Source organism: Episyrphus balteatus, chromosome 3 (genome assembly GCF_945859705.1).
Source record: "Episyrphus balteatus chromosome 3, idEpiBalt1.1, whole genome shotgun sequence".
NCBI lineage: Eukaryota > Metazoa > Arthropoda > Insecta > Diptera > Syrphidae > Episyrphus > Episyrphus balteatus.
The window spans coordinates 51,355,975-51,835,577 of NC_079136.1; the positions used below are offsets into that span (position 1 = coordinate 51,355,975).

At 30.7% G+C, this 479,603-nt stretch overlaps 19 protein-coding genes and 2 long non-coding RNA genes across 38 annotated transcripts; 10 read left to right on the forward strand and 11 right to left on the reverse strand.

Moving 5' to 3' along the window:
• Window positions 1-3,917: 3,917 nt before the first annotated feature.
• LOC129914673 (60S ribosome subunit biogenesis protein NIP7 homolog) lies at window positions 3,918-4,770 on the reverse strand. Its single transcript, XM_055994004.1, has 2 exons — window positions 4,585-4,770; window positions 3,918-4,512 (listed from the first exon to the last, which is right to left on the reverse strand). The coding sequence occupies exons 1-2, from the start codon at window positions 4,638-4,640 to the stop codon at window positions 4,026-4,028; spliced, it is 543 nt and encodes a 180-aa protein (XP_055849979.1). The 5' UTR covers window positions 4,641-4,770; the 3' UTR covers window positions 3,918-4,025.
• Window positions 4,771-17,502: 12,732 nt separating this feature from the next.
• LOC129913967 (sodium-independent sulfate anion transporter) lies at window positions 17,503-58,017 on the forward strand. 2 transcript variants are annotated; one of them, XM_055992980.1, is made up of 7 exons: window positions 17,503-17,952; window positions 47,265-47,464; window positions 53,532-53,779; window positions 53,850-54,263; window positions 54,325-54,682; window positions 54,741-55,043; window positions 56,798-58,017. In XM_055992980.1, the coding sequence occupies exons 2-7, from the start codon at window positions 47,374-47,376 to the stop codon at window positions 57,304-57,306; spliced, it is 1,923 nt and encodes a 640-aa protein (XP_055848955.1). In that variant the 5' UTR covers window positions 17,503-17,952; window positions 47,265-47,373; the 3' UTR covers window positions 57,307-58,017. The 2 variants fall into 2 exon arrangements, with proteins under 2 accessions (XP_055848955.1, XP_055848954.1); XM_055992979.1 differs by having other exon boundaries at window positions 17,504-17,952; window positions 47,265-47,494; window positions 56,798-58,015.
• Window positions 58,018-61,783: 3,766 nt separating this feature from the next.
• On the forward strand, window positions 61,784-68,504 carry LOC129914001 (tetraspanin-13). Of its 2 annotated transcripts, XM_055993023.1 has the most exons (5): window positions 61,784-62,080; window positions 62,228-62,395; window positions 66,264-66,605; window positions 66,722-67,220; window positions 68,361-68,504. In XM_055993023.1, exons 1-4 carry the CDS (start codon window positions 62,021-62,023, stop codon window positions 66,794-66,796), a joined length of 645 nt encoding a protein of 214 aa, XP_055848998.1. In that variant the 5' UTR covers window positions 61,784-62,020; the 3' UTR covers window positions 66,797-67,220; window positions 68,361-68,504. The 2 variants fall into 2 exon arrangements, with proteins under 2 accessions (XP_055848998.1, XP_055848996.1); XM_055993021.1 differs by lacking the exon at window positions 66,722-67,220 and having other exon boundaries at window positions 61,785-62,080.
• A 3,847-nt stretch (window positions 68,505-72,351) lies between these two features.
• Window positions 72,352-74,004, reverse strand: LOC129914000 (phospholipase A2 group XV-like). The gene has a single exon (XM_055993020.1). It carries the CDS (start codon window positions 73,791-73,793, stop codon window positions 72,549-72,551), a length of 1,245 nt encoding a protein of 414 aa, XP_055848995.1. The 5' UTR covers window positions 73,794-74,004; the 3' UTR covers window positions 72,352-72,548.
• A 2,669-nt stretch (window positions 74,005-76,673) lies between these two features.
• On the reverse strand, window positions 76,674-77,734 carry LOC129916435 (uncharacterized). Its single transcript, XM_055996404.1, has 2 exons — window positions 77,607-77,734; window positions 76,674-77,511 (listed from the first exon to the last, which is right to left on the reverse strand). The coding sequence occupies exon 2, from the start codon at window positions 77,492-77,494 to the stop codon at window positions 76,715-76,717; it is 780 nt and encodes a 259-aa protein (XP_055852379.1). The 5' UTR covers window positions 77,495-77,511; window positions 77,607-77,734; the 3' UTR covers window positions 76,674-76,714.
• Window positions 77,735-82,007: 4,273 nt separating this feature from the next.
• On the forward strand, window positions 82,008-83,720 carry LOC129915368 (elongation factor 1-gamma). Its single transcript, XM_055994871.1, has 3 exons — window positions 82,008-82,136; window positions 82,264-82,413; window positions 82,584-83,720. Exons 1-3 carry the CDS (start codon window positions 82,125-82,127, stop codon window positions 83,715-83,717), a joined length of 1,296 nt encoding a protein of 431 aa, XP_055850846.1. The 5' UTR covers window positions 82,008-82,124; the 3' UTR covers window positions 83,718-83,720.
• A 2,627-nt stretch (window positions 83,721-86,347) lies between these two features.
• On the reverse strand, window positions 86,348-97,199 carry LOC129914532 (origin recognition complex subunit 2). Its single transcript, XM_055993834.1, has 4 exons — window positions 96,377-97,199; window positions 87,084-87,929; window positions 86,791-87,024; window positions 86,348-86,729 (listed from the first exon to the last, which is right to left on the reverse strand). The coding sequence occupies exons 1-4, from the start codon at window positions 97,056-97,058 to the stop codon at window positions 86,530-86,532; spliced, it is 1,962 nt and encodes a 653-aa protein (XP_055849809.1). The 5' UTR covers window positions 97,059-97,199; the 3' UTR covers window positions 86,348-86,529.
• A 3,949-nt stretch (window positions 97,200-101,148) lies between these two features.
• Window positions 101,149-371,269, forward strand: LOC129914814 (protein roadkill). Of its 6 annotated transcripts, none has more exons than XM_055994221.1 (9): window positions 101,149-101,822; window positions 204,889-204,985; window positions 347,623-347,770; window positions 365,217-365,338; window positions 365,406-365,567; window positions 366,999-367,294; window positions 367,387-367,565; window positions 370,154-370,296; window positions 370,358-371,269. In XM_055994221.1, the coding sequence occupies exons 3-9, from the start codon at window positions 347,693-347,695 to the stop codon at window positions 370,500-370,502; spliced, it is 1,125 nt and encodes a 374-aa protein (XP_055850196.1). In that variant the 5' UTR covers window positions 101,149-101,822; window positions 204,889-204,985; window positions 347,623-347,692; the 3' UTR covers window positions 370,503-371,269. The 6 variants fall into 6 exon arrangements, with proteins under 6 accessions (XP_055850196.1, XP_055850194.1, XP_055850195.1 ...); XM_055994220.1 differs by lacking the exon at window positions 204,889-204,985 and having other exon boundaries at window positions 101,153-101,333; window positions 101,539-101,822; XM_055994219.1 differs by lacking the exon at window positions 204,889-204,985.
• LOC129913173 (uncharacterized) lies at window positions 230,187-252,842 on the reverse strand. The gene is made up of 17 exons (XM_055991722.1): window positions 252,166-252,842; window positions 251,958-252,110; window positions 247,195-247,391; window positions 246,895-247,128; window positions 246,586-246,834; window positions 246,357-246,517; window positions 241,042-241,622; window positions 240,818-240,970; window positions 240,468-240,664; window positions 240,173-240,406; window positions 239,862-240,110; window positions 239,635-239,804; window positions 231,713-232,263; window positions 231,489-231,641; window positions 231,177-231,385; window positions 230,411-230,941; window positions 230,187-230,350 (listed from the first exon to the last, which is right to left on the reverse strand). The coding sequence occupies exons 1-17, from the start codon at window positions 252,693-252,695 to the stop codon at window positions 230,187-230,189; spliced, it is 4,716 nt and encodes a 1,571-aa protein (XP_055847697.1). The 5' UTR covers window positions 252,696-252,842.
• Window positions 371,270-374,716: 3,447 nt separating the features above from the next.
• LOC129916514 (uncharacterized) lies at window positions 374,717-379,341 on the reverse strand. The gene is made up of 5 exons (XM_055996512.1): window positions 379,046-379,341; window positions 375,510-375,624; window positions 375,314-375,433; window positions 375,056-375,260; window positions 374,717-374,996 (listed from the first exon to the last, which is right to left on the reverse strand). The coding sequence occupies exons 1-5, from the start codon at window positions 379,137-379,139 to the stop codon at window positions 374,799-374,801; spliced, it is 732 nt and encodes a 243-aa protein (XP_055852487.1). The 5' UTR covers window positions 379,140-379,341; the 3' UTR covers window positions 374,717-374,798.
• A 6,654-nt stretch (window positions 379,342-385,995) lies between these two features.
• LOC129915861 (cilia- and flagella-associated protein 36) lies at window positions 385,996-387,248 on the forward strand. Its single transcript, XM_055995557.1, has 5 exons — window positions 385,996-386,185; window positions 386,247-386,452; window positions 386,511-386,659; window positions 386,726-386,876; window positions 386,940-387,248. The coding sequence occupies exons 1-5, from the start codon at window positions 386,083-386,085 to the stop codon at window positions 387,216-387,218; spliced, it is 888 nt and encodes a 295-aa protein (XP_055851532.1). The 5' UTR covers window positions 385,996-386,082; the 3' UTR covers window positions 387,219-387,248.
• A 3,668-nt stretch (window positions 387,249-390,916) lies between these two features.
• On the reverse strand, window positions 390,917-410,094 carry LOC129913779 (serine/threonine-protein phosphatase 4 regulatory subunit 3). Of its 3 annotated transcripts, none has more exons than XM_055992631.1 (11): window positions 409,485-410,094; window positions 401,573-401,674; window positions 401,235-401,421; window positions 400,988-401,175; window positions 398,211-399,149; window positions 397,965-398,142; window positions 397,648-397,903; window positions 395,236-395,502; window positions 395,045-395,172; window positions 394,014-394,972; window positions 390,917-391,205 (listed from the first exon to the last, which is right to left on the reverse strand). In XM_055992631.1, the coding sequence occupies exons 3-11, from the start codon at window positions 401,344-401,346 to the stop codon at window positions 391,116-391,118; spliced, it is 3,117 nt and encodes a 1,038-aa protein (XP_055848606.1). In that variant the 5' UTR covers window positions 401,347-401,421; window positions 401,573-401,674; window positions 409,485-410,094; the 3' UTR covers window positions 390,917-391,115. The 3 variants fall into 3 exon arrangements, with proteins under 3 accessions (XP_055848606.1, XP_055848604.1, XP_055848605.1); XM_055992629.1 differs by having other exon boundaries at window positions 394,014-394,981; XM_055992630.1 differs by lacking the exons at window positions 401,573-401,674; window positions 409,485-410,094 and having other exon boundaries at window positions 394,014-394,981; window positions 401,235-401,562.
• A 576-nt stretch (window positions 410,095-410,670) lies between these two features.
• Window positions 410,671-411,262, reverse strand: LOC129916569 (uncharacterized). Its single transcript, XR_008772505.1, has 2 exons — window positions 410,964-411,262; window positions 410,671-410,891 (listed from the first exon to the last, which is right to left on the reverse strand). It is a non-coding gene; the product is annotated as an uncharacterized LOC129916569 (long non-coding RNA).
• Window positions 411,263-411,384: 122 nt separating this feature from the next.
• Window positions 411,385-413,412, forward strand: LOC129916011 (uncharacterized). Of its 3 annotated transcripts, none has more exons than XR_008772395.1 (6): window positions 411,385-411,458; window positions 411,528-411,700; window positions 411,797-411,989; window positions 412,053-412,732; window positions 412,805-413,094; window positions 413,157-413,412. It is a non-coding gene; the product is annotated as an uncharacterized LOC129916011 (long non-coding RNA). The 3 variants fall into 3 exon arrangements; XR_008772394.1 differs by having other exon boundaries at window positions 411,388-411,700; window positions 412,053-412,504; window positions 412,575-412,732; XR_008772393.1 differs by having other exon boundaries at window positions 411,387-411,700.
• Window positions 413,406-414,924, reverse strand: LOC129916010 (uncharacterized). The gene is made up of 4 exons (XM_055995765.1): window positions 414,806-414,924; window positions 414,364-414,708; window positions 414,139-414,300; window positions 413,406-414,077 (listed from the first exon to the last, which is right to left on the reverse strand). Exons 2-4 carry the CDS (start codon window positions 414,595-414,597, stop codon window positions 413,946-413,948), a joined length of 528 nt encoding a protein of 175 aa, XP_055851740.1. The 5' UTR covers window positions 414,598-414,708; window positions 414,806-414,924; the 3' UTR covers window positions 413,406-413,945.
• A 2,245-nt stretch (window positions 414,925-417,169) lies between these two features.
• LOC129914624 (uncharacterized) lies at window positions 417,170-418,215 on the forward strand. 2 transcript variants are annotated; one of them, XM_055993959.1, is made up of 5 exons: window positions 417,170-417,261; window positions 417,370-417,718; window positions 417,774-417,895; window positions 417,957-418,034; window positions 418,101-418,215. In XM_055993959.1, exons 2-5 carry the CDS (start codon window positions 417,421-417,423, stop codon window positions 418,173-418,175), a joined length of 573 nt encoding a protein of 190 aa, XP_055849934.1. In that variant the 5' UTR covers window positions 417,170-417,261; window positions 417,370-417,420; the 3' UTR covers window positions 418,176-418,215. The 2 variants fall into 2 exon arrangements, with proteins under 2 accessions (XP_055849934.1, XP_055849935.1); XM_055993960.1 differs by having other exon boundaries at window positions 417,187-417,261; window positions 417,332-417,718.
• Window positions 418,216-424,553: 6,338 nt separating this feature from the next.
• Window positions 424,554-430,610, forward strand: LOC129914596 (transmembrane protein 245). Of its 6 annotated transcripts, none has more exons than XR_008772208.1 (8): window positions 424,554-425,152; window positions 425,211-425,768; window positions 425,826-426,363; window positions 428,417-428,619; window positions 428,681-429,087; window positions 429,139-429,288; window positions 429,363-429,458; window positions 429,517-429,913. XR_008772208.1 is itself a non-coding variant. In XM_055993916.1 (8 exons), the coding sequence occupies exons 1-8, from the start codon at window positions 424,634-424,636 to the stop codon at window positions 430,401-430,403; spliced, it is 2,610 nt and encodes an 869-aa protein (XP_055849891.1). In that variant the 5' UTR covers window positions 424,554-424,633; the 3' UTR covers window positions 430,404-430,610. The 6 variants fall into 6 exon arrangements, 5 of the variants coding, with proteins under 5 accessions (XP_055849891.1, XP_055849892.1, XP_055849893.1 ...); XM_055993916.1 differs by lacking the exon at window positions 429,517-429,913 and adding an exon at window positions 430,199-430,610 and having other exon boundaries at window positions 429,363-429,392; XM_055993917.1 differs by lacking the exon at window positions 429,517-429,913 and adding an exon at window positions 430,199-430,610 and having other exon boundaries at window positions 428,429-428,619; window positions 429,363-429,392.
• Window positions 430,611-431,749: 1,139 nt separating this feature from the next.
• Window positions 431,750-438,962, reverse strand: LOC129916303 (aldo-keto reductase family 1 member A1). The gene is made up of 7 exons (XM_055996164.1): window positions 438,772-438,962; window positions 432,870-433,050; window positions 432,608-432,795; window positions 432,433-432,549; window positions 432,243-432,373; window positions 431,934-432,185; window positions 431,750-431,867 (listed from the first exon to the last, which is right to left on the reverse strand). Exons 1-7 carry the CDS (start codon window positions 438,841-438,843, stop codon window positions 431,831-431,833), a joined length of 978 nt encoding a protein of 325 aa, XP_055852139.1. The 5' UTR covers window positions 438,844-438,962; the 3' UTR covers window positions 431,750-431,830.
• A 12,268-nt stretch (window positions 438,963-451,230) lies between these two features.
• LOC129916311 (homeobox protein MSX-1) lies at window positions 451,231-452,822 on the forward strand. The gene is made up of 2 exons (XM_055996173.1): window positions 451,231-452,369; window positions 452,443-452,822. The coding sequence occupies exons 1-2, from the start codon at window positions 452,093-452,095 to the stop codon at window positions 452,772-452,774; spliced, it is 609 nt and encodes a 202-aa protein (XP_055852148.1). The 5' UTR covers window positions 451,231-452,092; the 3' UTR covers window positions 452,775-452,822.
• A 3,556-nt stretch (window positions 452,823-456,378) lies between these two features.
• LOC129916300 (adenylosuccinate synthetase) lies at window positions 456,379-470,355 on the reverse strand. The gene is made up of 7 exons (XM_055996160.1): window positions 469,984-470,355; window positions 463,234-463,336; window positions 459,327-459,606; window positions 459,177-459,251; window positions 458,822-459,107; window positions 458,557-458,741; window positions 456,379-456,713 (listed from the first exon to the last, which is right to left on the reverse strand). The coding sequence occupies exons 1-7, from the start codon at window positions 470,155-470,157 to the stop codon at window positions 456,473-456,475; spliced, it is 1,344 nt and encodes a 447-aa protein (XP_055852135.1). The 5' UTR covers window positions 470,158-470,355; the 3' UTR covers window positions 456,379-456,472.
• Window positions 470,356-473,544: 3,189 nt separating this feature from the next.
• Window positions 473,545-474,824, forward strand: LOC129916302 (zinc finger HIT domain-containing protein 2). Its single transcript, XM_055996162.1, has 3 exons — window positions 473,545-473,645; window positions 473,713-473,987; window positions 474,045-474,824. Exons 1-3 carry the CDS (start codon window positions 473,623-473,625, stop codon window positions 474,794-474,796), a joined length of 1,050 nt encoding a protein of 349 aa, XP_055852137.1. The 5' UTR covers window positions 473,545-473,622; the 3' UTR covers window positions 474,797-474,824.
• Window positions 474,825-479,603: the final 4,779 nt, after the last annotated feature.

Sequence of the window (479,603 nt, forward strand, 5' to 3'; positions counted from 1 at the left end):
CAAGCAATAACTTTTCATAGAGCAATTGTATTGACTTTATGTCATTAGGTTCAGCATCATATGATGATATTCCACAAACAATTTTTTTCACTAGGTTTTTGACCTCACCCCCTCCCTCTTGTCCTCGAAAAAACACCCTTCTAAATTTAAAATTTTAATAAATAATTTTAAAACCCTTATGAGTTATGACTTTAAAAAAAAAACTCATTCACTCGTTCTGATTTTCGTTTTTTCGCAATACTTGCGTTTTAGAAAAAGAAGTGTTCCGCATTTCAATTCTTGCGAATTGTGGAGTTAACTTCATAACTTTATTTTTTACTTTTTTCATTTCGTTTTGATTTTGGTACACCGTTTTTAAATCTGTGTGAAAATCAATTTTAGTAACGAATTCAATTCGAAGTGAAAATCAGAACAGGGGTAATTATCAAAAATTAAACCGTGTCGAAATAGTAACAACTTTTTCAAGTTATTTTATTTTATGGTTATTTTTCGGTTGATTCAAAATATGTGCTTTCCTGTGGGGTTGATCGTTGATCTCAGAAAACACCGGTAAACTTGCCGACTTTGTATTGTTCCATTTCTGAGGCCAACTGAATCATGGTGATTTTACTTTTCCTGGTACCAGACGATTTTAGGTCTACCTTCTTTCTCACTAGATTCCCTTTTTGACAGGGTTCTCAGTTTGTAAGAGTCTCTCTTTTAAACATATATTTATAGAGGAAATGATCAATTTAGATCAGATACAAATACATCTGAGTTGGTAGTCTTCTATTTTTTGGAAGATGGTATTTTTAACGTATAGGATTCGTTAATAATTTTCATAAAAACTTACAAATCTGGGGTCTATAATAGGTACTGTTAATAACTTCTAAAAAAATATTTTTTTCAATCAATCAAATGATTTTGAAATTGTATCATCTTTATTTAACTTTTAACATGTGCTTAAATGTTTTGAAGTTAAGCTGGGTTCTTTACTCTTTCATATGTTGTTCATTATTCGAAAAAACTTTTCCTAATATAGCTTTTCAAATTGAGAAATACAAGCTGGAACTAAATAATTGACAAAAAAATTTAAAAACTAAAGCTTGAGGTGAAACGAAAATTTGCATATAAAACCAGTACAAGAAAATACAAAAATTTAGCTTTTCGTTACACATTTACGCAGCTTTACCAACGATATTCTTAACTGTGTTAGAATATTTGGAGACTTTTCAATCGTTTGTCATTGACATTTAACTGTTTAAGTAATTTTTCTTGCTCCAAAAGAGTTTTTTTTTGACTCAGGAAACTGTCGTTTTTTCGTTTTGCTACAGCAGCGTACTAGGCTTAATGTTTTTATCGGAAAAATAAGAAAAACTTTTAATTTTAATTTTTAACCAACAAACCACTGTTTTTTGTTGTTTTCCGTACAAAGTTTTTAAAATTTTGTACAAAAAAATCAGAAAATGTGCAAATACGGGGCAATCACGGGACAAATCGCTTTTAGATAAAATTAAAAAAAAAAAATTAGAAAAAAATTAATGGCGACGGCACAGATAAAAAAGACATACAACTTTCATGATTTCACATACATGTATCAATATAATAAGGTTCTATGTTATTCAAATTGCAACATAGAACCTTTTTACTGATTTTTTCAAACAAAAAAATACATTGATTTAAGTTACATCTGTACTCTTTAAACCAAAAAATTTGTACTATCCAACCTTAACTTTTGCAATAATTCATAACCTAGATATTCTTACATCATATTTAAATTAAAATAATGTTTTTTGTGTGCCAAGAATTGGAAGTGATTTTTTGAAAACTTTTTTTTCATAATCGAGGTTGGGAATTTCATAGTTCGTATTCTTCTTCTTCCTTTTTCTCGGCGCTGTTATGATCTCGATGTCGAGGGGATCATAACTATCCCACGTAACTGCTTAACACTAGTGATCCGCCTGTGGGGTTCGCCGGGTTGACCTCAGAAATCGGCGGCAAGCCTCCCGGTTTTGTATTGTTCCATTTCTAAGGCCAACTGAATGCTGGTGGTTTTGCATTTGCTTGTACCAGGAGTTTTTAGGCCTACCTTTCTTTCTATTTCGTGTTGGAACGTTGTATGATATTGCTTTTTTGACGGGGTTCTCAGGATCTCTCCTTTGAACATGGCAATACCAACTGAGTCGGTCGTGTTCAATTTTTTGGGAGATGGTGTTTTTAACATGAAGGCTTCCTCGGATCTTCGTACTTCTAATTCTATCAAGCTTTGTTACTCCTTCTGTCATACGAAGCATCTTCATCTCAGCTGCCGTTAACTTACTCTCATACTTTTTGTACATTGTCCAACATTGTGAACCGTATGTGAGTGCTGGACGCACAACTGCGGTGTAGAGTCTTCCTTTCAGCTTAGGGGGCATTTTTCGATCAAAGAAGATGGCAGAATTTTCCCGCCACTTCATCCACCCTACGCTTACGCGATGATTGATATCGTCATCACAAGTACCTTCGTTATTTATCATAGACCCCAGATATTTAAACTTTTCACACTTGGGAAGCACTACACCATTCAAATAAATGTCAGGAATAGGCCTGTGTGGATCAGAAAATGGGCAGCATAGGTATTCTATTTCATAGTTCGTATTAATAAACCAAAAGTTAAAGAAACACTTAAATTAATTAACTTTAAATAAAAGAAGTCACCTTAGTACCCAAAAAAAAAAAAAATTAACTAATTTTTAGTGGTATTTGGAAAATTGAGTATTTTTTTTTTCAAAGGTCAAGATTTTACTTTTAATCGTAGTGAACTCTTCGTTATTCATCTTTACAATTATATTAGTTTATTTCTATTAATAGTTTCATCCAATAAAACTTTTTTTTACTTGAAGCTAATTTACTTACGTTATACATGGAGATGGAGACAAATAAGCAACTTAGAATCAAGATGATACTCCTCTAAAATCCAATCCTCTTAAATTAATAAGATTTCTAATAAAAATAAGTAAAATTTGTTTAAACATTTTTAAAATTAAAGTGAACTTCATTTTAATAAAAATTTTCTTCTTCTTCTTAAGAAAATTTAAGTGTAGATACCTGCTAAGATTGAAATGATTTTTCATTAATTTTATGTACCTACTTATTAAAATAAAAGGATTAAACAAACTTTAAATTTTTTTTTGGCATAAATTTTGTACCGTAGATGATTGCTTTAAGACGACTGTCTTTCTGGCAAAAAAGCATGCAAAAATCCGATTGATTTAATACAAATTCTAAATGTTTTTAGCATGTCTTTTTTCTGTGTACCTAATTCAACAAAAGTAGGAATTGTTGTTTTCTATAAATGCAACAACGTGATTTGTGGTATTTTGTTCTGTTATTTAAAATAGATTTTGACTGTTTTGTGCAAAACTTGAATAAAATAAAATTAAATCAAAGACTATTTCACGATGAAGTCACTTTTTTCATATAAAATGCATTTATTACATGTAAGCTCTTTATAACTATAAGGTTCTATGTTGAACATAGAACCTTTTTCAAATTTTTTCATAAAAAGGTTCTATGTCATTTTTAAAAAATGCTCATTGAATCCTTTTTTGTGGTGAAATTAATGTTTTTTTTTATGGTTTTATGATTTTTTTAGGGTCCTTTATAAGATTGCATCAATACTTGTAACTATTAACTATTTTATCCAAAAACCAGCCTTAAAATACTTTGAGATCGATTTTCTCAAAACTAAGGTGAGTTGACATACAACCCTATAATTCTCAGCCAGCGAAATTACAAAATACGGCACACTTATACGTCCCGGGTTTCTTAAATAAAAACCAGAGACAAGCTGTTGAAATAGGGGACACCGTACATATAGGTCACTACGTATTTTACCGATTGATGGGACAAAACCTCCCATTCTCCTTTAGCAAAATAAAACCAAGAAAAACAGCTTATTTATTCATTGATATTAAAAATTTAATAATTGTCTGTTTAATATTTTCATTTGACTGCACAATCTTAATCCTACTCAACCTTATTATAGAACTAATGACCACTTTTCAGAAGAGTGTATCTTCTGATCGAATATACTCTCCAATATCCGATTGATGGAAGCAAACATTCACAAGTGGATCAGCCGTTTTACATTCCGTCGTTGATCTCGCAGTCACACCGAATCCAAGTGGCAAGTCGTTCATTGAATAAACAACAACTCCTTGATATTGGCCAGTGTTTTCTGTAATACGACCCAATCCGTTCTTTGGAATGTGATTTCCATAGAGAAACTGTTGTTCGAAGGAAGGCTTAACCCAAACTTTGTATTGAGCATAAGGAGCCAAATAATATAAAGCAGTGATGTGGAACTTAAGTTTGTTGGTTTTTGAGAATTTGCCAAAGCATGTTCCAACGCAAATTAAGCGCTCTTGGCCCATGCATTCGGAGAGCTTGAGAATTCGCTCGGAGACATAATAAACACGATCTCGATGTTCACGGAAGCAGTATGTTCCATCTGGACGGTCAATTAGTTGTTTAACATTGTTGCCGACGCTGAAAATTAAAAAAAAAGGTAATTAAATTTGTTTGTGGAAAATAATGTGGATTATGAAAAATTCAACTCACTATTTGGAAAGTTTTTCGAAGAGAATTTTAGCTCTTTCATCACTTAATCGCTTCATTATGTTATTTGGTATATGTTTTTTTTATTTAAAATATAGTAATTTGTCTATTTTTTGTTAAATTAAACAAAAAAATTAATAAATGTTGGTGTTTCTTTGCGCCTCTGCCTCGTTTTTGAAAAATAAAAAAAAAAAAAAACACAAATGAAAGAACTGTCAAAATGACAGAGGCAACACGTGCGATTTGCGACGAAGTACACTTAGGACAAACACATTTTCTATGATTTCGTTTTACTATCGTCTGATAGATGGCGCAGTGTTATATCCGTTAAAATTTAAATATTGGAAATTAAAAGGTGAACAAAATTAAAATTTCAAAGTCCCTTCATTTTAGTATAATTTTTTCTATTTTGTTCGTAATTTTCTCAACTTGCATGTCTGAGCCGCGAATTAAAGCAGGCGTAACTGATAGCTTATTGTAATCAAAAAAAAGATTTCGTAATTTGAAAGAAATTGAGTTACATTTAGCACAGTGCAATTAATGGCGTTTTTAATTGGCAATCTGGAAGCAAAAAAAAGCAATCTGAATGCGGTCAATTGGGCAAAACTGACAGTTCTGATTCTGAAAAAAAGAGAATTTTTCTTCTGGTTTTAAAAACAGAATCAGAAGCAGAATCACTCACACATTTATAGATTTAAATGTCAGCAGTACAAAATGTTTGCAGCACAAATACAAATGAAATTTGGCGCGAATACACATATATGTGAAACATGTTAAACTCAAACAATACATTCACACCAAACTTCAGATTCTTCGGAATAAAAAAAAAAACTGTTCAATTGGGATTCCGAATCGAAGAACAATTCCGGGTTGCCAATGGGCACGTTCAAACAGCTATCGGATAGGCTATCTGGGATACCCGTATCTGGAATATCTATTTGAACGAAAAGCTATCCAGATAGCTTGCCAAAGCAGCATAAAAAAATGAAAATATTGAAAAGAGGAAAATGTTTCTTTTAAGCAAATTCCTGTTTTTTTATAGTTGCATAGTACTTGCACAATCGATTTAACTTTAATTCTTGCAAATTTATTTTATTTTCAAGCTGAATTATGGCGCGAATAGAAATCAAAATAAAAAATAGCCAAATATTTATCAGCTGATCACTCGAATACCTGAGGTATACCAAAAATTCTCGGATACCTTCAGATTATTTTTTGACAGAAAATGGTTCGTTTCTTTGCTAGTTTTTAACACTGTTTACAACAACAAAAAGCTATCCGATAGCTTTATGTTAACTGTTTGAACGTGCCCAATTAAAAACGCCATAAGAATTACAGTAGCTGACATTGGTCGCCAAATTGTCATGTTTTTACAATCTGGCGACCAATGTCAGTTCGGAAGATATTAGGCCTGTTCCAGACTTTTTGTGCACTAAATTAGTAAGTCTGTCAAATTAATGAGAGTTGGGAGAGAATTCTTTCAGTAGGAAATAAAACTACGAAAGACTGCCAAAAAGTCTGGAACAAGTTGAACACCATTATACAATACGATTTCATATTTTATGCTTAATTCGATAAACATTAACACTTTTTTAATGCAAAAAACACGTAAACGCGATTCAATTTAAAAAAATCACTGCAATTTGATTTGTTTTCTTCTTTATTTATTTGTTTGACATACGTCAACTTTAAATTTGACAGAACTCATATTTCTGCCGGAAGAAATTCTTTGGGCTAAATTTGCCAGGGTGGGGAAATTTTTTTCTCTCTCGTGAGCGCTCTCTTCTACACAATTTTTGAAATTGGGAACAGATTCTGACCAAAAATAACCAAATATTACTAAATTCGGCAGCTGCAAACTGAGTGTGGAACGGACCTATTACATTTTTATGTGTACTGTGACATTTAGTACATTCGAGTTCTTGTTGCCAGGGTTGCCAGAATATTTCGAGGCAAGGAGCCGATTATGAAAAATCTTGGAGCCAAAAATTGCCGTTTTCAAAAATGAAAAAAAAACTCAAATAAATTTTGTGAAATGAGATTTTAATTTTTTTTTTTATTTTCAAATACCAAGCTTTTGTTTATCAGACTTAAATTATAATTATGTTTTTTTTTTTTCATTTTGTTGATTTATTCTGGGGTCGAACTACGGCATACGTTCGTTAACGTATGCTATGTGTCCCTATTTATTTCTACTGATTCAATAGAGAGAGCAGTAGTCAAAACGTTAACGTATAATCGTAATCGTGTGCTGTGATTCGACCCCTGGTTTTCATGCTCATCTACGGGCGTAAAATTAAATTTTAATTGAAAATCAAATGAAAAATGTATGCAAATTGGTTGTCTGTTCACATTTTTGGTGAATTTTTGCTGTAAAATGCTTTGATTTTAGGAGCCTGAAATCGCCAAGTTCAAACTTAAAAGAGCCAAAATCCGAAAAAATCGAAAATCAAAATTTTAAGGAGCGAGTAAAAGTTCAAGGAGCCTGTTTGGCGATAAATAGCCGGCTCTGCGAGACTGTTTATTGCATCAAACAGAGAAATTATGTAGATGTGATTGAGGACTGGAGCAGCAAGGAGTCAGGCAGGTGTCTATGATTTTTTTTTTTAAATAATAGTGTCATAAAAACGTACCTAGAGTTACGTGGTTTTTGTCTGTGGCGGTGACTGTATAAAACAGCTCTGGTAATTATTAAGTATGTTTGAATGAAAGAAATTAAATGTCATTTAGAGCCAATCTTTCAATAGTCAGATGAACCTCAGATAGAGCTTAGCTTATTCCTAAAAATAAAAGTTTTTTTTTATATTGACATTTATTATTCTCATAGTGTAACCCGACAAACAATTTTGGTTCTATAAAGCTTTACAGATGCAATTGTTGCTTTTGTAAAGCATTATAAAAGCAAAATTGTTAGTAGGGAACTGACGATTTAAAAATCAGGGCTTAAAATAATAACATTAAAAAAAATCAAAAATTCTTTTTTTTTTAATAAAAAAAAAAACAAGATCTAAATTTCTAAAAGAAGAAGCCATGGACTATCCTAATCCAGTTCTTTAATAAACTGAATTGATAAATTTATCATTATTAAATTTAAATTATGAAAAGCTTTTTCATCGTAAAACAAAAAAAATTTTAAAAAGTGTTGTAGGTACTTGTTTTCAAAAAAAAAAAAAAAATATAAAAACTATTTTTCAAACGTTGTTTTTAACTATTTTAAGACAACGGAAATATTCTAAGAAAAATTATTGAAATTGATTTGAGTCGTTTAAGCCTAGTACGCAGCTAAAGCGAAACGAAATCTTCCATACAAAATTTCGTTAATATAGTGGGGCGGCTAAGCAACAAAATCGTGCACTTTGTGATAAAAGCGTGAAGTTAACATCGTTGGTAGTACTCAATATAAGAGTTATTTTGAGATATTGGGCCACCTTGTATTCAATCCGGAAGGGTAGATATAAGAGTTTTTCTGTGTTGCACTCGCTTTGTTGCATATCATAGTATAGATAATGAAACATTTTTTTTGTAGGTATTTAAAACTAATACCAAAATGTACTCTTATATTGAGTACAACCAATTATGTAAATTTCATACTTTTATCACAAAGTGCACGATTGAGCTGTTTTTTAATGCTTAGCCGCCTCACTATAACGAAATCTTGAACGAAATTAAATTTGTTTTGTTTTTGCTCAAAATAGAAAAAATTAAAAAATCTCGCCGAATGAACCAACTGATCTGATATCATTACAAATTTCAAAAAATATGCTTCAAAATTGCTTCAACACTGAATATACAAATTTTCTACCTACTATTTTTAATAAGTATCTACTATCTACGTCTTATGTCAAAGTTATTGAAAAATTTGTCTGGAGATCTCAAATATCTGAACTCGTTTAATAGGTTCAATAAAACTTAAGTGCACAGATAATCACACGTGTGTTAAATTAAATAATACATGTCGTTTCTTATCAATGGAAAATCATTTTTCTTTTATTGCATAAACAAATTTTAAACCAATATTATATTACTCAACTTAATAATAAAACAAGCAACTGACAGACATTAAGGTCTAAGATCAAAATTTATAAATTCCGCCTTTAAATTTAAATAAAATTAATAAAGCTTTAAGATGCTTCCTATCTCTGAAGTGGTTGAAACAGTTATACGTATGTACCTATACAATTAAATCTTGGCTATTGTTATGTATTGTGTCCTAGTTTAATTGTATAATTTAATTATGGTAGTTACGCATCGCAATAAAAAATGTATGTAATTAGAAATTGCACATGTAACAGCTTGATAAGAATGATTCTTCAAATGCAAATAGGTTTTATTTTTGAAATAAAAATAATATTTGAAACTAGTATAAACCAACATTTTTGGGGTTTTAATAAATTGGATGCTTATGAATCATTTTTTGTAATCTAAGTAATGATACTATGTTAGACATGTGAGAGTGGAGTGATAATAAGCTAGCGTTTTATGTTAAATTGAGACAAATATTAGATGATATAAAATTGACAAATAAAAAAGATGACTTTGGCTGACCCTTTTATGAATCTGAAGTAGTGACACATAGTGATGAATTAAATTAAATCTCTCTAAAAAAATTATACTTTTTGGTGCAAAATTATTTTAATCAAAGCTACAAAAGAGATTGAAACAAATTGAAAAAAGACAAATGAGCTGTGAATGCAGTTCAAAAACTTCAAGTAACACTAATCGAGAAATAGAGAAAATTAAATGATTTCCAAATGATGTCTTTTAAAAGATTACATTCAACAACCAATGTTTTATTTTATGTATTTATTACATAATTTGCCAGTTAAACAAAATTTAGAATCAATTTTCAAGTTGAAATATAAAAGTTCACGGTGGCGTATGTGGAACATTTTTTATTGACACAATTTAATGAGATGACTTTGAAATAATAGTGCAATGTGGACTAATACAACTATGTATGTAAGTTCTTAGCAGAAAACATACATACATACATAACCTCTTTTAAAAACAATGATGAAATCTGTCGCGCTACGGAACAAATAGCAAATTCTAGTTTAAATAATCCAATAACATTTATTTCTTCTTTCAAATTTTTGAAATTGTTTTAAATACATATCGCGACCTTAGGACAACAAGGTTCTAACTGACATTTTTTCCAAAATTGAGTTATATATTGCATAGCCGGCATCCAAATTTGGCTATCTCTTTCCGTTTATGAAATAACTCATAAAATTGAAGCCAACAAGGTTCTATCTACGAACACTAAATATGAATTTAAGTTCACAAAGTTCTAATTGCCAGATAGAACCTTTTGCCTTAAAAAACAAAAAATATTTCGTAGATAGAACCTAGTTGAATTTTACGTCGTAAATAGAACCTTATTGTTGTAAATGAATATTTAAACATATCATCATTAGAAAATAGTACTCCTTGGAATTACTGGTATTACAATACCCAGTGCAATACCTACATTACTAAATATGTAATATGAAATTAGTGCTGTGAATTCAATTTAAATTGTTAAAAAATGCTGTGAACTTATTTAATTTTTACTTATGTACATGAAACTTCATCCTGTCTGTTTTTTCTTTTATAACACTGCACACAAGGTTTTGGATGAATAAACTATACAATGCTTTTCCAAGGATTTTTGGTGTGTTGAACTCGAATCCGGGGTCAGAAATATTCTATTATTCAGCTCTAGTTTTTGCCATTGCCATTAGAAAAAGGAAAAAAACGTTTTTTAGCTGATAGCTCTGGTCAACAAAGTTTGACTATTTTTATTATGAATAAACCAAACTAATACTTTTCCAATAATTTTTGGTGTGCCCAACTCGAGTCAGATATATTCTCTCGGTCTTAGTTCTTGAAATATTGCCGTTAGAATTTGCAAAAAAAAACGTGTTTTGGCTGTTTTTAAGGTTATGCTATGATGTAATGTACCTTTTGTCAGCATAATTTTTAACGGTTTCTAAGAACTATTATTTTTTTTATTTGAAAATCAGTTTAAATATTTCCGATATCAATTTTATTTTCCAAGATATCTTAAGTTTAAGTACGTGAGTTTTGGCTTATTTTATCAATAACGTTATTTCAAACTGCAGTAACTTCAAATTAAAATATCTCGGATTATAAAAAAAACATCGCAAAGATTTAAACAGATTTTTAAAGTAGAAAAGCAATTCTTATACAAACCTTCACAAAAAGTGTTGAAAAAAATTCCCTCATATTGCAGCATAGATTCAGAAACAGTTGCTTTTGCATTTTCTAACGGTAATATTAAAAAAACGGGAGCTGATAGAATGTTTCTGAATTCTGATTCGAGTTCAGCATACCAAAAACCTTTGGAAAAGTATTGTTTGGTTAATTCCCTAAACAAACAAAGTTCTATCTGAAAAACTAAATTCCTTACCGTGGCGCAAAGTTCTATCTGGTAATTAGAACCTTCTTGTCCTACGTTTATTTACCTTATCGTTGAGCAACAAAGTTCTATCGATTTTTTTAATTATAAATTATTGATTAACTATTCTTTATAGTTTTTATTGCATTAATGCAACAAAATCCATGAAACAATATAATGTAAAAATTGAAGAACATGTTTAGAATCAAGTTTTGGTTTAAAAGTTATACACGATGAAATATTAATGATGAAGCTAAAGCAGTTGTAAGTAAAAAGAAAATGGCTTTCAAAGCTTGGTCGAAGTGCCCCTATAATAATACAGAGCAAAAGTCACGCCTCGAAGTGGAATACAGAAACTGCAAGAAAGAAGCGAAGAAGATATGTGCCCAAATTCAAGCCAAGAATACGGAAGACCTATATCGGGAGCTAGATGAAATTTCTACCCCGACTGCTGGTGCTATTCAAGAGCTACGACAAAACGTGAATAAGGGCGCAACCATTTTCAAAATAGCCGCTCAAAGAAGAAGAAATGCTCAGGAGATCTGTTCGCCGAAGTTTATTAACAATGCTCAAGGCCAACTACTTGTGGAAAATGACGAAATCCTCCACAGGTGGCGACAGTACTGTGACGAACTTCTAAATGAACAATTTCCAAGGCTACACTTTCCAATAGCTTCACCTAACTTAAGCGAAGTATCCGATGTCACAGTCGAAGAAGTTAGTGAGGCTGTAAAATACTCCAAAAAGGGAAAAGCTGTTGGGCCAGACGAAATACCCTCAGAGTTTTGGAAAAAGATGGGAGACATCGGGTCTAGATGGCTCATGGTTCTTGTTTCCAAGCTTATACGAGGTGATCGAATGCCTAATCAATGGAGGGAAAGTTACCTTCTTCCAATATACAAAGGAAAGGGTGATACTCGAAGCTGTGATAATTACCGTTCGATTAAGCTGATGTCACACACCATGAAGATCGTTGAGCGAGTCTTGGGTAGCCGACTGCGAAAAATAATAAGGCTATCTGATGACCAGTGCGGGTTTGTTGCGGGTAAATCAACCACAGATGCAATCCAGAGTATAAGAATCATTATGGAAAAACATCGAGATTCCTTGGAGGATTTGCATGTGGTATTGGTTGATTTTGAAAAAGCATTCGATCGACAACCACGAGATCTGATATGGGTGGCCCTCAGACAACAAGGAGTTCCGGAAACCTATGTGCGGATAATTATGGACATGTATGATGGAGCAGTTACTAAAGTAAGATGTGCAGCTGGAGTCACCGAAGAATTCGAAATCACAGTAGGTGTACACCAGGGAAGCGTCTTGAGTCCTCTGCTCTTTATTACCGTTCTTGATTACCTGCTTGAAGGCAAAGTGACGGACCCAAAAGTGCATCAGTTATTCTTTGCTGACGATGGAGCCATCATAAGTGAAGACCCGATATCCCTGCAACGAGCACTTGATGTATGGGTGGATGTTCTAGAAGGTAATGGATACCGCATAAGCGCGAGAAAGACAGAATACCTATGCTGCCCATTTTCTGATCCACACAGGCCTATTCCTGACATTTATTTGAATGGTGTAGTGCTTCCCAAGTGTGAAAAGTTTAAATATCTGGGGTCTATGATAAATAAAGAAGGTACTTGTGATGACGATATCAATCATCGCGTAAGCGTAGGGTGGATGAAGTGGCGGGAAAATTCTGCCATCTTCTGTGATCGAAAAATGCCCCCTAAGCTGAAAGGAAGACTCTACACCGCAGTTGTGCGTCCAGCACTCACATACGGTTCACAATGTTGGACAATGTACAAAAAGTATGAGAGTAAGTTAACGGCAGCTGAGATGAAGATGCTTCGTATGACAGCAGGAGTAACAAAGCTTGATAGAATTAGAAGTACGAAGATCCGAGGAAGCCTTCATGTTAAAAACACCATCTCCCAAAAAATTGAACACGACCGACTCAGTTGGTATTGCCATGTTCAAAGGAGAGATCCTGAGCACCCCGTCAAAAAAGCAATATCATACAACGTTCCAACACGAAATAGAAAGAAAGGTAGGCCTAAAAACTCCTGGTACAAGCAAATGCAAAACCACCAGCATTCACTTGGCCTTAGAAATGGAACAATACAAAACCGGGAGGCTTGCCGCCGATTTCTGAGGTCAACCCGGCGAACCCCACAGGCGGATCACTAGTGTGAAGCAGTTACGTGGGATAGTTATGATCCCCTCGACATCGAGATCATAACAGCGCCGAGAAAAAGGAAGAAGAAGAAGACACGATGAAATATTACATCTTCGTTTTCTCTAAAGTGATAAGAGTGCAGATAGAACCTTCTTGTCCTAAGGTCGCGATATGTATTATTGGATACAAATAATTATTATCCAATCAAAATAGACAACAAACAGTACAATAAATGATTACTCAATCAAAAACAAATCTATTAAAGTAGGTATCTACATATGTATTTATTTTTAGAAAAATAAAATAATACAACTTTGAGACGAGAATTAAAGTAATTCTGATTCAAGCTAAAACACACGCTGGCGCTGCTGTCGGAAGCGGGCACGGGCGGGGCGGCGCCTTATTTAATTGGCCTTTAGCCCTTAACTAGTTATAACAATCATTCATTTGAGACAAATAAAATGATCGTGGCTCAATTTTATTCAAATGTAAACAATAACAAACAATCACATGGTTGTGATGCTTTATTACTCCCGTTTTGCCTTTACGTACATAGTTACATTATATCCAGTAAAAATGAGAGTATCTGCCCCCAAAACTATGACTTGAATCTGTATCTTCTTACTCGCAATTCATTTTCCGGTTTTCATTTAAAATCTTTTTCAATTCGTCACTTTAAAGTCAATAATAATAGATTTTATTTTGGTTGAGTGAAACTTCATGAATGGTATGAATTGGTCAACGTGTTCAGGGATCGGGTCAAAATTCTGGCTTCAAAATTCTGCTTTTCAAAATTCTGCTTTTTTAACGAAAATTCTGTTTTTCAAAATTCTGTTTTTTTTTTCTATTCTGCTTTTCAAAATTCTGCTTTTTAAAATTCTGCTTTTTAAAATTCTGCTTTTCAAAATTCTGCCATTATTATACTTAACCAAAAAAAATCTGCCAATTCTGTTTTTTTTTTTTTATAGCATATGCGTTGACTAAAGAAAAATACACCTCATTAATGTAATTGAAAATTGGTACTTTCCTAAATTTTTTTGTTTAAGTGTCGCAAATATTTTTTAAAATGCATGGATTGATTTTCTTTAAATAAATTCTATAAATTATTGGAACCGATGTTGTTTGATACAAAATATTCCTTTTCTTATTCAAATTTTTGAATATTCATCTTTATTTGATAAATTAAAAAATTTTGAATTATTTTCGGAAGTTTTTAGTATTAAAAACCTTTTCTTAATATTTTCAAATTTATTCATTTATAAAACAAAAATTTATATGCATTCAAAGAATGACAAATTACTAGGGTAAGTAATCAAATAAGCAGATCATTTTTCAAGAAGATGATTTTACAGAATTCTGCAACAAAATTAAAAAAGGGTTTGGAAAATGTTAAAAAGCGCTCGCTTTTTAACATTTTCCAAACCCTTTTTTAATTTTTTGCAGAATTTTGAAAAACAGAATTATGAAAAGCAGAATTTTGAAAAACAGAATTTTGAAAAACAGAATTTTGAAAATCAGAATTTTGAAAGCAGAATTTTGAAAGCAGAATTTTGACAAAAGAATTTTGACCCCGGCAGAATTTTGACCCCAACCCCGTGTTCACTCTCAAAAGAAAAACTGAGGTAAAAATCCATTTTTTTTTTTTTTAAGTAACACGTCAGGGAGTCAACGGCTTGACTGACTTTGTTGACCACATGACCGTATAGTCCTAGTTAAAGTTGTGCCTAATTTATAAAAGAGCCCACATTGCATTAAGTTTCTCGTTACTCATATCAAATTTTATCATTATACTATCATAATAAAGAGCTAAAAAGTTTTCAGTGAGAATTTAAATGTTGTGTTTATAAATTTTTTATCTTTTGAGTTTATTTATATCTTTACTTTGAAAAAATGGCTAAAAAGGCTCTCTCTGCATTTCTTTATGCAATTGTATTTATTTCATATTTAATTTGAAACCAACAAAATGTTGAAAAAACATTTCAGAAAAGTGGTTTACTTTTATAAATCAAAGTATTTTGAAAAGTTTTACCTGATGATGTCTTATTCAATATGATACCTGAAACTTGTTTTGGGTTGTTCAAATTCAAAAATTTAGACAAAAGGGTTTTGCTTTTATACTCAATTAATTTATTCTATTTGAGAGCAAAACAGCAAAAATAAAATGCACGACTGGGTCGCACGAACTTGCTCTTAGAGTTAAAGTTGCTTAAATTTTTAAGACTTTTTATATAGAAATTTGGAAAAAAAAACAAAATTCGTTTTTGAAAAAAAAAATAAAATAAAATCTGAAATCAAATTGCCCTCCAAAGTAAGTATGCAGTTTTGATTGATATATTAAGATGCATTTTTAGAAAAAAAAATGTTCAAAATCGTTAGAGCCGTTTTTTAAAATACTAATTTTTTATAAATAATTTTTTGGAAAAAAAGTTTTAAAATAAAATTGGTATGCCATTTTGTAGAAATTACTAATCAACATCTTACAACAAAATTTCAAAAAAATTCAATGTCCCATTTTCGAAAATTTGATTTTTCAAAAAAAATTTTCAAATTTTTTTTAAAAATCCAAAACTTATTTTTTTGGAAATTTAATTCTTGGTTCATATTTAACCCCTTACCGCACAGTGGCTCATATATGAGCCAAACCATAAAAAGCCTTAATACTTTAAAATTTAAAAAAAAATTCTAGTTTTGTTTGAACTTTTCGAATTAAGTAATATAAGGCCTCTAAATAACATTATAAAACGCCATCTGTAATGATTTGGGCGAGCATAGTTATCCGGTAAAGTGGCCAAACTGGTGATAGGCAGGACGGAGCATATTTAAAAAATTGAAAATTGAATAAAAAATATAAAACAATGAGTAAGAACTTTTAAAAAAATATGCCAATAAAGGATATAATGTGATAATTATTGCTAATATATATTTTTTTACATTTATCAAGTTTTAGACATTTGAAAGTGGCATTAAGTGATTGGATCATATATGAGCCACCGTGCAGAAATGTTCCCCTCCTGTTGGTCCATATATGAGCCATCGTGCAACAAGGGAACAAATTCATTTTTTTTCTTATTATCTACACCCGTTTTTTTTACGTTTTCGTGCGGAATGTTATAAATTTAATTTAAAATAGATTAAAAGGCCTTTTAATCTATTTTATTGAGACTCATACAGTTCCAGCGCGTAGTTTTTACGTATAATTAATTTAATTTAAATTTGTTTTTGTTCGTTTTCTGCTCAATGTGCCAAATATGATCCAAACCGGAAAAACCAAAATTTTCCGACTTTTACTAAAAATATTGAAAATTCCTGAAACACGTGTCTTTTTATTTAACAAAATCTACCACATATACTTTTTTCACGAAAAAAAATCATGCGGTAAGGGGTTAAATTATATAAATGCTTCTTCACAAAAAGTTTCGTTGAAATCGAATAAGCAGTTTCGGAGATAATTGGGTTTGAAAAAAAACGGTTCTATGGCAGGTACCGTTAATAATGATTTTCAAACAAAAATTTTTTCATTTGGAGATAGACCTTAGCTTAAAACTACTACTTGAATTTTTTTAACAAAATCGTTGGAGCCTTTTTTGAGATATTTCAATTTTACTAAAATCGGTATATGACAAGTACCGTTCCAAAAAAAGTATTGTTCCAAAAAAATTAATTCCAAAAACCCCTCTGGAAAGTCGCCAAATAACGCTACATACCAAGTTTGACATCAATCGGTCCATCCGATTAGGCTGTAGCTCCTTATACAGACAGACAGATTGACAGACTGACAGACAGACAGATGGATTTCCGGGACCCACTTTTCCTATTATTGCCGTTTTCAAAAAAGTTTCCAAAACTGAAGCTAGACCGAAAGATATTACAATTTGATTTCAACAAAACAGAGCAAACAAAAACAAAAATAGAGGTTTTTTTTTTCAAATGGCAGTAAACAAACAACATTGGCTTAAACCACCCAAAATCCTCTAATCGAACAACGGCATTGTGGCTATCTTAAAGCTTAATCCAGCAGTGCCCAAAGCATTTTAAGAGTACATTTAATACCGGCCGGCAGTAACCTTTTTCAATGTATTGATATGAATAAAAAAAAAGGCAAAGTTTACAAGCTCTCTTCAATTTTCCTTAGAGCTCTTTTATTCATTGATATCCATTTAAATCGCGACTTTCAAACTTCGCTTTATATAGCTTTTGTGTGTGATCTAAAAAAAAAGAAACAAAATACAGGTCAGCTTCATGCTCTGCTCTCTCTATATCAAAACTATCCACAATTTTAGGCTTGCGAAAAAAAGTATCTTCGAACAAACAATAAATAAACCTTCGAGTGTGTGAGCTTTTTCAGTCTGCTTTCGACGCGCATTCAACCCTCACCTAATCGAAAAAAATATCTTAAGCTTAAACCAATATAAAGCCTTTTTATATAAATCGGTTTGAAATTGTTGTTATATCTTTCAAATTCAAATTTGATTAAAAATCTAAATTTGTATCAAAAAGTGATTGATTGTTCAAATTTGGCAAAAAATTAAATTTATACCAATCAAACCTCCTCCATCAGTGTTATGAAAAGTGATCGTGAAAAAAATTAAAACAAATTTTATAATTTACACTGTTAAATAATATAAAATTTTCGTTTTTGTTTTATAAAACTAATAAATTACAAGCTACTCGAAGTTTAATATTTCGTGTTTGAGAAAAAAAAAATTGTTTAAAAATTTGAAATCGAATCTGATCGCAAAGGAGATAAGCTTCCGGGAATTTTCTGACTCAAATTATACGAGAAGCAAGGGTAAGTGTCGCAATAAACATAACATTTTTTTTTGTTTATTTTTTAGTCGTTTTCTATTTTATTGCTTTCTACGAATGATCTTGCAATTGCAAGTTGACATTAATCAAAATAGTCCCAGAAGTAATAATGCAATTTTTGTAGTCCTTTTTCACATATTACTCGTTACGAAATTAGTACAAACTCGGCGACACTGTATCTACGTATTAGACCAGTTTATACCAATTAGAAAATAAGGAAATATTTTGTACAATATTTTCCATTCCAGTGTTTCTTTACTCAAATTATACTTTTATACCATTCATATTTTAATTTTATACCAGTTTATACCAGTTAGTCGTACATATCGGACTAAACATAACAAATCATTTGAGGTCTCAAGTTATTTTTAAAGTTGTTATAGGACAGTTCTTTTTTATTTAAATTATACCAGTTTATACCAGTAAGCATTTTTCGATTTTTCTTACAAGCTTACAAGCCAAAAAAAAAATTTTTTTATCAATTTATATTTTGTAAACCATCAGAGATTTTTTGTTGATTATACCAGTCATCCGTATATAAGAAATACTAATAAAGCTAAACGTTTCAAACTTCAACGCTAGCTTTTAGACTATTAATTGAAAGTTTATTGTTTTTTTTTTTAACACAGATTCGCAAGTTCGTTTGGTGCTGTGATCACTAATCAGAAAAAAACAGAGGTAGACTTGTTACTCAAGTCAAATCGCACCGCGTCGATCAGGCTGCGATAGTTGTTCGTTGTTGTATAGTCAATCCCACTTTTACGCGAGTATTATTTGAGTAAAAGACCAACACCGATAGTATGGGAACCATGAAACGTGGTTATAACATTCCAATGAGCAGTTTTTTTTTTCGTATTTTGTTTTTGCAATTCACAACATATAATTACTCTTTTTTACCTAACATATAATCGATGGAACTATTACTGATTAATTGTTTATTGTTGTTTAAAGTTTTTGGGGCTTGTCACAAATATGTCGATTATAGACATATTAGCCCATTCAAATTCAGCTGATTGACTGGCTTGGATTTTTTTGTGAGAAATTTATATGCAAAGTGTGATTTCATAGTCATTTCGCTTATTTTGGAGTTTAGATTGATTTGGTTGACTGTTTCTTTTCAAATGTGGCAAGTTGATGTATAGTTTAACACAAAAAAAAAAATATTATCTGTTGATCGTGAGGGAGTTTATAAATTTTCCATTCACCACAAATGATAATTTGTTGTGAATTTTGATTTGACAATTTCGCAAGAAAAAAAAATAACTTTGGAGATCAAAGTCCATCATGAGGGTGTAGAAAATGTTTACAAATTTTTGTTTACAAGTGATGATGTTTTTTTTTATTTTGAATGGAAATAATGCTTTATCTTAATAATAGTTTTTAATGTGGGTGATAAACAATAGGCTTATTACAAAGCTAGCTATCTATGTACATACAAACGTGATCAGTACCGGTACCCGTTATAACCTTTGGGTTCTAATAAATTTATTGCGTTCCCTAAAATGAAGATGGTAAAGCAATAAAAAAAATCATGTGTGCAATTCACACGTGGTAGAAGTGAAACCTTAAAAAATCATTTTTCTTGCGAAAAAAAAACGAAAAAGTCTACCTTTTTTTATTCTATCACCTTTAAATCCACCCACCTATAATAAATTTTATATCACCCGATAGCTTATTGTTTCAGCTCAAAATATTTATATCGACCATGTCTATACAACATCTATAAAAAGAGCTATAATTCTTTGAACCCAATCAATTTTTTCATCAAAAAAGTACAAAAATCAATCTTTTTTCTCTCATTAAATCTATTTTTTTAAATGTCAAATTATGATAAGTTTTATATCATCTGAAAGTTTATTTCACTTTTTATATGACGTATCAATCACATTTCTACCATGCCTACAAAAAGAGTAAGAATTTTTTAAAGCCAACTATGTCGAAATTGAGATTACGGTACTTTCTACACTGGTGGCTGGTCATCGGCAATTGATCTCCACAGGTGTTTTGAGGTATTTTTCAATTTTTTCAATTTAAGATTGTGTGATATATCAAATAAAAGGTTATGTTATCAGCATGCGTATTAAAGTTAAATCAAATTTGTATGTGCACTAGATCAAAAGATATAACGTGTGTAGAAAAAGAACATCTTTGTACTGTTATCTCAGAATTTTGAATATGAAATTAATTGAAATTTTGTACAGCTATAGTTTATTTAATTACCTATCTACAGGACAAATTACATTCATCTATCTATTAAAACAAAAAAGTTATAACAAGTTGAATGTTCGTGTCGCGTTTTCGTTTCATCTTGTTTCAAATCACTACAATACTAAAGAAGTTTTCACTTCAAAAAGTTCTTCCATTTAGCATTTATAATTGGAAAGTTAGCAGTTTTGAGGTGTTCTTTTGAAATTTTAAACTTTTCCATTTCTTAGAAGAAATTCTCATTTTTTTTTTATATATTTTTTAACATTCAAATATCAACATGTAGGATTCCTCTTAGTAGTTCTAATTTTTTGCATTTATTTTATGAAACATATTTTTATTTAAGAAATTTAAGCTAAAGTATAATTTTACTAAAATTCGCTAACTCTAAAATTGTGAGGAAAATATGAAGCAAAAAATACCTTAAAAAAGTACGTATACGCCACCGGTCACTGGATTTTTTTAACAGAATGCCATTAAATTATTCTATCAAAAAATATAATACAAAAACAAAAATGAGAGCCTATAAAAAATAAAATGCACGATGGGGGTCACACGTAGGTATATAAATTTAAAGAAATTTTATTGATGTTGAGGAAAAGCTGACATTTAGGGAGAAATTTTTTTAAATGAAAAAAAAAAATTTTTTTATTTGACTTTTTATGAAAAAAATAAAAATGCAGTTTTACTGCAATTACTTTGAATATTACGTCTGCAAATTTTATTTAAATTTGAAAAATTTGTATGGGAGGTACACTTTTTTGACTTTTTTGAGAAAAATTAAAAATGCAAAAAAAAACCAACTTTCAGAATTCCATAAAAATCATCTGTACCAAATTTGAAGAAAATCCGTCCACCCGTTTAGGCTGTGGAAATGTGTACAGATGAACGTACAGACGCACTAACGGAATTGCAAGACCCACTTTTTTGGAATTCTCCATCATCGTAATGTTGGTTTTGATTAAAACCTCAAATTTTTTTTCGACACGAAACCAATATTTGCCCTATAGAGCAAGTAAAAAACGTTTTCGAGTCCAAAGAGTAAAAAGCATCTTAAAAAAATCTACAAATAAAAAAATGAAACCTCTACAAATTTTAATCTTTTCTTTTAATACGAATTTGTCTAAGCTAATTTTAAGGATTTATCTACAAATGTGGCAAAGTTTGCGAATGGTAAAGTTTCCAATTGTTGTGTTTTTTTTTGGTTTTTTATATGCTCAACATTACAATATTTGCATTGCATTCTGTTTTCGTATAGCAATCATTCCATTATTTTTGAAATTAAATGAGCTGTGTGTGAATCTAGAATTACAACAAATTAATGAAAGTTGGTTTTTGGATTTGGACACATTTTTAGAGCCCCTGCACAGTAAACTTTTCTTCTAGCATCCAGGCAACAATGGGTTTGCTAGTGCACAAACTGGGCCGATTCAATAGTCGGGTTGGTAGCAAGTGTGGTGAAAAAAGCTAATAAAAATATTTTCAGATATGCAACCATTGGAATAGAAGAACCAAAAGAAACCGAGATAATTCGGTGCATTCTAGAATTACTTTAATGTATAAGAAATCATTGAGTGCAGTTTTTTTTAAATGCAAATTATTTTTGAGCTTTGAAAAGCTAGGCAAAGTTCAAAAAGTACAATTTTGGCTCGACTATGGCTTTCCAAAAATCTGTCATTTCTTCGAGTCTGAAAATAATTTACCCAAATTAGTAATATATTACCTGAAATGTTTAATAAACTATTTGACACACTGTTTTTTTAGCTAATATTTTTATTTAAGTATTAAACGTTTATTCAAAGCTATTAAACGTATTAAACGTTTATTGACTAGGCCAGAACGTCTCAAAAATCTGTAACTTTTGTATCTTAAAAAATTATTTTCTCAAATTTTGCAAAATAAGATAAAACTGGTTTCTTAATTTTATAAAGGCCTTCCTTTCGCGTCTTAAAATTACTTAATTATTTTTATGAGTATAAAAAATAAAGAAAAAATACATTTCAATGTAGTTTGTTTGTGTTACGTTATTTGAAATCAAAGCTATTTTATTAAAAAATTATAAGAAAAATATTGATTATACTCATTTTAAATAAAGTCGTTTGTAAGGCAAAGTGAAATAGTCGAAAAACTACGCTTTTGAGAAAAGAGCAAAAAAAGAAATCAAAAAAAAAAAAAAAACTGGTTGTCAATTTTCACGAAAATCCTTCTTAATTAAATACTTTAAACTGCTCTTTTGAAAATCTCCGAGTAAAATTAAAATCAGTAAATAAAATCTCTATGTAACTTTTTCCATAGATGAAATTTTTTTCAACAATTACAATATTAAATTCTAACATTTTTCTGCTACCTTAGACTTTTTCTAATAGTACAAATATCTTCGATTTCGGGTGCATATACTAAGTCTAAGAGCCCACAGCAAATTTTGGGAGTGGAGGTATAACCAAAATGTGAGTATGCATATGCAGTTTTATAGCCGTATGCGTTTTAATAACGAATTCAAAAGTCTGGCAGCTTTAAATCGCGGCTTTATATGGTTTCCGAGGGGTTAAATATCGCTAGTTTTCCAATTAATGTGAGTAGGCTAAATTAACACAAAATCACATTCTGGACTGATGCTCTGTCATTTCCCCAAAGCCTGAAGACATCAATCTTGACAGTGCGATCAATAGAACTCAAAATATGTATTAAAACAGGTCAGGATGCACCAAAATACGTTTTTTGTACTAAGTCTTTCGACAGATATATCGTTCTCTATCAAAGAAAAGCAGATAAAAACAGCCAATTCTTTTTGTATCTTTGATAACATAAACCAAAGAACAAAATTGTGAAAAAAAGTAGACAGCGGAAGACAGCGGAAACATTTAAACTCAATTCGAAATTAAAAAACTGCAAATAAAAGCTTATTGTGTGAAAAAAATAATATTAATTAAAAATATATTTTAAAAAATTTTAATTTTCAGCAATATAAACAGCAGTTAAAATAAGCTTTCCAACGACATACAACACTTATATAATTTATTCAAATATAATTTTGAAAACGTATCGTGAAGATTTGCTTTATTTTGTTACTCAAACAAAGTATTTTCAAGTGGAGACTTCAGATACAATTTTGTAATAGAGAAACTCATTTCAAAAATCAATTTTCAATGAAAACATATAGATTGACTTTCCCCTGATTCATTTCCGTAAGGAAATTACCAAAAATTAAAATTTCATAAAAACCATTTTTGAGACGCAAATGGTCCTTTGGGCCCATTGTGCGTCGGGTAACCATAAAGATAGGGACTTGAAACTTGCAGAGTATTTCTTTTGTATTTATTTCTAAACAAATAAGGCAGATCCTAATCCATACTCATCATTTGCAAAAGAAGTTTCCATTTTTCTTTATCTCATCAATAAATAAAGTCTTAATAAAATAGAAAATTTTGCTATTCAAGCTAAATTTTTGTTAATAAGATCAAAATACATTAATTTGTTATACATTTTTAATCTATAGTAGACTTTTTAAACAAAATCAAATTATTTGCAAAACAAATTAACGCTTCATTTAAAGACTAATCTCAAAAACATGCTAAATGCATTGTTAATGTATGCCAATGCAAAATAAAATTTTGTTTTAAAAGTCATATTCTTAACCGTGTGTATTTTTTATTTAACACATTTGAATGTACCTTATTATAAAAACGATCAATATTTATTTACATATTAAAGGACTAATGCCAATAAACTCTACTATAGCTTTGGATAAGAAACAAATTTTAAGATATTAATGAATAGGCTTTCTAACCTTGCTTTAGTTATTAAATTAAATTAAATTAAATTAAAAATTAAAACACAATTTCTGTGCTAAATGAAGCACAATGAACATTTTGTTTTCTCATTTTCAACAATAACAATTTTGACAAAAATAAAAAAAAATGTTTATTTTTAATTAACTATTAACATTAAATTGTTCAGTGAAATTATTTAAACTATAATTGTTAATATACATACCTCGAGTGGCATGCAAATTGTTGACTTTATGTTATGATGTGATTGCATTCCATTTAAACACATAGAAGACAATAAGTCTGTGAGTAATATTCTCAACAAATCTGGTGTAATTAAGATATTTTTCTTCTTATCTCTCCCCGAATGGAATAATTTGAAAAAAAAAAAAAACGAAAAAAAAATTCACAAACTATGATGTTTATGCAAATTAGAAGGAAGTGAATAGTAATAAAGAAATAGAAATGGAAAATTTATTAAGTATTACTCATCCAACTTTGAAAACAATGTAGGTACCTAATCCTTATCTTTTAATTTGTTGATGATGGGAAAAGAATTTATAATTGTTTTATTTGTAATTAATTAAATACTGTTCCCACCAAAATAATTTCATACTTCCATTCATTCATAGCATTTTGTAAAAAATCTTTTCTGTTGTTATGGGATTCACATTTTGCAAATCCAATTTCGCTAAATTTGAACTATAACTTATGGAATCTCAAGAAACATTTAATAAAAAATACCCCCGTATTTATGATACTGGCAGTGTTAGTATGGTAGAGCTGTATCCTGCCATGACCGTTTCAAATATCCTTACCAAACAGATAGCCCTTGTTAGGATGATATGTCAAAATTAGAAGAAACTTAACCGAAAAATTGAAAATAAGCTGCTTCACTATTCATATCGAAAAGATCATTAAGAAGAACACGAAGTAAATTCTATCACAACAAAAACATTACTGTTAAAAAAGGAGCCAAGTTCTCCTATGTTGAAATTATGCTGGCACAAAAGTACTGAGATGTAAAAGTGTACCAAGTTCTAAAGTTTGGGTTCAAATTCGTATCAATAAAGGAGAATTTGGCTCCTTTTTTAAGAGTAATGTTTTTGTTGTGATTTCACTACTTTTTGCAAGGTATGGCTGTAGAATTGAAAATCTCTATATTTGATGAAAATTCAGTGAAAATGGGCGGTTGCCACGCCCCCTGGCTGAAATTCTCAAACTTTAAATTTTTTTCCTTTGTACCTATAAACTACCATCTCTACCATTCTACCAAATTTCAAGATTCTACGAAAATCAGAAGTGCTCTATTATATTTAATGAAAATTCAGCGGAAATGGGCGGTTGCCACGCCCCCTGAATTGAAAATCTCAAATTTTTGATTTTTCCCTTTGTATAAACTACCAGCTCTACCATTCTAACAAATTTCAAGATTCTACGATAATCAGAAGTGCTCTATAATATTTGATGAAAATTCAGCGGAAATGGGCGGATGCCACGCCCCCTGAATTGAAAATCTCAAATTTTCGATTTTTCCCTTTGTATACACCACAACCCCTATCACCGTGTAAAATTTCAAGTTTCTACGTTAACGGGAAGTTCTCCATAATTTTGATGATCTGTCAGTGAGTGAGTGAGTGAGTGAGTCAGTCAGTCAGTTACGGTTTTTGCGATTTTTTAAGCCCTATATCTCAGAAACTACTCATCGTAAAAGGCTGAAATTTCTAGCATCTTTGGTGTGGAAGTTAGAGGGGGTCGAAAATGGCCTGAGTTGTTTCCTGTAAATAAGGGTGTAGTGCCAAAGTTGCTAGAGAACTTGGCTGGGCACTACCGTGCCCCTTGATCATCAACTACATTCAATTCCAATCAATTGGTAACTTTGAGATGATCAAAGACTTTGCCTTATTGAAGACCCGATAAAAATAAATCAAATTAGGAACTTTCAATAGCATGGAGTTTTATTTCGATATTTTAAAAATATTCCAAAAGAAGCTCTTACAAAGTAAACAATTAAGACATGAATTCTGTTTAGATATTGGTTTTGTAAATGGGTATTATGTCCTTTTCTTCGATAATGTCAAATTACACATTTTTCCTAGTAGATCACTTTTTTTGTTTCGATAGTGAATAGTAAAAATAAATAAAAGTTAATAGTCTGAATTAAAAGTCATTATAAATAATAAATCAGAATAATAACAATTTCAGAACGTAAGTTAATTTATTTATTTGTAGGTTTTTGTTTACATTAACTGTCATCGAAATGTCAGTTGAAAAATTATCATCATGAAAATACAAACAAAATGAGCATCATAAAAAAAAAAAATAGGAACGAGAAATTCCATTGTTAAATTAACTGTGAAAATAGTTTTGTGATTACCTAGTGGTTGTTATAGGCTTTAAACCAATCTAGCAATAAGTATCAACTTCCCTTTGTTGCAAAAAAATAACATGCAAATTTTATGGCTGTAACGTGGTGTGAGGTATGAATAATACCTATTAGCTAATTCAGAACCACAAAAAATAGTAAGGTACTTATTACCTTACTCAGCAAAGTTGTACGTTGAACTGATTTATATCGCTGGGTAGGGATCTGTTCTGACCAGGCATGTAAAAGTCGATACAATTGTATCGAATTCGATACAAATGAGTTTGCTCGAGTACAAAAATACAATTTGTCTGAATTTGATACAATTTTTGAATCTGTCTCTTAAGAATTCTTTTGCAATATAAGATTTGAAAAACAGAGGAAATCGAAAGTAATAACAAACGACAGATCTATTTTTATGTTTAATTTAATTTCAGATTTTTTTAACCAAAATAAATGTTACAATTTGTTAATTGTATTTATATTTATAAAACTGATGAAACTGTTCTATTTTTTCGACATTTTTTTTTTTTTTGTCCGTCGGTAGGTGTTGAAATCTTCAAAAGATTCTATGAGGACCGGAAAACGCGTGCTCATAGATATGTAGGACTCTTAACCACTAAAACCACATCCTCCTCCCGATTGCAACTAAGTTCAGATGGAACTTATTTAGCAATTTATCTCTCTAAGTTAATTTACGTGTTGTAGGTAAATTTCCGGTGAAAGTTCCTACTGATGATATTTAGAGATAGCTAAATAACATTTTTTTTAAATTAAATCATTAAAGTAATGGTTCAAATTTTGCTATCAAAAAAAAAAGTATTTTATAGGAAATAAAACAAATAAAATCTATAAACATTTAAATTTATATTAATCAATGTCGATATTTTGAAATAAAGAAATTAAATTGAGAAGTTTCCCTGTATCAAATCGGAAGGTTTAGTCCTTCGCAAACATCGTACTAAGTTTGTCTCGTCGAGAATTTCTAGTATTGTTCTATTAGTATGTTCAACTAACCGTTTTCCATGCTTTCGGGGAAAATTTTTTTGACTATAATCAGTAAAAATATTATAATCTTAAAACCAAAATTGCACTTTTATTTTTGGGTCCCTACATTTTTGCAGTTTTTTTTTAATACTTCTTGTAGTCTTCTGTGAATAACTTTTTCTTATATATATGTATTTTTACCGATATAAGATAAAAATTACTCTTTTACGCAGAAAATAACGAAATGTATATAGAAAACTTAAGATTTTTTGCAAATATAACATTTTGATTAAATTTTAAATTAATTTCTCGTATGAAAAATATATTTCAATACAATTGCACCTAATTTAGTACAATACAAATAAAATTTTTAGTACAACTAAAAAATTTCATTTTCCATCCCTGGTTCTAACTTATAATTTACAGGGTGTCACAGGCCGTGACTCACAGCTGACTTTTTTGCTATGTCTATCTCTATATAATATTAGTATATTTTGAAAATCATTTTTAAATATTTGCCTAGAAAATAAAATGCACGACCTGTTCGCCAATCGTTGAAGTCATTTAATAAAATAATGCTTTATAAATATAACTTTTGTAACGAAATCAAAAAAACAAGTTGCAGTGCCATTTTGAACCAATTCTTTATTCACACTTTAATCCAATTTCAACAAAAAAAACTCATCTTTTTGAAAAATCTACTTTGACTGATTTGATACTTTTAGGATTTTGTTTTCAATTTTTTAAAGTTTTTTTCATTCTGGATTTCGGTTAAAATCGAAGATTTTTGATTTTGATCTATTAACAGAAAACTGTAACTGTCCAACATATAGTTAGCTCAAAAATACTAAAAGCAATCATAGTATGCTATCAAGCATATCTATTGCGACTTTTCTTTTGCTGAGTTTACATCCGGCACAATTTTTAGATTTAATACGAATTGTTTTTTTTTTTAATTAATGAAGTGAATTACAAGAAGACCAATCGAACCTACCTACCAATACTTCATTCAACCTTCAGACACGTGAAGATAATTAGCGGTTTTTGTTCCCACCAATATAATTATTTAATTAATTATTATATAATTATTCTATAATTCAATAGAATTGAATCAAATTGGAAATAGATCACTACTAGATAATTAAGATTTCATAATAATTTAAATTGTAATTATTACTTCATCTTAAATGGCAAATGTTAATAAATTAATGTTGAGTTGGTCACTCAATCACCATTATGTAAGCTCAAATGAAAGTTCTTAGAAAAAGAATAAGGATGCAATTTGAAGCCGTCACTAAAGTCGAAATTTTCCTCAATTACTGAAGAGAATTTTGTTAGGGACATTGCTTGAACATTTTCCAGGTATCTAAGATTAAAGTAAATGCCTTTTTTCATTCACATTCAATTGAGAAAAAAAGTTGAGTGAAGACTATGAATCCGCTCTTATATTGAGATTTGCTACACTTACGATTGAAATACTAATTTGCAGGTCCGTACCTCAAAAAGCTTTTCCTTAACCTAGGCAATTTGACGGAGCTTAGACCTACTTTTTATTGGTGATGACATTAGCTCATAATTAGTGGTGCCAATTTGCTTTAAAGTTAGTCTATTTTTCTAAAATTTAAAATCTACTTCCTTTATCTAATATTCATTTCTACTTTATTTGGGATATTCCTTATAAGGATTTCTAACCTCAATCCACGTCAATTTTATAAACTGAATTATTCAAACTTTATCGGTTCTAAGTGTACGCATTTCGACATTTTATAGCCGGACTTTGAATAACCGGAGTTAAGAATACTATGAAAAAATAAATTGTTTAATGATACCTAACATTTGCCAGCCCGCAATGATAGTTCTAGTGAATTTCTTTGACCTTGTATGAAATTTTATACTTTTCTAAATTATTTCTAATAAGGTGTCCATCCATCTTTTTTGTATTAAAAAGCATTTCAGAAAAGCAATTATACCTTCAAATTAGTAAATTGTTCTTTGGATTACGTTCCTATTATCCCCTCATTATGGACACTATCTATAAAATGAATGTTTGTATAAATAGTAAATCTTAAATAGATATGTTTGAGTATAATTATTTCCTGAATTAGAAATTGGATCTGGATAAAGCTAGATAAAATGATTTTCTTTTTCAACTAATGTGTAATTATATACTTGACACTGGTATCTGCGTTTAAATTTGTTTCTGTAAACTATATCTAAACAACACAAAACGCATAAAAAATAAACACATTCTTTCATACTAATGCGCGAGACGCCTTAGCCTTTTTTTTTACTCTTCTCTGAAATGTGTGAAATTGATGCAAAGAATTTAAGTCAATTATTAAGTGTTGGTGTATATATAACAAATGATAGATTTTACGAGTGGTTGCGTCCGTTTCAAGTGATACTATATCTTGCGTGAGCTATGGTTATAGCTCAAGATCACTTTAAATCTAAATACAAAGTAGTTAAGAACGATCAGGAAAAATTTCAGATTCTTTTCTATTAGAATAGATCTATCAAGGTCAGTGATAGGTGACAACAGATAAAAATAAATCTAGCAATTACAAGAGTTTTAAATAAAATTAAAGCAACTTATACTCATTTGTTCTATCATAGCTTCTTAACTACTTATCATTATCTGACAAATGAGGTATTGGTATACGCGTTTTGATTGTCTGCTGGTTATAATAGACGTACATATTTTCAAATATAGCATTGATTAAATGTGGTGCCCTTTAGTGGTTAAAGTCAAAAACTAGTATTTTTTTGTTTAGTGGTTCTATAGGGTCAATTTGGGTAAATGTAAACAATTTCTTGTATTTTTTTTTTCTTTTGACTTTAGATTTTAATATGTTTTCACGGAACAACTTGACAGGTATCTTCAAATGCAAATATGAAATAATAACATTTCTTTTTTATAAATATAAACAAATATTTCCCAAATTGTTTAAATTACTGTTAAATATGCCATGTTTACAAATACCCCACCATGTTTGTGTTTTTTTACAAATTCGGGGTAAATGTGAACACTGATTTAAAATTTAGAATTTCCTCTTTATCATATGGATAACGACTTGAAAAACGTTCAAGAAGGTATTTGACAAAAACTTTTTCAAATTCTAATAAAAGTTTTTGTTTTCTTCCTTTGATTCTTTATATAGGCACCCAATATGCATCCTGAGCAGCTCTGAACGTCATATTTTTCTTTTACGTCAAAGACTGATTTTGCAACATCATCCACTGAAAATGATGGTGTTGGGTATTTTAAAATGTGACTCCGCTGCAGTTAAGCAATAGTAATTGACTAAAAATACCTTATTTTTATTAAAACCAATAATTTCAGCAAAAAAATATATTTACATTTACCCCCAGAATACGTTGTTATGTTCACATTTACCCATTATGGGTAAATGTAGGTAAACACACGCAAATCGACACTTTAAATTATCTTTCACGGAAAATACGCTCGTCGAATGAATTCTCTCTTGACAGCAATGAGTTTGACATATAAGTTAAAAGATACATGCGTCCGCGTTTTGTACTTATGTATGCGTCAAGGAGATTTAACTGAAGCTCGTTATGAGCCATGTTTTCATTTACCCCTGTTTACATTTACCCACATTAACCCTAAATATTTTTTTTTTTCAAGAAATTAATACCTTAAAATAATTTATACCAAAATATTTTCAAAAACTTAAACCCATCTGATGCAAGGCATGCTTTTCGTGAGCTGCGGCATGCTAAACACAGGTGAAAGTATTGCGACGGACTTTTAAATAAGCAGTTTTTCAGTATATTCTTTCCAATAGCCGTACCAAATTTCAATGAAGTAGTCGACATTACAGTCAATTAATTTAGTTTTGGCGGTGAAAAGCACACTCTGAGTTCAGAAAAAGGATGGAACTTAAAGATACCTCACGATTCTCATTTTTTTTTTTTAATTTTTTAGCCGTTTTTTTTAATAATTTTTTGTATACTTTGTTTTCTAAAAGTAAGAGTTTAAGAGTTATATAGCAGCAAATTTTTATAAACATGTATGTGTCGATATACACAGCATTATATCAAATTTAGACGTCTGGCAGTTTTTTTTTTTTTTTTGATGGACAACCATGAGGCATGGGTTTCATTGAGATAACACGAGCAAGTAAATCAAAGTTATGATGCACTTCAAGAGTATCTGCAGACTTCTCAATCGAATTTGGCGTGCATCAAGGAAGCGTCTTGAGTCCTTTGCTCTTTATTACTTTTCTTGATTTTCTGCTTTAAATTGAGGTGACGGATTCAAAAGTGTAACCACATATCAATTATTTTTTACTGATGATCCAGCCGTTATAAGAGAAGGCAGGCCCAAAACGGGTTGGGGTCAAAATTCTGCCGGGGTCAAAATTCTGCTTTTTAAAATTCTGTTTTTCAAAATTCTGCTTTTCAAAATTTTGCTTTTCATAATTCTGTTTTACAAAATTCTGCCAAAAATTAAAAAATCATCTTCTAGCAAAATTTGCTGCATATTTGAGATTACTTTCTTAAATCAATAAATTTAAAAATATTGATAAAAGGTTTTTAATGATAATTATCTTCGAAAAATAATAATCAAACATTATATAATTAGTCAAATAAAAATTGATGTTCAAAGCATTAAATAAGAAAACAACATCGTTTCTATAATTAGTTTTCAACGGTATACTCGTATAGATGTGAGTTATAAGAAAGTCAGCAGTTTGAAAATTATTTGTGATGGTTAAACAGCAAGCAGTTAAGAAAATATCAACCTAAAAAAACATTAATGAGTTTATTTTGGTATAGTAAACGCATATGCTATGAAAAAAAAGCAGAATTAGCAGAATTGTTTTGTTAAAAAAATGCTGGCAGAGTTCTGAAAAGCAGAATTTTGAAAGACAGAATAGAAAAAAAGAAGAATTTTGAAAAACAGAATTTCGATTATCATTTTCAAAATTACGGAATGACCCCCCAGAATTTTGAAGTCAGAATTTTGACCCGCTCCCGCCCAAAACTTCTTAAGTTGAAGGAGTAAATTGATATAGTAGTGATTAAAGATCCTGAGAACTGTCGAAACGAATAAGAAGAAGAAGTTAGCTTCTGACAAGCCAGTTTTCCCTCGAAAAAAAACATCAAAACTTTCAATACCTTTAATAGTGAACGTTTTAACATTTTTCAATTCATTCAAAATTTTGCTGGGTCAACTGCTGTTTTGTTTCCACCTTATCTCTTTTAATCAGCTATGAGCAACACAAAAGCTGACTATATGTCCAAATAGCGAAAACTTCTTTTTAATTAAGCATTCGGTCAACACTCTGTTGTACAATAGTTTGACAGTCACACGTGTATAAAGCACCCCCAAACACTACTCTCCCCTTCCCATCTTACTCCATGAGAGGCTTGAGAATTTTGAGTGACTGTCGAAGTCGAGTAAAGCACAGTTACAGTGAAATTACTATAAAATACAAAATGAATTGCAAACAAACGCCTAAGGCGGATGCGTATAGTGTTAGTTTATGCTGCCAGCAGCAACTAGCAGCAGTAGTCCAGTCAAATTATATTTGGTTGTATGGAGGTCTGAGAAATAATTCGCAACTGCAATTCGTACCTAAAATATGAAAGTACACTAGTACAGGAACTAAACCCCCCATTTTCCGAACAAATGTCTGGACGACTTTGGCCGCCATTTTGTTTTGAACAGTTTTGCGACTATCGCTTGTAGTTCGGCTAGTTTTGGTGTTAGAGAAAAATGTTATGAGACAAACTTGTAGTAAATTTTATTTCCCACAAAATATATTTTATAACTTTTTACTCTAAAACCCACCATTTAGGAATTATAATGATTTTCGTAAAATGCTATGCTCACTTTTTTTTTATATGCACCATAACTTTTTATTTTAAACTTTTATCAAAAAATTGTTGTTATAAAAATTGAAGAACTATTAATTAACTAAAAAAAAAATACTTTTTTATCAGATGTTCACTTATTTTTTTTTTTTTTTTGCTATTTTGATAACTTTGGCCATCAACAAAAAAGTTGGCAATTTTCTGCTCCACTTAGGGTACGAAAAGTCGTTAGGTAGGCGCCAATGTCAACAGTTTTTTAACTTAAAAGTACCTTGCCTGCCCTGCTTTGCGAGTTCTCAGCATCTCTGTGGTGAGCGTAAAATGATTTTTTTTTTTAACGCATAAAGCTCTCAAATAACTCTATATGTAATAAATACATAAGATCTTTTTTGTTTATGATATTGTTAGTACCAAAGTTATCAAAACAGCAAAACAAAATAAAAAATTGTTAATCTGTTTTTTTTTTTGTTTCATTTTTCAATTTTCTCAAAAACAAGAAGGCTTAGAAAATCAGCGAAGGTAGTTTTATTGTAATAGTTAATTTGTATTGAAATTAATGGTCCTGACAAAAATAGTATTGAATGTGTTTTTTTTTTTAATTTGTCTCGCTAATTTTAACTTTGAGATCGATTATTTCAAAAACTATTAATTTTAAAAACACTATTTAAAAATTAAAATAAAGCGTTTAATTGTGGCTTTTGAAAAAAATATCCTTCATAACTCTTAGTGTTGCCGTTGTTTTTTAATATTTTTTTTAAATATTAGGTTGTTTTTTAGAAAATTTCCCCTCCCGCCTAAACAGGGTTAGATAGACCAGCCCTCCCAAAGTAAAAAATACTTGTATTGAACCCTTCTACAAAATACAGTTATCAAATCTCAGCGCCATAGTTATCGTGCTCTCCCCTCACCCTGTTTTTTCTAATTTTTTTTATTGATTTTTCGTTCTAGTGAGGGAACGGTACGTCGGAGAAAAAAACCTTATATGAGAAAAACATAGTTAATTAATAGTTCTTCAATTTTTATAACAACAATTTTTTGATAAAAGTTTAAAATAAAAAGTTATGGTGCATATAAAAAAAAGTGAGCATAGCATTTTACGAAAATCATTATAATTCCTAAATGGTGGGTTTTAGAGTAAAAAGTTATAAAATATATTTTGTGGGAAATAAAATTTACTACAAGTTTGTCTCATAACATTTTTCTCTAACACCAAAACTAGCCGAACTACAAGCGATAGTCGCAAAACTGTTCAAAACAAAATGGCGGCCAAAGTCGTGAAGACATTTGTTCGGAAAATGGGGGGTTTAGTTCCTGTACTAGTGTACTTTCATATTTTAGGTACGAATTGCAGTTGCGAATTATTTCTCAGCAAAAGTATAACTTGACTGGACTTCAGCTAGCGTTCAGCAAGTTGATGTTGATGTTGAATATTATATACATTAATAACGGCTTCCGATTCGTTTAAATGACAGAGAAGTGATGGTGACCGCTGTTTCGCGGTGCGCCAAGCCATGCCGCGATATGCCGTGTGCCACGATCGTTGAGCATGCTGTTATATTTGTTTGTAACTTATGTCGTTTTCAAGTGAACGTTAGTTAAACTTGTTTGTTTATTTTTGTTTGATGTTTAATTATATTATTTCTATTAAATTTTCCCACACAAATGTGTGTATTGGTATGAAGTATAAATGTGATTTGTTACTTTCGTTAAGTTATGAGAAATAATCTATGGATTAAGAAAAAACGAAACATTTTAATTAAATAAATTAGAAAGGGCTTGACTATAGATACTTTCTTTTTTAGCACAAGGTCACTTGGAATAATCCAATCTCATTTACATTTTATGAAAGCCTCTTTATAAAAGGTCAAATACCTACTTGTGGTTATTGGTGAAGATTATATAAATCTTCGTTAAATGACGTTTCATGTTTCAAGCTATGAAATACTTGATTGACCCAGAAATATATTTAAAAAAAAAGAACCATAGTGGAATGTTCAAGTTCAAGGTGGGACTTTTTTGTAAAGGTTCTTTTTTTTATTTTGTTGTTATACTTTTGCTTATTGAGTGAGTTGAGTATATAAATTACCTTACCTACTGATACTGATGCCGGTTTTTTTACGAGGCCATAAAATTTTTTTTTTTTTTTTTTTTGTTTTGTTTATATATTTATAATATATAAGTAATGTACTTGATTCACAACATTTTTGCAGTTGTATAAATTTAAAGTGATATAAAACTTGCAATTGCATGGAAAAAATGGAATTTTATTTTTTACTTTGTATCAATTTAAACTATTTATAGTTATATAAATCAAGCAAAAGATAAATATACGAACAGGTGTTAATTTAAATAAGTAAGAAGTGAAATGAAGATTTTATACATATCTCGCCGTAGAGTTAGATTTTATTTTAATGAAAGAAAAGGAAAATATGCATACAATCTACTCTAGGTAATAAACTGTCAAAAATTATTTTTAATCGATCGCTGGAGTGCCACAGGGCAGTCAATTGGGCCCTATTCTTTTCCTTTTGTTTATTAATGACCTTCCATTGTACATTTCAAATTCAAACTGCTTACTTTACGCTGATGATCTTAAGATTTTTAAGTCCTTAAAAGATATCAATAACTGCAGATTACTCCAAGAAGACCTTATTAATGTTTCAAAATAGTGTTTAGTCAATAAACTCCATTATAATATTTTTTAATCTTATATATTCTATCATTTTGTATGCAAAGGCATAGGCACTTTAATATTTAACTATTGCATTTTGGATTGTGCACTTACTAAAGTCAATTTTAAATTTAATTTAGGTATTATTTTGTATCCTTAGTTAAGTTTTATTCCTCATTATGACTACATAATTATGTAAAGGGGTATTCAGAATTCGATGCAAATGGTCTTGTATCCTTGTACAAGTGCAAAAGTGTAACATTTTCTTAAAATATAGTCCAGTGCATTTTTGATGTTCATATATGGGCGACCCAGCAGTTTGTACCACCCAAAAATTTTTTTTGCTCATTCGATAGAACATTGGCTGAATATCATTACCCTGATTTTTCGCACTTGCGAAATTCACCTTACGGCCGCCATCTTGGATTTTATTTTTTGTTGAATATCTCAATTTCTATTTATCCTACATAAAAGTTGTGTATACAAGAAACGTAGGCAATTAAATTTTGCGTCTTTTATGTTAAAAACAATTTTTCGATATTCTGAATATTAAAAAAGTTACAAGCCAAAAAAGTAAAAAAAAACCGGAAAAAATGACAATTTTGAAGATTTGAGCACTTCTTATCAAATTTATGAAAAAAACGTATCGAGAAGAAATTATTCGCCTTTAAATTCTCTACAACTCTGCTATACAACTTTTTTTTGTATCGCTATAATTAATAAAGTTATTAATACTTTTTTTTTGTTAAAAAATACCCCTTTTTTACGAAATGAAGAGACTTAAATATCAAACAAAATTGCAGGTCCTGAATTTTCTCTTGCAACATAAAGCTATAAAATACTCACTAATCATTTAAAATTCAAGATTTGGTAAAAAAAAAATTAAGAAAAAAGTAAAGATAAAAAACACAAACAAAAAAGAGCATTTTTAACAAAAAAAAAAGTATTAATAACTTTTGTATTTATAGCGATAGAAAAAAAAAGTCGTATAGCAGAGGTATAGAGAATTTTAAGGTGAATAATCTTATCTAGGAAGGTTTTTTCATAATTTTGATAAAAAGTGCTAAAATCTTTATAATTGTCACTTTTTTCTGTTTTTTTTTTTTTTTTACTTTGTTGGCTTGTAACTTTTTTAATATTCAGAATACCGAAAAAGTGTTCTTAACATAAAAGACGCAAAATTTAAATGCCTACGTTTCTTGTATACACAACCTTTATGTAGGATAAATAGAAATTGAGATATTTAACAAAAACTAAAATCCAAGATGGCGGCCGTAAGGTGAATTTCGCGAATGCGAAAAATCAGGGTAATGATATTCAGCCAATTCTCTATTTGCGGGTGGTACAAACTGCTGGGTCAAATTATAAATGCACTGGACTAATAAAACAACCAAATATACAAACTAAAATTTTTTTTTACTTTTACACTTTTGCTATATCTTAACCCTATTGCAAAAATAAAATACAATGGTGCAAAATTTGTCTGTTTTAGTTGTAGTAGTAGAAAAATAAAATTTAGCAATTTTACACCTTTTTGTTGCACCCTTTATACCCTTATGTATAACTGCAAAAGCCAATGCTATGTTTGGATTTCTTATAGTAATCGTATATTGTGACTTAAATGTATGAAAATTAAACATTTTTTTTAGGGATCTTTAAAAGTGAGTTTTAAAAAAGTGATAAGGATAAGAAAGAAACACTTATGGCTTTGGACATTGCAATACGGTAGGAAGGCTTATGAGATTTTTTGAGACTTTCTTTAAATCTACGATAGTCCATGGTAGATGCATTAGTCCAGTCATTTTATACATTTGGAAATGCAAAATGACCGAGGAAGCTAAATTTTGGATATGTTGTAGGGGATGCTTAAAAAAGCTTAACTTGAAGTTTTCGACCAAGATTTCCTATGAGCTTTTTCCGCAATAACTTTTTTGACAATAACTCGGCTATCCTTCGAGATACGAAAATTTTACAAGGAGGTTTTTTGTAGCTTTTACCATGTTCTACAATTCATGCATACACATTTTTTTGCGTATCATGAACCGTTTTCGAGATATCGATCAAAAAAGTCAAAAATTTACGATATGCGATTTGTTTTTTGACAATATCTATTTTTTGGTGATGAATATCCAAAAAAATATTAAAATCAAACTTGTAGACCCTGTTCAGACCTATAATTTCGTATTTTTTTTTTTTTGACATTAAAAAAAAAACATGAATGATTGTTTTTTTCACAACCGAACGAGCGGCTTGCTTGGCGGTGGGTGCGGACTAAACGACTTTGCGGGCGGCTGGAGGTCGTAATTTTTGTCCAAAAAAATTATTGCGGAAAAAGCTCATAGGAAATCTTGGTCGAAAACTTCAAGTTAAGCTTTTTTAAGCATCCCCTACAACATATCTAAAATTTAGCTTTCTCGGTCATTTTGCATTTCTAAGCCGTTTTTTCCCACATAATGACTGGCCTACATCGAAAGTATTTCTTGGGAAATTATTGCTGACAAAAGTCTCTTTTGTCACATTCTCCTTCATGCAGCTTACAAGTGTTTAAGTTCCCTTATAACACAAATACCTAACACGATCATATTATAATTTTTTGTTTGTTTTTGAATGGATACTTCGTGTAAGACTCGATCTGACTTTATTCTTTTTGTATTTGTATTTGTATTCTCACTATTTTATAAAACCCCGCAATAATTAAGTAAATATTTTATAATTTTCTATGACATGTAAAATTTATAAAAAAAAAAACAATAGCTTGTCATATTAACAAGTTTACAACAATCGAGAACAGAAGCTACATAATTTTTAAATTAATCTTGCACTTGTTTACTTATTTCTAACAACTTGAACGCTATTAAATACACGTGTCACAGCTTTTCAAATAAATTTGTAATAGAAAGAGAAATTCCTGAAAACAAAAGAGGAAGTTAAGTAGGTAAGTATACATAAGTTAGACAGGTGTCACTAAACATCATTAGTCAGAAATATCTTATATTTTGCATTTTAAGTATGCCCTGCGAACGCAAAAGAGAGTGATTTAGGAATTAACTACTGTTTACGTAAATTTTCCAATTACTTAATGGTAGTGCCCACAAATGCATAGTTTTATCATTATTGACATGCAATTGAAGATCTAAAGGTGGGCACATTAGCACGAACTTTTTTTTTAGAATTGACTACTTTAAAAACAATAAGGATAATATTTTATGACATGGTTGCCAAACGCGGCAGCCATGAATTCTTCAATAAGGTGGAACTCTCATTTGAAGCATGTTGTACTGTTCTATTTGCATTTTTAATGTATTAAAAATGAAAAGAAAAAGTATCATACGGTATGTACATGTACATATCTATTTTCAATATACATTATTATGTATATGTATAGTATATTGGTCAATAGTTATGTACAGGGATAGGATCTTGTGGACCTAAAAACTTAGAAAAAGGCAAAATAAAACTCCGAAAAAGGCATAAAAAGGCATTTATTGAGAGAAAGAATGAAATATAAAAATTAATTGTAGTAATTTCTAACAAACATGAGTTTTTCTCTTAAGAGTTCTTTAAAGGAGTTAAAAGATGTCTCTACATCTGTAGAGACGAGTGGAGCCAAATAAAAGCACTCGACATCACCCACTGCAAAATTTGGCGGGAGCTCTAGATTTGTGTACCCATTCATTTCTCAATTTATTTGTTTAACTCTCTCGAGTCCCTTGTTTGCCAAAGAACTGATTTGTACTTCTCAACAACATCTTTTGCGACTGGACTGCCCCTTTCCCGGCTTCCAAATCTCTCTTGATTTTGTCCAAAATCTGGAGAACTTCTCCAATCGTATTTTCTTGATTAAAAAATTTTTTTTTTAATTGTTGGAGCTTTCTCGGTTCATTTTGCATTTCCAAATATAATGACTGAACTATAGGTAGATCTTTTCACTCGAATTAGTTAGTGCGGGGTAATTAGTGAATCTTTAATATAGATATATTGAGTTTGTAATATATCGAGTAGGTTTCCTATTTGTTTGTATATTTGAGTGTTTTGTGTGTAGGCATTACTTTAAAGACGCTAAAAAGATAAAAAACATAGGAAAAGGCAACAAAAAGGCAATAACAAGAGAAAAGGCAAAAAAATTCAATAACGAAAGAAAAGGCAAAAAAAAGGCAAAATAAAATACATATATTTGGCACGAGGGGGACGTGAAACGTGTTTGTTTTTAATCTATAATGTCGTACGATTAAGCAAGGAAAAAAGGCAAATTCCACAACATCCTATCCCTGGATGTAAATGTCTTCTTTAAGCTTTATTTGATATATTGAAGAAAAAAGAAGTAATTTTTCTCCTTGTAGAAAATTATCTATACAGGGTGTCCCAAAAGTTAACGTCGAAACGAAAACGGTAGATAGGGTAGGTGGTGACAGTTATCAGAAAAATAATAAAACTTTAATAAAAGTCGAAAAAATAGTCACCCTGTGACGTTTTTTTATGTGCCGTGACTACAAATCTTAATTTTTCGCATTTTTTTCATTTGTTACGGAACCTTGAATAACCCTGCTACCAAATGCATTCAAAAATTTTTACTCAGCTGCATCAGTTTTAAAGAAAATTTCAGAACTTTACAGAATACAAAAACTTAAATAATATGGAAAAATAACCTAATAAAAAAGTTGGATTTCTTAAGAAAATAAATTTTATCTCGGTTATTTATGGATTATTCTCAACAATGTTGCACCATTTTGAAAAGAGAATTGAACACACCAACTTTTAAGGTAACTTGCCGAAACATCGTAGTGCATTTTTTTGACACTACGGTTCATTGAATTAGAGTCATGTAAAATTTTAATATTTTAATAGTAATATTTTCTTTAAAACTGATGCAGCTGAGTAAAAATTTTTGAATGCATTTGGTAGCAGGGTTATTCAAGGTTCCGTAACAAAAGAAAAAAATGAGAAAAATTAAGATTTGTAGTCACGGCACATAAAAAACCGTCACAGGGTGACCATTTTTTTGATTTTTTTTCGAATGCCCGTAACTCACAAAATATATGGCTGCGAATTTTTTTATTATTTTTCTGATAACTGTCACCACCTACCCTATTTACCGTTTTTGTTTCGACGTTAACTTTTGGGACACCCTGTATACATATAAATACATAGAATTGAAGTTCTATGCAAAGAATTGTATGTTTTGACATTAAATATTTTAGTCATGGACTTGAGACCACTTTAGAGGCTGGATGGGTTCAAATGGTTTAAATATTGTAAGCAATATCGAAATTTATACTTTCTGTAAAAAAAATATTGAAATTTTTTTACTAGACAAATAAGTAAATTACTTTCAAATTAAATTATGATGATCTTGATTTGTTTTTTCCAAGAAAAGTATAAAAATAAACTACTAGAGGGACTGGCCAGTTTTTATTGGTTTAAGTTTACCTACTTCATTTTTTTTTTATGTCAAATTTTATAGAAATTTGCATAAATATTGCAATTTAAATACATTTATCTATATGTGTCAAATGGAAAATTTCCTACATTCATTAAGATTATTGCTTTATGCGTGTAGGATGTGGCGCCTCATAAACAGGTGTTTATTTATTTTTAATTAATAAAATATGAAATACACACATGACTTTTAATTTTAACCTTACTATTTTTTCTCATAATAATTCTTGAACTAGAATATCTCTCAGCATTTCTAACAAAATCCACATTAATATTTCAATTACTATGGATATGATTAAATGAGTCAAACTTTTGTGTTAGATTAGGTTAGGTTAGGTTAGGTTAGGTTAGGTTAGGTTAGGTTAGGTTAGGTTAGGTTAGGTTAGGTTAGGTTAGGTTAGGTTAGGTTAGGTTAGGTTAGGTTAGGTTAGGTTAGGTTAGGTTAGGTTAGGTTAGGTTAGGTTAGGTTAGGTTAGGTTAGGTTAGGTTAGGTTAGGTTAGGTTAGGTTAGGTTAGGTTAGGTTAGGTTAGGTTAGGTTAGGTTAGGTTAGGTTAGGTTAGGTTAGGTTAGGTTAGGTTAGGTTAGGTTAGGTTAGGTTAGGTTAGGTTAGGTTAGGTTAGGTTAGGTTAGGTTAGGTTAGGTTAGGTTAGGTTAGGTTAGGTTAGGTTAGGTTAGGTTAGGTTAGGTTAGGTTAGGTTAGGTTAGGTTAGGTTAGGTTAGGTTAGGTTAGGTTAGGTTAGGTTAGGTTAGGTTAGGTTAGGTTAGGTTAGGTTAGGTTAGGTTAGGTTAGGTTAGGTTAGGTTAGGTTAGGTTAGGTTAGGTTAGGTTAGGTTAGGTTAGGTTAGGTTAGGTTAGGTTAGGTTAGGTTAGGTTAGGTTAGGTTAGGTTAGGTTAGGTTAGGTTAGGTTAGGTTAGGTTAGGTTAGGTTAGGTTAGGTTAGGTTAGGTTAGGTTAGGTTAGGTTAGGTTAGGTTAGGTTAGGTTAGGTTAGGTTAGGTTAGGTTAGGTTAGGTTAGGTTAGGTTAGGTTAGGTTAGGTTAGGTTAGGTTAGGTTAGGTTAGGTTAGGTTAGGTTAGGTTAGGTTAGGTTAGGTTAGGTTAGGTTAGGTTAGGTTAGGTTAGGTTAGGTTAGGTTAGGTTAGGTTAGGTTAGGTTAGGTTAGGTTAGGTTAGGTTAGGTTAGGTTAGGTTAGGTTAGGTTAGGTTAGGTTAGGTTAGGTTAGGTTAGGTTAGGTTAGGTTAGGTTAGGTTAGGTTAGGTTAGGTTAGGTTAGGTTAGGTTAGGTTAGGTTAGGTTAGGTTAGGTTAGGTTAGGTTAGGTTAGGTTAGGTTAGGTTAGGTTAGGTTAGGTTAGGTTAGGTTAGGTTAGGTTAGGTTAGGTTAGGTTAGGTTAGGTTAGGTTAGGTTAGGTTAGGTTAGGTTAGGTTAGGTTAGGTTAGGTTAGGTTAGGTTAGGTTAGGTTAGGTTAGGTTAGGTTAGGTTAGGTTAGGTTAGGTTAGGTTAGGTTAGGTTAGGTTAGGTTAGGTTAGGTTAGGTTAGGTTAGGTTAGGTTAGGTTAGGTTAGGTTAGGTTAGGTTAGGTTAGGTTAGGTTAGGTTAGGTTAGGTTAGGTTAGGTTAGGTTAGGTTAGGTTAGGTTAGGTTAGGTTAGGTTAGGTTAGGTTAGGTTAGGTTAGGTTAGGTTAGGTTAGGTTAGGTTAGGTTAGGTTAGGTTAGGTTAGGTTAGGTTAGGTTAGGTTAGGTTAGGTTAGGTTAGGTTAGGTTAGGTTAGGTTAGGTTAGGTTAGGTTAGGTTAGGTTAGGTTAGGTTAGGTTAGGTTAGGTTAGGTTAGGTTAGGTTAGGTTAGGTTAGGTTAGGTTAGGTTAGGTTAGGTTAGGTTAGGTTAGGTTAGGTTAGGTTAGGTTAGGTTAGGTTAGGTTAGGTTAGGTTAGGTTAGGTTAGGTTAGGTTAGGTTAGGTTAGGTTAGGTTAGGTTAGGTTAGGTTAGGTTAGGTTAGGTTAGGTTAGGTTAGGTTAGGTTAGGTTAGGTTAGGTTAGGTTAGGTTAGGTTAGGTTAGGTTAGGTTAGGTTAGGTTAGGTTAGGTTAGGTTAGGTTAGGTTAGGTTAGGTTAGGTTAGGTTAGGTTAGGTTAGGTTAGGTTAGGTTAGGTTAGGTTAGGTTAGGTTAGGTTAGGTTAGGTTAGGTTAGGTTAGGTTAGGTTAGGTTAGGTTAGGTTAGGTTAGGTTAGGTTAGGTTAGGTTAGGTTAGGTTAGGTTAGGTTAGGTTAGGTTAGGTTAGGTTAGGTTAGCTAGCAGGAAAACAACAGACACGTAATTCAACGGTGAAGGTTGAGGATGTCTGTGTTAAGGATATCAAGATCAAGTTACAAGTGAATATGTAATGTACTTGGAAAAATATTTTTCGAAGTAGGTACAACTTACGTCTACTGAAAAGAGCAGGGCATGAGCATCGCGCGCAGTTACGTAGTTTATAGAAACAGAAATTAATAGGAAAATGTTCTTAATTCTTAATAGAAGGTCTTAATCCGCTGCGTAAACCAAAACTAACATTTTGAAAGTGGCTTGGCTAGTAGAGCAGTTGCGGATATCCGAAGTAGATATCATATTTTCTTTGAGCCAGGTTTTTGGAAAGTTCCTTAGTCTTCACTTGGAATCATTTTTTTTTTTTTTTTTTGGAAGGTTTCCACAATTTTTAATTTTTTTGCCAAACGCAATTTGAGAAAAAAAATGAAAAGGTATTAAAGAATAAAATGGGCTCACAATATTGTCAACAACGAAAGTATAAAAATGGTTAACGGGTTTTCTCTAGACTCTTTTATAATAAATACAGACAAAACTGCCAGTCGTAGTTACAAACAAAAATACAAAAATATAAAAAAAGCTTACTGTAAATACATACCATCACGGCTTTTACTAGTTTTAACCAATTTTCTGATGGATTACTTCTGGATGTACATATGTAGGTCTAGACTTGATTTGATGGTTTTTTATTTCTTGTACTCATGGCTGCACACTGAGCTTTCAGATCGGACATTCATCATCTAAGTAAATATATGTAATTTAGTTACAATAACGTTTAACTGGCCTTTTCTAAAACTTGTTAATCCTGAAATCTACATAATTCAACTTCGATCTCAACTCAATCTTATATCACTAAATTAACCTACGCACCATAAAACTTGTATGTTTGGATTGAAGTTTTTATACTTAGATAAACTATACGGACTATGGCTACTGGGTACACGCGACAAGTGACAAAACTTCGAGGGCAAAAAAAGCGTATGTTGCGGCCATATGTGCCACGAGCGTCACTTACTACTTACTCTTCATTTATAATAGTTTAATATGTGATTTAACTTGGAAGCTTTAAAATTGCTTGTTAGCCAATTATAATAGAGTCGCAGCACGAACGACATGCGAATTAAATAGGGGAGAGTGGAGTGCGAAAGGGTATACAAATTACACAATTTGTTAATTCGGTGTTTCAATCACTAAAGATTTTGAACTGTAAGGACTTTTAAAATGGAAATTTGCATTTTTGTATTTATTTATATAGGTATTCTAAGAAATATTAAAAAAAAATAAAAATAAAATCCTTGTGTTACTTACCCTTACCTCTGCCTCTCCTATATACCTACATATTTGACACAATATAAACGAAGAAATATAACTTTTTATCTCTTGGCCACACATTATTATATGTAGTTTCTGATGGAGCTTTATATGAAGAGCATTTTCTATTTATATCTTATTGTGTTTTTATTCAGATTTATTATATTAATTTAGGAATCACCAAACGATTGAGAGATATTCGCATTTTTTGGTTAAGTTGATTTCTAAGAAATAATAAATCCATTTTAATCTTAAGCCGATCTTTCGAAAACACACGTAATGGTAAAATCTCGATATCTATCAAATTTTAATGATGAATGGAATGATGGTTTTATAGAGGTGTGTGATGAGATTTGACATGTGAGTTTTAATTATAAAGCACATTTAGAATAATATGATCTACACGCGACACATAAAAATTAGATCCGCATTGAAAGTTAATTGGATTAAAAGTAATTGTACGTGAGAGTAGGCTAAAATGATGTCAGTATCATTCGATTATAATTATTTATTATATTGATGGAAATAATTACTTATTCTTAGGCTTTGTATATTTTTTCAATGTTTAAAGACAAAATGTCAATAAAAAAATGTCTATAAAAAATTTAAGACCGGCTTATATTAACAAATATGGATCCGCCTGCAAACGATTAAAGTAAGTTTCAGGTTGTTATATAAAACAATAGTTCAAAAAATTGCTCTTAATTTTTTCTTAAATATTTAATTTTTCATCTAAACCTTATTTCATATTGACTCAGCTTTTTGTTATAGAATGTAATGTTCAACTTTGACGTTGAACGTCCTTACATCCCGAAGTGATTTTATGGTTCAATAGTTAATTTGTTGTTTAGAATGAAGTTTTTTTTTTTAAGATTCCATAAACTTCAATGCATGTCAACAGCATCGAGAGCAATTATTGTCATAACATTTTAAACAATATTCAAAACAAAAGACCAGCTATGAACATCATTTAAACAATATTCAGATGCTAAACTATTTGGTTACTGATAGAAATTTTATATAAACTGTTCTAGTATGTTGTTCTATCTAAAAAAAAAAAAATGTTACGCATACGCCACAGTGATCCGTCACTCTTCTTCATAAAAAGTCCAATTAATGTTTACATGATGGTCACATTATTTTAATTTTTATTTTTTATAAGATCAGGTGTTAAAAATACCTCTACATCATGTGTCATATCGTCCCTCTTCTCACGAAATGACGTATTTTTTATTAGATATTTTACTGGAAAGCAGTTTTTAGTTTTGTGGATTTCTTTTATTGTTGATACTGTCTACTCGAATTTTTTAACGGGAAACGAAAATTAGTTCGCGTTAGAGTGAAATTCGAGTTAAAAGACTTAATTCAATCTTTTTTTCAAACGATTTAACAGAAATTGGTGAAAAAATTCATATTAGAGGGAAATAGATAAAAGAAATAAATTAAGAAAGTTCGACGAGAGACAATTTATGAGAACAAAAAATTTTTTATTTGTTGTAATTTGAAATGCAACACAGGAAAACTCTTGTATCAACCCTTCCAAATGAAATCTAAAGATGTCCAATATTTCAAAATTACTTGTATATTTGAGCACTATCATCCATCAAAATTTCATTCTTTTATCACAAACTATACCATAAGCTTTTTTTTTAATGCATAACAAGCTCACTATAATCCTCTAAAACAATGACAGGAATATAAACAAAAAAAAATCAAGGTTTTGTGTTTTTTATTTAGTCTTATTTTTAATTATTAAAACTTTAAAAACTTTACAAATGAAAATATCTTGCCAATACATATATTTTCATAGATAATAAATAATACTTTTCTTCCAAAAACTGAACTTTGATCTAATCGTTTTGTTTATTTCATTGCTAAATCTATTCACATATTTTAATAACAGACACTACAGACTATTTGTAGCCATTAATTTAACTGACAATAAAATTTGTTTTCTTTTTCCGATAGATCAATAGTAAATAAATACTTGTTGTATGTTTATTATTTATTTTTGTTCATCAAATGTTTTGTACAAATATAAATTATTGAAAAACCTTTTTCAGTGGAATATTTTGTTAGTAATTTGATACTTTTTTTATAAAAGATGAAATACGTACGGATATATGGTAATTTCCTAGATCTTTTGTATTCAAAATTAAATAAATAATCTCAATTACCTACTGATGCTAAAATGGTATCATATATTAGTCTTATTGATGTTTGAAACTTTATTTTATTCATTCAACAACAAAAAGTAGTTTATAGATGGTTAAATCGAATAATGACAAAATTATTTAGAAGCTATTGTGTGAAAATTCGAATTGGGAACAGTAGAAATTAACTAGGAGAGATAAATTACCCTAACAACTTTAATTAAAATACAAGTTATCTAATTTGTTTTAATTTTCCTTTTAGAAAATTTTCAACTTTTATCAAAGAACAACCAAAGTCACAATAAATCGACAAGTGTGGTGTAAACAGTAGAAGTGTCCTGGGGGAGGACCCACACACAATCACATACAAAATGAAGACAAGTCCCGCATCTAATCATGTCTACTTCAATGACGGCTTCAACTGTTCATCCTACAGCATTACAACAAATGCAGACGAAAATGGTGGGTCCCAAGGATCAAATGAATTCATATGTGAGTTCTTATAAGTCTTAAGTTATTTTGTTTTTGTTTTGAAAAATTAATTGATTAAAGGTTTAATGAGTCCAAAGATCATCAAGTTCCTGTTTCAAATAATTTCCACTTAAAGTTAAAACTAAACGTCTAATTAAAAAAAAATAAACTTATATAACAAACAATTGGATTCAAACTAAATGCACAGTAGTAATTCTGTTGGAATTTAATCAATCACGTTGCTTAATGGAAATTAATTGAAAGCATTCATGCGCATTGCGCATCCATCCAAATCTTCTTGAATAAAAAAATCGTACCTGTTACCAATTGTCGGCTCAGTTTGATTTAAAAACAAATGATTTCTAATTCTATTAAGTGTCGATGGGAGGCATTTGAGGGAATGAACGAGTAACGATTTTCTAACAAAGCCTCACTTTGCTTGAGAATAAGAAAAGAATTTTATTTTTTTAATTATTGTAAACCTTTTTACTAGAGTAAATATTTTTTTCATAAAAAATGTATAATAACGAATAATTATCATTAGATATCTAACAATTGAGAGTTTCAATATTTTTTCTTGGAATAATGGGAAATTTTTAACAATCTTATGTGCTAATTGAACTTTAAACATTTTAAAGATGATGATGGTGTAAATTATTCATCTTTTATTCGAATAATAATGTTACTAATCTGTCAATTATTATTTATTACAATCAACAGTCTGGTAATTTTGTTTAAAAATATTGTTGGTTTAGCAAACTTTCTTAACGGTCGGCCATCTGATCTGACGTAGTTTTTTTTTATTTACTTTAAAAAAATTCCATCAGCATTAAATCTTCTTTCTTGTTTTGTTGTTCAATAAAATGGTAATACCTTGCATATTAACATACAACAATATTGACGTTATAAACGACTTAGTTGTTTGTTTGAATATATTTTATCAAACAAAATTACAGCAGTGTTTGATTCATTGTGTCAGCTGTTACTAAATTCACTTCAGTCAATAGTTCTATTTAATGAGCCTGAAAAAAAAATATTTTAAAATTATCCACCAACTAAACTGCTAGTTTTGTCTAACATTAAAAAAGAAATCGACAGCAATGAGCTTCTTACAAGCCTGCTTCAGCCTTCTGTTAAATTTCTAGTAACTTATACCAATTTTGGCAGATTTACATCCTGGCCCTATTATAAGGTTTCCAAATCTAAAAAGATGGGTTTATGTTGGTATAGTATATATTGACCTGGACATAGTAAGTTGACCCTATCTATTAGATAAGGTTTGCTTCTTGGGGGGGGGTCATGCCAAATTTTTTTTTTCAAAAGTTTTGATAGCAGGCATAAACTTGAAAATCTGCTTTTTGAATTATTACATTTACAATAAAATTTGTGCGTTTTGCATTTCATATCGAATAGTTCCGAAAATAGTTCTAAAAATAACCAAACAAAAACGGTATGAGATTCGTTTAAGTTTAACGTTAAGCCTTAGGGCCTAGAACGTTGCTGATGTAAAACGAAATTTTTCGTCGATCTCCAGGGACCGACAAAAACAAAGAAATGCTTACGAAATCTGAACGGAAAAATACTCAAAAATTGCAAAACATAAATAAAAAAAAAAGTAAACACGCATCGCAGAAAGACATGCAATGACAAAATGAACAACAAAAAACAAACAAACAAACACAAATGTCATTTTTCCAAACACAATTAATGTTCCCGACAATTGTTTGTGTGCGAAAAAGAAGTGGAGACTTTTCAATTTCGTTGTGTTAACAGCGTACTGTAGAACGAAAAGTTGAACGAAATTTTTGGTTTACCAATTCGTTGTTTCATTTTTGTATGGGATTTTTCGTTTCACATCAGCAGCGTAATAGTCTTGAATAATTAAGACTATCTTCTTCTAAAAATACACTGTACTGTACGAATATTTCGATTGAATAATAATTTATCTTAAAACAACTGTTTATTGTTCTCCGCTAGCCCAGAAAGTTCAAATTAAAATCTTTTTTTACTTAATAACAGTGGTAACTTTTGAATTAAAAGTCTTCCTAACCTCAGGCAAACGAATCGCAAAGTTTTGTAAAAAAAATTGTATTTAAAAATATAATTTTTTTAAATTTTGTTTTAAAATTGTATGGGAATTTTATTACTTTAATGACGCGGATACAGTTTTCTTACAAGAAATTAGAATTCAATGCTGTTTACATAAAACCTAACACCGACACATGTTAAGGATAGTTTCTGATTCAAATACCCCTATCGAAACACAAAAAAATAATTTTTGCGATATTTTTTAATTCGTCAGTTTTCAGCGGCTTACAACATAAAACACATTCAGTTTTATTTATTAGATTAAGCCCTGTTTTTTCAATCGTCAGTCAGACTATAAGAAGAATAAATGTCAATATAAAAAAACTTTTATTCCTAGGAATAAGCTCTAACTGAGGTTTATCTGACTATTTAAAAAATTAGCCCTAAGTGATATTCAATTATAATATTTAATTTGCCTTAGAAAAGGTTGCTTACATTTGTATCTATAATCAGTTTGGCATTGATGATTAGCAAATCGATTGTTGTTTCAAAAAATGTAACAGAGTTAGCTAATCTAGTACAAAATACATTCAGACGAATGTATTGAATTGGAACATTGCAAAAAACTAAAAAGATTTGAGTAATGATATCCTTCTTCAAAATTTTGCCGATGAAGAATGTAATCAACAGTATGACCTCCACCAGCATGGCCACAGAAAGCTTCCCTATTTAATTCATATTTTATTCACTTCATCATATAATCATCATATAAAATAACAAAAGATTCCTTTTTTTATTTGCTGGTAAGCAGTGACTAGCTCTTAAGAAATGATTTTTGTGTACCTACCCAATTCAATTTCTTTTAAAAAGCTTTGAATATAATACTTTTTCGGATTTTAAATCCATACAAAACTACAAAACTCTTAAGTACAGCTCAATTAATATTATCGAACGTATCAAAATAATTTAATCCAGAATAACGTTCGCTAAAAATATGACCACATCGCCAAATTATGGTAAAATAGTTTGTTTGAAAACTAAAAAAATTTTTAAGTTTTAATTTTCGTTCATGTTCTAAAACTTCAACATTTTGAAAATCATCTTAATCAGGAGATTTCAGTATCATACAACAATTTCTTTTTTAAGTTCTGAGTTCTTGGGGGGGGTCATGACCCCGTGACCCCCCCCCCCTTGTATACGCCGTTGCTATCTAATCGAATACTCAAACCAAAATCCAATCAAATGGAGTATAATTTTCTACACTTCCCGGGCTGTAAAATACAAAAATTAAATGTAACCCTGTATAAGACCAACTTTTGGCTAGGGAACCTTATGCTGATCGAGAGGGAATCAAATATTCTTTCATTTGAAACGAAAACCGATAAAATATCAGAATTTTCTACACTTTCTAGAAACTAAAAATTTCAAGCAAAGGCAACCATGAATTTGGCCCAGACAACACACCCATTTTTTAGTTCGGAAATCATAAAATAGGAACAGGATGCAAGAAACCTTGGTTTTTCTAATTCCAAAAATCCTTGATTTTTGTAAATAACAATTAGGTAGTTTATCATTCTGAAAACGTGTGTGAGAATTTTTTCAGAATTTTTAAATTATTTTCCTAAATGTCCTTGATCCTTACGAATGGGATTCAAAAAATTTCGGATTTTGATTTAGAGCTCCTAAAAACACTATAAGAATATTTTCAAACCATTTTGTTAATTTTTTTCTATTATGTTTAAATTGATGAAAACATACCGTTTCAATATAAGACTTTTCCGTTCTTAATATCTCGAAAACCGTCCATTTCCGGACCTTGAGTCTGTGAAAAATTTTTAATCGAGAAGTTGTCAACTACAGCAGTTCAAATTCAGACAAATCCACCAGAAACTCAAATCCATACATTTTGCGCGGGGTCCTTTGAAACGAAAAAATCATTGACGCATTTTCAAAAAACTAATTTTTTTCAAAAAAAACATGTCGATTTGAAAATGTTGATTGTATTTAAAATATTCGTTACTAAAACGCTTTTCTACAGGGTAATTCAGGAGGAATGTGCCAAAAAGCTAGAGCGTGTAGGTTGGGTCGAGACAAGAAAAAATCATATGGGAGGGGAGTTTATTCCCCCTCGTTTCGCGGGGAGGGGCAATTTAAAAAGAAATTGACTTAATTTGGAAAAAAAATTATAAAAAATCAACGGTTACACCCAGAGACCAGAAATAACCTTTATTTTCAATCGGTTTCTCTCTAAGAGTTACCACATTACATTAAATAGTTTCGGTTAAGGTTTGAGATTTATTTTTAAAAACCAAAAATATAGGTTATCGGTTGAGATTTATTTTTAATTTTTTTAAATATCTCTCAATGGTTGAGATTTTTACAATAAAGCTTTAACCGTTTTCGCTGAAAATAAATCAAAAGTGGTCAATTCAAAGGAAAATGTCGAATTTGTCAAGAATGTTTTATATTGCAAAAATAAATTTGAAAAGGATGTTTTTTTCTAAGTTTTTGTATTAAATAATGTATGAACTAAATAGACTCTCAAAGTTCTTTAGACCCAAGATTATATCTCTTTTCGTTTAAAGTAAAATCTAAAGACGAAAATGTGTTTTCCACTGTGATTTAAGTCCCTGGGACGACAAGCACAACCAATGCAATTTCGAACATTCCAGGAGACCGATGTTCTAACATCTAAGTCAAAGCGTTCAGCTTCCAGAAGCTTTTTCGCCCGCCCAACTTCAAACGGCTATATCTCACAATTTTGAAAAAAAAAAATGAAAAAAAAAATGTTTGATGCCAAAAGGTATCGGGGACTCTAACCTACCTTTGGGTACCACTTCCGTCCCTGTAGATGCACGCGTTCTCAAACCAGAAGAATTAAAAAAATCAAAAAAACTACTTACGAAATTTTTTTTTAAGGAAAATGTGGCGGACTAACATGTAAAGAGATTTTTTTTTAATCTGACAATGTGCAAAGCGTAGGCCCATGACACAAGCTATCATTTGGCACCGCTCCCAAAATTGTATCTAAAGCGGTTTAGCTTCCAGAGCGTTCTCATGATGAGAGGATTTTTCGAAAAAACAATTTTACCCCAAAAATTGAAAAACCGGATTATACCACTATCGGGTAGCTGAGAATATAAGCTTTCATATGGCACCACTCCCATGCCTCTAGGAATTGATACATTTGCAGATGAGATTTATTTTTTTCTTTCAGCGATAAATCTCACTGGTTGACCGAAACATACAAAAATACAAAATAAAGGTTTCTCTCAGATCTTGACCGAAATTTTTCTTTTTAAAAAATAAAGGTTATTTTATGACCTTTATTGAAAATGGCGACAAATAAGAGTTATTAACGAACCTTTCAAAAGGTTGAGATTTATTTCTGATCTCTGGTTACACCTCGTCTTTTTTTTTTTTTTAAACCTAGTTAATTTTAAAAATTAAAATTTTGAAAAAAAAATTGGAAAAATTCCTCCTGAATCACCCTGTATAAGGAATTTCATTAAAATCGACGGAATCGGAAGAATCTTCGTTTCCTAAATATGTAAGTAAAAAACTGTATAATTCAAAAACTTATTTTCAAAAGCGTGTGTATTTATGACTGACTCTCTTCATGGGACCTACCCAATATCAGACTCCTTTAAGTGATTTTATTTATCGCTTAAAGTGAATATGAATACACAGTATCTCATGTATAAACACACTTTTCAGAAATAAAAAATAAAGTGGACTGTATTTTATATGAAAAATTACTTTCAATCAACATAAAAAAGAATGGTATTCATAACCCTAAGCACTGATACATATTGGAAGAATGTGTGCCGGACTTATAAAACATATTCTAAAAATTTATAGTAGAACCACACCGGGTGTTTTCCACCATTTTGTCTTTACGTAGTATACTGATACTCTCTCCTTTTTTGGCTTTTTTTCATTAACGAGAACAAGGATTAGTTTTTCATAAAAATTATTACATGATACAATTTTTTTTTAACATTCTATTCTTTTTTTATTATTTTTACAGTGACAGAAGATGGCAAAAAAATCATACCACCCACAAAACCTTTGGCCTGTGCAAAAAGTTGGCTCAGAGACAGAACGAAAAAATCGTTTACGAAAAAAATTCTTCACAAACGTTTTCCAATCCTGCGATGGTTTCCTAATTATTCCAGTACTGATGCAATTGGTGATCTAGTAGCTGGAATAACTGTTGGCTTAACTGTGATACCCCAAGCTTTGGCTTATTCTGGAATAGCTGGACTTCCAGCAGCAGTAAGTTTTTAAAATAATACCATTTCTAACATATCAATTTTTATAATTTTCTTTCGGTTTTCATTGACAGTACGGTTTGTATGGCTCATTCCTTGGCTGTTTTGTATACATTTTTTTGGGTAGTTGTAAAGATGTTCCTATCGGTCCAACAGCTATTGCTGCTCTACTCACTTTTCAAACAGCCCATGGATCATGGGAAAAAGCAGTGTTACTCTGTTTTCTATGCGGAATAGTTGAACTTCTTATGGGTCTATTCAATTTAGGTTTTCTAATTGATTTTGTATCTGGACCAGTTTCTTCGGGTTTCACATCGGCTGTTTCGTTAATTATTGTAACAAGTCAGATTAAAGATATTCTAGGAATTCCTGCGAAAGGATCTACTTTCATTGAAATTTGGACACACATATTTGAGAATATAAGAGAAACTCGCTACTTGGATACGGTATTGGGCTTAACGTGCATTGTTATCTTATTGGCAATGAGGGTAAGGTCAAAATCAGTTGTTGTTAGAAGAAAAGTTTTTTAATCTTTCATTTCCAATATAGCGTTTGGCATCATTAAAAATCGGTGGCAAGGATGAAACTTCTTGGACCAAATTTGACAAACTGATGAACAAGATCTTTTGGATTATTGGAACTTCAAGAAATGCAATTTTGGTTATTGTTTGTGGAGCAATGGGATATTATTTCAATACTACAGAACATGGTGTACCATTTAGGGTAATTGGATACATTCCACCAGGGTTACCAACATTCCAGCTACCACCATTTTCAATCACTACGAATACCACAGATGGTATTAAGACGGAATCATTTGGAGAATTGATCAGTGGAATGGGATCTGGTTTGATTGTTGTTCCACTGATTTCCCTAATGGAGAATATTGCCATCTGCAAAGCTTTTGGTAAGATTGCATAATATTCCATATAAATGTAATCTTAACTCTTCTTATTCACTTTTAGCAAATGGAAAACCCGTTGATGCCACACAAGAACTCATTGCAATTGGTGCAGCTAATATCGTGAATTCATTCGTTCAAGGATTTCCCGGAACTGGTGCTCTTAGCAGAGGAGCTGTAAATCATGCCAGTGGTGTACGAACTCCAATGGGAAATATTTACTCCGGAGCGTTGGTTATTTGTGCTCTGATGTTCTTCACTCCATACTTTGAATTCATTCCAAAGCCAACACTGGCTGCAATCATAATTGCTGCAGTAGTATTTATGGTCGAAATAAAAGTGATCAAACCAATGTGGAGATCTAAAAGTGAGTATAAGAATGATAGTGAAACTCCTACTTCTACTACCATCAATATTGCGCCCCCAAGTTTTTTAAGTTCCGCTCTTGAAAGAGCCAAGATTGCAGAATAGGTCAACCATATTTGAATCACTTTCTTTTATAATTCCAATCAATTCACGAGTTGCAACTCTAAATCTCCGGTAAAATCATTGATAATGTCACGAGTTTCCAGGTTTAAATAACGATTCTTTTCGAAAAAGTCAAACTTATTCATCGCAGTAATTTATGGGCTATCCGTTAAAATAATTGAACTTACTGATAAACTCGAAGGTTTTCTCGCTAAAAAAAACGGATAGCTGTGGTAAAAACAAAAGTTTCTTTGGTTTAAATAAGTTAGCTGTAAAAATTTCGGTTCTCCCCATACAAATCACAAATCACTCAGGTAATATCACTAGATTTGAGGGTAAAACCACAAGTCGCCCCTTTAAAACCACGGATATCATCTCTTTAATTTATCGGTCATCCGGTACGTTTTTCTGTGGGAACACCATGAGCCTCGGAAAATCTGGGTTTTTCTTTAATGTTAAATTCCGGAGCACTGCTGTAAAATTAAAGGTTTTCTCGGTTTAAGCACGAGCAGCTTCCAAAAATCTCTGCTTTCTCTATTAAATGAGACCTTTTTTAGCTATAATTTAAGGGCCATCCAGTAGAATCAAGGGTTTCATCGGTAGAAACACGAGTTGCATTCTATAATCTCCGGTTTTCTCGCTTAAATCTATGTGTCCCCAGTTAAATTCTCCGTTAAATCAAGAATCACTCTGTCAAGAGGACAAAATTCAAAAGTTTAATCACAGCAGTCAACTCGATAAATAACAGGTATAGGCCCACTAGTCAATCAGGAAAAATCGACATTAACATGTTTTTGTTGCTCTAGTTGTTGCCTCGATAAAATTACACGTTTCCACAATAAATCAAAGAAGTACATGGTGGCAAAAACATGGATAGTAAAAATATCGCAAAAACCTAGAATTATAAAATTTCTTCATTTTCGGTTCATGTTAAAAGTGAAGGCCCAATTCAGCCACTTTGTCTACAAACCACTTATAAATTTATCCAGCCACGCATTTAGCATCCATGAATTAATTTATTATAATTTATAAAAACATCGCAAAAAACATAGAATTAAAATTTTTACATTAACGGTTCACGTTAAAAGTGCTAGCCCAATTCAGCCACTTTGTCTTGTCTAGCTATGCTTTAAGCCTCCATGAGTTAATTTATTATAATTCATAAAAATATCGCAAAAACACATTGAATTCAAATTTCTATATTAACAGTTCATGTTCAAAATGTAGGCCAAATTCAACCGCTTTGTCAGCTTAAAATTGATGAGCTTATTTCTTATAATTTATAAAAACATCGCAAATACATAGAATTAAATTTTGTATATTAAAAGTGTGGGGCCTACACAGCCACTTTGTTAGCTTTAAATTTTTTCCGGTCACGTGTTTAGCCTCTATAAATTAATTTCTTATAATTCACGAAAACTTCGCAAAAAACATAGAATTAAATTTTCTACATTAAAGGTTTATGTTTAAAGTATAGGCCCCATTTAGCCGCTTTGTCTTCAAAACCTTTTCATTTCTTTCGTTCAGCTTAGTTTTAAATTTTTCATAAAATTTCTTTGGATCAATTTATTGAATTGCATTTTTACTACATATTTTGCTTTTTATCTAAGCTTTACTCAAATATGTGAATAAAACAACTTATTCCCATTTCAGAAATCGATTTACTACCTGGATTGGCAACATTCCTTGCATGCCTGGCTCTACCCTTAGAAGTTGGAATTCTCCTTGGAATGGGTCTAAATGTCATCTTTATTCTCTACAATGCAGCTCGACCAAAACTAACAACCGAAATTCTAACAACCCCCGGTGGAGTTGAATATCTCATAATCACCCCTGATCGCTGTTTAATCTTTCCCTCAGTGGATTATGTACGCAATCTTGTTACTAAACATTCAATGCGTCAAAATCTACCAGTTGTCATTGATGCATCACATGTCTATGGAGCTGACTATACAGCTGCCACAGTAATTGAATCACTCTTCCATGATTTTGCTGATCGTGGTCAATTGCTTTTCTTCTATAATCTTAAACCAAGTGTTTGTACTATTTTTGAGAGTCTTACACCTGATGATTTTGCTGTTTATTATCAAGAAGAACAATTAGATGAATTACTTAAAGAAAGAAATTACTCACAACAAAAGAAACCAGAAGTGACAGTGTAACTTTAAGTTATAAGTGATAAGTTTTTTTTCTTCTGGAATGGTTTTTGTTAACTACCATGTATTGAACTCGCTGTAGTTGTTGTTGTGATTCTAAATTTAAAAGTGTTTAAAAAAATCACTTTTACATTTAGACAAAAAAAAAAAGGGTAGGACCTCTAAAAGTGTCTTACATAACTGCACACACTAATTTTTAAGTACGATATTTATTTATTTAGTTTTTTAATTAAATATAAAACAACTTTTTGTATAAGAATTTGTTTAAGTATAGGTTAGCCTCTTAGAATTAAAAATGATTTTATAAACCAATCAAAAACACTCAATTGTTGATTTACTGACAAATTTTTGTTGGGTCAAAATTCACTGACAGATTATTACCCATTTTAAACTACACTTCCTTAAAAGAATAATATTCGTTTATAAAGAAGAATATTGACAACTTTCAGTGAATTGGTACTCATGCTCATTAAAAATTGTATCTTTCTAAATAAAAAAAAAAAAAATTCGTTAAGTTGGTTTTAAAAAGTTCTTGGGACCGTTTATGTATTACATAGATATTTTAGTCATGTTTAAATCGTACGATAATGTACTTAGAGTGAACTAAATAGCTATTGCAATATTATGCAGACACATTTATAATTATTGTAATTTGAAATATAAAAACTTTTAGTTATTAAGTTTAATTTTAAAAATAATAAATACGAGATGTTGAATAAAGAAATTTAGTTTAAATAATCTGGATTACCTATCAGTTTAATTTCCATTATGAATATCATTTTCCTTTACTCAATATTTTTAGATTTTATTTTACTTTTCACCACAATTTAGTACTTCAGAGTACTTTCTGGATTTACTCCAGATTTTAATAAGATTTACACATTTATGATACGGTTTGTAATTCTATACACTACGAAGGATCTTGTACCTCTATGAATGTGGAGTCCAAACCCCGAAATGTCCTCAAGATTCCATATTTTGGCCAGACAATGGTCAACTGATTATGTTATTTAATTAGCAGAGAAAATTTTCCTAAGCAAACAAAAATTAAAACAAAAATATTCTACATACGCCACAGTGACCTGATAGTTTTAATGCACTGTTTGATATCGCTTGGGGGAGTTTTCTCTGTTCTGTTGTTTACACAGCTGCCGTTAACTCTTACTCTCATACTTTCTGTACATTGTCTAACCTTATGAACTTTTGAAATTAAAAGAATATTTTTTTAACTGTTCTTAAATGTACCTGCCATAAAATCATTTTCTTAGTTTTAAAAACTTGGAATTTAAAAACTAAGAAAAACATTCAAAAATGTTTGAAAATTGAATAAAAAGTAAAAGTTTGTTATACAAGAAACGTAGACAATTAATTTCGCGTCTTTTATGTTAAAACACTTTTTCGATATTCTGAATATTAAAAAAGTTACAGGCCAAAAAAGTAAAAAACCCAGAAAATAGAAAATTTTCAAGTTTTGAGCACTTTTATCAAAATTATGAAAAAAAACTTCCGAGAAAAGATTGTTTACCTAAGTATGAACCATTTACTAAGCAAAAAAGGCAAAAAGCCATAATTCTTTGCGTATGTGTCCTTTTTTACTTAGTATCTCACAACTTTGTTTATGAACACGCCTTTGGCGTATGAACACGCCTTTTTACTTAAAATCAATAACAGGTGTGTTTTTTATTACCACCGGTCTTAACTGGACAAAAAAAACGCCTCGGGGCTTAACCTGAAATCTTGGCAGCACTGTATATTGAATGTTCCGAAAACAGCAGACACAACAAAAATTTAGAGTTGTCATATTTTTCGCTTTCGTCATTTTCTTGTATTTTTCATGTATGTTTTACAAAGAGATACAAAAATGTATGCTAGCAAAACTATTTTAATACATTTTGTCCTTCCAAACGTGAGTTTTCACGTTTTTAAACAAATTCTAAACAATTTATGAAAAAATTAGTTTGGTAGCACAGATTTAAAACTCTTCAAAAAGTTAAGCCCAGAGAAATCTCCGGGCTAAACAACTAAGCCCAAGGGGCTAAGGTGTTGTTGTATTTAACATGTAAATTGCTTAGCCCAGACTGCGTTTTGTTTGTCCAGTTAAGACCGGTTGTAATAAAAAACACACCTAACGTTGATTTAAAAATTAAGAAAAATTTTCAAAAATATTAATTTCGGATTTTTTTTTAATTTAAATTTTTTTTTTTGAAAATCAAATTTTTCAAAAGGGGTCAAATAGTTCCAAAAAAATAGATTTTCCATCATTTTACATAGATAAAAAATCAAAAATTAGAAAATATTATGGTGTTTTATAGCCTCATTTTTGGCATGTGCAAACAAAATTTCAAATGCAAAAAATTTTTCTTATTTGACCTAATCCAGAAAAACTAAGTACGTCATCGTGTTCAGCATACTCAAATTATCTTTAGTAGATATGAGAGCCCTCTGTCGGAAAAAAAAGTTCCTTTTTCGAACACAGTGTATTTATATCGGCCGAATCTTTTTACAATCAGGTACATATTTCATAGACATGCGACAGGTTTCAGGGGACAATTTTTTAAATGAACACTTGACAATTGTGTAAATTCTGAGTTTCCGCCAAGTATTGATAGTGAAGTGACAAGTTCTTTAAACCATTTAAAATTACATATTTACTTCTCGAATGAAAGTGATAAATATTCTGAAATGCAATTGAGTGGAATACGCTTTCCTTGGCTTTAAAAAAAAGATTTAACAGATTAATGACAAATTTTCCGACTGTAACAGTAAAGCAGAAAAAATCGGTCATAATTGGAAGCATCCCATAAAAAGAAAATATGCCCTTGGTGCTAAAATCCAAGTATTATGTGCGTAATACCGAATTAAGTTTTCTGAAAGCAAATGTCATATAAAATTGGATCAAAATGTCTGTCGCGAAACAAATAACCCGAGGTATCTCGTTAACCAGAAAAACAAATCGTATCCAAAAAAAATTAGCCAGATTTTACCAAAAAAAAACCGGCTTAATATCTGGAAAACACTTTCCGTTTTGTTTGGAAAATGACTGAGATACATTAGCGAAAAAACTTAAACTATTTAGTAAAATGCTAAACCATTTTTAGTAAATTACTAAGTTGTTGAATTATTATTTTTGATGTTTTTTTGTTTTTTTTTTTAAGTTATTTAATTTTTTTAACTATGAATTAATGTCTATTTTTGCTTATGAAATGTTATGAAACATCTTTTATTTTATTGGTTTAAGTTAATTACAAGATTATGGCAATTTTTCCGACTCTTTTCATTTAGCCAAAAGAGCACATTTGCACTCTTCATGTGTTTTACTTATTAAAATAGGGCGTAGGTTTTTCCATATTCTTTTAAATGTTTTAAAAATATTTAATTTAAAGGTGCGAAAACCAGAAATAATAAAATTCAATTTAGGTACTAAAAACTACAAAAGTGGATATGCGCCCTTTTTACTTAGCACGGCATTGCACATCTTATGTGTTTTACTAAGCAAAAAGGGCGTATGTCCATTTTCTCTTAAAATACACAACATATAATAAAATCATGAATGCCATAAAATAATACATTTTTTGAAAAGAATACATCATTTTTTTAAAATTTTGAAAAATAATAAATTTAAGGGTGCGAAATCCAGAAACACTAAAATTCATTTATCTCAAAACTACAAAAATGGATATGCGCCCTTTTTGCTTAGAACGGCAGACTATTCACTACTACAAAAATTATTAATATCCCTTTTCTACCAAATGAATAAACTTAAAAATACAAAATTGCACGTCTTCAATTTTCACTTGTAAGACAAGGCTATAAAATACTCACTAATCATTTAAGATTCAAGATTTGAAAAAAAAAAAAATTTAAAAAAAGTAAAAATAAAAAACAAAAAAGTGCATTTTTTACCAAAAAGTATAATTAACTTTTGTATTTATAGCGATTAAAAAAAAAGTTTTATAACAGAGTTGTAGAGAATTTTAAGTTAAACAATATTTTTTCGGAAGGTTTTTTTTCATAATTTTGATAAAAACTGCTCTCAAAACTTGAAAATTTTCATATTTTTCCTGTTTTTACTATTTTGGCTTGTAACTTTTTTAATATTCAAAATATCGAAAAAATGTTCTTAGCATTAAAAAAGGCGAAATTTAACTGTTCTAGAATCAACAGAAGTCGCGATATTTAAAAATTAAAATCCAAGATGGTGGCCAAAATAAGTTAAACAATATCTCTGCTTTTGGCCCTCGGACTTATGAGCCTGCAACTAAATTTCATTGGTTCACTTTATTCTATTTTAATAGATCTACTTCACTGATTTGTAGTGTAGTTTTTTCCCTTTTAATATCGCCATCTATATTTCGAATGCAGAAATTACACATTATATACATATGATAACCGAATATAACTATCTCATTCTTTCGCACTGTCTAAAACATAAATTTTGACACTTGCACATCATTTTCGTTGTCTTCTTTTGTCTTTTTTGTCTATGAACTGGTGCGAGCGAAGTCAAACAAAAGTGAGAGTTGCCAGTGCAGGTGCACTACCTACCTACATCAAATGTTGTAATTGTACGAAAGAAGAAAAGAACGCACAGATTTCTTTATCAACATTCAATCAACGAAAATTAATCAAAAAAAACTAATAAATTAACTTTTAAATAATAAATAAAAGTTTAAATTGAATTCTTTGATTGTTTGTAAGTGTTTTCAATAAACCAGCAATTATGTGCGGAGGTTTTACGTGCTCGAAAAACGCTCTTATTGCACTCAATATTCTTTATGTGGTAAGCTTTTTCAAAGGAGCAGATCTCCTTCCCAACCCCCAAAGGAGTTCTGTTTTTTTCTTATTGATTTTTCTTTTTGTTATTTCCATCGAACTTTTTTGAGGAACTATTTTCTTTTAATGCAAATTACTTTTTCTTATAATACAGCTTGTGGGCTTCCTTTTAATTGGAGTTGGTGTCTATGGACGGGCAGCTTCGATTGTAACAAATCTTCCAATTGTCAGTGGCATACTGGCATGTGGAGTTATTCTAATTTTAATATCAATGCTTGGACTGGCGGGAGCTGTAAAACATCATCAAGTTATGCTGTTCTTTGTATCCTTTAAAAAAAAAAAAATTCTTTATAATTTATTGAATCTTTTATAGAAAATATTTCATCAGATAGGGTCACAATATTGTAAGGTCAATCACATTCAATTTTTTTATGATAACATTTTTTTTTATTATCAGTTACTATGACGGAGTTTATGCCTTATCAGTAGCTTGCTTCTCTGCAAAATCAAATTTTTCTATCACTCATCTTTCTGTATGTAAATTTCTTGCTACTGGAAATTACGTTTGCCTTAAAAAGATTTTGTATAAACAATCGATTGGTTTTTTTTTTGGTAAACAGACATAGTATAGGTAGTATCCAACGACAATGTATAGATGCAAATTACTTTTTTTTTTAAGTTTATGAATAATTAGATTGTAGTCGAAGTGGTTGCCTAAAAAAAAAAAGCATACTAATGTGTGTGTTGCGTTGTCATGGCAACTAAAATGCAAATATTTCCTCTTTGCAGGTACAATATTCATTATCTGAATTGTATACTTTTTCTCTCATACGTAATCAGCTCACTTTATGTCTTTCAATGTCAATATTTTGAAATCTTAATAAAATTAATGCTAAGGCATGCATAGGTACCTACTGATAACTACTTTATATAAGAATAGATACAGTCAAACTTCTTTATAACGAACCTTCAAGGAAACAAAAAATTGCTTCGTTTTAAAGAAGTTTTATAAAAAATTCGTTATATAGAAAATTTATTTTTTAACACTACATGTGTTCTTTTAAAATAATATGGCACAAAAAAGAACTCATCTTAAGGAAATTTATTCATTTATATTTTTTAGTTAAAACATATCAACTTTGAAATTGAACAAGCACATAAATCTTAACTTTAAAATTTTAAGTTAATTCTTTAATATTGTTGATAGTGTACTAAACGACACATCAAATTTTTCAGCCACATATTTTTCTTTTCTCCACTTTTAATTTCATCAATATTCGCCAATTTCTCTCATAGCGAAATAGCCTTGTGATTGCTAACTTAAAATGTAAACTCAAACGAACGATTCACCTGTCTACATAATATGCGTACAATTTCTAAAACATAATATGTAATGTAGCCTTCATGCATCCAAACATACATACATACAATAACTTTAAGAAAATTCTTGCCAAAATGGGGGGTCCCCTTTTAAAACTCGGTATAAAAATCTAGTGAGCTTTTTTTTTCAAATTTGAAAATTGACATTTCGTTATAAAGAAACGAATGTGCTCTTGGGTCAAAAAAATTAGTTCTTTATAAAGAGAATTACGCTATAGGGAACTTCGTTAAAAAGAAACTAATTCGTATGGAATGTTTTTATAGGGGAAGGGGAACGAAATGAAATTTGCTATAGAGAAAATTACGTTATAAAGAAGTTCGTTATAAAGAAGTTTGACTGTATATCGCCCACTTTGGTCGAGGGGCGGCAAGATCGATCAAAATTAAAATTTCAAAATTATTCTTTTATTCCATATTACACATGATGTGTTTTTTTAAACACACAGTGTTAGCCCCGATGCTTCGTGTTTTGTGAACCTACTCAATTTAACCAACCCTAATATAAAACTGTTCCGAATATGGAATCTCCTAATCGTGATCTCAATGCTACCTTCATTAAAATAGTTAAGTAGGGAATTGCGATAGTAAAAAGGCAAGAATTTTTATTTGTCATATTCTCATATTCGCGGTCAATAATGAAAAGAAAGAATGCTCTTTGTGTCTTCTTCGAGTCTGTTCAAAATTTAAAAAAATCCAGCACAACGCCAAAAACCACGAATCTGCATTTTTGGACATTTTCACTTTAATGCGCCATTTTACTTATCTATTCACTGCGTGGATCCCAATCCTTCATCTGTTGCCTAGAAGCCTAATCTATCCATTTCCGTTGCACGAGTTTCCATAAGATTGCATGAGTTTCCAAAACTTTGAAGCCTTTTTTTTTTTTTTGAGTTGGTAATCCGGAAGAATTCTCAAAAACGTAACCATCAAAAGAACCATCTTCAACCAACACTTCTTGTTTCGATTGTGAAGTTGCTAATGTTTTCTGTGATTTGTTATAGAAACATTCCTTAAAACTCCAAGGTTATTTGGAAATGTCCTGCAAACTGTAGGTAAATAGGGCGTTGCAAGATGATAATAATTTGAGTAAAAACGTTTTTAAAAACTTACATTAATAGTTGTAAGATTTTTGTAAGTACGCAGCCAAATTTTATTGATAACTTTTGATAAAATGAATTTACTATTTTTGAGATTTCGAAAATACATACATATATGTGGTTATGGTTATTAAATTTGTTGTTTTTAACATTTCTTTAAGTTTGTCTATTTTGATTTACCGGAAAGGTAAGTCACTTATGTAAGATTTACGAAAGTAATAAATTAAACTTGTGCACTTGTTTGATCCCCACCTTACCGTTAGATGATAACTTGCAAATAAGGTTAAGTAAGTTGTTTAATTTCCGTATGTTTTTAAGCCCATCAAACAGAAAACCGACTAGTGAACAGTGTGTTTTAGTTTTGTAGACCCAAACGCGGCGAAACTCAGAGTTGTGCCTTCTAAGTTTTACTTATATAAATACTTTCGAGATAACGATCTGACTTGACATTATGAAAATAGAACATGCAAAAAAAAGTAGGTCTCGCAATTCTGTCTGTTCATATTACGAGGTGCAGCATAAAACACTGGAGCGAATTACTTTGATTTTGGTAGTTATGGGTTTTTGGTGATTTCCTAAGACCAAAATTAACGGTACTTTCCATTTCCATACGACCAACATGGAAAATGTAGTTTTCCTCAAAAACGGCTCATTCGATTTTGATTGAAAAAATTCATGTACTGTGGCAAATATGAATCTACTAGCAAATCTTAAAAATTTTTTTTTTTCTCTCTGAACGGCTATACTAATACTACTTCACAGTACATAGAGTGCAATGATATTTACACCAGAACAAACAAACAACAACATTCGATCACATCATACCGAAACGAATGCTATTTTTTAACCATAATGTAAGAAGCAAATGTGCGCTTTTTAACGTCTTAAAAAAATATTTTTCAATAAATAAGACGATATGTATTCGGTGTATTTGAATTCAGCGAATGAGGTACTTGAAGTAAAATCGAGTGTCATGAAACTTGTTTTAAGATATTCATAATTTAATGCAGACTTTAAGTGTTAATGTTAAGAAATTTAAACAAAAACAAATGGTTGTCTGTAAAGTCGATTTACTTGAAAACGTTATAAGATGAAAAATTACATACTTTTTTGTTTTCAAAATTTATAAGACGTTGCCTTTCTATTCTTTTATCATTTTATCAATTTTTGTATATGAAAAGCTTACAAACAAATTACATATATCTAAAAGCATAATATTTTTTCATGAAAAACGAAAAAAAATACCTTTTTATAAATTTTATAACATCTAAAAGCTAATTATTTCAGCTTAAAATATTCACCACAATCATGTTGGTACGACATCTACAAAAAGAGATGGAATTTTTTGAATGCCATCAGTAGCTAGCCTTACTGTAAAAGATCTCCACAGTTATTTTGTGGAAATTTTGCACTTTTGGAGCATAAGATTGTACAGCTTGTAGAACATTTACTGTTATGTAAGATATATCAAATGAAAGGTTATATTATTTATTTACGAAATAAATCAAATTTGTAAGTGTTGTGACCTTTTAAAAAACTATCAAAAAAGGTAGTCGGCTTCTTCGACCCATCTTTCTAGAATGAAACCAACTGTGTTTACTGTGGTTATTACAACAAACAAAAAAAAAAACTTGGAAAAACCATAAAAAGTACTATTAAAAAAAAACTCATATTATTTATTCTGCAAGTTATTATCCTTAACAAACTAAATAGTACATGATCATCCTCTTCCTGTTGTTCCTCATTCAATTCTCAATTGCCAGTTCATGTCTAGCAGTTAACTCGGTCCAACAACAAGAATTGGCTGAACAAGGATGGAATAATGTACCAAATTCAATTAGGAAGGAAGTTCAAGATACCTTCTTTTGTTGTGGCTTCAATTCAACATCAATTTCGACTGAAGATACTTCGTGTGATATAATTAATAAACAATGTTGCATCGGTTCGTTCGATATGAGCTGTCAATGTCCACCATGTCTACCAATGCTTGAGGATAAAATTGATTATGCTTTCAAATTGTGTGGTGGTGTTGGAATATTCTTCAGTTTTACTGAGGTAAGTTTTTATTACAGAAATTACAACAAAAAGCATAATTATTTATTAACCATTCAAGTAACTTTACTAATACAAATAACATTTATTATATTCCATTTACTAATTCTATTTAACAGTTTGTTGGTGTTTGGTTAACTGTTCGCTATCGAAATCAAAAGGATCCTCGAGGATTGCCAAGTGCATTCCTTTAAAATAGAGATTCTCTTCATTCACCTTCATTTCCTCCACAGTTTTTAACATCGCTTTAAGTTAAATAATCCGATCAACAAAAAAAAAATTATGAAGATGCATTATTCTAATATTAATGAGAGATGTTTTAACAAGAGAGACGACCCCCCGTGTGTGTGTGTGCTATTAAAATAATCATTTCCTAAACAAAACAAAAAAATTAAATACGCGCCAGTGTTTAAAAAATAATCCATAATTTATTATTAATCGAAAGTATTATTTTAAACGAAACATTAACCATATATTTGTGTTTGTTGTGCTTGTAAACTTAAACTTAAGCTTTTAACGTAACTTTTAAGGGAAGAACAAGTATTTAATTTTTGTTTGCTCTTTGGGTTTAAATTTTCAATTTTCGAAAACATTTGGAGAACAACCTATTTTACCTAGGTGAGATTAATTTTTTTCGGCTTTTTCAATGTGTTATCGTTTTGTTTTAAAACAATCATTGTAAAGTTTTATAGTTATTTTATTTATTTTTTCATGTAGTTTGGATACTGTTATTTATTTATTATTATTTTTTTTTTTTTTTCAAAATATTACAATTGAGGAGTAACTTTTCAAAAGGAGGTAAAATCACTTTCACTTTTTTCAAGCTAAGTGTGCAGTTCCGTTCTCCATATTCCAACGCTTAATTTAACTAGCATAAGTTAAATCAAAACTGCAAATTAATCCCACAAATCGACCTCTGAAATCCGGTGAAAACTAAAAATCGTATGAAAAATCACAATTTTAGGTTTTGTTTTTCGATTTTCTGAGAAATGACAAAAAATGTTTTAAGCCCCTCCTCAAAGCGAAATACTGCAAAAAATACAGTAGACCACTCCACCCATAAATTTCGATAAAGTGTCGATAAAAAATAGGTACAGAACAATTTAATCAATTGCATTCTTCGCCAGGAAGCGAACATTCGTCACAATTCCGTCCTGAAATAGGCTATCAATGTATCCAAGTCAATAGATTTAAGAATTAGTCACAAAATCTCCTTGTTAAAGCATAAAATTAGGTTCTCATCCGATCTTGACTGCCTATTTTTATGTGAAATGGTGAAAGAACCAAGATTCTTTGTAAGAATGTCTTACTGCTTAAATGCCTTCTTAGTTCGTAAATACAACGAATAGCAAAAAAAATTCTCTCTTCGATTTCAGCAATAATGTCATTTCCCAAAGTAATAGTGGTAAACAAAGTCTCCACTTCAATAAAATTAAAAATTGTATAAATGTCGGATTTTTTTGGATATATTTCTCTCTTCTTGAATGTGGAGATAACGAGTTTTCGTGAATTCGGGATCTAGTCTTTAGCATATAGCCTTTGTGTGTCATATAAGATTAGGGATTGAGATTAATGCACTTTTATCTTTTTGTAGATGCTCCTAATTTCATTTCATATAAAGTTAATTGTTTATTTTGTTATCATTTACCATTACTAACGTTTAATTATTTTCTTTAGTATGTAAGTACATTGTTTAGTAAATATGTTGTTGTTGACCACGTACATATTCAATTCTAATTTCTGTACAATTAATTTCAGGTTTTAGCTGTCTTTATAGCTCGTCATTACAGAAATCAGCACGATCCTGCCTATTTACCCGCTCGCGCAGTTTTTCCCACCACAGGCTATATCTACTAGATATACAAAAAAAAAAAAAAAACAAGCTCTTTTGTACCTGCAAAACTACGATCTATCCACCAAATATTTCGCGATCTACATAATAATATTTTATGAGTTGATAAAGTTTTGCGCAAAACAGCTTACATACAAAAAAAAATGAACCTATTTGACAAACCAAAATCCTTTCCCAAAAGGCTGACAATGATTCTACGAGTATGCCGATGCTGACCCGTAAACGATGGGTTCTGCTTATAATATGCTCTAACTGCAATATACAAACTTCTGAGATTATTATTTTTTTTTTTTTTGTGTTTATACTATATATTTTAAAGCTATTATAATAATTATGTTTTACAAAATTGATGTAAGTGTAGGTGTATATTTTTAATGACAGCTATTTTGTCGTTTTTTATTTTTTAATCAAAATCAAGTCTTAAATTGTTGTTCCTTAATGTAGGCTCTTTTATAAAAAAAATTTAAAAAAATAACTACCTAAAGAGTCACAGAGATTAATGTATATGTTAGTGTACCTTTTATCCTAAATAACAAACAAAACAAAAAGAATGTAGTTCCAATATTAGTTGCTACGTGTTTACCTATTAATAGCTAACAAACATAAAACTGAAAAAAAACCTACCTAATAAGATAAATAGCAAATCTCAGAATTATAATGTGTGTCTTTTTAGTATCCTGATTTCGCTATTTGATTATAAATTTTATCATAAAGAAAAACATAGATTCTATACAAAAAAAAAACAATGCTATATAAAATAATAAAATTATAATACATTCATTATACAATACATCACATATAGAAATACAACAATAACAAGAACACGTTAAATTTTGAAAAAAAACTAACACACAAACAAAATACATTAAAAAAAAAATAACATAATAATTCTTTGTATTCCGTGCTGTGATTGAAATATAACGTCTTTAAAATAATTCTCACAAGTTGTTTTTATGAAAAAATAATTTAATTATTGGAATTTGACAAAATAACTTCAATAATTGCGCTAAGTGAATGTTTACCTATTTTCAAAATATGTTGCATTCAAGCTTAGAACAAAATAACAGTGGAACATAAGAGAAAGCAATTAAAAAGTTTACCGAAAAAAAAACTGCAAAACCAATAAAATTAGAAGCAAAAAAAAAACCAACCACCAACAGTCAAATTGTGATTAAGGTAAGTGAAACTTCGTCCATATTCCGGAAAGTTTTACAAACTTTTTATAAAAATAATATTTGTAATCGGTTTAAAATACGTACAATCTAATAATAGCTGTGTTTTATTTTCCTTGTGATCCGGATCAGATCATCATCAACAAAACAAAATCCTCTGCTTTTGTTGTAAAGCTAATAAAAACAATGATCTGATCTGGATTACGAGGAAAATAAAACACAGCTAATAATATAATTAACTACCTTTGTTCGATTAAAAATCAATAATAACACTGGTAAGCAAAAAGAAAGAAAAATCAAGAGCAAAAACTTTGTCATTTTATTTTAATTGACTTTAGTGTGCTGAATTTAAAACTGTTAACAGATTTATTCTATCCCGTCTAGTTTTTGAGATTTACTTGTCACTATTTTTTCCGCTATAAAGTTTCAAAAACTTATTTTTACTCTAATTCTATTTTATGTTTAATCCAAATTATATATTTTACCGTAATAGGGTAATCTGCCCTATTGTTGGCAACCCCCAATGATTGGCATCTTGATTTTAAAAACCATTAACTTTTTAGTTTTGGTTGATAATTTTTGCCGCAAATATTTATATTATATTTTAAAAAGTCACTCTTATACACTCCTTTTGTTTTGTTTTTTTTGTGATATTCTTAGCAAACGATTAAGAGAAGAGTTTTGAGTTTAAAGTGGTAATATTTCTGTGGCCTCAATCAATAACCGCTTAAGTCGAAAAAAAAAACAAAATTTAGTTTTACAATAATGCTCCGCATTTTTTAATTTGCCTCAAAAACAACTCAATCTTTTCTTAACTCGATCTAGATAGTTTAAACTATCGTTTTTAATAGTTAAAAAATTAAAAAGATGTAGATTTAGCATAAGGTAGCATCATAAGACCTCTCAAAAAATTTTATCTTAACTCACTTAAGCGGTTATTGGTTGTGGCCACAGATTTATGCAGAAATGAAGAACATTATTGTTAAGTGAGACTTTCTTGAACAAATAACCTTTAAAGAGAATGATATAAAAATATAAAATCTTCATTTTAAATTAATCGGTTTGCATTTTATACTAATCAAGCCTGAACGGCAGACTTATTCGGAGGTAACCTTACCTGCGAAGTACATTACATACTTCCCTTAAATCTAAATTTGGATCAAAATTTGTTTATATTTATTTCTTTCGTCTAGACAGAGGTGCGCTTTAAACGGTTTTGAAGATTTTGGAATCTTGTTGGTGATTCCCAACGACCGACAGAAAATCTGTTTCCGTCTACGCTGAAACGGAGTCGGATTTCCACCATGGCTATTCTCAAACTCAACCCAAAATTTTGATTGAAAATATTAAGATTCGTATTCAGCAACGTAGAAACAAATAAAATTAACCCTGTTTATATAATACGTATTCACCACATCAAAAAGGTCTTTTTCCCCAACCTTTGCCAACAATCTCGTACATTTATCAATGTTACACTGTCTTAATTTTAACTGTTAGCTTTTATTTGTAATTTGACCCTTTTATAATGTTAATGGTAAAAAAAAAATTGTATAAAACTCAAATTTTGAAAAAAAAAAGTTCCACATACGCCGTAGTGTACTTGCAACAAAAAAAGAAACCAAAAACGTTAGTCTGCGTGCAAATCCTTGTGAAATAAGTCAAATATATACAGGGTGTCCCATAGTCACCGCCCCAAACGAAAACCATGGATTCCTGAGGTCATTTTAAGTCGAAAAACTTAAGAGGTAATTTTCTCGTTTTCGTCCCGTTTTCGAGTTACCACGGTTTTTATGATTTTTGTTCTCTTTTCCCTTATCTAGCTTTATCTTTGCCAAACTACGTTTGATTTGAAAAATTTTTTTTACAACCAATCAAGAATTTATTACAGTTTTAGTTTGTCTCAAAACTTTTTTTTCTGCGGACAACCGTTTCTCCACAATTTTGCATCAAACACAATTTTCTTCGTTTTTTAAGTTGTTTTTTACAGATAAGATAAAGCCAGATAAGGGAAAAGAGAACAAAAATCATAAAAACCGTGGTAACTCGAAAACATCAGGACGAAAACGAGAAAATTACCTCTTAAGTTTTTCGACTTAAAATGACCTCAGGAATCCATGGTTTTCGTTTGGGGCGGTGACTGTGGGACACCCTGTATATGCTTTCTTAAAAATGAAGTAAATCTAGAGTTAAGAATGTTTACTTTTTTGTAGCTCGAAGGACATAATATCTAAAAAAAATTTGGAAAGAGAAGTATTAAAAGGATACTCTCAACTCAACTCAGTTTTATAAAAAAAAAAAAACACTAGATTTTAATTTAATTGCTTGATTCCTGAGTTCCCTGTTTTTTTTTTTTTTTTTTTTGCAGAAGTCACTAGGAACTTGCCTTACTCTTAAGTAGATAGCGTTTCTCAAACTGTCTCCAATCGGGACTTAGTTTCCATTAGAATACAAAACGATTTTTTTTTCGTGCGGTCACTCTTTCTACAAATATATTTTTAGGGTTTGTTGGTTTTGATAACAAATTGATAATAAATTCATGACATATTTAATAATAATAAATGCCGCACGTTCGCAATCAATTAAATACGTCTGTGCAATGTCAATCTCAATAAAAAAACAAAAACAACTCTCGAGATAATCCAGCATATTGAGGTCTTTGAATGGTGTGATAATGAACCCTTATCTTTTTCAGACCCAATTCTATATTTAAAAATAAAAAACAAAATTTATTGCTCTATGATAAAATTTTATTATAAAAAAAAGCCCTTAAATAATCTCGTTACATAATCTTAATTAAAACGATTGCTTAAATGTGTACATATGTTTATATTGCAGTTTATTTAATAAACAATCTCGGTGCAATAAATCGAAAAAATATGTTGAAAAAAAAATAGCTAAATTATTAAAGAATACTTAAAAATTTTATAATAGTTTTCGAATATACTCAATAACCCGAGGATCAGCTAAAATCGACATATGATCAGCTTTTGGTACATCGTACATTGTTATACTAGGACGTTGATAATCCTTCCAATACATGCAGGCTTTTAGAGATCTAGAATTAACCGTACCATCACCATCGCCTTTGACCAGTGTTGGGGTCTCCCCAACTAAATTATCTTTCTTATAGACTAATTTCTCCACAGTTGGCACACCAGATCCATATAAACAATGCATCTCTACATCGGGCGGGGCAAAGTTCAGCGAGTATTTGATGTTGTCCTTGCGCATCTCCCAGCCATCTCGATAGTCTATATCATTGAAGAAATCCTCTAACTGAGCTACGCTGTAAGTTCGTGATGGAGCTTCAACTAGAACCTCATTGTTCTTCCAAAACAGTGGCGAAGGCAGGAGGAATGCTGTAGATGGCGTCGATATTTGCTGTTCACGCATAACTTTACCACTCAGAGCAAATGAATCAAGATCATCGCCCATTGCATAAACCTTAACAGCTTTAGCGCTGCCAGCCCAAGCTCCAGCAATGCTCACAACTCGAGCGACATATTTAGACTTCCATTGTTGGGTCTGTCGTTGCAAAAACACAAGTGTCATCGGACTTCCCATACTGTGTGTAATGAAGGTGATTGGTGTTTGGTCATTCATATCGTAAGCATCCTCTACTAGCTGCTTAAGATTGACAAACCAAGCTGCATTTTCATTTGGGGCTTTCCTAAAATCATAAGGAGCCCCAAATATAGACTTTTTACGTTCGTAACCAAGTCTGACCAACTGATCACCAATGTCTTTAAAATAGCCACCAGTTTTGGCTTTAGTTGGATCAATCCATTCGACCACTTCTGGATCACCCCAACCAGGGATGCGAATTTTCACTCCAGGAGTGTTGTGTGTCGTCCTGGTTATATTGTCATACTGTAGTTTAACATTGTCTATCCAACAGCCGATAATCAACGGCACTAGAAGCTCTAAATTGAGCCAAATGTTAAACCAGTCAGCATGTTTTTGGCAATAAACATGGACACTGGAAGTTTTGTTTAGTTGAGCGTCTAACTGATTGCCACCGTCACCAGGTATAAATATTACAGGAGATAATTTATCTCTGGTGTTGTTATTAATTTCATTGGACTGTGACGACCTTGAATGGACCACAGTCACCACAGAAACAAAACTGATAACAAAAAGTATTAATAGTTTTGTTCTTGTAATCATTTCAAACTTAAAATTAATATAGTTAATTGTATCTTAATGTAATATTGCGCTAAATTATTTGCTGATTTTTCAAAAAAAATTCAATACTTTTGTGTAATTGGAGATCTAGACTGTGTGGAGCTTTTGTTCACTGTGTCGGGGTCGGTAAATTTTTTTATTTCTATAAAAAATTCGCCTTTGTTGTTTTTTCTTCTTTATTTTTTTATATGGTGCACTGATAAAAAAAAAAGGAAAAACAACAAACAAAATTGACATTTGAATCAAGTGTTGCCATGGTTCTAAAATAGTACTAATTGTATGGGTATTGATGGCACTTTTGTATCAGTTTCTATTTTCTTTAGAATGTATTTTATCGCAGCTTGTAGAATGTTTTTCAAACTATGCCAACAAGGTTTAGTGAACTTGAATATTCCTGGTAGTTACCTTTTTGCACATGCCATTTTGAATTTAAGAAAATTAAAAAAAAAGTTTTAGTTTTGAAAATTTCAATACTTTATTGTAACTTTTGCTTTTAGATGTTTTGGAAAATAAATTAACTGCTAAAAAAAATACTGGGCCCCATTTTGTAAAACGATTATCGTTTAAACTATACTTTGTTGTCGTTCAAACGCTATTACATGTTACGATAATCGTTTTATTTCAACTATACTCGTTTATCTTTACAATTGCCATTTTGTCTATCGTTTGACTTTCGCTTAGGTGTAATATTGTTGCGTCTGCCGTTCGAATGCATGTGAGCCTCAATAAAATATTTTTTCGCTTCAGTTTGGCCAAATGCCTTTCACGTTTTACATAACAGTTGTGATTATCGTTTAATTATCGCTCGTTTCGTATTAAGTAATAGACCAATTTTCAAAAACAGAAACAACCAAAATAAAATGCACGAATAAGTGGCACGAACATGCTCTTAGGGTCCAAGTTGCTAGAATTATTAAAAGTTTTTATAGAAATTTAGAATACATTTGGAAAAAAAACAAATTTCATTTTTTCAAAGGAAAAAAACATCATCTGAAAACTCAGATCCAAAAGAATTAGGTACCTATGCAATTTTATTTCTTTTTATTTTTATGCATTTTTAGAAAAATAAAAGTTTACAAAATTGTTAGAGCCGTTTTTTTTTTTTTTTAATTATTTTTTATAAATAATTGTTTGAAAATAAAGTTTAAAAATAAAGTTGGTATGCCATTTTAAGGCAATTTAAAGCACTTTTAACCAAAATTTAAAAAAAAATTAAAAAAAAAATGATTTTCGAAAAAAAAATTAATTTTGAATTTTTTTTTTTTTAATCTTTGAAGCCGTTTTGTGAGAAAATTAAACTTTTTCGAGATTCGTATATAACAGGAACCGTTATTTTTTGGTCTAAGAAAATTCAAAAAAACATCTCTGGAGAGTACGAAGTTAGTATTTTATTTTTTCTCTCGAATTCGAATTTTTTGGTTAATCAGTTTTGTCTAAGGCAATTTTTAACCGATTTCCAAAAAAAAATATTATATAGTTGAAGGTTATACAAAAATGATCCAAATTAAAGGCTCTATTTTATTTTATTTGTCCACGATTTTGACATCTCATCGTGCATTTACCTACCAATAATAATGGCCCTTATTAAGATATTGAGAGTGTCGTTTTGTCTATCGATACTTACTTTTGTCGATTGTCGTTCATCGAAAATGACTTTTGGTATTGTGAATATCTATCGATAGAAGGCTTTTAACGAAAATCTATAATCGAAAATGAATTTCGGTGTTGTGAAGTTCTGCTGTGAAAGAATTTTTTTGTTTTATTATTCGATCTTTTTTGTTTACAATTTTGCTATCGACTCAAATCAAGTTCATAGTTCTAACATTAGCACAAAACAGATATTTATCGATTCGATCGTCATTGAAAATTGAACGACACTCGCAATTAGGGCCAATTTTTCCAACTTTCGATCTCCAAAATCGGGTTTGCACTGCTCTATCAGGCTTTGCCTCGTTTTAGTACGTACTATGGATTCCGTCCTTAAAAAAATACAAATAAATAAAACAGTCTTTGTTTTACATATCCACTAAGCAACGTTCTAGATATTTATTTTTAAATTCATAACCAATCTCAAGCCAATTTTTTTAAATTTCATACGTTCAGAGAGAAAAAACAATTCTTCAAAATTTGTTTTCTCCTAGGTCCTAGCAATTGAAATATTGAAATTCATTTTATGTGGTCATAAGCATATTCTAAATTTACTCCATGGATTTAAGTAGGAAAATAATACGTAGTGTTAAAATGGGTCATCTCAACTTAGCCAGTGCTTTTGACATTGGATAAAAGATAAAGGTGCAGTACCTACACCAAATTTTTCTTAAGGGTTCTTCACATACTTCCCTTGAGGGATCTTCAGAAGATAAGTTGGGTGGCACGTTACTTTTTTACAATCAAATAACCACGATACTATCGAACAGCGGCAGTACCTAGGGTAGAGTTGCCTGTTTTCGGCCGTCTCCAGTTTCCGGCCGTCTTTCGGAAGATCGTTATAACTAGGGATTTCATAGGATTTATTCCAAAATTTTGCTCTTATGCTATTCTTATTTGTTAGAACAGCATACGAGTAAAAATTTGGAATAAACACCTTCGAAATCACTAGTTTTAACGATTTTTCGAAAGGTGGCCGGAAACTGGAGATGACCGAAAATAGGCATTTCTACCCTACATAATTTGGTTCAATGAGTTATTTTCCATCGAAAGCCATCCATTGAACGAAATTGGATGCTGCCGATACAAGATTGTATCGAACACACTCGATTGTATTAAATAAAGTCCTGTGGAATGGAACACCTAAACATTAGATTTACATTTGATAAATAACTTATCCATCTTCATGATCCTTTAAAATGCAATAAAACACGTCTTATTGTTTTCTTTTTATTTAATTTTTTTATTGGGAAAAGTTAGGAATTATTCAAGACTCGAAACTCCACCTGATTCCCATAGAATGGTATAAATCCATCGTAATCGTTTAGAACCTGAAAATCAGTTTGTGTTATATTAAAAGTGTATACGTGTCCTTGACCGTGGGGGCGACAAAACGTCGGTTGCCACTGCCCTATTCGGAATCTGTTGTCGAATCTCTTAATTGTTTGCAGAAATTCATCTACTGAAATCACTTCTCCTTGCACATATGCTTCGACAGTGATATTTTTCTTTATACCTGGGATGCCTGTTAGTTCGACAACGGATCTCTGTATTGGTGGCATGCTTGGTCGGTCGACAACCCCGGATCTCTGTACTTCTGGGACGTAAGGACGTGCGACAACGTTTCTTTGTACTTCTGGCTCTAATGGCACGTTAACGATGGTTCTCTGAATTGGAGGAGCCTTTGGCTGTTCGACGACGTTATTTTGTACTGGAGGAACGTATGTTTGAGGGGCAGAAGCATAAACATTTCCTTTCTTTGAATAAGTGACATAAATTTCTGCATTTGGCCATGGTGGTGGCATTCGTTCAACTATGTCAACTACGACTTCGGCAGAATGTTCATCAACAGCTCTTAATTTAAAGGTTCCATCCTTCCAATAACTGCCACTGTATTTGGGACTCATTTCGACATCGGACATTAAGTCGCGATATAACATTTCGAAGAGGGCATTTAAAAGGGAAGACCTTTTTTCGGGTGTAAGCATTTTGTGCAGAGGATGACTTCGATCGGAAACAGTCACTTCGTAAGCCATATTTTTTTAATTGATTACTGGAGTTAAAAGTATAATGGTTTTGGGTTGATTGAAATCTTGGGTTGTTTTTGTGGGATAATTTAATTGTTAATATTAAGAATTTTAAACTTACCGAGAATATCTTTTAGGATTAATTTTATAGATAAAAATCCATCCAAACAAAAATTTATTTCCTACCGGTGAGTTTTTTGTGTTGATTTGTTTGTGCAACTGAAAAAGTGACAGTTGCTGTCAATTGAAATTTCAGTTCAGTGGGCTTTCAGAACAGGGGTGACTATATTTTAATAAGAGTACTAATGTAGCAGAAGTACGTACAAAAATGCTCCCAAATACAACTCCACTCTCAAATAAAAGCATAGTCCGGGTCCGATATAAAGCCTATAGTACTATAGTACGCAGCTGAAGCGAAACCAAATTAAAGGCTTAACTACATTCACCACTTTTTGAAAAAGTACAAAAGTGAAAATATTTTTTTTCTCGCTAGAGGGATTTTTTTGTAAAAAAGAGTTTACAAATTGATTTTTGGACGGAAAAATAAGCATTCTGCATCATTTATTTTAATTTTCTAGCCCGAAAAACCATACAAAAATGGGTTTGAAAATTTTCACTTTTGTACTTTTTCACTTCTGTAAATTGAAATCTCGCATGTTCTACTTTTTATACAGCTTGTATTGAGATTGCTTCAGAATTTAACTGCTTATAGAAGTTCAGACTTGTTTAACAACTTCTAATAAGTTGTTTAAATACTAGGTGTGTTTTTTTGTTTATCTATATAGATTTTGTGCAAAAAAACGACATCGAGATTTTTGAAATCAAAACAATTTACGTGTTAAAAACAACAAAAACTTTATCTGTATAGATTTTTGAAAAATCCAGATAATTATCCAGATTTTACTTTCTCTCGATAAAAACAGTAGTGCCAAGGTACTTTATTTGTTGTGTTCATACAAAAATATCTGAAAATATTAACAAAAAAAAAAGCGGAGAAAACGAGGTTTGAAAAAAACTCTCATAGAAAAAAATAATCAAAAATTTGTTTGACATGGTTGCATTGAAATGTTAATATATCGAGATATACGCAATGCACTTTTCAGATAAAAGTCTTAAATGGATCCTGATAAGATTGTTGAACAGATATGTATATAAAATTACCAAAGTTTTTTCGAGAAATTAGAAATAAAAATAAAAAAGTTTTCACATTTGATTTTTTAAAAATCGAAAAAAAATTCAATATGGCTACCTTCAAACGCTTATAACACAAGAACGACGCAACTAATGTTAATGGTCATGGTCTTAAAATGTAGCTAAGAATATACAGATAATTTTTGGTTTTTTGTGAAAAAACAATTTTTTTGAATCCAACATGGATGCCATGGCCATATGAAAATTTTTGTTTGTATCCAACATGGATGTAATGGCCTTTCCACTTCGGAGTAAAAATAAAAAAAAAAACAAAAGCAACATTTTTGACAGACAGCTGCCAAAGTATATGTACAGTGGTGCCAAATGTTTGAATGGATTTCAAAAATCTCGATGTCGTTTTTTTGCACAAAATCTATATAGATAAACAAAAAAACACACCTACTATTAAAGAAACTTAAACGAAGAAAGCTTGTTTTTCTTATAAGCCTGTTTAATGAATTTATAGAAGCTTTACAGAAATTACCAAGTTTTGTATTTAATTTTTGGTTTTGATATTAAATAATCTAGTTCGGACACTTTTTGGTTTTGACATTGAATAATTTAGCTCGGACATTTTTTTGCTATTTGAACTGATTAAGTTTTTGATTTCATTATTGAATATACTACGATGGCCAAATGGGTAGAGTGGTGGACAACCACCAAGCAGATACGAAGTTCGATTCCTGGGTGTGGTAAAAAAATTATATACTTTTAAAATTATTATTAATAGATATACTTAAAACTAATGGAATGTTATATATAATATCAGATCAAAAGATAAAATTCATGATTCAAAACCAGTTAAAAAAGGATTCTTTTTTGTTTTTTTAGTTTTTTTGTTTAATTTCGATAAGACATGTATTAAAGAGCTATACAAGCTCTTCCGAAGCTATCTCTTAAATCTCAAAGCTTCGGTAGAGCTTCGGTAAAGCTTCGTTTAAGATTCTTATAGAGGGTCAAACTTGTATAAAGTTCTCCTTTTTCCATGCCCAACAACCTTACTAAAGTTTAAAAGAAGCTGAAATGTAGCTTTTGTAATACCTTAACGGAAGCTGAAATGTTAGTTGGGTATCGCAATTGTTTTGTGATAAAGAGTATACAAATTATATTTTAGACCAAAAAATAAGCTTTCTGCATCATTTGTTTTAATTTTTCATCCCGAAAAACTATACAAAAATGCGTTTGAAAATGTTCACTTTTGTACTTTTTCACTTTTTGAGCCAATGAGCCCAGTACGCAGATCGCGCTAAAATTTATCTTTCATACAAATTTCCTCCAAAGATAAATTTTAGCGAGGATTTTTAGCCAGGTAGTACGCAGTTCACGCGCTAAATTGGAATTCTCATCTACTACTTTTCAAAAAGTCTCCACTCAATTTAGCTCGCGAAATAAATTAAAATAAACATTTGTGGTCATTGTTGTTGCTGCAAGGAATAAGAGGCAAAAAAAATATGTATGTAATTTTGATTGTAAGTAGGTATAAGTAAATGTTACTGTGATTCAGCCGTTATTTTTAAATTTAAATATATCTTGTCTTTTAGCGAACGCGTGTAGAGATAAAAATTGTCGAGATAAAATTTAGTTTAGCGCGATCTGCGTACTGGGCTATGTAGTTAAGGCTTTATTCATACAAAATTTCGTTAACGAAATAAAATTTGTTTTGTTTTTGCTTTAAACAACTGATTTTCCGATGTTTTTTTCTTGAACTTTTGTATTTGTATTTTTATTATTTTCACTTTGCTATAATACCCGATGGTATTTTTTCGTTAACATGCCAGCTGTTGGTTTTGGAGACTTCAACATTTTACGTTTCGCATCAGCAGCGTACTAGGCTTAAGCTAACGAAAAAAAATATCATCGAGTATTTTGACAAAGTCAAAATAAAAAAATTCATAATTAATTTAAAAACAGAAAATAATTTTTAAAGCAATAAATAAATGAATTAAAAGTGAAAAAACCGTCAGAAAAATTAAGAAAAAGCAACAGAAAATAATTTTTAAAGCAAGAAATAAATGAATTAAAAGTGAAAAAACCGTCAACACTGCTCTTGGAGTCAAGAAAAATGCACAGGACAGTAAAAAGTAAGTGACAAATGAGTGAAAACTCTCCAATTTTTCGCTAGAGCTGCGTACTGAAAAAACGAAAAGCAAGATCACGATTTGTGATGTTGATGAAAAGCAAGGTCACGATTCGTGATCCTGATGAAAAGCAAGATCTCATGTAGTTGTTGTAAAGGCTTGGCCACACCGGAGGGTATGCGGTAGGGGTAGGGGTAGAGGTAACGGTACTTGTATTAAAAAAATTCCAAACTGACATATCAACGTTCAGATGTGGAATTTTTTCATACAAATATCGTTACTGCTACCCGTACCTCTACCGCATACCCTCCGGTGTGGCCAAGCCTTAATACGTATTAATTAATAGCCTGATGAAAAGCAAGATTTCCATTCGTGATCGTGATGAAAAGCAAGATCTCATGTAGTTGTTGTAGTACGTGTTAATTAATGATCTATATGAATCAAGTGGGATAATAAAAAACGCCTAATGATCTATATGGATCAAAGTGGGATAATAAAAAACGGCTAATATTCACTATCACACAGAGAAAAAAATAGTCATTTTTAACTATTTCTTAACTATACCTATTTTCATAGTTAAAATCGGGATTACTATTTTGGATTTGGATCTATTTTTGACATTATTTGACAATTTTAAATCCAGATGTATTTTTTAAACTAGTGAATAATATAGCCGTTAAGGTATAACTATACAACGGCCACTTTTTGCAAAAAGTCAAAAAGTGAAAATTTTCAAACTGATTTTGTGACAGTTTTTTCGACCACAAAATTAAAAATAATGATGCAGAAAGCTTACTTTTTTTGTTTGAAGGGTTTAAGCCTAGTACGCAGCTGAAGCGGAACGAAATTAAATCTGTAACCTATTTTCTGATGTTTTTTTCTTGAATTTTTGTATTTCAATTTTTATAATTTTTACTTTTCTATAATACCAGATGGTAATTTTTTGTTAAAATGTTCGCTGTTGACTTTGGAAACTTGAAAAAATCGTTTAAGATTTCATTTCGCTTCAGCTGCGTACTACGCTTTAATGATAACTTATTTTTATAAAACAAGTTTATCTGAGGAACTGCTTGCACTTAAAAAAAGCATCATCACTAACAAAGTATCAACTCCAAAACAAATGCATCTACGCTCTATTTAAATATTTTGTATGCCTTATTTTTATTCAAATTATGAATTGCAAAACAATGTAAGCCCAGCATAAAAAAAATTCCTATTGAACACATCCCAAATTGAGCAATTTCTATCCTCCAACCCCGAACACACTGTACACAAAAATTTTATCAAAACGTCATCGCCGCTGCACAACGTTCAAATCCATCTGAGCACATCCCCTGTCAAATTTTCTTTCTCTCCGGCAAACGGCAACGATGGCGACAGGAGTGAGTAAAAAATCACAAAAATTTAATTTTCAATTATCTAAACCATCCGTATAGTTTTTTACCAATTATTTATCTTATAATATAGCCAATATATCCAACTAATTGTTATATATATTTTCTTCATCAGACACTTTATACTTATCCAGATAACTTCCGTGCTTACAAAGCACTCATAGCCGCTCAGTATTCTGGGGCTAAAGTGAAAGTGGCCGAAGGATTTGTTTTTGGCGAGACAAATAAATCTTCGGAATTCCTTAAGAAATTCCCAACTGGCAAGGTAAGTGTTCAAACAAACAAATTTGTCTAGTATTTCTTAAAAAAAAAACAAAAGTAACCGGTGCATGATAAACTGCATTTTTTTGCATACGTCATCGACGTGGGTTAACCACCTCCCCCCCCCTTCTACCGGCTTTTTGTCCTTCAATTCTAAATACATTAACCTTACAGGTACCTGCCTTTGAAACAGCTGACGGCAAAGTCTTGAGCGAAAGCAATGCCATTGCCTACTTCCTGGCCAATCAACAACTACGCGGCTCCAACGAATACCTCCAGGCCCTAGTACAGCAATGGATTAACTTTGCTGACAATGAAATCGTTCCAGCCTCTTGCGCATGGGTATTCCCACTTTTGGGCATCATGCCATTGGCCAAGAACAGCACTGCCAAGGATGACGTCGCCGCTGCCTTGACTGTCCTCAATAACAAATTGCTCGAGTCCACTTACTTGGTGGGTGAGCGCATTACCTTGGCGGACATCGTTGTGTTCACCAGTTTGCTCCATTTGTACCAATACGTGTTGGAGCCATCCCTACGTGCTCCCTATGCCAGTCTGAACAGATGGTTCAATACCATTCTCAATCAGCCACAGGTCCAGGCCGTCCTTAAGGGATACGTCTTGTGCGAGAAGACACTCGCTTATGACCCTAAAAAATACGCCGAATTCTTGGGCAAATCTGGTGCTGGCGCAGCAGCCGGCGCTAAGGCCGAAAAGAAGAAGGAAGAAAAGAAACCCCAGGAGAAGAAGGCCCCTGCCAAGAAGGAGGAAGAAGCCCCACAAGAGTTGGATCTTGCTGATGAGGCTTTGGCTCTGGAACCCAAGTCGAAGGATCCCTTTGATGCCATGCCAAAGGGTACCTTTAACTTTGATGACTTCAAACGTTGTTATTCCAACGAAGATGAAGCCAAGTCCATTCCATACTTTTTCGAAAAGTTCGATCCCGAACATTATTCGATTTGGTTCGGTGAATACAAATACAATGATGAGCTTGCTAAGGTCTTTATGAGCTGCAATCTTATCACTGGAATGTTCCAGCGTTTAGATAAGATGCGTAAGCAAGCTTTTGCTTCGGTCTGTCTTTTCGGTGAGGATAATAACAGCACTATCTCTGGAGTGTGGGTATGGCGTGGTCAGGAACTGGCATTCCCTCTTTCTCCCGATTGGCAAATCGATTATGATTGCTATGAATGGAAGAAACTCGATGCCAAATCTGAGGAAACCAAGAAATTGGTAACACAATACTTCTCATGGACTGGCACAGATAAGGATGGTCGCAAGTTCAATCAAGGCAAGATCTTCAAATAAGCACATAATAAATGCCATTTATAAAATAAGTGCTGTCCCAAGCAAAGTTAGTCAGACGCTAGCGTCTGTACGCCAGCAACTTACAACAACAACAACACACAACTCGTAATTTATAATCAATCTTTTTTTAAAAAATGCTGTTTTTATTGTTTTTCGGTTGTATTGCCTTGTAATGATATATGATAACAAAAAAAAAAAAAAAAGAAAGAAAAAACATACAATCCAACACTCAAACTAAAAAAAAAATGATTGTCTTTTGTATTTTGGTTTGGGGTGGGAGAATGAATGGTGCAGAGCAACCAAACACGTGTGGGATGAGAATGGTATTTTCATTTGGGCTTTGGCCAAAAAATTCGCTCACGACATTCAAGGGTATGGGTGTTCTTCTTGTCATTGATTTTTGTGATTTTTCTTGAGGTTGAGGTTTGTATTGTATTTGGCTGCGCTATGAATCATGGTGAGGAAAACATCATGAATGGAATCTTTACTGAAGGTCTAGAAACCATAAAAAAAAATCATGCTGAAATCAAAGTTAAGGGCAAAGGTCAATTTAATTGACTTAACTTTTTCATATACTTAATCGTAAGAAGCACAATTTATTGCATCATTTTACTATTTAGATGGTTTGTCTTCCATTCCCATTTTCCTTTGGAGATGGCAATGATGTTTATGATATGAACCATACTAGACACTTTCAATGAGATCAAACTAATGAAACCAGTGAATATTAGAATTCCAAGATCGAACACGTTTGTACAACACCACAACGAAAAGTTATACGATTTCCTACGAATCTTTGAGATGCTGTGCAAAGCAAAAATTCTGCTCACCGCGCTACACCTCGCAAAGGGTGTACCTAATGTTATGTTAAAGAGATCACTTATTAAATATTTGTTGAAGTCAGTCCCTGTGGCGTATGTGTAATATTTTTTATATGCGATATAGGTAAGGTATGTAATTTTAAAAAGTTCGAACTGGAAATAAAAATAACACATTGCTTTGCGAAACACTGAAGCAATTTTCTTCGAACTTGCTATGAAAGATTCTTAAGTGATTTCCTGGAAGCGAAATTGAAATTTTATTTTTAGGAACAAAATTAACCATAGCCGCCATTTAACCAAAATGAAAAAAAAAAAAACTTTTTTTCTCAAAACTGCTCAAACGAATTTGGTCAAAACATTTGCGTGAACAAATAAGGTCGTACTATTGAAAATAGAAACAACATTTTTAAACAGTTATAAATTCTTGAAATTTCACTTGGTCGCAAACGACTCAACCGATTTCAAAATAACTGTTTGAGTAGCCGGAATCGGCCTTATCAGGAATTCCTTACTTGTCGGAAACTTTTTGCTATTACAGAATCTGTTCGTTATGATAAAAATTAATTCAAATTGTCATTACAAATAGTTTTTGTTATTGTTTTTTTTTCAAGGTTCGTATACGAACTGAACCAAATCCTTGACAAGGCCGAATGTTCAAAATTAAAAAAAATATATATATTTACTTGAAACTTGTTTTTTTTTTCTCCATAATTAATTTCTATAGAACTGCATAACTTTTTTTTTTATTTGAATTTTTGTATACAAAAAAAAGGATTTTTTAATAAACGACTCTAGAATTTTTTTTCTAAAATTCTGTTCTACAGGAAATCAATTTAAACATAAAAAAAAGGATTTTTTAATAAACGATTTTTTAGATAACCTCATAAAGTGTTCACAGACACCTTGAAACGAACATTTTTTTGAGATTATTCGAGAACCTGACGTTATGGGGCAAAATGGACTTCGGATTTTGGCTTTTTTTTTAAATTTTGAATTTTTTTCTTAAATCAAATTTTTGAAAACGGGGCGGTGAATTTTTTTGAAATCCTGGCTTTAGACGTTCATTAGTGATTTCTACAAAATGGGATACCAATTTTATTTTAAAATTTTTTTTTTCAAAAAATTACATATTTATAAAAAATTAGTTTTTTTTAAAACGGCTCAACGATTTAAAATTTTTTTTCTAAAATTCTTAGAGGATATAATAATGGAGTGCTTGTGCTGTTAGTTCCGTGAAGCTTTTATAGAGGGCTCTAGTTTTTTTAAGTTTTTCGATGAGTGCATGCCTCCATTTTATTTTCATTTGATGGCTGTCATCAACAAGCGTGTTTATTTACAGCTGCGGAACCAGACTCTTACTGAAAAACGAAGGCAGCGACCCCTATCCATGCATATGGCATTACAATGTATTAGGTATAGGAACAAGCACTCCATATATTATATTCTCTAAGTTAAATTGCGTCTTAACATATCAAATTTGCAGAGCAATTTGATTTCAGATGTTTTATTGTTTTGAAAAACGAATTTTATGTTTTTGTTATTTTTTTTTTTATACCTACATTTCCCAAATTTCTATATAAAAAGTCTTAAAAATTCAAGCAACTTGAACTCCAAGAGCAAGTTCGTGCGACCCAGTCGTGCATTTTATTTTTTTTGTGGCTGTGTAATCGAACGTTTTTTTAAATCTTGAATTTGCTTACCCAACTTCTACTTTTCCGGAAATTGAGAAAATCTCAAGCGGAACAATTTTAGAGTTGTAAACCGTTGAAACTATGAAAAAAATCACTTTTGTTTCATTTCCCTCCATAATTTAAATAAGTTTATTTTTCGGTTATGTATTACTTTTTCTTTAAAACAAGTTAGATTCCACAACAATTGTATTAAATTCAAACAAATTACATACTTTATTTAAGCTTAAACACAATTTTTGCATAATAATAAATAAATTAAAACAAAAAATAACAAAGCAGTTTAAAATACTTCTTATATTTCTACTTTTGTTGCTCATCGAGAAATTGTTGCAACAATCCCGAATCAATTGGAATTTGCAACTGTTCAGATCCATCCAAAGTCCTTTTACTCTTAACTAATTTGTGATCTAAAAATTCTGTTAATTGTGCTCTTAAAGCAAGATCTGAACTAACTAAAAATGCTTCTCGACAACTCCAATAAAGATCTTTAAATGGCATTCCTGAAAGAAAAAGAAACAGATTAAGAAAATTCTTTAAACGAACTTATAAAACCTCTCATACCTTGATAATTTGGATTAGATTTATTCTTGATTTGATATTTCACAACAATCATGTAAATTCCTCTGGCATTTTGTGTCAACGACGAGAACACACTTCTCATAGACGACAAAGCCAGTTCTCCAGAATTTTGGACGAGTAGCGAGTTTTCGAAAGCAGTCTCATCGCTATACGGCAGCATAGTGGTTACATCCCACCAAGAAAAGTTGTAGTTACTTAATTTTGTATGATTCCACACTGAAAAGATAAAAAGGAGTTACACATTGTCTGAGGGCATGGAGAAGTCTAACTCTTACATAAAGGTGTGTTGATATGATCAATTGACGCCAAGAGGTGTATATTGGGCACTGTAGCCAAACGCGATAGAATCTCCTGGGCTTTGGAATTCCTTAACATAGTTCCATCAATATTGTGCACAATCAGGTACAAATGGGTTTCTGGAATCAACCCGAACTCCTCTTCAATGATATCTACAGCTTCGTGTGGATTCGCCGGACTTGTCCCCACATCCAAAATCTCATTGGTGATGCTGTCTAGTATGTCCTTGATGGTCAGACTGGGAAAAAATCCATTTACAACCAAAACCGTTTGTTTGGAGAGAACTTCTCGATGGAAGCGTTGCAGGAGATTCCTCTTCGAACCCAGTCCATAGAGGAGAATGTTGAAGCCTTCATTGAGAATGTACATCCATTTGGAGAAATAAGTCTTGTATTCATCCAAAATCCCAGAGATTGCCTTTTCGTGTTCCTTAGACAGCGTCATGCTGGCTAGCAGGCTGAATAGTTTGTCAGCTGGCAGGCGGGGATTCTTCAAGCGATCCAGAGTGTGATCGGATGTGTGAATTTTGTTGCTGGAATGTGTCGTGAAGTAGCCATCGCTTTCAGGAACGTACTCAGAGTTTAATTTTCGTGCTGCTGATCGGCGGACTCTAGAGGCGGAGGGGGTTTTCGGTAGAACTGGTACAATGATCGGGCGACGACCTTTCTTTGGCTGATCATCTTCTGCTTCGTCGTCCTGGGGCTGACTTTCATCATCATCATCCTCGGCAGAGGATGCTGACGCACTGTCTGGAGATGGCTGGAAGTCACTATCATCGGCGGAGAAGTCAGAATTGGAGTTGTCTTCAAGGAGTTTGGCGATTTCTGAAAGATTTTTTGTGTAAATTAGCCAAGAGTGCATACTAAAATTGTATGTGTGGATGAGTGAAGAGTAATGAGCCTTGGCAGTGTTCTATAGGTATCCGAGCTCCTAAGTACCTATCAGATTTTCTAGCATTTTTTTTTAGGATTGGTGCTATCATTTTATGGAAAAAATAACATATTATTGCCTGGAGATTTTGATGTGGATCAAAGGATCGCAATGTGGAAAGATGTTGGAAATCTAAACTGATCAGGGGCTTTTCCAGATTGTGAATCAACGGACAAGAATAATTAAAATTGCGAAATTAATAGACTACATAGTTACAAACCGAGACTTGAAATCTCAAATTTTTAATGCTAATGATAAGATAACGGATAATGAAACTAAACTCCTGCTCAAAATTAACGCACACATTTTTCGTCTGAAGTTATACCCCTGCATCTTATTTTAAAATTCTTTGGTGCATTTTTTTGTGTTTTGTTATTGTTTAGCAAGTCGAAAAAATGCTAAACTGCAACAGTATTATCAACCAAAAAAAAGATAAACCAAATTTAACAATTCAAGGTCTGAAAACTGATTATAAAATTATTTTTATTTTTAAGAAGAAAAATTTAAAAAAAATGGAAGCGGGTGACGGTTCTTTCCCATAATTGTATGCAATACTTGGTATAGTGTCCTCTAGCGCATATGACAACCTGGAGTCGTTTGTCCATTCCACTAATTAACTTTTTTTTTTGATTTGATTCTTTATTTAGCTTTAGCTATTATTTACAATATTTTGTTAAAAAACTAATATAAAGAAAAAACTTAAATACTAATTAACAATAATTAGATTTTACATATGAGATTAACATTTTTTTAAATATTATCACATTGTTTTCTACTTTTAATTCATTTGGCAGATTATTAAATAGTTTAAAACCTTTATGAAACAATATATTCTGAGATCTGCTAGTTGATAGAAATGGTAGTCTAAAATCACCTCTGTTTCTTAACTGATATGGTTGCACATCGGATACATAAACTATCTTATTAAATAAATAATTTGGCAGCATATTATGTTTTATTTTAAATATAAATATAAGTACATTCATGATTGTTCTCTGATTTATTGTAAGCCATTGTAAAGTATTTAGCATTGATTGTATTGGTGTTAACCTATTGCACATTAAAATACACCTCATTCCGCGATTTTGTAACTTTTGTAAACGCTCAGTCATTTGATTATTACCTAAAAACAGTATTGTTGAACAATATTCAAAATGTGGCTTAATCATAACATTATAAATTTTTATTGCACAACTTGGCGATAATCTATTTCGAATTCTTTGGAAAAAGCCTATCTTCTTTGCAATTTTGTTACAAATGTAATTTATATGCTTCTGGAAACTTAGTTCTCTATCTAAAATTACTCCTAAGTATTTGATTTCATTTACTTTTTCTATATTATTTTCATTGATAATTATATTTTCAGTTGAATCACCATTAATTATAATAGCTTTTGATTTATTAACATTAAGTTTTAATTTATTCATTTTGAAGTACACTTCTAGGTTTTTTAGATCAGCATTAAGTTGATTGATGCATTCGCCCGCTGTGTTTCCCGAAACGTATATAAGCGTGTCATCTGCAAACATTCTGGCCTTTGAATGTTTTAGAACTTTCTCCAGATCATTGATATAAATGATGAAAAGAAGTGTTCCCAGAACTGCTCCTTGAGGCACTCCCAGTCTCACTTCTATACTTCCAGAAATTTCGTTCGCTACTTTTGTATATTGAGTTCTTTTTGATAGGTAACCCTTAAACCATTCGAGTTCTACTCCTTCAATACCATATCTTCTCAGTTTCTGAACTAGTATGTCTCGATCGATGGTCTCGAATGCTCTTTGAAGGTCCAAAAAAACCGCAACTACAACCTTTTTTTCATATACATCAGTTTTCCACTGTGTCACAACCAGATTTAAAAGCGACTCGCAGCTGTGTTGTTGTCGAAATCCTGACTGATAGTCACTCAAGTAGTTGTTCGATTCCAAAAAGCTTTGTAGTTGTTTATGAACAATTTTTTCCAACACTTTACTTTCTGTCATAAGCATGTTTACCGGGCGAAATTCTGCTGGATTTACCGTATTCTTCACTTTTGCTATCGGCACAACAGTAGACTTCTTCCAGTGCTCGGGAAATATTCCGCTACTCAGTGAGTTGTTTAAGACATTCAAAAAAGAAGGCCCCACAATGTCCATAGCACTCAATAACATCCTAGTTGACAAACCGTTAAAGTCTTTTTTACCGTTCATGTTTTTCATTATATATTTTAACTCAGTCATATTTATTAATTTAAATTTAAATAAGGTTTCACTGTTTATATCAATTAAGTTTTTGTATGTCTCAAAAGGTATTTTATCATTTATTTCCTCAACACTTTTCACAAAAAAGCTATTTAACTTGTCAGCTATCTCTTTCTTGTTTTTTATAGTTCTGTTTTCACATATAATTTGATCTATCTCACTTTTTTCTTCATTAAGCACAAGCGATTTTATTGTTCTCCACATTGTTTTTTGGTCGTTAGATTGATCAACTTTTTTGGCAATGAAATTATTTTTTGCTAGTTGAAGATCACTTACGTACTTGTTTCTACATAACCTATAACTATTCCAGTCTTCAGCACTATTTGTCCAAACCGCTCTTTGATGAAGTTGAATTTTTTTTAATTTCATATTAAATAAGTTTTGATTAAACCATCCGATATTGCAATTTTTCGAACTTATTGTTTTTGAGATCATCATCTTACTCATAGCCGCTTTAATTTTCAGACTGAATGATTTTGAAGTTTCATTTACGTTACTGTAAACTAGATTTTCTATTTCATTGTTTATCAATTCACTCCGAAAAACACTCTCATTAAATGCTATATATTTTATAATTTCTTTATTAAAATTTGTATTGGCAAAACTGGTTTCAAAAAATATTTCTAATGTTTCGTGATCACTGATTTTCAACTCTTTTATTACTTTGGCTTGTACATTTTCATAGTTTGTTACCACATAGTCTATTAAAGTAGAAGAATTTTGGGAAATTCTCGTTGGTTCCGATACAATCTGTTTATAAGAAACATCTGAAATGATTTCACAAATTCGTTTTTTGTACGTACTGTTTGAAAACCAATCTATGTTGAAATCACCCATTATGCTAACATTAGTATAATTAGAACATAACTCTTCAATTTGATCTATAAAAAAGTCACAAAAAATGTTTTCAGGGGAATTTTGCTTATGAGGTGATCTATAAACAGCCACTAAAATCATACTTATATTTTGTCTTTGCACTTTAATCACCAACCACCAAATCATTTTATTCAATGCTACCTTAGAAATTTCTTCCACTTGCCAATCTTGTTTTATAAAGAAAAGTACTCCCCCAGTATGAGATGAAATACTATCACATCTTACTACTTTATAATTTTTTAGCTTTATTTCAGAGTCATTTATGTTTGATGTTAGATGCGTTTCCGTGGCACATATGAAATCAAAGTCATTTTTTAACACTATAACTTCCAATTGGTTTAAATTTGTTCTTATTCCACCAATATTTAGACAAAGGCACTTCACTAATGATGTTAATTGCTAATACAAAATCTTTTCATTTTCAATTTTTAGTTTGCGCTGAAGTGAACGACAGCTACTGTCTCTACAATCATGATTTATATCAATGTCACTTAAGTTAAGTCTTTCTTTCGCTTTTTTACAGTTTATACATTTTACACTATCATTTTTACAATCTTTGAATGCGTGACCCTCTTCCCCACATTTTGCACATACCTGGCAACTCCCTTTACAATGCGTGGATGTATGGTTGAAGCCCCAACACTTAAAACATCTTAATACATTTAAGCACTCATATACTGGACACCTATCCCATTCTATGTTTACCTTTTTCAAGTTCATTAAATTATCAAAACCTTTTACTTTTAAAGGTTTTGTTTTAACACTTCTTTCACTGAAGTTTTCAGTTGATCAAGACTGCTTGGAGGTGGATTTCGGTCGCGAATGCATCTTTTCAATATTTCCTACACATGTTCTATTGAATTCAAATCCAGATTTCTGTGTGGTTAATCCAAAGCTGGAATATTAAAATCTTGAAGATATTCTCAAACTACTCTAGCATGCATTATCGTGCATCAGACTAAACTGTGGACCAAATCTAGGGGTGATTGGAACCAGATGCTGTTCGAGGGCATCAGTCAAGTATTTTTGGGTACTTAACTTAGGTCTAGAAAGGCTCGCTAACTCCGTAGGTGTTGTAAAGCAGATTTAACTCCATGAAATTTTATGACTCTTCTTTAAAAGGCTCGCGGGTTAACAGACAGACTTCAGCAAATCTCTCCCCAAATCTTCCCGACAAACATATTATTCCATACCTTTAATTTAAGATCACTATTGTCTCATTTGAGAAAATAACCATGATGCTGTGGCATAAAGTAATAGCAGGACTTTACTTTAAAATAAATAGGATGTGCGTTAAATTTGAGCAGGAGTGTATTACGGACGAGTACTTCACAGAGTCTTAGCATTAATACCAAATCAAACCAATCAACTCATTTCTTCATCCAAGTACTAGGTCTTAAATATATACAAAAGTACTAAGCCTTAGTACTGTCAAATTTTTGCCTAGTTTTAGTTAGGACTCGTAATTTGTTAGGACCTCAAAATCGGTAGATGTACAAATTAAAGGGATTTCTGATATATGAGAGGAAAAATATAAAACAATTCGTTATACAAAACAGAAATTTGATTTTTTTCTAAATGCAAATGACTTCTTAGGCACATAAACTGACGCTCACTAGAATAGCACATTCTTTTGTTTTTAATATAAGTACATATAATTCCAGTCTCTTGATAAGTAACTCTTTAATAATTTACTATTTCGTATGTCCCCTATGCAGTCACTCTTTGAGCAAGATCATTCATTTTCAATGTCCCGTTTATTAAGTTTTGCTATTTTTGCGGAATAACTCTGAAAAAAAGCTACTAGCATACTCTTTTTTTTATTGGTTTTCGTGTGCAAAATTAAGGGTGTCGCCCGTTTATTCACCAAAAAGGTAAAAAAAAAAACGAAACAAACCCGAAAAAAAGTTTCAATACTTTTACGGAACGAGTCCAAATGTGGAAAACATATGAAAGGATGAACAGTGAGTGCTGACAGAAAAGCGATTCTACGACTCGCGTCAAATTCACATGACTGTACCACCAAATTAGGCCATTGTATCCATATTGGAGCGAATCATTTCGAAGGCTAAACACTTGAAGCGATTAAAGCCTAAGAAAAAAACATATTTTTCTCCCGATTTTATGACAGGAAATAAAGCATTTTTCTGATGAGAAAAAATAGTTAAGAGGGTCCCGTGGGTTTTAACTATTACTTTCATGAATTGGGAAAGAAGGACCATGCATTGGATCATACAAATTTTGATAGAATGCGCTGATAAAAGCGGAATAAAGATTGAACAAATGGATGCTATCAAAGGAGATTTACATGGAACAGCCGAGCAGGTAAAGTGATAGCTGCTATAGAAAGAGACTTCCTGTTCAGATCCTCAGAAGAAAACTACCTTGATTTTCTAAGATATGCTATGGTCACAAACTATAACTTTGTGAAAAACTGTAATATACATCTCAGTAGTAGAAAATATTGGGTAGGCTAATCTATCAACTACTCAGTTAAAGAAAATACCATCAAATGGTATAGTGTATACATACGGGTCGAGAATCAAAATCCGGTTTCATAAATATTCTAGCAAGTACCATTTTTTTAAAAATGATTTTTGAAAAAAATATGAGTAGTTTATAAAAAATAACCCTCTGGGATTCGGTTGACCAAGTACAAAAATAAAACTAATATTAGTATTTAGCTCAAATTTTCTCATAACATGATATATCACCAAATTTCTATTTATTAATTAAAGTTTACACACAAAAACAGCAAAAATATTGAAATCCTTCAGTTTTTAGAAAATGTAAAATCTCAACGCTCGTTATATTTAAAAAGTCAAATATGTAAAGAAAAGTATAATAAAATACATTAAAACAAATTTATACGTGTTTTGTAATTTTATATACTATTTTTCTATTTAGAAATATCTTATCTGTGATAAAACATTCGATACACTGCCTTCTAAATCTTAAAATTTGTTCCTCCTAGGAACAAAAGTATACTTTTCTTCCGGTTTTTGATGTGCAGAGTTCGAATCCGAAGTAAAAAAAAATGCAGCACGTCAGGATTTTGAGATATACGCGTTAGAGAATCACAAAATCAAGTTTTTGTTTAGAAAGTTTAAAAAAAAACTACTATATCTCAAAAACGGGAGCTGATTGAAATTTTTTGAATTCGGATTCAAAATCAGCATACTAAAATCTATCGGAAAAGTATACTTTTGTTCTTGGGAGAAAGAAATATGAATTTTAAATGATCAATTTCTTTATGGTAAGATATGCCAAACCTACTTAACTTACTTAAATTTAAATATCTCGGATAAGATATGATATATTGAGAAGATTTAAATTGAATTTGAAAGAAAAAAATAAGTTCTGACATTACGCCAAAATATTGCTTCGAAAACATAAAAAAATGGGTTTTCGAGATTTCTAATATCTAAAAAACGTGGCGTGCTAGGCCAATTTTTACTTCGGAATTAGCACACAAAAATCCTTTAAAAAAGTATAGTTTAATTAACGGCCGATTTCTTCACAGAGTCCTAGCGCTAGTACCGGTCCTAGTCCTAAAGTTAGTACTCAAATCGGTATCAACTCATTTCTTCACTCAAGTCCTAAGCCCTAGAACTGTCAATTTAGGACCGAGTACTAGTTAGGACTCGGTACTAGCTAGCTCCTCAAAATCAGCTAGGACCTGGTTATTATACCAATCGTTAGTACTCAAATCGGTACCAAGTGATTTCTTCACAAAAGTCCTAAGCCCTAGTACTGTCAAATTGGTACCGAGTATTAGTTAGGACTCGGTATAAGTTAGGACCTGAAAATCGGTAGTCTAGCGGTTAGAACTTAAATAAAAGCAATGTATTTCAGTCTTTTTAAAAGATATCTGACAGATTTTTTTAATTTCTTGTTGTTTCTCTTGAAAAGTGCGTTTTTGTTGATTTAAATGATTTTTTTTTTTATTTACAAAAAACACCTAAAATGGGAAATGCAATACCGGAACCGAAGAATGTACAAAAGAACACATCTCGATGTAGGTAGAAGTACCAAAAAGATATAGCGACTTTGTTCGATCTTTCTTAAAGTCAGATATTAGTAAGAAAAAAAGACCATAACTGGACTGCATTTTTTTTAAATTATTATTTTATTAACATATATTTTTTACATACATATGAAGTTACAAATATCTGTCCGAAACTGTTGCAGTAAGGTTAGGAATCCGTTTATACCTCGAGTACTTAATGACACCTTCGTCGTTTTTGGTATCCTGTATCTAAGCATTTTCTACATTTACCAAATCATACAATTCAGCACTCATGAATTCATTCTTGACTGTGACATTTTTGGATGAGCAAATCGAATTTCTTTGCTTGTTGACTTCTTGTAAAGTTTCACCACATTTTTTTTTTATTGTTCAATAATCTTTTTATATTTTTTTTTACTTTTTGTCTATATTTATTTTGCAAACTTCCCTTAAATATCAAAATTAATTATTTCAAACATCAAAATATTGTCAGAATGACAGTTAGACCAGTTTTATACGTATTAATTCTTAGGACCGCCTTGTGAACTTAGATCAGGTCCTATAAATGTGAAGAAATGTGAAGAAATGCTCAGGTCCTAACTTTTCCTTAGGACCGAGTACTAGTGCTAGGACCTGGTCTAGCTAGACTGGGTACTAAGCTGACTTAGGACTTATGTGAAGAAATTGGCCGTAAAAGGAGGATTTCCTTGCAGATCAGTGTAATCAACTATAAAATTTAACCGAGCGTTAGCTCGGTATGGTGAAATATATAGAATTTAGATAAATATTAACGTGAGCTTTAAATTTGATTATTAGTAGGGTGTAGGGTCCATTGCATTTGCAGAGCACCTAAATGGCGTTGTCGGCAGCTGTTCAGGAAGCAACTTGGACTAAGCAGTTTGGAGCTTAAATTGACTGTTTTAAACCAAGATCCAAACACATCGAGGTTCGGCATCATTATATCCGTGATCGAATCAATGATGGAACTATTACTGTATGTTACATATCAACCGAAGAAACGGCTGCTGATAATCTAACAAAAGCAGTTTCTAGTAACAAACATCCTAGGCGTTAACAAGATGGGATTAAATCTAAGAATAAGAAGTAATTCCTATTCTTACGATTGAATGTAAATTCTATCTTGTTTAAAATATTTTTTTTAAGATGGTATCTTGAAATACTACTACTTTGTTTACTTGTATTCAATAGTTTTACTTACGTGTTTTGACCTTGTTTCTAACATGACTCGGCGTTTTGGGATCCAAGGCAGCTCTGTTCTTCTTATCTGGAGTCTTCGATGTATTTCTAGGGGTTTTGGGTGTTTTTGGTGTCTTGGGGGTTGCTGCAGCTGCTAAGGCCATTCCATCTCGCTTCTTTGGAGTGTTGAAGCCGTATATTCTTTTACCTTCAACGTCCAAATCATCCTCAAAGAATTGAGTTTCTTTTTCAACAACAATTTCTGCAGGTGCTTCATCTTCTTCATCGGAATCACTGAAAATATATGTAGCATTCCTTCTGTCCTCTTGATCGCCTTTTTGTTTTTTTCGTTTGTCACCAGGTAACTCCAGAGCAAATTCATTCTCATTATAACGCTTCGATGGACTTATTTTTCTTCCAGATTTCCGAGTTGTTGTTGTCGCTTGATCGGATTCATCCTCATCGCCGGTACTTAACTTTTCGATAGATTCCAAACGAAGAAGAGATATGTTTTTGTTGGGAGTTATTCTTTTAGCAGATTTACGAATTGATCTAGCTTGATCTTGATCGGGTTCATCTTCGGTGGCAGTACTTAGATTTTCGATAGATTCCAAACGAGGACGAGATTGTTTTTTGTTTGGAGTTTTATATGAATCGGATGGGAGGATTTGTTTGCGAGCTGATTTTTTTGGAGTTTGGCTCATTATATGGATTATTTTTTAAATTATAAAAGATAAATAAATAACTTAAAAATTAATAACAAAAAATTGAAAATAAACAAAAAAGTAAAGGCAAAAACTTGTATTTCTAGCAAAATTTCAAATTGGATAGCTTGACTGTCATTTTTTCGCGGTAAACAAAGATTTTATTTTTTTATTTTTGAAAGTTGGTTAAATTGGAATCAGGGATGAAATTTTTGTAGTAGATTATAGAAATCAACTAAAGGTATAAACAGAAGGAAATCAAAAATTAAGGTTATGAGCAGAAGGGCAAACAAAGTGACGAAAATAAACTAAAAATTTTCCAGATTACTTTGTACAAACGTGGTTTATCTTGGTTTCAACATTTGATCTCGGTTCAACTCATTTGCAGTGTTGAAGAGTCGGAATTCAGGTCTGAACTCACATCTTAACAACGTTCAGAAGCTACCCACCGTTTATTGGGGGTTAGCTGTGGTTCGGCTATGGTTCAGGTGAATTTTAGTGGAAAAAATTTTGCTCTCTCACTTTAACCTGTTTTTTTTTTTTTTTTTTGACAATTTCAGCTTGAAGATGATGGAACTTATATAAGGGGTATTCACGATCTGGTGCAACAGGCCTAGTAAAAATGTAAAATTTTATTTTTTTACAATAGATCGTGAACGCCCCTTTTCTTATCTATAGTAAATATTGAAGCATGAATGAAATCCATGATGTTTTTTTTTTTAACAGGGTTGTTCCTCCACTGTTGCTTCTTCTTTTTTTCCATTTTTTATAATTTAATTCTTTGTTTTGTTCGGGTTAATTAATTTTCACAAATTATTTTACATCAAAAGAAACTAACCCCCCTATTCTGGCAAACCTCACAAGTCACAAAAAGCTCACAAGGTGATCATAAATCGATTTTATGACGATTTATTTCTCACAAACTTCTTACTAGCAAAAATCCAACTTGTGAGTTGTGACCTCCTTCAGAGCAGATCACAAATTCGAAAGTTTTTGTGACGCGAAAACCTCACAAAATCAAATTCAGCTCACCTTGTGAGGTCGTCATAACTTGTGAGGTTCGCCAGAATAGGGCTGTAAATTACGGGACATGAGTACCGACAAGCCGACAACTATAATAAACAGAATAAAAGAGACAAACTGTTTATCATGGGCGACGCAACGGTGAGCTGCCATCTGTCAAAAATAATTTTACTCTATTGTATTTTTATTTTGCAATAGGTCTAGGGTATAGCAAAAGTGCAAGACTGTTGTAAAATTTTAATCCGTATATTTTGTTGGTTTAGTGATGTAAGATTTTACACTTTTGCACTTTTGCTGTTCTGAACTCAATAGGGGTATTCACGATCCGATGCAACTGGTCTAATATCATTGCAAAAGTGCAAAAGTGTAAAATCTTACAACACTACAACAACAAAATATATGGATTGAAATTTTACAATGGTCTTGCACTTTTGCTATACCCTAAAGCCTGGTACGCTGCTCGCGCTAAATTTTAGCTCCCATACAAATTATCGAAAATTTTTAGCCGAGATAAAATGGATCCCATACAAGTTATCGATAACTTGTATGGGAATTTTATATCAGCTAAAATTTAGCGCGAGTAGCGTACCAGGCTTAACCCTATTGCAAAATAAAAATACAATCGAGTACAATTATTTTTTGACAGATGGCAGCTCACCGTCGCGTCGCCCATGATAAACAGTTTGTCTTTTTTATTCTGTTTATAATGGTTGTCGCTACTCATGTCCCGTAATTTAGTTTCTTTTGATGTAAAATAATTAGTGAAAATTTATTAACCCGAACAAAACAAAGAATTAAATTATAAAAAATGTAAAAAAAGAAGCAACGGTGGAGGAAAAAAAAAAACATCATTCATGCTTCAATATTTACTATAGATAAGAAGAGGGGCGTTCACGATCTATTGTAAAAAAATAAAATTTTACATTTTTACTAGGCCTGTTGCACCAGATCGTGAATACCCCTAACCCTGCAAACCAAACCTCAGTAGTTTAGGGGAAATTACAACCACCAACAAAGTCTATACTTTGTAGGTGTATGTGTTTCCTTATTTACCAAAATCTCTCCCCTCAAAATATTGTAGTTTTGTTTCTCCTGAAAAAAATAAACTCTTTGGTAAATGGGAGGAAAAGAGAGCGATGTATGCAATGCACAAAGTTTTGTCTCTTTTGTAATGGCGGCGCGCCATTGATTTGACTTTTCCTGCATTTTATATTTTCTAGTGAAACCTTGATAGCCGCAGCAACATATTCGTTAAGAAAAAAAACATTTCTGTGCTCCATTTGATAGATAAATAGAACAATTTAACTTAAAAAATAAATAAAATCTTCTCAGTGTTATTTGTGAAAACTATTTAAAAAAAAAAACAATCTACCGCACAAATTCTTCGGCACGCCACATAAATTCCACCACCATTTCCACCATCAAAATGCACAGCCTCAGCCTTGTGCATTTAGAAAAAAAATGACACAAAAACAACCACCAATTGATTTGGAAAATATATATAAAATTGATAAATTATAAAGTTGTTGATTTTTCTGTCTTTTAGTGGCGATCAATTCCAGACATCATTGACTGAGTTTACAGCAGCTTCAGCCTTGAGCATTTAGAAAAAAAAAGTCAAAACAAGATACAAAAACTACCACCAAAGTGCAGACTGCAGAGTATTTTTTTTTTCATTTTTCTCAACTGGCCAGGCCACAATGGCGTGCCCAAGGATTTTTTTTTTATGTATTTTGTTTTCAAAAAAAAACTATTTTGTGTTTTTCCAATAAAATATTAAATAATAGTTGTTTAAAAGAATTGTTTGTTTGTTTTGAAGATTTTTTTATTTTCAGATGAAATTAAAATATGAGGGGTATTCACGATCCGATGCAACTGGTCTTGTATCATTGCAAAAGTGCAAAAGTGTAAAATCTTGCAACACTACAACAACAAAATATATGGATTGAAATTTTACAATGGTCTTGCACTTTTGCTATACCCTAACCCTATTGCAAAATAAAAATACAATGGTGTAAAATTTTTTTGACAGATGGCAGCTCGCCGTCGCGTGTCGCCCATGATGAACAGTTTATCTTTTTTATTCTTATTCTTTTTTATTTTGTTTCTTTTGATGTAATTTGTGAAAATAAATTAACCCGAACACAACAAAGAATGAAATTATAAAAAATTGAAAAAAAAGAATAAGCATCGTAGGAAAGACAACTCCGTAAAAAAAAAGAATGAAGCTGATATAATTCATATCATGGATTCCATTCAATATTTACTATAGATAAGAAGAGGTGCGTTCACGATCTATTGTAAAAAAATAAAATTTTACACTTTTACTAGACCTGTTGCACCAGATCGTGAATACCCCTATGGATTTTAGCAGTACGGATATAAACCCATGAAAGTGCTCCAAATAAGTACTTTAAAAGTACAAGTTTCAGTGCTTTTTCTGTAGGTAAAAAAGTACTGCAAAATGTACATCAGAACCACTTCCAGAAGTGCTTCGCTGATGCACTTTTGAAGTACATTTGTCTGTACTATTAATGGAGGGGAAATTTATTTCATCTTGCATGCAAGAAAGAGATAGCTGCTTCACGTATTCTTATATACAGAAAGTATATAACTGAGTTTTTTCCCGGGCTCCTATCTTTTTTCAGTGGAAAAGAAGTACTTCTTTTACGTACATATTTCACCGGTTTTTTCTGTAGTTCTGCGTTTGCTGGGAATGTTCATAACGAATTTGACAAATGGAGTAATACGTTTGTTTTGCATTTTTGTTTGCGATACTAGTCCACCGAAATCGGAGAGTTAAATCCCTGAACTGAGACTGACCCACGTTTGTACAACTAGCCCTCAGAAGATAAAAGTAGCTAAACCATGGATTAAATATTTTTACAACAACTGGTCCTAAATAATAGCCTACACTTTTTTTTTTCAAATTGTGTACTCACCTTAAACATAAAAACCAAATAAAATTCCCACAAATCCCCCATTTAAACAAAATCAAACAGTCCCACCAACCAACCAACCGAACTGTCAAAAAAATTTCCCACCATCGCTGTCACTTTTCACCGATCTGAACGAGAAAGAAATATTATCTGTGTGAAAAGTTTTTTCGTTTGTTTAGTTTTCTGAATTTTCCAAACGTATTATTGTAATTTTCCAATTGCAATTGAAAACCATTATTCTCAAAAACAAACTTATCGTATTCTTAAATACAATTTGAAGACTTTTTGGTTACCGAAAAGTTCTTCCTTGCGGGTAAAATTTTCTCATCTCTCAAAGATTTGTCGTCGAAATTTTATTTTTTTTTTTCGGTGCGCCACCATCTTTGTCTGTGACCGTGTCTGTGTAATACGCATTGCGGTGCATTCTCATTTTTATAAAAAAATCGAAAAAATTTAATAAAAATCTGTTTAAAGTGACTCAATTTTGAGATTTTAAAAGATTTTCGTATCGTTTTCAGGTAAATAACAGTTCTCGTTCCGTTAATTTGTCATTAAAATAATCGTCATTCCCGTCGTCGTCGGTCAGAAACAAAAAAGAAGAAAAAAAAAAAGTGAAGAAAAACTTCAAACTCCCATTTTGGCAATTTTTGTTCAAGCAAGAACAAAAAAAAAACAAATATATAACTATCTCGCTCTAACACATCTCTAACCTAACTGTAACACAATTAGGATTATATTGTGCTCTCACTCGGACTGCATAAAAACCGGACGACGACGAAGAAGACACAAGAGGAGGCATAAGGTCAGTAAAAGTTGGAGGAAAATTATTATGCCTAGGAAAATTTTCTCTTCAAATTGATCTCGTTTTTTTTTGTATTTATTTTGTTGTTGTTGAAAGTTGAAAATCCAGTTGGGATTAAAATAGTGTAAAATTATAAAAAAAAAACCATTAAACTATTTTCCCTTATTTTGATTTATTTTGTTGAAATTAAATTGAATTTGTGTTGCAGTTCAATGGTAAAGTGACAAGGTCATTTCGGCATAGTTTTTTTTTGATAAGAAACTCCCCGGTGTTTTTTTTGATGAAAATAATCAACAAAAAAACTTGTGGTAGGTAAATTATTTATACAATTTGTGAAGATAAAGTTGAAATAAATCTTTTTTAATTTAAAATTGAGGATTTTTTTTTTCTGGTTCGTCGCAAGAATAAAGACAGACATGTAATTGGAGAATGGAGAATCTACTGCAACATATTGATTTTTCTAGATTTGTTGGTGTTTTCTTCTTTTTTTTTTCGTGTGTAGGTACTTTGGAAGTTTCTTGAAGTTGGATTCTGTCTAGGGATTAAAAAAAATATATAGATTGTGTACTTTGTGAGTTGGTAAAAGATGCATTAATGCTTTTAAGTTGTTTATATAAATTGAAAACTTAACGAGATAACGAGAGTAAGGAAACTCTTTAAATAAAAGAAACTTAATAAATAAAAGATTGAAAAGTACAGGACATCTGACGTATGAATTTATATACATATTTGTGGGAAATTCTCTGGCAGTATGGTAGATAGTCGGAAGTTATACAATGTTGGGTACTTTGCCCTTTCTTTAAACAGAGAATAGGAGTTCTTCTTTTGAAAAAAAAAAAAAAATAAATACTGCTGTCTTGGGGGCCTTTTACATAGTAGGTATCGTGCATGGTATAAAAAGAGAAGGTATGATCATTAGAAAAAACTCAGTATCGAGAACTGTCAAAACTTATGGCTACTTAAGGTTTTGACAGCCCAGCCCATTGAAATTATTGTAAACAAATTTGTCTTGGAAATTGTTGTTGCTTTTGACTTTGCCAAATGCCAAACGTCAAAACCTTATTACCCCATTTTGTAAGATGGCGGCTCTAATGATCATACCTTGTCTTTTTATACCATGGGTATCGTGTACCTGCCAAGATAATATCATACGGCTCCTTATAGTCTAAGAGCTGGCAGCAGATTTCTTGTGCGAGAAGTAACCGATCTATATTAATAGAGCAAGGAGGTACCTACATTTATTTATTTATTTATTCTTCATCAAACAGAGCAATAATTTCTCTTACAGACAACGGCAGATCCAGGGGGGGGGGGCACGGGGTCACGTGCCCCCCCCCAGAACTGGTTCATACTTAACGCAAATAAAATTTTAAGAGTTGTTTTAATTACACTGGTCAACAAGGTTTTTGCCACAAGAACCAAAATATACTTTTCTAGTAGTTTTTGATGTGCTGAACTCGAATCTGAAGTCAGAAAATTGTTATTGGCCTCCGTTTTTGAAATATTACCGTTATAAAATGCTAAAAAACGTCATTTTGGCTGTTTTCGAGGTTCTGTTTTAATGTGGGGTAATTCACTACAAACAAATTTGTAAAGGTGATTATAAGAACAAATATTCTTCTTTCAAAAACTGTTTAAATCTTTCCGATATCTCTTTTAATGCCCGAGATATTTAAAATTTAAGTAGCTTTCTTTGAATCAGAAATAACACTGGCCAACCAAATCAAAATTTTTTTGCCACAAGAACCAAAATATACTTTTCTAGTAGTTTTTGGGGTGCTTAACTCGAATCCGCAATCAGAAAAATTCTATTAGCCTTCGTTTTTGAAATATTACCGTTATAAAATGCAAAAAAAAGTTTTTTTATAAGGGTTATATTTCAAGAACGAAGGCTAATAGAATTTTTCTGATTGCGGATTCGAGTTAAGCACCCCGAAAACTACTAGAAAAGTATATTTTGGTTCTTGTGGCAAAAATTCTGTGACCAGTGACTTAAACTTTAGATTAAATTTAGTTTCTCTTTGGCTTATTAACTGAAACTTAAGATATCTCGAGCAATAAAAGAGATATCGGGAAAACTTAAACAGTTTTTGAAAGAAGAATATCTGTTCTTATAATCACCTTTACAAATTTGTTTGTAATGAATTACCCCACATTAAAACAGAACCTCGAAAAAAGCCAAAATGACGTTTTTTAGCATTTTATAACGGTAATATTTCAAAAACGGAGGCCAATCAAATTTTTCTGACTTCAGATTCGGAATCAGCACCCCAAAAACTACTAGAAAAGTATATTTTGGTTCTTGTGGCAAATAAAAAGTTAAATTTTGTTGACCAGTGTTATATGAATAACAACAGAAAGAACTTGATTGAAACTCTTGTCTATTTCTGGCTGGAAATGCGAATTTTATAAATAAATAAACGACTATTTGTTGGGTAAACACGCATTTTTTTTTTCGATTAAAAAAAATTTTAATTGTATATGCAACTCCATTTTTTCATACGGAGGGGTTGAAGTACACAGTTAAAAAATTTGCACTTTTTTCGTTGTTTTTTTTTAAACATTAGTGTTGTTAAAATAGCGCAACACGCCACAACATTTCATAACCTATATATTATTGAACTGCTGGAACATTGAACAATCTTGCATTTCAAGAATTTGCCCAGGTTTGCACCCCCGAACCGGCTTTGAAAAAAACTAGTTGTGGGGAGAACGATTTAAAGTTTTGAACTCTGGACTAAAACGTTCGTAAGCGAAATATCAAAATACTCATAACTAGGTCAAGGTCAATTTGGCGCCAATAGACCTTCAATTTGAACACAATATTTTTGAGATATAAAAAATTTTAATAGAAATAAAAAAAAAAAAAAACTGAGTTTCCCGGGAAAAAAGTTTAATTTTTTTTATTCTTAGAATGTAGTTTTTAGTATTTGACTAAAAACTACCAGGTCATTAAATAATGGTATAAATATGTCCATAATACTGCAAAATTTTATACAAAATCAATTAAAAAACCAAAACATTTCTAAATTTCATCTTTAAAACTTAATTTCTCAAAAACTAGCTATTTAATGAAACAACTGAGTCAAAAACTAAAATAAAGAATACATTTTAAGAAAAGTTATAGCACAGGGGTGGAATCGGCTAAAATGATATTTGACTATCATATTTTTTACTATAAAATTTGATAGTTAACTATTTTCCATCTGTGTAAGGTGATCGGGAAACTGTGAAGCAGACGAACTCGCCAGAAATGGAACTCTAATACCAATTTTACCCAATAAGGCAAATATTGGTATACCAATCGCAACGTGCAAACTCATGCTGAACCAAGAAGCTATAGAGGCAACAAACATACGATGGTCAAACATTATAACTTGCCAAACGACCAAGCAGATCTGGCCTAGACTAGATCCAAAACGTTCAAAAAATTTATTGTCTCTAAGCAGATTGCATATCAGCTCTGTAATAGGTGTCTTAATAGGACACTGTCTCATAGGTAGACACGCCATAAGACTTGGCGTAATCTCTAAGGACTTCTGTAGAAGTTTGCCTTGATGAGGAAGAAGAAGAAACAATCCAACATCTTCTCTGCTCATGTCCTGCCCTTTCCAGTAGACGTAAAAAATACTTGGAAAAATATTTCTTAGAAGATACTAGTGAACTAATCAATACTGACATCTTCAACCTTCACCGCTTCATTAAAAGCTCCAACTGGTTTAATTAGTGAGGAATTTCCTTACAAAATCATGGTATCACAACGGACCAATAAATGGTCTAAGTGTGTCAGTTGTTTTCCTGACAGCCATTTCTACCTAACCTAACCTAAGGTGATCGTTTTGAGATCATTTTTAATTTTGGTTTACTTTGTATCACTTGGGTTTGACATCTGTCAAACGTCAGTAAATTTCAAAATAACCGATGAAGAGTTTCAGTTTTTCACTTCCATAGCTACAAAAATTGAGAAGACAATTATTAAAAACGTAAGTTAATATTTTTTAAAACGCTTAAAATAATAATTTATAACTTTAATATCTACCTAGCAAACAAAACTCGAAAATATTGTATAAACTTTCAATTCAGATGGCAGATCCAAAATGTTGAATATACTCAAAAAAGTATCTTATGTTAGGTATTCGAAAATTTTGTACGAGTCTATTAAAAGCACGAAATATTATTTTGAAATAATTTTTTTTGTGTACAAAGATATGATTGCTCATTACTTTGAGTCAGGGAGGTAAAATATAATTTAATTTGTTCCTCAAGTCTGACTCTTGTATTTTCTATTTCATATTCATTTACTTTATTTTAATTTGTAGGCTTAAAATAATTGTAAGGCACAAAAATATTCATTTTTCCCAAACAAAGTAAAAGCACCACGAAAAACAAGAAAAAAAATATGCTACAAATGTTAAATTGTATCAAATTGACCTCTAAAAAGGTGTCAGCTTTTGACTATCATCTTACACAGAAGAATTTTCTTGAATTTGACAGTCAACTTTCAAAAATCAGCTTACACGAATCCACCCCAGGATTGTACGTGCATTTTATGATTTTTAATATTTCCTATTTGTTCTCCCGGGTAATCGTTAGCACTTTAAATGTACCAAGAAAATGAAAATTTGTCCTTCCGAATAACTTTTTTGTCATTTGGTACCTAGACCAAAATACCGCATTGTGCGTCGTTAAAATTCGCTGCTTGTCAGTCAGTCGTATGATACTTCACTTTATTTCTAACTGTGATTGCTGATTTTTTTGCCAATCCGCCCCCCCAGAAAAAAATCCTGGATCCGCCCCTGCTTACAGACTACTTAATTATATTTAACAAAAAGATTCTTAACTTAATCCATTAGAATTTATTATTGAAATAGTCCAGTAATTTTAGGTTTCATCTGCGGAAAAATTCCTACTGGGCTCGATTTTGGTATAGACCTTGGTTACGGCGTTGTTATGAAGATGTGAAAAATCGACATTGATATCGCGTCCGCGTTAGAAGTTATAGAGGTCAAAAGGTCACGAAAATCAAATGTTCGTCATAAAATTATCTACAAATATTGCCTTATGCATTTTTCTGTGAAATCAACCGTTTTCGGAATAGAGCGATTTCAAGCGTAGGCATAATAAATGATACGTAATAATAGGTTTGTTTTATTTAAGAGTGAATAATTTTGTATTTGAATACTGAAAAATACACGTGTAAGCTCTTTGTTTTTATTATATGCATTTACATTGGCATTTAGAAATGTTAAGATGTAAATCATTATGATTACACCAAGCTCATAGCTTTGACAAATCATTCTGAAGATTAATGCAATCAGTTAGCGTTCTAATACTCAAAAATAATTTTAGATCATCGGCATACATCAAGCAGATACAGTTTCTTGAAATTGTTGGAATGTCATTTATAAAAATTAAGAACATGAGTGGTCCTAAATGACTTCCTTGCGGTACACCGGAAGTTACTTTTACTGGATCCGAAAGAATATTATTTATTTTAATGTATTGAATCCGATCTACAAGATATGATCGAAACCATTTTAATTAAGTAGAATGAAAACCCAATTTCTCAAGCTTATTAACTAGTATAGAATGATTTACTGTGTCGAAAGCCATATAGCCATAACATGAATTATATTAGTTTAAACTTTTTTAACTTAGTTTAGTTTAAACTTTCATAAATTATATTTTTGTTATCACCTTGAGCTATTATAGAGACAGTATTTTTTTGGTATAATAAATCATTTGCAAAAACTACTGTTATTGCACTTTTTCTCAAAATCGGCACCGATACAAGTCGGCAGACTTTAATGTTTGTTATCGCTACAAATCTACCTATTGGCTCTTTCAATATAAATCGGTTACCTCTCGCGAAAGAAATCCGCTGCCAGCTCTCGGTCTATTCAGGTTCATGCTTTAGTTTCTACTTGGGTAGGTAGTTTTCTGATTTCCACTACCTTAAGCCCATTTTTGGCACTTTAGGTGAAGCGGGCTCTTTGTTTTTTTTTTTTTCACAGTTTCTACTGTCCGTCTAAAGTGCGACAGATACACATCAGTATCATTCATGATCGACTCCTTAAACTGGCTCAATATTAACCAGAGACTTTTTATGTGTGCTATGCTATTTGTATATAAAATCAAAAATGCTATATGCTCAATCTATCTACGCGAAAATGTGAGAACCAATGAAATCTCAGAACACAATTTAAGAAACATTCATGACTTAAGAATTGAACGAGTACGAACAACAAGAGGATAGAGAAAAATGCAGTATATCGGATTTCAAACATTCAACAGCCTTCCAGAATCTATGAAAACCTCAGAAACAGTTTTCGAATTTAAAAGAAAATTTTTGAATTATATACGATTAAATGTTAACTAATATTTAAAAAAAATGTTAAAAAGAGCAAAAAATGTAACTTACTCTAAAAATTTTTTGTAAATTGTAAATATTTTCTTTATTAATGGCACAAGTTGCAAAATAAAACTTAACAAATAAACAAACAAAAAAGCAATTTTTACATCTACGATGTTAAAAACCCAGCTCTGTCAATTGAATCGAAATCTAAAAAAAATTTTTAGTCTATTTTAGAGGGTGTACGAGAAAAATGAAAAATTTTCGCACCGACACAGTTATAGCGATCCCAACAGCGAAAATTTAAAAATCTCAGATAGGCTTTGATACATGTCATAAGCTCATAAAAGAATTTTCAAATTTGTATCTCATTTTGTGTGGTTCTACGGTTTTATTTAAAAATAATTCTTCGTATCTAATTAGTCATTAAAAAAAACTTGAATATGGGATGGTTGATAAGTTCTTTGTTTTGGATGGATTAGGCCCAAATGAAATTATTCGAAAATGATAGAAGCTTACGTAGACCGTCAAAAAATGGGCAGCTAAATTTTAACTCCCTCGAAGATGACGTATGGCGTATGACGCAAATCCGAAAACCATCAAAAAGGGTCATAAGAAGGTGGTCAAAAACAAGCTCTGAAAAATGTTTAGACCGTTCAAAGAAGAATCCGAATGATTTTTTGTGCGCCGATGGGCAAGACTTAAATCCACCACAATACGCCAAAACAAAACTGTCGAAGTAATGGATAGAAAATTATGGTGCGCTCCAAAAAGAGCAAACCAGATAGTCTCTGTCGGAACGTGTTGGCCAGTGAATTTTAGGATGCGAAAAGGGTTCTGCTTGTCGATTAACTTGAGAAGGCTAGCCTTCTAGACTCTGGCTTCAGGAAGATTATGTAGACAAATAAAAAAAAAATGGAATTTTAGACGATCTAGGTTCGGGCAATTCTCGTCAATCTTTCTACGATTCAAAGACTAAGCATAATTGCAGGAGAAGATTTAATTTAAGATGCTGACTGTTATAAATCTAATACCAACCAAAAGATAATAAGATTCTCTATACTTTCAATCGAAATTAATTTAAAATGGGTGAACATTTTCTATAGACCGATCAAAATAAGCCCGTTTTTATAAACATTGCAAAAAACGATATACATTTACCGTTACGATAACTTTCCCTCTTCCTCTTTCTTTTTTAAAGTTAAGAAAAAGACATGTGTTGAAAACGTCACCGTTAACGCTCCTCCAATTTTAGTTTACCTTAAATAAATAAATAAATAAATAAAACTGGCGATTCTGAAAAAAAGAGACAAATGCCTCATCAAAGGTCTTTTATCGTTAGCCCGCTCCACGAACGATTTGTCTATTTATTACAAAATTCCAAAAAGGAGGAGGTATTCAATTCGTCTGAATTTTTACTTGCGATATAGGTACTATATATCAAGTTATGTATTCGTACAAAAAAAAAAAGTTGAGATAACATTTTTCCATAACATTACGATGGTAGAGAATGCCAAAAAAGTGGGTCCCGGAAGTCCGTCTGTCTGTCTGTCTGTCTGTCAGTCTGTCTGTCTGTCTGTATAAGGAGCTACAGCCTAAACGGATGGACCGATTAATGTCAAACTTGGTGTGTAGCGTTATTTGGCGACTCTCCAGAGGGGTTTTTGGAATTAATTTTTTTGGACCAAAAATAACGGTACTTGTCATATACCGATTTTAGTAAAGTTGAAATTGCTCAAAAACGGCTCCAACGATTTTGTTTAAAAAATTCAAATGTAAGTTTTAAGACAAGGTCTATCTTCTAATGAAAATTTTTTTTTTTGAAAATCATTACTAACGGTACCTGCCATAGAACCGTTTTTTTTAAATCCGATTATCTCCGAAAGTGCTTATTCTATTTCAACGAAAATTTTTGTGATGAAGAATTTATATAATTTAAATATAAGCCAAAAGCAAAATTTTGAAAAAAATACTTTTTGGATTTTTAAAAAAATTTTGAAAATTTTTTTTTGAAAAATCCAATTTTCGAAAACGGGACATTAAATTTTTTTGAAATTTTGTGTTTAGATGTTGATCAGTGATTTCTACAAAATGGCATACCAATTTTATTTTAAAATTTTTTTTCCAAGAAATTATTTATAAAAAATTAGTTTTTTAAAAAACGGCTCTAACGATTTTGAAATTTTTTTTCTAAAAATGCATGTTAGTATATCAGTCAAAACTGCATACTTGTTTTGGGGGGCAATTTGATTTCAGATTTTATATTATTTTTTTAAAAAACGAATTTCCTTTTTTTTTTCTTTCCCATATATTTAGATTTTCCAAATTTCTATATAAAAAGTCTTTAAGATTTAAGCAACTTGAACTCTAAGAGCAAGTACGTGCGACCCCAGTCGTGCAATTTATTTTTCATGTTTGTTGCCTCATAACTTTGGACTGAGTAAACCAATTTGATAATTCGTTTTGTATTGGAAAGCTGGTGCCTGCAGTGTGGTCCCATTTCAACAACAACAGTTCTTGGTGTAGAAACTATGAGAAAAACTATAAGACTCAGTTTTGATCCATGGAAGTCGGTTTTGTTTTTGTGATAAAAATTATTATTGTGACATTTGGCTTCCCCTATCACTATGATTCTACTACAGATCTTCACGAATCAATTTATTTGCTTTACCAAAAGAGTATACTACTTCAGTGCACTATGGTAGGAATGTAGAACATGACCTTGCAAACTCGAATATCGACTTAATTCAAAATCGATATTTTTGAGCTGTGACACTATCTTTCTTAACGTGCGACATGTATGTCGCACTGAGAAATTTTGTGTTTTATTTACATCATACATTTTTTTATGAATCTTTGGCTTGCAGGGTTTTAGTTTCTACCTCCGTATTTAAATAATTAAAAATTGTATTTTGAATTGTTTTGTAGGAGCACCAAAAATAATATTTTAGGCCCAAGAAATTTTTTGGCAAGCTCTCAGAGAGAATACTTTCAAGTGGAGTCTTTGAAATAGGGCACAAAGTACATATTCGGTTTAAAATTAGGTTTAAGATTAGATCCAAATATTTTTCTAAGCACGAATGAACGTTTTAAGGTCTTGTTTTTTTTTTTTTGAGCAATTTAAATGACAACTGAAACTAAGCGATTTTTACGTTACATTTTGTTGTTCTTCCTGTCGCGGAAGCTTTCTACACACTTTTTCCTCTTTATGATCTAAGCTCCTACTATAGGAAATTTCTAGTTGCTTTTTCTATGAAATGAGTTCAACCGATCACATGTGTACTGAGGAAGCTATAAGACTCCAAAACTACAAACAAACAAATGTAAAAAAGAAACCTTTTGCAATTTAAAAAGTGAAAAACATGTCTGCAATTCTTTTAAAATAGCACCTTGTCCGGTACAATTATTCAGTCGATTGTCTGTGGTAACTTTTGCCGAAACTGACAGCAAATATGTAACTATACTTCTATGAGCACAAAACCTACAAGTTATGCACTAGTTAACAAACCAGCCATCAACGCCCGCCCGAATTAACCAAAAAATAGAAAAAAAAAAAAAAAAAACTATGAAACAGTTTAAAAGCCAAACAGCAGAAATTTAAGCCCATAAAGCAGCCGCGGCATGAAACGAAAGCGCGCAGATTTCTGAATCCAAAATATTTGTTTTATTTTGTTTTGTTTGTTTGTTTGATTGTTGATTTCGCCTTTGGATTATGTAAGCAAAAGTCATGTAGCATGAACCATAAATTGTGCCACCACACACAAGCGGGAAGTGGTACATATACTCGTCGCAATAATAATATACACAACGAACGACACGACAACAAATCTATCTCATTCGTGCAGCGAGTACTCGTTCTCAGATATATAAGAGAGTACCAACTAAATGAAATCAGATTTATTGCAATGGAAAAGTGATCAACTGGGTGAGTCTGGCAGATAAACCGATGATGTAGTGTGGGTGGTGTTGTAACTTTCAGATAAACTAGTTAATAGGTTTTTTTTTGTATACCTTATTCGAAAGGGTTTTTTTTTTCTTAGGTAATACTTTTCAAATTGTGAAATCAGTTTAAATGTAATATGAAAGGATTACAAGTTTTTGAGAGATAACGTTGTGGCAAAATATTATTTATCTTTTAAATGTACACTTGGGGGATTGTTCAATTTGAGAACTTTTTAAGCAGTTTTCCGAGATTTTGGTCAAAATAGATAACATGGTGTCTTGTTTATGTCTCCTTTTGGAATTGGAATTATCCGTAAGCAAGAAATTCCGGGCTTTGACACCAGTCAATTTTTAATTTACTATATATATTGAGGTGGATTACAATGATATGAATAGAATATTTTTACCGTCAGTTGTAACAGCTAGCTATTAACCAAACTTGCTGGAAAAGCTTTATGGTTGATACCGAGGTCTATCCTGGCCTGTGAGCGAGATCACTTTTTTGGTATTTACCGATTACTCAAAGGGTTTTGATAGCATTGACCACTCCATTATGTGTTCTTAGCAATATTAGTATAGTACTGACACAGCGAACATTTGTTCCTATTATTTAACTGGAAGAAGACAGACAGTGGCTACAGATTTTGTGTTTGAACTTCATCCACTTGAGCGTGGTGCTCCTCAGGGATCTTTTTTGAGACCGCTTCTGTTCTCAACATACATCAACCGTTGAGGATTGTGTTAAAAGCACAAAAGAAGGCATTTAAGAGTTCAGCAAGTCTCACGACAACGCACGTTCATGCTAATCTAATTTTTTTACTTGCGATATAGGTACTATAGGGCAAGTTTAGGATTCGTAAAAAAAATCGAACTCGAGATAACAATTTTACATGACATTACGATGATGGAGAATGCCAAAAAAGTGGGTCCGGCAATTCTGTCTGTCTGTCTGTCTGTCTGTCTCTATCTGGAGCTGCAGCCTAAACGAGTGAAGTGATTTTCTTCAAACTTGGTAGTTAGCAGTTTTTGGTGATTCCCTAGAGGGGAAATTGAAATTTTTTTTGTATGACCAAAACTAACGGTACCTACCATATAACGGAAATAGAAAAGTTAATTTTTTTCAAAAACGGCTCTAACGATTTTGATTAAAATTTTTGTGTGTAGTACTACACATAAGAGCCAACTTTTTAAATAAAAAAAATATTTTTTGTACCGTTATTAACGGTACCTGTCATAGAACGGTTTTTTTCGTTTCTGAATATCTCGTACAACATTAACCCGATTTAAATGAAAATTTTTATACAAAAGTGTGTAAGTAAAGATAATATTAAAATTTTAGAAAATTTTCAAAAAACGCATTTTTGGTTTTTTAAAAAATATTTCAAAATTTTTTTTTGAAAATTCAATTTTTTGAAAACGGATCAATGAAAAATTTTGAAATTTAGTTTTTATGTGTAAATAAATTATTTCTTCAAAATGGCATACCAACTTTTTTTTTGAAAAAATAAATTATAAATTATAAAAAATTATTTTTTTAAAAAACGGCTCCTACAATTTTCAAAATTTTTTTTCTAAAAATGCCTTTTTATACAAGAAATAAAATGGCATATTTGTTTTTTTTTTTAAGATAATTTAAAACGGAGTTTAATTAATTATAAAAACAGATTTAATTTTTTATACTACTTATGAAATTTCTTCAAAATATCAAATTTTAAATTTCTTGAATAAAAAGCTTTAACATAATAGTTACTTTAAGCATAAGAGCAAGTACGTGCGACCCCAGTCGTGCAATTTTTTTTTTTTTAGTGTAGTGTAGAATAATTCCAGTTTTCCTTTTCCATTATTCCACTTGAAAACCAAACCCAACTGTGGAACTAAATTTGTCATCCAAGAAGAATTCACATCAAATAGATTTGCAAACCAAACCAAAAGAATTAAAACGTGTCCAGACTAACAAATATGGAAAGTGAATCCATAAATCAACCGACTTATAAACTAGACTCAACTCAACTTAAATTGTGCACTCATTCAACATGACCAGACCAATTCCTCCAACCCCAACAAGCCTATATAGTTATTATGAAATAAAATTTGAACAAGGTTACCGTTGCACTTTGTTTGCCCATAACCAATAGTAATAATTCTTTGGCAATTTGCACAAAATGTCATAAAATCATAACTCAAACGACCACTCACGACCAACAACGATGACGGCTTTTTCCACAGACTGATTACGGACCAATCCAATAGTCCGGTCGGTTGGTTGTTCGTCTTGTTGTGTTTTGTGGTGTCTCGTTGACACATACTAAATCCAAAAGCAAACAACTAAAACTTGCATTGTGTGTCAATGTCCATATCGTACATTTTCATACACATAGTATAGACCCCTCTAGCTCATTCCAAGTCTTCAAGTAACTCGGAGCTGTTTAATTTTTTCGGGGTCTCTCCCACCCTCTCGGCTCATTCTGAACACACAAAATGCAACGTAGTGTTCAATTTGTCACTTAAATAGGAACAAAAAAAAAAAGAGCAAAAATTAAAAACATTAAAACAAATGGTTTGTGTGTAGTTTTATTGACCGACCAGCCAAACAGACCAACATACCATATGCTAGTTTGTCGAGCTGAAAAATAAAACAAGTTACAAAAACAAAAAAATCAACACCGGCCACAAAATTCTGGCCAGGTGAATTGATTGCTTTTAGACTGAAACTGGCTAGCTAGCTGCTATAGGCTCTAGATTGTTGCCGAACTGATGGCGATATGGCGATGGCGGTCCAGATCAGAGTCAAGTCGGTTATTTGGTGGCAAAACTAAAACCCACCACACAATTGATTCGTATTGGTATTTAACATACATCGTTTGGTAATGAGCACACATCGCACAGAATACAAAGTGCACGCGGCGGTGAGTTTTGTTGTAGTTGTTTTTTTTTCCAGGTCAACGGTAAATATAAAGAATTTCGCAAAAACCACTTTTTTTACCTTTAATGTTTTTTTTTAATTTTATTTTTTTTTTTAAATACCTCCTACTGTGGAATGGTGTTTATTAAATGTCGAAGCCTTTTTTTTTCTTTTTTTTTTTAATACATACTACCTGCGGTTTTGAAATGTTAATCGGTATCGGCATGTTGTATCGATTTTGGAAAGCCCATTCTGTGTCTTTTTGAGAGCGTGGTTAAATATATGTATGCAATTGTATTGCCAAAAATGGGAAATCATGTTGGTGAATTTCAGCAAATTGTTAGTTATACTAGGAGCTGATTAAGGTTTAGGATAAATGATTTTCAAGACTTAAACCAAGATGTTCTATTCGCTTAACAGTCAAAAAGCTCTCTATTAGAATGTAGAGATTTTTTTAAATTCTGGACCTCAAAATAAGATCGAAATTAATCATTTCATTGAAGATGCACGGAGAAAACATAACGCCAGGGATAACTTTACTTCTAGTATATTTAATCAGAATAAAGTTGAATATACCAGAAATAAAGTTAAATATACCAGAAGCATAGTCATCCCTGCCTTATTTTTTCTCTGTGTGGGTTAAAAAAAACTGAAGGAAATATTCTTTGCCAACTTATGCCTTGATTGTCCAATTGAAGAGCAGTATAATCAATATTTTTAAAAAGTCGAGATACTGGTAAAAGTAACGTGCCCTGCAAAGGGATTCAAGAATTTTAAGCATTGTTTTGGTTGTTTGGAAAAAAAAAAAATTATAAAATTACAAGAATAGAGAAGGGTATATCAATTTTATGATCTATAGTTCTAGACTCTATGATTTAAAAATGATTCTATATGATTAAGAAGATTTGGGGAAAAAACTTAGACAAGCAAGTTTATGAAGTAAGAGCTTGTGACTAACCCTATCAAAAACTTTTCCAAAGTCCGTAAAGATTTGAGCAGTTTTAAGGTTAACATAGTTTACTTAAAAAGTAAGATTTGTTTTATTTTATTGCAATAGATTTTTTCGAACATGCTTTGTATACGCTTGGTGGCGAGATATTGAATAATATGCATAACAGTTCATCTAAAGTAGAAGCTGAATTTTTAAACAAAAATTTAAAAAACACTCAGGTCCAAGGATTTAAAACCATAATTTTCCTTTGGAGCATATAAAATAATGTTCTTTTTATTAACTCCATTTTTTTATTACCGGAAGGAATCGGCACAGGGAAATAAGGCCCAGGGACATAATTTATTGTGGCTACGGTCTATGGCCCACATTCAATTTGGAGCTTATGTCCAACTTATTGGAAGAATCTGGATTAAGAAGAAAACCTTTGGTTGGATACCTTTTGAGAACAAAAATGTTAGGTGGGGCATAACTCCATACAATTTTGGAATGGACTTATGTATGTAGTTATGTCCCACCCATGTATGTTATGTCTTTGCTAGTGGGACATAACGCGCTTTTTATTTTGTAGGACTTATGTCCCAATTGATTGGGACATAGGCCCCACATTATTTAAAGAAAAAATAGAGCAATTTTTCAGCTGAAAGTTGTTGTCTTTCATTGTCATTTGATAATTGATTTTTAAGGAAGGTTTCAGCAAACACAAAATTTGTTGAGGTATCAGCTAAATTCAAAAGTTTTTGTGTTTTTTTGGATCGTTAGATCCAATAATTTGCAGCTCAGCGGAATTCAGAGTCATAAAAATAGTAGTGAAAGAGACTGTTGTTGATTTAATATCTATATGAAGAGCTATTTCAGTTATAATAGCCTGACCTGCTTATATACTTTTAATCAAAACCATTGTCTTCAATTATGACAAAAAAAAAAAACTGATTAAGTCCTTCGCTTAAAATATACAGTGACGGACAAAACAATAAGACCACCTCTATCACTTTTAAAATATTCTCTCTATCTCTTTTTAAAATTATATAAAAAGGCTCTTTTTACTATATTCTGCTTAAAATAGGGGAACTATTATGAAATATAAGAAAAAAAACATGCACAGATAATTTGATGCAAAAAATAAATGTTTAAACTAAAAAGAACTCTCAAATCGTGTGGACAAAACAATAGGACCAAGTGAAGTCATTTATTTTTGTATTACCTAGGATTCAAATTTTAAACAATATTTTAAAAAGAATACTCTTGTGAGATCATTTAATATTAGTGGAGCAAAAAAAAAGTTGGGAAAAGATTAAAATGGGTCGTGGAGTTCATTGTTCTTCAGCCGTGAGAGAATTGATGCATTAACTGACAAGAGAAGGCAAATCAGAACGGGAAATTACCGAAACTATTGGTTAATTAAAAAAGTTTGTATTAAACGCACTAGAGCCCCCAAAAGAAAATTTTAAAATAGAAACAAAGCGAAAAACTTCACAAAAACACGTCTTAGAAATAATGCGATTGTCATAAAAAGACACTTTCAGGTCATCTTTGGACATTAAATTAGAACTTAACTTGCTAATAAGTGAGAAAACGCTCAGAAGAAGACCATAAGAAAAGTAACTCTTCCAAAGAATCCCCAGAGAAGTTTCACTCCTCAGCAAGAGGCATCGCAAAAACCGAATCAATTTTGCAAAAAACTTGGATTAATTGGATTGGTCCAGATAATGAAGACAAAATGGCGCAATGTTCTGTAGCCCGACGAAAGTAAAGTCAAATTAATGGGATCAGATGGCAAAAGATGGATAAGGCGTTTAGAGTACGCAGAATTCAAACCGCAATACACAAGACAAACGCTTAAACACGGTGGTATAGAAACATCATCGTGTGGAGGTATTTTTCTTGGCACGTAGTAGGTATAATTTTTTGGATTAAAGAAAACATGGACCAGCATTTGTATCCCAATTTCTTAAAAGAAGATTTTTTGCCCTATACGGAATGGAAAATGTCCCTAAAATGGCAGTTTATGCATTATAATGACCGTAAATATACATTGGGTCCAGTTCAAATATGGCTTAAGGGGCATAGAATTAATGTTATGTCTTGGTTTGCCCGACCGCCGGACCCAAGTCCAATTGAAAATTTGCGGGATATCGTTGAGAACTCATTGGGTGCAAAAAAGTCGAGAAATAAGGATGAGTTGTGGCAAAAACTTCAAAAGACTTGGTATGTAATACCGAGACGAACTTCTCGCAAATTAGTAGAATTAAAGCCTCCAAAAGTATGTGCGGTGATGGAAAATAAGGGCTTTTCGACAATTTATTAGTTTTGACCAGAAAAAGAATTGAAATATGAAATAATTTCCATTTTTTGAGTAGTGGTCCTATTGTTTTGACCGCTTTAGAAATCAATTTATTTTCGTATTTATTTATTTTTTTTATTTAAACAAAAAATCTTGTTAGATAATGATTTGATTTAAGTTCCTGATACTGTAAATTTTATATTAATAATATTTTTTCTTTTAAAAACAATGAAAAAAGTGTGTTTTATGATTTGTTTTTAAAGTAAGACGAAATGGTCTTATTGTTTTGTCCATCATTGTAACTTCATTAGCAACCCTCTCCTCCCCCATTGACGTGACCCAATATTGTCAAGAATCATCATTCTGTCCCTTGTCCTCTATGCATTTTTCTAGAATTTCATTATCTGTACTATGCTAATAGCTCATGTTTATTAAATAAACTTTCCCCCCATAGTTGACCCTTCAATAAAATGTTGCTCAAAATTCCAAGTCTACTAAAATGTATCTCATGCTCGCAGTTCTGTTGTATACATAAAACCGATTCAAGTGATGTGTGTTGTAAATTTTAAACACTTTTTTCCAACATCCTCAGCGCAATGTCCTACATTAATTCATACTTAAAATTGCCTAATGTGGCAGTGAGTGACGCGCCAAAACCATATAAAACCGTCCTATAAGCTCAAACTAACCCAGTTTCCCGGACACTTCATCTCACCGAACCAAAAAAAAAAAAAAACCGAAACCACGATTCGACTCGACTTTATACTTTTTTTTAAATTCTTTTCACAAGTTTTTGCTGAGTTTATTTTATTTTGGACTGGCAGTGCATAAATATAAAGTTGACTCAATCCAACCGCATATGTACATATATGAGAGATAGAGAGAACTATATAGGTCAGTAGATTGTGTTGTAGTTGACTATAACGTTTGATGTTCTAACAACAACAACAATTGGAGTGTGTGGGTGAAGGTATAGTACCTTCATAATCTAGGATCCCCTCCCTTTCGGCATGATTCTCAAATGCATCCATCAAAAGAGTGTATATTTTTTCGGCTTCGAATCACACTTCGACCTAGTTTCTCTCACGCCGCGTCGCCGAACCGCGCCGATTAACGCTCTCGTTTATGCTGCTTCAACAGTAGCATCAGGACCAAGAGTTGTATAGTTCCAGTAGCAGCATCAGGCACAACCATAAAAGAAATACAAATTTTCAAAAAATAAAATAAAACAAAAAAGCAAGTTACATGTAAACTAAAACACTTTTCTAGTATTTATGTATCTAGGAGTCGCCTTTTCATGACGACGACTACGACGAACGACGATGATGACGGCGGCTTTCCTTGTGTCCCAAGAGTTTGTCCCACATTATAGCCGTATGATGGTATATGGTGTGGAGCAAGGCTCACACTCCTCCAGTGCCGAAGGCAGAGGTGGAAGTGGAGGCGGACGAAAAGACAGCTACCTTCGTTTCAGTGTATATCTGCGCGAATGTAATTGCACTGAATCTAATGGTTCTCGTTCTGTTATAAGACTAGCTAAATGTAGCGCCCTCATTTTACCCTCATCTAGTACTCGGATTGGGACATCCTCTTTTGCTTCTTCGGCTCGGTCTAGAAACTCACTGATACTGCTGATGGTTTTGATGATGCTGCTGATGAAGATGATGATGATGCACATAGTGTTTTACTACTGCACAGTTTTTCTGTGGTGCTGAAGAACAGGCTCTCTCAGCGTGGTAATAGCATCTCCGCTCGTGTGTGTTTGTGTGTCTGTATGTCTTCTGTTTCTGTACCAAATGAACCTCATAAAATCACTTTGCATTTCATAATTCTTTCTCTATTTTTTGTTGTTGTTTTTGTTGTCTGATGGGCTTGGTGTACCTGTTTAGGATTTCTAGAATTCGAAATCGAGGGCGTTCGCGTATTATACACCAGTAGCAGCATCAGCATAGCAAAAAAAAAGAGTCTTCTTAAAAATTGTTTTCTTTACATTTTTATATACATATTTTGTTTTTTCTTCTTCTTTTGCATTTTTTTTTTTCATTACTCGGAAAATTGCTTTTTATTTTCGAAACAAGCGTGAATTGCATTTTCAAATAAACAAAATTCAGGTTAGTATTACAAGAACTAGAGCCCTCTTTCTATCCTCACTCTCACCCCCTGCCTCCCTCCATCCCTCCCCGACACCCACTTGAATATTCTGCTTTTGGATGAGCCATAAATTAAAGGGAACAAAACAAAAACGAGTACAAGCATTTAACGTTTAAAAAAAAAGTAAACTATGAATGTTTAAGTTTTTTGGTTTGTTTTACTTGGCAGTAGGAGGTGGTTTGGCTTTCAAGAGGTGGTTTATTGACGTTGTTGGTTTTTTTATTGGCTTTTATATTTTTAAAGTTTTTAATTAGTTTGTTTTTTTTTTTTTTTTTTTTTTTTGGATGAGAATATTGAGTTTTGCATGAGCGAGGTATTAATGTTTTGGTTCTTTTTTAACCTAATGAAATTAGAACAAGAGGTAGTTTTGAAGTTCTTCAAAGTATAGGTTCGATTTAGGTGAAACTTTTGTAGTAACGTAACAGGGTTATTATGGGTGATTATATTGTTGGTGCACTAAAAAAAGTATTTTACTTTGAAAGAATTTTTTATGTGAAACATTCGCATCCACTCATAAGAATTTAGACTTGCTAAAAATGGAAAGTTACAGTTTCCGTGAAGGTGTCAAACAAAGAGACTATTCATATGGGAGATTGAACAAATCCGATTCTACTGAAATTTTCATTATTTTGCGATTAATAACAAGAATCTATATAAATTTCAGTATAATCAACTTTAAAAATAATCTAATGTGGCCTTCCAAAAAAAAAAATGCAATCAAACGGGAAATTCAGAATAAATTCTTTTTCTCGAGAACTGTTCATGAAAAATACACTCTTTGATTGATTCATTTTACATTCCAGGTACAAATATCCTATTTAAGGAAACATTGTTTTATAGAACGAATTTTTTTAAGGGTTTAAGGGTGTTCGAAATGGGTGTTTAATTGGGTTCAGATCCGAGCTAGACATGGCTTTATACATGCAGGGGGTGTCCTGTTAAGAATGGAAAAGCCTAAATATTTGATTGCTTCACATATGACTGTTCTAAAACACAGCAGAAAAAACACCAGTTAATAAAATATTAGCTTTTTTCGTTCAGTGTATTTTGTATTTCTTCGTCTTACCTTTTTTTTGCACAACAACCACGAATGAATAAATTAAAAAAAATTCTTTTTTTTTTTTTATTTTTTTACAATAATTGACTAACTTTATAATCAGTTAAAAGATTTCATAACTGTTGCACCTTTTCTTTAAAGAAAATTTGAGTTTTTTTTTACATTTTGCGTCGAAAAACAAACATTAAATTTTTTTAAAAGAAAATGTGCAACAGTTATGAAAAGTTTTAACTGCTTACAGCCATCAGCTACTTCAGGCTTCTCCATACTTTAACGGACACCCTGTATATGTAAAGGATTTTCATGAGTTGATTAACTTCTATTTTATAGTTGGTCAAAGTGCGGGTTTTTCTCGCACGGTGGGTGTAATCTTACATGAAAAAAAAAAAAAAAAAATACTATAGCATTACATATTTTATTCCCACTGCAAAGACAACATTTTTAATAAAGTTCGTAAGGTAACCATTTATACCATTGATTTTATCGGAGTAATCACAGATTTTCCTTATTTTCCAAAAAAAAACACCATTTCATCTAAAATATTTTGACTGCTGAGATTCTTATTTCTGTTGTTAATGAAGGATTTTCACTATTTGAGTATCTATAATTTGGGAGCGGGTCATAATTCTGCTTGTCAAAATTCTGTACGGCAAAATTCTGTGGGGTCAAAATACTGTAATACCATAATTCTGTACGTCATTATACTGTAAATACAAAATTCTGTACGTCAAAATACTGTATGAACAAAATACTGACATGCAAAATTCTGTTTTGTAAAATTCTGTACGGCAAAATACTGTATATCAAAATTCTGTAAAAATGCTGTAATAAAATATCGTTTTGATAATGTAAAAAAGAGCGAGCGCACTTTTTTACATTATCAAAACGATATTTTATTACAGCATTTTTACAGAATTTTGATTTACAGAATTTTGATGTACAGAATTCTGAAATACAGTATTTTGACCAACCAGAATTTTGCTATACAGAATTTTGACTTTCAGAATTTTGTTCCCACAGCATTTTGCACATACAGAATTTTGACATACAGTATTTTGGCATACAGTATTTTGAATACAGAATTTTTCAACATACAGAATTTCGACCCCAACCCCTATAATTTTTGTCACAGTTTTTTTTTAGTACTTATTCTGAATTTTATCTTAAAAAAAAAACAAACACCCTTTCACTCAAGATAATGTCTCCCACGAAAAAAAAACACCTTTCCAAATAATTTTTTTAAGAATTAACATTATTTATTTAAATGTCTATTTTACCTGTACTGTTATAGTTCCTCTATCGCAAATAAAATGAAACCGAAGGGATTAAACCTCGGACTTCAGCGTGAGAGCCGAATACACTGGTCAACAAGGTTTTTGCCACAAGAACCAAAATATACTTTTCTAGTAGATTTTGGGGTGCTGAATCCGAATCTGAAGACAGAACAGTTTGATTGGCCTTCGTTTTTGAAATATTACCGTTAGAAAATGTCAAAAAACGTAATTTTGGCTGTTTTCGAGGTTATGTTTTTATGTGGAGTAATTCATTATAATAAAATTTGTAACGTTGCCTATAAGAGCTAGTTTTATTCTTCCAAAATGTTTAAACCTTTCCGATATCTCTTTTATTGCCCGAGATATTTAAAATTTAAGTAGCGGTCTTTGAATCAGAAGCAACACTGGCCAACCATATTAAACTTTTTTTGTCACAAGAATCAAAATATACTTTTCTAAAGGTTTTTGGGTTGCTGATTTCGAATCCACAATCAGAATTATATTGGCCTTCGTTCTTGAAATATTACCGTTATAAAATGCAAAAAAAGGGTTTTTTTATAACGGTTATATTTCAAGAACGGAGGCTAATAGAATTTTTCCGATTGCGGATTTGAGTTCAGCAACTCAAAAACCTTCAGAAAAGTATATTTTGGTTCTTGTGGCAAAAATTCTGTGACCAGTGACTTATACTTTAGATTAAGTTCAGTTTCTCTTTATCTTATTAAATGAAACCTAAGATATCTCGAGCAATAAAAGAGATATCGGGAAAATTTAAACAGTTGAAAGAAGAATATATGTTGTTATAATAACTGTTACAAATTTGTTTATAATGAATTACACCACATAAAAACAGAATCTCGAAAACAGCCAAAATGACGTTTTTTAGCATTTTATAACGGTAATATTTAAAAAACGGAGGCCAATCAAATTTTTTTGACAGATTCGGATTCAGCACCCCAAAAACTACTATAGAAAAGTATATTTTTGTTCTTGTGGCAAAAAAAAGTTAAATTTTGTTGACCAGTGATATCAGTAATGTACTGTTCAGGATTTCGCCGCTCATCTGTATACTACGTGGCCGTACCCTAAATATTACACTTCACTTGATTTTACAAACTTTGATAACAGTTTTATTAAAATAAAAAATTTTCTTTTTCGCAAACGAGTAAAACATTGTTTTATAAAAAAAATAGTACGTATACGCAACAGTGAACTTTCTTAATTGATATTAATTTTATTGATTTAAAGATTAAAGAAAAAAATATTTGTGTAATATCAAAACAAAATAACTTATATTTTATAAACACTACGAAGGCAACCCTGAATAGGACAAACTTTTGGGTAGGCAGTTTTCTTCTGGTCGACAAGGAATCGAAAACTTTTTCATGAAATCAAAATTCTGTTGAGAATTTTTTTTTCAAAATATAAAACTCTGTAGTTTTAATGCTTTCAAGAATATTTAACTACATAACTTTTAATTTGTTTAACCATTAATAAAAAAAATGTTGCCATTTGTTATAATCTTCTGCAAACCAGTTCTTCCTTTTAAAATTAATGAAATCAAAAAATCCAAATCGTTTTCTCTGAAAAATAAAAGATTAAAGGATTTTCCAATGAATGTCATCCTTTCCACCACTTTAAACTTCAAGCGACCAACAAAAACTTCAAACTTCAATTTTGTTTTACTCCTCTACTTCAATATATTTCAACTGCAGATAATAACAGTAGGTACTTCACTTCACTCCAAAAAAAAAAAAAAATCAAATACCCAATGGCACTGCGAAATCTTTCTTTATACCCAGGTCATCGTTCTATACCATCACATATTCAGTCAAATAAAATATATATAATCTCTCAAGTCAACAATATTTAATTCTTTCAAATAAAAAAAAAAAAATGAAATGAAAAAAAAAAAAGAAACGAATCAAAAAGAAAAATCCCATTGTACAATGAAAAGAAATCGATTTGCCAAGATGTCTGTCTACTATATGTTTAGCTTTGGCTTTTTTAACTCAAGTCCTTTTACAAAAAAAAAAAAAAAAAAAAGAAATCTCAATTCATATTTCAAAGAAATGAAAGAAAAGGAGGTTATGCTCTGCCAAAAATTTTTATATATAATATAAATCTTTTCTCTTCTTCACTTGAGGATGCAATTATAATTTTTCAAAATCGATTTAAAGGAAATTATGTATATATCAAAGAAACCCTCCTATCTCGTTTATAAAAACACAACAACAACTTCACTGACCTGACCCCCTTTTTTGTGTTGAAAACGAACCAATTTCATATCCATCCGACACGAATGGATTATTAAAACTTAATTATCCCAGGCAAAATTTAACTCATCGTCCAAACCACATTTGCATAGAACTTTTATCCCATCAGCATCATCATCATCATCATCATTATCAACAACATCGTCATCATCATTATCCTTCGTTTAAAAAGGACGATATTGTATATTCACATATAGATATAGTCAATTCAACCTCAACCATTAATCATCATACATCCAATAGATTCAATATCGATTTCTATTTTAGTTCGCATAAATATTTGTACACATTTAATACACATACGACGAGAATAGGGACTAAACTACCGGCAGCAGCAGCCAGCGGTGGGTGATGACGGGTGGCAGCCTATATCCAGGAAACTGACATTATCCTGTGTGTCCCAAGTGAGTGCACGGAACCGTTTTGACTCACATCATCGCATCGACATCACATTGGTTTTGCCATCCTATCCAACGCCATTGCCACTCACAAAAACAGTTTACAAAAACTTATAAATAATAGATTTTCCCCCCAAGAGTGTGTATGTGTGTGTGTGTAGATACACAAAATAGCCTCGACCTGAAGTCCCTTACCATTTAGCCTCCGCATATTCACAACACACAACAAAAGGTGATATCCTTGAATACCTACATACAAATATAATGTATATATCCTTGCCTCGTGTTCTATACCATTTTAAGCTTTCATTGCTTTGCTATGTCATATAGCTATGCCATGGAATGCCAAAATAAAGAAAAAAAAAATAAAACTCAATCTCTGGTCCTGTCCTGCCATTGCCATCTCGCAGAGTCCTCGTCATCATCGTCCTACACAAAAACTTTTTCGTGTGCAAACTTTGCTTTTTAGAGGATATCATTTGTAAGGTTGAAGCTGATGATGTGGGTGGGGGTAGATGTAAAAATGAAAGATAGGGTGAGTTGTATCCTTGTGCCAGCTTCAAGCTCTCGAAAATCGAGTTTAGTCTTGGTACAATTTACAGTCAGAAACCAACAACAACAAAGTTAGTAGTACCTCGGAACGGTCCTTTTGAACCAAAAGGCAACTTATTTTGTATACACAAGGATATTTCAAGTTCTTCTTTTGGTTGGTGGTGGTGGTGGTGGACTCTGTGCTGACGATGACTAGTGTGCTCTGGCTGTGCTGTGCTGTGTGCTCCTTCAGAAAATATAATCGTACGTGCGGTGCAAAAAAGGTGCCGGGGTTTAACCGCCCCAGGAGGCTCGATTTATAAAATGTCATTTTCCATGAAACAAATTGCCATGTCGTCTATATATATATACGAACTACACTCTCTCTCTTTTTTGTAACTCGTATAGCTAGCTGCGGGAAGGGAGTTGCGTATAACGCCTGCCTATATGCATGAACGGAAAGTACGTACGAACCTTGGATTCGGTGGAAGGATATTCGCATGGTTACGGTGGTAGTGGGGAAGGAAGGAAGGAGTTTTCAGTTCGCATCACCATTGCTAGAAATGACTAAATGATGACTTGGGGGGAATGAAAAGAGGATGGATGATGGTGGAACGTGTTGGGAAACGTTTCATTTTTTTCATTCTTCTTGTTTTATTTATTTTCGTTGTTTTTTTAGTTTCTTTTTACTTTTTTTTTTGTTGTATTTTTTGGGTAAGGGAATTCTTTAACGGAACTCAAAAACAATGGTGATGGCGCGCACATTTCTGTAATGGCGGATCATTAATTGAAAAATATGCGCGCTTATAATACAAACAGTGGATAGGATAAGGGCATTGTTTAAAATGAACACATGCAAATGGCGATAGCAGCAGTGTCGTCGGGCGATGGGTTGATATTTGATTATTATTATTATTGTTGATATCCTTCCTGTTTCTCGCAGCTATAGCAGCAGCTTATACCTACTCAAAGGATTGTGTACTATAAGCTCTGCTGGATTTGGCTAATTAATATTTTAAGAGGAACCCTTACTCACACACAGAAGAAGATAGGTATTATGTAGTATTTTTTTTATATGGGATGGGGTGAATTTAGCAGTTTTTGCATTTTTTTTTTTTTTTGACGGATGACGTTGGTCTTTATTATGAAAATATAGGGATGACTATTTGACTTTTTGGAAGAAAGAGGAATTTGTGTATATTGTTTTTGGTTATTTGAACAAAGTGAAATTAATTCTCGCGATTTTCTTTGTCAAAATGTATGTATGTGTTTCTGCATAAATAATTTGAGTAATTAGCTGGGATTGTTTTGTTTATGGTGATATTTAAATAAGAGGGATGCAATGTTTGTTATAGCAAAGGAGTATATATTAAAGGTGTAACATTATTACATTATTTTTGTTTTTTTTTTTTTAAGTTAGGATATTTCCTTGTAGGAACACTGACTTTCAAAAAGCATTGTAAATAAGTTTAGGAAAGGGGTTCATTTATAAAATGGCGTAGGCAAATACGCTTGGCAATTATGATATTTCAATTGAATACTTTGATTTTATTCAACTATTGGTTCTCACTAGAAATTTTTCAATGAGTAAGTTACGTCAAACCTGAACCGTATTTTAAATAGCGATCTAGGATCTAGAAGACATAATTGAAGATTTAGTAAATTAGATTGCAAACAAACATCTACTTACGTTCATATGTATATATGTAACTGTTCATCGATTGTATGATTTCACTGGTCTGCAAGAAAATCCTCCTTTAAATAAAACTATACTTTCTAAAGGATTTTTGTATGCTGATTCCGAATCCGAAGTCAGAATTAGTCTAGCACGTCACGTTTTTTTTAGATATTCCCGTTAGAAAATCTCAAAAACCCATTTTTTTGCTGTTTTCGAAGAAATATTTTGGCATAATGTAATATTTTTCAATTAAAATTGTTACGGTTTATAAAAGAACTTATTTTTTTCTTTCAAATTCAGTTTCAATCTTCTCAATATCTCTTTTCTTCTCCGAGATATCTTAATTTAAGTAAGTTTAGTAGGTTTGGCATATCTTATCATAAAAAAACGAATCTCTAAAAATTAATATATCTTTCTCCCTAGAACAAAAATATACTTTTCTAATGGACTTTAGTGTGCTGATTTTTAATCCGAACTAAAAAAATTTCGGTCAGCTCTGGTTTGTGAAATATAGTAGTTTTTATTGAGATTTTCTAAGAAAAAACTTGATTTTGTGATACTTTAATGCGAATATCTTAAAATCCTCACGCACATCAAAAACTATAAGAAAAGTTTACTTTTGTTTCTACGAAAAACAAATCTGAAGCCTTACAGGGCAGTTTATCGAATGGTTTATTACAAACAAGATATTTCTAAATCGATAAATAGTATATAAAATTACAAAACACGTAAAAATTTTGTTTAATGTATTTTATTATGGTTTTCTTTACATATTTGACTTTTTAAATATAATGGGCGGTGATATTTTACATTTTCCTTAATGAACATGAACAGTTGGATTTACTAAAAAGTAAAGGATTTCGATATTTCTGCTTTTTTTATAAATCAGTATTTTAAAATATGAGTAAACATTAATGTAAAAGAACATATTTGGTGTCAATCGATAGGCCATATTACGAGGAATAAGTCCTCCAAATTTGAGCTCAATGCTACAAATAGTTTTAATTTTGCACGAGTTCAAATAAATCTAAAAGGTTGATTTTTTAGAAACTACCCACATTTTTCAAAAATCATTTTTACAAAAATGGTACCTGATAGAATTTTTCTGAAACCAGATTTAGATTCAGGAAAGTTTAATCTTTCATAATATCAAAAAATTATTTGAAGGAGAAAAAAAAAGTAAGTTAAATTTTGCAGACCAGTGTTTTCAGATGGAATGTAGGTATACTTTTCCGATAAGGTCTGGTTCAGCAACTGAACTAGCGAGACCTGCTTCTTATTTTCTGAAGATTGTCTCGAAGATTGAGTTATCTTACAGTTTATCCGAAAACCATTAGACGATTTAAAAAAGGGCTAGACGGCAGATTTTCAAGCACTTAGAGCCTTTTGGCAATTTTTTATCGATATCGATAAAAACAACAAGACAAGATAAATTTAGAAAAATAATGAGATTTTATCGATTACATCTCTCCCAGAATAGCAAAAAACGTACGCACAACAAAAATACAATCGGGATAGCACAAAACCGAACCAAGAATCTTATTATGACTTGCGAATCGCTAGAAAATTTTGGCGAATCAAAGTTATTGAGCTTGTAATAAGCGATGCACCGTTTTAAATGTGATATTGACACGTCTTTTTTTAATTTTTGCTCCATTGCGAGGTGAACGTCGTATTTTTTTTTTATCGGAATACAACAACATGAGTGTTGGCCTTGAGTCGAAGGTTCGACTCGAAAATTTTGATCAGAATGACCTCAAGGTACAAATATTTATATCAATTTTCAGACTTTGAAATTCAGTTTGACATTCAAATCTCATTGACCCGGACTAAAGGGATTCAAGAATACTAGGTTTGGATTCAACGATCCTAAAAACACGATTAGAACAGTCATTTTATTTTTTTCAGAGGACTTTTTTCATTATTAGATTTATGAAAATATTCTATTTCTGAGACTTTCTTTCCATGATGTCTCGAAAACTGTCCATTCTCGAACTTTGAGGCCATAGACCATTTATCAAAAATTCAGAACTCTAGAACATTTCGAAGAAATTTTTCTTGTAATAGTTCTAAATGTATTTTTTTCTTAGTCATTCTATTCCCGTTGGTTCTTTTGATGCTAAAATTTATTTGAACTCTTTGAGCTCAATAACAAGAACCGTAGTATTGTGAGACACCTAAAACAAAAACTTACTGAGAACTACACCTTATTTCTTCTAATAAAAATGAATTAAGACATGAAAAATGCTTTGGAACAGTTTGAAACAATCCATACAAAAAGTGCTTTAATTTCAGATTGAATTTTTGCTAATTCTCACGAAAAAATGACTAGTAGCAGAGACTTAAAAAAACACTCAGAATAGCGGTTAATGAAAAAAAAAATTAATATGAATTTACCTAATGTGATTATTCCAAAGTTTAGAACTAACTGTGTACATTCAGTGCAAAAGAGTACAAATGTTCAAATTTTTCTTAGTTTTTGATATAAAGTTTACATACTTTAAAAAACAATCCTTTGAAAAATACCAATGCAAAAACATTGTACAATATAAACGAGTTATTCAACTAGAATAATCTCCAAAACCAAATACATAATAAAATTAACAAATCAACTAAAGTAACTCATATAATTCTTCAATTTTGTCAACAAAAGAAGTAAAAAAACCAACAACTTTATAGCATAGTTCTCCCTTTGGGACTTTTTTTTTCAAATGAAACTTTTCCTAATCGACCAATTGGTCCTTTACCTCTCCCTTGTTGCACAGACTATAAAAGAACGTTAAATTATAAATGCCATACACAACAATATAATAAAAAGGGCGCTTTAATGCCCTGTCATTTTGGTCCCTCCATATTTTTGCGCCCTCCTTGGTTAAAGCATCTCGCTTCCATACTTTTACTCCTCGTCCACATAGTATAACATCCAGTTGACACTCCTCCCATTTTCTCGGGAAGGGAATCAGGATTCCACTTTTATTAAAGTGAATCCTCTGCCATTCTGCCACCATATAGTTCAGAATTATACTCCCCACCATCATCCGTGTGATATGATTATTTACATTCAAACCACCAACGTTATACTCTTCGGTCTTGGCTCGAGTCGACTAAAGCAAGCAATATGAAATGAAAGGATCTCTCCCTTTTGCCAACAACTGCCACCACTACGATATGACTCTGCTATACCTGATGCAGAGGTTTTTACGGAACCATACCGAACCGAACTGAACTGAACCGACATCGACGACATGAAAATTGCTTCTCTGTAGATTGTACACAACAGGAGAGGGAGGAAATAAGAAAAAGCACTCTTTTTCTAGGTCTATTCGTTTATTTTCTATACCGAGTATCGTATAAGTGGAATGATGTGTTGTATAGGGGATATAGGAATAGGAATAGGTATACGGAGCTCGGCACAATAAAACGGGAATTAGAAATTGGTTCATTCGTTGATGACACCACTACACTCTACCAACATCAACCACGATAAATGCTTATACCTCTACCTACTCTACTCTGCTCTACTCCACTACATCGTCGTCGATGAGGATTTTTGTCTTCCTTCCTAGTTTCTATATTCTAGTCCTGTGTGGTAAAAGTTTGACGTAACATTCGGAAGAGGGGAGGTTCTTTATATGCTCGAGGGAGAACCTTCTATAGAAAACGATTCTTGCCAAAAAATTATGGAGAAGTCTGTTGTAGCTCTGGCTCTGCTGGCACAACAACAACAAAAAACGACGACGATGAACGTCGAACGACAACGATGGGAAACGTGTTATTTATCTTGCAACGGATGGGGTGAAGTATAGAACACATTTTCGTGGTATATCCTTGTACATATTTGAAAATCTAAGGAGGATTCTACGAAAAATGTCGTAAGTACAACATTTTTATATATATTTTTGTCAAAAACTTCTTTCGGTTTTTGAGCCGCTTTTGCAAAAACCTATATGAACTGAACTTACACGAGTATATAAGAAATGCCGATATGGATACCAATGTATGTATTTTTGGTTATAAATATGTAACTTTTATAGGGAGCAAAATTTTGTGGTTGTCTCTGGAATACTTTAATGGATGGCAAATAAAAGGACAGTTCTAGAATTTTCCTTCTCTGATAGGCTCAAATAATAATGTAAATCGTGTAAAGGGTGTTTCGCAGAAAACGATACGAACAATGGAATGGAATGGAACACAGATATTGAAAAACGGCCTGCAATCATCATTTTTCTGTCAGAAGATAGGACAAATCAAATTTTTCCGACCAAAAAAAAGTACCAAACACTTTTTTGTAAATCTTGCAATAGATGGTGCTGTTGTCAAACTACAAGTAAATTCCAAATTCGACGTATATAAATTAGGGTGGGTCAAAAAAATGGAAATTCTTTTTTTTTTGATTTGGTACTTTGAAAAATCGATTGCTAGACCCCTCTAGAATATACACACCAAATATGAGCTCTTTATATTAATGGAAAGGTCCTCCACTTTGCAATTTTCCATTTTTACATCAAGCTTCTACTAAAAACAATAATTTTTTTACTAATTGACTTTTTAGCAAATTTCTTTTTTTAATATTCTTGTAGGAAATTGAACGCTCTAAAAAAAAATCCTTATACACTTTTTTCGTTTATCTAACCGTTGAATAGATATTTGAGGTCCAAAAATCGAGAAAATCTTTAAAAATTCGTTTTTTGTTCTTAATTTTGTAACAAATTGAAAAATTATAATAATCAAACGCGCAAGACATATTCTTATTGAAAATTGATTGTTCCACAAAAAAGGTCTTATTAACTTTTTTCATTAATCTAACCATTCTAAAGATATTCGAGGTCAAAGTTAAAAAAAATTATAAAAACATTTTATATTTTTAAAAAATTTCCAATTCACTAAAACTTCATTATTTTCAAATTAGCAAGATATATTCTTGTAGGGGCTTAAACGTTCTACAAAAAATTTCTTGGAATCAAATTGGTTGCTTTAACCGTTTAGAAGATATTCGTATCCAAATCGCAATGCATACGGGTCATAAGAAAACTATTGAAAAACGAAAACGAAAATCTTCTAAACGGTCAATTTCCAACAAGAATATGTCTTGCGCGTTTGATTATTATAATTTTTTCAATTTGTTACAAAATTAAGAACAAAAAACGAATTTTTAAAGATTTTCTCGATTTTTGGACCTCAAATATCTATTCAACGGTTAGATAAACGAAAAAAGTGTATAAGGCCTTTTTTGTAGAGCGTTCAATTTCCTACAAGAATATGAAAAGAAATTTGTTAAAAAGTCAATTAATAAAAAAATTATTTTTTTTTTGTAGAAGCTTGATGTAAAAATGGAAAATTGCAAAGCGGAGGACCTTCCCATTAATATAAAGAGCTCATATTTGGTGTGTATATTCTAGAGGGGTCTAGCAATCGATTTTTCGGAGTACCAAATCAAAAAAAAAATTTTCGATTTTTTTGACCCACCCTAATGTACATACCTCATATTCACATTTTAGCTGAAAACAAATAAAATTACCAAATCTTTAGTCGATAGATGTCGCTGTAGTCAAGTTATTAAAATATTATGAAATGTTTGTATACTTTGGATTTTTGACCCGTTTGTTGAATTATATCCAAAATTTTGAGGAGTTATGAGTTTGTTTATAAAAGTTTAAAATTACAATTATAGGTAAATTGCAGGAAAATTTACAATAGATGGCGTTGTTGTCAAGTTATAAGCAAATTTCATAGATATTTGGTAGTCAAAATGACTCAAATTTAAATTTTAGTTTGGTTAATTTAAGTAGTTTTGCGAATGTTTTTTAGCAGCTTAAAATATTCACAACAAGTGGCTGCAGAGTAAGATTATTTTATTTAACAATGTATGCTTGAATCTAAAATCAGGGTTCACCTAGTTATATAACAAAAAAAAAAAAAAATATGAATTTAACTTAAATTAAATTTTGTAGTCATTCTCATGTGTAATAGCTTTCACACGGTCGTTATAATGAAAACTAACACTAGCAAAACGGTAACCCCTTGTACACAAGTGTCTTATAATGAAATATAATATACAGACAAAATGTATTACTATACGGTTTTATTAGGGGTGAAAATGATTAATGTTTTATTTTAGTATTGAACCATATAGCCAAAAAAATTACATAGACCAACAACATTAAGTCTTAAAAAATTTTGGAATTACATTTAACCTAACTTAAAAGGTGCATCCCTTAACTTAAGAGGCACCCTGTGAAAAAAGACTTGTTCGTTTCAAAATAAATGTTTGAATAGAAGGCGAAAAGTTGGGGTTGGTTTATGTTCGAGTAGGTACTAAGTTGATAAAAGAGAAATGAGAATGAAATACGCTAAGATGGGTAAATGATATTTTGAATTTTCTGTGTTTTCCATATGGAAAATTTGAAAAATGAAAAGTTTCCTAAATGTCATTACTTCCGCAATTTTTTTTTGTTTATAAATTAATAAGACTTTAAAAATTCATTCCCTTATTATAGAAGTTTTTTATTTTAAAGTTATAAAGATTGCAACCTATGTATAAAGATTGAGATCTACTGGGAAACCTTATCTTTGCGTTTTCGGAAAAATTAAATATTTGAATCTTCATAACCAGTGAATACTTTTTACCGTAGAATCAACCACCCACAGTTTGGAAGTAAATGTTACTATCAAACTGAATTCTAATAACAATAATAACTTTTTTTTTATTTGGTCTTTAATTACACTGGTCTGCAAAATTTAACTTTTTTTTTCTCCTTCAAATATTTTTTTGATATTATGAAAGGTTAGACTTTCCTGAATCTAAATCTGGTTTCAGAAAAATTCTATCAGGTACCATTTTTGTAAAAATGATTTTTGAAAAATGTGGGTAGTTTCTAAAAAATCAACCTTTTAGATTTATTTGAACTCGTGCAAAATTAAAACTATTTGTAGCATTGAGCTCAAATTTGGAGGACTTATTCCTCGTAATATGGCCTATCGATTGACACCTATGTCCTTTTACATTAATGTTTTCTCATATTTTAAAATACTGATTTATTAAAATTAGCAGAAATATCGAAATCCTTTACTTTTTAGTAAATCCAACATGAACAAAAACACCTTCATTAAGGAAAATGTAAAATATGAACGCCCATTATATTTGAAAAGTCAAATATGTAAAGAAAACCATAATAAAATACATTAAACAAAATTTTTACGTGTTTTGTAATTTTATATACTATTTATCTATTTAGAAATATCTTATTTGTAATAAACCATTCGATAAACTGCCTTGTAAAGCTTCAGATTTGTTTCTACTAGAAACAAAAGTATACTTTTCTTATAGTTTTTTATGTGCTGAGTTAGAATCCGAAGTCAAAAAAATTCTATCACGTGAGGATTTTAAGATATTCGCATTAAAGTATCACAAAATCAAGTTTTTTCTTAGAAAATCTCAATAAAAACTACTATATCTCACAAACCAGAGCTGCCCGAAATTTTTTGAGTTCGGATTCAAAATCAGCACACTAAAGTCCATTAGAAAAGTATATTTTTGTTCTAGGGAGAAAGATATATTAATTTTTAGAGATCATTTTTTTTTATGATAAGATATGCCAAACCTACTAAACTTACTTAAATTAAGATATCTCGGAGAAAAAAAGAGATATTGAGAAGATTGAAACTGAATTTGAAAGAAAAAAATAAGTTCTTTTATAAACCGTAAGAATTTTAATTGAAAAATATTACATAATGCCAAAATATTTCTTCGAAAACAGCAAAAAAATGGGTTTTTGAGATTTTCTAACGGGAATATCTAAAAAAACGTGACGTTCTGACTTCGGATTCGGAATCAGCATACAAAAATCCTTTAGAAAAGTATAGTTTTATTTAAAGGAGGATTTCCTTGCAGACCAGTGTTATTATAGTGAACCTAAATAAAATAATTTTAAATAAAATTTAATATCAACTTATCTGAAAAAAATTTTAAAATAAATTCAATTTTTCACAATCCTGGGAGGTTGGATTGTGAAAAATTGAATATTTCAAAAACTAGAAACCCAAATCTATAAAGTTTGATATACCTATACATTTTTCTAAAACATTATATTAAGCTGAATTTGTTGGCAAGTGTTAGTTACGGTATCTGCCATAAAAAGTTTGAAAATTTTTGTAAAAAAAGTGTTTTACAATAAAAATAAACTAATATTATTTTAATGAATTTTTACATAATAAGCTTTAACTTGCTAAGCTTCTTCACAAGAGCAGGTTCTATTCTTGTTTGTCTATTCACTTTTCAAACTTTCATCAGTTGATATTTAACGATAAGAAACCTCGACATTAATAACCATAGGTGCCACTAGTGAGGAGTTTTAAAATTAAAATTAATTTTAACTAACTAATGTTCAATTTATTCACTCTGTCTTTTATTTAAAGTCGCCATTAAAAATTAAAACTTTGTCAAACGGCATACAAATTTTCAAATTTCCCGTTTTTAAATTTAATGAAGTGTGAATATTGGGCCTAAATTAAAACTTTAGTTACTTTCAATTAATATGATTCATCATTTTGCTTTATTATTAGCATAGGTAAACATATAAAATTTTTCATCTTAAGTTGAGTGGATTTCCGCTTAATTTCTCCATGGTAAAGAGTTAATAGTTGAGTTGAGAGTGGAAGTATAACAAAAATTTTAGTACGTAGTTTTATAGTTAAAACTCATTTATCCAGTTCAAGTCTGGTAGCTTCTATAAGCGGGATTATATAGTTTTCGGTGGTTTTTTTTTTTAAAGGCCTCGGGAAAATGATAGAGCTGCAACTTTTCTATTTTGAAATTCGAATGTGAAATAATGTGAAAATAGCCTTCTAATATTAATTAGAAATCTCACGTTGTTCAACACCTCGAAATCCATACGACCCCTCCTGAATTCAAGCAGCCAGATTTTGAGTTGAGAATTATTGAGTATTAGGACGCGCATATAGCTATAAAATTGCACATACTCAGAATTTGGTTATATGGGCTCTACTCCATTCCACAGTGACTGAACTGATATGACCTATTCACAATAAATTAATCAGAACGAGTTTAACGAGAATATTGAATGAAGTAATTACACTGGTTAACAAGGTTTTAGTTACAGATAACAAAATGATGTGCTGAATTCGAATCCGAAATAAAAAATATTCACATACCTATCGTTTTTGACTGTTAACGTTAGAAAATTCGAAAACCCGTATTTTGATCGCTTTCAAGATTTTGCTATGTGCGGCAATTTACTTTCAATATTATTTGTAATGGCTCCTGAAAGAGATAATTCTCATCTTTTCAAAACTGTTTAAATCATTCCAATACCTCACTTCGTCTTTGAAGTAGGTCTAGTTTAAAAATTTGCAATCCTTTGTTGTCTTAATTGTTTAAAAATTACATTCAATAGTTTTTTATATCGAAAAATTGAACTTCCTAGATTAATACAATTTTACCTATCAACATTTTTCGTCACCGGGAAAATTCTTGCTTTCCTACAGAACAAAACTTCAACTTGTAACCAGATAATGTAAGTTGGCTAACTTTTGACCCTTGCAGTTGTATCTACTTGTATATTCAAGTTGTTGAACATTAAGTCGAGACAGTTACTCATAATTTTTATTCAGACCCCTTTGCATTGTGGTTCACCCTATGCATAATATATGTACAGACATATCCACCTTTAAATGCAAAAAGTTTTCCTGTCAATAACACTGTATTGCACCAGATGGTGAGATTCCAATAACATACCACATCGTATAGGTAGCATTTGGAAGAAGATAGTGCCTTCACAAAATGTAAAAAAAAATAGAAAAACGGTTTGTCCTTATTTTAAATCGGGGTTCTGCTCCACTCTATGCAAAAGGACGAACCAAAAAAACAACAACGGGCGCGCATATCTATTTGGTTTGGTACTGGGTGACGTTGTCATACCCTACACTACCAATTTTCAGAAACGCGAAACAAAACGAATTGCTGCTGTTGCTACTCCCTGCTGCACAATAGAGACATGAACAAACGTTTCGCATAGTCATCGTCAGTTGTTGTTGAGTAATGTGTAGGTATAGAGCAGCAGCATTTGCTGGAATGAAGCTGGAGTGGCTGTCCGCAGTTATCCCCTTTTTCCTGCTTGCATTGAAATATGCCCTCGTTTTAGGTTTATCCTTGGGGAGTTTTCTTCCTCTTTTCTTTTTTTTTTTTTCTGTTGGTTTGAAACCATTCTCATTCATTCATAATGGAAATTCTCATCTGAAGGGTTTGCATGTTGGTTGGTTAGGTTAGGCTGCTGTTTCGTTTTATTTTCAAGATGAGGACGACATTAAACCGACGGACAGACTGAACGTCGTCGTTTGCTTCGGTCGACGGATATAAGGGTACCTTAGGATTCCACGCGATAGCTTACATATCGCGTCGGTCGTCCCCTAAATTACTAACAATTCGGCTACATTCATCGTTTATGCCCTGTATAGTTTGCTCGTTGCAGCGGACAAGGTTTTGATTATTTTTTTTCGTTCCTAATACCTTTGGATTGGTATGTAATTTCCTTTGAAAGGAAAATCCATTTTTATTCTTTGTGCTTGTTCTGTTTTGTTTGTTTGCTTAAATTACGAGAGAGAGAAGGGTGGTGGACCTGGTGTGCTGTGCTCCTGCTGATGTTGCTGACGCTGATGCTTTTATATAGAAATTCTGGTTCTGGGTAAAAGTGATACCTTCTTCTTCTTTCTCTTTTTTTTCCTTATTTTTTTTTTTTTAAACAGAAAGTTCTGAATTGTGGACCTAACATTAAATCGTACAAAGCCATCCTCAAATGTACCTATATATAAAAGAAGAAGAAAAAAACTTGTTTAATGTTATTCAATTTATCCTCAAGTGTTTTTTGGTTATTCACTTTTTGTTGTATACCGAACTACGGAGTAGGTATAACGATAACACGAATAGAAAGAAACTTTTCTAAATAAAAAGTCGCCATATCTGAAACACGAAGCATTTTAAGGATATTGAGATAGTTTTGGTAAATTTTTTGTTTCTTTTTCGTAACAAGTCAGAGTTTTTCTTATGTTTCCTTAAATATCCATTTTTACCTTTTTTTCTTTCAAATAAATAAAATAAAAATACAAATACAACAATTGTTAAAAAAGAAATTAATGTCAGTTTTTTTGATGTTCTTTTGGCTCCAGGTTGTTTTTTTTTTTCCAATCAATAATAATTTGTTGGCGTTGTAAAAGAAAATATCAAATTTTTATTAATAAAAAATAATATTATGTAACTTTAAACCCTCTATTTCAACTAAATGCAAAAATTAAAATACCGAGAAAGTTGTATTTGGTTCAGATCAATTCTTTGAAATGTTTTTCCTACGAATTGTTATTTTGATTAAAGTAAAAAAAAAAAAAAACAATAGACTTTTTCGCTCTGATTCCGTTAACTCCAGTCAAAGCGTCATTTGACCTTGCGCACAGAGGCACTGTCAGTTTTTATTTCATGGGTCGATAGAAGTATATTTGAAAGGCTTAACCCCAATTTCTCACCACCTGATCATTTTTTTTAGCGGAGTTATTCACAAAAATGCATTTTTTGGGGTATTTTACTTCAAAGCTAATATCTTTGTTCCAAAATTGTCGTAGACCAAAAAATAAACATACATTCTCTTCCTTATAATATTTTCTATCGTTGTATGTAATTTCATTGTATTCGAGTGAGTAAATACAAAATGGCAGCCATTTAAAGTCAAATTCTTGTTGTTAAAAAACACATTTTTGTCATTATTTCGAAAAAAGGTTATTTCATGATTGACATTTTTCTAACCTATTTTGTAGCCCTATTCATGTCCTGCATTGTTTTTTTAATTGTAGATAATTTAAAGGACTACAATAGTATTTTATTTTGTTAGCCAATACTTTCACCGTTTACAAAACAATAAGGCAAGAGTTTGCTAAACAAAAAAACGTCTTTGACTTAATATTACTTATTTTTTATTTGTTTCAACAAAAATAATGTGCACCAAATCGATAGAAAATGTTGTAACGAACAATCAATAGCTTTATTTTTTGTCGTAGGACACTCTGAAGCCGAGTTATTCCCAAAAAAAAACGATATTTTTGGGTGTTTTCGCACCGGTTTTGCATGCGTTCATTTATCAATTGCTCGGCCATCTTTGGAGATAATGAGCAGATTTTTTCTGTTAAATGCAGGACATGAATAGGGCTACAAAATAGAATAAGGTCAATCATGATATAAGCTTTTTTCGAAATAATGACAAAAATGTGTTTTTTAACAACAAGAATTTGACTTTAAATGGCTGCAGAGTTTAAATTATTTAGTAAGCATATTAAAAGTTTCTCGCTTTGTGTGATTCTTAAAATTCGTATGCTTAACAAGATTCACTTCCAAAGGATTTACGAATTAAAAACTCGTTACTATTTCTTCTTTGTCCGCAGGTGTACCTTTGGCAGTAACAATACTTACAGAAAGTTCAAAGAGATCTTAGAATGAATCCTAAATGTTTTTGAAAATTTATAAAAAAGTAAAAGAAAGTTTTTTCACATCGATCCTTTAGTCAGCCGAAATGTCTACTTTCTGACTTTTCAGAGCTCCTTTAACTGTTTTATATACTAACAACTGTGAAAAATTACGTAAAAAACTTTCAACTTTTATGTTAATTCCGTTATACCACAGGGCAGCCATTTAGGGCCTGTCCTATTTATTTTATTTAAAAATGATTTATCTAGACTGATTAACATGAAATATTAAAACTATATCATTTATGCGGATGATGTATCAATTTTTAAAACAATTTCTTAGGTTCATGATTGTGAAATGTTGCAATGTGACCTTAATTCGTTTTATGATACTTGTCAGGTCTGTTCACCCTTTTATGAGTGTTATAAAAATTAGAATGCTTTGGTTTAAAAGGTTTACGCTGGGAAAATTTTTTTTATGTATGTTGCTTTGCCTATAAAATTCAAATTTTCATCCTTCATGATTTTGGCCCTTATAGAAAAAATTTAAGTGCTGTCATATTCATAACTAAACTTTTTTTTGTATTTTGTGACTGTCTTTTTCCTGTTCTTTTTTAATTAAGACTATATTTTAAAATCTTTGCTCAGCCTGTGATATACATTTACCATTTCAACATTACATTATAATTTTGTTTACAGAAATCTAACTTTATTTTTTATTCTTTCTAGGTAATAATCCAAGACAAGACATTTCCATTTAAAGTAAAGCGTGCAGTTTTGGAACTTTAAAACTTTGGATCTTTCATTTTCATGAATATGAAGTAATTATTTTTAATAATAATAATAGCAATATCTCGAAAATTAGAAACTTTTAGTATTTAAAAATACATGGTTTGACATAAAATAAGTTTTGAATTTTGTCAATAATAAAGGTCGTGAAAATTATAACCATTAAGCGAATGAATATATCATTTCTAAGGATTATTCTGCTTTCAGATATTTTTGTAGATTCGATGAGAATATTAAATAGGTCTTCACTCTGCAAAATCCTCGAAACTTTCCTCGAATTTTGGTATCTAAATATTTTTAGTCTCTATTTTTTGACTCCTGGTTGACGTGTTTTTTTTTTTCTGTAGAAATAAAGTAAGTAATATATTTTTTTCTTGTCTAAAAGTTGTAGTTTTAAACCATCTCGTATAAACTATTGTTTAAACTTTAAACACTTTAATTTCAGGACTTTGAACTGTAAAATAAGGTTTCTTTACTACACAACTTATTAGAATTATTGTTTTTTATGTCAAGGAATACAAGTCGGTGTTTAGCGCACGAATCAGAAAAGAATTGGAAAAGAAAATCCGTAGCGAGTCAAGGTGTTATAGCAGACTTACTGGTATCAACGGAAAAATTGATCTTAAACAAAAAATTTATGTTTTTTTAATTTTTGCAAATATTTTATTGAAAGATAAAAATACGAAAAACAAATTAAACACTGACACCATTATAAAAGCTAGTTCCATTCATATCGAAAATCCTAGAATCCGTTCATAATGGAACGAACATACATATTTTGTGATTGGCTTTTCTGGATTTTTAGCAAAATTCCGATACGAATGAAATTCGTGATAAGACCATTCCTCCTAAATTTATGATCCTAAAAAGGTTAAATGTTGAAATGTATGAATATCCGCTAAATGCAATAAAAAAATATATAATTGCTAAACCGCTTACTTCTTTGAATGTTTTTTGTTTCTCTAACAGAGTTTTGAATGTATCTGAACACCGTCAATAATACCTCAAAGTGCACGTTCAAAAACCCACACAAGATTACCTACTGTGACCTTTTTAATACGACAAAGCTCACATAACATTTTCAGTTTTTTTTTTTTCTCCACGCCTACTTTGAAATGTATGCAATTGACATAAATAAAATGCCAAACGAAAATGTTGATAACAGTTTTCCTTTGAGTATAACGTAGGTACACAAAAAAAAAAAAGTAAAACGTGAAAAAAAAATCCCTCACATTCATAATATAAATGCTTTTCTTTCTACTTTGTGACATTTCTTTTCATAAAATTTCCCTCAAGTATTTCCAATGATAAAATTCCAAGAAATTATCTAACAATTTACAGTGTCAACTTTTCAAATACACCACCAACACAACGCCCTTTTATACTCAATATTTCAAATAAAAACAAAAAAATATTTCAAAAGAACTTTATAAAACAAATCTCTCTTTTAGTTTCTTTCCTTCTCTTCCTGTTTTTCATGCAGAAAATGACAGTTGGTTTGGCTCTTTGTCGTTGCCGTCCGTCCGTCGTCGTTATCGTCGTCACAGTCATTGTCGTAGGTACATCGTATATGTCGTAAGTAGCTTAGTTGTCAGAAACTAAGTTGAATCCTTCTGACACAAACGGGAGGGAAATCACTGAAACACGACGATGACGACGACCCCTTTTGTCTGTCATAAGCACGTCAAAAAACTTCAGAAAACGTCAAAAGCATAATAAAAAATAATAGAGTCTGCTGTCATTCTGCCATTCTGTCATTCATCCTTTGCCTTGCTTGATGGTAGTTATAAGCGTATCATTGGTGGTGGTCAACCCACGATATTTCTTTTCTTCCAAAAATGCAAAGTGTTCATTGTTTGTGGGTAAATATCATGCACACTCACACACACTGAGTAGTTGTCTTGATTTTATGTAACTCTCTCTAGAATGAAGGGATTTGTTAAAAGGGATGAATGATTGTGAAAATGACCCCTTAATTGATTTATTCGGAATTTGAAGTAGAAATTTTATGGTGACCATATTTTTTGAACATGCGTGAATTCTCATACTTTATAAATTTAATGAAAAAGCAATCAAGATTGAGATATATTAACTGAAATATTGATTTAAACATTTTTTGCAGAAATAATAAAAAAATGAATGTTCAAAGTTCAAACCTACCTGTGGTCACTGTGGCGTATGCGTAATATTAAAAAAAAAAATATATTTTCATTATGTAAACAAAATAATATGCACGACTAGATCGCTTGTACTGCACTGCTCGTGCAGTTGAAATCACTTTTATGTTAGTTTACTTGTAGATTATAAAAGCTGCCTCTATGGAGAAATTATTGTAAATTGACATTTTTTGAGAAAAACTAAAAATGCAGATATATTGGAAATGCTTTGAATGATACGTAAACAAAGTTTATTCAAAATCGTTATAGCCGTTTTCAAGAAAATTGCAATAACTCGAAAATTTTTTATGGGAGGTATACGTTCTAAGCGAGATATTAAAAAACAACCTTGGAAATTACGAAAAAAACATCTGCACCAAATTTCAAGAAAATCCGTCCACCCGGATAGGGTGTAGCTACATGTAAAGATGGTCGCACCGACGCGACGTACAGATCGACTGACGCCATGACGAAACCCATTTTTTTTGGACTTTTCTGTCATTGCATGTAATGTAAGTTTTGATTAGAACATCGAAATTTTTTTTTGACACGAAACCAATGAGCAAGTAAAAATGAAACCAGTTGACCTTTGTAGACCTTGGTCTTTCATGCGTTTTAATTATTACCAAACATAGCTGTTTCTATCATATTCAAATTTTTTAAAACTTAACTCTTTTCAAAGGGTTTATATTTTTATAAAAAAAAAAAAACAGCGTTTTCTTTCCGAAAACATAAAAGCTTTTAAAAAAATATTTTTGGATTACAAAAAATTTAAACTTTTTTGGAAAAACAATCAAATTTTTTTTTAAATTTTCTTATAAAAAAATATTATTTTTAAAGCAAAGTATTTTTTTTAAAGAGCTGAAGTTCATTTCACCTTTCAAGAATAAACTTAAAATGCTTCTGAATTGTATCAGTATATGCACGGAATAAAAAGGGCACATAAAAAAAGGTGATATCCACTTTAAATCCCACCTTTTGCTCAAAATAAATGGAGTCCGATTAAATTCTATTAAATTTAAGAGGAATTTCATTTTATTTTAATAAGAATTTTCATCTTAAAAAATCGATTAAAAATAAAAGGATTGCGTCTTAATCCTGGTAATAAAATATTTATATAGTACTCGCCTAGTGATTCAAGAGTTGTGGCTGTCTTTTTTTTTTATTTGAAATGTCTCCACATAAAAATAAGATGATTTTCATCTTAAATAAAGTGGATTTCTATTAAATTATCCTCTTCAAGAAATTCAGTCAGTCAGATTTGATTAGATTTTGGTATGTCTAAATTCTATTCCCTAACAAGAAGGGTTCTAAAAATAGAGTTCCGGTTGGTTCATGACTTTTCCCCTAGACGAAGCTATAGAAGAAGAAGGTGAATGGCCTATATCTGGGTTTCAATTTCAATTCAATTTAAATTTTATTGTCGTTTTCTTAACACTGTAAGATGGTGAATGGCCTATATCTAGTGGACAAGCAAAGCGTTTTCAACGGTACCTCATTTGTGAAATGATGATAAGTAGTTTAGAAGTTATGAGGGAACATACATATGTATTAGGCTGGGTCACAAATGTATGGAGAAATTTTGTTTGCTGATTTTTTTACGGGCACAGTAATGAAAAGGTGCTAAACTGTAAATAGAACAGTAATATAAAGTTTGGTTATAATCAGACTTTATCTTCTGCCTCCGGTTGCCCAGCCAAGTTCTCTATGAACTTTGGTCCTATACCCTTAGGAAACAACTCAGGCCGTTTTCGAACCATTCTAACTTTTGTTTCAATAATGTCAAACATTTCAAACTCGTTCTATTTGTTAACATAGTCCAAATCAAGATCCTCAAAAACTTTCAGCTACGTAGGATTAGTAGTTTCTGAGAAAAAGGCTTTCAAAAATCGCAAAAAGAGTAGCTGATTTACTCACTAACATACTAACTAACAAAAAATAAAAATTATGGCAAACTTCTAGTTTTTATAGAAACTTGTTATGGTCATGGATCTTAAAGTACATACAAAGAAAAAAAAATCGAAAAATTGAGATTTTGCATTCAGGGGGCGTGGTAACCGCCCATTTTGGTAGAATTAATATCAATTATTAAAAAGTATACTTCTGAATACGCTAAAATCTTGAAACTTGGTAGAATTGTAGTTAATGCAAAGGAAACATATTCAAACTTCAGATTTTCTGCCTTGGAGGCGTGGTATCCCCTTAAAAATAATAAAAGAAGTATATAATGTTTCATAAATTAATTAACAAGTCTTGGAAAAATGTAGTTTTGGTTTTTTTTAATTTCTCAAAAACGACAAAACATTTTTGCATCTGGTTTTCTGTTTTTGCTTGAAAACAAATAAGAACATTGAATTTTGAAAACTTAAATAGTACTTAATCACATAAAACTTTGAAAAAGAATTAGTTCGCAAATTAAAAATTTTTTTTTTCAAAATTTTGATTTGAAAATTAATTTTTCAAAAATTGTTTTTTAAACAGCTTTATTTGAAAGCAAAATAAAAAAGAGATTTTGGGCTCAACAAAAAATAAATAACATGTTGTTGTAGGTATAACGGTTGATTTTTAATAATATTTTTTCCTAATTAAATCATTTTTTTAGAAAATTGCCCCTCTTGGCTAAACGGGGGCGAATATTAACCCCCTCCAAAACAATTTTTTTTCTTGTCCCAACCCAACCTACATGCTTAAGCTTTTTGGCACATCCCCTTGAATAAGCTTGTATAAGAAATGAGATAATAATAAATTAAGCAAAGCGTATGTGGTTTTTAGGCAAAAATCAGCTTTTTTCAAAAATGAAACCACAATCCGGAGGCACTTAGGCTTAAAATAATGAAATGAAATTTTACTTATAAGCTAACCGAACCATTTAGCTGAGCCTTTTTGAAAATCCAAAAAATTTTATTTTGACCCACCCTAATATGTATGTACTTTAAAACCGTTCATGGCAATGTAACCATCATTTTTACCAAGTCATGTAAAAAACAAAAAACAAAATGTATAGGTAAGGATAAGAAACTTTTTTTTTCTATAAAAAAAAATATGGTCACCCCACTTTGAAATATGAAAAACAATACGACTAAGTAAGATAAAATCAATCACACGAGAGAAGGGATAAAAAAACTGACATCATCAAAAAAGCACCATCATATTGTTTGACCCTAGCTATAAATGAAATAAAAACTCTTCTCAATTAGTTAATTACTTTAACCCACTTTGATTGAGTTTTTAGAGAGTTTGAATGAGATGATTTTTAGCACACGCGACTCCAGCAACCTCAAAGACCCCAAAAGATAAACAACGAAAAAAAAAAGTTTTGTTTCCGATAAAACGAAACCGACGACGACGATCCAACTGAAACCAACTACAAAACTTGCAACAAAAAAAAGCAACAAAAAATTAAACAAGAGTACACAAAAATTGCAATAAAAAGAGGTAAAACATTAAAAGCAATCTGACAGCAAACGAAATAGGAGGCTGGCAGGCAGACAGATAAACTCGATTGTCAGTTCAGTTTGTTGTCGATGTTGTCGTCGTCATACGCGTGCGTTTGTTGCTGCTGTTGCTACCGCTGTTGGCAAACTATACTCCTATATACTTGTATATTTTACGGATTCATTGAACATTATATTATTTCTGATTGCCCTCATGGTTCAACAACTCGACGACGACGACGACTCGACGATTACGACTGACTGGACGGCTTGAGACAGACAAAAAAATGGGGTGCAGGGATAGAAAAGTGTCTATCATATGTACATGTATGTATCTATAAATGTGTAGTACGTAACTACGAGGGGATATTGGCACCAAATGTGCATAGTGATAGACAACCAGAAAGATAGATAAATAGATAGATGTACACCACCTTCGGTTTCATTGTTATGAGAGCTTACAAAAGTGTAAATAATTCTATAGGTTTTTGCATTTGGTTTATTTTATACTCGTGTACATGGTAGTTGAGTTGCTTTAGGGCCATTTTATTCACTATTCTTCAACTTTGGAGAAACTCTTAATTTGGCCAACTTTAGAGTTTATTTCAAATAGAGAGTTGAATCACAAGTTAAAAATTTGTTTTATTCACTAATTTCTTTCTTAACTTCTTAGCTTAAAATTAGAAGTTCACCAACTTTCTGTTTTAAAAATATCCCTGGGATATTTGTGAAAATTATTGAAAATACTGTCAATTTAAAATGTTATCTATATTGAAGTTGTGTCATTTGAAATTTTTTATGTTTTTTTTTATATTGAGTCATTTCTTAATCGTGAAGACAGCCCAACAATGAATGCAATTTTGGTGGAAAAATAAATTTTTAGAACCAAGCACAGAAAGAAAGAAAAGGATTTGTTAGAGAAAAGCAAATTAACCACAAAAAACATCAATTTTTGTCACACAAATTAAATTTGTATTTGCTTTAATTTTTTTTAACAAAATTTTTGCCTACAAGTTATTTAATATGCAATTGACTTTCTTTGAAAACAATTTTTTATAACAAATGGAAAAAACAAGATTTTCGATTTTGGCACTTCACTCAAAACACAAAGAGTCCTCAATTTAATTATCTTCTTTATCCAAAAAACTAGACATTTGAATTGTTTTCCAAAAGATGATAATAATTTAGCAACAATTTGTTTTCTTTTCTTGTTTTTTTGATCTGAACAAAATAAACTTTTGACAAAATTAAAAATTTTCAAATGACATTTTTAGGTAAAATCTCAAGTTTGCTCAACAATCTTTTGATATTTTCAGGAGTTGAGAAAATCTATATTTGAACAACTTTAGACTTTAAAATTGAAAGTTAAAAACGTCAAATTTCAGTGAATAAAAATAAATTCTCAAGTTGAGAATAAAAATCCTCAAGTTGTCTTCAACTTTGAGTGAATAAAATCGCCCTTAGTAATTTTTTAAAACAACAGATTTGTAAAATTTCTTCAACTTTGCGGGTTGTTTTTAAAGCAGAATATTATTGATTGAATAAAGTTAATAAAACATGAATATCTCTTCAAAAATAGATGCATACAGATCCCAACTTGGTGCAATTTAGGTCCAGTAAAAAACTTTAGGCGAAGTGAAACACAGATTGGAGAAATTTCTGGACCTTCAAAAATTAATATAAAACTTGGTTTCCCACAGGGTCAGAGTCTTTTATTGGTGGAAATGCTTAAAGCCACTCAAAAACTTCTTTTTTAAAGTCCTTTTAAGCATGATTTTGATGTTCAAGGAACTAAACCAAAAACTCCATAGTCCAATAAAAACCGAGTCCACCTACCAAAGAACTTGTACTGAACTTGTCTTTTGATTAATATTTGAAATAATATGAGATCGGAGCTCCTGTGACCCTTTTGAATTGTGCAGACGAACAATTACACCGGCACACAAAAAAAAAAAGTGTCATGAACCAGAAACAAGACCTATCTTTCTATATGTTTTTGGGACCGCTGAATCCGAATTTCAAGTCCGTTTGGCCCTGTCACCCTCCAGTTTTGAGTAATATGCAAAAAACTCAAAAAAAGGTAGTTTTTGGGGTCTTTTTTACACTTTTCAAAACTGGAGGGTGACCGGGCAAAACGGACTTGAAATTCGGATTCAGCGGTCCTAAAAACATATAGAAAGATAGGTCTGGTTTCTGGTTCATACAACTTTTTTTTTTGTGTGCTAGCACTGTCGCATGTCGCTGTCATACCCGGCACACAAAAAAAAAAGTTTCATGTACCAGGAAGCAGACCTATCTTTCTATATGTTTTTGGGACCGCTGAATCCGATTTTCAAGTCCGTTTTGCCCGGTCACCCTTCAGTTTTGAGAAAAATGCAAAAAACTCCACAAAAGTCATAAAAATTCAAACAAAATGCACTCACAGCTCAAAACTAGAGGGTGATGGGGCCAAACGGACTTCAAATTCGGATTCAGCGTGCCCAAAAACATATAGAAAGACAGGTCTGGTTTCTGGTTCATGACACTTTTTTTTTTTTGTGTGCCGGTGTTATTGTATTGCACGTTGGTCTCAGCCTACATATATGCACCAGTTTTTTTTCTGGGATCTTGAGTTCAAATAGTGCTTTTAACCCTTCTCAAAATTTCGTAAAAAATATTCCATTACCTATATAATTTTTTAGCTTTCAATTGGTTTAATAAAAGATAATAATGCCTAGTTACTGGATTAGTATAAAAAGTTAGTCAAATATCATACTTTTAATTTTTTTTATCGAAAAAGGCACTGAAATCCACATTTTTTTTTTTTACAAATTTTTAATTTTGAAAAAAAAAAACAGATATAAAAATGTTAATCCAGAAAGTGTTTTGTGTATTGGCTTAAAAGAAGTAGCATACATTACACAGGTCTACAAGGTTTTTTGGTGCCGAGACTATATACTTTTCTATAGGTTTTCGGTGTGCTGAATTAGAAACCGTTATAATTTATATTAAAAAAAAAAATGTCTTCACATTAAAGCATAACCTCAAAAGTAGTTTTTTTACATCTTCTAACGGTAATATTTCCAAAATGGGAGCTGATAGGATATTTTTGACTTCAGATTCGAGTTCAACATACCCAAAACCTTCCGAAAAGTATATTTTGGTTCATGTGGGGAAGATCTTGTTAAATCCAAAAAAGTCAAACAACGATTTTTTTCGAACTTTCTAACGGTAATATTTCAAAAACGGGAGCTGATAGGATATTTCTGACTTCAGATTCGAGTTCAGCACATCAAAAACCTATAGAAAAGTATATCAAAGTCTCGGCACCAAAAAAAAATTAAATTTTGTAGACCAGTGTTATTGTTCTATAAAAAGTTATTTCCTCAGTTGTCCGACTTTTTTTGGTGGTCTGTGGTGGCAGTGTATGTTACTTACATGTAACATGAGAATAACAAATTAGTTTTGCTATTTATTATTTTGGCACATAACTTTTTGCTATTCTTAGTTGTGATCTTTTTGACACGATAATACTGAAAAAAACATTTTTTAATATTGATTTTCATAGCTTGGGTTCGAAAGGGTTAAGAAAGGTTTTTGACTTGAAGTTCGCAAGTCTGTTTCAAAGAAAGACAATTTGTTAAGGGCACATTAGAGTGCTTAAGGTAGGATCGCTACTATTAAAGATGAGATAAATCATCGACCATGTTTACCTCCGCCGCCAACCGTCTTTCGAGTTTGAAATCAAATTTGACAAGTCTGGAAGCGTTCTATTCTTTCCCAGTTTCTTTTTCCGCATATAATTTTCATTAAATAGCTGTTAAAAACGTGCCACAATACTGTTTTTATTCCATGTTCTTCGGTTGACTAGGTTATCTTCAATGTTTTAAAGAGCCTGCTTTATTAACCCTGTAGGCAATTGTTTCGCTTTTATCTCAAGAAAATGAGACCGATCTCAAGAAATTGTTTTGAAAAGTTAGGAAAGACCTAAAGCTCATTTTTTTTTTGCATACGACCCATTGCACTCAAGTCCATTCCTTTCCATAGAAACGCTGATAAAGTATATCGGCGGCAAAAGTTACTTACTGGCAAGCAGTAAATATTTAAATTATAAATACATACATAAATTACACAGGTCGACAAAAATAAAAATATTTTTTGTGCTTGGGTTTAATTTGCACTTTTTGGGTTCATGGTAAACCAAAACAATAGATAATCACCCTTTCCCCTCCTAAGATTTGCTTTTATAGTGTTGGGAGCAAAAATACAATTTTCATACCCTGTGAGTCTAACTCGAGTTTTATGAGCTAAAGTGCAAGAACCGTGCATTGTACAAAAAAACTGTTAAGGTATAAAATGTAGATAATTGAAAGGTCTAAATTTTTGCTAAAGCACTTTATTTGACTTAAATTATAGGAAAAAAGTTATGATGAATACAAGGGTTTTTTGCTCTGAAAAACCCTGTTTTTTGAGTTCAAACTGTAATATTTTTAGATCTAACTTCAACTTTGGAAACTTTTATACTTTTTTAAAAACTGCAATACCGGGATAAATTTTAAAAATAATAAACCGGAGTCACACAATACAAATTTTTTTTTGTCTTGTTGCTCTGAAATAAAAGTAATAAATTGAGTTTTTACGAAACTTGAAACTGTTAATTAATTTGCGGAAAAATGGCTTATGAAATAAAAAATATTTTTATTAATTAATTGTTTCTTATTATTAAGCAATGTTTTATTGAAAGAATTGTAAAAAACAAAAATCAATTATGGGCAGAGGAAGCAAAATACTGTTGCAAAGTAGGGAAATTTCACAAGAACTGCATATTTAATCGAAAACCGTAAGGATTTGGGCTGAAAAAGCTACCAAATTCTGAGAGATATTAAGTTTCGTTTGATCCATTATTTTCTAGACACCCTGTATATGCAACAAAATAATAAAAATACTATGCAAACAAATTAATTTAATGTTTCAATAAATAAAGAATTTCAATATGAATTAGTTTGTCTACAGTTTGGATACAGTTATTTTTGTAGATTAAAAATATCATCAGAGTGATTTACTTTTACCATAAATATTGAAAATAGAAGGTATCAAATAATGCCTCAAGCTCCCATTTGACAAAAATTCAAACAAAACGAAAATTTCGACATAATTTTTCTTTTTTCTTCTTAATTTTCTTCTTTTTTTAATTTTTCTGAATATGAATATGAAAACAGCATTAAAATGAAGAAAACAAAACAAAAAACAGCCAAATCGGTTAAGACGTTCTCGAGTTTTTGCCAAAATTACGTCCGACAATTTTTGTAAAAGACAGATTTTCTTGAATACTGGAAATTGCTCTGCTGACCTCAAAAGCAAATTAAAAATAAAAAGAAAAATATTTTCCAGATGAGTATCAATATATCTATCATAATTTCATAGTCACAACCCAAGCACAAATTTCGTGCTGACCTGTGTTATTTGAGAGTGAGGGCCAATTTTCCGCTCTAAACTGTTGGAACTTGGAATTTAGAGATTTTTTTTTTCATTGAAAAAAAAAAAAAAACAATTGATTTTTATGGATTTTTCATAGATTTTTTTTGAAGCAGAAACCATTATTTGCTTACAAAAAAAAGATAAGACGTAAACTGTTGGCTATTTTCTCTTTTACTTTATTGACAGTGGTATTTAAAAAAACTGCATTTCCTTTTATTTGTTTCAATAGAAAAAAATGTTACGAATGTGTATTCGTAACCGTTTTTTTTTTGGAGTTTCTAATAACTTTTGCACTAAATGAAGGAAACAATATTTGTAAAATATATACAAAGCCATTGTGGGTGATGAAAGCTGAGACCAAAAAGATTATTTTAAATTGTTTGTAACAAAAAGACAAACTCTTCTGGCAACTCTATTGGCAACGAACCAGATTTGTTCAGAGAGGAATTAAGAAAGAACATAAACTAAATAAACAACACCAAGACGATATTAACGAGAGCACATAATGAGGCCACAAGAAACGCGTTCTCCAACAACATCCATTCAACATCAACTTGATCCTTTTACAACACACAAGTTTTGCTCTTTATCAATTTTTTTTTTTCTTTCTTTTAGCTTAGCCATCAGACAGAGATACTGTTTGGTTGGTTGGTTTAGTTTGGTACTCAAGAAGTACTAGTTTCTATTTCCTGCAGCAAAACAAAGTATGAGGAGGAAAAAAAAGCTTTTTTTTTAGTATTTCTATATTTTTTGTTGTTGTTTTTGGTTAAAGCAAGCGCATGGCTTTAGCTTAATCTCTCACAGCCTATATAGCAGCAGCAGCACCCTTTTTCGACTTCCAGATTTGGTAAAACAACTTTGGTCCATAATTGTGGTCATTGCTGTCTGGTTGACGATGGTTGATTCTGGCTGGCTAGTTGTTTGGTTGGATGGTTGGTTAAGTTGGCATAAATATTGACGTCTGTTGTTGTGGCATACCACAACTACACAACAGCAGAGTGTAATTCTAGTTCTATCTTTGGCATAACGCAGTAGAAATTGGTAGTATAGATAAGGTGAGTGAAGAATGTGGCATATTTAATGCGAAATTTTGTTGATTTACAACATATAAAATTCAAAACTATGCGGTTAAATTTTTTAAATAAAAATGTTACAATGTATGCTGAGTTAGTTACCGCCAACTGATCATCTCTCAAACTGAAAATGATTAAAAAAGAAATACCCATTAGGGTGGGTCAAAAAATCGAAATTCGTTTTCCGACAAATCGATTGCTAGACACCTCTAGAATATACACACCTCCGCTTCGCTATTTTCTATTTTTCCATCAAGCTTCTACTAAAAAAAATCATTTTTTTATTACCTAATTGACTTTTTAGCAAATTTCTTTACATATTCTTGTAGTGGCCTTATACACGTTTTTCGTTTATCTAACCGTTTAGTAGATATTTGAGGTCCAAAAATCGAGAAAATCTTTAAAAATTCGTTTTTTCTTCTTAATTTTGTAACAAATTGAAAAATTATAATAATCAAACGCGCATGACATATTCTTGTAGGAAACAGATTGTTCCACAAAAAAGGTCTTGGTAACTTTTTTTTTATTAATCTAACCATTTGATAGATATTCGAGGTCAAAGTTAAAAAAAAATTATAAAAACATTTTTTACTTTTAAAAATTTTCCAAATCACTGAAACTTCATTATTTTCAAAATATCAAGATGGATTCTTGCTTAAAAGGTCTACAAAAAATTCCTTGGAATGAAATTGATTGCTTTAACCGTTTAGAAGATATTCGTATCCAAATCGCAATGCATACGAGTCATAAGAAAACTATTGAAATCAGTTAGCATTGGTTTGGATAAAGCCCATTTGTCTCATAAACGCTTCTAACTGTTTGGATTTAAAAAAATTACATACCTACATACAATTTTTGAATTTTTTATATATGTACGAAAAGCTATTTTTTTTTTAAACGGCTACAACAATTTTCAAAAAACATATTTTGAAAATTGTTTGGTAGGTATACATATAAAAAATCAAATGCATACTTCATTTTTTTGAAGATTAAAACCATTAAAAAGATATTCGTAATTTTTAAAATCAATTTGAATACCTTTTTTTTTACATTTCTAAAAAAAATTGAGTATGAAGTTTATAAAAAGCTTTGACATTCTAAGCAATTTTAATTATAAGAGGAAGTAAGTGCGAACCAGTCGTGCATTTTACTTATATTATAATTTTAACAATTTTTTTGGAAGAATTTCGTAGAAATTTGATCCCAAAATCAACATTCTAGTCAAAAAGTCTCGAAAAAATCTCCATGAAGCTAGAACTGTGATCTCAAAATTTTTTAATCAAGCTAGTTTATTAACTGGACTCCAGTTCGTTTCTTCTCCAAAAATTTTCGATTGTCCACCCTCCACACATATTTTACATTTTTTAGAGCATAATTCTTTTTTTCTTTTATAAGAAGTCTGAAAAATGAAAAATTGTCTAAAACGATAAATTTTTTCGTTTGTCGACCCTAACGTTTAGGAAATATTTCGAAAAGAAAATTTTCACTGAAAAATTCAAAGTCCACTAAAATCCCCAAAAATTATTCTTTTCCTATGATTCTTGATACACATACAAAAATCATTGTTTATTAGATAACCTTGCTAAAATTCCCAGAATTTTTTTTTTTCAAAAAATTTCAAATATCTGTAGTTTTTTCATATTTCGAATTCTTAACATATACCAAAAATCGGCGTTTGTCCACCCTACGCACGTAGGAGTATTTGCAGTAAAAACCTGGTCATAAGTCGATTTTCTGAAAATCTAAATTGACACCAAAAAGTTTGGCAAAGTGGGTGCCAAATAAACATGTGTCAATATGCTGCACTCATTTTTTTGTCTTGTCTTGTTAAAAAATGAGTTCAAAGTTAACTGTTACATCCACCTAATTTTTATTTGAATGCGAAGTATTTTAGTAAGTGTTATTCTATATGCGATATCGAAGTGTTGTGATAGAAATCTAAAAAAATTTAAATGAAGCATTCTTCTTCAGTTATTTATTAACGATATTAATAAAGTTTTGAAAATGTCAGATGGTTTTTTCTATTTTAATTCGGGCTTAGAACTAGTATCTAAAAACTTGATATTTTTGGTAAGTTATTATTTGAACTTTAATGATTTTGCTTTAGTATACCCCGTTATTCTGCGATGAATTGAAACTTTTGAGTTAGTTTATATATTCTTTAACACAATGCAACAAAAATTGGGTGCTCTTAGGTGCTCTTTAGAGAATTGAGGGTCAATTAGTTTTTCACTTTCTGATAGAAAATACTCCTTACTTTATGCAACGTTTTTTTTTATTTTTAAATTAAATTTACTGATGTTATTAGTGTATTTTATTTTGGGTGATCTTAATTTAAGTTGGGGAAGAGAGAAAAAAACTGAGAATTGGGTATTAGGGATGAGGAAAAAAAAATTGAGAAAAAATAATGTCGACAGGCGGAGTACAGGCCAATAATCAATTTTTTTAGTTTTTGGTAAAAAAATAAAAATAACAAAAACTAGGTTTATATTGTATTTTCTTGTAGGAATACTCATTTTAAACAGAAATAGCAGAGCGTTTTTAGAAGTTTTTTAAACGAACATTTTCAATGGACAAGCACGGACAAAAGGTGGATTAACAACGAACTAGACTAGTTTGGTTCAAAAATTTTGAAGTCACAGTTCTGGCTTCAAGTTTACCTTCGAATTAAGCTAATTTACTTTAAAGATCTCTTTGTTAAACATATTATCACTTCTTTAAATTTTAATGAAATTCGGTTCAATGGTTCAGATTTCATTGATTAAAGACCGCTTCTCCAAAAAATCGTTTATTTGGATTATCCCACATCAATTTTGATTATTTAATTTGATTTCAATATCCTGGCAACATTATAAACTAACCCACTAATAATAAACTTTTTTTTTTTTTATTTCTAAACCACCAAATTATTGTTATTATTGTAACCTCTTCGAAATCTTTAAGAACCAATACAAAAAAAAAAAAAAACAAGAACATACATCATGTGCTTTTATGTTCTCACTTTTTGCATCTATCTTCGTTCTTTGCACTGGAAAATAAAAACAAAACCCAAAAAACAAACGAAGGAGAATATTGAACCAAAAAAAACAAACATGAACAGAGAGAAACAGAACCAAAGTAGAAAACGAAAAAAAAAGCTCTTCAGTCGTCAGCTGCTGTGCGAAGAGAGTAGTGGTTCGCTGTATCGCTTAGTTTGCGTGTTACTAAGCTATTAAAGCGCGACCTTAATACAAAACAATAACTAAAATTATATCAAACAAAATATCGTTTTGTCTTTTTTGTTTCTATCTGTTTTTTGTTCTATTACAAAAAAAGTGTTTTTTGGAAATGAAAAATATATAAATTCCAAAAAATCGATTTCTAAACTGATTGACATCGTGAAACAGAAAAAAAAAAAAATAAAACAAAAATTTCGGTGGGTTAAAAACTTAGAAGAAGACGACGAGGTGGTTTTTTTCGGGGGGATTTCTAGAGTATCTTTCAGTTTGTTTGAGGTCAAACACATTTTCTGTCAACTTTTTTTTTTTTTTTTTTTTTTACAAACACACACAGATTCTATGTATTTGTGATAATGGTGTGTGTATGTGAATATCACAATATTAAAGTATTAGTGAGAAATAGTTGTTGGCCATAGCAAAAAAAAGCTTTTTGAGAGTGAAATAGTAAGAACTACGAGGTGACCAAGCACATGTGCTGTTTTCTACTTTACACACACAAACAAACACACACACACACCAATAAACACCCATTTAAGTGCAAATACATTCAAAGTGGAAATCCAAGGCGCCCAACGTGAAACCCTGTATTGTATCTGTGTGTTCAAAAATGTATTCGAGATAATCCCCAAAGTAATTTACTTTACGAGGTTATGTTGTGTTGTTTATAAATGCGAGCGAGGCGAATAACAAATTGTGTTGGTGTGTGTGTGTTTTTGTTGTTGTTTTACTTAACAAAAATTTTGACGTGAAAACTTGCCAAAGCAACAAGAAGAACAAAGTGTAAAAACTGTGAAGTGAAAAGAGATATATGAGATACAGGAAGAACCTTGTGGATGGCTATTGAATTCTGTGTAGAGTAGCTTGTTTTACTGTTTTTTTTTTGCTTTTCTGTCTTTCCTTCTGTTGTCACTTTTGTTAGTGCCGCTCTATCTTGGACTTGATGTGTTGTTTTTTTTATTTTTTTTTTTTTTACTATTTTTTATTTCTGATGACGATGAGTGTGTTCTTCATCCCCCCATTGTTTATTAATTTATATATTTTTTCTGAATGAAGGGCATTCATTTCAATTTGTTTTCCGTTTTATTTTTTTTCCTTCTGTTTTTTTTTTTGTTTTTTGATGTAATGTTTTACTGAGAGATACTAAATCAAGAAGAATAGAAATGATGGATGACCCAGAGTTCAAAGGCAAACGAATGAGTAAAAGTTGTTGATTCGTTTTTTAAAATCGTGATTCGTTTGCTTGAACGAACGAACAAGTTGAACCTTCAAGTAAAGTGAAATTGATAGGAGATCTTAATTAAAATCTGTTGGTATATCTTCGTTGAAGCATATTTTTTAGAACAAGTTCTATAGGCTAGATTCTGGGTGAAAAATATGATTGACCATCAGATCGATAAGAAATGTGATTTTTCAAACATTTCCGGTTTAATTTCATTTCCTTTGTAAAATGCTTTTCAAATGGATTTTTGAATATATGAATGTGTTAATCTTGTAATAAAGGTTTAAGGGCTTATATTTTTGTACTAGGAATCTAAAGTACAACTTCAAAATGACAGTACAAGGAAGGTGAAAGCTGATTTAGGTAAATTTTTGTAAATTTCATGCACACACGTTTTGAAATATTTCGCAATTAGACTCGAAATATTAGTTTTGTTTCTTCAGAAATTTCTAATTTCTAAAATGTAACGTTAATTTAACTATTAAGAATTTGCTTATGCGGCTTATTTCAACTTAATTGAGTAGATATGACTCAAGCCTCCGTAAGTCAAATTACTTGATAGATTTGAAACTATCCAAACCACTTAACACTTAACCCAGTCGATAAACAATTTATTTGATCAAATAATTTGGGTAGAAAAAAAAATCTGTTTATAAAGCATTACATTTTCCTACGGTTTTTTTTTGACATTTTTGCCATAATTTTTGTTTAATGAGATGAAGCTATTGGGATTATTATTACTTTGTAGCATGCTTTAAACGCTTTAAAAAGGTAAATTTTGTAAGTGTTTCTGACTCATTCAGTCGTAAGTATTCTGTTACAGTGAATAACAAAATTTCGTACCAAGTTTTCGTTGAGACAAAGCGATTGCTTACCTTTTTCGTGAAAAATAGGTTTAGTTAAACGACTTTGGTGGCTGTCCAAAAATTCACCTATCGAATATTTAGCGGCCCAAACACACGACATTTGAGTGCACTCCGGTGTCATGACCAAACCCCCCATAGAAAAACTTTAAGAAGTTTAAAGCAATATGGAACATTGTGCAACGCTAATATTTGACAATAGGTACTTCAGTGTAGGCTTGATTCGTCTAAAAAAAAACATTTTAAAACCTTTGAATAATCTTATTCCTTAATATAGCTTTGAGACAATTTTTTAAACCCATATAATTTAATGGAAATCATGACCATAAAACAATTAAAATACAAACAACAATCACTATGAATATGGCGATTATTTTGTTCCTCTTGTACTCGTTAGTTTATCTAGTCAATGGAAAACTACAAAAGGCGTTCCTTTTTGTAAACTTGGCTAAGTTGAATGATAATAATTTACAATCTTATTGTTTCTTGCAATCTTCTAAAATATCTTGTTGACTTTATTAGCAGCCTCTTCCGTCATCGATATTTTCTTGGTATCTCTATATTGGATTAAGAGTGGTGTTCCTCAGGGGTCTGTACAGAGGCCTATACTTTTTAATACATATTTCTTTCTGTTTCTGATTTACAATCCCAAGGTCTAAATACTAAGTAAACAAAGTTTGGTGATTTCATTTCTTTTTTTTTGCGTCAGATCTTCTGGCTCAAGAATGTTTTAAAAATACAAAGGCATAGGAAATTGAACTTCCTTTCCACTCATATATTACAACTACCCTCAAGTCCCTTCTTGACTTGAAAGATCAACAAAACAAAAAAATTATTCGAAGAACGAAAGCTTTTAATGACCGTAAATAAGAGTTTCTTGGGTATTTTTTTTGTTTGTTTTAAAAATGAAAACTTATGTCGCGTTTTCGATTGGCTCTCCGGAAGAGTCCGGAATTATTCAGAACAGAAAGAACGCTTCTCAGAATAAAATTCTCTTCTTGATTTCAAAACAGAATTAACTCAGAAGCCCATATATTTAAATAAATAAACGTCAAACCAAATTTCGTAGTAGAAAAGCAAAAAATTTGTATTTGATTATTCACCAATACAGATATAAAATTTCAGAACTGTTTTATTGGATTTCAGAATGAGTGAAACCAATCAAAAACGACATTTTTTATGGAATTGCAAAAAACATAATTGATTTTCAGATTTTCAATACCTTCAACATTTTTCGTAGGAAAAATTTTTCGACACAATTTTTTGATATGTAGCGGTTTAATTTCGATAACAATTTACATCCAGTTAAATTTAAACAATTCACAACTATCTATTACTTCAACTGATTTATTTGCAAGTTTTTTTTTTAAGTAAAAACTTTTTTAAGAAGAACTTTGGAGATGACCAAAAATTTAATACAACTCTTAAAAACTTTGTAAACTGTAAGTTCTTGTATACCTAGATCCTAGACCCTAAAAAGAAATGAAAAAGTATAAAGCCTTTTTTACAGGAGTTATACCATTACATTATCTAGAGAAAGTAAATGATATTTCATGAGTACTTTAAAAGAAAATCGAATCGAATCACTTTACTCCAAAATTTTTCCATCCAAATTGAGTGATTCATTGAATCTGTTATGAGGCTTATTTACGTACAATTTCTTTATTATTGTCATGAAGCTGCCATTTTCCTTAAATATATCCAAAAATATTGATTTTTTGGAAAACAAATTTTATAACCACAATAATTTAGAGACCTCAACATGAACTTTCGTCATAGAATAGTTGAGCTTAAAAAATCGTTTTCAACGTATGCTATGCTACCATCCTTACCCTTACTCATCAACTTTTCATAGTTCCCTTTACGTTACCTCAGTTTAACAAATTACTTCATTCCACTTAAGTTTGCCTAGCACAGCCTTTGAGTACTGATGTTGTTCAAGTATTTCCATGTAAAGTGAAACAAACACTTGAATGTAAAGCAAAAGAAGGTCCTTCCTTTTCTTTTGTAGCTGGATGCATGAAAAACCTTCTATTTTTCTTCTATCTAGATTAGCAGTTCCTTAGTTCAAAAATTCTGTATAAAATCCTTTAACCCTTCTTAAACAATTTGTGTCCTTGCATAGCACAACTTCAAAAAAAAAAAGAGGAAAAAAAAAAAAACTTTCAAAATATATCAGCAATTCTATCTACTTCGCCTAATTGCACGACGGAAATCCATTTCTTTTGTGCATTTCCTTGAAATCTTTTTTTTTTTTTGCATGATATTGCATTCTCCATTCATCACCACGTTGCTGTTGCTGGTGCACAGCACACGTACAGAGTAGATACATATACAAATACCTACCAACAACCATCATTGAATGTGTACCCATTCAGTTAAACACAATCAAGTTTTTTTTCTTCCTTCTTTCCTCTGAGAAAGCTTTAATTTTTTTTAATTTTTTTTTTGGAAAAAGAAAGAAAAAAAAAAAAACAACTAAAAGATATTAAACCTTGCTCGTTTAGAATGAAAATGGTAAAAATAAGGTTCTCTCAGGTAGAGAGATAGCATGAACGAAGTCGAGTATCTTGATATTTTCCATATCCATTAGTCTCTTGCCTGAAAGGCGGAAAAAAAAAATATAGTGAACACGTTTAAAACAGAAAAGCAAAAAAATAACAACACATAACACAAGCACAGCACAAAGAGGTGGACTTTCCTTGGATGCTCAAGGATTTTTTGCCTTTAAGAGCAAGCAAGCAAGCATTTCCTATATAACTACAAACTACAAGCTTACAAACTTTTATGCATATATGACACCTTGACCTCACGACCCTGCTGCTATTCTGAATGTACACACTATACACAGAACATACAACATTTAGAAGTATCCTTTTTCGTATTTGTATGTACTGTAAGTTGGGTGTATATATAATTCCCTGAAGGACAGTAGAACATACATCATTTTATATGGCAAGCGAGAGAATTCAGCATCCAATTGAAAAAAGATACTCTTCTTGTATCTGATAGATTTCTTTTTTTTTTTTTTTACATAAATTTATGTAATTTTTGTTTTGTTTTTTTTTATTTCTATAGATCTCTACTACCTACTTTGTGAAAAGATTTTGAATTAAACAAAAAAAAAAAATCAATAAAAATCAATCAAATGAAGTCAAAAATAAATCAAATTATCTTACAAACAAAATGTTTTAGTACTCAAAGCAAAAATTCCCAAATGCAAAAATTCAGATGAATTCATTCGAAAACGTATTATCTGCTTGTGTTCAAGTGTAGATAGTAGATACTCGTAGTGAAAAAAAAAAAAATATATAAAAAAAGTGAATAATTAAACGCGAATAACGGTTAATCAATTATTTTCATTCCGTTCCATTTGTATTTAATAAAAGAAGAAAAAATAAATATAAATATTCCGTACTATAAGTAGTAAGCCGTCGGTAATCAACCGTATATTGAATTGCAATTTAACTCTGACGAAAACAAAAAAGAGGGATTTCGAGCTCCTGCTTTTTGTGATCGCTCGTGTCTTTTGTTTTTTAATTTTCTATTTTTTCGTGTTTTTAAGTGAAAACGAAAAATTTTTCAAAGTGGATACCTTATCGTTACCAGTGGGAGGACTTTCTCATGTGAGGATGGCTTTAGCAAGGTAAGAATTTGGTAACAGTGCTACTTTATATCAATTAATGGATTGAAAAAATAGTCAAGTTTAGTTTAGTTTACGAAATGAAAACGCAAAAAAAAAATTTTTTTGTGAGCCTTTCTTTAAAAATGCAATATATTCAATAACAATTAAATATTTTCCTAGTATAAAATCAAGAGCACACCTCCTTATTTTATTTTATTAGCTTAGTACTAGCGCAGCTTAAAAATAAACTTAATCTATAACTTAAGTCTAAGGCATGGCAAAGGCAGTTGAAGTGCATTAGAGAGAGAGTGAGGTTTAGCAGGGAGAGTTCAGAAGAGCGTCTTTTAGAGCGGACTTGCTAAGGCTGGGATTAAAAAAAAGATAAATTGTTTGCCTTACGTTGCATACGCGTCAAGGGTTCATTAAAGCCGTAATCAGTACGATGATGGTAGAATAAACGGAAAAATAGCACTGATCTTAGCTGACGATTGTTTGTATTGTAAGATAAGTTAAGGAGCAAACTGGGACAATCAATGATACCATTTAGTAATTGGTGAACAAAAAGAATATCGGCAGCATCGCGACGTGAGCGAAGGGTATGTAGGTTTAAGAGTTTCAGTCGGTCCTCATAAGGGGGTAGGTTAAAAGGATCGTCCCAAACGTAAGAATCTACGCTGAACAGCTTCAATACGTTCAATGTGAACTTGGTGGTACGGTGACCAGACTTGGGAGGCGTATTCGAGGAGTGGCCTTACGAATGTCACATAAAGGGATTTGGTGACATATATACAAGAAAATTCTTTCGACCAACGTCTAACGAAGCCAAGAGCTGAGTTAGCTTTACTTATGATACTGTCGAAGTGCGTACGGAAATTGAGTTGTGAATCGAGAATAATACCAAGGTCACGAATAGATGTTACAACAGGAACAGGTTGGTCATTTATCTTGTATTGCCTAAGCGAAGCAATTGAACGTTTTCGAGAAAAAGTTATAGCTTGACACTTTTTAATGTTAAGCTCCAAAAAATTGTTTTGGCACCAGGTAAAGAAAGTATTCAACTCGCTTTGAAGAATAAGTTCGTCTTCAGGTGAGGAAATTATTTTTGAAATTCTCATATCGTCGGCGTAAAATTTCTAAGTCACATCGAGAAATAATCATATCAACATCGTTAATGGCTAAAACAAAAAAAAGTGGGCCTAAATGACTACCTTGAGGGACGACGGAAATAGCGGGAAAAGGCTTAGACAGACAGTCTCTAAAAAGAATTCGGTATTGACGGTCAATTAAATATTACCAAGTCCATGATATGAAAGAATGAGGAAACCCGAGCTTTTTTAATTTGAACAAAATAATTTTATTAGAAAATTTTGTCAAAGGCCTTGCTGAAATCAGTTGCGATAACGTCAATCTCTTTACCTTGTTCTAAAGCACATAATGACTTGGAGACAAATTGAATAAGGTTAGTAGTTGTGGACCTTCCTTTTAAAAAACCATGTTGCTTAGGGGAACAGAAAGATTGACAATGATGAAGTAGTGACTCATAAATAATACTTTCAAAAAGTTTAGGTATACAAGAGAGTTTGGCAATGGGTCTATATTTTGAGATGTCATTTTTGCAGCCTTTTTTGTGGATAGGGATGATAAAAGAGTCTTTCCAGAGTTTAAGAAAGACACAACTGGAGTCCGAGAGCTGAAAGAGGGATGTTAACGGTTGAGCTAAGTTGGCAATGCATTTCTTTAAAACAATTGCTGGAATGCCATCTGGGCCAGGCGAGAAATCATCCTTGAGGTTATTAATTTTGTTGGTCACTACTGAAAGGGAGATATTGATGCTGTTGAATGACGTCTGTGGGCAGTTTTCCATATAGTTAAAATAGTCGAAATCAGTATCAGAGTTATTATACGAGAAACCTTCGATAAAAAAACCTGCAAAAAGGTTGGATATAATGTTAATGTCAGAAGAGAGTTTTAAAGTTGAGGGATATCCATCCGACTTTTTTTTGCAGTTTATAAATTGGTAAAACTTTTTAGGATTGACAGTGAGATTAACCTGCATTTTATGTAAATAATTTAAGTAAAGGTGATCACAAAGTTCTGAGAAATTATTGTAAGCTATTACGTTATTCGAATAGTCCGACCAGGACCTAGATTGGAGGAACTTGTGCCAAAGTTTATTTCTGTGGTTGCAAATTGTACGGAGTTCCTTGTTGTACCAGGGTGGAGAAGACGTAAAGTTTTTGTTAAACACAAAAGGAACAGAAGAAGGGAAACAGTCATAGATTTTGGAGTAAAATGTGTCAATCACCTCATCAATTTGCAAATTTTGGTCTAAGGTGAAACTAAAATCGATCCTAATGATAAGATCGTTTAATTTAGTATAGTATATCAGTATTGGTTATGTTCACTAACGTGTGCAAAATTTAAAGAAATTGGAGGGTGATAATTGTCAAGTTAAGATAGAAGATGAGTGCTTTCAGTAACAACGGTATTCCAAGCGTCTGATGTAAAGATGAGATCCAGTTGCCTTTGAAGGTTATTTTTATAATAGCTGCCCCGACTGGCTTTGTAGTTCCAGATTCCGCTACTAAAATTTTAAATTTTCTGTACTTTCGGGTGGTAGATTACGGATTTTTTGGATGATATTAGCCTTAAGTGCTGGATTTTTGGCATAGCATCGCATCGCTCCTTCAAGGTCCCTTACAAAAAAGTCTAAAGGCTTGTAAGCAAAGCTCCAATCCCAGCCTCATTTTCAAAGAAAAATGGTCCAATGATGTCACCTGTCAACAATCCGCACTAAACTGTCACTTTCTGTGTATACCTTAGTTACTTGACTATAACATGCGTGTTTCGATTCGTTTCGAGTCCTTGATTCGTCAATTTTGTATGTTAACGAGGCATGCGAGAAAAGATAATTTTTCGCGCATAATCGTTGTTCAATTCAAGCTGCTTTTAGGTCTTTAATTAGACCTTTCAAGCGAAAAATCCGAGAGAGAATTCTCATCAGGCTATTGAGATTAATGACGAGTTGATGGCTACAGCTGCCATATTTTTGTCTGTCAGCACCAGTTCAACGAACTTCTTTTTAAAAAACGCTCTGTTTGGGCTATACAGCACGCACTTTGGACATAGGCTTTCAATATTTCCCAACATAAAGCGATTCTGACAGAAAGCTGTCAGGATTTTTACAGGGAAATGGCTGAAAGTTTCAAATTGACCAAAACAATGACTGTATTTCCAAAAAGAATTAAATTTTCCCCATTTTAATTTAATCTTCTTTTCATTCAAAATCATGAAGGTGGGGAATTTCTAGCCCAATAAAAATTCAATTTCATTTTATTATAGAACCTTAATGCATGAATCTTCAATGAACTATCATAGTACAGGTAAAATAGGCATTTAAAAAAGAAAAAAATTGTTACACTCATGAAACTTGGCAAAAAGTTTCCTTTTGGGATAAGAACCAAGTACAAAAAAAGTCTATAAAAAAAAGTTGGGTGGAAGGGTGTTTTTTCGTGGACAAGAGGGAGGGGGTGAAGGTCAAAAATATACTGAAAAAAATTGTTTGTCGAATATCATCATATGACACATGTTTTCAAGGTATTTTTTGATGCTGAATCTAATGACATAAAAATAAAGTCAATACGATTGCTCTAAGAAAAGTTATTGCCGGTTAAAAACAAGGGTGCTTGTTTTTTGACTTCAACAAGTAAAATATAACCGAAACCCGTGTGAAAAACATGCTACACTGATAAAATTCGGGATGAAGGTTTTAGATAAATCAGGGACAAAGGATTCATAAAGTTCTTAAAATTATATTTGGTGAAAGGGTGTTTTATTGATGGGTTAAGTTGTGTGTGAGGAAGGTATCATAACAGCTGACTTAAATTTTATTAATTTTTAAAATTTGGTGTAAATGTTTTGGTTGGTATAAGAATTAAGAATCTATAAAGTGTACAAAATTATCTTGAGTGAAAGGGTGTTTTTTTTTAAGAAATGATGAAATTCGGAACTAGTACCACAAAAACTAGGAAAAAATTGTTACACCAATGAAATTTGGTTAAAATGTTTCATTTATAACAGAAACCAAGAACTCAAAAAGTCTATACAAATATTTTAGGTAAAAGGGTGTTTTTTTGGGAAATAGGGAAAAATCCGCGATAAGTCCGATAAAATCAATGGTATAAATGGTACCCTTACGACATTCATTAAATATGTTCTCTTTCCAATAGAAATTACGAATAATGTAAGTCTATAAATTTTTTTTATGTGAAAGGGTGTTTTTTTTTAGAAGTAAAGAAAATATGGGTATATTTGAAAAAGTGTGTAATACTAGAGTAATATTAGTGGTACCCTATTGAAATTTAGCAATTATGATAAGAAACAAGAATCTAAAGTGTCTATAAAAATATCATGGTTAACAGGGTGTTTTTTTGAGTGAAATCAAAAATGATGGGTCACCCTAATGAAATTTGGTAAAAACATTGATTTTGGGATAGTAAGCAAGAATAAAGAGTTTTCATAAAAAAACTTCTGGTGAAAGGGTGTTTTTTTCGAAGAGACAGTGAAATTTGTAATTGGTCCCAAAAAGCCAATAATTCATTTAATTTATGGTTTTGATGACAAATTGAACGTTTATATTTAAGTTCTCAGACGTTTTTCACGAATCATTGGCTTTTTGGGACCAATTACAAATTTTACTGTCTTTTCGAAAAAAAAACACCCTTTCACCAAAAGTTTTTTTATGAAAACTCTTTATTCTTGCTTACTATCCCAAAATCAATGTTTTTATCGGACCAATTTATTTTAACAAAACTATGTCAGGAATAGGTATTGTAAGTGCATTTTTGGTAAAAACTGTTTGGTAATTTTTTTGACTACAGTTTATATTCCAACCATACCAAAAATGACGTTGTTTTCCGGGAACGATTTTTTTTGTATATTAGATGGAATCTTAAAGGAATTGCAAAGCTTTAATTTAATATTGTTTTGATTTAAAAACAAGTACCTGGAACTCAAATTTCCACCTCCTTGGTATTTTCCCATAAATCTTGTACCCTGAATTATTTTCGAAACAGAAATGAGGCGATAATCTCGTAAAGGCCCTAACTAAAAAATTTTCGATTTTGATTTTTTTTGCATATTTGGAGTTAGGGCATTGTCTCTGATTTATTCTCATTTATTTTTTATTTGCGATATAGGTACTATAGGGCAAGTTTAGGATTCGTACAAAAAATCGAACTCGAGATAACAATTTTACATGACATTACGATGATGGAGAAAGCCAAAAAAGTGGGTCCGGCAATTCTGTCTGTCTGTCTGTCTGTGTGTCTGTCTCTATCTGGAGCTGCAGCCTAAACGAGTGAAGTGATTTTCTTCAAACTTGGTAGTTATCAGTTTTTGGTAATTCCCTAGAGGGGAAATTGAAATTTTTTTTTATGACCAAAACTAACGGTACTTGCCATATAACGGAAATAGAAAAGTTAATTTTTTTCAAAAACGGCTCTAACGATTTTGATTAAAATTTTTGTGTGTAGTACTACACATAAGAGCCAACTTTTAAAATAAAAAAAATATTTTTTGTACCGTTATTAATGGTACCTGTCATAGAACGGTTTTTTTCGTTTCTGAATATCTCGTACAACATTAACCCGATGTAAATGAAAATTTTTATACAAACGTGTGTAAGTAAAGATAATATTAAGAATTTAGAAAATTTTCAAAAAACACATTTTTGGATTTTTAAAAAATATTTCAAAATTTTTTTTTGAAAAATCAATTTTTTGAAAACGGATCAATGAAAAATTTTGAAATTTAGTTTTTATGTGTAAATTATTTATTTCTTCAAAATGGCATACCAACTTTTTTTTTGAAAAATGTTAAAAAATTATTTTTTTAAAAAACAATTTTCGAATTTTTTTTCTAAAAATACCTTTTTATACAAGAAATAAAATGGCATATTTGTTTTTTTTTTTAAGATAATTTAAAATGGAGTTTTATTAATTATAAAAACAGATTTAAGTTTTTTATACTACTTATGAAATTTCTTCAAAATATCAAATTTTAAATTTCTTGAATAAAAAGCTTTAACATTATAGTTACTTTAAGCATAAGAGCAAGTACGTGCGACCCCAGTCGTGCAATTTATTTAGTCTAGGTCTTTAAATAAGTCAGACAATTCCAAATATTTTTTTTCATTTTTTTTTAAATTTTATATGCAAATTTCGGTTTTGTATAATATAGTGTTTCCCTCTATAACTCAGAAGTATGAAAAATTTAGTTAAGGCCTTTACGATACTATGGGCGGAATAGGTTGAAAGTTTTAAGGTCTTAAAAAATAAGGGTATGATTTTATATCAAAAGGTATAAAAGAAAGAAATTCTGGAGATTCAGCGCTATTGATCTGTGAAACATTTATAATTTAATTCAAAAGTTCTTTTAGTTCCTGAGAAAAAGCGTCTCAAAGTTCAAAATAATGCACAAATTTCAAATTTTCAAATATTTTTTTTTTTTGTTAAGAAATTTTTTTTTCTTTTGCTCAAAAAATAAGGAAACTATTGTCATTTTTGGACAATTTTTACCTGATACTTGTGACACACATTAGAAACTATACTACTCTAAAAACCCTAGTTTCTTTGGCAAAGTACTCGTACTGCATTTAGAAAGTATTAATATTGCTTTGAATTAAAAAAAAAAGCCGACTTTTCCAGCTTTTAGAGTGGCCTTACCTATTAAGGTCAATGTCATAACACTTATGAGTATCAGAACGAGTAACTGAAATCCGAAACAATATGCTGAAAAGAACAATTTACAGTGTTAGGAACGTAGAATCTATGGGTGTTGCGATCAATTTTTTCTAATTTTGGCCTTATTATCTACCCGCACTTACATCACCTTGCTTAAGTGTAATTTAAATTTATTATTCGAATATTTGATAATGGTTTCGATTTCCTCTTTTGTATAATTATTATTATTTATTTACTTTTAAATTTGTACCCTTTTTCTATTTGTAAGACGTCTAGCAAAAAAAAAAAACACTTTTTTTTAAACTTTCCAACATATTCTTTTGTACCGGTAGTAATCTGCTCCTTCGATCTGAAACTTACGAAATGATGGAATTAATTTAAATTGAAAAATTACTGCTTTAACCTTCTTGGAACGCAATTCAGGTGATGAAGTTACAAAAATTTTTTTTATATTGAAATTGGTTAAGGACATTTTAAGAAATTTTATTCTATTTTATTCCATTTTATTTTCCAACTTTTGGTGGTTTTCATGAGTGTTTAAAAAAAATTAGAGTTTAGAAAAGAAATACAAACCTATCGTTGTTTATCTGTATTAAATCAAATTTCGAATCCTAATGACAACAAAACCTAGTATTAATAATTTAGAATTGGTTTCAATTGCATGTGAGAAAAAACTTGAGAGTTGTTGAAATTAGGAATGCACTAAATTTAATTTCTAACCACATTCTTTAATAAAGTTTTCTTAAAGTTACCTACTTTTTTTTTTAGGTAATTTCTTCAACTTAAAAAGACAATTTTTCTTTCCAGCTCAATTTTTTTCTTTGATTCACTTTAATATTATTTTTCTTCGATTTCTTCGATATTAAATTTAAAAATCAACTTTGACGCTGATTGAAATGTGATAGCTTTTCCAACTTTATCCTTGGTTCAATATTGCCATTGTGGTCTTATTCTGTGGGACAATACGAACCAATATAATTTTAAACGACGACGTCTCTACACAAAAGTAATCCTTAAGTTTTTTTTTTTTTTTTATTGAACAATACACAGAGTACAGAGACAGAAACTTAGAGACAGTCCTATAGTCCTATACAATATAGTTTTCATACTCCTTTTTTTGGTTTGCCTCGTTTTATCTAAACAATTAAAAGTTTTAAGCAATTATTTGTGTACTCAACCACATCTACTTTGAAGAAGAATTTCAAACTTATTCTACTTGAGTAAGCACACAGGCATTTGCTTTTGTGTCCTTGTTGGAGGATAAACGATGAATCCTTGAGGATTGTGTGAATTTGAGTTTTTTTTTTTTTTTTTTTTCTATTTTCTTTGGCATTAATGTTTGGAAAGACACTTCTTTGCAGGAGTGAATATTTAATGAGTTGAAGCATCTTTAAATGTTCTAAAATGGTATGGTTGGTTGGTTGGTTGGGTGGTTGTTGGGTCTTATATTCGAAAGAAATCCCACTTTAAATGGTTTTTAAAGGGAGAATTAATAGTTGAGGAAGTATATTTTAATAACAAGTGTTGTTGTTGTTGCTGAGGCTTGACTTCCCACAACTAGGATTAATGCCTTACCATACTGGGTTTAAGTGTTTGAAGTTATAATTTAGTCATAAAATTCTTATGCAAACGGATATCAGGGTCGAAATTCAAAATGACATTATACAAATAAAAATTAAGGCAAAAGTTTTGTGTTTTTGTATGAATTAAATTTGGAAGCGAAAGGAGGGGAAGGACGTGTCAGTTATCTTTGAATTTTTTTAATGGCATCCCAGTGTCAATTATATTAGAGCCTGTCCCTTTTTTGGGGGCAAATTTACAGCTGAAGATAATTTTTTAATAATGACGATTTTTTTTTTTTTAATTTTTCTCAAATCTCATTAAAAATAACAATTTGGTTTTTCATTTTCGTTTCTTTTTAAATACCCTTTCTTTTTTTGTTCCTTCTGCTTAGAGAAAAACATACACAATTAATAAATTTATCATCGTTGAACTTGCTTTAGGGCTTGCCATTTTCGTTCAACAAATTGTGACAAAAAAAAAAAAACAGACTACTCCATCGATTTCTCTTCAGGAAGCTCTATTGAATAAAGGTTTTCCTAGTTAATTCCAACCAGATTTTTCTCCAGATTGCGTACCGGGAATGCAATTATAATGAAATATCTTGTTGGTTAAAAACATTTTGAATAGTCAATAAAGCGAAAAAAAAACAACTGAATAATAAACAAAACTACCTTTGACCAAAAAGAATACAACGATAAAACGTTTTTTTTTTTTTGGATATCAAATCATTCAAGTCTAAGTTTTGTTGCTTCTTTGGAAATTATCCTGGAAACCACTGATATAACATCAACATATATAAAAAAGCGCCCGAGCAGGGACATCTAGAATGCTAATCCGAACTTCGACCAGCTTTCATGCAAAATCCAAGTGATCTCGTCAAGGTCCATCCGAGGTCCGTAACCAACAAACAATGTTCTTGCAGTATTTCTTACCGGCACGTTACGTAAACCTCCTCAAGGACGAAGTTCTAAGCAGGCTCCAAGGCCAAAGGCCACGTGCAAGGGAATTCACTATGGCCTTTCAATATTGTATCCGATCAAATAGTCCGTTTCTACGAAAATCTCAGCCCCGAATATCGTTACTATTGTTTCTTGTAGAGACTTTAGGTCCATTTTCTTCACTCGGAGTTGAACAAAACTTGAGAATTTTTATATTAAAAATTCTCAAGTTATGTTCAACTCCGAGTGAAGAAAATGGACCTTAGTACGCTAGACGAACTATTGATTCTAGCAGAGGAAATTGAAATGATAAAGAACGATGAGGATAGAAACCGACACGCATCCGCTGTCAGGTTTTAAGCTCCGATAAAAAGGTATTATTATTCTCTGCGAAGCTTAATCACACGTCCCTGATATCAAGTCAGCACTGGTCGTTATTTGCAGTACCGTTTTCGATACTTATTTTTAGAGCTGTATGTGGTCGATCAAGAATTTGTTTGTGGAGCCCTATTGAAAACTAGTACGTCAAAGGAAACTTCTCTGATGACTTCCTGGTAGGTACTGTTGCCACGGGTTTTTCAAAAGTTTGCTACAGGAGGCATAGATTGTTCGAAACTTTTGTAGTAAAGTAACTAAAGCAAATTATTAGGGAACCCGGGCTCCGATTTTGATGATCTTTTTTTTCATACGTCGGTAATTAAAAATACTTTAACCTCTATTGTCTCAAAAATTCCGATGTTGCCGTATTGATTTTTTCACAAAACCAATTTTTTGCCTATATTTTATAAATTAAATTATACCAAAAGATTGTGTAGGTAATTTAAGAGAAAAAAAAAATATTTAAGAATAAAGGACAGTCTTTCATCGTTTAAGTGATAAATGCAATTTTCTCACAAACTGACTTAAAACACAAAAAAATAATCATTTGAACAGAACGGCAACACCTAAAATATTTAAAAACACATTTCAAAAACCTAGAAGTTCATTATTAACTGTTAAATTTAAATGAAAACTTTTGAAAAAATGGTCTTCAAACTCAGAATTTTGAAAAGAAATGTTATTAAAAAAATGTTCAATGACTTTTTTTCAAACTTTTTCGTGATAAAATATGAATTTATTTTAAAGAAGTTTTTTGGCCATGAATTTTAATAGTTGAATTCCGAAGATAAAAAAAATTCATTGGAATTTTTTGATAAAAACTGAATTTTTGAATTGAAATAATTGATTTTCTGTAAGACTTTGACAAATAAAACCTTCAAACTTTTGCTATTTTACCTTCAAACAAAAACAACTTTATATATAAATGTTGAACTTTGAAAAAAAAAATGAATTAAAATTTTTTTCAAAAAAGTTCTTCGAAAATTAAACACTTTTTAATTTTTTTTCATAAACTGTAATACATATTGACATTTTCTTTTATGAATTCAAAAAAAATTTGAAAAATAAATGCATATTTTTTTAACAAAAGAAGAATGTAAGAATGTACATTTAAATGCTGTAGGTGTTGCCGTTGTGTTCAAGAAGTCAAGTCAATTTGTGGCAAAAATGCATTTATCATTTTAGCAATAGAAGATTTCCCTCACTCCCATATATTTTGTATCGTTTAATTTTCTTGACAAAATTTGGGCATTAGTTAATTTATGAAATTTAAGCAAAATTTTTGAAAACCAATTTTTTTTTTGTTCACAAAAATCTTCAATAAAATTTAAAAAAAAAAACCTTTTACTGACGATTGAAAAAAAGGATCATCAAAATCGGAGCTGTTCGGCCGGGTTCCCTAATATTGCCATTTTTTTTTAGCTTTAGTTACTCTACAATTGGAGAATAAACTAACGCCACACAGTGGCCCATTTAGACAAAAGTGCTTGCAATATTCATTTTTCGGGTGGGTCGATAATGAAAAACTTTTAGATCACTGGATTCACAAATGGTTAGAGCTCGAGTATTCGAAAAATCAATTTGGGTTATTGGTGTGCCTTATAGAGCAAGTCAAAGTTAATAATTTTTTACTATGAAAAAAAAAATCTGTTTTTTTATTTTTTTTTTCTTAGCTTTGAGTGTTAAAACTAGGAAGAGGGCTCCTTAAACGTTTTGATTTTTATTTTTTTTTTCAAATGCTGTGTAAATATTTAAACCAAAAATTAAAAAATTTATTTTTTAATTGTTTAATTTAATGTTTTTTGCACACTTTTTCGACTTCAAATTGCATAGAAAAAAAAAATTCCTACGTAATCAAACCAAGCTCAGCTGATTCAAAATCCTTATATATTTCTTAATAAAATTCCAAAAGCTCAGCTGCGTCATTTTGCATCCAACTGAGCTAGACCGATTTGATTTGAAAAGGTCAGTCATTTTTTCGACATTTTTTTTTCATGTGTGAAAATAAAATCTTGGAAAATTAGAGTTCTTTGTTTTGTAAGTGGTGGATTCCAATAACATGATTTTTTATGAATATATTGGGACCAAGGAGATGGAAAAGAGAAGAAAACAAGCGATCCAAACGCGTTTTCGAGAAGAGCTTGGACTTGATGTGGATAAACCAAAGAAAGGCTATGGAAATACTAATAATGGAAACATTTTAAGGAGAACAATCAGATGCAACCGCTCAAATAACTGGAGTCAATGGAGAAGTTATTATGATGCTAAAAATAATACTTACTGAATGTTTTGAATTGCAGGGAAGTAGTGAATGCAGTTAAATTTGGAGAGTATACTAAGAAAACAGCAGAGCTTCTAAAAAAAAGTATCCTGAAAAACTACTCACTCCTACTCTTCACAAAATAATGGTCCATAGTCAAAATATCATCGAATATCAATCACTTCCACTTGGAGAACTGTCAGAAGAAGCCCAGGAGTGCAAAGTTAAAGACCACAAGAAGTACAGATATCAAAATACGTGCAAAGTTTCAAGGATTCGGCAGAATGAAGACCTATTTAACATGCTTGCAACCTCATCGGATACACCTATTTCTTCCTTAAGGCATGTAAGAAACCAAAAAGATCTGCAAGAACAATACTCTCCAAAAATGATGAGTTTATTACAAATTACCCCGGACTTAGATGATAGTTTTAAAGAAATCTAGTGTTTTTTATGTCTTTATTTGTTACTTTTATCTTTTTCCACTGTTTGACTTGTAATATATCACTGAAATACATTATAAATGTACTCTTCTATAAAGAAAAATAAAAAAATTGCATACAAATAAAACACAAAAAAAATACTTTTCTCCCCACTGTTTCACTCGAATTGGTTCCTTTCCTTTTTCCCCACTGTGTCACCTAACTCAGATTACTTCAGGAATTGATTTTTGACGATTGTAATCAAAATACCATTATGTTTACAACCTTATCTAAAACTTCTTATTTTAACACCAAATTCTGAAACACCCTGTAAAGTTTTTTTTTTGAAACTCACAATTTTCATAACCTTGGAAATTTCCTTCAAGATAAAAAAAAAATTGTCGCGATGTCTTTATTTGTTTAGAAGATATTAATTTTGCAAGCAAAAAAGTCAAAACGGGCCACTGTGCGCCACTATTGTAGGAAATTCTTCCTCTGACAACTGCATCTATTGCACTTCTCCCGTACTCCTTCGTTTCTTGTAACCAACAACTTCCCACTGAGGTTTAATAATTCCACTCTATTTGCTATCTACGAAAAGTTGTTTGCAGACAGATGGAACCTGATGTTCTCTTGATTGCATCTAATACCATTTACTGAATATTTTAACATTTTAAGGTGCATTCACAAGAGTGTTCCAATTTTTCAATTTAAAAAAAAACTCTAATTAGCACTTCCGACTCTCTTCACCACAAAGTTCGAAGATAGTCACTTCACGGTCCTTAATAAATTGTACCCCGAATATTTTTTCTTGCATTTTTTTTTTGTCATAATAGTGTCATGTCCACCTACTTTATTTTGTTCCCTATATGCCATTATTCAAAGTTCATACATTATGTAGAACAACATCCTTTTCCCACACATTAAGGTACTTAGAGAATTAAATTTCGGCCATTCTAATAGAGTAACGAGCATGACAATTTCTAGAAAAATAAACTTTTTCACTACTCAAAAAGTTAGAAAAACAGATTTCGCTCTCTCTCTCTCTCTCTCTCTCTCTCTCTCTCTCTTTGTGTTTGTTGCGTGTTCTTTAACATTTAAATAGTAAATCACTTACATATTTTTGACAGCCAAAGTAATAGACTAAATCCCCCGCATATTCACATGCCTGCCATATGATCATTGTTTATGTATCAGTGAGTAAAATATGTATAAAATAGATTTATTGAAATAAAACAATGAAGAAGCTTTCAACTGAGATTCTCTCATCCAAAAAAGCTCTCTCTCTCGCGCATTCACTTTAATATTTTAACAATAAAAAATAGAGAAAGAACTAAAAATTATGGAAAATGCCTCTTCGCAGTCGCACTCAGTGATGACATTTACACTACACCTGCCTCCCACACAATCACAATGCCTTTTCTCATTTTCCTCAATTCCAAATACAACAACAATAACAAAAAAAAGAGAGAAGAAAAAAAAAAACTTGACAACACGAGGCATTAAAAATAATCATGTAAAATATGAATTACGTGAATTAATTTGCATTAATTAACAATAGGGGGCAGCACCAAAGCATAGAGAGTAGGTGTCCTATAATAATTTTAAATGCGTTATGATAAATCTTTTTTTTTTGTATTTCTCTTTCTCTGTCTCTCTCATGCTATTGTTTCAAGGTTAACGGTGTAATTTGTTGTTGTTATTTCCTTCAGAAAATCTAGGCAATTAGTTGCACTTGGAGTTATTATAGCAGCAAACCACAAAAGCACTTTATGTCATAGTTCCAACAACTTCCAATGCCAAATATCAAACAAAATTAAATATATAACTGTTCCTTCTCGTTGAGTAGGTAATCTAAGCATTACATGAAATATAGTGCTCCTCCTAAAGTAATAGAACCGAAGGAGGTAGCTCTGACAGGGGGGATGTTTCTAGCGTGCGTGTGAGAGCCTATCTACAATGTCGATCTAATTAATATGGGTCACAAAATGTATATAATACAAATATTTTGTTGCTGCTGCTGGTTGTTGTGTTGTGCGTGTTTTGTAGGATTTATATAAGGTCATCTAGGCAATAGTCATAAATTATTTGTATTCGATTTTACCTATATTTGTATCATAATGTAGCGTATCGTATTGTGTTTTACGATAATAATAATGTATGTTGAGTATTTTATAGAATAGAAGACTTGTCTATTTGTTTATAAGAAAAAAGAAGAAAAAAAAATTAAATAAAATGGAAAAATTAATTTTGGTTTATTTTATTTAGGGCATGGGGTAGACAAAATAAAAGATTATTCGTAAATTTTGCTAGACATTTACTCAAAAGATCATTAGTTAAGCTTTTTTTTCCTTTTTTTGTTTGTGGGGAAGACACTAAAAAAAAAAAGAAGACGGAATAAAAGATGTTGATTAATGAAGACGAGCAGGCACAAATAATGACGCATTCTTTTAGAAAGAATTGCCTAATGTTTGTAAATTGTCTTTTCGCATTTATCAACAGTTAGAAAATGTTTTTGTTTTTTTTCTTTGTCTTAAAATACCATCTACAATATTTGTTTTTCATTTTTTTTTAAGACTTTACGAATATTGTTGTTGTTAAATAGAACGTTTCGACTTCACCAAATTTTTTTAATTTTTAAGCATGAAAAATGTGAGGATATACAATTGTTTCGCGTCAAATACATTTGAACTTTACGTTCAGTAATGTAAATTTATTCTTGAGGTTACTTTAAACGATGCTAGACAAAGTAAACAAAATTTGTCACTCAAACCAATCTGTCTACCGTAGGGTTGCCAGATATATTTTGACGAAACTAGTAATCGAGATGCAAAATCCCGGACTTTCTCGGACAAATAAGGACAAAAAAGAGTACAAAACTAGGACAAAAAAAAAAAAAAATGCATAGTTTTATAAAAAAAAAAACCGAACAATCCTATTAAAATTTAACTAAAAATCACATTTTTAGTATTATAATAAACATTTTAGCTATAATACTACAAAAGTTGTAATGCAATTCCAGTTAAAAAAATTTTAAAATTCCATTGAAAACCAATTGCGCAAAATTTTTAACGATTTAGTTAAATGCAAATAGCATTTTTAGTAAAATACTGAGTTAAGAAATGGTCTTTTTGACTTAGCAACTTACTTAAGTGGCTTTAGATTTTCCTTAATCGTTTAAAATTTTGTTATATTCTATATTTTTGAGTTTTCATTATATTGGAACAGAATACAAAACAGAATTGAGCAGATAATAAACCAAAATAAAAACTCCTCGCTTTTAATGAACTCGATTCGTTTTTTTGAATAATAAGGGCCAATTTTTCAATAGTCAGATAAACCTCAGTTAGAGCGTATTCCTAGGAATAAAAGTTTTTTTAATATTGACATTTATTCCTATGATGGTCTAACTGACGATTGAAAAATCAGGGCTAAGGTCCAATTTATTCACACTCCATTCAATTTAAAGTCGCCATTAAAAAAGGGAAATTTTAAAATTTGTATGCGATTTGACAGTTTTATAATTTTTAATGGAGCCTTTAAAAATAATGGAGAGTGATTAAATTGGGCCTAAATGAATTTAGATTAGCATACAAGTACTGAGATACTTAAAGGCTAAAAAAAGAGTACAATCCCGGACAATTGATAGAAACTATCCCGGACGTCCCCCACACAGCCAAAAAAGAGTACATGTCCGGGAAAACCCGGACGCATGGCAACCCTAGTCTACCGTTATTTTGGTAGATTTTCAATATATTTTTGCGATCGAAAATAACAGAAAGCCTATGAAAAATATTATTTAAAATATAAAAAAAAGTGTAAAATTTCGCAATACAAAAAGTTACACATACACCACAGTGAACCGTTATGTCAAATAAAATACACGACTAGTTCGCGAGTTGGTACTTACTGTAGTGGCACAAAAAATCTTTATGTGCCTTTAATTATGACAGTGGACTAAGTCACTTTTTGCATTTTTTCAAGATTAGTTATGGGGGAAAAATCGATTTGATCAATACAGATGACCGGAAGTGAGGCATGGACACGGAAACAGGGGATGAGGCAAAAGAATAGGTTTTTTTTTTTAACTATTTCTGGTAAAAGAAGACCTCTTATCGAAAAAAAGTATGTTAACGCATACGAATTCGTATTTAGCGCATAGAATTACATAACCCTAAGTGGCGATGTAATTAAAAGATCTCAATTATTTATTTCTATCATTTTTTTTTAATAACCCCAAACATTTTTAAGCAGATTGCCAAAAACTTATTTTACCAATTTTTATATTTATTTTGATTGTGATGAAACTATATGGAAATGTACGATTTTGTGTTTTAAATAAGCTTTTTTTGGTTTGGAACAAAATAATAATTTTGGAATTTAAAAGATTTTTTTCCCGAAAATATTAATAGGTATGTATTTATTTTTAAAATTGTCAAACAAAAAAAAATTGTTGAAAAAATGTTTTTAGTTTTAAAAATTTCAACACACCATATTTTTGGTTGAAACACTCACTTCAAACTTCAAAGTGGTGTAGAAAAAACTTTTTTGTTTCATTTTTGGCATCTCAATTCCTTTTTCCTCAAAAATTATTTGCACCGGTTTAAAAGCCAAAAATTAAAAAATCTATATCTATTAAATAGTACAATCTAACTAAAGGTAACATCACGAAAATTTATTTCTGAACATTTCATTTCATTGTTCCACTTCCTTCATCCATTTTTTCAAACCGATTTATATCATTTCTTGTGGACACACTGTAAAGTGTGAGTGCAAAAAAATATTTATTCACGCTTAAAATCTGAATATTTTATGTCAAACGTTTGCGCTTTGTAGTTATTGATTCAGAAGATAGATGGTGGCAAAGTTCCAGAAACTATTTTTTTTTAAGTTAAAGATAAAATCAAAATACAATTTTTAAATGCAATGTTGTAAACATGAAAAAATTAATAATTTGTAGTTACCCTTTCCATTCCGCAGTTTATCTCTTTATTAACTTTTAAAAATTTTTGTTAGTCAGAAAATTTTAAATATTTTTTTTCTGGGCCGACTTCTTAAAATGACAAAAAAAAAGATAAAAGCAAACAAAAGTTTCAGAAGCTAGTTCTTGCAAGCTTCGACTTTTTTATCTCTATTGTTTTTGTTGCCTAAGTAAAAAGGAATGATACGGTTATTGTAGAGAGGGTTACAAATTATGAAATCGTTTCAATTTTTCATTTACACAGAGAAAAATAGACCACATAAAATAGAACATAAACAATAAGATTTCTCTATGGTTTTCATCCAAGAAGGAAAGGGATCAGGTCAAAATTCTGGCTTCAAAATTCTGCATTTCAAAATTCTGCTTTTTTAACGAAAATTCTGTTTTTCAAAATTCTGCTTTTTTTCTATTCTGCTTTTCAAAATTCTGCTTTTTAAAATTATTCTGCCAGCATTATTATTGAACAAAAAAATTCTGCCAATTCTGTTTATTTTTTTATAGCATATGCGCCGACTAAAGAAAAATACACCTCATTAATGTAATTCAACATTGGTACTTTCCTAATTTTTTTTTGTTCAAGTGTCGCAAACATTTTTTAAAATGCATAGACTGACTTTCTTTCAAATAAAATCTATAACATATTGGAACCGATGTTGTTTGATACAAGATATTCCTTTTCTTTTCAAATTTTTGAATATTAAAAACCTTTTCTTAATATTTTCAAATTTATTCATTTATAAAACAAAAATTAATATGCATTCAAAGAATGCAAATTATGTAGGTAAGTAATCAAATAAGCAGATAAAATTTTTCAAGAAGATGATTTTACAGAATTTTGCAAAAAATTAAAAAAGGGGTTGGAAAATGTTAAAAAGCGCGCGCTTTTTAACATTTTCCAAACCCTTTTTTAATTTTTTGCAGAATTTTGAAAAATAGAATTATGAAAAGCAGAATTTTGAAAAACAGAATTTTGAAAAACAGAATTTTGAAAAGCAGAATTTTGAAAGCAGAATTTTGACAAAAGAATTTTGACCCCGGCAGAATTTTGACCCCAACCCGAAGGAAACCTTATTGAAACAGTCGGGTTTTCCTTATTGTTTTAAAATCTACAAAAAAATAAAAAAACGATGACCAGGCTGGGAATCGAACTGGAGACTTCAGATCATTAGTCGCCCACCTTACCACCTGAACCATCATGATTGATCGCGATTTTTGTTCTAGTGCTAAGTTGCAAAAAAAATCAACTTTTCAGTCAAATTTTAATAAGATTTTCTCTATAAAAATAATAAGAAATCTCCTTAAAAAAACCTTATCAATCGTTGATTTTAATAAGATTTCCTTATGAAATGTATGGAAGGTAAAACAATATGGCAATCTGTTAGTTTTTAGCGGGTCATATTTTTCTCTGTGTAAAGACTGAAGTTGTTTACTAAAAATTTATTTCTTTTTTCTTAACTATACAATCGTTAGTTTTGTCAAGTTTTTTGTGATGGATACAAGGCAACAGATTCATTTAAACCTGGAAATCTTTTCTTTTTCAGACTCCTTAAGTCTAATCTTTTAACTGTAAGACAAATATGTTTTATTTTTATTTCTTGCCTGGGGGTTTCTATTTGGTTTTAGTACAGTCATATGTAAGTTTGGCTATCAGCCCTTTCTGGATTATCCATTTTTTACCGGACATCCTGCATGAACAAAAGTTTTCCTTATAAAAAAAAATTGGAATTAGCCTAGTTTACAAGGCAGTTGCCTTTTACTCCTACCAGACTAGGTTCGAATCTTGGTATAATTGAGATTGTTTTTTTTTTATAATTGTGTTTTTTATTTGTTTATTATTTTTCACAAAAATATTCGGTTGTGACAAATAATTTATCATGTGAAAAGATTTAGATATTTGTTTTAATTTTTTCACAAATCAAGAATCGAATTTATTATGAAAACGTGATAAAACTTATCATTTTACAGTTTCACAGATCGGGAATTGACTCCCTTGTGAAGATTTTAAATCAAAAATACAATTTTGAAGATTTTAGATGCACTGATATCCAAAATTGCTTAAAAAAAAACTAGCAAACATTTAGCAGGTATTCATATTATTTTAACATGATTTCCTTTTTTTTTAAGAAAATCTGTAATATTAATAAGAATTATTAAGAAGTCTTTATATTTTAAGTTTTAACGGATTCCATAATGTTTTTATAAGAAAATATATTCTTTTCTAGTTGAGGGATTTAAAGTGAGCATTTTTTTTTTAAATGCCTTATTTTCTCCGTGTGGATATCAAAGATTGATTCACTCATATTGATTGATTATAAGACCAATATGTTTATCAACAATTCTTTCTTTCTTGCTTTTTTCTTTAATTAAAAGTAATATCACTAAATACTCTTTTTATTTTATTTACAGGTATGTTTTCTGGCTATCACTAAAATGAGTACCTAAAACAGGTAATTTCAATAACCTTGCACAAACAAACACTCATTTTTAACCCTTCTTTTTAATAAAATAATTCCTGTGAACATAACATTCAAATGCTCAATGAAAAGCAAAATATGAAAAAAAAAAAAAACTTCTTAATTAATCATCCTAGAACTAACTACCTTAAGTCAACTGAACTCTTCAAAAAAAAAAAAATCAAGCCATTCCCCTAGTGACCTACATCCAAAGCACTTAAATCTGAGTAGGGTGTATGTATTCTCGCTAAATCTCCAGCAAACTTCACGCTTCAAAAATGACCCCCTCAAAGTTAACTGCCACTCAAGATTCAAGCTCTGCACTATCAATGTCAGACTAATTACGATTTCATAAAATAAAAAAAAAAAAAAAAAAAAAAAAAAAACTCATCAAACAATGATTCTCCATAGTTCAAGTCATGTCGTCGATTACGAGTAAAACTGATGAACATACAACAAACAAAAATTAAAAAAAAAAATAAAATTGGTGTAATTAATTGGAAAATTTAGGTGTGCCAACAGAGGCCATTGCTGCTGCTACTCGAGCAAAAGACAATAAACACATGTTTAACATGGCCCGGATCTGGGTCAAAATCAAACTCCCTCTCAGTCTCCCCCTCAATCAACACCGATACAATCACGCCGCACCTAAACATCAAGCAAAGCCAAAAGGTTACAAGCCAAACACATCACATCGCTTTTTTTAGAGCGGCAATGGAGCAGCGCAGCGTTTGATTGGTGAATGGTCAAGTGAGTGATGTGTGAACCCTTTTAACTCGACGGACGCTTGAGTGTCATTTGCAATTTTCCAGACTTTCGCATCGTGAAGGTGACACGAAGTTTTTTTTGTTTTTAATTTTTTTTTCGTTTTGCTTGTTGTTGTTTGTGGCACAAACTACATGAAACATTGGGTGATGTGATGTCACACTCAAGACTGCACACATGTGTAGCAGCACCAATCACCATCAATTTTCGAGCAACCAACGCTTACTTCGAAATGAGGTAACCTCATTTTCAGAAGGTCAGCCTAAAACCGAAAAAAAAAAAGACATACAACAAAACACTACAAATTGACAAAAAGCTGGTTTCTCTTGGTCTCTTTTGGTTCCGTCAAACTTCGACTCCGGCGACACAACACACAAACAATACGCACCTTTCAAAAGAGGAAGTTACAACAAAAAAAAAAATTGTTAAATAATTATGATTTAATGGCTTTGTCTTGTAACTCAAAAAAAAAAAAAAAGGTATTGCCACACAAAATAAACGCGCAAACACACCATTAAAGTGTTAAAAGCCCTTAAAATAAAAGTGGAACGAACAATGAGTTACTAAACATTTTCCCTGTAAATAGATCTCTCCTTGAAAAAAAAAAGATGAAAAGATACGCACAATGAACAGATGAAGTAGTTCAAAAGGTTTATATTATGCGGTCTGTGATACTGTGACAACTTACGTGTAAAATGTCATCTAAAAGTCAAACATCACGCACTTTTTCTCTATGACGCATGACGAACTCTCATCAAACAAAAGAAAGACAAAAAGAAACTACCGCCATTAGATTTATACGAATCCGTTTTGGAAAGAGAGAGAGATCATCTTCGAGGTAACATCGCGCAGTGTGAAAGCTCATCATCATTGACAGATTTCACTATATAATATGGCGGCAACGGCCATTATTATTATTTGTGTGCGCCTTCGTTACGCACTCCTAAATTCAGCCTACTTTTTGGCTGTCAGATTTCGAAAACAAACAAAAAAACAACGAAAAATTTCAACTTTTACTCGAATTCGAGTGTGTAATGCCGAAGAAGCCGATGCGTGAGGAAAGTGCGGGCTCATATTACAGTTTTTTTTTTTTTTGGTTGGGTGGTTTGTATGTTTATTTTACGCACAGTACGGTTCAATTGGTTAGGTGCACTTAAATCAATTCGATACACTTAAATATCCTCCTATTTTTTTTAGGAGGAGGGTAAATTGAGCAACAAATTGGTAATGGTAATGGAATTGCAATTGATTTAAAAGTTGTTGTGTATATCATTGCACATGCATTAAGTATACGACCAATTTATCAGGATAATCTTGTGAACTTTAAATAATTCATTCGGAAAATCATCGAACCGCACTGTCATTTCACTTAATCGTTTTGCCATTCAATCTTTTTCGTTGAATCGAATTATCAACGAAATCAATTGTTTGAATAACAACTCTTCCAATATAAATTCTTTCATTTGATAGATTTTTAGGAGTCATTTGATAATGGCCCTTTTTTTTTCAAAACTGCTCAAAGCTTGCAACACGCTCCGCCCAAGTAAAAATTTAGCTTTCATAAGGGTCAATGCAGACTATTTTTTGGCTTGCATTAGAAGGACAGCTCTTATACAAATCATTTTGGCATATTTTACCGAAATTGCATAGGACTTTTCTTCACAGGTAATCCACAAGTTAATAGCTTGTGACAAACAGCTAAAAATGGCCTTACGGAGGTCTTCCTGCAGAGGGTTTATCTAATGCACATACCAGATTACTTGCGTAGGATGTTATAATAAAGCCTTATAGTAGTTGTAATAAGGTGTTAAATTAATGCATAAAAAAAAAGAATTTATTGAATTTATTTATCACCAGTAGACCATACTCCAATATTAAAGATGAGTGGAAAAAAGGGAGCTAATTGAAACCTCACATAAAAATGCAATGTTTCTTTCTAAAGCATTACAAAAATTGCATATCTGCAGGATAAACAATTTGCATACTTATAGGTGAAAAACATTGCATACTTACGAGATGAAAACATTGCATTCTTACAAGAACCTCTTGGAACAGGTCTTATGAAAGCATTCTGTCACTTGAAAATACAAGGCCTCTTTAGAACGTTTCAAACAGGTCTTAAAAAGGTCTCATCAACTTATATTTACAAGGATTCTTCTAAACACTTCGCTTTCGATTAATTTTCCGTAAATCCGTATAAGTAGCTGATTTTTTAATCCGAGAGAGTGATTGAATAGTATTGAACCAAAGTTTTCGATATCAAAGGCCTAATGCAATATTCCTAAATATCCTTTTTTGGTAATTTCAATCCTAAAAAACTACGTTTTCATACATAATGATTTTAAAATCAAAAGAAATTTCTTTAATTCAAACTTAAGACCGTGTTTGTGAGCTTGATATTTTCAAATAATATTACCATTTTACAAATTTACAAATTTGAAAAAAAGTTTTTTTCAGCGTTCTTTTTGACAATACATTGAAGGTGCATTTCTTATAACAAGTAAGCAGACGCATTTACAAAAATTGTCTTTTTGGTCAATTATTACATGTTTGGCATTCGAAGTGATTTAATCAACGTCATCAACAACTTAACCAAAAATCACGGTAACCGTGTCGTTAAGGCGAAACTCTTTAGAAAAGGATTGAACCTATTCTCAAAATAATGAAATCAATTTTTTTGAAGAAAATTATGCTTAGAATTTAATTTTTTTTATTTATACTAGTAACAGATTGAAAACAGGGGTCGAATTACTGCACACGTTCGTTAACGTATGGCCGCTTATGTCCCTTTCTTTTTCTACTGATCAAATAGAGACAGCAATATTCAAAACGTTACCGTATGATAAAAATCGTGTGCCGTGATTCCACCCCAGAAAAAAAATCCCTTTAAGAAGTAAGGAATTCTTACACCAAAAAGACCAAAAGAGCCTAACGCAACAGAATAAACAATAAGAATTTAACCCTTTCGAACCCAAGCTATGAAAATCAATATTAAAAAATGTTTTTTCGGTATTGTCGTGTCACAAATATCACAACTAAGAATTATGAATAGCAAAAAGGTTTTTTCCAAATTAATAAATAGTAAAAATAATGTGTTTTTCTCATGTTGCATGTAAGTAGCATGCACTGCCTATGACCACTAAAAAATGTCGGAGAGCTGAGAAAATAACTTTTTATGAAACTATAATGTATGCTACTTCTTCTAAGCAAAAAAACAAAACACTTTCTGCATTAACATTTTTTAATCTTTTTTTAAAAATTATGACCATATATAAAAAAAAAATTTTCTGCAAAAAAAAAAAAAAAAAATTAGAATTTCAGTCCCTTTTTCCATAAAAAAAAATAAAGGTATGATTTTTGACTAACTTTTTGTAATAATCCAGTAACTAGGCATTTTTATCTTTCAATTAAGCCATCGAAACCTAAAAAATTGTTTGATTTAATATTTTTTACGATTTTTTAAAAAAATGTTACATGAGAGTAACGCTGGGTCAGAAAGGGTTAAAAAGAATTGATCAAATACATACAACAATTTTTCTTTATTTATATAACAAACGTCAACTTTTACTTTACTGGTGTTTTTATGCTCAAAGAAATTTTCGGGACTAAATTTGTCAGGATGTTGAAATTGTTTACTCTCTCGTGAATGCTCTCTTCTACCAAAAATAGCATAATTTTTGAATATGGGAACAGATAACAGACTCAGACCGCAAAAATATCTCTTTTGCTTGTTTTTGAAATTTTTGAAGAAAAAATATTTTTCTAAATTTTTAATTTTTACTGCCATTTAAACACCTCTTATTTCAGACTTTCACAGACATCGAATAGCAGAATTTGACTTGGAGTCGAAGTTATGCCAAAATATCGATACTGTTTCATTACCTCTAAGCTCTAATTCTACAGCCTTCACTCCTCAGAAACATTTTTCCTCGCGTAATGCCCTTTATTTTTTTTTCGGCATTTGTTATTGGCATTCATGGGCTCAAGTATATTTGATTTGGCATTTCCGCTATCAGGACAATGTCATCAAACAAGCTGAAAAGAAGTAGGCTAAGTTAGCAAACCTTTTGTAACTCGGAAAGACGTGTTGCCCCAATTTGAAATCTCTACTCCATCCCAAATAGCAATGAGATTATTTTGATACATATTTTCTATTTAATTCAGCATTTTAGACAATAAACCAATGTGTTGTTTTAAGCTATAGAGCTCTTCTGTAGGGTGGGTCAAAAAAATCGAAACTCTTTTTTTTGATTTGGTACTCCGAAAAATCGATTGCTAGACACCTCTAGAATATACACACCAAATATGAGCTCTTTATATTAATGGGAAGGTCCTCCGCTTTGCAATTTTCCATTTTTACATCAAGCTTCTACTAAAAAAAAATAATTTTTTTATTAATTGACTTTTTAGCAAATTTCTTTTCAGATTCTTGTAGGAAATTGAACGCTCTACAAAAAAGGCCTTATACACTTTTTTCGTTTATCTAACAGTTGAATAGATATTTGAGGTCCAAAAATCAAAAAAATCTTTAAAAATTCGTTTTTTGGTCTTAATTTTGTAACAAATTGAAAAATTATAAAAATCAAACGCGCAAGACATATTCTTGTTGGAAATTGATTGCTCCACAAAAAAGGTTTTGTTAACTTTTTTCATTAATCTAACCATTCTAAAGATATTCGAGGTCAAAGTTAAAAAAAATTATGAAAACATTTTATATTTTTAAAAATTTTCCAGTTCACTGAAAATTCATTATTTTCAATTTAGCAACACGGATTCTTGTAGGGGTTTAAACGTTCTACAAACAATTCCTTGGCATCAAATTGATTGCTTTAACCGTTTAGAAGATATTCGTATCCAAATCGCAATCCATACGGGTCATAAGAAAACTATTGAAATCAGTGGGCATTGGTTTGGATACGAATATCTTCTAAACCGTTAAAGCAATCAATTTGATTCCAAGGAATTTCTTGTAGAACGTTTAAGCCCCTATAAGAATATATCTTGCTAATTTGAAAATAATGAAGTTTCAGTGAACTGGAAATTTTTTAAAAATATAAAATGTTTTTATATTTTTTTTTAACTTTGACCTCGAATATCTTTAGAATGGTTAGATTAATGAAAAAAGTTATTAAGACCTTTTTTGTGGAGCAATCAATTTCCAACAAGAATATGTCTTGCGCGTTTGATTTTTATAATTTTTCAATTTGTTACAAAATTAAGAACAAAAAACGAATTTTTAAAGATTTTTTTGATTTTTGGACCTCAAATATCTATTCAACTGTTAGATAAACGAAAAAAGTGTATAAGGCCTTTTTTGTAGAGCGTTCAATTTCCTACAAGAATCTGAAAAGAAATTTGCTAAAAAGTCAATTAATAAAAAAATTATTTTTTTTTAGTAGAAGCTTGATGTAAAAATGGAAAATTGCAAAGCGGAGGACCTTCCCATTAATATAAAGAGCTCATATTTGGTGTGTATATTCTAGAGGGGTCTAGCAATCGATTTTTCGGAGTACCAAATCAAAAAAAAAATTTTCGATTTTTTTGACCCACCCTACTCTTCTGCCATCCTAGTCAAAAGCACCTCAAAAATCAATAAAGGAATGAATGAAAAGTTGCTCTTCAATTGCTTTCGCAAATTTATGAAATCAATACAAACACAGCTTTTGCCTTTGCGTTTCTGATTCGACTATTGATGTCATATTTAGTTTGTCCTAGAGAATTTATTATAAGATATCAGATAATCCGTTCGTAATCAGAATTTGTATGAAATTTTCGACATGTCGTAAAAAAAGGTTTTGACTTTTGAGTATGCCTATTTAGAAGACTCGCACTGTTTTACAACATACGTTCTTACAAAGTATGGCAATGTAATCATTTGACATTTTGGTTCACGCAACGAACAAAAAAAAACAACAACAACAAAAGCCAACAAACATTAAGTACCAACTGATACTCTTGTATTTTAACAAAATATGTGACCTACATCATGTTGAATATCTTTTTTGTGTTCACTCTTTGTTATTGTTGTTTTACTTTTTTTTTTTTTTGTTGTTGTCTGGCCGCTTGAGGGCCCTTCTTTTTATTGAATGAGTATAATGTATGTATTTTTTTGATTTTATATTGACCAGATAATATAAAAGTTTACAATACAGTTATAGGGTCTTTATTTTTGAGGAAAGTTAACTTTTGGCAATGAGTATTTTTGTGCTCTCAAACAAACAAATAAACACTTGAATGAAGGTACATTACAAATGTTACACGCAATATATAGACAACAAAAGATGTTTTGTTTGTGTATAAGATATACCTTTAGTCTTCTTTTGTGTCATATTGAGATTGAATTTTAATTCAAATTGATTGGTATTCAAATCAGTATTTTTTGTATTTTTATTTTTGGCAGAGTTTGAGTGATGTGTTTCACTTTGAATGAAGGTTTGAATATATGAATTGCATAATTTTACCCTTTTTTGAGAACGCTTATAGAAATCGGTTTTGTTAGGTATAATTATTTTTTTACTTTCATATTATTTCATAATTATTCAGGGGAAATTTATGTTTTTGCTCAGACTTTTAAACTAAAAAATATCATTTGATATATGGCAGTTATTACGTTTTGTCTAAGAATTTGAAAGTGTTTAAAAAAAAAAATAACCTGAGATTTAAGGGGGGAAATCCCTCTGTACAACAGCTTTTTCAACAATTTTTTTTGGAAAACTGAAAGCATTGATTGAAATTTGGAAAAGTACATGATATTATTGACATTACGAAGTATTGATATAATTTTTTTGAAGTCTTAAAAAAATCAAAATGGTGGCTCTAGGTACACCCTTTTAAAGTTGACGGCTCGAGTTTGCGCCGTGCAATGCCCAGGTTCAGGAACTTATTTATAATCAAAAGTGAAATTTTTTTCCCATTAAAATATATTTATACACACTGCATGAACCTAAATTTAGTAAGAAAAAGTGTATAATAAAAATTATAGACCAAAAAAAACGAAAAAACACAATGTTTTTTATAAACAAATTGTTACAAAAAAATATTTATCGTAAAAATTTTATTGAACTTTTAGGTTCATGCAATGGCCAATGAGTTAACGATCAATTCGCAAATTATTTCAAGTCGATAGCTTCATTAGTTTTTGAGTTACGTTGCACGGCGCAGAAAAAAACGCGTTTCGAGAAAAATGCGTTTAAAGTTTTCGTTTTCGTTTTCATACTGAGGTAGGTTCAAAGCGCATGGGTTTCGGGACTATCCAGGGACTTTTAAAGCTTTATTTAAGGCTAAGACCACTGAAAATAGTTTCTTCGGCTTATAAATGAATTTTTTAGGAATAAAAAAAAAATGCAAAAATAAAAAAATTCCAGAGGGATTTCCCCCCTTAAGTATGCCAAGTATGAAAGAGATTCAAGCTAATGTTAAATGAACCATTAAGTTAGAATTTTAAAACTTTAGACAATTTTAGGTTATCACATAATTCAACCAAAAATTAGATGTTTTCTATGTATTTTTACAAAGATATAAATTGATTTCTTCGAAAACTATTTAACCGCTTGTTGCTTTCAAGCAAGAAAGTCATAAATTGAGAACAAAAAATTACTATTTTTTGACAGAGTATTATCTGTCATTTTTACACAATTTGCATCCAATTTAAATTCGCATTTAATTTTCTTGCAAGCCATGTTTAAAGATAAAGCTTTTTCTTTTCTCTTTGATATGCTCACTTACCATCTATAAATCTTTATAATATGCAAATAAACTATTTAGTAAAAAATGTTTACTTATTTATAATGAGTTCTGTATGCAAACACTTCAAATTCGACTTGCTTTTCAAGTTAAAACTTATTAATAGATTTTAAAGTTAAGTATCCTGCTTTTTTTTTTGCCATCTTATACAAAATTTTAAATTTTGATTTTTTTTTCAAAAATTTCGCAAAAAAAAAACGATTTTTTAAAAATGATATTTTAGTTTTTCTTATTTAACAAAACCAATTCATTCCAATCTTTTGTTCATATTGCTCATATGTTATTAGAAAAACAACGACAAAAAACTAACTTTAACAGTATCGAGAAAACGTATAAATTTTACTTACGCCCGAAAAAAGTAGTTATGAACAAAAAATTTCTCAAAAAGTCTTCAAGTTTTTTTTTTCTTTTATTAAAAGATAACTTTATTATTTAAAAGAACACCACAGAAAAGTTGAAAATGGTATCATTTGGTTCGATTATTTGAAGTATTAAAAGCAGAAGTGGCTATTATTGGCTTTATTACGACGAAAATAATTTTATTTAATAGTTAATTATAGTTTTGATCCAAGATATTAGGCCAAGTCCATAGTAGCAGAAGAATCCCCAAAACTTTATATTAAACCCTCTATTCTCTTGAATAATCTCTGTACCGATGAGAGAAAATTGGTTCTTTATGGTGATTTAGGGTCTCGGCTATTTGTGCGACGACCACGGAAAACGAAATTCAACTCTAGATACATTACAAAAACTAATTAACTTGGAGGATCCAGTATAAAGTTTTAGGGATTCTTCTGGTACCATGGATTTAACCTAATATCTTGGATCAAAACTATAATTAGCCAGCTCTGGCACCTGGATAGCTTGCAAAATATTATGCTTCTATTACGCCGACACCAAATAAAGCTTAAATGCGTCTTCCAACAGGATAATAACCCAAAACACACCGACAGGGCAGCCAGGCAATGGCTTAAAGATACTAAGATTGAGGTCATTAAGTGACCCGCTCAGTCATTCAGACATCAATCCCTTCTAGAAACTTTGGGGGGATATAAAAGGAGATGTGTCTTAAGCCAAAACTTAAAATAACGGGAGTTATGAACCGTAGTTGAGCGGGTTTTGGTGATCTTTAATACCTGAAAGATTTCAGGGACTTTACGACTTCATAGAAGGTCGTTGCGAAGCGTTAGTTAAAAATAACGGTCAAAGGAGCAAATACTACCTTTTCTCTAATAAAATACCCTTAAATTGAACTTTTTTCGTCCTTGTTTTATTTAAATTTAATAGAAAACAAAATCACTGCTATTATTTTCCTCGCTTTAATTTGAGGTTTATTTTGTTTTTGGATTATTTTTCGCAGCTGTATGTATTTATAGTTTGACTACTTTTTCGAATAACAGTTACGCTAGTCATGCTCTTAGTGCCTCAATTAGTTAGAAATAGAAATTTAGAAAAAAAAAAAAAAAAATATTACGCATACGCCACAGTGACCGACATTTGCATTCTATAACATGTATTTTTGGTTAGATATAGAACTTTAATATTTAGAAAGCATATCACAACAATCGTCTGATGTGGTTTGACGTTTAATTTGTTATGATCATAAGCATTAAGGATTCGTGCGATTGTTTCCCAACGTGATTTGGTCTAAAAAAAAAAACCTTTTCAAAAATTTACGTTTTGCAAAAAGCAATTTCTTGAGAACCATTTAACAGATAATTTAAGATTCGAATTTTATAAGGTTCAAGGTCGTAGTACATAATTTTTGTCAAAAATTAAAGTGCTAAAATCAAAAAAGACTGACAAAATTGGGTATTTTTAGTTTGACATTTTATGTATTTTTTAACAATTTTGTTAAACGTTTAAATCCGAACACTTTTAAAGAACTGTGACAAAAAGAAAACTATAATGAAAAAAGTTGTTACACTGAAACCAGTAACGATAGTTTGTTTTGTATCGATTAAGTTTTACATAATCAGCCCATTTTTTTAACGCAAATTTGCAAAGAAATGTTTCACATGTTTTTAATCCAATAAAACTCAATTCAAACATTGCCAAAAACGAAAATTATTTGCATACAAAGTTACAGAGCTTTATCTCCAGGGCTGCAAGAATCATCGGCAAATTGACGCAGCTTTGTGTATGATTCTTATGGAATGAAATGGCGCTAAAAAACGCATCTGTTCATCGGGCCTTAGTGTAAATGCAGTCAAAGCAAAACTTTTATGTCAATGGTTTTTTAATTTCAGTAGTTGAAGTAAGGCCAAATTTAATTAGAGCAAACTTAAACTGCAAATTTCACTAAAATTAAAATAAATCTAATTTTGTGTTTTTTTTTTTTTTTGCGGAAATCCTTGGCTACTTAAAACTACAGTAGTTTTAGTAGTTTTTTTTTTCTTCTTTACCGACTTAATTAAAAACCAAACAATCTTGAATTGAAGTTCTAGTACTTGAGTTCAACCATGTACCCAAATAGTATACTGTAAAAAAAAAAACATTTGACCAATAAACCTACTTGTTGGCCTACTAATTCACTTAAATCCAAAAAAATTGCTGACGGGTGTATCTTTTACTAAGTACCAAAAAACTTTGAGGTGAAATAATACTCAAATAAAAACAAAAATAAAACAAGGAAAATATTTAAATCAGTTTGTTTCTTTATGTATTTATTTTTTTTTATACAAAAAAAAAAAACAAATTACAACCATTAAACAACTGAAACAGTTTATAGGCAAGCACCACTGTGCTGTGTTGTTGCTATAATAAACTCATAGTGTAGGTAGTAGATATGTTTGTAATTACAACCAAGCAACAAATGCAGGTTTTTAGGTCAAGGTCTTTGTGTTCTCTCGCACTCATAACTTGAGCATAAATGTTAAACAAAATATTACAAAAAATAAAAAAAAAAATAAACGAGTAGGTAGGTACCTTACCTACAATTTGAAATACGCGCGTCGAACAGTATGAACAGCATGCATAAGCATTTTTTTTTTACATTATGGCCTCTCTCTCTCTCTCTCTCTTACTCTCTGATTCTCTTGTTGCTTCTATTATTATTAAAACTTAAACATATTTTTGTGCATAGAGTTAATAATAAAAAATTAAAAAAAAAAAAACAATTACAATGCAAAAGCCCCGCAAAAGATCTTGATCTCAATACAAACGACGAACAATCATTTATCGTGCCCTAATTATTTATTTCTTTTTTTTTCATTTTTTTCTATTTTCATATTTTTTTTTTTTTTGTTTCTCTTGTGTCACTATTTTTTCATGTGATCATTTGAAGAGAACACACAAAAGCACATTACAATAAAAAAAAAGATGTTTTGGGGGTGTGTTCAAAGTTAAACTGATTTTTGTTTGTATTGCCATCCAATGCATGCGTCATTAAAGCTTTGAATAAATCAAAAACCGAGTCATAAAGTCGAACCAAAACAAAGAAAACAAAATCCAAACAAAGTGCAATCTCAAAGAGAAAACACAAATCAAATTGAAAAATGCGCTTTTTTTTATATCGAGCACAAAAACAAAACCGATCGTCAAACTTCGATCGATTTGAAAGAAAAGAGAGAAAATGGGAGAGAGCGAGAGATCGTCATCATGTCCATATAAAAAAGCACATGACTTGACTTTACGTTTGTTTTGTGTGCTACTTTACCCATTTTGCATGAGTAAGTTTATTTGTTTGTATTTGTTATTTATCAGGTTTACCTTTTCTCCACTGATTTATTGTTGTTGATTTTGTATAGTTGGTAACCCTATTCGTTTTGGTTTGGCTTGGTTCACGCATGTTTTCTTGTTTTACATAAGGAAACAGCTGAAAGCATGTGGTTTTTATTATTATTTTTCTTCTCTTTGTTTTATTGTATTTGCGGTTTTTTTTTTGTTACATTGGAGAATGAGAGCTTGATTTTTATAACGTCACGTCACGTTTTAAAGTTTCACGGGAAAAAGAGAGTATGGTGTATATTGGGTTTGTTGTGGTGTAGAGAGAATGTGGAAAAGCGGGATTGATTTACAGTGGTGTACCACAAACAAGATTTTTTTTTTTGCATATAAGTTTATTAAATTTTGCAACATTTTGAGAGAAATGAATTGCGCGAATCGGACTTGAGAAAAATAAAAAGGATTGTTACAAGAAAATTTTGTTTACTCATAAGTTTATTTTAAAATAATGAGAACAATTTAATACAATGGACTATTCGAAGGAAAATCTGCTATTCGTACTTTTTGGGCGAATTACTTAGACAATTTCATCAGCGATTTTCTGGTGATTCACATGATTCCGATGATGAAAGCTAAATACATTATGTTTTATGTATACCTACTAATTATTTCATAATGTTAACGAAAACTTAGCTAATAGCACCGGCACACAAAAAAAAAGTGTCATGTACCAGGAACCAGACCTATCTTTCTATATGTTTTTGGACCCGCTGAATCGGAATTTCAAGTCCGTTTGGCCCTGTCACCCTCCAGTTTTGAGTAAAGTGCAAAAAACTCAAAAAAAGGAAGTTGTTTTTGCCTTTTTTTTGGGGTCTTTTTTGCATTTTTCTCAAAAGTGGAGGGTGAGAGGGCCAAACGGACTTTAAATTCGGATTCAGCGTGCATAAAAACGTATAGAAAGATAGGTCTGGTTCCTGGTACATGACACTTTTTTTTGTGTGCCGCACAGTGTGTCGTCCCCTTATGATAAATCACTTTTTTTTTTGTTAAAAATTAATATTTTTGCTATTGAAATATAATATAGAAGTGTCAACTCATATGAAAACATATTTATCTTAGAAAATAACCCAGGTTATGTATTCAAAATAAGCTCCGAAACATGAATGAGTACCTCGGAAATAGAAAATATTTTGAGGAATTTATGCGAATCTTTGAGAGTGTATATTTCACGTTTGGTGAATGTTTGAAAAATTTTGTTAATGTTATTTTGTTTATTTGAGTGTTGTTGTAAAACGTATAACAAAAAAAATTTTAATGTATAAAATTAAATATGAGTTATTAAAATTTCTTTGATAAATGGCCAAAAAAAAAAAATTAATTTTTAAACTTAATTTAAAAAAAAAACATTGAAAATTATATCGATAATTTTTTTATATTATTTTGCCTTAGGCCTATACTTAATTTTGGCAAAGTTTGGTCTGCTTCTGTTTGCGATTACCAGAGATATTCACATTTATGTGCTACGAGTCAAGTACTCAAAATAATTCATTTTTTGAGAAACAGCTTCAAGGGGATCACAAAAATGAAGAAATCGATGTTTTTAATAATTTTTAACCATACACAAGTAACACAAAGCTGTTTATGTAATTAAAAAATATTTTAAATATTGTTTTCAACAAGAAAAAAATTATATTTTTCTGCATACTAAATTTTTAATATAATTATTTGACCCGGCCACGCTCTACTGTGTATTATAACGTAACGTTACCAACCTCGCCGATGTAAGAATTTACGAAAATGCAAATAAAACGTTATTTCAAAATTTGAAAGCGATTGACAAAAAACTATTCGAGATTTGCTATGAAACGCAAATAAACATACAATTTTTTTGTATAGAGAAGATAAACAAAACAAGTTGACTTCAACTTAAGATTTCTCAAAGTAGAAAAAAGATATTGAAAAGATTTAAACGGGCTTTAAATGAAAACATTTAGTTCTTGTAAAAACTGTCACAAATTTATTTAAAATAAATCACCAAGAACATAACCTCAAAAACTGTTAAAAAACGACATTTCAGATTTTCTAACGGGAATATTTCAAAAACGTGATATGACATATGATAGAATTTTCCTGACTTCGGATTCGAGTTCAGCACAGCAAAAACCTTACGAAAAGTATATTTTTGTTTATATAACAAAAAAAAAAAAATAAATTTTGCTCACAAGTGGCTTCTTCAATAAATGTTAATTTCATAAATTATACTAAAAAAAAAGTAATAGGTTGTTTAAATTGTTAATTTGTTAATTTGTAATTTTTTTTTTCTATTCCTGCCATAAAAACACAAAAAAAGATATTAAAACTCCAAAAACTTAGCTGCAAATATTTATGATAAACATTTGTATGGGCTCGACACACTGTGTGCCGGTGTAGTTATTGCGTCTTGATTTTTAGATGTCTTTTTTCTTTAACTTGGAATCAGATGTCAAAACAGTATTCCTAGATTCGGTCTTCTCGGAAAAAAGTTGACATCTCTAATGATTTTAGAAAGGCATTTAACTAAATCTCGCAGTATTGAATCTTAAATTGTTCTTCTTTGATTTTAAATCTGCTTTTTTGAATTTCTTATCTTCTTACTTGAAGAACTATAAAGCCACTACAGAGATCGTTTCAGATCCGCACTTACAAATCGTTTCTAAGCTACCTCTGGGTTTCCTCAAGGCAGTCACTTAGGTTCTCTTCTTTTTATCTTTAATATAAACGATATCAAAATGGTTCTTAAAAATTCCTATATCTCACTATACGCCAACGATAAAAAGTTATTCTTCGTCAGCTCACGATCTTACCCTTTATTCAATTAGATTTAAACACTTTCACGGTTTGGTGTTTAAAAAAAACTTCATGAATTTAAATATAACCAACTGCCAATTAATCACTTTTTCTTTTATCAATTTCTAATAAAATTGAGTATAATGTTAAGGATGCTTATCATAATATAAATGTCTTTAACCATTCTTGACACAAAGGAATCTGTGACTTCAGTGCAGCGAAATTCCTCTATGGTCATAAGTCATCTAGGACATGTTGACGAGTTTATATGATGAAATTCTTGACTTTTCAACAACTTATTGGTGTGAAAATTTTGCCGATTTTCCACTCACAGTCATATGTATGAAAAATATTATTATTACAATTTTTTTTAAAATCAACTGTTGTATCCGGTTCAACTCAACTTATCAGTGAACAGGAAATCATAAACCAAGTCATCATGGACAATCTATCTTAGGACAATTCAACACAGATTACCAGAACATTTTATAAAAAAAAAATAGTTTATTTTTGAAGTGAAAACTTCTTTAGTATCGTAGTGATTTGAAACAAGATGAAACGAAAACGCGACACGAACATTCAACTTTTTATAACTTTTTTCTTTTCATAGAAAGATGAATGAAATTTGTACTGTAGATAGGTAATTAAATGAACTATAAGTGTACAAAATTTTAATTAATTTCATAGTCAAAATTCTGAGATAACGGTAAAAAGATGTTCTTTTTCTACACACGTTATATCTTTTGATCTAGTGCATATACAAATTTGATTTAACTTTAATACGCTGATAAGGATAACATAACCTTTAATTTGATATATCACAATTAACTGTACGAGCTCTACAAGTTACACAATCTTAAATTGAAAAACTTGAAAAATACCTCAATAAAATGACCAGTGTAGGAAGTACCGAAATTTCGACATAGTTAGCTCTAAAAAATACTTTTTTTTTCTAGGCATGGTAGAAATATGATTCATACGTCATATAAAAGGTGAAATAACCTTTCAGATGATATACAATTAACTATAGGTTGTTATTTAAAAAAATATATTTAATGGTGTTAAAAGAGAAAAAAGATTGATTTTTTTTTGCTTTTTTGATGAAAAGTGATTGGGTTTGAAAAAAATAAGCTCTTTTTGTAGATGTTGTATAGACATGAACGATATAAATATTTTGAGCTGAAACAATAAGCTTTCAGATGATATAAAATTAATATAGGTTGTCATATAAAAAAACATGTATTTAAAGGAGATGGAATAAAAAATAGGTAGATTTTTTCTTTTTTTTTTTAGGTTTCACTTCTACCACGTGTGAATTGCACACATGACTTTTTTTTTAATATAAACAGCAACCACCAAAAAGTTCTGAAAGAAAAACTTTCAAATTAAATGATTTAATTTGTCCTACGATGAAAATGGCTGTAATATGTTGGAATGATCCTACGCTGTTAACTCTTCTGCTTCTCTATAATTTCGGCTGATGCAACAGTACTTTGTGATGTACTTTATTATTGAAAACTCAAGTTTAGCTTACCGAATTGAAGAGCATTTATCTCATTTCATATCAAACATTTTCCAGAAGCCATAGAGTAACATATTTATTCAAATATTTCAACTATTGGAGAAATGACTTTTTTTTATATAATTCACATCCACTTTCACCTAAATATTTTATATGAAATCATAAACCCTTGTGCCTATTAAGTTTTATGTGTTTTACACGTTCCAAAATGAAACTGAAAATAAGTAATTCTCTATGATAATTTAAACCCGTTTTCAATGGATGGATAATTGAAATACTCGAAAAAATTGACTATTGCTGTCTTTCTGATCCGAAAAACAAAATTGAAAGGTTAAACTCCATTAAACTGTCTGTTATCAAATTCATCACCAGGAATTGTGCATCCTCTTCAGTCTTTTTTTTTTTTTTGTACCTTCTTCGAATAATTGCATTACCATAGACTCTCCTGTATTCAAATAGAGATAAACTCGGTCGCAAAACTAATCTTCCAGTTGACAGATGCATTCATATGAACACAGAAGAGGCAGCCAGCAGATAGATATATGCCGTAATTTAGAAATTGCATGCTTAACGCTCACATACCTACCCTACCTCCACCAAAGTAAGCTATATGAGCAAATGGCCTTAAGACTGAAAGGCATTATACCAGACTTTTCCCTATTCATAAAAATAATTCACTTTTACTATGTGAAAAGGCTTTTTGCAGAGCAAAACAAAACAAACAAAAATATGGCTAACCAACAACAATAAGTGTCTGGCTGTGCAGTGTATTACCAGCCTTCACTTTCTCTTCCTGCTTGCATCTCAGTTACTCCAAAGCAATTTACTAGCGGCGGCGCTACTGACGCCCGCACAGTGGGACAGCTTATTAATGAAATCCAAACAAAAAAAAAAAATAATTTAAAAGGCAAATGAACAAGCTAAAAAGGTTTTCGAAATAAACTTTGAAAAAATTGAGATAAAAAAAGTGATTGCTACATATTTCAGTTCAATTTTTAAGGATTCGGGTTTGAAAACATAATATTCCTACAACTTTTGGTTAGCTTTGCAGACTTTTTGTCCCAATGTAGACATCGCCTTGGTTGCAGTGTGATCGATTGGGGAGCTGCTGGCTGGTACCTTTGTAGCTATGCAACTATCTCTCTTGACAACGACCAACAACGACGACAACGTGAGTTGTCGCGCATCAACTTCGGTCGTCGCCACCTTTTTGCGACTGCCCACTCTTGGCGCTGTCATCGCAGGTCTCTTTTCATTTTCATTTTTTTTTTTTTAATTTTCCTTTTCAATTGCAACGACCACCACCGTTCACCATCCCTAGTGTGCAGTGGCATCTATATTTTTATATGCATCTTTAGTTGATGGGCAAATAGAGAGAAAATGGAAAATACGATTGAAATTTATATCTATTTTACTGTTTGAGGGGAAAACGGAAAGAAAACGACAGTAGAAAAAAAAAAACTTCCGAGGAAAAGTCTCTTAAATATGTGCGATTTCATTTTGAACCCAGTTTTTTAGTTGATTTCGTTTATGAAAGCAGAAAAAGTTTATTAAAATGCAAGAAAAAAAGGGGATATCTCTGATTGAAGGTTTTTCACTTTTCAAAATAAAATCAATCAAATGAAGAATTTAAAGTTCTGATAAGTTTGGAAGTGGTTATTATTTTTAACTAACTTTAAAATGGAGTAGGTTCTCAATTCTTCTGTATTTTTTTTATGTTTGTTTCTTCATAACTTTGGTCTGGGTAAATCGATTTTGATGATTCTTTTTGTATTTGAAAGCTGGTGGTTCCAGTGGTCCAGCTTAATGATAAGTGGTGAACCTAGAAAGATTATCAAATGAGTAAAAAGAGGCACAAGGCAATTTCCAAAGAAAAAAAAATAGCGAATATTTTGGTGAAGCTTTCCAAAAAGGCATTTGCTTCAAAAAAATGAAAGAGTCCAGAAAGTATTTTATTACATGCAAGACTTGTCTTGAAGACTATTGTAACGTATAGCACGTTTGATCCGGGCGAAAAACTCTCGATCAACAAACTTTCGACCAAAATGATTATTTGAAATTGTTGCCTCGAATTCTAATACAAATAAAATAATTTACTGGTGTGGACTGAGTTTTTTGAAGTTTTGAAAAGTAAAAAAAAAGTTTTTATTTTTATTTAGACCTCGAATATCTTTCAAAAATAAGTTTAAAGACCTTTTTTGTAGAGCAATCTGTTTGCTACAAGAATATGTCTTGCCCAATTAATTATTATAATTTTTCAATTACAAAATTTAGAACAAAAAATGACATTTTAAAGATTTTCTCAATTTTTGGACCACAAATATCTTTTAAACGGTTAGATAAACGAAAAAAGTGTACAAGGCCTTTTTTGTAGAGCGTTCAATTTCCTACAAGAATATGTAAAGAAATTTACTATAGATTTTTCGGAATATAAAATAAAAAATAAAGAATTTTGATTTATTTGACCCACCAGAACCCAGGTGGTGTCAAAAAAATAAAACGGCTACTTGAGGAACAGTGCGCTTGATAAATAATTCTGGTTACCTGAAATAAGTAGTTCTAATTCTCTAGATATTTAGAAAGATAACTTAACTTTCAGGAGTCGCTGGATTTCCTCTCAAATTACGCCAGCCATAAGTGACAAATCTTGATGGAAAAGGAAAAACGAAACCTAAAGAAGCCTTTACTTTAACCCTTAACTATAGTGGTGAAATTTTGTGACGTATCTATAGTGATAATGATAAAATAAAATACAAAATTGATTTTTTTTACAAATTTCTTTATAAAACTTTCAAATATAACATTTTCCAAACCAGTTAAAAAGATTACAAAAATGGGAAAATTAGTTTTCAAAATAAAATTTGAACTTTAAAATTCAGTCACAATTTTTTTTTTTTAATTTTTAAAAAAGGCGTGGGTCCCCTGGACCCACCTCATCAGTTAAGGGTTAATAAACAGCGTAACAAAATTCAGCAAAATTGGTATATCTTGCTGGTTTTTTTTTAATTTTTTTTTTTTTGAAAAAAAATATTTTATTTATGTTTTACTTGTCTTTAAAAAACATATTTTTTTTTTTCGAAAAAAAAGTGAGAAATAATTAAAAATAATAAGCAAAATGTGCAAAAAAAAGTCTGTGTACTACCTGTTGACGAAATTTACTTGGAAGTGCCCCCAGAAATTATTATTTCCATATAGTCCAGTGCATTTGTAATTTGACCCAGCAGTTTGTACCACCCCCAAATTTTTTTTGCTCATTCCATAGAACATTGGCTGAATATCGCACTCGCGATATTCACCTTTCGGCCGCCATCTTGGATTTTAGTTTTTGTTGAATATCTCGATTTCTATTTATACTACATAAAAGTTGTGTATAAAAGAAACGTAGGTAATTAAATTTCGCGTCTTTTATGTTAAGAACACTTTTTCGATATTCTGAATATTAAAAAAGTTACAAGCCAAAAAAGTAAAAAAAAACAGAAAAAAATGACAATTTTTAAAGATTTAAGCACTTTTTATCAAAATTATGAAAAAACGTATCGAAAAAAGATTATTCGCCTTAAAATTCTCTACAACTCTTCTACACAATTTTTTTTTGTATCGCTTTAATTAATAAAGTTATTAATACTTTTTTGCTAAAAATACCCCTTTTTTACGAAATGAAGAGACTTAAATATAAAAAAATTGCAGGTCTTGAATTTTCTCTTGTAACATAAAGCTATAAAATCATTTAAAATTCAAGATTTGTTAAAAAAAATTAAGAAAAAAGTAACGACAAAAAACACAAACAAAAAAGAGCATTTTTAACAAAAAAAAATGTATTAATAACTTTTGTATTTATAGCGATAGACAAAAAAGTTGTATAGCAGAGTTGTAGAGAATTTTAAGGTGAATAATCTTACCTCGATACGTTTTTTCATATTTTTGATAAAAAGCTCAAAACTTTAAAATTGTCATTTTTTCTGTTTTTTTTTTACTTTGTTGGCTTGCAATTTTTTTAATATTCAGAATATCGGAAAAGTGTTCAAAACATAAAAGACGCGAAATTTAATTGCCTACGTTTCTTTTATATACAACTTTTATGTAGGATAAATAGAAATCGAGATATTCAACAAAAACTAAAATCCAAGATGGCGGCCGAAAGGTGAATTTCGCGAGCGCGAAAAATCAGGGCAATGATATTCAGCCAATGCTCTATCGAATGAGCAAAAAAAATTTGGGTTTGGTACAAACTGCTGGGTCTCCCATATATGTATGAACATCATAAATGCACTGGACTAATATTTTTTCAGAATAAATACAACAACCACAATTTTCAAGCAATTTTTAACTAAAAAAAAAAGGAGCTTGGGCCCAGTGTGTTCACTAACGAAATTGGTATTAAATGAAAGGTGACGGTAAGCACATTACGTGGGTAAAATATTTTCAAATTCGTTAGTGGGGTTTTGGAGATATTTGAGTTTGAAGTTTCGGATTTCACAATCAAGATTTCAGCTAATTTTTCGAACAATTAATCGTAGAATGCGTAATAATGGGTGTACAGAAATAATATTGGTATCAAATGAAAGGTATTTCTGTTGTCTATAAATCTGTATCAAAAGTTTTTTTCTTTGTTAAAAAAAAAAATAATACATATTAGGTATTTACTTCTCAAAAGGTGATTTTTTTAAGCGAGACATTTGGCACATCGAAATATCAAAATATTCAGTGGTGACATGCACTTTTTTTTGTAATTTTTCGATAGCTTAATGTGTTACCTTTAATTCTATATATAAAATAGTTCTATAAAACATACAAAAACCTTATAATAAGCAAAATACACAAAAACGCGCTGAAATATGCCTATTAAATAATAAGAATAGAAACTATAGGTTCAGTCAATGGGGAAAAATCTGGAAAAAGCTATGACGTCAGCTAAGTTTGAATGCAGTATTGAAGAGGGGTTTATCCAAAGTACAAATCTCAGATTGCGTATTGTTTGGTCTTGTGGGGCGACCGCCATTTTGAAAAACGCATTTGTCTCAATATCTCGAGAACGACTGGTCGGACAGAAAACTAGAAAGAACTTTTTAGATTGGAAATTACTTAATCTTTCTTTTTTTAGTACATCATTTTTCTCTAGGAGTTATAATTTCAGAGTTACACTACCGAAAATTGTGTGTTTTTTGGTATTTTCAATATTTTAAACAACCCTTAGAGTTAAGTGCGGAATTACTGAGAGTGAGATACTTTGCGGTTCTGTTACTCTGAAAGTATAACTCCTAGAGAAAAATGATGTACTAGAAAAAGAAAGATTAACTAATTTCCAATCTAAAAAGTCCTTTCTACGCATTCTACGATTAATTGTTCGAAAAAATAGCTGAAATCTTGATTTTGAAATCCGAAACTTCAAACTCAAATATCTCCAAAACCCCACTAACGAATTTGAAAATATTTTACCCGCGTAATGTGCTTACCGTCACCTTTCATTTGATACCCATTTCGTTAGTGAACACACTGGGCCCAAAAATGTGCCATCTCCTTTGTTACTTTTTTTCAAAAAAAAAAATAAAATTTATCAATATCGATATCGACCCCTTCTATGTAAGATAGGAGGCTGAAAATTCAACAGAGGCTGATACCAATAGTACGTGGAACCAAACTAGGGGGTGGCCCAACGTTTATATAAAAATTTTATTTTTCCCATACAAGCGTGAACCACTCTATTGCTGGTACAGCTATCATGTAAAGTTGAAACCCTGAGAATCCATTAAAAGCATTAAAAAAATCACTATAATGCTGATGAAAAATTTCTTGAATAAATTAAGAAACCCATTCAGGAAATATCATTGCTTCACTTCATGCAGGACAGCTTCTTCAACATGTGCATTCTTTTGGACATAAAATGAGCGATGCGTTCTATGAAATACGTGCGAGGTATCTTGCTGTTTAAGATTATTAAAAATGTTATTTATGCAATAATGTTAAGACCTTATAGAAGACTAAGATATTCCAAATTCTATTTTCTAAACCAAAAAAGGGCAAATTCCTTGTGTATAGTTTCATTTATCAACTAATCTTCACTCCTTAATATGTCCAACTTCTTCGTCTTACAAATTTCAAAACCTCAGACCATATTATACGAAATGTAATGCAAGAAGAACAAAAAAGACTACATGCTTCTGTTTATTGCTTAACATTAATATCTATTAAGTGTGTCCTAAAGGTCCATCAAAACCATCATCCCAGAGAGTTATCATTGGCCTTCATCTAACGATCGTTCTCCAAGTTGCCTGGTCGCAGTAATCCTTGTAAAGGTTTATTCCTTTTTTTGTCTTCACTTTAATCGTTGTCTTTTTTATTTTTTATTTCTCTCAAACATCGCTTAAGTGACCATTATATCTTATCCTAAATAGTTAGGTGGTCGTCTTCGTCAGAAATAGAGACGATGCATCAAGCATATCGTGTGTATGGATACTTCTCCATGTCTCCATCTTGCCATATGCGTTCAGATTGATTAGGATGGAAATGGAGGAGAGTTTATTCATTCTCGGAGATACCTCCACAAGATTCTAAACAGTCTCGGTAGGGATCAGTTTTTTTTTTTTTTTTGTTCCTTTTTCATTTTTAAATTGACTTGTGTTTTATATTTTTGTAACTCCTCATTTTATTACCTCGCTACATGATTTCTTTGAACCCTTCCATTAATATCTATTCTTTTTTTGTCTGTTTCATTCCAGGTAATTAATCAACCAGTGTTGTTGAATGTGTGTGTCCATATGGATTTTTATATCAAAAACGACGCCATTTAAATGATATGAATCACTAAACTCTCAGGTTTGTTTTTTTTTTTTTTTTAGAAAAGATATAAACGTGGATGCTTGATGTTTCGAATTGGTTTACACTTCCCATTTAAATGAGAACAATGATTGAAAATGACTATCAATCATTTGAGAGTGGACATGAGGGTATTTTTTTTTAGGGATACAAAGATGCATTTCATCTTTATTGAAATGAAAATAGAAGATGAATAGAAATCAATCTAAAGTATTACAAAAAGTTCGTAGAATTTTGATGTCGTTGAGGAGATTATCTTAAAAAAAAATTTATATATTGTCTTTGAGTCATTCTTTTGATTCAATGGTGGCACGAATTTGTAGTCACTTTTGTTTCGTCATACATTTTTTGTTTTTTTTTGGAACGTCAATTTCAATTTATTTGTAAGACAAATTACTTTAAGCCTTATCGGAATTACGGAGAAGCAAATTATAGTAGCAGACAGGATTTCGAATTTTAATAGGGGGACCATCATCGTTTCGAATTTTTTTTTTATTTGGGTGGTAACTTGCCTAAAATGTCTTCGGTGAGGTTTGACAGTTTTGATTCTGAGCCATTAGGAAAATTACAGGAAGAAATGTAATGTTTTAGGGATCAGGATTCCTACCTTAAAATACTTAAAGTGGTAATAGAAAAAAAAAAAACGAAAAATTAAATAAAAACGTTAATATATCGCTGGCTGAGAATTATAGGGTTGTACACCGAAAAAAAAAAAACAGCTATCAAATTAACATTTTGACAAAAGTCGTTGAAAAATTAAAATATCAATTTTGATATTTTATCATATCATTTTGACATTTTTTAATTTTAGGTGGATAGTGAAAATTTCACTTTGACAATTAAAATATCATTTTGACATTTTTTTAAGTTGACTAGATTTTAAGTTTTAGTTTTTTTATAATGAAAATTTATTTTTTATTATTTTTATTATTTTAAGTATTTTCTTTCTTTTTTCAAAACATTACTGAAAGTAAATATTCTTTACAAAATAGTGGTGATATTATTTTATCTATTTTATAGGTGATTTAATTGTTTTGTTATTTTCTCCCAAAATATGTGATATATTGCCGATCAAATTTTCTCAGTAAATCATACATTTTACTTCGAAAAAACACAAAGCGCCTTTAAATTAGTACACATTAAGAATTTTGTATTAAATATTTTTCAATAATTTGGAATGAGAAATTGATATGAAAAAATGATAAAAAAATATCAAAAAAAAATTTCCAAAATGTGACATTTAAATATCATCCTGATAATAAAAATATTGTTTTAACATTTTAAATACCATAAAACACATTTTATAGAGCATTTTTGGCTGATATTTAAAAAATGTTAGTTTGATATTTAAAAAATGTTATATTGATATTGGTTTTTTTTTCGGTGTATGTTTGCAGGGGTTTCCATTAAACATACAACCTTATAATTCTCAGCCAGCGATATGTATTTCTTTGGGAAAAGTTTATTCTAATGTGCATTTGGCTTTTGAATAGACTTTTTGGAAATGATATATATTCCAAGTTACAAATTTGAGCAAAAAACACGTAATAAAACGAAAGGACGGTATCATTTCGAATATTGTTTACTTTTTTTTTTTCTTTTGGTAGATATAAAAACGACGCAATAGCTGTCACGCAGCAGCACTCAAGCAGTTTTGAATATTTTCACTTTAAATTTGATACAAGTCTTTAAAACATTCTTCCACCAAATGCCCAAATTTTAATATTTAAAAATCCCTTGCGTACGAGTATCTACTTCTATGCAGGATAATTTTTTAAAAAATTGTTCTAAATTTCTAGTGAAAATATTGAAAACTGCTTGAGTTATGCTGCGTGGCTTTTGAGTTATTTTTTTTTTTTTATACAAAACGCGTACAGAAATTCACTGTGGAGACTGTATTTTGTAATATTTTGTATGAAATTTTTTGTATTTGCATACACTGCGCAATCTGAAGTAAATATTTTTACTTGCGATATAGGTACTATATATAAAATTATGCATTCGTACAAAAAAAAAAGTTGAGATAACATTTTTCCATGACATTACGATGCCAAAACAGTGGGTCCCGGAAGTCCGTCTGTCTGTCTGTCTGTATAAGGAGCTACAGCCTAAACGGATGGGCCGATTAATGTCAAACTTGGTATGTAGCGTTATTTGGCGACTCTCCAGAGGGGTTTTTGGAATTAATTTAATTTTTTTGGACCAAAAATAACGGTACTTGTCATATACCGATTTTAGTAAAATTGAAATATCTCGAAAACGACTCTAACGATTTTGTTTAAAAAATTCAAATGTTAGTTTTAAACTAAGGTCTATCTTTCAATGAAAAATTTTTTTTTGAAAATCATTATTGACGGTACCTGCCATAGAACCGTTTTTTTTTTTTTTTCAAATCCGATTATCTCCAAAACTGCTTATTCGATTGCAACGAAACTTTTTGTGAAGAAGCATTAATTTAAATATAATTTAAAGCATAATTTAAATATAAGCCAAAAAAAAAAATTTGAAAAAAAAAATTTTTTTGGATTTTTAAAAAAAATTTGAAAATTTTTTTTTGAAAAATCAAATTTTCGAAAACGGGACATTGAATTTTTTTGAAATTTTGTTTTTAGATGTTGATTAGTGATTTCTACAGAATGGCATACCAATTTTATTTTAAAACTTTTTTTCCAAAAAATTATTTATAAAAAATTAGTTTTTTAAAAAACGGCTAAAACGATTTTGAAAATTTTTTTTCTAAAAATGCATCTTAATATATCCATTAAAACTGCATAGGTACTTGTTTTGGAGGGCAATTTAATTTCAGATTTTATTTTTTTTTCCAAATTTCTATATAAAAAGTCTTAAAAATTTAAGCAACTTTAACTCTAAGAGCAAATTCGTGCGACCTATTTTTTTACCATATTTTTCTTAAAACTTTACAGGAAAACTATCAAGCTAAGAAGATTAATCAGCTTTGAGCTTGTATTTAGAAGTATTTCAAAGAATTTCAAAGCCTTAAAAGATTGAGACCAGCAATAATCTCAAAAGTTAATTCTTGCGTGATTTTTGAAACTGTACTGAAACTGAAGCGGAAAAGCGCAATGAGTATAGATAAAAAAAATTGTATTTATAATCCTTAGACTTCAAGGAACAGTAAAATGTAAAAATGCAAAAATCATGTCAAAAACTATTTTATTTCTTTTTTTTAAATTCATAAACGTCAAAATAAAAAGATAAATCTTAAAGAAAGTTGAATTTGAATATCTTCGTTAGAATATATTTTAAAGAATATCAAAGAAGATTTTAACAACCTTTTTCAAATTTATACGAAAAAGAAATTATTGTTCCAGAATAGCCTAAAAAATATTACTTGTAATTTTCTATTTCAAGCACACGGAAAAATTGAGTTTTGCAATGCATTTAAACAAATTGACCCACAGTACCTACATACGATATTGTTTTGCTACTACCTTGTAATTACAAAGCTTGGTCAATTAACAAATGGTTGAATTGCGTAAAAATAAAAGTAACAGGGTGTTGTATATTTTTTAAATGACTTCAAGTTCAGAGGTGAGTTCTTTTCTTTCAAAAATCATAAATTTGGGTCCTTTACATAAAACTTGTACCGAAATGGACAAGTTAAAGACAAAAACTGGTATTCCGAAAATATTCATAACATGCGAGTACGCCATTACTAAATTTTAAAAAATAATTTAAAGCTTGGTGTTTCAGAAGTATATGCAAATTTTTGAACGATAAATTGCTTCATAAAAAAAAATTTCATGTATTCCTTATAAATTCTAAAAGACTAAATCATAAAACCTTTAATTGAAAAAACCAAAGATAACTGTACCTTATTTTTTACGAATCTGTGTCAAAGTTCATCAGTTCAAAACAAAAACCCACTATGACTTCTTGCAAAATATCGAAATAATATTTCAGTTTAGGTGGTTTTTCCCTTCAATTTATTTGCTCATTTCCTCTTATGAACTCAATTTCCTTATTTATTTTTTTTATCTCTGTCCAATATTTCTCGTCTACATTTGCTATCGTTCTCATCATATTTTTTGATCATAAAGAGCAAAAATATTTATAAAAAAAACGAAAAAAAGTATGTATATAAAAATGAAACCCAGTGCGGTTTCCTTAATTGAAATTTTCAATATGTGTGTGCCTTTCACATCCGGTGAAATATTACTCTTGATTACTCCCAAGTCCTTGTTGTTTGTGTTTTTTTTTTCGCCGTCATCGTTGGTCGTCGTCCCCAGCAGTGCTCCATATATAGAAAATGTGGATAAAAAACCTTTTGAACTCGCCCGGATAGGGCTGACGAAAAATTGCGGACAAAAAAGTACATCACAGTGTAATCTGCACTTAAACCATTGCAATGCCACCACGTCACCACCATCGACCGTACACAGTGAAGACAAAAAGATAAAAAGAAAAAATAAGAAGAAGACAAAAAAAAAACAGTAATTGTCACGGTTTCTTGCACACATACATATAAACTGTTGGACGACTGATTTGTGGAGTGCCATTCTGTAAGCCTTCTGTGCCTCCTTTCGTCATCCAAACGTGGTTCATCGTCGACGTTGTCGTTTATCGGTGCGTATCCTCCATTAAAATGGAAGAACCTTCTTCTCTTCAAGACCAATGCTGTCGATGACTGCGACGGACGACCACAGGAACGACATCGTCGACAACGGCTGTGCGACAGTGGCTCCTTTATATCCCAACCCAAATCCATCCATGGGTTGCGGCGCGGCGACGACGACGATGACGACGACATCCTATCAATTTCGTTGTGCATCGCATGGCAGTAAGTACTCATGTTGGCCTTTTGTTCGCGTTAATGACTCTCAAAAGGAGTGCACCAGCGCTATATCCAGCTTAGCGTTTCCACTGATGACGGTGACGACTGACGAAGACAACAACGACCAAAGTCTCCTCCTCGGTGGTAATAATAATGGCCACAAATAATTCTTCTTTTTTTGTTTGTGTCGAATCAACCAAAAAAAAAAAAAAGATGCAAAAAAGTCTTCAGGGAAAGGAAATTTCAAAAAATTGCATTGAGGTGTACTTTTAATGTGAGGATGTGGTTTCGCACTATGTTACCCCCAAATCCCCCTTCCATTATTCTCGTTTGTCATTGAATTTTGGTTTTTTTTCTTTACATACTTTGTTGGATGACAAGGCTTTTGTTTTGATTACGATGACTCTTCTGGCGGAGAGCTTTGTTGTTATCTTTTTTTTTTTGGGCTCATTGTCATTTAGTCTTTGTTTCGACACTTGTACTGGTCGAAAGGCTCGAATTATTGTTTGATAAGCACAAGCTAAAACGCTTGTCAAATCATAAATTTGTACTGCTTAAAAATATCTCTCGGGTACTGTCTTTAAAAAGTACCTAAAATCAAATTGAAATTTTTCGTAGACCCTCAAAATTTCAAGTTATCGTCAAAAAACGGGTTTTCAATGTTTTCAAATTTCAACGATTTTTTACTCAGCCATTTTTCGGTCAATTTCAGATTTTTTTCCATTTCTAAACAGAGGAGTAGTTGTTCTTTTTGAAATCATTTTTTTATTATGCTCAAGCTCTAAATTAGGTGTAGATTTTATGGGCGAATCTCAAAGTAAGTACAACATTTTTTCACCATTTTTTAGAGTTCGGAGACCGTTTTAAGCTACATTTTGTGTTTTGGAATTTTATTTTTATAAACAGTTTTATTGCTCTATTTATGCTGAATCAAGAAAGCTTTACTTATTAAAAACAGTTAGAAATTGTGGAAGTTATGGTTTTTTTACTCGAGAAAGAAATTTCAATTTATTGCAAAAAAACCCCAATTTTCATGATTTTTTTAAATATTATCAAAATTTTTAAGGGTGCTTGTGCAAAATTGACTTTAGATTCGGATTCAACACGTCAAAATACTTAAAGGTCAAAAGTATTGCCACTTTTTTTTTTTGGCTTGTGTTATCATGGGCAAGAAAAAATAACCAGTATTTAAAATATATATCTGAGCAACCAAAATCCATATCAAAATTATTAAAACGTAGTTACAAAGAATAACATTTTTTCTAAAAATTAAGACCATAAAAAATTATTATGAACAGAAAAATTAATTTTTCATTTCTTTCATTATCCCAAAAAATTAAAATTTCTTTCTCGAGTAAAAAAATCACAACTTCCACAATATTTAACTAATTTTGATGAAGTAAAACTTTTTTTATTCAGCATAAATAGAGCAATAAAACTGTTTATAAAAAAAAATTTCCAAAACACACAAAACGGTGAAAAAATGTTGTACTTTGAGATTCAGCCCATTAAATCTACACCCAATTTGGTCCTTGAGCATAATAAAAAAATATTTTCAAAAAAAACAAGTATACTCCTCTGTTTAGAACTGTAAAAAAATCTGAAATGGCTGAGTAAAACATCGTTGAAATTTGAAAACATTGAAAAACGGTTTTTCGACGATTACTACGAAAAATTTCAAGTGCCGAAATATGATGTACTCAGTAATACTTACAACCTCTGCTAGGTCATTTCCAAAGTAATTGACATGATTTTTATTTTGTAACACAGTAGTAATTTTTGCAAATAAGTGTTTCAACACGGTTCTCCTAAAAAAAAAGCAAATGCACCATATTTCTTTAAATGGATCGTTAAGAGACTTAAACTATATGTAGGTCCCTGGAAAACATAAGGAAGGAAACAAAAAGACATGTGAAAGCCTGTTTTCCGAAAACCATCTTTACCCAAGTAGTTGAGGGTAACAAAGAATCAGCAAGACCCAAGAAGATTCTTGCTAATGAACCAATCGTTAGGGAATATTTTAAGCATCCAATTGACAATGAGCAATGAAATTGTGTAACAAAACTCTGGGGCTATAAGTTGGTGCATATTTCCCAGCGAACCACAAACTGACTAAAAATAAAAGTTCTGACCTGGGGTTGCGACTAGGTTTTTCAAATAGTTTTTGGATCGCTGAAACCGAATCCGAAGTCCGTTTTGCCCCATCACGTCAGGTTTTCGAGATAACCTCAAAAAATGTCGAAACTAAAAAAAAAAGTTCTTATCTGACATTTTTTGAGGATATCTCAAAAACCTGTCGTGATACGGAAAAATAGACTTCGGATTCGGTTTTTGCTACCCAAAAATTATATGAAAAACTTAGTCGCAATCCCAGATAAGAACTTTTGTTTTTTTTTGGTTTTGACATTTTTTTGAGGATATCTCAGAAACCTGACGTGATAGGGCAAAATTGACTTCAAATCTGGATTCAGCGATCCAAAAACTATATGATTAACATATTTGCACATCCAGATCAGAGAAAACAATTTTTTTTCGTGAAATTTTTTGCGGTTATCTCGAAAACCTGACGTGATGTAGCAAAACCGACTTCGGATTCGGTTTCAGTGACCCAAAAACTATTTGAAAAACCCAGATCAGAAATTTTATTTTTTATTGTGTGGCTGTGTTATTGATATTTTATAAGTTAAATATCTCGAAAATTCGGGCTCTAGGTTTTATAATTAAAAGTATTCTGATTTTGGATTCGAGGTCAACACACTCAAAATCTATAGGAAAATATTGTTTTGTTCCCGAAACAAAATCACTGTATGCTGAAGACCACTGTTAGCTTTTTTATGTATCGATTTTGAGATGTTACAACGGGAATATCTCAAAAACGCGAGCCGATAGAAAAATTCTGATATCAGTTCAAGTTTTTCACACTCAAAAATCGATACAAAAATATATTTTTGTTTCTGCAACAAAACTACGGGTAGGGAAAGTGCAAACGCTTAAAAAGTAACAAAAAATCAATTACATACTAAGATTTTATAACGAGACTATCTCGAAACGCGAGTTGATAGAAAATTTTTGACAAAACCCTTGTTGCCCAGTGTAATCAATCAAATCGAAGTTTGTAAACTAAGAGATATAAGATATAAGAATATCGATATCAGACATCAGTAGAATGTAAAAGCGGAAGGACTTTTGCAAATTTTGAATACAATAAGATATTCGACAGAAACCAGTTTTCGAAAATGGTGGCAAAAAAAAACCTCAGCAAACTGAGTCAAAAATTGTTCGATCCCAAACCAATTTCATCAACTGAATCTTTTTAAAGAAAAAAAAAAATCTTAAAAAAAAAACTTCTACCACAAAGAAATGTTACATGAATCATTGGATCAAAAATAAGTCTTTTATTGCGTGTTTTTACTACAAAATGTCCCCCAGGCTCATACAAAAGATTATACCGAAATCTATAAAAACCTACGTAAATTAATTCCACTTTGATTGATTATTCCTCTTTTCTTTTTCTCATCCTATCTCTGTAAATCTTTTGTGTTCAACTTGAAACCATAACCGAGTCAAATTTTGTATCTTTTCATCACTCTCTTACCCAAAAAAAAAAAAAAAAAAATGGTGCGCTTCAGGGTCCACACAGTCCACACAAACTATATAAAATCTATATAAAGTTGCATTCTGACAAAATGAGGATGTGTTAAAGTAAGTGTGATACATCTCGCCCCATATCCGTAGTTAAGTATCTATAAATTCTGTCAAGCTAAATGAATCTTTTAGAGTTAATCTACTAAATTTTAAAGAAAAGAAGACGAATATAAAAAAAAAGACTTTAAAAATCCAAAGAGACTACGAATGAGAACAGTTTTTTTTTTTTGTGTCCATAAGAAGAAAAGAATCAAAGATGGATTCTTGGTCTTTTTTGTATTTTTTTTTTTGTATATTTACACGCCTGTAACAAGATATTAAGATACAAAGATATTTCCACTTAACAACAAGATCTTCGCGCACACACAACAGCGGCGATTCCAGCGCAACATTGTAGTGTATCTACCATATCCATGACTGAAGAGGGTCATCGCGATTGATTTATTCAGACTAAGAGGCCAACCAAGACGACAACTATACGACACCAAGAAGAAGACAATCCTAAGCGGCACCAATGACGAACACAACGACGACGATGAAGACGGTGATGATGATGATCATCATCATCTCGTAAACATGGCCATGTTATATTTATTTCTTAAGTTTTGCCTTCTTCGGATTATTAAAGTTGGACCAGAAAAAAAATATAAAATAAAATAGGAAAAAACCATATACCCATCAGGCTTCAAACCTCAGGCATCAGAGAGACCACAAGAATATATAAAGTCCAATCTGTGAATCTTGATAAGCGAAATATATTTAACGAAATACACAAAAAAATTAAATAAAAATATGTGGATGCTGCCATTTTGAGTGGAAATTTGAAGTGGCGATGGAGAAGGTTTGTTTCCATCTTGATCGGTCGGTCACCACCATAACCAAACCACAGAGGCTTTTGAATGCTGGATGCATGTGGGCTGGAGTGTGTATATATAAAACGTAATCGTCGTCGTCTGGTATTATCGAGGATTTGCTCCATAAAATGCTGGTACTCTTCTTTTTCTGATATGGGAAATGAAGCGGGTCTCCTTATTATTTTGTTATTTCTGTGTGAGATATGCAACTCGAGGTAATTGAAAGTTGTAAAAAAAAACCGATACAAAACCACAGAAGGAGTTGAAGTGTCTTATGGAAAACATTTTAAAGTGGATTTTATTATTATTACTTACTTGTATTTTGGTTTCTTTTTATAATTTTTTTCTTTAACTACTTAAATTGTTTTTGATTGTTACAAATCAAGAACCAAGTACAAATTCTATACAGGCTTATTTAAACGCATTTAAAAAGTTCTTTGTTAAGAAGAAAAAAAAAAATACATTTTAAGGGTTTTTTTTTTCATTTCGAGTTTTTATTCTAATACATTACACGGTGTTACAAAAATGAGGTTTTAAAATATACGCGGGTGGAGACCTATCAGGTTTTCTAGAGCTAGTCGCACTGAATACGAAACGGTATTTGAAAATCCCCTAACACCCCCAAAATCTGGAGTTACGGGCAAAAAACGGTTTTTTGGACCTTCACCCATTGAAAAAATTCTAGTGTCGACAATTTTTTACCCATTTTCGATTTTTTCTAGTTTTTGGGAAAATTGAAAAATTATTTTATCAGATTTTTCTTTTTTCAAAATATTTTTTGTTTTTATTTTTCAATTTTCTCAAAAACTAGAAGACATAGAAACATATAGTTTTCACTGTTCGATAGGGAATTAATTGAGGCAGTTTTCTGTTTAAGTAATTTATTTACTAAAATTCACAGTCTGGCCAAAAATAGTATAAAATGAGTTTTAAAAAAATTGTTTCCCCTATTTTGAACTTTGAAATCGATTATTTCAAAAACTATTGGGAATATTTTATTGATTTAAAAATTAGAATCAAATGCACAATTTTGCCTTTTGGAAATGGTATCATTTATTACTGTAAGTGTTGCCGTTGTTTTTTAATAATTTTTTTTTATTTTGATAATTTTTTTTTTAGAAAAATGCCCCTCCCACCTAAACGGGGGGAGATAGACCCCCCTTCCCTAGAAAAAAATGTTTGTATTGAGCTCCTCTACAAAAACCTTTCATCAAATCCTGGCGCCCAACTTATCCTACTACGTGCCGAAACAACATTTTTGTTCTATACCTAAAAGTTCCAATTTCTGTATCTGGGTTGAAATCGAAAAAAATTTTTTTTCTAAGCCAATTTTAAAGTGATTTTCATAAAAAATACCTCGATCAATTGGGAAATAGATATAGTTTTAGAATATATTTTTTAAAAAGCATGTTGTTTAAATTGATGCCGAAGTTGGGCAAATGACAAAAAAAATTGAATTTTTGAACTTTGACATCTTATAAATTCTAAGTGGTTTAACCGAGTTAAATGTTTTATACATTGTTGAAAAGGTATATTTATCTTCTATCAGAAACTATACAAAAATCGAAAATGGGTAAAAAATTGTCGAAGCTAGAATTTTTTCAATGGGTGAAGGCCCAAAAAACCGTTTCTTGCCCGTAACTCCAGATTTTGGGGGTGTTAGGGGATTTTCAAATACCGTTTCGTATTCAGTGCGACTAGCTCTACAAAACCTGATAGGTCTCCGCCCGCGTATATTTTAAAACCTCATTTTTGTAACACCGTGTTATTTTACAATCTTAAAAACTACACCGTAACTTTTTTATAACTTATTTTTTGGAATATACCGTCTTTTCAAAAATTTTAATAATTTTTTTCGTAGGGCTCTTTCTTTCAAAGATTGGCAGCATTTTAATGTATAGTTCGATGCCTTTAACCAAATTGGTAGTTTGTAGTTGACTTTAGGCTTTATAAGTAGCTTGTAAAGTAACAGCTGGTCCGTTTCCTCATAAGTATGCATGAAAATGCTGTGGAAAGAGTGTAGTTAGTTTTTTTTTCAAAACGGCGTTGATTCGTGGGTTGAAGCGGAAAAGTAAAACATACTTTTAAGCCTTTTAAAATATTCTATTTCTTGAATTTTATTTTTATTTAATCGTAGAATCAAAATATAGGTACTTTCCAAACAGATTTTAAATTTGAAGTAAAAAAAAAAATTATGACGTTAAGATTTGGAGATATAAGAACTTTAAGATCAATTTTTATCCTCCAAATCTGATGACATTTACTGTTTTGAAAAAAAAAAAAAATTATTAATTCGCTTATTCTGGCCGCCTTTTTCCAGCCGCCATTTTGAATAAAAAAAGTTGGCAACTTTTCGCATCCTTTAATGTGCTAAATTTCATTTGATTTTTGTTCCAAAAAGCATGGAATTTACCACTGTAATTCGCTTTTGAACTCTATTCATCCACTTAAGAAGACGAAGAAAAAGTGATGTTTCTGGTCAGGTTTCTTATCTCAAGTTGAGAGTTGTAAATCATATCAAGAAATGGTTTTTAAAATAACATTAAATCAGTTTGTTAAACTTAAAATGGCGCCCAACGAAAAATGTTGAATTCTAAAGGCAACGGTTCTCAATCCACTAGGATTTTTCGCTCAAATATTTAAATATTTTATATCTTTTGCAGGGATAGAAATCGGTCTAGATCAAATTTTTGTTTTTTTATTTTTTGGCATATCGACAATTTGCAAGTTTCCATTTGGAAAGAGCAATTGTTGATATGTATATTTGTTGAGAATAATTGTCTAGTGTTCCATTTTGCCAATTTATTTTCACCCTAGACCTTTTTGAAGAAATAAAAAAAAAAAATAATTATTTTGTAAATTGCAAAGTAAAGGCTTAACTACATACACCACTTTTTGAAAAAGTACAAAAGTGAAAATATTTTTTTTCTGGCTAGCGCAATTGTTTTGTAAAAAAGAGTATACACATTGTTTTTTAGACCAAAAAATAAGCTTTCTGCATCATTTGTTTTAATTTTTCAGGCCGAAATATTATACAAAAATGAGTTTGAAAATTTTCACTTTTTTACTTTTTCACTTTTTGAGCCAATGCAATGTAGTTAAGGCTTAAAAAGTAAAAGTGTTTTACCAGTTTAAAATAGAAATACGCCTTTGAATTTGTTAGGCATATGCAAAGTTGGATTGTAAAGCTTTGTTTATTGTAAAACACTGTTTATATAACTCATGAATTTAACTTCCTACAGAAAAGCCTAAAAAGACTTCGTAGATTTTTTATGTTAGCAAATGCTTTTGTTATATGAAATAATAAGGCAGAAGAATTTCTGGAAAATTATTTGCAAATTTTATTTGTATTTATTAAGTTTAAAATTAATTTTGTTTATAGGAACTCAAGTTTTTTTAAATATTTAATTTTTCACAAAAAAATGTTTAATATCAAAAATTTTTTTTATTTTTGTGTTGAATTCTGTTTCTATTCTTTTCTATTCCGACTATCGACTTCACTCCTATACTAAACACAAAGGCTGTTAAATAAAATGTAGAAAAATTGATACCTTTTTTGCCGGTTGATACTGTTTTTTTTGCTGTCAAAAATTCGCATGTTCGTTTGTATAATGGTCTTTCTTATTTGAAACACTCTCCGTAACACATCTTTAGAAAGGTATCTTCGTACTACAAAATGAATAGGACTTCTAGGTATCTAGATTTTGTCTACTTGTCTTATCTTGGTGATAAATGATCCAATGGAACAAATAGCCTTTCTTTTTAAGTTATTTCTGATTTTATTAATTAAATTACATTCACTTCACCAATTTTTGATTCTTTGTTTCTTTTCTTTTCATATCAATTTGTGTTCTCTTTTTTTTTTATCTAACAATCATCAACATGAATTCGTCAATGTTAAAATTTATTTTCTTTCTTTTTTTTTCTTCTATTTTCAGGTAATTAATCAAGTTTCACTTTTTATTCATTCCAAATTTCCAAATTGAATAAATCGACTGATCTCGTCATCATCTCATCATCTTCGGTTTGTGTTACATATATTCATCAAAGAATCTTTAAGATTTAATCTCAACTCTAACAAAAAAAAAAAAAGGTTTGTGAAAGATTTCTATTATTTTTAACTGAATAAAGTACCATTGGAATTGTTACGATTAAATATTTTATAATGGACTTACATACCAATAAATCAATCATTCAATTCAGATCATTTGAAAAAAATGTAGACAAATTTTTGTGAACTTCCAAATGTACCAATGTATTCAGCAAAAAATTAAACGTTTGACTTAATTTCTTTTATTGCTTTGAAAGAAATTTAGAAACCATGTTAGTTTATTGTTATATATATTTATTTAAACTCTTTTTTTCTGTCTATGATATTTGATCATTTAACACCAAAAAAAACTAGGTTAGATTTCTTATCAAATTTTATTGCGTATAATTAAATAATTTAATTTGAGGCCTAAAAAAAGAAAAAAGCTTAAAAATTACCAAAAATAGAAATTAAGGTATTTTGTGGCCTGTTAAACATAATTGAGCTATTGTTTGTTTGTAAAAATGATTCTAAAAGATTTACTCGACCATAACTTGGGTCAAAATTTTATATATGGGTTAAGTTAAAGGTGCCATAATGTGTTTCCAAGAAATTGCCATTAATAATTCACAAAAGCTGATGAGAACATCAATTAATTATTTATTTTTGCCTTCTAAAATAAGGAGACAAGTGTGCTAATTTCTTTTGAAACTGAACATTTAAATAATTATTAGTTTGAGTTAATAAGCTAGAAGTTACCAGCAAAATGTGAGAGTATACAAAAATTGTTTAGGATTTCAAGAGAATAATAATATTTTCTTCGAATTATTTACTTTAAAAAAAAAAAAAAATAACAGAAAAAAGACCGACAGTTTTTCCGTTTTCAATTATTGCCTTGCTTTTTCAATAAAGTTTTATAAATGCTGAAAACCTTACCAATATATCCCAAAAATACCCAAGTTTTGAGTTCGATCTTGCAGCTCAAGAGAAAGTCTAAGACTTCAAAAAAATAGATCAAACCTCTTGTAATTCTTCCAACTATTTTTACCAGCCTTGATATGAACTCCTTTCGTTCTATGCCCATCACCTGAATTATATTCCAACAGCCATCATAACCTCATTCCATCCATTGACATTTCTCTCTCCTACCGTCACTCTTCGTCGTCGTCGACAAAATCATCATCCCCTTAGCCTGCTAACACACTTTTTAATTAAAATGTAAAAAAAAAAAAAAGGTTACAAAATAAGCCCATCGCTTATCAGCAAACATGGAGCTTAATGAAAATCCTTCTCTCATACGAAATCGTTTTGCTGATTTATATGCGTAGTACAAGGATATCCATTACACGCAATTTGCTTTAACTTTAACCCCTCCCCTCCCCTTAGAAACTTTTTGAAGAGATACTACAATGAAGACTCCAACTCCACATCCACACCTCTGAACCCGAGATTGTTCTTTATTCTGAGTTCTGTGATGGTATCTCTCGACACGGCAGCCTTAATTAAAAACAGGACCCAAATTTCAAACATATCGGAAGAATGTTCTTCTCACAGCAGAAGCAGTTTGCAGAAGAGGATACACATCCTGCTCAAAAAGCCTGCAAAAAAGCCAGGAAACTCTCAGTAAATCTGCACTTCTGTGTGAAGCTTATAAAAGTACGTAATTAACGGAAGCATACCGATTTTCTGCTCCAAAGTTCTTCATTACTCTGGTTCGTACTCGTACTCGTCCTCGTCGTTGCTGTCGCACTTCGACGTAGTATAGTGTTGCCTCTCACCTAGTTTGCTCCTTGTATGTGATTGAAGGGGAGGGGGTTGAAGGGGGGTTTTGTCCTTTTTTTTTTCTTTTTTGTTGTTGTTGTTAGGAGAGAAGAGAGTATACTCGTATTCGTTTATATGAGAATTTTCCTTTTTAATTTGTGATTTTGGGTCAACAACTTGGCTTGTTACTACGCGTATCCAATACACGCCACAACAGTTGGTTCAAGGGAACTCTAAAAAAACTTTTTTTTTTTTTTTTTCAATTCTATTCAAAGGTGTATGTGTGTAAGTTTTTGGTACGCCCCCAATTTTACTCTTTCCGCTCTCTTGTCGTCCGTCAACACAATCATAGTCATCGTTCGTCGTCGTTGTCGGTGTTCTCATTTCATTTATTATTATGATGATGGTGGGCTTTTCCCTTGACTTCATTCCCTTTTTTTTTTGTTGTTAGAATTTTCAAACTACATAAAGGTACGGATAAACTGGCTGATGGAAAAGTTCGAAAATGGTTCCTAAGCATGTGTTTCTGGCTGAGCCTGTGCCATAGGGTGTCCTTTTTAGCTTGAAAAATGTATTATGCGAAATATATATTTGGGATGTATTAGAAAGATAAACGAAAAAAGCAGTCATTGTATATCTATATAACTACATTTTTACCACCCTAAGGACAACTCTGCATCACAACAGCAAACTTACATTACTCTTTCTCTTTATCTTTCTCCGGCTGTGAATAGGGGGGGTTTATAATACAAAAATGGGATATCAGAATCAATGTTCGTAGCAAAATATCTGAATCTGGTTTGGTGCCTAAGGCATGATTATCGTACCTTGGGGCGTATTATTTATCATTTTATCAGGGATGGCAACAGAATAGTTTCGTTTTTAGTTGATTTGTTTTAATTTTTTAGGTAAAAAGTGTGACAAAGATAAGCAAGTCTTTCTGTTCACACTTTTTGTGTACTTTTCTTTAATTTTTTGAAGAATTTTTATAGTAATTTTGTATTGTTTTTTAATACTTTTTTTAGTACTTTTGTAAATTTCATATAATTTTACATCCATCTTGAGTTTTTTTTGATACTTGTTTTTAATATTATGCAAAAAGTAATGAATTTTTTTTTAAATTACTTTTTAGGAGTGTACGATTTTAGTACGTTTGTAGCATTTTTCTAGTACGTTTTTTTTTTATTTTCATAACTGGCTGATGGAAAAGTTCGAAAATGGTAGAGAAAAGATAAGTCTGTCTGTTAACACTTTTTGCGTACTTTTCTTTAATTTTTTGAAAAATTTTTATAGTAATTTTGTATTGTTTTTTAATACTTTTTTTAGTACATTTGTAAATTTCATATAATTTTACACCCATCTTGAGTTTTTTTGATAATTGTTTTTAATATTATGCAAAAAGTAATGAATTTTTTTTTAAATTACTTTTTTGGAGTGTATGATTTTAGTACGTTTGTAGCATTTTTCTAGTACGTTTTATTTTATTTTCATAACTGGCTGATTGAAAAGTTCGAAAATGGAAGAGATAAGATAAGTCTGTCTGTTAACACTTTTTGTGTACTTTTCTTTGATTTTTTGAAGAATTTTTATAGTAATTTTGTATTGTTTTTTAATACTTTTTTTAGTACATTTGTAAATTTCATATAATTTTACACCCATCTTGAGTTTTTTTGATACTTGTTTTTAATATTATGCAAAAAGTAATGAATTTTTTTTTTTTTCAAATTACTTTTTTGGAGTGTACGATTTTAGTACGTTTGTAGCATTTTTCTAGTACGTTTTATTTTGTTTTCATATTTTATACATTTTAGTATTTTTCCATGCCTTAAGGAGGAAACAAGGAGCTATTCGATATAATTTTACGTGCGTTTCCATTTAGAGTAAAAATTTTGCGACTTGCCATCAAGTTTCCTGAGAGTTGATTTTTTTTACGAAGTTATTCAACTCTCGGTGAGTTTCACGAAAAGTTGATGAATACTTGTAGTATTTTTACCCTCAAATGGACAAGCACCCTTAAGAAGGTTGTCGCAACTAATTACTCTTAAAGAAAAGAATGTTTAGGCCTAGAATAGAATTTCGGACTTACCCGCAAACTACTCGAGTACTTTTTTCATATTTATCTGATACCTACTTTTTTAAATATTTTCTAAAACTTACAAAGTGTTATAAAATTCGTTGTTAAGCACATTTCGCTGACCTATTTGAGGGTTTTGAAACCATTTTTAATATATTTTAATGTTTTTTTTAAATACTTTTTAGTACTTTGTTAGTACTTTTTTGTACGTTTTCTGCTCCTCTTTTAGAATTTTTCATATATCTTTCATGTTATATTATTATATATCAATGCAGTACTAAATTATTAAAATCGAGTGATTAAAAATTTGATTTTCAGAAATTTTAAGTTTTTTTTTTAAATTTTGCCATCCTTGGATAAAAAAAAAACTTCACACTCAGAAGAAAGGAAAAAAAAAACAAACAACATTCTAATGCTCGTGCTGTGTGTAGAACTCAATTTTCATGGTAAAATCCTTCGTGTGAATAATGTTTATGGTATTATTCAAAATTAATGGAAAACTCATAGTCCTTAAGTCACCTCATTTCCCCTTGGTTTTAGGCTATATAACGGTATAGCTTGTATACATGTGCTGATACACTATACTTTCGAGCTTGGGCTCCTTGAAACGCCTCAAGGTTGACAAATTGTTGATTCACTCTACATACTTTTAGTAAAAGAATGAACACACAAAAAAAAAAAAAAAAAAAAAAATAAATAAGGGATGTTTTGGAACTCAGGAAAAAGTAGATTAGGGCGCAGCATGGTATGAGGACGAAAAAGAAGGTTTTGGTTTGTTTGTTTTTATTTTTATTATTATTATTTTTTTTTTTTTTATAATAATAAAGTGTCCTTTATTGGAGGTTTTTATGAGCAAACATTTATTTATCTAGATGTACCTCAATATGTTTGTATAATTTCGTATATTCGTGTGAAGGCAAGGCCTCATAATATAGGCTTTTAGAATAAATATTTAAATATAGCTTTTGCGTAGGTAAAAGGAAGGTTAAATAGTGCAACTTTGTTTCCAACACAGAAACTAATAGAGTTTTGTTCTTATGTTTCGACAAGGATACTCCCCGATTGAAGAGTAATTCACACAGCTTGGCGGAAATAATCCCCCTGTCGAAGAACTTATTTATGCATGCTTGTAGGCTTCTTGCTTTTGAGTTAATTAAACTGGATGCTTTAAATGAGGGAAATATTGCTTTTGTCATTTGAGATTGATGATTTTTCGAAATTACTGGGTGGAAAATATTATATTGAATTTAATTAAGGATAAGGCTTAATTCTTCACTATTTTTCGTGACTGAATTGATAAAAATAAAATTAAAATGTACCAACCCTCAGTGGAAGAGATTCAGATTATGTAGATCAAATGGCTGTATTTAGTTTGTTATGCGGTAATGAGACGATTGTGTTCCGAAATGATTTTAATCATTCTTACTTCTGACCCCTAAAACATGTTGTTTCAAAAACTTCGACACTTAAATACAAATTCTGTCAGAAATTCTGCACGATTTTCACATAAATGTATGAAATTCCAAACAATTACTATTTTTAATAAAATCCTCAAAACTTTTACTTTGTACCTTTTTTTACGGTTAGGTTCTTTAAAAATCTTTGAAATCATAAATCTCCTTTTGGAAACCTTTAATATACATACGTTAAAATATGAATGATTTTTCTGTGAATTTCCTTCAAGTTATGAATAATTTCTTCCATCACAGCATTGTCATTTTTTTTGCAAATCCAATCCAAATGACCTTACTAGTCTTTCTTTTTTTTTTTTTTTTTGTTGCTAACACATACAGAAATGTGTGTGCAATATTTTATTTTCAAGGTTCAATAAATTTTCCCCACACGCAAAATCAATTTATTGAATTTCCCTTAGTGCATATATAGAGAACAAAAAAGCCTTGAAATTGAATGTGTTATATAGCTAGGGTTACATAATGTGTTTGATGTTACACCAATAGGCGTTAGTTAATCCTCATCGCAATATCACCCAGAGAAAATGACAGTCAATATCGTGTCTTTTTAAGTGTAATTTATCCAATTCAATCCTCTATATAACACTTTGCGCAATATATTCTATTTAATTCCTCTCTAAAGTGATTATATACCTAGCTTTGAAACAGGAAACCAAGAAAAACACCGAGTATTTCTCTCATGTAATTGAGAACTATACAGGTGCTAGAATTGACATTTGTTTAGGATTTTTTATTTGATTTTAATTTCTTCAAAAAAAAAAAAAGATGGGAATCTCTCAATAGAAAGAATAGAAATGGAAGGGAAGGGAAGAATGAATGGAGGAAGACAAGACCTACCGCAGCCATTTCAAAAAGCAAATTCATCTGTTGGATTCGGTTTAATCTACTACCTACCGCAAGTTATCATATATTCATCCAAAATGCGCACCTAACCGCACACATCATGTGTTTGCCCTAAACACTCTGATTTAATTGATTAGACGCAAAAAAGTTAAAATGTTTTTTTAAATGTATATTTTTGAAGTCAATGGTTTTTGAACGTTTTAAAAAATTACTTTACTTATTTCGAACCCATAACTGTCCATCATTAAAAAAAAAATTAGAAATTGAAACTAAAAAACTCGAACTAAAAATGGTGAATCTCAACTTGTTTCAGATCAGAAAGTCAAGTGTGTCTAATTCATTGAACCGCAGTGTACCGTTCCTATCTACCTACCGCACTCGATTGGTTTTTTTTTCACCATCCAATCCAATCCAATCCAATCCAATCCATTATCTATCAGTCCATCTGAAGTTGCCTGCCTTTGCAAAGAAGGACACATTCGACAAATTATTCATACAAATATTTGACAAGAGTTCTTCAAAGGTGTGTTGTAGTGTAGTTTTGTTGTTCTCTTCTTTTTTTGTTTCTCAGAGTTTTAGATGTGGCTTAGCAAAAGAAATCACCCTTTGTTTTCATTTTGTATGTTTGACGTTTGATCCCTCTCGTGTGTTTGTGCACAATGTCTTTGTTTTTGGAGATTTTAGGTAGAATTTTGGCAGTTTTCCTGACATAGATTTTAGAGGTTTTTGTTTTTTTTCTTTCTTATTTCTAAAAAAGACCTCACACATAGGAATGTTGTTTGTACATTGATGTCGACCTGAAAATTTGATTTTTTTTTTCCGAAATAAAAGAAACACAGGTACAAAAAGTTAATTAATGTGATGATGATTGAAATGGTCAAAATATTAGGGTTTATGTCATCTAAGCTAGGGTAATCACAATTTAAAAAAGTGGATTTATTTTTTTTTCTTCCTTAAACTATGTTGACCTTATTTTGACCTACATTCTTTACATATTCTTCGAAAATGATTAGGGTCTAATAGATAAATGTCATAAGTTTGTGTGAAAGGCTGAGATTAGCTTTGACTAAAAATAGACATAAAGAACTTGGTAACACTTTTTTCAAAGTGGTTTGGCCTCATTAAATTTATTTTGTACTCTAAAATCTCCTTGGCACGTAAAATGGACTCGTGCTGGTGGTAGTTCCAGCTGTTCACCGATGTACAAAAGGTGCAGGGAAATAATTCCACGGGAATCTGCTCCACATGGGAATTTATTTCACCTCACGTGGGAATCTGTTCCACTTTTTGAAGCGGAATAAATTCCCGCCACGAGTGAGAATTTATTACACTTTTTATTGGGAAATAACTTCACCTTCACTTTTCGTCATTTATTCCTTGTCATTTTTAAGCATGATTTTACTTTATGTTTGTATTGTATGTGCAATTTGGAAAAAAGCTGCGTTTTGCGGAAATGGATAGTACCTACGTATGTAATTTTGAATTATTATTCAAATTTGAGATGGGAAACTGGGTGTCAACTGGTACATATTATGTATCTTACATGCTCTTCATACGAAAACTGATCAAAAACTTTAAAAAACAGCAGTGTCGCTAGTAAGTATATAGGTAGTATAAAGTCGACTTTGAATTTTTTGTTCCAAATCTAAGTTAAACATAGCAAAACAATGATTTACTGAAAAGAGGAAGAAGATTTCTTTCAAGTCTCATAGTTTTTAGATCGCGTGATTTGAAGAAATATCTTACAAACAAAGCGGACAAATAATGATAAATTAATGATCAGAAACATATCAACGTCTCTTATTATAATAATAACACTGGTCTGCAAAATTTAACTTTTTTTTCTCCTTCAAATAAATTTTTGATATTATGAAAGATTAGACTTTCCTGAATCTAAATCTGGTTTCAGAAAAATTCTATCAGGTACCATTTTTATAAAAATGATTTTTGAAAAATGTGGGTAGTTTCTAAAAAATCAGCCTTTTAGATTCATTTGAACTTGTATAAAATTAAAACTATTTGTCGCATTGATCTCAAATTTTAAGGACTTATTCCTCATGATATGACCTACGATTAACACCAATTATGTCCTTTTATATTAATGTTTATTCATATTTTAAATACTGATTGACAAAAAAAGTAGAAATATCGAAATCCTTCAATTTTTAGTAAATCCTACATGAACAAAAACACCTTAATAAAGGAAAATGTAAAATATCAACGCCCATTATATTTGAAAAGTCAAATATGTAAAGAAAACCATAATAAAATACATTTAAGAAAATTTTTACGTGTTTTGTAATTTTATATACTATTTTTCCATTTAGAAATATCTTATTTGTAATAAACTGCCATGTAGAGCTTCAGATTTGTTTCTCCTAGAAACAAAAGTATACTTTTCTTATAGTTTTTGATGTGCTGAGTTAGAAAGTAAAAAAAATTCTATCACGTCAGGATTTTGAGATATTCGCATTAAAGTATCACAAAATAAAGTTTTTTTTAGAAAACCTCAAAAAACTACTATATCTCCAAAACCAGAGCTGACCGAAATTTTTTGAGTTCGGATTCAAAATCAGCATATTAAATTTCATTAGAAAAGTAGGTATACTTTTGTTTTAGGGAGAAAGATATATTAATTTTTCGAGATCAGTTTCTTTATGGCAAGATATGCCAAACCTACTAAACTTACTTAAATTAAGATATCTCGGAGAAGAAAAGAGATATTGAGAAAATTGAAACTGAATTTGAAAGAAAAAAATAAGTTCTTTCATAAACCGTAACAATTTTAATTGAAAAAGATTACATTATGCCAAAATATTTCTTCGAAAACAGCAAAAAATTGGATTTTTGAGATTTTCTAACGGGAATATCACAATATTTAATCACAATGTCGCAAATAAAAATTCGCGCGAATTTATTTTATTTTTTATTTTCACACCTCAGAATAGATTCTCACGTGCTAAAAATTTTTTTCCGCTTCGCGTTTCGGTTGTGAAATTTTAGTAGAATCTCATGTGAGCAAATTTTTTTCCGATTAACGTTTGCCGGATTATGTGACCTACCTATACATAAATGTACATATGTGTATCTATTAAATACCAGTAGGTATGTTATTAGACATTAAAACTAAAATAATCGGGCAGCTTTATGTCCAAATGTCAAACTTAAATAAGACCAACTTGAAAGAATATTTTATTTCGTTTTTTATTTAAGATTAATATGGCCAAGTTGGCCTTTTTTCTCAAAATAAATTGTTCAAAACTTGCCTCATTTCTCTTTTGAAAAGTAAAATAAGGCCAATTTTTAAATGTTGGTCTTATTTTACTTGGTGTTATTTCATAGAATCATTATCTTTATAATTGCTTATATCGACAAGATGTAGAAATCAATCTATTTTTCAAAGATTTGGTGGGTAATAATTCCACAAAAAAAATAGGTGTAATAAATTCCCTTCCACGGTGAGAATTTATTCCACTTCAAAAAGTGTAATAGATTCCCACTTGAAGTTAAATAAATTTCCATGTGGAGCAGATTCCCGTGGAATTATTTCCCTGCACCTGTACAAAAATTGCAGTTTTAAGGCAGGCAATATCCAAGCAACATTTAACAAAATTGGAACATACTCGCCTTTTAAAGGACAAAATTACCGACTGACCGATATAATATTTGAAAAGCAATCAGGCCAGTTACTAAAACCAAGTCGTAGCGTACTACAAAGAACTCTGCTAAAAATTAGATCTTCCAAATTTAACACACAGTTTTCCTCTACAAATGACTGCTTTAATAGTCTTAAATTTTACTTACTTGCAACAAATTAGTTTGACCTTAAACTTTGCCTATTTAATGCTCAAACTCCTCTATAGTTAGTTAGAGTTAATTGAAAAATATTGCATTATATGCTTAACAACGACATTTAAGCGTTATCGTTTTGTTGTCGATTTTGTTTGTTTTTATAGTGTGAAGTTGGTATATTAGGGTGGCAAAAATAAATAAATATTGTATCCCCAATTTTTAATTTTTTGTATTGATTACTCTCATATGATACCTATTTTAAATTTTAAAATAATTAAATGGAATGGATTTTCGTGAAACTTAGAACAGATGATTTTTGAAGTGAAAACTTCTTTAGTATCGTAGTGATTTGAAACAAGATGAAACGAAAACGTGGCATGACTTCAACTTGTTATAACTTTTTTGTTTTAATGGTTGACTTTAAAAAATTCTAACTTCTCTTGTAGACATCTTTGAAATAAGATTTATACATCATTATACAAGGTGAAACAATAAGCTTTCACATGGTATAAAATTTTGTATAGGTTGTCAAACAAAAAATTGAATTAATAGCATGAGAACATAAAAATAAATGTTTTTTTTTTGTTGCTTTTTTTGATGAAATTTCATCGAGTTTAAAAAATAAGCTCTTTTTGTAGATGTCTCATAGACTTGATCGATATTAAATATTTTGAGCTAAGACAATAAGCTTTCAGATGGTGTAGGTTGTTATAGGCTGTTAGGGAAAAAATGCATTTAATAGCGTGAGAAGACAAAAATACGTGTTTTTTTCGCTTTTTTTGATGGAAATCGATCGAGTTCAAAAAATTCTAGCTCTTTTTGTAGATGTCTCATAGACCTGATCGATATATAGGTATATTTTGAGCTTAGACAATAAGCTTTCAGATGATATAAACTTTATATAAGTTGTCATATAAAAAACATGGATTTGAAGGTGATAGAATAAAAATAGGTAGATTTTTTCTATTTTTTTTTTTGCAAGAAAAATGATTTTTTAAGGTTTCCTAAATTCTTGTTCATCTATTCTTTAAGTTATAATACATAAAGACCACCCTAATGTTTAGAATACAAGCGCAAAGTAAGTACATACAAACAAAATGTATATTCTAGAAAGCACTTCCTCATTGTTTGTTATCATTGACTTTGCGTTATGAATAATTAAATGGCAAACTGTGCTCTACACTGGATCAACATCAACCAAAACTTATTAGCATAACAAAACTATTAAAGCCATCAGCTTATTACAACTTGGCTAAAAGCTATATAAACTCGTATATACCTATTGTAAGATTATAAGTTGTACTCTCTGATGATATGATGCCCTTCTGTATCTAATTAACTTCCAACTGAGAATGTTGAAGTAAGGCAAAACGATTAGTTATGCAAAATTTGTTGGCTCTCTAAATACAGAGTAAATCGGTGCTTAAATGATTGTAGAGCTACTATCTGTGTGTTTTCTTTATTATTATATATTTCAATAAGGGCCAATTTTTCAATAGTCAGTTAAACAGTCAGTTAGTACTTATTCCTAAGGATAGAGAAAAAATCAATTTTTCAACAGGCAGATATAGCTTATTCCTAAGAATAAATCTATCTGCTTCTTTCAGAGACGAATAAAATTATTCTAAGGAATAATCTCAATAAAAATATTGTGTCAGTTGTCAAAGCTGTTTTGAAAGAATTTTGAAAAAAATACAGTGGAAAACAAGAAAACAAAAACAATCATGAATAAAAATGACGTTTAATTTTAAATATTTTTGAATCTGACAATTTTTTTTTGTTATTCTGTAGAATAAATTATTCTTGATTGAAAAATTCAATGTTTTTATCTGATTGTTTATGAGCCTTATAACTTTATTCGTCCAACAGTTAACTGACTGTTTATTAGAAGATTGAAAAATTGGCTCTAAATAACATAAATATTAGACATATAATTTAAGTAGTTTTCTTAGACAGTTTAACATTTATACCATCCTTTGGCATTAGTGGAACAGTCAAAGCATCAAATTCAATTTCACCCATTTCAACTGGTTCTAGATTGTAATTGCGTAAAATTGTTATCACGGCTACTTTAACGTTGAGCTTTCCCATTTGTTGAGCTAAGATCGGAATAAATCTTTAGTTAAAAAAATAATTTAAAGTGCAAAAAAGTTCCTTACCAATACAATGTCTTGGACCTTCTCCAAAAGGCATATAAGCCTTTGGATCGTAGTTTTTATTTGACTCGAGAAATCTTTCTGGTTCATAGTTCAACGGATTAGGAAAATACTTTGGATCCCGATGCAATCCCAGGAGAGAGAATAGAATTGGGGTTCCTTTTTCGATAATTTTGTTTGTTCCATCAGCAATTCGATAGTCTCGGGTACATTGTCGATTTAAAAGTGGAAGAATAGGATATTTTCTTAAAGTTTCTAAAATGAAATTATTTTTGAAACAATTTGCTGACAAAAAATGTTCAGACTTACCCATAAAACATAAATCCAAATATTTCATATTCTGAATGCTTTCATAAGTTAATTTTCCATCTTCTAAATTCTCCTCAATGTCCATTTGGAGTTTTTCCAAAACCATTGGATTTTTAGCAAGTTCAAAAATAGTATAAGCCGCTGCGGTAGCAGATGTTTCATAACCAGCAATGTAAAAGAGAAAAGCTTGACTGGCAATACTTTCAATAGACATTGATTTGGATTCTAAAATGTATGTAAAAGAAACAAAATATTTGACAAGAAGAAAAAATAACGCCAAAGAAAACTTTACCTCTGGTATATTTAAACAGAATATAGTTAAAGTTATTAGATATTAGTTAAATATACCAGAAATATTGTTAAATGTACCAGAAATATAGTTAAATATACCAGAAATAAAGTTATCTTATCTCTGTGTAGTATCAATTTTTGTTTTAGATAAAATAAAGAAAACACGTACTGCTGCTTGAAGAATTGATATCCCAGGAAGAGTTATTTTCATCGTCGCTGATAATTTCGCCAGTATTTCGAAGTTGTATCAACATTTGCATCATATCCCGTCTAATTACATTGTTCTTTTCTCGATATTCAACAGTTTGACGGACAATTTCTGTCACGAAATTAACGTAGTCATGTTTGATTCCCAAGTAAAAAAATATTTTCTCGAGCCTAATAATTTGAAAAAAATGGAAGAAATTGCATTTAAAAATACTGTTGTCTCTTTTTCTTAGAAATTTATTAATAAATGAAATGATCTTTGATAAGAACTTACTTCGGACACAGCATAACAGCGGCGTTTCTGATGGCAGTAAGAAATGTAGGGTTTCGGAAATATTCTGTAATTTTTTGAAATTCACTTTTGGGTTCCTTGAAACTGTCAATATCCAATCCAAAAATAACACATCCAATAATGTCTGTTACATATCTTCAAAAAAAATAATTATATTTTTCTAGTTTTCTGTTAAAAATTTTTAAAACAAAAACAATGCACCAAACCTTGAAAATAAACTCTTCAATTCCACAACTTGGTCACTGTCATTATTTTCTTCATCCAAATGTTCCAACATTCTATTTGCAACATTTTCAAATGCTGGAAACATTGCTTTCAACTTTCCTGGTGTAAAAAATGGTGCCATTTTTCCACGTAATGTCTTCCATTTTTGTCCTTCCAATGAAAATAAATTTGCCGAAAATGGATCATTTACTTCATCACAATAAACTCCTCGATCATGAAAACTATTGAAATTTTGCACTAAAATATCAAGAGCTATTTCTGCATCACGAATTAATAAAGCTGGACGAAACATTAAGTAAATTCCAATAACTTTTTCTGAAGTAGCATTGTAAACGTTGTAAATTGCCATTCCAAATGAACATTTTCCTTTTCGAACGGAATTTAAACAACCGAAAGGAATATTTGTATTGTAGTAGGGAAATCCTTTTCGTTGCCAATAAGTGTAAATTCGTCTTGTTAGGAAACCAAGTAAAGTTAATACACCGATTAGTAATAAGAGAAACATTTTACAAAATGAAATAGAAAAAAAAGACAGCGAAATAATTTATGCGTAAATATAGTTCTACGTTTTGGAACTTGATAAGTTTTCTGATTCTAATGTAAATGTTTTTATACCTCCAATATATTACACAAGTTTATCAATATAAAAATCAATATGAGGGTGGATATATGTTATCTATAAAATGAGTCGAAAAATCTGATTATCATTGTCTTATAATCAAAACCCCATATTTGCATTAGGTGCAATTTTATTGTTGTTAAATTACGTACCAAACTTGAAGAGAAAGTACCAAAACTTTAAGTTGCTGGCTAATAGAAGCTTTATACTGTGTCTTCAGCACATATATATCTCTTCTGAAGCCCTCCAAGGTTACCTTTTGGGTCTGCTTATTAAATGTTAAATGAATGAATAATTCATATAACGGTTTTTTTTTTCGCTCATATTAGCCCTAATACTTTTACCAATAACAATATCCTAAGAACTTTTAGTTCAAAATTTATGGAGAAGTTAATTTCCTTGAACACGAAGCAGAGCCATAGGTCCGCAGGACATAATTCTATGATGGACTTAATTGAAGGAGGTTAATGTGAGTATACAATCCAATTTTCGGGGTTGAAAGCCCCCCCGTTTGGCCACCATCTTGGAAAAAGGGGTGTAAACTGTTTTTTATCGATATCTTGCGAACCGTAAGTCCCACAAAAAAAATGTCTAAAGCGATTTTGTAGATAATTTATTTCTCTACAATTTTGATTAAGGTACTTTTTTCTGTAAAATTGCAAATAAGAAAGTTATACTTGAAAATAGATGTACATTTTCAAGAAAAAATTCTTTGAAGGGCCGTAGCTTTTTTTCTACAATTTTTAATTTCTGGAAAACGGCAAGACTTTTTTGCATCCGGTTTTCTGTTTTTGTTTGAAAACACATTACAGCATTGAATTTTGAAAACTTAATTAGTATTTAATTATATAAAATTTTGAAAAAAATTAGTTCAAAATATTTTTGTCTTTAAATTTTTTAATTAAAAATAAAATAAAAGAAAAGGTTTTCGGCTTTATAAAAAAATATAACACGTTAAAATGGGTGTAACCGTTGATTTAGTATTTTTTTTTTTTTTTCAAAAGTAAGACATTTTTTTTAGAAAATTGCTCTCCTGACGGAATGGACCCCCCGTACTTTGATTTTTTTTCTTGTTTCAACCCAACCTACATATCCTTTTGAATCAGTCTGTATTGAAGTAAAAAAAATAAAATAAACATATAAAAGTACGAAAATTAATTGTTACCTTTTTTCTGTAAATGATCTTTAAAAACTGTCATGAGTATTTTTTCAATAAAAGTTGTAGAAAAAAAGGTATGGCCCTTCAAAGAATTTTTTCTTGAAAATGTACATCTATTTTCAAGTATAACTTTCTTATTTGCAATTTTACAGAAAAAAGTACCTTTATCAAAATTGTAGAGAAATAAATTATCTATCTTTAGACATTTTTTTGTGGGACTTACGGTTCGCAAGATATCGATAAAAAACAGTTTACACCCCTTTTTCCAAGATGGTGGCTAAATGGGGGTGCTTTCAACCCCCTTCCCTACAGATCAAAACAAAAAATAAAAAAGAAATAATATTATAATCAATAAAAGATGAGAGTGAATTGATATGTATTCAGAGAAAAACTCCTTCAAACAACAACAAACATCCTTCTCCTTAAAAAAAAAAATAAAACAATTCCGCAAATATTTTTATTATTTGTTACATTTTAGTACATTTTCGTATGACCTCCTCATTTTCTTTCCTTCAAAAAAAAAAAAAAAAAAAAAAAAAACAAATATACCTTCAAATGTCACATTACGTCCTCGTTACTTCTTATTTTCTCTCCTCAAAATAACGTTCCTTCCTCAAATGTCACATAACACAAAACCTCACAAAACCTGTATTCTAAAGATATTCGAGGTCGAAATTAAAAAAAAATTATAAAAATATTTTTTTTCTTTTCAAAATTTTCTAATTCACTGAAAATTCATTATTTTCAAATTCGCAAGATATATTCTTGTAAGGGCTCAAACGTTCTTGGAATCAAATTGATTGCTTTAACCGTTTAAAAGATAATCGTATCCAAATCGCAATGCATACGAGTCATAAGAAAACTACTGAAATCAGTGGGCATTGGTTTGGATACGAATATCTTCTAAACGGTTAAAGAAATCAATTTGATTCCAAGGAATTTTTTATAGAACGTTTAAGCCCCTACAAGAATATATCTTGAGAATTTGAAAATAGTGAACTAGAAAATTTTGAAAAGAAAAAAAATGTTTTTATAATTTTTTTTTAATTTTAATTTTTACCTCGAATATCTTTAGAATAGTTGGATTAATGAAAAAAGTTAATAACACATTTTTTGTGGAGCGTTTTGATTATTATAATTTTTCAATTTGTTACAAAATTAAGAACAAAAAACGAATTTTTAAAGATTTTCTCGATTTTTGGACCTCAAATATCTATTAAACGGTTAGATAAACGAAAAAAGTGTACAAGGCCTTTTTTGTAGAGCGTTCAATTTCCTACAAGAATATGTAAAGAAATTTGCTAAAAAGTCGATTTAAAAAAAAAAAAAATATTTTTTTTTAGTAGAAGCTTGATGTAAAAATAAAAATTGCAAAGCGGAGGACCTTCCCATTAATATAAAGAGTTCATATTTGGTGTGTATATTCTAGAGGTGTCTAACAATCGATTTTTTGGAGTACCAAATCAAAAACAAGAATTTCGGTTTTTTTTGACCCACCCTAATACACACTTTATACATGTATACATGTATATTGATAATAAAATATCAAAAAAATTTCAAAAATGTGATATTTAAATATCATTCTGATAATAAAAATATTGTTTTAATATTTTAATTACCCATCCTAAAACACATTTTATAGAGCATTTTTTGCTGATATTTAAATAATGTTAATTTGATATTTAAAAAATTTTAAATTGATATTGTTTTTTTTTCGGTGTACTTTATTTTGGGAAATAATTTTTATTCAGCAAAAAATATTATGCTAAGCCTTAATCGATATAATACGGTGACTGCCGTGGCCCCAAAGAATAATTCTGGCTATTTTTCTTATTTTAATGTACCTAAGTTCTAAAAATATAAGTTAAAACAAAATCTTCTGTTCTATTTTAATGGGCATTCCATAGTCACGGCTGGGATACTAGTACAATGAATTTGTCTGTCTTTCAAATTCTAGACATAAATTTACAAAATTTACGTAAACTTTTACAATACCAACGATAAAATTTCTTGATTAATTAAACAAAATGTTTCAATTTAATTGCTTTTTTTTCTTCTATGATTGAAATATGGGATTTCAACTGTTTATATCCTTAAACATTCATTAAATTATCCAAGTTTGCACCTGCGTCGTCCTATATGCAAAATTAGTAAAATATTTATTCAATTTTACGAAGCAAAGTGCACTTGAAAGATAAATTCTGATAACGAAATATAATTTTGATACATAAAATCAAACTTACAACTGATTACTCGAATTACCGTGAAAGTATTCCTGTGTTTTATTTATCGAATTAAAGTTTCTTATTCATAAACAAAAATGTAATAAAACTCTTTTTATTATTTTCTTCAAATTTACAACGAAAAAGAAATCAATATATCTTTCAATATTTTGCATGATAAATATTACACAAACATATTCGTGTGCTCTGTCACAAACATTTAAGTTATGTTAAAATGTGTTATGGGGGCCAAGTTGTATAGCAAGTATGTAAGATAACATTGTGTTTTATGTTTTTGGTATCTACATAAATTTTAATCTGGGTCACGCATTTTTAATATACCTATGTATGTAACTATCTTTACTTACACTCATATAATAATGTTCAACAACAAAAAAGGAAAACATAAAAATTAAAAGGAAAAGAAAACAAACCCACGACAACGAATCGATTACACAAGTTCGATTTCTCTGCGGTGTCCCTTGGGTGCACTTAAGATTTCAGCAGACACATTACGATAATGTGGATGCGACCGACATACGCACCGTAGAGTAAAAAAAATAATTTTGATTTCATAATTTTGTCTTGAATTATCGAACATTGATGTTATTTTTTTTTTTTTCGAAACATTACAACAGTGTAAATTTTATCTTTTAACTGTTAGCGCCAATATCATGTTTTGTTCTATTGTTTTCCTATTACAAAATTGTGAAATATTGTCGTTTTTTTTAATATAATAAATTTAAATTTTTTTTAAGTTACATAATTTGGGAATTAATAAATTTTTTTTCTTTGCAGGTATGTTTCAAGTAAATACCAATTTAAAAATAAATGAAGCTAATGTAAGTTAATAAACGCAATTTTAAATTCATAAAACTCTAAAACCTGGAAACTTTTGTCTATAATAAATTCCAAGAAGTTAGTAATCGGAGCACGAAAAAAGGATAGGTCATTTTTTAACAGTTTACATTTTTTGATCGGACCTGCCTATCTTTATGTATTTTGATCCGAATATGAAGTCAATTTTGCCCAAATATTCTTATAATTTTGATTAAATTGCAAAAAACACTGAAAAAAACGCATTAATATTGGGGATTTTTGCAATTTACTCATTTTGAGGGTATTTGGGCAAAACTGATTTCTGATTCGGAAGTCAAAAGTAGTATTGGCACGTTTTTTTTTTTGTGGGCCTGTGTTATCATTGTCAAGAAAAAATTAAAAGTACTTACAAATTTTTATATGAGCAACCAAAAAAGATATCAAAATTTTTCAAAAAAAATAAGTTTTTCATTTCTTTGATTGTCCCAATAAATTGAAATTTCTTTCTCTTTCAAACTGATTTTGATGAATTCAGCATAAATAGAACAATAAAAATGTTTATAACAAAAAATTTCAAAATGTAGCTTAAAACGGTCTCGGAATTCTAAAAAAAAACGAGGAAAAAATGTTGTACTTTGAGATTCAGTCCATAAACTCTACACCCAATTTGGTGCTTGAGCATAATACAAAAATATTTTCAAAACTGTAAGAAAATCTGAAATTGACCGAATAATCATCAAAATTGATATAAGATTACGGTGACCATCCGTCCCAGTTTACCCGGGACTGTCCCGTATTTCTACAGCTTGTCCCGGGTTTTTATTTAAGAAACCCGGGACGTATAAGTGTCCCGTATTTTGTAATTTGTCCCGTGATTGTCCCGTATTTGGACATTCTCTGATTTTTGTATTCAATATTGTAAAAACTTTGTTTGGAAAACAAGAAAACAGTGGCTGGAAATTAAATTTTTTCTAATTTTCGGATAAAACATTAAGAGAGGAATTCATAGTCGTTACTCAAGTTAAGATTTTTCTCAACTTGAGCATTGACTTGAGAAAATATTTTTCTCAATCAAACTCACAAAGAAATTTGACTAATTTACGTAAACTCTCATCTAAAAATGTATTTTTTTAATAATTCGGTATCGATTTGATTTTGTGTTTGACGCGATTTAACGACATTTAACATTAAAGGAAAAAAATGATAGCGAATAATTAAAAAAATATTTATTTTAGATGACAGTTTAATCAAATCAGTCAAATTTCATTGTGAGTTTGATTGAGAAAAATATTTTCTCAAGTCAATGCTCAAGTTGAGAAAAATCTTAACTTGAGTAACGACTATGAATTTCGCCCTAAGCCTAGTACGCTGCTGAAGCAAAACGAAAATTTTTCTAAGTATCCAAAGTCAAAAAACTTTTGCTGCAAGAAAAATTGCCTGGACAAATAAATAGGAGTGACAAACGATTGAAAAATCTCCATATATTCTAGCACCGGTAAGAATTTCGTTACCTAAGCTGCGTATTGTGCAACGAAAAGCAAAAATGTGTGCGGGTTATGTATGAAAATTTTCGTTTCGCCTCTAGACTAGGCTTAGTTTTTTTAAATGTTCGTCAATTATTTAGTTCCATCTACTGTTTGTCAGGTTGCTACACCAGGTAAAATGTTTTCCAATAAAGAACAACATATCGTCGGCACAAAGCCAAAACCGCGAATCTGCATTTTTGGACATTTTCACTTTAATGCGTCATTTAACTTGTTGTCGGTTCCTCTATCCACTGCTTCGACCCCAATCATCCATCTGTTGCCTAAAAGCCTAAAATATCAATTTCCGTAGCACGAGTTCCCATAAGATTGCATGAATTTCCAAAACTTTGAAGTCGTTTTTCTCAAAACTACAATTTTGCAGATTCGTGGTTTTGGCGATATGGAAGAGTAAAGAACCCAGATAAGTTTTAAAACTTTTAAGGAAATGTAAAAAGTTGTTTTAAAGATCATACAATTTCAAAATCATTTAAAATAAAAAACAGATCTCCCAATTTTGATTAAAAAATATATTTTTAGAAGTTATTAACAGACATTATTAGAAAACCATTTTCTTGATTTCTGATTTGGTAAACGACTTAAATGATTGCAACAAAAACGCTCCCATAAAATCGTTTAGGAAATCTTCATATCAAAATGAGGAACAATTATGAAAACTCATTTAAAAAAATTTAATTTTTTTTTGAAAAATCAATATTTTCAAAACGATCCAACAAATTTTTTATCTGTCCCGGGTTTCGCTTCCAGAAATATGGTCACCGTACATAAGATACTTTACCTTTTCAGTCGAGATTTAACATGATTTTTATTTTGTAACACAGTGTTATTCAGTTAAGGGTTAGTTCTTTAGTTCCGAATATTTTTTACAAAAAATTAAAAAAAGTTTCTGGTATAGATTCTAGAGCCTGGCTTTGCAAGTTTTACAATTTTTTTTTTTTTAATTTTTGAAAGACATTTAAAATATTGAAAAATGATTATAGAAAATCAATGGCTTGGATTTCACTGATGCAAATTGTTTTTCCAGCGCATTTATGATGTTCATATATGGGCGACCCAGCAGTTTGTACCACCCCCAATGTTTTTTTTTGCTCATTCGATAGAGCATTGACTGAATATCATTACCCTGATTTTTCGCACTCGCGAAATTCACCTTACGGCCGCCATCTTGGATTTTAGTTTTTGTTCAATATCTCGATTTCTATTTATCCTACATAAAAGTTGTGTATACAAGAAACGTAGGCAATTAAATTTCGCGTCTTTTATGTTAAGAACACTTTTTCGATATTCTGAATATTAAAAAAGTTACAAGCCAAAAAAGTAAAAAAAAAAACGAAAAAAATGACAATTTTAAAGATTTGAGCACTTTTTATCAAAATTATGACAAAACCCGCTAAATATTTTTAGCTTTAAGTCAGTGGAAATTCATACCTACGTTTTTGCACCAAAGTAATAAAAATTAACATTTTTACCTTCACATTTATTTAAATCAATTAAAGTACAAAATTTATAAGAAAAAAACAAATTCTTTTAAAAAACTTCATGAAACAACATTTGTTCGTTTTCTCAATTTAACATTAACTCCACCTTTCGCTGAAATAGTTACGGAAAAATTATCAATTTCAATTTCTCCCTCCTGGACAGCTTCAATATCATAGTTCATTAGAACCTTTGCTAAGGCAACTTTAACATTAACTATTCCCATTCGTTGAGCTGAAATTATTTTTATTATTTTTCCATATAACAATTAGTGTAAATTCTTATTCTTACCAATGCAATGACGAGGTCCTTCACCAAATGGCATATAAGCAATTGGATTGTAATTTTTGGTCTCCTCTACAAATCTTTCTGGATCATATTTTAAAGGATCTGGAAAATATTCGGGATCTCGGTGAATTCCAAAAAGTGAAATAACAATTGGGGTGCCTTTTTCAATTATTTTATCTGAGCCAGGAATTGGGAAATCGATTGTGCATTGACGATTAAGAATTGGCAAAATAGTATATTTTCTAACCGTTTCTGTGTAAAAGAAAAATAGTTTTCAATTAAATTGTAAGAATACATAAAAAAAAACAACTCACCCATAACACACAAATCAAGATACTTCATTTCTTGAATACTTTCATAAGTGATCTTCCCATCATGCTTTTCCACAGCTTGTTGGATATCCTTTTTAACCTTGGCATATATCTCAGGATATTTGGCCAATTCGAAAATTGTAAAAGCCGCTGTTGAAGCAGTTGTATCGTAACCAGCAATGTAAAATAAGAAGGCTTGGCCAGCAATGCAATCAATTGACATTGATTTTAAATTTTCTTAAAAAAATTTTAAAACAAATTTAAGTTAAGCATTAAATTTTTCCTTTTTCACATTTACCTGCTGTGGATTGACCTTGCCAAATTTCTTCGTCTAAATTAATTTTACCAGTGTTTCGAAGTTCGATCAGCATCTGCATCATATCCTTGCGGGAAAAGTTATTCTTTTCTCGAAACTCGACGGTTTGGCGGACCAAATTTTTCATGCAAATTTCGATTGGATTTGGAATTTGCAAACGGACAAATAATTTTTCAAGGCTGAGAAACAAAAAAAAAAATAAATAAAACAAAATAAAATAAAATAAAATAAAATACAAAAAAGCATTGTATTGCTCATTGAAGTCAAAATTTCGATTACTATTGATTAATGAGAATAGTTTATAAGCACCACATATTAATAAACATACTTACGCTGGAAATATAAAGGCGGCCGCGCCTCGTACGACACTCACAAAAGTTGGCTTGCTGAATTGAAGGCTAAGTTTTTGCAGCGGATTGTTGGGATCTTTGAAACTGTTAACTTCTAAGCCAAAAATCACGGATCCAATGATATCAATTGCATATCTTAGAAAATAAAAAAATATGTTACGAAATAATAATGAAGAAAGCTAAAAAATGCCCAAACAAAAATTAACCTTGAAAAAAATTCCTTCATTTCAATCACAGATTCACCCTCTTCCGGCATTAAATTATCCAAGTATTTTAACATATTATTGCCAATATCATCAACCATGCCAAACATTGACTTAATTTTACCCGACGAAAAAGATGGTGTCAATTTAGTGCGAAGAATTTTCCAACGTTCTCCTGGCAAATTGAACAAATTACCCGAATAGGGATCATTTTTTTCATCACAATACACTCCACGATCATGAAAACTGGCAAAATCTTGCACCAACATTTGTCGCGCCAATTCGGCATCACGCACCAATATGGCTGGACGAAAGAATAAATAAATTCCCAAGAATCTTTCTGTACTGCTATTGTAGATATCGTTTATGGCCATGCCAAAGGATCTTTGTCGTTTTACAACCGATTCGAGTGCTCCAAAGGGAATTTTACTTGCGGAAGCAATTGGGAATCCTTTGCGTTGCCAAAATGTATAAACATGATGAATATAAAATGCTAATGCACTTATAACTCCAAGAAGAATTAACAGAAACATTTTTTCTGATTTGAATTGTTTCGAGCTTACTTGAAGGAGGTACGCGATCAACTAAACACTGTTATACGCAAAATGATGAAATAACAAAGATTAATTACTTTAAAACGGGTTTTGATGAATTTAGAGTGACCATTTTACACTGTTTTGTTTTCTTCATTGTAAAGAATTTTGTTTTAATGTTCGTTTCTTCTAATTTCGTTCGTTTCTTAAAATTAAACTTCTTATTTTCGTACTCATTTTTATACAAAAAAAAAAAAAAAATAACAAAACAAAATAAATCAATTAAAGCATTAATTAACAATTTTTTTCAAATAGTAAAAGTATTTATATCGAATAAAGTAAACAAATAAGAATAATTCAGCAATTTGAAATGGTCACACTATTTCTCTCTCCAATGAACTGTAGCTTATTATTGGAACGTGTTTGCATTGCTAGATAAGAAGCAAGTCGTTCGCGGTTAGAAGCCTTGAATTGGTCTCCCAATTAAGAAGCTCAATGTGTAGGTTATCGTTAATAACTATTTATAGTTAAAAATATGGAAATTGACTTCTCATTGTTTTGTTTCTGTTCTCTTTTGTCTCCCGTCTTGTTTTGGTTAGACATGTTGCTTTTTTTCCTATGAACATAGAAGTTTGGAGTATACATACATTCTTTTTCTAAATTGAAGCAAAAAATGTGTGTGTTAGTTTTTGTCTCAATTTACAAATTTAAATTTTAAAAACAATCAAAAATGTTGATTAAGCGTTTATATTTAAATATTTTATGAAGAAACGTTTAAAGAATTATAAATATTTGCCATAATGTTATACATTTATAATAATGCAAAATATTATCATAACTTCATATTTAGTTTTACTTCATACAAAAAACTCAAGATCAATTGTCACACCTGTAACGTTTATTTTTGATACCCGTAAAAAATATTTTTGAAAGATTCTGATCGTTTTTTGACGAGTTGTGGAAAGAGTACTAAAGATAACATAATAGTTCTCGACACCATAAGTTGCAACTTGCACTATTTGGGTAAACACGATTTTTTTTTGCGATTTTTATAAAAAAAGTGAACTTTCTAAATGTTTTTTTTTTTTAACTTAAAAGTGATTTTGGTGAACAAATTTTATATACATAGATATCAATCAATCAAGGTATTTATGTTATTTAAAAAAAAATCAATTTTATATGCACCTCTTTTTACTTGCGATATACATAGGTACTATATATCAAGTTATGCATTCGTAAAAAAAAAAAGTTGAGATAGCATTTTTCCATGACATTACGATGGTAGAGAATGCCAAAAAAGTGGGTCCCGGAAGTCCGTCTGTCTGTCTGTCAGTCTGTCAGTCTGTCAGTTTGTTAGTCTGTCAGTATGTCAGTCTGTCAGTCTGTCAGTCTGTCAGTCTGTCAGTCTGTCAGTCTGTATAAGGAGCTACAGCCTAAACGGATAGACCGATTAGTGTCAAACTTGGTGTGTAGCGTTATTTGGCGACTCTCCAGAGGTGTTTTTGGAATTAATTTTTTTGCACCAAAAATAACGGTACTTGTCATATACCGATTTTAGTAAAATTAAAATACCTCAAAAACAGCTCCAACGATTTTGTTTAAAAAATTCAAATGTTATAAATTTTGGTTTTAGATGCTGATTAGTGGTTTCTACAAAATGGCATACCAATTTTATTTTAAAATTTTTTTTCCAAAAAATTATTTAGGTATAAAAAATTAGTTTTTTAAAAAAAGGCTCTAACGATTTTGAAAAATTTGTTTCTAAAAATGCATCTTAATATATCAATCAAAATTGCATACTTGTTTTGGAGGGCAATTTGATTTCAGATTTTATTTAATTTAAAAAAAAAAAACGAATTTTATTTTTTTTTCCAAATTTCTATATAAAAAGTCTTAAAAATTTAAGCAACTTTAACCCTAAGAGCAAGTTCGTGCGACCCAGTCGTGCATTTTATTTTTTTTTGCATACGGAGGGGTTAAAGTACACATTTAAAAAATTGCACTTTTTTCGTTGTTTTTTTTTTAACATAGGGTCAATGTGGGTAAATGTAAACAATTTCATGTCTTTTTTTTCTTTTGACTTTAGATTTTAATATGTTTTCACGGAACAACTTAAATGGTATCTTCAAATGCAAATATGAAATGATTACAATTCTTCTTTATAAATATAAACAAATATTTCCCCAATTGTTTAAATTACTGTCAAATATGACATGTTTACAAATACCCCACCGTGTTTGTGTTTTTTTTACAAATTCGGGGTAAATGTAAACGGTGATTTAAAATTTAGGATTTTCTCTTTATCATATGGATAACGACTTGAAAAACGTTCAAGAAGGTATTTGACAAAAACTTTTTCAAAGTCCAATAAAATTTTTTGTTTTATTCCTTTGATTCTTTATAAAGGCACCCAATATGCATCCTGAGCAGCTCTGAACGTCATATTTTTTTCTTTTTACGTCAAAAACCGATTTTGCAACATCATCCACTGAAAATGATGGTGTTGGCTACTTTAAAATGTGACTCCGTGGCACTTTAGCAATAGTAATTGACTATAAATATTTTTTTTTTTATTAAAACCAATAATTTCAGCAAAAATATATGTTTTATTTACCCCCAGAATACGTTGTTTACATTTACCCATTATGAAAAATATTCTGGGGTAAAGGTAAACACATGCAAATCGACATAAATGTCCTGTATTTTAAAATTTGTTTGTTTCACATAGAATCTACATTAAAATTCAAAACTAAAAAGTATTTGCAAATTATACTGACTTAATTGAATCTGCAAAAATATTTAATTTTTCTGAAAGACTAACGACTTGTTTGGCACTTTAAAAAATTATCTTTCACGGAAAATACGCTCGTCGCATGAATTCTCTGTTGACAGCAACGAGCTTGACGTATAAGTTAAAGGATACATGCGTCCGCGATTTGTACTTATGTATGCATCAAAGAGATTTAACTGAAGCTTGTTATGAGCCATGTTTTCATTTACCCCTGTTTACATTTACCCACATTGACCCTAAGTGTTTTTAAAGTAGCGCAACACGCAGCAACATAGTGTAACCTATATATTATTAAACTCCTGGATATGTAGAACAATCTTGCATTTCAAGAGTTTGTCCCTCTGAAAATTAAGACCCCTTTGAATAAAAATTATTAATACATTTTTATATTATTCCATTGAATGTGTTATATTATTGAGAAAATTTCTTCAGCAATACCTTTAAAATAGTTCAGCAATACAGAAATAGTGTCTCAAATTTCAAAAGAATCATTGTAGTATTTTTGAAGTTATGAGGCTTTGAAAACGGTAGTTGTGGGGAGAACGATTTTAAGTTTTGAACTCTGGAATAAAACAATCGTAAGTGAAGTATTAAAATACTCATAACTTGGTCAATTTGGCTTCAATTTTGACACAATAATTAATAATAATTAAATAACAAATTTTAATGCAAATAACAAAAAAAAAAAAAAAAAAAAACAAGAAACAGGGTTTCCCTGAAAAAATTATGTTTCAATTTTTGTTTGTTTCTTAAAAACTTTGATATTTTATTAGAATGAATTCTTTGGTATTTGACTAAAAGCTACCAGGTCATTAAATAATGATAAAAAAAGGTCCATAATATTGCAAAATTTTAAACAGAATCAATTGAAAAACGAAAAAAAAAATGTTCTAATTTTCATCTTTAAAACATAATTTCTCAAAAACTTTTTAATGAAACAACTTTAGTCAAAAAGCAAAATAAAGAATAAACTATTAGCTTTAAGAAAAGTTATAGCACAGGACTTTAAGTGCATTTTTTGATTTTTTTTATCATTTTTTTTTCACGGCTAATCAGGAGGTTAGCACTTAAGTGCTTACTTTTTAGTCATTTGGTACCTATTTGATGTGAAAAATGTGCCCAAATATTTTTGGCCAGGTTTTAGACCAAAATACCGCACTGTGCGTCGTCACTGCAATAAAAATTTTATTTTCAATGCAAATATTTTCAGTTTTTTTTTTTATTTTTGTTCTTTTTTATTTGCAGTTCATATTTATTTAATTTTTGAAAAATAGATATTTTCAGCTCAAATATTTGAAAATATAATGAAAACAAATTTCTAGATTCTTTTTTTTTCAAAATTTTGATTGAAACAAAAAATTATTTAAATTTAAGAAAAAAAAAAAAAAAAACGCAAATTACAAAAACGTTTACCGCCTCAAAAACCATGTATAAAAACCATTATCAAATACTTGAGTTTGACAAACGAAAGAAATTATTTTGGACGTTCAGGTCTAAATTTGAAGATTTTAGACCGAAAACTGAAAAATGCAGTTTTATTTTTAAATTTTATGTGAAAAAGAATTTTTAAATTTTACTGCCATCTCTACCATATTAGTATCAATTTTCAGGTATTGATTTTGAAAATCACTTTTGCTATTCTGTGCAGACGTGTATGTTACAGTCATATTCTGCATGATACTTTTCGACTATAGAATTTATTTGATTTCTGCGTTTTCAAATAATGTTAACTCAGTTTTTCATTGATTAAATATTCCAATCTGGCTCTTGTTTTTTTTATCACATTGATCTTCTTTGGATGGTCAACATGACCGAAAAGGTTGTAAAAATTAATTTTTCATTAAAAAAAAAAAAAAACAAAAACTTGTTGACGGTTTTAATTTTATTTACAATTACTAATTTCTCTCTAAGGAAAGACACAAAATTTAAACTTATTCCAATGTACATACTTCTTAATATCATTTATGTTTGTTAATTTACTGATTATGAAATTATTTAATTTTTTTTCGCAACTTAAGATTAATACCACCTTTTGGTACAATTGTCACTGCAAAATTATCAAATTCAATTTCTCCTTTCTTAATCGCTTGAACATCGTAATTGGTAAGAATTTTTACTACTGCAACCTTAACATTAATCTTTCCAAGTCTTTGTGCTACAAAATCAAAAAAAAAAAATTAAATCAAACAAAAATAAATTTTTGAAATATTTCCAACAACTTACCAATGCAATGCCTTGGACCTTCTCCAAATGGCATATAAGCCACCGGGTTATAGTTTTGACTGGTTTCCAAAAATCGTTCCGGATCATATTTCAAAGGATCTGGAAAATATTCAGGATCTCTTTGAATACCAAAAAGTGAAATCACAATAGGTGTTCCTTTTTCGATAATTTTATCTGAATCTGGTATTTTGAAGTCCTTTGTACATTCACGATTTAGAATAGGCAAACCGGGGTATTTTCGAATGGTTTCTAAAGAAATAAGTAACAAAAAGTAAAAACAAACAAAAATTTTAAGATCAAATGTCTCACCCATAAAGCACAAATCCAAAAATTTCATATCCTGAATGCATTCATAAGTAAGTTTGCCATCGTGTTTCTCCAATGTCTGCTCGATGTCCGCTTCTGCTTTAGCTAAAAGTTCAGGATTCTGAGCCAATTCGTATATGGTAAATGATGCTGCTGAAGCTGATGTATCAAAACCAGCAATATAGAACAAAAATGCTTGACCGGCAATACTTTCAATTGACATTGATTTGAAGCCATCTTTAATAAAAAAAAAAATATATATTTTTTTAATTTCTGTTTCTGTTAAAAATGTTACAATATTACCTGCTGACGATTGAACATCCCAATTATTATCATCTATATTAACTTTGCCAGTATTACGAAGTTGTATCAACATTTGCATCATATCCTTGCGACTGTAATTGTTCTTTTCACGAAATTCAACAGTTTCACGAACCATTTGTTTCATATAAATGGTAACTTCATCTGTGATTCCGAGGCGCATCAAAAGTGATTCAACTCTAAAAGGAGACATGAAAGGATTATACAGAGACTAGCTGACCCGGCGGACTTCATCCCGCCATTTCTTGTATTTATTTCTAATTTTCGACTCTGTAATTAGTTAATTTTCAAATGAAAACTTTTCAGATCAAAACTTGAAAAGTTCATAAAATGAGTTTAAAAATGAGATTTTTTGCAGACTTTTAAAAACTCCAACAAAATAAAAGACTACTTAAAAATGTCCCTAAAAATTAGTTGTCTTTCAAAAATTTGTATTTCAAAATACAGAGCCTATGAAAAAAATCCGTATTAGACCCCTAATTTTTTTTAAATATCTTTCTAATGGTGTAACTCAAATTTCTGTGCAAAAATTTGCGTACCTGCAAAAAAACCTTCACAACTTGGTTTTGAAATTTTTTTGAGTTTTTTCAATAATTTTTTTAATGTCGTGTTACCCCTATTTACCCTATAAAATCTTAAATTTTGTTTGCCTTAAACCTTCTCCTCTTATACTCATTGATTTAAGTAAAAAATTAAGAAAATAAGTCAGCCGGTGTGGCCGGTTAGCGAACGTACACAAAACCAAACTTTAATATATATAATAGATATTAGTTGTATTTTATTGGTTACATGTGAACGTAGCTCAGTTATAACAACAAACGCTCTCTAATATGACAATTTTAAACTATAGAAACAACGTAAGCCTCTCAAAGTTTAATAACAGAAACATTAATTTCATTTAAATATTCTTAATAGTTGATATCATTGCGTTACCAAAAAATTAGATTACAAATTTCATCTTTTCTAAAAACCGAAAAAAAGCAAAAGATTAGTTCATATTAGGGTAAGAAGCTGCAACTTTAAAAATAAATCGGAAAGTATGAAGATAACTTAGTTTTAAATAATCAGAAGCTTAAATATTATCAAAAATTCTATACAAAACTGGTAAAAAAAAGTAACGCTGGGATAATCTTAGAACCAGAGTAGTATCTTACCTAAACAAGTTGTACCTTTATTATGTTGATACTACGTACTAAATTGGAAAACAAAATGAAAAAGCGTTTAACGTTAAATAACATAACATAGCTTTATTTTGTACCTGCTTTCAAATTAGAAAATCTAGATTGCTTAGTGAAATAAATTAATACAAGTTTTTCTATGTTCCACATTGTTTGTTACATTTCAAAAGACAAGTTATGAAATTTGTTGAATTTAATAAATTCAAAATAGACTTATAACCACTGCGTTACTAATAATACAACTGCGTTACCTAAAAGCAGTAACGCATCTGTTAATATCTATGATTTTTGAACTAATTTGTACTTTTTCCCTATGAAAACTAAAATTCAACCAACAAAGGTACAAATTTTAAGTCACCAAATAGTATTTTTGGTCGCATATTCCTCCAACTGACTATAGAGTATAGATCAGTAGAGTTAACTAAAAGTTTTTATGGATTGTAATTTTCAATATAGACGTTAGGCCAGGAACACACATGCGATTTTGGTCGCGTGATTATTCAGTCGCAAATTAGATGACGACGAAGATCAAGAACACAATTTTCAAATTTTTAATCACGGGAAGCGTGTGTCTTCACAGGCAACGAAATCCTTGCGATCCATTTTTGGGACTGAATAATTGCGCAATCAAAATTGCATGTGTGTTCCTAGCCTTAAAGTCAAAAAAATAGTGTGACAAGATTTAATTATTTTTTTATAGATTTGCGGTTAAGCTTTGAAAAAAATGGTCTTACTTTTATTCGTCTATACCTACTAAAGTGTATCACAACAAAAACGTTACTGTTAAAAAAAGAGCCAATTTCTTCCATGTTGAAATTATGCTGGCACAAAAAGTACTGAGATGTAAAAGTGTACCAAGTTCTAAAGTTTGGGTTCAAATTCGTATCAATAAAATTTTGATTGTTAACTTGACAAATTTTCTTTTAATTACCTATTTTTAAAGTTATTTCAAAAATTGAGTTACGATTTTTGAGGGCCTATATCTCAGAAACTACTCATCGTAAGTAGCTGAAATTTTTTGAGGAGCTTAACAAATGAAGCGAATTTGAAATTTCTGACATATTTGGTATGGAAGTTAGAGGGGGGGTCGAAAATAGCCTGAGTTGTTTCCTGTAAATAAGGGTGTAGTTCCAAAGTTGCTAGAGAACTTGGCTGGGCAGTTCCATGCCCCTTGATATAGGTTAACAAAAATAAAGTTTTTTTCCACCTAAGGTGCAATTCATGGTCACGTACAGACAAATCTGCATTATAACTGGTCAGGGGCGTACACTCCCTTGGGGCAAGTGGGGCGGCGCCCCGGGGCCCCCAACCGACCCCAGGGCCCCCTTTGGAGAAAATGCAGAGAAGGAAACTGTTAGCAGAAATTGAGTTACGAAGTAAATTAAAATGTATTTGAATCACTTCGGATACAAGGGAGACAAATTATGTCATTCAGTATCATTGGTCATTGGTAGCCACTCGATATATATTGATTTAATAAAAAGGTTACCCCAGGGGCCCCAAAAAAATAAACTGCTTTTTTAAAAGAAAAATTATAATTTTATCTCAGGGCCCCAAAAAATATTACTTGAAAAATCTTTGCAACCACAAATAATACATTAGGGGCCTCAAAAAAGCAAAAAACAATTTCAGGCCAGGGGCCCCAAAAGCCTTTACTTCAGATCGTCAAAAAAAATTAAATTAAAAAAAATTGTTTTCTTAAAATAAATTACATTTGTTGATGGATTACTAAATATTACTTTAGGAGCTCCAAAAAATATGACTTCGGGGCTCCAAAAATATTATATGAAGGGTCCCAAAAAATATTTTTTCAGGAACCCCGTTAGTTGAGAGGCAATCAAATATTAATTTGGGGGCCCCAAAATCTATAACTAAGGAGCCCAAAATTATTCATCAAATTTTCTGATGGCATGACAAATATTATTTGAGGATCCTCTTAAGCTATTACTTCAGTTGTTCAAAACAATCAAATGGAAAATTAAATATCAATTCAGGGGCCCCAACATAAATACATCAGGGCCCAAAATAAAAACATTACGTTATTGGTGGCATTCCGAATATTACTTCAGAACATAGGCCCCAATACCTATTAATTCTTGGCTCCGAACAAAATAAATTATATTGTAGGGGCCTCTAAGCACTTAATTTTGAGGCCCCAAAAATAATTTTTCAGGGGCCCCAAAAGAAATAAGCTATGTTTGATGATGGAAAATCAAATGTGTACATGTACCTACATATTACTTCAGAACAGAGGCCCCAAGAACTATCAATTCTAAGCTAAACAAATTTTTATTTTAGTGGTCTCTAAATATTGAATTTTGGGGGCCCCTAGTACAAGTATTTACTACTTTTATGATAGGAATTTTAAGTTAGTATAGCAAAGTGCATTACGAACATATTAAAATATGAAAATAAACCTAAAAATAAATAAGCCATACAAAAAAAATGTATTATTTATACGTACTTTTTTGTATCTAAGGGGCCCCCAAATATCAAAGGGGCCCCAAAATTTAGTCTTGCCCCGGGGCCCCGGCAACTCAACGTACGCCACTGTAACTGGTTATATTTACAGACTGTCCCGTATAAGATAATTCCTATTAATTGTTGTTTTTGCAATGAACACAAAAAAAAAAATAACTTATAACTTACATTATATTTAAAGATTTAAACGAAAACAAAGTAATGTCACGTACAGACAAGCAAAATCAGACAAGAAATTTTATGGAAGTCGAAAAGTTAAAGTTTCAGCTACTCAACATAATGTATAATATGTAAATGTGGTTGTTATATTTTGTACTGTAAAGAACTATTATAAGCCGCATTTTAGTATTGTTAATTGTCACGTACAGACAGGTTGAAAGCATCATCACAGATTTATTAAAAAAAAAAGTCTATGAGCCTAAAGAATTAAGATTTTTAAACTACAGGAGAAAAATAAGAACTTTTTCATAATAATTTCAACATAATTTTTGTGATGAAAGGTAGATATAAGAAAAACCTTTACATCATCCCCCTTAATTCCTATTGTAAGTATTAACCCTTGTTAATGATAATTAATAATAAAAATAATTAATTAAAATGAAAATATTACAGTACAAATAGAGTACTCTAGCACTATCCACTTTTGTCATAAGTTTTCAAAGTCAAAGTCTAATATTCTTGGGGGTAAGGTTAAGGCAAAGTTATTTTATTTTGCAATTGTATTTGATGTTGTTGATCAATTTGCTTGCACTTAAAAAAAAATAAAAAGTGGCACTACCTTAAAAAATATTTTTGCAAACACTTTGTTCTCGAATGCATTGCTCTTGAACGTGCACATACGTTTTTTTGTTGTTATTTTAATTAATAAGCTTCTAGTGACTTAACAAGTTTGTTGATATTATTTTAGCTCTAAGCTCTTATCTTAGAGTTAAAATCGATTGTATAATTTTGTTTTTTTTTTTCAAAAAGCAAACTAAACACGAACCTAAAAAATAAAGCTGATTTAACTTCGGACAAATTAAAAAACCTTAATGTCCCTGATTCGTCAAAATAGAAACATACACAAAAAAAAAAAAAATTACTTACACTGGACACAAAAAACTGGTAGCAGATCGTACCACACTGGTAAATGTTGGTTTGCTGAATAGCTGACTAACTGTTCGAAATTTGTTTTGTGGATTTTTAAAACTGTCAACTTCCAACCCAAATATCACAGATCCAATAATATCAATCGCGTATCTGATAAAAAGGAATGGTTACCAATTTTTCAACGGAAACGAACACAATCACTTACGTTGCTAGCAACTCTTTCATCTCAATTGTTGCTTCCCCGCCCTTTTCTGGAATTATTTTATCCAAATGCTGAATCATTCGATCGCCAACATCGTCAATTGTTCCAAACATTCCTTTTAGTTTGCCAGAAGTGAAGGAGGGCGCTAGTTTCGTTCGAAGGCTCTTCCAACGTTCACCTTTCAAAGCGAATAGTTGTCCCGAAAACGGATTGTTCTCTTCGTCCACATAAATTCCACGATCGTGGAAGCTAGGAAAATCCTGCACCAAAATTTGTCGGGCCAATTCGGCGTCTCTTATCAAAAGTGCCCGTCGAAAGGTCAAATAGATGCCAAGAAATCGCTCGGTGCTGTTCTTGTAGACATCGTAAATAGCCATTCCGAAGGATTTTTGACGTTTCACCACCGAATCCATGCATCCGAAGGGAATACTAGTTCCAGCAACTGGAAATCCCTTCCGTTGCCAGAATGTATAGTGATGGCGTATGTATAAGGCCAGCACAGTGGCCAATGCCACTAGTATCAAGAATATCATGGTTCTTCACTCTCACGGTATTGAATGTTAACTGATTTCTGATCGATCTTAATTGAAAACTTTTCAACTCAATCTGTGATGAATGCAACTGTCCAGTCCGCGTTACTGCTGCCGCTTTTGACGCTGACAGAATAACAAATGGTGATTCTGATTAGTTTCTGAAGGTCAGCAACGTGTTAGTTTGCCATAAAATCACTTAAATAAGTTGTAATGATACAGTGTCACTTTTGTTATTGTTGTTTTTTGTGGGCGAGTCGTCTGTGTCGGTGTTGATAAAATGCATTGTAATGCATGTAAACAAAATTGATTAGACAATTTTTTGTATATATATATAAAGTGACTTTTGGTTTTGTATATGCGTTTTTCAAGTAGGAAAACTAGACAAGTAGGTGCATGTATAGGCTTTAAGACTAGAATAATTTATATTTTTAAAATCTAATTGATGCTTATGTAAATATAGTCAGAACGTAATGAGTTTTGATAATGTTTTTTGAGATTGCAGGCATTGTGTAAAGTTATTTGACTCGTAAATCACTTGAATATTGATTAGAATTTTATATTTACAAGTGAAAAAAAAAGATCATTAAGAAGCTGTTGGTATGTTAAGTGTGGTGATTAAGTGAACATATTTCACCATTATGTTGATGCAAGGGTCTCTTGAACACTTTGTTTCCGTGTAAATGTAGGCTTGCTGTGATGAATTGGATAGATTTTATTTGCATTTGTTACAATTAGTGATCACATAAATGATCTCATTAAACAGCAATCCAGTCCAGTCCCGTAAACCAATTAGTAAGATCTTCATTTGACTTGTGAGTCATATTGACAAGTAATAGTTTGAAACGCACCCCATGGATGTTTTATCAACTGCTCAATAAAATTCAAATCCAAATCGTTCGTTTATTGAGCGGTGCGAGAAGGGCTCGGGGTGCATATGCAATTGATAAATACATTTTGTCGTAGGAGTAATCATTCAAACAACATGTAATTAAATTTGAACGAATTTGTCTTCTGGGGGACAAATTTACCCACTGACTTTTTCTTTAAAATCTTCGCCGAAGACTAAAAAAATTCGGATATTTTTTCCCATTTTGTGCATTTTTGCGATAACCATAAATAACTTTTTATAAAATCATAAAAACAAGATTTAACGCGTTACTCCTCCACAGAAACGACATTTGAATTTTTTTTGTTCCTGGTGATTCATTAGAAACCTGAGTAAATTTTCGAGTGTCCTGGCACTTGTTGAGGACTCGAGGCAATACCGTTACGGCCCCAATGATGTGTACGCCCCTGGTTAACTTAAGGTATAACAAGGCGTATCAAAGTGAGATGGGCACACTATAGGATTTGGGGTGGGGTCAAGGTTGGGTATGAACAAAGTTTCTTTTGAATTCGAAAAAACTTTTAATAGTACAGGAAAGTTAGTAAAAAAAAGGCATTTTGTGGAACGAAATACAGGACGGCTGATTTTTTCAAATCTGAAAGAAGGGTATTGGAAAAGCTTAAGTCCTAGTTTTCGGGACGCCAACCCCCTGGCGAAATCCGCGAATATGTCTATATCCCCCAAACTATTGGCTTGATAGAAAAAGTTACTTACCTCAAAAGTGTTGTCCTCGCTGAAAACAGTGAATGTACAAGAAAAGATATTTATAATACCTACAACTTTGGATGGGTAACTTATTCGTTCAAGCCAATAGTTTAGTTGATATAGACAAATTCGCGTTTTTTTAAAATGGCGGATTTCACCAGGGGGTTGGCGTCCCGAAAACTAGGACTTAAGCTTTTTTAATACCCTTCTTTCAGATTTTAAAAAATCAGCCGTCCTGTATTTCGTTCCACGAAAAAGTCTATCTTTCCTGTACTATAAATTCTGAAGAACATTTGCCTACACCCAAACTCGCACCCACCTCAAATCCTATATCTAGTAGTGAGCCCAAGAAGGGGCGTTGCAAGGGGGCATACTGCGTGCATGCATTATGTTTTTGTAAACACGAAAACAGCTAAAAAATACAAATCTGATAAAAGGGTAGTTTTTTAATTTTCAATTTTCTCAAAAACTAGAAGGCATAGAAGCATCTGGTTTTCAGTATTTGATAAGAAATTGAGGCAGTTTATTTCATTGATTAATTTCAAAATTAAAATGACAGTCTTGACAAAAAATCACTATGATTACACGGTCAACGCGTTGACTCTCTGACGTCAAGAAAAAATCCATATTCTCTCTGTCATCTCACCGTCAACGTTTACAATGTCAATGCTTAAAACATTGACTATCACACGATTGACACTATTGCGTCAATATTGTCCTAAATTACGTTGACGCGCAGGTGTGTCAACGTGACGTTTACTTAGCAGTGTCAACGCGTTGACTCGCAAAACTATGTTGATCACACTGTTTGACACAAAGCAAAAATTTAAATTTTCCAAAAATATTTTGAAAAAAAAAGCGGAGAAAATAAGATTTGAAAAAAGTTCTCATAGAAAAATTAAACAAAAATTAGTTTGACATGGTTGCATTAAAATGTAAAAATTTCGAGATATACGCAATGCACTTTTAAGATGAAAGTCTTAAATGATTGCTGATAAGATTGTTGAACGAATATAAATAATGTAAAATTACCAAAGTTTTGTCGAAAAATTAGAAAAAAAATTAAAAAAGTTTCGACATTTGATTTAAAAAAAATCGAATAAAAATGAATATGGCCACCTTCAAACGCTTATAGCATAGGAACGCCGCACCCAATGTTAATGGTTATGGTCTTAAAATGTAGTTTGGAATATACAAATGGTTTTTGGTTTTTTGCAAAAAAAAAAAATTTTTGCATCCAACATGGATGCCATGGCCATACCGAAAAGTTTTTTTTTTGTACAAAAAATAACAAAAAGGTGAAATGAGAACCGCCCTCCTTCCAAAACGGTACTCCATTCAAAAAATCGCCCTACAAAATATTTTCCCCATCCAACTTTCATCACATTTCTATACAAAAAAACAATGTCAATCTGAAACGATGACACGGTATTAAATTCTGCCGCGTCAACGCTGGGACAGGGTCATTGCGATGACACCCAGTCCTAAAACCCTGTCAACGCGTCCCAATGGCAATGACAGAGAGATTACACGGTCATCGAAAATAGTCAATGCGTTGACCCAAAAATTTGTGTCAACGCGAGTGTCATCGTACCCGTCAATGCAATGACAGCAGTTTTCGTTGACGATCACACGACGTGACACTCTTGGGACAGATTGTGAAGTCATTTTTACGTCAGAGAGTCACCGCGTTGACCCATTTCGTTGACCGTGTAATCATAGCTTATTTAATGTATTTTACTTTTAACTTTTTTTTTTCCCAAATTTTGACTTTGAAGTTGATTATTTCGAGAAAAATTAATTGAAAGAATGTGATTTAAAAACTAGAATTAAGTGTACAATTCTAGCTTTTGAAAAATCATTTATCATTATCATTTATAACTGTAAGTGTTGCCGTTGTTTTTTAATAATTTTTTTTGTATATATTTTAGAAAATTGAACCTCCCGCCTAAACGGGGGGAGATAGACCCCCCCCCCCCTTCCATAGTAAAAAATGATTGTATTGAACTCCTCTACAAAATACCGTTATCAATTCTTGTCGCCTAAGTTATCGTAATCTCCCCTCATTATAAATATTAATTTTGTAAATGATATTAATTAATGTACATCACAAAACTCTTTTTAAAATTTTTTTGTAAAATAACTTTAGGTAATACTTTATACTATACCTACTAAATAAATTTTTTTTCTCTTTTTTTTCAGGTATGTTATTGTTAAAGAATAGTTGCTACTGCAAATGCAATAAAATTTAGTTGTAAGTACAAATTTTGCATCCATTTTTTGTATTATTAAAAAAAGAAAACTAGTTGAAGTTTAAAGTTGTTCTCATAAAATGCACGACTGGGTCGTATTTGCTCTGGTAGTTCAAACTACCTCTATCTTAGATAACAAAGTAAGTAAAGTAAAGTAAAAAATATTATAATTGTTTTTATGTTTTCAACTAATGTTTTTGAAAATTTTAATGCATTTTATCCTTCAAAACTAAAGCCTATAAATTTTGGTTGACCCTTTAAAGAAATATGTATTCACGAGTTCCGTTATCCGATTGTTACTTACAATAAATGTAATCGAAATTGTAAGAGCAGCTTTAAAAAAAAATTGCAATGCCTCAAAAACGTTATATGGGAGATATTCATTAAAAAAGAAATACATATTAAAATAAACGGGTCTTGGGAATCACAAAAAAAAACCTATCCATCCGATCCGTTTAGTCCCTAGCTCGATTAAGGGAAAGTCTTTGTTTATTAAGTTTATTGTTTCTTGCAGGAACTCTCATTATTTTTTTTTTTCATGGAATGTATGAATAAAAGTCAATTTTCAGTTTTTCCGTATGTTTACATACTTGCAGTGACTGCTTTTTATTCCGTCAATTCCATTTGTTGTTGTTCAAAGATTATAAAAGTCAATTTGTTAAGATGATAGGACGTCGGAAGCAGCCGCCATCTTGAAAACAAGATTGGTACCATTTTTATTTAATAGCTCCATTTCTAATCATTTTAACCAAAAATGTCCAATCACAGACTGCAATTTCATGCCCATATTTTGACTAATTTTCCTGAGCTATTATTATAAACAAAATTAAAAATACTAAGCAAAAGATATTAAGTTTTGAAAAATAATTTAACAAAAAATTTCAATTTTTCTTACGTTGTTTCAATTTTAAAATAAATATGTTTTATGTTATTTTTTTTTTTTTCAAAACTAAATCAGCGTTGACCACATAACATTTTACGTTGCGTTTTTACCCTCAGTGTAGAGCAAGTAAAAAGTGAGCACTGCATACTTGATTAGATTGTTGTATTGCGATTCAGAGTTCAGTCAACCGTGTTTATCCCTAGAGGCGTTTATTTGATTAAACTAACGCACATTAAAAGCCTTTTTTGAAGACTTGTACATTACTCACTATCACAATAACTGATACTGTCAAATAACAACAAATCAATAAAGATCACCTCGACATCACTTGCCTAAGACTTAAAGGAAATATAAAATTAAAATATTTACAATGTTATTAATAAATTTTGCGATGTCAAAAACTATTTTGATTCAATATTGTCATTCATATTGTTTTGATTTCAAAATGAAACTGTCACAATATTTCTATCCCTCACTGTATTCATGAATTGATTCCTTTCATACACTTATCATATCTCCCTCTTTTCTTCTTCTGCCTTGAAGCACCTATAAGTGTCGATATACATTAATGTAATTTCAATTAAGTGCTTGGTTCACAGAATGATTTTTTTTTTTTTATTTTTGTTGCCTTTGTCGAACTCCAATATTGTCATTATCAGTGTTCCCTTTATTATTTGTATTTATTTTATTTTTTTTTCTTCTGTTGCTATTCATATTCACATCCAGTCGTCCTGATAAAATTTATATGTATCAACCCTACCTACCTACATACGAACATACATAAATACGTGTCCCAATTTTCTGGCATACCTACAACAACACAACACAGCTAATAAATGACTCTTTGCATATGTATTTATCTATTCATGCATGCGAATGAGTTTCAATGACTCCATTATACTACTATAAGGGTGGTTGAGTGATGGATATGTAGAAGAGGGGCAGGGGGAGGGGACATCCCTCCCACCAACAGAAACTGGGTTCTCCTTATTTAGCCTTAATGAGGTTAACTCAATATAATTTGACATAAATATCCACTAATCCATATAACTGACATATGCCTTAGGCCATCGTATATTTTTTTTTTTTTTCGTTGGTTTTCACATGGAGTAAAGTAGAAGGAAGGGGTAGAGGAATATTGTGGAAACAAAGAATATTATGACATGGAAATGAAAGCCCTGATCCCAAAAGCACTACCACACCATCATCACCACCACTCTGCTGCTGCTGCTGCTGCTATCACTAGAGGCGTGTTAATAATTTTAATAATAGTTATTCAAGAAGGCTTATGGCAATGTTGTCATGGAAAAAAAATTTGTTTAGAAGGACAACATTGAAATTGGAATGGGTACCAAATAAAATGAAAGGTATAAAGGTATGCCCTACCCAGTACCCTAGATTATATCCAACACATCAGCCTGGATCAAACTGTTTTCATAATTTTTGTTTTGTCTGATTACAAATTCAATTAATTGTTGGAGGATGTTATAAAGGTGTTTGTTTCAATTACTTTCAGCCATTTGGAGTAGGTTATAATTAATTTTTAAATTGACATGTGCTAACGCACTTTATGATGATTAATTAGTTGTTTCCTAGTTGATGAAGTAGAAAGTGTTGCCACTGAAGGTCTAAAAGAAAATGTTTTCTTTATTTATATCAGTGGTCTGCATTGAACTTCTTCTTTATAAACATGATTTTTTAATTTTTGCTAACAAAATAATCAAAAAAAAAAAATCATGTGTGCAATTCACACGTGGTAGAAGTGAAACCTTAAAAAATCATTTTTCTTGCAAAAAAAAAAAAAATAGAAAAAATCTACCTATTTTTATTTTATCACTTCAAATCCATGTTTTTTATATGACAACCTAGATAAATTTTATATCATCTGAAAGCTTATTGTCTTAGCTCAAAATATATATATCGATCAAGTCTATGAGACATCTACAAAAAGAGCTAGAATTTTTTGAACTCGATCATAAAAAAAAAGCGAAAAACACGTACTTTTATCTTCTCACACTATTAAATCCATTTTTTTCCCTAACAACCTTTACAAATTTTTACACCATCTGAAAGCTTATTGTCTTAGCTCAAAATATATATATCGATCAAGTCTATGAGACATCTACAAAAAAAGCTAGAATTTTTTAAACTCGATGAAATTTTTTCCAAAAAGCAAAAAAAACTTTATTTTTATGTTCTCATGCTATTAAATCTATTTTTTTGTTTGACAACCTATAAAAAATTTTATACCATATGAAAGCTTATTGTTTCACCTTGTATAGGGTAAGCGGGGGTGCATTTGACACCGGGGCACATTTGACTTTGCGTTTTTCGGTATGATCGTGCCCTTAATTAAGAATAGTTTGGATGAAGAAAGAAGCTGAGTTTGATTTGAAGAATTTTTTGCGAAATTTCCAAGTCTTTAATTAACTTTTCGCGAAGTACCACGTGTTTTCGTGTTTTCTGTATTTCTGATCTAATTTTTGAATAAAGGTATGTAAGCGATTTCTGAACCTAATAAAACAGTTTTTTTTTTAATGGTGAATCAATATTTTGATAGCACTAAGCTTAAAATTAAGTAAATTAAAACCAGCTTTGTAAAAAAAATAGTATTAGTTATTGAAAAAAAAGAAAAACAGTTCTGTGGCTCCTTCGGGGCACCTTTGACTTTTGCAATGTGGGCACAGTTTTACGTTGATTTTGGGGAATTATATATTAAATAAATTATTTAGAAATACAGTAGACTCTCGCTAACTTGAACATACGATAACTTGAACAATCCAATAACTTGAACATGCTATTTTCTTCAACTTTTGTATTGCTGATTCTATAAGTTGAACAATTAAAATATTTGAAGATCTATAACTTGAACAAATGCAATTTTTTTCAACAGAAATTTGAATTTCCTCAATGTAGTAACTACGTTTGTGATTGCGTTTTGTGTCATTTACATTAATTTATAAAACAAATTGAATTCATACAAAAACGAAGACTTTTTTAAATGTTCCAGTTACTTGAACAATCCAATAACTTGAACAAGCCTGGTTTAGTACGTGTTCAAGTTAGCGAGATTCCACTGTAAATCGATATCGATTAAGATTTAAATGGAGAGGTTTTTTGAAATATTTTAGGGTTTTTTGTTTTTTCTTCTTTTTTTTAGAAAATAAATTTTTTGATTTTTTTTTTCGTTATATTGTTTAGTAGATTGTTTAAAACCAAATTTTTTTTTTCTAATTAAACAATAGACAAGCAAGATTCGCTGATAGTTTTAAAAATATAATGCACACGATGTGGGGTTTAATCCACCATTGTCAAATGTACCCCTTTTAAAATCAAATGTGCCCCGGTCCTGTTGCACTTTTGACAAAATGACTTTTTTTAAAAAATATTATTTTTTTAAATGTTGTAATATGTTAAAACAAAAAAATTTACTGTTAGTATAATCTTGAATAGTCAATAAATCAAATACAAAACAAAACATTGGAAATAATTACCAGTTTTCGAAAATACAGACCTTTAAAAACTAAGTTTCAAATGTACCCCCTTCTCCCCTAATTATGCATAAATCTTATTTCAAAAATGTCTACAAGAGAAGTTAGAATTTTTTTAAAGTAAACCATGTCGAATTTCCAGACTGAGATTACGGTACTTCCTACACTGGTCTGGTCATCGTCAACAGATCTCCACAGGTGTTTTGAGGTATTTTAAAATTTTTAATTTAAGATTGTGTAACTTGTAGAGCACGTAACGTTATGTGTGATATATCAAATAAAAGGTTATGCTATCAGCATGCGTATTAAAGTTAAATCAAATTTGTATGTGCACTAGATCAAAAGATATAACGTGTGTTGGAAAACAACATCTTTTTACCGTTATCTCCGAATTTTGAATATGAAATTAATTGAAATTTTGTACAATTATAATTTATTTACCTAATTACCTATCTACAATACGGATTTCATTCATCTATCTATTAAAACAAAAATGTTATAACAAGTTGAAGTCGTGTCGCGTTTTCGTTTCATCTTGTTTCAAATCACTACGATACTAAAGAAGTTTTCACTTCAAAAAGTATAGATATAAAGGAACACTTTTAAATCGGTTAAAAACTTTGCATATAAAATAATAATTTTTATTCAAGATTTTTATTTTCGATATACTAGGTATTATGTATGTATAACAAGTTATGCATTCGTAAAAAAAAATGTTGAGATAACAATCAATTACGATGATAGAGAATGCCCAAAAAAGTGGGTCCCGGAAGTTCGTCTGTCTATCTGTCTGCCTAAACGGATTGAGTTCAAACTTGGTATGAAGCATTTTTTGGAGACTCTCCAGAGGTGTTATTGGAATTATTTTTTTTTTACCAAAAATTACCTGTACATATACAGGGTGTCCCAAAAGTAATGGATCAAACGAAGTATGCTGATAGGGGATCTTAAAGGCTCTCAGAATTTGGTAACTTGTTCATCCCAAATCCTTACGGTTTTCGATTTAATGCAATTCTTGTGAAATTTCGAAAAATCCCTACTTGGCAAGAGTATTTTGCTTAATGCGCCCATTATTGATTTTTGTTTTTTACAATTCTTTTACTAAAACATTGACAAATAATTAGGAACAATTAATTCAGAAAAATATTTTTTATTTCATGAGCCATTTCGCTGCAAATTAACTAACAGTTTCAAGTTGTATAAAAAATCAATTTCTACCTTTTATTTGTGAGCAACACCCCAAAAAAAATTTGTACGGTGTGAGAATGGTTTATTATTTTAAAAAGTCGCCCTGTTATTGTAGTTTTCAAAAATGTATAAAAGTTTCCAAAGTTGCAGTTAGATCGTAAATTATTACACTTTTAGTTCAACAAAACAGGGTTTTTCAGAGCAAAAATACAAACAAAAATAGAGGCTTTTGTTCAAAGAAAAATAAACAAATAACAGTTCGAGAAAATGTGTTTATTTTTGGTTGTTTTTTGTTCTGAAAAACCTAGTTTTGTTGAATTAAAATTGTAATAATTTACGATCTAACTGCAACTTTGGAAACTTTTATACATTTTTGAAAACTAAAATAACAGGGAGACTTTTTAAAATAATAAACCATTCTCACACCTTACAAATTTTTTTTGGGGTGTTGCTCTCAAATAAAAGTTAGAAATTGATTTTTTATACAACTTGAAACAGTTAGTTAATTTGCAGCGAAATGGCTCATCAAATAAAAAATATTTTTCTGAATTAATTGTTCCTAATTATTTGTCAATGTTTTAGTAAAAGAATTGTAAAAAACAAAAATCAATAATGGGCGCAGGAATCAAAATACTGTTGCCAAGTAAGGATTTTTCGAAATTTCACAAGAATTGCATTAAATCGAAAACCGTAAGGATTTGGGATGAACAAGTTACCAAATTCTGAGAGCCCTTAAGATCCCCTATCAGCATACTTCGTTTGATCCATTACTTTTGGGACACCCTGTATAAGAATTTCGGAAAATTTTAATTTTCGGAAACGGCTCTAACGGTTTTGTTAAAAAAATTCAAATGGTAGTTTTTAAACAAGGTTTTTTTTTTGAAAACCATATAAACGGTACCTGCCATAGAACCACTCTTTTCAAATCTCATTTTCTGTCAAACTGCTTATTGTATTTCAACGAAATTTTTTATAGAAAAGCATTTATATAATTTGAATCAGAAAAAAAAATTTAAAAAAATTAATTATTTTTGGAAATTTTTTTGTTTGAAAATTGTTTGAAATTTTCGAAAATGGGACATTGAATGTTTTTGAAATTTTGCTTTAAGATGTTGATTAGTGATTTCTACAAAATAGCATACCAATTTTAATTTAAAACTTTTTTTTTCCAAAAAATTATTCATAAAAAATTAATTTTTTTTTTAAACGGCTGTAACAATTTTCAACTTTTTTTTCTAAAAATGCATCTTAATATATCAAATAAAACTGCATACTTGTTTGGTGGGGCAATTTAATTTCAGATGTTGTTTTATTGCTTGAAAAACGAACTTTATGTTTTTTTTTTATTTCTTTTTTTTTATACTATAGCTATTTCCCAAATTTCTGTAAAAAGTCTTTAGAATATAAGGAACTTGAACACTAAGAGCAAGTTCTCGTGCGAACTAATCGTGCAATTTATTTTGTAGACTGTCCTTTTTGTATAATACTCAACCTGACACACTTCAAGCCATTTTAAATAAAAAAAAAAAAAAAAAAACTAAACTATTCCATGATAGCCGTTTTTTTTTTCAAAATGTCTGCCCAAACTCAGCTTAAAATATTTGGGATTTTTTCAACATCAAGACGAACATTTTGCCCTCAAATATTCTTTTGGTAGGTAATCGTGTGGTCCTTAACCCTAATTATAAATCGTCTATCAGAGGGTTGTGGGGAACTCCATTCTTAACAAAAAAATGTGTCCTTTTTGTCCTTTTCGTCCATAATTTTCCAAAATCCAATTATGGGAATTTTGTATCATAATATGCGTTGAGCAATAAAAACCGAAAAAAAAAACAAGAAAAAACTCTCGGACCCTTTTTTGTTTTGTAAAATTATTATTTTAGGTCAAATCGTGCAGTCAATTCCCTAGATAACCATCAAAGAATTAGTATCGTCCTTAATGATTGTTGTCCTCATATTCCTTTTATTTTCCTGCGACCGACCGAACAAATGTAGGACATTGATAGTAATTAAAAGTAAAAGCATATTATATTCTCTTCTCTTATACACACTGAGTTTGTGTGTGAGAATATACTGGCTCTATGACTACAAGAATACCCTCGGCTATCGCTACGAGTCGGTCGGTCTTATGCGCGCCTTCCGTCCGACCGTCCCTGAAATGACACCAAATAAAAACGAAAAATGACAGAAAATAGGTAAAAATATAAACACATTTCAAGTAAATTAAGGCCATCATCGATTTGGTGTATACATATGATATATGTGAACATTACCTTGCTTCGTCGTCGTTGTCGCTGTCTCCGTCGTATCAGAAGATATGAGATATATCATATCCTCTCCTCCACCCTCTCTCATACCCTCGAAAGAGCAACCGTATAACAGAGCGGTAGTAAGTAATACGCTCGCTTCTTTACTCTCTCTCATCCCCTCATATTTATATGGAACGATATTTTTGTGCGCAGGTATGTGCGTCCAAAATGGGAACTTCTTTTTAATACCATATAGCCAAGGTAGTAGCGATATGTAGAACACACTTGCATGCACACAGTCATATCTTACGCCGATAAGTTTTGATATCAAATTGTACGGTTTGCCTACAACATAGCAGGCATATCATCAATTACATTGTGGGTGACCTGAATGTTGTTAGCATACAACTGGCACAACAGTGGCACCTCTTTTTAAGAGAGATAGCAAGCAGCAACCCAACACATTATCCCATATATGCAATGTTGTTTCTGGGTTTTTCCTCCTCTATATAAAATATGTCATGGGAAAACGCACACCCAATGGGACAAAGGGAAAGAGAATCGAGAATCCAAAGGACAGACGACAACGACGACGACGGTGATGATGGCAATGGGTCGACCCGAAACACGATGTTTGTGTTTATAGTTGTTTTTGTTGTTGTTGTTGCCAAGTGATACCACTTTTCCGATGAGTTTACATATATTTTTTTTTTTGGAGGTCGAAAGGCCTTATTTAATATTTTTTTTTTTATTTTTTGATAGCCTTGGCATAGCCATTCAAGTGCGAGAGAAGGAGGTATTAAAAATTGATGGATGTTGATGACAACTCAAAACCTTGATGAGGAAAGGATAACAAACAGTTTACTGAAGTAGCAACCCTGGAAATCATATATGAAACAAAAAAAAAAAAAAAAAATAACATTACATGTGTAACCTTCAGGTATTACAATCCAAGGTGCATAAAATGTTCTATTTGGAAAGAAGCCTTGTATTCATGTAGAAATATACTAAAAATTGAACCTTCAATCACACTTTTAGGACATAATTGAAAATGAGAACTTAAGGATAAGCCTCATGAACTAGTAAGAAAGATTTCTTTTCGATTTAAAAGGTCTCAATAGCTTTTTTTTCCTGACTTCATATTGATTTCCATTTGAATAACCCGTTTAGGTCCAAAGACAGTTGTTGTTTAAGCTTGAATCTGCAAAAGGACAGCCCGAAAATTTGTCCTTCGCAGTTTTGTACATTTACTGGTTTAATCGAATTATTTTGCTCCTGTGTCATTTTAGTAATTTTTCTGTTAATTCGTCACTAAGCTCATTGTTCTGATCAATTGCCAACCACATTAGTGATTCCTTCTATTGATTTTGGTTACTTTTGGGCTTTGGTTAAGTTTTCGCATCAAGGTGGGTGTCGCATTTGTTTGATGCTGAGCAAAAACAAAATCGCAAAAGAGTTTCAGATTTTATGATGCGATTTTGAACTATGGACAAGATTTGGGTCTACCAATATACACTAGAAACAAAATTCGAATCAGTTGAGTAAAGCATGTGCGAAAAAAAGCAAAGGCGATTGTGTAGGCTGGAAAGGCTCTGGCTAGAGTTTTTCTTTTTTTTTTTTATTCAAAAGGGATCTTGTTTGTCGATTATCTCATAAAAAGTAAAACAAAAGTGCAAAGTAACCACGGGCATACATTTTCTAAGAGTCTGAATTTAAACAAATTCCCTTAAAATATTATAATTCACAGTATATTCATGCTGTGAGTTTTATATAGTGTCGGTAAACATCGACCAAAATAAGGCGTCTTAGTAAGGGTACGACAGATCTAACTGATGAGCCCACTGTCGTACCTGGGCGAAACGCTTTATTAATTTTTGGAGTTGAGGTCACTTGAACTTATATTGAATCAAAAGTGCAAAGGATCGTAAATGAATATATTGAAAGTGTGTTGAACTCCCAGGAGATTTTACTGTCAGGCCTAGAACTCTTCGCCTTGCCTATGTAAAATCATGAGAATCCGCTAAGCGGACCATCAGGCAAGTTGGTACTATTTACTTGAAACAAAACTGTTAACATTGGGCCTTAACCTGTCGCCAGACATGCCCCAAAACGTCAAAAGTTCGACTCTTATTTGATTATTTTCGTTCCCACTGAGCCAGAACTGACATCTTCACTGGATTTATTTTTCGGGGGACTTATTTCCAGTGGTACCACTTTACTTCAATTGAAGTAGATCTACTTTTTTTTTTCAAAAAAAAAATTAAATCTACTTCCTACTTCGCACCATCACGAAAATAACGAATTCTACTTCATTTTAAAATCTCTGTTACAATCTACTTCAAATTATCAAAATATAAGCCAATTCTACTTCTTTTTGCAGAAAACCAAATATTTGACTAAAAATTGTTATAAAATAATGTATTGAAATAATATTTATACCGAAAATATAGAGTTTGAAGGAATTCAAATTTTTGGTTTCAGTTGTTTTTACTAATTAAATTATTTAACTTAAATAAATTTAAGAAAATAATTTTTTTTTTTTAAGATGGATTTTTATTAAAAAATGATATTTTGAAATCTACTTCGATTTTTCTCAATCTACTTCCATTTTTTATTCAAATCCACTTCGACTTTTTTTCTGCAAGTGGTAACGCTGCTTATTTCCCTGCACCGGTCAAGTGTTCTTCTAACTAAAGAATACAAAAACTGTGCTCACTGATCATCTTGGGAATGAACGACTATTTTTTGCTTTGAACCTCCCCTGATTATAAACTGCGTGAACTTTTTAATGTAATGTTGAGTGTTTGCCCTTATCCGATACAGCAGTCGTTCGCGTAACAGTTTGTCAAAGGCCGTTATTCTAGGCTTCCGCTTCAATTCAGCATCGCAGAGCCTAAAGTCGAGTTCGCTTAACAGAGAACCTGGTGTTCTGGGTTCTGGTGTGCAATTTTTTTTTTACTGACAAAAGTACCTGCAAGGTTTTGGAAATATAAAATGGTGTTTTCAATTTAAATTCGGGCTTAGAACTAGTATCTAAAAACTTGGTATTTTTGTTAAGTTATTATTTGAACTTTCATGATTTTGTTTAAGTATACCCCGTTATTCTGCGGTGAATTGAAATTTATGAGTTAGTTTATATATTCTTTAAATCAATGCAACAAAAATTGGGTGCTCTTAGGTGCTCTTTAGAGAATTGAAGGTCAATAAGTTTTTCACTTTCTGATAGAAAATACTCCGTACTTTATGCAATGTTTTTTTTTTATTTAAATTTACTTATGTCCATTAGTGTATTTTATGTTTGTTAATCTTAAATAAGGTTAAGGTAGAGATAAAACAAACTGAGAATTGCTAAAAAAGGCATGGGGAAAACATTTGAGCAGAATAATGTCGACATTTTTTCGACGATGGTGGGTTTTAGTATAAAAATAACAAAAACTAGGTTTATATTGTATATTCTTATAGTAATATTCATTTTAAACAGAAATAATAACAAAGACCACAAAAAGTAATTTTGGCCAGGTTTTCGATGAAAGTACTCCCATGTGCGTCGCAAGGCTTGAAGCGAGTTCCTTTCACAGAAAACTTGATGTCCAAGTCTCTTACTCAAATGGGTTTATATGAATACCACTCTTGGCTTGTAATTCGTTTTCCTATTCCGTAAAGTTAACCCTTACCGAAGACTAATCTAAGTTAACATTAAGATTCTGTAATACTTTATTAAAGCTAAAATGTTAATAAGGATTGTTGCTAATATTGACCCATACTTGTTATTGACCCATTTAAAGGTTTTGCTGACAACTTTTTATCCTGAAACATTGGATGTGGAAAATTACAGTTATATTAAAAACGTCAATTTTGAAGCAACTCAGCTTAGTTCCGATAATGGGAGCGGGTCAAAATTCTGACTTCAAAAGTCTGCTTTTTTCAAGAAAATTCTGTTTTTCAAAATTCTGCTTTTTTTCTATTCTGTCGTTAAAAATTCTGCTTTTCAAAATTCTGCCAGCTTTTTTTTTTGAACAAAAAAATTCTGCTAATTCTTCTTTTTTTTATAGCATATGCGATACATATGCGTTTACTAAACAAAAATACACCTCATTTAAGTTTGGCACTTTCCTAACTGTCACAAATATTTTAATTAATTTTTATTTATTAATTACAAAAATTACAACGACATACAGTTGTGTTCAAAATAATAGTAGTGCCTGCAACAAAATAACACTTGTTATATTTACGGTGCTTCTATGGTTAAAAATTTAATTTCTTTGATGTCAAAGTTTGTAACGGTCAATTACTAATAAATGTATCGTAATTTTAAAGTGAAAAAGAAGGTGCCAAATCATTTATCAATGATTTTTGGTTGTTCTTTCGAATTTGACCTGTTGAAAATAATAGTAGTTAAAGTTATTTTTTAAGAATTTAAAAGCGGTTTATAACTTAGAATATTTATTTTTGGTTTAAAAGTAAGTACTCATATAATTTGAATAATTTTTCAACAAAAAACGATTTGTTTCGGTTTTAATCTATTTAAAGTTCGAAGAGCAAAACACTGCAGTTCGGATAACGGAAACTTATACGAAAGCTGCTTGAAGAAGGGAAAACCTACTTGGAAATTCAAGTTTATATTAGGATGCTCCCCTACTATGGTAGCCAATGCAATAAAGTCAACGAAAGACCCGAAACGCGCGGTAGAAAAAGAAAAAAGACCGCCGTAGATGACAGGAGTAATGTCCAGACGAGCAAAGTTGAGCCTTCTGCATCGTTGTTTCACATCCAGAAGGCTTTAAGCCTGGATTACAGTGCAGTGAAAATTCGGAGGCGAATGTTAGACACTAATTTGTACGCTTGAAGTCCACGAAAAGTTCCGCTGTTAACAAAGAAATATGTTTAAATTCTTAAATTTTCGACCCTCCATGTTTAACTGTTTCCGTCGTATACTTTGGAACATATTCCGTATTGGGTGGACGTCGGACGTATTCTGGAGATCCAGTACCACCAAAGGGGACAAATATGCTCTCATCAGTAAACAATATGTTACGCCATTACTTTGCTGGCCAGTTTATGTGGTCTTTTACAAACTGGATACGCTTTTTAACATGTTTCGCTGAACTTTTTGTGGACTTCAAGCGTACAAATTAGTGTTTAACATTCGCCTCCGAATTTTCACTGCACTGTAATCCAGGCTTAAAGCCTTCTGGATGTGAAACAACGATGCAGAAGGCTCAACTTTGCTCGTCTGGACATTACTCCTGTCATCTACGGCGGTCTTTTTTCTTTTTCTACCGCGCGTTTCGGGTCTTTCGTTGACTTTATTGCATTGGCTACCATAGTAGGGGAGCATCCTAATATAAACTTGAATTTCCAAGTAGGTTTTCCCTTCTTCAAGCAGCTTTCGTATAAGTTTCCGTTATCCGAACTGCAGTGTTTTGCTCTTCGAACTTTAAATAGATTAAAACCGAAACAAATCGTTTTTTGTTGAAAAATTATTCAAATTATATGAGTACTTACTTTTAAACCAAAAATAAATATTCTAAGTTATAAACCGCTTTTAAATTCTTAAAAAATAACTTTAACTACTATTATTTTGAACAGGTCAAATTCGAAAGAACAACCAAAAATCATTGATAAATGATTTGGCACCTTCTTTTTCACTTTAAAATTACGATACATTTATTAGTAATTGACCGTTACAAACTTTGACATCAAAGAAATTAAATTTTTAACCATAGAAGCACCGTAAATATAACAAATGTTATTTTGTTGCAGGCACTACTATTATTTTGAACACAGCTGTATGTATTATTTTTCGAAGATATTATCATCAAAGACTTTTTGGGGAGCGGGTCATAATTCTGCTTGTCAAAATTCTGTACGACAAAATTCTGTGGGGTCAAAATACTGTAATACCATAATTCTGTACGTCATTATACTGTAAATACAAAATTCTGTACGTCAAAATACTGTATCAACAAAATACTGACATGCAAAATTCTGTTTTGTAAAATTCTGTACGGCAAAATACTGTATATCAAAATTCTGTAAAAATGCTGTAAAAAAATATAGTTTTGATAATGTAAAAAAGTGCGCGCGCACTTTTTTACATTATCAAAACTATATTTTTTTACAGCATTTTTACAGAATTTTGATTTACAGAATTTTGATGTACAGAATTTTGAAATACAGTATTTTGACCACCCAGAATTTTGCTGTACAGAATTTTGACTTTCAGAATTTTGTTCCTACAGCATTTTGCACATACAGAATTTTGACATACAGTATTTTGGCATACAGTATTTTGAATACAGAATTTTGCAACATACAGAATTTCGACCCCAACCCGACTTTTTGTGCAATATTTTTAAATTTATTGGTTTATCTTTATTGGTTTATCAAAAAAAGATTAATATTACAAAAATTAACAAAGTACTCGTTAGTAAGTAGCAAAAAATTAAAAAAGGGTTTGGAAATTGTTAAGTTTTTTGCAGAATTTTGTAAAACAGAATTTTGAAAAACAGAATTTTTAAAAACAGAATTTTACAAAGCAGAATTTTACAAAGCAGAATTTTGACCCCAACCCTCCGATAATATTTCCTATTATTAAAAGAAAACAAAAACTTTCAATAGTTGTGAGACCGGCTTATTTTAAGTTTTGTTCGATATTTGATCACGAACAAATTTTCTGAAGAATTAAGCTTCCCCAATTACACGGTGTAACACTCAAAATATACGCGGGCGGAGACCTATCAGGTTTTGTAGAGCTAGTCGCACTGAATACGAAACGGTATTTGAAAATCCCCTAACACCCCCAAAATCTGAAGTTACGGGCAAAAAACGGTTTTTTGGACCTTCACCCATTGAAAAAATTCTAGCTTCGACAATTGTTTACCCATTTCCGATTTGTTTACAGTTTCTGATAGAAGATAAATATACCTTTTTAACAATGTATAAAACATGTAACCACTTAGAATTTATAAGTGGTCAAAGTTTAAAAATTCAATTTTTTTTTGTCATTTGCCCAACTTCGGCATCAATTTAAAGTATATGTTTTCACAACAACATGCTATTTAAAAAATATATTCTAAAACTATATCTATTTTCCAATTAATCGAGGTATTTTTTATGAAAATCACTTCAAAATTGGCTTAGAAAAAAAAATTTTTCGATTTCAACCCAGATACAGAAATTCGAACTTTTAGGTATAGAACAAAAATGTTGTTTCGGCACGTAGTAGGATACCTTGGGCGCCAGGATTTGATAACGGGTTTTTGTAGAGGAGCTCAATACAAACATTTTTTTCTTTGGGAGGGGGGTCTATCTCTCCCAGTTTAGGTGGGAGGGGCATTTTTCTAAAAAAAAAATTATCAAAATAAAAAAAATTATTAAAAAACAACGGCAACACTTAAAGTAATAAATGATACCATTTCCGAAAGACAAAATTGTACATTTAATTCTAATTTTTAAATCAATATATTATAACCAATAGTTTTTGAAATAATCGATTTCAAAGTTAAAAATTGCCGACAAAAAAAATTTTTTAAACTCATTTTATACTATTTTTGTCCAGACTGTAAAAAAATTGAAAATGGGTAAAAAATTGTCGAAGCTAGAATTTTTTCAATGGGTGAAGGTCCAAAAAACCGTTTTTTGCCCGTAACTCCAGATTTTGGGGGTGTTAGGGGATTTTCAGATACCGTTTCGTATTCAGTGCGACTAGCTCTACAAAACCTCTGCCCGCGTATATTTTGAGTGTAATTATCTAATAATAAGTTATTTGTCTTAAAAAAGTGTTATCTTCTAATTTATCTAAAATAATAATTCCAAATCCAATTAGAAATCTACAAAAACAACAACTTCTATTGGCACTGCCACACACGACCATGTTCCACCATGGTTTTCCCTCTTTAATTAAACATTTGTACAAGAATATAATCTACGAGTTAAAGATATGCCTCCTTTTCATTTCGCTGCGCTATCTCTAAACTCTGATGGCAAACATACTGAGAATCCTTTCTCACATTTTGAATTTGTTTACTTATCTGAAGGGATTCTATGGAAGCGAAGAAGTATGTGTATTTGTGTATACTTAAGACTTTTAACTAAGAATAAGAATGTTAGCCATTCGTTTTGGATGCGTCTTGGTCTATTGACAGACCGCAAAAGAGATAAGTTTCACCACCATCATCGGCATGGTAGATATACGGTGTTTTGACTTTTCCATCATCAACACACACTCTGTGTGGTGCCTGAGAGATGTAAGGAAGAGGAAGAAATTGGAATCATGACGAACCACCGTGCGTCGTTGTCGGCAGTCAGCAGTCATCGGTCGTCGCCATCATTGAAGAACATTGATGTCGCCTTGGGTGGTCGGTAACGTCATCGTTGTCAGATAGTTATAGACCGCCGGTCGTCACATCACTACCATCAGTCGTGCACCCGGGTCTCCCGTCTGTGATCTCTGTGTGATGGCAACCAAATCGAATTGAAACTGGAGACTATGAACTCTCAACTGAAAAGATCGAAGCAGAACGAGAAGAAGAACAAGAACCTTTTCCTTTTTTGTTCATTCCTTTTTTTTTGTTTTGCTTTCTTACCACCTACCAGGATATTAAACACTGTTTCAATGTTTCGATATATTTCTCTCATTGTTGTCTGTCGTTTTGGTTGGGTTGTAAATTTGTCCAGCAGCGATATATGCTTCTTGGTTGCACCCATTTCCTCTTCTTTATCTTTTGGCCATGGCCACACATATGACGATGACGATGATGGTGAAGTATGGTGCTGTGCAGCGTGAAGTCCCTATTCCGATTATTACCCGATTCCCCGAGTCTCGACGACTACTTGTGTGTTTTTTCCAAAATGTAGGTACTTGTTTTCCTCTCTCTTGATGATGGTTTATCGTCATCGTTTCGTTGTCGTCGTCGTTGCAGTCTTGGGAGTCTTTTTTTTTTTTTCAATTTAATTTTTCAATATTGGCTCATAAAGTTTCCAACTGAAGCCTATCGGGCGTACTGCAGTAGATTGGGGCGACATAATAATATGAAATGCAGAAATGTGCCGGGCTGGCGACGATGAGCTTGATTATTATATGATGAGGAGGAGTTTACTCTCTGTGATGTAGATGATGATGATGATTATGAGGATGACATGGCAATGTGTGGAGGATGGTGGTCTCTTTTGTGTATTTATCCCATAGGCTTGTTTACCCCTTTTTGAAAATTAATTAAATTAGCGATTCAGGCCATTGCGTCGGAGGCAAAAAGGAGGCCTAACTATGTGCATATATGTTCAATTAAACGATAGATGACTTTGCCTTTAGGATTTGGTTTGAATTGGATAGCATTGAACAAGTATTTCCCGATAAGGAATTGTCATTTGCTTAAGGTACAAGTTTAGTTTGCAATTTATTGACTATTGAGATTTTATTAACAAAAAAAAAGGATATCTGTCAAACCAGTACTTTGGAAAAGTCATTATGTTAGTTCAAAACCACCATATAGTTTCTGGCGAAATAGACAAAGTACTTGTTATAGTTATAGTTTCAGTTGTTTTACTTGCCAAAAATTGGGCCTTTAATACTTTTGAATAAAGTGCAATAGAAATAAAATGCACGACTGGGGTCGCACGTACTTGCTCTTGCAGTTTAAAACACTTTTATGTTAGTTTACTTGTAGATTTTAAGAGCTGCCTCTGTATAAATCAATTAAAGAAATTTTGTTGATGTTGGGGAAGAGCCGACATTTAGGGCAAAATTTTGTTAAATAAAAAAAAAAAAAATGTTTTTTTATTTGACTTTTTTTGAAAAAAAAAATAAGAATGCAGTTTTATCGAATTGCTTTGAATATTACGTTTGTAAAGTTTAATCAAAATCGTTAGAGCCATTTTATAGTTATTTGTAAAATTTGTATGGGAGGTACACTTTTTTGACTTTTTTGAGAAAAACTAAAAATGCAGTTTTGTTGCAATTGCTTCGAATATTACGTCTGCAAGTTTAATCAAAATCGTTAGAGCCGTTTTCGAGTTATTTGGTTTGAATTGAAAAATTTGTATGGGAGGTACACTTTCTAAGCGAGATATAAAATAACAAAATAAAAACCAACTTTCAGAATTCCATAAAAATCATCTGTACCAAATTTGAAGAAAATCCGTCCACCCGTTTAGGCTGTGGAAATGTGTACAGATGGACGCACAACCGCACAGACGCACAGACGTACAGACGGAATCGCGGGACCCACTTTTTTGGAATTCTCCATCATCGTAATGTTGGTTTTGATTAAAACCTCAAATTTTTTTTTTCGACACGAAACCAATACTTGCCCTATAGAGCTAGTAAAAAGAACTCGAACGTCAAGCCATTTTAACTCACAATATCAAAAAGGTGGGCATCTTTGGTTCGATACTTGGAAGACACACGCTACACGAAAAAGTTTCTTCCAATAAACAAAAGCTTATCGAAATGTCATATGATCAGCACTCGAATCCTAGATCTCAATATTTATAAAAGTTACTTGATCAGCTAGTATTTTTAGTTTATACCCTTTTAAGTTATCCGTGCACCGAAAAAAAAACAATATCAATTTAACATTTTTTAAATATCAAATTACCATTTTTTAAATATCAGCCAAAAATGCTCTATAAAATGTGTTTTATGATATTAAAATGTTAAGGGGGGAAATCCCTCTGGAATTTTTTATTTTTGCATTATTTTTTTTTGCGTAATAAATTTATTTATCAACCGAAGAAACTATTTTCAGTGGTCTTAGCATTAAATGAAGCCTCAAAAGTGCCTAGATAGTCCCGAAACCAATGCGCTCCGAACCTACCATAGTACGAAAACGAAAACTTTAAACGCATTTTTTTCGAAACGATTTTTTTTCCGCGCCGTGCAATGTAACTCAAAAACTAATGAAGCTATCGACTCGAAATTTGAAGCAAATTACTCCTTAAATCATTGGCCACAACATGAACCTAAAAGTTGAATAAAATTTGTACAGTAAATATTTTTTTTAACTACTTCTTTGTAAAAAAAACATGTTTTTTTTTCGTTTTTTTGATTTCTAATTTTTATTTTTCATTTAAAAAAAAATAAATTTAGGTTCATGCAATGCGTACTAATATCATCTAACGGAAAAAAATTTCCTTTTTGATTTAAGATGATTTCCTGGACCTGTACATTGCACGGCATTGCTCCAGAGCCGCCATTTTGTTATTTTTTCATTTCAAAAAAATTTTTTTCAATTCTTGATAATGTCAGTAATATCTTGTCTTTTTCCAAATTTCAATAAGTGCTTTCAGTTTTTCATACAAAAATAGTGAAAAAGGTGTCGTCTGGAGGGATTTCCCCCCTTAAAACAATATTTTTATTATCAGGATGATATTTAAATGTCACATTTTGGAAATTTTTTTTTGATATTTTACTATCATTTTTTCATATCAATTTCTCATTCCAAATTATTGAAAAATATTAAATACAAAATTCTTAATGTGTACTAATTTAAAGGCGCTTTGTGTTTTTTCGAAGTAAAATGTATGATTTACTGAGAAAATTTGATCGGCACTAAGATTTTACTTCACATAGTTTGGGAGAAAACAACAAAACAATTATATCACCTATAATAGAAAAAATAATATCACCACTATTTTGTAAAGAATATTCACTTTCAATAATGTTTTGAAAAAAGAAAGAAAATACTTAAAATAATAAAAAAGAAAAAGAAAGAAATAGGTTTCATTATAATAAACTAAAACGTAAAATCTAGTCAACATTGATATTTTAATTGTCAAAGTGAAATTTTCACTTTCCACCCAAATTAAAAAATATCAAAATTGGTATTTTAATTGTTGGACGACTTTTGTCACTCAAAAATGTTAATTTGATAGCTGTTATTATCAAATTTTTTTTCGGTGTGACACCAGAACAAAGACCGAGTTGGAAGTTAAAGCTTTTGCTCGTAATCACTCAGAAGATCAACAGCTAGGATCAATTGTAGAAGATTAGTGGAAAAACTGCCAAAAGGACATTAGCAATTACGGAAGCACTGATGTGCTGGGTTTAACTACACTGAGGGAAAAAACAACTTAAATTCAACTATTTTTCGGAATGATTTTGCGTTGAAGACGAAAATTTTAAAATCAAAGTAGAACATCGTTAGTTCAAAGTGGTTTTCACTTACAAAACATACTTAAATCAAAGTTGTTTCAACTTTGAAAAAAGCATCAATTTAATTAAAAAATTGAACCTACAACTCTTGGGTCTTTAGGCGAATGCCTTACCACCGTGCTATCTCACTGTTGAAAATTAGGGTGATAAAATGCAACAACAGCTAAAGTGCGACAAAAATCGAAAATTTTTTTACGTTGTTTCAAAATTAATTTAAAGATGTTTCATGTTAGTTTTTTCAACGTTAAATCAACGTTGACCATATTACGTTTTACATTGCGTTTTTTCCCTCAGTGTAGGCCAACGAATCCTATGAGACCTACATATATCTCGATGCAGCAAGCAAGAACCGAAAGTGCTTATAGGACAATCCGTGAGGTCTGTCCGTTACGTAAAAAAAAGAGAAGAACATGAACACCGAAAAACATTTTTTTTTTTTTTTCAAACTAATAAAAGGCGAATACAGTCTTCTATTACAAGTCTGAACTTTTCATTCTATTTGGATGATTTTTTTTTTTCTTTAAAGTACCAAAACAATTTTTTTTTATGTTATAAAATGTTTTCTTCTGAATATTTAAAAATTATTAAAAACCTCGTATTCTTAAAAAACATAACGTTAGAGTTACATTTATCGTAGAAGTAAGTACGTGCGATCCAGTCCTGCATTTTATTTTTTTTTTGTTTTTCGTAATTAAAAATTGTGGCTTCAAAATGGTGGATAAAAAAAGTATTTCAATAAAAGAGTTTCTAGTTAAAAAAATATAACTAAATTGATATCGAACGATCTTGGATTTACAGTCGTCGGCATAATTATTATTTTGACTGATTTAGAATTCTTGACCTGATAAGAATAATATGCACCTCACTCCTTAAAAACTTTAATTTGTATAAAAATTCAATAAAAAATAAAAGCAAGCTCTTTAAGTTTGTCCTGAAAATTCAATATTCTATGGTAAATATAATTAATTTTTTATTATTAGGGTTCACTCTGGGATTCAAAGTGAATTGCGCAAAAAAAAAACTTGTCTTTTTTTTGTGTAATTTTGTACACATCCATGGTAGATTCTACTCATTCTTCGAAATCTTGTGTTTGTTTATTAGCTAAGACAGAACTTGACGCTAACAAATCAGTTCTTCACTGATTTGTTTAACAGTTAACGGTTCAATGTTTATTTCCGAAATTTTTCCAATTTTTTTATGAATCTGAGCCTAAACATGTTCAACAGTTGAATACATGCTTAAAATTAGCAAAACGTTTTACTTTACATTACCAAAATTGAAAAAGAATGCTGGTCAAAATACTTTTGCCACTCAAAAAATACCACTTCTAATACAAAAAAAAGCTGCCTAAAAGTCAAATTTCACTCATATGACTTACTTTCACCACCATGAGATTCACCATAACATACTTAAAAAATAACCATCAACTTTATAAAGTTTAAATGTTAAAAATTATTCTTATAGACCAGGGTCGATAATTTTTGAAATCAAAACAAAATCATAGTAGGATGAAACCCATTGGAAAAGGAGGTGAATATGATAAAAATTAAAGGAAAAATAAATTACGGGCGAGCCGAGTTCGGGAAGTGGGTAGGTTGAGCTTTTAATGGTAAAAAATGGTATATCTCAATTTCCGGCAAAACTACAAGTTCTATGGAAAAAAGTTGTATGGCAGAGTTGTAGGTAATAAAAAGTTCTACAACTAATGCATTTACAATTTTTTTACATAACCTCAAAATTTATATGAAAAATTCAAAAAACCGAGTTTTTGGTTTTGGTAATATAAAAAAAAACACCTTACTTTTCAATCGAAAATTCACGTGTCAAAATATCAGTTTTTTTTTTTTTAAATTGGTGGTAATTTTTTCGTTAATGATACTATTTCTTAGACTTTTTTACTTGCGATATAGGTACTATATTCTATATATCAAGTTATGCATTCGTACAAAAAAAAAAAAGTTGAGATAACATTTTTCCATGACATTACGATGGTAGAGAATGCCAAAAAAGTGGGTCCCGGAAGTCCGTCTGTCTGTCTATCTGTCTATCTGTCTATCTGTCTATCTGTCTGTCTGTATGTCTGTCTGTCTGTCTGTCTGTCAGTCTGTATGTCTGTAAACGAAGCTACAGCCTAAACGGATGGACCGATTGATGTCAAACTTGGTATGTAGCGTTATTTGGCAACTCTCCAGAGGGGTTTTTGGAATAAATTTTTTTGGACCAAAAATAACGGTACTTGTCATAGACCGATTTTAGTAAAATTGAAATATATCGAAAACGGCTCCAACGATTTTGTTTAAAAAATTCAAATGTTAGTTTAAAGCTAAGGTCTATCTTCTAATGAAAATTTTTTTTTGAAAATCATTATTAATGGTACCTGCCATAGAACCGTTTTTTTTTTTCCAAGTCCGATTATCTCCGAAACCGCTTATTCGATTACAACGAAACTTTTTGTGAAGAAGCATTTATATAATTTTAAATTTTGAAACAAATAATTTTTGGATTTTAAAAAAAAATTTGAAAATTTTTTTTTGAAAAATCAAATTTTCGAAAACGGGACATTGAATTTGTTTGAAATTTTGATTAGTGAAATGTTTTGAAATGTTGATTAGTGATTTCTACAAAATGGCATACCAACTTTATTTTAAAACTTTTTTTCCAAAAAATTATTTATAAAAAATTAGTTTTTTTAAAAAACGGCTCTAACGATTTTGAAAATTTTTTTTCTAAAAATGCATCTTAATATATCAATCAAAGCTGCATACTTGTTTTAGAGGGCAAATTCAATTTCAGATTTTATTTTATTAAAAAACGAATTTTATTTTTTTCCAAATTTTTATATAAAAAATCTTAAAAATTTAAGCAACTTTAACTCTAAGAGCAAGTTCGTGCGACCCAGTCGTGCATTTTATTTAATATGCAACAATTTTGACCACATTTCTCTTAATTTTCCTTTAAAAGATTGACTATCTTGGTGTTATATTGCTGCCATCTATGTTTTAGAGTATAGAATAAGAATATAAAACAGTACAAAATTTCTGAACATTTAATTTTCCGTTGGACAAAAATAATATATTTTAATATTCTAAATTTGAATCCGAAGTAAAATAAAACAGTCTTGTCGTCAGACAAACCCATTTTGAAGTTGAAAAAGTTTTCTTTTTCTCCGCTCTATTCTAAGTACATATCTCATTTATTTAAAAATAAAAACTAAAAGTAATGATAAATTAAAATTAATTCCATAACGAATGAGAGAAACAAACAAACATTATTATTATTTGCTATAGAAAATAAAGAAAACAAAAAACACTTGAAAAAGCACGTTGCAATTCCTCATACCCCCGCCACCAAACACTTCTCCATGTAGGTAACTGCTAGATCCCGATGTCAATAATACAATTCTTCAACAAACAATAACTCCCAGCTAAAAGTTTAGTTTATTCATTAAAAATACTTGATTTAAAATAAAACAAAACAAAAACATTATTTGTATCTTCACCTCACGTACTTATAAAAATCTGGTTTCATAAAAATGCAATTACCAGACCGATCGAGTGTGACGTTCTCTATATTAACACACACAAAAGAGTACACACCTCTTTACATCAAGTACAACACAAATACACACAAATAAATATAAATCAAAGCATATGGACATGCACGCCATCGTAAAGTATCTAAAAGATACTTATTTTAAAATGCCCCATCATCATCATTATCATCATCATTGCAACGCAACCTTGAGGTGTATTTTCAAGGTGCTCACGTCAAACACAGTGTAGATGATGTTGTAGACAGTAGAAGCGCATTGATAGCAAAAGCACTTGTCAAGCGAAATGGATTGTTGGATTCCACTACAAGTACAGAATCAATTTTTTTGTGTCTATGTGCAAATAGATACATACACCTTCTGGTGTATCTTTGACAGCTAAGAATACCCGCAAAACTGTGACGTTTGATGTATTTTCTGCATCTTTAAGGAAAATAAACTAATTCCGTGTTTGCTTGCATACTTAAGTTGCAGAGAGTTTGCTTTCAGCACTCTCCGCGGTGTGGCGCCCACCGCCCGGGCTCTCCTCCTTTCCGTGTAAACTATTATAAAATAATTTTTTTTGTATTTATATTTGCTGTTGTTGTCCCGCTTTCTGGAGTGAAAATGAGGTTTAAATACAAAATTAATGAGATTAGCAAACGAAATTTGTCAAAGCGATATGAAAGAGAGAGGGTGGGGTGGGGGGGGGGGTACAGAACCCCCTCGCTCTGTGAATACTGAACAAGGCTCGTTTTCTTGTCAGGATTTTCCGGGCAATTAACTTGACTGAAGGACATTTTTATATATATTTTTTTTCTTCTTCTTTTTCACATAAAAATCTCCTTGAACTGTTCTCTCTCTCTCTCTGGTTCTCATATACCTACTTTGTGCGGTATACACGTCAAAAGGAGTGAGTATACAGTTAGAAAGAAGTTAATTAGGATAATTTTGTGAATAATATGAATTTCTTTTTCTCCTCTTTCGTTCGTTTTGTGTAAAAAGGATACATTTTTTTTTTATTTGTTTTTATTTCTTCTTTTAGGATCAAGGATCCTTAAGTATATGCTTGTTCAGCAGTAACATAAAAATAAGAATCGGTTCAAGGGCGCGTCGTCGTCGCACCTTTGTGTGTGGACTTTTGACATTTGGGGGCAAAATTTTGTTTCACAAACAAAAAAAAAAAAATTGCTATCAATACCTACAAAAAAAAAAAAAAGAAAAAAAAAATATCAAATTAATGAGAGAATAAATACAAATTTGTATTCCAATATGTGTCCGTTTATATCGAGTGGGAGAAGGGACTGTGTGAGCGACCGATGGAATTAATAAATACGCGCGTGCTGTTCATCATTTGGAGAAAAAAAAAAAGAAAAAAAAAACAACAACGATTCGTGTTAAGAACTAACCTTGAACGTCTGTTGACCCAAACTTGGGCGAAGTTTGATTCTTCGGAGGTTTTTTTTTTTTTTTGATATTTGAAAAGGTATTGATGGAAAATCTTGTATCATTTAAAAAAAAAAAAAAAAAAATATATATTATTTTTGTATTTATTTTTATGAATTTATTGTTGATACGATTTATTGCCTTTCATAAAATTATATATTTGCTGATTTTTTTTTTATGACAAAATGCTTCGTGTCAGTCTGAAATTGATAAAAAAATGATGACAGCAGTGGGAGAAGAAAAAAAAAACAAACGGTTGTTAAAATATATAGATGGAACTAATTGAAATTATCTGAAAGGGAGTTTGTTTTTTTTTTAAACATTATATTAATGGTGAATAAGGATAACAACGATCATATTTTAGAAAAAAGAAAAAAACATCAATGTTAAATTTTGAATTCAATTACGTTTTGTTTTATCTAAATTATAAAAACAGAACAGAAAAAGTTATAATAATTTAGCAGAGTTTCCAAAAAAAATAAAAAAAATAAATATACAGTTTTCGTTTGCAAAAAAAATAAAATGCACGACTGGGTCGCACGTACTTGCTCTTGTAGTTCAAAGCATCTTTATCTTAAATATCTATTGGAAATTTAAGATTTTGTGGAGAAAAAAAAATAAAAACAAAAAAAAAACTCGAAAGTTAAAAAAATTCAATTTTTTAAATATTTTTTGAAAAACTTTTTTTTTTTAATTTTTTTTTACATTTTACACTTCAATACCTATGATGTCTGTAACTTTTGAAAAAATTGACTTATGCATTGATGAAATATATGAACTTAAAAAACATGTCAATTTTTGAAAAACGGCAACGCCATATTTCCGCTCTCGGCATTTTTTGAGAAAAACTAAAAACGCAGTTTTGTTAGAATCAATAAGAGTATTCCGCACACCAAATTTGATCGAAATCGTTAGAGCCGTTTTCGAGAAATTTGCAATACCTCGAAAACGTTATATGGGAGATATGCGTTAAAATGGAGATATTAAAAAAATAAAAAAAACGGACCTAGGGAATTACGTAAAAATCATCTGTACCAAGTTTCAAGCAAATCCATCCACCCGTTTAGGCCCTAGCTCGATGTACAGATGGACGCACAGACGCACAGACGCACAGACGCACAGACGCACAGACGCACAGACCGACGGACGGCATGACGAAAACCACTTTTTTGATCTTCTCCATCATCGTAATGTTGGTTTTGATTAAAACCTCGATTTTTTTTTTCTACACGAAACCAATACTTGCCCTATAGAGCAAGTAAAAACAAGAAATGAGATAGTACTTGAATTAATGACAATATCAAGAAGACATTTTTTTATATTATTGTTTCTTGAAGTTAAAGGCATAGGCCAGCGCTTTTTTATCATTTCTTCTTTTAATTTTTCAGATCGTTTTTATTTTTCAATTTGTAAAGATTATACACGGTTAAAAATTCTGGAGTATTTTTTAATACTTTTTGGGTTACATATATACATGACAAATATTAAAAATTTTTTAGTTAGCACAAAATGTATTAAAATATAATATACATAGTTGTACTAAAAAATAATACAGTTTATATTAGAATTTAATACCAAATGTATTAAATTTTAAGTATTTCATATTAAAATTTAATCTTTTCATATTAATTTCTAATAAGAATTGTATTAAAAGATAATACAAAAATATTTTAATTCAATACCAAATGTATTGAAAGTTAATAAAATGTATTCTTTTCCTAAATTCATTAATAAAAGAAATATTAATAATAAATAATATAAAAATGGTGATATTACTGTCTCTATTTTATCTGATTCAAAAATTGTGGCATGTAAAATCTTACTGCCGATGAAAATTCATCTGAAATGTAGGTCTCTTCTTCGAAAAAACACAAGCGCCTTCAAATTAGAATTAGTACAAATTTACAATTTTTGATTTAAATTTTTTTTTAAAAAAGGTACCTCAATCAATGGATTTTTTTCTTTTTTTTAAATGGCTGCTGGGGGACAATTCCCGATCTGTGAAACTGTGAAGTGATAAGTTTTATCACGTTTTCATAATAAATTTGAATCTGGATTTATGAAAAAATTAAAACAAACTTCAAAAATGTAATAAAAAAAATTAAAACAAATTTCAAAAATTTTTCATATGAAAACTCAAAATGATAAATTTTGTTATCACTTCACAGTTTCACAGATCGGGAATTGACCCCCTGCTGTCGATTGATTAAAATATAATATTTTTATATTACAATTTAATACTTTTTATATTAGTTTTTAATAAATTTGTATTATATTTTAATACAATTATATTAAAATGTAATACAAAAATATTTAAATCTAATACAGGGTTATTAAAATTCAATACAAGATTAGAATTTAACCCACGGAAGTTGTTTTCTAATCATTTTTGTATTACTAGTAGTAAACTTAATACTTAAATATTTAAATTTAATACAAAAAGATAAAAAATAATTTTAATATCTTGGAAGTATTAAAATGTAATATATTTTGTATTGAAAATTGCTTTAATACAAGAGATGTATTAAAAAATACTACAGAATTTTTAAACGTGTACGAAAAAGAAAGCAAACATGTAGGATGATTAACTTCAAACTTTTCACTTAGGAGTATTTTTTTTTTTTTAATTTTGGTTTAATTGATACAATAATATTAAATTATATCTAGATTCCTAGAATCTTTTTTATTTCATTAAACAACATTTGATTTTTTAACATTATTTTTCAACATTAACCGACTGCTATTTTCAGTAATTAACAATTTCTTTTTTCATTTTGTTACAGGTAAACTATTAGTTTTATAAAGTTTTAAAATTATAAAAAACTAAACTTTCGGAATTTGGATTTAAAATCAAACAAGTAAGTTGAAGTAAGTTACACAAATATTTATTTGTTTAATCAACTAGTTCTCATGGTCAAGGCTCATTCATTTGCCAATTTTTAAATATTTGTTTTAAATTTTGACCTTAAAAAGTCTACCTTGAAGTAATTATTATTATATAACTGAATACGAGACACTTTGTCCACACAAATCTAACCTGACTTTGTGCAAATGAAGTTACAATACAATGCTAAATTAAATGTTTTGTTTTTCATCACTCTAAAATAATTACAGTCTGATAAAATTTCTAAACCGTAAATTGACACGACTGTCAACTTCACAAATAATGACACGAATATGTATTAATCTCTAAGCACTTTATTAAAAAAAAAAAATATTGTGAATCTAGTCAGGGATAGCATCAGTTTCATTTTGTTTTATACACTTTAGTTGATTGTTGATTTTGTCATTTTAATAAAGTAATTTGTTTACCGGAAGAGAAAAACCTCATAACAATGCATCTTGCACTATAATCGAAACCTTCATAAAGTACAAATTTTATAATGTTCTTATGTAATCAGTGATTGCCAATGTTAACAATACTAGTTATTAAAATAAAAATGTAAGGTGAAAAAAAAAATGGTCGATGAAAAGTTAATTTAAAATATAAAAGATCACAAATACACCGAAAAAAAAAACCAATATCAATTTAACATTTTTTAAATATCAAATTAACATTTTTTAAATATCAGCCAAAAATGCTCTATAAAATGTGTTTAATGATATTTAAAATGTTAAAACAATATTTTTATTATCAGGATGATATTTAAATGTCACATTTTGGAAATTTTTTTTGATATTTTATTATCATTTTTTCATATCAATTTCTCATTCCATATTATTGAAAAAAAATAAAATAAAAAATTGTTAATGTGTACTAATTTAAAGGCGCTTTGTGTTTTTTCGAAGTAAAATGTATGATTTACTGAGAAAATTTGATCGGCAATAAGATTTTACTTCACATAGTTTGGGAGAAAATAACAAAACAATTATATCACCTATAATAGAAAAATAATATCACCACTATTTTGTAAAGAATATTCACTTTCAGTAATGTTTTGAAAAAAAAGAAAGAAAATACTTAAAATAATAAAAATAATGAAAAAGAAAAAGAAAGAAATAGGTTTCATTATAATAAACTAAAACGTAAAATCTAGTCAACACTGATATTTTAATTGTCAAAGTGAAATTTCCACTATCCACTTAAACTTTAAAAAATGTCAAAATGATATTTTTATTGTGAAAGTGAAATTTTTACTATCCACCTAAAATTAAATAAAATGCACGACTGGGGTCGCACGTACTTGCTCTTATACTTAAAGTTATTCTAATGTTAAAGCTTTTTATTCAAGAAAATTAGGAAAATTTAAAATTTGAAAGAAAAAAATCTGTTTTTATAATTAATTAAATACCGTTTTAAATGATCTTTCACAAAAAAAAAAGTATGCCAGTTTACTTCTTGTATAAAAAGGAATTTTTAGAAAAAAATTTTCGTAAATCGTTAGAGCCGTTTTTAAAAAAAATAATTTTTTATATATAAAAATTTTCTAATATTTTTCAAAAAAAAAATTGGTATGCCAGTTTGAAAAAATAATTTATTTACACATAAAAACGAAATTTCAAAATTTTTCATAAAGCCGTTTTCAAAAAATTGATTTTTCAAAAAAAAATTTTGAAATATTTTTTAAAAATCCAAAAATGAGTTTTTTGAAAATTTTCTAAAATTTTAATATTACCTTTACCTGAACGCTTTTGTATAAAAATTTTCGTTGAAATCGGGGTGGTCTTGAAAGAGATATTCATAAATCAAAAAAACCGTTCTATGACCGGTACCGTAAATAACGGCACAAAAAATATTTTTTTTATTTCCAAAGGAAGCTCTTATCTATAAAACTAATCAGAAAAATTTTAATCAAAATCGTTAGAGCCGTTTTTGAAATAAATCAACTTTTCTGTTTCCGTTATATGACAGGTACCGTTAATTTTGGTCCTAAAAAAAAAATTTCAATTTCTCCTCTAGGGAATCACCCAAAACTGTTAACTACCAAGTTTGAAGAAAATCGCTTCAGTAGTTTAGGCTGTAGCTCGAGGTTCTTACAGACAGACAGACGGACAGACAGACAGACAGACAGACAGAATTGCCGGACCCACTTTTTTGGCATTCTCCATCATCGTAATGTCATGTAAAATTGTTATCTCGAGTTCGATTTTTTTTACGAATCCTAAACTTGCCCTATAGTACCTATATCGCAAGTAAAAATGTCAAAATGATATGATAAAATATCAAAATTGATATTTTAATTGTTGGACGACTTTTGTCACTGAAAAATGTTAATTTGATAGCTGTTATTATCAAATTTTTTTTTCGGTGTAGAGTTCTTCTCGTTGTGTGTCTCGAAATAGACACTTGGTGGACATTAACTTTGTTGCAGTTCCAAAAACGGAAAGTCAAATCATCGCATCGTTTATATGTTAAACACACATGACTCTTTTAATGTCAATTAAATTTTTTTTTTAATTTCTGATTTTTAATATCAGTTGTTACCCTTGGTACTCAATCCCGGAAACAAAATTAAATAAAATGACATCAAATTTTAATGTTGCATGCATGGGATAAATAAACTAGAAAAAAAAAAACACTACAATCATTTTGTAATAATGGAACTTCAACTTTTAATGTATTTTTTTTTTTTTTAATTTGTATCCAATTTTTTTTAAATCTTCAAACTTAACGCTCAAAGATAATAATTTTGTATAAGTCAAGTTTTTCTCACTCAAAAGTACAGACGATGGAATACTTAGATTTTGTTTCCAGCACAATCTGTCAATGCTTAATGAATGTTAGAACCAATTTAAAGTTTCCAATCCTGAGTCCGAAACGTAATTTTCAAGACCTCTTTAATCTTTTTAATATCTCCCTTTTAATGGATACTTCGCATATAACTTTTTGGAATTTGGCAATGTTATCTAAAACGGCTCAAACGATTTCGGTTAAATTTGTTGTTATTTATTTAAAAAAAATGTTTTTTTTATTTTTTTCTCAAAAAATTCAGGTACACAGAAAAAAAAAATTGGTAATAACAGCTATCAAATTAACATTTTTCAGTGACAAAAGTCGTCCAACAATTAAAATATCAATTTTGATATTTTATCATATCATTTTGACATTTTTTTTAATTTCAGGTGGGATAGTGAAAATTTACTTTGACAATTAAAATATCATTTTGACATTTTTTTAAGTTTAAGTGGATAGTGAAAATTTCACTTTGACAATTAAAATATCAATGTTGACTAGATTTTACGTTTTAGTTTATTATAATGAAACCTATTTGTTTCCTTTTCATTTGTATTATTTTTATTATTTTAAAAATTTTCTATCTTTTTATTTAATATTTTTCAATAATTTGGAATGAGAAATTGATATGAAAAAATGATAATAAAATATCAAAAAAAAAAATTCCAAAATGTGATAAATATCATCCTGATAATAAAAATGTTGTTTTAAAATTTTAAATATCATAAAACACATTTTATAGAGCATTTTTGGCTGATATTTAAAAAATGTTAATTTGATATTTAAAAAATGTTAAATTGATATTGGTTTTTTTTCGGTGTAGTTATTTTGTTTTATTTTATTATTCTTTTATTTTATTTTATTTTATTTTATTTTATTTTATTTTATTTTATTTTATTATTCTTTTATTTTATTTTGTTTTGTTTTGTTTTGTTTTGTTTTGTTTTGTTTTTATTTTATTTTATTTTATTTTATTTTATTTTATTTTATTTTATTTTATTTTATTTTATTTTATTTTATTTTATTTTATTTTATTTAATTTTATTTTATTTTATTTTATTTTATTTTGTATATGTCCATTTTTTTTTATGAAATTTTTAATGAAATCTGACATTTTCGTAATGTTTGCTATCTCAGTTTTCGATTTTCTCAAGAACATAAAAATATCTGGCCACCCTACCGTAATCCTCGTCTAATATAAACTTAAACAATGTAATAGTTATTGATTTCCTCGATTAAACATTTAACCAAAATTAACTAATTTGTTAAGTGTCATATCATAAGCCAAACAGCAGTTTTTACGATTATTTAATTTATTCATAAAAATTACTACGCCCTAATATTTTATGGCTCGTTGTAAAAAAATGTGACAGAAGTTAAAGCAGAAAAACTGACTTTCATCAAAGACTGACTCTAATCTTAGTTTGATTTTAAAATTAAAGCCTTTAAGTGTTGAATGTTGACTTTCAATTTAAATTAGGGTAGGTAGGGTTACCTACGTAGAAAATGATTGGTGGTCAGTCATAGTTAATTTATTACTTAAATACAGTTAAAGTTGGAGCAGAAAATCAGTCATGCATTTACTTGTTCTATGTTTTTTTTTTTTTTTATTTTTTTATAGGGTCAATGTGGGTAAATGTAAACAGGGGTAAATGAAAACATGGCTCATAACAAGCTTCAGTTAAATCTCTTTGATGCATACATAAGTACAAATCGCGGACGCATGTATCTTTTAACATATACGTCAAGCTCATTGCTGTCAAGAGAGAATTCATTCGACGAGCGTATTTTCCGTGAAAGATAATTTTTTAAAGTGCCAAACAAGTCGTTAGTCTTTCAGAAAAATTAAATATTTTTGCAGATTCAATTAAGTCAGTACAATTTGCAAATACTTTTTAGTTTCGAATTTTGATGTAGATTCTATGTGAAACAAATAAATTTTAAAATACAGGACATTTATGTCGATTTGCATGTGTTTACATTTACCCCAGAATATTTTTCATGATGGGTAAATGTAAACAACGTATTCTGGGGGTAAATATAAACATATATTTTTGATGAAATTATTTGTTTTAATAAAAATAAAGTATTTTTATTCAATTACTATTGCTAAAGTGCAGTGGAGTCACATTTTATAGTAGCCAAATCCATCATTTTCAGTGGATGATGTTGCAAAATCGGTCTTTAACGTAAAAACAAAAAAAATATGAGGGTTAGAGCTGCTCAGAATGCATATTGGGTGCCTATATAAAGAATCAAAGGAAGAAAACAAAAACTTTTATTGGAATTTAAAAAAGTTTTTGTCAAATACCTTCTTGAACGTTTTTCAAGTCGTTATCCATATGATAAAGAGGAAATTCTGAATTTTAAATCAGTGTTCACATTTACCCCAAATTTGCAAAAAAACACAAACATGGTGGGGTATTTGTAAACATGCCATATTTGACAGTAATTTCAACAATTTGGGAAATATTTGTTTATATTTATAAAGAAGAATTGCCATCATTTCATATTTGCATTTGAAGATACCTGTGAAGTTGTTCCGTGAAAACATATTAAAATCTAAAGTCGAAAGAAAAAAAAGACATGAAATTGTTTACATTTACCCACATTGACCCTAATCCAATTTTAACCAAAGGTTTATTTTATAACATTTGAGTGATATCTGGTTAAACTTTCCGACAGCCAAACAGCAATTCTTTGGATCTCATTTAATTTGGGGCATTCGTTAAGTTAAGATCAACAAGGAGATAGATACTACAACAGATAGTTAGTTCAAAAATGGTTTGGTCATGTTATGGCTTTAAAGGCGCCACCATGCATAACTTATTCATTCGACCGGAATGACTGGTTACCGGTTTAGTAATGAGTCGTTGTTTTTATCTCGAGTGTTTTTTTTTTTTAGTCAAATTGATAGTCTCGTTTTATTTTTTTTTTTTTTTGGGTAAGTTCATGCATTCAATTTGCTCAAATAAAACCCATAAACTAAATATATATATAACAGAGGCACAGATTTAGGTTTATGTACATGTTTTTGGTGTTCACAAGCACGACTACAGCAAATTAATCATTTTTAAAAGTTCCTTGATCTATTAGTTTTTTTTTGTTTGTTTGTTTGTTGTTGTTGCTGTTGTTAAACACCCCACAATAGGCAAATTAATTTGAATTGAAAGTTTAACTTTCTATTGTGAATTATATATGTATACTCGCACTCACACTAATAGAAATTGGAAAAATTTGCATTTAAGTAACGAGTAGGTAAAATATTTCGATATAACAAGAGTCTCTTTGTGATGCTTTAACTATTATTTAATAGAAAGTATACTCCCAAGTCATTAATTATCAAAATGCACGATTTTGTTTGGATGAATTGGCAATAATAAACCTGCCATAAGGTCGGTCGGTATACAATTATTGAATCATTAAAATCTCAAGAAATTTTCTCTTGCTGTCAAAGCTTAAATCTGTTAGAAAAATTAGATGAAATTGGGGAAATTTGAAGACAATAAGTTGTTTAAAAACATTGTCAAAAAGACTGTATAAAATAGTTTCAGGACAGAATCATATTACCAGACGCCTTTTTCAGGCTACCTAAATCAAAAATTATCGCATTTAGCAAAACATGATTGTTAGCAGTATCATGTTTTGCTAAAAGCATTTAAAAAAAAAAAATAGAAAAAAAGACCATGTTTGTGCTAGTGCCAAATTGCAAAAAAAATTAACTTTTCACTCAAATTTTAGTAAGATTTTCTGTATAAAAATAATAAGAAATCCTTATAAAAAAAAACCTTATTAATCGTTGCTTTTAATAAGATTTCCTTATAAAACGTATGGGCAGTAAAACAACATGGCAATCTGTTAGTTTTTAGGTGGTCATATTTTCTCAAAAACTAGAAGACATAGAAACATATAGTTTTCACGGTTCGATAAGGAATCAATTGAGGCAGTTTTCTGTGTGAGTAATTTTTTTTACTAAAATTCACAGTCTAAACAAAAATTAGTATAAAATGAGTTTTAAAAAAATTTGTTTCGCCTATTTTTAACTTTGAAATCGATTATTTCAAAAATTATTGGTTATATTATATTGATTTAAAAATTAGAATTAAATGTACAATTTTGCCTTTCGGAAATGGTATCATTTATTACTGTAAGTGTTGCCGTTGTTTTTTAATAATTTTTTTTAGAAAAATGTCCCTCCCACTTAAACGGGGAGAGATAGACCCCCTCCCAAAGAAAAAAATGTTTGTATTGAGCTCCTCTACAAAAAACCGTTATCAAATCCTGGCGCCCAAGTTATCCTACTACGTGCCGAAACAACATTTTTGTTCTATACCTAAAAGTTCGAATTTCTGTATCTGGATTGAAATCGAAAAATTTTTTTTTCTAAGCCAATTTTTAAGTGATTTTCAAAAAAAATACCTCGATTAATTGGAAAATAGATATAGTTTTAGAATATATTTTTTAAATAGCATGTTGTTTTGAAAACATATACTTTAAATTGATGCCGAAGTTGGGCAAATGACAAAAAAAATTGAATTTTTGAACTTTGACATCTTATAAATTCTAAGTGGTTTAACCGAGTTACATGTTTTATACATTGTTAAAAAGGTATATTTATCTTCTATTCAGAAACTGTAAAAAAATCGAAAATGGGTACAAAAATTGTCAAAGCTAGAATTTTTTCAATGGGTGAAGGTCAAAAAAACCGTTTTTTTGCCCGTAACTCCAGATTTTGGGGGTGTTAGGGGATTTTCAAATACCGTTTCGTATTCAGTGCGACTAGCTCTACAAAACCTGATAGGTCTCCGCCCGCGTATATTTTGAGTGTTACACCGTGTTATTGCTGTTTTCTTTTTGTTACTTATTTTTATACCTTTTTTTTTTATCAAATAAAATCAAGTTATTTTCATTTTCCCCCCAAATTGATATTAACTTTAATATTGTATGTTTAGTGTATGCCCTTAAAAAAGAGAAGTCATCATTTTTTCATTGGTTAATTTTCGGGTTCACTGTTGACAACTGATTAAGAACATTTATACCATTTGGGTTAAAATAATATATTTTTCAAATTTTAGGTATCGTTACAACAACTTTAACTTACATTTTTGCAAACCAAATTCACCTTCTTTGCAAGAAATCAATTTTTTTTTTTGTATATTTAATACAAAAGGTGTGTTTGGCTTGTAAAGGGGTGAATTTGGTTTGCAAATGCATGAATTTAATTAGCAAAAGGTAAATTCAATTTTCAAAGAAATTAGTTCAATTTTTTAAAGCGGTAAACTTAATGTAAAAACTTTTAGCAACAGTTATGAAAAATTCCAAAAATGGGTAAACCTCGAATTTGTAAAACTGTCCCCTGACTTTCAAGATCCAATAAGTTACTTAAATAAATATCTATAGCTTTCCCTTGACTAAAATCCAAGGAATGAAAGTTACACTCCCTTGATTATATGAAATCGTTTTCTCTCAAGGAAATTTAATTTTATCCAGAATTCAATACATTTGTTGAGTCATCAAATTTATTAATACATATATAAATTCTCCTCAGTATGGCCAAACCAGCAATAGCCATGCTCTCACTATATAATATTCCCTCATTTCCGCATTAAACACCCACCTCTACACCATTACGGGCAACAAAACAAATGAAAACATAAAAAAAAAAAAAAAAAAAAGTAACAACAATGAACACAAATTGAATGCATTCACCTTCGCGAAAACGAAAACGAAAGTCAATCGCTCTGGCTGGCTGGCTGGAAATGTCATATTTTCTTTCAGCTTGTAGTTGAATTTATTAACACATCCCATAGATAGCCAGGCAATGCGCTGGCTGAGGCCTAAGACTGAAGCTGCTATTGAACAACTCTTGACAGAGTGACAGTCCGACACGAGTCTTTCTCTCTTGTTTTCTCGCAACTTTCTTATCAAATCTTCAACAAAAAAAAAAACAAAAAGAAAGAAATAAAGACTTAAGCAGTAGGAGGAAAGATTTTCACCTCGCACTCAGTTCAAGCCTATTTCAGCCGCATTTGGCATAACCAGGGCCGAGTTCGGGCTTGGTGGTGAAGCATACCGCCGCTGCGCTGACTGCCGGTAGGCAAATGAATTGTCTCGAATTAGAGTCAAAAGTGAGATCGTGACTGTGTGGAGATAGGCGATTCAGATTATACGCAGAGAGAAAGAAAAAAAACCGAAACTAAAGAAAAAAAAAAAAAGTGACGTACATGACATGTTAGCCAAGACTAAAAGACGCTTTTCTGACGACGACGACGTGATGCATAGAGTGTATAGTATCTCATTTAACCGTTGTAGGTATAGTAGCTTTGGAAATTGTAAAATGTCGTTGTCGTAATCCTATCCATTTCCAAATCCCATTCATCATTGATTCATGAAGTAGTAGCGTGAGTTATTTTTTTGTGTTCGTTTTTATTAGGAATCTCCACCTCTCTTGAAGCTTACTCATGGAAATAATTTAATCAACTGTTGAACGAGATGCAACACCAGTAGAAAAACACACAAAAAAAAATAAAAGTGAAACTCATTCAATCACTCAGACTTAGTTAGGCTTTTGAACCTTTTGTTTTTTTTTGTTTGAAAGTGACAAATTACGATAGGAAACCATAACGAGCTTAAAGAGCTAAAGATTAGAGGTTTAAAATTGATAACCACCCAACAATTTTGAGATAAGAGAATATCTTTTCTTAAGAAAGTGATTCTCATCTTATTGCAGGAAGACCCAAAACAAAGTTAGTAAAAAAGTATCAATTCTCTAGGAAAAAAAAATTAAGAATACACATGTTTAGAAAGCTATAACAGCATCAAAATCCTTCGTTTCAAGTTCATCTCAACTTCTAAAGCACCTCTTCGATTTGGACTTTCGAATGATATCCATATCACTATTTAAAATAAATCAGAATCAACATTATTTTTAAAATAAATGGATACTCATAATTTTATTACTAATTTTTTTTTAGTTTAACTTTGGAATCAACAAACCCTCAAAATGGCACATCCCATATTTGAATCGTTGAATTCTACAGGTCGACATCTCTTTTTTTCTTGTCAAAAAATAAGCAAGCAAGCAAACAATCAAATTTCAAAAGAATTTACAAGTTAAAAATATGTTTATAGCGTACCTAAGCATTTTTCTTCTTTATTTTATTTTTTTTGTTGTTTGCATTAAATACAAATAATATTCATTTCGAAGAATCACATGTCGCTCTTGTGTCGCGTATGTGTCGTCTCATCAATGTCCTTGAATTTAAACCAGACATTATATATTTTTGAGGTTTTTTGGTTAGAATTATGTTTTTGTTGTTGTTGTTGTTGTTTGTTATTTGAATGTCCGAACACAATGAAATTGATACCCGAGTGTAGACCTTGAAAAATCATCATTCAAATTAGTCAGCACATTGTCACTCACATTTCTTTTTTGACAGGGTTGACGGATAAATAATAAATTTTGGTTTTGAGTTTTTTTTTGAATTTTTTTTTTTTTATTTGCAGTTTGCAAAACACATAAAAAGTTATTGTGTTTTGATTTTTATTGCATTTTTAATAAATTTATATTGAAAAAGAAAAACAAAGATGAATGTTGATATAAATCACGAGGAGTTGATGTGATTTTTATATGCTGACTGTGATCAAAAAAAATGTCTTTTTGAATGACTTCTTGCAGGAATTCTTTAAGGCTTTGTTATTAAAATTAAGGAGACAAAAGGAAAACCATCTCAAAATTTTTCAAATTTTGTAATAAATTTTTTCAATTAAATTTCAATTAATAACGGTTTGCACCATTTTCTGTTTTCAAAACTACCGTAACTTAAGTAATAAAATATCGAAATTTAATTTTTTATCAACTATCTTATCTATTTTAATGTAAAACCTTTTAAGTTTTGAAACAAGTAAATTACATGTTTTTTTTTTTAAGATTCTAAGTACATTGAAATAGATTTACATTCACCGCTGTATTAGAAAGTAATTCGAAAAACTTTCTTTATTTTTTCTCATTTTTCTACGTTTTACGGTCATTTCGATTTTTATGATTTTGAGTGCAGTATTCTATCAAAAATTAAATTAAAATTAAAAATTCTTGAACAACACAAAATTTTCGTTACAATTATAGTGACTGGTAATCAATTGTGAAAATGGTCACATACCATTCTCAACTTTATCTTTACTAAAAAAAAACTTTTTATCTACTAAAAGAGTAACTAAAGCAAATTATAAGGGAACCCGGCCGAACAGCTCTGATTTTGACAATTTTTTTTTTCAAACGTAGGTAATTAAAAATACTTTAAAGTCTATAGATTAAAAATTGCCGGTGTTGCCGTATTGTTTTTTAAAATTAAAATTAAATTTTTTTTAACAAAACTATTTTTTTGCTTAAATTTCATAAAACAAATGATAGCAAAAGATTCTCTAGGTAATTTAAGGAAAATATATAAAAGGCAGTAAGGGACAATCTTCCATTGTTTAAGCAATAAATGCAATTTTCTAACATTCTGACCTCAAACACAAAAAACGGCAACACCTACAATATTTTAAAATACATTTTTAAAAAGCCAGAAGCTCATTCTTATCTCTTAAATTTAAATCCACTAAATTTGATATAGACTTTTTGAAAAAATGGTCCTCAAACTCAGAATTAAAAAAAAAATGTTATTAGAAAAATTTAAAATGACTTTTTTCCAAACTTTTTCTAATAAAATATGAATTTATTTAAAAAAATTTTTGGCCATAAATATTATCAGTTAAATTTCGAAGCAAAAAAGGTAAAATATATCACACTTTTGAAAAAAAAAATGAAAAATTACTTCAATTTCAATGGTTTTTTTTTTATTAAAACTGAATTTTTGCATTTAACTTTCAACAGGGTTATTAAATGAATAAAAAATAATTTTATGTTTAGATGTTGAACTTAAAAAAAAAAATAAGTTACATTTTTTTCAAAACTTTTATTAAAAAAAGTTCTTCGAAAATGAAATACTTTTTAATTTTTTTCATAAACCGTAATACATATTGACATTTCCTTTTATAATTTGAAATCATAATAAATGCGGCCAAAAAAATTTGAAAATAAATGCATTTTATATTACGACCAAGTTTAAAAAACGACATGTTAAAATTTTTTCAATAATTTTTTTTTTTTTTCAAAAATCTGAGTTCAATTACCATTCTTTCAAAAGCCGTTCATTCAATTAACTTAATTTTAATTTTACATATATGACTAAGCTTCTAGCTTTTTAAAAATGTATATTTGAATATTGTAGGTGTTGCCGTTGTGTTCAAATATTTTTAATTTGTGTTTGAAGTCAATTAATAAGAAAATTGCATCTATCGCTTGAACTATGGAAGATTGTCCCTCACTCCCATATATTTTTTTTTCCTTGAATTTCCTAGACAATCTTTTGTCTTCAATTAATTTATGAAATTTAAGAAAAAATTTTGAAAAAAATTTGTTTTTGTTCACAAAAATAATAAATTAATGCGTTTTTTTTTTAAGTTGAAACAACTTTGATTTAAAGATGTCTTTTAACGGTAAACCGCTTTATATTAACAATGTTCTGCTTTGATTTTAAAATTTTCGTCTTCAATGCAAAATCATTCCGAAAAATAGTTGAATCAACGTGGTTTTCGTTGATTTCAAGTTGTTTTTTTTTTCCTCAGTGTTGCCTTGATACTTTAGTTATGACGATTTTTTTAAAGAGCGATTCTGGGGTACCACAGGAGTCTTTATTGAGTTCAATACTTTACTGCATTTTTATTAATGACTTGCTAATGTCCCAAAAGAATCGCAATTAACGTTATTTATTATAGTTTTATCTCTCAATCAGTTGTTTCTTAACGTCAAATCAATTATTTTGCACCACCAAATGGGGGGGGGGCAAAATGAATTATTTTCTTGTAAAATGTGTAGAAATGTATTATAAAAAGAGGGGGCAATAAATTGATGTGAAACAGACAGTTGGTGCTAAGGTCTACCGCTTATAGAGGGTGACATTAAGGTTACTTTCACATAATGGATTATTTGTAAATTAAAAACAATGGATTGATTTTTTAACTTGAGCATGAGTTTAACTTTTCAAACTTGTATTGGTAAAGGGTTAACTAATTTAGAAAACCTTGAAATGTTACTTTAAAAACACCCTTACACCAAAGATTCGTTACCATAATTCTGATTTTGTAGTGATATTCGTTTCATACAAATCTCTCAAGATCCTTTTACAACAAAAAATTGCTACGATTATAAAGAATTCGTCGCATTGTTCCTAATATAAAACACTCCAAACATACATAATATCAACTATGAATAATCCGATCTGGTTTTCATTAAATTTACATCATATTCAACCAAAATATCGTGCAATTTGAACCTGATTTCTAATTTGATTACGAAAAAAAAAAATTCATATTGAGTTCACCATGGTGTATGCGTAATTTTTTTTTTTTTTGTTTCTTTTTGATTTTGCAAAAATTTTGTTTCCACCAAAATGTAATACATAATGTAATATAATTCGCGCAACCACCCACGTTTAAAATAAAGTTTAAAAAAAAAAAAAACATTTTTAAATATTCAACATTCAGTTCAGTTTCGCTCTGTTTGTGTCGTAAATCACACAAAAGGCAACAAATAATAATAAATAAAAAAAAATAACACAATTCTGCTCGAATGGAAATGATATAAAAGAAAACTTTCCCTTCGAAAGCGCCGTCGCTGTATTGTTCCAAAAAAATATATAAATGAAAGAAAATAAAAAAATAAACCTAAAAACAGCGATTACCAACCCAAAAGGATGTGCACACTAGCACAAACCCAAAAAAAAAAAAAAAAAAAAAAGAGAAGGTCAGTCTGAGTCTCAGCAGCAGTCACAGCCAATCTATACCTACTATGTGCAGCATTGTTACCATTTTCATTGAAGATAATAAATAATCCAGCCCACACGATGACAGCAGCTGGCAATGGCTCTCTGATACACATATAGACACATTTTTTTTTTTTTTTTTGATATTGGAAAGTGCTTGCTGCTCGTGCTAGTGCGTGATTTAAGGGCCATCTCTCGAGGCCATAAAAGGGAAGCTAATCGCGTTAAATACCCGCTACACTACACTAAACACTCAACGATCAATCAAATCAAAGGGCTCAAACCAGATGTGCAATTAAACAACTAAAAACTAAACAAAAAAAAAAAAAGTAAAAAAGAGACACCCAAGCTGGCAATGACAAGTCGATATCGAAAGCCTTCAAAAAAAGACCAGAGCACGCTTAAACAATCACTCGCTTTCCCTAAAAGAAATAGTGTATCACTCTTGTGTGTTTTTTGTTTTTGTGTTTTTTTTTTTTGTTCGTATTTCAGTTGCACAACAGATAAAAAGTTGTTGTTGGATTTTTTTTTTTTTTTGTTTTTGGTCTTGGAGCTTTGCGAAGCGTAGCGCAACGCTGTTACATTTTCCCTTTTTGGTGTGGGAATTGTAAACATTACAAAAACGACGAAACAAAAAAATTACACAAAAATAAAATTGAGGGCTGAAACAAAAACTAAAAAAAAAAAACCAACAACAACAACAAAGAAGTAGCAGCAGTCTACTTATAACATCTGCTAGCCCCAACTCAGCGCAGCGGTTTCGAATTGAGATCGCCTTTCCATCATCTTCGTGTTGAGTTGAACCGTTGCGTTGCGTTGTGCTCCTCTTCGCCAAGCAAAAGCAAACCATGTCAGACGGTATAAAGTGTGAATTAATGTATTTATGATGTAATCGCCACTTAACAATTCAAACCCCGACATCGACACACAACAACCAACAACGATGTGATACAAAATTTGTGTTTTGTTTGTTTGTTCTTATTACACCATCATACTCCACACACCATACCACAGACAATTCGAAATCTGAGCGAGATAAGATAGCGGTGAATGAATTGAGAGAAAGGGCGATTTGGGCTATATAGTTTTGGAATCTTTTGAGCAAATAACAAACAAAAAAAAGTAAAGATTCATTTTTAATGAAGATGATGAAATTTTTTCAAGTTGCGATAGTTTGCAATTTGACAGGATGTGAAATTTAACTAGGATGTTGTATGAAAGTTTAAAGGCTAGCCAATTTCATATTTGAGATTTTTAACTTTTATTTGAAATATTTACTCAGAAGTGCATACATTTCTAACGAATTCAATTGCTTGAAAGGAAGGTAATTGCTTTGGTTTGCGTGTGTCAAGGAGACTTTTTCACACATGAAAACCTTTTAATCAGCTTAAAAGTTTGCATGAGAAATGGACTCTTTTGTACAAACTAGAAAAGTTTTTTTTTTAACCCATGCAAAAATAGTTTCAAAACTCCTTAAACCTGTTAAATATCACTTAAAAATATGTATTTTCTTCATCGCTTTCGACATTAATAACACATTAATAATATACGCGGGCGGAGACCTATCACGTTTTGTAGAGCTAGTTGCACTGATTACGAAACGGTATTTAAAAAATCCCTAACACCCCCAAAATCTGGAGTTAGGGGCAAAAAACGGTTTTTTTTTACCTTCACCCTTTGCAAACAATCTAGCTTCTTTAAATTTGTACCCATTTTTGATTTTTTTTTTTACAGTTAGGAGATAAATATACCTTTTCAACAATGTATGAAACATGTAACTCGGTTAAACCAACTAGAATTTATAAGCTGTCAAAGTTCAAAAATTCCATTTTTTTTCGTCATTTACCCAACTTCGACATCAAATTAAAGTATATATTTTCACAACAACTTGCTGTTTTAAAAATATATTCTAAAATAATATTTACCTATTTCCAAATCAAACGAGGTATTTTTTTTTATGAAAATCAGTTTAAAATTGGCTTAGAAAAAAAAATTTTACGATTTCAACCCAGATACAGAAATTCGAACTTTTAGGTATAGAACAAAAATGTTGTTTTGGCACATAGTAGGATAACTTGGGTGCCAAGATTTGATAACGGGTTTTTGTAGAGGAGATCAATACAAACATTTTTTTCTTTAGGAGGGGGGTCTATCTCCCCCCGTTTAGGTGGCAGAGGCAGTTTTCTAAAAAAAAAAATATCAAAATAAAAAAAAATTATTATAAAACAACGGCAACACTTACAGTAATAAATGATACCATTTCCGAAAGACAAAATTGTACATTTAATTCTAATTTTTAAATCAATATATTATAACCAATAGTTTTTGAAATAACCGATTTCAAAAATAAAAATAGGCAACAAAAAATTTTTTTTAAACTCATTTTATACTATTTTTGTCCAGACTGTAGTTTTTAATAAAAAAAATACTCACCCAGAAAACTACCTCAATTGATTCCTTATCGAACAGTGAAAACTATATGATTCTATATCTTCTAGTTTTTGAGAAAATTGAAAAATTATTTTATCAGATTTTTCTTTTTTCAAAATATTTTTTGTTTTTATTTTTGGTAAAAATTTGACGAAGCTAGATTTTTTTCAATAGGTGAAGGTCAAAAAACCCGTTTTTTGCCCCTAACTCCAGATTTTGGGGTTGTTAGGGACTTTTAAAATACTGTTTCGTAATCAGTGCGACGAGCTCAACAAAACGTGATAGGTCTCCGCTCGCGTCCTGAAACGACTTCACAGCTTTCAACAAGATAAACCCACTTAAAAACCAACAACTATCTTTCTCACGGTTTTTTTTTTTTTAATTTTTTTTTTTCTCCTGATGCCAGTAATTAACCAGTATACTGCATTGCACCGGTTAGTAATTATTATTGACATCAACAATTTATATCTATGTTCATCAATATATCCACATTATGTAATCCAAATGCACGTGTATCTTTCAAGAAAAAGCGCATATTAATTAAGTGAAATATACACACATTGCGCACTCAATAAAACTAACAACAACAACGAGAGAAAAATAAGAAAAAGTAGAAAATTATGCTCAAAGAGAAATGTTCAACATTTCTTTCGCATTCATATTGAATGGGGAGTCTGTCTTATCTTTCTGCCATATCGATCACTTTTAAGGTGAAAACACACATTCGCATTAAAAAAAATATATATAAAATTGAAAGAAAAAACTGACAGTAACTATCGACGGCTGCGTTGAATTGAGAGATTGAGTTTTCACTTTTTTGTAGAAATTTTTAAAATAAAATTATTGTTACAAATAAAAATTTACTATTTACATGCAAATAATTAAATTAAGGGAACGGACGGAAGGAAAACGAAGGATTGTGTTCGAAGGTGTATAGAACCTTTGAAAAAAATAGGGATACAAGGAAACTCATATTTTGGGTTAAGGACATAAGGGATTTAAACAAATTCAAAACTAATAAGACATTGAAATCGTTTGGTACACAAATGTGTCGATAAAAACTAAAATCAAAAAATTCTTTGAACATTTTAAAGTTCGCACTCACATTTAGCAAAAAATTGCAGAATCAGGAGGAATTACACGTTGAATTAAATATGTTTCGATAAACAAACCTTTTTTAAACAAACTTTTACATGACAATGACTTAAATGCTTTATTATACACGAAACGCATGTAAAATATGTATTAATAACCGACTTACGTTTTTTGACCATACTTGACGGAATATTAATAATAGATTAGATTTTTCATGAAAATATTTTTTATTTTATTTATTTATTCGTTATTTGCAAAGAAAAAACAAATTCTTTCTCTATAATTCTAATTTTTGTTTGTGTTTTATATATAAAAAAAAACTAGGTAGTAACGATAAGAAGAAAATACAAAACTTTTAAAAAATTGTTATCTATTTTAAATGTGAATTTTTTTTTATTTTTAATTAAATTTTAAAATTATATTTATTCCAACAAAGCCTTTAGTTTTTTTTTTTTTTTTTTACAAACTCGATTGAAAATATAAATTGAGAACAAAATTTTATCAAATTAATCAAAATTTAACATTTGTTAGAGTTTTTGACGTGATAACGTCTTATAAATCGATGAACCATGGCAGCCACCACAAAAAAGTGACGCCATTTTCTAACGTTACACTCTCGCACCTTCGCAGTGCGGCAAAAAATTTCAATTCAAAATTAAAAACTATTAGAGATACAAAAATCTTCTATAGCTTATTTGAAAGATAATAACCTAATTCCTGATGCTTAATCCAAATGAAGGATTTTTAAAAAATTCCGTCATTTAATAGGGTAAACATGGGTAAAACGGAAAGATGAAATTTGGGCTATAATCTAAACGCGAAGTCGTAGAGAATTGATTTTTTTTTGCTGTAGATAGATGAGACTAATTTAAGAATAACTGCATTTAAGCAAAAATTCTACAAAATTTTGAAACTAAGCTATAACGTTTTGCTTGAACGTTGTACAAGTGTTTGGGCTATGACAAAATGATGATTTTGGGTAAAGGAAGTTTTTTTTTGACAATTCTAAAGATGCCAGGTGAAATATGAGGGGAAAAAAAATTAGGCGTCTGATACGGATTTTTTTCCAACACTCTGCGTTTCGAAATATGAATTTTTGAAAAACACCTTGTTTTTTAGGGGTATTTTTGGGTAATTTTTGTAATTTGGTAATTACAAACTTACAGGACATGTAGGTTTTGGCCTTATGCATACATGTGCAAAAACTTGGAATCGTTTAGTGAGTTTTGACTTAATAACGGAAGAAACAAGTTTTAAAAAAACACGTTTTTTTTACCGTTTTTAACCGATTTTCATCGTTTTTTATTTTTATCTTTTTTTGTTTAATCGATACAGGAATAAAGTATATAGAGTAATGATAGACCATGACCACGACTAAATGTGTGCGAAGTTTCAATCATTTTCGTAAACACAATTTTGAGATAACGGTAAAATAAAATTTTAAAATTCAACAGGTTATAACTTTTGATAAAGAGCAGATAGAAATTTTATTAAACTTTTATGAGCATCCTAATACATTTACCTTTCATTTGGTATATCACACATAACGATATACTAACTACAAGCTTCACAATGCTAAATCAAGAAACTTGCGAAAAACCTTAAAACACCAGTGGAGATCTGTTGCCCCCCGAAGTACCGTAATCTCAGTCTGGAAATTCGACATGGTTGACTTTAAAAAATTCTAACTTCTCTTGTAGGCATCTTGATATGAGATTGATACGTCATATTAAAGGTGAAATAATAAGCTTTCACATGGTATAAAATTTTTTATTGTCAAACAAAAAAATTGATTCCATAGCGTAAGGACATAAAAATAAATGTTTTTTTTTTTTGCTTTTTTTAATGAAATTGATCGAGTTCAAAAAATTCTAGCTCTTTTTATAGATGTTTTATAGACCTAATCGATATATATATTTTGAGCTAAGACAATAAGCTTTCAGATGGTATGAAATTTTGTATGGGTTGTTAGGGAATAAAATGGAATTAATGACCTGAGAAGATAAAAATTCATGTTTTTTTTTTGCTAAAAAAATTAATATATTGAGAAAATAAAAAAGGTATTTCTTTTTAGCTTTTTCTTGTAAATTATGATTGTTTGAAAAAAGCAAACTCTTCAATTGACTCATTTTAAACAAAAGCACACAACCAGTTCTCTGACGACGTTATCACGTAAAATCATCGTCCGTAAACCGGCTTTACAGACAACCTCTTTATTTTCTCAGCCTTTTCAACTTTTTCTATAAAAAATAAATAAATATAGTTTAAACATTATTTTTAAAAGTTATAAGAAATTAAAAATGTCTTCTTTCTAAAATCGATAAAAAAAAACATAAATTTGTTGAAGCTAAAATTTTGACGTAGCTGAACAAATAAAATAAAAATGCTTTAAAATATTTTTCAAAACGAATTGCCCTTTAATTTGTTGAACATCACTCACCTTTTTCTTTTAATATTAATTATTTTTCAAGTCTTATGGTATATGTGACATTTTAAATTTCACAGAAAAACAAACACAAAAAAAAACCGAATTGAGTGGAAGCGATTTGACCTGTTCCATTCGATTTTAGAATGAGTGTAACCAATCGAAAACGACATAAATAAATGAATTCGAACACTTATGTTATTGTATCTCACAATTTTGTATTGTATACACAATAGAAAAATGTAGATATGTTTAAAAAATATTTATTATTAATTGAACAAATTGGAATTCATTTAAAAAAATCAAAAAAAAGTACTCATACGCCCGAGTGTACCATAAAATCATTTGAAAAAACGTACAAAATTTACTTAACAATTATGCATATTTTGTGGTTTTTTTCGAAATTGTATGAAATGAACTAAAAAATAAAGCGACCGGTTGCCTTCGTAGATATTTACTTCATATCCTAGCTTATTAGGCGCAAATTATTCCATTTGGAATTTGTATGGAAAAGTTTACTCATTTGCACTAGTCGAAACAACCAAACCCAATTTTGAATAATTTCAAAGGTCTATTTTAAACACATTAGTCTATTTTAAACACATTAGACATCCTACTAGTCCATATTGTTAGATCTGAGTGGTAATAGAAGTAGTTGTTCAATTTTGACTCTTTAAAACTGACCATCAACAAATTTTGATCCGATTCTTCATTTTTTTTTGTAAATCGAAATTCCTGAGTTCTCAAAAACTTGAATTGGCTAATTGCTTCATTGCTATAATTATGCCGGTGACAAGACTAACTCAAACTGGATCAACTTAATTCTTATGCACTCCACAATCGTGATATAAACTTGATCCTGATGTAAAAATAGAATTATAATATTGTTTCATTGAGTAGATTTTTTAGTTGTAAAATGCGCTCGAAAATCAATTAAAAAACTTGACCATTTAACAAGTTTATTGCAGCAGAACTTCCAGTTTCTTTTGTTTATATCATCGAATTTACTTACAAAATTGCAAACTGCCATCTGTCTTGTCCCATCCACCTGATGACGACGACGAGCCACAACAAAAAATATATTTCATTCAATTCTAGGTAACAAATTCATGTCAGCTATTTTGTGTAAAACTACTCATCTGACTTTTTTTTTTATGTAACCGGGAAAGTCGCTTCGTTTATTCGTCCCTCAATGAAACACAAAAAAAACAGAAGCAAAAAAAAAAATAAAAAATGAAAAACCCAAACAACAAAAATGGATTCAGCACACCAGAAACAGAAACTCATCGATGACCCTCATTTTATGTCGTTTAAAGAAAATTCGACATAACACCGCCGCCGATAAAAACCAAGTCAAAAAATAAAAATTAAACAACAATTAAAATCGGCCGTTTTAAATGAAATTTTTATTTTTCGTCGTCTCTAACCCAATTAATATACTTTTTTTGTTGGTTGTATAAATTAATGTTGCCGCTGCGGCCGCGTCGTTGTTCCACATTTTCGTTTTTAGGTGAAACAGAACTAAATTATCAATACACACTCAGACTTTTTTTTAGGTACGTCATGTCAGTCGGCGGCGACAGCGGCAGCGTTGCTTGTACGGTGGCCTAATAAAACGCCCAATTTTCGGCATCACTATTGGTCCGCATTTATGGGTTTTTAGGGTTTTTTTTGATTTGCATTAGATTCAAAGCGCCACTGCGGGTGGAAGAGGATAAAGTCTCTCTTTTTTTTTGTTTTTGTTTAATCCAAACAATGATTCACAATGAGACGCGGGCCTGAGAAGGAAATTTCAAAATTTCTTCCACGCTCTGATGTCTGTGACAGGCGGCGCGGCGCTTGCTTGCGTTAGCTCAGCGTCTGTCGTTTGCCGTTGCCGTTTGTTTGGTGTGTCATAATTTAGGTTTTTAGTTTTTTGGCTTTTTGCTCAACTCTTGTTCGATTTCTCCTCTTAGGTAAGCTTTAAAATAAAAAAAAATATATTCACAAGTGAGAGACTCGCAACAAAAGTTGCAATATATACATGATGGCGGCGGCGGTGGCGGCGTCTGAATCGAGTCTATACAGTCTACTAGTCCGAGTCTTAGTGGAGCGAGCCTACCAAAAAAAAAAAATAAAAGCTGAAAAAACCAATCGGGTCCACCGCCACCAGACGAAAATGTTTTTTTTTTTTTTTTTTTTTTTTAGGTTAACACACTTTTTTCTTTGTTTTATTATTTACGGATATATTATATTTCTTTGGCTTCTTCTTCTTCTTTTCTGTCCAAATTGTCGGCTCTTGGTGGCCGACTGACGACTCGACGCAGCGTGAAGTGAAAAAGTTTTTTTTTTCGAAATCAGTAAAAGATGATGCCGTGTCGAGTTGAAGAAGAGTAGAAATTAAGTGAAAAAGAAACCGGCATTATGGATGTTTTGTGTCTGTAAAAAGAAAGAGGAGACAGACATTTTGCAAAGTATTTTTTTTTTTTTTTGCCATTTTGTGTGCGTTTTATGAGAGAAATTATCAAAATTACCAAAAAAATAAAAATGCACAGAATATGATAATTCTTTGCAGATAAAAGGGTAACCCGGTTTCTGTTAATCTTTCTCAATTTGATTCGTTGGATTTAAAACGAATTGATTGTTTACGTGATGCTTCGTTGAGTTGAGACTGAGTGTTTGGTAAGTGGCAACAATGTATGTATATCGAGTGACAGGCGGGACAAGTAGCTGTAATAATTTTTGCAATTATTGACACCCTGTGTCTGTTATAGCGTTGTATACCATAGTGAATTACATTGTTGAGTTGATAAACATGTCAATTGGCAATATGGCAGCGTTGGCATCAATTTCATTTTACTTTTACTTTTCTTGGTTGGAATTGGGAACATGTGTTTCTTGATTTTCATGAAGAAATTTTTTTTTAAAGTTCTTAGCAAAAAAAAAAAAGTAATGCTATTTTGAACCGCAATATACTTAATATTTAGGATATAAAGACTTTGTAAGAGAGTACCGACATCCACAGTACTTAACCATTTAGAATGAGTCAAATTTTCTCAAGTGGACAACCTAAAACCGACTTCTCGAATTTGGTACTTTTTTTTTTGCATATTTTGGAAGATTTATGTATTAGAAATAATATTCCAAAGTATTATTGAAAAATTTCAATTTTGTTAAAAGTTATAAACAAATGAAATTTTGTACGTCTTTTTGTTAAAATGAATGTATCTCAGTAATGAAAAAAATAGAAATTGATGAAATTTGGTACACATATTACCAATTGTACACACAACAATTTACTGAAAAATAATTTTCAAAAAAACAACAAATTATTTATTAATAACACTGGTCGGCAACGGATATAGAGCAAGAACCAAACCCTACTTTTCGAGAGGAATTTTGTGTTCTGAGTCCGAATCTGAAGTCAAAATTTTACTGGCACGTCACGTTTTTGAAATAATTGAATATTAATAGGTCAAAAACGCGGTTTTTTGAGTACATTTGACATCGAATTACATCACCGTTAATTTTTTTTTTGTAAAACTACTTATGCAATCTCAAAACGCCATATTAACACGTCCTAAAGGTATTTATATTTTTTCAAAATTATTTTTTTTTTTTTTCAAAGATATTGAAAAAAGAAATTTATGATAGATATCTCAAAATCTTAATTAATTTTTTCAAAGTAATGAATGGTTTTTTGAATCAAATTCCATCTTGCGTCTTCCGATTTGGACTTATAAAGAGCAACATATTACGGAAAATATATATTTTTGACTAAACATAGAAAAAAAACTCAATTAAAAATTAGTTTTTGAAGCTTTATAGCGAAAATACTGATGAGTATAGCTCAAAAACTAGACGTGATAGAAAAAATCTGTAAACAGTTTTGAATTCAGAACACAAAAGTCAATCAAAATCACCTTATAAAGTTCTTGCTCCCGACTTTTTTTAGTTTTTTGCCGACCAGTGTAATTGATTTTTTTTTCTCCATTTTTTTTCCATTTTTCTTATGTTGGATTTGAAATTTTGTAAGCTTTCATTATCTGAAAGAAAATTTTAGTGCAAATCATAAGAAAAAAAAGTTATAGAAAACATTGCAAAACATCATTTTTTGAAGTGAAAACTTCTTTAGTATCGTAGTGATTTGAAACAAGATAAAACGAAAACGCGACACTAACATTCAACTTGTTATAACTTTTTTAATTTAATAGATAGATGAATGATAGGTAATTAAATAAACTATATACAAAATTTCAATAAATTTCATATTCAAAATTCTGAGATAACGGTACAAAGATGTTCTTTTTCTACACACGTTATATCTTTTGATCCAGTGCACATACAAATTTGATTTAACTTTAATACGCATGCTGATAACATAACCTTTTATTTGATATATCACACATAACGGTACGTGCTCTACAAGTTACACAATCTTAAATTAAAAAATACTTCAAAACACCTGTGTAGATCTGTTGCCGATGACCAGCCACCAGTGTAATCTCAGTTTCAAATTTAGACATATGTAGTTGGCTTTAAAAATTCTTACTTTTTTTTGTAGGCATGGCAGAAATATAATTGATACGTCATATAAAAAGTTAAATAAGCTTTCAGATGATATAAAATTTATTATAGGTGGGTGGATTTAAAGGTGATAGAATAAAAGAAGGTAGAATTTTTCGATGATTTTTTAAGGTTTCACTTCTACCACGTGTTAATTGCACACATGATTTTTTTTTTTACTATGGTACGATTAAATTGTGTGAAACTAAATATAAATGGTATTTAAATATTCCGTTACACCTCAAAAATTAGAACCTAGGGCCAAAAAACGTTTTTTTTTTAGACTTTCATCCATTGCAAAAAATCTAGCTTCGTCAAATTGTCACCAATTTGAGATTTCTTGACTGTTTTCGAAAGAACACATTAAGATCTTTTCAATAATGTATAAAACATTTCATCAATTTCTATTTTTTCATTAGTGAGATACAGTGATTTTAACAAAAAGACGTACAAAATTTTATTTGTTTATAACTTTTAACAAAATTGAAATTTTTCAATCATACTTTGGAATATTATGTCTAATACATAAATCTTCCAATTCCAATATTTGCGAAAAAAAAGCACCAAATTCGAGAAGACGGTTTTAGGTGGCCCACTGGAGAAAATTTTACTCAATGTGAAACAAAAAAAAGTAGAAGAAATTCAATCCACGTCAGATTCTAATTTCCACCAATAGTTAAAAAAAAAAAACGGTACCTCCAATACCGCGTAAAAGATTAATAATGTTATCAAAAACAACGTAGTCTAGCAACAATAAAAAAAAAACACCAACCCATAGTTTGCTCAAAGCAATAAAGAAAGCCAGAAAAGAGGAGGTTTGATCAAAATAACATTCGAACTTTACTAATAAAATATTGACATAAAAACCTTCAAACAACTTAATATATTATTTGTCTCCGACATGTTTTTATTATTGGCATTCACATTTGTTTTCAAAATCACCGATAAATATAATCAATGGCGACAAATCGTAATCTGTCCAAATCATCTTCAACAATGTTCAATGTTTCATTAGCCAAATTGCACTTTATTGAAAACCAGAAAATTGTTTTTTGATCACACTCCACCAACTCACCAATTGCACAGCAAAAAGTGGCTTTTTGTGTATGTATTTCAAAAATGAAAGACAATTTTGTTTTGTTTAATAAAAAAACGCCTTTTTCGACTTTTAAAATGGTTAACGAAGGCTTTGACAAAGTTTGATGGCTTTTTTTAAAGTTGATATTTTTTTCTACACTGAGGGAAAAAATAAATTGAAGTTGAAACGTCGTTGTTTCAATAATGAACTACTTTGATTTATGTGACTTTAAGAAACCATCAAAAATTAACCATTTTTCCACGTTGATTTTAAAATGTTCATATTCAACGCAAAATCTTTCCGAATAATAGTTAAATCAATGTGGTTTTCATTGATTTCACGTTGTTTTATGGTGGCTTTTCCCTCAGTGTATCCATATTCTTGCAAGAACTTTCCATTTTTTCCTTCGTTATTGAAAATTTTATAACCTGCCTTTAATATAAATTTCGTTTAACTGTTCAAGTTTTTCAAAAAAAAAAAAAAAATGTTGCGCATACGCCACAGTGACGTTTTTAAAAAATATAAGTATATGGTTGAAAATTCTTCTTCGATAATAATTTTAGAGCAAAGATTTTTGCTGAACTTTTTCAAAGATAAATACATACCTACACAAAAAAAAATAGTAATCGCAAATAAAAATATTTTGCATAAAAAAAATTTATTGCAAATGAAAAAAACTTGCATTGAAAATAAAATTTTTATTACAAATAAAAATATTTTGCATTGTAAAAAAAATTTATTGCAAATAAAAAATGTTTTGCATTGAAAAAAAAAATATTCAATGCGAAATGTGTGCATTAATTTTTTTTTTAATAATCGTCGAATTTCTTACAATTTTGACTATATTAAATATTTCAACTATAACATCGAACCTAATGTATGGTCAAATATTCAAAATTGTAGGAAATTTGACGAATATTAAAAAAAAAGTTAATTTTTTTATTTGCAATAAAATTTTCTTTTCAATGCAAAATATATTTATTTGCAATAAAAATTTTATTTTCAATGCAAATTTTTTTTTTATGCAAAATATTTTTAGTTCCAATAAATATATTTTTTTTTTATTTCATTCCATTTTTTTTAATTGATATTTTTACAACCCTTAATATATCAATACTGGTATTGTCTTAATTCTTTATACAGTTCTCAAACCAAGGAATGCAATATTGCAGCAACAAGTTGCCAGTTTAACTCTTCGTTGTAGATTCTACATAAAACACCTCCTTTTAAAACACATTATTGACCATGACGTCCAGATCTATGTTTAGACTTTGAAGTCATTGTAAAAATTTACAATCTAAAGCCATAAATAAAACAAGTTGTACATCAGAACTTTGATAGCAAAATTTTCTCATTTGCATTTCAAACCCATAAGCATTTCCTTGTAGATCACTCTAATCGAAACATGTTAAAACAAATGATCATAATAAACTAATAAAAGAGCCGCCATATATGCATTAATCAAAGTCGAAAAACAAGTTGATTGATTAATTTGTGTAAAATGCAATTTGCTACTTCAACTTTTTTTTTCAATACAAAACCTCGATTTTCTTATGTTTCTTTAAGCAATTTAAAAAAAAAATGTATTATCTCTGTACAACTTTTAACTACGTTTTTGCAATTTATGTTAAGCTTACTTTTTTTTTTCCTTTGTCTTTTGAATTAAAGTTTTAATTTTTCTTATTTTTTTTTTTTTTCATTCCAGGTGGGTGACATAATTTTCTATATACGAATAAGAAAATGATTTAAAACGTGAAATCAACGTTTTGAGTGTGGGAGGACAAGAAAAAAAAAAGAAGAAGAAGGTATTGTATTACAATGGTTAAACTCTCTGATGCTGATGCAAGATGATGAAGTAGTAGTTCATGCAACCATTGCATATTGTTTTCCATCATCAGTTTTTTTTTTTTAGTGATGATTGAAAGTTGGAAAGTTTTTTGTTGTCTTTATTTTTTTTTTTTAAGTGGAAAATATCTATTTCATAACACAAGACTTGGATATGCCATAAAAGGGAAATAATTTTTCGTGACATCTCCTTTTTTCTTTCGATAAAGACATTTCCTAAAGGGAAAGTTATCGATTCGTAGATTATTTCCATCTTTTATGTAAAATTTAAGAGTAAAGAGTCTCGTTACAAAAAAAATGAGTTATAACTCAAGCAAGTACATGCGACCCATCTATGAAACTTTATATCCATATGCAAAGTTTTTGGGAAAAGCTTGTGACACTTAAGATGAGACTTCCGCATGCTGTGTGATGTCTGTGGAAATTTCTAAAAATTATGTTTCGTTTCGTAAATAGTTTTACCTCATCACCATCAAGTGATAAACCAATTTGTCACGCATCTACAATTTTTGTGCTTCTGGAGTTGATGTCTCTCATCTTCATCATCATTTCCACCTCTCTCTCTTTCTTGCTTGCACCTTTTAAAAGGGGTTATACTTGAGATGCATTGTTTTTCTTTATTTTTTTATTTTTATGAAAAAAAAAAAGAAGAAGAAAAATATCATTTTTCATGTTTTTTGTATTAATTTTCGAATGTAAACAATTTACTTTCACTTAATTTTTTATAAAATGATTACAAGCCGAGTATTATAGAGGGATTGTATTGAGGATTGGTATGGTGGTAAATGTAACATTTCACTTGTGAAAATTTTTATTTTTGTTTTGTTTGAATTTTTTTTTTTATTTTTTGAGAGGGAAAATGAAAGCCAGGCCTGTTAGATAATAATCAACATCATGCGTATAGTAAAGTCGTTGTTGGTTGATCTGAATGGGAAACAAACGACTTTACACTATACTAATTGTATGTTGATGATTGCTTTGCAATGATAATAAAATTCGAGTTATGGGATGATTGCAAAAGTGTGTAAAGAAACAGAAAGACTTAGTTTTGCAATGGGCTTTGTGCAAAAATTACTGTTTTTTTTTTCGATGTTCAAATATTGCGTGCATAATAATTTTAACTTTCAAATTTCATGTAAGAAACTTTTTAGGTTTGCTTTAGTTAAATTTCATTCGGAGATTCCTCAATTTTAGACTAATGGTTTTTTGGGATTGTAAAGAGTCCAACGTTCACTTTCTAACAAGAAAATTTTCATGTCAAAAAGTGTTTCATAACTTCAAATTCAAAATTCCCCAAAGACTTTTTGGCAAAAGTTTGAAGGGATGTCTGATCGTTTTACACTCGTTTTGTCTAAACATGACGTTGACTGTTTAAGAAACTTACCACGGAGTAAAAATGTAAAATTGTAGTACTTGAAAAAAAAAAACAGTAGATTTTAAAAGTTCATGTCCATTTTTCTCCTTTGTTTAATAGTTTTGATAGGAAATACATTTTTTTACAAAAGTTACTTATGTAAAATTTTCAAATTCAGCTTACCTTTCGATTATGGACAAAAATTTGAAAAGTAACAAAAAGAATCGAAAGTTTTTATCTTTACAAAAACAGTCATATCTTTGTAACTTAACTATCCAAAGATTTTTATGAAAGGTATTTTATTTTATTTTTGCCAGCCATCTGACTTTACATAAAAAATTTTAAAGAACTTAAAAGAAAGAACTTAAACTTTAAAAATTCATATCTAAAAAACCATTTGTTCTAAGTTGTACGGTTCTAAATCTATACAAAAAGTATAAAGACACATGGCGTCTAAAAATTTCTTATTTTTTTTTCCTTTCTTTTAATTTGTAATCTACTGCATACCAAGTTTTTAGATCCTTGAATCAGTTTTGAATTTTTTTTTATTTATCCGAAATTTCAGCCAACCAAACATCTTCACACATTTAGTCCAATAATCTTCAAAAGCTCTTAAATTTAAACTAAAAATCAAAAAATTATATATTTTTTTTGTATTAAAAAAATAAATTTGTTGAAAAAATTTCAAGAGTCAGTTTAACCTCAATTATTCTTATACCTATACCTAAATATACGCTATAGATTTTTACTATTTTTTTTCTAATTTGATGAGCTGTCTTTTGATAGACTGTCCATGATGACTTGTCCTATGGTTATCTATATTAAGTTATGTAAGTTTAAACATTTTTTATGTTTATCAAGTAGCTGCTGAAAATGGTTTGTACGGGATCGGGTCAAAATTCTGGATTCAAAATTCTGCTTTTTTAACGAAAATTCTGTTTTTCAAAATTCTACTTTTTTTCTATTCTGCTTTTCAAAATTCTGCTTTTTAAAATTCTGCTTTTCAAAATTCTGCCAGCATTATACTTGAACAAAAAAATTCTGACAATTCTGTTTTTTTTTTTTTTATAGCATATGCGCTGACTAAAGAAAAATACATCTCATTAATGTAATTCAACATTGGTACTTTCCTAAATTTTTTTGTTTAAGTGTTGAAAATATTTTTTAAAATGCATAGACTGACTCTCTTTCAAATAAAATCTATGTTTAACTTATTGGAACCGATGTTGTTTGATACAAAATATTCCTTTTCTTATTCAAATTTTTGAATATTCATCTTTATTTGATAAATTAAAAAATTTTTAATTATTTTCGGAAATGTATTAAAAACCTTTTCTTAATATTTTCAAATTTATTCATTTATAAAACAAAAATTAATTTGCTTTCAAAGAATGACAAATTATGAAGGTAAGTAATCAAATAAGCAGAAAATTTTTCAAGACAAATTTTTGCAAAAAATTAAAAAAGGGTTTGGAAAATGTTAAAAAGCGCGTGCTTTTTAACATTTTCCAAACCCTTTTTTAATTTTTAGCAGAGTTTTGAAAAACAGAATTTTGAAAAGCAGAATTTTGAAAAACAGAATTTTGAAAAGCAGAATTTTGACAAAAGAATTTTGACCCCGGCAGAATTTTTTACCCAACCCGGTTAATGCGGAATCCGCTTATTTTTAGGTTGTCTTTTTTTTTCTATATAGTAGTACCAGGTTATTGATAAAATTTGGTACAGATGATTTTTATGAAATTCTGAAAGTTGGTTTTTTTTTTTGTTTTTTTATATCTCGTTTAGAACGTATACCTACAATACAAAAAAATACGATATTGCGAATTTCTCGAAAACGGCTCTAACGATTTTGATTAAACTTTGTAAACGTAATATTTAAAGCAGTGGAAATAGAACTGCATTTTTATTTTTTCTCAAAAAAGTCAAATAACAAAAAAAAAAAAAAATGTCATGCCCTAAATGTCGGCTCTTCCCCAATATCAATTTTTTTTTAAATTAAGAGCCAGCTTTTAAAATCTACAAGTAGACTAACATAAAAGTGCTTTGAACTGCAAGAGCAAGTACGTGCGACCTCAGTCGTGCATTTTATTTGTATAACAAAACTTTTTTGTAGTTGGATCGTTGGTATAAAAAGTTCCTGTCATAGTGCCTTTGTATGGTCTCAAAACTTATTTGAAAAGATTAAATTATGGATAGTATTTTTCTGAATTCGATTTCAAAATTAGTTTCTAAATTAATTTTAATTTGTATGGCATTCAAATTTTGACATTGAATACCTTTTTGGTTCTTCTTTTATTCGAGGCTTTTATGATCTTGATGTCCGTTGGGAATAAAAACTCCCCAAATAACTGCTTCAGACTTGGGATTCGTATATAAAGAATAGAAATAAATTTGCAAGACTGAATTTTTTCTTTAAATATTCTTCAAAGAATGCATTTTTTTAAAAAAAACGAAAGCTAGCTAAGATTTTTTGTTTGATTTCAGTCCATACATCTTCAACATGTTAGTTAAATCGAAAAACCATTACGACAAAAACTAATACACAAATAAAAACATAAATATCGTTTTCATAAATATTCAATAAGTTCCTAATCTAATAACCTAGATTTATAGTTGGTACCTTACCAGTATACAAACTGTTGCTCTACTAATCAAATATTAAATATTTTTGTTGACCCCATTTCTCTCTCTCCACATGCTTCATGACGTCACCAATAAAGAAAACTTATCAAACATAATAAAAAATTTGATCCAAAAAAAAGAAAGAAAGAAAATATTATATAATCCCTTTTATCGATTTCAAATTCCCCCAAACTTTACTCTATACAAAATTAGTTATAAAAAAAAAAAAAAATATAGAAAACCGACATAGTCTGTTGCAAACAAATTATACTTCCGTCTTTCTCAATGAAAGTCAAAAGCGTGTCGCCTCATAATCGTGCGACTTAACCTCATGCATTTCCGAAACTGAAGGTAGTGAAAAAAAAAATAAAATTACAATATCATCAAACCCCCCTCTCTCTCTCTCTCTAACTCCCATTAAGTTACATTTAATGACAACAAAAAAAAAATGTATAACAATTATAAATTTCTATGGAGACCCCGTCATCAATTAAAAACGAATTGAGCACAAAACTTAATCGAATCGATATCACTTCTCGTTCGATGGCAATTTTTTTTTAAGTTCACACACAAAAGTTGTATTTGTGCAGTGTGTGAGTTTCCGTAAAGTTAAAATTTTTCTAACTTTCAATCGGTCCACGCCACACTCCATCAAACACATATGGCGGCGGCAGCGCTTTAGAGCTGTTAGACTGGTAAAGTTGAGAATCACAAAAGCGCTTAATCGAATACCTACAAACGTATACCTACTTAACACAAAATATACAAAAAAAAAAAAAATAGATACTTTCTAGCACAACACCACAAATAAAAGTGCCAAGTAGGTATCCATATCCATATCGAGTCACCTCCTAGCGCCCCCACGCGGCGATAGCTTACCACAAGCTTATTGCATAACCCCAAACTCTCCATTCACCCCAGCATGTGAATGTGATGTGAGATTGCAATGCACACACAAACTCTAAAACGAAACAGAGAGAGAGGGAGAGAGAATGAGAATAGAAGAGAGGGAGAGAGGGACGGAATTAGATGGGAAGCTTATAACCAGGCGCCATGCTTAGAGTTCACTTTAACTGGGAATTTTTGTATCTTTTTCGGTTTTTGTTTTGATTCCATTTGAATTTTCTCTTGTTTCTTCTCGTGTATCTTTCATAACAATTCACCATTCACCACATGGTAGAAAAAAAAACACACACACACACAAAAAATGTGCAGAGGTAAAGTCTGTTCTGAAGTATAAGAAAGAGAGAGTGCAGAAATTGTGTGTAATTATGATTAATATGGCCAAAGCAAAGTTGGGGCTTATTTCGGTGCTTTGACAGGAGGTATCCAACAGCATGGACTTTAATCTCCAATCGGAGATTATGGTCGGTTTTGATTGATTGGATTAGGTACCTGGGATTTTGCGGAAAAAAGTTTGTGGTGAGATACTTTTTTTTTTTTGTATTTGCCCAAAAAAATCAATAAAACTCCTATAACAAGCTTATAGGATGATTTTTGGAGGTAAGAAAAGAAATGGTTTTGTTGCGTGACCGATCATTGACCAACGCCTCGTCTAACTAGGCTCTCGTTGTGTTGCCATTCTCCGGAGGCCATTCGACGACGATGGACTTTCTAAAATAACTTTTCAACAAACTATTTGTTTTCTTTCACCACCACCGTCGCCACCATTTTTTGTGTTGCAAAAGAAACAAACCGACAAACCACACCGCACCAATAACGACAAAAACGACGTAATGCATCAACCAAACAGCCGGTGGTGTTCAGGGCAGTCCACTATAGCAGCAGGCCTGTTCCTCAAGCCACGCAACTCTCCTATGACCATTCACTTTTGTCGATATTTTTTTTATTCGATTTTTTTTTTTTTTTTTGAAAATCGAAGCGCATCGGTTAACACGAGGAAGTGAGATTTATTTTTCAGCTCATTTCATCTTGAAGTTTAAAATTTTTGGAATTTTTGGTCATTTGGAAGTCATTTTTTTTTTGGAGTGGAGAGTTTGCCAGCCAGTTACATAAATATGGTCATTTTGGACCTTTCCATTAATCATCAAGGTCAAGTGAAATTTTTTGAAAATAATTAAAAATTAAAAAAGAAACAGTGCAAACTACTTAGAAATCAGATTTTTAATCAAATTTTCTCTTTGTTGCATAAAATGTATGTTTAGAGGAGAAATACACACAAAATTTATAAAAGAGAGATTGGTTTCTTTTTGAAGAAGATACACAAAAAAAAAAGATACTCATCGTTTCACATTTAAATACGAAAAAAAAGTATAATTTCTTATATTGTTAGTGAGATTATTATCTGATTTTCTAATTTTTTTTTTTTTTTGGGAGAGAAAGATTAATAAAAAAAAATGAAGTAGAAAGAAAGTATTACACATCTTCATAGTCAGCAATTTAGATATCGTTCAAATTCAAATTGGTTTTTTGAGTTATAATCTGTAATTATTGTTTAGGGAGGAGAAAAGCTGCATCATGAAAAAGAAACGAGATAATTTTTTGTTTTAAAAACGAGATGTAGGTGTGAAATTATGAAAGAGTTAAACAATTTTTTTTAAGTAATTGGTGGTGATTTTCTTTGATCTGTTGAATGAATTGGAAAGGGAAAAAAGTGATGATTTTTGTATTTTTGAAAAAAAATTTACTATCACTTATTTTGAAAGTTATTGAATATTGATGAGAAATATGAATGGTTTCTTTTAGAGTTTAAACAAAAATTTCCTTCAAATGAAAATCAGACCAGTACAAAACAGTTTTATGTGAAACATTAGAACATTTTTACAAAATTGTATACATATTTTATACAAATTCTAAGAAAAACTATCAAAACTATTCTTTTCTTAAAATAGGTATACCCAAAAATCACCCCTTGAATTTTCCCTATTTACGAAACACCCTGTATTTGTATGACGATAAAATATCGCCTCTTGAGATTGCATTTAAGTAGTTTACAAAAAAAAAAAAATTTGAATTGATGTAATTCAACGAAAAAAAAACCCTAAAACTACTTTTTTGACTTCGAAATTCGAATACCTAAGCACACAAAATCGTTTAGAAAAGTTTGGTTTATTTAAGCTCTATTTTCGTTACATACAATAGGTAATATCGAAGATAGCGACTTAAGTTAAATTAAGAATTTAGAAAAATCAGAATCATTTATCATTTCTCTATGATAAAAAAAAATTAGTATTACAAACTCGGTGGGTCACCCAAATAAATGCAATGGACCATAAATTCATTCAAATCGAATAGATTTTTCGTATTTTCTAAATCAAACCTTGGGCAAAATCTGCTACAAATCCATCTTGTTATGTAGCGGAGACACATTTAACCGTATAACATTGTTCGATCTAACTCTTTAATTACTTTATATAAAAATATCTCCCATATACCAAAATTTCGAAATATTGAAATTTTCTCAAAAACAGCTCTAACGATTTCGATTAAGTTTTGTGTACGTAATGTCCTTAGTGATTCTTATAAAACAGCGTTTTTAGTTTTTTTCTCAAAAAAATCGTTTAATGGAAATTATGACACTGCCGTTTAAAAAAAAAAAGAATGTTTTTAATAATAAGTCAACTTTGAAACTTTGTATCAGCCAAACCCTTTGACCGTTTTTTTAAATTACTTTCAATTTATTAACCCTCTGTCGGCACACGGGTGTGAATTTGGCAGGACAAAAATAAAAAAATTACGATTTTTCAAAAAAGTGGTCACAAAAAAGTCTCTTTATAAGGGTGAAAATATTTTTTTTTCGGAATTGTGAATATAATATTCGAATTCCTCGGAATATTCTACATCAATTTCATACTTGATTCTCTATAAAATATTGTGACCGAAAAAAGTTCTAGCGACATGAAAAAGTATAAACCAAATTCGCACTCGTGTGCCTATTGCCTATCACGTCACAAAAAAGTGGTGTGCCTACAGAATGTTAAGATTCCAATCTTTCTTAATCCAGTAAATAATAAGTTTTGGATTTAAAACACACACCGAAAAAATATTTTTTTTTGTTCTCAAGTCAATATTTGTCTGCAATAATTACGTGTAAGGGCCTCAGATTAAGTAATAGTGACTCAGACTGCGAAACTTTAGCCTCTTATAATTGAGGTGTTCAGAATAATAATGGGTCAAATCCACTTCTCTATAGGTTGGAAGTTTTAAGGTTTTAAAAATTTAGGGTTTCGTTTCGTTTTATATCAAAACGTATGAAAGAAAGAAATTCGGGAGGTATAGAGCTATTGATCTCCCTTAGTTCCTGAGAAAAAGCTTCTCAATGTTCAAAATAATGCACAAATTTCATATACAATTGAGGCATTATTATTATTATTCTGAACGCCTAAATTCATAATACAACTTTTTTTTTTTTTTGTTTGATCATTTGTATTAGATATTTTCTTATTTTTAATTAATTAAAAAGCAATTGCAAGTAATTTTGAATGAATCCCACCCGTGACTTAACTTTCTATAAATTTTTTTAGTCATAAAATTTTTTTGATTGAAACCAAAAGTTTATGCATTGTTATTCAGGAGGAGTGTGCCAAAAAGCTAGAGAGTGTAGCTTTTTGGCACTTTTGGGAGTCTATAATCATTTTTATACAGAGTGATTCAGGAGTAATGTGCCAAAAAGCTAGAGCGTGTAGATTAGGTCGAGACAAGAAAAAAATCGTATAGGAGGGGGGGTCTATTCCCTTTTGTTTAGCGGGGAGGGGCAATTTAAAAAAAAATTGACTTATTTTGGAAAACAAATTATTAAAAATCAACGGTTGTACTTACAATAACGTGCTATACCTTTTTGTAAAGCCAAAACCCTAGTCTTTTACACACATTTTAAACAAATCCATTTTATGGCACAGTTTTTGAAAAATTAATTTTTAAAATCGAAATTAAAAAAAAAAAATTGGAAAACAAAATTTCAAAGTAATTTTTTTCAAAATTTCATGTAATTAAGTACCTACTAATTTAGTTTTTTTTTTTAAAATTCGATGCTCTTATTTATTTTGAAACAAAAACAGAAAACCAGATTGAAAAATATCTTGTGATTTTCGAGAAAAAACCAAAACTACTTTTTTGTAAAAAAAAAACCTCTTTATTTTTTGATTTTACATGGCTGGACTTGTTGATAAATTAATTTATGAAACATTAATCATTCGTCAACTATTTTTTAAACATTCAGACTTAAGTAAGGATACATTAAAGCGATACCGTATTGGATTAACCCTGAATTGATCAACCTTTTTCATTGATAACACCTGAAAACTTACCTGACAATTTTTGTTTCTCTGTCTGGGGTGCTCGATTTTAAAAATTAATTTTTCAAAAACTATTCAGTGCAACTATTTGATCAAAAGAATATATCTGGATATTTAAAAAATAAATAAATCCCTTTACTGGAAATATCCAGATTTAAAACAATCTTAATATTTTTTTTTTTTTTTTCAAGTACATATTTTAATATTTCCATGATTCTTTCGTCGAGACATCAAATTTCTATTAAAATTATAGAACTATTAAAAAATTTCAACCATTCGTTCATTCAACTTTTTCGAGGTCCTTGAGAATGATATTTTGTCTAAGGTCTAAAATGTTCGTCGACCTATACAAAAATGTTTATCAACACGCGCCACATGAATATATGTAATTATTATACAAAAAAAAAACAAAACGAAACAAACTAAATTAAACCTTGTATAAATATGTTTATGTGTATAGCTTTGAGCATTGCGGAAAGAATTTAATTTTTTTGTTTGTTTTTTTTTTTTTTTTATATTCATATTTTTATACACGTTCTTGTTTCTAATAACCTTCTTAATAATATTCTAGTGAATATACTACTGAACTCTCATGAACTCGCCCCCTCAAATAAAAAATAGTCAAATTTTAAGCTTCAACACTAAAAAAGGGTTTATCATAATAATAAAAAAAACAGTCATCAATCTTTATCTTATTCTTATTAATATACTTTTTTATCAGTTAAACCCTCTCCCCCCCCCCCCCACCTTTTATTTTAATTTCAAATAAATCGATGATCTAACTCATCGTTTATCGATAAAACACAGTTTGTGTAGATATTTATTTATTAATAAAAAAAAGTGTGACTTCCTTGATAGTAAAATAAAATAATTCCAAGGTCTATTTTATACAACAACAAACAAACCACCTCCCCCCCCCAAACACACATAGTATAATTTTCATTATGTCAGCTTTGATTAATTCGTTGGCTCTCTCCGTTCCGTACATTGTGTCCCGCCATAGAGGTTCTAGTGACCTTCCAGTATTATTTGTTGTTGTTGCTGCTGCTATTCTCCTGCTCATTAGAACGAACAAATACAAACAGAACTCTCTATTTGTTCTCTCTAACCCTATTTTCTACCCCCTCACACAAACAGAACGAAGAAATAAACGATAAATCTAGTAGGCTATAGGCTAGGCAGTTGAGAGATGGTTGAGTTGGTTTTTGGTGCTGGCTGGAATCTTTTGGTTCAGATTGAATTTAGCTGTCCAAAAAAAAAACCTATTTGACACTTGAAATAACCAATTTCAGATTTTTTGTGTCATCAACCACCACAGAGTGTGTCGTGTCGTCTCTGCGCTTTTAATCAAACGGCATTACCACCACTCGCAATCTCTAGCCATTCATCTTTATCTAAGTTAAGCAGATGTCAAGCGTGGAAATGAGGTTTTATCACTGCGAGCGCAGTCTTTGCTTTCATTTCTGCTCTGTTTTTTGTTACACCAGAACCAAAAATTGTATCTATACACATAACCTCTGAAGGAGACTGCTGTGTATAAGTGAGAATCAGGTTTTAGGTTAGAAGTTCTCTCTTCGTTAGAATTTGTAAAGGCCCACAAGAGACTGTGTGTGAGAGTGTACCAGCGATTTCTATGGAGAAATAAATGGAGAGTTAGGGATTTCTCTCCTTTTTTTTTTGTGCTTGTTTTCGAGAGGGTGCTTGCTTCTGCTTTGTAACTTCAACATTTTCATGGGGGCACAAGTGTTTCCCTTCAAACTTATAAGAGTCACAACGGAGCAGGAGCACACGAGAAGAAGTAGAAGTAGAACCAGAACAGCACAGTCATGACAAAAGTTTAATTTCCTCCCATTTTCACTGTACAAAGGGTTCTTTTTTGGTTTCGTCTTCTTTTATTTTTGGTTAAGGACCACCGAAGGACCTACATAAATCACTTAAGGACCATTTTTATACTTTTAGCTCGGGTTGGGTCTTGGGTTTTTTTTATTCTCTTCTTCTTTTTTTATTCCCCGAGTTCCGCAAATTTTCCATTCCTGTTGTATATTCGCATTCGTGCTTATGCTTTTGGTTGTGATTAAAAAGATGATGTGAATTATTTTCCGTTGTTGGGGTTTTTTTTTAAGGATATGGTAGTTTTTTAATGTTCTTCTAGGGATGCTGCTGTGCTGCTGGTTAGGAATGTATTTTTGGTGTTCTTTCAATTTATGTGATTTTTTTTTTTCTGTTTGGATTTTTATAGAGATATGAAAGAAGAAGGGATAAATTGACATGGGAACAAAAAAAAAAAAAAAGGGTAAAGAGGATGAGATGATGAGTGTAAACGAAATGGGAAGGACTTAATGTTGAGATGATGCGGGATGTACCTAGAAGATGGGTGTTTATTTATTTTTTTTTTTTTATTTGTAGAGATCCTTTTTTTTGCTGTTGTTTCTTTTTCTGTGTTTGTAAAAAATTGAGGGTGGCATTCATCCTTTATGTTTAATGTCTCTTTGGTTGTGGATTATTATTATCTTTGTTATATTCCTCTCATAAAGAAAGAGACAATTAGGTTAACCTGTGAATTGTATAGACACCTGCAGTGTTGTTTGCAAGGATTTATGTTTTTTTTGTTGTTGTTGTTATTATTTAGTTCTTTTATATTTTTGCGGATTAATTTGACACTATTGTGACAGAAAACTAAGCAACAAACCAAAAACAACCTTCTATTTTAGCTACCAGATGGTTTCATATAACAAAAGGAATTTTTTTTTTCTAAGAATTCTAATTTACAGTTCTGGTGAAAGTGCTAAAGGGAGAGATAATTGTGTATTTAGCTAGGCAATACCCTTGAGTTGATCATAGTGTTTGTATCTACTAGGGTCTGTAGGATTTAATAGTGATTTATTTTCGACTTTTTAATAATAAATTGCTTATTTCTGAGCTCCTGAAATATGAATGTAACTGAGTATAAGGTGTCATAAGTTTAATAACTATTTTTGCCGCCACCTTAGAAAGTACATTATTTTACCGTTGAATTTGTTTAAAATCCGTTTAATAAGAAAAGAAATAATTTAATGGCTGTGTGACTCGTGACATAAATACCTCATTTTTGTATGTTAAGACAATCTAAAAACTGCGAATGTTTTGTGTACAAAAGCAAAGTATTTAAATAAAAAAATTGAAATAAAATTGCACGAACATTCTCTACTTCAAAATCACTTTCTGTTTCTGTCCCACCCGTAACAGAAAAAAAAACTCTTCTATTTTTTAAAAGAATTCAGGTTGAAATATTTTTCATTGCACAATTTAATTCCATGGGTACCTACCTACATTTTAAAGGAAAACAGCAATTTACTGCACAAGTGTCCCACCCGTGACAATAGAATGTCCCATATTTTCTTCTGCTGTCTTTTTGTTGCAGAACCATAATGCGCCCTTAATTTTTTCTACGAGCGATGGGCCTCCGAAAATAAAATGGTCCAAAAAATTCATGTTTTCGAATAATCGTAATGTTTTAGAAATAGAATAGGGTATTGTAGAGGATCTTAACCATGCACTTGAAAGGACAAAAAAGTGAAAAAAAAATGAACTATGAGAGCATTAGGGCACATTAAGCCTTACAAAAAATAAAAAAAAAAACGTAAATATTTATAAAAACGTCTAAAAATACAAATTTTAATAAAGTATATAACACTTAGAATATTTTTTCCGACTTGACGTTGAATTTATTAATATACATAGTTGCAATTCTTTTTTTTTACGAAAAATAAATTGAATTAATTTTATAACGAATCTTCAACATGAAATATAAGAAATTATGCATCATTCCGGGAACGCCAGATTTAGAATGAATTTAAATTAAAATTAATTTAATTAATCGTTATTTCATCTGTACAAAATCCTGAAAATTGTACTTGGAGTCTAATTTAATAGGTACCTGAAATGATTTAATTTGTTTTTTCATCGTTGCGGGTGTGACACATTTACAGTGTTATTATTCAATATTTATAAAAGTCAACAAAACACATGGTGTTCTGTTTAAGAACACGTACATTTAATGGCATGTGCATTCGTTATGTTAAATTTGTTTGAGTTGCGGGTGTGACGAAAAATCCTGAATTTTAAAATTGAACAAAATTTTAAATGTTAAATTATGTTGAATGTTTTCCAAATATAGGTATTCTTACTAATCTAAATGTTGATCTTCACAATGAGAAACAAAACGATATGGAAAACAATAATGGGTGTGACAAGTCAAAGTTGGGTGCGACTACATGATTAACCTGCACCAACAATGCTCATTTTTAAATGCATCGAATGCACTTAATAAGATTTAATTTTTGAAATCCTTCTGATTTAAAGATTTTTAACTTATAGATACAGTAAAAGTGGTTAACAAGTAAGGAAACCTTTTTTTTTATAAAATATTTTGCTTACACATGCGCACTTTAACCCAGCCGTCTAATCTTAACTGAAATTTCAAATAAACCTTGGTTTAAAGCTAGACTAATCTTTCTACTTATGGTGCAACTAAAAAAACGAAACTATAAAATAATTTGTATGTGAAATAATTTTGATTACAAAATCTGCAATATGTTGAAATATTTCACTTATAAAAACTTTGGAGTCCATTATGCCCCTAGGGAAATTTTTTGAAAGCCTTTTAAGTTGTTATCCACCTATTGTAAAGCAAAATAATAGAAAATAGGTATACAATATCCAAGTTTGAAATAATTATCATCTCCAGCTAGACAAGAAAAAAAAAACCCCAATTGACCCCAACTACCACCCATCACACACAACACAGCACTTAAGTTATTATGTAAAGTAATTTTCATTTTCACAAATAGAAACTCTCTCAATATATGTAGAAACCCAGGTATATGTAGGTTTGGTTTGGTAGGGATCACCCATCGGAAATGGGGTTAACCTAAAAATATATACATGTCTCTACAAACATATCTAACTGCCTTTAATATATACAGTTTTTGTATCTATTCAAATATAAGTACGACATACCTATAACTTCATTACCTCGTTCCACATACATTTATCTATCTATCTACTGTCTATCTACACAACTCGTACCTACATAAATACAAATATTTAAATTGTGAAATTCCCTTCAATCTATCTTCTTCCGTTTTATCACACTCAAATTAACACCAAACAATTAAAAATGAAAATTTCCCCCTTTTGACATATTATATACCTACAAAAAAAAAAAAACTAAAAAGAACAAAATGAAAATAAAAAAAAAAAAGTTAAATAGTATAAACATTTTTGTATCTAGATACATTCACTTGAACTGAACAAAAAAAAAAAAACAAAAAAAAGAAAAAAAAAAAAGGGGAAAACTTTTTACACTTTCTTTGGAGAAATCATCCCAAATCTCTTGCTACTATAACTGCTCTCCCTGTGTCGATTTCGATTCGATGTCTTTTCCTGACACAACTGCTCCGGCTCTGGCTAGCTGTCCCATCACAAAACGACGACCATCCTAAACAGAGTGCGTCTCCTCTCCTAGGCGCTTTTAGCCATATAATAATATTTTCTCTGATGCCCCCAACTGACTAATGTACTTGTTACAACAACAACAAAAATTTCAAACAAGAAGAAGAAGAAAAAAAAAACCCTCTCGCAATGAAACAAATTTCAACATCATCGTCGTCTCTAGTCGAATTGTCGACACATGCGATTTCTTTTTTTAATTTTTTTTTCTGTTTGCTACTTCTTTTCTATTATTTTACCTTGATATCATTAAGTACCCTCAATACACGCGCATTAACTATTTTGTATCTATGTGTGTGATTTTTCAAAAAAGTATCTCACTCTCTTTTTTTTTTTTCTCAGACTCAAACCACTTTTATTATTACGCTCTGCGAAATATCGGCGCATGTTTCACCAATACAAACAAACATACACAAATACACTGTGACTGACTAAACTAAACTCTTCAACCTTCCCTTGTAAAATAATTGAAATAAAATGAGGCAAACTAAAAAAAAAAACAATTTTAGAGAGGTTATACCTACACTCTCAAAAAGATACTCACCAATACAATTCCATTTACACATAAAAATAGAAATCCACACAAACACACAGATACTTTTTGTATCTGAATATTTCTTTGGGGCCGAGGCAAACTCAAAAAAAAAAAAAAAAATATTTCAATTTCGAAAAATTCACAAACTGAAGTAATTCAGTTGTTAAGCAACGTTCGTTCAGCGCGGATCGTTTTTTGTATTATTCTTCTCTCGATGAAAATTCATTTTTGACCCTCGAAACGGCGTGCAATCATATACAACTTCTATATACCCCAATAAGACCAACCAATCCAAACAAAAAAAAAAAAAAAAAAAAAGTATCTCACTCTATGAAAAAATGAGCAAAATCTCGCAATAGATACAATTTTTTTCCATTCTTCCACTAATGTCTGCCCTAAAAAATTGGATATAGATACAAATTTTTCTTTTTGATTTCTTTTTTTTTTCGATTTCCGGGTTTTTATCCGAACAAAAAGATACATAACTATCTCAAAGATACAAAAGTATCTATCAAGTGTTTTAAGTGAATTTTTAAACCTATAAAAGAAAAATTTCAAATATGCAAGTGGATACAAGTGCCTTGAATTGTTAAAGATACAAAAAAAAAAAATATCTAAAAGATAGTTTTTTTTTTTTTTACTATTTCTTCATCCAAATAAATAAATAAAAAAAATTTGTGGGTGAATAAAAAGAGCAAAAATAAGTAAAAAAATTGAAATGTTCCATCCTTATGTGAAAATTAAAAAGAAAATTGCAAGTAGTTCACAGCTCCTTCAGCAACAACTTCAACAACAACAGCAGCCAACTTCACACAGATGTTGTTGTTGTAGTACAACTTCAACTTCTAATAGTAGTAGTAGTAGTAATAATAGTAGTAGTAATAACATTCTTGGTAATAATACCAGTTTTACAACAACATCATCAACATCAGCAGCAGCCGCTGTTTTAGGTGCAGTTGCTAATGCAACAGTTAATAATACTATTAACTGCAGCAGTAGCCAACAATTGCAACAGAATTTAACGCTGCCACCATTACCAACTATTGTGCAGCAGCCTACGCAACAACATCAGCAACAACAACAACAGCAACATCTCTCACAGCTGCTGCAACAAAATAATAATAATAACAACAACGTTCCTCCACCTGCTTCTGCTGCTTTAATTTCTTTAGCAGCATTAGCTTCAACATCTCCTCCTACAACACCACCACAACACCAGCAACAACATAGACAATCATCACCAAATTTACCATATTGCCCAATCGATCGACATTTGGGTCACCTAAATTTTGGTAGTAGTTCGTCAAGCAATACAAATACCCGGAGCAATACACCAACACCTGGCAACCATCACAGTAGAAATATTATACATAGCAGTAGTAGTTCTTCTACTGCTTCTGCTTCTTCTTCTTCTTCTGCTGCAGCAGTGGCAGCTTCAAGCAGTAGTTGTAATAGTACAAATAATACCGTTAATGGTAGTGTCGCAAGTACGAGCAGCGGTAATAGTACGTTAAATAGGATTAGCCACACTATTCAGCAGCATCTTCAGCAACAACAACAACAACTTCTGCAACAACAGCATCATTCGAATAATTCAGCGCATCATAATCATCATTCTTCTTCTTCATCATCATCATCCTCGTCGTCTTCGTCATCTTTACATCACCATCATCATCATCACCATAGCAGCAATCACCATCATCAACAGCAACAACAAAATACCAGCAATAATCAGCAGCAGCAGCAACAATCTCCTATGTGCCTAGTATTATTAGTTAAATGCCCAAATTCAAAGGAATTTTGTACAGCAGCGAATTTCTGTGATAAAAGGTAACAAATTGTAACAAATACCATACAATCATCAATCAATTATGTTTTAACGCCTTAAAGAAGAGTTATAGGAGTCTTATAGTAGTCTTATGGTGGTGACAATTTAAAAAAAAAAAAAAAACAATAAATCTACTTAACCAACCCAACAAAAAAAAAGTAAAGAATTGAATCAAATTTAATTAATTAACGAGGTTGACCTCAAAAGATACACACTTCGCAGATAGATACGCGATACTCTTTTTATATTTTCCTTTTTTTTTTTTTTTTTTTTTGTTTGGTATTGTTGTTTTTTTTTGTGGTAGTTAAGAGATAGGGAGGAGGGAGTGAATATGCCTTTGCTCTTAACATTTTGACCCAATTTTTGGATCAGTTTTTATATTTTTTTTCTGTTCGTGTCCCCTTTTTTTGATTTAATTTTTTTTTTTTTGTTAAATCGTGTACAACAATTTTTTTTTTGTTGATTGCCTTTGTGTTTTCATTGTTTCTCGTTTAACCTTAAAATTGAAGAAGAAGAGTAAAAAAAAAATTATATTATTATCGTAGTTGGTGATAGTCCAAAAAAAAAAAAAATAACAAAAAAATTTAAATCAAATAAAATGTAGAAGAAGAAAACAGAATTTAGGTCAATTTCATAAAGAAACTTACCCATAATATAATCGGGGGCTGGAAATTAAGTGGCGTATACTATTTTTTTTTTTTTTTTGCGAATTTTGTACAGGATTGAATGGAATATTTTTGTTGAAAAGTCCTCAGTTGTCTGAGTGATTGTGTCAATTAAGACATAGTTTAATTTTTTTGGAATTTTAGAACTGTTCTCAAATTTTCTTTTCTAAATTCCGTTAAATTCAAAACATTTATATTTTGAGCAGGTGTTCATATTTGTATCAGTCAATTCGAAGTTTTTCTAAACTTCAGAAAATTATTGTACTTAGTTTGTTTTATTTTATTAATGTTTGTCAGAAATTATTCCAAATTTCAAATCTAAAATTTTGTTGGTTCTGATATTAGTTATGAATGTCATGAGGAAACTTTTAGATATCGAAATATTTTGACTGCTTTCAAAGCATTGCAAACTATCTGATTTCGCAACTTAGTTGAATTTTTAGTAAAATTTTTATAATTAACGTACTTTTCCCCTTTAGTCTTTAGTAAGAAAAAAAAAAAAAAAAACACACACATCTTCACAACTCTCAAAAGCTATTTCGCAAAGTTTTTCATATCGAATGATAAATTTTGCCGATCGTTATTTTTTCTAAAATGTGTTTACTTTCTTGAAAAATTATTTTGCAATTTGTTGCTCGCTGAATTATTTAGAATTTCGCATAAGTGCGATCTTGTAAACTTCATCATGTTTTTTGGTTTTGGAAATTTCGCAACATTGCGAATTTAAAAATTATTAAACTAAGCAGTTACTATTTTGCACACCAATTAATAGTTCGTTTCGCGAAACATAATTTCTCATTAAAACATATCTCTCCCCTAAAATCTCATTATATTTTTTTTTTATAAAGTTTTCTTGGAATTTGTTGTTTCACCCACGTTTGAGTGATAAATTTTGCAACCTGTAACTTTATTTTCTATACTGAATTTATTTTATAACTGAAGAAAAAAATAAATGCTTCGCAAGCTTTGGGGTTTTACATACGTAAATTGCAGTGCAAATTTTATATATTGTACATAAATTGCAGTTGAAGTTCGTTTCGCAAAGCATTTAATTTAAAAAAAAAATCTTCAATATGATTAATTTTTGATACTTTGTATATACCTATCTAAACACTTGGTTGTTTTACTTTGAAAAATTGAGAATATAAGATTTTTTATTTTTTTTGCAATAAAAAAAAATTCTTAATTTATTTTTCTTCGTTAGTTCACAGAGTTCCATTTTTTTTCTTGTTACAGAATCTTATTAACTTTAGTTTTAAGAATGCTTTCGCAAGCTTTGCAATTTCGTGCACGTTCGACAATCCCATTTTGCATCAGTGCGAACATGAATTCTTCCAAATGTTGAAGAATAATTTCGCAAGCTTTGCGATTTAGTGCATTTTTGACTTACCATTTTGTAATAGTGCGAACTTGAGCTCTCCCAAATACAATTTCTCTAATTATACATAAAACTTTGAATTCATATTAAATTTATTTCATTTAATACTTAGAAAGTTATGGTAATAATGTTGGGAAAAACTAATGGTTTGGAATCATATCGCACTTCCGCTGAACGGTTGACGTAATTGGAATTGTGTTCTTCTCCAAAATCCAAGAAAAACAATTAACACTTTTAAAAGAAATGCCTTTACGAATTTCTAAAAAATCTTTTTCATGGAATCGTTTGAGTAATACAAATATTAAAACACAACGAAATTTTTTAAATTGTTTTTAATTTTAAATAAAAAAAAAATATAAATCGAGTGCATTGTTTATTTAAAAAATGATTCATGATTTTTCTTTTGAAAAATATGATTTGCACCATGTTATTGTTTACATTATTCATGACATCTCATAATTTTCAATACATTTACAAATAATTTTAAATTCGACAGATATATTTCCTGTCTTGAAAAAAGCTTAATCATAGCCAAATAATTGAGGTATTTCCTCTATTTTAATTTTAGAATTTTGTTGTTTTTTATTCTAAATTAAATTCCTTTCAGTTGGTTTTTGTGTTTTTAAAAAAATGAAAACTATTTCCAGAATTTATATATTTTTAAAAATATACCTCAAAACTCTTTCAACGTCAATTATCATCTAATAATAATAATAAAAATGATTTTTGCATTTCCGTCGAAAGTTTTATTTTTATTTTTTCAATCCGAAGTATAAATTAGTAATTCACGTCAAAAACCACTATATTTTTGTACCTACACTTTCAACAAATTGATTTGTTTATTCTAAAAGAATTGGGTTATGATTTTTTTTTTTTTAAGAAAAAAAAGAAATTGTATTTTGTTGGGATTAAAATAATATTTTTAATTTCGAACATTTAAGTTGTTCTAGTTTTATAAAATAAACAAAGGAAACAACAATAATTCTATCAAATAAATATCTACTTATATTTTTATTTTTTTTTTTTTAATTTAATTTCTTTTGAGGAAAAATAATATTCAAGGTCCACCAAATTTAGGTTTTTGAAAATGACTTGGATTCTACTACAAAATGGTTTATGTAGTTTTTTTTTTTCAAAGTTCAGCTTTAACCAGAATGAAAGCAATATCCTAGTTTTTTATTGCAAGGGACACTTTTTGATGATGCAAACATAAATTTTTAGATGTTAGAGCTCTGAAATGTCGCTAAACTAAGATTTTATGTCACACCCGTTACAATAGACATAGACCAATAAATGAAAATTTTGTTTCCTAACTTGTTTTCTTAGTCAAAAATGAGCTCATCCTCATAACCTTTTTTTTTTGTAAATAGATCTGGAAAAACTACCACTGTCCCACCCGTTGCAAAGAAAAGTCTATTTTCAAATAAAATAATAATAAGGTGGCATAGTTTTTCTTTGCACAGTTAATTTTATCGTCAAATACAACTCTCGTTAGTATGAAGAATAAATTGATTGCACAAATGTCCCACCCGTGACGGCAAAATGCCCAGTAAAAAACAAAAAAAAAAAAAAACAGTGTACAGGGCTTACATTCTTTTAAAACTACAAATGTTATCTAATAAAAATTTTTTAAAGAAAATATAAACGATATCATTTACGAGCATAAAATCATTCATCAGCTTCACTCAATTGCTTTTCTAAGAGTTCTTAACTTTAATTAAATAAAAAATGAACAATCTTACTTAAACCTTATCAAGTCGTAATTTTCATAATGAATCTAAACAAATGCAAAGTGTGAAATTGTAACAAAATATTCTAAACAAAATTGACAGCTGAAAAACCATTAACCAATATTTTTTATTGTTTCTTGTGCCAGAAGTGTCTTAAAATTTTTTTAACTATAAAATTTTATGTCATCTTTCTCACCATAAAAAAAAAACTCTTTGACTTTCTTGTAAACATTTTATAAACATTTAACAGAGAAAAGATAGTAAAATGACTATTCTTCAAAATTAAAATTGATCCACTTGAGAACTATTGTAAACATTATTTCTGAAACAAAAACATCGTTATCTTCTGCGTAACTCATCTGTCAAACAGCAATTAAAGAAATAAGGCTTTAAATCATCAAACTTTACGACTTGATGAGCCGCAACATAACTTCGATAAACAATCATTTAATTTTATCCAATCGATTGTTTTTAACGATAACAACGATTAATGGCTCTTCTTTCCGTATCATTAAAATAAAGATTTCCATCTTTTTAACCATAAAGAAGAAAAATCCCACCACACATCGAACATGTTTGTTAGTTACAATCGAACACACAATCAAATCGATATTAATCTCTAATCATTATTTTTACATTTCTCTAATCTCTATATTGAGTGTGAAATTGCAATTGCCTCATGAAAGAAGACCTCGTTTTCTCTCCCACATTGGCCCGTAAAAAAGACAAAATACAAAAAAAAAGAAAGGTGAAAATAAGAAAACAAAGAGAAAGAGTGCATTGCAACTGTTGTATTAATACAAAACAAAAGCAAATATGTAAATGATCCCCCTGAACTACCGTAGTAAATTCAAAATTTCTCTCCTCCCCATTCAAAGTCAGTCCAAAAGTGTGTGCTGCTTTTGAGTTTGTGATATGTTGTATAATAACTCTCTCCTGTATTTGCCTTTCATTTTGGGTTTTCTCTCTTTTATATGTTGTGTGTTCCTTTTTCTTTTTCGATGAAATTTTTGTTTGGTGCTTATAGGTTTGATGATTTTTTTTTTTTTTTTTAATTTTTAACAAGAAAACCATTACGATGCGGTTTTTTTTTAGTTTTGGTGAATTTCTTTCTTTGGATTTGGAGAAATGCACCAAAGCAAAAAACACAGAAGCGCACATGGCACTTTTTTTTTAAATATTTTTTTGATGTGAGAAGATCATTTAACGATCATCATCATCTTTTGATAGCACTTTCATTATTTTTATTGTTATAAGTGAAGCGTTTTTTTTTTTTTTGTCTTCTTCTTTTTTTTTATGTAAAAGGTAAAATTTTATTTTGTGGATTTTCACTAAGAGAGTGGGTGGGTTTGGTGATGATGATGATGGTGATGGGGAATTTATAGCTTTCATTATTTGATTTCACACGCAAAAGTTAATAGGGGGAAATTAAATCGATCAAAGATTGGAAGATTGTTTTGCATTTTTTTTTTTTTTTTTTTCAAAGAGGCTTGTATAGGAAGACATGGAAAAAGAGAAATTTTTAAAAGAGGATGAATGGATATTTGATATTTCCTTCAATTATGTAGATTTATTTTCACTCAATCTTCTTTCATTAACTTAGAGAGACCTTAATTTTTGATATGACTTTTATGAATACCAAACCTTAACAAAGGTATTTGATACATAATATTTTATAAATATAAGATTTTAGACGCCTATTTTTAAACTAATTTTACAACAAGTGTTCCTTTATTAATGTTATAAAAACTTAACGAAAAACCAGTTACATGTTTATAGTATCCATTTTTTAACTGAACGAAGACTCAAATATACTTTCCCGTTGATTAATTGAGTCTGACATCTTAACGAAGTTTTCAGATCCTAAGAACTTAACGAAAAATAGGCACTTCTGTTGCTATAAATCAAAGTTGTCGTTATAATTACTAAGTCTTTTTCTTAATTGAATAAAAGTGGATAAGTGGTTAATATTTACGAACGAGTGTTCTAAACATTGCATTTAACTATTAAAACATCTGTATTTCAACTTAACGAAAGTGAAAACTTTGAAAAAATTGTAAGAAAATTTTAATATTTACTTATTAAATCAAAAGTGAACGAAAACCAAACTATTGATAGCAACTCTAACATTTGCTTGGGTTGCAGAACCTAGATATCCCATCTATTGATTGAGGGTTATTTTTTCCGTACTATGAATTATTTTAGCTCAGTTTTGTATAACATCAAAAGTCAACGAAACAATCTTTTCATTCAATATGATTGCAGTTAACATATCAAAAGCCTTATTTCAAACTTAACGAAAATAATTAAATAATATTCATTTCTCTAATAATTTTTCTATCATAATTATGAAAACTTCAGGTCAAAACTCAACGAAATATGATGTATGCCACTCTCTCATATAACGTTCTTAGTTAGTTCATTATTTTTGAATTGTACAAAGTAATTCTGGATAGAAAATTATTGTAAATTAGTTACTTGGAGACAGAAATTAAAACCAAAAACTTAACGAAGGTCTCAGCTTTCTCATAAAATGTCAAAAAAAAAAACTTAACAATAATTTCTCAAAACTGAGCCTGAAAGTCAATTTGTATCAAAAAGTTGTATTTATATTATACTTAATAAGTCAAAATCTGAAAGTATTGATTTTGACTTTACTAAATTAAAAAAAAAAAAAACATAATTATAATTATGTTTAACTTTACTTTCTTTTTAAAAGTATTTCATTTGTCTCAATTTTCAAAAAAAAAAAAAAAGAAAACAAACAAACCTTTTGGGTGATTGTTTTTTTTTTTCTCTCACATTTTTTTTTATTTTCAAAAGAAGATTAAAAGTATTTTCTTTTATTGGAAATACCACGAAGAAGACATTCATGTATTTAATTTTTTTTTTTTTTGGTAGCTTTCGATAAATATGTACTTTCTACAATTTATATCACCTCACCTACCATCAAAATAAAATAAAAAGTCAAAGATTACGCCATTAAAGTGGTGTAATTTGAGAAGGCCAATTTAAGACAAGTCACTAAGTAGTAGCAAAAAAAAAAATCAATGAATAAAAAAAAAGGTGAGCGAAAATTAACTTTCCCACGACAAACGACACAACGATGAATGCGACGTGACGACTCCGACTACAACAACGATGAAAGACGATTATGTAAGCTTATTTATTTTTTATGAGAGAGAGAAGGTATACCTACCAAACATATAGGATATCATCTTGAACGGGGTTAAGAAATTAAACAGTGATTAATTGAAATCCATTAAATAAGATTTGCAGTTTTCTTTTTATCTTTTATTGATTTCACTTTAAAAATTCATCAATTCAAATCCGATTTGGATAAAAAGTCGAAGAACGATAAGGAAAAAAAAAAGGTTCAATGTAGATTCAATAAATATTTGCACAATTGAACTCTAAATTTGTAGTTTGCGCATTTATTCAATGAATTTATGTCATCATTTGTGTAAATATAATTTTTTCTGTTTGAATTAAACAGAAATCCATTTGTATTAGCAAATAATTACACAACAAAAAAAAAGTAGAAGCTGTGACCCAATTTTGAAAGGTTTTAGGATTGCTTTAAAAAATAAGTTTTTAGTTACTAAGTAAAATTAGGTTCAATTTAAAATAAAATATATTCGAATCTGGGCCCCACACAAAGTTCTTATTATGAAACACAAAATTTAAAAACAAAAAAAAACTTATCTCTTTTATATAGCCCTTAACTAAGAACAAAAAAACTAGATGCGCGTTAACATAAAACCTCGATTATAACTTAATAAAACCCCACGTTTTCATCATTATTTACTGTCCTTGAGTCGTCATATATATACAGAAAACCTTGTATGTATAAAAAAAAAAAATACAAAACAGAGAAAAAAAAAAACACGAAACAAAAATTCTACACGTGCCATATTGAATTTGAAGGACAAAACCCCAAACTATTTTAGATAAACATTCTACAACCTTATAATATTCTCCGTAGCCCCGTGTATATACAATGAAATATAGAATTAAAAAAGCAAAAATAATAATATATTCGTGTACCTATAAGATTATAAGTTTGAAATATGTGCTTTTCTTTAGAATTGTTCTATTGTTAGTAAAAGTAAGTTCACAAACATCGATAACAAACTTTGAAACATTGCAACTCTCTGTATCGTAAGATAGATAGATAGATACTTTTTATTGAACTTAAGGTGAAAACTTTCATTTCAAGTTGCAAACACGTTCGAGTGATTTCTAAAATTGTATTTTATTTTTCTTTGTAAACTTACACATGGTTCATAAAAATATAAAAAAAAAAGTTAATAAATAAAAGTTTGATAAGAAAAACATGATACTTGCCTTCATATAAGAAAGTTATATTCATTGTTATTATTACTTAAGTACACTTTGTGCAACTTGATATAATATTTTTTTATTTCTGCTGTGTTTGCAGTGGAGAAAAAAAATTAGATTTGACCTTCAGTAGCTATATAATGAATGTTTTTTTTTTTTTGTTATATTCATTTGAAAGAAAATAAAATAAAAACATTCAGTTTTTTATGACTTTTTGATAATCTTGATTCATCATCATCGCTCAAGGTTGGCCAGGGCAATGTTTTTGGGGAGAATGATTTCAAATGTGAAAGCAGAAAAGCATTCTAATGAGATGATAGGTAGGTGTGATTTTAGATATGAAACATTAAAGTTTATTTAAAATTTTTGATTAACTTTTATATTTATTAACTAACAGTCGATGGATTTTTGATTTAGGGCCAATTTTTCAATAGTCAGTTAAATAGTCAGTTAGTACTTATTCCTTAGGATAGAGAAAAAATCAATTTTCCAACAGGCAGATATAGCTTATTCCTATGAATAAAACTATCTGCTTCTTTCAGAGACGAATAAAAATTATTCTAAGGAATAATCTCAATAAAAATATTATGTCAGTTGTCAAAGCTGTTTTGAAAGAATTTTGAAAAAAATACAGTGGAACACAAGAAAACAAAAACAATCATGAATAAAAATGACGTTTAATTTTAAATATTTTTGAATTTGACAAATTTTTTTTCTTATTCTGTAGAATAAATTATTCTTGATTGAAAAATTCAATGTTCTTATCTGATTGTTTATGAGCCTAATAACTTTATTAGTCGAACAGTTAACTGACTGTTTATTAGAAGATTGAAAAATTGGCTCTTAGGCCCAATTTATTGACTCTCCATTAAACTTAAATCGCCATTAAAAAAGGGAATTTTAAAATTAAAAATCAATTTCGTTTAATTCAGTCTCTTTTAAGGATTTTTTTGAAGTTTGGCATCATTAACTAATTGAGCATTAAATTTAAAAGTAGTTTTAGTTAAAACACCAAATTCGACCTTTTAAGAGGGATTTTTAGAGCTAATGGAGGTTTTAAACAGAATTTCTATTTATTCACTCTCCATTAGTGTCAAATGTCATTTTATTTATTTTTTTTATTTGAATTATTATTTTATTTGAAAAATGTCAAATGAGCTAAAGAATTATTAAAAAGTCCAGACTAGAATTTTTTGTAGGTATACACACATGCATTTGTACCATAAAAAAGAACAAAATTCAAAGAAATTAATGCATTTCTTGTCTACTTCGCATAGATAATACTAGATCTACTAGATTATATTCTCCACTTCAAAACTAATCATTTTTGAGATGCTGCATTGCATAATACATATGTACATAACATACATAACATTGCAATTGAAGCCATGAGAAGAAGAGATATAAAGCTTACTTCTAAACCAATGACAGGAGATGAATGCCGATAACACTTAAATTTAATTTGTTATTTGACACCGATGGAAAAAATTAAAAATTTCACTTAACTCCTTCTTCTTCTCATGGTTTCAATTGTAGGTTGTAGCATTCTTACCACTGGTATATCGTTAATCTCTTGCATTTTCTGGCGTTTTCAGCTGCAAAATACTTACGGGTCATAGTTTTTTGGTTTTTTTTCCAATTCAAATCTATTTAATTTGACAAAATTGTAGCTTTTGACAGATTATTTTTGAAACAAAATAAAAAATCCCTAGGATATTTTTAACAGAGTTTTAAATTTAAAGTTTCCATTAAAAGTAAGGACTTTAACTAAAGAAGAGTGAATTAAATGAATTTTTAATGATGTATACTTAAAGGCGACAATAGTTTAACGAGGCCGTTAACTAAAGCGATAAATTTCAAAATTTAATGGAGGCTCAATAAATTGGCCCTTAGTGAATTTATAGAAATAGAATTATATTAATAAGACTCTTAATTTTAACTATAAAGAGTGATATCGTTTAAAAGCTAGAACAAGAATGATTCATCCCACTTCTGATCTTTAAGTAGGACTTACGGGTTCCGGTGTATAAAAAAGATAGACGATCAATATCGTTTGTTGAACAAACAACTTTTACTTAGAATGGAAGCTTTGGCTATACTGACATTTTTCACACTTACTATTTTGTACGAATATTTCATTTTACACTCGAACTGAGAACTAAACTTATAAAATGTTTACTCTTCTGGAGATATTGTGATGAAAAATAAGTTGAACAAAAATCTAAGCATTTAACTTAACGAAGCGTAACGATTAATTGTTGTCAAAATATTAAGTTGCATTTACTTTTTTCTTACTACAAAGGTTACAACAACACTTTTACAGCATAAGCATTAATTTCCAGTGCTGACCTCTTGCATAGTTTCGTTAAGTTTTCTTTGTAAGTCCAAAAATTACATACATAGCTCTTACGACATTTCGTAATATTTTACTAGATTTATCATGAAAAGACAATATAAGTTCTACAAAAAAAAAAACGAGCTTTCGTTAAGTTTTGCTTTAACTTAGTCCACATCTTTTGGTATCAGTTCTTTACTCATCACTACTGAAAGTACAAAAATAATAATTCTGCAAAGTAAATAAGTGTTTTATTACTTTCGTTAAGTTTTTATATTATATGATAATGACAAAAATGCTGCTATGCTGCCTGATAAACATTTTTTTTTTTACAACTAAAATATAATAATAGTTTTTTTTATATCAGTTTTTGACTCCAATTTTGTTGGTTTTGACTCCAATTTTGCTAACATTTAATAAGAAGAAACAAACAATACAAGTACTTGAAGTTCACTGGCATAAAAATATGTATTTAGAGTCACCATAGCGAGCTTTTGTGAACCTTCGTTAAATTTTATTCTACTTGAAATAATTAAATAAACAATCAGCTTTTTTAGTATAGTCACACTACAGTGACCATTTCTTCGTTAATATGTTTTCAAATACCCGGACACTGGATTACAAATAAAATTATTAAATATAGGCAGTGCTGTTCAGTGATAAATTATGATATAAATTTTTTCGTTAAGTTCGTTCTCATAGTAAAACATAAAACGGAGTTCAGTTGCAATGTGTCAGTGGCTGGAATTATATAATTTAGATGTCTTTAAAAGACGTTAAATGTTTACCGCTCATTAAAAACTCACTGAAAAATGTCAATATTTGTCTTTCAACTATCAAACAAAACAGACAAGAAAAAAAAAAAACGAAAACCTGTTTGTTGTCTTGGGTTTGAGTTTTATGTGTGTATTATTTTCTTTACGTGTTTATTTACAATTACTTGATGTTTTTAAGTCTTCATAGGATCCAAATTAAGGGTAATTTAATTAGTGTAAAAAAAAATAAATTATATGATGATGATTTGATATTATAAAACCCTTTTCAAACGCCACCTGGCAAGTTCATTGATTTAAAATTTGGATTAATTTTTGACAAATCTTCGTTTAGTAAAAATATCCGTTCAACTTCATGTTTTGACATCACAAGAAGGATTAAACTTTAAATTTGACACTTGTCCTTAGAATTATTTTCTCATTTGCTCTCAATTTAGTTCCCACACTTTGAAATTTGAAACCAAAGCAGTCTCATCAACCGTGAGAATGAAACAAGATTTTTATTCAATAGAACAAAATTTCATCTCAAATTCTCAAGGTAAAAATCTTCATTCTTCACCTTTCATCACTCCCCCATCATTATCTCTTAATCCAGCAATGGCTTAACAGTAGTGTATAGTTTTCTAATAGTAAATCTTGACATCGCGACGACCAAAAATACTGCAATTTCTCTGTCTCTTTTTTTGTTTCTATCTCTGTCAAATGCATTATGTTGGTGATATACCTATACCTACCATACCACTTCTATTACTATCTATGGCTACACGATACTCTTGCAACCAAATTAAATTGTATTAAATCAGGTCAATAGCTCTACAAAAGAATTCATAAGAAATCCAAAGAAAAAAAAAATAGATTAAAGAATTTTCTTTAATCTCTTGCTCGCTGCATGGATTGGATTTTTGATGGTGGATTGAGTGACTGTATGAAAGGTGGAATGGATTTTGATTTTTTTTTTTTTTGCTTTGCTTTTTTTTTTGTGAAAATTAATCCGCATCCTGTGCAATTCGATACATTTCTGTCTTTATTTATATTTTTTTTTTGCTACTTTCAATCCAATTTTCAAGGATCTGGAAATTGTATGGATTTTACTTCTTTTTTTTTTTTTTTTTTTTTTTGTGTTCGTTCTTTTTTCAACTACACAACACACCAGGTATATCAGATAGAAGAATCAATAAATCGGATATTGTGTGTGTTTTACTTAAATCCTGTACACCCGCCGCTGGCTGCTTCCTTTAACCATACCTTTTCAAGGATTTTGTTGGTTCTTTCCTCTTGTGTCCAAGGAAAAATATGTCCTATTGTTATTTTGCACCTTTCCGTTTTAATACACAAAAAAAAAATTAAAACGAAACGAAAACTCGTCTTCCTTTACTGGGTGATCTATTGTTTTCAACAACAACATAGTTTCGCTCTTTCTATCCCTCTTTTTTCCCTATTTCACGGGGATCAATCCTGTTTCTTACTTACTCATATCCTCCTTGAAAATTATTATATTGTACCTTTATTATTTTTTGTTTTTTCTTCTTTTACGTCGCATTTCATAGTTCAAATAGAAACAATTTTATATTTATTTTTGTACGAAAAAAAAAAAAATGTTTCTGTTCTGAGAAAAAATCAGAGATGCATTAGTTCAGTCAGAATCGAAGAGCTAAAGAGTGATGATGACCAAAAATAGTTGACATTTCTCTCTCAGAGTGACAGTTATAGTGACAAGACAATCCATCATCTTTGAATAAATTATAATCTCACCACAAACTCACCACACTTCTTATAGAAGCAATTTAACTACTATAATACAAACTAATGACAACAGCTGCTTTTTGTTAATTTATTATTATCAAGAGAGCTTTTTCTTCTTGTGTTGTATAATGTTGTGTGTATTATGTTTGGCACGTGGGTTGCTGTTTGCTGTATTTATAATATAAAAATAAAGTGCTGTTAAATTTTTTCTATATTTTCTGCTGTGCGAGAGACTCTAAGACTGATACTCTAAATGTGATAATAAATTGTGCCAATGTTTGAATGTGTTCCGTTTGATTTAGTTTTTTTTTTTTTTTGTTCTATTGTTATTGTTGTTTTTTATGTTATTTAGTATGAACTGAACGATATTTACAGTGTTACGTTTAGTTTTGAGTGTCGATGGTAGTGAATTTAAAATTTTTCTCTCACAGTATCATAAGTTAATATAGGTTAAGGAACTTTTTTTTTAATTTTTTTTATGAATTTGTTATAAGTTTTTTTTATATATATATAATTGTTAATATTTATTTATTTATACACACAACTAATAATAATAATATAAAAACATCTAAATGTCGAATGCTAAATTAATTCAAATTGAATTTGATCGCAATATAATGGATTTATTTTATGAACGAATGGAAAGGTAAGATAAATGATTTAATTGAGGCAATTATAACAGTTATTACAGAAGGGACTTGTGGGATAAAGTTTATTGATTTAATGATTTTTGTCTACATGTTTTAAACAATTTACTGAAATAATAATTTTTAAGCCTCTTTTCCATTAAAGAAGTTACTAGGAGAAAGTAATTCCAGATTCTTCTCTTTTACTCGTAGGTTGACATACGTCAAATTTAATACCATATCCAGTCTTGTTTTTTTTACTAATAGACACCTGAGCTTGACTTTTGTTACATTCTGAAACATCCTTTTAAGATTAACTGTCGCTTTTAACAAGAATATTCATTTTCCTTTGAATCTGTCACTAAAGACATTGTTTCAACTGTTATACAAAAAATTTGGCATTTTTGCTAACCTACTTCTTTGTTCACCTTAAATCGGGTTATAAAGAAACTACTTATTAAACTAAATTAAACTTTTTATTTTAAGCCCAATTTGTACACAGCTTAAATTTTAAAATTAAATTGACATGTGTCAATTTTATGTCAAAACCTTCAACAATTTTTAAGTGAGATTGTTTTATGTCAATGACATTTTAATTCAATAATTCAATGTTAAGCATCATATTAGTTTATCAGAAGCAAGTAAAATGTTTAAGCTTAATCACGTAATGAATTAATAATCACGTAAAAAGTTTTGGCTTAAGCGTTCATCATTGAGATAAACACGAAGAATGTTGAATTGTGATATTTAATCGTGTTCACCACGCGTGCGAGATTTGTTATTTTTTTCTTGCAAATTTGCTGGCCTCTGTATTATAATAGAGTTCTTTTTTTATGGTTTCAATGAGAATTTCTATTTGACATAATATTCTTCACTTCAATTCTTTATTCTTCAGTTCATTTATTTTGTTGACATTTTCTTACAATTCGAATGAAATGTCATCTGTCAGAAGAAAACAAACGTCACCTTAAGTTGTCAAAAATTCATACATTTTAGTTTGACAGAAGCTGTCAAATTTCTTGCTTTTGACCTTTCTCTTCTACTGTTTTCAGTTTTGCCACGTAAGTCGACACGCAAGTTGAAAATGTGAAAAAAATTTGAAGGTACTGTGACCGAAAAGTTGAAAGTTTGGCGCCATATGGTTGGGCCTTAAGACACTCATTTTAGACGGGTCCCAACCAATCGCTAATAAGTCGCCGCTGGCTGGCTACCAAGAGCTAGACGTGTTTAACTTCACCATCTGGTAGTCGTTGCTTGCCAAAAATAAAAAAATTGGATGCGTGTAGCTTTATCAGCCCCTGATACTCGCTAGCTAACGACATAAGAGCCCCACTTTGAGCTCGCAACCAGCTAAGTGCGACATGTGTTTTGAATAAACGAACGATTATTTTGATTTCGTTCAGACTAAACTTGTTTCCAAGGAGATAAATTAAAATGATTGTAAATTTCATCAAAAATGAACACGGCTTTTCTCCGTTCTGTCGAATAGGAGTAAGTGAATCATGCAGTCAGCTGTCATATTTTTGAGTGCACTTCACGTTCGAAAAAAAAAACGAACAAATTTGAGCAATCCACTAACATGGCGGTACCGTTCGATCTGTAACTACTATTTCCTTAAATCTGCTAGATTCTGTTTGTTTACATTATTGACTAAATTGACAATCTATTTTTTGGTTCTGTTCGCTTACAATTTAGAAACTAAATTGTCAAAAGTTTTCTAAAGTATGCAATTTCATTGAAATTGAGATAACTAAAATGACTTAACATTCCTTGTTTTTCAACTGTCAAACAAACTTGTTTCGTTTTCACTTCGCATTCTATTTAATTGTTGTCTGGTTTACTTGTATCCATCAACTAATTCTTAATGAATATGCAAATAACTTTAACTAATTAGTTTTTAAAAAAAATCTTGTTTTAGCAAAATACCAAATCTCTCATCACATTGGAATTGCAAAAGAACAAACAACAACCGGCTAAATGACAGAGCTACTAATTTTAAATTTTTCACTTTCTGTCAGATTTATTCTTTAACGATGCCACTTCAAGGCCATCTTAGATCAAAACTTTATATCACTTATGTATACTTATGATTTATCAATAGGAAATATATTAATAACATAACATCGATTGTTTCAAGCAAAATCAAAAAAAAAAAAAACACATCGAATATCATCGTAATAATTTATCGATATTCTAATCTGAATAGCGTGTGTTGTTCGAGTTTTGTCATAAAGTATTGAACTTTGATTTGATTGGCCTTGTTTGTATTCAAACTCGTATGTCATCATAATTTTTGACAGCTGAGAAAAGTTCTGTTCTTTTTCAAATCGTCTATCATATTATTAACCTCTTATTTCAATGTTTTTTTTTTTTTAATTTCCTGTCATTGTCGCATGTAAAAAAAAAAGATGGCCTTGCTTGACAGATAGAAAAAGAGATATAAAATTTTGGTTAAGCGTGTAGTTTTGTTTGTCTTTTTCTTTTGTGAAGGACAACGATGACATTCACTTAATTGATTAGATTCCTCTTTCTTTCTATGTTCTGTCATTGTTCAAGAGTAGAGGTACATAAATTGTATTGTAGTATTCATTCCTACATATAAAAGATATCGATTTTGTCAGGTGGAACGATACGAGAAGGTTAGTTTGTATCCAAAATTTCTAAAAAAAAAAAGAAGAACTATCAAAGTCAAACACACTACTCATACTCATTGATGAAAGAAAAGATAATAAAAGAGCCGACTCTGACAATTATATGGAGTGTTTTAAAATGAACGACCGGCTGCTTATGTTGCTGACTAAACACAAAATGGGATTTTTTTTTGATTTTTTTAATTTTGTATTGTAGGTCAACTTGATTTAACTTTATTCTATGACTATTCTCTCTACACCAGGAGATGTTGGTTATATATTCAATTAGGAAGGGAATTCATTCAATGATATTACGATTAATAGAAAAGAACACGAGATATTGTAATAAATAATATAATATGAAGTCATGCTAGAATACCAACCAGAAAAGAAGATACAGAACTAGAAAATTAATTTCCTATGTATATAGAAGGCATTCCATGCTTAAGTCATGCATGGTTGATCTACATTAAACAGAGAAACAACAAAAAGTGGGCGTGAATTAGTTCCAATGAAACATAAAACGAATAGGTCATTGATTAATCAATAAGTTGGAATTAATTTTTACAAGTCTAAAAAATGAACACTGATCTAATTTCAGTCTGAGGTGATTTATCATGGAAAATTTTATTAAGGAACCTTGGTTTAAATCGATAAATGTCAAAATAGTGACATTTTAATTTTAATTTAAACTCTCAATGACATCCCTAAAAACGGGACATTTATACTGCATTTGACAGCTGTCCTTTATTGTTTTTGATTGGTCAACTGTCAAAAGAAATTAGAAGCCATCTTTAAAATTTTTTGACAACTAACCAAACAGAACTTCAAATTCGGAATGAAGTTCATATATTCTATTTACTGGATGCGTTCAGATGCAAATAAGTAAAAAATGAAAATGCGTTCTTTTTCTTGATTTACATATAAATTTGACAGTTCTATCAAAGACATGTTTCTTTACTTTGACGTCATGTCCTTCGAATTAAATGAAATTAAGAAAAAGTATAATTCGTATATCTCCCTCTCCAATTCTGATCGTTTTTAGTAAATTAAAGTGGGAAACATAAGGTTCCATATAATTCCAATACAAAACATTTCGAGCAGATGTTTCCTTAATTCCCACTCTTTTATTCCTCTATTTCACCTTAATAATTGTATTTGTATACCTTTTTTGGGCCAATATAAAGGTAAAGAAAAAGAAAAAAAAAATATAAGAAAACTTATGATAAAAAGAAAACGTGATAAAAATAAAACAATCGCATATATACCTATACAAAAACACGTGTTAGTATACTAAACATATATAAATATACAAACATGGAGGACAGGATAAAGTGGTCGTCAAAGAAAAAAAAAAAAAGAAGAAGGTAAACTTCTTTATTTTACACGAAAGACATCAACTAAATGGCAAAATGTGAACCATGAGAAGAGATGTGCTCCTCCTATAGCAGCCTTATAGGAACGTTACATATATAATATTGTTGGATGGTTTTAACCTACAGAGTCTTGGTGTATAGTATCCTCGTGCTACTTACTTGATATGAAATATTATTCTTTTTCTTATGGCTTGGATATATTCGTTGTATATTCAGTGCACTGAACATCCTTCCTGGGGTTTTTGTTTTATTTATATTCTTTTTTTTTTTCTTGCTTGTATCTCGTTGTTGTTCTCCTTCTCATATACATGTTATTTGTGGATACCTACCTCTCATATTGATCTCAACTCTGTTTTTGTATGTGTGTTTGTTGACAAAAGGCTGCATTTTTTTTTTGTTTTTGTTTTAAATAATAATAAAGAATATATATATACAACCACAGGATAAATAAAGGTGCACTTCGGTTGAATTACAAAACAAAAGAACATTGAAGGACTCTGGACGATGGTAAACGTGAATGTCGGTGGGCAGTGCACACACATTAAATAAAAATTACTACCTGTGGGCAAAAGAGTGACACCTGTGGTTACCCAAGGATAAGCACTCAACTGAGCGTTGTCGCTTCTTCGTTTAATGTTTTTTCATGTATGATGGTTTTGTTTGTTCCTTTAGCATCAGTTATATGAGCTGTTTATTGGCTAGCTTCTATTGACATGTGTGTTCTCCATAAACTTAAAGTAATGTCCTTACTTCCTTGTAGCGATAATTGCAAGAGCAGAAAGTATCATTGACAGGAGTCATTAATTTGAAAGAATTATTGTTTTTCCTTGACTTATCTTTAATTCACCACCTCCATTTATTTATATTTACCACGAACTGATATGCTAATAAATACTTTCCGAATAATAAAAATGACTGTCTGTCTCAATTCGCGCATTACAACTAGATTCGTGTGATCAGTGCTTTAAGGTGTATTTAAAATAATTTGACAGATGTCAAAAAATTTGTTATCTGTCAAACTATTGCGAATCAATTTTAAACCACAGGCTTAAAATGTTGCTTAATTTACTATTATATTATTCTACCCCATAACTGTCAAATGAAACTACGTTTTCCTTGTCTCCGTAGCTAAGGTTTTGACATTAAAGTATATGAAGTGAATTTAAACGTCAAAACGTCAATTTTATGTTTCAAAATATAATTAAACCAAAACTGTCGGCGATTGAATCTCATCAGAAATGTATTTACCTTATTCCCCTACTTGAGATTTTGACATTAAAGTGTGCGAGGTGAATATAAATGTCAATTTGACATTGCCAGTCATGAAATCAAAATTATCAAATCTGCACGATATGAAAAGATGGTATATATTTTGTCAACTTAATTTTTAGTTTCTCGATTAGTCAGCCCTCCCACAGTCTCATATACTCACATATAAAAATTTAGAATTCTATCCTAACGTCAGTCATAACTTATGAAAATCATTTTTTTATCGTATCTTTTCAGATTGCCAAACGAATGCCAGGCAGGCCAAACTGCTAGAGTAACATCTAACCTGCACGCATCAAGTAGTACAATGGCGGTTAGTCGTGTACCGTCACCGCCTTTAGCGGAAGTTAATACACCAGTTGCTGAAAATTGGTGTTACACTCAGGTGAGTTTTTGTTATTTTACCTATCCTTATTAAAGTTTTTTTTTTTCATCCAATGGTGATATCAACTGCAAGTATTAAGTTTCACATTCCCACACTGAAAATGTCACGGGTCAAAAAAATATTGTAAAAGAAGAAAAAAAGTACGAATAACTTTTGACAGCGGAAACTGTCATTCGATATTCTTTTGGGGCCATTTACCCCAAATGCCTTTTTTTTTATTGGCCTCTCTTTTTTCCTTCCCTTTGTGTTGTGACAGAGGAAAAATGTGAATAACAAGAAATCTTTTGATCAATGAACTTTTGTTTTGGGGTAGAGTTACCACGTTAACTTTATTCAAAAACATGACATAATATTTTGACAAACGTCAAAGTTCTGACTGCGTTATTTTTTCTATGATATCGCAATACAAATATTCAACTCATGATAAAATATCTCCTTCCACAAAAAAAAAACGTACACACGTGAATCACGCAAATTCAAGGCTAAAATAGAGTTCTTAACTTTCAGTCCAACGCCCTATTCTATCTCTGTTTTTTTTTTTTTACAAAAAAAAATTCTGGTTAAAGGTTATATTTTATTAATTAACGGTCGTTCACCTTGAGAATATTTTATACCAACGCTTAAAAATCTTTCCATAATAAATGAACTTATATTTAATAGCCATTCTAAAAAGCTGTCAATTTTAAAAGCCAAATAAATAAATCTAATTATAAACCAACCCAAAAACAGACGCGGACCACCCACTCCACTACAATATTCTGCTACTTTTTTTTTGCCCAAAGTTGTGTTTCCAGTTTGTTTTTTTTTTCATCTGCTTTTAGAATTCCCATAAACTAGCCAAAAAATATTTGAAAAATAACGAAGAAATAAAAAACAATGTATAATTGATTTTTCTATATTTGTATAGAGTGTGGTGGCATGTGTGTACACACGGTTCAAGGTGCGTTAATCTTTTAGTACACACGCATTTTAGTTATAATTGAAACAACCTTGAGCATATTTATTTATGTGTTTTTGTTTATTAAATTGCTCTCTTATCCTCCGTTCATACTGTTCTTCTGTCATTTAATAACAGTAATCTGACAAAATGTAATAATCTAAAAAAAAGTACTAAAAATGTACTAAATGGTGTACACACATGTTTTATTGCTATATTTTCTTCTCTACTTCCACTTCTACTCTATTAAAAGTAAATTAATTTCAAAAAAAAAGTGGGGAAAAACAAGGAACTTAAAGTATAAAGAAGCAAAACTACAAACGAGCGGGCATGAAAAAAAAAAAATAAAAAAATAAAAACCGTTTGGCATTGGCTGCAAGAACCCTGAGAATGTACGCACTTGACTTTGGCTAGTTCCGAGTATAGTTCAATGGTTTTTTTTTCCTCTCTTCATCTGCTTATTTGTTTAGTTTTTGTTGTTTCTTTTGTGAATCGTTATTTTGTATCAATTAGAGACTATATATGAATCAGCACAAATGAAAAAAAAAAGATTGAATACGATTCTAATCTTTAGTACAAAAATAGATTGTATATAAGGGAGTAGCAATGAGAGAAGATCACAAAACTGAACACACCGACTGTGACTGGTGCGAGACTGCATAAATTATCTTACCGATTTATATACATATGTACATAAAAAATTAAGTTCCCGTCCCGTCCAATGTGATCAATGACTGTTGCGGCTATTCGTCGCGGTCATATTCTTATAATCCCAAGTTCAATCACGATGGCTCATAAATTTGGGCTCTTAATGGGCATCTCACAGTGCGGTCATTGCGCCCACCATACCTATATTGGTTGTGGTTTTGATTTTGACGTTGATTCACCCAAACCTGTGACGGTTAATGTCCCTTAATTTTGACGTATTGTTTTGTTTTCATTCAAGACAGAACTTTTTTTTTTGTTTTTTGTTTGTAAAGAATGCAAGTCACAATTCTCTCGTTCAATGTGCTCAAATGTGGTGAATTTGAGTTCATAATGTATCGAGAGGAGCAATAACCAGTAAAAACAAAAAAAAAAACACTGCTGCTGCTTACAACACCCAGTGGTTGTGTTTTTCTTTCTGCTACTGGTGGTTAAATATACCTTTATCGTATATTATTCACATAAGCATGCAAAGGAAAAGGAATTAAGTGCATGCAACGAGTAAATGTGACGGGGGGGCACTCTTAGAGTGAGTGACCGACATGAGGGAAGTTCGGGGACCTTTTTTTTTTTGTTTTTACGTTTTTATTGTGTAAAGTAGATATCTCTAAATTTTTATTTACGATTTAAAAATATTTTTTTTTGTATTTTTGTTTACAAATCTTGATACATTCTGTCACTGTCAACTAGCGCATTTGCTCAGTAGTTTTTGAGATTTCATTTCAATTTGTAGTTTATTTTTGTTTTGTTTCTGTCAGTTTTTCAGTTCACTCACTTCAATTTGTCAAAATTTTAGTAAATTCAACTTATAGTGAAAAAAATTTGTATAAATCTGTCAAATTATTGAAATTCACCACACCAACCTTTTTTGGGTATTAAGTAAATGAAACTGGTTTTTAAATACGATATTGGTTATTTGCGTTTATTTGTATATAAAAATCTATCTTTTAATTCGTATTATATTTGAGTATGCGAGGTGAATATAGAAGTGTCAAACACTCTTTTCGATCGAATCCATGCGAGATGAACATAGAGGTGTCAAACACTGTTTTGATCGAATTCAACCTTTTTTAACACTGTTTAAACACGACTTAGAACAGCAAGACAATCATAATATTTTATTACTCGATTACAAAATGACCAACATAGAATTTGTGATATGAACATAAAACTCACCACAGGTCACATGGTAGATTCTATCAACATGACATTGAGTTTCAAGTGATAGAAGTTTGAGAGTTTTTGGAATGCTCACTCAATGACATATGCGAGGTGAATATAGAAATGTCAAAAACTTACTATGAATCGTTTAACAAAATTTAAACGCAAATGAATCAAGAACTGTGAATGAGAAATATGCACTTGAAACTTGATTGCAGAAAACTTGCTCATCAGACTCACATTTTAAATGATATTGATTGACATACGAGGTGAATAAAAACAAATGTCAAACTTTGATCAAATTCACTCTCACAGTTGCATTTCGATGGCAATTCACCACACTGTATAAACTTAAAAATACCAAAAGTCAAACTAATCCATATCAATTTGCCTTTAAATTCAAAGTTGCATGAGTTTTTGATGGTGTGGTATGAGTTTTTGGGGACGCTTCACATTTATCACTGTGCATTTTGTCTGCATTATACAGAAATGCTCTTACATCGAATAGAAATATATACATTTTTTTGTTTGTGTTCTGCATTTAAGTATAAATGCTCACCCAATGCAGTACATAAATCATTTCCAATTGACACATAACAGAGTGCATCAAATCTAGATATTGGATTGTCTCCAAAAAAACAAAAATCAGAAAATCTATTTATTTCTAGATTACACTTTGTTACAAAAACACATACACATACAAATTCCCCAAAAAAAAGACTTCAATACCAACCAGCATCAGAGCCATTTCAAATCCATTGCGCATGCAACAAAACTTCCTGCTGCTGCTGGTGGTGCTGGGTGATGCCGCATCAAACGCACTCTATACACGAGTATAGGCACACCATAAAATCCCCCCACAAACTGAAAAAAAAAAAAACAAGATTTTGGGGAGGAGACGACAAGGGCATTTATACTATACACAAACTCATGATGACGATGATGATGATGGGGCATCACATTGTGCTTGAATAACGTTTGCCGCAACCAAACAATCCTATTTCGAATGCAAAAAACGTTTATGAGAATCCCTCTCTATAACCAAAAGCCAAAGCCGAAAAACTCCCAAGGTATTGATATTCTATACACACCACAACCAAACTAAATCCAAAGAATGATGAAAAGAAAACGACAGCAGCAGCAGCAGCGTTCGTTGAGGAGAACGACTCAGGCCAGGCCAGAAGTATAGCTAATACCCTACTCTGTGAGCTGTACACTGTGCCGCCCTGTGCCGACAAGGGATATTATGTGTGCGATGTTTTCATACATACGTGAGGAGTATTATATGTATCTCCTCTAATGGTGCCCATAATAGGCTTCTCCGCGCGACGGACGACCAATGACGATGACGCTTCTTCTCATGGCCCTTAGTTTTCTCAAAAAAGCCATCACCAGAAGCCAGAGCTGCAGCTGAAGTATAATTCTTTTACTTTGTGTTCTGTTGGTTGGTCGGTCAGAAAAATGCCCATCTACCGCAGCAGTAAATGTGCTGGGATGAGGACATTGAACTGAACGTGTTAGTTAGACTCTCTGTGCAAACGCTTAAAGGGGATCATCGAACCATATCCACAGCAAGAGCGACATAAAGTGAGAAGGGAACAGCAGAAAAAAAACATTCAAATAAGTTAGCAGAGCGATTCGAGGAAACCAATAACAACAACAAAAAAAAAAATATTATTATTCCCCAATTGCTGCTGCGGATGGTCGTGCGCAGAGTTAGCAAATCTCATCCTTTTCCACCCAAATCCTACTCTATACACTCCCGAAGACGTCTTTTCTAATGAAATATATGATCTCACATAGATACGATGTAACTCCCTATAGCTAGCTCGCGCAAAACTGGACAGGGACACATTTATGTGTATACGCTCGTAGTATTCCCATTTACGAGTATGTTTCTTCTTTTGCCCACGTTCCAATGATTCTAAAATGATGGTAAAGAGGCATCAGTGCGGTCGACTTGCGGTGATGTTCAAGAATTACATTAGAAAAATGGCTATCATTCTCAATCTCAATGTCGTGCACGCAGCGAATTTGCCATAAATGGAAATAACCTGTGCTAGGTTTTTTTTTTTTTTTTACAAATTAGATGGGAAAAAGACGATACAAAAGATGTGAGTAAGAGTAGAAGAAACAACAACAAAAATGAAGATGAAGATTCTTTTGAAATTTATTGAGCTCTTCAACTATACAAGTCTCTCGCGCAAGCAGGTCACTGACAATTTAAAACAAACAAAAAGAAGAACTCTCAAATGGTTAAATATTACAGTTGCTCCAAATCTACTTTTGCCTGAATTCTTTGTTTGTTTAAATAAATCATTCTTGTATCTGCGTGTATCTCTGTCTTTGAATCTTCTTTTTTTTTCTGAATGAATCAGCAAAAGAAGAAGAATTTTCTTTAAACTCAATAACCTTTCCGGCTTCTCTCTTTTTTGTGTGTTCACATCTACTCACTTACTCACTGGACTGTGTAAGTGAACAGTTTTATTGGAGTCTTATAGGATTTGATTGAATTTATCGTTTGATGTGTTCTGCTTTTCATTTTGTTTTTTTTTCTTTTTGTACAAAGCGGAAGTTGGAAAAGTTTTCACATGCAAAATCACATAGAGGAATAGTTGTTTTTTCTTGTAATTCTTTTGCCAAGATCTGAGATTTTGCATTAGAAAATTGTACATTCTGTGCGTCTTCTTCACCACACACTACAATATATCATTGATTTCATTCAAATGGAGAAATTCAAGTATATCCAGTTTCATTGGCACTTCTCATTTGAGATGACTTGAGAAATAAATGAAAGATATTTTTTAAAAGTAAATTTCAAATAGATTTCCGGTCCAAGTGAAGATGCGTGGACGTTTGAAAGTGTGGTGAAATTAAGTTCTTACAGTATAAAGCCATTTTTAAATGAATTTAGACATTAAGAGTAATGAACTGTCAAATTCAATCATAATAAACATAATAAAGTCACCTATGAAACGAAAATCTTGTGACTTTAAATGCTTTAGACAGGAAGCTAGTGGTGAGCTATTTAACTTTTGCTTTTATCCGCAGCTGCGTGTTGAATTTTTATAGATTTGCCAAACAAAATCTAATTTGGTTAAAAATATAAATCATTATGATTGAACCTTAAAAGATTTTCGTTAAAACTTTAATCAAACATACCTAGCTTTACAAAAGTCATTTGCACATTGGCAGATGTCATTTGAATCAATATTTTATATTAGCCGTGTTCATTTAAATGAAACAAAGTACAGAGCGATTTGTAAAGAAAAACAGAAACAAAAAAACATGTTAGACCTGTTCCTTTAGGAGGTGACAAATTATTACTAGTACCTTACTAACGATTTTCAAAAGATACTTACCACTCCATTTCCTGTCAAAATAATACAAATTAATGACATTTAATTTGACTTTTCAAAACAAAAACTACCTGTTCATGATGAACCTAGAAATTTACATTGTGAATTCCGTAAATATTTCACATATTGGTGTTTTTTTTTTTTTTACTTCTGACAAACAATTCAAGTTTGTTAGATAATTAGAAAATGATCTTGAACCTTTACCACAAGATCGAATATAAAAAAAAAAATCAAGACAAACTAATTGACACTTGATGTGATGTGGTTTTATTTTTTATATTTCTTTAAAAACACCCTAAGCAATATAATCGTATGTATATTTAAATTGATTGTGTTACTCATTCTCGTGTTGATTTACAAAATCAAACAATGATGTTGCCTTTTTGTATTGTCTGATTCATCACATTAATTTGAATTTGATAAACGTTCATCTTGTGTATTTATTGATGGAAGTTTTTTTTTTCAATAGACACAGAGATGTTTTGTATAATGTATTAAGTTATTAAATAGTATTATTTAATATGTGTTATCTAAAAGTTTCATCCGGCATCTGTGGGGTTTTCTATTTAAGTTACTACCTGGAAATGTAATATGTTCTTGAAAAGCAATTTAAATCCCTATGACTGTTTACCTTTTAAATTGACATTTGATTAGAGATTACATTTAATATTAACTAAGCAATTATTTGCGTCTTATATCGTTTACTTCATTATTTTATCCGCCTTTATATTGACAGATAAACGTCATCGCTTGTTAGTTAATTTATTTTTCTTATATTCACCACATCTGTACTTTTTTTAAAGTTGTGAGTTATTTCCCCACTTAAAATTACTCACCAGCCCTCAATTATGTCTGCTCAAATATGGTTATTAATTAAGGCACTTGCTTACACTTGTGGTGAAGTGACAGCTGCCAAATATATCAATTTACATTTATTCACCACACCTCTTTTTTTGCAAATTAATGTATTATTTCCACCCTGCTGTCAACTCCTATTGTGTTTACATTTCATGAATGCACAACTGTCATTTTTTTTTTTCTTCTTATTAAGCATAACATCCTCCAAATGATCCGATTCCAAATTTCTCATTTTCATCCAAAATCTTAACACGCATTCAAAATTAATTCGTTTGGAATAATTAATATATTTTGACACATGTGTGGTGAGTTCGGTCTCATCTGTCAAAATTAATTAGATTCATACTTCATACTCAATTTAACACCTTTTACAGGCAATATAAATAAAATTAACTTGACATTTGGCTGTCAAATAAAGAACAATTTATCTGACAACCAAAAAAGGAGCTAGTTAAAAATGCAAAAAAAAAATTACCATTATTATCAAGAACACATATATAAACTTGGGTGTTAATATGACATTGACATTCCAAAGTTTATCTCTACCATATTGAATACAAATGTCTGATGAATCTCTGACCTCATATGTGAGTTAGGTGTGTGGTGTGATGGTGATCCGAAAAGTTCATAATGAACTACCAAGGCCGTAGACAGACACAAAACAACCTTGTTTCTCTTTCTCTCAAACAAAAATATAATATTATAACAAGCTCAAGTAGCAGCAAATATACCTCTCTCAAGGATAGACGCATTTTTAGTTTAGTAACCTTCCTTTGGATTGAAAATATGTATTCTCAACAAAACACACCCCCTCGACGATATCGTCGCGTCGGTCGGTCGTTGTCTTTATACTAAGTTCCAACAACAATCGCTTTCGTCGTCATCTCTTCATCGTTCGTATAGTCGTCGTCGTCGTGAACATCAAACATCACCATAACCATTATCATGTCTCAAACGTTCAGGGCAGTTCAATAAACGCGTATTCCAAGGTGAAATTCTAAAATGTCTTCTGCTTCTTTCGTCTTCGTATTCTATAATTTACAAAAAAAAATAAAACAAAACATAAGAAGAAGCTCTATACTCTTTAGCAAGTCGATTGCTTAGCAAAGGCATCTTTCTCCATGGCTATATTCCTCGGCTGGCGTCGTCATCGTCGTCGGCATCGTCTTGGAATGGACTCGACTCCGGTCGATGGTCGTGGAGACAAGAACGTTGAAGAGGTGGCGCAAAGTAATTGAGTTTAACGTACGACTTTGTTGCGTGGCAATGGCAGTAGAATCAAACCATATCACCAAGAACGCAATAGTATAATCCATGAGGCATTAGTAGCTGATGAGATAGGGATGAGCAGCAACAGGAGCAGTAGTATAACAGGCCCAGACGATACGATTTGCGCGATGCAAGAAAACGAAACAACGACATATTAGCCAGAACATACAAACCAGCATGTCTGTGTACACTCTGGTCTGGACTGCCACTGCCTACCTTCCAGCTCCTTTATCATCGTCATGCGTTCGGTGGCCTTTCCACCAGACAAGTAACCAAACAGTCAACCAACCATTCACCCTATACCATAACCATCTACATAGTCAGCTAACAAACAACGTTTTTGGCCTTGTTCAGATCATCCAATAACTTCAAGTTCAATTCCCTTACAAACAAAAAAAAAAAAAAAGTTATTTTTATTTCATTTTTTTTTTTTTTTTGGTTTCTCAACTGGTCCTCTGCCTTTTTTTATTATTTTTGGTTAATATGTAAACAAATAAAAATAAAGTCCCAAAAAATATTGTTGCTACACAATATCTGTATCTGGTCATTTACCTATGATCAAACAGTGTGTGCTTCTTTTGAAATTCTGGGGTTCTGACATGCCGCAGTCTATTTTACAAATTGTTCTCTTTTTTTTTTTGGAGGATATTTTTTTTTTTTACTTATGTCCATTGAACTTAGGGACAATGACACATAAACTTATTCTCTCAACGGGTGTGACTGTCATGCTGGGCAATTTTTTTTTTTTTTTGTTTTCACATAATATTTTTCACCACACTTTTATAGATGGCAGATAAGAAAGTTACGATTTTAAATGTCAAACAGAATATTACAGCAAAGCAATTTAATAAGGTTTTATCATGGTTTTTTGGCTTGAAATTGCTATTAAACGTTTAATTACGTTTTATTCATGGTTTGATGTTTTCATTTGAAATATTGTTTGTTATGCAAAAAGAAAAAAAAAAAAATACGTCGATTTCATCTTGCGCATCTTCAAATCACATAACACATAAAAGTATCACATAAAAGTATCAAATAAATAACAGAAGCTTGTTTTTGCTTAATAAAAACGGAGTTATTAAATTTTAGCATTGTGTTTAAACCTTAACTGATTTTTAGTTAAAACTTCAATCGAACAAACCTAGCTTAGCAAATTGTAATTTTCACACTGACGTTTGTCATTTTGATAGATGGTAAAATAGTCGTGTTCATTTAAAAGAAAATGCAATGACATTTTTGTCATTTTGGTATGGAAAATGAAAGGCGTGTTTATTTAAAGGAAAAGATTATTCAGCGGCATTAAGACGATCGCACAAGAAAAAAAATCAAAAGTAAACGCAGAGGAGAATATAATTCGTAGATGGTAGGTATGTAGTAATAGATTATTGTTTTTATCTATTTTTGAGCACTTTTCCACCCATAATCAAACTCGGGAAAGGATTACAAGAATTTTTAAGCGGAATTTTCTCCGGATACATTCCAATGTATATTCCAATACTCACCCGCTTATAACTATATCACATTCAATAGTGTCAAGGAAAATCCAAAAAATCAATATCTAATTCAATAAAACATAAAAAAAAAAAAAAATAGAAAAGAAAAAGAGTCTCCCAGTCAATAGTAGTATAATAATGATGATGGTGAAAATGCTGCATTTAAAAATCCGTATTTTCTCCTTCAATTAATTTTCATTCAAACTATGGATACTTTCCACTTTCTAGAGAGTGGCTATCGTCGTCGTCGTTGTCGTTGTTGCTCCATCTCTAAGTCTAAAACCGCACACAGTTTGTTGTGTTGTTGGAAAGTAATACGTTTTTTTTGTTGTTGTTGTTTTAATGTTCATTGCTATGTATTACGACATAAGATACCGCCACCTTCGAATAAGTTTCAAATACAAACAACAACAACAACAAGAAAACTAACTATAACTCGAGGCAAACAATGAAGTTTCATTGTTGTTGTTGTTATAAGTATTGTTTCTTTTTTGTGTTTGTTTTGTATCTTCGCATGCATTTCTCTTCCTTAAACTTTACTCTAAATGCGAGTCAAGAGATATTTTAACAAGAAATTTCATATAATCGTGCTATAAAAATATATGTTTGGTACTTTTTTGTTTGTTGTTGTTGTTTTTTAATCATGTTTAAGATACATCTTTTATATCTTTCGTTGAGTCAATATTATGTAGATGAGGTCTTCTGCATATACTCTGGGGATACTTTTTTTTTTTAGAAAGGGTGGACCTTTCTTCATTGTCGATGGCCTGTATTACTCTCTTATAGGGACATTTTATGGTGTATTTTTCCGCCCACATTTCTTCGTGACGACACACTCGAATTCGTATCGACCACATTTTAGTCAGAAAAAAAAACAATGTTTATATCCACTTCCGTACTTTCTTCATCATCATCGTCATTGAAAGAGGGAAAAAGATTCATTCGATGTTGTATATTTTTGTATGGCAATGGCGAGGAGAAAAAAAAAATAATTCAATAAATCAACCGCCTTGTGTGGCAGGCAGCAGCAGTTTAGTTACCGATGCCACGACATGTTGTATATTGTGAGAGTGACCCGAGCTTAACTGTTGGCACATTATTCGCTTTTCAATAAAAAAAAAAAAAATCCAAAATAAAAAAAAAAAAACTGCTCGTAACTTTATTCAAAATGTGGATTTGAATGAAGGAGAAATTGTATTTCAAGCGTTTCTCTTTGAATACCTATACCTTTTATGCGCGAGTACATAATACAAATAAAAAAAAGATTGATCTGGTATCCAAGGTTTTTGCGTATATTTATAATAGAAAGAGAGATAGTTCCCATCCAATGACTACCTAATTAGGTCAATATAAGTTATTAGAATGTTAAACCATGATGATGTAGTAGATGATGATGATGATGATATGGGGTTACGACGACAACGACTATGATGATCCCATGTAAGGAAATGGTTATGAATTATTTTCTATTAACTGCCACTCATAAAAATATATATGAAGTTTAATCGATTAAGGCTATGCGTGAGTTATGGAATTTAATTGGTTAACATGGTTAAAGAATTTGTTACATTTATATGTTTTATACATATTTGTATGTCTATAATTTTTAATTTATGATTGAGAAAATATTGAATTTAATGTCATTTGAGTGAGATTATTAATTGAGATATTAGTTTAGCAATTATATATGATTGTCAAGAGTAAAAGCACGTAATTCATCATACTGAAATGGTTGTGAAAAGGTCATATAGATTAATAAGCAATTGCAATAAAATAAGACTATAGAAATGAATTCAGACTTCAATCTGTTACTTTATCAATTTTTGTTGGGGGTACAAAATCTGAAATTTAATGAAAAATTTATTAAACTTATGTTTTTAATGATTTCTACTTGAGCAAATTTATAATTGCCTTCGCCAAACTCGACTGAAATTCTAGTTCAATTTATATTAAAAAACATTTTGATTAAAAACCTTCACTTTTCAGATTTGCACTCTGTTTTATTCAATAATCTAGTACAATTTGTTTATTTTTAACTATTAAGCCAATGAGTGTTTTAAAACACAACTTGACACATGGTAAAAAATCTTATTGCAACTTATTTCGTAATTCTTTGTTTAATATACGACACATTTTATTTCATTCAAGTACATTGGGTTAATATTCTAGTACGTTTTTTTTTTATATTTTTACAATTGTTTGCTTTCATATTCTAGTAGATTTTTGTATATTTCTAGCCAAAAATAATACCACCTAGTTTTTACTACTTTTAACTTAATATTTTAGGAAATTTATTACATTTTCAGCGAGCTGTCACTGTCAACAAACACGCTTTGTACTGTCATTTTATAATCGTTCCTCTTGAAATCTTTGTCACATAAAAAAAAACGCTGCTAGTGTCATCAGATCACTTTCATTCATAGACATCTGATCAAAGAAGTTGAAAAAATGTGAACTCCCTTTAAGCGATAGAAGAAATAATGTGGGTTAGTTTGATTCTATAATTTTTTTCTTTTTGTAAAAGGGCGTGTTCATTTATCTTGCAATAGGAGTCATGAGTTCTTTACTAGAAATCGATATAACTGTCATCTACATGCGAAAAAAATACTAGATTATTACTAATATAGTATATATATAGTATACTAATAAGTGAATACTTAAATGGGGTTTTAAGAAAACATGAGGCATATATCTAGTCCCACAAAATGAGCGTCCAGAGATTTTCTAGTTTTGTATGGACTTATTTCTCTGTGGTTTTTTTTATTAGAGCATATTTCCTAATCTATGATTCAATGACACACAACTATAGACAAGTTTAAAGAAACTTAAATGATATTTGTTCAAGGATCAAATAGAAGCTTAATCTATTCCAAAAATAATATACAAACAATTTAAATGTCTCCAAATAAATGTTGGATTAATGATTTGTAAAAATCTCAAGTTTCATTGAAAAAATTTGCAATGGAAGGTAAAGTAACAACAACAACAAAAAAATTTCAGAAATACAAAAGAAACAAAATCTACCTCTGCGCATAAATTACTTATTTTGCATTGAATCGAAGTGAAGGGACAGCCTTCATTTGATTTTTTGTATTTTATATTTCATTGGAGATTTCTTCAAGGTGTATCATCATCATCATCAACATCATCATGTTTGCTTGCAATACTCTCGTTTACATCAATACTACTACTTTGAGATTGTGAGAGAAAACAGAGAAAACGAACACACTGACATTTTTTTTTTCTTGCTGAAAAGGAAAAAGTTTCTTCTTTATTTTTAGCTCACAATTTAAAGGCTATAGTGCTTCTGTATGTAGAATGGAAGGAAAATAAGTAATGCAGAAATTGGAATAAATATTCAATTGAGTAGAGTATAGTGAAATGTGGAACTAAAGATATATGTATACAATAAATTGAAGTAGCTACCATGTGTTGTATTTTCTGATATAAAACAAATTATAATATCGCGTGCGAAGGATATCCCTCCATAATAATTTATCTTTTTATAATTGAACCAAAAAAGAAAACATAATAATAAAGGAGAACTAATTGGGGACCCTTTTTTTCAATTATGGTGTAGTGTTCCAATTTTTGTGGGGTAACAGTAAAAGTAAAAACCTTGCACAAGATGTTTTTTTTTTTTGTGTTTCAGAAAGGTACTAGTACAATTTGTGGGGATATTGGATAACAGCAGGTGTGAGATTGCTCATCGAAAGCAGCAAATTATAACATAATAACAATTTGGTTATTTTTTTTTTTTGCAACAGACGATAAACGAATTTTCACGTTGTAATAATTATTGAAAATTGGATACAATAACAATGATAAAAAATAAGGCTTCAGGGTCTTAACAAATAATGTCTGCTTATTGACCGATTGGATAGTATCTTTTTTCTTATTAATGACTAATGAGACATCTGCTACAGTTGATTCTTTATGCAGAGTTATTTCATGAAATACTTATTAAGTAAAGGATTAAATTTAACTTTAAGCCTGGATTTTGTACTAGAGTAAAGTTAACTCTGAGCAAACTCAACAATTTTGAAGAGTTAACTCTGGATCACCAGGATAAAAAAAACTGTGACTGACTAAGAAATTTCCTCTTTAATAAACTGAGGTCTAATTTGTTGCAGCCCTATTCGCTGTCACCTGTCCAAGTGAGACATTTTGAAAAAAATTCTATTACTTTCGGAATCGAAATGCGGGATTTTGATTTTGGCGTCTCCCAAACCTACCTCTTGGGTTCACTGGGGCTGAGTTTATCTATTTGCCGGGTTAACATAAAAATTTTGTATAAGATTATGTCGCAAAATGACAGCTTTAGAACGTGTATTTATTGTTGGTCACAAACTTGTCAGTTCGCTGAACACGCCTTTTTGATAAAACAGTGGAGACTTTTTTGGGCCTATTCACAGTAAACTTGAGACAATTTTCGTTGTCTACAAGTTTGAAGCCATTTTTCGAAAAATCAGCCAACACCGTCACGTACAGAAAAAAATTCGGTCACGTACGGACAAACCTACCTTTTTATTGTTCATATATAAAAATCTTGTTTGAAGCAATTTCTATAGATTGCATTAGTCGAAGACATCACTTATCATCCACGAAGACACAGAATTTCTTACAAAAACAGAGATGCGTCACGTACAGACAATGAAAGTCAACAAATAAATTGTATTGATACATTGTAGAATACATTTCCTGAACGAAATTAAATACATGTAACTTTATAAACACAATATAGCAGTACGGAATAAAATGACACATATGATTTGACAGATAAAACTGCCTGAAGTTAGGTTCTTAACATTTTTCGTTGTCTGGACAATTGTTAATTCTAATTTCCAAAAAACATCACATTCAGAATGACATCTGTCAATCTTAGAGTATTTTCCCCACAAAAAACGACGATCTGAAACTGCCATTAATACAGATGGCGCTTGTGTCATCGAACTAAAATCCATACAGTTCATTATATAATGAGGAATGAAAGCGTTCGTTTAACTTTCAATTGAATTATAAAAACCGAACACAAAAAAAAAAACTATCAATCAGTCAAATAAATTGCTTTCATTTTGACATGAAAGCAAACAAAAATAAATAAAAGTCCAAAATTTTCAAAAAAAGGAGTTAAATAAAGCAACAACGGCGACATTAGCGGGCAAGGGAGAGAAAACAAAGTGAAAGTCTCCTTTTAGCAAAAACATGGTGCGGCGGTGGTGGTTACTTTCGGGCGTGTTGCAGCATTTTCCCTTTTTTTTTTTTTTTGCTTCAATTCATTCGTATCCATCACTCACGCTTACACCAACTTTTAAGTCGTGTATAAGCATAAGCACATTATTGCTGTTTGAAAATTTAAAAATTAAAAAAAAAAAAAGAAAAAAAATGTCAAAAGGATTGCAAAACTATTTTGAAAGCCTTGTTATAAGTTGTACCGAAACCAATACCACCACCATCATCGCCATTACTGACGATAAAAACGAGCTTGAAGTATAGGCACAAATCTATGTGTTGCCTTTATGTCTAATTTCTTAAGCACATGGCTTTTTTGGTTGATATGGTGATGGTGAGGTATACATATCTCACCGGCACAGCACCGCACTGCGAATTTATTGCGTAAAAATCTCCATGGATCATAGACAGGCTCATTTCAAAAAGTATCTATCTATAGAAAAAACAAAAAACGAGTGAAGAAATAAACCTTCCTTGCTAGCAACATATAGAAATAGATATCGTCATAGACACTATGACTGTCTTGGCTAGATTAACAAAAAATCAACAACAACAAAACCATCATAAGCAGCATCGCAGAGTGATCAGCATAAAAATGTTGCTACACTCCTCCATTTAAGCGTCATTTTTTGTGTCTTTTGAATTATGCAATAAATGTTGCTTGCTTCATAGATATGCTCTGCCGAAGTAGTGTCGCAGCGGGGGAGCTTAAAAGGGAACGACGACACAACGAAACAAAATGAAAGCAAACGTGCTCTCAGTTTGTACAGATACAATTTGTATCTTTTTTTTTGTTTGTAATTGAAATCTTTTAGGTTTAAATACATTTTTTTTGCGCGCGCAACTTTGTTTTTAATCACCCTTCACTTGATGATCTTTTTTCTTTTTGGTTTCATTTAAAAAAGAAAACTTTGGCATTTTGAGAGTGTATTTGTGTTTGTTTTATTAGCTTTTTGGTTATCTAAGAGTTTATAATGAAATTTTGAAAATAAAAAAATTTCTCTTTATCTGGTAGATCGTTTGTATATTGAAAATGTTTATAATAACTACCACAGAGTATACAAAAATATAGAGAAAGAAACAGTTCAGCTTCAGAGATCAATAGGCATGAAGTGAAACGATTTTTATTTTTTAATTGTATTTAAAGTGAAACCAAAGGGAGAGTTTTATGTATTGTTTTTTTGTTCTCTTTTTTTTTTTTTTTTGTATAAAAATGTTGATGTAAGTTAAATGAATATTTATTTTAATTTGGCATACCAGAATGTTAAATATTTTTGTATTTTGGTAATTAAAATTTATTTATGGCTAATGAATCAATCTTTAGATGATAATTATTCATTGAATTGATATTTTGTTTGTTTTTGTTTATAATCGTGGAAGATATTATCTATTTCCTGATCATATAAACTTTGTTGCAAATGTTTAAAATAGTTGTTAGAAAATTGAGTGAAATTTTTATGTGAGGTTAAAGGTCTGTCAGAAATGTTTCCTGGCAATCTTTTGTTAAAAAAGTTAAAAATGCTTTAAAATCTTAAAATTAAAGTTTTAGAGCTCCCTTTCCATATCCCCGACCCCCTTCAATTGATTTAATGCAGAAATTAATATTCAGTTAACTTGGTTTTTAATATTACATTTACCAGTTTGTTTTTTTTTAACTTGCCTCCATTAAATTTTCGTTCGATTTTTGTAATTGCAACCCAACTTGCTTGCAGGTTCAAATATTTTAACGGTTTTGTTTGATTTGACAGAAACTGTCAAAACTCCCTCTGTGCTCCTAATTGTGCAAGTTTTGCTAAGCAAGTAGCAAAACACTGAAACTTTTTGACTTAGAAAATCATTCTTTTACTCTTTTATTTACAACTTGCATGAATATTGTTGAAATATTTTAACGTGCAAGCAAACTGACTTCTTTACTTTTTTTTCTATTTGCTTCAAAATATGCATGTAAATTATAAAGCAAGTAGGTAACTCAAGTGTGAATTAACATTTGAATGTATTACTATTTGCTTGGCAAAACTTGCATGCAATTCTTCGGGGTTAGATTCCAACTGACAATCTGCTAAATTGCTTGAGAAAGTACTCTTCTATGGGCTTCAAAATTTGCATGCAAGTCAAGTACAAAAGCAAGTAGGTATCTGAAGTGGGAACTAACATTTGAATGTATTGCTACTTGCTTGGCAAAACTTGCATTGCATTGGCGCACATTCCAACTGACAATTGGATATAATTTGTCAGATTCCATAAAAAGATACTAGCATTTTTTCAAAGTCCGAACTCTAAATTAGCCATATTTTGTCAAGCAAGAGTGTTTCTGACATTCATATATTTCAGAAGTGGGAAATGCGTTTATTATTTAAAATTTTCTCTAAAAACTTTATTTTGTATGAGCACATTTTTAACAGATAATAATTTCTCTTTTATTACAATTTCAGGTGAAAGTGGTTAAATTCAGCTATATGTGGACTATAAATAATTTTAGTTTTTGCCGCGAAGAAATGGGCGAAGTCCTTAAATCATCCACATTCTCCGCGGGTGCTAATGACAAATTAAAATGGTAAGAAAATTAAATTTAAAACAAATAATTTTCAATTAAAATTAATAAATATTTCTTTATTTTTAAGGTGTTTACGAGTTAATCCAAAAGGTTTAGATGAAGAAAGCAAAGATTACTTATCCCTATATCTACTATTAGTATCGTGTAATAAATCAGAAGTAAGAGCCAAATTTAAATTTTCTATATTAAATGCTAAACGAGAAGAAACCAAAGCAATGGAATCACAGAGGTAATTATAAAAAAAAAAAAATATTATTTTTATCAACAGAAATCGTACAACAGTGATATGCATTCATCATATTAAATTATCTCTTTGTAAGAATTCATAACATTTAACTGAAATCCCATGTTTCAGCAATCTGAACAAAAAAAAAAAATCTCTGAGATTTCATAAATCTGAACTTGTCTAACAATGACAACTGAAGTGAAGATCTATCAAAATATGCGCCATTTTGAATTTAATTCAGTAGCTGTGTTCAGAACAGGACAGAACATTTACTTTTAAATTCCATTTTTAAGATTGAATTCTTAAAATTTGGTCTTTTCAGTGATCTAATGATCTCGTTTAGTGGATACCAATCAAAAGCACCGAGACAAGAAAAACTCGGAAAAGGCCAACTCTTCTTGGAAGCTTTTCTGTGAATTTTTGGTCCTAAATAGTACATAAGTAGCCAGTTTAGAACAGAGATTTAGAAACCAAGCAGGCAGATTACGAAAGACTTGAAGATCCCACAGACTTCCTTGGAGTTTCTCTTCAAGAAGCTCGTTGGACATTAATTCTCTTTGCGAGTTCCGAGCAGATTTCTGCCCGGACACAATTTCATGGAGATCGGATCATTCAAGCAAAATATTGTTGCTTCTTTGGGCAGAATCCTGAAAACAATGAGCTTATTTCTTGGAAAGGTACCCGTTTTATCCCCCCCAACGTTAAATGATGTTTTCTTGAAAAGACCCACAATCTTAAGTAAGCTCATACTTTTTTATCTGGTCAATTGAAATAGCCAGTTGCATTACCCTTCAATTTTTTCAACCTTTCATTTTCATAATGCCCTTTTAATGAATTATTAAATGCAAAATGTCCTTGACTGAAATTTCAAATTCAGATCTCACTTTGTGAAATTTCTTTAAAGTTTGCAAAATTGTTCAACCAAGTAGGTACATAAATTTGAATAAAAATCAGCATCAAAACCGATTACAATTCCAGACCTAGTACCTTAATTTTCAAGGCCACAATGCTCATCTGAATATCGTTCCAACCCAAAAAAAAAAATCACAACCTGCTATGAAACTATAACCAAATCGATTTTTAATAAGAATCAACATCTCAAACTGAATTTCAAAAGAAATTAAGTCAAAAACGTTAACCAGAGTACATAGCCTTTGTAACGTAAATGGCGAGAGAGAATGATTTTTTTTTTCTTTTGTATATTTTTGAATTTATTATTCTGTTTGGAGGCTGTCAGTCAATGTTACCAAGCTCCAAGCACATACACACAACCATGAATCAGTTGAGTTAACTTGAGTACTTTTTTGCATGATGCAAATTTCCAAAGAGAAGAGTGACTTTTTGATGAATGCATTTAAAATCTCTGCTGGACGAGGACGAACGAATGACTGTTATTTTCCATGATATTAATTTTGTCTTGATTTTTTGTTACAGAGCTTACCGTTTCGTACAAGGCAAAGATTGGGGCTTTAAAAAATTCATCCGAAGAGATTTTCTGTTGGACGAAGCAAACGGTCTCCTGCCAGAAGATAAATTAACAATTTTTTGTGAAGTTAGCGTTGTAGCTGATAGTGTTAATATCTCTGGTCAAAGTAATATCGTACAATTCAAAGTTCCCGAATGTAAACTCTCTGAAGATTTGGGTAATCTATTTGATAATGAGAAATTTAGTGATGTCACACTGGCGGTCGGTGGACGTGAATTTCAAGCGCATAAAGCAATCTTAGCGGGTAAGTTATAAAATGATTTTAAAAAAGAACTTAAAGTTTTAATGATTGTCAATTGTTTATTCTTTTCTTTGACATGTTTGCCCCGTTGCTAGCTCGAAGTGATGTCTTTGCTGCGATGTTTGAACATGAAATGGAGGAGCGTAAATTAAATCGAGTAGCCATAACAGATGTTGATCATGAGGTACTAAAAGAAATGCTACGCTTCATCTATACAGGGAAGGCTCCCAATTTGGAAAAAATGGCCGATGATCTCTTAGCTGCTGCTGATAAGGTAATTTTTTTTCTATCAATTGTAATAAACAGTAACAGAAAATATGAATTTTATTTGATTATTTCGTTTTGTCTTTAATTTGCTTTTTAAAAAGAATTTCGCTAGTTCCTTCGTAAAAAAAAAAATGAGCTTTTGGCTGTATGATTAATTTATCGAAAACGGTTTCTGTTTTCAATTCTGGGTTCTATATGTTTGAATTCGAACCATGAGCTAAGTGGGCACGGCCACACTACCATTCTAATTTCCTTCAGTTCATTACCATCAGCCAAGTCGATCTGACTACAACACTCCTCCGTTACTTTTTATTTAAATCTTCAGAGTTAACATCTCATCCAGTTAAACTTGGCAAAAAGATGCATTTTTGATCCAATGCATAAGTCATAAATCAGCATAAATCCAAAACAGACCAAAAAAAACCCCTATCCGCCTTGAATATTGGTTTTTCTGCCTCAAATCTCTCAAATCGGTCTCTGCATCACTTCAAGTTTAAGACTATGGATCTCCTATTAGAAGAAAGGCAAAGAAATAGAACAGAATAGGTTCAATAAACACATTTCAATGTTTTTTTTCGTATTTGTTCTAATCTCTTGTTTAAATCTAGTACAGAAATTCCAGGTCTAAACTATTTCAGACACCGTCAATGATCAAAACAGTTCGAAACTGAAAAGAAAACTACCTTGACCAGGAAATATTTTTGTTTTTTTTTTTTTTGTTCCGAACAGTAAGCTTCATTGAACAGAATATTTTTGAAAAACTTATAATTTAACGAGGGATTTGACTCCAAAATCAAACCTAACATAAAGATTTCTTTGTTCATCTTTTTGAGTTCCTAGGAACGATTAAAGTACCTTTCAACAAGGCATGCAACATGAGAAAATATAGTACAACTTATTTAGTTGCCTGATTATAGATTTAAAACGTTTAATTTTTTGTTAGTTCTAAAGCCTGAGTTTTGGAAAATCATTTCAATATCAAAATAAACCTGCAAGTTAACTCCTAAAACTCAATCACATGAGATTACTCAAAGTTTACAAAAATAATTTCTTGAGTTAACTCTAGATTAGAGTACAGCTTCGTAATAAAAAAAACGAATTAAGAAAAGGACGTACGTATGGAAACTTAATATGATTTGATTATGGATCAGAAAATGTACAGCATAAGTTCAGTGTTTTTCTTTTCGCGCCTATGCGCTTATCACTTTCTAAAAAATCAACCCACCATCGTCAGCAAAGAAACTTGAAACATTCAAGATCGTAAACCTTCTTGAGGTTCATTTCCAAAATATAGCGAGTTTCGACTGAAATACGTTTGTTTTTTGTTGTACTACTACCCTCTCGCTATCCTGCTCTATAAAAAGTAAGTAGGTGAAAATTGGAACTATGCAAATACTAGTTCAGATCGTGAATCTTCAGGGGATTTAAGTTTCCTTGGAATATTTTTTCCCCCCGGAATTCATTTGGCGATCGTGAATGAGCAGAGGTTCAGAAACCTTAGGAACTAAAATGTTAGTAAATTTTGGAGTACCTGATTGGTTAGCTATCAAAAATAATCTTTTCCATTCAGGCAATTTTATTGGAAAGTTGACTGAAAAGTTGGTAGAGAATAATATCCCTAGCTCGTTTTACACATCTTACTAAATTTCCGTTGACTAAATATTAAGTCCCTAATGTTTCCTGAACGTGACCTATCTTCTTTGGAGTTTGTTTTCAATGAACAACAAATCGTATGAAATGACAGTAAATTTTTCAGGATCATTTTCGTTGCCATTTTTGAAACAAAACAAACATTCTCAAGGAAATATTATTCAGGATAGCCCTAATTTTTTCTAGTTTTTTTTTTTCTTTTTATTCTCTACTATCTGCCCGACTCGAAATTGATTTTTACACATTTTTGATGGTTTAAAATGCAAGAGGAGTTTTGACTTCCGGAAGTCAGGCTTGAATTTTGTTCAGGAACCCGAATTTTGTAGATCCTAATAGGTCAGAAGATTATGATCTTCCTTTATGTCTTCCCAACAACAAAAATAAAGAAGTTTTTTGATTTGAATGAAGTCTCTAATTTTTTAAACTTGCTAGAATAACAAAAACATCTTCATAATGAAAAAGAAGACGATAAAGTCACAGCTTTTCTACTTTATTTCGTGCTCGTCCTGACGAAAACTTCGAGATCTAATCCAAAATTTTACCAAAAGTAGTTGCCATATTCCATACTTCTTCCAAGTATTTATTAATAAAACCAACATGATTGACATTCAAAATGGTTTATTTTACTTCCAAGTGAGATCAATGTCCTAAACAAAAATCAATTGACGAATAATTTCGTATGACAACTTTTTTGCTATTATCTTTTGTTTACTTCTTTGGTTATCATATAAACTCCAACGTCAATTCTTTAGAATTCTTATATGTTTTTATTGCCAGTAAGTCTCAAAAGTAAATGACTATAAACAAGTTAAATAAACAATTCAATTGAAATATTGTTACGAAAACGTAAGCTAATAGAGCAAATAATAAACAACAATCCATTTATTTTTTAATATTTTTACCAAGCAATCATTCTAATTTCTTATATTTAATATTTATTTCCAGTACGCATTAGAAAAATTAAAAGTGATGTGTGAGGAAGCGCTGTGTGTTAATCTTTCTGTTGAAACAGCAGCTGAAACCTTAATTTTAGCCGATCTCCATAGTGCGGATCAATTGAAAGCACAAACGATAGATTTTATCAATACGTAAGTTTTAATTTAAAAAATTTAAATATTTCAAAACTAATTGTTCTTTATTTCTTTGCAGTCATGCCACAGATGTTATGGAAACAAATGGATGGCAGAATATGATAACAACACATTCGCATTTAATAGCTGAGGCATTTCGAGCGCTCGCCACACAACAAATCCCACCAATTGGACCACCAAGGAAACGCGTCAAAATGAGCTGAAAGATAAGATCATTATCATATAAGCAAAAATTACAACAACAGCAGCAACAACAACAACAACAACAACAATACCCTAAACCCCAACCAATACATTTAATATGTCTAAAACATCAATCATTAGGAATTAATACAGATTCAACTAAAATAACCAGATCAACAACTACAACAACAACAACTAAATCGACAGTAAATATGCCATTTTTTCCAAAAACTGCAACAACTCCAACAACAACAGCAACACCAACAACAACAGCAGATACTGATTGGACAGCAAATACAATTAGAACAATACTTGGCCAACAGCATAAGAAAAAACATAAAAGTTCAAAAACAAGAGAAAATCACAACAAGAAACGCTGTCCATCATCAGCTTCAGCAGCAGCATCAATGGCATCATCATCATTTTCATCGTCGTCCTCAATAATAATTTCCAAAATTGAAACCACAACAAAACAACAACAACAATCATCATCGACAAAAACACAAACTAAATCAACAACTACAACAACAACACCAATAATACCAGGCTTTGTTCCCGTATCTATTCCTCCTTTAATCTATCAGGATCCAAAAAACACTCATGCAAAAAAATGGTTAAAAAATCTCAAGAGACATGCTAAGAAATGGAACACATAAATATCCTACTCTATATCCTTCAACATAAAAAAAATAGGATCCCAAAAAAGGAATTTGGAATTGTAGGACAAAAAACTATGCAGAGCCAGAAGAAAGCACAAAGTGGTCGATTTTCTCTCAGTTTTTTTTTTTTACAACAAATATAAATAGACAACAATAAATTATTTTTATCATTTTTAAAAACAAAAATAAACAACAACAAAAAAAAATATGAAGATAAAATAAAACTATACGAAATCAATATAAAATAAAATATGTTTTTATCTTAATTTCATTTCTTTCTTAACAAAAAAAAAAAATAAAATAGAAACAAATTGTACAAACAAATCAAAAAACAGAAAAAAAAACATTTAAAAATAAATACAATTTTTATTTTGTTAAACCCCATTGACCGGCGGCTATGTGTTGTTATTTTTTATTAAAAATTTGTATTAATTTCTTTTACATATATATTAATCAAACTTAAAACAAAAAACAATTGTGGACACAAATTGTTTGTATTAATTTTTTCTCTTCATCTCAGGACATTGCCAATACACAATACAATACACACAAACAAACAAAAAACACACATAGACACTTTTTAATGAAAATTAACATAGTTAAATTTTTTTCGACGAAAGAAATGTTGTTTTTTATTTTAAAAACACCAAACTATCACCAACCACCACCACCAATAAAAAAGATAATTAAAAAACAAACCTACTAAAAACTAAAACAAAAAAAATACAAACTTTTATTGTTGATAAATTTCATATTTAATTATAATTATTTTTTTTTTTTTTTCTTAATTTTAGTTATGTAACTATAATTCGTGTAAATGTATTATTTGTAATTTGTATTTATAAAGGAAAACAAAAGAAAAGCAAAAAAATTAATTCAAGTGTGACGAAAAAAAATTAAATTAAATAAAAAAAAACAAAAAAAAACTTACATGGTAACTAAAAAATAAAATAAAAATTAATAAAAAAAAAAGTAGACAGTCATCACTTGCAAAACAAACCACCATATTAGTTGTAAAAAAAAAGAAAAAAAAAAAAACAAATAAAGTAAAGTAAAGAGGAAGAAACATGCAAAAAAATAAAAATGGAAGGAAGAAAATCACTATAAATATTACATGTTCAAAAACGGATTCGTTTTAATGTTTTATGTTTTTAAGGAAAAAAAATAATAAATAATAAAATAATAATAATTAAAAATAATAAAAAAAATATGCTTATAAAACAATTTCAAAACAATGCATTAAAGAGCATTTTTTGGAATAGTAATTGCAAAAATTGGTTGTTTTTATTTTCGAGTTGTTGATTTTTTTTTCAGATTTCGAATTGTGTAATTCGAGGGAATGCTAAAAAAAACTTTTAACCCCTTTTAGCCCCATGTAACATTTCTGTAACAAATCGAAGAAGATCGCACAAAAGCTGTAAAAACCATATTTTTATTCTTTTGAAGCTTCTTACATTATCTTAAAGTATTGCTTTATCGAAATAATGCGCCATATTTCTAATAAATAGCACCAATACTTTTAAATTGGCAGTTAATGTTGAAAGTTCGGCTTTTTTAAAAATAAACAAATTTGTGTAAAAACTACGAAATCCAGAAAAAATATTTTTTCTGCCTAAACTAACGGTTTTTTTTTGTTTTGATTTTTGGAAACATTATATAGTTTTTTGTTTGAATTTTTGCATTTGTAGGTATATAAAAATAAATTATTTAAACTTATTTTTTTTTACTCCCTAAATATCGAAATAACTAAGTAAATAATGAATTTATTGAATTTTAAAAAATACATGCTTTATTATAGGTAAAGCCCAGTCGATTGGCATTATTAATTTTAAAATTTACGATGTTGGGGTTAACATTGTCTCAAAAGTTAATGGATCTTCGAGATTTATACTACAAATCTGAGACGGATATCTTAATATATGTATTGGGTAAATTCGGAAACAAATAATTTTAAATAAAAACGACAAATTGAAAAAAAATCTACATAATCAGGCTACTGCAATGTATTCAATTAAAAAATCGACCTATTTGTTTATCACGAATTACATTACGCTATCTTGAATCTATTTTTTTTTTCCAAACTTTTTTGTGCGATCGTAAATCTCGCTCGGAATTTATTTCCAAGGGACATAAAATCGCATCAATTGACCTAAGATACGGCGTTTCGCCCAGGTACGACATTGGGCTTATTAATTAGATGCTGTCGTGCCCTTATTCAGATACAAAATTTTGTCGATAGACTGTGAATTTTAATATAAGGGGAACCTGGCAACATTTTTGGGCCTAAAAACAGGCTGTTATAATTCAAAAACAAAACAAAAAATTACTCATAAAAAATGAGTAGCTATTGAGTATTGAAAAGACTGGGCTACAAATAGATCTCTGTAAATAAAAACATTAAGTTACACGGTTAAAAATTCTGTGGTTTTCTTTAAGACAACCTTACAATGAGGTCTTTTTTGAAAAAAAAAAAATATTTTCATTTTATTACACAATTTATTATTAATATTTGAATATTTTGAATACAAAAAAAAAAAAAAACATTAAAAATCTAACCAAAACTTAATTGAACACTTCATTTTTTTTAATACAAGAATATTAAATTTCAATCAAATTCAATTAAAACCCTAAACAAAAGCATGTCTCTGGTTTGGAAGTTACCGTAACCTCAAAAGTACCTATACAAATATTTGGTGCATTTCGTAATATAATTTGATAAAAAAAATTAAAAATAAAAATTGTGAATATGTATTGATGAATATCCAAAAAAATATTAAAATCAAATCTGTTTAGACCTACAATTTCGTATTTTTTGTCAAAAAAAAAAAATAAAAATACGAAATTGTAGGTCTAAACAGGGTCTACAAATTTGATTTTAATATTTTTTTTTCGATATTCATCACCAAAAAATAGATAATGTCAAAAAACAAATCGCATATCGTAAATTTTTGACTTTTTTGATCGATATCTCGAAAACAGTTTAAGATACTCAAAAAATGTGTATGCATGAATATGTAGAACATGGTAAAAGCTACAAAAAAGCTCGTTGTAAAATGTTCGTATCTCGGAGGATAGCTGAGTTATTGTCAAAAAAGTTATTGCGGAAAAAGCTCATAGGAAATCTTGGTCGAAAACTTCAAGTTAAGCTTTTTTAAGCATCCCCTACAACATATCCAAAATTTAGCTTTCTCGGTCATTTTGCATTTCTAAGCCGTTTTTTCCGACATAATGACTGGCCTATTAGTTTTTAAATGCCCCTCCTTCCTAAACGGGATTGACTCTTCATGTTTTTTTTTTTAATTTTTTCAACTTTTTTATATGGCTGTTGGCTATTACCAATTCGAATTTGAAATTGCTCATAAAGCTCAATTTTCTCCTGAGACTCTTATCTTTTAGAAAAATATCCGATCCGAAAAAATCCTAGGCTTACATGGCGAATACGTACTTTTTTTTTGTAAAACAAAGTGTTTTTTTCTCTCTTAATTATTAATTCATTAACTATGAATGAGTAGTTCTATCTAATGGGTGATAAATAAACCATTTATATTGTATATAGAAATGATAACAGACAAAACAATTTACAAAAACGTTTAGTTTATTTTTATTTCAACTTGGAACAACATTATAGAGAACATTAAATTAAACTTAGTATACTAGCTACACACGAATGTGGTTTTCTTCACGAGTTTCATTTTTATCACAATCACTTTCAATTCGATGTTGGTTGTTATCACAATTTGGACAAACGGTGTTTCTACTGTTAACACCACCAGGTTCAGGATCAATAAATGTTGAATTTGTATACCCATTAGAGTTGACTAACACTTCCATATAAGGTGGTGGCAATGCAATTCCCTTAAAATTGAATATATTAAATTTTTTGTGGATTCTTAAAGCAAACTTATTAAACTTACCTCTGAATTGCCTTCATATGGCGGAGGTGCCTCCAGTGGGACTGCCGGTGTTGGTCGATTATCATATGTTGGTGGTCTATCACGCATTCGCGATAAAACTCGTATCTGCATAGATGTAAGTGAGGCTCGTAAATAATTGGCGTAACTTAAATTTTCATTTTCCATATTTAATCCCATTTGTGAAGCTAAAGCTCTTTGTCGTGCACTAAAAAACCCAAAATTAAATGTTTTTTCTTAAATATTTAGCTCTATAATCACCTTAAATATCTTGGTTTTGTACAAAGCCTATACACAACCATTGACAAAGCTGCCATTCCCATTATCAAGGCGGCAGAGAGAGCAATCTGTGATGCAGTGAAATAGAATGGATTTGTTGGTCTATAAGTATAAGAAGTGCAGTCATGCTGTTTGTAAAAGTATTTCTTTAAAATCTATTCAGAGCAAAAGTTGTTACCCTATATAGCTGCACGATATTGAATTAATCCCATTTTGACACTGACAAAATCCTTTGTAACAGACAAGGTAATCTGATGCACAGCAGGCTTCGAAAAAACATGGTTGATTGAAACCTGATAAAATGAAAAATAATAAAAGATTTCGGTTTTACAATTCTATAATGCTACATAATAATTTCTGTTATTAAAAATATGCTTAAGTTATTTTCAGAATTAACTTATCTATATGTATGTAAATAATGCCCAGATCAAACCAAAAATAGTTTTGTAACCAAATTTTGGCTAAAATTGAATTAGTTGTCAAATGTCATGATTGAAGAGTGTTTTATCTATTTAACTGATCATAAATATAGGGGTCTTTGACTTAATTATTGAATATTGAATTAACTATGGCTTGGAAAAATTTGCTAAGTAAATCATTAAATATAAACGAATAGGTCACTGTGACGTATACATAATATTTTTTTTGTACAGAAAAACTAAAACAATTATATATTGTTGCAATTTGATATGTAATTAAATCTTTAACCAATAAAAGTTAGACTAAAATTAAGTAGGTACATTCATACTAGTTAAATAATAGCTTAAAAGGTACATACATTATGTATAAATAATAACTATTACAATTTTCTAAAAAACAGCTATAACGATTTCAACTACCTGCGACTGCGACCCAGTCAAATATATTTTTAAATCATCCAAAAGCTTTAGTCCGTGCGACCACTGCAGAAACGCTGTACTCATCGAGCTAAAGAACATTTCAAATTGGAAGTGAAAGATGACAATTGGTAATTAAGAAATCCACAGGTCTTCCCGTCGGCGAAATTTTTTCATACGAAATCTTTTTGTTTGACCGGTAAAATATTATTTATCATTTTATTTATTCGGTAATATTATAAACAAATTGTAAAAAAAAGTATACACAACTTTTGTCAGTTTATCTGAAAAGACCCATTTCGATGGACAGTTCCTAGGTTAGACAAAGAAATGAACACATCGCAAATATCTAAACAACCTCAATTATTTTGAAAACAAAAAAGTAAAATATTATCAACGCATATTTTAAGGGCCTTCTGTGTGAGGAGGGCTTTAAATGTACTTTACAAAAAAAAAGACAGAAAAGATGTTTTTCAAAGGAGACCAATTTTAAAAACTAAAACTTGTGCATTAATTGCATTCAAAATAAATACATCCTTGCGTTCCAGATCAATTAATACGTGTCCACTTCGTTTTTTGTGTTCTTTTATTTGTAAACATAGTTTCAACCCATAAATTGATTAGTAACCAGCTGATTAACCCTTTCGGTAACAGCGTTACTCTCATGTAACATTATCTTTAAAAATTCGTAAAAAATATTCCATCAAATAATTTTTTAGGTTTCGATGGCTTAATTGAAAGATAATAATGCCTAGTACAAAAAGTTAGTCAAATATCATTCTTTTAATTTGTTTTTTATCGAAAAAGGGACTGAAATCCATATTTTTTTTGCAAAAAAAAAAAATTTTGTACATGGTAATAATTTTGAAAAAAAAAAAGATATAAAAAATGTTAATCCAGAAAGTCTTTTGTGTTTTTGGCTTAGAAGAAGTGGCATACATTATTGTTCTATAAAAAGTTATTTTCTCAGTTGTGCGACTTTGGGTGTTTTCATAAACGTCTGCCTAACTTAGGCCTGCGTTAGTCGTGTTCATAAAGTCAGATCTGCGATCGGACTAACTTAGTCCAACTGCAGTTCTGCTGTTCATAAACGTCAGTATGTCGTCAACATCGGGCAGATTGCGCAGCCAAAATTTTATTGCTGCACAACTCAAGAAGAAGTTTATTTGACTCTTGATTCGATTTTTTTTTTGTTAATAAATTTAAATATTGTTAAAAAAAATGAAAAGCAAACATAGGGTGTTTTCATAAACGTCGGAAATCTGTGTCTGTCCAATCGTCTTTCTGCTTTTCTGCATTAATGAACACACCAATTCTGCAGAATGTTTGCAGGCCTGCGTTGGTACAATTTTCAGCAGTCACTGAGTGTTTATAAACGTCAGAAAAAAAAAATTTTTTTTAAATTACCACAGAATGAGTTTTGTTTAAGCAAAAAAATATTTCTTTTTCAGTCCCCGAAAATATTGTTTTTAATAACACGAAAAATTTGTAAACCGTGTTACATTAGGGTGGCTAAAAAAAAATATTTTCTTCTAAAAAAAAATAATAAAAACACCGAGTAGTTCACATTTAAAACAAATTATCTATGGAAAAAATATTTTTAATTAGGGTGTTCAAGAAAGTTTTTGTATGCGTTTGAAAAAAAAAAATGATTTTTAGTGCACAGAAAGTTTGTTAAGTGCGTTTTTGCTATAGAAATATTAAATTCATGCCGAATTAATTACTTTGAATTTGGTTGAATTCCAAGCGTAAATGTTAAATACCTATGTAATTTTTCTGAGTCCCCTTATTCGAAAATACCTACCCCAATTTTACATTATATTTCATAAACCATGTTTTAAAAACTTTCTCTGCAGTGAAAAATAATTTTTTTTGTAATTAATTTAAAAAAAAATTTTGAACCACCCTAATGGAAATTTTTTTTTTCTTCGATAATTTGGTCAAAACAATATCCACGTTGATTTTTTTTTGGATAATTGTATATTTAACAGAAAAATGGTATATTTAACATTTACGCTTGGAATTCAACCAAATTCAATTTAATTAATTCGGTATGAATTTAATATTACTCAAAAACGCACTTAACAAACGTTCTGTGCACTAAAAATCATTTTTTTTTTTCGAACGCATAAAAAAACTTTCTTGAACACCCTAATTGAAAATATTTTTTCCATAGATAATATGTTTTAAATGTGAACTACTCAGTGTTTTTATTATTTTTTTTTTAGAAGAAAGTAGTTTTTTTTAGCCACCCTAATGTAACACGGTTTACAAATTTTTCGTGTTATTAAAAACAATATTTTCGGGAACTGAAAAAGAAATATTTTTTTGCTTAAATAAAACTCATTCTGTGGTAATTTTTTTATATTTTTTTTTCTGACGTTTATGAACACTCAGTGACTGCTGAAAATTGTACCAACGCAGGCCTGCAAACATTCTGCAGAATTGGTGTGTTCATTAATGCAGCAAAGCAGAAAGACGATTGGACTGACGCAGATTTCCGACGTTTATGAAAACACCCTTTTTTTTGGTGGTTATGTGCAGTGCATGTTACTAACATGTAACATGAAAATAACACATTAGTTTTGCTATTTATTATTTTGGAACATAACTTTTTGCTATTCATATTTCTTAGTTGTGATATTTTTGACACGATAATACTGAAAAAACATTTTTTAATATTGATTTTCATAGCTTTGGGTTCGCAAGGGTTAAGGAATGTAAAAATATATAAAACTTAAATTCACTCTCAGAAGGTGTTTTTTTTTTATTTATCTCAATTTTTTTACCATCTGTTTCATTGGGTAATATATAAAAAAAAAAGCTTATCGTTGAAGCAAATGTCCTGATATGTTATCTTAATTATTATGCTTTATACCTGGACATGATGTACAGTTCCCTTGGAAACTGTCGTAATAAAAATTAGGAGAACAACTACACTCTTCGTCAGTACAATTTTCTCCGGATGTCATTTTTATTTGTATTTATCACTTATTGTCTAATTTATTTAAAATATTTTATGTGATGCAATATGTTTCGAAAATTCAAAAATGTATTTATCTTCTTTATTTTTGCGATTAATTTTCTAATACGAAAGAAAAAAATACAGAAACACACATCTGTTACGAGTTTAACCGATGCGACGACGTAAACGAAAAGGTTTTAAAAAACAATTAACGCAACACAAAGCAAAAGAGTGTATAGACAGGGTTCATAACAATAATAATTGTAATCAGTTTGAGCGTTTATCAGCTTGTTTATCTCTTATCACTTGATAAGAAATTATTTTTGATGAGAGACGGGCAAAGAGATGGTTGAAAATTGCTCAATTTCTGTCCAATAATATGAACATTTTTATATATAGGCCACGATAGTGGTGCAAAACTTATTTTAATTCTTATTCAATTCATTACGCAAAAAACTTTCAGAGAGGGTTATTATGACTTAATTCCTCAGTAAACAATTTAATTGGGTAAGTGTTATGCTGGAACTTTTTAAAACGATAATAGGTAATTGTTTGTAAACTCTTGATTCATTATTTTGCCCATTAGGTTGATAAAGTCGTTTAGTTTATCTCAGAATTACATGACAATGCATTAATGGCAATATAGCTCGCAAGCTGTCGAGAGTATTCGACCTCATTAACATTATGTCAAAGCAGAGCTTCTATAAAGTTTGTATAAGGAATAACCTTATATAGAAATAATAAAAACTTTTTTAACTACTTTTATTAAGTCATACAAAACTATGACGAAAACTCAATCGAGGAAAACTTATCTTCTCGGTTAGCTTCGGTTAATGAACTTAAAGAAATCAAATGAAGTAAGGAAGCGAAATCATGCCAATAAAAATAATCACCCGTATTTTGCGAATATCATCTATCAACTGATAGTTGATAAATAATGAAATTTGATAGTTGATAAATTTTGAAATTCATGCAAAAACTGATCAACTTTTTGATGGAATTTTATATTTAGGTACATTTCAATTAATAACTTTTGGTATCATTCTCTGTTTTCAAAACTTTTTTTGAATAAAGTAATAAGATATTGAATTTCAAATTCTACTAACTATAAATTGATTGTTGCAAATCGTAATATAGCTGAATGAAAGCCCCAAAGAGACTCCATTATTTTAAAATTTAATTTACCCTACTACTATTCAAAATACACTTTAGGGCTTCTCTTCCCTTCTCTATAGTCGTATATAGAAGCAATATTTCTAATATCGAAATAGCTTCGTTAGACCCTTGTGGAAGTAAAATTGTAAGTTGGGTAATCTACAGTCTATACAATTATTGTCATAACTTCATATTTCATGTGTCCTTGTTAATATTCAAGGTTCCATAAATCTTTTTGACTGCCAAAATAGTTAACCCTTCCTTTACGGCTTTAAAGCATGACATTTTTGTTGAACATTTCTATTTAAAGACCACGATAAACGAATAGGATACTCGATAAGGGTATGTTATGAGCTTGGAAAAAAAATGAGTAAATGTGTAATATTTATATAACAAACCGAATAATAAGCTTATCCAAAATATTCAATTTTAAGAGGAATAATTTTATAGTATTCTTTAAATTTTACCCATTTCTATAACATAGCCCATCAGTGACCTTGTCAATTCTATTGAGAAATGGGTACTGTGCGTCAAATTTTGAACTATTTATGGCAAAATGAGAAGATATCCAAGTTCTCAACCTCGAGTTTTAATCGAACGTAACATTGATTGTGAAGAATTAAAAACAGAATTTCCAAACTTTGCGAAGGTTTCATAGATTTCTTATTTAAGCTCTCACACTATAATCCAGTTAAATAAGGGTTTAACCTCGGAATGAATGTTAGTAGAAATTTTTTTTGCTCAATATCTTCCTTTTGCCATTCTATAACATATCTCAAAAGTCTAGAAAAATCTCATGTCCGCTTGTCGCGATTTCAAGGTCATATCGCGAAATGGAGATTTTCAAAATTAGCAAAAATAGGCTATGGTAGTATATACACATATGATACATGATTTCAAGGTATTTTTTAATGCTGATTCCAAAAAATCTAAAATCAAGACAATCTGACGTCTCTGGAAAAAGTTATACCTATTTTTCATCTGTCAACTCATATTATTATAACAGTTGCAAACTTACTGCCGAAAAACCCTTAAAAATTATGGTAGATGAACCAAATTTTGCATGAAGATTTTAGAATCCATCATTATTAGAAATCAAAACAATCCATTACAAAAAATATATATACCTACGAAATAATGGTATTTTTTGATGGAGGAGCAAATTTTAGGATATGCACTAAAGAAGATTCTTGTTCATCTTAGGAATAAGTGCAAATAGGCTAATTTTTTCATTTTAATCTTTGTTTGGATATTCTTTAACTACCCTCAAAAATCTAAAAATATCTCATGTCCGCAAGTCCTAATTTTCTTGGTTTGAAAATAAGGTGCAGATTTTAAAAAATTAATAAGAAAAGTTTAAATTTTTATATGTATACCAACATAAGCGACATGATTTAAAGGTATTTTTTAACACTAATTCCAACAAAACTCACAAACAAGTCAACCTGACCATCCCTGAAAAGTAATGCACCTTATTCATGTTGATCTGACACAAATATCTGAAGTGTAGTTTTCCAATTTTTTAAAATCTGCACCTTATTTTCAAACCAAGAAAATTAGGACTTGCGGACATGAGATTTTTTTAGATTTTTGAGGGTAGTTAAAGAATATCCAAACAAAGATTAAAATGAAAAAATTAGCCTATTTGCACTTATTCCTAAGATGAACAAGAATCTTCTTTAGTGCATATCCTAAAATTTGCCCCTCCATCAAAAAATACCATTATTTCGTAGGTATATATATTTTTTGTAATGGATTGTTTTGATTTTTAATAATGATGGATTCTAAAATCTTCATGCAAAATTTGGTTCATCTACCATAATTTTTAAGGGTTTTTCGGCAGTAAGTTTGCAACTGTTATAATAATATGAGTTGACAGATGAAAGACAAGTATAACTTTTTCCAGAGACGTCAGATTGTCTTGATTTTAGATTTTTTGGAATCAGCATTAAAAAATACCTTGAAATCATGTATCATATGTGTATATACTACCATAGCCTATTTTTGCTAATTTTGAAAATCTCCATTTCGCGATATGACCTTGAAATCGCGACAAGCGGACATGAGATTTTTCTAGACTTTTGAGATATGTTATAGAATGGCAAAAGGAAGATATTGAGCAAAAAAAATTTCTACTAACATTCATTCCGAGATTTACCCCTTTTTTCTCCTTATTTTACTGTATTACTAGTTAGTTTTTGTTTTTGAAGAAAACCATTAAAAAAAAGTCCAATAATTGTAACCTTAAACCTTCATATTTTGGTCAATTTGTTTCCAGAATATTGTTTTTCAAAGCCTATAGGTACTCGATTTATGAATAGTATTGAATATTTTTCAGAAAAAGTTGCATTACAAGTAAGCCTCTGGTCTGTGGAGTATTGTGTTACTTGAAAAGATGAATTTTAAAACTAGAATAGGTATTTCTTACATCGAACTAGACCTTGATTCATCATTTGGCAAAGATTAATAGCATAAAACAAATCTTATGAGACCAAAACCATGTTGTGAATAAAGGTACCAAACAATGGCGTATTTAAGGGGGGGGGCTCAGGGGGCTCAAGCCCCCCCCCCCAAGCCTTCAAGATCATGTTTTTATTTAGCTGATTTCATCATAACGTACATGATTAACTGAAACTTGTTCGTAAATCTTAGAGATTTAGAGGCAGCACAGATGCTCAAGCCCCCTCCAAATTCTGAAACGGCTGTTTGGGTTTGTTTGAGTAAGAGCCAAAGCTGACGATGAGGGTTGGGATAATTTTTGTTTTTCGGATTTAAGTCCAATTCAGAATTCTTTAGATCATTTTTTTAGTATTTTGACTCCCAATTACATCACCGTTAAATTATTGCAAAACTTCTTATTTACTTTTTTTTTTTTTAATAATATTTTTCTCAAAGATATTGGAAATAAAAAATTTTTGATATCTCAAAATCAAAGTGGCCAACAGGTTTCTTTAAGAAAACTGCAGTTTGCGCATCTGATTTGGATTAAAACAGCAACATATAACGAAAAACATACATATACATATATTTCGGATTAAACATCAAAAAGAATTTCATTCAAAATTAGTTTTTGAGACTTTCACATTCTGCATTTCACTTTTTGCGTATTCTCTTGACGACAGTGAAATTAGGTGTTCTGCATTCTTTCACTCATTTAGATTTTCTGATCGAATTCAATTCACTATGTTACTGTTCGTGAATTTGGGGGCCTTTTTCAATGAATTTGCAATTGCAGTAATTTCACTTTAGAAACAAAATAAAAATGGCAGATCCTTCAGTTTTGACAGTTAGAAGCAATTTCGAAGTTTTCGAAACCGATCGAAATGAAGAATATTGATATTTCATTTCACGTGAAATTGAAAAGTGATTTGAATTCACTTTCGATCGAAGTGCGGAACATGGGCGTATATAACGAAAATATTGATGAGTATAGCTCAAAAACTCTTGACGTGATAGGAATAAATCTGTAAACAGTTTTGGATTCAGCACATGACAAATTTCGAACGAAATAAAGTGTTTTTTTTTTTTTAAGGTTAACTCAACTCCTTGCTGTTTGTGTAAAATGTTTGGGACACAAGAACTTTGAAAAAACACTAGGTACTCTGAATTTGAAAGAAGGAGACAGTAGTACGAATCTGTCGAGAGCAGTATAATGCTACTATACCACTTTCAGTACCGCAGCACAGCGTTTAGCTCTCGATCAAAAATTAATAAAAAGAAATGAAAATTTTTCGCACATTTACCCCCTAAAAAATTATAGAAAAATTTTCCAGCCCCCTCCAAAATTTTTGACCGGAACTCAAAATAGGGTAAAATTTAAATTCAATTTTTCCGGATGGAATTCCGTTCACGTGACACTCACGATAGGTCTGATTATTACTTACTTACTTAAAGTAGATCTTTAAATCCACGATCGCTTTCGCTATATAACCATAATGCTCTTCGAGTAAGCACGCTCTCCCCAGTTATATGCTTGCAGTTGCGCACATCAAGTTATTTGATGTTTTACTTTACATAAGGTCTTATGCATTTCACAAAGCGGTACTCACTTGTTCTGAGAAAAAAAGTTGAAGGCATGACTTTTAGCGCAATAATTTGTATCTTCTTGAAAATGGTACAGTAGTAAAATCTGGTATGAATGTTTCCTTTATAAAGAAAACCAATCATGTGTTCAGAAATTTGTGACATATTCAGGCATATCGTGAGTTTCACGTGAACAAGATTCCACCCGGAAAAATTTAATTCCACTAACTATTCCCCTATTGTGAGTTCCGGACGAAAAGTTGTTCACGCTCGGACATCTGTCGGTATTTTCAACTTTATCATAATTTAAATTACGTTTGAAAGATCTGCTATAGAAAAAAAAGGAGCAGCAAGTAATTGCCTTCAGTGTCGGAAAGCAATCAATTACCGCAATAAAGGCAAAAAATTATTATTTTACGTATTTTGTTATATTGCGATTACGTGCGTTATATTTTAGAGGAAGATTTCTTCGAAATGTTCATAATAATAATCGTTTTTTTTTTTATGTTTATAAAACATTTCGTTTTATTTCTGACTTTCTCGTATACAGAGGTAAGGGTAATAAGGTAATACAAAAAATAAAGATATGTAACACTGGATTACAAGGGTTTTGATGCCGAAACAAAATTATACTTTTCTGAAGGTTTTTGGTGTGCTGAACTCGAATCCTAAGTCAGAAAAATTTAATCAGCTCCTGTTTAATTTTACCGTTAAAAAATGCAAAAAAACGTTTTTTTGAATACCTACTTCGGACCTTATTCTTTTATAAAAGGAAAATTGTTTGAACAAATTTAGTAACGGTTTCTATAAGAACTGTTTTCCTACTTTCAAGAGCTGTTTAAATCTTTCCAAAATCTGCCCGAGATATCAGCACACCGAAAATCCTCAAAAAAGTGTAGTTTAGTCTCGGCAACAACAAAAAAAATTTAATTTTACTAACCAGTGTAATTTAAATTGTTTGTACTCATATTAATTTTTTCGAAACGGATTTATAATTTTATAATTTTAAAAAAAATTTTTCGTATCAATATTTGTATACGAATAACATATCAAATTTCAAAAAAAAAATGTATGTAAAGAAAAATATATTTAATATGTATCTGCATCACTAAGATTTTCAAGGGAGAAAACTAATTAAGGGCCAATTTATTGAACCCAATTAATTTAAAATCGTCATTATCCCTCTGTAAGCACACCTCTTTCTTGCGAATTTGGTTTATACTTTTTCATGTCGCTAGAACTTTTTTCGGTCTCACTATTTTATAGAGAATAATATATGAAATTGATGTAGAATATTCCGAGGAATTCGAATATTGTATTCACAATTCAAAAAAATTTATTTTCACCCTTATAAAGACACTTTTTGTGACCACTTTTAATTTTTGTCCTGCCAAATTCGCACCCGTGTGCGGACAGAGTGTTATAAAAGGGAATTTTGAAATTGAAAATAGAATTTATTTATTCTTTGAATTTTGTTTATTTATCTAAATGGCTTTGAAAATTTTCAATCTTTTGATAATATGTAGGATGTTGCCAAGTATTATTACGTCTTGGACTCGGGAACTCGTAACACCGTGAACTCGTAACACCACAATGGTATTCATTATTTTTAACATCAATATGAGCTCCTACATGCAACCCAGTTGTGCATTTTATATCCAAAGAGTTTCCATAGTAACCACCAACTATCCAACTGGCCAATACAATAAACCTTTCTTCAACTTAGTTTAGTTCTTAAAATCAGTAGAAAATAAATTTCGAAGTTTAGGACAATGGCTGAAGATAATTCTTGGGTTTTTGATTCGTTGGTATGTTTCCTACATGGCCCTATTTGGAATGCTCCTCTACAAACATTCATAGAGGAAAAATCATTAAGTAAGTAAATAATAAATTATTTCGACCATTACTAAGGAAAATTAATGTTTTCTGTCTCCAGTCTTTGATCCAAATATCCAGCCGGATGAATCAAATCCCGAATACACAAAAATCCACGATGAATACAAAAATCTGGTTGATTTTATGTTGGGTAGTTTTATGGAAGAAATGCAAATTACTCCTGAACAATTTGAAATTGCTTGTCTGGAAGGACGTAATCAAAAAGGCGAAAGCTCATTTAATTTCCATCAGGGACTTTTTCAGCAGGTCAATATCACTGGATCATAATGTTTTCTTTTCAGGATCAAATATTTTGTTCTCATAGATTTGGGCAGCAAATGATATTAAAATGTTCATCCGAATGATGACTCAACGCAATGTAGAAATTCAATTGCAAGCTTTGGATATAATTGAAAGAAGACAACAATCAATGTCCTCGGAAAAGGACGATTCCCAAGAAGACCAATTAAAAGAGTAAAGCATTTTTTTTTTCTTTAATTATACTGGCCACAAGTTAGCTACCAAATTAGACTTTTTTAGAGAAACCCTTGAGGGATTTCCTGAAGCTGAGGAATTAATAGCAAAGTCAGTTGAAAAAGATTTTGCTACACCAGAGGCATCAGTTACCCCGGATGAGCCCGAAGTTGCTGATAAATTTGAAAGACTCAATATATTCTTTGAACATCAAAAGGTTTTAAATTGCATAATTTCTTTAAAACATTCTTGTGATTCTAGATACTTGTTTTTAAAATAGATTGACCCTGAAGACATTCAATCTCGACAAGAATATCTTCGTCAACAGAGAGACAAGATAATTGCGATTAAGAAGAAAACTCGCACTAAGCAATTAAATGATTCAACTGAAAAAAGCGATCGGCCTTCATCTGCACAAGTGGCACAAAAGATCCTTGATGGAAATTCTGAGGAAGTCTTGGGTAGTGCTGGTAACTCAGAAAGGAATACAGCATCTATGCAACTTCGTAAGACTTTAGCAAGACGTCTGCGTACTGAAGTTGTAGAACAACAATCCTAGAAGGATGCTTTCAAACATGTATTAAAGAGTTTGTAAAACGGGAGCGGGTCAAAATTCTGCTTTTCAAAATTTTGCTTTTCGAAATTCTGCCAGCATTTTTTTGAAGAAAAAAATTCTGCTAATTTTGTTTTTTTTTTTTTCCTATCATTATGCGTTTTCTAAAAAAAAAGTACATTGATGTAATTTAAGTTTGGCACTTTTCAAACTGCCTAGAAGACTGACTTTCTTAGAACCCGCATCTATATAATATGTATCGTTGAAAACTAATTACAAACGATGTTGTGTGATAAAAAAATTCCTTTTCTTATTCCATTTTTTGAAAATTAATTTTTATTTGATTAAGCCCTGATTTTTCAATGTTAGTAAGCCTATCAGAAGAATAAATGTCAATATAAAAAAAATTTTATTCCTAGGAATAAGCTCTAACTGAGGTTTATCTGACTATTGAAAAATTGGCCCTAATTAAAAAATTTTCAATTATTATTTTTCGAAAATATTTATCATTAAAGACCTTTTCTCAATATTTTAATATTTTTTGATTTATCAAAAAAGAAATGAATATTACAAAAATTGACATAGTACTTGTAAGTAATTAATCTCAAATAAGCATCAAATTTTGCGAGATGATGATTTTACAAAATTCTTCAAAAAATTAAAAAAGAGTTTGGAAAATGTAAAAATGTTGTAAAGCAGAATAATTATGAAAAGCAAAATTTTGAAAAACAGAATCTTAAAAAGCAGAATTTTAACAAAAGAACTTTGACCCCGGCAGAATTTTGACCCCAACCCTTTCAAAACTTATGCATTTTAGTCATTTATGCTTGTGTTTTGTTAATAACTAAACAATAAACAAATTAATTATTCACGCATTAAAAATAAAGTTATATAAACAAATTTCCCAAATTACTTGTTTTTTATATACATTAAAGATGTAAGCAATCATAGTAGATATAGGTACTTACCTGAGTGCAATGTTGTTAACACAAAAAATCTTACAAAATTTGTGCTCCTCACCTTTCAAAATTTCCTCTTTTTTAGCCCTTTGGGAATGGAAGCACGAATTGCTTCCAATTCAATTTGTCAAAGAGAAAAGCTACCTACAGCTGCGAGCAAAATAAAATGCACGTTTGGGTCGCACAAACTTGCTCTTAGGGTTCAAGTAGCTTAAATTTTTAAGAGTATGTATTTATATAAAAACTTGAAAAAATTATTTAAAAAAAAACTTAAAAATCTTTTTTCAGAGAAAAAAAAGCATATAAAATCAAATTGAGCTCCATAACAAGTACCTAATCCAATTTTTTTTTTTTTTTTTCAGAAAACAAAATTATCAAAATCGTTTTTTTTTTAAACTAATGGCGTTTTCGATTGGCAGTCCGGAAGCGTCCGGAATCATTCTGAAAAAATTTTATTCACACAAAACTGTCAGTTTTGTACGAATAAAACGCTTTCAGAATGATTCCGGACGCTTCCGGACTGCCAATCGAAAACGCCATAATTTTTTATAAATCATTTTTTAGAAAAAAAAAAAATAAAATAAAATTTGGATACCATTTGGGAGAAATTGCCAATCAACATCTAAAAACAAAAAAATTTTTAACTAAATAAAACATTAAACATGTTGGAGTTCAAATCATCCAATTTTGCATTAAATTTTGAATTATTAACTTGCTCTTAAATTTGAATTAAATCTACTACATTTTTAATACATTTATTTTTGAATTTGGCGCTTAATTTATACGATTCGCCATAATAATTTATTATTGAATTCGTCTCAAAAATGTTTCTTAAAATCTAACGTAACTTCTCTCTCTAAAAACTTCAATAAAATGTTTGTATAAATAGAAGCTTTTAACTTAAATAAAATCTCTTCTTGTTTAAAAACTCTTAGGGGAAAATCGCTGCTTTTTATTTCGTCATTCTTCGCTCGCTACAAGTTTTATCGTTTTCGCTTTTATAGATATATTGGCTATAATATCGTAGATTCAATTTTATAGGATATGTAACTTAAAAGATACGAAATAGTAATATTTGAAGGATTTAAATTTTGCTTATATTCGCTTACGTTTATATATCTCAACCAGGATCTTTCTATCTTTTTGAAAGAAAAGAAAAATTAGAGTTCCCGGGTTGACGGTCAAAGTAGTTTGATCGTTCAAAACATAAAAAGAGCTTTGATGTTGGAAATTTGTTTAACTAAAATTTCTTAAGATTAATTAAAATTTCATTTTTAGTATAAATGGAATTTAATTTATTGAAAATTATTAAAGAAATAATCCAAAAACAAAATACACATGAAAAAAGCGAGCAAAATAATAGCAGTGCTTTTCGTTCTATATTAAATTTAAATAAAACAAGGGCCCAGAGTCCAATTTAACGGTATTTTGTTTGAGAAAAGCTAGTATCTATTCGAATGACCATTATTTGTAATTACAGCTTCGCAAAAAAACCTTTCATGACGTCGACAAGTCCCTGATATCTTTGAAGTGTTATAAATTGCTAAGCCTGTCCAAAAACGGTCTTTAAGTCCCATTATTTTAAGGTTTGGCTTGAGAAACTTCTTTTTTTCTATCTGCACAAAGATTTTAGAAGAATGAGCCAAACTACTCAATGGCCTCAACGTTAACGTTTTGAAACAATTGCTTCGTTGATCTACTGATGTGTTTTGGGTGATTATCCTGTTTCAGGACCCTTTTAAGCTGCATTTCGAAGTCGACGTATTGCAGCATAATGTTTTGCAAAATATCTAGGTACGAGTGCTGGTTATTTATAGTTTTGATCCAATATATTGGCCCAACTCCTTAAACAAAATTACTCACTCGCTGTATAAAAATAAAAATATATCCTCAGAGGGAAATAATGCGAGACTTCTTGAAAATGTGTATATGTATGTATTTTTTTTTTTTATTTTTTGTGTTTATATTACAATTAGTGGTGGAAATATATATATAAAGCAATTTGGAAAAAATTTTTAAACATAATAGGATTGGTTTTTCTTTTTTGAGGAGACAATTAGACACAAATCAAAAAATTATAAATTACAAATTTAAAAAAAAAATCAATTTTTGTTTTTGGAAGATTTATATTAAAACAAAAAACACTGGAATTTAAGGCATGGAAACCATAAAAAAAAATTAATTATGTTGAGTCATGAATGGGTTTTGTCTTAACTTGTTGCATATTTCTACTGTTCTCTTTATTTTTTTGTTTTTTTTTTTGTTTTGTGGGTTTAATCGGATCCATTTGTATTCCTCTTTTTGAAAGACGCAAATTAACTACGATTGTATTAGATTTTAAAAGTTCTCTTCTTTTAATATTAATTTTTATATTTATATATATATATATACTTTTTATATAAACTAATGTGCTCTATAAATAAGGTTTTCATTAAAAAAAAATCATAATAAAAAATTAAAAACTGAGTGGCAGAACGCTGTTGCTAGAAACAGAACGCTGCATGGTTTTTCTTTTTGTTCTTTTGTTTTGCTCGTATTTTTTTTTTATGTTTATTAAATTAATTTCTCTGTTTTTTAGATTTTTTAAACTTTTATTTATTTTTTTTTTTATTTTTATTTGATTTTTTTTTATTTTTACTATAATAGATCTGTATAACTACTACAAATACTCTCTTCTTCTTCTGCGTGTTGTTTATTTATGTGGGGGAGTGTGAGTTTAATTGTGTTGGTTTGGTTGCATGAGACTTTGATTTTTTTTTTTTTGTTAAACTCAAACATCCATTTGAAGATATTAATTAAACACTTATGACGGTGATAAAAGTCTCACTGTAGATTTTCGTTTTTTTTTTTTTTAATTTATTTTTATTTAATTTTTTGTCTCTTCTTTAAATGTCCAGTATTTCTAATTCGCACAATGATGATGCTGATAATTATTGTTATACTGCTATGCCAGGCGAGGCTTCTTTTGATCAGGCATGTCTTCATCTTCATCGTCGTATTCTTCATTGGAATCACTTTCGTAATCAACAAGACCCTGTAACAAAATAAGAGAAGTTATAGTAATATTAGGTATTACATGTTTAAAATGAATGCATTATAATGCAGAATAAAGACGAATTTTGTATAGACCTAAGTATTACGAGTACAACAATTACTTTTAATAAACGAAGAAAACGCCCTATCTTGATTTTCACGAGTCAAATTTTCACTCGCCCAAAATTTAAAAAGCTTGCTACAAGTTTCAACCGAAACTAATATACATTAATCGATAAACTAGTTTGTTCTTCGCTAGCAAAAGTGAATTTCGAACGTGAACAATAGAGGGGAAAAGTGAAATTCAATTTTTGCCGGTGGAATCTTGAAACTCACAATAGGTCTGAATGAGACTGTTGTTTTGAAGGGTTGCGTTGAAGCTTATTTTTAGAAAGATAACTGTCCCTGCTAATAAATATAAAAACTGAAATGATGGAAACATAGGAGATTTCCAATTTTTTCTAACTGTTCTTTGAAGTCATTAAAAAAAAAAAAACAAACAACAAATTGGCGATTAAGCTCTCCCAACAATTTTTCATTCAACTATTTATATCAAGTATTATTTTATTATTATTTACTTCAAGTCTTATTGAAAAGGTGGAAAGTATGTTCTGTAAAAATAAAAAAAATCTAATATTTTGCTTGACCCTTTTCTCTTTATTTTTGTGATTTCAATTGCTGTTGACCAGAAAAAAGAGGCACAAATTATTCAGAATAAATAAATAAATAAAGAATAAAAGAAGAAAATTCAAATTGTCTGTTTTTTTGCAGAGAAGGATTTGTGTTGACCGTTAAGATTTATTGAGTTAAAAAAATACACATACGACACAGTGATCCGCAGGGTAGGAATACAAAAAACATGTCACTGTTTTTTTAAATTTATATAGTTGATCAATTAAAATTTTACATGAGGGTTTCAAAAGACGCAGAGCCCTTAAGAATATGGCAGAATTCTTTTATTTGCTTTTCTGTAAGACAAGTATTGTACGAGCATTCCAAATATTGATATAAAATGACGAGCAAAATTGGTCAATCGATTTGACGAGGATTTTAACCCTCTGTAGACACACCCCTTTTTTGTGACCTCAAAAGGCATACGGATGCGAATTTAGTTTTTTGCTTTTTCATGTCGTTATAACTTTTTTGATTTCAATATTTTATAGGGGATATGCGTATTAAATTGATGTAGAATTTTCCGAAGAATCCGAATATTGTATTCATAATTCCTAAAAAAATATATTATCAACATTATAATTATAACTGTTTTGCGAACACCTTTTTGAAAAATCGTTAATTTTTAATTTTGTCCTTCCAAATTCGCACCCGTGTTCCGACAGAGCTTTAATAAAGTTTTAAGGAACTTATAAACATAAAACAATTTATTAAGTTTTTAAAAAGGTTGCACTTTATATAATTTTTCAACTGGATGACAAAGACCTCTAAAACTGTCAAATATTGCGTCGGAAATCAGAAATTTCAGACGATGTTGAGGTCAGCACAACTCCCTGAAAGTTTATAAGCAATTGCAATGACAGTTTATAAGCAATCGAGTGCCATAAGTTTTTTTTTCCTGTGAACAATAAAAATGTCATTATGAAATATAATTTTTTGAATGATTGAAATTGAAACCTATGGATAAAAGTAAAGGTTTCAAAATCAATATCCTTGCAAATTTCTTTCTTAGAAATGTGGATACTTTCTGAATTATCTTCAAAAGTTTTATTGGTGTGGGGAATGATTTTATTGACAGCAGAAACAGTTTTGTCGGAATTTAATTTTGTTCAAGGAAAGAAAACTTGCAGATTAATTCCTGAAAAATTTTTATTTACTACATTATTCCACAAAGTTTAAATACATGTGCTAGCAGTGGAACTATGGTTCTACGAAGAAAGCTAATGAAAAATTTTCTTGGAATGCTTCATCAATAGCAAACAAATTCATAATAATTGAAAAGCAATAATTTTCAAGCAGAACTAAGTGTAAAATTTGATTTAGGTAGTAAAAGACGACCACATAGACGCATAGAGAATTTAAAAAAATAAATTCATATTTCTTTCTTAAATTCAACATTTTTTACTTCCTACTAATCCACATTATTAATACTTGTAAGAATACTAAAGAAATACAAAAAGTAAGAAACAGCATTGGTCTATAAATTATACAATTTCTTTTCTTGGCTACTCCTAAGAATTGCACTCCCAATCTAAAGACTTTGTGAGACAAGTTGTCGGAACTACGTCAATCAATTACAAAATGTTGAAAGCACAGAAGGAAATTAACAAGAAAACTAATACCCGTAATATTTGTTACATTCAAGGGCTACAAAACCATTGTGGCAAACGAAACATTTAAAATACTCAGAAAAAGGCGTGACGATCGAAATCGCATAACTATAAACTGGACCTTTTTTAAAAGTTAATGATTCTTCTTAGAATTGGGCACCTTTTGCTTTATCTTTATTTTTAATGCATAACACAAAGAAATAAAGTACAATTAATTTTTTTTTATAAAAAGTTTTATAATAGATTACGTTAACAGAGAATTGGATTCTTGGAATAATTCAAGTCATAAAAAAAACTTAACGGGAAGATAATTTGAATTAATCAATTTGTAAAAAAAAAAACAAAACAAATATCAGAGAGATGACAAGGCTAGCAAAACGCGTTTGTTGTAAAGGTGTTTAACAAAAAATGATTTTTTAATAGACTTGAGTTTAATTTTGCAATGCAACGTTTATATCAGTAAGATGCAGTATTTTACAATTTGAATAGTTCATTAATTTAGTTCGATAACAGTTTAATAAACTTACCTTTTTAATAACATTGTCCGAAGAGTTCGCAGTTGCTGCTGTTAACGCTAAAGCAGTTTCCTTCTCTATAGCATCAGCCTCTCCATTGGCAGCTACCGCAGACAGTACTGCCACTGCCGCTGCTGCCGCACCAACATTCAATATGCCATCACAATTTGTACTGTTTACAGTAGTACTAGCAGCTATAGCGGCAACAACAGCTGATACAGCGTCCGCAGCCGCTCTATTGGTGGTGGAAGTTGTATTACCAGTCGTTATGATGGTGGAAATGTTTGATGGCCCATCAATATCTGATTTACTACATGCATGTGTAATTTTCAGTGAAGAAGCTGAAGTCGCTTCTTCCTCCTCGGATGAAGAAGAAGATGATGATGATGATGGATCAAGATGCGTGTTTTGTTGTTGTTGTTGGATTTGTTGTTGTTGTTGGGAAGAAGCAGCTATTTCGCTAGAATTTGTAATGATCGTTGTTGTTTTATCTTTAATATCCTGCGACTGCGGCTCCTTTTGCTTTAGCTGGGGTTGTTGTTGATGTTTTTGTTGTTGTGACAATGATTCGGACGATGACGAAGAAGACGACGAAGAAGAATTCGAGGACGACGACGACAGAGATAGCTCTTGCTGTTGATGCGAAATCACTAACGCTGCAGCGTTTTGTTGATTGGACTGTTGTTGTTGCGTGCTAGTTAGCGTCACCTGCTGCTGTTGGAAATTGTGCAACGGGTGTTGCTGCATTGACAGGGACGCATTGTGGCCCTGTGGCGGTGAGTTGGATGAGTGCGGAGGCGAAGACGATGCAGTCGACGAACCACTGCTGCTGCTGCTTCCACTAACACTTCCAGGCGACAACGACGTGGAGGATGTATTTAAACTACTGCTGTTTGTCATTGAGTGAATTGCAGTCGACGAATTATTCGGCGACTTATTTTGCTGCGCAGACTGAGGACCGTTCTTTTCAACTGGTTTACCTACAAACAGTGATGAATTTACCGAACAAAAAAATGATTTGTTTTCATTGGTTTTTTACTTACTCTTCATAACATTGTAAGAATCTAGCTCTTCGGCAAAATCTTCTTCCTCATTAAACCACATTTCTTCATCCTCGTCGAGCTGCCTTTGATCGCGACGGTATCGGCCACTTCTGATTATTGGTAAAGTGCTACAAATGGAACATATTCATTAAATAAGTTTTCAAAAAAATCATTTCTTGATGAAAATTTACCTATCAATAGCCAACTTATCACGATCCTTTATTCGGTCTTGATATTGATCGTATCGAGTCTTCAGATACTTAAACGTTTGTACATATTCGATTTCATCAAATATTTTACTGAAATTCTCAACAAAATAGACGCAAAGGGTTTTTATATCTTCGAGTTTAATGTACTCGAATAATTCTAATATAGCCGATTCGAGTAGATTATATCTGCCATTATTTCTAATGAATGCGTCAACAACTGGTGCAAATAAGTTACCCTTAACAATATGTCTGCAAAAATAAAATTAAATACAAAATTAAGAATACATATATGGACAAATTTGCAGTTAAATAAATTGAAATATAGTTAAGTGAAGATAGTAAATTGTTGCTGTCTCTGTGAGCCATCACGTGAATACTTGATAATTTTCAATCTTGTTAAATGCAATATTGACTTCAAAAACTTGGATGGTTTGAAGCTTTATTAAATATTAAAGTGGACAATGCCAACAGAAGACATCAGGTTTTGTTTAGAATAAGACTCTTGGAACAATTCACTTTTGTCTTAAATATCTTCACATTGAAAAATAGAATTGGTTAGTAATTCCAAATGCGTGTGAAAAAAGAAAATATGTAAAAACGTTTTTATAACGCCTAATTTCGTTGCATTTTTAGCATTATCTAATATATTGGCATTCCATAAAAGGTTATGCACATACCAAGAATGGAAGCCCTATTCTGAATGAAAACTTCCAGAAAATAAGTTCTGAAAAGGGAATCCCAATGAAAAAGCTTCTGCTTCTTGCCGCTTGTTCGTCATTACTCCCCTTTTTAAAGGAAAAGGAACGATATTCTAGGTATTTTTCGATTGAGAGCCTTGTGCCGAACACATTTCCCTGGAAGTTTTCAGAATATGGGTGATTATTTTTTATTCATTATGGAGCGGTTACATTAAATGAAGATACTAAGAATTGGCTCCGGCATGATATCCATATGCTTTTAGAGAGAAAAGTATTGGAGTGTAGAACTTTTTCATAATAAATTTATAATAAAAAACCAACGACCTGGTCAATTTTGCTTTTGGCAGATTGGGTTTTTAATCCTCAAAGGAATGTGGATGGAAAGTTATGTAAAAATTTGTAAAGCGAGCCTTATAAGACTTTCGGAGATTTTGGGTTAAGTATAAACGTAGCTTTTTATTTATAAAGTTTAGATGAAATCAATGGACTTCGTGATACAAAGACGTTCATTCCTGTGGATTGAACATATGCTTTGAAAATGCAAGGAATGAACTGCTAGCTAAAAAAAAGTAGAAAATTGTAATGCAGGTAGAAGAATAGGATTAAGTTATATATAATATAATTACAGTCGAGTATACGGAAATGTCCCGGGTCTGGCACCCAGAGGACGCCACAGACACCAAACTATTATGATTTCAAAAAAGAATCACCCTTTTTTTTGGTAAAACATTGTCTTTAACATCGTTGAAGCAAAAACATGAATCATTATTCGGATTCGGCTCTAAGAAAATCAAGCACTGACAGCTCCACTTAAGATGGATCCCGCTCTGGAATGTCCCAAGAGATGGTATGGTAACACCATAAAATTATCAAAAAGTGCCCAAAATCGTTTTGGAAAATCGGAAAAATTAAAGGAGATAGATAGGAAAGTGTAGGCTTTATTTTGCATTTGCAAGAGATTTTGAGAGTGGGTACCGCGTTTGCTTTCAATAAACCAAGCAATGTGTTAATGTTTCCGAGAGCTGTTTCGTGTGAATAAAAACAATGTTTTCGTCGGTATGTTACAATGATGAAAAATTAATCCATCACTACAATTCGAAGGGAAATCGTAAATTAGCTAAGTGGACAAAAGGCGGTGAACCAAGTCCGAAGCCGGCACAAGTGCAACAGTCGGCTGGCAAGGTTATGGCATCCGTATTTTGGGATACACACGGATTTGTATCCCAAGATTTTTGAAACTGTTTTCTGTTTTGATAAATCATTGGCAAGTAATGAATCAACAACCCAATTCAATCGAACATTTATGCCATCAATTGGAAAAAAAAAACCCTCAGAATAAAACATCTAAGTCAACAATAAACACGTCATTAATGCCCAACTAGTCTACTGAGATCCCATACACGAACAAAACTTTATTCACTGCCAGATAGACCATAAGAGTACATATCTAGTAGGGCCCTAATCGCTAATAGCCAAACCATCTTTCAACAATGCATATCAGTATAATTTTATGCGAAATTTGAATTGTTTATTACTTTTCATAAATGCATTTTCTCTCAAATTTTTAGAATTATGGTACAGTATCATGATCATAATATGAAAAAAAAACTGGAAATGGTTGGATTATTCTTATTCGAAAATGCTTTGCATTACTTAAAATCTAATCATAAAAATATATTTTTATATGTAAACTTACCTATTATAAAACTCGTCTTTAAGTGCAATTATTTTTCTTAAAAGTCTAAGGGCGCCAAGAACGAGGAACGTATGTGTGCTTTTCATAAGCACTAGTATTCTCTTGAGGAGATCTTTTTGTATTATAAAATTCTTTATATGATACGTGTGATGTTCTACACAAAATGATAGAATGTCCAAAACCAGTCCCAATAACTGCGCCGTTTGATAATCTTCGTTTTGTGGTCTATCACTAATGGTATTCATTAAAAGTGGAGCTAAAAAAATATGTTATTTAAAATGTATGCTTTAAAAAATAACTTTTTAATCAAATTTTACCAATTAACGTTTGAATACTATGCTTGTAAAAGAAATTTAGGAAGTCCCCCTTCTCGGTGAGCATATTCTCTGGTTCTAAGAGAATTTTTATCACACCCATTAATTGCACCGCTCCACCCAATTCTGGCTCGGAATCAGTCAACATTTGTTCAATAGCTATATTAAGTAGCATTCGTCCCTAAAATAACCAAAAAAAATAATTAATGTATTTTTCAAACATTCAAACAAAAGCTAAAAAAAACTTACCCCGTCAGTCCTGCTCACCTGCTGCAATGTATAATTGCGCACAACCAATGGCGAAAACTCAACAATTGCAGTCAGAATATCAATTGATGCTGATTTTGTCTTCTGATCGGCCATTATCAAAGTTATTTCGAGTGCCTGGAGTATTCCTAAACACGTAAGGGTTTTATAGAACGAATCTTTGCCTGGCGGCTGCAAATTTTGAGCATAGTTGCAAAATTCCTTCAAAAACAGCACAATGTCACGACGCTTCGCTTCCGATGTATTCGGATCGGTAAGCAGAGTGAACATATCGACAAGAAAACGTTCATCCTCCTGTATCAGAGTGACAATCTCAACTTTATTGAAGAATATGAAACTAGACAATGTGTTTAGCATATTGTCTTCGACAAAAACCGATGGTGTTGGCAATATAATATCCTGAATGTATTGCACTCGGAACGTTTGATGAATTTTTGCCAATAGATCTTGATTTCGAATCGGAATAGCTTCACGAAATTTTGCCAATTGTTTTAAATACTGGCGATGTTTTTTCGGTTGAGTGAGATTTGGGTCGTATTCCAAACAGCCAACTACATCGAATATTGTATCTTCGGCAAACATTATCTCAAAGAGTGCATTCTTGTTTAGCAGAAAGATATTTTTGAAGATTTCAAAGAGATGATGGAGACCTTCCATGTTTTCTAAATCCTCGCACACATGAAAGAGATTGAGCAATTTCTTGATGTAATTCTCAGATTGCAGGGCCGTTGAAAGCTTCTCTTTGCGCAGGGGTGTGGTTAAACAATTTTGTATTGTTTCTGCAATGTCTTCGAGGCGTCCTAATTCGCAGGGTGGCAATTCAATTGGTGGTGCAGTATCGGACATATCCTCGAAGCGTTCATCTTCAGATTCTTCGACAATGTCTTGAGTAATCTCAACTGATGGGTCTTTACCTTGCACCTAAAAAAAAAAAAAATAAATAAATTTTGTATAGAAATTAAACGTGCATAAGCGACGCTATCAAATAAATCTTTCTCAAATTAAATATTGCAGCTATTATTAAAAAACCAAGAGATGAGTTAAGTTTAAATCTATTTATCTAACAACCCACAACCATTCTTGTGTCCATGTGATTAATTTGCATGAACAGAAGAAGCCGCTGAGTCTGAACGGCTAAGCAGAGATGTACTTTTCTATAACGATTATACTCTTGGGGGCTTTTTTAAATTCCTCGCAAGGGGCATTACACCTAAAAAAGTATTTAAGATGGTGGGGAATGGGATTCGAACCCAAATTAAAATTTTTAAATTCTTTTACATTTACTGGTATTGAGTCTAATTGTTTTTGATGTATTCAAAAATTTAGAAATATTTAATTATTTAATATTTTGGGGGAGTTTGGAGCTATTTATCACTCTAAGCCGTCGATATTTTTTTATTCTGACTTGTTCTAAGAATTACTTTTTCGTGCCAATGAAACAATTTCATAAAACTTCTTTATACTTTTTGATGCTTCTAGAGGTTTAGTTGAAAACGATATCGATGTGGACATAAATGTAAAAATTATTTTAGGAATGTATTTTGAGGTTTAATGAAATATTGTTTATGATCCGCGTGTCGTTAGCTTAGTAATTAGAGAAAGTTAACGACGTTATAAATCGATATCGACTCATTTATAAGCATTCGTCGAGTTTAAAAAGCTGGGCTGAAGGTCTTTTTTGAAACTCGATCACGCACAAAAATAAAGAGAGATTTTTCCTCGAGGTGTTGACTCCCATTTAGAATCACAGACCCCTAAACGAGTTCTTTAAACAGAAGATCCTATGGAAATCTTGTTCAAAAGGGTCTTTAATTTTCTCTTAATAATGACTTCACCCTTTATGCTGGGAATGGTTATAGAAATATTTGGCTATTAAAGATGTTAATGAAAACCTGCATCAACGTTGATAGTCGACTTCCAAACGAGCCCATTCAACATCCCAGCGACAAGGAAACAAGGCCTTCAAGAAATGGAGTTTTGAAAGTTTTTTGTCTGAACTGGGAAAAGTGTTGAAAACTGCATTCATGCAATTGCCAAGTTCAACGCAAGCCATCTTAAATTTTGAATTTTTATAGGCTCTGATTGGTTAGAACTAAATGTCCAGAACTTAAGCTGAACCGGGCATTTAAAAAAAAAAGTCTTGGAGGCTAGTCAAACATATTTTTTATAACATTTCAAACTTTTGGAATTAACGAATAAAACTTTAACTACCTAAAAAGTGAAAAGGTAGAAAAGTGAAAATTTTCAAACTGGTTTTGTGATGATTTCCCGAAATGGAAAAAATACAGAAACAATGCAGAAAGCTTATTTTTAATCTAAAAAACAATTTTTTAACAAACAAATTGCCCTAGCGAAAAAAAAAATATGTTCACTTTTGTACTTTTGCAAAAAGTGGTTAATGGAGTTAAGGCTTAAACGAAATGTTTGCTATAAAACGGAACTTCTTCCAAGACTTGCTAGCTACAATTTGAGTACTAATTGCAATTTCTAAAAAAGCTTTTATCTGAGTTCCAAATTGACAATCTAAGATCACAAACTCTTCAGTGCAGTGCATGACAATACCTTTGCCGTGATATATTTTTATTTATTGTGCTGATTCTTGTAGCTGTTCTTAAGACACAAAAATTAACAATAATTATTAAAATAAATTAAATAAGAAAACAAGTCGACAATAAGAACCATGGCACAGTGTAAAAGGATTTCAAAGCTATTCATCATTTAAAAACTATTACAATATTTTAAAAATCAAATAAACTTACCTGACAAATTTTCTCCCAAATCTCATCGCAACCGACTTTTTCTTGGAAACTTAATGCCAAATCGAAATTATCTCCCTCAGACCACACAATAAGTGTATCCTGCTGCTTTTGATAGGCCGTATCTGGTTGGATTTTACTTTCTAAAAGTAATGAACCGTCGGATTCAGCCCGAACTAGCAATGAGATGCCTGTAATAATGGTCAAAATGTATTATACATTTTTCTTCTTTTTTTTCAATTATAAATACCTTTAAGCCTATCAACATAATTGGATGATACGTGGCCTGTCCCACGATCATCCCATTGCCTTTCAGCATTTAGAGCATATAGTTTAACACGGCGGCGGGTGTCTGTTGTCATTCTGTTAATTGATTTGTTGGTTTTTGTAGAAGTTTTCTTTGAACGTTTCCCCGTGTTTACGAATTTAAATTAACACTATTCCAAATAGAATTTTATTACAAAAATGGTTATTTTGTGTGTGGGTTTTTTTTTTTATTTTGTTTGAACCACACAGAAAGTAGCAAAACAAGCCTTGTTTTTACTATAAGTTAATTCTGATAAAATTATTATCCTTGGATTTACTTACTCAATACACAATTAATAATATATTATTATAATATGGTTAAACGTAGATGGATATATTTATATTTTTATTATAATAAACATTTTGATACTTTGTATCTTCAAGCTGAAAATAAAAAGAAAAAAACGTTATTTTTATTTTATTCAATGCAAATAAATGTGTTGTTTACTTAAAATTTAATAACTTATTTTTTTTTAAAGAAAATTAAAACGTAATATCAGTTGGAGTGTTTTTTTTTCTATTTATCTTATCCAAGACACTTCATTTCATTTTAATGCAGATAGGTTAAGAAATAGCGGCCTCTAGAGCACCTGCTCAAACAAGCCCAATTAGCTCTGATTTGGACCGTTTTTATACCATGAGTGTTGTGACTTTAATTATTTCCGCAGTAGTTTAGTGTGATTCAGACCAAAAATGACAAAAACTCACTAATACCTAATAACTTTGGTCATGAGAGACGGTTGGGCAGAACGAACCTTGTTATATACCTGTGAGAAAATCTTCGTTTTATGACTTTTAATCTAAGAAACAACCAAAACCCTAACACGATAGATGACTCAGGAGTCTCCTATATTTTTGTATACTTTTAGCCTGATTATAATGGAACTTCGGTTGTTATTTGTACAACCGAGGGCATACCGGACAAGATTGAAATTTAAAAGAGTTCAGAAAGTATAAATACCCTGAGTAGAGTATTAAGCTTTAAGTTATTAAACTCATCTGTTTAGCATGACAGACGAACTAAAAGTCTTAAACAGTGATAGTTTGATAGACTAAAAACCAGGTAAACAGACAAAGAATACTGTGGGACCACTTTTTTTTAGAATCCCCTATGGTCGTAATATCATAATTGATAGTTATCTCAAGTTTTAATAAATTAATTTAGTTACTTAAAAACATAACATATTGTGAATGCTTCATAATACACTATTTATGTACAACGTTTTCATTTTGTCACCGGAAGCATTATGAATAGATTTGAAAGCGTTCGTATGGGGGGGGGGGGGGGGGGGGGGCATGCTGCCGCCCTGCAACCCCCCTGCTTGGGCTCACTATAGGATTTGAGGTGGGGACAAGTTTGGGTATGTAAAAAGAACTTCAAACAATTTTTTTTTTTCTTCGCGGTCGTCATTTGCATGCATTTTGTATGAAAAAATGAACTTTAAAAAATTAATTAAAAATATAAATACTTTGTTGTGGATTTATACTTATCCCTAATTAATATGGGAGTGAATTCAAACTATTTGCCTGAAGCCTAATTATTACTAAACGAATAATTATGTTAGACATGGTGCTTAAAGAATTTCCCAAGAAACTACAATACTTTATTTAGGCGCCTGCCAAGATATGTTAATTTCACTTAAGTTTTCCCTTTTATGGATACTTAGCAGCATTGTGTTTTTTATTTTTTGTTTTATTTAAAGTGAGCTTATCATATTTATACGTTGAAGATCCACAGGACATGAGTGTGACATGGGTGTGACTTCTCAAACGAATAAGAAAAACTGAGCGTTCTATCACCAACAAAATAGTAAAGTGTTTAAAACAGAAGATCATTAAAAAAATAAGGAAGAGAGTCGGAGAAAACAAGCCCTGAGGCATACCAGCGTTTATTTTTATTTTTTTGGGGGGTTTCAGACTTAAGTCCATCCAATACGACTTGTATTGAACGGCCGAAAGATTATTTCTAATCCAACGAAGAAATTAATCATCGATAATAAATAGATGCATTTTCGATAAGAGAACTTGATGCCAAACTCTCAGATCAATTTTAGGGTATTTTCTATTTTTTTTTTTTCTGATTAACTTTTTGCTATGCGTAGTCCTTATTTTGTCAAATTTCGATGTGTTTCGAATTAATTTGAATTCAGAAAAACTCCAACTAAACCCAATTGAAAAACTATAGAGAACATCAAAAATTTTCTCTAATAAACATAGAGAGAAATAAACAACCAAAAGTACTGACTAGACAGAAATCAGCAACTAGGACATTATTTAAATATTTTTCCAAGTGTGTTTCAAAATTTTAATACATTATTACATATGTATCTATCCCGCTCTTCAATGACTGTTTCTACCTTTGCCTTGAACTATCAAAACAGATCTAAAAACATCATAAATTTGTTTATCGCATTTTATTTTTATTTTATTTACAAAAATAATACAAACAAACAAAAAACGAATCATAATCATTCACTTTGTAAAAAAAAAAACAATGACGAATTTAGGACTTTTCGTGACGATTCGGTCTTTGACGTGCATCATACACTTTGCGCCTAGCGGATATGTAAAGTTTGTCTCGTTTAAAATTTTACTCTACGCTTGTTAACGAATTTTCTAACCCATAAATTAACTTTGGCGATGCATATGAAATACGATGAATTTCGTTACCTTCCTCTCATGCACGACCGACTTTTATGTATTTTTATTATTATTATTTTTTTGTTCTATGCGTGAAAAATCTAAAATTACTTGAAATCAAAACAAATTCAGCTTTTCATTCATCGAGTGAAAGAGAAGAACACACTTTCTGAGAGCCAGTGAGTCAACTATAGGCAAATATATTTTATTTAGGTATCCATTGAGAATTTTTTGTTGTGTTGTGTTTTGTTGTTGTTGTCGTCGTCGCTGTTGATATATTTTGTTTTCAACTCGAGTAGTGTGAAATGAAATGATTTTCCTCCCCATTCGGTATATCTACGATGACGATTATTATTATTAACCACCTCTTCCCTCCCCCTGGTCGTTTCTATTTGCCTTCATCGCCGTTTGAATGTTATTTCATTAATTTGTTTTAGTCATTCTTATTATCTTTGAATGTTGTTTCATTCGATTTCAAAGAGAGATAAGAGATAACACTATTGTGCCTATGCTTGATATTCCTTTATTAGAATTATAAACAATAGTGAATAACGCAATTGAATTTGCTTGAATGATGATCCAACTAAAAAAATAGTAGGTATTATAAAATGGTTGTGTTAGAACTTGAAATTGTTTTGGAGGAAATTTTTTTTTCTAGTTTTCAATAAAAAAAAAAAAAAAAAAACATGAAATATTTTTTTTTCTTTCTTTCATTTCCCATTCATAATGAAAGAATAAAAAAAACACGTGCTTTTTAGTCACAACGTAAAAGAAAGAAAGAAAATAAACATATTGCGCTATCAACTTGTTTTTTTTTTTAAATTTTATTACATTTAATTAATAAATTCTATATAATGTATGTATTGAGATTTAGAAGGTCTTGCACCTTTTGATGATAAGAAATGGTTTTTTTTTTTTTTGGCTGATGGTTTTTGGTGTCTTAATTGATAATATGTATCAGGTTTTTTGTCTTATAAAGAAACAGGTTTAAAGGCGGGAATACGCTGACACTGTTATGTAATTGCAGAGCTTAGAAGATAAGGCGGCTTACTTAGATTTTTTGAATTATTCATAAAAAAAATGACCATCCTATTTAAAATTTTTCTTTCATCGATACTTTTTGACATATGAAGGTAAGTTGTTACTTAGACTTTGTATTAAGGCAAAAAGTATTAAACGCTTATTACTATTTTTGTATACCGCCAAGTTGCTTCATCCTCGTTTCAGTTATGCAACTTATCAAGTTTAACGCTTCATAATTATTTTAAACACAAATAATCTAGTGATGACAAAAATTTGTGTAAGCGGCTTAGAAACGTTATAGAAAATTACAAGATACATCTTAGTAGTAAAATAGGTGAATTCGTGAATTGGTCACAAAAAAAAAAAAAAACATCAAATGGTACACACGGATTGAGAACGTCTGAAGATAATAGTGCGGAAATATTGGGCCTAGAACGGAACTCTCAAAAAGTGATGACGTCAATTCAATATATCAATATTTGACAACTTCAGCTTTCAATCAATTAAAGACCCAGTATTATTGTTGTTAATTAAGACGGTATTACCATTATATTGCAAAAAATAGGGTCCAAAAGTGACATGCAAAGGCGATTGCCTTTGAAAAGATTTTTGGAAAGATTTTTTTGGGTCAATTTTGCATTAAAATAACATTGTTATGCACCCTTTAACAATTTTTAATAAACTGTAAGATTTTAGGTTTGTGTGTTACATTTAGTAAAAGCTTCCATCAAACCAGAAACTTATGTATTTTTGATTCGAAAACTTCTTAAGTCCATTTTGATTACTTTAACATTTTCCGAGTTAACGAATAACGAAAGCTTTATATTAAAAAATTCAGAAACACGCAGTTTCAACCATTTTTGGTTGATTTTGTTATCTAGTTTGTAATGAAACTGATGTAAGCATGCACAGGCAAAAACCAACGATTATGAAGTTGGGTGCCAAAACAGATTGACATTTTCCAATGTTAAACTCGCTTGGTAAGATTGCTTCAATGTTTCACCAATCAAAAGAGGTGAATATTGCAATGTCATGCACTGAAAGATCATTACAAAGATGTGGTTCTAAGTTTTTCTGAGTGAACATTCCCACCCACCCATTCTTGAGTTTCTGAGCCACCATTCTAGAAATAGAGATTCATCTCTTTTATTAGTTTATATTCATCCGTATTGGGTTTTGATGTAATGGTGACTCAGAATTTATTTTTATTTGCTACTTATTTAGGGTTGAGGTGTATGTCCAAAGCTGCGGAAAGTGGAAATTGGAGAGCTTCTGGTCGTCGGAACTAGCTTGGTTTGTCTTGATAAAACCAAGTCTGGAAATTATACTATCACCCCGAAGGTGGCTATCGATATAAGTAATTTTTATTGACAGTTCCCAGTTGGTCCTCATAGTGATATTGCAAAAATAAGTGCTACTGTAGCCTTTCTAACTAATTCTTGTTTATAATGAGACTTAAGTATATATTTTGCTTCTTCTGAGAAAATAATAGTAGCACTTTCAGTTGAGGGGCCTAGTTGTGGAATTTAGTGTTTTTTTTTTTTTTTTTTTTTGTGAAAAGAACCAGTTAAAAATACCATCTATCAAAAAAAATAGATCAAGACCGACTCATTTGGTATTGTTTTGTTCATAGGAGGGAACCGCGTCCAAAAGGCAATATCTTACAACGTTCCAATACGAAGTTACTAAAAAGTTAGGCCTAAAAACTCTCAAAATGGAACTATATAGAACCGGGAGACTTGCCGCCGATTTCTAAAGTCAACCCAGTGAACTTCATAGGCTAATCACCAGTGTGAGTAGATACGTAAGAGATAAAAAAGAAGACGCTTAATCCACATATTTGAAGCTTGGTGTAAAAAGAATTTCAGAAAATGAGTGAAAGCTATGTTAATGTCTGTCAAAATGAGGCGCAACTATGTAATTCTTCTTCTTTTATTTTCAAACACCATTTGGAGTGTGGTGTTATCCAATCGAAGTGTGGCCAATATGATTTTGCAAGGAAATTCCTCACTAATTAAACCCGTTGGAGCTTTTGATGAAGCGGTGAAGGTTGAAGATGTCAGTATTAATTAGTTCACTCGTATCTTCTACGAAATATTTTTCCAAGTATTTTTTACGTCTACTGGAAAGGGCAGGACATGAGCAGAGAAGATGTTGGATTGTTTCTTCTTCTTCCTCATCAAGGCGTGTCTACCTATGAGGCAGTGTCCTGTTAGGACACCTATTACAGAGCTGATATGCAATCTGCTTAGGCCTCAGTTACACAAAATGCATTGATTCTTTTTGAAAAAATTAGTGAAAATACATATGTCTTCAATGTATTTCATCAAAATTTTCCACAAAATATAAGATTAAAGTATTCAAAATAGCAAAACAAAATTTTTACTGATGGATTTTACTGATAGCTATAACTGAGCCCTTAGAGACAATAAATTTTTTGAACGTTTTGGATCTAGCCTAGGCCAGATCTGCTTGGTCGTTTGGCATGTTATAATGTTTGACCATCTTGTGTTTGTTGCGCACGTTGCGATTGGTATACCAATACTTGCCTTGTTGGGTAAAATTGGTAAAATTGGCTTTTGAGACGAATAGCTTGTCTTCTGTAGACTACACTGTCCCGTAATTTTATAATATTTTTGTTTTTGCTCCTATTTTATCGAAAGAAATTTTTAAAAATTGCGTTTTAACGAGTAGCTTCTAGATATGATCTTTCTTTTTGATTTAAACATAACTTTGTGGTTTAATTTAGCTTTTTACTTTTAACTTAACTTTTTGGACTCTACCAGTCTCTATAGGACAAAAATAGGGTTTTTATATATGTAGTCGCTGGTTTAGACCCAAAAGTTATCTCGAAAATAAAAAAGTAAGTCTTCTCTTCAGTACGTTGCGCTTTTCTATTCGAAAGGGGTACGTATCAAAAGTTGTACTTTAAAATCTAAACGCCAGAAAATGAATCAATTATGTTGGTTTTGGTTTAAGCTTGATCAAAACATAAAAAAGAAGGTTAATAAACAAGTTTTAGACACCATGTTTTATTGTATAATCCAAAATGAATTCATTTCATCTCATCAAACAGAGAGTAATAAAGACTTCAAAACCTCTGGCAACTCCTTAACTATTAAAAATTGAAACAATCTGGCAAATTCAGCATTGGGGTAGTATTGTAAAAGAATAAAAAAAAAAAGTACCCAAGTATTTTGTGCACAAAACTGTGGCGGCATGCGTAACAAACAAAACATATACACGTCGAAACGTGCAAAAACCATGCAAACAAAACACCCAATTTTATTGGACATCTCTCTGTTAACCTATAACAATATCAACTGACAATATAATTTCAAAAATCGTCATCATCCCCAATCACACCTTCATAATTCCATACATATGAAAATTTGTGGGTACATATCAATTCAAAATAAAATTGTTATAAACTCCCTAAGAAAAGAAATAGACTTTTTTGGATACAACAATGGCGCTCCAATAAACTTCCTCTAAATGAAACAGAAAACAAGACAAACAACAAATTGTATAACAAAAAAAAAGAAAAATTTAAAGAAAAAAGTAGAATAGGTACGTAAAAAAAAAGGATGCACAGAATACACACTCTGTGACTGTCGACTCCACCAACACCACATAAAAACCGCACGGAGCATGACCCTGCGTCAATTCAATTCAATTTTTTTCTTTTTTTCATACAAAAATACGATGTATGTAGGTACTCTACTCAGAGTAATGACGAAATGTTAAAAAAAAAAAATACAACAGTGACGAAGACGAAAACTATGACGATTTGGACGGGGGCGAGTGGGTTTGTCTTCTTGTTTAAAAAAAAAACAACTTTTTCTCTCAAAAACACTTGTTTTAGTCAAGAAACAAATTTTTGATAAACAAAAAGAGAATTTGTCATTTTTCAAATAAGAATTTCTCAATTAAAAAAAAAAAAACTCAAGACCGACCGAAGCAAGAAAAGACAAAAGAGAAAATGGTGATTCGATCTGCCGCCGCCACCCGGCCACCGTTACCGCCGCCAATGCTTCTTCAGCACGGACCAGAGACAAGCCAGGGGGAAACAACATACACACAATCCATTCAATCCATCCATCCCAACTCAACTCCACCAAACTAACCAACCAACCAACTCGTCCGTCGCAAGATGAGCGAAAAAATATAGAAAAAAATCGGCAGAAAAAAACCGAAACCAAAAACAGAAAAGTGTAAAAATCCAACAAAATAAAAATTACAAAAAATACATAAAATGGAAAGAAGGCTACGGCAAAGCTTTTGCGGTCATTGTTGATCGTACAATTCGCAATTCCGCCAGCATAAAAATATTCAGGATAAAAGAGGGGGCGAATTTAGCTGGCGCTTTGCAATTATTTTGCTATTCGCAAGAATCCCCCCAAAAAAATGCACTTGGGATACATTTTACATATATAATTTCCACTCAACATAAAAAACTAGTACATTTTATAAATTTTAGTTAAAATAAACAATTAAAAAAAAAAAACAATAGAAGAAAAAAATTTTTTACCTCAGCACATTTTTCTCTCAAATGTTTTGGAAAAAAGGAAAAGCAAAAAAAAAAACTTTCGCACTATTTTTTTTGTACAAATTTTCTTTATAATTTATTTTCGCTGGGAAATTTTACGGAAAAAAAAAACGAAAAAACCGAATTGAGAAAAAAAAAAAGATGAAAAATATTTAATCTTTTTTCCTTTTTTTTCTTCAACAAAATTCGTCGTTTATATATATATAATTCGGCTGTTCTCTCTCTCTCTCTCGCTTTGGATACTACACACACGCACGGGGTACAACGACGACGATAGGTATGTATATATATATTGATGGAATACCCCTCGAAAGGAAGTTTTTTTCTTCTATTTCGGATATATTTAATATAAAAAAGTTTTGTTATTTAGCACAAATTACACAAGTTTGTAGCACTATTTTTACAATTAATTCATTTAAATATATTTATGAGTTGTTTAATTATAATTTGAAACAAATTTGATCAATTTATTTATGATTTTTTGCAAATTAAATTGACATACTCATGTAGAATGGCCACAACATATCACCGCCATATTGGAAAATATATATTTTTAATAACGCGAACGAACGAAGTTGCAAAGCATCGATGTGAGGAGACGGGTTGGAAAAAAAAAATATCCAATTTGAAATTGTAATAGATTTTTTGATAGAAAATTAAAAAAAAAAAAAATAGTAAACATCGCAGAGGGAGTGTTGAAGGCTTTGAGAAATGGAAGAAGCCAAATAAATTTTTTTTGTGTGTTGGATGGAAAAATGGATGTATTCAAATGTATATATGGAAGATATTTAATAGCCTTTTCACACCAAACCCAAAAACGCGGTTTATGGCAAAAAGTTTTCAAAAACCTGAAAAGCGTTCACACTACAAGTTTACAGGTTTTTGTTTGACGTTTAAAATATTTTGACATCCAAATGTCAAGTTTTCGATGGGATTTAATTTTTATTGCTTAAATCAGCTTGAGCTCACAAAATTAATCAAATAAAAGGAACTCTGAAGGCTTGGCCACACCGGAGGGTATGCGGTAGCGGTACGGGTAGAGGTAACGGTACTTGTATGAAAAAAATTCCAAACTGACATATCAACGTTCAGATGTGGAATTTTTTTCATACAAATATCGTTACCGCTACCCGTACCTCTACCGCATACCCTCCGGTGTGGCCAAGCCTTGACAATTTAAATAAATAATTTTAATTCATTAACATAAAACAGAGGAATATATAAAAGTTTTGCAAAGTTTCTTCCTCTTTGAGACACCAAATACAAGGAAAAAAAACGACTTCGAAGTAGCATCCAGATAGCTTAATTAGTAAAGTTGAGAAGAGATTTTTGATGAAGAAGATCGTTTGGACATCTTTTTTTTTGTTTTTTTTTCTGCTCTGCCATTTTCTACAATTAATGAAAAGAAATTTGATTAATTATACAGAATATTTTGTTAATGAATACAAAAATATTTCTTACCAGTTGCAAAAATCAACAAACTGCATTTGTAAAACAGCTGATTCTGTCAGTTCTTTTTTTTTTTGTCTGCTCTCATTTTTTTTTTGTCTGCTGAATTTGTGCTGAATTCTTCAAAAGGTTTGTTTGGTTATTTCGTTTGGAGTTGAATGTTTTCATTTTCAGGTTTTTGGCGAGTTTAATCAAAAACTTGTGTTTTACGAAAACTTGTGGTTTATGGAAAATGTATGGAAAAACTTGTGTTTTTGATATAGGTTTTTAGGTTTTTTCGCAAAAACCGCGTTTTTGGCTTGGTGTGAAAAGGCTATAAGGGTCGGGCTCATTGATTTATATAACTGCGTTCCTTTGGAAATATTTATCTACTTTTTAGTACTTAAAGCTGCTTTGAACTACTTTTTCCATTGACCTATTATATATGGACTGCTAGTTGATTCTCGTTTCCATACAAAAATTTTGAAAATGTGGTTCAATGATTACTAGCGCCTGTGGAAGAAAGTGGTAAATAGAACTAAGTTAGCGTAGCGACATCTTCCGTCAGATTGCTTGAACTACCATTTTTGTCCATAGAAACTACGGCCATCTACATTTTTTTACTTTAAAAATCAGTAGCATCTGTCTTTTTTGAAGTCTACTTTTTGACGCATTGGAAGAATTCTTTGAGTTTCATAAAAAAAAATTATCTTAAAGTTTTGTGCAGAAAAAAATATCGAAATAAAATAATTGAATCATGTTGGAAAAAGGTATTACTCTAAATTATTAATTTTTGATTAATTTCATCAGTCAATAAAAAAATCAAATGTTTTCTTTAAATAACTTTCTTTTTGTTTTTATTTCAGATACAAATTTATCACATTGGAATCGATTTGGATAGCAGCTAGTTCACATTTCCTTCCGGCTGCATCGATCATTTGCCCTCCGCGTTAAGAAAAACAACAAGACTAGGTTTTTAAAAATGAAATGGTGATTCAAATGCATTGCCGGCGGAATGCATGTATCCTTTTTGTGTCCTTCCTGCTGGTGCTGAAAGCAGTAAGTTTTAATTTTATTTTTCTTAAACAAATTTTACAGCTTTGTATTTCTTTTGTTTTGAAGACCTCAGCCACAGCTTACAATCAATCAATTTCAATACCAGCTATAAAAATTAAGGACTGTGGGCATCTACCGTGCCTTTGATCCACTTGTTCAGTTTCATCAGCCCAACAGCAGAGATCCAATTGCTACTACACCAGTACATTAAATTCAAAGTAACAATGCCATCGAAACCAAAAGCAGCACCCGCAGCCGTGTGCCTTTGGAATTGGAGCAAGTGACATGGCAATGTGGACGTGTGATTTCACCATTGAGCCACCATATCCGAATTTACTCTTTCCAGAGAACTGGTGCCACCTATTCTTCAACATCATGCTGATTGGATTAGTGAAACTTTAAACTTTTTCTCAGTGGCATCTGGGAATTTGTATGAGCAAATTCTTCGCATAATAATAGTTTCTTTTTGTTACAATCCCAATGACAATCAAGCAGCTTACAAGGATTTTCATAAACAAGTTTGTTGCACTGGACATTTACTTTGGATTAGAGAATTTTTAAAATATGATGTAATGTTGTCAACCTTAGCACTTCCATCCACATTTATCGTAATGATATGAGATTGTTAACTTCTCGAATGAAACAAAAGGAAGGTTCTTAATACCCCGGTGAACTTCATAGCCGAATTGGCAGTTACCATAAAAGCCACCGACAAGGTCGTCAACAAGGATGCTGATGGAAGTAGTGTAAGTTGTAATTTGTGCTTGTTAATAGTTACGCATAGAAATATTTGTTAAAATCAAAAATTCCTTTCAGAGAAAGTGGATACTATCAAAAATAACCAAAGATAAATTGCAACAAGAATTAGAATAGAGATTGGAGAACAGACTCAAGATGAATTACGGATATAAACAGCGTCGCAATGCAACCAAAGGACACCAAACCATTCTATGCGTTTTTGAACGTTCAAAATTACTTGAGAGAGAAGAGCCGAGCTGAATGGTTCACAAGATGCCGTGATAAGTGCAGACTCGAGATAAGACTACATTCATAATTTGAATATATGGAAACAATTGAGGATTTGGGAAAAGCTATCAACACATTTGGGGTACATACCATTTTCAATACATTTTATGTCTTCATTAATGTAATTTTTTTATTACCTTTTAGGGTTGGGTGATTTTAGATTCTCAGAACGAAAGATTAATGTATGCATGCGGCAATCGAACTGCGAAAGTGATTGAAGAAGGGTTGAAAGAATATAAACGCTATGTGTATAGATTGAAGAAAATAGCAAAAGCATTAATGATTTTATTTTAGCTCAGGAAAGCAAATTCACATAAAACGAAATTTATGTTATTAGATTGTTAACATTGTAAATGAAATCAATATCTATATAAAATTAATAAAAGTCGTATATAAAATAGGTATATTTATGTTTTTATTTGCATTAATGGAGCATTTAGGATTATTGTTCTCAATTAACAGAATATGAATATGCTTCAACTTATCCCCATAGCATAGTTTTATGTATAATTTTTCTACTATCGTAAGTTCATAGTATTTATTTTGATTTTGTTTCTTTTTCTTCACCAACTCTATTAAATAAAGTTTAGCTTCTTTTTTCTCTCTGTTTTTTGTTGATTTTATAGGCTATTGATTATGTCGAAAAAAAATATGGAAATAAGGAACTAAGACGTTCACGGGTTTTTGTTGCAGGAATCGTTATATAGAGAAGATGAAACCGCGGAGTGCTATTTAATGAGAGGGTGGAAATTGAAGATAGGGGTGCAAAAGCACCTTTTTTGGTTTTTTCAATATATCCCGTAAGCCGAGCAAAATTTTGTTATATTGCATTTAAAATCATTGTTGACTATGGGAGGGGGGTCTATTTCCCCCCGTTTTGGCGTTAGGGGCAATGATTGTGGGACAGCATAGTACTCGAATTGAGCCAAAATGTCACAAACATATTTTTGTTCTCGAAGAGTGTTTGGATTGATGAAAAGTTCCGGCTTTTCGACTTGATTGTTTAATGGCTCGAAATTGTCTTACTTTGGACGTTTGGACATCACTCTCTGTCATTTCCTTCGTCTGTAATAAAAAACGAAGACTGAATACAGTTTACTTAAAAAAAAAGGAAAAGCAAACTAACATCGATTCCCTTTATAAGTTCTCTGTTTAACAACTCATTGATTGTCGACTCAAGAAGTTGGTCCAACACCTGCGTGAATATGTTGAGAATAAATTCGTAGCGATATACTCCACAGTTTTCAAGGCTAGCTTTGAGCAAATGCTTACGAGAGATTCCAGCGTCCTAACAAGATTTAAGAAAAAATTTATTTGAATCATTTGAAGACTTCTAAATCTTAGAACTTACATTTGGTTTGTCCCTGAATAGAGTAATGAGGGATGTCAATACAATCAATTCAAAGGCAAAACTCGGCGTTAGAGTATTTGAATAATAAGTTAATTCAATCAATCCTGGTACGAGTGGGTCAGCGTCAGTTTTAGTCAGCGTCGTTGTTCCATGAAACACATTACCACCCTGATTGCTGGCGAGGGCATGATGTGTAGAAAACCATTTTGTAGCACTCTTCGCATTCTGCACCATGGGTCTGCGGAGGGAATAATTTATTGAATTTATTTTCTGCAAGGAGCAGTTTTAGAGCAATCGATTGCTTTTTCAAGGAGTTCGTCCATTTTTTAAAAATTGTTTTCTGATCTGAAAGAAAAGAATACAAATTTAAATTAGAAAACTTGGAATAAAATTGTTAAAAGAATAAATATTAATTTAATATTTTTTTAAAATTTTTTGTTACCTTTTTATTCTTGGGAAACATAAAATTTCTTGAAAAATTTCTGTAAACAATTAAATTGTTTTTTTTTTTTTTGACAAGCAAAAGTCACAAAACCTAGATGTCAAAATACTATTTCCCGCTGCCCTACCAAGGGGCGCCACCATAGCTTGAACCTGGTCCTGGCAGTCCATATATAATAGGTCAATGACTTTTTCAGTATAGCAAAAGTCCCATTTCAATTTCGTCCAGTTCTGGCTATAGAAACTATGAGACAAATCATAACACAAAGTTTTGATTCGTGGAAGTCGGTTTTGTTATTATAGAAGCTTTACCGTAATTACCAAGTTTGTATTTCATTTTTGGTTTTGAAATTGAATAATCTAACTCGGACATTTTTTGGTTTGACTGAATAATCCATCTGGGACATTTCTGCTTTTTGTAGTGATAAAGTTTTTGATTTTGTTAATGAATATTTAATCTAATACTATGTTTCCACCTACACCTAAATCTACTTTTTCGAGATTTAGAGCGAAATCTACTTCTAAATCCCGAGATTTACCATTCAAATTTAAATCCCCTAAAAAGGAGATTTAAAATAAATCTCCTCCAAATCTACTTGGCTGAATGATTCCATGCTCTAATAATGAAAGGAACATGCCTAATTTTGTGAACGCACTCATTGTCTAATGTCTTTTTTTTTTGACAAGCAAAATTGAATTAAAATTTATAAAACATAGCCGGACGGAAAGATTGTTAATAAATGTAGGTAAATACTCATACAAATTTAATTTATAAATAATAATTTAAAAATTGCAGATGTTGACCAAGAAACAAAACAGAAAGTCGTGGCGGCAAGAAGAAGAGGAACTCTTGGTAGATTTGGGTCGACAAAATTAGCCAGCTCCGTGGGCAGAAAAAAATTCACAACAGCATCTCCCAACTAGCACAACAGCTTCTATAAATTGAGATCTCGCAGGTTCTGCTTTGTATACAGCTTGTATTGAGCTTGCTTCAGAATTTAATCGCTTATAGAAGTTCGGACTTGTTTAACAACTTCTAATAAGTTGTTTAAATACTGTTAAAGAAACTTAAACGAAGAAAGCTTGTTTTTCGGATAAGCTTGCTTAGTGAATTTATAGAGGCTTTACAGAAATTACCAAGTTTTTATTTAATTTTTGGTTTTGATATTGAATAATCTAGCTCGGACACTTTTTGGTTTTGACATTGAATAATTTAGCTCGGACATTTTTTTCTTTGACATTTCTACTATTTGAACTGATTAAGTTTTTGATTTCATTAATGAATATACTAGGATGGCCGAGTGGGTAGAGTGATGGACTACTACCAATCAGATACGAAGTTCGATTCCTGGGTGTGGTAAAAAAATTATCCACTTTTCAAATTATTATTAATAGATAAACTAAATACTAATATAATGTTATATATAATATCAGGTCAAAAGATAAAATTCATGATTTAAAACCTGATAAAAAAGAATTCTTTTTGGTTTTTGTAGTTGTTTTTTTTTTTTTAATTTCGATAAGACATGTATTAAAGAGCTATACAGGCTGTTCCGAAGCTATCTGTCAAATCTCAAAGCTTCGGTAGAGCTTCGGTAAAGCTTCGTTTAAGATCCTTATAGAGAGTCAAACTTGTATAACGTTCTCCTTTTTCCATGCCCAACAACCTTACTAAAGTTTAAAAGAAGCTGAAATGTAGCTTTTGTAATACCTTAACCGAAGCTGAAATGTTAGTTGGGCTACGAGGCTATATATATTTTTTTTGGACTGAATTCCATATTCGAGTTTGAATTCAGCCATTACATTACCAAAATGCTATATGTTTTCAATTACCCCGTTTGTATGGCGATTTAAATGTCAGCTATTACACGAAGCCTCAAGAGGCTTGACTCTTTTTTCTAATTTTCTTTTGATAATCATTCTGTGAGGCGCGTACTATTACACGATGCCTCTTGAGTCAAGGACTCAAATTTGACATTTCTCTTTTGATTTAAAATTTGTTGTTGTTGTATTGCACCAAGAAGCAAAAAGAAATGAGATTGAATGTTGAAAAAAGAAAAAAGTGGAAAAAGAAACGTCAAAAAAGAGTCTCGGACTCACTTTGCACTTTGTTTTTGGTTAGATTTTTCTATTTTACTGCAAATATATTTAAAAGAAAAATTGTATTTTCGATTCTATTTCAATTCGATTCCTCGATCTGGTACTTCCATATACCTGGATCGAAATTTCGATTCAGTTTCAATTCGATCTTTAAATCGGTCATACAAACGGGGTAAATATTTCAATATTTTTACTGAACGTACCCACTTAAAACCATCTACTACATATTTAATATTTGACAGCCTCTATTACATTTATAAAACATACAAAACATCGCATTTGTTTTTTTTTTTTTTTTCTAGAATATATACTACTCTTATATACTATAAAAATTGTAATAAATAAAAACAAATAAATGTAATAAAAATTAATTGTTTTTCTTTTATTTTTGCACATTTTTAAATGAAATTACTTTAATTTTCTGTAGTTACAACAACATAATCATATTAATTTTTCTATTGTCAGTGAATAGACATAATTAGTATGTATAATTACTGAAGGAAGCAAAAACACACAATGACCTCTCCCTCAACCTCCACCACTGCCAACACTTCTACTAGCCAATATCGTTCATTTGGAGGACGAGAATTGCAATTAAACATAATCGACTACAATCGTGATTCATTTGAGATACAAATTATAAACAAAAACTACTCATACGAGAGAAGTTTTCGTTTTAAGGCAATTGTAACTCTAGCGCTAACCTATTTAGCTTATATTGTATCTTCTTCAAGCCGGCTACTAATTGTTGATGTTGCTTCATTACTAACATTGGCTTATTTAATTTATACAACAATTGAATTGGTTAAATCGGGTAAGTATCCAAGAATTTTGTATTTTAAGACAGTTATTAACTTTCTAAATTGCAGAGAAAATTCTATTTGTAGCTGAATTTGCTCTACAAATCACGACCGAAAAGTCGCGCAGGAGCAGTATTTTCATCCCTGCGACAAATATAAAAGATGTCGTTATCAACGAAGTTATAGACGATGTGAGTTAAGTTTGTCAATTTGTTTGCTCTGCAAGTTTCTAATTTAACTTTTTCTTTTCAGCTTGCAATTAAGTATGTTCTAATAACAAGAACAAAAGGAAGTCTTTCGCATAGTAAACCCATCATAGCAATGTTTAAAGTAAGAGGAAAAAATGAAAATTGACTCGGGGGATGATTTAAGAAACAAATATAATTTTATTTTCAGTCTTTGCAACCACGAATTGAATGTTTGGAAATAGTTTATACTCATTTCCTCAAAAAGTTGGATCTCGAAAGATGAATTCTTTTTTATTTAAATAAAATCGAGTACTTTAGATAAATCTTCGCATTCTTTTTCTATTTCTTCTGTCTGTAAAAAAAAGTCTAGTTTATAATATTACAATAAAAAAATATAAATATAGAATATACCTTTAATTTGGGTTGAATATTTTGATATGCTGTTGGTAGATTACTTTGGTCTGGGATTTCTATTTCTGTTACGGGAATGTTAATTGGAACCTTCAACTGGAAGAAAATCACATTTTTTAAAAATGACCATTAGGTATTTGTAACGAAGAAAAAAATAACAAAAATAATAAAAATTATTTAAATTATTTCTATTTTAAGTGGAGCGATTGAATGTAATTCAATTTTAAAGTTCAAGTGACCTCAACTCCAAATTTATAAAGCGTTTCGCCCAGGTACGACAGTGGGCTCATCAGTTAGATCTGTCGTACCCTTACTAAGACGCCTTATTTTGGTCGATGTTTACCGACTCTATATAAAACTCACAGCATGAATATACTGTGAATTCTAATATTCAAAGGGAATTTGTTTAAATTCAGACCTTAGAAAAATGTATGCCCGTGGTTATTTTTTTCTTCGTTATTATATCAGCCTGACCACGGGCATACATTTTTCTAAGGTCTGAATTTAAACAAATTCCCTTTGAATATTAGAATTCACAGTATATTCATGCTGTGAGTTTTATATAGAGTCGGTAAACATCGACCAAAATAAGGCGTCTTAGTAAGGGTACGACAGATCTAACTGATGAGCCCACTGTCGTACCTGGGCGAAACGCTTTATAAATTTGGAGTTGAGGTCACTTGAACTTTAAAATTGAATTAGGTATTTGTACTATTAGATAACTTACAAGTCGCTTTAATTGAATGGATTGAGAGCGTTTAAAGTATTTACTATAAATTGCAGGGATTTCTGTGCGAAGGGTAATGACTTCATCTTGAAGTTTTTTTATTTGTAATAAATATTGAAGTTTTTCGTCTGGAAAAAATGGTTTTTGTTAAATTTTCTTATTTTTTTTTTAAATTAAATGTGAACTCTACCCATTTTGTTTGTTTATGTTTTTTGAAACTTCAAACTGTCATTTTGAAAGAAATCTGCAAAGGGAGTTGCCATTTTCAAAAGAAATTGTGATTTTTTTTTTTTTTTAGTTTGGCGTGTTCCCATTGTTGGGATCTTCGGTATAATGTAAGGGCGAAGTGACATTAGCTCTGCTCCATTGGAGGTGGTAGTTTAGTACTAGTAGATGTTTTGGTTAATCTATTACTATCATCAACTCATGCTCTTCTTCCCGAGTAGATACGATTTGTATGGAATTCGATGAAAATCGCTAGTAAACTACTAGTTGTACTTTGCCACCTCCCAATGGAGGTGGTCCATTTTTTAAGAACACGGAAGTGGAAGTAAAATCGCCTTAAGGCTTGGCCACACCGGAGGGTATGCGGTAGCGGTATGGGTAGAGGTAATGGTACTTGTATGAACAAAATTTCAAACTGACATATCAACGTTCAGATGTGGAATTTTTTTTCATACAAATATCGTTACCGCTACCCGTACCGCTACCGCATACCCTCAGGTGTGGTTAAAGGCTTGGCCACACCGGAGGGTACGCGGTAGAGGTACAGGTAACGGTACGGGTATTTGTATGGAAAAAATTCCAAACTGACACATCAACGTTCGGGTGTGGAATTTTTTTAATACAAATATCGTTGCCGCTACCCGTACCGCTACCGCGTACCCTCCGGTGTGGCCAAGCCTTAAGCCTTTATAGCCTGTTTTCACAAGATCTCAAGTGAGATAATTTCGCTATTTATCTCCTTTCGAATGTCAAATCGTATAGACAAAATATTTAATTTGAACTGACCTTATTTGCGAAATTACCTATCTCATTTGGACTATAGTAAAAACAGGCTATTAGAGAATATATAGTATGGAAAACTTGTGCAGTTCCAAATGTGAAGCTCCTGGTCCTTTTCGTTTTCATTTGTTAACTTAACGTGTTTGTGTGCTTGTTTGCGTCACTCATTGATGGCCAGTTGTACAAACGTGGTTCAGCCTCGGTTCAGGAATTCAACCCGCCGATTTCGGTGGATTAGCTGCGGGTCAACCTTGGTTCAAGCATGGATGGTGCTATTTTTACATATAAGGACCTGGAACTAGTGTTAAAACTCAATATTCCCTCCGAATTCAGAAGATAAAAGTTGCTGCACCAGGGATTAAATATTTGTACAACTGGCCCTGAGCGTCCCGACCGTTCCTTATCAATGCTTATGGCGTTATAATCCGTTTTCTATTATCCCACTTGATCCATATAGATCACTAAATAACACGTATTACAACAACTACATAAGATCTTACTTTTCATCAGGATCACATTTTGTGATATCCTAATGAAAAGCAAGATCACGATTCGTGATTCTCATGAAAAGCAAGATCTCATGTAGTTGTTGTAATACACGTGTTAATTAATGATCTATATGGATCAAGAGTGGGATAATAAAAAACGGCTATAGTTATAGCCTAGGTTCAAATCACGGCACAAGATAACGATCATACGTTATCGTTATGACTATTGCTGTCTCTATTTAATCAATAGAAAAAGATAGGGACACAAAGCGACCGTATGTTAAAGAACGTATGCCGTGATTCGACCCCTGTTTTCACAGCAGCCCAAATGAGATAATTCAGCAAATTCGGTCACTTCAAATTCAATTTCAATACGATTTGATAATTATTGAAATGAGATAATTTGCGAAATTATTTCCCTCTAGTGAAAACAGGCTATAAGATTAAAGAATACTGCGAATGTTTCAATGTTTAGTGAAATGGCAGTTGAATTAAAAAATGACATTTCACTGACATAAAAAATTAAACGTCCACACTTAACTGAAATTGTGAACGAAAAGCATGCTGGTCAACAATTTGAAGACATGAGCTGCGTTCCTTTGGAAATATTTATCTACTTTTTAGTACTTAAAACTACTTTGATCTACTCTGCTATACTGAAAAAGTAGTTCAAAGCAGCTTTAAGTACTAAAAAGTAGATAAATATTTTCAAAGGAACGCAGCTATAGTAGCCCTGTTCCTTTGGTAGGTGGCAAAGTACTACTAGTAGTTTACTAGCGATTTTCAATGGAACGCACTTTCAACGAATTCAATATAAATCGTATCTACTCGGGAAGAAGAGCATGAGTAGATGATAGTACTAGATTAACCAAAACATCTACTATTAGTAGACTACCACCTTCAATGAAACAGGGCTAGTGTTGATCAACACAATGTGGACGCAGCTTTATATTCTCTGGTCTCGTCCCTTCCCTCAACAGAGCTTACAATAAACGCCAAGCATATGAACACGCTTACTTGTAAAATGACGTAATTTCTCTGCAAAACTTGGCTGCAAAGTCAAAATAGGCAAAAAAACAGCTGTTTGAAGGTTGTTTATTAGCCTAGCCTAGCCTCCCTAGTCCCTACTGTACGTACTAAACTACTGTGGCAAGCGACCTGCTGCAATTGCAAATTGTTTTCTTTTGCAAAAGAAAAAAAAAATATAAAACTAATTTTTTGCTTTGTTTACAAACAAATAAATTGACAAAGCAAAAATTTAACAAAACAAAACATCTAATCTCTCTTTTGCCGCTGCCACTTCAACTACAATTTTTGCTAACCAAATTACTAATTAGATCCCGAGTCAAATTGCATGATGTTTGAAAGAAAATAAAACTTTTTGGTGAGTTAAAAGTGTGTCAAAAATAGATTTATTAACAAAATATAAAAGTAGTTTAGTTAAATAATAAATAATGAGTATTCAATAAAATAATTTCATTAAATAATTCCGCGTGGCACGAGACCGATATTGAAAAAAAGTCTTGTGAATAAATTAAAGTTTATATTTTTAGATTATTACAACATACCAACATCTACATGCTGTATACTTTTTTTGTATTTTTAAATTAAATTAGGTTGCCTTGTCGAAGGTCGGGTGCGGCAAAGATTTGAAGCCGTGAATTAAAGTTATCGATAGTAGCACTTTCATACATAATAAATTTATATTATACATGCTCGTTTTGCCGCAATTGAAGTCAAAATGCTTAGTCATTTTTGTCTATACTTATTTGACTATCTAAACATAAAATGCGATAAATTTGAAGATTTTTTTATCGACTGAGTCATCTGTTTTTTTTTTTCTTTTTGTATGCATACATTCGTTTGATTCGAAATATAAAGATAGATGTGAGATCGATAAGAATATCTATAACATCAGCCCTAGAATTGGTTGAAATATAGAGTTGATATCCTTCATAGTTTTAAGTTAACAAGGTATTTTATTCAAATAACATGTAGGTACTTGACTTAAAAAACGTAGGTATGTCTTCTTAATTTTCCCAGGCCTTCAAAACTTCTGTATGACATACAATCAATACAATTGACTTTATGTATATTAAGTCAATTTTAAACTTTTATTGTGAGTGAGGGTGAGATCACTTAAGATAAAGCACTTAATAGATATAGCACTTACCATTACGCCACGGTATAACTACTACATTCTGGTACAAGCCATTAAGTTATTTAAAAAAAAGAAACAGGTAAAATATTCATACTTTTTCATACTGATTAAGAAACTGACTAAACTGTCGGCCGATAGAAAGTTTGTAGTGTGCGGGGGCTCTTAAGCTTCTACAACACTGCTAGCGTAACTAACAGTAGCAAACAAATATTCGAATTGTTTGATGCAGAAGGACAACATTTATACATAAAGTAAAGGTAAAATAGGCATTTAAAAAAAATAGTTACACTCATGAAACTTGGCAAAAAGTTTGCTTTTGGGATGAGAACCAAGGATCAAAAAAGTCAAAAATTTTGTGAAAAATATTGTTTGTGGAATATCATCATTTTTATAGTATTATAGTAGGTTTTTTGTATGGGTTCAGTTATGTGTGAGAAATGTATAATAACAGCTGACATAAATTTTGTTAATTTTTCAAACTTTGTGAAAAAGTTTTGTTTCTTATAAGAACTAAGAATCAACAGAGTCTTCAAAATTATCTTCAGTGTTTTTTTTTTTTTTTTAAGAAATGATGAAATTCGGAATAAGTAGGTACCACAAAAACTGGGACAAAAATGTTACACCAATGAAAATTGGTACAAATTTGTAACAGAAACCAAGAATCTATGCATACAAATATTTTAAGTGAAAGAGTGTTTTTTTTTTTTGGGAATTTTTTCTTTAGACTTTTTTGATCCTTGGTTCTTTTCCCAAAAGCAAACTTTTTGCCAAGTTTCATGAGTAACATTTTTTTTTATTTGTTGATTTTATGTACTATTTTACCAGTACTCTCATACCTACAAACAGGTTCTCTTTCTCTTAAAAGTAATGGTCCAAACTGAAAATGGACTTTTGAATCAGTTTTTTTTGCCGGAAGGGTGCATTTGACGCAATATGAAGTTATAAAGTATGGCTCAATATTTCAAAAGGAACCTTATAAAATTTACTAATAGTGGTATAAATATCATAGCTATATCTCAAATTGCATAATTGCTTTGCATGTTTTTTGAAATGTGTTGCAATAACTACCTTATTTTTAACGATAAAAATGCTTTTTTGGTGCAGTGTTTTGTTTTGTATTTATTGTTTTCAGGAAAATTCTTTATCTAATTAGTACTTGTTGGACCTCCTTTTGCTTTAATTAAGATTGCACATCCTTGAGACAAAAATTCGTACATTTCGTACAAATCGATCGTTTCCACAATAGACCTAATTGACTCAGAGAGGTTTTTCAGGTATCTCAGGTCCAGATAAGTTAATTTTGAAGGTCTTCAATTGATTCTGGACGCTTCTTTGCAGCCTTTAGTTTTATAACAGAGCAGATATTCTCATTTGGAAGAAGTAGTAAGAAATACTTTCAACCTAAGAAATAACAAAAATGCAAATAATTTTTCAAGTCATAAAAGTTTAGCTTATTTTAAAACTTGATACTAGTCATTCATATAAAAAAAATAAAAAAAGTTCATACTTACAATTTCGGCTGCGGGGCAAGGAACATCTTCCTGCTAAGAAATAAATCTGCAAGTTTCACCAAAGCTCCAGTGCAAAGGTCTCTAATTATTTTTCAAACCAAATAGTAAAACTTCAGCATTGACTTTCGACTTTTCTTTTTTCAACACGTTTCCCCGGGAGTTTTCATTCAGAATAGGGCTTAATGTATTCAAAATAGAACCTTGAGGTACATTAGAATAAATTTGGTTGATTTCAGACCTCACGAAAAATGTATTCATTAATATCAAACGCACACATTTTCGAGCAGTTTCTAAATGTGTCATATCATTCAAACTTTTTAACTAATGCAATTGCTATTTTTCTATTTTTTTTTTTTTTTCAGAGAAGTACAACCCAACTGGAATTTCTGTCCCTTCCTTATATCCCTCCGCCCAAAATTCTAAACTCAACTCATAACCATGAATCGTCAAGATTCCATAAGACGAGATCGTTCATTCGATAGTGTTCTAAACAAATTGATGCGATTGCGATCGGAAAATCATGAGAGCTTCAAAGCGGCAATGTATAATTTTTTGATAGCAGCAGGCTTGGCTGCTTTCGCTGCAGTTTGTATCATCTTGGGACCCTTTGTAAAACCTCTGCTGTGGGCCTTCCTTATGGGAGCAGTTCTTTTTCCATTCAAACGCAATCTAGCACATCTTTTGAAAGGATGGTTCGAAGGACTAGAAGATCATGATTCAAATGTAATGGTTGCCATTTGCTTGGCTCCTTTGGAAACAACTGAGTTTTGTGGACGGAAGCTTGTTGCTTGGCTGCAAGAGCATTGGCAAATCATAACTGCTGGCATGGGAATAGCTACATGCATTAAACTATTGTACTTGTATGCTCCCAAAGGATTTCTTTGTGCAGTCTGGCGACTAATTACTTTTAGTCATTCGTTGTTTGTCCAAATTATTGGAATTTTAAATATTTATTTAGTGAGTATACTTTTGAAACTGTTGAATGAAATTTGTACTAATAAGAGATCTTTTCCAGTTAATCACCATCATAGTTTTGTATCTTACATCGGTTTACATGTTTTGGAGGAAAGAAAACTCTGCGAGATTTGTGATTGCTGGCCAATCACTATGGATTGCTGTAGTCAGTTATGCTTGCAGCTTCCTTGGAGCACTACAGGTTCCTGCATTTATGTTAATCATGGCCTACATAGGTGTAGCAATACTTTATTACTTAAATAAAACCGATGAATCTAGTTCAATTGTGGAGAAGATAAAGCTTCTCATGGACAAAAATGCGTTCGTTCAATCCGTTAACGATATAAGTACTAGTAAAACCCCAGACACCGAAGAGCATTCCATGGCTGAAACACTTGACTCATTGGAATTGGAAACTGAGAATGACGATCATCTGAGTGATTTCTACTTCAAGATGCTCTTTTGTGCTTGTATAGCTACATTCCTTTATCGCAATGTCTGGGTATTTATTTTAGCAGCAATTCCAATCACAATTCATTTAGTATACAAAGTTGGCAAAGTCACTGGTTTGACAAACTTCATTTGGGACAAAATTGATACAGTCTATAAGAATATTAAGGTTAACCATTTTGAATTTGTTTTCATTGAATTTGTAATAAAAAATATTTTATTCTAGGAATGGGCTCTAGAACATCACAGTGCTGTTCTGCCCCTATGTCTGCCCGGTGTACTCGAGTTAAATTACAAAATCAACAGTATTGTACGAAATTCACTGAAATCCTCAGTTGATCTCGTGACATCTATTCTAATGATAATTTTGATGATTTTAATAATTGTCTTCCTTGGAGTATTCTTTTGTGTAAATATTTACTCCGAAACCATTGAAGTAGCTTATTTGGGTAAGGATTTAATTAATAAGACATTCACCGATCGACCAGAATTGGTGGATATTCTCCCAGCAAATATGCAATCATCAATTGATGATGCTCTTGATAATGCACATCATTATGGACGGCGAAAAATCGAACAATATATTGATGATTGGTTAAAAGATGCAGATCCAGTGCATAGTGTTAAGTTGAAGAATCAAATATTAGATGTATGGGATCGATTAATACAGTATTGGATTGATTTTAATAAGTCTGATACTTTTGGACCGAGAGTGCCAACGGATGCACTTAAGAGTACATTTGGTGAAATTGTTGATAATCCTCGTAAGTTTATATTAAAATTTAATTTATATATATATATTTGTTTACATACATGCATATACTAAGGTACCTATTTCAATACTAACAAATATGGTTGTGGTTCTATCTCTCTGAAACTCCGTTAGAAGCTTTTTTTTTTTGTATTGCTTTTATAATATATTCCCGCAGTAGGTTTTGTTTGTTTGAGTTATAGAAAGTGAAGCTATAATATTTAAACAAGATGACAATGACTATATCAGTCATGAATTCTAAAATAAATTAAATTTTGTCTTTATGATGAAACGATAAAAGAGTCATGTCCAAAATTATTGAAAAACAAACTGGCATTAACTAGTACCCAGTGGCCCAATAGTTAGTGCGAAGAACTTGACAATCCAGGCTTAGCAGGTTCAATCCCCAGTGGGTGCCCTTTTTGTTTTTTTTTTTTTTTTTTGTTCAGTCAATTTTAATCTGTGCTTCTATTTATTGATAAAATTATTATATATTATACGAGAAGCATTTCGATTAGATACCTACCTTACATCAATCTATAACACAGAAAGTTTCATTTTAAATCGAGTTTGGACTTCAGCTCTGAGGTAAGTACTGAAAATTTAAATTGATGACAATATTTTTTTTTTAGTAAAACTAGTGTAGTCACTCTAGTGTAGTCGTTAGATGTGGTCAATTCGATCTGGTATGCGTGTTTTAAATCTTTCAGATACATCTCATACATTCCTTTTGTTATTTCTCCTCCTTAAGTTTTTTGTTACCAATGACTCAATATTCTTTGAGAAATAACTACCACTTTCTGTACCCATTTTTGCCCCGAATCTCTACTAAGGTGCCATTCATAAGGTGCCAGCCGTAATTTGCATATTGTCAGAGTAGATGTTCGATCCTCAAAAAGTATGCACGATCAATGACTAATTGCAAGCTAATATTTTGGATAAGTGACATGACTTAATTAAGCAAATGGTTCATTAAGTTGCTGGATCGATCTTTGGGGATCACCAGATTATTGTTTAAATCTTTAATCTAAAAAACTAAGTGGAAGTTATAACAATATTGAAAAGAAACCATTCGTCAGAATCCATTATCATACGTTGTATTGAGAAGGCAACTAGGAGTGCAAGGTGCTACCCTATCCACACTTTTATGCGATCTTGACGCTTTTATACATTGTAGCTTAAAGTGACTTTTCCGATAGAGGCAGGTCAATTACTATACTGCTATCTATGTTAGTCATTTTTTCCATTTTCAACTCCAAGGGTCTCAAAATAGCTAATAATGATGAGTACAACTACCCTACTCCGCTGTAATCCTAAATAGGAAAATGGATTTACTTCAAACCCTACAAATTAAAAAAAAAAAACAGAATTGGATACCTTGAATGGTCTATTATTTTTATGTTTTATCGAAAATACCAGTTTTCAACTACAAGCTACTTAAACTCATGTTTGAAATTGAGCAGATCTATCATTCTCAACTCCGTCCCTTATCACTAAAATGCATTCATCTCAGAAACTTAAAAAATTGATATACACTCTGTTTACTTAGCACGGCAATATAGCCGGTTTAAAATGGTTAGTAAAGATGTTAAATATACTTTTATACACTACGTGGAAATCTTTTTGGTATAAACCTAGAATATTAAGAACCCTTCCAAGGATCACGAAGAAGTTCGTTCGTTACTGTTTTATTCCAAAGCCTTCTATTTCTGGGGAGTTTTAAGGATTTTTTTCATAAACCGAGGAGAGAGCTCAACTTTCATATTTCTTTTCGTGTTTTCTAGTAGTCATAAAAGTCTCTTTAGAAATCTTCCATTTCAAGGTTTATTTTGAATATTTTCAATAATAAATTTCAATATGCAAACTACTGATTGAAAGTCCACATTAGCTAGTTTTATACATTATACAACAAACACCTACATTAAGAAACACTTTCGACACCAAGCTCAACAAACAAGACAACAAATAGCAATAATAATTTTATAATGAAGAATTTTCTCATCTGTATTGCGTCCCTCCACTGCATGTGTTTCACGCTAACAAAACGGCATAATTTTTAACGAAAGGACATTTTAAAGAGCTAGTTTTAGTGGCTAAACAGGGAATTATTGGATGGGCTCAAAGCAACACTCAAACCATCCTCGAAGTGGCCGAATCACTTTGGCACATTATACGAACGAACATATCGATGATAATGGGCTTCACTGGAGAAATAATATCCTTGATACTATCAGGAGGTCAAGCATGTGTTGAATTTATTTTGGATATGGTTTGTACAATTGCAATAAAATCCTGCATAATGGGACATTATTAGTAATTTTAACTTGCAGATTATTTTCTTTACTGGTTTGTTTTATCTCCTGAGCAGCAGTGATACAAAATATGCACCATTACAAGTAACAAAGTATTTAGGATTTTCATCGGGTTCAAAAATTGCTGACGCACTTGAAAACTCGATTTCCGGAGTTCTTATTTCTATGTTCAAGTGTTCCGTTTTTCAAGGACTTTTTACGTGGCTAGTTCATACTATTTTCGGAGCAAGAATTGTGTTTCTGCCTTCGGCTGCTGCTGCTATTTTATCAGCTGCTCCATTCTTAGGTAGTTATTGGTGTTCTTTGCCAGCGTTTCTAGAATTGTGGTTGGCGCAAGATCAGTTCTATGCTGGACTTTTATTATTCCTTCTGATGTTCTTCATTCCTCCATACTTTGAACAAGCCATCTATGCCGAGATGAAAGGGTAAGTTTAATCTAAACTTTGAATATCTGATAATCACTGTTTCGTTTTTAGCGGTGGACATCCTTATTTAACTGGTCTGGCTATTGCTGGTGGTATGTACTGGCTGGGATGGCAAGGGGCAATATTTGGTCCATTGATGTTGTGTTTCTTTATTGGAATATTTGAAGTTGCTTCCGTGGCATTACGCTCTGAAGATCCAAGGTAATTTAAGAAAACATTTCAAAGAGTAATCTAAATTGAGTGTGGATTTGTAATAACTCTTTTTAATATTTCAGGAGAAGTTCGGATGAAGACACAAGAACGCCGTGAGTTCCAATTGTTATTCTACTCTAGTTTATAGTGCTTTAAGGAAGAAGTAAAAAATAACAACAGTGTGTCAGACCCTTATATCCTTATAACTGCTTTTATATTTTTTCCTCTTTTTTTTAGTAATCGCCGCCATTCTTCGTTTGTGCACTGATATCAATCACAAAACACAATCACATGGATTGATTCAAGCAACGAATTTAAGCAGTGCGTGCGTGCGTGTGTGTGTTGGAACAACCTCGAATTTGTTTAATTTTATTAAACGTCTATCCTACACTAATGCCTTAAGCTTTGATATTAATTTGTTTAACATAATTAACAAAACTAATTCTGTGTTTTATTTTTAATTTTTGTCTTTCCGTCTTTAAATGTTATACTTTCTATCTTGCACTTAAATTTGTATTTTTGTAAGCTTTCTTAATTATTAAACCAGTGAATATATAAGTTGTATTTTTTAAAAATCTGGAATTTTTTAATATATCTCATGTGTTGTAGAGGGTGGATTGTGGTTAGTGAATACTTCTTAATTTCAAAAAAAAGGTCTTCCACTAACAAATCACTCTTTATTTTTGTCTTACATTCACTGAAGTATAATTTGTATATTTTAATTGATTAACTGCTGTACCTAATTTTTTTTAACAGAAAAACAAAAAAAAAAAATAAATTTAAAAGTATGTATTGTTAAAGTTTATTTTTATACCAAAATCAAAAATATAATTTAATAAAGATTATAATGTACTTTATAACTTATCGAAGAATATTGTTTTGTTATTTTATTAATATTTATTTTTTATTTAAAATTTAGCATAACTTCTGTTTGTCCAACTCCAAAGAAAATGGATTTATCAAGAAAAACATCAAGGAAATCATCAGTATCATCAATATCTCAAATAGCTTTTATAAAACTTATTTCAACAATGTTTTATCCGAATAAATCGGATGAAGTTGTTATTGTAGAGGATTTGGATAGAAAGGAAGATGTTGTTGAGCAGAATGTTGTTAAAGTTTAAAGTTTGGCAAAAGAACTTGTTTGAAAATTGCCAAATTTTAGAACTAAGCCAAAAGTAATAGACTTCTATTTTTATAATAATGAAACCTATTTTTAAATGTAAAAACACTCGATTTAAAAGAAAATATAACACGAAAAATAAAAGATTTATTTGTAGATTAAGATTTCCGATTATTGCTGCTATGTGGATGGATTGATTCAACAATCCTATGCTGAGACAGTTTTATTTTTTTTTATGAACATATAAAATAAAATTCCTTTTTTTTAGAAAAAATTGTTTTAATTTCGTTTAATGGACTACTTTTTTAACATTTTTTATGCCCGTCTATTCTTTCGAATCAAAAAAAAAAAAACTTAATCTTTCGATATATTGCTTTGCCATATAAAAAGTAAGAAAATAATCCCCCGTTTTAAATCATGAACATCGATAATAAACCTCGGAGTGAATGCGAATAAAAAAAATGTCTGTTCAAACTCTTCGATTTTGCATTCTTCACTGAAAAAAAGTCATGCTAAAAACAAATAGAATCTATATTAAATTAAGAAGATTTCTTTATGGTTTTTTTGCCAAGAAGACTAATAAACGGACAAATCTTCTTAATTTCTTGAATGTTTTAATTTAAAAGAATCCATTTAATTTAATAAGAATTTTTTTTTCATTTTAATTTGAAAACATTTTAATTTAAAATTGATTTTTATTTAAAAATCATTGTAATGTACTTAAATTGACCACAAAAAGCTGTCGCACTAAAAAACTATGCATCTAACAGAAATAATAACTACCAAATGTTTAGAAGATTTTCACATTTATTTTAAATGATTCATTTTTTTAAAGAAAATCTTTTAATATTAATAAGTTTGTTGAAATCTTTTCATTTCTAGTCAAGTTTTTTTAAGAAATATTTATTTATTTAATTTAATAATTTATTTCAATAAGAAATCTTATTGTTTTAAGAAAATTGAATTTTAAGTTGGCATGATCTTATTTTAAAGTGCCTTACATGTAACATTTATTTAGGTCTGAAAGAGTAGAAAATGAAAAATAATACACTTATATTTTTATTTTGGTTCTTGCCATTATTTCGATGAAAATGTATATTTACTTTTTTTTCTATATAAAAAAGTTACGTATACGCCATAGTGAAATATTTTTAATTAACCCTGCTGTCAAAAGTTCGCGATTTTGTTTTTTTTACCACTCGTGTTAAAAGAAATAAATTGTGGATTTTAGATGTAATTTAAAAGATTGCCGCATAAATAATTTTGACAAAGTTAATATGTAATATAAAAAATTTGTGAAACATAGTTTTGGAAACATAGTTCTTAAAATTAAAAATGCAGTTCAAATTGTGGTTATGCTAGTAAATATATTTAAATATCATTGTGAGTTGTTACATAAATAAATTTCTGAGATTAAGTACCATCTGATTAAGATGCGAATGGGAATTCCGGATGTCTTTCAACCCTAAAATTAAAAATACAAAATTATAAAAAAAAGTTACAAACTAATAAAAATCTTAAACTTTCTCACCCTTTGAAAAATGCAAAATCGCAAACACGAATATTAGCATCCAATGCGTTCAATTTTTCAACTTCCTCGGCGCTAAGTTTAAAATCGAAAATATTCAAATTTTGCTTCAAACGCTCTGGATTGGTACTCTTTGGAATTGCTGACAATCCACGTTCAATGATCCATCGCAAAAGTATTTGGGCAGGAGTTTTGCCATGTGCAGCAGCAATACTTTTAACTTCTTCAATATCCATTAGATCAGGGAGCTGTCGGCTATATAAGATAGAAAGTAATTAAATTGCAAGCAAAACAATATTTAGTTTTTCATACTCAACGCCTGCAGCTTTATTTAAGGTTGCAATGCCCTTTGATCCCAATGGAGCATATGCTGTTACGGTGATTCCTTTAGCTTTGCAGAAGTTAATAAGATCCTTTTGTTGCAAATATACGTGATGTTCGATCTAAAATGGGATATAGTTGTTAGAAACTTGATCTTTCTATAAATTGTTATAGATTTAACCTGAAGATTTGCTGGTTGAACTGAACAGTTATCCAAGATTCGTTGAATTTGTTTCATGTTAAAGTTTGAAACGCCAATTGATTTAGTTAGTCCTTTTTCCAAAACAGCTTCCATGCTCTTAATAAAATATTAATATTAGCTATTTCTACGACGGATAAACATCGTTTAACACTACCTTCCAAACAGCTACATGATCAGTTGTCATATCGGGAACGACTCCACCATCGTCTTTAATAAATTCACCCTTTGCTTCATCAAATTTAATACCAAATGGTACATGAATCAAATATAAATCAACATACTCTAGCTGAAGATCAGCTAGAGATTTTTTCAACACGGTTTCAACTGCCTCCGGGATGAGAGCTGAAGATTTTGTAAACATAAATTAGTAATAAATTTAAGATACGTAAAAAGATTGTAAGATAAAACTATATTACCTGGAGGTGGCAGTTTGGTGGTGATAAACAACTCTTCTCGAGTGATTTTACCAGAATCAATCCATGATTTAAGAACTCGACCAATAACACCTTCATTGAGGTAAACTGGTGCGCAATCAATATGACGGTAACCAGCTTCAAGGGCTAAATTAAGAGCTTCTTCGACTTCTTTTTCGGGTGCCTGAATATAAAAATTTGAATTATTTATGTTGAAAATTTCTTGCATCTTCGGAGGAATTCATTCATGGCAAAAAAAGATCACCTAAAAACAAGCGGATTTCCGCATGTTTTTTTTTTTTGTGAAGATGACTTCCGTCATCGGATTAATTTAATTAATTTAATTTTCCGTCATCGCTTAATTTAAAATGAAAATAGTCTTATTTTTATTATAATAAGAAGATTTTCATTTTAAATTAAGTGGATGTCCGCTTAAATTAAGACCGAAGTCATCATGGTAAAAAAACATGCACAAACCCACCACATAAAAACAGGCGAATTGTGTACTAAATTAAGCGGATTTTTGTTTCTGTTTTTTTGCCAAGATGACCTCGGTCTTAAATTAAGCGGACAAATCAAGCGGACTCAACAACTGTTGGGTCAGTAGGCGAATGCTTTGCCATCAGCCTATCTCACAGTTGGAAATAAGTATGATAAACTGCCACTATCACATGCTTTGCCATCAGCCTATCTCACAATTGGAAATAAGTATGATAAACTGCCACTAAAGCTGAAGCCTGACGTTAATTTTAAAATTTGTATTTTTAGTCAGTTTTTTAAGATGAAAATTCATTGAAAGAGGGTGGGTTAAAGCTGGACATCATTTAATTTTAAGGTGCCCTTCATTTTCTTCGTCTACCAGTGTACAATCAAAAAGTTAGTATCTAAATTTCTATTGAGCGGATCTTAAAGATTAAGGTCTTCGGGCTTGGGGAAAATAGCAGGGCAACATTTCATAACTCTGTTTAGATAGAGCGAATTTATGTTTCACACGCTAGTCGTAAACATGGCGTTCTTGAGCCTTTCGTAGCCTCGTCTGGTGGCAAAAAAACTGCCGAGTTTTGAATTTGTTTAGATAGAAATTTGTTTAGATAGAGCGAATTTATGTTTCACACGCTAGTCGTAAACATGGCATTCTTGAGCCTTTCGTAGCCTCGTCTGGTGGCAAAAAAACTGTCGAGTTTTGAATTCGGTATTGAAAAGCTTAAATCTAGAATCCTGCGGGTGAATCGCCTTAGGTGACGTGATTCGTGATTTGTGAAAGCCTAAGTGGACTTTTTTATATCCTCTATAGGCAACAACAAAATATTGCAATCTGATTGTTACAAATCACATAGCTAGTGAAATAAGTAGATTGATTGAAAACGATTTTTTAAACTAATATCTGTGCCCCGTGCATAGTGTGACCGTGGCATTAATTTTGTTTGTCCTTGAGTATACGATACGTGTCAGTTTGTATTTTAAATAACCCCTTTCTATCTTATCTTTACATTTATTTTTACATCTAGGAAAATATGCTTATAAAAGTGCTAGCACGAACAATAATCAAACAAAAAAAATGCATTTGGTGCATATAATATGTTCACACAAGATATTCAAATTCAATATTCCTATGCATATAACATTAAAAATTTTGCTTTATAATATGATTTTAATTACAAACCAAACTGTTATAAATAATTAAAAAACAATTTGATTCTTTGGTTTAATGACTTTATTCCAGAAAGTTGTAATTAAAGAATAGTTATCGGAAATTCATTTATGATTAATAAAATAATATAGTTTTGCACTTTGCAATAAAAGCATGACATTTACATAATTGGTACAAGTATGTAATTTGGAGATTTTATGGGTGAGTTTGGGTATTATTTGATTTTCTATAGATATTGCATATATTTTCAAAAAACACATTTGCAAAGTATACAATGAAATATTCTTGATTTTGACTTGCAAAATCAACAATGTTTGATATCTGCATGGAGTCCCTCTAGGCTCGGTGTTTGCACCCATTCTGTGTCCGACATACCACATTTTTCAAACAACGCCGAAGTGAGTTGGTTTGCAGATGGTACTGCAGTTTTTGCGTCGATTGTTCTTCCTCAAGATGTAGATGTTTGCAGAGCTCTAGACTGTTTTAAGATTTAAGCGAAATGAAAGATAAAAGTTAAGGCAGAAAAATGTCACACTCTATGGTAACTTTTTAAAAACCGTAATAATCATATGTCGCCTGTGATGAGAATCCACAACTAATTTACTGGATTAGGAAATAATGGAAGCTTATGTCGTTTTCGATTGGTTTCACTCAAGGATTCACTCATTCTGAAATTCAATAAAACAGTTTGAATCGTTTTCACTCAATTCTGAAATTTCATATCTGTATTTGTTAATAATCAAATAAAATTGGGCAGGTTCAGAAACGTCAGGGACTTAATATTTATGTCGTTTTCGATTGGAATCACTCAAGGATTCACTCATACTGAAATCCAATAAAACAGTTTGAATTGCTTCCACTCAATTCTATTTTTTTTGTGTTTGTGTTTGTTTTTCTGTGAAATTTAAAATGTCAAATATGGCATAAGACTTGAAAAATAATTAATATGTGAAGAAAATAGTACCTAATATTCAACAAATTAATCGGGAATTCGTTTTGCAAAATATTTTAAAAGCTTAATTTATTTGTTTGAAAATAAATAAACAAATTAATTTCAGAAAACGAAACAAATTTGAATGAAAAATAATAAACAACAATGATTGAGTGTATCTTTGACATGTGAGTATTCATGTATTAGTGCTTCTTGATTTGATTCTGATTTGAAATCAAGAAGAGAATTTCTCTTCTGAGAAGCGTTCTGGCTGTCATTTTCATGCCAATAAAACGGTTTCAGAAGTCTTCTGAATGATTCCGGACGCTTCCGAAGAGCCAATCGAAAACGACATTAGGTGATTTCTCGGTCTCTGATTGGTCAGCTGTCAAAAAAAATCTTTCCAATTTAGGTAATTTTATTGGAAAGCTAACTGGAAAGTTAGGCAAGAAAATTTTCCCTAAAAATTTAGGAAAGTTTTTTTTGTCAACATGACAGCAGATTGTTTTGAATTAAGGAATTAATTTAGCAAAATTAAATTTATTTGTGTGAAAAACAACTAAAAAGTGCATTATTGGTTATAATTAATTTTATTGGGCACGTTCAAACAGTTAACATAAAGCTATCGGATAGCTTTTTGTTGTTGTAAACAGTGTTAAAAAATAGCAAAGAAACGAACCATTTTCTATCAAAAAATAATCTGAAGGTATCCGAGAATTTTTGGTATAGGTACCTCAGGTATTCGAGTGATGAGCTGATAAATATTTGGCTATTTTTTATTTTGATTTCTATTCGCGCGATTATTCAGCTTAAAAATAAAATAAATTTGCAAGAATTAAAGTTAAATCGATTGTGCAAGTACTATGCAACAATAAAAAAACAGGAATTTGCTCAAAAGAAACAATTTCCTCTTTTCAATATTTTATTTTTTTTTTTTTTGTAGCTGCTTTGGCAAGCTATCTAGATAGCTTTTCGTTCAAATAGATATTCCAGATACGGGTATCCCAGATAGCCTATCCGATAGCAGTTTGAACGTGCCCATTTATTTATTACAGTTAAGTGAAATTTGGTGTCTTACCCATGCGACCGGTAAAATTCTTAAATAAATTTCCAAATTTGACAATAGCATCACATCCAAACTAATTTAGTCAATTTACTCAAATTTCCGTTCAGAAAATGACGTTGCCTAAATATCTAGTCCCTAATATTTCCTGAACGTGCCCAATTTCTCTTCTGAGAAGCATTCTGTCTGTCAGTTTTGTGCGAATAAAACACTTCCAGAAGGCTTCTGAATGATTCCGGACGCTTCCGGAGAGCCAATCAAAAACGCCATTAAAGAAGCGAAATAAATTTTAAAATTAGTCGAAGGATTCGAATTTTCTTTATTTTGAAAATCAAAGAAAATTTTCTGGCGTTTTCAGAGTTTTTGTATAAAACTGTTAAAACCTAGTTTAAAAATTATATTTTTTTTGAGCATTTTTTTTAACATTGCAAAATTTTAATATTTAAGCTGTTTTTGATTCAATTTTTTAACTATGAGTTGAGTTGAAAAAATTAAATAAATTCAAATTCGTCAGACTACGAGTAAATTGCACGAAAATTTAATACATGACTATTCTTCAATATTCTATAATAAGACATGAATGTATAAAAGTGTAATTAAAAATAATTTATAAAAAATATTGCAATATCTCTTTTAAATCAATGCAAAGAACATTAAAAAAATTTATATATAAATTGATTAAAGCTACGGAGGAAATCTGCACGTTTATCTTTTAACAGCTTTGGTTGTTAAATATACCTACCTAATAATAATAAGGATCATAAAATATGTATCTAAGGCGCAAAATTTTAAACGATTAAGTAAATTGCTAAAGCCATTTTAGTAAGTTACTAAGCCAAAAAGCACACGTATTTTTAACTTAGTAATTTACTTAATGGCTTTAGAAATTTACTAAATTGTTCAAATTTTGCGCAAAAGGTTAGTTCCGATAACAACACAAATAATACAAATTATTTATTTAATCATAACACTTCTTGGACTTTAACAAAAACAGAAAATAGACAATATTAATTAACATTTTTATTTTATTTTTAGTATTATTAATATCAAGGGGCACGGTAGTTCCCAGCCTAGTTCTCTAGCAAAATTTGGCACTACACCCTTATTTACAGGAAACAACTCAGGCCATTTTCGACACCCCTTTACTTGGCAATTTTTGAAATAACTTTAAAAATCGGTAATCAAAAGAAAAATCGTCAAGAGAACAATCAAAATTTTATTGATACGAATTTGAAGTTTGAACCCAAACTTTAGAACTTGGTACACTTTTACATATGTACATCAATACTTTTTGTGCCAGCGTAATTTCAACATAGGAGAACTTGGCTCTTTTTTTAACAGTTATGTTTTTTTTTGATATTATTTATTAGATACAAATAGAAAAAAGACAATTCATGAAAAAAAAAAAAAAATAATAATTGTCTAAAAAAACAAAGAAACAAAAATCAAGTCTGGGGTGGTATAGCACCCCTATTGTCATCGGAAGGTTAAGGAATTGCATTTTTGTAAACTATATATTTCGAATTTTGTCATACAAAAAGCTTTTATATTCTAAGAAACTTTGAGTAAGAGCAAGTAAATACAAAAGAAGCATTAGTGTATTTTTATTATTATCTTTTTTATTTAATCTTTTATTGACACACATGAACCGGATATTATTTAATTTTGGCGGTTTATTTTTGTTTTTGGTATTTTATGCTAAATTATTACGAATTTGCGAATTAATTTTATTCAAAATGTTGGGATTTCCGAAATTTTAACCGACCGAGGGGATTCTGGTGGTTACCAATTTTGTTAAGTTTTTTTCGATTCCTACACACTCTTGTGACTAAATTTTGTTTGTCAAAAAAAAAACATGAATCATTTTCAGACCATTAAATAACATAATATGCAAATAATAATTAAATAATTTAATATGCAATTAAGTCCACAGCATACCTACACATTAAAAAATAAACAACAAATATGTATGTGAAGATTAATTAAATACATTATCTAATTTAACATTTTCGTCATTCACATTATTATAAGTCTGAACTTCTCATATCTCATTATTTCAATCTTATTTACTTAAGTTATAAAAAAAAGATACACGAACTACAACAATGTCAAGAGCTGGAAATTTCACAGAACTTGTTTTTTCTTCTTCTATAAAAAATAAAATAAATAATGACTAAGTAAAAATATGCATTCCTATCACTTTTAACGACTTTGCTATTGAACTTGTTACATTTATGATTGCAAAGGCAATTGTTCTTACCTGCCAAGTGCCAATTCCAAGTGCTGGCATTTTAACTCCATTGTTGAATGTTAAAAACTTATCACAAACCATTTTTATTCCGGCTAGCAAAATAAAACAACTTTAATATAAAATGTATCTTGATTAAATTCTTGCGGAAAAAGAACCTTATTGACAGAAGGCGACTCTCCAACTGGTCGGTAAAATGGACGCTTTTGGAATTAATACCTCAATGCTCACGGAATTAGTATCTCAAATTCTCAATCTATAAGAACGGCGGGTCGCGGTGTTGTTGTGCATCATTTTGTATATTCTTAGGGCTAGTATCTAGTCTGTGCTGTAGTGCTAGATCTATGTTGGTTGTATTGTAGAGGTTTGTAGACAGATTTGATAAATATGAATGTATTTTTTCGAGTTGATGACTTTCTCTTGAACTTGTTATAAAGTTAGACAATCTGCAGAGGTTAGGAAGGTATGCATTGATGTTAGTGAAATGGGTTTTATAAATAAATAATAGAAATGTTGTTTTTTTTCGGTAGGTGAAGTTCAAAGTTGACCGAATATACATTAAGAAGATTGAAATTTTTACTTTGGGAATAGAGAACAAAATCTAAAATACGTACTTACGATACGATTGAAAATTGCTTTATTGAATCAATAATTTTCTATGATAACACTGGCAAACAAAATTTAACTTTTTTTTTGCCACAAGAACCAAAATATACGTTTTTGGGGTGCTGAATCCGAATCTGGAATCAGAAAAATTTGATTGGCCTTCGTTTTTTAAATATTACCGTTATAAGATGCTAAAAAACGTCATTTTGGCTGTTTTCGAGGTTCTGTTTTTATGTGGGGTAATTCATTATAAACAAATTTGTAACGGTTATTATAAGAACAGATATTCTTCTTTCAAAAACTGTTTAAATTTTCCCGATATCTCTTTTATTGCCCGAGATATCTTAAGTTTCATTTAATAAGCCAAAGAGAAACTAAACTTAATCTACAGTACCTTGCCATATTATTAGGCCCAAGCGAAAAAAATACAATTTTTTGCTTCATGTTGCTGAGTTTTTAAAGTTTTTGTCGAAATATCTTAAATTTTTTTTGTCTCATTTACTTACACTTATCATGTAGATACGGATTGACTTAAAAAAGTTAAAGAACTCACAAATTTTTATAAAAAAAACGTGTAAAAGGGAGTAAGCTGCAAAAGAGGTTTTCTATGGAATTTATGACCGGAATATTTCCAGACGGGTCCAATATTAAAATTTTTGTATCGTGGAATAACGTGACATTCTTAACTTTATGACAAGAGCCCCATCTTGCATAAATAGTGAAGCTCTGATCGTCTGGTTATTACGTAAAGTTCTTAAATTTTTGGCAGTTTTTTCTTTCGTAGAAGACCAGACGAGCAGAGCTTCACAGTATGTTATTCTAACTTTTTTTAAGTCAATCCGTATCTACATGATATGTGTAAGTAAATGAGACAAAAATAAAATGCACGACTGGGGTCGCACGTACTTGCTCTTGCAGTTCAAAGCACTTTTATGTTAGTCTACTTATAGATTTTAAAAGCTGGCTCTAAATTTAAAAAAAATTGATATTGGGGAAGAGCCGACATTTAGGGTAAAATTTTGTTAAATGAAAAAAATTTTTTTTGTTATTTGACTTTTTTGAGAAAAAATAAAAATGCAGTTTTATTGCCACTGCTTTAAATACTACGTATACAAAGTTTAATCAAAATCGTTAGAGCCGTTTGCGAGAAATTCGCAATATCGTATTTTTTTGTATGGGAGGTATACGTTCTAAACGAGATATAAAAAAACAAAAAACAAAAAAATTTTAGAATTCCATAAAAATCTTCTGTACCAAATTTGAAGAAAATCCGTCCACCCGTTTAGGCTGTGGAAAGACCGCTATTTAAATTTTAAATATCTCGGGTAATAAAAGAGATATCGGAAAGATCTAAACATTTTTTGAAAGAATAAAACTAGTTCTTATAGGCACAGTTACAAATTTATTCATAATGAATTACCCCACATAAAAACATAACCTCTAAAACAGCCAAAATGACGTTTTTTGACATTTTCTAACGGTAATATTTCAAAAACGGAGGCCAATCAAATTTTTCTGACTTCAGATTCGGATTCAGCACCCCAAAAACTACTAGAAAAGTATATTTTGGTTCTTGTGGCAAAAACTTTGTTGACCAGTGTAATTAAAGTTTTTTTTTGTCTCTTTGAACTAATCTTAATTAAACAATTTGGCCGCCTTCAGTTTTAAGCTACAAATAAAATATTTTGTAAATTTTTTTATGAAAGGACCCTGAAAAATTTGTTATAATCTGCCCTACCAAAAAAGCTTCATGTTCTTATTTTTCAAATATAATTCGGGATTAATGAGTTATGGAATAATATAGTAAGCCAGTATCAAACTACCAATCTACACAATTTTTTTTTGAAATGCTGTTGCTATTCTTAAACTTCAGTTGAAATTAAACTTTATCATAATTTAAAATTTTATAATTTTTTTTTTTTTAGGAAAGGCTTTTCAAGCATCGCTTACACTGAACCAAATTCAGTAGTCATATTGATGAAAAAGCAAGTAAATTTGAAGAAAGGGTGATCAATATACGGTCAACACCTCCTATCCGTCACTTAGACGAATATATTCTTAGATTCAAGAAGTTGAAGTATATATTAAAACATTTATAGCCAAAAGTGTATATTTAATGGTTTTCTTACCAAATACTCCGTCTTAAAAATGTTCACAATTTTGTCTGCTATTTGCTTAGCAATTCCAACCGTCATTCGTATTTCTTTTTGTAGCATGTACTTGATAATGAAGTCAATAATAATATAAAACACTAGAAATTATCTGCAAGAAATGACACGCAACAATTAAAGGTTAAAGAAAAACAAACTTCTTTTCTAAAGGTACTGCAATTTATTTAAAGGCACATATTATTCAAGTAGGTATTTGTATTGACAATTTTAAGAATCATTGAGATGTTATAAAATTTTCAATTACATAAATCAAAAATAGCTTTTTTTTCATGCATACAAGGATTATATTTGTTTGTTTTTCTTCTGTTGAATTCATATTATCATTTAAATTGGATTTATTCAAATACTTACATGTTTATTATTTAAGGTATTAACTTCCAAAAGTTTTGTATTTTTATCCGTATTTATTTATGTATATTAATTTCAAATTTTCCAAGACGCGATCAAACTTTTCGGCACCACTTCACTTACAAAAATAAAACTTATCACTTAATTAACAGTTACCGGCAAAATATTGAACAAACTTCTTCAAATTGAATAATTTCTTCAAACTGAAGAAAACGTTTTCCTCTATTTGAAAAACTTTCTTCAATTTGAAGAAAATGGAACGAAGAATAGGAATAATTATGAAAATTCTTCGGTTTGAAGAAAATTTCATCAATTTGAATAAAACACATTCCGGGATTTGAATAAATTTATTCAATTTGAAAAAATATCTCTGCAAAATCCGTTAGTTGCAGGAATTATTTGGTTTGTAAAAGCATTTATATTTGTAGGCATATAAGTTATTGTTAACATATTGAAAAATATTCTTCAAGTTGATAAATTTTGTCAGTCTACGATTTCGGATTGTCAAAATGAAAAAAAATTGTTCGGTTGAATAAAATCTTTTAGGAGTTGAAGAAATTTTTGTGATTTTGAATATTTAATATTCATTATTACGAAAAATTTCATGAAATATTGTCGATTTGAATAAATTATTCTTCAAAAGTTAACAAAATATTTCCGTCAATATGACCTACCTGATTTGGTTTGGTGTAAGTTTAGTACCTTAACCGAGACAACAAGTTGTAGGTATGTTTTTTTTAATTGATTTTCGAGCGGCTTTTGGTATAATAAAGAGTAACCGTCTATCAATAGTAATGAAAATTGGAATAAACTTGTTTCTTATTGCCAAACTGCTCTCAAGTAAAGATCAAGAATATCAGACGAATATTTATATATGCTTGTAAATGTATTTTGGTACTTGTAATACTTTTTTTCCTTTTGTAAAATAAATGGCGCAAAACTTTAAACGATTAATTAATTTGTAAAGCCATTTTAGTAAGTTATTAAGCCAAAAAGCATACTTAGTAACTTACTAAATGGATTAAGCAATTTACTAAAACGTTTAAAATTTTGCGCTAGTTAAATCTATTTAAATAAATAAAGTACCATAATAATACAAAGTCCAAAAACAAACTTATGAAAAAAATGTTTTTTCTCTAAAATTTGGTTTACACTTTTATTGACCATTTATTTATGTGCTAAGAACATTAATCTGTTTGCGGAAATACGAGTTATCAAAAGTCAAGTGCCGAAAAAATAGTTTTTTCTCCTAGGTTAAATACTATACTAACTTAGTATGTAGAGATTGGAGATCTTAAAATTTTTTGCGTAAGAGGTTTTAAATATTTTTTCTAAATTTGATTTAAGTCCATCACATTATTTTAAATTTTTTTTGTGGATGATAAGAGCGTATACTTAGTTTTTTAAACTACATATTATTTTATTTCGGATGTAAATCCAGACCCAGAATAACACACTGATCGACGCACGAACTGCATCACGAAAACCAATTTTTCAAACTTCTCCATCATGATGGTAATGTTTAATGTTTAAAGAAACATTCATTTTTTTTGCCATGAAACCAAAACTTCTTGGTCTGTAGATTAAATAAGAATTAAGTGACTTAAAAAAGGTAAATTAAACTCGACAATTGGTCTTGAACTCTTGGCTCTACCGAAGGTCTTTTTGTGGACATTAGAGTGACCGCAAGAAATCGATTTTCGAAATTTGGTCGGGGGAACCCCATAAAATGTTCCGCCTTTGCAGATTTTTAGATAGCCAAAATTTCAGCTCGATTGGATAACTCTAAATGGTGCCGACACTCGCTCAAAGTATCAAAAATCTCTGTTTTTTCACTGTTTTTCGAAGAAAATTAGCTCTAGCTCCCAAACAGATCGGGTTATTTTCACTTTTTATATATTTAATTAAAGGTAGTGTTGCTACACATAATTCAGATGCTAAATTTGTTTAGTTTTACCAAAAAAAAAAATTTTGTCATCAATTTAAATTTTCAGTACTTACCTCAAAAAGAGCTGAAGTGCAAGCTCGATTTAAAATGAAACTTTTTTTAAACTGTTTTATTTAAAAAAACGAAACATTTAACAGAATTCTAAGGCTGTGTGTGAATTGCGTTAAATAGTTAACACTGTGTAAAATTTTTGACACTATTGAGGTGAACAAAAAAATTTCAGCTGTATGGCTTATTGTTTAATATTTTTCTCTGCCTCTTTTCTGCTATGAAACTCCTTTTTAATAAAAAAAAAAAAAAAAACAAAACAAAACCATCTGCAAAAAAAATTTAACTCAAATTTAACCAGGTCCCAGAGCCCAATAAATTTTTAACAGCTGAAAATTTTTTATTCACCTCAACAGTGTCAAATATTTTACACTATGTGAACTATTTTACGCAATTCACACACGGCCTAAAAAACAAAAAAAATAACATCGTGTTACATTTCTTATACATAATTAATGAAGTAAATACTAAAAAAATTTAATCAACAGATTTACAAAGTAGATTTGGAAGCATCAGGATACAATTTTCGGCACTCACTGACTACTTGAAGTACATATTGTTTTTGTTCCTCATCTTTAGTTAAAAGGTTATTAAAATCCGTTATTAATTTGACTCCTCTTTCTGTGATGTCATTTACGACTTTAAGTGATTGCACTTTTTTAAAGCCTTCTTTAAAATGCGGGTTTTCGGGCCAAAGATTTGGAGGTTCTTTGAGAAAACTTGTGTCTATTTTCAATCGGCTGAAAAAGTTCAATGTTTCTTTGTTCACAATATTTTTTAACCCTGCTGTGACAAATTGTTCATCTTCATGTGTCTGTAGCTTTGGATTTACTATTCTGTTGGTTTCCGTTTTACTGGTTTTCAAAATTATGTTGGCCGTTTCTAATTTTGTTCGCCATCTGGTAAAGTAAGGTCAAAGAACGCCAGACCTGCCTGCTCTGAAATATCTTTGTCTATCTTGCGTTATTCAATGCAATTACGCAAAAGATCAAGATCTTGTTTAGGAGCCAGATAAGCTCTTGGGGCATTAAACCAAGCAAAAGTTTTTTCTTGTTGAATGTAAGTTTGATTTTGAAACTACAAAGTCAATTGGATTTTGCCCTAGTGCTTCTATTGTAGCTATAATTATGCGAGAAGCATTTCTATCAGATGCCTTACATCGATCCAATAACAAAGAAAGTTTCATTGATATTAGCTCTTTCACCCCACGACTATACCTCATACTTTTGTTACCCGAGGGCCCAGAGATAGAGAAACATCCATTCTATCCCTATCCGCAGAATAAAACAGTTAAAAAAAAGTTTAATTTTAAATCGAGTTTGCACTTCAGCTCTTTTTGTGGTAAGTACTGAAAATTTAAATTGATGACAATATTTTTCTTTTTTAGTAAAACTAAACAAATTAAGCATCTGAATTATGTGTAACAACACTACCTTTAATTAAATATATAAAAAGTGAAAATAACCCGATCTGTTTGGGAGCTAGAGCTAATTTTCTTCGAAAAACAGTGAAAAAACAGAGATTTTTGATACTTTGAGCGAGTGTCGGCACCATTTAGAGTTATCCAATCGAGCTGAAATTTTGGCTATCTAAAAATCTGCAAAGGCGGAACATTTTATGGGGTTCCCCCGAAAAAAATTCGACAAAAAATTTTTTCTATGGGAGTTGCGGTCACTCTAGTGGACATATTTAATACTCACTTGCTTAAAGCAGAGCTACGAGTAAGATTCAAAAAAGTCTGTCGTCTTTATAATTTTCAAAGAAACTTTTAACTACGGAAAACACTTCAAACCTTAAAGTGTTAGTGTCATTACAAGTTTAACATTAAATTTGTAATTATTTATAATAACACATGCGTTTATAAATTAAAACTGCAACTCATCTTCAAAATTTAAAGAAGTTTTACACAATGTAAATTATTGTAAATGCACTTTTGTTTCTTAGATACGGAAACCAAAATTTGGCTCTTGAAAATTCATTATACGAGTAGATTAAATTTTAACCAAATGGCACCGCCTTTTGTATGCAAATCCTCTTTCCTCATAACAAAAGAACTAAAAGATTTGCTTTTCTTAGCTATTTACCAAAATATTGTCTCCTTGTTTGCCAAACAAGAGTAGATTACCAACATAAACAGCATTATCGTAAGCTGATTTTTGCTTTAAATTGATACCTAAGCGATGTTGTTTCAAAAATACAAGTACCTTAGGTACTTTGCTCATTTGCAAAATGTTTATAGTCAATAAAGAACTACTTATTTTAAGCAGATTTAAACTATTCGGAATAAATTTCATTCTTGGAACTATTTCTTAAGGACATCTTGCTTCGATATTTGTAAAAATGTTCAAATTGAATTTACTAGGAACTTTTTAGTTGTCTTCATTTTTCGAAAAAAAAAAATCTTTTAATGGAAACTTTATTTTTAATTTAACATCAAATTAGCAATACATTTTTATACATTATATATTTTTTCTAAATAAAAAATAAGTTATGTTGTTTTTTCCTTTTTTAAGAACAATGACTCGAAGATAGTTTCCGCAAGTCTCAGGTTGCATAATTCTTATCCGAAGGTGCAAAAGATTTAAAACTTCCGGATTCCCTTTATTTCCAAATCGATTTTGTTTCACATATTTTTTAAGGGATGAGTTAAGTAAAAAAGGTAAAAGAAGCCGCTACTGAAAACAATCAAAATCATATTTTATGCTTGAATTATTTTTGTGCAGAAACATACAAGTTAAATTATTATTGAAATATGATACTTGTAGCTGGGAAACTCAAGGGAGAGATTTCTAAATCATATAATATGGCCTTTTAATGCCTTGTGGGAAGACGCAAAGTATCATAAAAATACAAAATTAATAAACTGATACTCGAATGTACAAATATTTCCAAAATACGAGAATAGGACATTGGGAGAATTTGCATGATTGTGGAAACTAATTATATTCATGTGTGTAGGTTGTAGGTATAACTACTTTAATGTGAAAATGCGGTTCTTTTGAGCCTAATCCGATTGTGTTTGCAAAACAAAAAGGGATTAAATATAAAGAATATAGGAACAGAAGAAAAGGACATGCGCCATGGAATTATCTAAAATGCACATCTACATTAGTAAGAGTATCGATTTCGTGTGGTATGGAATATGAAAATAAATCATCGTCCGCTGAAAATGGCAAGTTTTTATGTGATAAACTATAGACATGAGATATATATTTTTAAGGGTCATTTGCTGAATCGAAACTTAAATAATTTATGTTGAACATAAACTCTTATTCCTTACTTTTTCCTCTGCGTAAACTGTCACATAAGGATTTATGTAGAACTTAAATGCTTAAGTTTCTAAACGAAGTATTTTTTTTTTTCATCAAGAAGTATGTAGTATGTACAAGTTTAGTACATATTAGGTTTTTTTAACAAAATATATTGTTCAGTCAATCGTTTATCAGTTATCACTAACGGAAGTTTTTGCCCGACCTGCTTTAGGTAAGCAAAAAGCTCGCAAGAAACCATTTCGAAAATTAGCAAGAACTATTATGATCAGACTATCACTGGTCGGCAACGAAAATGGAGCTAGAACAAAACCATACTAAAGGATTTTTGTGTCCTGAGTCCGAATCCGAAGTCAAAATTTCACTGGAACGTCACGTTTTTGAAATACTTAAATATTAACAGGTCAAAAACGTGTTTATGGGTACATTTGACGTCGAACTACACCAACGTAAAATATTTTTTTCGCAAACCTTCTTATGCAATCTGAAAACGCAATATTTTATCGTTCTAAATATATATTTACTTTTTTTCAAAATTAATTTTGTGCTCAAAGTTATTGGAAAAAGAAATGTATGATACTTGTATCTCATAATCTTAGTACCTACACACATTTCGTCGGTGAAACCAGAAAAGTGTGTAACTCCATTTTAGCAAATTTTATAGGAGAGCAAAAAAACAAAATCGTTTTGAAGGCATTTGTATGAGTTTTCATTTTCTAATTTGCTAATAACATAAAAACTATGAACTTTAAGGGGATTCTGAGTTTAAGGAACGGTAGATATTAGGTTTGTCTAACAGATGGCATTCAAATCTTATTTTCAGAAAATTTGGAGTTACACACTTTTCTGGTTTCACCGACGATATATCATAAATCATAATGAATGGTTTTTTTTTATCCAAATTCCGGTTTGCGATTTCTGATTTCGATTTTAAAAAGCAACATATTAAGGAAAAATGTATGATTTTTTTGATTAAACATAAAAAAAAACTTAATTGAAAATAAGTTTTTGAGAGTTTTTAGTGAAAATAGTTATGATATGAGTATACCTCAAAAACTTGACGTGATGGAACAAAATTGTAAACAGTTTTGAATTCAGCACACTTAAATTAATTAGAATCACCTTGCATAGTTCTTGCTCCCGCCATTTTTTTTATTTTTGACGACCAATTATAATTGGGCCATATTCATAGTTGTTGTTTAACTTACTTAACCTGGAGTTTATCTTATGTGATTAAAATAGGATAAACTCGAGTTTTTCTTAAAAGTAAATTTAACCTTTGAATACGCCCTGTTTCCTTTCTTTCTTCCATACATCATTTTCTTATATACGAACTATAAGAGTTTTATCACCGCAAAGTACAAATATAATTTTTAAGTTTTTTTTGTGCAAAAAATCGTTCTCGAGATATTTAGACCTATAAGTTATTTCTATTTCCACCACAAGGAAAGCGATCAAGCCTTTTATATTTGACTCAGAGAGCTCATTGATTTCATTATAGACAGCTTTACCAAGGATTAAGTGATTATAATAAACGATCAAAACCCATAATCCCAAAAAAGAAATTCCCCAAAAAATTTAAGTGGTGGGAAGACCAAATCTCCAAAAACACATCTGAAAAAAATATCCCAATATGATTTTGCACAAGTTGTGATATTTTTTTAAAAATAGTGGAGGGAAAAAATTGTGTCTCGGAGATTTATTCCATTAAGCGCATTTCTTCATGAGGACTTAGTCCAAATGGCCTAAAATTTTGTTTTTTGATTTTATATAAATGTAGGTATACATTTTTTTTTTTTTTTTAGATATAATAATGTTTACTTTTACCGTTTCTTTTTCGGCCGATTAATTGTAGAGGTTCCTGCCAATCCTGGCTTTGTCCCACTCAAGGCACTATGGGACCAATTAAGAGGAGGTCATGACTGACTTAAGGTCTGAAAAGCCGCCTTCTGCTGTTACTTATAAAGCTATGTTTCTTTGGGTTCGATTAAGCTTGCTTGCTTTTCTAAGGGCGAAATTCATAGTCGTTACTCAAGTTAAGATTTTTCTCAACTTGAGCATTGACTTGAGAAAATATTTTTCTCAATCAAACTCACAATGAAATTTGACTGATTTGAGTAAACTGTCATCTAAAATAAATATTTTTTTAATTATTCGCTATCATTTTTTTCCTTTAATGTTAAATATCGTTAAATCGCGTCAAACACAAAATCAAATCGATACCGAATTATTAAAAAAATACATTTTTAGATGAGAGTTTACGTAAATTAGTCAAATTTCTTTGTGAGTTTGATTGAGAAAAATATTTTCTCAAGTCAATGCTCAAGTTGAGAAAAATCTTATCTTGAGTAACGACTATGAATTTCGCTCTAATTGCCAGTTTCTTTGCTTGAGAAATACTAGCGGAAACTCAAAGCTTTTAGGATCTGAAGAAAAATTACCTGTTTAAGCGACGTGATGTCACCTTTCATCTTTAATCCTTCTCTCGTCATTTCGCCATCCTATTCATTCCTAGAGGGGAGTTTACTTTTACAAACTTTACTTAGACTTAAACAAGTGACCAAGTTACTAACTTTACCCATGGGGCTTAGTACGGATGATCTATGTAGAGGCTGCGGCAATGAGCACGAACAGGAAAACACTGTTCACTTCCTCTGTCACTGTCCACCACTCTGCCGCACTAGGGAAAAAAATTTTAAGAAACTACTTCTTTAATGAATTAGAAGAACTATCAGAATTCAGAACTTTCAGGCAACAGCCTACTGAACTTTTTCAAGTCCTTCAAATGGCTCGGCCAACCATAGCATTTATAGGTTAACACTTTTTCATGGAGTTACAATACTTCAGGGTATCACAAGGGATCTACATTGATCTAAGTGTGACGGTAACAAAATCAACTGTATAACCTTACCTACTAACTTTACCCAAAGTACTGCACAAAGTACTACTTATTGCTGACACCATTTTTATACCAAATCATCCGCTTTAGTGACTAGCTACTTCTACTTCTTTCAATCTTAACCGGAATAGTGAATTTGGTTAGTTACTAATAGCCAAATTAAAATGAATAAGACTTCACCATGAGGTGTACCTCTATTGACACATTTTGCCTTTTTTGTTCTGACTAACGTTAATTAAATTCTACTACGATACTGGAGCATGGGATACTATCTAATGCATCCTTCTGCTTCAAATTCAGCAAGTGCATCCAGAAGGATAGTGTTATCTAGCGAGATGGTGAGTGCCTAGAATGTCACTGATATGAGTATCTACAATTCGCTCCACAGTTTAATTTAAGAAAGACGTTAGGCTAACTGAATAGAATCTTCCCCCGGCTTTATATGGGTGTGTAATTGAAACCCCTTGTATAATTTTTCTCCTGTTGTCAATTCATGTAAATAAAATCAGTTACTAGTAGAAATGTCAGAAAATCTACCTTTAAAGTTGGTTCAAGAGCAATCAACATACATATTTCAGAGAAATTAATATCATTGGTTAATTTTAAAGCAGATATTCCTTAATCCTGATGCTTCAAGAGAATTGGCTTGTTCGCCCTCAATTCTTTAGGTATTTCAAAAAAATTCTCAGTATGAAATTGCTCTAGATTGGCTTAAGATGAATTTAAATCTCGGACCTCAATCACACTAAGAAGTTCACCAGCGAGGTTGTGCTTTGTTAAGTCTCAAAATTATTTATGTTTGACCTAAGATTCGAAAACTCGGCTACAGTTTTCAAAATCATCCATATTAGAAAAACCAGCAGAGTCTCAATTATTATTGGTCCGTTAAACAATATTTAATCTTTTCCAGCATTGACAAAATTATTTCAGTTAGGATGATACAATAATTTAATTACATTTCAAACAGTAGATAAGTGTCTATAATTGGCTAGTACCCTGCAGGCCTGCTGCAGCTCTTTAATTTATCATCATCCAAAAATTACTCAATTTCGGTCGTCATATCTTCACATTCAATCTTTTTTTACCAACAAAAATTCATAATGTATCTATTTTGTCACTAAAAAAATTACAAGACAGTAATCAAGTAATTTGTCATGTTGAACACACGGCCATAATCTGAATTGAAAAATCATATTCACCATCAAGTATTGGTACTTGAGGCTAACCAAAAACATTAAAACCCAGTAGAATAAATCCCAAAGGGATAAGCCTGATAATTATTATCATCTCCTCTATCTGCTCTTCCTCTACGAGTTTATACAAAATAAGTTGTTCCTCTCAAGGATGTTGGTTTCAAAAAAAGGATCCGGATTTTGTTTTGGAAACAGCAGACATTTTCAATTATTTCAGGAATTCATCAGGAAAGAATCAAAGAACGAAACCAAATCAAATTGTAACAACAAATAAATTGCAACCATTTAACAATGAGATGATATGATATGTTAATAGCTGCGGTATGCTTCAATCATTTTGGGATTCACAGATCGCCACTTTTGATAAGAAATTCGATACTTGAGATGTGTTTACGATTAAGGGGATGAGAGTTTTTTTTTTGAAAATGATTCCCTTGGCAAAGGGGGTTGGCTGTTTAATGTTTATAGTCAACAAATTATTTTTCAATTGATATGGCGGAAGGCCAAGAATTGTTATTTTATTGTAAACAGATAGAAGGGAATAGGAGGATCATGTGTGTTTGTTTGTGTGTGACGAGGATGATGTTATAGAAAGAGAACAGCCTACCTGTGCCTTGTATCCTTAAACAATATGGATTTGTGCGGCTTGCTTGTAACGCCCTAATATGCGCTCGAATGAATTAGATTAGTTTGTGGCTTTAGTTTTGCATTATCCTTACTGAAAAGGACGAATGAGATTCTTTTTTTTTCTGGTTGGCTACTGAGTTAAATTTCAGAAGGACAACGCAAATGAAGATCCTATAAATAGTGAGTGGATTTTTGAAATTAGGTCAGTTCTGTAAGGAACGTGAATGGATCAGTATCAGCAACAGAATTACTTTAAATTTGGAATAACCAACATGACGGACTTTAGCATTGACTATATTTTAAATCGAGCTGGAGAAAAATATATGGGAACTAATTTTAGTATAAGTCTATCAGACAGGATTAAGCTTAAGACCGAATCTCCAGAACATTGTGGACATTTTAAAACGGGTGTGTTACAAAATCAAGCTCAAGAAATTCAACAACAGAATTTGATGTTTGATTGGTTGCAGTATACGAGGTATCATCCTCCAAAACTTCCACGTAAGTTAAAATAAACCTCATTAAGTTTTTAAGACCCTTTCAACTAACAAAAAAAAAATTACTATAATCTAAGGTTCTTTCCGAAGTGGACCAGTTAAAAGAACCCCTGGAAGATTGCCAAGAGTTCCATTTACACCCGCTCAACTTCAGGCTTTGGAAAACGCATATAGCATTTCGACTTATCTCAGTTCTGAAGATGCTAACAATTTGGCAGCAAAGTTGGATCTAACTAATACAAGAGTGAAAATTTGGTTTCAAAATCGACGAGCTCGAGAACGAAGAGAAAAACGGGAACAAAATTTGAGTAGTGGAACGGAGGCGGGTTGTGATTCGACAATGTCATCGACTTCTTCAAGTCCGGAACCAGAAATCAGTAATTATAGTTTTAAGGAAAAATTTTGTTAAAAAATTCACAGATATTAAAGAAATAGTGCTTGTATAGTTTTAAATTTTAAGAATATGTGTGTTAGCCATCTAGATAATATTTTTTAAGTATTAACCTTGAACTCAAGTGAAGATAAATGAAAATAAAACAAGAATGTACCTAAATCAAAATAACTTTTTCCTTCAATGTAAAAACAAACAATTAAATGGGTTTTTTATATCCAACGTCCAAATTGCCTATAGCTCGAAAATTGCACAAACGAAAAATACAGACATTTAAACTGTAATTTTTTAAAACGATTACCTCGTATGAGGTTCTGAGAAATCCTTAAGCCCACAACAGCATAAAACAACAGGAAAAAAATGGTTTTCAAACACACACAATTAAGAACTTCAACAATTTATGGTCTCTATTTGAGACTTGGCGTTACAAATTTTTTGAATTTTAAAATATTTTCATGGTTGAAGCTTTTTCGTGCTTTTGCACAATGTGGTTCAATGAATGTAGTATTGGAATGTACGTACGTGTCTTAGCTTCTTGGACTTTATCCACACCTTAAAAGAGCTCCTCGGTCACTTTTGTCTCACGTCCTCCCTTATCCCTCGAAAATTTTTAATAAAACTCACCTTTTTCAGATATCGTCCAACATCCGGTGTTATAAAGCAGAAATATAAAAATAAAGATTTTTGTAGAACAAGCACTTAGTCGTCCGTGTAAAGAGCTTTGAACACATTTGTTTTGGCAAACTCAAGTAGTATTTTCCTAGTGATAATCTTCGCTTTAACTTTACGCTTTACAAACGAAGAAGATAACTTATTAACGAATCAATGCATCTTCCTACTAAAGTTTAATGGCCAATTTCACAAAGCCCTTTTAAATGTTTATCAGGCTTTTACATCCTTTATTTTCATACAAAAAATGTGATTTCACTGTTCGGCCATAAGTACCTATATTTTGAATAATATATAAACAAATATTTTCTAGTAGCGCATTGCAGTTTCTGTTTTTTAATTCTGATGATATATACTGTGATATATATTCCAACGCGGGGTTTTTGCCATTAAGATAGTTTTCAATATACCAAAAACTTTAGTTTAAGATGGTTAAATTATTTTCTTGTAAAAAGCATTAGGAAACACAGAGGAAGGCAAGAGGTGGGGCTTCCTCTAGTTCTGAGCTGAATCTTAAAAAAAAATGTTGCGCATACGCCCCAGTGACCATCAAAGTTTAAACTTAAGAACTGATTCAAAATTTATTACAGCTGGCGTTGTAATAAAAATTGAAACGAATTGGGCCCTTTCGCTTTCAAGTGTTTTGTAGTTCTTTAAATATTAAGAGGGGTGCTGAAAAAAGGAGAATTGATGCGTTCAGAATAATATCGGATGCCTCAAGGCAGAAAATGAAATTTCCTATATTCAATGATGAGATAATTTTATTTTTAAGTTTCAGATCAACAAAGCTTAAAAATAAATTATTTTCTAGGTATGTAGGTACCTACTTTTAAAAATTATATTAAAATGGTAAATATGGAACATTTTTTAAGTTCGCAGTTCTTACAAATTTGTGCCCTTTTTCTGTAACTTTTAAATGTTTGAATTTGTAAGAAAATTTATTTTATTTATGGAAAAAATGGATTTTATAGACATTTAGAAATTTGTATCGCCAGTGATAAAGTTAAAGAACAGGGGTATAGGTACAAACGGTATATTCGTTCATTAATTTATTTTTTATTTGTCTTTCGCTTTTTAAAGCTATTCAGCCCTATTCTGAACTCCTGGGAAATCGCGTTCGGGACTCCCAATCAAAAAATTTAGGGAAATTTTTCGCTTTTTTAACAAATTTATCATTAAGAACGGCAAGGGAACAAAAATAAAACATAAAAGGAATGATATTTATGTAATTTTTCGATTCAGAACCCTTCTCCTCTCAGAATCGGGCTGATTATCATTCGCTAATCTTAATGTATGTTAGACAAAAATGTTTAGCTTTGGTGATGAAATTCTTTTTTTAACATTTTAAGGCCTAGCTAAATATTCGTCGAAGCACAAAATTCAAATTCCCTATCTTCCGTGGACGTTCAGCCGAAATTGGAAGAACGCATTCTCATTATCATTAGGCAAAAGAGTTCCTGTTACGAAAATGCGATTATTTAGAACATGCACTTTAGCTTTCGATAGGGATACTCGACACAGAACCAATCCCGTCACAGTTGGACATCGAGAAAGCTTTCCCGTGTGTATGGGTAGGATAGCCAAAAACTTCGAATACTATTTTCCTTAATTTCTTCCAGTTAATCAGCCCTATCCGTTCTGAGAAAGTTCCGAAACGATAGCCCGTTCCTATCGGAAAGTATACTATCACAATCATTTGACACATGTGTCAGCGTGATTTATTCAATAACTAAAAATCCTTGTGATGCACAAAAGTCTTCTTAATTTCAACCAACCTCTCTTGCTGATAGCTTGTCGCTGAATTTTGTTGAACTCGAAAACTTCATTTCTTGACTATAATCCATACAAGCAGTAGTCGCTCAAGCATCGAAGCTTGAACTATTCTCTATAGCTTGATGACGTTCTTAGTGCTATAATCTGCTGTTTGGGGACGACTGGCGTTTTTATCTGGAACTTTATAACATCATTTGATGATGGAAATAACAAAGACTTTTTGTTTTACTTCAACTGGCTTCGATTTATATTTTATTAGAAAAAGAAATAATGTTACAATACACTTTTCAATGTTAACTTAAAAATGTTTGCATGTTGAATCCATTAACGTTTGTAATGATATAAGCTAACAAATTATATTGCTGTAATTACTATGATTTTGATTTTTCCTTTCTTCTTTTTCTTCATTTAAATAGTTGTCTTAATAGAAATAAAAAAATATATATGTTTGTATATGTATTTAAGTTCTTTTTTGGTAAAAATAGAATCACAAAGAACAAGGCTTTTAGAAAAAAATGGATAAACAACAAAACATAATGAACATTTCCTCTGAATACATTTGAACATATAGAATGCTCAAAAATAAATTTTAATTTTTTTCATTTTGATAAGAAGAAGAAATAGCAATGCAATAATGCAAGCTAATCCAGTTTTTCATTTAGCTAAGCGTTTTTTTTAAATTTGTTTACAAACTAACATGTGAATGATTTTATTTTGTGCGAACCATTGGAATTCGAACAAAACGCATTTATTTTTTTCCTTGAATTTTTAATATTTTTAAGTACAATTCATTTTAGATTTGGGATTAAAATTTAAATTGTTAACATCGTCCAAACAGTTTTTTATTTAATTTGTTTTTAATAATTTTGTTTTCTTTGTGTATGGTGAGACAATAAGGCATCAAAAATTATATTGTTTTTTGTTTTCATTCAAAATAACAAAAAAAAAAGTTTTCTTTGTATATTTGTCTATGTATACTGATAAATATATATTTGTTTAGTTTTTTTGTTGTGAATAAAAAAACATTAAACAAATTCTAAAAGAATATATTTTCTAAAATATGTGTTTATGTGTGTGTGTCCTTCCTCAAAAGTTCGGCGCTTAGAAAAGAAAATGTTATATATCTTCCCCAAATGCGATGGGGTTTACCTGAAATTTACTTACATGACTATGGTTTAAGTTTTCTTTTATTTTGTTTTTTTTTTTTTTTTTTTGATTATAGGGGACAAGGAGGCGATAATATTAATTAAAATACACAATATGTCAATAAACTACTAATCAACATTAATAATTGATTCACGTCCTTTGCCAACACCAACCCATCGAACCGGAACATCCAGATGCTTTTCAATAAATCGTACATAATCTTGTGCATTTTTAGGAAGCTCTTTAAAGTCACGAATGTTCTCAGTGCAGGAATTCCAACCAGGCAGGGTTGTGTAAATAACTTCAATTTTTTCCAACTCAGAAATTGTACCTGGGAAGTGATCAACAACTTTTCCATCGATTTTGTAACTGAAAATATTTTAAATAAAATTGTTATTAGCATGAAAGTTAAGGACATTGGATAGAGTAAAATAGTTATTTTTGAATGAATCGAATGCCAAAAACCTCTTAATTTACATATGTATATTTTAACCATTTATACTTTTGAAGACAGAATTCAAACCAGTTGCCTTTTTATGATATTAATTAACGTTACGAGATATTTTTACCAAGCAAATAAATAAAAAAGAAGTAGAAGGATACTAAAGCAGGAATTAGGTTCAAAAGTTTTACCAGAAGGTACAAAAACATCTCAAGGTAATAAACCTAGAACTAAAGCATGCAAAGAGAGTCACAGGCGATGATGAAAATTTGCAGAAATCACATCGGAAATCTCTACAATGGCGATGACGAAATCAACTCCGCTCAAAGACATATTGCACCATTCAATATCGACTATGAAGTCTAATACTTCCGTACCACCGACCTAGGCGAATGGAAGGAATTATATCCAAACAGAAGTCCAATCAATAAAGCTACTGGAGTTGAGTTGAGTTTTAAAGCAACAGAAAATGGCATGGTAAGAAGTATTAACCAACTCATCTGCAGAAGAACGCATGCCCACAGAATGAAACCTCAACATTGTATGCCCGATCTTTAGGAAAGGAGAGCTTCTGAACTAGCCCAACTGCAAAGGAATCAGTTTTCTACCTTTGCAGATTTTGAAAAGGAGGACAAAACTAAGGATTTCAACAAAAAAGAGGCCTCAATGAAAAAGGGTTCCAATCAGAACAAAATACACGCCAAAGTAGCACGAAAATATATCATATATCTAGTTTTGCTTGCTATGAATTGTGGAAATGCTTAAATACAAATTAAATGCACTACTAGACTACAAAAACATATTTTAAGGCTAGGAACACTCATGCGATATTGGTCACGCCACTATTCAATCCCAAAAATGTATCACAAAGATTTCAATGCCTGCGAGGACAATTTTCAAATTTTTAATCGATGCTATTTTTTGGAAGCATGTGTGTTCATAGGCATTGAAATTCTTGTGATCCATTTTTGCGATTAAATAATCGGGCGACCAAAATCTCTTATGTATACAAATACACTCGATTTTGGTAGCGATGACATACGTCATGACGAAACTCACTTTTTTGAACTTCTCCATCATTGTAATGTTCGTTTTGATTAAAACCTCGAAAAATTTGTTTGACTTGCCCTGCTATACGAGTAGAGCAAGTGCAACTCTATAATTCTACAATTACGAGGGCAAGGTGAATTTGTAACCATGCACAAGACTTGGGGTCTACCAATATACGCCAAAACAAAACAACAAGCAGTACATGGAAGCCTGTAAATTCGCTTCAAAAAGAGCATGGCCGATCGTCGGAAATATTATGGCCAGATATTTTTGGGATGCACAAATCATCAGCTGAACCCCAAAATTCAAAAAATTGTTTCTCGTGTCTAAGTGCCGTATATGAATATTTTGAAAGTTTTACCGACTCCCACTTCTGGGAAGGATTTCTACAGTTGAATAAACATTGAACTAAGTGTGTCTAGGTCCAAGAAGATGTAAACAAAAAAAAAAAAAAACATTTTTTGACTGAAAATCACCGTCGATCATTGTCAGGCAGAGAAATTTTCATCTTGCCCTTGTAAATTAAAGACTGATTGACTCAGGGATCAAAGCTTGAATCTGTTTGATAGCCTGATTAAGTTGTATAAGTTTGAGGTTAAACCAAAATTAAACTTTGGGTCATCTTATAAACGAGTTATTTAAATTCAATCTGCATTCGATTTTACAAGCCAAAACAAACATCTTTAGCCATGTACATAAGAAATATATTGCACAACTTACCCAATGCCAACTTCAATTTCCTTAAATGTATCAAGGATGTCCAATTTGGTTAGACAAATGCAAGTGTAGCCATTCACAAGCGAAGTGTACTTCAATAAGCCAAGATCCAACCAACCACAACGACGTTTCCTCTTTGTAGTTACACCAACTTCAAAACCTCTACTTTGAAGAAGATCGCCAAATTCCTACGAAAATTATTAACCAAAAAAATAGAAAATTTGTATTAATTGTTAAAAAAAAAAAAAACAATAAATTTAAAACTTACATTCAGCTGTTCAGTTGGAAAAGGTCCATCTCCGACACGAGTTGTATAAGCTTTAACAACTCCAATTACATCTCCAATCGCTTGTGGTGGCAATCCCAAGCCAGTTAGCACACCACCAATACTGCAATTACTGCTAGTCACATATGGATATGTACCAAAATCAATATCCAACATAGCTGCATTGGCACCCTCAACCAAGATGGTTTTACCCTGGCGCAGGGCTGTGTGTAGGAAGCATACTGTATCTTTTACATATGGCCGCACCATATCAGCGTATTCTCTATACCTAGAACACAAAACTCCTCTCTCAGGACCAACATCCTCTCGATGACACAACCAAATTTTTTCTATTTACCTTTGCAATTCGGCCTCGACATCAACGCATATTGAGGGGAACAGACGCAAATGTGTGGCCACAATTGACTTGAATCTATATTCAAATGGGATTTTAATGACACAGAATTATTTATTATTAAAAAACGAAATGCTTATAAAATCTACTTACTTCTCGGCAAACAAATTAAAGTCACACAACAAATCACCTACACGGATGCCATTGCGTGTGGCCTTGCTGGAGTAGGCTGGACCAATACCCTTCTTGGTTGTACCGAGCGACTTTCCGCCCTTTTCAGCTTCTTGCATGCCATCGACATGTTGATGGAAATCAAACACCAAATGTGCACGATCCGAAATAATCAAACGGTGTTGCAACTTATGCAAACCCTTTTCTTCGTTCTTACGAAGCTCTTCGAATAAGCTTGGCAAATGAATTACAACGCCATTGCCTATAATAAACAAAAAAAAAGAAATAAACAAAAATTATAAATTATTCATCTAATTAAATACGAGATGGTACAATGAGACACGAATTTATTTCAATGAAAACAAAAAAAAATGATAATAAGTTTTGTGTTCCGCGACACGAAGTAATAAGTCTAATTATAGTTTTTTTTATTTTTTGTTTGTTGAGTATAGTCTGCATGTCTCTTTGTAAGCAACACAACAAAGTACGGAACAAGTCACTGAGTTGAACCAATTTAATAATGCCACATGATACATTGGAACATTGAACAAGTGGGTTCCTATACAAGGAAACGTAATCAAAACTACAAGCAATTTTGTTGATGGGTTCGGCTAATTAGCAAGTCTGAATACGACGACACAATAAAGTAAATTATTACTACATTAACGTAACCAACAAAATCCAATTAAATGGTTCCCCTCGATTATCATCGATTTAAATAAATATTGTATGTAGGTGCAGACAACGTGTGAGGTAGAGGGGTTGTTTTTGTAGGTCAAAGTCAATAGATTTTCTGGCGCGCTTTCAATTGTATTTTAGTTGATGATGATAATAGATAGGTCTTTCCTTTTAGTCTCGGTATGTAACTTTAAATAGTTTTTTTTTTTTTTTTTGAAAAATGACAATTTAGTTTGCGGAATTAATACAAAGTCAGTGAAAATATTTTTTTAAGTTTTCTTTTATCAAATCGGTCAAGGTTAGATTGATTTGATAGCTTTTTTCGAAATTATACATATTTATGTAAGTGTAAAATTTCTGTAGTACCCCGTGGCGTTGGGATAAGGATATTCTACAGGGATACTGTCCTCTTGGGTGGTATTCCAATTTTTTCATTAAGTTTTAGTTTGCAAAATTTATAGGAAAACCTTTAAAAAATTTCTTTTGGTCGGCGAAGTGGGACATGAGGAACATTATCAAACCCTTCATACAGTAAATAAAGTAAACTTAAGTGCATAAGCTACTGCAAAGTTGTATGCATTAATAAAAAAAATCATTAAAAATTACTATAGTCTTGCTTTTAATTTATTAATACATGACGCGTTAGGCTAAACAGCCACCCAAGATTTGACATTGACAAACTTTACTAGAAACGAACTAAATTTTTGAAGATGCTCAGACAATTTTGGTTTCAGTGTTCTTACTGGTTTCAGTATTTTCTTTTTTGTTTATCAGAACCTTTATTGAACCGAATAAGATTTTTAGAGGAAATTTTAACATTTCTTGTACAAATGTGTTGAAATTTTATTCCGAAACCTTCTATAGTTTTGTCGAACGGTATCGTGAAATAAACAACCCTATGTTAATTTTGAGAGCATCGTTATTTTATATTTTCCTATATTCTTACATGTCAATATACAAAAAACAAGCTTACATAAATGCATTGTATTTAAGGTTATAAACCGTTTATAAATTTTCAAACTTTAAACTAACTGGGTCACTGTGGCGTATGTGGAACATTTTCTTCTAAAAAATTTTTGTTTTACTTATTAAATCTTTTTGTTTTTTTTTTTATTTTGTATATAATAATGCAAGCCCGCTTTACGCACAAAAATATATTAACAAAAATCATTACAAGAGAGATATAAGGTAGTAATAAAAATTGTTTGACATTAGATGAGAACTCAAAAGCTTGGTTCTTGAAAATATAACCATGAAGATTTCGATTTCCAGACCATATTAAAGCAATTAAAGTTAGCACTCAAAATATATCTGTAAAATGAATACACTAATATATATCTGTAAAATGACATACACTAATGCCCAAAGAACTGTCACGACTTAAACAATATACTATCAACCGGAAGGTGGCCAATCAAGGAAGGATTAAGCACTCTATTTATCTTTAAGTCAGCTGATTACAAGTAATCGACCAGAAATTGGCCATTCCACAAGCAATAAAGGTTTAATTTGGGTATCGAATCATTTTTCAGGCGTTTTTTCTTATGCAGATACATTCACAATGTACGTATTTTTCCTTGCAGTTATACACAACGGTAATAGCCACTTACACCACAATTGATGTTTTTTATAAATTGTGAGTTCGAATTGATATGACCAGACACTTCGTGTGCAGAAGGTCTAATTAATCTATTTCTATTATGAATGGAAATTCTTATCACTTAAAACTTTGATCAAGTGCAAAAGTACAATAAAATTATTCCAAAGCACAGCTATTTTGGCAAGCAAGCCTGAACAATTTAATTTCAGTTCAATCTGGTTCTTACTGATTAAATTATGATTGTTTTCTTGACCTTTCTAGGACATTGATATTTTAATTTAAAAAGAATCCTATAATCCAGATGTTGTTTAATTATGGGTTTAAATCATTGACTTAAATAAAATTAATTCATTTGGCTTGAGTCGGATTTGGCTTTATCTATTTTATAAATCTTCAGTTCAGTAATTTAATCATTGTAAATCAGTTTTTCATTACATACATTTCTTCAAATAAAGTTTAAGTCCTTTTTTAACTATCAACGTGAATGTGCATTCAAATGGATTTAACCCAACAGTTGAGCCATTTCAAAACTATCATATTTAATTTTACCAATTACGCAGAGGAATGCGATCATCGTTGAAATATAACGATGAAGATACAAAATTGATTATTTATATTAATTATTTAATTTTCCTACTCAGCGATTGCTTAAATTGTTAAATTATTTTTATTTGCCAAATTAGGAATAGATAGATCAATGCAAAACATTTCCTATGCATTTAATACTTTTTTTTAAATTATTTTGTATTTGTTAAATAACTTACAACTTTTCACACCCATTTTTCATTATTACTCTGAATAATAAATGAATGTAAAAATACAATCCACAAATCGACGGCATGAGGTAAGACTTTCAATCACGCGCCATCAGTTTTTTTGATAATGGAACTCGTGAAATTAACTCTTGTCACTCCAAGTATGGAAATTGTTTATATTAGACAAATTGCACACGAGACTATTGTTGCTTGTTTTTCTCTGTTTACATAATTTAATTTATTTAATGACGCTTTTTGATAAAATAATATTTATATGCATGGTGTAAACACGAGTTAAAAATGCAGTATCTGACTCAGAATGTCAAGGTTTCCTCTATGCCTTTGGTATAGAATTTTACTGTAGCCAGAAAGTTTTCTGGCATTTGAAAATAAAAACAAATAAAATAAATAATAAAGAAAGAAAGAAAATCAAACGAAAACGAAAATGCTCTTACGCCCACCTAAAAACTGCATTTAAGTGTGTCCTTCTTTCTTGCTTTCATTAGAAGGTCAGAATATTCATGCATCAATAGAACCGGCGGCGCGCCGCGGCGGCTGTGGCGACAGCTATACGTAATGCCTCATACCAATAAAATTCTAAGCTGATACACACGTAGAAGCTCTAATAAACTTCTTCTACTTTTTATATTGACTTTATGTGTCATCATTGTATTAAAAGTGTCTCTAACCTTTTTTTTTTTTAATAAATCGATTGGGATTTTTTTTTGTGTTTTGTTCAATGCCCACATTGACAAATGCGCCAAAAAGTAAAATATATGAACACAAATATACTCAAGACTAATATAGGTAATTAAGTTTTTTATTGGTGGACATTATAAAGAAATGTTGAACTTACCAATGACGGAAACACATTTTTCATTTACAACGCCACTTGGCAATAGATGAAAATCGAATTCTGTGCCATTAGCAACAACAGTGTGTCCAGCGTTGTTTCCACCCTGAAATTAAAAAATAATAATTAATTATACCATTAGTTAATTTGCAATTTTGTAATATTAATAATTAAAATAATGATGTTTTAATTTTCCCAGACTGAAAATCATCGGTTTATGCAAGATTTAAGGTTTTCGACTTGGAAGAATTTTTCTGTACAATTTATTCCATTTTAAAAACTAACGAGGATTGGGTCAGTGTAAAGAATCTTTTAGAAAATTTTGTTTTTGAAAACGACGATTGAAAAAAATGTAAACTTTTAAATTACATATTATGTGTGACAAAGTCCACATCTACCTTACTGAATTCAAAAACCTCTGAAAAAAATTAAAAAAAAAACTATTCTGCTAACGAGCGGTAGTTTTTTTTTTCTAAAATAAGGAACAACAAAAAAACAAATTATGGGACAGTTGAATTATTACATCTTATCTCACTTTCCACCTTCTCATACAATTCCTAAACGCTTTTTTTCTTCGAGTTTAAATATTCTTAAAATTTAAATACAGTCATGTACCATACAATTTATAGTCAGTCAAGTTTAATTATTCATTAGTTTTCAATTGCTTTTCAAGTTTTTTTGCACTGCAACAAAGTAACGAATAATTTTGTGACATTAAATTGCCTTTCAAGAGTAAAAAAAAAAGCTTTAAATAAGCTTTATTGTGATCAATTACTCAATAAGGCAAAAAGATAAAAAAAAACGAGATAAAAAACTATTGTTAAGTAATTTATTGCAGTTATGTTATAGTCTATCGTGATCAATATCAACTGATCAAATATTGGTATTGTAAAAGTTAAAAAGAAAAAAAAAATAATCTGACTGATTTTATTAAAAATAAAGAACATCAATTCTCAATTCTACATACATATAACAGAAGTAAGGCTGCACAGAAATTGAGTTGTATGTACATATACAGGGTGTCCCAAAAGTCAACGTCGAAAAGAAAACGGGTGATAGGTGATGCCAGTTTTCAGAAAAATAATAAAAGAAAAATCGGAGCAGAGTATTTTGTGAGTTATAGGGATTCGAAAAAAAAAAACGAAAAAAATGGTCACACTGCAACGGTCTTTCAAGTACCTTGATTATAAATCTCAATTTTTCAGTTTTCATTTTTTTACTTGCTCTATAGGGCAAGTATTGGTTTCGTGTAGAAAAAAAAAAATCGAGGTTTTAATCAAAACCAACATTACGATGATGGAGAAGATCAAAAAAATGGTTTTCGTCATGCCGTCCGTCGGTCTGTGCGTCTGTGCGTCCATCTGTACATCGAGCTAGGGCCTAAACGGGTGGATGGATTTGGTTGAAACTTGGTACAGATGATTTTTATGTAATTCCCTAGGTCCGTTTTTTTTATTTTTTTAATATCTCCAATTTAACGCATATCTCCCATATAACGTTTTCGAGGTATTTCAAATTTCTCGAAAACGGCTCTAACGATTTCGTTTAAATTTGGTGTGCGCAGTACTCTTATTGATTCCAACAAAACTGTGTTTTTAGTTTTTCTCAAAAAATGCCAAGAGCGGAAATATGGCGTTGCCGTTTTTCAAAAATTGACATGTTTTTTAAGTTCATATATTTCATCAAAGCATAAGTCAATTTTTTCAAAATTTACAGACATCATAGGTATTGAAGTGTAAAATGTAATAAAAAATTAAAAAAAAAATTTTTTCAAAAATTTTTTAAAAAAGTGAACTTTTTTAACTTTCGATTTTTTTTTTTTTGTTTTTATTTTTTTTTCTTCACAAAATCTTAAATTTCCAATAGATATTTAAGATAAAGATGCTTTGAACTACAAGAGCAAGTAAGTGCGACCCAGTCGTGCATTTTATTTTTTTTTATAATGGAACCTTGAATAACCCTGCTAATAATTGCATTCAAGTATCCTAAATTTGTAAATGGCCTTGATTCAACGGAAAGTAGTGAACAAAAAATATACTACGATATTTAGGCAACTTATTTTAAAAGTAAGCGTGTTCAATTTTTATTTCAAAATGGTATACAATTTTTGAGAACATTCTGTAAATAATGGAGAGAAATATATTTTATATTCATTTAAAAATATTATGCCTGGGGAACCCTTTTTTGGACAAAAAAATTTTCAACACATGATTTACGTTTTTCCAACGTTATTTCGTGTGAATGCTTCACCAAATTTTGCAACGAGACAACAGTGTATCTGATACAAAAAATATACAGACAAACATTAAGAAGAAAGAAAGAAATCCTTTGGCCTAAGTTTTTTCAGGTGGAGAAATTATTTTAATTCTTACCTCCACCGCGCTTTTGACGTAAAACAAACATTTTGTTTGATACAAAAAAAGTGTTGTACTAAAAATATTTAAACTTTAAATTTTTAGATCAGTTAAAACCAACCAAATCAATCATAGTTGAACTAAATTTACATATATAAAGCCTATAGCCTTAAAACTGAGCATTATATTTTTTCATTTTTTTAATTATAACTGCCGATTTAGCTTACGTTTGTTGGATCTCTCACTTAATAATTTTCATAAGTCATCCCATATTTGCACAATTAAAGCGTTTTTTTGATTTTTTTTGAAATTCTGTTCTGGAATGTAGATAAGTAAATATACACATACACAATGGAATCAAATTATGTGTTTTGGAAAACTGAATGACTTTTTTTTTTAATTTTATGAATTTTAACAACTAAAAGGTTTATTTTTTTTTTAATAATATTTTGTAAGGGGTTTATGTGCATATAAGTAGTATACATATTTAAAATGTGTAAATATAAAGTATTAATAAAATTCGAAACCACTTTAACTATTACAACAACAGCGCACGTATGCCCTGTTATGCATTTTTATTTTAATATTTTTCGCAATATTTTTATTCGCTAAGTCATATCTTGTGTTAGATAATTTTTGTTTTTAATATAAATTAAGTAGATAAGAACTGATGATTAGATAAAAATATAAGCCCTAGTTTTTTTTTTATTTTAAAGAAGATACAAAGTATAATATGTATAGTATAGTATATACACGTGTAAATAATAATTTGTACTAATCAAATAATTTATCTCTATGTACGAATTTTCAAAACAAATCAAAAGAGAAAAAAAAAATACAGAAAAATTGAAAATATGCCAAGAAAAACATTTTAAATTCCTAGGCAATTTTTTTTTTTTTCTTTATTATTTTATTTATGAAACATTTTGTGAATACAAGTTTGTTTGCAAGTTTATTGTTATGTATATCTTATGAAAACTTATTTTTATAACTGTATACATTGAGTTCTTATTTCTTAGTATGTCGCAGTGTTATTGTTATGAAACCCAATACCAATACAAGAAACTAGCATAGTCATCTTTCGAGAGTCACAAGTCCATATATTCGAACTTCTTGTGACCTTGAATAAAAAAAAAACACTTTGTTTTTTTTTTCATAGCACTTTTAGTTTCAATAGCAAAAAAAAAACACATGAAAATACGATTCGTTGACTTTGATGTTTAGATTGCAATAAAGAAATTAGTATTACCTATGCTATCATTTTTTTTGTTTTAGGGAGGCTGGGATGAAGTGTACCAATCATGGTTTATTTCATTAAGAAAAAGTGTGAACATAAACAAATTGTGTATTATTATTTTGAATCACATCCCATTTTATTCTATTTTCCATATTTTTGCTGGCAATTTTTTTTTTCAATGCCAATAAAACCAATTTCATAATCGATACTCATCCCCAATTTTCAATGGTGGTGTGACCAACTTGACCTAAGCCAAGGATGAAAATAAAGGAGATTTGTCAGTCGTCTATCTTCTTATGCTCATATTCTCTCAGAACTATGAAATGCAATAAAAATTTTTTGAATTCACCTTGTAGAATATAATCGCAAGTGAATACCTTTTTTTTACTTAATTAATTAAAAAAAAAAAAGATCTTGGTCATTATAATAATAGATAACAAAATTATGCATTACAGTTACACAGACACAAGCGATCTTAGCAATTGATTGAAAATCAATTATTTGATTGCATTTCTAATAACGGAATCATTTATGCCTATTTCATCAGTTTAGTTTTAGTTCCACTAAAAACAAAAAAAAACCTTACTCTAATACTTGCGCTCTAGTAGACACTGTATGTATTCATATATTTATTTAGTATTATTTACTAGAACCTGGGTGACCGAGCTTTGCTCGGTATCTTTAAATGTTATAATTTTCAGTAAACAAATTATAAAGATCCTATGCTTATAGTCTAAGAGCCAACAGCAAATTTTTGGAAGGCAAGTTTTTTTCGTGTCATTCTAAGATTATGTGGTTACAAAAAGCGATATTTCCAATTTATGTGAGAGCATTTAATCCAGTTTAACTAGCATTTTGTATATACAGACCATGAAATTCTTTGTTGTTTCTCCTAAGACCCTTGCATGATCCCATCCCATGCATTAAACCGGTGATTTCAAGAACACTCCAACGAATACATATTTTTGGACTTACCACTTACGCACTTTCAAAGCAAAAGCATGAAATTGGTGCCATGCAATGGACATTTGGATGGTAGGTATTTATATGTTACCAGTTAAAAAAATTGCATATTTTTACATTATTTTTTAATCAAGTTTTAGGTTAAATAATAAATATTAATAATTACTGCGATTTTTTAAATTTTTGATCTACATAAATTTAAAAATATGGAGCTGTAACCGCAAAATGTGAAAAAATTCTACTTGGTTTATATTGAACCTACAATTGGCATGAGTTCTTTGAAATCCATTTTCCAAATTCATTAAAAATAATCAAACTAACTTTCATTTGAAAGAAAATACATGTACGTGTGTTCTAGGTTTCTTTAGAAAATGCATACGCAATATGAACTTCCCATCACATGATTATCTCATCCTTTTAAAACTACAGTCGTCGGCATAATTATTTTGACTAATTTACAATTCTCGATCTGATAACAATAATTTCTTACGGTTAAACTTTATATAGGTAAAGTTAATGGTTATTTATTATATGGTGAATCTCATGGTGGTCAAAGTAAGTCATATGAGTGAAATTTGGCTTTCAGGCAGCTTTTTTTGTATTAGAAGTGCTATTTTTTGAGCGGCATAAGTATTTTGACCAGCATTCTTTTTCAATTTTGGCAAGGTAAAGTAATACCTTTTGCTTATTTTAAGCATGTATCAAACAGTTGAACATGTTAAGGCTCAGATTCATAAAAAAAATTGGAAACATTTCGCAAATAAATATTGAAATTAGGACATTTATTGTTACAAGTTAAAATTCCCGTTACTTGTTAAACAAATCAATGGAGAACTGATTTGTTTGCGTCAAATTATGTCTTAGCTAATAAAGAAACACAAGAGTACGAGTACTGAGTAGAATCAGCCATGAATCTGTACAAAACAAAAAAATACACAAAAAAAAGACAATTTTTTTTTTGCGTAGTTCACTTTGAATCCCAGATTGAACCCTTATATCATGGAGCTGGAAATTAAATCCCTAGGGAAGAATTCCTCCTCAGAAAGCAAAGATTCCCAGGAGACTTAGGAAACACAATTTTGGGACTTATTGAGCAGGAAAAGGACTAGTTAACCTCTTGAAAGCATGTTGAAAACTATGAAATTCGCAAAAAAGCACGTTGTTATTTTTTTTGATATAACTTCAATAGCCTGGCACGCTTACATAAATGCTTTCATTTATTTGATACCTACTCACTTCGAATGCGAGCTCAAATGTATGTTATATTTAAAGCCAAATCAGCACATAAGGCAGAAAAAATTGATTAGCGAATCAATTCTCAAAAAAATGAAAAAAAAAAAAAAAAACAACAACCCAAAAGAGTATAAGACTGTCTAACTTCTAAAACGTAATTAGACACATTTTCAAGCTTCCGGAGTAGACTTGTTTTTTTTTTTTTTTTTCAAACCATGCTCTCAAATCTAAACTAGTTATTTTTTATTCTTTTCTGTTCGTTTACTTTCAATAAATGCTTTTTGGACAATTTTAACTTAAAAAAAAAAGGAAAAAACCTAGAAAAGTACCTACGAAAAATAAAAGCGTGGGAAAACAATTACGCGCCATTGGCTTTGGCTTTGAGAATTCTAAAATATGCCGCAGATGTAGACATTTCTTGTCACATCAGCTACATACCAAACCAAACGCAGATCTCGATTATTCACAAATAAATGCCTCATCGTCACAGAACACAGAGCAGCATTCGGAGACGAGACAACAAATAGATAAGAAAGAAGAAAAAAAGAAAACAAAAAAAAGGTTAAAAGATTTTCAGCAAACCAAAAACGCAATAAAATTCACAAGCCCATTTAAAAAAACCATGTGACTAGACATTAGACAAGCGCGTAAGCAATCAAAGCAAAAGCAGGCACACATCATGACTCTGGCTGTGGCTTTGCTATGAGTAGGTATTCAATTATGGCCATTTTTTTTTTCTGTCGTTCGTCTGTGATAAGATTGCGCGAATGAGAAAATGTTATGTAAACAGTTTCGTTTTAAGGCGTTTCAGGGTGAGAACAGAGAACGTTGACAAACTCAAATATCAGTAAGGACAAATAAAAATACATATGTACATACATTATTTGTATAATGGAAATTTTATTGGTTTAAATGATATAGCAAATTTTATAAAAAATAAAGGAGAAAAAAATAAGAAAAACTTACCTGACACCGACAAACAACGTCCACTTCAGTGGCCAACATGTCGACCACTTTTCCTTTACCCTCATCTCCCCATTGAGCGCCCAAAACCACCGAAACCTTGGCCGGAGTAACGCTGGGCCTGGTTTGACGATTTTCTCCCAAAGGATTTCCGTTTACAATTTTTTCTGAAGACATTTTTGTTGTAAGATTTTTTTAAATGTCAACTGTTAGTGGATTTCACTTGAAGTCAATAAGAAATTTGTAGATTTTAATTTCAAGTTGATTATAATTGAATTTTTTTTAGACAAACCCGCGGCGGTACGAACCGAACGCACGACGAGAAAGATTTGTAAAGAAATTCGGGAGGCGTATGTCAATTGAGGAAAGCACACTACTTGTCAAATTGCTGGTTGTTGGTTGTCATCGGGGCGATGGATGACGGCATCGCATGCGGACTTCCTACTCCGAATTTCGTTATTTCTTTCCAATAAAAGTGATGCCAAAATTAATTCTATTCTTTATGCATGAAACACATTGCTCGGGTAAATTTAAGGCTTGGCCACACCGGAGGGTACGCGGTAGCGGTAAGGGTAGCGGCAACGATATTTGTATTAAAAAAATTCCACACCCGAACGTTGATGTGTCAGTTTGGAATTTTTTCCATACAAATACCCGTACCGTTACCTGTACCTCTACCGCGTACCCTCCGGTGTGGCCAAGCCTTAAGGCTTGGCCACACCGAAGGGTACATACGGATGTGGAATTTTTTTCATACAATTACCCGTACCGCTACCGCATGTACCCTTCGGTGTGGCCAAGCCTTAAAGGCTTGGCCACACCGGAGGGTATGCGGTAGAGGTACGGGTAGCGGTAACGATATTTGTATGAAAAAAATTCCACATCTGAACGTTGATATGTCAGTTTGGAATTTTTTTCATACAAGTACCGTTACCTCTACCCGTACCGCTACCGCATACCCTCCGGTGTGGCCAAGCCTTAAGGCTTGGCCACACCGGAGGGTACGCGGTAGAGGCGTATGTCAATTGAGGAAAGCACACTACTTGTCAAATTGCTGGTTGTTGGTTGTCATCGGGGCGATGGATGACGGCATCGCATGCGGACTTCCTACTCCGAATTTCGTTATTTCTTTCCAATAAAAGTGATGCCAAAATTAATTCTATTCTTTATGCATGAAACACATTGCTCGGGTAAATTTAAGCGGTATGAGGCAGTGGTACAGGAACAATTGGGTTGTGTTTCAGCACTTCTACATCAGCTCTCCTTCCTTTGGAAGTTCCTGTGGAAGTGGTAGACTACTCATGAGAAGACGATTTAGTACATTTACTACTAGAACTACTTATAGTCCTGTTCAAGTATAGATATGAATTCCATTGATTTGGTTGAAAGTGAGTTTCATTAATACTATGTTTCCACCTACGCTAAATCCGAGATTTAGCTAAGTAGATTTAGAATAAATCTCGAGATTTATTTCAAATCTACTTTGCTCAATCTCAGATTTGGGTTCAGCTACCCTAAATCTAAGATTTTCACCTACTCTCAATACGAGATTTAGAATAAAACTCGAGATTTATGCTAAATCTACTTAGCTAAATCTCAGATTTAGGGTAGGTGGAAACGTAGTATAAAAATCGCCAGTAAACTTCTAATTGTACTTTGTCACCTCTCTTTTTAAGGCTGGGACGCAGCTGAAGCGAAACAAAATTTTCCATACAAAAATAGCATAACGAAAAATTTAGTTTTGCTTTTCGTTTTTCGGCGGATTAGCTGCGAGTCAACTTCGGTTCAAGCATGGATTTGATTTCATTAATGAATATACTAGGATGGCCGAGTGGGTAGAATGGTGGACTACCACCAAGCAGATACGAAGTTCGATTCGTGGGTGTGGTAAAAAAATTATATACCTTTAAAATTATTATTAATAGATATACTTAAAACTAATGGAATGTTATATATAATATCAGATCAAAAGATATAATTCATGATTTAAAACCAGTTAAAAAAGCATTCTTTTTTGTTTTTGTAGTTTTTTTTTTAATTTCGATAAGACATGTATTAAGGAGCTATACAAGCTCTTCCGAAGCTATCTGTCAAATCTCAAAGCTTCGGTAGAGCTTTGGTAAAGCTTCGTTTAAGATCCTTATGGAGGATCAAACTTTTCATTTTCTTGGTATATGAACAAAATTTAAACCCACTTAAGTGAAATTTTCTCATTAATATAAAACATTAAATGGAATAATAGCCTATCCCACTTGATCTATATAGATAGATTATTAATTAACACGTATTGCTACAACTACATGAGATCTTGCTTTTCATCAGGATAACGAATCGTGATCTCGGGCAAACTCTTGAAATGCAAAATTGTTCTACATATCTAGCAGTTTAATAGTTTTGACCATGTTGCGCTATTTTAAAAACACTACCCGACAAACAATTTTGGTTCTTTAAAGCTTTACAGATGCAATTGTTGCTTCTATAAAGCATTATAGAAGCAAAATTGTTAGTAGGGTAATGTTTACAAAAAAACAACGAAAAAAGTGCAAATTGTTTAAGTGTATACTTCAACCCCTTCGTATGAAAAAATAGAGTTGCATATACAACTAAATTTTTTTTTAGAATACAATTAATACCTTGCATGTATGTATACATGCGGTAGCGGTTCGGGTAGCGGTAACTATATTTGTATGAAAAAAATTCCACATCTGAACGTTGATATGTCAGTTTGAAATTTTTTTTTCATACAAGCACCGTTACCTCTACCCGTACCGCTACCGCATACCCTCCGGCGTGGCCAAGCCTTGAATATGAACAAAATTCCAAACTGGAACATCAGTATTAAAAAATCCACTTTCTTCTATAAATAAAGCAAAACTTCTTTCAAATTCCAAAATTATGAAGAAAGAAAATATGATATTGAACGAAATTTTTGATGTTATAAAATGGATTTTAGAGTCGTTCAAAAATTTTATCGCCAGTGATAAAAGTTACAGAACAGGGGCACAGGTGTGACATTTGTTTCATACAAGTCACAGTACACATAAAAAGGTAATATATTCCGAACTGACATTGGTCGCCAGATTGTCAAAACATGACACTTTGGCGACCAATGTCAGCTACCGAATTCTTAATTGTTTAAAATACTGACGAAAAACGCACAAAAACCGATAAACCACGCACACCACTAATTTTTAAAGAATTATTTACCATTTTCCGCTATGAAACACGAAGAAAATTTGTTATTTTTCAATTTATAATATTTTTAAATGACATTTTATAAATTAAAACAAAAACAAGTTTCCTGTTTACTGCGATTGAAATATAAAAATTAAAGGCCGACCTGACAGATTGGTGCCCATTTTTGACAAACAAATTTTGAACAACGTTCGAAATATATTACCTTATTATGTGTACTGTGCATACAAGTACCCTTACCGCTACCGGGACCACAACCGCATACTTTGCGGTGTGGTCAAGGCTTTTTACCGCTTTAAAAACGCATTTGTTCGCAAAAGCTTCTGTTTCATGCTTAGTGATTAATTTTTGTGTTACATTTATGAACACACCCACAAATACTCCGAATGTCAAAAAATCTGTTTTGACATTTTTGTTATTTTTTAAACCGGCTTGATATACAAAAACATGTCTTCTAGTTTATGTAAAATGTAAGTTTATTTTTAATTTAAAATATCTAAATAATTAAATAATTCCTTACTCAAACTTATTTTCTAGCTGCAATAAAAACGATTTCAAATATTCTTGTCCAAAATGTAACATTTTATATTGCTCACTTACCTGCTACAAATCTCCCGAACATCTAAAATGCTCCGAAGAATTTTACAAAAAATGTGTCGAAGATGAAATCTCGGCAACTTCTAATCCCACTGACGATGTCAAAAAAATGTATGACATCCTAAATCGATTAAATCATCAATTCGAAGAAGATGAATTTGATTTAGATGCTCCACAAGAATTGGATTCCGATGATGACAATGATAACGAAGATGGTAAGTTTAACAAACATTACAAATCTTAGGCAATTATTGAGACAGGTCTTTTAACAGAAAATGATATAGCAAATAGATTAGAAGGTATCGATATTAATGATTCTGAGGAAATATGGAAACGTCTCACTGACGTGGAAAAGAAAGACTTCCAGCTTCAAATCGAAAATGGTGAAATTGCAAAACTCTTACCCAAATACTCGCCATGGTGGTCAATCTATAGCAATAAGCTAGTTGTTCCAATTTCAAATAACAGCACACCTGCGATATGCGAAAACATACCTTTGTTTAGTACAATCTACTCCAAAGAACCACCTGCATGTATTCACAACAATTTGTGGAACATCTTGGCAGCTTATGCATGTACAGTAAAATTCTTCAATGGAGAACATCAAACTAACTCATGGGAAGCTACCAAGTATCTTGTTGGTCTTTCAGCAAATCTTAAGACGAATGTTAACTTTGATGATGCTGAACAAGCTGTTGTTGCCATAGAAATGCAGGCTCTAGAAGATAATATTCCTCTTCCCTGCGAACAATTTGCTGAAATTGAAAAAGATACAAGACAGATTATAGCAGGAGGATTAGATTTTAAACTCGCTGCTCTTTCGGATACTTTGAATTTATTTAAAATCGCTAAAGATCAACAATTTGGAAAGAAATCGAAACAAACGCAGTCGGAATTCAATAAGAGTTTTGATGGACATTTTGAAATTGATCTTTCAAAAAGTAATTTGAATTTGATAATTAAAAAAATTGAATTTTTCTTGTCTTTTGTGGCGAGAGATTCACACAGAAATACAGTTTTATGATTTTGTTAGTAAATAAAAGTTGTTAAAGAAAGAAATTCATGTTGTTCAGTAGTTTATTAGCTGTTCAAAATTTTCTCATAGAAGCGAACTATACTCGAAGCGCAAGGATTAATGATGACTCAATGTATACGTTACTTTTTTAGTGGTTTGTATCAGTGTTAAAGCTTTGCTTAAATATACCCAAAGAATCTTGAATTATAAACAATGAATAAACAATAAAGAAAACTAATTAAATTGATAGTTCGGTCGAAAAAAATTCTTTAGAACATAAATCAATTCGGCCTTAAGCCGAAGCGAAACGAAATTTTCCATACAAAATTTCGATAACGAAATCTTGAACGAAATTAATAGCATGTTTTCACTAGAGTCCAGGTGATATAATTTCGCAAATGAGGTCAGTTCAGATTTCAAATTTAATTTTTTTTTCTATAGAATTAGACATTCGAAATGAGATAATTTGCGTAATTATCTCATTTGGGATCTATTAAAAACAGGCTATAAATTTGTTTTGTTTTTGCTTTAAAACTTATTTTCTGATGTTTTTTCTTGAATTGTTTTATTTGTTTTATTTTTTTTTATTTTTTTTTATTTTTACTTTGCTATAATAGCCGATGGAATTTTTTCGTTAATGCTGGACTTACACACGTCTGCATGCAGAAAAGTAAAGGGGGATAGTTAATATACCTGTAATCCGTACGTGTGAAGAAGCGGCATTGATGAAGAAGAACATGTTCGTCTGTAATCCACTATAACATGTTTGCTGTTGACTTTGGAGACTTGGACATTTTTCTTTTCGCTTTATCTGCGTACGTACTAGGCCTTATCACGAATTTCATTCGCATCTACTATGTATTCCGAAAAAAACAACCATGAATTGCATTCGTAATGACAATTTGTAATAACGAATGGATTCTGTGATTGTTTTTTCCGTATTCGTTGCAAACGTTCGGTACGAATATAATTTGTGATAAGCACGAGTACCACTAAAACAGTCTGATGACTGGTTTTGTTCTCATGAAATTTTTTCTTCCACTAGCTGTCGTATGTTCGAGTGATTCATTTCTAGTTAAGAGCCAGCGATCTAAAGTTTGAAGGTGCTTTCTTAATACTTTATAGTCTTCAATGACTTTCGCTAGTCTGCCTGTCCGTAAGTTTGTCCTGTGCTGAACATGTTTTTCATAAAGGTGTAGAAAAGTACAAACTATTGAACGTGTTTGTTTAACGAAGCGCTTTTTTGTTTCAATTTTCGTATGTTTCCGCTTTTTTGATTAGTTGGCAGAATTAAGAGTAATACTATGTTTCCACCTACGCTAAATCCAAGATTTAGCTAAGTAGAATAAATCTCGAGATTTATTTTAAATCTACTTCGCTAAATCTCAGATTTGGGTTCAGCTACCGTAAATCTTAAATTTTCACCTAGTTTCAATCCGAGATTTAGAATAAAACTCGAGATTAATGTTAAATCTACTGAGCTAAATCTCGGATTTAGGGTAGGTGGAAACGTAGTATAAGAGAATTTAAAAACCGGAATCGTCATTAAGGTCAACGTTTACTAGTACCACTTGGATATTTCGATTGGCCAGACTCAACAAGGATTTCAGATCCTGCATAAGTCTGAATAGTATTTATGTATATTCGAAACCTTATAAGATGTTACCGTTTTAAAATGATGTAATAAAACAAGGATCAACTATACTGCCCATAATCTCGTAAAGGCCCTAACTACATTTTTCATACTTCTCAGTTATAGAGGCAAGCACTAAATCCAATACTGCAATTTGCATATAAAAATGAAAAAAAAAATTAAAAAATATTTGGAATTTTCTGATTTATTTAAAGACCTACACTAAAAAAATAAATGAGAATAAATCAGACACAAATCGTCGCCGTAAAGCAAAATTGTTCTAAATCACAAAAAGCAAATTTACAGGGCACGATTTTTAAGTTTCAAATTGGTTTAAAGCGACAATTTTCTGCTCGTTTGCCATTCAAGTTATGTTTTTTTATAAAGTTTGTGTTTTTCTCTTGAATAAAATATACAAGTTTACCTCATTAGTAGGTGCATACTATTTTTAAATATTTTTTAAAACTAAAAACCCAAAATTGGAGATAGAACAATTCCTATACAAGTACGTTTTTTCTTTAAATAAAAAGTGGATTCAGAACAAAATATGATGGGACATAGCTATACTGTCGAAGTTAAGGCCGTGTGCGAATTGCGTTAAAATGTTGGTTAAAATTTCTACCACGATTAAAATTTGACGTTTGGGTAAAAAAGGGATCAAATTTATTTTTTTGCTGTGCGAATTGGGTTAAAATGTATTAAATGGGACTTTTTTCTTGGTACTACTTTGAATAAAATTCCCTCAAGATAAAACAAAATTACCCTCAGAAATGGTTTTTCTTATATTCAATTAACTATTTTTTTTAACAAAACCCAGTTGAAAATATATCAAGTTAAATATTCTAGTATGAAAATGTAAGAAATTCTCAATTTCACATACTTTTTTTTTTTATTTTATCGATAAATTCCCATTTCATTATGATCAAAAAGAAATTTATTAATTCAGTCTTCTAACACTAATTCGTAGTTCACCAGCTGCCAACAAAATAGAAATATAAAAAATAAAAAACAAACAAACAATTAGTAGATTTTCAATTTTTCAAGATGAATATCAATTTGTGGAAGTACTTTGTATTAATACTTTTAACATTTCTTAAAATATCAACGCATTATAACAAAAACAATTTCAAATCTATCTTGATCTTTCTATCTTGAGAAACGTCAAATTTTAACCACTAGTGTCAAATTTTACCCTGCTCCGCAGCTGGGTAAATTTTAACCCATTTTATTCACCATGCTAGTGTCAAATTTTAACCAAACGTCATATTTTAACCAACATTTTAACGCAATTCGCACACGGCCTAAGTTAAGTAAAATTCAACGATCAAATTTAAGTGGTATTTATGAAACTCTCTGTACACTATGGGTAAATGCGTCAAAATTTTGTATTGATTTGACAGTTTGTTTACCACATTTTCCTTTGTATCAGCTTTAACCGTTTCATGATTACCCCATTTGTAAATACAATCTTTTGAAATTGTTTAACATTAGGGGTATTCACGATTTGATGCAAATGTTCTTGTGTCGTTGTAAAAGTGCAAATGTATAACATTTTCTTAAAATAAAACAACCAAATATACAGACTAAATTTTTTTTACACTTTTGCTATACCCCAATGGTGCAAAATTTGTCTATTGTAGTTGTAGTAGTAGAAAACAAAATTTTGCATTTTTACACCTTTTTGTTACACCGGATCGTGAATACCCCTATTTTTAATTGTTTTTAGGTTACATTTTTGTTATCTCTGGGATGTAGCATAAAATAAAATTCTAGTTTTTTCTACAAATTTCATAAGTCAAAATTTAGCTAGGAATTTAACTTTTGCTTGAAGAGAAAAAGTTTGCATTTTTACACCTTTTTGTTACACCGGATCGTGAATACCCCTATTTTTAATTGTTTTCAGGACACATTTTTGTTATCTCTGGGATGTAGCATAAAATAAAATTCTAGTGTTTTCTACAAATTTCATAAGTCAAAATTTAGCTAGGAATTTAACTTTTGTTTGAAGAGAAAAAGTTAAGCTAAAATTAAGTGCGATCTATGTACTAGACTTCACCATACATCGTAGTAAAAAAGTATGCGACAAAAAATGCCCACACATTAGCTCTGTTCCATTGGAGGTGGTAGTCTACTAATAGTAGATGTTTTGGTTAATCTAGTGCTATCATCTACTCATGCTCTTCTTCTCGAGTAGATACGATTTGTATTGAATTCGTTGAAATGCGTTTCATTGAAAATCGCAAGTAAACTACTAGTAGTGCTTTGCTACCTCTCAAAGGCACAGTACACATAATAGGTGTGTTTTTTATTACCACCGGTCTTAACTGGACAAAAAAAACGCCTCGGGGCTTAACCTGAAATCTTGGCAGCACTGTATATTGAATGTTCCGAAAACAGCAGACACAACAAAAATTTAGAGTAGTCATATTTTTCGCTTTCGTCATTTTCTTGTATTTTCCATGTATTTTTTACAAAGAGATACAAAAATGTATGCTAGCAAAACTATTTTAATACATTTTGTCCTTCCAAACGTGAGTTTTCACGTTTTTAAACAAATTCTAAACAATTTATGAAAAATTTGTTTGGTAGCACAGATTTAAAACTCTTCAAAAAGTTAAGCCCAGAGAAATCTCCGGGCTAAACAACTAAGCCCAAGGGGCTAAGGTGTTGTTGTATTTAACATGTAAATTGCTTAGCCCAGACTGCGTTTTTTTTTGTCTAGTTAAGACCGGTTGTAATAAAAAACACACCTAATGTACTGTGTCTCAAACCCTGCAAACCAAACCTCAGTAGTTTAGGGGAAATTACAACCACCAACAAAGTCTTTACTTTGTAGATGTATGTGTTTCCTTATTTACCAAAACCTCTCCCCTCAATATATTGTAGTTTTGTTTCTCCTGAAAAAAATAAATTCTTTGGTAAATGGGAGGAAAAGAGTGCGATGTATGCAATGCTCAAGGTTTTCTCTCTTTTGTAATGGCGGCTCGCCATTTTCCTGCATTTCTAGTGAAAACTCCAAAATAAAACAATTTAATTTGAAAAAATAAATATCGTCTTAATCAGTGTTATTTGTGAGAATTATTTTCAATACACAATGTGTAGTAGCACAAATTCTTCGGCACGCCACAAAAATTCCACCACCATTTCTTTCCATCATCAAAATGCACAACCTCAGCCTTGTGC

Bases quoted from the DNA above. Each gene is read 5' to 3' on its own strand.
- LOC129914673 (XM_055994004.1), bottom strand. From the start codon at position 4,640: ATGAAGCGATTAAGTGATGAAAGAGCTAAAATTCTCTTCGAAAAACTT. The intron at 4,513-4,584 runs GTGAGTTGAATT...TTTAATTTTCAG, and splicing joins TTCGAAAAACTTTCCAAATA to CGTCGGCAACAATGTTAAAC.
- LOC129913967 (XM_055992979.1), top strand. From the start codon at position 47,374: ATGAAGACAAGTCCCGCATCTAATCATGTCTACTTCAATGACGGCTTC. The intron at 47,495-53,531 runs GTGAGTTCTTAT...TTATTTTTACAG, and splicing joins AGGATCAAATGAATTCATAT to TGACAGAAGATGGCAAAAAA. The intron at 53,780-53,849 runs GTAAGTTTTTAA...TTTCATTGACAG, and splicing joins TAGCTGGACTTCCAGCAGCA to TACGGTTTGTATGGCTCATT.
- LOC129914001 (XM_055993021.1), top strand. From the start codon at position 62,021: ATGTGCGGAGGTTTTACGTGCTCGAAAAACGCTCTTATTGCACTCAAT. The intron at 62,081-62,227 runs GTAAGCTTTTTC...CTTATAATACAG, and splicing joins CACTCAATATTCTTTATGTG to CTTGTGGGCTTCCTTTTAAT. The intron at 62,396-66,263 runs GTATCCTTTAAA...CAAACTAAATAG, and splicing joins ATCAAGTTATGCTGTTCTTT to TACATGATCATCCTCTTCCT.
- LOC129914000 (XM_055993020.1), bottom strand. From the start codon at position 73,793: ATGATTACAAGAACAAAACTATTAATACTTTTTGTTATCAGTTTTGTT.
- LOC129916435 (XM_055996404.1), bottom strand. From the start codon at position 77,494: ATGGCTTACGAAGTGACTGTTTCCGATCGAAGTCATCCTCTGCACAAA.
- LOC129915368 (XM_055994871.1), top strand. The intron at 82,414-82,583 runs GTAAGTGTTCAA...TTAACCTTACAG, and splicing joins AGAAATTCCCAACTGGCAAG to GTACCTGCCTTTGAAACAGC.
- LOC129914532 (XM_055993834.1), bottom strand. From the start codon at position 97,058: ATGAGCCAAACTCCAAAAAAATCAGCTCGCAAACAAATCCTCCCATCC. The intron at 87,930-96,376 runs GTAAGTAAAACT...AAAATCTTTCAG, and splicing joins TAGAAACAAGGTCAAAACAC to AAATCGCCAAACTCCTTGAA. The intron at 87,025-87,083 runs GTAAGAGTTAGA...TTATCTTTTCAG, and splicing joins TCATATCAACACACCTTTAT to TGTGGAATCATACAAAATTA.
- LOC129913173 (XM_055991722.1), bottom strand. From the start codon at position 252,695: ATGATATTCTTGATACTAGTGGCATTGGCCACTGTGCTGGCCTTATAC. The intron at 239,805-239,861 runs GTAAGAATAAGA...AAATAATTTCAG, and splicing joins AGGACCTCGTCATTGCATTG to CTCAACGAATGGGAATAGTT. The intron at 230,942-231,176 runs GTACGTGTTTTC...CATACATTTTAG, and splicing joins TATCAATTCTTCAAGCAGCA to AATCCAAATCAATGTCTATT.
- LOC129914814 (XM_055994215.1), top strand. From the start codon at position 327,410: ATGTTCCATCCTTATGTGAAAATTAAAAAGAAAATTGCAAGTAGTTCA. The intron at 365,568-366,998 runs GTAATTATAAAA...TTTTTGTTACAG, and splicing joins AAAGCAATGGAATCACAGAG to AGCTTACCGTTTCGTACAAG. The intron at 367,566-370,153 runs GTAATTTTTTTT...ATTTATTTCCAG, and splicing joins TCTTAGCTGCTGCTGATAAG to TACGCATTAGAAAAATTAAA.
- LOC129916514 (XM_055996512.1), bottom strand. From the start codon at position 379,139: ATGACATCCGGAGAAAATTGTACTGACGAAGAGTGTAGTTGTTCTCCT. The intron at 375,434-375,509 runs GTAACAACTTTT...TTATACTTATAG, and splicing joins ATATCGTGCAGCTATATAGG to ACCAACAAATCCATTCTATT. The intron at 374,997-375,055 runs GTAAGTTTAATA...TTCAATTTTAAG, and splicing joins CATATGAAGGCAATTCAGAG to GGAATTGCATTGCCACCACC.
- LOC129915861 (XM_055995557.1), top strand. From the start codon at position 386,083: ATGGCTGAAGATAATTCTTGGGTTTTTGATTCGTTGGTATGTTTCCTA. The intron at 386,453-386,510 runs GTCAATATCACT...TTGTTCTCATAG, and splicing joins ATCAGGGACTTTTTCAGCAG to ATTTGGGCAGCAAATGATAT. The intron at 386,877-386,939 runs GTTTTAAATTGC...TTTTTAAAATAG, and splicing joins TATTCTTTGAACATCAAAAG to ATTGACCCTGAAGACATTCA.
- LOC129913779 (XM_055992629.1), bottom strand. From the start codon at position 401,346: ATGACAACAGACACCCGCCGCCGTGTTAAACTATATGCTCTAAATGCT. The intron at 399,150-400,987 runs GTAAGTTTATTT...TTTTTTTTTTAG, and splicing joins TTTGGGAGAAAATTTGTCAG to GTGCAAGGTAAAGACCCATC. The intron at 394,982-395,044 runs GTAAGTAAAAAA...CACTGTTTGTAG, and splicing joins TTCTTACAATGTTATGAAGA to GTAAACCAGTTGAAAAGAAC.
- LOC129916010 (XM_055995765.1), bottom strand. From the start codon at position 414,597: ATGGTGCAGAATGCGAAGAGTGCTACAAAATGGTTTTCTACACATCAT. The intron at 414,301-414,363 runs GTAAGTTCTAAG...AAATCTTGTTAG, and splicing joins TATTCAGGGACAAACCAAAT to GACGCTGGAATCTCTCGTAA. The intron at 414,078-414,138 runs GTTAGTTTGCTT...TTTTTATTACAG, and splicing joins AACTTATAAAGGGAATCGAT to ACGAAGGAAATGACAGAGAG.
- LOC129914624 (XM_055993959.1), top strand. From the start codon at position 417,421: ATGACCTCTCCCTCAACCTCCACCACTGCCAACACTTCTACTAGCCAA. The intron at 417,896-417,956 runs GTGAGTTAAGTT...TTTTCTTTTCAG, and splicing joins TCAACGAAGTTATAGACGAT to CTTGCAATTAAGTATGTTCT. The intron at 418,035-418,100 runs GTAAGAGGAAAA...TTTTATTTTCAG, and splicing joins CCATCATAGCAATGTTTAAA to TCTTTGCAACCACGAATTGA.
- LOC129914596 (XM_055993916.1), top strand. From the start codon at position 424,634: ATGAATCGTCAAGATTCCATAAGACGAGATCGTTCATTCGATAGTGTT. The intron at 428,620-428,680 runs GTTTGTACAATT...TTTAACTTGCAG, and splicing joins TTGAATTTATTTTGGATATG to ATTATTTTCTTTACTGGTTT. The intron at 429,393-430,198 runs GTGAGTTCCAAT...TTTAAAATTTAG, and splicing joins GATGAAGACACAAGAACGCC to CATAACTTCTGTTTGTCCAA.
- LOC129916303 (XM_055996164.1), bottom strand. From the start codon at position 438,843: ATGGTTTGTGATAAGTTTTTAACATTCAACAATGGAGTTAAAATGCCA. The intron at 433,051-438,771 runs GTAAGAACAATT...TTTTATATTCAG, and splicing joins TTGGAATTGGCACTTGGCAG to GCACCCGAAAAAGAAGTCGA. The intron at 431,868-431,933 runs GTGAGAAAGTTT...TTTTAATTTTAG, and splicing joins GATTTTGCATTTTTCAAAGG to GGTTGAAAGACATCCGGAAT.
- LOC129916311 (XM_055996173.1), top strand. From the start codon at position 452,093: ATGGATCAGTATCAGCAACAGAATTACTTTAAATTTGGAATAACCAAC. The intron at 452,370-452,442 runs GTAAGTTAAAAT...CTATAATCTAAG, and splicing joins TCATCCTCCAAAACTTCCAC to GTTCTTTCCGAAGTGGACCA.
- LOC129916300 (XM_055996160.1), bottom strand. From the start codon at position 470,157: ATGTCTTCAGAAAAAATTGTAAACGGAAATCCTTTGGGAGAAAATCGT. The intron at 459,607-463,233 runs GTAAGTTCAACA...TGTTTATTATAG, and splicing joins AAAATGTGTTTCCGTCATTG to GCAATGGCGTTGTAATTCAT. The intron at 456,714-458,556 runs GTAAGTTGTGCA...AAATATTTTCAG, and splicing joins GAAATTGAAGTTGGCATTGG to TTACAAAATCGATGGAAAAG.
- LOC129916302 (XM_055996162.1), top strand. From the start codon at position 473,623: ATGTCTTCTAGTTTATGTAAAAT. The intron at 473,646-473,712 runs GTAAGTTTATTT...CTTATTTTCTAG, and splicing joins TCTTCTAGTTTATGTAAAAT to CTGCAATAAAAACGATTTCA. The intron at 473,988-474,044 runs GTAAGTTTAACA...GTCTTTTAACAG, and splicing joins TGACAATGATAACGAAGATG to AAAATGATATAGCAAATAGA.